This window comes from Myxocyprinus asiaticus, chromosome 44, assembly GCF_019703515.2.
Source record: "Myxocyprinus asiaticus isolate MX2 ecotype Aquarium Trade chromosome 44, UBuf_Myxa_2, whole genome shotgun sequence".
NCBI lineage: Eukaryota > Metazoa > Chordata > Actinopteri > Cypriniformes > Catostomidae > Myxocyprinus > Myxocyprinus asiaticus.
This window is the reverse complement of record NC_059387.1, coordinates 31,946,024-32,522,739: the sequence shown is the minus strand read 5'-3', so window position 1 is coordinate 32,522,739 and position 576,716 is coordinate 31,946,024. Positions and strand designations below refer to the sequence as shown.

General features: G+C 37.7%; 25 protein-coding genes, 1 long non-coding RNA gene and 2 pseudogenes across 60 annotated transcripts in view; 13 read left to right on the top strand and 15 right to left on the bottom strand.

Annotated features, from left to right (window-relative positions):
* LOC127434426 (potassium voltage-gated channel subfamily C member 1-like) overlaps positions 1-86,433 on the bottom strand; it is a 97,467-nt gene extending 11,034 nt beyond the window's left edge. Inside the window, exons 1-6 of one of the 5 annotated variants that reach the window (XM_051687169.1) lie at positions 86,122-86,433; positions 72,971-73,643; positions 33,257-34,238; positions 31,532-31,720; positions 23,180-23,200; positions 751-1,862 (exon numbers count right to left, since the gene is read on the bottom strand). In XM_051687169.1, the coding sequence (XP_051543129.1) occupies positions 1,705-1,862; positions 23,180-23,200; positions 31,532-31,720; positions 33,257-34,238; positions 72,971-73,591 (1,971 nt within the window). In that variant the 5' untranslated portion in view covers positions 73,592-73,643; positions 86,122-86,433 and the 3' untranslated portion in view covers positions 751-1,704. Of the gene's footprint in view, positions 1-750; positions 1,863-23,179; positions 23,201-31,531; positions 31,721-33,256; positions 34,239-72,970; positions 73,644-86,121 lie in introns of those variants that run through there. The other 4 variants (XM_051687172.1, XM_051687170.1, XM_051687171.1 and 1 more) reach the window with 4 other exon arrangements.
* A 9,480-nt stretch (positions 86,434-95,913) lies between these two features.
* On the bottom strand, positions 95,914-103,059 carry LOC127434436 (junctional adhesion molecule-like). 5 transcript variants are annotated; one of them, XM_051687192.1, is made up of 9 exons: positions 102,969-103,059; positions 101,410-101,496; positions 100,954-101,283; positions 100,355-100,690; positions 99,834-99,995; positions 99,584-99,637; positions 98,677-98,724; positions 98,037-98,090; positions 95,918-97,240 (listed from the first exon to the last, which is right to left on the bottom strand). In XM_051687192.1, the coding sequence occupies exons 2-9, from the start codon at positions 101,444-101,446 to the stop codon at positions 96,870-96,872; spliced, it is 1,392 nt and encodes a 463-aa protein (XP_051543152.1). In that variant the 5' UTR covers positions 101,447-101,496; positions 102,969-103,059; the 3' UTR covers positions 95,918-96,869. The 5 variants fall into 5 exon arrangements, with proteins under 5 accessions (XP_051543157.1, XP_051543152.1, XP_051543155.1 ...); XM_051687195.1 differs by having other exon boundaries at positions 101,410-101,489; positions 102,969-103,039; XM_051687193.1 differs by lacking the exon at positions 102,969-103,059 and adding an exon at positions 102,134-102,224.
* A 2,544-nt stretch (positions 103,060-105,603) lies between these two features.
* LOC127434446 (dynein axonemal assembly factor 3-like) lies at positions 105,604-108,468 on the top strand (annotated as a pseudogene).
* Positions 108,469-108,609: 141 nt separating this feature from the next.
* LOC127434422 (carnitine O-palmitoyltransferase 1, liver isoform) lies at positions 108,610-128,266 on the bottom strand. Of its 5 annotated transcripts, none has more exons than XM_051687159.1 (19): positions 128,019-128,266; positions 125,521-125,663; positions 124,887-125,026; positions 123,192-123,546; positions 122,940-123,077; positions 122,626-122,703; positions 122,437-122,544; positions 121,395-121,482; positions 119,815-120,010; positions 119,196-119,384; positions 117,741-117,846; positions 115,827-115,943; positions 115,538-115,702; positions 115,269-115,397; positions 114,840-114,995; positions 113,546-113,659; positions 113,322-113,414; positions 112,064-112,219; positions 108,610-111,964 (listed from the first exon to the last, which is right to left on the bottom strand). In XM_051687159.1, the coding sequence occupies exons 2-18, from the start codon at positions 125,659-125,661 to the stop codon at positions 112,085-112,087; spliced, it is 2,448 nt and encodes an 815-aa protein (XP_051543119.1). In that variant the 5' UTR covers positions 125,662-125,663; positions 128,019-128,266; the 3' UTR covers positions 108,610-111,964; positions 112,064-112,084. The 5 variants fall into 5 exon arrangements, with proteins under 5 accessions (XP_051543119.1, XP_051543120.1, XP_051543122.1 ...); XM_051687160.1 differs by having other exon boundaries at positions 108,610-112,219; positions 123,192-123,293; positions 123,375-123,546; XM_051687162.1 differs by lacking the exon at positions 128,019-128,266 and adding an exon at positions 125,271-125,361 and having other exon boundaries at positions 108,610-112,219; positions 123,192-123,293; positions 123,375-123,546; positions 125,521-125,660.
* Positions 128,267-130,724: 2,458 nt separating this feature from the next.
* Positions 130,725-143,486, top strand: LOC127434421 (protein FAM171A2-like). Its single transcript, XM_051687157.1, has 8 exons — positions 130,725-130,846; positions 133,291-133,518; positions 133,791-133,883; positions 134,234-134,386; positions 136,620-136,799; positions 137,195-137,308; positions 137,572-137,698; positions 139,402-143,486. The coding sequence occupies exons 1-8, from the start codon at positions 130,750-130,752 to the stop codon at positions 140,975-140,977; spliced, it is 2,568 nt and encodes an 855-aa protein (XP_051543117.1). The 5' UTR covers positions 130,725-130,749; the 3' UTR covers positions 140,978-143,486.
* A 1,806-nt stretch (positions 143,487-145,292) lies between these two features.
* dcakd (dephospho-CoA kinase domain containing) lies at positions 145,293-149,189 on the top strand. 2 transcript variants are annotated; one of them, XM_051687213.1, is made up of 5 exons: positions 145,293-145,544; positions 145,983-146,095; positions 147,775-147,978; positions 148,068-148,155; positions 148,591-149,189. In XM_051687213.1, the coding sequence occupies exons 2-5, from the start codon at positions 145,984-145,986 to the stop codon at positions 148,874-148,876; spliced, it is 690 nt and encodes a 229-aa protein (XP_051543173.1). In that variant the 5' UTR covers positions 145,293-145,544; position 145,983; the 3' UTR covers positions 148,877-149,189. The 2 variants fall into 2 exon arrangements, with proteins under 2 accessions (XP_051543173.1, XP_051543172.1); XM_051687212.1 differs by lacking the exon at positions 145,293-145,544 and having other exon boundaries at positions 145,555-146,095.
* A 19,090-nt stretch (positions 149,190-168,279) lies between these two features.
* LOC127434444 (C1q-related factor-like) lies at positions 168,280-175,144 on the bottom strand. The gene is made up of 2 exons (XM_051687211.1): positions 174,233-175,144; positions 168,280-170,771 (listed from the first exon to the last, which is right to left on the bottom strand). The coding sequence occupies exons 1-2, from the start codon at positions 174,881-174,883 to the stop codon at positions 170,592-170,594; spliced, it is 831 nt and encodes a 276-aa protein (XP_051543171.1). The 5' UTR covers positions 174,884-175,144; the 3' UTR covers positions 168,280-170,591.
* A 13,870-nt stretch (positions 175,145-189,014) lies between these two features.
* Positions 189,015-195,285, top strand: LOC127434431 (UDP-glucuronosyltransferase 2A2-like). The gene is made up of 2 exons (XM_051687187.1): positions 189,015-189,143; positions 190,898-195,285. The coding sequence occupies exon 2, from the start codon at positions 190,904-190,906 to the stop codon at positions 192,506-192,508; it is 1,605 nt and encodes a 534-aa protein (XP_051543147.1). The 5' UTR covers positions 189,015-189,143; positions 190,898-190,903; the 3' UTR covers positions 192,509-195,285.
* A 1,397-nt stretch (positions 195,286-196,682) lies between these two features.
* On the bottom strand, positions 196,683-222,254 carry LOC127434451 (uncharacterized). Of its 4 annotated transcripts, XR_007896047.1 has the most exons (7): positions 221,818-222,254; positions 210,179-210,285; positions 209,992-210,027; positions 209,139-209,311; positions 200,328-200,390; positions 200,212-200,249; positions 196,683-200,095 (listed from the first exon to the last, which is right to left on the bottom strand). It is a non-coding gene; the product is annotated as an uncharacterized LOC127434451 (long non-coding RNA). The 4 variants fall into 4 exon arrangements; XR_007896045.1 differs by lacking the exon at positions 209,139-209,311; XR_007896048.1 differs by lacking the exons at positions 209,139-209,311; positions 221,818-222,254 and adding an exon at positions 214,112-214,234.
* Positions 217,128-228,991, top strand: LOC127434439 (C-C chemokine receptor type 7-like). Of its 2 annotated transcripts, none has more exons than XM_051687200.1 (3): positions 217,128-217,260; positions 220,047-220,340; positions 226,309-228,991. In XM_051687200.1, the coding sequence occupies exon 3, from the start codon at positions 226,311-226,313 to the stop codon at positions 227,556-227,558; it is 1,248 nt and encodes a 415-aa protein (XP_051543160.1). In that variant the 5' UTR covers positions 217,128-217,260; positions 220,047-220,340; positions 226,309-226,310; the 3' UTR covers positions 227,559-228,991. The 2 variants fall into 2 exon arrangements, with proteins under 2 accessions (XP_051543160.1, XP_051543161.1); XM_051687201.1 differs by having other exon boundaries at positions 220,047-220,355.
* Positions 228,992-239,451: 10,460 nt separating this feature from the next.
* LOC127434438 (potassium voltage-gated channel subfamily C member 1) lies at positions 239,452-243,784 on the bottom strand. The gene is made up of 4 exons (XM_051687199.1): positions 243,652-243,784; positions 242,702-243,232; positions 240,329-241,171; positions 239,452-240,226 (listed from the first exon to the last, which is right to left on the bottom strand). Exons 2-3 carry the CDS (start codon positions 243,176-243,178, stop codon positions 240,350-240,352), a joined length of 1,299 nt encoding a protein of 432 aa, XP_051543159.1. The 5' UTR covers positions 243,179-243,232; positions 243,652-243,784; the 3' UTR covers positions 239,452-240,226; positions 240,329-240,349.
* A 10,891-nt stretch (positions 243,785-254,675) lies between these two features.
* LOC127434419 (SRC kinase signaling inhibitor 1-like) lies at positions 254,676-332,501 on the bottom strand. The gene is made up of 20 exons (XM_051687154.1): positions 332,329-332,501; positions 302,137-302,399; positions 296,236-296,259; positions 286,546-286,747; positions 285,615-285,940; positions 282,615-283,396; positions 281,700-281,783; positions 281,433-281,473; positions 279,397-279,420; positions 278,434-278,594; positions 277,171-277,346; positions 276,912-277,042; positions 275,152-275,299; positions 273,805-274,034; positions 273,221-273,453; positions 272,660-272,927; positions 272,324-272,466; positions 270,392-270,577; positions 265,982-266,125; positions 254,676-255,404 (listed from the first exon to the last, which is right to left on the bottom strand). Exons 2-20 carry the CDS (start codon positions 302,326-302,328, stop codon positions 255,381-255,383), a joined length of 3,519 nt encoding a protein of 1,172 aa, XP_051543114.1. The 5' UTR covers positions 302,329-302,399; positions 332,329-332,501; the 3' UTR covers positions 254,676-255,380.
* Positions 332,502-337,875: 5,374 nt separating this feature from the next.
* Positions 337,876-350,397, bottom strand: LOC127434430 (growth factor receptor-bound protein 7-like). Of its 6 annotated transcripts, XM_051687186.1 has the most exons (16): positions 350,263-350,287; positions 346,532-346,574; positions 345,432-345,594; positions 344,990-345,131; positions 344,452-344,608; positions 344,022-344,143; positions 343,471-343,545; positions 343,197-343,334; positions 342,996-343,106; positions 340,562-340,660; positions 340,359-340,439; positions 340,070-340,189; positions 339,462-339,519; positions 339,123-339,210; positions 338,945-339,038; positions 337,876-338,768 (listed from the first exon to the last, which is right to left on the bottom strand). In XM_051687186.1, the coding sequence occupies exons 3-16, from the start codon at positions 345,590-345,592 to the stop codon at positions 338,622-338,624; spliced, it is 1,593 nt and encodes a 530-aa protein (XP_051543146.1). In that variant the 5' UTR covers positions 345,593-345,594; positions 346,532-346,574; positions 350,263-350,287; the 3' UTR covers positions 337,876-338,621. The 6 variants fall into 6 exon arrangements, with proteins under 6 accessions (XP_051543146.1, XP_051543145.1, XP_051543144.1 ...); XM_051687185.1 differs by lacking the exon at positions 346,532-346,574 and having other exon boundaries at positions 345,432-345,597; positions 350,263-350,397; XM_051687184.1 differs by lacking the exon at positions 346,532-346,574 and having other exon boundaries at positions 350,263-350,397.
* A 2,994-nt stretch (positions 350,398-353,391) lies between these two features.
* On the bottom strand, positions 353,392-360,696 carry arf2b (ADP-ribosylation factor 2b). Its single transcript, XM_051687218.1, has 5 exons — positions 360,589-360,696; positions 359,500-359,655; positions 359,088-359,198; positions 357,352-357,476; positions 353,392-354,669 (listed from the first exon to the last, which is right to left on the bottom strand). Exons 2-5 carry the CDS (start codon positions 359,645-359,647, stop codon positions 354,508-354,510), a joined length of 546 nt encoding a protein of 181 aa, XP_051543178.1. The 5' UTR covers positions 359,648-359,655; positions 360,589-360,696; the 3' UTR covers positions 353,392-354,507.
* Positions 360,697-360,839: 143 nt separating this feature from the next.
* Positions 360,840-377,034, bottom strand: LOC127434543 (uncharacterized). Its single transcript, XM_051687360.1, has 15 exons — positions 376,656-377,034; positions 374,909-375,105; positions 374,336-374,405; positions 370,454-371,843; positions 367,913-368,047; positions 367,651-367,780; positions 367,131-367,259; positions 366,875-366,979; positions 366,625-366,788; positions 365,679-365,829; positions 364,781-365,587; positions 362,788-362,879; positions 362,577-362,691; positions 362,370-362,476; positions 360,840-362,201 (listed from the first exon to the last, which is right to left on the bottom strand). The coding sequence occupies exons 2-15, from the start codon at positions 375,087-375,089 to the stop codon at positions 361,989-361,991; spliced, it is 3,789 nt and encodes a 1,262-aa protein (XP_051543320.1). The 5' UTR covers positions 375,090-375,105; positions 376,656-377,034; the 3' UTR covers positions 360,840-361,988.
* Positions 377,035-377,189: 155 nt separating this feature from the next.
* Positions 377,190-392,813, bottom strand: LOC127434433 (progranulin-like). Its single transcript, XM_051687189.1, has 10 exons — positions 392,699-392,813; positions 391,640-391,722; positions 388,794-388,937; positions 387,770-387,892; positions 387,580-387,678; positions 384,578-384,814; positions 383,296-383,574; positions 380,821-381,069; positions 380,377-380,610; positions 377,190-378,533 (listed from the first exon to the last, which is right to left on the bottom strand). Exons 2-10 carry the CDS (start codon positions 391,640-391,642, stop codon positions 378,420-378,422), a joined length of 1,482 nt encoding a protein of 493 aa, XP_051543149.1. The 5' UTR covers positions 391,643-391,722; positions 392,699-392,813; the 3' UTR covers positions 377,190-378,419.
* A 3,679-nt stretch (positions 392,814-396,492) lies between these two features.
* Positions 396,493-410,984, bottom strand: LOC127434437 (tRNA pseudouridine(38/39) synthase-like). Its single transcript, XM_051687198.1, has 7 exons — positions 410,884-410,984; positions 410,129-410,567; positions 409,685-409,956; positions 406,727-406,910; positions 400,863-400,972; positions 400,491-400,669; positions 396,493-399,022 (listed from the first exon to the last, which is right to left on the bottom strand). Exons 2-7 carry the CDS (start codon positions 410,546-410,548, stop codon positions 398,802-398,804), a joined length of 1,386 nt encoding a protein of 461 aa, XP_051543158.1. The 5' UTR covers positions 410,549-410,567; positions 410,884-410,984; the 3' UTR covers positions 396,493-398,801.
* Positions 410,985-412,252: 1,268 nt separating this feature from the next.
* On the top strand, positions 412,253-426,832 carry LOC127434423 (alpha-N-acetylglucosaminidase-like). 2 transcript variants are annotated; one of them, XM_051687163.1, is made up of 7 exons: positions 412,253-412,929; positions 414,093-414,240; positions 415,392-415,538; positions 415,855-415,940; positions 416,146-416,402; positions 422,014-422,741; positions 423,873-426,832. In XM_051687163.1, the coding sequence occupies exons 1-7, from the start codon at positions 412,517-412,519 to the stop codon at positions 424,350-424,352; spliced, it is 2,259 nt and encodes a 752-aa protein (XP_051543123.1). In that variant the 5' UTR covers positions 412,253-412,516; the 3' UTR covers positions 424,353-426,832. The 2 variants fall into 2 exon arrangements, with proteins under 2 accessions (XP_051543123.1, XP_051543124.1); XM_051687164.1 differs by lacking the exon at positions 415,392-415,538 and having other exon boundaries at positions 412,255-412,929.
* Positions 426,833-431,363: 4,531 nt separating this feature from the next.
* LOC127434542 (bifunctional coenzyme A synthase-like) lies at positions 431,364-438,723 on the top strand. Its single transcript, XM_051687359.1, has 8 exons — positions 431,364-431,645; positions 432,620-432,751; positions 434,628-434,817; positions 436,177-436,241; positions 436,336-436,420; positions 436,530-436,627; positions 436,709-436,855; positions 438,649-438,723. Exons 1-8 carry the CDS (start codon positions 431,364-431,366, stop codon positions 438,721-438,723), a joined length of 1,074 nt encoding a protein of 357 aa, XP_051543319.1.
* A 1,894-nt stretch (positions 438,724-440,617) lies between these two features.
* LOC127434541 (myosin light chain kinase, smooth muscle-like) lies at positions 440,618-473,962 on the bottom strand (annotated as a pseudogene).
* Positions 444,700-462,344, top strand: si:ch211-40k21.5 (uncharacterized protein LOC100332117 homolog). Of its 7 annotated transcripts, none has more exons than XM_051687202.1 (6): positions 444,700-444,924; positions 446,935-447,099; positions 455,945-456,035; positions 456,266-456,454; positions 459,313-459,471; positions 459,955-462,344. In XM_051687202.1, exons 1-6 carry the CDS (start codon positions 444,722-444,724, stop codon positions 460,246-460,248), a joined length of 1,101 nt encoding a protein of 366 aa, XP_051543162.1. In that variant the 5' UTR covers positions 444,700-444,721; the 3' UTR covers positions 460,249-462,344. The 7 variants fall into 7 exon arrangements, with proteins under 7 accessions (XP_051543162.1, XP_051543164.1, XP_051543167.1 ...); XM_051687204.1 differs by having other exon boundaries at positions 444,701-444,924; positions 447,031-447,099; XM_051687203.1 differs by having other exon boundaries at positions 444,704-444,924; positions 446,904-447,099.
* Positions 473,963-481,354: 7,392 nt separating the features above from the next.
* Positions 481,355-492,016, bottom strand: LOC127434447 (uncharacterized). 3 transcript variants are annotated; one of them, XM_051687216.1, is made up of 7 exons: positions 491,850-492,016; positions 490,845-490,936; positions 485,022-485,080; positions 484,524-484,685; positions 483,383-483,469; positions 482,840-482,971; positions 481,355-481,722 (listed from the first exon to the last, which is right to left on the bottom strand). In XM_051687216.1, the coding sequence occupies exons 3-7, from the start codon at positions 485,060-485,062 to the stop codon at positions 481,482-481,484; spliced, it is 663 nt and encodes a 220-aa protein (XP_051543176.1). In that variant the 5' UTR covers positions 485,063-485,080; positions 490,845-490,936; positions 491,850-492,016; the 3' UTR covers positions 481,355-481,481. The 3 variants fall into 3 exon arrangements, with proteins under 3 accessions (XP_051543176.1, XP_051543175.1, XP_051543174.1); XM_051687215.1 differs by lacking the exon at positions 490,845-490,936 and having other exon boundaries at positions 485,022-485,079; positions 491,850-492,015; XM_051687214.1 differs by lacking the exons at positions 490,845-490,936; positions 491,850-492,016 and having other exon boundaries at positions 485,022-490,823.
* Positions 492,017-494,350: 2,334 nt separating this feature from the next.
* Positions 494,351-504,266, bottom strand: LOC127434432 (serine/threonine-protein kinase RIO3-like). The gene is made up of 13 exons (XM_051687188.1): positions 504,034-504,266; positions 502,788-502,900; positions 502,373-502,521; positions 502,145-502,252; positions 500,085-500,194; positions 499,826-499,969; positions 499,461-499,588; positions 499,180-499,362; positions 498,749-498,908; positions 495,820-495,900; positions 495,530-495,619; positions 495,292-495,399; positions 494,351-495,030 (listed from the first exon to the last, which is right to left on the bottom strand). Exons 1-13 carry the CDS (start codon positions 504,067-504,069, stop codon positions 494,914-494,916), a joined length of 1,527 nt encoding a protein of 508 aa, XP_051543148.1. The 5' UTR covers positions 504,070-504,266; the 3' UTR covers positions 494,351-494,913.
* Positions 504,267-505,113: 847 nt separating this feature from the next.
* Positions 505,114-508,852, top strand: LOC127434449 (transmembrane protein 241). Of its 2 annotated transcripts, XR_007896044.1 has the most exons (6): positions 505,114-505,264; positions 505,498-505,544; positions 505,655-505,725; positions 505,824-505,906; positions 507,302-507,367; positions 507,536-508,852. XR_007896044.1 is itself a non-coding variant. In XM_051687219.1 (5 exons), exons 1-5 carry the CDS (start codon positions 505,133-505,135, stop codon positions 507,320-507,322), a joined length of 354 nt encoding a protein of 117 aa, XP_051543179.1. In that variant the 5' UTR covers positions 505,114-505,132; the 3' UTR covers positions 507,323-507,365. The 2 variants fall into 2 exon arrangements, 1 of the variants encoding a protein (XP_051543179.1); XM_051687219.1 differs by lacking the exon at positions 507,536-508,852 and having other exon boundaries at positions 507,302-507,365.
* Positions 508,853-511,871: 3,019 nt separating this feature from the next.
* On the top strand, positions 511,872-523,033 carry LOC127434420 (N-acetyltransferase ESCO1-like). 2 transcript variants are annotated; one of them, XM_051687155.1, is made up of 10 exons: positions 511,872-511,985; positions 513,073-514,881; positions 515,278-515,362; positions 515,545-515,611; positions 516,931-517,021; positions 517,265-517,396; positions 520,837-520,926; positions 521,034-521,177; positions 521,584-521,768; positions 521,862-523,033. In XM_051687155.1, exons 2-10 carry the CDS (start codon positions 513,079-513,081, stop codon positions 522,007-522,009), a joined length of 2,745 nt encoding a protein of 914 aa, XP_051543115.1. In that variant the 5' UTR covers positions 511,872-511,985; positions 513,073-513,078; the 3' UTR covers positions 522,010-523,033. The 2 variants fall into 2 exon arrangements, with proteins under 2 accessions (XP_051543115.1, XP_051543116.1); XM_051687156.1 differs by lacking the exon at positions 521,862-523,033 and having other exon boundaries at positions 521,034-521,194; positions 521,584-521,731.
* Positions 523,034-524,167: 1,134 nt separating this feature from the next.
* On the top strand, positions 524,168-529,244 carry LOC127434442 (p21-activated protein kinase-interacting protein 1-like). Its single transcript, XM_051687210.1, has 10 exons — positions 524,168-524,436; positions 524,887-525,049; positions 525,155-525,275; positions 525,381-525,455; positions 525,742-525,794; positions 525,880-526,025; positions 526,197-526,294; positions 526,434-526,530; positions 528,516-528,645; positions 528,730-529,244. The coding sequence occupies exons 1-10, from the start codon at positions 524,359-524,361 to the stop codon at positions 528,855-528,857; spliced, it is 1,089 nt and encodes a 362-aa protein (XP_051543170.1). The 5' UTR covers positions 524,168-524,358; the 3' UTR covers positions 528,858-529,244.
* Positions 529,245-533,755: 4,511 nt separating this feature from the next.
* On the top strand, positions 533,756-535,064 carry tmem14cb (transmembrane protein 14Cb). Its single transcript, XM_051687220.1, has 4 exons — positions 533,756-533,924; positions 534,335-534,436; positions 534,560-534,647; positions 534,808-535,064. Exons 1-4 carry the CDS (start codon positions 533,849-533,851, stop codon positions 534,869-534,871), a joined length of 330 nt encoding a protein of 109 aa, XP_051543180.1. The 5' UTR covers positions 533,756-533,848; the 3' UTR covers positions 534,872-535,064.
* A 1,009-nt stretch (positions 535,065-536,073) lies between these two features.
* LOC127434434 (guanine nucleotide-binding protein G(olf) subunit alpha-like) lies at positions 536,074-573,346 on the top strand. 2 transcript variants are annotated; one of them, XM_051687190.1, is made up of 12 exons: positions 536,074-536,760; positions 543,825-543,897; positions 545,914-545,968; positions 546,066-546,185; positions 549,771-549,868; positions 563,593-563,647; positions 564,834-564,907; positions 565,118-565,176; positions 565,442-565,562; positions 565,769-565,899; positions 566,726-566,793; positions 571,177-573,346. In XM_051687190.1, exons 1-12 carry the CDS (start codon positions 536,283-536,285, stop codon positions 571,321-571,323), a joined length of 1,479 nt encoding a protein of 492 aa, XP_051543150.1. In that variant the 5' UTR covers positions 536,074-536,282; the 3' UTR covers positions 571,324-573,346. The 2 variants fall into 2 exon arrangements, with proteins under 2 accessions (XP_051543150.1, XP_051543151.1); XM_051687191.1 differs by lacking the exon at positions 536,074-536,760 and adding an exon at positions 543,157-543,639.
* The last annotated feature ends 3,370 nt before the right edge of the window (positions 573,347-576,716 follow it).

The following is a 576,716-nucleotide window of genomic DNA, read 5'->3' as shown; positions in this document are numbered from 1 at the left end:
GAATAAAACAAAAATGTTCATTTTACTCAAACACATACCTATAAATAGTCAATCCAGAGAAATGGATAATTTTGCAGTGGTCTCAATTTTTTCCAGAGCTACGTATATATATATATATATATATATATATATATATATATATATATATATATATATATGCTGTATATTTATGTAGATGGATGAGTTTTTAGGGTTTGCACAATCCTTTTTTAGCACTAAGGCAAAAAATGAAACATAATTCAATCACATTTTGCTTATTTAGCTTTTTTGTTTAGTGGTGGAATTAATTTGGCAACATGTTCATATTAGCAAAACACAATATGTAAGCATTAAGCAAACAACAAAAACAATCATTTTCAAAGTACCACGCACAAACGCACACTTAAATAGCAATGAATAACATTCAAATACGATTTTCTTTTTTTTTTTTTTAAATTTAGCTTTCGTTCAATTCAGATTTGATTTTAGAGTATACTACAGGCTAGTAATTAAACAAAAAATATTTGCCAGGCAATTACTGTGCAATGACAAAAAAATAAAAATAAATAAATAAATAAAAAAAAAAAAAAAAAGCAATAAAACATCTGGAAACACTATACAAAAAGGTTGTATTTGTTAACATAAATGCATAGGTATTATGAACTAACAATGAACAATATATTTTTACGACATTTATTAATTTTGGTTAATGTTCATTAATAAAAATAAAACAGTTGTTTGTTTGTTCATGTTAATTTATAATGCATTAATTAATGTTAATGTATACAACTTTTTAATTTAAAAAATATATTAGTATACAGTATGTTAAAATTAACATTAAACCAAGAATAATAAGTGTTGTAAAAGTATTGTTCATTGTTAACTAATGTGGTTAACTAATGTTAACAAATACAACCTTATTGTAAAATGTTATCAAACATAATAAACAAATAAATAAATAAATAGAATGCATATAGTGGGATACACTTATTTTGCCCCCTATGGTTCTATTTGCAGAGTATTGATTGCATATGTACAATATTCTTGCATAAAAAATTCTGGTGGGTATTCTATAGTCCAGAATTAAATATATTCACAGTAATATTCATCAGGGATAATTCAGTGTTTGAGGGAGTAGCACAAGATGAAAGGATTTTGAAAATACAATTAGAATAATGAGTGTATTGAAATGAAAATACATGAAAGTACATGAATCTACGGTCAGTCTATCTTGCTTTAGCATCAAAATCGCTCTACACTTCCTTGTAAAACGAATGTGGACATGATACTAACCCTTGTCCCAGCACAGCGAAAATAAAACATTTACTTCCATTCATAAACACATATTGCACCGAGCAATAACCTGGTAAACTTGCCAAGTCCGATTCTCATATGACCCACGATCAAGGCCGTAGATTTGGCTTGAACACTGGGGAGGTTACAGTCTGAAGACTTTACTTGTTTCCATTGACCATATTATAAATATTGGGGGGGTTGTACTTGCTTGTTTTGATTATTGGGGGGTTACCTCCCCCCATCCCCCCTGCCCATGATCATTCGCAAACATCGTTATTCAGTCTTCAACTGCACATCGTTTCTTGCTCATTAGTGAGGCATATTTACTGACGTAGTCTATGTTTTTTTGTTATTGCTATGAATGCAAGTGTGAGGCTGTTATTCCTTTCATCCTTTCCTGAGTCATTCTGTCACTTTCCACCTTTTCTGCTACAAAATGGAGGGAATGGGGGAGCGACAGCGACGGAGGGGTCCCGGGGCCTCGTAAGGGTCAAATGGCGTGCTGGTGATGGGGGTCAAACGCAGGGACGACCCCGCCATTCCTGATATGTTGTTCAGGCTGCGAGATTTCTCGTAGCCAGTGGCTGCTAGAAATTCATTGATTTATTTGGTTTATAGATTACATTTTTAGACCAGGTTGAAGTTTAAACGTTTTGATTCATGTCAGTGAGAGGTTTTTAGATTCAACACCATGGAAAATGGAGTGGACCGTTATTAAATGTTACATGAGGTTATGTTGCGGTTTGGTTAAAATAACGATTTGAGTGACAATGTAGCAGACAGAATGCGAATTATGGGTAAAGAAGCAAACGAAACATGATTGTACAGTTTGAGCGTAGATATAAAATGAAAGTGGGACGAATGTGAAATTAAAGGTGAAGAGACACATAAAAGACAAACGTACAGATACACAAGACAAGACAAAACAGGAAAATGAGAGTTATGAAATTCATCATATATTGGTTTCTAAAAATTCCACAAAATAAAAACACAGACTGTTTCGGACAATACACAAAGTCCACACTTTCCCACTGGTTGAAGAAAACACAGGGTGGATGTTTGCTAGATATTCAAAATTCAGAGTTTGGAAGTTGGAATAGAAAATGTCACGATTAAGTGTTTCGGTTAACCAGTGGTAGTTAAGCAGGGCAGATAGTTTTAGACAACAAATAAGACACAAGCTGAAATGCCTTCAGCAGACTGTAGGAGATTGCTAAGGAAATCACAGCGGCCATTGTGAGAATTTAGCAAAGCTTAAGCATGAATGTATAATAGAGTGTTGGTGGGTATTGAAATGACTTTTAAGTAATTACTGGCCACGTACACACTGGAACATTTTGGGAGTGACAACAGCATTTATTTATGTGTTAAAGTATGTGTATTCATGCACGGAATAAAGGAGTCGTTTCAACTACCTCGAACTTACGATGACTGACTTGTGAAAACCATGGAAATGTTTGCCGTCTTGTTGCTGTAAACAACAAACATGGATGATACAGTTTAACCTGTTTGGTGTTAAAATATTTCAAAGAGCTGTTTAGGTTGTAATCCAAAAACCCAGAAGAGAATTATCATTTTTGAGCCATGTCAAAGTTTCAAAACAGGTTGCTATCACAATGTTGATTAATGGGATAGTTCACCCAAATATGAAAATTCTCTCATTATTTACTCATCCTCATGTCATTCCAGATGTGTATGAATTTGTTTCTTCATCAGAACACATTTGAAGTAAAACAGAAAAATATCTTAGCTCAGTTGGTTGTTAAAATGCAAGTGAATGACGATCAAACTTTTGAAGCTCTAAAAAGAACAGACAGTCAGCATAAACGTCATCGATACGACTCCAGCGGTTAAATTAATGTCTTCTAAAGCGACACGATTGCTTTTGGTGTGAAAAAGATAAATATTTAAGTACTTTTTAAAACTTTAAATTATGCTTCTGTTCAGCAGCAGTATGTGCGTGTGATATAATCACATTGGCAGTTGAAACACGTGAGAACTGAGGCACGTGCATCACAGCCGGAAGAGCAGCGCTGTTTACAAGTGAGAAGGAGGAACGCTGTACAGTATCTTGGTTGGTTATGGTTTAGATCTGTATTTATCTGTTTCTTCACTCACAATGGTACGTTTGTGTGCTCATCCTGGATGTCTCAACCGAGTGGAGATCGTGAGATTACGTCCGTATCATGGCAACACGAATACGTCACACGAGAGACCGCGTGAACTCCACCCTCTCGTGAAGCTTACCCTCACGTTGGATTATAGTTAAAAAGTACTTAAATATTGATATTTTTTGCACCAAAAGTGATCGTATCGCTTTAGAAGACATTAATTTAACCGCTGGAGTCATGTGGATGACGTTTATGCTGACTGTCTGTGATTTTTGGAGCTTCTAAAGAGAAATCTCCATTCATTTGAAATTTAAGGACCTACTGAGCTGAGATATTTTTCTATTTTTCTTCAAATGTGTTCTGCTGAAGAAAGAAAGTCATACACACCTGGGATATTATAAGGGTGAGTAAATAATGAGAGAATTTTCATTTTTGGGTGAACTACCCCTTTAAGGACTGCAACTGCCATGAGCATGTGAGGTATGTGCTATATGAAATGGACGACTGTTTTACTCCTTATCTAGCAACGGGTTAGTAACATGATTTTTAAAAGACAAAACGGCTTCAAAGTCCACAACTGAGGTATGACTGTGTGCAATTTATGTTCTAGAAAAAGCATAATCAAACTGCCCTGTAGCTCAATTGAAAGGATGCAAAGGACCTGGGTACGTGTCCTGAAGTGCATGCGAGTTTATGAATCGAAAGTGTCATAGAAGCACCACAAAATAATGTGGTTGTGTTTTTCATCCCACATTTATTTTTCTGATACTATCAGTTAGGTTTAGGTTTCAGGTTTAGGGTAATGAGGTCAGTTTTGTTTTAAACTCGATAGAGCATTAACCTTAAAAACCTAATCTGTCTGGGAGAACATTTTACTCGTTTGTAGCACCACACAGTGCACATTTCACCTTGGAACTTCCACGATATGTGTAATGAACCATATAGCATCATGTTGCAAAAATGTCGCCACGGTCACATAATTTTCATGAGATCAGGCTGAAATTTCTCAGTAGTGAACTACTAGGTTCCCACCCAGTTTGACTAATGAATTTCCATGACTTTTCCATGATCTTTCAAGGCATTTTGGAATACTGGATACAAAAAAATTATTTTGATTCAGACTTATTTGTGAATGCATCCTTTAGACCGATTTGAGAACCGTTTTGACAAATTTAAGGAGAATTATAAATATAAGATATGCGTATATATATATATACTGTATTTATATATATAATATATATATATATATATATATATATATATATATATATATATATACAGTTGTGCTCAAAAGTTTGCATACCCTTGAAGAATTGGTAATTTATGTACCATTTTTAAAGGAAACATGAGTGAGCAGGCAAAACATATTTCTTGTATTTCTTATGGGATTCATATTCAACTGTAGCTTATAACAGAATGTCACAATCATAAAACAAAACATGGCAACAAAGAAAAAATGAAATGACCCCTGTTCAAAAGTCTGCATACCCTTAGTTCTTAATACTGTGTATTGCCCCCTTTAGCATCAATGACAGCGTGCAGTCTTTTGTAATAGTTGTCTACGAGGCCCCAAATTCTTGCAGGTGGTATAGCTGCCCATTCGTCTTGGCAAAATGCCTCCAGGTCATGCAAAGTCTTTGGTCGTCTTGCATGAACTGCACGTTTGAGATCTCCCCAGAGTGGTTCGATGATATTAAGGTCAGGAGACTATGATGGCCACCCCAGAACCTTCACCTTTTTCTGCTGTAACCACTGGAGGGTCAACTTGGCCTTGTGCTTAGGGTCATTGTCATGCTGGAAAGTCCAAGAGCATCCCATGCGCAGCTTTCGTGCAGAAGAATGCAAATTGTCTGCCAGTATTTTCTGACAACATGCTGCATTCATCTTGCCATCAATTTTCACAAGATTCCCCGTGCCTTAAGAGCTCACACACCCCCAAAACATCAGTGAGCCACCACCATGCTTCACAGTGGGGATGGTATTCTTTTCACTATAGGCCTTGTTGACCCCTCTCCAAATATAGCGCTTATGGTTGTGACCATAATGCTCTATTTTGGTCTCGTCACTCCAAATTACAGTGTGCCAGAAGCTGTGAGGCGTGTCAAGGTGTTTTTTGTGGCATTGGTGCAGTAACGGCTTCTTTCTGGCAACTTGACCATGCAGCTCATTTTTGTTCAAGTATCGTCGTATTGTGCTCCTTGAAACAACCACATCATCTTTTTCCAGAGCAGCCTGTATTTCTCCTGAGGTTACCTGTGGGTTTTTCTTTGTATCCTGAACAATTCTTCTAGCAGTTGTGGCTGAAATCTTTCTTGGTCTACCTGACCTTGGCTTGGAATCAAGAGATCCCTGAATTTTCCATTTCTTAATAAGTGATTGAATAGTACTGACTGGCATTTTCAAGGCTTTGGATATATTTTTATATCCTTTTCCATCTTTATAAAGTTCCATTACCTTGTTACGACAGGTCTTTTGACAGTTCTTTTCTGCTCCCCATGGCTCAGTATCTAGCCTGCTCAGTGCATCCATGTGAGAGCTAACAAACTCATTGACTATTTATACACAGACACTAATTGCAATTTAAAAAGCCACAGGTGTGGGAAATTAACCTTTAATTGCCATTTAAACCTGTGTGTGTCACCTTGTGTGTCTATAACAAGACCAAACATTCAAAAGTATGTAAACTTTTGATCAGGGCCATTTGGGTGATTTCTGTTATCATTATGATTTAAAAAGGTGCCAAACAACTATGTGATGATAAATGGCTGACAGTTTTTTTGCATGATCAGTAATATTTTCAAAATCAATGCCAACATTTAACAATTTCTGCCAGGGTATGCAAAATTTTGAGCACAACTGTATATATAATAAATGATCTATTAAATTATTTAAAATTACAACCGATATTTTCATAACCGTGGGAACCCTGAATCTATGTGTGTACAGAACAAAATTAAGCACTGACAGGAGTGGCAGCCTTATTTAGCTGTAGTGTACGTGGCCAATAAAAAGATGACGTCATTACTGTAATTCTCAACCGTTTCTGTTTTACTGTTAAACATCACTCTATGAAGCACTCCTCATTGTGTTAGAGTTGAGAGAGTGAACATGGTGCTCATGCTCATGTGGGCCGCTGGCTGGTTTACTTCACAACCTCTGCAACATCCTGTTCCACTTCACTTGACTCTGAGGTCATAAAGCCTAGCATAAGCTTTACCAAAAATGTTTGAAAACACTTTGAAACATGTAATTAGAGGTGACTTGGCATTGTATCTTGTCGGACAGTAAATACAAATTTCAATCAGACTCACATGAGTGTTACATAAAGATTTGGGAATTCGTTAACCAGGCTTTTGGGACCAACAAATCAAATGAAGTGTAGTGACTAGCAGTGATCTTCTACCCACATATCAGATCTGTATTTCTCTCTCTCCCTTTATCTCCCATTCTCCCTATACATGTGTTTATTTGGGAAAGAGAGACATAAATGTGGGAAAAGTTTGCCACACACTGACCACAGAAAAATTCTCTGGAAGGAAAACACACAAGAAAAAAAAGGAAATGTTTCCTCTGAAAGTAGGACAATGGCACACACACACACATACACACACACACACACACACACACACACAGACACACACACGCACACACACGCAAACACACAAACACACACACACACACACACACACACACACACACACACACACGCATGTTGGTGCAGCTATCATTATGAGGACTCTCCATAGACATAATGATTTTTATACTGTTCAAACTATAGATTCTATTCCCTAAACCTAACCCTACCCCTAAACCTAACCCTCACAAAAAATGTTCTGCATTTTTACATTTTCAATAAAACATCGTTTAGTATGTTTTGTAAGCGATTTGAATTATGGGGACACTAGAAATGTCCCCATAAACCACATTTATAGCATAATACCCTTGAATTACCAGTTTGTAACCTAAAGAAATTTCCTCGTAAACAACCCAAACCCTGATATAATATGCACACACACACACAAATACTCACACTTATGGTTCCTCTATTACTTTCCCACATAAATGTCCACTAATCCACAATCAAACACAACCACGCTCAAATACACACAATAACCAAACACAGAAAAACTCAACACTACACCACACACAATTTGTATGCTTGCTTTTCACATATACACAATCAACATTATGCTCTTTCTGCTGCGTTCCTTCACACACTTACACACTTTCAATACTTAAAGACCGTCAGTCCGTCCATTATCAGCACAGTCAGCGCAGACAGCCCAGTTTTTTTACACTGCAAAAAAGATCATTTTCTTATAAATATGTTTTCTTGCTTTCCAGTAACATATCTAAACATTCTTACGACAGGATACATTTACCTGAGAAGCAAAATTACATTCGATATTTTTACTTGTTTTCAGAGAAATATAATAACATTTAGTTAATGCTTATAACAAGAAAAAAACATTTTGCCATTGGGGTAAGCATAAACCTCAATAAATGTTGTCAGATTTCTCTGAAAGCAAAAAAGCGCTAATGGGCGGGGTCAAGTGCAATTTAGTTTTGAGGTTCTTCTCCGGTTATTGCAATGTCTGCATCCTATTATATAGTCCATCCTCAAGCACCAGCGATATAAACAAAGACAGCACATTCATAAGAAGTTGGCAATGTAAATGTACTGTATGCAATAAATTAGACAAAATAAAAATATGGATTTACATTTGTTTGTGCATTAACTGCACATTTCTATGACAGTGACATGCTCCTTTTATATGCATGGAAAATGTGGTGCTTGACAGGATTTGGATGTAGGCCGTTAAATTGTAGAGAATATTAGTGTTATAAGTATTATTGATCATATTGATCAAGTAACGCACAAATCATGGCAAGTGTTAACAGTGAGAGTATCACCCTTCCAGGACAGGCTGTGGATCTTTTCCTTTTTTCTTTTTTCTTTTTTTCTTTTTTTTTTTTGCATGCACCGGTCGATTTTTATTAAAATTCCACTATATTTTCAGAGTTTGGACATGAACTTTATTACCATCTGCTGGTGGATTCTCCAAACTGCAAATGCAAGAGTTTAGACTTTGTGCTGAACAAAGATGTGGTGCTGAAACATCTTAGCGCAATTACCTATTTCTCAGGAAAATAGTAAAGTGCACTTTGCGCCATGTCATTAACATACAATACACCCACAGTTTGCACGTATACACCCACAGATAGAGCAAACACTCCCGTCCACGCCCACTTGCGCTTTGCGCTGGATTGCACGGTTGTAGAGCTGTCACGAAAACAGAGGCCTAATATCTTGTCACTCTGCTTCTCGTGTCATTTTATTTTTTTAATGATGTTTAGAAATGTGTACCGGAAAATAAAACTAAAATACTAATACTAAATACTAAAGGTTTTTTTGTAGTTTAGACACGTGGGCAGTCTGAGTCTGTGCACGTCTTCTGCACATGGTGTTAAATACATTAATAGAGTATTACAAAGCAAAACAGTCATGATGCACATGAAGTGTACGTGTCCATACAGACTCGTGGTCAAAAGAGTATACTTTAAAAGTCCTAAGCGTTCAACAGTGCGTGAGATGTAATGGCACTAGGAAAAACTAATGATACCCTAGCCTTAAGACTGCAGCCTTCTAGCTACAAGAGTCCGCATTTACCTGCTTAAGCAGATTCTGTTTCGGCCTTTAATGACGACAGAAGTTTAATTTTTGTGTGAAATATCCCTTTAAGTATGTTCAGCAGGTATGGGTACTTGCGTAATATTTTTGCCCTGAAAGTGCCTGTTTTACAAGTTCATCTTGTCTTTGAAACCCAGCAGAGTAAATAACGATAACTTCATCCTCAAAATTCACTTTAACGTCCCCTCTGTTTCCTTTCCGAGTACACACTGTAACACTACACACTACAAGAGGCTTTAAACGAGCAGCTTCCCTATCCATTTGAAACCCAATGTACAGAACACCCTGTGTCCTCATTATAGTACAGCATGCTCAAAGTGTACTTCAGTATATTACAGACTGTACCATCATCCAATTTGGGCAGGTACAGTAAACACTCACTGGACAAAAACAACTAGTTGCGGATTCTTTTATCCATCTGCCTGGTCAACAACGCAGTTCAGACAGACACACCCCCTTTTTATTACGTTTGTCTAGTAAGAGCTTTTAAAACGATTCCTCGTGAGACAGAGCGCATTAGTGAGGGTGTATGAGACAGGAAGAGTGAATATATTTAATGGGATTGATGGATACTTGATGGGTTAATGCGGCTGATGACACTGAAGTGTAATAATGTAAAGTTTGTATGATAGCGCTGTGAAGAAATGAGCTAGGTAAATAAGTAACCAATCAAACAAACACATGCAAATATTAAAAATGTCAAAAAAGTGTTGAAAAGCTACTAGGATAGCAACCTCAACTAATTCCCTTTCTGATATTCAAAGACAAGATGAATTCAAAATTAAAACTATTTACTGCCTTGATAAAGCATCTGCTTTTATTGAGCATGCTTTATTAGTGCATGTTATTCTAAAGATAAAAGTTTGTTTTCATAGTTTATCAATATGTAATAACTTTATACCTTTAAAATTTTTATCTTCTCTGATGATGTAATCAAGGCCACAGGGGCGGAGACAAATAATTAATCATATCAGAGCGCAACATCTTGGTATAGAATGCTCATTTTTTTATCTAATCCACTTACGATGTGTAAAAAATCATGTCCCTACATTAGGCCTACTTTTTACACCCTACTACAGCGGAATATTCTGATATATGAAGTCAAATGTGTTGCAAATGCCATTTCATTAAGTATGATAATACACAAAATAAGCATGGTAATAGGGTGATTCTCATGAAACCGGTCAAGAAAATGTCCTGGTATTATTTTACACCAACATCAAAAGAAACAAATAAGAATTTACAGTATGCATATAGAAAATAATGTTTTAGGGCCAATAAGATTTTTTACATTATGAGATTATTTTCATTACAGTTATGCACATTTTACCACTCAATTCACATTATCACAACATGAAAAAAATGCTATATTATTTAAATGGTAAAGTATTTCTATATAATAATGCATACTCCCTTGGTACTGCCTTTTAGTGTAGTTGATTTTAATAAATAAAAAATAATAGTACAACACAGAATCTTTTAATGCAGTAATAGAAAATGACTGTTACGGTAATGAAAATGATCAATGAAAACAATGGGAACAGTAAAAGCAAAGGGGTAAAATGTCCTTAAGTGTTCTGAAAATAATGTCACAATGCAAAAAAACTTAACTGTCCTAAATGCAGGCTTTATTTTCTTTATGCAAAATATTATTTCATATGATTTATTTATTTAAAAAAAAAAAACTGTATTGATTTGGGTTTAAATATGACTAGGACATTTTCTTGACAGGTTTCGTGAGAATCACCCAAACATTACAATATTTTATGCGGGACCTTTTTACTATTTACTTACTATAGAGCATACTTACAATGCCTACATTACACTATAAGTGGGAATGTACAATACGTAATGCTGAGACAAGTTTTACCAAGTTAACCAGCTTTTATACCCCTGATGCAACTAAGTACACTGGCGGCAAAAAGTTTGGAATAATGTACAGATTTTGCTCTTATGGAAAGAAATTGGTACTTTTATTCACCAAAGTGGCATTCAACTGATCACAATGTATAGTCAGGACATTAATAATGTGAAAAATTACTATTACAATTTGAAAAAAATGTTCAGAACTTCTTAAACTACTTCAAAGAGTTCTCATCAAAAAATCCTCCACGTTCAGCAATGACAGCTTTGCAGATCCTTGTTATTCTAGCTGTCAGTTTGTCCAGATACTCAGGTGACATTTCACCCCACACTTCCTGTAGCACTTGCCATAGATGTGGCTGTCTTGTCGGGCACTTCTCAAACACCTTACAGTCTAGCTGATCCCACAAAAGCTCAATGGGGTCAAGATCCATAACACTCTTTTCCAATTATTTGTTGTCCAATGTCTGTGTTTCTTTGCCCAGTCTAACATTTTCTTTTTGTTCTTCTGTTTCAAAAGTGGCTTTTTCTTTGCAATTCTTCCCATAAGGCCTGCACCCCTGAGTCTTCTCTTTACTGTTGTACATGAAACTGGTGTTGAGCGGGTAGAATTCAATGAAGCTGTCAGCTGAGGACATGTGAGGCGTCTATTTCTCAAACTAGAGACTCTGATGTACTTATCCTCTTGTTTAGTTGTACATCTGGTCTTCCACATCTCTTTCTGTGCTTGTTAGAGCCAGTTGTTCTTTGTCTTTGAAGACTGTAGTGTAAACCTTTGTATGAAATCTTCTGCTTTTTGGCAATTTCAAGCATTATAGCCTTCATTCCTCAAAACAATGATTGACTGATGAGTTTCTAGAGAAAACTGTTTCTTTTTTGCCATTTTTGACCTAATATTGACCTTAAGACATGCCAGTCTATTGCATACTGTGGCAACTCAAAAACAAACACAAAGACAATGTTAAGCTCCATTTAACAAATCAAATAGCTTTCAGCTGTGTCTGATATAATGGCAAGTGATTTTCTAGTACCAAATTAGCAATTTAGCATGATTGCTCAAGGATAAGGTGCTGGAGTGATGGCTGCTGGAAATGGGGCCTGCCTAGATTAGATCAAAAATGACTTTTTTTTACATCAGTAATGTCCTAACTTTGCTTTGTGATCAGTTGAATGCCACTTTGGTGAATTAAAGTACCAATTTCCTTCCAAAACAGCTAAATCTGTACATTATTCCAAACTTTTGGCTGCCAGTGTATGATGACTAATTAGTTATATACTGTTTTTACATAGTAGAATTACATAATATTGAAGAACAAAGTATTATGAAGTATTACCATGCATACCTACAGTGTACCAGGAATATTTTATAAAGCAGTATTTCCTGTTTGAACATGTAAAGAAGGCTTTAAAACAGTGATGATACAGTATACAATACCTACCCAGAGTCATGAATTAGAAACACTGGCGCTGCACTGACGGCCTGGAGATGCATGAAGGATGAAATGAGTGTTAGTCACGTAGTGGAGAGAGTTAAAAACATAGTGAATGACATGAAAGGACAAAAAGGAGGTGTGCAAATATCAAAACCACATTTAGAATCTCTAACTCAGCGGCTAGTGCTATTTCATATACACTACAGTACAAGTGACCACCATAACATCAGTATCAGTCATTGGATGTCATAATGATGTCATATGACATCAGTCATAATGATGATGATGATTATGATAATAATGCATTCTCAAAAAATAAGAAATGACATCTTATGATAAGTTGACAGGCGATAATGAGCAGTGTGGGAAAGCTACTTTGAAACAACTAAAAATACAACTTGCTTATGGCTCCACTCTGTGGACATTTCACCCACAAACTCAACACTTCCAGCTTCAGCCACTAGGGGCAGTGATTCGAATTTCGGTAAGCACAGACCAATTTCTGCAGCAAAACTTTCAACCTACTGCAGCTGAAATCACAGTGTGATCACTCTGCATGCCTTCATGTGTCATATCCATGTCATATATGTTGCTATGAAGGTCACATGTACAGTACACAGCATCCAATATGATGCTATTTCAGCCCGGCCTGTGCCAGCAGTATGTCAGTGTATCGACCACTGGGCTGTTGGAGATAGAGAGAGCTCACATTGCCCACAATTAAGCTCTATCGATTGGCTTGTGACCAGAACTCAACCAAGGTGGGCTGCTGACCACACTGGAATGTTCAGTGTTGTAACAAGAGAGCCAATCTACTGCTCTGATACTGTTCTGTGTTTTCAAACTAGTCTTTAAACTTAAACAGTGCTTGTTATGTCACTTGTTGACCTCTAAAACAAGACGGCACTGCCCACAATGCACAGACGTTAAATATGTGGCCTTCAAATACTGATTTAACCACAATCCTTTGAAATCCATTCAAACATGATTAAAAGGGTTTCTAAATGATAAGTTGTGATATTTGCAAAGGGTGTGGACAGGAAATGCACAGTTGCTGTAGAAACACACACATGCAACATCAATAACATCACAAATAGACATGGAAGGAGTGTGTGTATTTGATATGAGATGAGTTTTGGAAAGTGACATCGTAACAATTGATCATAAAAATCTATTTGCAGTTGTAAAAATCCACCAAATCCAGATCCCCAGTGTACTTACGACATTGTCATATTCGATTGTCTCCCATTTTATTTTTGTCTTCAGCATATTTTGATTAATCGTACCAAAATTATCAAACTGAATCAAACCAAATCGTGGCTATATTCAGATTTAATGATGCATTGCATCATTTAGAAAGGATTGCAGTTGCAACTGAACTGAGCCATTAGGCCATACAGTATATTTATACCCCTGCAATACATAACTTCTTCACTGTATATAGATTAAATATAGACCTGATGGAGACCCTGTTTTAATATACTGTAATAAAAAAATAAATAAAAAAAACTGTGTTCATGCTGTTGCCTTGCACACCACATGACGGAACTAGAGCACACCTGTTTTGTTTTGAAAGATTTCTTTCTCAAGGCGATTCTCATAAAAGCTCTCGTTTTGACCTTGTTAAACGAATTTAGGCTACAATTATGTGTGCACGGAATGCAAATACCAATCAAATGAGAACCTGAGTGAATGACACCTGTGCTTTACATCTTCATAAAAACTGTTTTCATTAAATAATGCTAACATAAATAATTCAAAAGGGGTCATATGTAATTATTATTTTTTGTTTAATTGAGGTGCACCTACATTTTTAGTAAAGTAGTTTGGATTCCTCTTCAGTAGTTTTTAACAGCCCAATCCTTCAAATATAACCTCTTGCCAAAGCTGCATTACAGTGTGACAGATTTATAAAACAATCTGTGCTGAAATGCGCTGTCCAAACTGTTAAGGTCAGACTGCGATCAAACCAGTCTTTCCTTGTGTCAGAATGATCTGCAGAGCAGTAGGTGCTACACACAGCCAAATGTGTGAAACGTCCACCGAGCAACCGATAGTGTCATAGAAAGCAAATGTGACAAGAAAAACGCAATTGCTGAAGCAATAACTTCATTTTGTGGTGCTTCTAAGACACTTTCGGCTCATGTGTCGACTCGCATTCTCTTAAGGACTTGCATCACAGGTGCAATGCTCTATCAGTTGAACTACCGTGTAATTTGATCATGAATTTTGAGCAATGTAATGCAAACGTTAAAATGTAACATTAAATTTAAGCGCTACATGTTTTGTCATAAGATAGCATTGTGTGAGGAAGGCGAAAAACTAAGTGTTTATGAATTGATCATCTGCCGTTTTACTCGTGATTTGTGCAAAAGTGAATAGAAGTCATTATTGTTGTAGCGCCTCTAGTGTTCATTTCACCAGGAAACTGCCACGATACGTACAACGAGCCACGTAAAAATCCTTTTGCACAAATGTAGGTATAGTAATGTGATTCTACGAGACCATTCTGTGACTGGATGGGCCAAGTTTCTAAATACCAAACAGGTGTCGTTAACGTGTAAATGTAGGTATCATCTGTTGATATATTCATCTGACATCAGAAAAGTTGTGGAAGTTCAGAACAAGCCATTTTTGCTGCTTAGTTTTAACTGTCTTTTTGGACTGAGGAGGATTTTTATCTGGAGAGATCATGCAAAATTTGATTCCTCATGATATGCCCCCTTTATTATCAGAGAACTTCATAGATGTTTCATTTTTATTTATAATCAAAAAGTATTTATATAGACTTTTATAGACTATATATAGACTTGATATAGATATATACTGTATAGTAGATGATGGCCTGGAAATGAAAACTCTAGTCAGTTTGCACAGTTTAAAAAGAATAAACATTTAAGATGAAAAAGAAACCATGGAAGACAAAAGACTGATAGAAGAGAGAGAACAGAGAGAAGACAACTCACAGTGTTATATAGAGATCCTCAGACTTCCAGAAGTCTAATACTGACTTTGACTTTGACTGAATAGCCTCATGCAAACAGCATTAGAGCAGGGAGAGTCAGTGCACACACTCACACACATACACACACACGCACGCACGCACACTCTCCTCTAAGAACAGTGAATAGCATTTAGGGATTATATTGCACATGAAGAGATCACTGTAATGCTCAGAGTAATGTGTGTGTGTGTGTGTGTGTCTAGGTTTAGAGATGGCAAGTGAACAATCGAAGTATATTTAGATCTTAAATTGACTCCCATTGGCAAGTTGGACACACTAAGTATCTCACACACTGCCTGTATCATCCCAAATTAACAGAGTAAATTCTGTTTCAATGAGACATTGTGGCTCTGCTCCAAAATCTAGTGAGCTGCTTTGCTGTGTACACTTTACATAAGGAGCTAGCTTCTGAGGGAGCATGCTAACTGAATTGGGACCTTATAAGTGACTAATTTGACATGCACTAACTCTGTTAATGGTCACGTATGCACACTCCACAAACAAGTGCCCGGGAGAATCGAGTAACGCTAACAGTTAATTCTAGTAGAGCCTGATGTTAGCGTGTTGCTAAGCAAATATTGGGTGAAATAGGGCATTTTAAGTAAATGGATCTATTTTCTGTAGATTTTCTTAGCAACATTTCTACTATTTAGAACATTTTCACCTCAGTGCTGCCTTGTACTTTTGCCAAAACGAGGTATCTTATGAGGCAGCTTAATTAGTATGTGTTAAGACAAGCATATTAAGTTTACGACTTTATTGTGTAATCCTTGACAATAGAGCTGTGATTTTAGCCTTCATTGTCCAATAAACTGTAACTGAAATCACAATTACTATTGTTCATACTTAGCTTAGCATAGATAGCATACTTCGTTCAAACCCCTTATCGTAAACTTTGGTGCGTAACTAGTAACTGTTTGTGCTAAGGACATGAATGAAAATCTCAAATCGCGTGTCTTTCTGAGTGTGATATTACTTTTTTTAAATGACTGGACTTGCATTGAACGAGGGACTCACGTCATATCTAGAGAGCACAAGTTCAAGTTCAAGTGTTTTTTTTATTGTCGTTCAACCATATACAGTTAGTACAGTACACAGCGAAACGAGACAACGTTCCTCCAGGACAATGGTGCTACATAAAACAACATAGGACAAACACAGAACCACATGAGACTACACAGACTGAATAAAACCTACACATTCCTACATAAAGTGCACGTGCAAACGTGTGCAAAAAGTACAGGACAGTACAATAATTACTAAAAAGGAAACAGGACAACAGGCACAGTAAGAGACAGTGAGAGACAGTGCAGCACCGACCAGTACACATTTCTAATCTGAGTAGTGCAAAAGATGACACTTTCTAAAAATGCCAAATGTAAACATAACATACTATGAAATAGTGTTCTATGGACATAGCAGTTATTGAGGTAGCAGCCAGGTATAAAGTGACAATGAATTAAGTGCAACTCTGGACATGTGCAAAAGTTGGATGGTGTACAGGTGTGTGTGTGGGTGTCAGTCCAGTCTCTGAGTATTGAGGAGTCTGATGGCTTGGGGGAAGAAGCTGTTACACAGTCTGGCCGTGAGGGCCCGAATGCTTTGGTACCTCTTGCCAGATGGCAGGAGGGTGAAGAGTTTGTGTGAGGGGTGTGTGGGGTCATCTACAATGCTGGTTGCTTTGCGGATGCAGCGTGTGGTGTAAATGTCTTTGATGGAGGGAAGAGAGACCCCGATGATCTTCTCAGCTGTCCTCACTATACTCAGCAGGGCTTTGCCGTCCGCAAAGGTGCAAGTCCCAAACCAGGGAGTGATGCAGCTGCTCAGGATTCTCTCAATGGTCCCTCTATTGAACGTAGTGAGGATGGGGGGTGGGAGATGTGCTTTTCTCAGCCTTCAAAGAAAGTAGAGATGCTGCTGGGCTTTTTGGTAATGGAGCTGGTGTTGAAGGACCAGGTGAGGTTCTCCGCCAGGTGAACACCAAGGAATTTGGTGCTCTTGACGATCTCCACAGAGGAGCCGTCGATGTTCAGCGGAGAGTGGTCACTCTCTGTTCTCCTGAAGTCAACAACCATCTCTTTTGTTTTGTCCACATTCAGAGACAGGTAGTTGGCTCTGCACCAGTCCGTCAGCCACTGCACTTCCTCTCTGTATGCTGACTCATCGTTCTTGCTGATGAGTCCCACCACGGTCGTGTCATCGGCAAACTTGATGATGTGGTTCGAGCTGTGCATTGCTGCACAGTCGTGAGTCAGCAAAGTGAACAGCAGTGGACTGAGCACACAGCCGGGGGGGGCCCCAGTGCTCAGTGTGGTGGCAGTGGAGACGCTGTTCCCAATCCGGACTGACTGAGGTCTCCCAGTCAGGAAGTCCAGGATCCATTTGCAGAGGGAGGTGTCTAGGCTCAGCAGGTTCAGCTTTCCAGTCAGATGCTGAGGAATGATTGTGTTGAATGCTGAGCTGAAGTCTATGAACAGCATTCGAACGAATGAGTCCATTTTATCCAGGTGGGTGAGGGCCAGATGGAGGGTGGTGGTGATGGCGTCATCTGTTGAACAGTTGGGACGATACGCGAACTGCAGTGGGTCTAGTGAGTGGGGCAGCTGGGTCTTGATGTGCCTCATGATGAGCCTCTCGAAGCACTTCATGATGATGGGTGTGAGTGCGACGGGACGGTAGTCGTTGAGGCAGGACACTGAAGACTTCTTTGGCACGGGGACAATGGTGGTGGCCTTGAATGTTGGAACGACGGCGCTGCTCAGAGAGATGTTGAATTTGTTGGTAAGAACATCCGCCAGCTGGTCTGCACATCCTCTGAGCACTCTACTAGGAATGTTGTCTGGTCCAGCAGCCTTCCGTGGGTTGACTCTACGTAGAGTTTTCCTCACATCAGCTGTGGAAAGACATAGCACCTGGTCGTTGGGAGGAGGGGTGGTCTTCCTCGCCGCCACATCATTCTGCGCCTCAAACCGAGCGTTGAAGTCATTCAGCGCATCTGGAAGGGAGGCATCATTGTCACAGGCAACTGATGTTGTCCTGTAGTTGGTGATGGCCTGGATGCCCTGCCACATGCGCATATATCTACAATATATGGTAGAGACTTGGGATTGGGATCTTTTGGCTTGGGCTGGTAAGAAACCACTTAGCAACCACCCAGAACTCCCTAGAAACAGCACAGCAACACCATGGCAACCACCGACAATACCCCAGCATCATGGTGGTGAGTTTTGCATTGGGCAAGCATCATCTTTTCTTAAAGGGTGACATAAGGAATTCAATTTTCCTTGATCTTTTGACATATAAGAGGTCATTGTACTATAAAAACATAATGTAAGTTTCGGACCTCAAAATTTCCTCCTCACTGCAAAAAGATCATTTGTTGAAACCAAGCTGCTAAAATGACTTCCTCCAAATTATGATGTCACACCATGGTAGAAATTTGCATCTGACCGCCTCCAAAATAAAACATCAATGCATACTTTACCTTATCACTTCTGTAGCCCTGCCCAGTAATGGTGAGATGGCAAGTAGAGAGCAGGTCAGTCAAGAGCAGAGAGCCAATCATAACAGTGGGCGTTTACTGACAAGTCTTAAAGGAGAAGCAGCACCAAATCCGAGCGTTTCTGACAGAGGGTCAGAATTAGAGTGGAAAATGATCATGTTTTACTAATATATGACTGTTTTTTGTACAAAAAAACTTTACTAATGTTATAAGTGAACCTCAAGAAACATGAAAATAATCAAAAAAAAAGCATGTCATGACCCCTTTGGACATTGCGTCTATGATGCCAAAAATGATGTTGAATAGGCAGGAAGCTCACTAGGGTTTGGAACAGAGCCTGGAGCAGATTCTTATTCACATTGCTGATTTGGCTCGGAGTTATTGTACCCAAAACAACAGAACTCGGAAACGCATGCATGCACGCACACGCACACACACACACACACACACACACACACACACAGACACACACAGACATATCCTAAATATTGACACTGTATGGTCACCAAAAACGACTAGTTTAAAATGTCTATGCTGGACATTACAGTGATATAGAGACAGACGTCCCGGGAGACGATGCTAAGCTCAAGCCCAGGATAAGTGCCGGGGTGGATATGGGCTTGGGAGAGTTACCATGGTATTACGGTTCGTTCTTACCTTCTCTACGTCAGTCTGTCTGTGAGTCTGTCCAAATATCCCAGTGTCTGTCTGTCAACCAGTCAGTCAGACGTCAGTGTTACACAGCACACACACACACACACACACACACACACACACACACACACACACACACACACATACACACACACACACACACACACATACACACACACACACACACACACACACACACATACACACAAACATACACACACACACACTTTAAAACAAGATCTAACACACAAATAGAAGTTTCCGGGCTACGCTAGGAACAGAAGCACACTGAGGTCCTATGAGGAGATTCTTAGAACTGTGCCACACAAAAACACTCTTCCTTTGGCACTCTGTCCTGCACTGCAAAAAATCATTTCAACATCAGTATTTATGTCTTGAATTCCAGTAAAACTACTGTGTATATTATATAAAATTTAGTTAATAAATTTACATAATAAGACTATATAATATATGGGTATTTCTTCAGCATCTGGCACTTCCAGCAATAGCTTTCTAGAAAGTCTTGTTAAAAACATTGATCATATTCTCACTAAATTATTTAATTCTTTTAATAACAATATCCAACAGTTTATATACATGCATCACAGGAGATTTATGCCATTTTTTCTCAAATTCATGAAAACTTCCACCGCAGTGTCATTGCCAGCACATCTGAAATTCTGTATTGTGTTTAATAGAATTCTGTGGTTGAAATGATGCTGATGGCAATGGCATTTTTATTTGTATGTATTTATTTATTTATTTTTTAAATAAAAGATTCCTTTGTTTTGCTAAGGCTTATATTTAAGTCATAAATAAATGTATAATTATTTATGTATCCTAAATACACACTATTAAATCATATTTTCACACGTTTTGCATAATTTGGCAAAATTACTTTGCATAATTGGGTTTGACTGGAAATGATGCCCAATAAAAATATTTTGTTTAAAAGTGTTATTTACTTAGATTTTTCTGTGTTTTCTTCAAACGTCTCATGTTTCAACTGAAAAATACTATTCACTGACACTTTTTCAACTTTGTTAACAAGTACACTAACTTAAAAAAATAATAATAATTTTAGGAGCAAATAATTTTAGGGGGAAATTGTAATTTTTGATAAATGTATACAACCCCAAGAAAAAGTTGATGTTTTACCTTGTGAATTTCTTTGGGTTTTTTAATGTACAGGAATTTCAAATCAGATGATTGCAACACACTCCAAAAAAGTTGAGACAGGGGCAACTGAACAATTTGACAAGTTAAAATATCAAGGCGATGTGAAACAGGAGATGTTAAACAGGTGAGGCAATCATGTCATAGTATATAAAGAGACTCCAAAAACAGTATAGTCCTTCAAGAGCAAGGATCATTCATTGTCAATTTGCCAACAGATGCTTCAGCAAATAATCCAGCACTTTGAGGACAATGTTCCTCAAAGACAAATTGGAAGGATTTTGGGCATTTCACCCTCTACAGTGCACAATATAGTTAAAAGATTCAAGGAATATGGTCAAATCTCGGTGTGTAAAGGGAAGGATGAAAACCACTTCTGAATGCACGTGATCTCTGATCCCTCAGACATCAAGATCTTAAAAAACATAATTCATCTGTAATGGACATCATGAACATGGGCTTGGGATTACTTTAGTAAACCTTTGTTAGTCAACACCACTCGCTGCTGCATCCACAGATGCAAGTTAAGACTTTACTATGTAAAGGAGAAGCCATACATCAACACTGTTCAGAAGCGCTGTCAACTTCTCTGGGCTCGGTCTCATCTTAGATGGAAAGTAGAACTGTGGAACTGTGTTTTTTGGTCTGAAGAGTCCACATTTCAAATTGTTGTTGAAAAACAAAGCCGTCGTGTTCTCCGGTCCAAAGAGGAAAAGACCATTCAAGTTGTTATCAGTGTCAGGTCCAAAAGCCAGTGTCTGTATGGGCCAGGGGTGTCAGTGCCCATGGCATGGATAACTCGCACATCTGTGATGGCACCATTAATGCAGCAAGATATGTAAACATTTTGAGGCAGCATATACTGCCATCCAGCACCATCTTTTCCAGGGATGTCAATGCATTTTCCAGCAGGACAATTTCAAACCACATACTGCCTGGATTTCAAGTGCATGGCTGTGTTATCAGAGAGTGCGGGTGCTAGATTGGCCTGCATGCAGTCCTGACCATCTCCAATTGAGAATGTGTGGTGCATTACGAGCGCACAATACAGCAACGAAGACCCCGTGTGCAGCTGAAGACCTACATAATGGATAAATAGGGGAAAATTCCACTTTTTAAACTTAACAAACTTGTGTTTTCAGTGCCTAAATGCTTAATAAGTGTTATTAGAAGAAATGGTGATGTTTCACATGGTAAACATTCGAATGTCTCAACTTTTTTGGAGTGTGTTGCAATCTGATTTGAAATTACTGTACATAAAAAAAAAAAAAACAATGAAATTCACAAGATAAAACATCATAGAATGTGTAGTTGTAGTGCTTTCGATACAGCAAAGAGTGAATATAATTTACAAATCACTCCTTTTTGTTTTTATTAGCATTTTTCATACTGTCCCAACTTTTCGGAATTGGGGTTGTAGAATTCATTTTCACGCAATAAATATTGAAATTGTTTATGCTTATTTCACTCTTTGTTTAGATCATCATAGTTTTAAACATAATAATTTGTATTTCTATAATGGGTTTTCATAGTTTAATATTGAAAGTCTTGGTCTGGGATAAGGCTAAAACAAAAATATTTATACATTTTTATATGGTAAAAGGGCTGGTAAAAAGTTCCCACGTCAGTTTTATTGAGACATTCATACAACAAAAATAATTTTAATAATAATAAAAATAAAATAAAACCTGGGACATGGAAGTGCCCTTAGTCGAAGAAAACCCACATATACACTTATTTTTCCATAGCTTTTATAAAGTATAGCTTCAGAACACAAGGAGTCGTATGCACTTCTTTTGTGATTTTTTATGGTGCTTTTGCACCTGGAAGCCTCAATCCCTGTACATAACTTAATACAACATACAGTATGTTTGTTCTCAGAAAACAAGAGTTATGTCTATGCATCTAAGTAAATGCATATTGTTTTAAGGATGTCAGGTATTTCAAGTGGAAAACAAGACAAAAACACAGACTGAAAATATATATATATTTTTTTACAGTGTGTCTTTCTTTTTTCTCTGCACTCTTGTCTTTTTTTCTCCATGTTTCTTTCTGCAAGCTTTAAAGTGTTGTGAGCGTGACCAGCAGTAATGTATGCGGATTGGCGGGATCACAGTGTGCCTGCTGCATGGCGCAGAACTAAGAAATTCCACTCATTAGAATTCACCTAGACCTCTATCGACCCCTGACCTTTAACCCTGGGGCAGTTCGACACAGCACAGACACCTAAACAACAGCAACATGCAATACAGTTAGATTTTTTCATGAGTTTGTGTGTGTGTGTTGCCTCGGTGTGCGTGTGTGTGTCCTACATCATGCCAGGGTTAAAGGTCACCGGTAGAATGAGGAAAACACATTGAAAACACAATAAGCAACATCACGTCACAACAAACACAACACACACACAGCGAGTAGAGGGAGGGGGGTAGACAGTAAAACAGGGAGAGAATATATGAAGAAGCAACATACAAACGCGGGATATGACACAACCTGAAGGAAAAGACAATATAGAGCATGTGAGATCCCACTGAACACACACACACACCAACACACTCACTCAATCTGTAGCAGGTGCAGTTCATACAGTTTGTAATTGCAGTGGATCTCATGTGACATTGAAAACATTGAATTATATTTGTTTCACAACTCAGTGTCCAACTTTGTCCCATTTACAAGTCTTTCTCATTACAGAGTCTGAGGTTAGTGTAACAGACCTGAATACATCCGAGTTAAGATTGGGTTTCTGCCCTTTTCTGAGGTCTGCAACATTTGTCCATCATATCCTAATGAATGAGATGGTGTGTACAGTATATCCTGTTGCTTATTCACTTGCTTTAAAAGAATATTCCAGGTTATTTTCAATGTACCCCATCAGTGGCGTGCTTTTGATTTACCACAGAAAATAAACTCAACTATCGTCCCTCAGTGTGTATAAAGCATAGGCGTCATTTATGGTGGGGTCCACCATCACTTTTTTGCCTTGGCCATTTTTTGTCCCCACCACTTATGAACACTTTATTTTGAAAAGGGTAAAATAAATACTTGCAGCAGGGATGTGTGTCCAATACAGAGTAACTGTTGAGCAAATTGGGTGATTCTCATGAAATCGGTCAAAAAATGTCCTGGTTATATTTAAAGTGATACTGTAGAAAATAAATGAAGATTCTTCTGCAGAAAATAAATGAAGATTTTTAGAAGAATATCTCAGCTCTGTAGGTCCATACAATACAAGTGAATGGTGACCAGAAATTTGAAGCTCCAAAAATTACATAAAGGTGGCATAAAAGTAATCCATATGACTCCAGTGGTTTAATTCATGTGTTCATAAGTGATATAATAGGTGTGGGTGAAAAACAGCTCAAAATTTAAGTTTACTATAAATCTCCACCTTTGACCAGCCCCAACCAGAAGGTGGCTGAATGTGAAATGTAGATTTACAATAAAAAAGGACTTAAATATTTATCTGTTTCTCACCCACACCTATCATATAGCTTCAGAAGACATGGATTTAACCACCGGAGTCATATGGATTACTTTTATGCTGCCTTTATGTCCTTTTTGGACCTTCTGAGTTCTGGTCACCATTCACTTGCATTGTATGGACCTACAGAGCTGAAAAATTCTTCTAAAAATCTTCATTTGTGTTCTGCAGAAAAAAGAAAGTCATATACATCTGGGATGGCATGAGGGCGAGTAAATGATGAAAGAATTTTCATTTTTGGGTGAACTATATCTTTAACCCCAGAATCAATGCAAAAAATATATACCGTAATATTATTTTTGCATAAAGAAAATTAAGTTTTGTTTTGTCTTGTGCATTATTTTCATGACACTTTAGCACATTTTTCATTTTAATTCTTATTACTGCAACGCACACAGACGTTTTAATTTTGCTATTCGCACTGCATGCTTTCAATGATGAATATATATATATATATATATATATATATATATATATATATATATATATATTTATTTTTTTTACATTGTAGTAATGAGATTAATAATGAATTTGTTGAAGAAATGTGGGGTTAAATGTAAAAATCTTGATGGCCCCATAACAGGTTGCACTTTCTATATGTAAAATAATATTTCTTATTTGTTCATAAACAGGAAAACGAAATAAGGAACAGGACATTTTCTTGACAGGTTTCATGAGAATCACCCAATGATTTCACAAAAAACAACACAAACAAATGGATCCACGGTTCTGACATACATCGACTGACATACAGCTGAAATTGACATATAGAAAAATAGAAATTCAAATTGTTTAAAAACAAAATACAATAATTTCTCCCCTTTTTGGAATGCCCAATTTCCAATGCACTCTAAGTCCTCATGCTGGTGCAGTGACTTGCCTCAATGGTGGAGGAGGATGAATCTCAGTTGCCTCCTTGTCCGAGATCATCAATCTGCACATCTTATCACGTGGCTTGTTGAGCACTTTACTGCGGAGACTTCACGCTATTCTCCGCGGCATCCATGCACAACTCACCATGTGCCCCACCGAGAGTGAACCACATTATAGTGACCATGAGGAGGTTAACCCAACATGACTCTACCCTCCCTAGCAACCAGGCCAATTGGTTGCTTAGGAGACCTGGCTGGAGTCACTCAGCACACCCTGGATTTGAACTCGTGACTCCAGGGGTGGCAGTCAGCGTCTTTACTCGCTGAGCTACCCAGGCCCACAACATTTTTTTTTTTTAATCGTAGTGTCATTAATAAATAACTGACATTACAAATTTGCCTTTGGAATGAGAAAATGCACTACATAAACCCATTAAAACTGTTCTGGCGAAACTGTCTCTACTTTTTAAAACAAAGTTTTCTCCCTTGTATAAACAGAAGGGAAATGTGTTTACAGTAATATATTTACAATGTAAGCCTAGCAGGTAAATGATGACACAATTTTCCTTATTGGGTGAACTATCCCTCTGAAAATAAGCTGGAATATTCTTCTAATATGTGTTACGCATTTGACCCCTTGTCTACTGTCCCTTGCACCACATGGAGTCAGACAAATACACTTTTGGGGTTTTGGATGTTTTTGCTCTCTCAGTTTTGTTTTCGCTGAGTGCATGCTACATGTCTTGTTTAAAATAGGTGAAAACTTTTCCCCAATGGACTCATGATTTGAATGTCCAGAGTGGGACAGTCAGCAGTTTAGTTCATCGGTTTGAGAGATTTTGCAAAATTTGCAAAAACATACAATAGCAAATTTATCTGTCAGAGTGTTTGAAACCCAACCTTAAACTCATATTCAGTGGCATCATAAACATTAGATTCATTTTCCTTTAACAGATGAAACTAATGACAGTTTGTTAGATTTACAACACAACATGGACACAACAATTTACACTCAACAACAACACACCCATGCAAGTTTGATTTTTGTGTGTAAGTGTGAGTGTGTATTTGTGATATCTAACATAGCTTATTCAGTTTGTTTGTAATGAAGAATAAGAGTTTATGTACATGTTTTTGTATGTTTTATTGGTTTTGCATTAACTGATTTGGTCTTTACCTCTGACAGCTTTGGTTTGATCCACGAGGAGGCGGAGTTTGCATTAAATTCCTGTTGTAACATGGAGCCTTCCAGCTTATTCCATTCCTCTGAGAGGGGTGGATCGGCGCCTGCCACCAGGGCTCCTGATTCTAACGTGGCAAACGGTGGTGGGTTGCGGTGGGGGAAGGTGTAAGAGTTTTTGTGGGTGGCAATCAAGGACAAGTTGGGTTTGGGGAATTGGGTGTGGTGTGGAGAGGAAATTGGTGTAGTTGTTTGTGGAGCGTTGCATGAATAGAAAGTTTGTTGTGTTGAGATCAGTGAAATAACAAAGACAAATAGAAAATAGGATTGAGCAAAATGCAAAGAAGGAAAAATGAGAGCAAAAAAATAAAGAGGATTGTGCATGTGAAGACAAATAAGGAAATGCAAGATAAAAAAGATAGAGATAGCAAAGAGGCAGAGAAAATAATTCTTTTTTGAGTATTTTTAAGAAAAATTATATATATATATATATATATATATATATATATATATATATATATAAATATATAAAAGATAATATATATATATCCAAAACAAAAAAAAAAATCCAAAAACAAAAGTAGAGAAAGAAGGAAAAGAGGAGTCAGTGTTGTGTCAAAACAGATTGTCCATAGATTAGTGTGGTTTTAAGGGTGTTTTCACACTTGGGTCCTCTTAAAAAGAACCAAACAGACCCCTTTCAGGTAGTTTTCATACTGGGCACATTTGCTGCAGACGGTCCAGTGGCGTGAACAGACTTTTTTGACTGGGTGACTCATTCAAGGGTGGCATGAAGCATAACTTTACATCCCAAATAATATAATTATTATTATTTTTATAATACTAATAATAAGCTATGAAAAGTTTCAGGAATTTAACAGAAGAAAACAGAAGACTCAAAATAGCATGTATTTTTAAAATTTTGTATTTTTTTTTTTTTGTATAATTTTTATGTATGTAGTGTCTCTTAAAAGTGCATAAATGTTATAGACACTGCTAATATTGTTACTGTCTCTTTAAGACCAGCGTTTACGTAACACTGATCACACAGCAGTTCTGTGGTGATTTGGAGAGAAGTTACCGTGGTGTGACGTAATACTATCAAGTTGGCTACTGTTTTATTTTGAGACAATAAAGAAGATATTGATGTTATTTCTTTATATTATCATAGATCGTAAAAAGCAAGTACCTCCCAAACATTTTTTTAATCCAGGTGCAGGACCAAAAAATGTATCTATAAAAACATGATACAAAACAACATGCATGTTTTCATTAATCTTATGCAGGCCCGGATTTAGAAATGTAACATTAGGGAGGCAATGACACACCAGGGTGGGTGCGCAAGTGTTGTTTGTGGTGTTGTGCGAGTGTGTCTTCGATGGGGGGTTTGCGCGTATCCTTCATTACAGTGCATTTAGTTAGGGTTAGGGTTAGCGCCGTGACGATGCAATTCAATCCTTTGCTTTATCTGCACTTGGGGAAGCACAGGTTAGGATGACCAGATGTCCCCGTTTTCCAGGGACAGCCAAGTTTCTGGTGGCTTGTCCCCGACTGGAGCTGTGCCCGTAAATTTCCCCATTTTTCCTGAGCGTTCAAGACAGCATTCATAGTGAAATATTAATTGCATGAAAGCCCGAGCAGCAAAGCCTACTGTGTGCTGTTTATTTTGTCCAACAGAGGGGGCTGCTCGCTATAGCAGCTTCAAATCATTCATCTTCCTTTACTGATTACTTGGTCGGGCCAGTTTTGCCATTAAGAACTGAACCAGGCAATTGAAGAGAATTATCATCATTGTTATAAGCTTCAAAGTAAGGCACATACTAGCTGTTTATGTTGTAAAGTTATAGTGTTAAGTATTTTAAACAGGTTCTGAATTTGGCACGGGATTATATTGCACAGTGTAAAACGTTCCAGAAAATGTGGCCTTCATTACGCGGGAATTCTCGCACAAACTATAACACGCTGGTGAAAAGTAGTCAAATTAATCCCCGCAAATGAACAAATAAAATCAGTACTTTTATCTTTAATCAGTGTGTGTTGTGTATATCAGCGATATCGGCCCACCACTCGCACTAGTAATATTCACACACTGACTAAAGGAAGCGCCTTCTCACATATTTACTCATTTGTTGTATTAACATATATATATATATATATATATATATATATAAAATAAGAATATGACATTAATAACATCGAAAAATAAATAAAAATATATAATAAAATATCTGCAAAGAAATGTACAGTAAGTCAGTACATCACAGCATAGATTACATTGCGCCTTGCAGGGAAACAAGCGACTAAAAAGGAGCACCATAATACATAAGACTTGATCAAAATAAAAGGTGGTAATTAAGAAAAACAGGTCCATATGAGATGGACAATGGAGGTTCATATGATACCTAAGAACAGTTAGGTAAAATAGTATTATGATAATTATTATTATTATTATACAATATTGAATATCGTTGTGTCATATGATAAAATATGTTTTAGAGGCAAAATGTTTACATTCTTCACCGTATTCCATAAAATGATGAAGATGCTCAAAGGGCAGGACCCCTGTGCTGTGGAGTCAGCTGCAATAGTTCCTCATTGTTTATACATGTTTGTTTAGTTTACTTTTATGCCACAGTGTCATCTGTACAGCATAGAAAAGAATGAACTCGTTGAAGATGAAACAGAAGACCACTAAAAATGATCAACTTTACCTCAGTGTTTGAATTTCATTGAGACATAGGCTACAGTATTCAACAGAGCATGAAATACCACACTGAAATCACCATATTTCCATGATTTGTTAACTTTATATTTTTGCCAGAGAGACTAGATTTACTAATTTGTTCAGTTAACAAAACAATCTGTTTTTATTGAGTAAACTAATGGCACAATGGCTATGCACTGATATAATGTAAAAAACAAAAAAAGAAAAGAAAAAGAAGTAATTCCATTAATTGTTAGTTAACTAGACCTTTTTATTCAAATTATTATTTATTTATTTTATTATCAAATTTTATTTTAAATGAACTCAACATTTTAAGGCAACCAGTTTACTAACCTTTTTAAGTTTAACCAAAATAATTTCTTTTTTTCTTCTTCTTTTTTTCTCTCCAATTTTTCAGTTTTTTTGATCTCCAAAACAAATCTTCTTTTCTTAAGAGACATACTAGGCAAGATTAATTAAGACTGAATGCATTACATTATGAAGGGAATTAAATATAGGCTCTATGAAGATGCACATTTCTGCAAATTAAAAAATGGATAGGCCTATTAACATAGTTAACTCCAAAACATGAATATGATAAAGAACCTGCCAAAGTTTACAAAGTCAGTGGCATCGTATCTTTTAAAGATATTTAAAAACTTGTAAAGTCAACAAGATATACTCGCATATTTGACAAACTACAGTCCAAATTGAAGTGCGAGTGTTTCCTCATTTTGGTCCAGTTTTGTGTTGATCACGCCTCAGTTCACTATCACACTACTGTTTTTTCAGAACGTGGACCACTACAATATACTTTACTTACTTTTCTTACTTTACTTAATTCACTTTATTGACTATCTTGATTTATTTACTTTAGTTTACTTACCGTGGTCAATACAAGTTAAGCTCAATCGACAGCCTTTGTGGCATAATGTTGATTACCACAAAAATTCATTTAGACTCATTCCTCCTTTTCTTTTTTTCTTTTTCTTTTTTTCTTTTTATCCCCTTTTCTCCCCAGTTTTGGAATGCCCAATTCCCACTACTTAGTAGGTCCTCGTGGTGGCGCAGTTACTCACCTCAATCCGGGTGGCGGAGAACAAGTCTCAGTTGCCTCCGCTTCTGAGAGAGTCAATCCGTGCATCTTATCACGTGACTCATTGTGCATGACACCGCGGAGACTCACAGCATGTGGAGGCTCATGCTACTCTCCGTGATCCACACACAACTTACCACGCGCCCCATTGAGAGCGAGAACCACTAATCGTGACCACGAGGAGGTTACCCCATGTGACTCTACCCTCCCTAGCAACCAGGCCAATTTGGTTGCTTAGAAGACCTGGCTGGAGTCATTCAGCACACCCTGGATTCAAACTCATGACTCCAGGGGTGGTAGTCAGTGTCAATACTCGCTGAGCTACCCAGACCCCATGATCCTCTTTTTCTTAAAAAAAAAAAAAAGAAAAAAAAAAAAAAGCACAGTGACAATGGAAGTGAATGGGAACAATTTTTGGAGGGTTTAAACAGAAATGTGAAGCTTATAATTTTATAAAAGCACTTCTGTTAAAACTCATGTATTACTTGAGTTGTAAAGTTGTTTAAATCATCGTTTTTATAGTCGTTTCAGGGTTTCAAGGTTTGTTGACATTGTCATGGTAACGAAGTTGTAAAATTGGTTATAACTTTACACAGAGAAGGTTAGCAAGTGATTTTATTACACTAAAATCATGTTTACACACATATTGTTTATGTCTTGTGGCTATACTTTTGAAACAGTGAGTATTTTAATGTCCAAAAATGGGCCCCCATTGACTTCCATTATAAGTGCCTCACTGTACATGCTTTTTTTAAAGAAAAGGAGGAATGAGTTGAAATTAATTTTTTTGGTAATCAACATTATGCCACAAATGCTGTCGACTGAGCTTAACTTGTATTGAACCCGGAACATTTCTTTAACTTACTTTACTTAATCATTTTACAAATTTTACTTACTCTATTTTACTTTACCTACTCTTAACTTAATTAACTTACTTTATTTTACTTTCGTACTATTTATCAAAAAATATTATACAATAGTAGTATGTTTCTGTCGTAATTTCTTCACTTTGATGCACTGAAAGGCAGTCAGATAAAATGTGTAATTATGTGAATCTGAAGTATACCTAGTGCGCTTTGCGTTCAAAATGCACAATACAGTTTAAGCTGCCTGCACTATATCTTTAAAGTTGGTCTGAGATTGTTTGGAGCATTCACATATAGGCCAAAATTTCTGCAAACTACTCTCAGACCACAAACCAACCAAGTGTGAAAGAACCCTGAGAGCTTAAGTGGTTATGTAATTTGTATTTTTGCCAAGACGCCACAGTGGAATCAAACAAGCTTTCAGAGAGCTGGGTTTGAGACTGTGTTAAAGTGTGCAGTGTTTTTTGTTTTTGTTTTTTGGAGGTCACTGCGTGATGTTGATGTGTTCATATCAGCGATGTGGCGCTGATATGACTAGGCTAAGCTTGTGATGCCTTCAATACATGACTGTGTGAATGTGTGTCAGTGTGTATAAGCGGCATACAAAAGAGTGTATACGTACCTTTCCGCACATTTCCATCAGCGGGTCGGAACTCTCGTGTGTTGAGGAGGAAGCAGGCTCTGTCCTGCTGGTAGCGCTCTCGGGTTCGGCCCATTGGGCTTCGCTCGTCTGGACTGAGAACCTGATCAATTGTTGGACAGTCCTCGTTTGCTAGAGCAGCACTCGCTGCATCACCATTCTGCTTCGAGTCTGATGAGAGACATGAATGAAACAAAGAGAGAGGGAGAGAAATTAAGGGAGGTGGCAAAACACAAAACAAGGATCTATGAAAAGCATTTTTTTCATAATCAGTAAAAATATCTAAACATGCTGTACTTAAAACAAGAGAAGTGAAGTGAAAAGTGAAATTGCTTAAGATATAAAAACTTGTTTTTATAGAACATACTATATGTTTAAGATTTTAAAAAACAACAGTATAGCTACAACTTCCTAAAAGAAAAAACAACAACTATCAGGTCCTGAATACAGAAAGTAGGACATTATAATTTATCTGGAACAAATCCATTATAAATGTGATCGGGGAAAAATCTAGGTGAAATAAAGAAAATAACTTGTTTTTAAGGTGTGTATTGAGAAGCAGAATAATGTTATATTTGGTTTGTTGACATTAAGTTCCAAATAAAAGAAATTAAGCAAATAAGTTGACATTTTATTTGTAGATGATTTAATTCACTGTTATCAGTGACTACAAAAATAGGCATTGCAATATGATTTTTTAATATTTAAAAAATAAAATTATGTGTAATTCCCACACATACAACATGCCTTACCATGGTATAAAATTACTAGGGCTGTTGATTTAACGTGTTTATTTAGTGCGATTAAAAATATAAAAATTGAAAACAATTAATCATGTCCCCAGACCATTATAAGGACTATTCCTATCATATGTGTAATTCAAGCTTGAAGTACCATTAATTTTCAGCAGGGGGCAGTAAGCAAACTCCAGCTGTATAGGCAACACGCAGCTGTACAGACAACAAATCACAGCAGACAGCACAAGATGAGGATGCGTCAAAACACAGCTAGACGGAGTGCAATTCCAAATGCAGGGATCTCGAAACGTGTTTTTCTAAGTTTGAAACTACTTTTAACTTGACACAGCGACCTAACAAATTTGGTTTGCATGAGTATATTGATGTGTCCTTTGAAAATCCCTTATAATAAATCTATCTTGGAAAGATATTAAACTGTGAAATGGATTGCTGTGGACTGTAGGCCAATGACAGGCATATGCTCAATAATATGGAAATAAACAATACATTGCCTTCTAAAGCCACTTTTTGAATGATCTTATCAATAATTTACTCATCTGCCACAATAAAGTAATACATTTTAATTATCTCAGTTATTCTATTTATAATATATATATTCTATTTATATTTATTTAAATATAACTACAATTATTTATCATTATATTTTAAAGTATTGTGATCTGAGGGCCTCTCAGCAAACATTTATATACCGGTATGCGATTCATTCGATTAAAAATTGTTATCGCTTGACCATATTGTTGTTATAGCTACTTCTATATACTGCATCCTTCAAACACGTCATATCTTTACGCAATCCTTAGAAACAAGGTTAAAAACAGCCAGTCAGTTTTGGTAGTGCACTGGAAAATGTCACAAGAATGAAGTTTCCTTGTGAGGTTGTGTAGATCTTTGTGTTTTCTGTGTCTGTATACTGTATGTGCTGTACGGTATGAGTGCATGTTAATCTCACCTCTGTTAATTTCAATAATTTCCTCCTGAGCTAGTGGGCAGTCTCCCGTCAGGCCGCTAGATACCAGCACACCGCCCAGCACGTTACCCAGGATCCTCTGGGGCGAAGCCGTTGCCATGGCGAGTGCATCCGGCTTGCAGTAATTGGGCGACCCGGGTTGCGGTGCTCTTGGGATATGTTTATTTTTCTTTTTGGGCAGCTTCTGCTTGGCCATGGCAAGAGAGTAATACATGCCGAAGTTATTGACAATCACAGGCACTGGCATGGCAATAGTCAGTACGCCCGCCAGGGCACACAGCGCCCCCACCAGCATGCCCGACCAAGTCTCCGGGTACATATCTCCATAGCCCAGGGTAGTCATGGTAACCACAGCCCACCAGAAACCAATGGGGATGTTTTTGAAATTGGTGTGGTTGCTTGCCGTAGGGTCGTCTGGACTCGCTCCTATCCTCTCGGCATAGTAGATCATAGTGGCAAAGATGAGGACTCCAAGCGCAAGGAAGATGATGAGGAGGAGGAACTCGTTGGTGCTGGCGCGAAGCGTGTGTCCGAGAACGCGCAGGCCCACAAAGTGACGCGTCAGCTTGAAGATACGCAGAATCCGGACGAACCGCACCACGCGTAGGAATCCCAGGACGTCTTTCGCCGCTTTGGAGGAGAGCCCACTCAGACCAACCTCTAGGTAGAAGGGCAAGATGGCAACGAAATCGATGATGTTCAATGCGCTCTTGAAGAACTCAACTTTGTCGGGACAGAAGACGACACGTGTGAAAACCTCGATGGTAAACCAAATCACGCACATTCCCTCAACATACATCAACCAACTGTCCGTGACCACTTCGTATACGATCTCCTCCCTCGTAACGTTCCCCTCTGTAACATTCTCAGTTCTGTTGTAGATGGTGTTGAAAGCTTCATGTGTCTCCATGCAAAAAGTGGAAATGGAAATAAGGATGAACAGAAGGGATCCAAACGCCACATACTGAAGAGCGAGAAACAGAAAGAGAGAGTTAAGTAGAGGTGACAAACATCTATCATACCAGTAAGTAGTCATTTAGCAGACACATTTATCCAAAGCAACTTACAGTACACTTATTACTGGGACAATCCCACTTAGAGTATCGAGGTTACAGTAAGTGCCTTGCTCTTGGGCACAATGGTAAAAGCTCATGATTAACTTCTAACAGGGCTCGAACCAACAACCTTCTTGTTACAAGCCCTGCGTTTTAGCCACTATGTCAAACCATCCTCATACATTTTTGACTCTAGTGGGACATGAACCTCATTTTTTAAATCAGAACTTCAAAGTGCTATCCATTGCATCTGAACCCACATGGCACTTTTTAAATAACTATATAACAGAGACGAATCCAATAATGTAATATAGACAGTATTCGAGACATATAAATAAATTCATTCAATAAATTCAATGCAAAGAAATTCACTTGAAACGATTTTGAGACTTGACTTGGACTCCAAATTAGAACTCCAAATATATCCTCATTCTGATAAGTGGATACCTCCCACAACCTCATAGACCCTAAATAATGATATTATATTTATAAATCACCTTTGGAAAAGATGGAAGTATATATCGTCTATATTGGTTAATGCATAGTTTGTCATTTAGATATTTATTATGGTATCTCTCCAAGACATGATTTTATGTCCTCTAGAGCCTAGATGTGGCATATCTCTGCCTTACCTACAAAGGAGGAAGCGGGAGCCGGGTGAACAGTTCATGGAAGACTTTAATTACACACATTTTCACTTGGAAACAACATAAAACTGCTTTTCAGCACACACTCGCCATCACACACACACACACACAGCTCCGTGTGTCGCTCAAACTGTTGGTCTTCCCAGCCCAATGCAGAATGCGCACGTTCGTCGGCTACATGCATCACTCTCTCTTTCTCACTGGCATCTCCGGCTCCTCTTTATCCCTCTCTCGGCTGATTGGGGTAATTCAGTGCCAGGCGTGCATCCTTGCGGCCCAGCCACACCCTTCTCGTCCCATTCCCCCATCGCCGATTCAGGCTTACTCCCCCCTCCCCCTCTCATTTCTGGAGAGGAGATGTTGCCCTTCCGGCCGTGCCGCTGCCTGATGGTCTTCCCTGCCTCCTGGGAAAACGAGCAGGACAAGGGGAGGGAGAGGGGAGACAGAAAGAGAGAGCGGGAGAGACCAAGAGAGAGAGGGAGAGAGGAGAGAGAGAGAAAAGAAATAAAAGAGAAAAAAAACACGGCGGTCCCTGATCACGCCACCAGTCATTCCGCAGCCAGCTGCACAGCGGTCCTCAGTGATGCCGGGCGATGGCATTGGACCCCTCAGTCGTTCCTTTCGGCCACCGGTTGACGCACTGCACCACTTAATCGAGCACTCCCTTGGCATCGTGATCCTCTGTCAGCGGCGAGGGCTCTCTGATGGCGCATCTTCCTCCAACTCCCGGGTTTCGGCACCAGTGTGGCAGATCTCTGCCTTCTCTACAAAGGAGGGAGCAGGAGCCGGGTGAACAGTTCATGGAAGACATTAATTGGACACACTTTCGCTTGGACGCAGAACCAGAACGCACACGTTCAATGCAGAATGCACACGTTCGCCAACTGCATGCATCTCTCTCTCTTTCTCACAGTGGCGTCTCCAGCTACTCTTTATCCCTCTCCCAGTTGATTGGGGAAATTCAGCAGCAGGCATCCATCCTTACGGCCCGACCACGCCCTCCTTGTCAAACTAGACATTGATCGTTTGTGTATGCAAGATCAGTTGTCATAGCCATGATGACAATATATAGCTTAATTTATCTGTGACACCACATGAACCCCAATGACCCATTTGTCCAACCCTAAGCACTGGTAAAACAATACATTTCTATAAATTTAGACAGATCGTAGCTTTAAATTCAGAGCGTAGCGAAGGTATAGCTATTGTAAGGAACTGCAGTTTGTTTAAAAATTGGAGTCCAGAACAGAACCTCCAAGACCGAGACCAATCCCAGACCCTCTAAGACCTAGATCTGTTTCTGTAGTTCAAATGGTAGAGCATGGCGCTAGCAATGCAAAAGACATGGGTTCGAATTTCAAGGAAAACACACACTAATAAAATGTATGCCTTTGCTTTGAATAAAAGTGTCTGCCAAATGGATAAATGTAAATGTAGTCCCAGACAAAGACTAGACACTTCAAGGCCAAGACTAAGACTATACAGGTCCAGACTACACCTCTCCAGGCCCAGACCCCTCAAGACCCAGACAAAGACTAAACAGGTCCAGACTATAGCTATCCAGACCAAGGCCAGACATGTCACAACCCAGACTAAGACTAGACAAGTCCAGACTTGACTAAAATAGACCAGTATTTGGACCCAGACTAAGACTATTCAGGACCAGACTAGACCTCTCCAGGCCCAGACCTCGCAAGACCAAGACAAAGACTAAACATGTCCAGACTTCACTAGACTAGACCAGTGTTTGGACCCAGACTAAGTCTACACAGGACCAGACTAGACCTCTCAAGACCCAGTCTAATACTAGACAGGCCCAGATCCCTTAAGACCCAGACAAAGACTAACATGTCCAGACTTCACTAGACTAGACTAGAGTTTGACTAGACATGACACAGTCTGGAACTGAACCTGCATCTCCCATTTGCGCACCACAGTTTACATATCTGGGGCGTCTGCACTGAACGCTAGATCACAAATCTGTTAAAATTGTCATTTCTTAACATTTTACATTTTATATTGTATTCTATTTCCCAAAGAGTTTATTAATTATTATTTAATCGATATTTCACATTATGAATTTTTATCTATGTAAACTAAAGCCTTTAGAACTGCACTCTTAATAAACAATATGACAAATGAAATAAAAACGACAATTATCAAGACAATTATGATAACAAATTTGATAATTCTTATTATTATTATCACCTTTTTCATCATTTCAACACAAGACTCACTCCTCTGATCCCCTGATGCTCTCTTTCCTCTGTATTTTGTCTACTCATAAGTGTGCCAGAGGGGCCTGGGTAGCTCAGCGAGTATTGATGCTGACTACCACCCCTGGAGTCGCGAGTTTGAATCCAGGGTGTGCTGAGTGACTCCATCCAGGTCTCCTAAGCAACCAAATTGGCCCAGTTGCTAGGGAGGGTAGAGTCACATGGGGTAACCTCCTCGTGGTCACGATTAGTGGTTCTCGCTCTCAATGGGGTGTGTGGTAAGTTGTGCATGGATTGCGGAGAGTAGCATGATTCTCCACATGCTGTGAGTCTCCACGGTGTCATGCACAACGAGCCACGTGATAAGATGCCGTCTCAGAAGCAGAGGCAACTGAGACTTGTCCTCCGCCACCCGGATTGAGGGGCCGGGTTCACGAAAATTTCTTAAGAATAAAATTAAGAAAGTTCTTAGGATACATTATAAAAAGTTCGTAAGAATGTTCCTAAGTGCAATTCTTGAAAAATTCTTTAGAAGTTCTCAAATATTTTCTTAAGAACATCTTAATTTTTTCCTTAAGAATAAAAAGACAGGCTTTGACATTGTCTGATCGGTCTGCTAATGGAGTTGCCTTGTCTAATAGCCTACAACAAATTCAATACTTCAACACATGTAAATTGTAACAATAAATTTATCAATTAACCTTTTTTTTTTTTAAGTAGCAAGCACCTCAAGATAATTTTTTGAATGAAAAGTGTGTGAGATGTGTTAGTATAACGACATTAACTGTCATAGGAGAATTTACTTGCTGTTAACCATTTGATAACTTTTAATTTGACATGGAGGAAAAGAAACAAACTTCAGTAGACAAGTGCTGAGGAATTTACTGCAAGGAAAATGTTCTCCTTTGGAAGCTTGATAATAATATCACGTCGGAAAGTACGAGGCGGGTAAATGGGAAAGGGTGACGGAAGCTGTCTCTGCTGTGCCCAACTCCGATAGGGATGTGGATGAGGGGAGAAAAAGAAAGTCTCAGCTTTCTAATGTTATAATTATTATTGTTTCTATGAACTCTAAAGATCGCAGAGAGAGAGTGCTATATGTAGCATACGTTTGAATTAGCATGATTGGTCACATTAAGAAGCTTCAAAACAATATATATTGTTTGAATTTTGTGATAACATTAAATGGTTTACAAGCTGAAAATAAAAATATAATTAAACACTTCATTTCTACGTAAACAGCCTATTGCGACTTCAGACTCAACATGAAAACCCTAGTAAATTAATTAAACATCTTACCTTTTAGAATTTAAAACAACTGTGAGGTTATCCTAACTTTAAGATGTTATTTACGATGATATTTAAGATTTTGAATGCTTCTTAGATAAGAACTTTCTTAAGAAGTTTATTCAGGAATACAAAATATTCGTAACTTTTTTCTTAAGTTACAAATTAAGAAGAAAATGGTAGTTAAGAAGAAATTTCTTCTTAAAAAAGTTTCGTGAATCCGGCCCCTGTTGAGTAACCGCGCCACCACGAAGACCTACTAAGTAGCGGGAATTGGGCATTCCAAACTGGAAGAAAAGGGATAAAAAAAGTGTGCCAGAACCTCAGCTAGGTCCTCACATTCACATAGAGGAAGAATTTGATCATTTTATCAATTAATTGGTGCTGATAGTTGCTGATAGGTTTTTTATTCTTCTTTGTTCCTCTGTGGCTGGCACTGGAAGATTCTACAGTTAGAACGGTTTGGTTCTACTGTATAAAATGGCCATAAACAATATTCACAAGTCTCCATCATTTCAAAATAATATTCTGCAGTGTGTTTCAGACTTGTTTATAATTAAAATCCTGCATTTTGCACCAAATCTTATTTTTTTCCCCCTGGTTATTATTGGGATTTTGGTTGAACAATAAACTGCATATGGGATTTTATCCATTTTGGACTCATGTCTGTGATCATCATAGCATAGAAAGACAATGAAAATGTTTGAACATTCTATACATCGATTTGAAAAATTATGCTATAGGCCGATTAATCTGTTATCTGCCATTTACATCATCTTAGTTATTGCAAAATCCACTGTCGGTCGACCTCTAACTTAAGAGACAAAAGAAAGTAAGAAAGAAAGAAAGAACGGGAAAAAAGTAAATAGAAAGAAATAAAGAAAGAAAAAGAAAGAAACAAAGAACTGGAAAAAAGTAAATATACAACATCAAACATGTTCTGGATAATGCATTTATACAGAGATCACACACACACTCAGAGCCACTCATGTGCATAAGATGTTCCAGGCAGTGAGGACACACAGGGTTGAAAGCTTCTCCTTCACTCCACCCCTCTATCTGCTTGCTCCATTTATCCCTCCATCCAAGACTGCTTTGTTTCAGAGGCTGCTCAGGATTTGCTCTGAACACACACACACACACACACACACACACACACACACACACACACACACACACACACTTACATACAGTACATAGCAACATCTATCCCATCAAACTTTCACACCACATTTCTGTCTTTTTAGAATGTATTTATCTCTCTGCAATACACATAATCTTAAAAAGGGAAATATTTGGAATTATGCAATCAGAAATCAAGAAAACAAAGACAGTATAAAAATGGTACTGATGAAAAGGGATACAAATGTGAAGAGGACAGGTGTAGGTGAAACACTCTTTTTTATGTAAAATACCAGCCTAGTCCCATAACCCCCCCCCCCCCCCACTGCCCCTCCATTTATTTGTCTTCAGTCTCAACCTGACCTAGTTACAGACTATGGCAAGCCGTTTTAGCTTTTATTCATTCGCAGGATATGAATTGTTGATATCAACAATTCAATTTTCACTAGTTAAAATTCTAATTCTTGATACCAAAATGTAATTTTTACTAGTGGAAATGCCAATTGTTGATGTCAATAATTAAATTTCCACTAGTAAAAACGTGAATTCTTGATATAAAAAATGACGTCATCACTTGCAGAAATCACATTCTTTTTTTACTTCTTTTTTTATCCCCTTTTCTCTCAATTTGGAATGCCCAATTCCCACTACTTAGTAGGTCCTTGTGGTGGCGGAGGACAAGTCTCAGTTGCCTCCGCTTCTGAGACCGTCAATCCACGCATCTTATCACGTGGCTCATTGTGCATGACACCGCGGAGAGCATGTGGAGGCTCATGCTACTCTCCGCGATCCATGCACAACTTACCACGCACCCCACTGAGAGCGAGAACCACTAATTGCGACCACAAGGAGGTTACTCCATGTGACTCTAACCTCTCTAGCAACTGGGCCAATTTGGTTGCTTAGGAGACCTGGCTGGAACTTCAAACTCATGACTCCAGGGGTGGTAGTCAGTGTCAATACTTACTGAGCTACCCAGGTCCCCAAAAATCACATTCTTGATATCAAAAATGGAATTTCAACTAGTAAAAACCATAATTATTGATATCTGTAACTGAATTTTCACTAGTTGAATTTCACAATGATTTCTGATACTGTTGCAAGCCGAATTGACTTTTATTCATTCGCAGGATGTGAATTGTTGATATCAAGTAGTAAAAACCCTAATTTGTGATATCTCTAATTTTTTACTAGTAAAGTTTCACTAGTAATATGTCATTCTCTCCTATTCAAAACAGTTATTGATATCAAAAATTAGTTTCTCACTAGTTGAAATTCCAATTTCACCTTTCAATAATTATTTTCTTACTAGTAAAATAGAATTTTTGATATCAAGAATGTAATTTCTACAAGTGAATAGCAGTAATTCAGTTTTCACTAGTAACAAATTTAATTTCTGATATTTGTAATGTAATTGTTACTAATAAGAAAGTCTTTTTAGATATCAAAATTACATTCCAAATTATTGATATCTGAAATTCATTTCCAGATATCAGAAATAACAAATATAACATGTTTAAATTCATTTTCTGATATAAAGATTTTACATTTTCACTAGCTGTAATTTAATTGTTGATATCAAGAATTAACATTTTAGTAGTAACAGTGTAATTATTGATATCAGTAAAGGGAGCTCTACTAGTAACAATTATTGCCTTGATATCTAAAATAGCCTTTGCAACAAGTGAAAATATAAATACTGATATCTTAAATGTGATTTCAACTAGTAAAAATACTATTATCGATATCTAGAAATACAATTTTAATAGGTAAGAATAGCTATGGTAATAAGTTTATGAATATTAATGAGACTTGGTTTTCCCATTAATCCATTTTTGTAGCAGGTTAAAAAACTGGAGGGAGACATTCCATGTGGGTAAAAACAGCTCGTTTTAAAAAAAAAAAATTATTTTTATGCTTAAGAATCTGAAAATGAGAATTCATTTCAATTTTTCTTTTTTGTTCATTGTTCAAACAATATTAGATTTGCATATTTGGGCGGCACTGCATCGCCCCATTCATCTGATTGGCCAACCCACACTATCTTCTATACTGCCTTAATTTTGGTACCGCTGTGCATATTTGGCTACATTTTAATTAAATATTGTCCCGAACTACCACTCACAGTAAACTACACATGCCATACACAGAAAAATCTTGTTGCTGGGCACAAAACTGGTGCTCTTGTGAGGTGTTGTCTCTAATGGACGACGCATAATAGATCGCAATCCACACTGGGAGTTTAGTCTCATATACTGTATATTAGGGCTGCCCCCGACCAAAGATTTTCCTAGTCGACTAATGGCTTAAATTAACGCCTACTAGTTTACTAGTCGCACATTTACGATATTAATTTAATTAATTAAATATCTTTTTTAGGGGGGCATCAGAAAATGGTTTGAGTTCCAGGGCTGAGAAAGAATGTTATAAGTAACATTGCTAACACTGTTCTACATAACAGAGAAATACTAAACCATAATAATGAGCCTTTAAAATATAAATTTTACAAGCGCACGCATGAAGCGAGCCGCAGCGACACCGGCAAAAGGGGTAAATTTTGTTAATTTATAGAGAGAAATGCACATTAGGGTTGTGCCGACAGACGATGATCTTGGGGATTGACGATGGTCCGAGTGATCACCAATAGCTGATGCCTTTGACGATGTCAAGACGATTTTTGGCTCGTATTCCCATGTATTAAATTATTAGTATTATTATGATTATTAGGCTATTACTATTATCAAATTAATATTACATATAATTTGCCCGTAGACACACAGACACATGCTTGAAGAAACACTTTATTATATTATTAAGAACAGGTGACAGAAAAGCCATCTATGCGAATATATGACGTGCAGTCTCGTGGAACATGCGCATCTAAAAGGTTCTCACTCTTTCTTTGTTTCTGTCTTCTGAATTTTTTATTTTTTTTGCAAGAACAGTATCTTCTATGAGTGCCGCAAATGGCCTCAGACATCTCAGCTCAGGAGGTGCTTTGAATTCAGTTCACTTTATTTCAACAGAGCAGTTCATTGTAAACGCAACACTGCAGCCTATATTTCTGTGATTAAAACATAAAATAATACAAAAACACATTCACCTCGAACCATGATTTATATTTCAGTGATTATTATCATCATTATAATTATTATTTTTACATTTATAATTGTTTTTATGTCTTCATTTGTGTAAGTAATTTTCCGCCTGCATGTTTAGACAGATACTTGCCTGACGGTAAATGGAAAGGTGTGTGTGTGTATATATTTATTATTCTTTCATCACTTCATTATTTTATTTGCTTTTTCGTTCCGTTTGGAGTGCAGTTTGAATTTAGAAATGTATTTGATTTCTCGTTGAAGTTTTTCGTTTTTTAAATAAATTAATTTAATTTTCAAAGCAAAATCACTAAAGCAAGAATATTCACTGATCCGATGTAATTGGATATATATACACTACCGGTCAAAAGTTTTGAAACACTTACTCATTCTTTATTATAATTTTTTTTCACATTTAGAATAATAGTGAAGTCATCAAAACTATGGAATAACATATATGGAACTATGGGAATTATGTTGTGACTAAACATAATCCAAAATAAATCAAAACTGTGTTATATTTTAGCATCTTCAAAGTAGTCACCCTTTGCCTAGAATTTGCAGACATGTACTCTTGACATTTTCTTAACCAACTTCTTGAGGTATCACCCTGGGATGCTTTTTAAACAGTATTGAAGGAGTTCCCATCTATGTTGGGCTCTTATTAGCTGCTTTTCTTTATTATTTGGTCCAAGTCATCAATTTCAAAAACTTTTTTTTATTTTTTAATTACATTTTGGTATTATAATGAAATAAATTAATATTATTAGCATGGTGGCACAATTATATTTTTGTCTACAAAACTAATTCCAAACATTTAAGCATACGCCTTCAGATCAAAAGTTTTTTAAGATCATGAGAAACATTTTAGTCAAGTGTTTCAAAACTTTTGACCGGTAGTGTATATATATATATATTGTGAAGGAGGGAACAAAACAAATTTATTCACACACACAATGTATTTTCCTGGACAAAGAAATACCCGACCGGTAGAGAATGCACAGATGAAGTAAATTCTTTGCCAGAGAGGTGTTGACAACTGCTGTAAAGCCATCTTTCAAAAAGTTGAACAACACACATTTTAATTGTACTTATTTTGTTTTCCAGTTTCATTTGAAATTATTGTTAAAATAAATAAAAAATAAAGTTAAAAGTTTGAAATCAAGGTGTCTTGCTTTATTGTGTAGACTTAACCTTAACCCTGCTTAACGAAAATTACCCCATAGTACCACCTAGCGTCCAACCAGCAGTAATACGTCAGGTGTTCGTCAGTTTCCTGTGGAGTTTTTTCTGGGACCAACCAACCAATCAAAACTTGGTTGACCAAGACTCTTCTCATGGACTAACATTTGGTCGACTATCAGGGGGCAGCCCTACTGTATATAATATATTATTTTTATATTGAATAAATTGTATGATTTTGCAATACATTTGTTTTCATGACGTATTAATAAATGTAATGGCAAATGGGATTAAGGGAGTACAGAAGGAGCAGGTGTAAAAATGATTCATTCCAACTAACATTTTATAAACTAAAACCTTCACGAATGCTGCAATATACTGCTCATTATTCAAAAATAAGGGTCATTGTGCAGTCCACGTGGCGACAGAGTTACAGTCTGGATGCCTTTTGTCCGAATAATTAGTCTTAGCAATAGTTTGATTGTTTTAAATGAGCTTTTAAAATTGACATTACTCTTTCATGCTTTTTCTGACATGAAACCAATAACAAAAGAATTGCTCCCTGTGCTGAACACCTCCCATCTGCTGCTGTCTGCCCAAGGAAAAAGTCTTCTTACTTGCTAGAAGCCAAAATCGAGGAGGAATGGGTGTTACAATAGCACATAATAACATAAATGAATGTTCTAGAATGCTAATATTGTACGTCTGTGTGTTACTGTATGGTAATAAAGTGCAAGAAGACAGCGTGAAAAAAATTATAATAATGGGCGCACCCTTTCAACCAAAATTAGACATGCATTTAATCCAAGCACAAACATTATGGAAATTCTCAGTTATTTTTATGGGATGTATTAACTAAGCTTCAGATGGGGGTTCTTCTAATAGGCTAAATGTTGATATCAGGTACATTGAAAAAGTCATGTATGTATGCACTTCAAATTGTCTGTTTGCACAGTTATTTCCCTTCAAAGCTGTCTGACAAGTAGAACTTCCACTGTTTCACCCTACACTCAAAAAAATATTTTAGCATATATCCTATATATATATATATATATATATATATATATATATATATATATATATATATATATATATATATATGTATGTGTGTGTGTGTGTGTGTGTGTGTGTGTGTGTGTGTGTGTGCGTGAGGTCTATCATTTTTAGTTAGATAACCAAGTCAACAGGGCTAAGAGGCTAAATTCTAATTTTTACCTTAAATAATTTCAATATTCGAAATAAATTTAAATTTTCAAGTCACCAGATATTTAAATTGACGTTGTTTCCTAAGTCTACAAGATGGCGCAACTAGACAGATAAACCCGACAGCACCGTGCTATTATTGAAAAGAACATTCCTGGCCGTGAAATTAGTGCACTCCATTTTAAACTAAAGAGCATAAAATAATAATTGAAAACAAAAATCAAAAGATTTAGCCAATTTATTTTCTCAAATGTTAAGTAAAAAGTAAAACATGAAAACTATTATTTTCGTGGCTTCTTTACACACACAGGTGAGCTCAATCAAGTTCACATACATAGTAACATGTTTGTTAGATTTTTATATCTACTCTTCCTTGTTCCTAATACCCAAACATTAATTTAGCCTATGTTTTTATGCAAAGCAATGGAACACATTTTCATACATTTATCAACAGCACACAGATACGTTACACAAAATAGTTTCCATCTGCTGAGCCGCAGAGCCATAGGATTGACGCAGAAGTATAAATCAGCCTTAAGTCGCAGCAGTTTCAGGACCGCAACGCCAGGCCCGCAGTCTCCGGACCGATGTTACGGGTGGAGCTAATGACAGAACAATCATGTCGGAGAGCACGGTAATTTGTTGTCTGTGTAAAGTTTTATTAAATCTACATTTCTGGTAAACAATTACTTTATTAAGCTAAGTATTTTCTGCTAACTACTGGATCTGAATACATATATTTCTCGTTATTCTTACAGAAACTTAAATTGGTTGTCATAATGAATATTATTCTGGAAACAGTTTGATTAGCATTCAGGTTGTATTTTTTTTTAAATGCTTTTGTTTTGAGTCACTCAAGCTTTAGTTGTTTAAATAATTATTTTAGTTTAATTTATTATTATTCAATTATTTTTTTTTTTATCATTTTGTATGTAATGTGTTTTGTTAGGCCTTATAATTGAATGTTTCTTTTGAATTTGATATGATTAAATACATATGACATTAAATGCCCATTCTTTGTGTCTTTTTAAAGTACTCTTTGTGACTTTATGAACAGGAAGGAAATCAAATGATCACATATAATATAGTCAAATGGGTAACACCTTACAATAAAGTTTGATTTGTTAACAATAGTTAACTACATTTGTTAACTTGAAAAACAATGAGCAATACTTTTACAGAATTTGTTAATCTTGGTTAATGTTAATTTTAACATTTACTAATATATTTTTCAAATTAGAAGTTGTAAATGTTAACATTAGTTAAAAAAAACATAAACAGAGATTAATAAATGCTGTTAAAAACATGTTCTTTGTTAATTCATGAAACCTACTGCATTAACTAATGTTACACATGGAACCTTATTGAAAAGTGTTGAAAAGGCTACCATTAAATGTTTTAGATCAAAATCAATGTAAAAATAGCACATTTTAAATCTAAAAAAGCAAATAAATGTACGAAATTATGCTCCAAACGGTAGATGGCGCTCATCTACTAACACCGCATCAGTCCTGAGACTGCGGGCCTGAAACTGCTTTGGCTCTGGGGCTATACACATTACAAAATCATACAATGTTCTTAAATATAAAAATAATATACACCTTTTGGTGTTGATATGAAAAATAAGTGTGGTTTATAAACGACAGAGAAAACGGATCTTGGGTTTGAATTAGCAGTCTTCTTTCCCCCTTGCGTATCCCCCGTGAGGTTCCATAACTTTCTTTTTTGAATATTTTTGGCATTTCCACTATTAGAAATTACATTCTTGATATCAAAATGTATATTTTTTACTAGTAAGAAAAGAACTGTTTATATGTGAAATTGGACTTTCAACTAGTAAGAAACAAATTTTCGACATCAATAATTGCGTTTTGAATAGGAGTGAATGACATATTGGTGTAAAACGTTACTATTGAAAATTCAGTTATAGATATCAAAAATTAGGGGTTTTACTAGTTTAAATTCCATTTTTTATATCAAGAATGTGATTTCTGAGAGTGATGATGACATTTTTTATATCAAGAATTCACATTTTTACTAGTAGAAATGTAATTATTGATATCAACAGTTGGCATTTCCACTAGTGAAAATTACATTCTTGATATCAAGAATTAGAATTTTAACTTGTGAAAATGTAATTGTTGTTATCAACAATTCATATCCAGTGAATGAATAAAAGTCAATTCGGCTTGCCATATACAGACTGCTGCAGTAACCAGTTTCCTCAGCCCAGGTCCCCCTCTCCCCATGAATCTCTCTCTCTCTCATTCTCTCTCTCTCTCTCTCTCTCTCTCTCTCTCTCTCTCTCTCTCGATATCTCATAGCATTGCTGTTCAAGTCTCTGTATTAGCTTCTAAAACTAGGGGAGGCGGTCGATAAACCAGTTGCATGTTAGCATGTGTCAGTCATACACTACCTCTAGCAGATTACTGTAATTTCCTCTATACAGGAGCAACATTTGTTTTTCTACATTTTGAACACATGGTCTATGGGTGCGTTCATGCCATGTCGGAATTACCGTAATTACGAGATTCCGACTTGTAATGACTGTTCAAATCTTCAAAGAACTCTTAATTACAAGTTGTAAACTTGCAAGTCTGTGAAAGCTCCGACATGACCGTCGTGATGCCATGTAAAAAGACCTAAATGGAAGCAGCCTCCACAGTAAGCCAGTATAACCAGGAGCACTTTTTTGTTGCTAAACAGTTTGTGAGAAAATATAGAGGTGAATTCATAATTATTATACATCCATTTTGGCTTCATTACATTTACATTTACATTTATTCATTTGGCAGACGCTTTTATCCGAAGCGATTTACAAAAGAGGAATAATACATAAGCGATTCATCTTAAGGAGACAGTGGTACGAAAAGTGCTGCATTACAAAGTTTCACCAGCATCAGAATAGTAGTATCCAAGACAAATTAGAGTGCAACAAGAATATCAACAGTATATTTTTTTTATTTATTTTTTTATTATTAGTGAATGGTTAAGTGCTCATGGAATAGATGTGTTTTAAGCCTTTTTTGAAGACAGAGGGTGAGTCAGCTTCATGGATGGTGTTAGGAAGGTCATTCCACCAACGTGGTACAATGAAACCGAAAGTCCAGGAAAGTGTTTTGGTGCCTCTTTGTGTTGGTACAACAAGGCACCACTCGTTAGCCGACTGCAGGTTTCTGGTGGGAACGTAGCTCTGCAGAACTTATTTTAGGTATGCTGGAGCAGACCCAGTGACTGTTCTGTATGCCAGCATCAGAGTCTTGAATTTGATACGTGCATCATACGTGCATCATTTACCAATATAAATGTTCTAATGAATAAAACACACACATAAACACTTACTACGTTTAGGATTGTTAAGATTGTGTAAAAATGGTGTAACTTTTGCCAGTCTGACCAAACGATGAATTGAAAGAAGATTGTCACTTCTTACATGCCTGATAAAAAAAAAAATTTTTGATGGTTTCATATACATTTTCTAATAAATAAAACACCCTCACATAAACACTTATTTCTAACAAACACATTTTTTAATGTTAAAATGGCAAGTTATGACTGATTAAAGGGATAGTTCCCCCAAAAATTTAAATTCAGTCATCATTTACTCACTATAAAGGCGCCACATGTTAAGACAAAAGATGTTAGGCAGGATGTTAGTCTCAGTCACCATTCACATTCATTGTATCTTTTTTCCCGTACAATCAAAGTGAATGTTGACTGAGGCTGTCGTTCTGCCTAATATCTCCTTTTGTGTTCCACAGAAGAAAGAGTCATATGGGTTTGGGTGAGTAAATGATGACAGAAGTTTCATTTTTGGGTGAACTATCCCTTTAAGTGATCTGTTATGGATGAGTGTGTTAATTACTCTGATGTAGAGTGACAGTACCAGCTTATTACTGAATGATTACCATATTCATATACCAGGGTATTTACATGGTACTCCAACGTACTTTAGAGAATACCATGCTATTACCATCACAATACTGTCCAAATAATCATACTGATACTATTGTGTTAAGTGTGCTGCAGGGGTCTGCACTGAAGCACTATTGGGTATCACTCCGTCTTTGGTGCAGGACGGGAAAGCTAGCGCAGCGGTCGTCATGGAGACAGTGATGAAGCTGTGCTGCGGTAAACACAACGCCATTACAGTCACATTAACACTTGTGGGCACACATTCTCACACATCTACATACATAGCCGGAGAGGGAACACACACCTTATGCCAATAAATGAGCAATCGCTCGCAGCATGTGTGAAAGTCACCGTTCACTCAGAACACAGAGTCTCTGCGTGTCTCTGTTCCTTCCCGTTTCGTCTCTTTTGTATTTTCTAATCTTTCCTTCTTTATTTCTTTCTCTGCCCAGCTCCGTTACTCTCCTCCACTGTAAATAGGCAAATGGATGTTAAAGGGATAGTTCACTCTAATCACTTTTTTCCCACCGTGGAACACAAAATGAGATATTTAGCACAATTTTCAGGCTGCTCTTTTCCATAAAACAAAAGTGGATAGCGACTATGGCTGTCAAACTAGGCCTTAATGCAGCTTAAAAAGTAACATAAATGTAGTCCATTTGACTTGTGCACTGTATTCCAAGTCTCCTGAAGGCATATGATGGCTTTGTGTGAGGAAAAGACTGAAATTTAAAGGGATAGTTCACCCCAAAAATGAAAATTCTCTTATAATTTATTCACCCTCATGTCATCCCAGATTGGTATGACTTTCTTTCTTCTGCTAAACACAAACTAAGACTTTTAGAAAAATGTCTCAGCTCTGTTGGTCCATTCAATGCAAGTGAATTGTGACCAGAAATTTTGATGATCCAAAAAACAAATAAAGACAGCATAAAATTAATCCATACGAATCCAGTGGTTAAACCCATGTCTACAGGAGTGATGTGATAGGTATAATTAAGAAACAGATCAACATTTAAGTCCTGTTTTTTTTTTTTTTTACTATAAATCTACTTCTAACAAGCCCTCCTATTCGAGTTCATGAGAGTTCTTTTTGTTTCGTTTCTTGCTGATTTGCATTCTTCGTGCATATTGCAACCTACTGAGCTGTTGTGCAAATATGATTTATTTATTATTTTCCTTTGCTTTATCCCTCCCATTTTTTCTTTCTCCTCCCTGCCCAGTAGGTGGCGATATGCATGAAGAATACAACTCACCAAAAAATAAAAGAAGAAAAACTCTGCCCTCTTGTGAACACACATAGGAGGGCTGGTGAAAGTGTATATTTATAGTAAAAGTTGACTTAAATATTAATCCTTTTCTCACCAACACCTATCATATTGCTTCACAAGTCATTGATTTAACCACTGGAGTCGTATGGATTACTTTTATGCAGCCTTTATGTGATTTTTGGAGATTCAAAGTTCTGGTCACCATTCACTTACATTGTATGGACCTACAGAGCTGAGATATTCTTCTAAAAATCTTCATTTGTGTTCTGCAGAAGAAAGAAAGCCACACACATCAGGGATGGCAGTAAATTATAAGAGAATTTTTATTTTTGGGTGAACTACATTTTAAGTCACTGAAAATCTTGCCTTTCACTCTCAGCTCTCAAATCTTGTTTGCATTCAAACCTGCAACATTCATAATACACTACTTTTAATTAAATTTTTAGGTGAACTATATCCTCATAAGGGAACAACAAATCACAACCCTCAAAACATCTCATTCTTGACTTGAAGGAAAGTTTCCCCAAAAATGAAAATTCTGACAATTTATTCACCCTCATGTTGTTCCAAATCCGTTTTTCCCACCCAATTGGGCTATTTTGAAATTGTAGTCGCGGGTTCCAATGTTATAGTTGCGGCTTGCTTTTTATTTTATTTTTTACTCATTTTAAAATGGACCACAGTTGCCAAAAAGTTTGATGGTAAACATTAAAATTAGGACATTTAAAGTTTGACTTGGGGTTGGAAATTTTTGTTTGACCTGGCAACCATGTGTATGACTTTCTTTCTTTCGTGGGACACAAAAAGAGATGTTAGGCAGAATTTTAGGGACAGACAGATTATGGAAAAAAGGTGCGATGAATGGTGACTGAGGCTGACTGAGGACAACATTAGGGTGAGCAAATTATCTAATTTGAGTAAATTATAATTTTTTTTTTTTTTGGTGAATTATCCCTTTAAACATCTGTATCTCCTACTGAGTAGTGTGTTGAGCTTTATTTTTATACAAAATGTAAAAATTAAATGCATACAGGATTTGTATATTCCTATAGATGCGAACAGAAACAGACGCTTCAGAAGTACACACACACCTCTCTGACATACACACTCTTTGTCAGTTTCATGTATCAGCAATGGGGGAAATACATTATGCTGACTGTGACATGGGAACGACCCATAACATCAGGAAAGATACCTGGGAGAGAGAGAGAGAGAGACAGAGAGTGTGTGATTGGTCATTTAATGTAACACAGGCACTGCGGGATACTGAAGGTCATAGGGGGACAGTGTGAATGTGTGTGTGTGTTTGTGTTTGTGTGTGTTTTATATGCTGGAGAGATGCCTATAATGGCAGCCAGTGTTTTACAACACCACGCATGTCATAGGTACTGTACATTAGAAGGACATGAATGTTACTTTGTATTCATATGATTCATGTTACAGACGGTCATAATGAGCAACTAAAACAGACTAGTTTTAGTAGTGCGATCTGAGTGTATTACGATGCATTACTTTTTTAACGTTTCAATAACGTTTACTGTGCTGACACTTTCTGTACACAACAAATGAAAAAGTGTTGCATTTACTGTGCTAATACTTGAAAACATCTTGAAAAACTGTGCTTAATAATGTTCATGTACTGTTGCGTGTGTGTTCATAGGTGTTGCATGTAACATGTGGGATGGTGTGTGCTTGCACCATGGAGCGTTTAAGCATCTGGCCTCTTTGGTATTCTCTCTAGAACACTGCAGTAATGCCATGTACGTTTGTCCTTGCGACACACAGCCCACCTCTTTTTTCACTGCCTCCCTCTAACTCTCTCATCTCATTCACTTTCAGTCTCCCTCTCTCTCTCTCTCTCTCTTTCTCATCCCCCTCTATCTTTGTCCTTAATCTAACTGAGAGCTTTGTGACCAAAAAATTGCTTTGTAAGGAAATGGCAGTCACTTGCGCACACACGTGCAGAAAAATGCTAACAAGCATGATAGCACAGAACTTTTTTAAATCCGTAAGAAGATTATTTGAAAACAGCCTATATACACCTGTATGCACATATATGTGTTTGTGTGTGTGTGTGTGTGTGTGTGCACCGAGCAGAAAGTCAAAGTGATGAATTCAGCATTGGCTACCTTGGGTTCTATCGTATCTATCCTGAATGAGCAGATGGCTTCACACACACACACACAGACACACACAGACACACACACACACACACACACACACACACACACACACACACACACACACACACACACACGTTGGTGCAGCGATCATTATGAGGACTCTCCACAGACATAATGATTTTTATTCTGTATGAACTATAGATTCTAATCCCTAACCCTAACCCTACCCCTAAACCTAACCCTCACAAAACACTTTCTGCATTTTTACATTTTTAAAAAAAAACATTGTTTAGTATGTTTTTTAAGCAATTTGAATTATGGGGACACTAGAAATGTCCTCATAAACCACATTTATAGCATAATACCCTTGTAATTACTAAAATGTCCTCGTAAACCACCCAAACCCACCAACACACACACACACACACACACACACTGTCCTTTTCTAAAGAAAGTTGCTAGTGATCTGTAGTACCAATGGAAACATAAAAAGACACGTACACAGCCTAATATAACAGACACATTTGAATGTGTCAATGCATTTTGCTGAATATTTACTTAGCTATACTTTGGGAACACAATTGTCCACTAAAGTGAGCTAAATCTAACTAAACTTCCCTTTGGAGATGACCTTAAAAATACAAATTATTCAAACAAAGTAAATTGTTTTCTTTTAGGGTTAAGTCAAGTCAAGTCAAGTCAAGACAAATTTATTTGTATAGTCCTTTTCACTACAGGCATTGTTTCAAAGCAGCTGTACATGAAATTATGCTATAACAGAGAATGAATGAATATAATGCCAATATTAGTTATTTATGTTTAGAATTATTAGTGGTTAAAGTAAGTGTTGTGGGTCAATGGTTAAACAAAATGATTTTGTATGAACTATAAGTTTTAGTGTTAAAGTCCTTGAAGTCATCCCAAATGTATTTCCTGTTAAGTTTCATATTAATTTTAAAATTCTGTTAATTACTTACAAACCTTCTATCACGCTATAATCCATCACGCTCACTATGATCGTAAAACTCCGGCCTGTTAACAATACCGAGAATATCAAAATCCACAAAAGGAGGGAGATTATTTAATATTTGGCTACTAAACTATGGAATAGTCTTCCTAGCAGTGTTTGGAACTCAGACACACTCTCTCAGTTTAAATCTAGACTAAAGACTCATGTATTCAGCCATGTATACACCCATTTTAATCCTCATTTCATAGTTCAGCTGCTTTCGTTAGGTCTGTCTGAACTGAAAACACATGACGGATGAAACTCTTATTCTTTAACCCTGCTTTAAACCCTGCTTTAAAGTGAATGGCATCTGTGCTAATTTTATTCTATTTCTTTCCCTGAGTCTTTCCCTGAGTCTTTCGCAGAGTGATGATGACTAACTGCAGCATGTTCCAGCCAGACTTCACTTCAGTCTACTAAGACGGTCTTCACAGAGGATGAATTGTTGCAAACTCAGAGACATGGGATTCTTTATGAGCCACTGTCTGAAGCATGGGCTCAGGATGGAGTTCGCCCAAATTACCTGCCATAAGCTTCCAGCCAGCTTGTGATACTACTCACTGAATGATATCTATATCAACTTGGTCAAAGGAGGGACAACGTTCTCTTAAAAAAATGAACTACATAGAAAATGAATTAACCACAAACAAAAGCCTTCATAGGCTAAAAAGCAAAGGACAATGCATCTACGTGTTAATTTGGAAATTGTGAAATTTCGTCAGGTTTCGAAGAAATATAAAGTTCGGTATATGGGCATAACAGTGAAAACTAATTCCATGGTTCCTGATAATGCCTCCCAAGGGGAGCATATATAGGAAGAAAAGCAGAGGCCCTAAAACTGATCCCTGTGGCACTCCATACTTAACTTTAATTTGATCTGACAGTTCCTCATTTACACAGACAAAGTGGTAGCGGTCAGAGAGATAGGACCTAAAGCAAGCTAATGCCTGTCCACAAATGCCAACATAATTCTCAAGCCTATCCAAGAGAATGTCATGATCTATGGTGTCGAAGTCAGCACTAAGATCTAAGAGCACTCGAAGAGAAATGCAGCCACGATCAGATGATAAGAAAAAGTCATTTGTAACTCTGATAAGTGCAGTCTCGGTACTATGATGGGCCCTAAATTCTGAATGAAATTCTTCATATTTACAATTCCTCTGTAAAAATGAACACAGTTGGGAGGACACTACCTTTTCTAGTATTTTTGACATAAATGGGAGATTTGAAATCGGTCTATAATTAGCCAATTCTCTTGGACCAAGCTGTGGTTTCTTTATAAGTGGTTTGATAACTGCCAGTTTAAAGTGTCTTAGGACATGCCCTAAGGATAATGAGGAGTTTTCATGTACGTCTAACATACATGTTGTTGATTTTGATGTTTTGATAATTTTTTGTTAGCTCTTCCTGACCTACACCAGCTCGTAGGGAATAATTTTAGTCTTCTGGGGTGCTGTGGCAGATGGATGCATAATTCCAATTTTGTTTCTGATGATTTCTATTTGATCAGAAAGCAATTAATAAAGTTACTACTATGTTGTAATGGAATATCTGGTTCAGTCGAAGTTTTATTCCTTACATATTTAGCCACAGTACTGAATAAACACCTAGGATTGTTGTGGTTATTTTCTATGTGTTTACTCAAATATGCGGACCTGGCAGTTTTTAGAGCCTGTCTGTAGTTGGAGACACTATCCTTTCATGCACCGCAAAATACCTCTAATTTTGTATTCTTCCACTTATGCTCCATTTTCCGAGCTGCTCTCTTGAGAGCATGAGTGTGATCATTGTACCATGGTGTGGGATTCTTTAATGAAGGGGGGCAACACTATCTAGAGTGCTAGAGAAGACTGTCCATATTTTCTGTGACAACATCAAGTTCTTCTGAACATTTTGACGTACTGAGTTTTTGAGACAAATCTGGAAGATTTTTAGTGAAGCTATCTTTAGTAGTTGAAAGAATAGTTCTACCTGAATGATAACATTGCGTAGATTGAGTGACATTTGCTAAACGAAGCATAAAAGAGACGATGTAATGATCTGAGATATCCTCACTCTGCAGCAGAATTTCTATATTATCAACATCAACTCCATAAGACAAAATTAGATCTAGCGCAGTGGTTCCCAACCCTGTTCCTGGAGGCCCCCCAACACTACACATTTTGGATATCTCCCTAATCAAACACACCTGATTCAACTAATCAGCTCGTTAGTGGAGACTCCAAGACCTGAACTGGGTGTGTCAGAAAATGGAGATATACAAAACGTACAGTGTTGGGGGGGCCTCCAGGAACAGGGTTTAGGAACCACTGACCTAGCGTGTGATTTTGGCAATGGGTGGGACCTGTCACATTTTGTCTAACCCCAACAGAGTTGAGAATATCGATAAATGCTAATCCCAGTGTATCATTTTTGTTATCTATGTGGATGTTGGAGTCACCGACAATTAAAACTCTATCCACAGCAACCACTAGATCTGACAGAAAATCTGCAAATTATCTAGGGAATTCAGAAAATGGCCCTAGTGGTCTATATACTGTTGCAAGAACAAAAGATGACAAAGATTTTTTATTTATATCTGACGATATCACATTAAGCATGATCAGATAAAAAGAATTAAACTTATGTCCAGACTTTGAGTAACACTAAAAATATCACTGTAAGTTATAGCAACACCTCCTCCTTTCAGACGAGGCTCATGTTTATAACAATAACTTGAGAGAGTAGACTCATTTAAACTAACATATTAATCTGTTTTAATCCAGGTTTTAGTCAAACAGAGCGAATCCAAACTAAGATCTGTAATAATTTAATTTACAATCAGTGATTTGAATGAACACGATCCAATGTTTAGTAGCCCTACCTTTATATGTTTTTTTTTGTTTTTTTTTACATTAATCAGATTTTTTCATATGACTTAATGAGGGATTTGTGTTTGGATGTTCGGGGAACAGACACAGTCTCTATATGATATTTAGGTGATTCATTCTCTATGTGTTGTAGTTTATGTGACCTGTGTGATGTCTCAAGGCAGCTTGCAGATGGATGGTTAAGCCATACTGTCTACTTCCTGACCTGGGCCCTGGTTAGTCAAATACTATCACTATTAAGACTATGAGCCATATTACTAGAGAGGAGAGCGGCACCTTCTCTGGAGGGATGGAGTCCGTCTCTCTTTAGCAGGTCATGTCTTCCCCAAAAACTCTTCCAATTGTCTATGAATCCTATGCTATTCTCCAGACACCACTCAGATATCCAGCCATTCAGTGACACTAATCTACTACAAACCTCATCACCACGACAAGCAGGGAGAGGTCCAGAGCATATTACAGTGTCTGACATTGTTTTTGCAAGTTCACATACCTCTTTAAAATTATCTTTAGTGATCTCTGACTGGCGAAGCTGGACATCGTAATTGCCGACTGCCGACATGAATAACAATCTTAGAAAATCTACGTTTAGCATTAACCAGCACTTGTAAATTTGATCTGATGTCAGATACTCTGCACCCGAAATGCATTTTAACAATAGTGGCTGGAGTCTCTATTTCCACATTCCTTACAATAGTCACCAATAACAAGGGCGCTTTCAACATGATTCTCAGTGTGTGTATCACTGAGTGGGCAGAATCGATTGGAAATCCTAACAGGAACGGAAGAGTTGTGTTGCTTTGCCCTACGAGTATGCTGCCAAGATGTCACTAAAACGCCCTGCTGCGGGGGCTCTACAGCCGGAACCAAAGTGTGTGTTGCTCGCTGTACTACTCACATCCGAAAAAGTATCTACAAGCTTCTCTTTCTCACTGACCTCCACTAGCGTTCAGATGCACATAGTTGTATCATGTTAAAAAGTATAAAGCGGAAAAAACAATGTGTGCAAAAAAATGGGAGAGAGCAGGCTACAAACACGAGCACTTGCAGGAACAGGAAACAGTGTTAGTCTACTGATTATAATTGACTTTATGTTTACATGGTAAGTTTACACATACCTGGCAACATTGGACTGGGTATTGAGCATGGATAATACCAAGAAATTGACCATGTATTCAGATGGTCCCTTACCACGTCCTTCACAGTTTTAGGAATAAATGCTTTTTGAGTTATTAATAATAAAATGTGTATATCTTTTCTTATATGGTGAGAACTTTCCTGACCCATGGATTTATTTCTTCGATTATTTATCTACTATATCATATTTATGTATACGTCTGTGCTAATTTACATGTATTTTTAAGTTTTTTTATTATTTTAATTTACTTTATTTTAATTATTTTTCCCTTCACTTGTACCTGTCTTTATGACTCAGTGTGGTATTCATACATTGTTTGATCTGTGTAATTTTAACACATAACATCTTATTGAACATTTATATTGAACCTTCTGTTTTTCAATTAAAAAAATGCATAGTTTTAGCACTACGTGTGGACTTCTCAGATGGTCCCTTACCACACCCTCCACAGTATTAGCATGTTTCAGCTCCTATCTACTTAAATTCTTAGCAGATGCTTCCACAGAGTACTTTTTCGCTCTTATCTTGATAAATTGGCCGCAGACATAGCAAAATGTGTCTGCCGGATGCTTGCAGCCTCTTGATGCCATCTCATAAAAATGCAGATATGTATCCACTTAGGCAGCTGGAACTAAACTGAACTGGTGGGCTTAAGGCTTCTGTATTTATACTTCTATTTATATTACTGGAAAGTTCTAGAAAGTTCTAGAAGTTACTCCAAGTTTACTCAGCACTGAATCTATCTGGAATGTTCTGGAAAATAGGTACATTTCAAAATATCACTGTCCTGGTCACAAAAGCAAAGTTTGTGGGGAACAATATCCATTTTCTATACTTTTGAGGCATAAGCAATTAGGAAATAACACTTACTACCCAGGAATATAACATTTAAAAAAATCCAGAAAAACTGATAATTTTGCAGTGGTCTCTTAATTTTTTCCAGAGGTGTATATATATTTTTGAAAAACTATGATTTTTGACGTTCATTTCACAAAACAGTCATGCTGCAGTTAAAATTAGGCTTGCTTGAGCATTAAGTGTCATTTCAAGTTGGACGTGGACGTGTTTTTAAAATGTCAGTTGGTATTATTAGTTGACTGCCACGTACTGTATGACAGGCATAGCGTCTTATTCATTGTGAAACTGTGTTTTCTTAATGGCATGAATCACACTGAAGGCCTAGACTTAAAATGCACGGCTCGCGGCTGCTGATGGTTGATGTGAACATTAACTGAAGCTCCTGACATATATCTGCATGATTTTATACATTAAACTGCTCTAACAGTCACTGATTGGCTAACTGCCACATGATTGTCTGATTTGATAACTGCATGAATAAGTAGATGTACAGATGTACCTAATAAAGTGGCTGGTGAGTGTATATACTGTGTATACATACATATATCTATATCTATCTATCTATATCTCTATCTATATATATATATACACACACACACACACACACACATACATATACCTATATCTATATCTATCTATCTATCTATCTACACACACACACATACATACATACATGTATGTACAGTATCTATTTATAGAAACAGAGATGCCAAGGACAAAACTCCTGGCACGCCAATACAAAAGGGCCTCAACAGAAAAAAAGGGGAAAACTCTTCATAAGAACCCTATTAAAAATTCCCAATATTCCACATCTCATTACTGTTGGAACACTATGATCCCATATTATGAAGATTAGGCATCTTTATGTGCGTAGTGAGTCAGGCAACAGGGTGTATATTGCAGCTCTGATGCACCTCAGCAGGATATGATCTCATCGCCATAGGAAGTTCCAATTATCACTCAGATGAAATTGCCCAGCAGGCCAAAGCTTGGGTTCCTAGTGGAGCACACATGAAACAAAATGATTGACTCACTGTAACACACACACACCCACACACACTTACACACCTGTGTCAGGGAAAACTGAAACCCCTTGTGTCAGATCTTCCAAAGTCCTGGCGCCAATCACTCGCACTTCCAAGAGTGATAGTCTCGTGCATGTGAGTGGTTCTCCAATACATGTGATCGTTTGTAAGTTATACATGAACTAGATATTGTAGGTAAAGTTTGTCAAGCAAACTTTGATGTTGGCTTCACAAAACTAAGTCTGAAAGTTTAAAATAGCTTTAAAAGTTTAAGGTTTGATGGTTATACAGACATTGCAGTAAGACAAACAGCCAGCTAACTAGCTAGATACTGTAGATAGACAGACAGACAGACAGACAGACAGATAGATAGAGTCGGACTAATGGTCACATTAATTGTCAGATAAACCGTCAGAAAGAAAGAACAACTAAAAGCAGATTAAAGGTCTTTTGTGGGCTTGTTTACATTTGAATTTTTGATCGTTGGAGTTTAAAGTAACAAGCATTCCGTTGGCCTTTTTGAACATTCCGTCAATGTAAGCTTATGTGATTTTTCTGAAAACCGCAAATCCATTCATTTAGAAAAGGCATAGCACACTAACAGAACAGTCTGAAGGTCTGTACTTAGTTTGGTGGATATTGCTTAAAAGCTCTGGGAGGAGATAGCGTCAGAAATATTGGTCTCGGTTTAGTGATTTTGAAAAAAAAACTACGTTTGTTGAATAACAGTATGATGGCTTTGTCAAGCCCACATAATCAGAATGCAAACAGCTAAAGATCATCAAAAATGATTCATGATTCTTTTCATGGGACCTCCTTCAAAGCTGAGGTGAGGACCTCCACAACAGCTTCTCTGAAGGACCTCTGTGCCACTACCAATCATTAAGGTGCCCTTCGAGGACATCAGGATGAATGTGGTCGGACAGCTGTTTAAATTAGCCAAGGGACATGACAGTATACTTGTCTTTTTGAATTAAGCAAACAGGAGCCTGAAAGCCATGCCCCTGAGAAAAGCCAACTGCAAGGACGTCGCCGAAGAGCTGTTCAATCCGTTCATCCTCTCAAGCCGTGTCAAGTTCGCCAATGAAATATTCATGGGGAAGGGCGGCAGTGTCTCTGAGTTCATGGTGGACTTCTGGGAGTCACTAAGATAAGGCTCATCTAGATACCAGTTTACAACCTTGAGATGCAGAGAAATTCACAAGTCTCTGTGAATTTTAAGCTGCCTTTCACAAGTGCAGACATTTGCTTAAGACCGGTGCATTCTGCCCCCTAGTTGCAGTCATGATGAACTTTCGATTTGCACGTCATTTTTCATACTCGTTGAAAGGGAGAAGGCACTCGTGAATTGCGACATCAGAGCATGCATTACCTTGAGACATACAGAAAGATTAAAAATGTTAAATGAAACTTTGAAGAAAGTTAGTAGGGTTGTTGGTTTTATGAGTATGTTGCTACCAAACCTCAAAACTGTGTGTGATTTTGTGGAGCAGAAGAATGCAATTTCATTTATGATCAACATTAACTCAGTATTTTGTATTTTTATGTTGGCTTGACAAAGCTAACATACTATTATTCTACAAACTTGTCAGACCTTTAGACTGTTCTGACTTTGTGCTATGTCTTGTCTAACTGATCAGAGTGTCGGCCATCTTTGGAACGCTGCTGGGAGGCTATTTCCAATCATGCCAATGCAGCTCCTATCTACTTGAATGGGGGAACACCAAAATCTCAAAAACGGTTGGTCAAGGTTACGATCAAAGAGCATATTTTAAATCAGCAGAAAAATCTGACAAAACTGGTATCATATATTGTGCTTCTTTACCCCATATTATGCTAAAAAATGAAACTTTCCTGGCTTGTACAGCTAATGCGCATGCGTGTTCTCGAGTTGATTGACAGGCAATGTCTGTATCTAAAAGGTTATTGGCTCTTTTACCTGTAAGGGGGGTCTTCCTTTCTACTTCCGGTGACAGCTGGGTGCTAGAGCTTCTTGGTTGGGCGTTCCAATTTCTCTCATTCCTTTGAATAGAAGTGGCCCGTCTCTGCTAAATAGTCTCTGTTCAAACTCCAACGATCAAAGAATTTAAGTCTAAACAAACCCACAAAAGGTCTTTGATCTGCTTTAAGTTGCTCTCTCTTTGTCTTTCTATCTCTCTTTCTATTTATCTGAGGGTTTATCTGACTGTTTATGTGACAGTCTAGCTTACTTGCTAGCTAGCGAGCTGGCTGACTGTTCATCTTACTGTAATATCTGGATAACCATCAAACTTCAGACTTTTTTAAAAACTGTTGCAGGACAATTTATTTCATATATTTTTAAAATATATATTATTTATAGGGATTCTCCACAAAAAGTGAGCAAATTACAGCATATTTTCACAGATAAAATCAACAGAGAGTGCACGATAGGGTCCCTTGTATCTAAACGTTGTTGCAATACTCAGATAAAATGTTTCACCTCATTAGCATAAAGACTTGTTATGTCTCTAATTTGGAGTCCAAGTCAAGAATCAAGTCAATTGCCTATGAGTACAAATAAGGCTTTGAGTGTCCTTAAACAAGTATCTGTTGAAGAGTATGTCAAAGTATGTAAGCATGGAAAGAGACAATGTTTGTGCATTTATTTTAGTGTGTATTTGTGTTCAAAGTTGTGTGTGTGTGTGTGTGTGTGTGTGTGTGTGTGTGTGTGTGTGTGTGTGTGTGTGTGTGTGTGTGTGAGTCACAATCTCTTTCTGTTTAAGGAATATTCCGGGTTCAATACAAGTTAAGCTCAGTCGACAGCATTTGTGGCATAATTGATTACCATAAAAATAATTTAGACTCGTCCCTCCTTTACTTAAAAAAAAAAAAAAAAGAAAAAGCAAAAATGGAGGTTACAGTGAGGCACTTACAATGGAAGTGAATGGGGCCAAGTTTTTTGATGGTTTAAAGGCAGAAATCTGAAACTTATAATTTGATAAAAGCACTTCCATTCATTCTTCTGTTAAAACTCATGTATTATTTGAGCTGTAATGTTGTTTAAACCATAATTTTTACATCGTTTTGCAGTTTTCGGGTTTGTTGACATTATATCGCCATGGCAACTTTACACAGAAAAGGTTAGTAAGCAATTTTATCACACAAAAATCATGTAAACACGTTAACACCTCCATTGCAAGTGCCTCACTGGAACCCAGATTTTTGCCCTTTTTGTTTTTGTTTTTGTTTTAAGAAAAGGAGGGGCAAGTCAAAATTTATTTTTGTGGTAATCAAAAATAGGCCTATGCTACAAATGCTGTCGATTGAGCTTAACTTGTATTGAACCCAGAATATTCCTTTAAGGGCAGCAAAGCTCTAATGTCAGTGCATTCTCCAAGAAAAACACAGTGTCCCTGACAAACTTCCCAATGTAACAAAAAGCTGCCCAGAGCAGTTTATTTAATATGACTGCAGCTGTATGGGATTCAGACACCCTGCTGATATGATCAGGCCTGATGGGAGGAGGTGTTCCAGGACCTTAGGGGCCGGTGTGTACCAAAACTGTTGATGGAAGCAGACTCCATGCCAACACTACCCACCCATCAGCATTTATATATGAGACTGTGCTGTACACTGGGCTGCATAGATTACAAGATACTCATGCTTACACACCTCACTGTTACAGATGACCTTCAAAACAGGCTAAACATACACAATTACCAAACCTCCAACACAAACTAACTTTTCCAAGTATACAGCAATAGTCCCGAAGTCTGTTAGAATGCTGAATCAGAGAGCAAAGGGATCATTGACTGCCTCTGATGTCATAATTAGGAGAATCTCAAATCTTGACAGGAATGATCTCTGAGACAGTTATGTCATAATATTCCGTTGTAGAAGGAATTTTAACACTGTACTTTCCTTGACAGTGTCTTTAGTGAAAATATTGTCTTTTACCCTTGACTTTCCTTTACAAAAAATTATTGTTGCCTGTACCATGAAACAGCAATACCATGCTGCTTTGATAGTGTGTACCATGGTAATGAATAGGGATGGGAATCGTAAGTAATTTAACAATTCTGGTCACATTAAGGATTCTTTTAGTACTTTTGGGGGGGAAATATTTGGAAATAAGAAATGCAATTCTTTTTGGATTAACAGCCCTCAGCAGTCTGCTACCAAATGCAGCCTGATCTCATGAACGTTACATGACCATGGTAAAATATTTGCAAAAACAAAATTACGTGGTTCATTACACGTTTGTTTCGCTGCAGTTTCCCAGTGAAATGTCCAGCGGGGGCACCAAAAGCGAGTGAAATAGTACCGTAATCAGACAAGGTTTTTAAGGTGAATATTAGATGGAGGTTTTAATGAGTAAAACATACACTATATGGCCAAAAGTTTGTGGACACCCCCTTCTAATTAACGAATTTGGTTACTCCATTAAATCCAGTAAAGAAAAATCTTAATGTTTCTTTATGTAATGGCTTGGGCTTTGTGTGCTTCCAAATTTGTGGCAACTGTTTGGGGATAGCCCTCTTCTGTTCCAGCATGACAATGCCCCTGTGAACAAAGTGAGGTCCATAAAGAAATGGTTTACTGTGTCTGGTGTGGAAGAAATTGACTGGCCTGCACAAAGCCCAGACCTGAACCCCACTGATCACTTTTGGGGTGAACTGGAACTGTATGTCAGGCCCCATCGACCAACATCAGTTCCTGACCTCACTGATAGCCTTGTGTCTGAATGAGAGCAAATCCCTGCAGCCATGTTACTACATACAGTATAGTGGAAAGCCTTCCCAAAAGAGTGGAAGCTGTTATTACAGCAAAGGGGGAAATTGATGCCTAAGGTTTTGAAATCAAATGTTCATCAAGCACATATGTTGTCCACAAACTTTTGGCCATATAGTGTATCTCTTTCGTTAAAAACTTCAGCCTAAACCTAACCAATAGTGTTCTAAAATCAAATGAGAGGTGAACAAAATAGACATCCTTATCCTAAACCAACACCTAAACCTACACGATAGTTCTACATTTCTAAAATCAAATACGACATGAAAGGGCACAATCTCTGATGCAACCACATCATTTCGAATCGCTTTTATGACATTTTGGTCTCATGTGTAAGTTCATGGCGAATTTGCCGCAAACGTACCACTTATTTTGCAAACTTGCAACACAGTGTTAATTTGACCAGGAAACTACAATGAAATGTAGATTGCAGCACGTTAAAGTCAGTTTGCAAAAATGTTGTTATAGTAACGTTGATTCTATGAGACTAAGTTGACCAAATGATGAGATTATTTTATATCTGAACAGAACAGATTTTTCTAAGACTTTTTAAATAAGATATTAAATTGCTGTTGAAATTGTTTACGAAAAACATTTGAAGAAAACATTATATTTTTATGCTACTAATAAAAATATATTGAAGGCATAATACATACAGTATATAAAAACTGTAAGTCTTATGTTTTATATTTCTGCATCAAAGAATCTTTCAGGTTTCTTCCAAGATATAGAAATAATTGAGCATGGGGAAGTACACTTAGTATTAAACTTAGGGTAGTACACTTGACAAATTTCATGGTGGTTTTTTTAATATTACTGGACTTTCAATTACAGTGTCAAAAGGAGATGTTAGCTAGAATGACAGCCTCAGTCGCCATTCATTTTCATTACATGGAACTTTTGTGTTTGGAACAACATAAGGGTGAGTAAATGATGACAGATTTTTCAATTTTGGGGGAACTATTCCTTTAACCTTCAAATGTAAATGTTTATGAGAAATTTCTTGCTCTCCGTGTGACCATTTATTATGCGTGTATAGAGGATTCGTTCACAATAACCTTCAGGAGTGTCACGTACCACTGAACAGTATTACTTGCAGTAGAGTCAGCTGTCCTGTGCTTTGTGTGTGTGCACACTGATCAGATGCCTTCAGAGAGACAAAGACAGAGAAATCAATAGATGATCAATAAATAGTCAACAGAAAGAGGGAAAGATGGGCAGCCGGAGCCTTTAGTCAAATTGAAGATGTTAAAATAAGTCCATAAACCATTCCTGTACCCCCATCTCTTATGTCTAGCCACTCCCACTTAAAGGGATAGTTCACCCAAAAAAATAAATAAAAATCTGTCATTATTTACTAATTTAACTCATGAAGTTCCAAACCTATTTGACTTATTTTTTCTCATATGGAACACAAAAGGAGATATTTAGCAGCTTGGAAATTCTGAAAAATATTTTGTTTTAAGTTCCACACACCAAGTCATACGGGTTTAGAATGACATGTGGGTGAGTAAATGATGACAGAATTTTCATTTTTGGGTGAACTATCCCTTTAAATATCCACTCTCCTTCAATCTCTCTCAATTTTTTCCCCCATATTCCTTCTGATATTCTGCGTCTATCTTACCCTCTCTCGCTCATGTCTTGCTCTGCTGCATAGCTCTCATTGCATAGAGAATTGTATTGCGGCAATGTTGTGTTGGTGAGTTTGTGTGAAGCAGCCTCACGTGTTTTGGTCTGAGAGAGTATTAGTGTTGGTATGAGTAACATACAGATTATCGCTCGGCTCATAAATGTTTCACATTTGACTCATGCTGTGAATCTATAGCAACCAGCTTTAAATCACGCCAGTGATCACCTTCCTCTATTTGTCCTTTCACTATAACTCTTTTCTGCCAGCTTCTCTCTCTCTCTCTCTCTCTCTCTCTCTCTCATCCATGCTATAGGTCTATATGTTCTGTCGTAGAGAATTTGAGATTTCTGAAATGTCACTTAAAGGGATAGCTCACCCAGAAAATACATTTCTGTTATCATTTACTCACCCTCATGTCATTCCAAGCCTGTATGATTTCCCTTCTCAGGTGAAACACAACCGGTGACAGAATAGAAAAGAGATAGATAGGAGGCAGAATGTTGCAGCCTGATCTCATGAAAACTACGTGATTGTTGTAGCATTTTTGCAAAATGATATTACATGGTTCATTACAGGTATCACTGTAGTTCCGAGGTGAAATGTTCACTGTGTGGCGCTTAAACCTAAACCTAGCCGACAGTGTCAGAAAAAGCCAGTGTGAGATGAAAAACGCAATTGCTGAAGCAACCATGTCATTTTGTGGTGTTTTTTATGACACTTTCGGCTCATGTGTCAAGTCACGTGTTCTTCAGGACTCAGTCATTTACATCGCAAGTGCAACACTCCATTAGTTGAGCTACCACGCAATTTGATCGGGCGTTAACAAGCTTGTATATGTAGTTGGTTATGAAATGCAAAACGTTAAAATTTATCCCCTTACAAGTCATGCGCTATAATAAAAGTGTTTAGATGCCATAAGATAACATTGTGAAGGAACTGAGTGAAAAGGTAAATGTTTATAAACTGATAATCTGTCATTTTACTCGTGGTTTGTGTGAAAGTAGATAAAATACATTGTTATTGTAGCACCTCTAGTGTTCATTTCACCAGGAAACTGCCACAATAGATACAACGAGCCACGTAAAAATGTAAGTATAGTATGTGATTCTGTGAGACCAGGTTGGAATGTAAGCCTTAGTCACCATTCATTTTGAATATATGGGAAAAAAGAAGCAAATGAAAGTGAATGGTGACTGAGGCAAACATTCTGCATAATGTCTCCTTTTGTGTTCTACAGAAGAAAGTCATATGGTTTTGGACCAACATGAAATAATGACGGAAGTTTCATTTTTGAGGGACTAGTTCAAATAGTTAATTCAGAAATGTTGTGTACATTTTATTTGCTGTCATTAAATTGTACTACATTACATTACAGTGGGGCCCAGACTTCTGAAACCACACTGAAAATATGGGATTGTAACAGTTAAAGGATGGGCAAGGAGGAGGCGGGAACCGGCTGAACAGTCAATGTAAAGTTTAATATCAAACTCAACATAAAACAAACACACACACATGCAGCGCGACCGTGTGCGTCTCTCTCTCTCGAACTGGCGTCTCCGGCCCCCCTTTATATCCCTCTTCCGCTGATCATCTGATTCAGTGACGGCCGTGCACCCTCACGGCCCGGCCACGCCCTCGTCCTCGTCATACTCCTCCACTGCCCAATTCAGGCCGGGGCACCACCGGACTGACATACAACACCCCTCCCCCCCAATTTCTGGAGGGGAGACACTGCCCTTCCAGCCATTCTGTCAGCCGGTGGTCCACCCTGCCTCCTGAGAAGCTGAGGGAGAGACGAGGGGAGGCGTGGGGAGAGGGAAAGTGTGAGCGGGAGACACACACAGAGAGAGAAAGGAGAGAAAAACTTGCCTGCTGGTCCCCAGACATGCTGTCGCCCGGTCCTCAACTACTCCTCTGCCCTCTGGCGGACGACAGCTCGCTCCTCTCCCGGTGGACGGCAGCGAGCCCTCCAACCCCTGGTGGACGGAACCGCTCCTCCCCTTCTTGGCGGACGGCAGCGGTTCCTCCGGCTCTTGGCAGCCAGCAGCGACCCCTCTGTCCCCAGGCAGAAGGCCATCCTAGTGGATGACAGCTGCGAGGACCCCGCGACAGCGCATCCCTCCTCCATCCCAGGTTTCGGCACCAGTGTAACAGTTAAAAGATGGTCAAGGAAGAGGTGGGAACCAGCTGAAGAGTCAACGTAAAGTTTAATATCAAACTCAACATAAAACAAACATAATCAAACACACACACACATGCAGCACGGCCACGTGCGTCTCTCTTTCTCTCTCTCAAACTGGCGTCTCCGGCTCCCCTTTATCTCGCTCTCCTGCTGATCATCTGATTCCGTGCCGGCCGTGCACCATGGTGCACGGCCCGGCCACGCCCGCCTCCTCGTCACAGGGATTCAAAATATAATTTAAACTTGGAAATAAACAGATATTGTATTTTTAGGAATTTGCTAGATTTTAAACAAAGAAACAGCAAAATAATAAAATAAACAAGAAATATTTAAGATTCTACACTATTTAGGTCACTAATCAAATGCTAATTTTTGACATTGCCTATGTTAACTCCTTTGTACAAAAGGTCAGATTTCCTTGCTTCAATTAAAGCACACAAGATGTATTTTAGAACATTCTCAAATCATCCTGGATAACATGATCATCAGGTTTTGCACAAACTTTTCAAGTTCATGCCAGCTCGAGTCTATGCTGTCATTAAAGCAAAAGGGGGACATAACAAATACTAAGAAATGTATAAATTCATGTACATTTTTCAATTCAACTTTTCACTCAAATAGCTTTGCTGATAATATATAATGGAAAATTATTAAGTTAGAAAATGCAAACTAGACAATGGAAATAAAGAAGCATTTTACCTAGTGGTCTCAGACTTTTGGACCCTGCTCCCAAGATATCAGTCTCTGCATTGGCCATTTAAAACCCCATATTGGTTGACCACTAACTGGTTGTGTTTGTGTGTAGTGCATGCGATTATGCATGTTAATGCTTGCCTGTGCACACAGGAATTGCTATACAGTAAACCCTGGCTGACAAACAAGGTGAATGAACTGTGGCAAATATTGACCTGCAAGTGACATTTAGACAATTGAGATGCATTCCCCAACTCTAAACCCATTTGAAAATGCACAAACACACAGACAGTGACTGTGCACTTGTCCTGTCTATATACATCTGTGAAGACTGCATTAAATCTCTGATCTATCTATCTATCTATCTATCTATATATCTATCTAACAAAAGGATACTACAGCAAATAATAATCTCCATATATGCTGATGAATCTGGAAATATGCTGTCTGTGGCCTATAATTGGGTCAGTGTTGGCAAATGGACATAGATTTTCTATATGTACAAAGAAAATTTCCTGTAACAGATACTCAGGTCACTTACTCCGTCAACTGCTGAAACTGAAATATCCACACACACAAAAACACACTCTCTCTCCCAAACACACATATCTGAATGTGCCACCTGATGCAAAGTCACTAAAGAATTTGGTTTCAAACATTTTACCACATCTTTATGCTTATATATGAATTATGATCTGTTATAGTCTATTTCTTCATATCAATCAAATCCCATCAAATCTACCCTATATCTGCAGTAGCAATCTGTTTCCTCAGTAAAACACACTGCATCAGCAGTTTTAATCGCATCAGATGCAACATGAGCACATGTTATCAGCTCTTAAAACAAAAGCATGCATCCAAGTGAAAATTTCCAAGGACAGGATTAAGAAACCAGCATCTGAGTTTCCTGTATCGGCCATCGGAAGCATAAAAGATTCATAAGCGCAGCAGTTTATGGTCAATCAATGCAGTAACTGTTATGTGGCTGCTTCTGTAAGGTAAAACACTTTAAAACATCAGAAACAAAGACTGTGCATGATGGGGCCTAATCCAGTGCATAATGGCACACAATAACATATTATGTCTAGAAATATGATGGGTAAATTAGGCTGATAGTGGTACAATGTTTGATTCTGGAGATGTATGAATTGGCAATACCCTCAATAAGTCTGATTTTATTTTGACAGGCTGATACTGCACACTTTAAGGTTTGTTTGACCAACTACTGCAATAATGCAACTTTTTCCATTCACTAAAACATTCACGTGACAATGGTGGAACTACAAACACTTCATTTAGCTGAGGCTTTTATCTAAAATCACTTACAGTACACTTATGAGAAGTTCAGCCTCAATGGAAAACAACCCTGATTTAAAAGGAGTGGACCCCTCAAAAAAAGGAAATATTGTCATTATTTACTCACCATCGTGTCGTTCCAAACATGCATGTCTTCCGTGGAATACAAAAGGCAGAATATTAGCCTCAGTCACCATTCACTTTCATTGCATATTTTTCTTTCCATACAATGAAAGGGTATGGTGACTGAGAATAAAATTCTGCCTAACATCTCCTTTTGTATTCCACTGAAGAAAGAAAATCATATTTAATTCCTCAGAACCTCAGTGAAATACCTTCCTTCTCCTCCTTCAAAACGCATTTGAAAACATATCTCTTTTCCCTGTACTATCAGTCTTAGTCTGATCTATGAACTTCTGAGTCTGTATTTTCTGTTTTTGACTTTTGTGTTGCTTGTAATTTTGATATATATATTTTTTATATTTGTTGATTTTGGATTTGTGAAGCGACCTTGAGTTTAAGAAAGGTGCTGTATAAATAAAATGTATTATTATTATATGGGTTTGCTTTGGAACAACATGAGGGTGAGCGAATGATGACAGAATTTTCATTTCCGGGTGAATTATTCCTTTAAGTGTCTTACTTAAGGGCACAATGATGGATAAACCCACAAACCTTCAGTTACTAGTGCAGATCTTTAATCACAAGGCTACATCATCATAGGGATGAACTACAGTCACAAATTGCCTCTATCCAAAGTGACTTAAAGTACACTTATTACGTCCAGTATCTTGCTCTGGGGCACAACAGTGCATGAATCAACGCTGATGTGGTCTGAACCCACAACCTTTAAATTACCAGCCCCTAAATTCTACTAGAAAGCAAGTCGCTGAATACACACTTGTACATACTTGGTGGAATTGGGGTCTTTAAGGACTGCATAGACTTACTAATTAAGTAATTTAGCTTTCATCCAAAGTAACTCAGAGAACATTTAATACAGGTTCAGTCCCCATGGAGTAACCATCCTTTAAGTATCTTACTCAAGGAAACAATGATAGTTCATGGATCAAACTTCAGGGGATTGAACCTACAACCTTTCAATTACCAATCCAAATAGGCTTATTTAATCACAACATCACCTTAAGTTAAACTTAAATGGGTTAACAGAAGTACACGATGGAGCGGTCCATTAGTCAAGTCAAGGTGCTGAATACTCAGGCACAGAATTTTTCAAACCCTGAAGCCTACGGGCACAATCATGATAGTTTATGGATCATGATCTTCTGTGGTTCGAACCTACAACTTTTAAGGTTACCCCAATACACACCCGTATATATTTGAAGGAATTGCATCCTTCAAAGACTGCATAGACTTCATAATGAAGTCATTTAGCTTTTATCTAAACTGACTTATGGTACAACTTCAGGGGATCGAACCTACAACCTTTCAATTTGCAGCCCACTAGGCAACATCACCTTAAAGGGATAGTTCACCCAAAAATGAAGATTCTCTCATAATTTACTCACTCTCATGCCATCCCAGATGTGTTTGACTTTCTTTCATCTGCAGAATACAAAACATGATTTTTAGAAGAGTATTTCAGCTCTGTAGGTCCATACAATGCAAGTGAATGAGTGCCAAAAATGTGATGCTCCAAAAAGCACATAACGGCATCATAAAAGTAATCCATACGACTCCAGTGTTTTAATCCATATCTTCAGGAGTGATATGATAGGTGTGGGTGAGAAACAGATCAATATTTAAGTCCTTTTTTGCTAGAAATTCTTCTCCCTACCTAGTAGGGGGTGATATGCATGAAAAATGTGAATCACCAAAAACACAAGAAGAATGTGAAAGTGAAAGTTAAAGTGAAGACTGACTGAACAGGGAGGAGAACTTCTGATAAAAAAGGACTTAAATATTGATCTGTTTCTCACCCACACCTACAGTGCTGTGAAAAAGTATTTGCCCCCATCCTGATTTCTTCTATTTTTGTGTATTTTTCATACTAAATTGTTTTAGATCTTCAAATGAGATATAACATAAAGCAAAGGCAACCTGAGTAAAGACAAAATACAGTTTTCAAATATATATATATATATATATATATATATATATTATTGAAGCAAAAAAGTTATCCAACACCTATATCAACCATGTGAAAAACTGCCCCCTTAAACTTAATAGCTGGTTGTGCCAGCTTTAGCAGCAACAACTGCAATAAAAACACTTCCGATAACTGGAGATCAGTCTCTCACAACGCTGTGGTGGAATTTTGTTAATGGATCAAACCTTCAGGGGTTCGAACCTACAACCTTTCAGTTTATAGCCCAACACACACCTGTATACTGTATATTTGGAGGAATTGCATTCTTCAAAGACCACATAGACTTACTAATGAAATCATTTAGCTTTCATTCAAATTGACTCACAGAACATTTAATACTGGTTCAGTCCCCATGGAGTAACAATACTTAAAGTATCTAACTCAAAGAAACAATGATAGTTCATGGATCAATCCTTCAGGGAATTGAACCTACAACCTTTCGGTTACCAATCCAAATAGGCTTATTTAAACACAACATCACCTTAAGTTAAACTTAAATGGGTTAACAGAGGTACACAATGGAGCTGTCCATTAGTTAAGGTGCTGAATACTCAGGCTCAGTGTTTTTCAAAGCGTGCCCAGAAAAACCCTGAAGCCTACGGGCACAATCATGATAGTTTATGGATCAGCAACTTCTGTGGTTCGAACCTACAACCTTTAAGGTTAGCCCAATACACACCTGTACATATTTGGAGGAATTGCATCCTTCAAAAACCTTTTTACTTTGTAGCCCACTAAGCAACATCACCTTAAGTTATAGTCGAAATGCAAGTTGCTGATTATACACCCATTCATCTTTGGAAGAACTGAGGTCTTCAAAGACTGCATAGACTAACTAATTAAGTCATTATGTTTTTTCAAAAGTGACAGTACAATAATTAAAGGTTCAGTCCTCATGGGCACAACGATAGTTAACTGATCAAACCTTCAGGGGTTCGAACCTACAACCTATCAGAGGGTTAACAGAGCTGCTCATTCATTGGTAAAGAGAAGATGAATAGGGCGACTCACCCGTGCGTATTTGGAGGAATAAGGGTCTTCAAAGAGCGCCCAGATTCTGGGTCGCCAAACGCGCCACCAACCAACTTTCCTCCCGTCCTCCTGCAAGCAGAGCCGCTTCAAATCCCCGTCCCCAGCGAGCGCCGCTGGGTCATCCTCCGGAACCTCCGGCTCGGGCGTCTCGAAGCTGTCCAGCGCCTCCTCCGCGTCCCGGTGCTGTCGGTAGTTCATCCAGCAGCATGCCTCCACGTCCGTCTCATCGATGCCCCAGAAGGCAAGCTCCTCCTCGAACAGCGGCCCGCACACGTCGTTGGGACAGTGCAACTTGCCCGTGCGGTAGTAGTTGAGGATGAACGAGAAGACGGACGGGTGTCGGTCGAAGAAGAACTCGTCGGACTTCGGGTCGTAGTCGAAGTTGCTGAAGGCGTCGGGCTCAGTGAGCCACGACAGGCGCGTACCGGGCAGCGTCTTCAGGGTGCTCCGGTACGTCTCGTGCCGTACGCCGCCGCAGTTGATGACGATTTTCTCGCTTTCCGACGGGCAAGTCATGTCGGCGCTGTAACATGCTTTGTTGGACGTCTGGTTGCCACCCTTGCGCCCTTTGAATGAGGAGACACACACCGAACTGAGCATAGGGGAGGGAGAGGTGGAGAGAAAAACGGAGAGGGGAGGAGAGAGGAGCGGTCTGCGGGGGGGACACGAGGGAGGGGGGAGAAAAAGAGGGAAGGTGTTTAGTAAAAAGGTAAAGATGAAAAGTATCATTTAACAATTATAACTAAACAATATAGGGGTTACACTATGTGATATGACAAAAATGCTGCAGTGACATGAAGGATGCCACATTCCACAGAGTGACCTTGTGAGTTTTGACCAAAGTTGGTATTTATGCATGCATGTGCATCAATGTGCATTGCCAAACAATTATCTCCAAGCCACTGAAAAGCATTTGCATGGTTAAAATGCTCAATGCAATCAAGGGTTTTGATATGAGATGAAATGAGCACACGTTTACATTTTTACATTTAGCAGACACTTTTATCCAGGATCAGAAATGAAAGTGGGTTCAGGGCAAATATGCCACCAAAATTGCCTTCAAAAACAAAATGTGATGGCAAAAAATGCCCTCATAATGCATTCTTCTGTTTTTATTTGTAAAAACACTAATCTTAATATTCTATTATAGTCCTTGTTATACCTGGCATAAAATATGAATTAATGGATTTCATTCTTAGGGTTAGAGGTAATAATTATCAGAATTTGTATTAAAGAATCGGTTAAATTGAAGTATTTGACGTTAACGGATGAGACAATTTATGTTTTAAATGGTTAGAAAAAATATGCCCTCATAAAAGTTGGAAAATGCCCTAGAAAATCAAATCCAGGAGGGCAAATATTGCCCCTTTGATGTATAAGTACCTTTCTGACACTGCTTTGATCCAAAGTGACTAACAAATGAGAATACTACAAGCAGAAACAATTAATCTGAGGGAGAAAATGGTATAAGCAGTGTTACCACATTTCAACTGAGTGATAGAATAGAATAAAACAAAACAGAAAGCATCAAGTTTTGAGTATCAGATTATAACTGTCAATCAAACAGTTCTGCATTATTTTGCATCCCTCTCTCTCACTCTCGCATTTATAGAATATTAGCAGCAGAAAACGTCATTTTACCAGTCTAAAATTCATTGAGATGAATGTGAAAATGAGGATTATTTATTTTGGTGCATGTTACAGCATCGATTGCTCCCTTAGCAATCTATCCGTCTGATTTGTAAAGGACTGGCTTATTGCATTCAAATGTCCCTCGGCCCATAACTCACAAAGCAATGCCATTGTGTGCACTGGAGATGCAAAAGGATGAGAGACTCTTGCGATTGATTAAAATTCTATCTGTCTCTCTATCTCTTTAAATGAAGCAGCTAATAAGTCAAGAGCTTCACTGCAGCTTCATTGCATGGAGGAAAGAGAGAGCAAGAGAGAGAGAGAAAGGTACTCATTATACACACACAGCAGTAGAGCACTGTAGCCCAAGCATCACCAAGCAGGAGGGGGTTGGGAACAAGTGAGTGTGCGAGCCTCAGTTTTGCTGCAGTAAAACCCTACTTTCTGCATCCTACCCTGTTTTTTTTACCCTAATTTCTTACCCCTCTTCTTTCTACTAACGAATCCTTTTCTACTTTCGACTCCAGTTTGGCTTGCTTTTAGAGTAACAAGCCACTTCAATGCATTTTGCTCGCTGTCGTTTCCTATCCCGTCTCTGTTGCACCCCCACCCCCCCTCCCTCCCCTCCACCCTTTCTCCTCCTCTCCTCCAGCCCCCCCATCCCTCGCTCTACAATTCCGCATTAAGGAATCACAATTCACTGAGAACACACTGGACCCTAGCATCACTTTCTTTTCTCTTTTCTACTACATCCATCTCCTTTTTCTTTTCATTCTTACCTTTTCATTTCATTTCAAAAACACTTGGCTTTTCTTTACCCTCTCTTTCTGCCTGTTTTCGTCTTTCTTTCCTGTACTTTTAGGTCATTTTCATGTTTTAACACTTTCAGATTTGGTCTTCTGCTAGAAACTCATCCACTGAACTCTCTCTATTTCTCTTACATCTTCCATCACTTTCCTACCCCAATTCTTCTTTAGGTACTCTGGTGAAAGTTAGTAAACTTCGACAGAACTGCATTTAAACAACTGAAGTGAAAGGAAACTAAGAAAGACCTGAGACTATCCTAGGTAAGACTTTATTTACTAAATTTGAGAATGCACTTGCATTTGAGTATGAAAAGACACAGCAAACTAGTTTCAATCCAGTTGTGCATTTTACAGTAGTTTAACGTATAAATTAATTTATAAACTAAACTATTATGCTTCCTATAAGTATATCAGTAAGAATGCTATATAGTGCAGAGTAACTTATTTCAAACTTTGCTGTGTGCTTGTAACATAAAACAGACTTCAGTACGATACAGTATTCCTCTGACTGGTTTAAAAGTTATAAAGTTTCACAGTGATGTACTGATTAGAAAATTGATGCACTAATTTAAAACTATTTAAAAGGACAATTAGAAGATAAAATGTACATGATCTGACACATTAAAGTTGGCAAATGAAAACTGTGGCATGCTGCAGAGCTTTTAGAAAAATACATATAAAGCACTGTATAAATAAACAGCATTTCTGATAATATGTTTCTAGAATATTATAAGCACACTGTGAATTTAAGGCCATTCAGGTAAACAAATGTGACTCGGAGTGCACGTTAATAGACAAATGTGATACTTAACTGCACCCAGAGGAGAGATTATGGAAGAAAATAATTAAAAAAGTGAGCTAAGTAAAAGTACAGATGAAGAAAAAGTGAGAAAAGCTATAAAAAAATAATAAAAAAAAATTACAGGAAAGGAAAAGCTTGTGAATAAAGTAAAATAAAGGAAGATTCTAGGAAGTTTGATTTCAGCACCACGGACAGCGCTCACAGACTAAAGACTCAAGCACTGAAGACTTGCCAAACAAAAAGAAAAAAACATAGTTTGGATTGAGTTAAAGTTATAGACAAAACAAAATGTTTTGGAATGGTTAACTACAACTTACAAATAATACACATCTTTGTTTTATAATAATTAATGTGTAATGTATATAAAATTGACCACATTTATGGAAACAGTTATGGTTTGGTAGTCTTAGGGAATGTTATTAGGGAATAATTAGTTGAATAATTAGTGAATTCTGGTTAAATTGTGAAGGATATACAGAACTGTAGTAGAACTGTGAGTAAAAGTAGAAAAAAATCAAACAAAAAAGTGTGTTAGTTTAAAATAACAAAGGAATTGCTCTATAGAAGTGCTAAAACGTAGAACTGAAAGGGTTAATATTTTACTGCGTGTGAGTGTGTTTGTAAAGCAAGCAGCAGAACAGTGCTCAGTAGCAGTGGTGATGTTATATTTTATTTATTCATGGGGGTCTTGTTTAGTCTGGGGGTGTGTGTGTGGGGGGGGGGGGGGGCACGAAGAGAAAGTGAGCAAGGCAAACCGAAAAAGACAAAAGAAAAAGCAAAGGAGGAAACAAAACAGAGGCTTTCGAGATAATGTGACTGGCGTAAGGATCCCTGAATCCCAGGGATAGAGCGAAGACATATAATTAACCAGCACATTCAACCTCCACTGTCTCTGTGTATTGGAATGTATGTGTGTGAATGCCACACAACCTGTGCAAAATAAGACAACAGGCAGAGAGAAGAAAATGCTGCTAGCACCGAACAGGGAATGGAAGCTGATGGAGAGAGACAGGGTAAAAGAAGGGAGAGAGGAGAGAGGGGTAAGCCGCAGAGGACTGCAGTCCTGACGCTAATATACATTAGCAGTAACACTGCTGCAAGAGGGGGGAGGGAGAACAGAAGACGAGAGACCATCACCGGCTGAGGGGGAGAGAGAGGGGGGAGGGGAGAGAGAGAGAGAGAGAGAGAGAGAGAGAGAGAGAGAGAGAGGGAGGAATTTAAAAGACTGAAGTCAATGACTTACGTTTCTGTACTTGGCAAAAAAAAAAAAAAAATGGAAAGAGAGAGCAGGAGAGAAAGAAAGAGACTAGAAAAGAGAGATCAGAAGCAAACGAAAACTGACATAATGCATGGGGTGATGTAAAGATGACGTTTAAGGAAGGCTAAAGATGAAGACAGTGTGGGAAAAGAGTGAAATAAAGCAAGTCACTTGAGGCCATGCGTTACAGTGATTTTACCAAGGGTAAGGGGTGTGATAGCCTAAAATCTAAACTTTAAATAGACAAAATTCTGTCAATATTTACTCACCCTCATAATGTTTCAAACCCATATGACTTTCTTTCTTCCGTGAAACACAAAAGGAGATGTTAGGCAGCATGACACAATGCTTCAGTCACCATTCACTTTCATTTTATGGAAAAAAGATGCTATGACTGTGAATGGTGACTAGCATACTGCCTAATATGTCCTTTTGTGTTCCACAGGAGAAAGAAATTTAAAGGGGTCTGAAATGAAATGAGGATGAATAAATTATGACAGAATTTTCATTTTTAGGTGAACTGTGCCTTTGAGGTCAAGTGTGTGTTTTTGCATGTTAAATATTCTTCAGCTGATTTGCCGATCAAAACATTGTTCTGTTTGTTTGAGCGTCCAAACCAACTCGACACAGCAACATTTGCTCAACCAATGGTGTGAGTTTGGGTCGGGACTATCTGTTCAGGTGACCAATTGCAGACACAGGGGAGTGTTCAGGAAACCTGTTTGCAGATTCTGTTTGGTGAATGTAGTGGCACAGAAATTACACATTTCTCCTTTAAATGTATAATGAATAATAATAATCTAAATAATTCTTTGGCTAGAAGCTAAGTAATATAGGTCATTAGCCTAACTATATGATGTTTATGGTTGCCGTGCAATGCAGCAACTTGACGCATTAATACAGTATATTGCGTATATCTGCATTTCACAGTGGCTTTGAATGTGACTCATCCAATCCAGCTTGATCTCATGAAAATTATGCGACTGTGCCCGACATTTTTGCAAAATGTTGTTACTTGGTTCATTATGCACATCGCGGCACTTCTGAGGTGAAATGTCCACTGTGCGGCGCTAAAAGCGAGTTTTTAATTTTTTAAGTTTTTAAGTTTAATGCTCAATAAAGTTTTAAATCAACAAAACTGACCTCACTACCCTAAATTTTAAACTTAAGCCTAACCGATAGTTTCAGAAAAAGCAAACGTGAAATGTAAACCATAATTGCTGAAGCAACCACCTCATTTTGTTGCATGACTATAACACTTTCGGCTCTTGTGTCGACTTGTGTGCTCTTCAGGACTCACACCCCGGTCCTTGCAAGTGCATCAGTTGAGCTACTGCGCAATTTGATCACGCGCGAACAAGCTTGTAAATGTAATTGGTTATGTAATGCAAACCTTAAAGGTAAAGTGTGTAATTTCTGCACAACTAGTGGCACCAAATGGAATTACAAAAATAAAGTATGTGTTCAAACAACCTTTGGCAACACCTTTCAGACTCGTCATGCCCTTTCGCACTCTCTGATTCCCTATGAACAAATAAACAATACTAAATAAAAGATGATGCACGTTTAACGTCGTAATGGCCAAGACCACTATAATGAACACACTGTGCAGAAAGCGTGGCAGAGGAATCCAGTCGTCCGATAACATTGTCGGATTGAAAGACAGCTACAGTTGAAGTCAGAAGTTTACATACACCTTAGCCAAATACATTTAAACTCAGTTTTTCACAAGTCCTGACATTTAATCATAGAAAACATTGCCTGTCTTAGGTCAGTTAGGATCACTAATTTATTTTAAGAATGTGAAATGTCAGAATAATAGCAAAGAGAATGATTTATTTCAGCTTTTATTTTACATTGCCTTTAAATTATTTAACTTGGGTCAGATGTTTTGGGTAGCCTTCCACGAGCTTCTCACAATAAGTTGCTGGAATTTTGGCCCATTCCTCCAGACAGAGCTGGTGTAACTGAGTCAGGTTTGTAGGTCTCCTTGCCCTTACACACCTTTTCAGTTCTGCCCACAAATTTTGTATCGGATTGAGGTCAGGGCTTTGTGATGGCCACTCCAGTACCTTGACTTTGTTGTCCTTAAGCCATTTTGCCACAACTTTGGAGGTATGCTTGGGGTCATTGTCCATTTGGAAAACCCATTTGCGACCGAGCTTCATGGCTGATGTCATGAGATTTTGCTTCAATATATCCAAATACATTTCTTTCCTCATGATGCCATCTATTTTGTGAAGTGCACCAGTCCCTCCTGCAGCAAAGCACCCCCACAACATGATGCTGCCACCCCCATACTTCACAGTTGGGATGGTGTTCTTCATCTTGCAAGCCTCACCCTTTTTCCTCCAAACATAACGATTGAACAGTTCAATTTTTGTTTCATCAGACCAGAGGAAATTTCTCCAAAAAGTAAGATCTTTGTCCCCATGTGCACTTGCAAACTGTTGTCTGGTTTTTTATGGTGGTTCAGCCTTTTAGGTTATGTCTATATAGGACTTTTTTTACTGTGGATATAGATACTTGTCTACTTGTTTCCTCCAGCATCTTCACAAGGTCCTTTGCTGTTGTTCTGGGATTGATTTGAACTTTTCGCACCAAACTACACTCATCTCTAGGAGACAGAATGTGTCTCCTTCCTGAGCAGTATGATGGCTGTGTGGTCCGATGGTGTTTAAACTTGCGTGCTATTGTTTGTACAGATGAATGTGGTACCTTCAGGTGTTTGAAAACTGCTCCCAAGGATGAACCAGACTTGTGGAGGTCCACAAATGTTTTTCTGAGGACTTGGCTGATTTCTTTTGATTTTCCCATAATGTGCAAAGAGCAAAGAGGCACTGACTTTGAAGGTAGGCCTTAACATACATCCACAGGCACACCTCCAATTGACTCCACTTAGCCAATTAGCCTATCAGAAGCTAATTGGCTAATTGCCTAAAGGCTTGACATCAATTTCTGGAATTTTCCAAGCTGCTTGAAGGCACAGTTAACTTAGTGAATGTAAACTTTTGACCCAATGGAATTGTGATAGAGACAATTAAAAGTGAAACAATCTGTCTGTAAACAATTGTTGGAAAAATTACTCATGTCATGCACAAAGTAGATGTCCTAAACGACTTGCCAAAACTAAAGTTTGCTAATATGAAATCTGTGGAGTGGTTAAAAAATGAGTTTTAATGACTTCAACCTAAGTGTATGTAAACTTCTGACTTCAACTGTAGGTGTTCGGTGCGCGGGATCAAGAACATGAGGTAGGATGGTTCTGGTAACTAGTAAGTGTAACAACAGCGCCGTTTCTGACCATTTTGGATCGCTGCTGTTGACGGGGGGAGGCGGCGGTGTATTAGCAACTTGCGCGGGCGATCTCGTTATTGCCGCTCCCATTTGCCAGAGTGATTTCATCATTGGTTGTGTGTGTGTGTGTGTGTGTGTGTGTCCTCCACCTTGTAAATGCAATGCAAATGCAATGCCTATGTTCACTCTTATTTTACTACGTTTTCTGTCTCTGTCTCTGAGCAAGTCTTCAAATTTTGTCTTTAACATCTGTAGATGAAGCTAAATTTCTTTTCCTCTGTACAAGTCTGCAATGGTTGTTCATATCCTCCCAGCTGAACAGCTAGTTCAAGTAGCCACGCCCCAAACTCACAATATAGGTTGAGGTAAACGTACGAATGGCTTACTTATAGTTGTCAATGAACAATAAACTAGGAAAGTAGAACGTATTTTGGTATCAAAAAAGTTACACACTTCACCTTTAAAATGTATTGGCTTAAAAGACATGCGCTATAGTAAAAGTTTTTACTAAGAGTCATAAGATAGCATTGTGTGAGGAACCCGCCGTTTTACTCGTGATTGGTGTGAAAGTGAATAAAAGTCATTGTTGTAACGCCTCTAGTGTTCATTTTACCAGGAAACTGACGGGGTACATAGAACGAGCCACGTAAAAATCATTTATCAAAAATATAGGTATAGTAACGTTATTCTATAAGACCAGGTTGATCCAATCAGAATATGTTCGTTTATTAAAAGAGATTTTTTACGTAGTGTTTTGAGAGAGAGCAAGATTAAATCAAATGAACTAAAAAATAAAAAGCCCCTATTAGAGATCACAAAAAGGAGCAAAATTTCAGAATTAAAAGGGCTGAAAGTGCCCCTAACCCCTTTAAAACTAGCCAACAGACCGACTTGACCGGCAGGAGACTAGCAAACAAGCTTAAGCTGTTGTTCTCAACAGGGTCATGATAAAGAAAGAACATACAGCAAGTACACAAGAGAAATAAATAAAATAAAAAAATTAAGAGAAAATTAAGGTTGCAGCAGGTATTAAAGATGAAGCCTGCAGCAGTGTGTATGTAATCCACCGCTGCGGTTTAAGAAACCTCCTCAGGGTAGTAGAGCCCACTGTCTTTAAGGCCCTCATATCACTCTGTCTGGCACAGTGGAGCCCCCAACAGGCCCTGAAGGGAACTGCAGCAATGCAGAGTGCTGCAGTCACCTCCCCTTTGCAGTGACACCACACTCACTCACCTCTCTCATCTCCCCATGCAACACACAAAACATCGATTCTGTCTTGATTTTATCTTTGCACTAATAATTTCCAATTTTCAATTGAGACATTTATCAAAAACACACTCCGTCCCACATCTTCATACACACTTCTCTCCCTCCTTCAAAGGTCAAAACATCAGGTTCACTGATGCAGAAAGAAATATAGCATGACAGTTATCAGAGAAAGAGAGAGAGGGAAAGAGAGAGAGAGATATAAGGACAGTCTTTTCCAAACTAGCTAACAGTGTTATCTCATGCAAGCATGGAGTACTTATTGCTATAAAAAATACTTTAAATAAAAGCTAAATGAAACATATTCGTATTCGCATTCAAATCTTCCAAATCTCAACCTCTCGGATACTCAGATAAAAAAATGGTCACATGGTGCTCCTTCAAAGCATCAGTGGTGTGTTTCTGCAGTTATGAAGCGCATCTCTGTAGCAGATTGTGTGTTGTGTGTGTGTGTGTGTGTGTGTGTGTGCGCGCGCCTCTTTTTCACATTTTCATTCAGCAGCATGTTAGAGACTGCAGTGAAGAAGAGCAGACTCCATACTGTCCGCTTTAGCAGCTGTTTTGAGTAGCGTTTCCTTCCTTAAGGGCAAACTCTCATTTGGACAACCCAGCCTATTATGCTCCAAACAAAAGACTGAGCAACTGCACCATTGGCTACCGGCAGAAAACTCCTTCCTCTTTTTGTGGAAACATGTGCTGCACGCTTAACTGTTTCAACTGATGTTAGACAAATATTTTAGAGATACCTGACTACAGGCAACATTTTTTGAATGCATTGAGCAATACTGTCTTAAATATAATTAAAAAAATTATTGAATCACAAATGCACCACTTAATTGTCAAAAATAAAAGTGTAATAATGCAAAATCGGTGAAATCCAAGGCCTAGAATTAAGACCAGGTAGACATTTAACAACTAGGAATTGAAACCAACAAATTTCCATCCTGAAAAACAAGCATTAACAGTAAGATGTCAACTTAAAGGGATAGTTCACCCTAAAATGAAAGTTCTGTCATAATTTACTCACCCTTATGTTGCTCCAAACCCGTATGAATTTGTTAGGCAGAATGTTAGTGTCAGTCACCATTAACTTTAATTGCATCTTTTTCCACACTGTGAAAGTGAATGGTGACTGAGGCTGTCATTCTGCCTAACATCTCTTTTTGTGTTCCAAAGATGAAAGAAAGTCTTACGGGTTTGGAACAACATGAGGGTAAGTAAAGGACATTCATTTTTGTGTATCCCTTTAATTGTAGATTACACTTCTAATACGTGGGCTCTATATTATATTAGTGGCTATTCTATGAGTTGGGAACATTTAGTATTACAGCTTGTTTAAAAAGATTTCAATCAAATTATGGTCTGGTAATCATAGGAAATGAAAAATATCTCTTGTTTACAAAAAAGTATGTGCCGTTTAATGAGGAAAATAAGACTTTTTCAATTCAGATGTAGTGATCAACGTGGTATTACGCTCAGTATATAAATATTCCTGTTTAGAAGTAGCAAAGTTTGAGAGTTTTGTTAAATACAGTACAGTGGAAGTATTTCAAACCTTTGGAGAGTCAGTGAAAAACACACAGAACCTTGCATACGCAGAGACTGGGAAATGTGAGGGATTACAGGAAACATGAAATGAGTGAGAGGTCATAGTTGCTAAATGAGGAAAGTGTATCATCTTACAGCGAGTGTAACCCCTTAAACCTCTGCTTCTGAGAATCCGGCTCTTTCTCAAGTTTAACAGCAATTATAACAGCAAGAGAGAGAGAGAGTGTGTGTGTGAGAGAAAGAAACTATTATCTGTAATACCAGAGATGGGGCAAAGTGACATCATAATGTAACTGCCAACTATACCCATCAAAAAGAGATTCACTATGACACATGACTAATAATTATGTTATATAACAGTCTGTATCGTAGCGCACTATATTAATTAGCTTCCTTATTTATTGTAACTAAAGCAAGGAAACACAGCAGCATAACTGATTAAAATTCTGGGTTCAATACAAGTTAAGCTCAATCGACAGCATTTGTGGCATTATGTTGATTACCACAAAAATTTATTTCGAGTCATCCCTCCTTTTCTTTAAAAAAAGCACAAATCTGGGTTACAGTGAGGCACTTACAATGGAAGTGAATGGGGGACAATTTTTGGAGGGTTTAAAAGCAGAAATATGAAGCTTATAATTTTATAAAAGCATTTACATTCATTCTGTTAAAACTCATGTATTATTTGAGCTGTAAAGTTGTTTAAATTGTCATTTTAAGGTTTGTTGATGTTGTAAAATTGACTATACCTTGGCTATAACACAGATGCGGTTAGTAAGTGATTTTATCACACTACCATCACGTTAACATGCATATTGTTTATTTATTACAGCTATACTTTTGAAACAGTGAGTATTTAACGTTCAAAAATTGTCCCCCATTCACTTCCGTTGCAAGTGTCTCACTGTAATACAGATTTTTGCTTTTTTTAAAAGAAAAGGAGGGGAAAGTCAAAATTAATTTCTGTGGTAATCAATATTATGCCACGTATGCTGTCGATCGAGCTTAACTTGTATTGAACCCGGAATATTCCTTTAAACATGTAAAATGTTGCATGAAACAAAGAAAGTTAAGAACTAACTAATACATACAAACTAATATTGACATACTCATTGCACCTAAAAAAGTATCAATACCAAATAAACTTAATAAATAACAATAATATAGGCTCAAACTCACTGTAATCAAACTATACAAGATATAATGCCATCTATACTGTACATAAACTTAAACATCAATCAGAATTACAACACCACACAAAAATCATAATAAAAGAGTGTTTTACAGAGCAAAACTGATGAGCTAAAACAGTTCTGATGCACTGAAATAGTTCAGACAACATCATAGAGGAAAAAATAACTACAGAACAATTTGTTGACACAAAGGCAGACAGAGAAGGAAAAATTAATAAGACAAGACAGAGCTGTGAATATGAAATAGCACGTGAAAAGAGAACATGACCTGAACATGAAAGCCGCTACATTGTGTCCTTTTTTCGGTTTATTTACACAAGAATGGATAAAAATGGGACAAAAAAATTATTTATATACTTAAGAAATAAACTCATCATGGTCACATCTTGCCATGACTGACTTGATTTAAGTCAATCAAGTGTAATCTAACCACCTAAAACAACTAATCCTCCAAGCACAGCAGTCTTAGGGATTACTATATTAATATAAGAATCAGACGTTCAAAACAATTCTAATATCTGTTCTCTTTTGCTCAATGTGTGAAGGGTCATTTTATTAAATACACAGGCTGCTTATGTTTTTGAGGAATATGGATATATTTGGACAAGCATGAATTTGAAAGCAAGAAAGCAATCTGAGTTTGCCCACCATTCCTCGCTAAATTCAACATCCATGTACGGCTCTTAAATTATTTACTCAATTTAAAAATATAGCCCGACACCTCCCATTTCTGCCTTCTTCCATGCTTTTATTTCATGAGTTTCAGCCAAGCACCTTTCTGATGTCTGTAATGTAGTCTGCTACTCTCTCGCCCTCTCTCTCTCTCTCTCTGATTACTCATCCCTGCAGGAAAAAAGATGATCCTAGTTATCCATGGTGGCTGCTTCTCCTCCAGCCAATAGGTGAAAATTCTCCTGAACATACAGTGTAAATCTTATTAGATCTTGCATTGCAAAATAATTCTGGCGGTGTGCAAAGATGTATCCTCAAATAGACAACTCAAAATGCATGTGGACATGTACTGTGTTCTGTCTGTCATTTCAGACACAAAACAATACTTGTTGAATGTTGTGAAAGTAAGACTCAAAAGACAATGCTCACCTGAATATGCAGAACAAAACAGACTCTGAAAGCGTCCCAAATTAGACCATTAAACAGTGGAAACATGGAACAGATAGACAGATAAATGGACTGATACTTTATTTTAGCCCATGACTGAAAATTGCATGCAACATCAACCAGACACAATCAACACACAACACTGTATTCTGCCAAGAAGTGCACTATACATACACAATATACACAACTACACTGAGTATTATACTCACTTGGCTCCGGTTGAATTCAGATATGTTAATCCATAAGAATTAACCGATGATTTTCATTGACCACGACATGTATGATCCAGTTTCGCAAAGGGTTAATACATGATTCAGATCTTCGGAAATGAGACGGTATTAAATAAGACCATTAACACTAATAAAAAGAATGTGCATAATACGCCGTCCACGCCTTCAGAGGTAGCGCACCGATTTTCACCGCCCTGAATTCATCGCGTTCCTCCATGCGCGTGTGAACGGGATTTTTGCGGGGGAAAGAATAATGAGGATGAAGATGGTGGTGGTGGTGGTATTTCCCCAGTTTTGAATCAACGCAAGCATTTCACGTTCCAGACAGACGCAACACACACACTCACGCACGCACACACTCGCGGGTCCCTGGCGGAACTGCACCTTGCTCATTTATTTATTTATTTGTCAATTTTTTTTCTCTCTTTCAGATGTCACGCGTGGGCGGTGGGAGGACTCACGCGAGTTCGGTGGGTGATTGTGACGTGGGGCTGCGCGCGTGAACGGAACAGAGACGCGCTCAGGTGGCGCTTCATGCAAAGAGGTGTAAGACGCACAGCCTTTTAATGATATTACACAGACTCAGGAATAAGATAAATCAATAAAAAATATTGTTTTGTTTCGCTTTGTATCATGCGTCTTGCTTCTGTGGGTAGCATGCAAAAGAAAATTCCAGTTACTGGTGAATAATGCTAAAAGGCAGGGGCGTAGCCATGGGTGGACCGAGGTGGGCCTGGGCCCGTACCCTAATTCATAAAATCAAACAAACAGTAAAAAGATATGAGAATTAAAGAGAATAATAAAAAATGCATAACTGACGTTTACAAACACAGTCCTTTTTTGGATGTTATCTTTAAAATCCAAAAAATGTTATTAGGAGACATTTTGATCACTTTTTAGAACCAGAACTCTCGTTGGGACTTGAACACTTTTCTATAAAGAACAGAACAATTACTGTAGCTTAGGCCTAAATGTACTGTATAGTGAAGGCAGACTGGCTTGGAGAAATCTTTAATAACATTTACGTTTAATAACATTCACTAATTCAATCAAGAAATTAACAGTAAAGCAAATACGAACAGACTGGTGACAGGCGTAACAGACAGGTGTAACAAAATAATTGACCAACTCAAAAAAACAGGAAACAAATATCCAATACAGGAAAGTTACTCAAGGGTGCCATCTTGGTTAGTTGTCCTAAGCAATAAAGTCCCTTTTTACAAAATTAATATTAGACCACATCTTCCAAGACCCAGACCTTCTGGCCGTCCTTCTGCCGGCAGGTCTTTCCCACCTCTCTGGAGCCCTGGGAGAGATGAGTGGACGGATAGGGGAGAGGGAAAGAGCGAGGGGGAGAGACAGAAAGAGAGAGAGGAGAGAGAGAGAAAAACCTTGTTCGCCGGTCCCAGGACACTCCGTTGGCTGGTCCGCAGCCACTCCTTCGCCCCCTGGTGGACTACAGCTGCTCCTGGCTCCTCCCCTGGTGGACGGCAGCTAGTCCTCCGACCCCTGGTGGATGGTAACGGCTCCTCCGCTTCCTGGGGGACGACAGCAGTTCCTCTGGCTCCCAGCGGCTGGCAGCGACTACTCCATCCCCTGGCAGACGGCTGTGGCTCCTCTGCTTCCCGGTCGACGACAGCGGCGAGGACTCCATGACAGCGCATCCTTCCTCCTTCCCGGGTTTCGGCACCAATGTAATGGGTAACGTCTCTGCTTAAGGGAAAGGAGGAGCAGTCAACGTAAACTTTTAATGATACAAATAAACTTCAACATAACATAAAACACACAGACACGCACACACACACAGCGGTCATGTGTGTCTCTGTCTCTCTCTCGAACTGGCGCCTCCGGCTCATCTTTATCCCCCTCCCGGTTGATTAGGGCAATTCAGTGCCTGACGTGCGTCCTCACATCCCGGCCACGCCCTCCTCCTCGTCACACTCCTCCACCGCCCGATTCAGGCTGGTGAAACCTGTGACGTACTCCCCTCCCCTCCCTTCCTGGAGGGGAGGTGTTGCCCTTTTGGCCGTCCTCCTGCCAGCAGGTCTTCCCCGACTCTCTGGAGCCCTGGGAGAGTTGAAGGGAGGGAGAGGGGAGAGGGAAAGAGCGAGGGGAGAGGGAAAGAGCGAGGGGGAGAGATAGAGAGAGGAGAGAGAGAGAAAAACTTTGCCCGCCAGTCCCTGGACACGCCGTCGCCTGGTCCTCAGCCACTCCTCCACCCCCTGACATAGCTGCTCCTGGCTCCTCCCCTGACGGACGGCAGCGAGTCCTCCAACCCCTGATGTATGGTAATGGCTCCTCCGCTTCCTGGCGGATGGCAGTGGTTCCTCCGGCTCCCGGTAGTGACTCCTCCGTCCCCTGGCAGACGGCCATGGCTCCTCCGCTTCCCGGCGGACGGTAGTGGCGAGGACTCCATGACAGCGCACCTTCCTCCTTCCCGGTTTTCGGCACCAATGTAATGGGTAACGTCTCTGCTTAAGGGAAAGGAGGATGCGGGAGCCAGCTGAGCAGTCAATGTAAACTTTTAATGATACATATGAACTTCAACATAGCATAAAATACACAGACAGGCACACACAAAGTGGCCGTGTCTCTCTCTCTCTCTCTCTCTCTCAAACTGGCGCCTCCGGCTCATCTTTATCCCCCTCCCGGCTGATTAGGACAACTCCATGCCCTCCTCCTCGTCACAGTGTCTAATTAAATAATTGTGCACATTCTCTCTGTAACTTCTGGTCTCCTCTCTTCTTTTGCGTTGGTGCTTCTGGACCCTCTTGTGTTTCTCTATGAGCACCTGATGGCACGACTGATTTTGATGTGCCTTTCTGGACCATCTGTACTGATGGATATCTCAGCAGAATTTCAGACAGCACAGCTGGGGTTAATGTTGTGTGCTCTGTGGCCTGTTCGCTCTCTCCTTCCACTGTAACAATGACACAAAAGCAGAGAAAATTTACTTATAACAGCATGTATGTTTGGAGTAGTGTCATTCTTCTTGGTAACGAAAACAATATGAAACAATTTTGGTTATTTGAAACAGAAATAAAAGCTTGATATTAATTGGCAAAACAAAAATAAAAATAAACTGGAAACTAAAATCAAACAGTTAAGGAAAAAGAGGTTATTTTACAAGACGAGGTACATTATATGCTGGAAACATTGTGCCCTCATGACAATCTCATATACTGTACATTATAAGGTTAGAGTGTTTTCATAAACATCAGGATGGACCTCTGGTGGTGTGGAAGAGGAATTGCAGGTTCAGATTTAACAATTAACACTAGAGTAGCCTCCTCTCTCTCTCTCTTCACTCACTCACTCATTCGCTCACTCACTCACTAACTCACTCAGGTTTGTTTCACTATATAAGTGAGGACATCACTTAGACTTCCATTGATTTTATTGCAGGCTAATGATTTTCTATCCCCTAACTCTAACCCTAACCTTACCCCTAAACCTAACCCTCACAGAAACTGATGCACATCAGTAGATTTAAAGCTAAACATGATTTGGCTGATTTATGGGCCTTGCTTTTTTTTTTTTTTTTAACTAGTGGGTTTTCAACAAGTTTCAAAATGTTCAAAAATTTGGCACACAAATATAGTGAAACCTGTACACACACACACACACACACACACATGTTGGTGCAGCTATCATTATGAGGACTCTCCACAGACATAATAATTTTTATACTGTACGAACTATAGATTCTGTCCCCTAACCTTAACCCTAAACCTAACCCTCACAGAAAACGTTCTGCATTTTTACATTTTTAATAAAACATCGTTTAGTATGTTTTTTAAGTGATTTAAATTATGGGGACACTAGAAATATCCTCATAAACCACATTTATAGCATAATAATGTAATTACCAGTTTGTAACCTAAAAAAAAAGTCATCATGAACCATTTAAACCTGCTCCCACACACACACACACACACACACTTTGTCTTACTGAGTGGTGGAAATATGTCTGTACTTGCACATTTTCTAAATGCAGGATCTAAAACAGAAATCATGGAAGTGATTAAAGCAGAGTAATTCAAACTAAAGTAAAAAATGAAGTAAATTTAAGAAAATCCCTCTAAGAATTATAACAACAGCAACAACAATATGGCGATTCTGAAAGGCTCTAAAAATCAAGTACACCAGTGGATTATATAGGTTTCCTAAAGACTGTCATAAGACAAATGTAACTTATTTAAAATGAAATAATTTGTTATTCATTTAACAGTTAACAAAAAAAATTTGATTTTTACTCTACTTTACTTACACTATAAAATTGGCTGGGTTAAAAATGACCCATTTAGCAACCCAGTGCTGAGTAAATATTGGACAGAACACATGTTGGGTTAAAGTAACCCTAGCTGGGTTACCCATTTTAACCCAGAAGGCTGAATTGTACATTTAACCCAACATGCCAGCTCATATTGAGACTGGGCTAATCTTACATTTAGTCATTTAGCACACACTTTTATCCAAAGCTACATACAAATGAAGAACATAAGAAGTCATTATGCATACAAAAGTCAACAATATCTGCAGTATCACACTGCCAAGTCCTCAAAGTTCCTGGAGTATTATAGAAGCTAGCGCAGAAGAAAGAGACAGACAAGGACATTTTTTTAAATTGTTAAATAGTAATTTAGTGTGGATTAATTAAGTGCTTGTGGAACAGATGTGTTTTCAGCTGGTTCTTGAATGCTGAGAAAGTATCAGTAGATCGTGTGGAGGTTGGAAGCTCATTCCACAACAGAGGAACAGAGAAAGTAGATGATCGTGAAACAGACTTTGTGCCTCTTAGTGACGGGACCACCAGGCGGCGTTCGTTCACTGACCGCAGAGAGCGAGTTGGGACATAGACCTGGAGGAGTGATTTGAAGAGGGTGCTGTTCCATTGGCTGTCATGAAGGCCAGAGTAAAATCCTTGAATTTGATGCAGGCAGCCAGCTACTGGCAGCCAGTGGAGTGAAATCAAGAGTGGGGTGATGTGAGCCCTCTTTGGCTGATTGAAGACCAGATGCTCTGCTGCATTCTGGACCATCTGCAGTGGCTTATTCATGCTAGCTGGAAGGATGGCTAACAGGACATTACAGTAGTCCTGTCTTGAAATGACCAGAGCTTGGACCAGGAGCTGTGTAGCATATTCAGACAGGTAAGGTCTGATTTTTCTGATGCTGTAAAGTGTGAATCTGCAAGATCGGGCAGTTGATGAGATGTGGGCGGCGATGTTAAGCTGGTCATCGACCATCACTACCAGGTTCTGGGCTGTCCTGGATGGTGTTAGGGTAATTGAACCAAGATGAATAGTGAGGTTGTGGTCAACAGATGGGTCGGCTGGGATCACGAGGAGTTCTGTCTTGGCAAGGTTTAGCTGAAGGTGACATTCCTTCATCCAGGCTGAGATCTCTGAGAGGCAGGCAGAGATACGAGCTGAGACGGTGGGGTCGTCAAGCAGGAATGACATGTAGAGCTGCGTATAATCTGTGTAGCAGTAGTAGGAAAACCCATGCGCCTTAACCCTCCTATTGCGTTCAGAATCTGCATACACCTTTTGCATTTGTGGGTCAATTTTGACCCGGTGGAATAAAAGGAATAGTTCACCCAAAAATGAAAATTTTCTCATCATTTACTAACCCTTATGCCATCCCAGATGTGTGTGACTTTCTTTCTTCAGCAAAACACAAATTAAGATTTTTAGCAGAATTTCTCAGCTCTTTTGGTCCATACAATACAAGTGAATGGGTGCCAACATTTTTAAGCTCCAAAAATCAGCATAAAAGTAATTCGTATGACTCCAGTGGTTTAATCAATGTCTCCAGAAGCGATTTGATTGTTGTGGGTGAGAAACAGATCAATATTTATGTAATTTTTACTATAAATTCTAATCCCTGTTCAGTCAGCCTCCACTTTAACTTTCACATTCTTCTTGTGTTTTTGGCGATGCACATTCTTCATGCATATCGCCACCTACTGGGCAGGATGAATTTCTATTAAAAATTGACTTAAATATTGATCTGTTTCTCACCCACACCTTTCATATTGCTTCAGAAAATATGGATTTAACCACTGGAGTCATATGGATTACTTTTATTCTGCCTTTATGTGATTTTTGGAGCTTCAAAACTTTGGCATCCATTCACTTTCATTGTATGGACCTACAGAGCTGAAATATTCTTATAAAAGTCTGCAGAAGAAAGAAAGTCATGTACATATGGGATGGCATGAGGGTGAATAAATGATGAGAGAACTTTCATTTTTGGGTGAACTATTTCTTTAAAGCTTATAAATGATTCTTAAGCCGATGGTTTTAATCTAAAACTATATTGTAAGTCATTAATAACTTCTTAACTGTTCACACATGTAAAAAGATTGATATTTTTGGCAGGTTAACTGAAAGATCTAAAAGTGAATATTTAATATGCCATTTTTTTGTTTTTGTTTTTAGAAATAATAAAATGTAGAAATTCTTTGACATTTAAAATTATACATACTACATCAAAACCAGTGTGAAACATGTGAAGATATATTTTTAAACAACATTTCTGTGAAATTGTATTTAAATATAACATAATATAAAATGTATATTAACATATAATGTGAGAATTACTAGTAGTTTGAATTAATTTCCTGTTACTCATAACTGCTCAATACAACTTTTATGGAAAAAAAAAAACATTCTTTTTCAACTTAACATCATCAAAACAACTGTACAGCTCAAGATACAACATTCATACTTCTTTATTATGTTTTTAAGCAGAATCTATTCTATTTACTTGCATGAACTGCCAAATGTAGATGTGTGAGTTTGCTGTAAGCTGGTTCATCATCAGATGATTGCAGAATAAAATGTGGACAATCTCCTCTTTCAAGCCCTATTTAGACTAATGTGTAAATTAACTTTTGCTCTTGCCACACCCCCTTTAGTCATTAGTACCTTTGATTTAGTTTATTTGTTATGTTTGTTACATCTATCATGTCTGTTTTGTTCAGGAATGTGTGTGTGGGTGTCTGTGTGTGACTGTATGTGTATGTGTTTGTGCATGTTTGTAAACAAGATGCAGTCCCAATGGGAGACAAAAAAGTGTGTGAGAGAGTATAGGAAAGCTGCTAAATGTAGTGTAAATAAGAAAAAATCGAATTCATAGATGTACAAAAAAATCTACATAATACTATATGTAAATCCACAGTTGATGCCCAGGTCAAAATTGACCCGCAAAAACAAAATATGTAACAATTAAAAAAAAATGTTTATTAAAAAATCTGGAGAAAAAAAAATTATGTGTATTTCGATAGTCTTGACAAAGTCAAAAGATTGGTTTCTATACTAAAAACTATGGTATTTAAAAAATTATTTTCTACCTCTCCCGGGTCAAAAATGACCTGAACGCATGATCAATCCGAGTGATGTAGAGCAGACTGAGAAGAGTAGTGGTCCAAGCACTGATCCCTGATGAACACCAGTGGTCAGCTGGTGTGATTTTGACACCTCTCCTCTCCAGGTGACCTTGAAGGATCTGCCTGTGAGGTATGACTCAGACCATCCAAGCACAGTTCTTGTGATGCCCAGGTCAGAGAGAGTGGACAAGAGAATCTGGTGGTTCACTGTGTAACAGCAGACAAGTCAAGGAGGACAACAATATTAAAACAATAGCACCCCTCTCTGAAGTTCTCACTATTTGATTTTCAGAGACAATTTCTTTGTGTAGATCCACCACGAGGAGACTCACTCTACCCTCAAAGTCTTCCTGTCACCTGCCAATCCTTAAAATGATAGACCAGTTTAGTCCTGTACCACTACTCGAGCAGCACTGACAGCTGGCTCAAGATGACACGATAGAACAACATCATGAATGAGACATCTTCCAAAAAGTAACATTTGTTAAAAATCATATTATTAATTACTAATTCATAATAAGATTTTTAACAAATATCCCTTTTTTAATTATTAGTTAGTACTGACCTGTTTCATGTGACATCACTGTATAACAACCAAAACTCCATATACCTTCAGTGTGCTGCGCTGTGGGATGCAACAAATGTCAGCATCATTTTGGTTTCTATTTATAAATCTTGAAAAAGTGATACCGCTGTTTACTTACAAGAGCCAAAATTTTATTTTTCTTTAAAAAGTTATATCTTTCAAGTGCCACGACTTCATTTCGTCAAAGTCAAGCAGCGATGAAGGGGGAGAGCAGGGATAAAACACTTGTTGGTTTTCGCTATCTATTCAGACATGTACATGCCAGGTGTTAATTATATCTATAAAATAATTGAGTTGGATGCATTAAAAGAAATGCACACAGGACGATGTTAAGTTCATAACACCCACACTGTATAAAGGTATGTCATAACTGTAACATTAAAATAAAGTTAGTCATTTACATGTCGATTATGGATAAAACACATCTAAATAAGATGACTGAAATATAACTAATGAATGAAAGAGACCATTAACAACATAAAATAAGGAACAGAACAGTGCTTAAAGGGATAGTTCCCCCCAAAATGAAAATCCTGTCATTATTTACTCATCCTTGTGTTGTTCTACACCAGTATGACTTTCTTTTCTTTTTCGGTACACAAAGGGAGAAATTTTGAAAAAATGTTGTGCTCACTGATGTTATACAATGGCAGTACATAGGGTGCATAGTTTGAGCAAAACAAGATAGTATCATCTTTGTGAACAGTATGGCAACATACCTTAAGATCACAGACAACAAGAGTAAACAAATATCAAAATAACAAACTTTGTGTTGTGATTTGTGATAGGACTCAATATTGCATTAAATTAGAATAAGAACTGGATTCAGTACTCTAGCCTCATAACATAATATACATTTTATTTTGCATTCAGTGGTAACGTATACATTTAAAGGTCCTGTCAGTGATTATTTACAAAGCCCATGCATAAAATGTCCATATCACCAAAACAGCTTTCTTTCACATACTACTTTGCAAATGTAGTATCTCAGATGTGACATCAATGGCATAGCGTGGCATGAACATTTGCTGCTTGGTGCCGCTTATTTGGAATTCGGCACATTGGGTCTTAATATGGATGGCAAAACATTCTGCACTAATACGCTGATTTCCTGTGTGATCATGTTGAAATCACAATTATCTCTGTAAGCAGCAAAAAGAGTCAGGGGGCCAGTCTACACTTTTAAAGACTAAAAACTATCAGAAACTAAACACATTACAGCACCTTTAAAAGGAATAGTTTACCCAAGAATTATAATATTATCATCATTTACTCATCCTTATGTTGTCTCAGACTCATGTGACTTTCTTCTGCGGAACACAAGCAAAGATATTTTGAAGGATATGTCTGTTTCTACATACAATGTAAATGAATGGGGTCTAAAACTTTCAAGCTCTAAAAAGGACATAAAGGTAGCATAAAGGTGACTCCATGGTTTAATCCATGTCTTCTGAAGCAATATAATAAGTTTTGGGTGAGAACGGACTAAAATGTAACTCCTTTTTCACTATAAGTCTTGACATCTGCAGTCTCCTTGGCAATCAAGATTTGAAACTCGATTGCCTTTATGTCCTTTTGGAGCTTGAAAGTTTTGGACCCCATTGACTTGCATTATATTGATATAAACACATCATATCTCCTTCAAAATATCTTTGTGTTCCATAGAAGAAAGTCATAAGAGTTTGAGATGGCATACGGGTGAGTAAACGATGAGAGAATGTTCATTTTGGGGTGAACTATTCCTTTAATTATTTATTTTGGGATTTTACAAACATTGAGAATGATTACAGACTCCAACATAACACATTTAAAGCTGCTGTGTGTAATTTTCACCTATCTCAGCTTACTATGCAGAAACAACTAAAAGTAAACAATTTGTAGATTGATTTCCCCAAAATGTGTAACACTGGGTCTCTGGTGCTTTCAAACAGCAACACTGACTCAACCAGTGGCGTGTGTTTGGGAAGGGACTATCGTTTGTTCAACCAGTGTCAGAAGAGTGTTCGGTAAACTTGTCTGAAAACAATGTTAATTTTTGCAACTCAGTTTAGTGACCCTAATGGTACAAAAATTACACACTTCAGTTAAAGGTTTCAGGACAAACAGTGATCAAATCAAATCAAATTCCTTTATTATCAATCAACCATATACACAAGTGCAACAGTGGGTGAAAGTCTTGGGTGCGGTTCCAAGCAACATAGCAGTATGACAATTACAATAAACACCTGATTTACACATCTAACAGATATAACTGGAAACAAGGTAAAAACACATAAAATATTAAAATGAATATTTTGGGATATGAATTCTTAATATTAATTATGGGATATTAAAACCAGAGAAAACAGGTAAGTCTTTAGGACAGATTTGAATGCTCAGTTTGAAGGGGTTAGCCTGATGTGGAGAGGTTGACTTTTCCATAGTTTCGGACCGGCGACCCTAAATGCACAATCACCTCTTACAAGGCAATATTTGAAAAACCATAATAGGTGTTCTTTAAGTCTAGATCAGGGCAAAGAAAGTGTAGATAGTCAGTTGTCAGTGTGTTATTAAGAGAAGTATAAAATGTGAGTCCAGTCTGAGGCTGATATATGTATCATGAGAAGCTGCCATGAAGTCTGCTGGTGCGGGTCCTGATTCTAAAACCAATTCAAATATGGTCAGCTAACCAAATGTTTGCTCATAAGTTTATCATGCTAACCAAAGTAGACCAGTGGTAACTGTATGTCTCAGAGTACATGTTTAATTACAAAATTTGGCATTTGTTCTCTGTACTTTCATGTCTCCTTTGAGTCCTTTGTGTGCTGGATCCTGGCCTCTCTTGTGCTTGTGTCCTCCCTCCTGCTGGTGACATGGCTGATCCTGCTGTTCCTTCTCTTTGTGGATCCTGTGATGGCATAGCTGGAGTGGATGTTTCTTGTGCTGTAGCAATACTTCCTTGTCTTCTCTCTGGCAGAGTCCATTGCATTGTTGCTTCTGGCCTCTCTTGTGTTAGTGTGTTTTCTCTTGCTGATGTTCTTTGCACTGATGGCATAGCTGGGAAGGATCTTGCTTGCTCGGTGGCTATTCCCCTTTCTCTTGTTTGTCTTGTATTTTGATTTCCACTCTCTCTTTCCACTGCAATATTGAAACACAAGCAAAGAAACTGGATATGCAGAATATCTATGACTTTGAACTAACAAAATCATAAAAAACAATTGTAAGTTACCCCTTCACTCAAAATAAACATAAAAAAACAACATACATTGATAGGTAGTGAGCACTACTGGTACTTACATTTGCTGTGGGCAACATGAGATCATACAACAAATAAGATGCAAAGAGACAGCTTATCTTTTATGTGCATCAATTAATCTACACAAACGAAGATCTTTAGAAAAATATCTCAGCCCTGTAGGTCCATACAATGCAAGTAGATAGTGATCAGCACTTTAAAGCTCCAAAGAGCACATAAAGGCAGCATAAAAGTAATCCATTAGACACCATTGGTTAAATTAATGTCATGTTCACATGAGAACAAGCCAACGTGCTTACACCATGCAAGAGGGCCTCTCATGAACATGCATTGGAGAGTGACCGGAAGTGAACATTTATAGTAAAAAAGGACTTAAATATTTATTGGTTTCATATCGATCATATCGCTCTAGAAGACATTAATTAAACCACGGGAGTTGTATGAATTACTTTTATGCTGCCTTTATGTGCTTTTTGGAGCTTTAAAGAGCTGGCCATCTTTCACTTACATTGAATGGAACTAAAGAGCTGAAATAGATTGAGGGTGAGTAAATGATGAGAAAATTTTATTTTTTGGGTGAATTATCCCTTTAAGATTCAAGATTGTGCTCAAGTTCTAAGGTAAGATTTAAATACACAAACACTCATGCATCTATGATTATTTAAAGTGGGATCTTACTGAGTGGAGGAATTCCTTCCATACTATTTGTACGTCTAGATGTAGGACCTACAACTGAAATGAGGGAAACAAAATTATTTGGAAGAAGTGAAAAAAAAAATAAAAAATAAAAGTCCAGTTATGAAGTTGACTTTGTAGCTTATCATGTAGTTCATGCAAATTTACAAAACTCAAACAAATAAACCTCAGTTTCCAATTTACATTTTGATTTATATCCTGGAAATTTGTCATGTAGTAAACAGCCATTTATGTTATTTTGTTTAGAACTCCTTATGATGTATCCATCCTATCTATACAATAATGGCAATTCCTAGAACATATATATATATATATATATATATATATATATATATATATATATATATATATTAGCAGTGTGACAAGGAGGAGGGCGGGGCCGGGCCATGAGGACACACCACCGGCCCTGAGTCGGGCTAATCAGACAAGAGGGGGATAAAGATGAGCCGGAGGTACCAGTTCAAGAGAGACGCGAGCGGCCGCGCTGTGTGTACATCTTTATGCTTTATGTTGTTTTAAGATTATTTATATCAGTAAACTTTATGTTGACTGTTCAGCCGGTTATTGCCTCCTCCTTGCCCATCCCTTCACCTGTTACAATAGTATATAATATATAATGTACCGGAAGTGTCTTCTATTTCCAGGCTCTCCACTGAGCTGCCATCTCCCACTGCAGGCAATCACAAGATATTGAGAAAATCATGTCATTTAGCATGTCAAATCCTTGTAAATTTACATACTATATAACAAAACTCTATAACTCTAATAAAACCCAATCAAAAGGTACAATTACCCTTTCATAGCAGCAGGGGCGTAGGAACGATCTGAAAACTTGGGGGGGGGGGGGGGGGGATCACATTCTAACACCCTGCCTACAGTGGACGTGAGCGGCACGTTGCGTCAAAAGCAATAGACTCCATTATAATCAATGATGCTGTCTACGCTGGAAGTGTCCGTTGTGACACATCACGTCGACAGTAAACACATGTCCTGTTCCATTTTTGTGCTGCATGCGCTGGTGGTACTTCTACCAACAACACAAATAAACGGTTTAACGACCGTTAACTTACAACAGTCAAACATGACTTCTCAGTTTGCTCATGTCTTGTCTCAGGTTGATTGCCAGCAGGCTGTTGGGCTCATTAGCATTAATGTTGTCTGCGTTCACTCGAACTGATTTGCTGAATCAAAACGAGGACTGTGAGTGCTAGCCAATGGGAGTGCCGAGTTTGTTCTGCCCACTGCCGAAGCAACCAGCTGGCAGAGGCTTCTGCTGGGCCTTAAAGGCTTTGGTTTAGGCAGACAGCTGCGCTTTTTTCCTTCCACTACAATTAAGCAAATTAAATGTATTCAAATGTAATTAAATGTAATTATTTTTCCTCAAAAAGTGTTAAAAGTTCCTACGCCCCTGCACAGCAGTTACAGTAACGTGTAGAATTCTTTGATCTTTCTTACAACCATATTACAATTAAACACACCAGACTGAAATACACAAAAGCGTCTTTGATCAGTCAATAGTAGTATCTTACAGAATGGAGGAATTCTTTCCATACTATCTGTCCTTCTGGATGTAGGCTCTAAAACTGAAATGAGGTAGACAAAAAAACAAAAAGATGATATTATTATTATTATTAATTTATTTATTTATTTTTGGAGATGAGAACTTTGCCATGTAGTTTTAGAACTTCCCATTTGATATTTTTATCTATAGCTTAGTTTTAAATAATATGGAGGAAGCTTTGAAAGGAAATTTTGCTTCTCATTGTCCCTCAAACTTACCAACAAATGTGTTTTTCTTTTTATTTCTACCATGAAATAGTAGAGATAGTGCTTTTACAAGCTTTTTTATGTTTTCCTTAGTCAGTTTTTGTTGCACAGTATCATTATATACTTGTGTCAGGATATCCTGCAGGTGCCTTGTATAATCACTCTTGTCAATCTCTAAAATAAACCAAATATCACAAATGTGAACATATCATCTCTTCACCAGTCATATTTCAAAGACAATGAAAAAAAAGAGGCCTAATATAAAACTGGCAGACTACATCCAAAAAAAATTATATTTAAAAATGCTACACGCCTGTCTTATGATTACAACAAACTTAATAAACTATTCAGGTGGATAAAACAATGTAAACCTGCTTTTAATTAAGGTTTATTAATTAAGTCTGCATATTGCATCAAATAGACTACTAATATTTGGCAAAACTACTAAAGTGATTTTTCATGAATGAACTACAGGAACAAGCTAGAGAAGAAAAGTAGAATATAGCATAGATACAACTTTCATAATACCTTACCTCTCACTCGCAAGTGAACTAATCCTGTGAACAGATATCCATCTTGAAAAACTTTGCAAGTGTAGTTTCCTGAATCAGACTGTTGAACATTTCTCAAATTCAGAGAAAGATTTCCTCTCCCCAGCTCCTGGATGGGCAGACCCACTCGGTTCTCACAGCATCTGTTTGTTGTCCCCTGTCCATTGTTGTACTGATAAATGAGCTCTGTCCCTCTAAACCACATAACTGTCATGGAAACTGCACTTGTTTCAGGTGAGAGATGAACAGGCAAGGTGACATCTGCTCCAGCATCAGCAGATATGATGTCAGTAGGAACCACAAGTCTTACGTTTTCAGCTGGAGAGAGAAATCCATATATTGTCAAAAGCATACTGCAACTCTGCTAAAGGTCAAACAATGTTAAAAGTTGTTTTCAACCAAACTAATGGATGATACCAGTGAAAAACATAAACAGAAAATCAATCTGAACTCCTTGCAGTTCTGCTTAAGCCAAATAAAACAAGAAACTTTCTGAGCTGGACAAAATGTATAGCTATTTTTGGGGCTTATATGGATAATCTTTGAAACATATTTAGCTTTTGGTCATGCAGAATACTTACAGCTGATATAAAGAAAGACATATTCTCGTTTTGTTTGCCATTCATGGATGACCTCACAGATATAGAGGCCCCTCTGTAATCCTCTGATGTCTCTGAGTGTCAAAGACACATTTCCTCTTTGTAGATCTTGTAATGAGAGACTTACTCTCCCCTCATAGCCTCTACTCTCTGTCACCTGCCCATCCTTATAATGACAGACAAGATCTGCCTTATTCAACCACTTGATTTCCATTGCAGCAGCACTGATAGCTGGCTCAAGACGACAGGCCAGAACAACATCATCTCCAGGATCAGCAAATACAATGTCAGTCTGGCAAACAAGAGAGAACTCTGGGAAAGTGAAAAGAGAGAAACAACAGAATCATTTTCAATTTATGTCATTTTTGTAAGTGTTCAATGTATGGTACTTGTTACTCAGTCAAAGCATCAGAGTCACAGGTAACTTTTTCGACTTGCCTTGCCTCGTTTGTGATATTTCTTCAGCTTCATACATTTTTAATATGTCTGGATCTCTTGAGATGCAGATGAAAAATCCACTGTAAGCTTAGAAAATAAACATGTATATAAACATAATAAAACATGTTTCCATGAACATGGGAAGTCTTGGTGAGTCTGAGAAAGTCATAAGGTTGAGCTGAACGGTAAATTAATTCAATTTTCTTCTAAAAAAACACTGTTAAACTGTTCAGCATAGATACAACAGATCTATGCTAACTGTGATGCCATTATGTGAAGGTACGAGAGAAAGAAAATGTAAACAGATAAAACTGAGCTAAGCCAAAATTCTACAATATAAGTTTTAAAACTTCTAGTTACTTTGGTGAGGGGATTCAAGCTACTCCCAAAACATCAGCCACAGCATTTCTTCTGTTGGTAATGTTCTGTTATCAACATTTCTTCTTATTTATTCAATCCCAACAAGCAATTTTATTAGTGACTTCAAAACAATGTTTGTTTATTCACTTTTTACGCTTAAAGTGATAGTTCTTAAATAATCTCTGGCTACGTTTAGTTTTACTTTCTGTTTGTGCTCATAATGCAATGTATTGTATGTGTGGCCTTCAGCTCAGCAAACAGTTGATTAGAGGCAGATGTTAAGGTTATAAACCAGCTTGCATGTGAAAGTGAAAGTGGAGATTTATAGTAAAAAAAACAAAAAACAAAAACAAAAAAGACTTACATGTTGATTTGTTTCTCACTCACACCTACAATATCGCTTCTGAAGATATGGATTTAACCACTGGAGTCTTATGGATTACTTTTATGCTGCCTTTATGCACTAAAAATCTTAATTTGTGTTCTGCAGAAGAAAGAAAGTCATACACATCTGGTACGGCATAAGAGGCTGAGTAAATGATGAGAGAATTTTCATTTCTGGGTGAACTATCCCTTTAAGGATAAAGTAACTTATACTTCTCATAAACTCACATACTGTACATTTCAAGGACAAATCACTAGAATTAAATTAGACATCTTGCTGCCCTCTACTGGTACAAAAATGGCATGAGCAGAAAATTGGCCTACATTTGAATTTTAGCTGTGACATAAATGCGGACGAAGACAAATTTCTGTTGATTATTGTATAGGTCTCTGGTATGTTTCAACGAAACCAGTAAGATATACATCATTGGTAAAAATGTCATTTATAAGTGATGAAAATCTCAGCATTTGCAGTGGTGACGGTAGGGCCTGTACATTTATGTCCTGCGACTAGAAAGGAAAAAAGGAAACAAATAAGTATGGCAATCAGCCTATATTTTTAAACGAGGTCTAGTATATTGTATTGCTTATTATACATCAATTTAACAATAACCGAGCTAAGTTAAAGTAAAATAATCTTTGGCCACGTTTAGTTTTACTTTCTGTTTGTGCGCATAATGCTATGTATTGTATGTGTGGCCTTCAGCTCAGCAAACAGTTGATTAGAAGCAGATGTTAAGGTTATAAACCAGCTTGCATGTGTATATCTTAGTAACCACTTCTTTCTAAATATATATAGGCCAATATTCAGTTACCTCCAGTCGACACCAGCAATAGTTCTTTACAGTTTTGGAGCACTTCGTTGGTTGTGATCTGATCCGCAAATAGAAACTCGGTTGTTCTGAATCATCTAATTTCATTTTCACTTTTAGCAGATGGCGAATAAAAGTTACCCCAGCCGTCAAACCACAAGGAGAATTTGTTAATTTGTTAATGATTTTTAAATGGTGGTCGATGTGTTTAATAATTGTATATATATGCAAGTAAGGGATTTTTTTTACCCTCTGGTGACAGACAGATATTAGTATAAATTTTATTAGAATTATTTTGACTGTTTTTATTAATTTTATTGTATTTGTCTTTACTCTTTGTTGTAAATGTTGCAGGTGTGGTCAAAGAAAAAAATTCAACAATGACTGACAATAAATCTGTTGTATTGTATTGTCCTGCCACTAGACACCACAGAATGCAGGAGCATTTGATAGACTCTTGGGGAGGCTCTGAATAATAAATAACTAAATGGAGTTAATGTAAAATTATACATAATTTTAACAAGTATATTAAAATCCCCTTGACATTCAAGATGAAGCAGCAAAAGGAAAATCACATGAAACCCTGTAGGTTCCAGCAGAGGTGGGTTTACGATTTCTGAGGCCCCAAGCAACCGACCAAGCTGGGGCCCCATTTTGAACATTTTTGCTTAAATTACATACAATTTATTTTAAATCATAATTTTAAACTCATCCTATCAACCATTGTAGCCAAGTACTTTCAAAATGTTTAATGAAATAAAAATCTAGTTAAAGATAATTAATGCATGTTTTCCAGTTTTTCCACAGTACAGTAATAAAAAAAGCAATATTTACCTACATAAATGTATACAATTTTTTTTTTTTTACGAACAGGGTGTGTTAAACCTACTACCTAACCCAGTAACATTTTGGAATTCAGTTGTTATTTATTAATTTTATAACCCAAATGTATTTATTGTTGTCCAGTTTGCCATTATAATATAATACAGTATTTGTATTACTTTGAGGATATATTGTATACACAATAGTAATATATTCCTGTCTTATTTACTTAACTTACACCTGGAGCTTATATTCTGACGCTGAGGCTGTATTTTATGTAAGCATTGTAGGCAACATTCGTAACTGTATCAATAAACATACAAGGCACACGGCCCCTCAGCACACTAGAGCCGAAGGGAAAAACATTGCCATTTATCAAGCGCTGAAACTTTGCTTGTTGCAGAACAATCTGGAATAATGTTAAACATTGTAACAGTCCCCTCTTTGCAACCTGAACTTGTTCAGAACGTTACACATGCGCTAAAAACAATCTAGACAGTTCAATGACTGATACAGAACGCAGGTGTCTCGACGTGTGTTTTTGAAACCTGAAGCTCTTATTAAATCCTATCCTACAACCCAAACATTTTAAGGAACATTACATTGAATCCTTCTGAAACTTGTTGAGCAGGTTTGCATAAAACATCATTTGTGTAATATGGATTATTTGACCATAATTTTGATTAAACCTTATACAAATAATACTAAATCTACTGGCCGATCATCTAAACCAGTGGTTCTCAACCTTTTTGACTTCAAGTCCCTATTACCCAAGACAATATTCGGATACCAAGAAACTTGGAGTGTCAATAGAATAAAATGCTTATGAGGATCATATTGTATTTGTTAACATAAGCTAATGCACTATAAACTAACAATAAACCATTGTTTGTTCATGATACCTAATGCATTAACTAATGTTAACGAATGGAACCTTATTGTAAAGTGTTAATAACCAACCTATAACATTAGTTCATATGTTAATATTATTAATTTCAAGTACACTGCCTGGCCAAAATGTCGGAAGATGTATCCCGTGGTCGTGGAAAAGATGTTACTGTGTTTCAGAAGGGGTAAATTATTGGTCTGCATCAAGCAAAGAAAACAAATAAGGAGACTGCTGAAATCACTGGAATTGGGTTAAGAACTGTCCAATGCAGAGGCCTGGGTAGCTCAGCGAGTAAAGACGATGACTACCACCCCTGGAGTTCGCGAGTTTGAATCCAGGCCATGCTGAGTGATTCCAGCCAGGTCTCCTTGGCCCAGTTGCTAGGGAGGGTAGAGTCACATGGGGTAACATCCTCGTGGTCACTATAATGTGGTTCACTCTCGGTGGGGCGCTTGGTGAGCTGTGCGTGGATGCCGCGGAGAATAGCATGAAGCCTCCACACGCACTACGTCTCCGGTAACGCTCAACAAGCCACGTGATAAGATGCACGGGTTGACGGTCTCAGACGCGGAGGCAACTGAGATTCGTCCTCCGCCACCCGGATTGAGGTGAGTCACTACGCCACCACGAGTCATTGCTGTTAAACAATTTAAAGGCAATGTTACCAAATATTAACAAAGTGTAAACTTCTGACCCACTGGGAATGTGATGAAAGTAATAAAAGCTGAAATAAATCATTCTCTCTACTATTATTCAGACATTTCACATTCTTATAATAAATTAGTGATCCTAACTGACCTAAGACAGGGAAAGTTTTCTACGATTAAATGTCAGAAATTGTGAAAAACTGGGTTTAAATGTATTTGGCAAAGGTGTATGTAGACAGACAGACAGATGAAATAACATTATTTCCTTCACAATCCTGAGCTTTGTTTTTGTTTTTTGTGTGTGTGGCGTCATCAACAAACATCAGTATGTGAAATGGAGGGAAAGTGGTGTGGCATTTTGTAATGAGGGAGGGGATATACCAATCAGCCAATCAGAGTTTGCTTTCCACCCGAGTATTCAATCATGTGAGTAATTGCATCAAATTTGACCAAAACATCTCTGTAATACTTTAATATTGTTATGTAGGGTCTATGAGACACTGAGTGTTTTTGTATCAGAGAGGAGACAGGATTGCAGTTAGAGGATATTGGGGTGAGATTGTCTCCAGTCCATACCTGTCCTTCAGCGTAGAGACGGACAACAAAGAGCTGCTGAAGAAACAGTACAATCAACATTCAAAGGTAATAAAATTAAATACAATTAAATAAAAGTCACCAAAAAACAAACTCATGAAAGAATTTGAAGTGAACATTATTACATTAAAACAGGCACCTTACCTCTTAGAATTCTGTCCAAGAACATATTTATACCTTATGATTATAGCATATACTGTATTACACAGTATATTGCATTGTATGTTTATTGAAAAGATTACATTTATCAGGCATTACCTTTCTCTGTTCACCTCTCTCAGACAGCTCAGGATATTTCCGAAGTGAATGTCATGGCGTTGTTTGAAGGTCTTGCCACTGCACACAATGCACCCTCTCCACCCACAGACAGTCCCATAACAGCAGAGAGGACACAAACTATTCAACCTGCTTCTCAAATTCACACAGAACCAGAGCAACAGTACAACAGACAATCACATCCGCTTGGTAACATCAGATTATTTCAAACCACAGTTAATCTGCCTATAAATCACTGTGAAATGATGCAAGAAGGTCAAAGCCGCAAAATAGTCACAGTTCCTCTTTGCTTCTATTCTTGCGTGTTTTCACAGATTTGATTAAAGTGAACGGAGTGAAAGTGTTGTTTCTGTCTCCAGATTCTCTCTCAAAACTCCCTCTTAAAAGTAAATATAGGAACTTGTTTAACACAGTCTTCTGTTCAGCCAGGTAAAGTATCAAACAGGTTTGTCCATCAAATACTGTAGATATCATACAAAATCTGTGATATTGAATATAATATAAAAGTGAGCAGATGTCTCTGTACAGAACTGTGTAAGTAAAGGTGTGAATCTCACAAATCCTGCCCAGGTCACATTTCACCCCAAAACCAAACGCAAATAAAAAAGTTAAAAAAGAAATAAAAAAATGAAATCATATTTTGCATATAAAAATGCAGTGTTCTAGTAGAATCCTTTATGATATTTATATATTACGCATTGTGACATTAAGCACACTTTATCCCCCAATTGTCATGACTATAATATGAAATACAGAGTATCATTCTCTTAATGCTTATGCATCTGGTATTGTCTTTCTAATTATGTAATGCTTTTTCTCATTATTGTAAGTTTTTTTTTTTAGTTTTTTTTGTTTTTTGTTGCAATATTAAAAAAAAAATTGACAGCATTTGTGGCATACTGTTTATAACCACCCCCTTTTCTTAAAAATAAAATAAATAAAAAGGTGAAAGTGAGGCACTTACAATGGAAGTGAATGTGGCCAAATTTTAGAGGGTTTTAAAAGGCAGAAATATGAAACTTTACATTTTCTAAAAGCACTTACATTAATTCTTCCGTTAAAACTCGCTAATTTTTTGAGCTGTAACGTCATCATGGCAATGAAGTTGTATTATTGGACATAACTTTACACAGAAAAGGTTAGTAAGTGATTTTATCAAAAGTCATGTGGCTATACTTTAGAGATGGTGAGTATTTTAACGTTTACAATTTGACCCCATTGACTTCCATTGTAAGTCACTGTAACCCAGAATTTTTTTTTAAAGAAAAGGAGGGACGAGTCGAAATTTATTGTTGTGTTAATCAGTATTATGCCACAAATGCTGATGATTGAGCTTAACTTGTATTGAACCAGGAATAATAATTTAACAGGCAGTACAACAGCTGCATTTTTCATGTTACAGTAATGACAATATGGGGGTAAAATGAGCTTAATTGTCCTGAATTTAATGTCACATTTCAAAAACAAAATCTTAATAAACTTTATTTTTTTTATGCATTTTTTTTTAAAGTAAAATGTGACTTGGACACCTCATTGTGAAATTCACCAAATAATGCATCATGGCTAACTTTATAGTATCTTTTGGATAACTATAAGTATTGTTCTCTCTTTCAGTATGGCTCATCAGCTGGATTCTACTTTGTGAGAGATTGCAGCACCTGATGCTGCTCTTGTAATAGTGCTGGCAAAGTAAGTCTGTCGTCACACACAAATGTTTGTCCGCCAACTGTGCTCATCAGTTCTGAAGCATACTATAGTTTATGAACAGCATTCTGTCTTTTTCTAAATGCTTTACTCTTTGTCATTTTTAGTTACCTGTTGGACCTTTCCAAAGAGCAAGTGGCAGATTTCGCTGAGAGAGTGAAAGAGATCGCTGAAGAATCAGGATTCACACCAGCACAAAACCAGAGCAGTGATGTATATGCTGTATTCAGTCAAAAAGAACTGACCGTATAGAGTACACTCATATTTTCACATACACACTGCTGTTATTACAAATGTATTGTGAACTACCTTAGCTTTCTGCATTTTACAAAAAAATTTTTTTTTTTAAACAAATTTAGAAGGTTTGTGTTAATAGATTTATGCAGCAATTTATAATAAGGCTTCATAATTCTTTAATAAATGTTTATGGTCATGAATATACAGTGTATGAGTCAAAGTTAACTGATAACTATTTGAATGCACATTATATATGGAATCATGTTTTTTTAATTACTTATTAATGAAAGTTATAAGTCTCACTAACTTCCCGAAACTCAAAAAAAAAAAAAAGGGGAGAATGGAGCCAAATCAAATGATTAACAGTGCCCCCAAACTCATTAACAATGAATCACTGTTTGGTACTCACTTCAAGCAAACTAATACAATGCAGAAAGCAAACATCATGCCATTATAATAACACCACAAACACATGTGTGCTTGAACCATGTTTAATTAAAAAATTGACCTTTTGTCTTCCTTTTCTTTTACAAACAAATTGTAAAGGAAGGACGAATTGCCAAGTACAATCGAGTACAAGAGAAAGTGTAAAGCTCTGCAGTGCACAGTAATATATCTGAAACCAAATGTGAGAAAAGGCGAGCAGATACAGAATACAGTACTGGCCCAGGAGAATGAATAAACATTCATAAGACAGATGAGGTAAAACATTGTCTTTCCAGACTAATATCAGCACTACACAAACTCTTGCAATTGTTACTGTTTTCAGTTTCAAGTTAATTATTAGAAAACTGACAACAGTAGTAATAACAAAAATAATAAAAATCACAAGTGAGGTTTGAAAAGTCAGATATACAGTTTAAGGTGTATAAGCAGTGTTAGGCAGTACAGAAAAAGATAGCACATTGTTTTGAAGTATATATCAATATTTCCACATTGACCATATAAGATGTGGAACCAAGAAATCATGCACTTGAAAGGCAACTTTATATTGTAACAACAGCTGAATAATGAGGATGCAACCGAGACCACAGATAGAGTATCATACTGCCCACAGGTATAGCTGCCAAAGGACTGCAAAGTGGAAATCAAAATGGTAACCAAAGTCAAACAGCCCTTGCCTAAATGTTAACATTGCTCCTTCATTTCAAATACTATTTTGTTCTTCTTAAATTGTAATGGCAACACTTCAATGCTATTAGGCAGAGGTCGCAGAGGACTAACAGCAAGATCAGAAACATGAAATGCTTTTCGATGTAGATTGTAGATTGATTATAGTGAGTTTTCGATGTATGAAACAGGCTGTGATATTTTCCAAATAAAATCCCATTCCTTTACCTTGTGAAAACACATTAACTAACCACCTACATGTTGTTTCAACATGCAACAATTTGGTTCAAACATATAACTGTTAATAGTCATCATATGGTCCATATCACATGTCTAACTGTATTAATGGAGATCTTTATCAGATGAAATCAATTTCAAGTTTTTTTTTGTGTTTTTTTTTTTAATTTACTGTAAAGATGGCAAAATGCCCTGCCCTTTAGTTTTGATTTTTTTTTAAACTCCCCATTTACAATGGAATGTTTATTTTTTATTAATGCGTACCACTATTAAATGCATACTGTATTATTCAAGACAAAATTTATCTCCACGTCACCAATCAGAAAGGAAAATTTAAACTCTAGTAGCAGAATGGCAAAAATATTACCCAAAACTACTTATTTTGGGACCAAAATATCCATAGGAGGTATTCAGAAGTGTGTGCAACTACTTCGAAATGAATTTTCTGGGTTCAATACAAGTTAAGCTAATTGACAGAGTTGTGGCAAAGATGATTACCACAAAAAATTATTTTGACTCGTCCCTCCTTTTCTTTAAAAAGCACAAATCAAGGTTACATTATACACTTATAATGGAAGTGAATGGGGCCAATTTTTGGAGGGTTAAAAGGCCGAAATGTAAAGCTTATAATTTTATAAAAGCACTTACATTAATTCTTCTGTTAAAAATGGTGTATTATTTGAGCTGTAAAGTTTTCGGCGTTTTGGGATTATGGCGTTACATCGTCATGGCAACGAAGGTGTAACATTGTATGCTAATTTACATAGAAAAGGTTAGTAAGCGATTTTATCACACTAAAATTATGTTAACACTCATACTGTTTACGTCTTGTGGCTATAATTTTCAAAACAAGTGAGTATTTCAATGTTGACGGATTGGCCCCCATTCACTTCCATTGTAAGTTAAATGAAAGAAAATGAGGGACGAGCCTCAATTATTTTTTGTAGTAATCAATATTATGCCACAACTGTAGCCGATTGAGCTTAACTCGTTTCGAATCTGAAATATTTCCTTAATTCTCTTCCGTATTCTTTTTTTTTTCAACCAAAGTAAACAAAATTTGCAACTAACTGGCCTTCAACAACGGAGCTCAACTGCGTATCTAGAAAATACTAATAGAAACATGTTGTTGCGTATATGTTTTCTCCTCAGGCATCATTTTCTTTTGATACCATTAGACATTCTCACATTGGTAAATACAACCAACTCCAAGTTCCTAAATACATTGTAGGTACAAAGTTATGGTTTTAAATTGACATTTGAGTCAAAAACACTGTATTTTTAAATAATAAAACAAAATGTACACTTAAAATGAATATGACTAAGTGAGATCAACATGTCATCTTCAATTTATCAGGACAATCATTTTTAAAACTACAGTCAAGTGTAGTATTCCAAGTCATTAGTCACTGAAAACTGAAAAATATATGGTAGTTCTGCTCTGGAATTCAAGTAAAACTGCACTGGATTTTAGTCCTAGGTCAAGTTATTCAAAGTCTTACACCTTAAAGAGCACCTATTATGGTTTTTAAATGTGCCTAATTTTGTTTTAAAGGTCTCATACAATAGATTTACTTGCATCCAAGGTCAAAAAACACTTTAATTTGCTCATAATTTAAATTGCAGCATTACCTTTTTTCCCAGTGTCAAAAACGACTCGTTCAATGATCCGTTCAAGAGGATTCATTTAAAACTCCTCCTTTCAGAGAGCCTACTCTGCTCTGATTGGTCAGATGTCCCAGTCTCTTGTGATTGGTCTACCGCTAAGTGTAGTGTATGAGGGCGGGTCAAAGTTTTTTGTTACCAAATTAGGTAGGTTAGTACAGGAAGTAAGTCTGGAATTACTAACGACTCGTTTCAGGTGTTCAGAATCGGTTCTTTCTTTTGGGAGTCAATAACTCCATTTGTCCTGCACTTTGATTTTTGAAACTTTGCAGACTTTTTTACATTCACAAACAGCTATATAACGCACTACATGAAAGGTAATATTTGAAAAACCATAATAGGTGCTCTTTAACATAACCTGTTAAAATGGAGAATTTCCATTGGGATGCGATGTATAGTACTATAAGTGCAGAGAACACCACAACTTGCGATTAAGTGCCTTCCTCAGCAGGTAGAATAGCGATTCAACATGTGATCTGAACCTACGTCAGTCTTTTACACTATTAAGCTAACAGGTTTGATCATTAGACTCCCATCACCCTGGTGGTAATGTATGCTAACAATTTAGATTCTTCATAAACTCTAAAAATTAGGACCAAATTGATTCTATATCATCTAAGAAACTGGCCCTCACGGTAAACACAAAAGGTTTTGCGCTATCAAACTACCTCTGTATTTTAATCCTCTTTCATAGTTTTATTTTTAAACTCACGGTTTTCGACGAAGCAGCTTCCACCATTATTACATTACATTGTTCATGGCTTCATGGCATCGACACATTTTTACAACAAGCATGGAATGTATGAATGCATATTTGTACGGATGAACAAACATGCATTCAAACGAGCATGGACACACACACACACACACACACACACACACACACACACACACACACACACATGTTTTTTTCTTGTTGTGGTCTATCTGTTCTACCTCTACAGGTCTTTTTTGCTCTTGGGTTTCTGTGAGTGGTTCTGCTGAGGTTTGGATAGGTCTGTCTTGTCTGGTGACATCAACTGCAGGAGGTCCATCATGGCCTGCCTGATCTGAGCTCCAAACAAATGAGAGTCCTACAAAAGAGGGAGTGAGAAAGCAGAAAATTAGAGAAGAATTATCATTTTATGTGGTTTCAAACTAATCATGTTAGATCTCTTTATCGCACCACTTTTTAGTCCCAACAGACATTTTTGGTCAGTTCCAGAAGTAAAAATCACATTCACTTTCTCCATAACATTCATAAACCTGGGGGGTTTCAAATTTTTTTTTGCTATAAATCAAAGTTTGTAATATTGTGATTCACCTTGAAGTTGATTGGTTTGGTTCATGGCTCACAACTCTTTTATGTAGGATCAAATCCTTATGGAAGAAATAAATGGGAATATACTTCCAGAACCAAGCCAGCTGAAAAAGTGGTCATGTTCTCCTGGCTGGCCCCGCCCACAGTGAAATCTCACTGGTCCAAAATCTTACTTCACATACGGTAGCTGTATATAAACATCAAATATGTTCTTACTGGCTGTGATTTTGTCACTATGCACGTGACAAAATTATTTTCGTGTTGAACGAGTGCAAAGGAAATGTCTTGACGCTTGAGAACTGTGGTGTGGCACATCATTAGGACTAGGAACGAGTCAAGATGGTCGACTAGTCGTCCAACAACCAAATAGTTGATTAGTAAAGTGGATTAGCATTAAATTTTTTCTTATTAATTGTGACATTTTTAGTGGTGATATTTTAATTAGCGTGCTAACAGCATTCTGTGCTTTAGCTGTTAGATAGTTTGTATGATAAAGCACTCTAACAATAAGTGCCATCTTTAAATACACCCCCTTTAAAGCACTGCTGCTACAGGCGTCCTTTGTCCACTGCGTCGCGAATTGCACTGTTTTTTTGTGTCATGCGCCCTGAGCATTGCATTTTTTTAAGATGATGCGTTAAAAATACTGCCACTTGCCTTGCATTCAGTTCCAGCTGTAATTGAACTCAAGAACGTGCTTTGGGTAAAGGCCCCCGAACATATGATCAGGGTCAAATGAACGCGACAGCAGCCTAATTATACAAGGCTTCCTTAAGACCGATTAGTTGACCACAGAAAACTAGTTTGGATAGCCTACAGTGTAATTTCTTTACTTTCAAGAAACTGGTGTCAGAAGCACATATTAGTGTACTAACAGTCTGAGGGCAGGAGTATTTGCTGGAAATATGGAAGTTGATCATGTTTTCTCCAATGATGATGTAAGACACGCCATAACCGTCATCTGCAACCTGTTGAGAGCACACAAATTAAAATGTATAACAAAACACATATAATATATAACATACAGTACACAATAACATAACAAATGAAAGTGTTCTTTATGATGTTTAAGTTGTGTCTAAGCATGAATATTGCTCACCGGCCCAAATCCTCCACCACAGGTAGTATAGTCTGGGTGATTGACAAAATCGAACAGCTCCACCTGCTGGAGAGGAGTCTGACTGGTGGAGAGACGCCATGTTTCTGAAAGCACCTGATGAACACACACGAAAGTCACAAAGCAGCCTTAAAAAATTGAATATTACCTCTTAAAAATATTTTATAAATAGATAGCTAGATGGGTGAATCTCACAAAATAAATATTTTTTTTAAAACTATTTTAGGATAATTAAGATTAAAAACAAAATTTTTTGTATTTTTCATTATTCTCAATGGTGATTTTCATTAGAATCTCATTAATTGGGGGGGGGGGGGTAGGTACTGGGTAGCTCAGCGAGTATTGATGCCGACTACCACCCCTGGAATCATGAGTTCGAATCCAGGGCGTGCTGAGTGACTCCAGCCAGGTCTCCTAAGCAACCAAATTGGCCCGGTTGCTAGGAAGGGTAGAGTTGCATGGGGTAACCTCCTTGTGGTCGTGATTAGTGGTTCTCACTCTCAATGGGGCGCGTGGTAAGTTGTGCGTGGATCGTGGAGAGTAGCATGAGCCTCCACATGCTGGGAGTCTCCGCAGTGTCATGCACAACGAGCCACGTGATAAGAAGCGCGGATTGACTGTCTCAGAAGCGGAGGCAACTGAGACTTGTCCTCCACCACCCGGATTGAGGTGAGTAACCGCGCCACCACGAGGACCTACTAAGTAGTGGGAATTGGGCATTCCAAATTATGGAGAAAAGGGGATAAAATAAATAAATAAATAAATAAAAAGAATCTCATTAATGTAATACAATGCTTTTTTTTTTATGTAGATCTGCTTAAATGAAAGGCAGTACAACAAATAATACTGTGATCTATACTTGTAATGTAAAAGTATTTAATTAATTAGTTAAGTTGTTATTTCACGTTAACTATTGCATTAACTAATGTTACAACCTTAAAGTAAAGTGTCATAATTTTCTTTAAGCAAAAAATTATTTATTGTTTCTTTCTTTTTATTTTTTGGTGAAATAAGACCTGGACATTTTCTTTCTTTTTGAGATTGGTCACCTGCAACTGCAAATTTTTTTAACTTCTTTGTTTGGCAGATGTAAACTAATAGCAGGGACACTCCCACACACACTCCCACACACACTCCCACACACACTCCCACACACACACACACACACACACACACACACACACACATACATACACATACACATACACATACACATACACACACACATACACACACACATACATACACACACACATACACACACACATACACACACCTCTTTGAGGAAGGGTGACTCCTCTCCCAGGTATTTGGAGACAATGTAGAGGCAGAACAGGTGTCTGTCAATGCCTGCACCAGTCATGGCCAACCTGTAAAGCTGCTGGTGTCTCTCAGACGCTGAACGGAACAGACGCCGACACACCTCCTTACTCTGCAGGACAGAGAGAGAGAGAGGTTTCAGGGGTGTGTGATTTTGTGCTGTGATACAAAAAAAAGAGTGTTCAACAACAGTTTTTGTTGTAGTATTGAAATTGGTTTGAAGAATTGTAACATTTCACTGGCATTGGTATTGACTACTAAAATGTTGGCATTGTGCAAAACCTATTGCAGTGAATGATAACATAACTTGTAGGAGTAAAGTAAAATGTGCATGTGCGTACTGCAAGCGTCCTTTATAAATAAGTCATGCTCAAGTGTTTGTTACCTCTCCATCCTCCAGTGCTCTGACGAAGGCACAGCTCTCGCTGGTGCAGGAACGCACGGTTTCAGTCCGCCCCTCACGGAACAAACGAGTCATAGATGCTTCATACGTCAAAGAGAATGTGCCTCGGTTCTGTATTGGGGGAGGAACAAGAGGAAAGGATGGATCAATGTGGTCAGATTATGCTGTGTCATTGTTCTGACTCTAAATTCAGACTGGATAAACCACGGTCGAAGAAACAATACATATCTGCACATCAGGTCTAGTCTTACCCTATAATAAGCCAGCTGTAATGCAATTTGAATGAAGGCATCTGGACTGATTTTACACTTTTTGATAGCACCCTTGCCAAAGTCTTCTAAAGGGAACACGTGGAAGTCGATGTCGTCAGCTAGAGCCTGAGCCACAGCTAAAGACTGTTCCACACGCTCCTGACACTAAACACAAACACAAGAGAGATAGAGAGAGAGATCAATTATTTAGAGGCTTAATTAACTGTCACTATATACCATATACAGTATGTATGTTCACATGAGAAGGTGTGATCATGTGAGTTTGTACCTGTTCAGGTATGTCCCAGGTTAATCTCTGAGGTCGAGGCAAGGAAGAGTCAACCTCACCTTTACAATGGCCCTCTTCATTATAACCCAGCTGGAAACAATCTGTAGTCATCACGTACTGAGGGAGAGAGAAATAGAATAGGGAACAGAAATGGAAAAACACAAACATAATAACTAGATTTTTACATTTTCTGAAGAAAACGTGAGTGGTGGCCAAAGCATTGCCATACGGTTGTTCGAGAGTTGTGGGTGGTGCCAGGGTATTGCTAGGGTGTTCTGAGTATTTTAGTATGTTGTGATGCAGTCGCAAGTGTGTTCTGAGTGTTTTTAACAAGTTGCTGTGTGGTTGCTAGGGTGTTCTATGTATTTTTATTATATGCTGTGCAGTTGCTAGGGTATTCTTAGTGGTTGATAGGGCATTGTGAGTGTTTTAATCATGTTACTATGCAGTCAGTAGGGGTGTCCTGAGTGTTTTTATTGTTGCTGTGTAATTGCTAGTGTGTTTGGAGTGTTTTTGTCATGTTGCTGTGTGGTTTTTAGGGTGTTCTGAGTGTTTTTAGCATGTTGCTGTGCGGTTTTTAGTGTGTTCTGAGTGTTTTTAGCATGTTGCTGTGCGGGTTTTAGGGTGTTCTGAGTGTTTTTAGCATGTTGCTTTATGATAGCGAGGGTGTTCTCAATGCTTTAGCATGTTGTATGCTGTTGCTATGGTGTTCTGAGTGTTTTTATTATGTTGCTGTAAGGTTGCTGTGGTGTTCTAAATGTTTTTATTATGTTGCTGTGAGGTTGCTAGGGTGTTCTGAATGCTTTTAATATGTTGCTATGCGGTTGCCAGGGTGTTCTGAGTGTTTTTGTCATGTTGCTGTGCGGTTTCAACGGTGTTCAGAGTGTTTTTAACATGTTTATATGTGGTTGCTACGTTGTTCTGAGTGTTTTTATCATGTTGCTGTGAGGATGCTAGGGTGTTCTGAGTGTTTTTAGCATGTTGCTTTGCGGTTGCTAGGGTGTTCTGAGTGTTTTTAACATGTTGGTATGTGGTTACTTAGGTGTTGAGTGTTTTTAGCATGTTGCTTTGAGTGTTTTTATCATGTTGCTATGAGGATGCTAGGGTGTTCTGAGTGTTTTAGCATGTTGCTTTGTGGTTGCTATGGTGTTCTGAGTGTTTTTAACATGTTGGAATGTGGTTACTTTGGTGTTGAGTGTTTTTAGCATGTTGCTTTGCGGTTGCTATGTTGTTCTGAGTGTTTTTAATCATGTTGCTGTGCAGTTGCTAGGTTGTCCTGAGTGTTTTTAGCATGTTGCTTTGTGGTTGCTAGGGTGTTCTGAGTGTTCTTATGTTGCTCTGCGGTTGTTAGGGTGTTCTGAGTGTTTCTATCATGTTGCTATGTGGTTTCCAAGGTGTTCTGAATGTTATTAGCATGTTGCTATGCAGTTGCTAGTGTTTTTTGCATGTTGTTATGTGGTTACTTGGGTGTATTTTTTAATGTTTTTTTTAAATGTTGCTGTTTGGTTTCTAGGGGGTTCTGGGTAGTTGCTTACTGGTCAAAACAGCCCACACTTAGGTCTCTAAGATATTCTGGTCTGGCTTCTAGATATGACTTTAGTTTAAGTGATGCATGTCTGTATGGCAAAATAAGTCTATGGAACTGAAAACTTTAAGTCCACTCGCTTAGAAAATAGCAAACAAATCCACATGATTTAAGGTATTGTTTAAGTCTGTAACATAAAACAATGCAACGCCGGAGTTTGATACTTGGGGTCAGGGATTTGTTCAAGTCCCCAACCCTAATTATGAGCAATAGTAACAGTGATGCTTTTCCTTGGCAAACACCACTAATTAGCCTCTCTGACTTTGCCATGTTAATTTGTTCATTATGTTAACATTGTCTCTTTTTTATACATTCACTCTCTCTCTCACCTCCCACAGGTGAGCCATTATAGGTGCATCTGCCCAGGAGTGCTCAGCGTTGAGTCCATTCTTCCCATTTTTATACACCACCACAGTGAAGGACTTATCAAACCACCTTAGACACACAGTGAGCAAACACGCAGTTTCAAAACACTTTGAAAGAAAGCGACAAATAAATTAATAACACTTTACAATAAGGTTCCATTTGTTAAAATTAGTGAACTACATTAGTTAACATGAACTAACAATGAACAATACTTAAACAGCATTTATTAATCTTTGTTAATGTAAATTTCAACATAAACTAATGCATTGTTAAAGTCAAAAATTGTATATGTTAATATTAGTTTATGCACTATGAACTAACATGAATAAATAATGAACAGTTGTATTTTTATAAACTAAGACTAACAAAGATTTATAAATGCTGTGAAACATATATTGTTCATTGATAGTTCATGATACCTAATGCATTAACTAATGTTAACGAATGGAACCTTATTGTAAAGTGTTACAATTTTTTTTATAAAAATATGGATTCACAAATTATATTGTTAGCATAACAATGTGAGTGAAAAGTTGGATTGAAAATGTAAATGTCACATTTTATGATGTAATTTGATGTATATTTGTGACTAGTGAAATTTGTGATTTTATTAGTTGTTTGACTAGTCCACAATATATATATACACACACACACACAGTACTGTGCAAAAGTCTTAGGCACATAAGATGTTTCACAAAAGCATTTGTCTTAAGATGGTTATTTATATCTTCAGCTTTAGTCTGTCTATAGGAAATATAAATGTTAGACTCCCAAACATTACATTTGCATATAGAAAAGATTAGAATAGAAGAATAGGGAGCCCTGCAACAGATGTCATGGCCCCCACAAAGCCCCCCACTGAACATCATGTCAGTCTGAGATTACATAAAGAGACAGAAGCAATTGAGACAGACTAAATAGATGGAGAATTCACCACAGTTCTTCTAAGAAGCTTGAAACATCCTATCTGCCAACAACCAAGAAAAACTGTCCAGGTGTATCTAGGAGAATTGGGGCTGTTTTAAAGGCAAAGGTGGTCACATCAAATATTGATTTAGCTTTTTTTAAGTTTACTGGACTTTGTATGACATTAAGTGATAATTGAAAACTATTTATGTCATTATTTTTGAAGACATCCTCACTATGCAACATTTTTCACAAGTGCCTAAAACTTTTGCACAGTACTGTATATAAAATCTTATTTATTTTACATTTAAATATTTCATAGAAACAATGTTTTAAAACTTTGTTTATTTCCAGATAAACAATCTTTCAATGTGGACTTAAACCTCACTGCATGTTGAATATTTATGAGGAGATATTTGGTATTTCTGTAGACGAGTTGTCCTGAACATTAGATAATGCTGAGGTTAATGTTTTGCGAATTTGTTTTGGACAGAGTGACCGGGTCAACTCACCTGTCGTAGCACCTGCCGTGCAGCAGGGACTTAGCGTAGCGATCCAAATTGCCAGCTGGGTCATCTCCCATCATGCCTTGCTCATCGTCGTCCAGTGAAACAAAGAATGCTGCTTTCTCGATGCAGTCTAGAGATCTCTTATTCACCCCTGCCCCAAAGAATTCCTTCCTGGCCTGAGCCCAAGGGATTCTAGAAAAAACATCTCATCATAAACTTAAAAACTTGGCATTATGCTGGTTCTTCTGTGTTTTAGACATATTACTAATATTAATTAATATAATAGCTATTATATTAATGCGATAGCATTGTTTATGATTTAGCAATAATTAAAAAAAAGGCTAAATAAATAATCCCCTACCGATAAGCTGCAAGCTAGATGCTAGACTTACAGTCAAATTTACCATATTACAGTTTAGCATCAACTATCTAGAACTAAGTGTACATAAGTCATGAAAGACGTGCAGAAACTGGCCTTCTCACAGCTGCCCTGATTCTTAGTGTACAGTCACTGAACCTTTGGCCTTAAAAACAGCATGTGTATTTACGCAAACAGCTTTGAGTACGTGTGTTTGCTTTTCCGTGTCAAACAACCCTGTTGATGTATATCAGTAGACGCTACCTGTCCCCTGCAGTCAGAGCTGCTAGTTTGGCCTCTCCAGGCGCTGGGGGTGACATGTCGTCAAGGATACGCTGAATCTGGTGTTCGATCTCTCTGGGAGACAATATGCGGCCGGCGTGGTACAGCCACAGGCGGAAATATCGTCCTCTGTGGAACACGGCGACATACTCGCTGTCCTGCCAGTGGACCAGTGAATCTAAACAAACACACATGATACATGTTAAAATGATGTATACAAGTTCTGTTGTGTTCATGCTTTGTGCTTATATGTTTTCCTTTTGAACACCTCCAGGAACTCAACAGGTGTCAAATATTCAAATATTTATTAGTAGATTTTGAGGTGATTTGTTTAGTTATAGCATCCTGGGAGGTGATTTAAGAACAAAAAAAAAGCTAGGGTTAGATTTACCATTTTTTATGGTAAATACATAAACTTGTAACCAGCTTGTGGCACTTTAACCAAATTAACGGGAACACAATTGTCCACAGAAATGAGCTAAATCTGACTAGGTTGCATTCCATACCAAAGGACTCACAACCCTTCGAAAGGTTTACCCTCCAGTGTGAGAGCTTCGGAGGGTTGAAGGGTGTAGGGCTCACAAATATCAATTATTCGATACGTACTTACGTGAATATTCCGGGGTCAATACAAGTTAAGCTCAGTCAACATTATTGATCACTACAAAAATTTATTTTGACTCATCCCTCCTTTTCTTTAAAAAAAGCAAAAATCTGGGTTACAGTGAGGCACTTACAATGGAAGTCAATGGGAAAAATTTTTGAACGCTAAAATACTGTTTCAAAAGTATAGACACAAGACAAACGATGTAAACATAATTTTCATGTGATAAAATCACTTTATAACCTTTTCTGCGTCGAGTCATAGCCAATTTTACAACTTCGTTGCCATGACGATGTAACGTCAACCAACCCTAAAACGACTGTAAAAATGACAATTTAAACAACTTTACTGCTCAAATAATACATGAGTATTAACTGAAGAATTAATGTGTTAATTAAAGTATTAAAGTGCTTTTATAAAATTATAAGCTTCATATTTCTGCCTTTTAACCCTCAAAAATTGTCCCCATTCACTTCCATTGTAAATGCCTCACTGTAACCCGGTTCTGGTTCGTTTGGCAGCGAAGTGTCCATCATTTAAACCCTATGGAAACTTATGTTTCAAAGGGTCCTTTGAAGCAAGTAATTAATTATGAGCACTTCAGTTTGGAACGGCACTTCAACATGGCGGCCACAAGCGTTCCTCCTTTGAAGTGCCCTTCGGAGGCATATTTATCCCGTTCGGAACACAGGGAAAACCTCCCTTTGGGGGCATGCTCAAAGGCCAAATTGATTCAGGTAAATAATGATGTTTTTAAATATAGTAATAATAAAAAAAACCTGTTCTCTTCTAGGGCTAGGTTTGGTTCATGTTTATTCTAATTAACTTTATATAAAACATGCTCATTCCTCATTTAGATGGTTCAGTAAACATGTATAGAAGTGTGTGTTGCTTGGTCTCTTTCAGAATACTTGCAAGTTGTTGTAAGTATGTATGCATGTGCATGTTAGCGTGTTACCCGTCTCTTCTCCTGGAATGCGTGTGGTGTTGAAAATCCTCTCACACTGTGCTGCACACAGAGGAATATTTAAACCCGGAACACGACTCTGACAGACAAAGAGAGAGAGAATAATGAGTCTGGAGGAAATAGGTGTTATTTTACGACTTAGAAACAGTGAAGCAGCCAAACCTACAGGGATAATGGGAGGCTACAGTACAGCAGCTAGTTTGTGCTCCAACACACATTCATTCTCAATCACATGTTGCAAAGGCCATATTCTGAATCATTTTCCCCATAAGTTCACTTATGATGTTAATCAAGGTTTCATGCATCAAAAACTGCCGTGATCTGATATGATAGGCATTGGTGAGAAACAGATCAATATTTAAGTCTATAAATCTCCACTTTCAAGCAGCCCTTCTAAGTGCTCTTTTCACCTAAGTGTTCTTCTTTTGTTTTGGGCGATTTGCGTTCATTGTGCATTTCACCACATACTGGGCAGGAAGGAGAAAGGACTTAAATATTTATCTGTTTCTCACCCACACCTATCATATTGCTTCTGAGGACATGGATTAAACCACTGGAGCCATATAGGTTACTTTTATGCTGCCTTTATGTGCTTTTTGGACCTATAAAGTTTTGGTCACCATTCACTTGCATTGAATGGACCAACAGAGCTGAGATATTCTTCTAAAAATCTTTGTTTGTGTTTTGCAGAAGAAAGAAAGTCATACACATCTGGGATCGCATGAGGGTGAGTAAATGATGAGAGAATTTCCATTTTTGGGTGAACTTTTCTTTTAAAGCACTTACAATGGAAGTGAATGAGGCCAGTCCATAAACGTTAAAATTCACACTGTTTTAAAAGTATCGCCACAAGACATAAATATTATATGTCAACATAATTTTAGTGTGATAAAATCTCCACCCATAGCTTAAGAAAGCTCAGTGCACAGCTAAAAATAATTCTGCAATCAATCTCTGTCACTGCTTGGGGCGACAGGAGCAGGTTTTTACACCTCACCCAATACCATCTGTCAGGACTGCAATGTGAACTCACAGGTTTGATTTCCTCTCTGTTGAGTTTCCTGCGGTACAGGAGACAAGCATGCAGTGTGTTTCCAGCTCTTGCCGCTTGAATTGGTGTCGGTGTCACATACAGGAAGTCCTGAGAACAAGAAGAGGAGGGGTCAGAGGAGGCAGATATCAAGACAACTTACACACAAGAAGTTGTATCTGTGAGCTGTACCATTCCATAGTAGTTGCTATTAACCATAATTGGGCTACGCCCCCTCAGGTAGATATATTCCTCCCACCAATCACTGACCTTAAAGAGACAGAGACAAGAAAAAGGAGTTTTAAGCTTTAAAGTTAGTCACTGTCAACTGCTATTGTATGGAAATCAGCAGTCGTGACATTCTTTAAAATATCAACTTTTGTTTTTCCATAAAAGAAAGAAATGTCATATTTTTGGGTTTGGAACAACATGAGGGTGAATAAATGACAGAATTTTCATTTTTGGGCAAAGTCTATGTGGATTGTTTGTTTGCTGGTTGCACTCACATAGTTGGAGGCCCACATAGCTTTGAGTTTGAGGTACCACTGCAGACGATTCCCCAGACTGCTCTCAAAATCTTTGGCTAGAGTCACCATCCGCTCATATTCAGCATTGCTCATCAGTGGACGTGCAGATTCCAGGTACTAGAAAGAGACATCGTTTGGAATGTTGATAACTAATAATGATGTATTCAGTTGTTGCATTGAATGTTCACATTAAATATCTTGCAATAGTAATGAAAGACATGACATTCTCACCCTCTTGACTGTATCTTTGACCGCTGGAACGGGCAGGTTGGGCAGAGACCCTTGGTAGCTGTACAACAGAGGCTGCCTGCCAGAGAAGATCCGAACCATGGCCTGAAAACGAGTACATTTAATTATTATTACACTCTGGATGACTGTAGGTAAGGTGTGTTTGAGAGTATTGCTAGTACTAACCGCCCAGATTTTAGTGGTGTTGGACACTTTCCCGTGTTGTTCAAACATCCAGCCGTGGTAGGACAGTAACTGCTTCAGACAGAGTCTCATGGTGAAGATCAAAGACAACCAGAGGACAGTGCTGAATAACACTGCAGAAACCACCGTCCTACACTGCATGCTCAAAGAATCACTGCAGAGATAGGGGTTAATATTACAAGTTACAGAGTTATTATTATTTCTATTACCACAAAAAAATATAAAAATAAAAAATATGGTAAAAAATACAATAATTACATAAAATATCTATATTATTATTGTTATTAAAAATACCTTTAAATTTGTTATAAAATATGTTTAATATTATTTTTATTATGTTAAAACAATGCTCAAATGTAAATAAAAAACTTTTAAAATTAACATATAATATGTTTAGTACTTTATATTACCATAAATTAAAATAAAAACAATTGTAAAAAAATATATATCACAATATTACTTCTTTCCATAAAATTAAAATAAAACTAAATTTAAAATTAATATAAATTCAATATTATTTTTATTATCATAAAATAATATTAATATAAAAATTACTTTTAAATATAACATAAAATATGATTATTATTATTTTGTATTACCATATATTAAAATAACATTTACAAAAAAAAACCCCAAAGATTATAATATTATATTATTATTTATTTCCAGAACATAATATAATAAAAATACATTTAAAATATGTTTCGTATTATTTTTATTACCATAAAACAATAGTAAAATAAAATGTAATATGTAACTTTAATTTCTTTAATTTCCATAAAAATATTAAAATAAAATATATTTAAAAACAGAAAATACATACAAAAATATGTTTATTATTATTTAATTACCATAAAATATTAAATAAAATAATAAGTGTATTTATTTTTATAAACATAAAATTAATATTAAAATAAAAATAAAAAAATAATAATAATTTAAAACATACAAATTATACAAAACATTTATTTTATATTAACATTTTTCTGTATTGATCCTTTGGCCAAATAATATGTCATTTTGTATGTAATATGTAATATTGTATGTCAACAATCATGACAATAAAGTCCTTTTAAAATTGAAAAATTGAGAGAAAGAGAAAGAGAGAGAGTTACACAGCTGTCTTCAACTTCTAAAAATAAAATGATGAAATTACAAAACACAAAAACATGATTTTCATGTTTTGATTATGCTTTTGTCTGAATTAAGGCATATGATGGTACACACCTTTTTGGGCGTGTTCATGAGTTAATGCGTGTGTACCCCTATCTTTTGAAAAGCTTGTAAATTGAGTTACACAAGAGGATGACCAATCTTTCAGTATATCTTGAGAATATCTGAGTCTCTACAGCTTATCTCACACTGCAGACAATTCAGATTTGTTTAGCATATCCTATCTTTAGACTGAAAGTCTGCAATTATATTTGCAACGATTCAAATAGGATTTTTGTGAGGCAGCAATGTGATTAGAACTATGATCCATCACTCTTTTACCTGACCGGTAGGTGTTCCTGGATTTTAGCAATGAGGCCCATTGAAGGGTCCGAGCGGGTGTACATGGTGGCCAAAATGGCTACGACAACAAACAACCAGGAGGAGGGGCTAGCAGGATACACGCCAGTGATTACGTTGTTCTGTACGAGAGAAGGAATGTACGAACGCAAGAGAAAAATGAGGACAGACACCCAGAATAAACAAAAGAAAACTAATAACTTTCAAATCATGCTGGATAAAGAGTTAAGTTAGATTTTCAACTTAGGACAAGAAAAAAAACTACATACAATACAAAAATCACACAAACATGCACAAATATCCATAGAAAACTATGTTTACAGACAGATTTATTAATTACAACATGAAATGAAATGTACTATTTACATTTTTAATAAATGCTCTTATTGTGATCTAATTGTGTGTGTGTAGTCAAGTCCTATCCATCAGGAATTGATTGGATCATGCAAACTGGCATCTATATGACAGGAGAAAGTTACTACATTTCGATTAAATATTACTATAAAAATCTTTCTATGGACAGATAAATCATTCATAATTTGACCAGAAATGTGTATAAAGAAAGTATATTGACTTTAAAGCCTAGTATGTGTCATGTTTTTGTGATAGTCTTTACCTTCAGCCTTACGACACGTTTCTTCCAGGACCGCAGGCCTGACAGATAGACCTGTCTCAGGGCCTGATGAGAGAGCTGCAGGTCGATCCCATCTGGAGTGATAGTAAACTGAAACGCCACAGCCTGATGCGCTTCTGCCATTTCTAGAGAGAGAGAGAGAGCTTTTAAAACAACAGCATCAAATTTAATTTAAGCAAAGTGGCATTATGTGGACATATACACATCCAATTCCTATCTGTTCTATGTCCCATTTATGTGCATTCGCTAGTTGTTAGTACATCATCCATTATAAATCCACATTAACATTTTGTGATATTATGAAATGTGATATTAATGCAAAAGCATTGAATGCTGAATGCTGATACAGATGTATCAGCTTAGATGCATTTCATGCCTATAAAAATTGATCAACAAATATATCAGCGAGTTTCCAACCTCAAAGGGATAGTTCACCCAAAAATGAAATTTCTCTATCATTTACTCACCCTCATGCCATTCCAGATGTGTATGAATTTTTTTCTTCTGCAGAACACAAATGAAGATTTTTAGAAGAATATTTCAGCTCTGTAGTCCATACAGTAGAAGTGAATGGGTGCCAAATGGTTGACGATCCAAAAAGCACATAAAGTCAGCATAAAAGTAATCCATCTGACTCCAGTGTTTTATTCCATTTCTTCAGAAGTCATATGATAGGTGTGGGTGAGAAACAGATCAATATTTAAGTTGTTTTTTGGGGGGTTTTTGTGCTAGAAATTCTTCTCCCTGCCCAGTAGGGGGTGTTATGCATGAAGAATGTGAATCACTAAAAACACAAGAAGAAGAATGTGAAAGTGATCTGTTTCTCACCCACACCTATCATATCGCTTCTGAAGACATTGATTTAACCACTTCAGTCTTATGGAGTACTTTTATGCTGACTAATGTGATTTTTGGAGCTTCAAAATGTTGGCACCCATTGACTTGCATTGTATGGACCTACAGAGCTGAGATATTCTTCTAGAATTCTTCATTTGACTTCAGCAGATGAAAGAAAGTCAAACACATCTGGGATGGCATGAAGGTGAGTAAATAATGACAGAATTTTCATTTTGGGGTGAACTATTCCTTTAAGATGAGATTGGACTTTTCTCAACAATGTTTAGTGTGGACTTAAGGCCCTTCTTAGATAATTCTCATTCACTCTTCCCCTTTATTTAGCCTTGTCATGTTTTCAGTTCTCTTTTTGATAGACTAGATACTCAAAGGTTATGCACAGTAAATATAAATATATAAAATCACTCCCACATCTACATCCAGACAAGATGTATCTATGGCAACAGTGTTGTCATGGTAACTAAGTGCAAAAGGTTCCCTTATCTCTGCATGTCTGCTCAACCAAAACACAGTAAAAGTATTAAACCAGATACGCACTGTGTGCAATTACACTTTCATACATACTGTGACAATAATTATACATACAACACATACAGATTCAAGTGGCTTGATAGGCATGGTAACAAACAAACAAACAAAAAGCTTTACATTGCAAAAGCATAAGTTACATTATGTACATTACGACTATCTTCTATTTTGCATTTTTTATACCATTTTTTTTTACTGTCAGCATATCAAATAAATCATAAATCAGATTTTAAACCCCAGACTTTTAGTAAGGTGTCTCAGACTTTTGGACTCCTCTGTATACACTGTTAGACATACAGCACATATCCAGTATAATTACAGGCATAATAATATAAATTAACTATTAATCAAAATATTAGTTATCATGACCTAAATGTACCGAACTATGAGAGAACATGCAAATGAGGAACTGACTTTAAACTGCACTATCAAAAGTGTCCAGAAGAGGGCAAACCAAACGCATGAATTCTGCATGAACTTTAACCCAATTAAAAATAACACCCTTAAATAAATTCATATACGTTGTACTAACATACTTGAGTGTGATCAGTTGGAATAAAGCGTCCTAAAACATGTTTAAAAGATAAAAAATAAAATAAAAATAAAACTATAAGAAAGAGGTGTCTATGTTCATACATCAGCTTGCTCTTCTCCTTTACTAAGACAGTGCCTTTTAAATACGCAACCTTAAAATAGTAGCCAATCATAAAATAGTCATAGCAATCACAATAAATGTGGCGGTAAAACGCACCCGGTCCCAAAAACCAACATACTCAGCCATGAATTATTAATTTACCATAAACCTACAATCAGAGGCTTGATTTATAGACGCAATACAAGCAATTCGTAAAAAATGTCTAAGCTGAAATCCACTGGAAATGAGAGCAGATACTGCTTGAACTGTCAAATATCAGTATGACCAAGGCCAAAAACACCGCATGATGGTTAGCACACAAGCTAAAAATACAAAACTGCAATCAGTACAAAAAAAATAAACACATTTTCTATAATCCATCCAGCCCTCGTTTCTATATTACAATAGATCACCATGCATTACATCTGCATTACGGTGACAGGCAGAAAGCATCCTTCCTAACCTGCTGTTTACTGATGCACTGATGACGGGAACAAAGTGACGGTCACGTCTTCTTTTCCTCTCTTCTGCTTTTGAGGAACATATATATAAAATAAGAATAACAAATTAAAATCACGCGCGCGCACTATTCTCAATATACGATGCTGGTTGGGCGCTACAATGGAACAATACAATGGAACTCAACTGGGTACAAAGTATCTTTGATACAAAGTGCGAAAGAATGTAACAGATACAGCGAAGAGGGCGGGAAAGAGCGGCTCAGAAGTGAGCTGCGATTGGTCGGAAGGTGATGACGTTAACCCGTCCTGGTCAATGGTCGCTGCGTGCGGTAGAACTGTGGAACATCCTGACGTGCGAGTTGGCGAATAATAGGATAGAGTGAACTGTAAACCTGCTCTGATTGGGTGTCATCGCTGTCAATCAAAGATTATGGCCAGGCAGCAACGAAATGGCTTTTACTAGTTGAGCTCGGGTGTGGGGTGGAGGCAATGTAATAATTTTAAAAGAAACATTTCGAAGTTAAATAATGAAGTAGCGCTAAATAGTTTGTGTAAAACTATTTCCTCTGCTTGATAAATAGTGAATACTTTCACTGCGTGATCACTTTAGTTCATATAGACAACAGCTCTAGTGTTTTGCGTTTAATCTTGTTTAAGGATTCTTCAGGATTCGTTTTCTTCCATAGAAATGGGGAAAGACCACCCAGCCCCTGGCTTACATAAGATGATCATCTGACGTATTTTAGAGCAGGGCTTAACTGTGTGACACCGTGAAACATTTTTCGTAGAATACATCCCATTTTACAGTTACTGAAGTCTGGCTGCTCTAAGTAAGTAAGGCGGACTCTTATGTGAAACTAGACCCAGATTTAATTCTGTTTCATTGGCTCTTATTGATGAAATCAGATGTGATGAGAATCCATCATTGACATTTAATCTTGGGCGCCCTCTAGTGGTTTTGTGGCCAATAACAGCTGCATTGTTGTGCAGCCTTCCATGAAGAACTTTCAAGGTGTGAAGTATTCCCTGCAGGACAGTAAACATTCAAAACACACAGCTGTTATTCTACTAAAATTTTGGCCAGCTGAAAATCTTTGAACTCACTTTGAAATACCAGTGTATTTTACATTTGAAATATCAAAATGTAAATACAGAAGTGTGATTCAGAAGATGGATGGATGGTAATGAACAACATGTAACCTGGATTATGTAATCAGATAACACAAATAAAGTACTTTTAATTAGATGACATTTTTAAATGTGTGCAATCAGATTACAGTATTTTTATGGATTACATGATTACATATAGATTACATTTCCTATCAGTCTTGACTTTCAAAGAATCAAAACTTTCAAGAAGAGTCTAAAATTTCTTTAAGTAATCCAAAAGTAATCATATTACATTACCTTAAAAGTGTAATCTAAAATATTTAGTTACTGATTACAATTAATTGTGTAATTTTTCAATCAGCACCAAATTACATTTCAGAAGTAGGCCTAATCTACCTAACACATGTCTTACACAACACAGTTTTCATTTATTTTGGTTTACAGAAATGCTAATTAATTAATTAATTATGTTGTAATATTATTATTATTATTATTATTTTGGCAACATTTCACAATAAGTTTCCATTTGTTAGCATTAATTAACTACATTAGTTAACATGAACTAACAATAAACAATACTTTGACAGAATTTAATAAGCTTGGTTAATATTCATTTCAACATATACTAACACATTTTTAAAATCAAAAGTTATATGTTAAGATTATTTAACGCAATATGAACTAACAATAAACAATTGTATTTTTATAAACTAACATTAACTAAGATTATTTAATTCTGTAAAAGTATTGTTCATTGTTAATTTGTGTTAACTAATGTAGTTAATTAATGCTAACAAATGGAACTTTGTTGTAAAGTGTTGCCAAAAAAAATAAAAAATAAATAAATAAATACAAATTATATATATATATATATATATATATATATTATAACATAATTAATTAATATATTGTTAATTGTTAGTTCATCATACCTAATGCATTAACTAATGTAAACAAACCCTTATTGTAAACTGTTACCAGTTTTTTTCATTATCACATTTAAAAGCATGTGATAACTTACCTTACCTGATATTTATGAATGACACCCTTATTGCTGTGTTCACAAAGTTTTGTATTTTGAGTTAGAAAACAGTTAACTTCAAAATATAGTTGACCCTTGCCTTCGTGTATCACAGAGTGGTTTTATTGTGTTCACTGGTTTACCCAACAACTTTACAGCATGTACTAGAATTTTTCTTTGGAGGACAGAATTCACAAAAACAGCAACTAGGTTAACAGTAGGGTTTTTGAAAACCAACATACGCCTAGATAGCCACAGCTAGAGAAAACAAGTATTTGTGTAACTTGACTTTTGACTCAAAACCTTAGAATTATTATAATAGAGCCATTGTGACAACTTGCCCCGGTGATCAGCACAGCTGCAAAATCGGATTCACAAAACCAAACACACGCAATGCCGGATTTGACCACACGAGTCGCTGTTTTACGCCTTCCACTAGCAATGAGCCCGTGATGAGAGCCAGCAGGCAGCGCAGCATCCCGCATCACAAACAGAAGGATGCTGGCGACCATGTAAAACAAACAAACAAAAAAATAAAAAAATAAAAAACAGACACACATACACATGGCAGAGGAGGTGGAAACAGTGATGTAGCTTTGAAGATGCCATCCTTTATCGTCTATCGTTTTCTCTTCTTTGTCTTTTTGTCCAATATTAACGGGATAGCTAGTAAATCCATTCCTGAAAGCGCAGCACTGGGTAAGTAAAGAATAAAGGGCGCATAGCGGATGTACATGTGGGAGTGGTGAGCGGTTTTATTTCTAAAGCATCGAAAAAACGTGTCAGGTAATTGATGTAAACAAATGACTGAGAAATTTAAAATGTTTTATTTATATGCATCAGCCTACATGAAACATTATGGAATGTAGATTTTGATCGGCCACAATCATTATGTATTTCATGGCTTTATAGACTGGATTCAGTAGGTACATTTCCAAATGTAAAATTCATCCCCTTTTTGAAATTGTCAGCCTATTGCCTGCACGAAAAAGTAAATTCAACGCTGTGTTGACAGCACTTTGAATGCCTGTCCATTTGCAAATCTGCGATTTACCAAGGCCCACTAAAAAGCTCATAACAGGCGCCTTACGCGAAATAAGTGCGCTTGTTTATTACTTTGGCTGTCTTCATGATTGCATGATATTGTTCTAGGCTGAGCTGCCAAAAATGCCTCATACTGTAGGCTACAGGACCGTGCATGTTTCTAAGACGGTTTTATTGAATGCATAGCTTTCTTTGGTCTATCATGTGCTCAGTTAATGCAAAATGTCATTTATTATAAATCTTTTGTTCATTATTGTATTTAAAAAAAGCAAAGAGGCTTGGTTCTAACCCTAAAATGTACAGTGGCTCAATTTTGTGATAATGACTGGCTTGGCATATATCAAAGCACAATGGGATTATCATTTGACACCATCTCTATACACAGTGATGGAGAAAGTACTTTGAAACTGTAGCTTTCCAAGCTACTCTAGTTAAACTACAGTCAAGCTTCTTAAAAAAAAAGGTTGTTTGCTATAGCTACTAACAAAAGTAGCTACTGTATGTAGCTACACTGAAGTTATTTAAATATGTAAATAATTTTAGATATACAACAATCGCTTTATATTATTTAATCAGATCAGAAGCACAATTCAGTATCACCTAACAGTTATATATTTATTTAGGGTGACATGCCCTTACAAAAATGAACATTGTTTTGTACAGTAACCACCCAGATCGCACGCACATCTTTGAGATGTCTGTTTTAGATCTTTTCATCTGGAAAGCATCACATTTTAATTAACATCTGCTAAATATTGTGAAAAGATCAGATTTAGGCTATAAACATTCTAAATCATAAACGTCTCAAAGACATCTGATGATTGTCTTATTGACATCCAAGAGGAAACGTCTTATAGACATATTGCAGATGAGCAAACAACCTAAAAAAATATGTCTTCCAGATGTAAACGCACACATCAAATAGATGTCTGGGTGATGTACCTGTGCTATTAGGGCATAGTTTAACCACAGTATTTGTAGTAAAACCATAGTAACCACTTAATTAACTATGATTATTACAGTCATGGTTACTACAATATTACCATGGTAGAAAGTAACCATATGGATACTACAGTATTACTGTAGTAAAACTATTGTTTATTGTATTAATACAAATGTATGGCTTCCACAAAAAACAAAAAAACATGGTAACTACAAGAGTAAAACTGTGGTTAAATTTCTTAAGGGTTAAACAAATTGGATGACAACATTAAATCAAACATTCATTTATACTTAATAAACATTAATATACTAGAAAACACACAATTTTATATAACTGAATCAAAATATAGTGACAAACAGCAGAAATTTACTAAATACTAAATGCTAAAAAAATAAGGCAAAGTCTCTTTAAGGCTGCGCTGGGCTCAAGTGAATCAGTGAATCATTTATGTCCAATAGAACTGACTCACTAAAATGAATTGGATTTCCCAAAACTAAATATAAGGGAATCATTTATTTTAACCATTTAATTAACATGAAATGTCTGAAGGATCCGACTGACTTGATTTGATTTGTAGTCCCAACGCTACATGAGAGAGACAGAGGACAGTTTAGGTGAGGGTCGTGACTATTTTTGTGTGTCACATGGGGCGTTCACACATTATTTTTATCATTTTTAATTGGTGTCCTAAGGAAAGCCTACACCTACCCCTACCCCTTAACCTATCCTTAACCCTACCCCTAAATCTAACCCTAATCCTTACCGGCTTAGGTGAGCGCATTTGATTTCCCCTTTGGATCTATTGCTGCGTCAGCAATGCAGTGTGATAAATATAGTGTTTTGTGACACTATAGCGCTACTCTTTGGAAAATGTCGCTTGTTACTGGAAAAGCTACACTGTTGTGAAAATAGCTGAGCTACTGTCATGATACTGAAACATTTAGTTTTGTTAACTTCTCCCCATCACTCAGAGACAGTGGCAGACCATGGTTGCCAGGGTGGGCTGAGCTCATAATTGGGTAGGCTAGGCTTACCCTGATTCCCGTTGATCTGGGCCTGAAGGCATCGATGGTCAGGTGGCACTGGAACCCCTCTCTCTCTCTTTCTCTCGCTGTCTTTCTATCCGTTATTTAACTCTTTTCTTTCCTCTCTTTAGAGGTGCAGGTGAGGGTGCAGGTGTTTGATGGTGGAGATCTGTCACCCCTGCCGAATGCTGCCATCACTGTCTATGGTAACCAGAGTGTGCTGGCACAAAGTAAAGCAGGCAGTGATGGCGTGCAGGAGGTCAGCTTCCTGTACCGCACGGGAACATGGGTAATCATTACAGCATCTCAGAGAGATTACCTCACCAGCTCAGTGCCATGGCATGCCAGCCGTTTACCCTGTGAGTAAGCATTTATACAAACAGTATTTTGTACGTACACTATATGGCCAAAAGTATGTGTGGACACACCATTCTAACTAAGGGGTTTGGCTATTCCAAGTAATTAAATTCCCCAAATTGTTGCAACAGTTTTTGAGGAACAGTTTGTTCCAACAAATTTTCACAATGACAATACATTTTGACGTGATGCTTTTGAAGTGATATTATGTTGATATACTTTGATAATGCTGGTGACATCTTTCTCTCTCTCTCTCTCTCTCTCTCTCTGTCAGTGTATGCATCTGTCAGTCTTTACTTGATGGCACAGAAGCCTGGTACACTGATCCTGTACGATGATGTCATCCAGGTGTTTCATGGCTCTCCAAGTAAGTAATTAAGATGACATTGACCAATAGGGCACAATCTTTAAGAAATTGGGATAACTCTGTAGCCTATTAGGAAGACAGGTGAGTAAAATAGTTGTAAGTTGTAAAAAATGGCGTATGCATGTCATACAGTGGGAACAAATAGTTTGAGACCACGTTAAAAAATCTGGGCCCTGGAAATTCACAGAAAGTTTTAGAATTTTTTAATTTTTAAAACGAAGAAAAGGTATGATGTAAAACAAGTAAGAAATACTTAAGATTCTGCACCCCACTGTCATCTATTGTCAGTTACTGTTTATAATAAGCCTGCTGATGTTACTTGACACTCATTACTCTGTTTTTATGTTCAGGTGGGCGGAGTCAGCCATGGCTGCAAATTCCAAGGCGGAGCCTACAGTTTAACTCCTCTTACACAGAACTGACTGCAGTTTTAACAACAGCCAGAGAGCAAAATGAAATTAACTTGTTCCCTTACCCTCTCGCCCTGGAACCAAACAACACAGGTCAGGAAAAGATGAAGTGACATTGTATAAGCAGTTATTTACACTGCTCATGCTGAGGTATAATAAATGTGTCATGTTTCTTCAACTTAGGCCACTTTTATGTCCCAGGGCTTGATTTTGATCTATTTTTGCCCCTACTAAAGTTTTTCCAAAAGTTAGTGTACTTGTTAACCAAGTCGACAAAAGTGTCAGTGAAGAGCATGCTTGAGATTAAATATGAGACAAACATTTTGCCAAAATATGCCAAAATTGTGAAAATATTATAACTTGTTTTTTTAGAAAATTAGGATATATTTCCATTAGCATCATTTCCACCACAAAATTCTATTAAACACAATCAGGGGCGGATCTACCGGGGTGGCATGGGGTGGCAAATGCCATCCTAAGAAAAAGCATTGCCACCCCATCTGCTACCCCAGCATAAGTATCCAAATGTATTAAATATAAATGTAAGTATATTATCATTGATTTTGACATTGTGTAAGGGTTTATTCATGCCTAACTGCCTCAACTCTCACCGAACGCACAAATGACTACAGACCCATTGATTGATTACAGCAGCAACCAATCCCGTGATTGTTTACAGCAGCGGCCAATCACAGCATCGACCAATTGCCTACCTACTATTGCAGCGCGTGTACAGAGTTTGGGCTCTCGTGGGTTGATGAGCTTATTTCCTCAACAACAATGACCACATGGACAAATACGTGGAAAAAAGAGAGGTAAAAATGAGGTAAAAATGATTTTCTCCGTTGTTTCCAAGTATTCACTGAATGATTATTAGATACATCGCTCTCAGTTATGGGTTGAGACGGATGAGATGTGTCCTCTCCACTTTTTGAAATAGCTTTCATCTGGTATGTGTATAATCCCGTTGAAACATATCCAGTTCTTGAGTAGGAGTTTCTGTTTCATCTGTGTGTTTTGACTGGTGATCCGGCGCTGGAATGAGTTACTTTGAATGTTATAATAAGTGTTCGCTGCGGCTGTTATCAGTGTCGTTTAGTGTTAGCAGTTTTTCCGCCCCTCGCTCTCTTTTCCATGTCCCCCATTGTGATGATCTTCTCGGCCGTATTGTTAGTGTGTATGTAGTGTGTGTGTTTGTGTGTGTGTCATCTTTTTCTGTTTCTCTCCCTTTCTCTTAATCACTCTCAGGTGTGCGGTAACCAGGTGAGCTGATGGTTAATGGGGTGCACCGGTACACAGTGTGTTTCCTCCCTATATAAACTGAGTGTTTCATGGCTGGGTTGTGGGATGGGAGACTGTGTCATCTCGTTCAAGGGTGCTCAGGCGCATTTCGGGTTCCCGCTGCTGGAGCGGAGAGTTTGTGGTTGTTGCTGTCTGAATTTCGGAGTTCGCTGTTCTTTCATATACAGAACTGTAAATAAATGTGTCTGTGTTTCCGCTACTCTCGTCTCCCCTCTTGCATCTTTTACACTGCATTTTATTTTTAAAGTGCAACACCCATCCACTGACGTACAGATGAAATCTTGGTTTATTAAAATAAAAAGTTATATTTGGGCGATTTAGAATCCAAAACCTCTAGAAACTGAAGGCAAAACGTTACCACTAGATCAATCAGTCATGTTCTTAATCAAAGTGCTGATCTATGTATTCATCTACTGATTAACAAAAACCCAAGACTGATGGTGGCAGATCTAGAAATGAAATTAACATATTGTGTGAAATATTTATCTGGGTGCTTGAATCGGTCATTAAGTATGACTGTTGATCAAAATGGGTAATTTAAAAGAATCTTTTACTGTGCATTACATAATTAATATTCATGAGTTTCCACCCCTCATATTCTGCATGCCACCCCATAAACAATTTCTAGATCCGCCCCTGAACACAATACAGAATTTGAGATGTGCTAGAAATTACATTGTGGTGTGAATTTTTATGACTTTCAGATAAAAATGACAAAAAATGACATAAACCTCCTGTGTTGCATGTACAGTACATACACTGTTGGACATTGTTAGTAGACTTATTAAATAAATTACTGAGATTGTGAAAAATGTTTTAACAAGACTTTAATTTCTGCAAATCCACAGTGCTAAAAGTGCCCAAAGTTAAAGAAACACCCGAGGAAATTTAAATTTTAGACGCCACATTTCATAAACCTCCTAGTCTTTTCAACTAAACAAACATTCCAAAAGAATTAGATTGAAACAGATATGTATAAAAGAAAGTCTTAGAAATCTGTTTAAGATGTTATAACTGTGTTAAGGAGGAGAGACTGGATGGACGGACCTGACAGCAATAGCAGCGGTCAGCGCTCAGCTGTTTGATCATGAGGGTCGAGCGGTTGAAGTCATTGAGCCCGTTCATATCTCCGTGCCTCTGCCCTCTGATTCCCACATAAGATCTACCACCAGCATACCCGTGTGGGTGTATGACACTAAGACAGGTACAAACATTCATACCAGAGAAACTTTACAGACAAGATGTGCTTCTAATTTTCCATCAAGTGACATGTGCATAACTGTACAAACAAAGAAAAGAACCATATTCTTGTCAATGTAAAATGAAAGCTGATGTGTGTAATGTTTTCGATGTTAAAATTCTTCTCGTATCCCAGCTTGAAATGCAGTTGACTATAAGAAAGCCATTTGTAATCTGTTTGATAACTTTTTGCAATTTTGTTTGGTGGCAGTAGTGGTGCAGAAATTATATTGCCCAATCTGTGATTATGTAATTGCTAAGAAAGCTAAAGTCAAGTCACTGAGTGGGGGAAATCAGTAAGCAATTACATGTCAATACCAATGTGTGATTTTGAAAACGAGGCTCTGCCGTTTGCTCCAGGACTATGGGTACGAAATGGAACAGGATTTATCACCCGAGAGGGATCAAAGCTAATATGGGACTTCACTGCTTCACAGCTTGGCTACTGGATTGCAGCCTTCCGATCTTCAACAGGTAAATGTTAAACAGGTTACATCTTACAGTATTTACATTTATTCTTAAAGAGCAGACATTTTTATCAAGAGTAACTAACAAACACTAAACAAGAAATATTGCATACCAAAAGTCCCAGAGTAGTACAACGCCAGAGCTGAAGTGCATTTTTTCCCCCAATATACTCCAACGCAAATGCAACGCACATGCTAAAAACACTTATCCGTACCTTCACTCAAACACACGTACACAAATGTGGATCATGCTTTGTTTTTGAACACTAGGCTCAGGTTTATCTCATCCAGGCCTGCGGGACATCACAGCTTACCACACCTTCTTTCTGCTGTCCATACTGGGATCTCTCGCACTGCTCGTACTTGTCTTACTCTGTGTCCTTCTGTACTACTGCAGGTAAGTAGATGACATGAAATACTTGGGGGGGAGTTGACATGTCTTGCAGTGTGGCATGCTAACTCCTTCTAAAACTATTTAAAAACAGCATTTTGATCATTTTTTATAAATGTATTCATGCAGTTTTAATGACCTCATTAAAAGATAGTTCACCCCAAAATGAATATTCTCTCATCATTTACTCACCCTCATGCCATCCCAGATGTATATGACTTTCTTCAGCAGAACACAAACAAAGATTTTTAGAAGAATATGTCAGATCTGTAGGTCCATACAATGCAAGTACATGGTGATTAGACCTTTGTAGCTCCAAACATCACATAAAGGAAACATAGGAGTAGTCCAGTGCTTAAATCCATATCTTCAGAAGTGATATAATAGGTGTGGGTGAAAAACAGATCAAAATTTAAGTCCTTCTTTACTCTAAATCTCCACATTCACTTTTTCATCTGAAAGTCACATGTGGTGCCTGTTTAGTTTCACTTTCACATCTGAAAGTGAAAGTGGAGATTTAGAGTAAAAAAAGGACTTCAGTATTGTTCTGTTTCTCACCCACACCTATTGTAGCTACCTTGTAGCTATGAAGCTACAAAGGTCTGATGATCACCATTCACTTGCATTGTGAGGACCTACAGAGCTTAGATATTTTTCAAAAAATCTTTGTTTGTGTTCTGCTGAAGAAAGAAGGTTATACACATCTGTCTAGGATGCATGAGGGCGAGTAAATGATGAGAGAATTTTCATTTTTGGGTGAACTGTCTCTTTAATTGAATGTTCATCACACCACAAAACCATTTAAAATGAACTAGTGATGGCAAAAATGTGATAAAAAAAAAAAATTAACACTTAAAACATATGGTGACCAGTTACACCACCTACAACAATTTTCTTTTTTTAACTTGTTACTGCCAAGAGCCCTCAAATATCCCTCAGCTTTAAATAAGTCAGCAATAATGTACTTTCATATATAAAAGACCCATTTATACGGTGTGAGAAAACTGTAAGCATAATATTATAAAGACAACATGTTTTCACAAGTAAATAGTTGGCTTTTATTTGTCATTGTGCTAAAGCCATAACAAATTATTAAAATGTTATCTTTCATGTTGACAGCAGTTTTTGTTGTTGTTGATGTTGTTGTTGTTGCTGTTTTTTCAAAAAGATTTTTTCTAGCCTACATTAGAATATTAGAAAAATATTAGAGAGGTTTTTATTCTATTTATTAATTAAATTTGTTTATATACCCTGAAAGGAAGGAGAAATGAACACATAACTCTGATAAAAAAAAAAACAACTACAGTATATGCAAATATGGTATTTATTTGACAACTGTTAAAATACATTTTGCAAAATATTTTTGTATTTTCTCTGAAATTTTTCCTAGCACCTTCTCACAGACCCAAGCTTGAAAAGCCCTGCCTTAAAAAAAAAAAAAAAAAAAACACACGTTCCCTTATTTTACAATTTCCCTTTATATTCACATTTCTTATTGTGATATACATTTTAGTCTAAATCTTATGCTGATACTATGCGTCAACAACCCAGATATGCATGGTTAGAATCATGAGTAATTATAAAATAATATGTAGTGATACAGCACTAACTATGCACACAAGACTACATTAATGGACACCGTGTTGGGTGTTTCTTACATTGGACCATCTGCTGAGGGCATTTGTTGAATTAATATCTCTTTCTTTCAGGCGAAGGTGTCTGAAGCCCAGGCGTCAACAGAAACATGTCCAAGCTCCATCTGCTTTGAATGGATCAAAGCGGGACCAAGGCACCTCCACTTCCCACTTGAACCTCATCTGTGGTGGCCATGTTGAATCCGTTGCCACCAATGGCAACTTAGATGCCAACAAATCTGATGGCTCACCCTCCCATGCCTTCAAGAGTGCTTGGGATGAGCTTTCCAGGCACGTTCCTGCCCATAAACTCAAGCATTCTTCTAAGACCAAGCAGTCCAAAGGTGCCCAATCCAAGCAATCAAAAGGTGAAAGCTTCCCAATGAAGGTACATCGATCAACAGAAACAAGCAGTCTGGACAGCAATCTTCTACACGATGACTACGGACGCAACTATAGCCCTGATGACAAAGATCACGATTATCGCCGAAGGCACGTTGTCAATGACAATTGTGGCTACACGTCCGACCCGCCTTCACCACCAATTGCAGACAAGCCGCCGGAATATTCACAGGTTTTGCAGGGACCAGATCACCTTGCTCGTCCAACGTCGCTAAACACGCAACCAGGTCAGATTATATTCTGCAGTTCATTGGATCAGATGAAGGAGAACATGTACCGTTCTATGGTACCAACTCTTGTGATCCCAGCCCACTACATGAGGCTGTCGTCTGAGTTTGGTGCCACAGATCAAGGTAAGGATGGGCAGAGTCAGGCAGAAAAAGACAGAGATGGACAGAGTTCACACGTTACTAGCAGCGGGGTTCAGAACCAAAGCCACCAGGGTCAGACCCCAGGCCATAGTGAAGGCGAACAAGGGTCATCTCCAGCTGGCTCTGATGACAGCGTTTGGCCGCCTGGTGGTCCACCAGCACCGGTTCATATACCTGTTTTGTTTAATGACTCCACCATCTCACAGATGAACGGGGAGCTACAAGCACTCACAGAGAAGAAGCTTCTGGAGTTGGGGGTGAAGCAGCACCCTCGCGCCTGGTTCATATCTCTTGATGGCCATGCCAATGCTCATGTACGACACTCGTACATCGATGTAGGTGCTGAGCTCAGCCATAGTGGAACACACAGTGGAAATCACAGTGCCCAGAGCACGCTTAGCGCCCCTGCTGGCAGCAGTAAGGACCGTATCATAGATACTCCAAGTCTCCAAGGCACCCAACATGACCGCAAGTCATTATCCGGTCGCAAGAGCAAAGAGGAGCACCATGGAAGTGTGCGCAAGAGTCATGGAAGCACCTCCAGCAGTACCAGTGGTGGCAAACACTACATGAAACCCATGTATCATGACCCTCTTGATCTGAGTGGAGGTGTTAGCCGCATGGGTGCCAGTTTGCCACTGGAAAATGCTCTGACTCCTCTTTTGGATGATGGTCCCGAAGAGCCGAGGGGGTCTTCAATGCCACAAAGGGGTCGAAGCCACGGTAACAGCTCTCGTAGTAGCAACAGCGAAACGCAACGTGACTCAGTTACCAGCCCGGAGGATGACAATGAACTGGACGACAAAGACGAAAACAAGAAGAGTCCCTGGCAACGGATTGAAGAGCGCCCTCTAATGGTGTTTCACCCCAAGAAGTAGAACAGAAGAAAATGAACTCCATCAGCTGCCTTTACCAATCATAGGCGCACTAGAGATGCATTCAAATTGTTCAAATAATGATTATGAAAGTTTAACATATAGTTCAGGCTAATTTTCACAGACTGAATGGATGCATTTTTTATAATTTGATAAACGCCATGTCATTTGTAAAAAATATGTAGGTCACTAGGATGACAGATAATCAATTTGAATGCATCTCAGGGGTCAATGAAACTGAATTATGTGGCAACACGCCATCTTAGTATTTATTATACTAAGGAGGAGGATAAGGCCTACATTCAATACAAGACCAGCCATTGCAGAGTAAGGAAACCAAGAAAACCATACAAGGGGAGTTTTATAATAAGAACAACAGAGTAACACCAGTTTACAGTTAACAGTAATTTCCAAACTAGTCAAACTCTTACAAATGATTGCATCCAAAAACACCTGGATACCTTTTCACTCACAATGGCTTGGAATGGTTGGATTTCTCTAATGCTTCAGTAACATTTGATGTTTTTCAGAAATGTTGAACTTTTAGAGACCTGCTTCCTTATGTTCTTATGCAGTATCATCATTGGTATTCTCTCCTAATACTTTCTCTTTCTCACTTACCTTCAGTATTCATTATTTTGATATCAGTTCTTAATTCAATCTTTCGTACTAATTTTATATACATTTTGTGCATTGGTTATCTGAAATAGTTCTGATTCTTAACATTCTAAATGGTTTACATTTAGTCCTTCATTTCTTAGTGTAACTATGTGAAACATTTAATTAACAAGGCTTTGTGTTCACATTAGACAAATGTGTTTTTATGGCAATTTCTGCAAGTCATTACTCAATAATGCATTCTTGAATTCTTAATCATTTTCAATTTGCAACACATTGTCCACTGTACTGTAGTTTTCTTTGACTCTGTTCAAAGAGAAAGGCCTAAATTTAGCACTTGTTGTGCTGAAGTTTGGATTAGTTAAGGAAAAGCTGATTCCAAATTAAAATCCATGTGTTTCTTTTCTATGGGATTCTGTTAATGTTTGTAATGAAAAAGCACAAGAATGGACGTTTCTCACTGTTAGTTTTAATTCAGAATAATTCATTTGTATTGCTTCCAACATTTTTCATATTCAAATTGGTACAGAGTGCTTTTCATTTGTTTAGAAGAAAATTATTTTGTGTATATGTATGACAGCATTTATGTGCATGAGACAACTAGAATAGGGCAACAGAATTTTTTTTATGCATAAAATTGAAATAAACACAATTTAGCATGAAGGTGGACACTAGGCGGAGTGCATCTGATACTGATGCCAAACAGAGAGGAATTTGCCAAAATTTCAAATGCCATTTTGAAATGTAATTATATAGTTTACAGGCCAGTGTTTGGCCAACGTTTGCCCATCAAAATTCTTCCAGCATTGTTAGCTTTCACACTGTCGGTACTTTGCATTACCTGTGAAAAAAAGACTTGGATCATTTTAATAAGCCAATCATAAATTAAATGCTGATAAGTTATGACACTTCTTAACTGGTATTTGCCTATTTATTATTTTTTTAAACAATTGTTTGATCTGTTCCTTGTTTACCATTTTAAAACAAGCACAAGACATGTTGCACATTTAAAAGCACCATTTTGTAAAATTATTAAGACTGATTTACAAGGTACTCTATGCTGCATGAGGGCTGATCTCAAGAACTGTTTGATGACAATCAAACATGAGACAACTGAGACATTTACTAAAACAGTTCTGCTCATGCTGATCAGGTGCCAATCATACTGTATTGAAAGACCAGTGGTTAATGGTGACTTTTGCAATGCTTGTCAACTAACTGCAAATAGCAAAGCTGTTGCAACATGTCTTAAATCCATCACAAAGCCAGTGCATAAAGGGATAGTTGAGTTCACACAAAAATCTAATTTCTGTCATCATTCAATCGCCCTCATATTGTTTGAAAGGTGCTGAAAACCCTAAACCTCACTTCTCTGAAAACTGACCCATATTTTTTTTAACGTATTTATTTATTTTAGATTTGCACACATTTTTATTTTTTAAATTATTGATCTGGTAGCTCATTTCTCAGTTTTATTCATGGTCAAACTACTCATGAAATCAAAGCCATTCATTTTCGCTTTCATCTTCATATTTTGCTCACAACCTGTGGATAATTTACACAGGAAATATCTATATGCCTTTGTCAATGTATACGTTAATCACGTGATGTGGTGCTCTGAAAACACATTTCCCTCTGTCCTGTGTAAATATTTCTCTCTTTGGCTGAAAATGAATATGCCATTTATAATGTTATGAGTGTTGTTTTCATTGTGCACAACAACTTTGCAAAACTGTTCTAAAATCAATTTAGATGGAACTTTTGCAATTTTATAATTTGTTCATATTATGAATATGAAAAATCACATGTGAATGTGGAATTACAGCTGGAAATACATGGTTTCACTTCTGAGATGTCCAAAAGTCATGTGACATACAATAAAAAACTTGCAATTCTTGTGGGGTTTTTCTTTCATTTCTGTTTTCAAACACACAACTGAAATTAGAGGAATCATGCATTTTTTCACATGTGGAGTATCCAAAATTACATAAGTCTCCTGTAAACATGATTTTTTATTTTTTTTTAAAGCGTTAATATCATAAAACTGTCGACTTTACAGCGCAGTTATTCATGTCTCATGCCATGTACATTTGAGACTAGTGACAGACTGATACTGTATTTCGCCTTTATTAAATTTTTGGCATTGACTGATACAACTGTGCCATTACTTATCCATTTAACAGAAGAGGTACAGTAAATCCCCTTTGTGTTAGTTCTACACTCCAAAAAAATATTTTAGCCTAGTTTTAGGATTTATGCTTTTAAATTTGTATAACAAAATTCCATCAAATTGAACTGTTTAATTTTTTTTTTTACAAAAATTAAACTAAAACTTTATATATATATATATATATTGGCTGCCAGTGTATATACATATATACACTGGCGGCCAAAAGTTGCCTCTTTTTAGCTCTTATGGAAAGAAATTGTTACTTTTATTCACCAAAGTGGCATTCAACTGATCACAATGTATAGTCAGCACATTAATGTGAAAAATTACTATTGCAATTTGAAAAAAATTTCAGAACTTCTTAAACTACTTCAAAGAGTTCTCATCAAAAAATCTTCCATTTGCAACAATGACAGGTTTGCAGATTCTTGTTATTCTAGCTGTCAGATTGTCCAGATACTCAGGTGACATTTCACCCCACACTTCCTGTAGCACTTGCCATAGATGTGACTGTCTTGTCGGGCACTTCTCACGCACCTTACAGTCTAGCTGATCCCACAAAAGCTCAATGGGGTTAAGATCCATAACACTCTTTTCCAGTTATCTGTTGTCCAATGTCTGTGTTTCTTTGCCCACTCTAAACTTTTCTTTTTGATTTTCTGTTTCAAAAGTGGCTTTTTCTTTGCAATTCTTCCCATAAGGCCTGCACCCCTGAGTCTTCTCTTTACTGTTGTACATGAAACTGGTGTTGAGCGGGTAGAATTCAATGAAGCTGTCAGCTGAGGACATGTGAGGTGTCTATTTCTCAAACTAGAGACACTGATGTACTTATCCTCTTGTTTAGTTGTACATCTGGTCTTCCACATCTCTTTCTATCCTTGTTAGAGCCAGTTGTCCTTTGTCTTTCAAGACTGTAGTGTACACCTTTGTATGAAATCTTCAGTTTTTGGCAATTTCAAGCATTATAGCCTTCATTCCTCAAAACAATGACTGACTGACGAGTTTCTAGAGAAAGCTGTTTCTTTTTTGCCATTTTTGTCCTAATATTGACCTTAAGACATGCCAGTCTATTGCATACTGTGGCAACTCAAACACAAACACAATGTTAAGCTTCATTTAATGAACCAAATAGCTTTCAACTGTGTTTGATATAATGGCAAGTGAATTTCTAGTACCAAATTAGCAGTTTAGCATGATTGCTCAAGCATAAGGTGTTGGAGTGATGGCTGCTGTCTAGATTGATCAAAAATGACTTTTTTCAAATATTGATGGTGCTTTTTACATCAGTAATGTCCTGACTATACTTTGTGATCAGTTGAATGCCACTAATTTTAGTTTACCCCAACACAGTAGACACAGCTCCTGCTAGTACTGATTCATTAACTTCTACAACTTATCAATACACTTAACGTTGTGGTTACTCCATAGGGCATGTCCCTAGCAAACAAAACCATCAGCAAAAAGACAAAATAGTAACGCGCCCTTCTTCATGCGCTCCATTCCGCTTGGTGGCGCTGATGAGCTGTGCTGAATCCCTCTACTAAGCGAGGGAAGAAAAATATTACATAGAAGCACACAGGTCAATGTTATGTTAACAAACAGTGGATTTTTTATTTATCTAACCGTATGACAGAGCTGACAAACCCTTCAAATACTACTGTCTATTAAGGGCGGGATTTGTGACAAATTGTGAGGTCTCTCTTTGGTCATTATTTTCGTGCCTATGCAGTAAAGCTTTTATAATCACTGTTTACAGCACATGAAGTAGGTCATTGCTGTTGGGTAAGTGGCTTCTCTTGTATATTGAAAATCGTTTATATATTTAAGCAGCGTTTTAATGTCAGTAATAGTGTTAATAATGTGTAAGAAGAGATTGTACCCGAGAAGCTGATAAATCGCTCACAAATAAACTGGTCGAGTGTAAATCTAGATTTTACTCCTGCTTGTCTAGATTTAAACAAGACAACTGTCATAATATTCGTTATTATTTGCTTTTTAATTTATAATTACTGTTTAAAACTCAACAGTTGTGATTTTCTATAGTAGGATTTCATGTACTTGACAGCGAGTAGTAATTCTCACTGAAGTTCCGGTCTCGGCCGCTAGAGGTCGCAAATGATCAATATTCCACATTCTTAATAATTGCATAACACTGGACAGTTTAATGTTTAACATGTTTTTTTTGTTTGTTTGTTTATTTTTTGTTTTTTGCTGTTTCAGCATGTTCCTCGTAGGGTTAACGGGAGGTATCGCCTCGGGGAAGAGCACAGTGTCTTCTCAGCTAAAAGAACTGGGCTGTCCAGTTATTGATGCAGATGTGGTTGCCCGGAAAGGTTATACATTTATTTTAGTGCCGCATATTTGCCTGCATATTTGATATTAATGATAAGGGATTTTTTTCATAATGGGTTATTGTCTAGACAGGGTAACCAACATATGATTCTTTAACCCTTGTACATCAATTTAAAAAAGTTACTCAGAGGTCCTTAGGGGACAAAAATGTCTGTGTCAAAAAACTGCCATAAAAATATTATATATTAATATTATTTTCCACTTTCAGTTAGTTTTTTTTTTTTTTTAACCAACATCAGTCCTGATTATAACTACCAAATATTCATTAATTTTCAGGATTTTAACTCTTTAAATGCCATTTTGTTTATATAATGCCACTGCTGTTTTTTATGAAAAAAAATAAAAATAAAAATAAAAATATTTTCCATATACTAAATGCTAAGGGAAATTTTTATTTTTTTTATTTTTTTGGATTATCACAATCTGGGATATGTCAGTGATTAGCAACAACATTGATTTTAATGCGTTATAATTTTTTGTGCAGTGTCAGATTTAAAAAAAATAAAATAAAAAACAGTACCTTAGAGGACAAAAATGTCTGCATCAAAAAACTGCCATAAATATATTATATATTAATATTATTTTCCACTTTCACTGACTTCAATTTTTTAACCAGCATCAGTCCTGATCATAATTACCAAATATTCATTCGTTTTCAGGATTGTAACCCTTTAAATGCCAGTTTGTTTACATAATGCCACTGTTGTTTTTTACACACACACACACATTTCTCAATACACACATGCAAAATACACTCTGACATCCATACCAACACACCCACACAATTTTAGCTGCATCATTTATTCAATTATGGCCTGCAGTGCTCTATAATACAGCAAACAGAAAATAGGGGAAAAGCTTGTATTTGCTCCATAGGCTAACCATGAGAAAAATGGTGCCATCTGGTGGAAAATATTACAAATTTAAATTTTGAAGCCAGTGTTCCGGAATGAAAGCATAATATCATAGAATTCATGATTTTATGCTTTAATGGCACTGGGATCAAATATTGCAGTTTTAATGGGTTTCAATGGGGACATTTTTGTCCTGAAGGTCCTGAATGTAACTATTTTGTGTACACAGTGTGTTATAGATGTATTATAGGAACTGAGGTTAAAATATCAAAATTCCCCCAAAAATACACACCTTTGGCAAAATTTATGCGGTTGGCATTAACACAAGCCAAAATGATTGAAAAAACTAAAATGAAAAAGACAAAAATGTCCCGAAGATCGCACAAGGATTAAGTTCATCATTAGACGATCTCCAAATGTACTGTACAAATGACTATTCACAAACTTTAGACAACCAGAAACTGTAATATGCAAGTATTTTAACCTTAATCCAGAGATGTAAACTACTCACCTTTTGGCTAATGTCACCTTTTTAAAGCTAATTTGCCCAAATTGTTTGGCAACATTTTCTATATTTTACTTATTTAAATGACTTGAAATGGGTACTTTAAGTATAAAAACTTGATAAAAGCTTCAAATACAACAAACAAACAAATTAAATAAAAATATATACCTGGAAAACCTGCTAAAACTTTCTCACCTTTTTCACCTCTCATGAGTGTTACGTTTACAAGCTGTACTGTTGCATTATACAGTATATATGCTTTATTTCTGTCATGTTTTGTTTTTGGATCTTTGTCCATCAGTGGTGGAGCCCCAGAGCCCAGCATACAGGCTGATCGTGCAGCATTTTGGAAGGGACATTTTGTTAGACAATGGAGAAATTGACAGACAGAAACTGGGGCAGATGATCTTCTCCAACCCCGAGAAACGTAGACTTCTCAATTCCATAACGCATCCGGAAATACATAAAGAAATGTTCAGACAGATTCTGCTTTACTTCATTAAAGGTACACACACATAGCACAAATTGAAACATTTATGATAGAGCTGTACCAAATCATAAATAAATGGGATCTATTTTTTGTGTGGTTTTTAGGCTACAGATATGTGATTTTGGATGTGCCTCTGCTTTTCGAAACCCGTCGTCTCACTCGTTTCCTTACCCACACTGTTGTTGTATACTGGTAAGACATTAGGCAAATTTTCTCTTTAATTTTTCTATTTGCATGCATCTGTATACTGCCTGATAGGGCTGTACAATTGTGCCACAAATTATAATTGATGATTATAAATTATAATTGACGATTATAAAGTTTGATAAAGTGGATTGCTCCAGGCTCCAGCTCTAAAATTTGATTGGATGAACTATGTTCAAAGTTGTTGTAAAATAACTGATATGTGCACACCTACTGTATGACTGCACATCAGTCGAATTTTATATAAAGCCCTGAGTTGCTACATTGCTTGGCAACTATAAGGTCTATATTTAGGCTAAGGAATTATAGTACCTGGCATAAGAATTATTTATTGCGATCTAAATAATTGGAATGTATTATATTGCTATGTGCAAATGGCATTGATAAACTAGAGGTGGAACTCTGTGGTTTTTATATTCCCAGTGATCCGGCTACACAGCTGTCCCGTCTGATGCATAGAGATGATTTGAGTCAGGAAGAGGCCGAACAGAGAATCGCGGCTCAGATGCCTCTCAAAGAGAAGCGTGGACTAGCCAGCCATGTGATTGAGAACTCGGGCTCTCGCGAGGACACTCACAGACAGGTCCTTCGCCTGCACACCAAACTGGAGGACTCCATGGAGTTTTTGGTTGTTAGGGCCGTTGCCGTGGCGGCCGTGGCTGGGCTCGGCGGTCTGTTCCTATATACAGTCAGACTGCTCGTCTCTTAGAAAACATTCAGAACTGCATCTATAGTATAAAAACATTGAAGAATATGATTTTATATTTCAACATTTTAAGTTGTTGTTCAATGCTTAACTCATTTTTATTTGACTTTACTTGATAACTGTCTGCTAAAGAGAAAACACTTTCTTACCACCACCAACAGACAGTCCTTTTAACAATGCACTTGTTACTGTATAGCAGACACACAGCCTATGCAACTGTGATCAACACAATTATTGTGATATTAGACCTATGTAAAATATTGTATAAAATATGACTAACTGTCACTAACACTAGAATTAAACTGTTGCAATATGATTGTACCAAATCTGGATTCTTTGTTGCATTGAATGACTTATGCAGTGTCAGAGAGCCATAGGAAATGAGGTGAGGCTGATTGTATACAGACAATGGTGAAATATATGCTTTTAATGCATATATCGGAAGTCTCAAGTATGTAACATTCAAGCAGTGGCGACTGGAGCTTTTCGAAAGTGGATAAGCAGCACAGACTATTGTGTTTAGTCAAAGACTGTTTAGCCCAAGACGGACCACTTGTATTTAAATGAATGGGAGAAATTGTAATGCCCAATTGACCTGCGCAAAAGAAGCACAATACTATTGTTATTACTGTTGGAACCATTGTGACTCAGCGTGTTACGATAGTAAATCACAGTTTGCCGGTACCATACAAATGAATGGGAAGAGCAGTAAACCGACACCTACGTGTACCTGTTGCAAAATTGTCAGCGACTTTTCTAAAAAAAAAAAAAAAAAAAGATTTTTTTCTTATTAATCTCCACACTCAGTTCACTTCAAAAGGATTGTTTAGTGTAAAACATGTTGAAGATTAGCAGGCAGGTGGTGAATTCATTAAGTGAGAAGCTGTTTCCTCACAAAAGCAGTTTGTTCAGCGTACTCAAGCATCTCCTCCATTGACATCCATTTAAAATTAATGCCCTCTGATCTCCTCTCCAGTATACCGCCGCGTTACGTCATGTAACGTTTTTACGTCTTGCAGTCAGAAATTATTTGCAGAATTCAATTATCCCATTGTTATACTGTATAGGCCTATCTAAAAATATTTTCTTCTATAAATAGCTTCAATGTACAGTAATTGTACAGTACTTCAAATTACAGTACACAGCTACTTTTTGATAGTATTTAGTGTAGCTAACTACTTTTTTAAAGAGTGGCTTGACTTCACTACTTTAAGTTATTAATAGCTTGTAGCTTGATAAATGTACAGCTTCCCCTACACTTAAGGATCATTGGTTCATGGGGCTACATTTGTAAGAATGTATTTGGTTATATCACAGTGAGAGGGTGTGTATGTAAGCATTAATATTATATATAAAACAGTCTGACACAAAGACAGCTGACAGTGAGTTCTCTCTCTGTGTCTTCCTCACTCAGTCACTCTGCCTCCAGGGCTGGCCTATGGTGATGTTCTCTGTCTTTAATAAGCTGTTCTTATGCTAACACAGAGTGACGTGGGCCAGCGGCCCTGCAGAGTAAGACCTCTGTATGCGAGTGTGTGTGTGTGTGTGTGTGTGTGTGTGTGTGTGTGTGAGAGAGAGAGAGATGGTCAAGGTTTTAAGATTGTGCATCTGTCTTTAAGAGACTGATGAAGATGGTACTGAATGTCCTTTTTTAGAATACTGTCACTTTGAGAAATGTTGTGAGGGAACATTGCAAAAACATGGAGTCTTAAGAAATTATAAAAATTTAATTGCATTCTGACATTATTTTCATGAAAATAAATATGAAATATTTTTCATTTAAGCATGTTTACACCCAAATTCTCAATAAAGTAATGCACATTTTAGTTCTGTGTTTTTTGTTTTGTCCTCAGACGTGATTTTCATTAGATTCTCAGAACTGTAGCCTACATTTATTTTTATGTATTACAGTGAAAACAGTGGTAACATTTTACAATAAGGTTGTATTCGTTAATATTAGTGAATGCATAAGGTATCATGAACTAACAATAAATGATGTTGCAGCATTTATTAATCTTGGTTTATGTTAATTTAGAAATATACTGTTTATTTTTTGTTAATTTTAGTTCATAGTGCATTAACGAATTTTAACAGATACAAGTTTTAATGTAAAAAAGTATTAGTATATGTAGAAATTAAAATTTACCAAGAATAATGAATGCTGTAAAAGTATTGTTCACTGTTAGTTCAAGTTATGTAAAGTAAACTGTTAACTATTTTAAAATTGTAATACATTTTACAATAAGGCTACATTTGTTAACATTAGTTAATACATTAGGAATCATGAACTAACATTGTTTATAACAGCATTTATTAACCTTGGTTAATGTTAATTTAAGAAAATTCAATTGTTCATTAATTCATGTTGGTACATATTGCATTAACTGATGTAAATGGATGCAACTTTTAAGTTAATAAAAATAATGAAAATAAAATAAAATGGTATTTATAAATGTTGAAATAAGCAATAACCAAGATTAATAGAAGTATTGTTCATTGTTAGTTCATGTAAACAAATGTATGTAAAGTGTTTTTTTTTTTTTTTTTTACAGTTAAACCAGTATAAATTAAAGGCAGTAGAACAAAGAATACCATAATATATAAATACTTTGTCATTTAAATCCCTGGGGACAGGGATTCATTATGTCAATTAAAAAATGCAAAGGTCCTAAAATAAGCTTTTTCTTTATGAAAAACATAATTTTTCCATTAATTTATTTTCATTGATTATTGTGCTAAAAGGTTACCTGGGCATGTTCTTGACAAGTTTCATGAAATCTTAACACTGCTTGAAAATCTGTGTTATTATACAGCCTTTTGAGTGAATGATTTATGTGCAATTGATAACAGTAATGATGCAATTGAATCCATTTACTGGGAGCAATGATGTGTATGTCCTATAGATATTTCCCTAGAACTCTCTTTCTTTCTCCTGCAGGCAGCATCCACATCATAACACTGTGGCTGGTCTGCCCAGCCCTATCACACCAACTCAGCTGGAAAACACCCTCCAAATGAGAAGTGACAGCTGCTTTGTGCATGTTTATGTTTGTGTGTTTATGTGTGAGTTTTGATTTTGGGCTGTATGCGGGCACTTGATAGAGTGAATTTGACTTCTTCAAGGATAAGATGAAAATGCAATAAAAGTGCATAAAATTAGTGAATAAGTGTTACTGTATATATACTGTATTTAAACATTTTCAATTAAAAATGTAATTATATATTGCATAAAGAAATTGAAGCCTACATTTAGGACTATTAAGATTTTTGCTTTAATTGTGATCTTTGTTTTTAGGGCACTTAAAGGAATATTCTAGGTTCAATACAAGTTAAGCTCAATCGACAGCATTTGTGGCATAATATTGATTATCACAAAAATGAATTTTGTCTTTCCCCTCATTTTCTTTAAAAAAAAAAAAAAAGCAAAAATTGAGGTTCCAGTGAGGCACTCACAATGGAGGTCAATGGGGCCAATTTTTGGAGGGTTTCAAAGCAGAAATTTGAAGCTTATAAATTTATTTGCTTCTAATTCCGTGACATTCATTTGTTAGTGTGGCTTAAGTGTCCAGTTACTTTTTGGGGCCACTGTACAGTATATGAAAAAATCGCATGGATAAAAGTTTCATGACTTTTTAAAAATGTCTCCCTTTTTGGAATGCCTAATTCCCACTACTTTAGTAGGTCCTCGTGGTGGCGCGGTTACTCACCTCAGTCCGGGTGGTGGAGGACAAGTCTCAGTTGCCTCCGCTTCTGAGACAGTCAATCCGCGCATCTTGTCACGTGGCTCATTGTGCATGAAACCGTGGAGACTCACAGCATGTGGAGGCTCATGCTACTCTCTGCGATCCACGCACAACTTACCACGCGCCCCATTGAGAGCGAGAACCACTAATCGCGACCACGAGGAGGTTACCCCATGTGACTCTACCCTCCCTTGCAACCGGGCCAATTTGGCTGCTTTGGAGACCTGGCTGGAGTCACTCAGCACACCCTGGATTCGAACTCATGATTCCAGGGGTGGTAGTCAGCATCAGTACTCGCTGAGCTACCCAGGCCATGGGTAGTTTAAAGTTTCATTACTTTAAACTATTTGAATATTCATTAACTAAAATTAATTATTCTGCTTAGCATTATATAATGCCATTATGTCTGTTAATGTTATTAACTTTCAGATAATATGGTCATGTTCACAGTTATTTAAGAAAAGTGGACTCAGAATCAAACACAAGGACTGAAAACACATGATTTGGACTTGAGTCAGACTCGAGTCACAAAAATGACAAAAGCACTCATGCAAAATAGTGTATTTTAAACTCTGCTTTCTTCAACATGACTTGAACTTGAGCAGATAAGTTGAGTAATTTCTTAACGTTCTGATTCAATATGGTTTTCTTTCCAGGAGTGTCTATTTACACTAAGTGCAAACAGTTGTTGGCAGAGGCTGTTTAAACTAACTCCGCCCACCACTGCTCAGACCAAACTTAAAACAGCCACGAAAGATTTATTTGGGATCAACTGCTGATCAAATGAAGGCGGGCATGTTTGAATTTTTCATGATGGGGCAGAGACAATAAACTGGTTAACGGTTAGACATTTAGTGGATTAAGAGATTGGATAACTAAGTGACTATTTGTGCTCCAATAGTCTGGTGGAAACACAGGATTTTACAACAAACTGCATCCCCATGTGAAGCTGTAGTAGCTCTGGGTGTAATGATGGTATGTGTGTTGTCACGCTGGAGATCCTGGTTCGAATCCCACCCCATGACATACTTTTTCCCATGTCTCTGCTCTTAATATTTCCTATAATACTACTTATAGTAATAAATAAAAGAGATTCCTCGCAGTGATTTGGTCACAGTGGTAGGGGAGTTGAGAGAAGGATTTGATCCGGATAAAATTAACCATGGTTTTACTATAGTAATATTGTAGTAACCATGTGTTTTGGTGGAAACTATGTAGTTCTGATGTACTAACCATGGTGTTACTACAGTAACATGTTGTTAATAGTAGTTAATAGTAACCATGTTTAATTTTGTGGTTACTATGATTTTACTAGAAAAATACCATGGTGATAATATGGTTACTGTAGTAAAACCATGGTTATTTTTGTACGGTAGGGTTAGGGGTTGGTGTAGGGTGTATGTGGGACTCCAAATAAACACAATAAAAATGCTGCAGTGATGCCACTATACTGAATGTTAGTATTTAAACAGGGGTGTAATGTATCTAACACTATTTTTACACTTAGTGCAAATAGCCTCTGCCTTTCTTTCCTCTTGGCTCAGTGGTCAGAAGTTTGTTTGTGTTTGCGTCAAATACCATATTCAGGCGGGAAAAGATAAAACTGAAATAAATAAATAAACTCCCATATCAATGATAAATAGATTGCTTGCTTGCTCGTGCAAAACTCACTGTCATAATGCTAGGATGTTTTAGGTAGTTGCTTAAAACCTGTTTAACTTTCGTTCCTACAAGGAACACAAAAAGACATGTTAGGCAGCAGCATGTTTGTCTCAGTCACCATTCAGTTTCATTGCAGCTTTTTTGCTACAGTATGCAATGAAAGTGAATGATGAGTGAGGCTCCTTTTGTATTCCGTAGAAAAAAGGTCACACAGGTTTGGAATAACGTGAACACAAGTAACTGATGACAGCATTTTCATTTTGGGATCTTTTTTCCAGTTTGATGATAATAATATTAAAAACCTCAAATAAAATGTATTGCTGTGCTGCTTGAGAATATACTGAGTAAATCTAAATTACTGCCACAATTGACCTGAACTCGGATTGGTCAAAGCACTGTTGACGTTTTAGGATTTAGTGCAACAAAACTGGTTTGTCATTTACAGTTTGTACGCAGCCACAGCAGATAAACCATCAGCTGGCATCCTACACGACCCTCATGCCAGCCCACCTGCCATTCTGAGCACAGTGGACACGTATTTAGCTCAGAGCTAAAGGTAAGATCTGTTCTGTGTCTACTGTTACAGACCTACAATGAACTCATGTCAAACTGAGACAGCTGCTGGTGCTTCAGTTGGTGATGGGAAAATAGCCAAACAAATCTCTTTACCAGCTTTTTGCCATCCAACTTTAAACATTCATTGACACTGTAAACACAAATGTAAAAAGTTCCAGCAAATTTCTGGGAAGAGACTGTTAAGATAAATCCACCAACCACAGCAGCAAAGACACATAAACAGCTGCCAGGGTCCCACCTCTTCATAGTGGAGAGCAAACGACTCCCATTTTCCTTTTACATTTAGATAACCCCATTAAATATAATACCAGCATGTTAACTTGTGAATTCACAATTGGAACCGTAATTCAGATATTCCAAAACTTGAAATGTAAAGTGTTTTTAGGAAGCCACTGATTAGAAAAATATTTTATAAGATATATATTTTATATATATATGAGGCTGTTATTGAAGGATGGTGCAACGCAAACTATATTTGACCCAGTGGAAAATCTGCAGCCCGTGCAGCACAGCACTGATGCTCACTTCACAGGTGAAGATGGGGGTGTTTACATAGAAGTCTTAAAGGGATAGTTCACCAAAAAATTACAAATTCAGTCATGGTTTACTCACCCCTGTGTTGTTATAACCCCATATGACTTTGTTTCTTTTTCTGAACACGAAGGGAGAAATTGAGAAAAAATGTTGTGCTCAGTGATGTCATACAATGGCAGTTTATGGTGACTACCTTTTGAAGCTTCAAAAGGACACAAAAGTATAATTCAGAAGTCTAATAAATTATTCCATGAGAAACACACTGAACTCTAATGTATTATTTAGTGAAACTGTTGACTGACCATTGACCTCCTGTGCGCATTCAAAAGACTACACAAGACCAACAGTTCACACAGCCCCCTCACGACATGGGGCGTTCAAGTGAAAACTAGTTTTATCTAAAAACAGGTCCACCACTGTGATAGTAACAACAGAACACAATACAGCTGCACACAAACAAGAGAACCGAACTTATTAAACATGTCTGATGAGTTTGTAGTCTGAGAATTGATACATTTCTATGCCCAGTCTCATTTGTTTGAAGCAGAGTACTAAATCAGACAAAGAGATAGAGGAGGCGGGAATGTCTGTCACCTCTTCTCCATTCTGCACCAGTGTGTATTTGTGACAGACTTCCAACTGAAGAGAGTGAGACCTCAGTGAAAACATTCAGAGGTGTAACATTCTCGGCCAAAATCAAGTAGTTTTTAATTGGCTAGGGACAGCGTGTCATTTGCCATCAGGTTAGGACACGGTTTGACTGTGGCTGCTTTCTGAGGCTTCCTCCATCCCTCAGTTTGATAGAGGACTCCGTATCAAACAAATAAGGCTGGGCACAGAAATGCATCTCCTATTTGACTTCAAACTCATCAGACATGTTTAGTAAGTTTGGTTCTCTGGTTTGTGTGCAGCTGTGTTGTGTTATGTAGTTAGTATCGCTGTGGCGGACCTCTTTTTAGATAAACAAAATGAGTTTTCGCCCCATTTTTGCCCCAATGCCCCATTTCACAAGTGGGGGCTGTGCATTCTGCTGCTCTCGTGCAGTCTCATGAACACGTACAGGAGATCAACAGTTGGACAACAGTTTTACGAAATAATACATTAGATTTCGGTTTGTTTCTCACCAAACCTCATCGTATGCTTTCAGAACAATCATCATGAGACTCATGGAATAATTTATTAGACTGTCATTGTATGACATCACTGAGCACAAAATTTTCCCCTTTGTTTAAAAAGAAAGAAAGAAAGTCATATGGGGTTATAACAACACAGGGGTGAGTAAACAATGACTGAATTTAATTTTTTGGGTAAGCTTTCCCTTCAAAGGCACAGCTGCAAAAATCACCCAGTTAAATTCTAAGGGTAAGAGACAGGACAGAAAAGGATAATGAAAATAATGTTATTGCAATAAATAATGTTATTGAAGATCTTGCACACCCCTTGATGAGAGCATTGTAAGGTAAGAAGACATCCTGCTTTAGTTTAAAGTCTGTCTTGGTGAGATAAGAAATCTGGAATTATCAAAGTGGTCTGGAAATGCCATCACAATCTCATTATGCACAAAAATAACCTTAATCCAGGGGCATAGATTCCAGGGGGGATAGGGGGGAGTTAACCCCAAAACAAGCAAGTACAGCCCCCCCGATATTTATACAATGATCAATGGAAACATGAAAAATGTTTCAAGCTGCATCTCCCTCAATGTTCAAGCCAAATCTATGCATCTCTGTCTGTCTGAAAACAACACCACATTCTCTTGCTACAGTAATTTACAGCACTTATTACTAACTGGGGAGGCACCGATCTTAAATGGTTTAATCCATGAAAATAAAAGACTTTTCTGTTGTTAACAGACATTTGCCAGTTCTAAACACTTACAGTTGTAATTTTCTTGACTTCTGGTTTTTCTAAACCCCTAACTGTACGTATTTCAAGCTTGGAAATTTTGATTTGACAAACTTTGATTTGTTAAAATTGCAGAGGGACATAATGTTTCTGCCACAGGAAGCTTGTTATTGGCAAATCTCAGTCTAACAGTTTGTGTGCACATATCCTGAACTGTTTGTGTATGGATCACAGTTACCTTTTCTCACCTGTCAGTCATCAGCTGTTTGTTTTCGTTCCTCCGTCTCTTGACGTGTGGGACAGCGTGAGTCTTTGTGTCTGAGATGACATCTTGATTGCGATGACTCTAATTTGAGAATACACATAGACACCCCCCAGAGGAGACTAGCAGAGATTTAGGGGTAGACTGACCTCGTCTTCATGTTTGGTTATTGGTGATTTAGCAGATGCTTTTTATCCATTGCGACTTACTTAATGCACTAACTACAGGGGCAGTCCTGGGGTTAAAGGCCCTGCTCAAGGCCACAGTGGTCATCATGGGAGAACAGAGCATCTTTCCAGGTCATTGATTCCCCCTTCTGGGATTTGGTTTGGGAATACCCAGGGGAGCCCAATTAATGTTTAACTTCTTTTTACTTTTTTCTACTCCAAAAGGTAGCAGTATAATTCATATGACTGTAATACTGACAAGATCAGAATGTTTGCATCAATTCAGCCATTCAGCTGTTTAGATTAATAAAAAATTATAATTTAAAAATCACTTTTTCATTTATTAGCAAATAAACAATTATCGAGCTATATATAGAAAATCATCAACAGGCTGAAAAATATGAATGCACACCGGTCAGACGGTTGCTGGGGGCCTCGGAAATTGTTAGCCTGCTTCTGTAACTAGCAAGTAACAGTGCACCAAAGTCAATTTATTTGCACCTAAAAAAAATTACACTGATTCACCCCCCATATATATATACACAGTATATAGACAGTGAAATCACTTTATTTCAATTTTAATAAAAGAACATACAGGTGCATCTCAATAAATTAGAATGTCGTGGAAAAGTTCATTTATTTCAGTAATTCAACTCAAATTGTGAAACTCGTGTATTAAATAAATTCAATGCACACAGACTGAAGTAGTTTAAGTCTTTGGTTCTTTTAATTGTGATGATTTTGGCTCACATTTAACAAAAACCCACCAATTCACTATCTCAAAAAATTAGAATACATCATAAGACCAATAAAAAAAAAACGTTTTTAGTGAATTGTTGGCCTTCTGGAAAGTATGTTAATTTACTGTATATGTACTCAATACTTGGTAGGGGCTCCTTTTGCTTTAATTACTGCTTCAATTCAGCGTGGCATGGAGGTGATCAGTTTGTGGCACTGCCGAGGTGGTATGGAAGCCCAGGTTTCTTTGACAGTGGCCTTCAGCTCATCTGCATTTTTTGGTCTCTTGTTTCTCATTTTCCTTTTGACAATACCCCATAGATTCTCTATGGGGTTCAGGTCTGGTGAGTTTGCTGGCCAGTCAAGCACACCAACACCATGGTCATTTAACCAACTTTTGGTGCTTTTGGCAGTGTGGGCAGGTGCCAAATCTTGCTGGAAAATGAAATCAGCATCTTTAAAAAGCTGGTCAGCAGAAGGAAGCATGAAGTGCTCCAAAATTTCTTGGTAAACGGGTGCAGTGACTTTGGTTTTCAAAAAACACAATGGACCAACACCAGCAGATGACATTGCACCCCAAATCATCACAGACTGTGGAAACTTAACACTGGACTTCAAGCAACTTGGGCTATGAGCTTCTCCACCCTTCCTCCAGACTCTAGGACCTTGGTTTCCAAATGAAATACAAAACTTGCTCTCATCTGAAAAGAGGACTATGGACCACTGGGCAACAGTCCAGTTCTTCTTCTCCTTAGCCCAGGTAAGACACCTCTGACGTTGTCTGTGGTTCAGGAGTGGCTTAACAAGAGGAATACGACAACTGTAGCCAAATTCCTTGACATGTCTGTGTGTGGTGGCTCTTGATGCCTTGACCCCAGCCTCAGTCCATTCCTTGTGAAGTTCACCCAAATTCTTGAATCGATTTTGCTTGACAATCATAAGGCTGCGGTTCTCTCAGTTGGTTGTGCATCTTTTTCTTCCACAGTTTTTCCTTCCACTCAACTTTCTGTTAACATGCTTGGATACAGCACTCTGTGAACAGCCAGCTTCTTTGGCAATGAATGTTTGTGGCTTACCCTCCTTGTGAAGGGTGTCAATGATTGTCTTCTGGACAACTGTCAGATCAGCAGTCTTCCCCATGATTGTGTAGCCTAGTGAACCAAACTGAGAGACCATTTTGAAGGCTCAGGAAACCTTTGCAGGTGTTTTGAGTTGATTAGCTGATTGGCATGTCACCATATTCTAATTATTTGAGATAGTGAATTGGTGGGTTTTTGTTAAATGTGAGCCAAAATCATCACAATTAAAAGAACCAAAGACTTAAACTACTTCAGTCTGTGTGCATTGAATTTATTTAATACACGAGTTTCACAATTTGAGTTGAATTACTGAAATAAATGAACTTTTCCACGACATTCTAGTTTATTGAGATACACCTGTATGAGTAATACATCACACTTATTTAATTTGTTATACATATTCATTTTTATATTACCAATTAAAATGTAATGGTAATGAGTGGTGATATTTTCATGAAAAACAAACGTAATAAAAAATTGCTTAGTATTACACAATAATTCTATCAAATAATGTCACTAAATTCAGTATCTTACACTGAAAATTTTTAACCTAATAAATGTTATAAATTCTAAATTAGCTGGTTTGATTGAAGTCAAAAATATTTTATAAAATGTCTGAATCAACCTGAATAGGCCTACATTAGTTTACACCAACAAAAATAATTTTAAGTTTTAGATCAAGTAGAAAATTCTCTCATCATTTACCCTCATGATATCCCAGGTGTGTATGACTTTCTTTCTTCACCTGAACACATTTGAATAAAAAAATAATTATAAAATCTTAGCTCAGTAGGTCCTTAAAATGCAAGTGGTTGGTGATATGACTTTTGAAGCTCCAAAAATCACAGACAGTCACCATAAACGTCATCCATATGACTCCAGCGGTTAAATTAATGTATTCTAAAGCTACACACTCTCATGGCGAAATTGTAAGGATTCATACGACTTTTCAAAATTTGGCTAATTCGTATGATGTCATACGACTGCGCGAATGAATTCGTATGAATTCGTATAACTTTCACTACAGACAATGACGTCGCTGGACATCATTTTCATCTAATATGTGACCATTACTTGCTTCCGTCACACACAACAGCTTCCTGTCATGTTTACACACTCTGCTGATTGGTTAAGTTTAGATAAGGGGTTTGGGTAAGGGCATAATTTTAACAAGAATGTCCTTAACACCTCAAGCGCGAAACTCACGTTTACTTCCGCATTAGACATCCGGGCATTTGCACATTATAAAATTGTAAAAATATATATGAACGAACTCGTACGAAATCATATGATATAGCCAACTCGTAAAATATGTAAAAATTTTCAAATTGTACGTGTGATGTAATTGCATTGACATGTTCACACAAAAACTGATGCACATGCGACACACTAGGAAGAGCAGCGCTGTTTACAAGTGAGAAGGAGGAACGCTGTACAGCTTCATTGGTTTTGGTTTAGATCTGTATTTGCATCTGTTTGTTTACTCACAATAGTGCATTTGTGTGCTTATCCTGGATGTCTCAACTGAGAGAAAAACGTGAGATTATGTCCATAACATGCCGCGAATACGTCACACGAAAGACTGCGTGATCTCCACCCTCTCATGAAGCTTACCGGAAGCATTGTTTTATAGTAAAAAGTACTTAAATATTGATCTTTTTCACACCAAAAGCGATCGTATCACTTTAGAAGACATTAATGTAACCGCTGGAGTCGTATCGATGATGTTTATGCTGACTGTGAATTTTGGAGCTTCAAAAGTCAGATCACCATCCATTTGCATTTTAAGGACCTACTGTACTGAGATATTTTTCTATTTTTCTTCAAATATGTTCTGCTGAAGAAAGAAAGTCATACACACCTGGGATATCATGAGGGTGAGTACATGATTGATGAGAATTTGCACTTTTGGGTGAACTATTCCTTTAAAGGTAACACATGCAGGTTACCAATTTTTGGTGTGCTAAAGTAATATTCCAGGTTCAGTGCAAGTTAAGCCCAATCAACAGCATTTGTGGCATAATATTGATTACCACAAAAATGTAATTTCGATTTGTACCTCCTTTTCTGTAAATGAAAAAGAAGCAAAAATCAAGGTTACAATGAGGCATTTACAATGGAAGTGTAATGTTTAATGTGTGTGTTTATGTATTTCATGTCTTTTATTTTGAAATGTTTAGTTCCTGTTCCCTAGTCATGTGATGTCCTGTTTTTCCCTCCATGTTCATGTGTTTTGTTTTCATTGGTTCATTGTTTAATTATCTTGTTTAGAGTTCTGTTTGTTCACTGGTTTATGTTCTCACATGTCCATGTATTTAAACCCTCATGTTTTCCATTGTTGGTTGTCAAGTATTGAATGTGATTGTAGATGGTCAAGTCAAGTCAAGTCAAGTCAAGTCAAGTCAAGTCAAGTCAAGTCTTTCATGTTTCGTTTAGATCACGTGTAGTTAGGGTTTTGGATTTCACGTTTATTTAATAAATTGCACTTGGGTTCTCACTTCATCGTCATCTTCATTGCCTAAGCCAACTACAACGTTACAGAATACTTGACCGACTATGAACCCAGCAATCCAGCACCTCCGCCTACGTCAGGGGAATCGTCCCCTGGAGGACTATGTGGAGGACTTTTGTGCTCTGGCCTACCGGGTGGATTTTATTAAGGTGGCCCTCAAGGACTGTTTCCGATTTGGACTTTGAGCCCATCTCTTCTCTGATGCCAGGCGGTAAGAGTACCCTCACTCAGTATATCGACCTTGCCCTGCAGATCACTGGTTCTATATTCACTGTGGTGGAGGCGGATGCCGAGCCAGCGTTCCACGTCATGGCCGCCGAGCCAGCGTTCCACGTCATGGCCGCCGAGCCAGCGTTCCACGTCATGGCTGCTGAGCTAGCACCAACTTTTGCTCCATGCCATGTCACAGCAACACCTCCGCCTGCTCCATGCCATGTCACAGCAACGCCTCCGCCTGCTCCATGCCACGTCACAGCCATGCCTAAGTCTGCTCCACGCCTTGTCATAGCCAAATCTGAGCAGTTGGACCTGGAGATGGTTCCCACCCTTTTACCCTTTTTACCCTCCTTAGTTCTCCTGTGCAGGCAAGGGGAACTTTTAACCCTCCGACCCCTCCTGGACCCTCCGAGCCCTGGACTCCAGCTTGGCCTGTCAGTCCCTCGACATCGCCTCAGCTTTGCATTCCATCGGCTCCACTGTGGTCCTTCAGCCTGCCGGCTTTGCCAGGGTCCCTCGTCCCGGCTCCTCCTTGGTCTGTCGGTCACCTGGCTCCGCCTTGGCTCTCCAATACTCTGGCTGCGCCTCATCCCTCCGATCTGTCAGCTCCACCGGGGACCTCCTTCCCTACGGCTCCACCTTGGTCCTCAGTCCCACCGGCTCTGCCTCAGTCTTCCGATCCCCCAGCTCCGCCTTGCTCCTCCAAGCCTCCAGTGCTGCCTTGGTCCTCCCTGCCTCTGGCTCCACCCTGGCCCTTCGAGTCTTCGGCTACTCTACGGGTATCGAGTTCCATGGTGTCGTCCTTCAAGTCTCTCATGGCTCCGCTTTCCATGGCTCTGCCCCTCAAGTCTCTCACAACCCCACCTTACACAGCTCCACCCCTCGAGCCTCTCAGGGCCCCACCTTCCATTGACTCTGCCCTGGTCCCATGCCCCACGCCACGCCCCACGCCTCAAGACACCACCCCCCCCTCAGCTCCCTACAGAACTTTCAAACTATATCATGTTTATTGTGTGTTCATGTTTTGGGGCATCGGGTTCCGCCCCTAGTGGGGGGGATATGTAATGTTTAATGTGTGTTTTCATGTATTTCATGTCTTGCTTTGAAAAGTTTAGTTCCTGTTCCCTAGTCATGTGATGTCCTGTTTTTCCCTCCATGTTCATGTGTCTTGTTTCCATTGGTTCATTGTTTATCTTGTTTAGAGTTCTGTTTGTTCATTGGTTTATGTTCTCCCATGTCCATGTATTTAAACCCTCATGTTTTCCATTGTCGGTTGTCAAGTATTGAATGTGATTGTAGATGTTTATGTCAAGCCATGTTTAAGTCAAGTCATGTTTATGTTTAGTTCACGTGTAGTTAGGTTTTGGATTTCACATTTATTTAATAAATTGCACTTGGGTTCTCACTTCATCGTCATTGCCTATGCCAGCTACAATATTGGAAGTGAATGGGGTACATTTTTTTGGAGAGTTAAAAGGCAGAAATGTGAAGCTTATAATTTTATAAAAGCACTTTATTATGTTAAACGTGTTATTTAAGCTGTAAAATTGTTTAAATCATTGTTTACTGGGATTACTACAGGGTTTACATCATTAAGTCATCATGGCAATATAGTTGTAAAATTATAACTTTAAACAGCAAAGATTATTAAATGATTTCATTACACTAACATTAAAAATAAAATAATTAAAGAAAAGGAATGGACAAAATAAAATACATTTTTGTGGCAATCAACATTATGCCATAAATGCTGTTGATTGAGCTTAACTTGACTTGAATCTGGAATCTGCCTTTAATTATATCAGTAGCAAGTAACAAGGACACAAATGGCATCATTTCCTGAGAATGACCCTATTACTTTACAGGAAAGTGTACTCAGTCAGAAATTATGTTTAAATGGCACAATTAATGAACCTGAGACCTGCTGATAGCACTACAAAGACTTGAGCTACATCTGTTTGTTTCTCTATTGCTATCTCCGTTGAGCATCTTGAAAACCGCCAAAAGCTATTATACTTTGACATCAGGAGTTAACTGTATCATTTAACAGAGAGAGTTCGCCATTAATGAAAGGACAGATATGGTTGGCGAGTCTTAAAAATCTAATAAAAAACCCAAAGGGTGGTGATGAACCTCTTGATATCTTCTCAAATGTGTGAGATCCTTAATCTGTCCTCAGTTACTGAAAATGAACCGTAGCATGTCTCAGCAGTAGACCATGTCATTTAAACTTCACATCTAAGCATCTTGTTTACATAACTGCCCTCTCTTCATCTCTCCACTCTTGGCATTTATGGCAGTTTGGAGACTGAGGCATTCTCTCTCTCTCTTTTCTTTTTGTGTTGTTTTGAAACACTGATCATCTCTGATTTGGAGGAAGTGTCCCCCTCCAGACATGTGGCATTTTACACTCATTATACCTAGCTGTGATCTCAACTTCTTTTTCTTTATCGGTATAATCTGTTTTTTCCCTCTTCTCTGTGTCTTTTCTCTTTATAACAGATATAAACAATAATATAAGTTTGCATGTTTTTCTTTGTCAAGTGCACAATTAATATCTAGCAACTCCAAGCATCACTCAAAGGAAAGTAAAATCACAAATGAGATCTCTTTAATATCTCAGTTGTTTTTCTAAGACAACAATGAGATTGAGAGGAGACTTTTGCTGTTTTGAGAAGTTTCTACTGAGAAAAAGTCTATATTACTCTCATTCGTGTCTCCTCTAAAGTTTCAGAAGGTATCTCAACAATGTCTCAAATTGTGCTCAGATTTGCTAAAATACCAAAGTCTGCAATCAAGAAGTCAGAGATTGAAATATGAACTCAAGCGTTTCTCATAACGTTCTTGTGAGACCAAATTATCTCAGCTATGCTATCCAGTATCCACATACAGTAGCTCTATAATCTTCCTGTATGTCAACAATTGTCTCATTTATGTCTATTTTAAGGAATTACGGAGAAACATAAAAATGTTGACAATTTTTTAAATACTGGATAACTTGATACTTAAATGTAACTAAGTTGACTACCAGTCGGTCTCCTGATATAATAAAGATCAACCTTTGAGAAATGAAATCTTACATTTGGCCCTTTTCAATCAGTCGAGTGACCCAAAGTTTTACAAAAATCCCATTTATTAGCAAAAGCAAACATTTATGAGCCATTACATTGAGAACAGAAGATATTTAGATACATATTACAGGACATGATAATTGTCATATATACATAGTTTTAAATAGTTTATTATTCTTAACAAGATTGCACTGTTACAGTAACCATGGAGATTTCAGTCTATTCTTGTTAATCGGTAACTCTTACCTGAGCTACAATTTGTTTACTGTAAGATTATCTCAGAAATCCATTTGCTTCATAATTCATTCTTAATAACAACATTGAAAGATTTTAACTTCACCTTAAATTTACGTGAATGTTAATGAGATGGTTCACCCAAATATTAAAATTCTCTCATCATTTACTCACCCTTATGCCATCCTAGATGTGTAGGACATTCTTTTCTGCTGAACACAAACAAAGGTTTTTAGAAGAATATTTCAGCTCTGTAGGTTCATACAATGCAAGTGAATGGTGGCCAGATCCCTTATGGTCCAAATATCACATAAAGACAGCATTAAAGTAATCCACAAGACTCCAGTGGTTTAATCAAGCCTTCTGAAGTGATTTTGGGTGAGAATGGACAAAAAAAATAACTCTATATATCACTATAAATCCTGACAGCAGTCTCCTCGGCAATCATGATTTCAAGCTCGATTAAACTTCCTATAGCGGCATCTAGTGCACTGCGCATCTGTTAAGCACTAGGAAGTGCAATCGAGCTTGAAATCATGATCGTTCCTAGAGACTGCGATGGACAATAAAAAGGAGTTATATTTTGTTTTGTTCTCACCCAAAACTGATTGGACTCAAAAGCCACTATGGATAACTTTTATGATGCCTTTGTGATATTTGGACCTTAAGAGTTCTGGCCACCATTCACTTGCATTTTATGGACCTACAGACCTGAAATATTCTTCTTAAAATCTTCGCTTGTGTTCAGCTGAAGAAAGAAAGTCATACACATCTGGGATGTCATGAGGGTGAGTAAATGATGAGAGAATTTTCATTTTTGGGTGAACTATACCTTTAAGCTTTAGTTGTGCTAATATTTCCACATCCATACATCAGTCACAAACATATGTACAACTATGATTTACAATTTACTCAGATACAGGGTGAAATTTACAGCAGCCACAACCAGGTGCATACAGTCATCTTATAAAGTCTTTAGGTCAAACTTAAGGTAATTTACTTAACATTGCATCAAAGAAACATTGATGAACATGAATGTTGATTCACAGATTGACCATCAGGTACAAATACAATACCATAATGAAATAATTAACACTTACTCATTTGAGCTTTTATTCAATGATGACTTGGAATTCAGAAACCCTGGTTCCTTGGCAGGTACAGTGCATCCGGAAAGTATTCACAGCACTTCACTTTTTCCACATTTTGTTATGTTACAGCCTTATTCCAAAATGGATTAAATTCATTATTTTCCTCAAAATTCTACAAACAATACCCCATAATGACAATGTGAAAGATGTTTGTTTGAAATCTTTGCAAATTTATTAAAAATAATAAAAAAAATTAAAAAAATAAAATCACGTGTACATAAGTATTCACAGCCTTTGCTCAATACTTTGTTGAAGCACCTTTGGCACCAATAAGAGCCTCAAGTCTTTTTGAGTATGATGCTACAAGCATGGCACACCTATTTTTGGGCAGTTTCTCCCATTCTTCTTTGCAGGACCTCTCAAGCTCCATCAGGTTGGATGGGGAGCGTCAGTGCACAGCCATTTTCAGATCTCTCCAGAGATGTTCAATCGGGTTCAAGTCTGGGCTCCGGCTGAGCCACTCAAGGACATTCACAGAGTTGTCCCGGAGCCACTCCTTTGTTATCTTGGCTGTGTGCTTAGGGTCATTGTCCTGTTGGAAGATGAAGCTTCACCCCAGTCTGAGGTCCAGAGCGCTCTGGAGCAGGTTTTCATCAAGGATGTCTCTGTACATTGCTGCATTCATCTTTCCCTCGATCCTGACTAGTCTCCCAGTTCCTGCCGCTGAAAAGCATCCCCACAGCATGATGCTGCCACCACAATGCTTCACTGTAGGGATGGTATTGGCCAGGTGATGAGCGGTGCCTGGTTTCCTCCAGACATGACGCTGGCCATTCAGGCCAAAAAGTTCAATCTTTGTTTTTCATGGTCCGAGAGTCCTTCAGGTGCCTTTTGGCAAACTCCAGGCGGGCTGTCATGTGCCTTTTACTGAGGAGTGGCTTCCGTCTGGCCACTCTACCATGCAGGCCTGATTGGTGGAGTGCTGCAGAGATGGTTGTTCTTCTGGAAGGTTCTCCTCTCTCCACAGAGAAATGCTGGAGCTCTGTCAGAATGACCATCAGGTTCTTGGTCACCTCCCTGACTAAGGCCCTTCTCCCCTGATCGCTCAGTTTGGCCAGGCGGCCAGCTCTAGGAAGAGTCCTGGTGGTTCCAAACTTCTTCCATTTACTGATGATGGAGGCCACTGTGCTCACTGGGACCTTCAATGCTGCAGAAATTTTTCTGTACCCTTCCCCAGATCTGTGCCTCGATACAATCCTGTCTCAGAGGTCTACAGACAATTCCTTGGACTTCATGGCTTGGTTTGTGCTCTGACATGCACTGTTAACTGTGGGACCTTATATAGACAGGTGTGTGCCTTTCCAAATCATGTCCAATCAACTGAATTTACCACAGGTGGACTCCAATCAAGTTGTAGAAACATCTCAAGGATGATCAGTGGAAACAGGATGCACCTGAGCTCAATTTTGAGTGTCATGGCAAAGGCTGTGAATACTTATGTACATGTGATTTGTTTCTTTTTTCTTTTTAATATATTTGCAAAGATTTCAAACAAACTACTTTCACGTTGTCATTATGGTGTATTGTTTGTAGAATTTTGAGGAAAAGAATTAATTTAATCCATTTTGGAATAAGGCTGTAACATAACAAAATTTGGAAAAAGTGAAGTGCTGTGAATACTTTCCGGATGCACTGTATATGGTGTGCTTCAAAAACAACAATTTTCTCAATTGAAAAATGAACTATATTCTAAATCTAAATCCTGGTCTCTGGAGGTGAGTTGTACAGGCTATAAAACCACAATACTGTGATGGGCCAAAGGCATAAAGGTTATGCCTACTAAAAAACAAACTTGTCCGTTACAGTGCAAAATGAATCATTTAGCCCCTGAAACAAATAATCGCATGACTCATGTGTGTTTACATATGTAGAACTTAGTGTAGCTGTTGAATTTCATATGTGAAAGTGACCTGTAGTGCAAAGAGAACTATAGGAGTAAAATAGTGGTGAGAAAAAACTAAAGGATCTGTCACAATCTAAACATGTCAACCCTACTGTAAAATGCAACTTAAAATAGTAAATGTGTTTTGGAACATTGCAGCTGGTTTCGAGCTGGTGGACCATCTTGGACCAACCACAAAACTGTTACCAGCTGGTCATATCAGCTTAAAGCTGAAGTATGTAACTTTTTCTGTGTTAAAATACTTTCTCCTATCCCATTTTAATATACATTCATAGGTTTATTTTCTTGAAAACTGTAAGCACTATCTTTCTGTGGCACTTTGAAAATTGCTCTGTTTGTTTTGAGCGACCCACTTAGATCTGCCCCAACATCTTTAATCAACCAATGGTGTGAGTTGGGGGTGGGACTATCTCTTTGTTCGACCAGTGGCAGACGGGGGGCATATTCAGAAAGCTGTTTTGAAACAAAGTTTGTTTTTGCAATTCAGTTTGGTGGCGCTAGTGGTATAGAAATTTTATTCTTCAGCTTTAAGATGGCCAAGTGCATCTTTAGTACATAGTGACTGGGCGACCAGCTAATGACCAGCTTAGACCAGCTAATAACCAGAATAAACCATCTAAAAAACCAGCATGGACCATCTAATAACCAGTTTGGACTATTTAGTAACCAGCTTGGACCAGCAAATAACTAATAATCAGCTTTGCCTAGCAAATCTCCTGTATGGTCCAGCTAATAACCAGCTTGGACAAGCAAATAACAAGCTTAGATCAGCTAAAAACCAGCTTAGAACATCTTGGACCATTTAATGACCAGGGCTGCATTTCCCAAAAGCATCACAAGCTTAAGTTGATCGTAGAGACCATTGGTGCCAATGGCTTCAATGATCTACTTAGGCTTACAATGCTTTTGGGAAATGCAGCCCAGCTTGGATCAGCTAAAAACCAGCTTGGGACATCTTGGACCATCTAATGACCAGTTTGGATCAGCTAAAATCCAGCTTAGACCTTATAATAACCAGCTTAGACCATCTAATGACCAGCTTTGGCCATCTAAATCCCAGCTTGGACCAACTAAATACTAGCTTGGACCTGATAATAACTAATAACCAGCTTGGACCAGCAAATAACCTGCTTGGATCAGCTAAAAAACTAGCTTAGACTATCAAATAACCAGCTTGGACCATCTAATAACCAGCTTGGACCAGCTAAAGACCAGCTTGGACCAGCCAAAGACCAGCAAATACCCAGCTTGGATCAGTTAATAATAAATAACCACCTTGGATCAGCTAATAATTATTGACCAGGTTGGACCAGCAAATAACCAGCTTGAACCAGCTAAAAAACAGCTTGGATCAGCCAGTAACCAGCTTGGACCAGCACAGCAAATAAACAGCTTGGACCATCTAATGCTCAGCTTGGTCCAGCTAATAACCAGCTTGGACCAGCTAATAGCCAGCTTAGATCATTTAAAAACCAGACTGGAAAATCTTGGACCATCTAATGGCCAGCTTGGATCAGCTAAAATATAGCTTAGACTATCTAATTACCAGCTTGGACCATCTAGGCTAATGACCAGCTTGGACCAGCTTGGACCAGCTTAAAACCAACTTGTACCAGCTAAAAACCAGCTTGGATCATCAAATGACCAGCTTGGACCAACTAAAAACCAGCTTGGACAAGCAAATAACCAGCTTGGACCATCAAATGACCAGCTTGGACCAACTAAAAACCAGCTTGGACAAGCAAATAACCAGCTTGGACCATCAAATGACCAGCTTGGACCAACTAAAAACCAGCTTGGACAAGCAAATAACCAGCTTGAACCACGTAATAACCAGCTAGCATGTTTCAAAACACAGCTAACAGTTAAACTGAGTTTTACAGCTGGGAAGGGTTTACTAAATATGACTAAATATCAGAGATTTACAACGGTGCCTGACATTGTGAAATCAATGAAGACATGTTTGTCTCTCTTACCTATGAACAACCAGAGGCTGAACTCAAGGAAAAAATTTCCCTAGACTCTCTAGTCACTGTACAGAATGAAACCAGCGAAAGTGCTGTACTTGTTACTGTTTCCACCATGTGCTTTTCCACCATCCAGCTTGATGAAGATCTCATCTCCAGGGTCCAGGTGTAGGATGACTGTGTTGGAGGCGTAGTCATAACTCTGATCTTGATCCTGGGCGATAGCACTGGCTCTCACCTGAAGAGAGAAAGAGAGAGAGAGAGAGAGAGAGAGAGAGAGAAGAGAGAGAGAGATGGAGAATGGTGAGACAGTGGCTCAATCCGAAACCAAAGGCATTTGCCTCTCTGCCCAATTAGTCAATTAACATGTTGTTCCAAACCTGTGTGACTTTCTTTCTTCTGTGGAACAACAAAAAAAAAGATACTAGGCAGTATGTTAGCCTCAATTACCATTTACTTTCATTGCATCTTTTTCCATTCAACTAAAGTGAATGGTGACTAAGGGCATTTTCACACCTGGCTTTTTTGGAGCATTTGTTTTGGAACCTGGTACGTTTTCTTTCTTGGTTCAATTCATTCAGGTATATATGAACACGGCAATCGCACTCAGATCCACACCAAAACAATGGTCCAATTGCAAATGAACTGACCAAACATTCTGACCAATAAGGCGACAGTTTGCTCACATGTAACTTTTATGAACACGTTTTAAAAATGTTGCCTTTTGAAAGCGAACTGAACCATAAAGAAAATGCAACTTGATAACAATTTTAGCCCTTGTTTAGGAACAAATCAAGCAAGCTGTAGGTCTGAAAATGCCCCCAGTCCCCTGACTGTCCCCAATATTCTGCCTGACATCTCTTGAACCATAGAATAAAGAAATTAATACATGTTTGGAACATAAGTAAATGTGAGTAAATGATGACAGAATCTTAATTTTTTGGCAAACTACACCTTTAAGTGTTTAATTTGGCAGGCCAAGAGGACAGAAGATTTTGCCATTTACTTGTGTGATGGACAGGGACTGAAGTCACTCAAATATGAGGCATCAGTCTCAGACAGAGGAAGGCTGTCGCTATAGGCCATCACTCTCTGCGCTCATAGATGACTCAAGCACACACACACACACACACACACACACACACACACACACACACACACACACACACACACACACACACACACACACACACATGCTGTATGTGTTTATACATGTTTGAGAGTGTGTGTGTGTGTCTATGTGGATTTTTGATATCCGGCATGTGTGTTTCCATGTGTATGACTGACCAAGCATGTGTTACAGGAAAAAATAATTAGAGTCTGTAGTCTAGCTAAAGCTGAAGTGCTATATACGATATACATACTTTATACTCTATATGCATATGAATATATAAAGTATATTCACATAAGCCATGTGCACACAGTGTGAATTTTTTCATGTGTGTGTATGAGTGTGCTTTTGTGTGTGAGTCACCTATAGTTTCTGGAAATGTCCCTTTGTGTGGATTAACACCTAAAACAGGGAGACTCTAGTCAATGTCACACGTAGACCAAAATGTTTCGTGCTTTTGATGTCATATATGATTATTGTTAGTAGTTATAATAAAAGTAGCAGAAGTAATATGATAACTACGGTAGATTTTTACAGTTTCTGATAACTACAGTAGATTTTTAACATTTCTGTACACGTGTGGTGCATACCAATGCAAAACTAGAGTGTTGTGGGTGGTTGCCAGGGTGTTGCTGATAAGGTGTTCTGGTTGGCTTTGCCTGTTGCTAAGTTAGTATAGGAAAGGATTATTGCAGAATGCATGCTGACAGGGTAAAAGTCCTTACAGGAAACCACATGATTTCACATGCGAATCAATTGTGTTGTTTTAGAATATTTTACATTTCATGATATTTTCATGCAGTATGTGCACAGTTGCAAGCTCAAATTATTTTTTAATGAGATCATATGAGATTAAACAAACACATTAATTTAACATTCTACCACATGTGTAATCACCTTATGATCACATGTGAAATTCATGTGTTTTTTCCAGGGCCATAACCACCGTAGACAATGAGGGAGACACGTTTTCATCCATACAATGAAAGTAAATGGTGACTAAGACTGAACATAAGCTTTTAAATATCACTTAGAATTCACTATAATAACACAATACTATTGACTTTATTTAACAACATTAAAATATGAATTTGTCATTAGTCTGATATTTTTGAGCACTTTCCCAGAAACAAGAAGAAACCCATTCTGATGTGTGTAGTGTCTTATCTTTAATGTACTTGTTTATGCTTTATTTCCACCTCATCTTTCTTTGTGTGTTTGTGAAAGTTGCACTCTCTCACTGGAATTTTATGTGTCTTTTGAGTGGCTGTGGGTGTTTGAGAAGGGCCCTGATTCAGAATGACACACAGATGGAGTCCTTTTGACTAAAAAAAATCTTGGTTTACTGAAACCTTTCCTCGCTGTCTACATGGACCAAAGACATGACAGAAATTCTTTTCAAAAATTAAACTGACCTTGATGGAAAGGAACTTTAAATGCACTTTCTGTCACTGTGTACATACAGGATATCCTGACTTATGAATATTTAAAGTGAAATCCATTGGAGAGGATTATAAACAGTTCCAGGAATTTCCTGTTATGTAATTACATGCATAGGTTGCCAGATAAATATGCACTTTCTCTTTCTATCAAAACAGAGATTGACATTACTATGTTGTTAAACACACACCTTTTATTTCAATGTAATATTGCCTCTTCTAATTGCTTTCATCCTTTTAAATGTCCTTTATTTTATTTAAACCTTATTATTTAAAAAAATATTTTTTTCTTTACTTATGTACTGTTTCTAAATTGTACAGCACTTTGGTTCAACTGCTGTTGTATTTAAATGTGCTCTATAAATAAAGTTTGATTTGACTTGTGTGTGTGTATGTGTGTAGCTACACACTGATGACATCCACCTAAATTAGAAAACATATTAATTAAAACAAGTATTTTTTTTTATTCTAAAATGCTAGGATGTCTGTAGAAAGTATCCTAATTCAGACTTGTAAACGTGTGTGTTTGTGTGTGCGTCAGTCCTGTGTAATGAAACTGTTTGCAAGTTTGAACTGAAATTCGAAGGGAAAACATCACCAATCTGTCATCTTTCATTAACTGTTGCATTTGCAACTTTAAAAACTGTTAATCTCAACATCAGCCTGTTTTATTCAATGCACTACAATCCAGGAACCTTTCTCTATATACTGTAAACTGATCCACAAATTATAATTGCTTTGGCTTTATGGATACGGCAAACAAGTTACAGTATTCAAAGTACTGTTACAATGTAGTCAGATAATTCTGTTTAAAAATAATATATATATATATATATATTTTACAATAAATGACGAATAAGTTCTTATAGTCGTAATGTAGGTCCTGAGGGTTATACATATACTGTAAACAGTTAAAATTGTATCTGTTATATTAAAAAAAAAAAAAATTACAATTGTGCAGTTATTACCTTAAGGAGCAATTCATACCTGACTTGATCCTCAAAATGTTTACATATTGATTGTCATATTATGTAATAGTTTTTAATTAAAATTAGTTAATTTAGATGTTACCACATGATGTACATTTTTCAGATTACAAAACATGTTTTATAAACCACAGGACAGGTTTGTTTGCCTTAAAGTTGGTACCTGTCCATTTTTCAGTAGGTCCGCCCACATGCTGGTTCCATCCCCTCCCCTCATTAGGACGTTGTATGTGAAGAAGTATGTCCCGGGAACTTTGCACACAAATTTCCCAGTTGATCCATCGTAGTTATTCCCAATGTTCGTTACTACATCGTCAAACCTCAGAACCTCATACCCCTCCTGCGGGTTTCGCAGACCGGCGTAAAACGCTACTCGAGGACCCATTGCATAAACGGCAGTACTGATTCCGGTAGCCATTCTTCCACCTAAAGCAAAGAGCTCTGGTCGTTCCGTGTGATTTTTATTCCCTGGTGGCCCCATTGGTCCTGGGGGACCTGGCTCTCCGGGTGGTCCCGGGGGTCCAGGAGGTCCCGGTAGCCCTGGCTTCCCTTGCCGGCCGGGTTTGCCCTGTGGTCCTTGGGCATAGGTGGGCAATGGGGGTCCCATGCTGTGATCAGTTAGTGCCTCTGCCTCCAGCTGTGTATTAGTGATAGCTGTACCTGTACCAATACCTGCGGTAGTGCCAGTCTTTTCCAAGAATGGATCGCAGACCATCCGACAAGTGCCCAGCATCTCGTATTGACCTTCGTTTTCACTGCTTCCCGCCAAATGGACCAGAACGGGGATGAGGACCACCAGTACCAAGAGGAGCATGACGGCCACGGCAGCCCCCAGCAGGGTCTTCCGTCCCAGGCTGAAGCGTGAAAGGGGCTGGGCCGCCAGCACGGAGCTCTCGCCACACGCCGGAATATTGACCACTGGAAGTGAGAGGGATCTGACTCCCTCAACCTCAGGCAGTCTCAAAGGGAATGCCAAGGATCTCAAGTGAGTGTGTTTATGTCTTTCTTGCTTGAAAGAGAGAGTTTTGCATGCAGTGATTCTGCAGAGTGGAGAGAAATGTATAGGTGTTGAGGAAGTGGGTTTGAGAGAGTGAGAGAGGGAAGGGGAGAGAGAAAGAGAGAGAGAATGCCCTTCTATTCTGGTGCTTTATATGACTCAAAGAAGGATGAGTGGGAGGAGGCTTTCCGCAAATGAAGAAACAGTGAGAGAGAGAGAAGAGAGGGAGTCATGCATCTGTCACAGCCAAATTTATATTTGAACTGCACACTCTCAGAGACCAACAAACGCTTTGATTTCCATACTAATTCATGCATTGTCTGTACAACATAGTAGTCTTAATGTTTATCAAGATCTTGAATGTCTATTATATTCTGTTGTTTTTATCAACACAAATGGCTCCTTATTTTTTTAATTGTTTTCTGTCTTTTCTGTCACTATTTTTGTGGATTTATGCTTTGACAATACTTTATGCAACACAATAATGCCAATAAACTACTCTGAAAAAGAGAGAATGAAAGGAAGGAAGGAAGAGATGGAAGGGAAAAATAAAGAAAAAATGAAGAGAAAGAAATACAGACAGAAAGAAAGAAACACAGACAGACAGACAGACAGAGAAATAAAAGGGAGAAAGAAAAAAGGAAGTGAGGAAAGAAGAGAGAAAAAGAGAGAAATAAAAGAAAGGAAAGAAGGAAGAAAGGAAGGAAAAGGAAGGAAGAAAGTGAGAAAGTGAGAAAGAAAGAGAAAGAAAAAGAGGCATGGAATAAAGGTGTCATGGTTTTATGTGTTTTTGTTCCTGTTTTGTGTTAATGTCTTTTATTTTGTAAGTTTAGTTCCTGTTTTATAGTCACATGTTCCATGTCATGTTATTTCCTGTTTCCCTGCCACGCCTGTGTCTGCTTCATGCCATGTCACAGCCACGCCTGAGCCTGCTTCATGCCATGTCACAGCCACGCCTGAGTCTGCTCCATGCCATGTCACTGCCATGCCTGAGTCTGTTCCATGCCATGTCACAGCCACGCCTCAGCCTGCTCCATGCCATGTCACAGCCACGCATCAGCCTGCTCCATGCCATGTCACAGCCACACCTCATCTTGCTCAATGCCATGTCACAGCAACGCCCCAGCCTGCTCCATGCCATGTCACAGCAACGCCTCAGCCTGCCCCATGCCATGTCACAGCAACTCCTCAGCCTGCTCCATGCCATGTCACAGAAAAACCTGAGCCCATCACAATAATGCCTCAGTCTGCTTTACGCCATGTCACAGCCGAACCTCAGTCTGCTTCACGCCATATCACAGCTGAATCTCAGTCTGCTCCATGCCATGTCTCAGCCAAGCCCCAGACTGCTCCATGCCATGTCACAAGCAAGCCTTTTCTCCATGGTCCAGGCCTGCCTCTGCTCCACTGTCCTGGCCCGCCTCTGCTCCATGGTCCTGGCCTGCCTCTGCTCCAAAGTCTAGGCCCACCTCTGCTCCATGGTCCAGCGCTCATGCCTGCCACGGCCAAGGAGTCAGCATCCATGCCTACCACAGCCAATTCAGGATCCTGCCGTACCATGTTACCATGTCATGCCATGTAACCACGTGAAGTCGCCAAACTCCCTCTTGAACTCTGTGTTTTTGTTTTGGGGTGTCGGGAGCCGCCCCTACTGGGGGGGGGGGGATATGTCATGGTTTTATGTGTTTTTTTGTTCATGCTTTGTGTTAATGTCTTTTATTTTGGAAGTTTAGTTCCTGTTTTATAGTCATGTGTTCCATGTCATGTTATTTCCTGTTTCCCTGCCAGGTCATGTGATTCCCTGTTTCATGTCATGTGGTCCCCTGGTCATGTGATTTCATGTTTCCCTCCATGTTCATGTGTCTTGCTTTCATTGGTTTATTGTTTTGTTACCTTGTTATCAGTTCTGTCTTGTCAAATTTTTTATCATTGTCATGTTTCTCCCTTGTCCATGTATTTAAGCCTCATGTTTGTCATTGTCCATTGTCAGGCATTGTAAGTGTAACATTGTTGGATTGTTTAAGTCAGGTCAAGTCAAGTCAAGTCTAGTTTATGTTTATGTTTTGTTTCACGTTTGGAATTACGGTTGTTGGATTTCACTTATGTAAATAAACTGCACCTGGGTTCTAAATTCATCATTGTCTTTGCCAGCTACGTTACAAAAGGAAGGAAGAAAAAAGGAAGTGAGGAATGAAGAGAGAAAGAAAGAAAAGCATGGAAGAAAGGGAAGAGGTAAGGAATGAAGAAAGGTAGGAAAAGGAAGAAAGTGAGGAAGAAAAAAGGAAGTGAGGAATGAAGAAATAAAAAAGTTAGGAAGAAAGATTTAAAAAGAAACAGTGGAAGGGAAAAATAAAGGAAGAAAAAGAAAGAAAGGAAGGAAGGAATAAAAAAAAGAGTAGAATAAAAGGAAGGAAATGAGGAAGGAAGCAATGAAGGAAGTGAGGAAGGAAGGTAGAAATAAAAGAGAGGAAGAAAGAAAAAGAATGGAGGGAAGGAAGAAATAAAAAAGAGAAAGGAAAGAAGGAAGGAAGAAGGAAGAGCTCGAGTTTATGGGAAACCCATTGCCACAGAAGTCCTTTAAGTCTGCTTTATTGTGCAGTCTTTTGAAATATGATTTAATTTTACACTTGTTGAACTGAAAGACTTGATGGCAGGCTTTGGGGATGGTGGTTAGATTAACCATGAATGGAATGAGTGGAAACAAGAGAGATAGTCTTTTTCTCTGTGTCTGCATGATGGTCAATTAAATATGACAGGACGCATTCTAAGCTTCAGTTAATCGAGAGAGACACCTGCTGAGTGCAAGCAAAATAATTTTTCTGCTTCTCTCTTTCTCTGTCTCTCAAAGCCACCATCGACCCATCTTCTTGGCATTGTTATATAATTATGTCATTGTTTATTTATATGCAGTAAACACATAGTCATTCTTTTATAGCTTGCTTAGATTATGGGAACATGCTACGGGCATGCTCATAATTGTCTAATTTCATTAAATAAATGCTCAAACATGAGTCGATGATCCATTTGTTTTGATGATCCATTTGTTTGCTATATCATCCAAACGATTTCCAGGAATAGAATTGTACTTTAATAAACATGACTGTCTGAAAAATGTTTTCATCCAAAGCGCCTGCAACGGTTACAACATAGTACCATTAAGAAACATAATAGAACAATATTTTTATTTATTATGCAAGTTTGCTCTTTGTGTTGTTTTTTTTTTTTTTTTTTGTGTGTTTTTTTGGTATGCTTATTTTTTCCATGTGCCGTTCCATCTCATGCACGGTCAAGCCCGCAGCCTTTCAAATTATACTCTTTTGACGCGTTCAATGCATGAACACTACAACTGCTTTGTGATGTACTTTTAGCACAGTCAGCAGCAGGCACATGCGGTGACGATGACACACATATATGTGCACTGTCCGCGTGTCTAAAAAATAAATAAAAAATAGACTGCACGCGGAAAGTTCGCATTAACTGTGGTGATTAAATATGCATCACTCTCACTGTGCGGGAGAAGGACCAGCACGCTGAAAAATGCAATTATACATTTGCCTATAAATGCTGTTCTGTCTAATGCACTGTCCCACTTTCTAACCTGTTTAATATGCATTATGACTGCTTTGTGATTCTCTTTGGGACAGTTGTGACGATGTGAACTGGCGTGGACTGTCCATGCATCGAGAAATATTGGCCTGCATGCAGCCTATACACACGGACTGTGTGCATGACAAAATTTGCACAGCATGCAGTCGAAGTGCAAGTGTTAAACTTAGCACTGTTTCTGCTATGGCCATGAATGAGACCTCAGATCGTGCGACTTGTTGAGAAGAGGTATGCTATTACTTTTCCAAGAATTCAAACTTAAGATTTTCGCCTTGTGGATGATTAACGGGGCAAAAAATCCCATTGAAGTGGGAACCTGAGCTATATCTACGGACTACAATTTCCGTAATAAGAATACATCTGGACACTCCCCAGCCTAACAATGAGGTCACCTTTCATTTGTCCCACCCCCATACACAAAAGTCTAAAACCAAAAGGTGTTTTCACACAAACATTGTTTCGTTCTCTCATAGTTCTGTGATGCAGTTATGGGACATGATGAAGGCGTAAGGCGAGGGGAGGGCTTGCTGACTATCGCTGTGAGTCACTGAAACAGAGAGAATGTTGATCGGTAGCTACAGGGAACAAAGGCCGTGTAGAGCTCAGAGTACCATGACTCAAACCATGGCCGCAGTGTCCTTGACAGCGGCCGCAGTAATGCGACAATAAGAGAGACTTTTCTGGTCTGTCATTTACTTCCTCCAAAGCCTCTTCTCCCCGTGCCACTGCCAGCTGACAACAACAAGCCCACTGAGTCAGTAACATGCCCCCAGAGAGATGCACATGCCCTGCTCATCCTTGAGCGATGGGGAATCTCTGGCTCCTCGTTCGATTTTACATGAAAGTGAACATAATGTAGAGTTAAGACCCGAGGCTTGGCCAGGGAGAACTAGAGACCATAGTGTAAGTTAGAATGATCTTAAGAACTGTGTTTGCATGCATATGCTCCATGTCTTTTTTTCCTGGAGCAGTCGCTATGTCTGGAAGAACACAGAAGAAACAGAATAGCTGGTAACATTAAAAACATTGAAAAGCGTTTAAAAAAAGCTGTCCATTCATTTTAACATCACCTTTAAGCCACACAACACACTCACAGAACAAGAATTCAACAGTCTACTAAAAAACATAAACAGTATTTTATTCTACTAGTGATTTTGAGGAACACATACAGCAGAAGATGCAGACTTTATTGCTTGGAGCATTAAATGTGAAAATGAGCAATGTGCAACATGTTAAGTGCCTTTCTGAGTCTAGTTTCTAAATTTAATATCTGATGATGAGTGACAACAAAAATCTGTATAGCTTCTTAATTTCTCTGCATATTTATTCAATGTCACTCGGATTGTTTTTCGAAGAGTCCAGGTGCTTCGGGGCAATTTATGAAATTAATATATTTTTTTAGGATTTGGATAACAATTAGCATTTAGGGTAAACTTTCGTCACTAGGGGTACTTTTACAGTTTTAGCTTATGGTAGTCCTGAGTCCTAAGTAGTCCTGAAGGGTGGAGGCCAAAGTATACTTCAGTGTTCTGCATGCCAATAAGTCTCCCACATAGTGCGCATGTTGCAAATTTCGTCATCAGCTCAGTACGTACTGTCCGCGCTCAGCCCAGTTTTTGTAGCTTGCCACTGACTGTAATAAAGAGTATCACAAAGCAGTCGTCGTGCTCCTGTGTCGAATGGCAATGGGCTCGTGTTCAAGAGTATATTCTGAAAGGCTGAGTGAGCTCTTAGCTGTGCACAAGATGAAACGGCATGCGGAAAAATCTAAGGATTCCCAAAGTATACTTCGGTCAGACGCAAAAGCTAGGCATCTGCATACAGGACGCATGACGCAAATTTTGCCAACAGCAGAGTGCTCAAGCACTGAACGCATGCAGCCCAGTTTTTATAACCGTGCCTACTCTGAACGCACAGAATGTGCATGTGGTTGGAATTATTTGTACAAATTAGTGGGTCCACAAGGTGGCAACACTCACAGTTAAGTCTTTGCTTTCACAAAGAAGTGCTAAAAGATATAATCGCCGTTTAACAACAGGAGACTAAGGTAGAAAAAAACTGTGCTTGTGCACATCAAGAACGCGTGTGTGAGATCAAGTGATACCTGCATTTGTATAACTCGAGTCTGAAGGGCCATAACAACATCTTTATGGGTTTAAACCACTGATATAAACTCAGCAAAAAGAAGAAATGTCCTCTTAATTTCAGATTTATTTTCAGCAAACTTAACATGTGTAAATATTTGTATGAACATAAATGATTTAAGAACTAAGACATAAACTGAACAAGTTTCACAGACATGTGACTAACTGAAATTGAATAATGTGTCCCTGAACAAAGGGGGGTCAAAATCAAAAGTAACAGTCAGTATCTGGTGTGGCCACCAGCTGCATTAATTACTGCAGTGCATCTCCTCCTCATGGACTGCACCAGATTTGCCAGTTCTTGCTGTGAGATGTTACCCCACTCTTCCACCAAGGCACTTGCAAGTTCCCGGACATTTCTGGGGGGAATGGCCCTAGCCCTCACCCTCCGATCCAACAGGTCCCAGACGTGGTCAATGGGATTGAGATCCGGGCTCTTCGCTGGCCATGGCAGAACACTGACATTCCTGTCTTGCAGGAAATCATGTACAGGATGAGCAGTATGGCTGGTGGCATTGTCATGCTGGAGGGTCATGTCAGGATGTGCCTGCAGGAAAGGTACCACATGAGGGATGAGGATGTCTTCCCAGTAACGCACAGCATTGAGTTTGCCTGCAATGAGAACAAGCTCAGTCCCATGATGCTGTGACACACCGCCCCAGACCATGATGGAGCCTCCACCTCCAAATCGATCCCGCTCCAGAGTACAGACCTCGGTGTAAAGCTCATTCCTTAGACGATAATCGTGAGTCCGACCATCACCCCTGGTGAGACAAAACCGCGACTCGTCAGTGAAGAACACTTTTTGCCAGTCCTGTCTGGTCCAGCGAAGGTGGGTTTGTGCCCATAGGCGACGTTGTTGCTGGTGATGTCTGGTAAGGACCTGCCTTACAACAGGCCTACAAGCCCTCAGTCCAGCCTCTCTCAGCCTATTGCGGACAGTCTGAGCACTGATGGAGGGATTGTGGTTGCTGGTGTAACTCGGCAGTTGTTGTTGCCATCCTGTACCTGTCCCGCAGGTGTGATATTCGGATGTACCGATGCTGTGCAGGTGTTGTTACACATGGTCTGCCACTGCGAGTAAGATCAGCTGTCCTTCCTGTCTCCCTGTAGCACTGTCTTGGGCGTCTCACAGTATGGACATTGCAATTTATTGCCCTGGTCACATCTGCAGTCCTCATGCCTCCATGCAGCATGCCTAACGCACGTTCACGCAGATGAGCAGGGACCCTGGGCGTATCCTTTTGGTGTTTTTCAGAGTCAGTAGAAAGGTCTCTTTAGTGTCCTAAGTTTTTATAACTGTGACCTTAATTACCTACCGTCTGTAAGCTTTTAGTGTCTTAATGACCGTTCCACAGGTGCATGTTCATTAATTGTTTACGGTTCATTGAACAAGCATGGAAAACATTGTTTAAACCCTTTTACAATAAAGATCTGTAAACTTATTTGGATTTGTACAAAATTATCTTTAAAATACAGTGTCCTGAAAAAGGGACATTTCTTTTTTTGCTGAGTTTATATATATATATAACTGGATCGCTAATGCAATGGTAAACTGACAGCAGGAGTTGAAGCCACCGGAAGTGTTCGAACGACCATCTTAGTATGCCCAAATTCTCATAGAGCATCAATGACTGACTGGCGAAAACACCCCCGTTTTACCATCTCCGACCTGCGGATACGACAGTTGAATTTCACCTGCCCCGTGTTCAGTCTATCAGTGCAGCACAACAATAACCAAAGGAAGTGGGAAAATTGTCCACAAGTTGTAATGCAAGCAGGAAAAGCTGTAATATCTGCTTGTTTAGAGTGACAATACGTCCTTACCCCTGAATGAGACTTTAAAAAAGTCAAACCAGGATTTCTAAATCGCAATAAATGCCCGGGATTTGCCCGAGGCGCTGCACGAGTAAGAGAGAGCACGCACTCTTATTCAAGTGACCGCGAAACAAACACTTCGATGGTCACAATAAAAAAGTCTGTTTGTATCTTACCTCAGTTTCAGTGAACTTGTTTACATTCAGCTGATCTGTTCGCTGATGAAGTTTGTTAAAGGTGGATACTGTTTGATATACAGTAGATATACATAACTCACCAAACGCGTGTGTATGTGCGCACAGTCAAATGAAGTATATTTAAAACCAAAGTGTCCACAATATTCCTGAGTCCCATGACGCTTTGCAGGCGAAACTTCCGGTTAAGCGAAAACAATCGTTATGTTATATTCTAATGCAGCATTAAAAATGACAGAAACTTGAGAACAAATAATCATAGAATTATAGCGAGGCGATATTGTTCTTCCTCGCCTGTCTGTTAATGATTATAGGTTTCAGGTTGATGGCTAAATATCGCAAATAGAATCATTTGAGTTGTTTTGTTGAGTCTTTATCCATCGATGGAAGAACCTGAGCAGACTAACCTGAAAAGCTATGTAGCATATTAGCGCCTTAACAGCTGTGAAGCTGCACATGTTTTGAGAACTGTAGATAATTATGTTTATTTTAAGCATATACTGAGTCTAGTCAGAACCTGAAGAGTTTGTTGTACCGAGATTATGTACTTACTGCAGATACAGGAGAGGTCTAGACAGCAGGATTCTTGTGTATTACAGGACTCAGGCGATGATACTGTCATGCTGCCATTTTTCGGATAAAATACAATTATTTTGCAGGAGATGAGTGTGTAGTAACAAGCTCAATCTAGCTTTATAATTGTTAGTTTACATACATAATCTCGGTATCTAAATGTTATAACCTACATGAAATGTTTTAGTGTTGACTGAACAACTGATCCTGTTGATAGATTTAATTTATTGTTCTTTTGTTGGAAATAAGGATGTCTTAGCAGCCACACAATAAAATGTACCGTACAAAAAGAACTACATGTAATACAAATAAGCAAATTTATTTGGACATACATTATAAACATTGTACACAAAAGTTCAATGTTCTCTGTAAAGCAAATATAAAACAGTATGTATTATTAAAAGCACTGTATAAATACATTCAATTGGTACTGAATTAATGTCCACACTGTTTTCCAAATCACCTTTTCCCCTTAAGGGAATGCATGCACATTCTACAAAGACACTCAAAAGAAAGTGAATTGCAGGCAGGAAAAATGCAGGAAAGAGGAAAATCATAATACAATTAATTTAAAACGTGATAAAACATCTCACTACTGTACATGTCTAATCTAATAATTATGGTCTTCCACTGTAGAATTATTCATTTAGCATCACAGTATGAAAACAGTTGAAAACATCATCTCTACTCACAGACAGTTCAGGTAAAACACTGTTCCTTTTTATACTCAGTAATAATGCCATTTCAAAACACATTGGCATTCACAAAGGCCAACGCTGAATAGAAATGGACAAACACTCAAAATGCCTAATGAACTTTCAGCATATGTATACACACCTTTAACACAATAATGCTATAGTTTAGGTGTAATTCATTGCGCTCTGTTTCTGGATGTCTATCGCATCCGGACCGTAACGGTGGATAATATAAGTAATCCCCGCTGTTGACTTCTTGCCAATAAAGTGAAAAGAGCACACAAACAAATGATTCCAAGCTTTTTCAAACAGATCAACTAAGATGAAACTAAGTCAATCCTTCTGTATGCAGCCAATGGAAGAAGCAGCATCTGGGACAGGATGCCAGTGGTTTCTGATCATAACATTGCTGTTTTATATGAAACTTCAGTTTTGCTTGATTATAACCATTTATTGCACACATTGTCTGGGAAATTTTAAAGACATCTTACAACAGCAAGAATCTAACCGCATTACACGCAAGCAAGCAGAGACCGCCTACACACAAAAGTCCAACCAATCGCACTTCCGCTATCCAACCGGAAATTCTACCCACCTTGCGAAATACAGTGGACTTGCTGAGAATATTGTGGATACTTTGGACTTAAAGGTTAAGGCGAGAGCTAAGTGGCTCACGCATGAAGACTCAATACTGTGAATCGGGAGTCATATCGGGAGTCACTGCACTGATACTGTGAACCACTGTGAGCGCTGTATATTTAATTGTGTTGCTTTTAGTTTGTTTTATGGCCTTATTCATTTAAATAAATATACATATGCCCCTAGTGAAAAAACAAGATTAATTGCCCTACAAGGGCACCTTGACTAAGCAAACAAAAATTCAGGGTGTTTCAGTGCTGTTACAGCATTAATAATAAATACATTAGGAAATAGAATATAAAAGATTCATTATAATGTTTGAGGATGCTATTATGCATCTATTCAGTCAAATAATAATGTGGTTGTCTTTGTCTAAGTAGGAGTGACAAACTTATCTGTGGAGGCTGTAAATCTTGTCAGAAGATGTGGGAAATCAAGATGGTTTAGATTTAGGTTATTGCATCCTACAGCATATAACACACACACACACACCGTACTTTTTTTTTTTATGGCAGAATGGTACCTGCCCACAGATCTGTGTGTTTCTGTCTCTATGCATGTGATTTGTGTTTTCCACCCACCATAGAGAAAGACATGTCAGTCTTAGTTTGTGTTGCGAGCTGTTTCTAGATGCACACACATTATTCACAATCAGTGCTAGAGATCTAAATGGCATGTTACTGTTTGAAATAAATCAGCTGACTCTCTCATGTCTCTTCTGCACACACACACACACACACACACATACACTTTATTTACATATATGACAGACAAACATTAGGAAGACATATATTGTGGTCCAATTTGTGCATTTGTTGTTTATGTAACTGAAACCAACCGTTGCATTATGTAGGCTACACCATAACATAGTCTTGGTCAGCTACAATTCATGGTCATTATGTTAAGAGAAATTAAATACTCATTAAATTTATATAGTAATGCCATAATAATAATAAATGTTTTTATTTCATTGAATTGATTTAGGGAAGATTTGGTTGGTTGGCACAATTTTTATTCTTTTTTAAATGTTTTTGATGGAATAAGCATTCAGATACAGTAACCCAACTAGACAAAAATAAAGTTCTTAAGCAAAAATAAAATAAATAGCATAAACAGAATAAAAAAATATATACATAACTCAGTAATCTATATATATATATATATATATATAAAACAAACACATCCAATGTCATATTTCCTAGATAGATTTGGTTAATTGGGGTTAGTTGGTACAGTGATAAAAAAAAAAAAAAAAAGATCTATAGTTTAAATAGGCTGTAAGCAACAAACAGAAACAGGTTTATTTTAAACCAAACAAACACCACTTAAAACATTTCTGATGTAATTTTTTTGTTTTTTTGTAAATATGATTGTGATAGCATCTACCTTTTCTGACTCAGAAATTAAGCCTGTACTAACCAACCCCATTCTCCCCGATGTTAATAAACATAAATAAATAAATAAATAACTTTAAACACTGATTTAAACATCAACATTGTTAATTTTTCTTCAAACTCAGGCACCACGTTTATGCATAAATGCTTCCACCTTGTGGATATGTTACTAGGCTTCAAAGCAGCTGCACGCTTCCTGTGCTCGAGCTGAATATGATACAATGTTGTTTTAAATAACATAAAACAAAATGTGTGATTTAAGACATCCCAAAAGCAACTGGTATCATACAGACATAGGAAAATGATATGGGAAGCATATACCATGGTCACACCTTAAATACAAGATGCGTCGGAAATGTATCAATTCACCAAAAGTTTAGGCCTACCTGGTTTTTCCACAGTTGCGCTCCATACATCTGCTCAGTGAATTTGGATTGCTCCTCATACTGCGCCGCAATTTCCATGTTTTATTTTAATCATGTTTCTCACTTCCTAAATGATGACCCCGAAAAGTTTACCTACCGCTTGATCTGTATGCCATGCCCAGTGCGTTTGCCGCATTGATAACGTCACATCTGATGGCCCGCGATGGGATACCAAGGGTGATTTATTTATTTTGTATTATTTTGTTTTTAAGAAGGAATACTCCTGTTTCAGTACAAGTTATGCTCATTCGACAGCATTTGTGGATTACCACAAACATGTATTTGCCTCTTCCCTCCTTTAGTTTAAAAAAAAGAACAAATATGGGTTACGGTATATTGAATGGGGCTAATCCGTAAACACTGAAATACTGTTTCAAAGTATTGCCACAAGACGTACAATATGCATGTTAACATGATATTAGTCTGATAAAGTAGCTTACTTACCTTTTCTGTGTAATATCCAATTTGACAACTTTGTTGCTATGAAAATGTAATGCTTTAAACCTTGTAATCCTGCAAAACAAATGACAGTTTAAACAAGTTTACTGCTTTAGTAATACACAAGTTTTAACTGAAGAATTAATGTAAGTGCTTTAATAAAATTATAAGCTTCACATTTCCGCCTTCAAACTCTCCAAAAATTGGCCCCATTCACTTCCATTGTAAGTGCGTCACTGTATCACAGTGTGGTTGCCAGAAATTTACTGTAAAAAATAAAATCACTATGACCATGTTTCAGGCTTTACAGGATGAACACCCCAATGCACATAACTGATATCAAAAGTAAGAAGAACATAACTATTCCCATAAAATATAATAACATATGACAGGTCACACAGGGACTTCTTATTTTTTATCATAAATTCAACTATAGTTTACCGTAAAAAGTATATGTATTCTGTATGTAAACATGATATTTTTACCATTAATTATATGGTGAAATCATACTTTTGACATTAAAAACATTCATTTTAACAATATTTTACCATAAAATTACATACTGTCTTGTTAAATAGCTATATTATCATTTTTAACCGTATATGTTACAGTAACTACCCGTTAACCAATTAATGTTTTGTTTTTTTATTGTATAATTTTTACATCTTTTAACCATTAAAAATACAGACATTTTTTTTTTTTTTTTTACAGTAGCTTAGGTTGGTTTTAGCTATTGTTTTTTGTTTTGTTTTTTTTTACAGCAGGGTTACCAACACTTGCTGCAGTATGCTCACCAGGTATATTCATGGGCTAAAGGCACACCTTAAGGAAAATTAGCTTTTTTTCTGGTCCCAAAGTGTATCAAGATTCAAGAAATGCATTTATTTATATTGAATATTGATGGAGCAACATGATTTGTGTGAAATGAAATAACAACAGAAGGTTGTTTTGAATAAAATTCATGAAAAAAAAAAAAAATATTTTTAAAAATTTTAAAAAAAGATCGGCTCACTTGGAATAAAAGGCCCCCTGGGGGGCTATATTGATATAGTGTAGGTACCAGGGCAATAGTTACTTATGCAAATACTTTTAAGACAGCAATATGCTTTTTTTTTTCTTTTTCTTTTTTAACAAAATAACCACTTCAGAAAAGGGTGCATAATTTCTTGTTAATTTCAGTCACATTTGACATTTCATTACATCTCAAGTATTCTATAAACAAATTAATCTTCATTGTGATTGGATCAGCCAATGTGAGCCCACTTTGAACATTTTTCATAACAAATCTATTCCCATCACTTAAGAAAAACCGTGGCCTATAATAGGGGCCTTTAGCCCCTGCAACAGGGGGGCTTTTTACCCCAAATACCACCCTTTCACTTATTGGACAGTTATCAGTTTTATATATATATATATATATATGCAAACAGGTGTTTAGGAAAGTGCTGTGGTTTTTGATGCTATTTAGTGTTTTGAGAGAAAATAAAATCAAAAGGAGTCTTTTACCCTGCAAAGCCTTTAGCCCCGTTGTACCCTATAACTAATTTCTTCTTATCTCTTCAGAGTTGAATAACATTTAAACTAGTTTTACTGGAGGTATTTGACACTGAACCTTGTTACCATCAGCCTTGAATTGCCAGAAAGGACAAAAAGAGAAAATGCAGTTTAGAGATTAATTAAAAATATGGAATAAAACAATTATGAAAAGAATGATTTAATTCGCTTTGATCTCTCTCTCACTCTCTCTTTATCTGTTTACTTATCTCTCCCTCTATCTCAAATACACATGCACATTTTTGTTGGTTTTGTTTAAAATGGCAGTAAAAAATTGTCAAAAAATGTGTGTTTGTCCTTGTTTTCAGAATTGGAAGAAGGAATGGGGGAGGGTTTTGTGAAAGAGGAGTAGCACAATCTTTCCATACATCTGTTACTGTTGAGTAAGAGAGGGGAGAGAGAGAGAGAGAGAGAGAGAGAGAGAGAGAGAGAGAGAGAGAGAGAGAGAGAGAGAGAGAGAGAGAGAGAGTATTTCTCTGGGATTATCTCATCTGAGTTATGTAATAGTTATGTGCGATCTGAACTACGAACTGTACTGAACAAACTCGGCTCTCAACAAAGAGAGGAACAAGGTAAAACAAGGTGCTACAGAACAAGGTAAAAAGGTTTTTCTTGTCAGATTACCACATCCTGTTTGTCTTCTCTGTTTCTTTTTCTATTTTTTTTCCTACTGTTTTCTTTTAACTGAAGAGGCATTGTTATGCCTTTCCCATTAGTAAAGTAATGTTTGCTTTCCTGTTTGATTCGACTGTTTCTGCAGTTTTATAAATGCCCAGACATAGTTTGAACATTTAGAATGACTAGTTTCACTCATTTCCCACTTAGAGTCTTGACTATTTGAGCAGGGTTTCTCCAACACTGGTTAGCAGGCCACATCTGAGTTAAATAACTTATATTTCCCATGCAGAGTTTCAGAAACACTGTTTGTCCATAATGCACTCGTTATGTAAATTGTTTTTCAGGCATTTAGAAGTTTTTGGATTGTGCAGGAACAAAATTAATCACACAGGTGGTTTTTATGTTTATTTTTTAAAGAGGGAAATAATATATATAATTCAATGAACAATGCAACATAGTCTCTTGAAAACTCAAGAGAAGATATCGTATGACTTGGCTCATACAAAAAGATTCAACTTATATTTCCATACAGACCAACCAATTAAACAGAATTTCAAATTGATCAAATACAGGCATGACATTTTAGAAAGCCTCCTATCCAACATTGTATTTTAAGAAAGGAAACGTCTGTGAACAAATCTGGTTACTCATTCTTATTTATTTATGCATTACAAATGACTGATGTATGGGTCATTGACAAATAAGGTTGTTTGAGGTGATTAAAAATAAGATATCTTTTAAAAAATCTAGTTTAAACAGTAAACACACTGGTCGAGCTTAGAAATATAATCTTTCTGTCCAATTTGGTTTCATGAAGTTTTGAAAAAAAAAAAAAAAAAAAAAAAAAAAAAATATATATATATATATATATATATATATATATATATATTTAGCATTTTCTACAAAAAATAAAAGATTTAATGACTTAAAAAATGTCTGGTGTAACCATCAAGTAAAAGGTGTTAAAGAATTTCCTTGCATCTTGAATACACGAGAGTGTACACAACTTCATCATTAATTTCCTAAATGTTTTCAAACACATTTGACAAAGTAAAAAATATATTTTTTACAAGTATCATACATTTTTGTGTCAAGAATATCAAGAAGGTTTCTAAGGGTTACCCCAAATGATGAAAATGTGTCTTTTCATAAAAAATGTAAAAATATCTGATTTATATTTATATTGTTGTTCCAAACCTGTTTTACTCTCTTTCGATCGTGTAATCGTTTGAAAACTCAGTTTTCAGTTTCATAACGTCATTTTCCAAAGTATGTGTTTATGGAGAGTGTTTTTGAAACGCAGTTCCAGTGTTGAAAAGAGCCATAAACAAAGCAAAATAAATGCATTTTCAGATGGCATAATGTTGATTACCATTGATTACCAATTGACCCCATTCACTTCCATTTTAATTGCCTCACTGTAACCTCGATTTTTGCTTCTTTTTTTTTTTTAAGAAAAGGAGGGGCAAGTCAAAATATATTTTTGTGGTAATCAATGTTATGCCACAAATGCTGTCGATTGAGCTTAACTTGTCATGAACCCGGAATATTCTTTTAAGTCTCAGTCACCATTCACTTTAATTTAATCTTTTTTCCATTCTGCCTGACATATTTTGTTTTCCACAGAATAAAAAATGTCATACAGGTTTGTAACAACACAAGGGCGAGTAAACTTTGACCCAAGTGGGTGAATTATCCATTAACTTGGCTTTATATGTGTTTCTGTGCACTAGGAAACAATGGATGTTCTAAGTGGTTTGTGTTGCCTTCTTGTGCTCTCCATCTTCCTTACAACTGACACTTCCTTTGCTCTGGCCGGCAAAGTCCTCGTCTTTCCAGTGGACGGCAGCCATTGGGTTAACATGAAACTGCTGATCGAGGATCTGCATTCTGCAGGTCATGAGGTCACTGTGGTGCGGACCGCCAGCAGTTGGTACATCAAGGAGGATTCACCATACTACAAGGCCATCACGGTCCCCCTACCAGAGCCCATTAACATTGAGGACCAAGATTTCATGGTCACATTCCTGAGTAAAATGCTTGAGATACAGAGACAGGGAGGTTCCCTGCTTGCAACCATGCAGTTTTATTGGCAGATGCTGACGATGCTCTCCAAAATACATCACCAGGCAAGTCAGTTAGTGGTGGAGATTTTCGAAAACCCGGTACAAATGAAACAGCTCTATGATGCACATTACGACGTGGCCCTTATTGATCCGGGTCTACCTGTGGGTGTTCTAGTGGCCCATAAACTTGGTTTACCCACAGTGTTCAATGTGAGATGGATCATGAGTGGAGAAGGACATTTTGTTGTTGCACCCTCTCCAGTTTCCTACGTCCCTGCACCGGGAAGCACTTTGCCGAACCACATGTCATTTGCTGACAGGGTCAAGAACATATTCCATTATGTGTTGAACATGTGCATAGACCAATTAATCGTAACCCCAGTTTATGACAGATTAGTAGCACGTTACTTTGGACCTGAAACTAATTTCTACAACTTGCTACAGGGTACAGATATCTGGCTCATGAGATCGGACTTCATCTTTGAGTTCCCACGTCCGACCATGCCCAATGTCGTCTACATCGGAGGCTTCCAGTGCAAACCATCCAAACCTTTACCACCAGAGCTGGAGAAGTTTGTGGAAGGGTCGGGAAAACATGGGGTAATTGTGATGTCACTAGGTACACTTGTGAAAGGTCTACCCAATGAGATCACATCTGAGATCGCTGCTGGTTTTGCTCAGCTCCCCCAAAGAGTGATCTGGAGGCACCTGGGTGAGCGACCTCATAATCTTGGTAACAATACACTTCTGGTCGACTGGTTGCCTCAGAATGACCTGCTAGGTCATCCTAAAACACGGGCATTTGTAGCTCACGGTGGGACCAATGGAGTTTATGAATCTATATATCATGGCGTTCCAGTTGTTGGGCTTCCGCTACTATTTGACCAGTCCGAGAATTTATTACGTCTCGAGGTACGGGGAGCAGCTAAAGTTCTTGATGCTACTAGACTGGACAGCCAGAGCTTTTTGACGGCAATGCAGGAAGTCTTAGATAAGCCATCGCACAAAGAGAACATGCAGCGGCTATCTAGGCTACACCGCGACAAGCCTACACATCCTAGAGACAGCGCCCTCTATTGGATAGAGTTTGTAATGCGGCACAAAGGTGCAGCACATTTACGTACAGAGTCTTATAGGATGCCGTGGTACTCATACCACTCTGTTGATGTAGTGGCATTTTTGTTGGCTGTCGTACTGACAGTAGGGGGAACAGTGATTCTCATAATACGCTTTTTGTGTCTCAGATTGTGCCGGAGACAGAAATCAAAACTTGAATGATGCATGACTGAGCAATAAACTAAACACTCAGTGTGGGACCTGGCAATTATTTAGTCATTATTAATAAATAAATAAAATAAATAATTAATTGTTGAACAAATTTTGGAGAAGAATGCATTGGTTTTACCTCACCTAATTCCACATAACTCGCATCTGGGCGTCAACACACCACTCAACGCCAGTGTCGGGCGTAAAGTCATAAATTAAAGGTGACAAAATGCCCCCGACATTCCTCTATTGAGGCATACTTATTGATGTTATAAGTTGATGTTGACTGAATTCATGTTTTTATGGTTTGTTTGTTAGTGATTTAACATCCTGCCAACTTCCATGGCTATTTTAATGGTGAAAAACTAAAATATAATAAAAGTTATAGCAATTAAAACCCTATATAAGGGTTTTCAAATATATTTTTTTAATTAAAGCTCTTAATGAATTAATTGGTAAGAGATAATAAATTCTCAATCCTGTTATTCAAATTGAGAATTTCTGTTAATTGATTAATTAAATTTAAGTTATTGACATGAACAGATGGCATCATATTTTTTTTTAATTGGTTAAAAAAAAAATTGCCTGTTAAAGGTATAAAATGCCCCTGAAAATCTAAACCCGGGGGCAAATATTGCCTCTTAATGGAAAAGTACAATGTATGGACCAAAAGAGCTGAGAAATTCTTCAAACATTTTTTGAGTTCAGTAGATGAAAGAAAGTCACACACATCTGGGATGGCATAAGGGTGAGTAAATGATGAGAGAATTTTCATTTTGGGGTGAACTATTCCTTTAAATTAGTTAAAGAACTGAGGTCTATACAATGCTGGGAAACAATAAGATAAGTATTTATGAAGTAAAAGAAGTTATGAAACATTCAATATCTACTCATAAAGTTTAAAAAGACATAATTAATGAAGTAAAAATGTGTGTGAAAATCACGGTGTTAAATTGTACCTGTCATTGCAAAGATTGATTTAGCAAATTACCCGGTAATCATTGGCTGCCACTTCTAAAGGTCAGCGGCAACGGGATCAAAGTTAAATTGTTTGAACTTTGGGTGCCGTGTAACGTATGGCGGAAAAGCTAAAGCTAAAGCTGAAGTTTCACTCCATCGAGTTCAATGTGTCTGCGAATTCTGACACGAGTCATGTCGAAGCCCCTTTGGCCTTGTGTTGGTGTCTGTGATTGGTAGATTTTCTGTACAGTAATGATAACAGTAATAGGATTGTTATTTAGCTAAATGAAAAACTCTGTGAAGGTATTTACAGTTGAAGGGCTATGGCCAAACTGATGTGTATGTCCAAAGCTCAGCCAGGTGTCAATAGTGTGTTTTACTCTGTTTGTAACAAAAAGTCTCTCCCCAAATTCCCAAACTCACGCTATTGGTTGAGCCAATGTTGCTCTGTCTGGTCAGAAAGCAATTTTTTGCAAGCTGCACAAAGTCACAATTTACACTTTTCAGAGAAATCAGCTTTTCATTAAAAGATCTTCAAAGTTCTCAGGTATTCTGCCACTTTGTATTCTCTGTTTAATGATGGGTAGCATTTTGGCCTGGTTTGTAATGTCAGTCCAATGTCTTAGAGTTTTTTTTAATTTTGTAATGATTTTAATTTGATTTCATTCATGTCAAAGTGTGTTTATGAATTTGGGGCCTAAAAAGTGTTAACAAATCTCAAAGAAAAACTATCAAACAGAATATTTATTTTCATTCAGAACACACTGGCATGAAATAAACTAAATTATATAAAAATAACATATCACACTTCATAAATAAAAAATAAAAAAAGTTGTATTTCAGATTTATTAGGGGTTCCGAGTCACAATTGAGTGGTTGGTATAACCAAAGTCTTATATTATGATATGAGCAGGGTTGGGAGGGTTACTTTTGAAATGTATTCCACTACAGATTACAGAATACATGCAATACAATGTCATTTGTAATCCGTTAGATTACTCAAGGTCAGTAATGTAATCGAAATACTTTGGATTACTTCTTCAGCACTGGTAGATTTTTTCACTTGTTTTGACTATAAAAACTCTGCCAGTACAGTAAGACAAAATACACATGTTAAAAATATATTCTCTGAAAAACCTAAATATCTTATGTAGTGTTGTTTCTAAAACAAGATAAATCAATTTGATCTTGTTTAAGGATTTTTAGATATTTTTACAGGAAAACAATACAAAAATTATTATCAAGAATATGCTTTTTGCCCTAATAACAAAGATCTTACTAGAAATAAGAAATTATGATCCAACGTGAATTTTCTTGATAAAAAAATATGATCGTGCCTGGTAACATTTGCATGTTAAAATGGCTAGAAATAGCACTTTAGCTTAGTGTAAAGCTGACAATTTACACAAGATTTATTTCTATTTCTTCTGCTCCAAACTTACTCCTCTGTCTGCTCGTATGAATGTAACACATCATAAGAAAGTGTTTCACCGCTGTTTAAATGCACATTGGATCGCATCATTTATATGTATAAATGTTTTCCATCTGAAAGGACTAAATATTAAATGAAACAAATGACAATAAAATGGAAAGTAATCTCTTCAGTAATCAAAATACTTTTTGAATGTAACTGTATTCTAATTACCAATTATTTAAATTGTAACTGTATTGGACTGGAATACAGTTACTTATATTTTGTATTTTAAATACGTAATCCTGTTACATGTATTCTGTTACTCCCCAAGATGGATATGAGTAATATTATATTGTGGTAATGATATAACCTATATTATGATTATTTTTGCTGGTATATATATTGAAAAAAGTTTTACATTAAAAATGGTTTATATATTAAATAACCATGTGATAATGCCTATTTGTGTCTATAATTTACAAATGAAAGTACATAATTTCACATGATTAATTTATCTTTTTATTTGGACCATGATGGACGCAAATATAAGAAGGAATATTCATAACAAATAAATGATAAATCTGGCATCTATAAAATAAAAGCTTCACATACGGTAACTCTTGAAGACTCAAAACTGTAAAACTAATCTTATAAATCAGATAATTCTGGCTCTAAATTCTGATTGGCTGGGCCACATTTAAAACAGATCAACCGCTGTTCAAACAGTACAGCAAATTTCTACCATCGCACAGTATGTATCCTCAGAGGATATCCTCAGATCCTTATGACCATAAATCATACCTGTTCTATGATTTTGTAAAAAATGTCTTTCTTTTACTCTCTCTAAGTCATTAGTGTGTGTGCATATAATACAATACTTACATAATTGTGAAGCAACTGAATTGTATACTCTCAGAGCTGGCCTTATTTAAGCTGCACACACAGCCAGGAGATGTTGGAGGTTAATGTAAAAGTGGTCAGTCCCTTAAACTATTCTTCCACACCACAATATTCACTATGAAGGGTATGAGGAGGATAGACAGTGGAGTGGCTGCGAGCACGACTCCTGCCGGGGCGTCGGGTAAATCCTCCTCATCCTTACCAAAGCGGAAGTACTGCTGGTGAATTCTCACGAATAACTGCTCCACTACAGCATTTCTTAGATGCAAACTCCAGACACTCAGTTAACTTGTGATAACTTCTGGAATGAGACACAAAGGGGTAAATAAAAAATTAATCGTGCCTGTTGATAACTTGGTAACCGACAACCGGTTCTCATTCAGAACCGGTCCCATTTTCAAAATAATTTTCAAAAAGTACTGCAACCAAGTGATTTTCATGACTTTTGGTTCGGTTAATGTTCTCAATCAAGCATTTTTTGCCTATGCGGACGGAACGCTGTAATTAAATGTTTTGCTGTACGCAAAACATACAGCGCAACCAGTGTAGCCAGATTCCCGAACAACTGACTCATATGAGCCCATTTTTAAAAATATACAGAATGAAATATACAACTCTGCCTCCTGAACGAATTACATGTCAATAATTTTACCTTGTCCAACTGGTGAGAATTAAATCACAGCAATAGAGCTATTCAGTTTGTAGTCTAAAAACCCAGAAGACAATCAGCATTTTCGATTATCAATCAGTCAATCAATTTATTTATAGAGCAAATAAAAACAACAGTAGTTGACCACTGTGCTGTACAACTATAATAAAAGAAATATCACAAAAATACATCACCAAAATACATCAATACAAATATGTTGTACAAACCGCAATGCAAGATAAAGAGGTACATCACAGCACATATATAAGTTTACACCTTTGGACTCTAAGGACAATCGTAAGCCTGTGCAAAAAGAAACGTTTTTAACTTTGATTTAAATTCTGATTTTGTCTAAATTTCTCTAATGGATATTGGTAAACTATTCCACAGTTTAGGGCCGGAAATGGCAAAAGCACGGTCACCCTTCGACTTCAGTCTAGACTTATGAGCCATCAATAATATCTGATCAGATGACCTTAGACGTCTAACAGATGTATTTGCAACATGTTTTAGAACATAAATTACACACAGTCATATCTCAAACGTTAACTTTGAAGCTACTGTGTTTTTTGATAAGGCATATTGCTATCACAATGCAAATTCTGAAACTACAACTACCATGAACATTTTAGCTATGTGCTTTATGAAAGGTACGTCTGTTGTAGTCCCTTTTTAGCGACGGGTTAGCAACATACATTTTTAAAAGACACAACGACTTCAAAATCCACAGTTGAGGTATGCCTGTGCGTAATTTACATTCTAGAACAAAACATGAAAGTCTCTTCAAGTAATTTTCACCACAGATCTAATTTTACACATAATTTAAAAATCCCTATCCTAAAACCCAAAGGAAAATCCAGATGGAATCCAAGACAAATTAGCCCTCTAGCTTTGCCTACAAATTGATGTCACGGCTGAACAGCTCAATTACTCTAATAACAATGCATAGTTAATTACACATAATGTGTTTTCTTGTAATTATTGATATTATGTAAAAAAAAAATAAATAAATTAAAAAAAAATGGATGAATGAAATATCTTAATTTAAAAGTCTGTGTAAACACACCTTCTGCAAGATTCTGTTATATTAAAATATGAAATGATCATCATTTGGTAACAGACTGCTGAGGGCTGTAGGCCCAAAATACAATGATTACAAATATTTCTTCCTAATAATACCAAAAGAATGGCGAATGGAACCGTTAAGGAACCGGATTCGTTAAGGGGAATCAGAATTGGAACCAGAATGATTAAATTCCTTACAGTTCCTATCCTTCATTGCAAATACTAACAGCTAAATCAAATTAAACTAATCTGTTGACTTCAGATTTGTTTTTGTTTTTTTTGTTTGTCTTATTATGTCTTAATAGTTTTTTGACTATATTACCATTACATCAACATGCAACTCTCAATGCACTTTACTTGAGGCAAATTAGTAAAAACAATTTAAGGCAGTAACTCACTGTCAGCTAATTAGATTTTACAGTGATTTATTTAATATGTGATATACTGTGTATTCATTTTTTATTTTAGTTTAGGAAACCTGCAAACCTTTAAATACATTTGAAATTACCTCCTGCTTTCCATAGATGGCAATAGTGCTTACTTTTGTGAATCTCCCACATTCTGTAATGAGCCTTTACATAAAACAGAGGTGTGTTGGCACTGGAATAAATGACAATTACTTTAAATGCAGACTGATGCAGGACTGTATCTGCAAACATAGTGCAGGTTTTAAGTTTGTAAATTGGATGTGTTTTATGCTTAAATAATGCACGCTAAAATGTTGGAACTTTTTTTTTTTTTTTTGTGTATTCACCCCAAAGCGAGTTGTGTGACAGAAACAAACACATTGGATTATAATATCACACACACTAAAAGTTTCTTATCAACATTATTTCTTAATGCAGAAAAGAGAAATGGCCCTCATTTTTGAATGGACCAGTAGACCTCTCTTGGCTCTTTCCCAAACATCCTTCCATTGTTTCTTCAAACATTTCCTTTGTGTGTGCAACGGGGTTCAGGAAAGGAGGAGGCGGGAATCGGATCAACACTCAACAAGACTTTAATTATAACATCAAAATGAACTGGAACATAATAACAGATGTTGACGACACAAATACACAGCTCTGTGTGTCTCTATCTCTCTCGCTCTCTCTCTCTCTCTCTCTCTCTCTCTGGCATCCCCGGCTCCTCCTCTTATCTCTCTCCCACTGATTGGGCTAATCAACACCAGGCGTGCACCCTCATGGCCCGGCCATGCCCTCCTCCTCGTCACATACCCCCAACGCCCGATTCAGGCCAGGTAAAGCTCCGGACCGACTTACTCCCCCCCCACCGGAGGGGAGGAGTTGCCCCTTTGGCCATGTCCTTGCCGGCTGGTTTTCCCCGCTTCCTGGTACCTGGGTAGGACGAAGGGAGGGGAGAGGAAAAGAGGGCGGGAGAGACAGAGAGAGAGAGAGAGAGAGAGAGAGAGAGAGAAAAGATAAAAAATTCTAGTTCCCAACCACTCTGCCATTCGGTCCTCGGCCAGCTGGGAAGCAGTCGCCGGGCGATGGCACTGGATCTCGCCTCCTGGCAGACGGCAGTGAGCTCCCCCACCTCCCGGCAGATGCCAGCGGCTGCTCTACCTCCCGGCGGATGGCGGCGAGCTCCCCTGTCCCCTGGTGGACGGCAGCGGCTCCTTCATCTCCTGGCGGATGGCAGTGGGCTCCTCCGCCTTCGGGCGAACCGCTCCAGTATCATACCTCCTCAGCGTCACGATCCTCCATCAGCAGCGAGGGCTCTCTGATGGTGCGTCTTCCTCCATTCCCGGGATTCGGCACCAGTGTAACGGGGTTCGGGAAAGGAGGAGGCGGGAACCGGATCAACCCTCAACAAGACTTTAATTATAACATAACATCAAACTGAACTGGAACATAATAACAGACGCCAACGACACACACAGTTCTGTGTGTCTCTCTCGCTCTCTCTCTCTGGCATCCCCGGCTCCTCCTCTCATCTCTCTCCTGCTGATTGGGCTACTCAGCGCCAGGCAGGCCCCCTCACGCCCGGCCATGCCCTCCTCCTCGTCACAGTGTGTTTACCATGTATCTAAACAGCCTTATCTCATTTCTCAAAAGCACTTAGGTACAAATATTAATGCACAGAAATTCATGAGTATAGATAATAAATGTTACTTTTGTAGTTATGCATTCATGCAAACAAAAGTAATGCACCAAACCCAAACTCCAATTCTAAAATCAGCCCTTTTTTTTAAAAAAAAAAAGCAACATCAAAATGCACATAAAAATGTGACAATATTTTTTGAAAATAGCTAGCTCTCTTAGCTGGATAATCTGATTGCAAGAAAGAATGAAGAAATCAATGTTCATGTTTGATTCATGTTCATATTAATTTTGATTGTAATTTTGTTGACTTAATACTAGAGGGTTTACAATGCAAATTTGCTCCTGCAAAATGGCCCAACAGCTGTTAGTAGAGGTTCATTTTAAGTAAAGCATTATGTTAAGTTCTTGCTTACCTTACCACCATCTCCATATTACATCAGTTCTCCTCTCCAAGTATACTCATACTCTCATTGAAGTAAGCCCAGCAGTATTTTCACCTAAATACTTCAACACCATCTCATGACAGTCACTGAAGCGGTAGAACAATTCTTGATCCTGAAAATCCTCTGAGAGAGCCACAGTCAATTCATTCATTTCATTATGAAGACATAAACAAGTGATCTAGAGAAGTCTAGTAGCTTACACACTCCGTAAAGTGACACAAGTGACCTTTCTCTCTCACCTTGGTCCTCAAATGTGCCGTTGCTCCTCTCTGAAAGACTGAAAAGTGTGGTTATGATTGTGAAAGCTGTCTATGAGATCAGATGAGAGCGCAGGTGTAAATAATGCATACATTACCTGTATCAAAAGACTCGTTCAGGGCTTGCTTTGCATTCTCGATTTTGACTCTTAGACTCTCATCTAGAGTAAACGAAGAGGACATTGAGAAAAAAGTAGAAGATTGGCATTTTATCTTTGATTTTTTCATTGATGTCCATCTTAGAGGAGTACCTCTGAAAAGAGGAATTGAACTTCAGTTCAATCTGTTATTATTATTGGAGAATTTAAAATACTTTGAGATGTTTTTTAGTGTGATTAAAAAAGTCGCATTGTTAAGTTTGAACACTGAAGCAGAGATGTGCATCTTATTGACTGTCAATATTATTGATGTCCTATAAATCAAATTCTTCCTACACTGAGAAAAATGTTAACCTAAAAAATATGTGAAAACATCTAAATTAACTGGTTTGATTCAAGTATTAACTTGTATGAATAAACCTGAAAACATTAGGTTACACCAACAAAACTAATTTTTAAGGGTTAGATCAGGTAGAAATAGCTCCTTAGTAGAGGTAGACCGATAAATTGGTTTTACCGATTCATCTGTGCCGATAGTTGTTTTATTATGGGGTTAGAATTGTTTATAATTAACATACAAATGGAAAGAGATTCACAAATAAAAAAATGGCTCACAAATAATGATATCCACAATAAATGTAAGGAGTTTTGCAAAAACGAAATTAATTCACAAATAATATATATATATTTTAGAAGTTTAAAAAAATAAAGTGATTTCACAAATAAATAAAATTAGATTTGCAAATAAAAAAATTATTTACAAATATATATTTTAACTCACAAACACAACTCTGTCCAGCATTCATTTGTGGATCGCTTGCTGTGCATTTGTGACTTCTAAAACATTTCTTGCACAAGAGCTGCAGGCAATCCACAAATAGGTGGACTCCACCCATCATCTACTCAAGCCAATCAGATAATGGCCACATTACTCTGACCAATCGTAGCACGTTCTATCTTCAACCAATCACGCTTTGTTTTACTATCAGGGCGGAACCAGAGTCACAGTGCTCTCATGAGCATGGAATCAAGCACATACAGATAAGCTCCAAGGCTGCACACTCCAACTCCTCCATCAGAGGAATACTGTGATTTAAGGTTCGTATAATTTTCTCTCAGTTATAAATGTGTTATGTCTTGTTAAATGTTGACAGTTGAAAATTGTCCATTTGTAGTGTATGCTGATCATAAGCTTTATAGCTAAACTGGCTAATTGTATGAGTCTGCTATTTTAATTCTAACCAAGTTTCTTGACTGAAACTCCTAGCTACATAATGGAAATACATTTATAAGTATGTGTCATCAAAACCTTTACTCATAATGTTACATGGCAGATCCAAACAGACACACTACTAGACACTACAAAAGATCAGTAGTACAGATAGTGCCTTTATAAAACATGAATCATAGATGATCTTAGGAGCACAAACATCCCAGTTACTTTCGTAACCTCCGTTCCCTGATGGAGGGAATGAGATGTTGTGGCGATATAGTGACACTAAGGGTCACTCTTGGGAGCCCCAAACACCTCTGCTTTTTTGGAAAAAAGGCCAATGAGAATTGGCGAGTGGAATTTGCATGCCACTCCCCCGGACATACAGGTATAAAAGGAGCTGGTATGCAACTACTAATTTAGGTTTTGTGCTGAGGAGCCGAGACCAGGTCCTGGCCATTTCAGCGGGTAGTTCAGCGTTGTGGCAAGAGGGACACAACGTCTCGTTCCTTCCATCAGGGAACGGAGGTTACAAAAGTAATCAGGACATTCCCTATCTGTCACTCACTTGATGTTGTGTTGATGTAGTGACACTAGGGGTCCCTATACAAAATGCTACAACTAGCTGAACTGTGTTGCATGAACTGGCGGTGTGTGACGGGCAGACTGCTGTGTTCCTCATAGCCAGCGCACCAGGCTGTCACGTAACCTCCCCCAACACTCTTATAAGCGTCGAACGGTCCATCAGGAACAAGTCGACTGCCCAGCTATAGGGACAGGCTAGCCCAGCCGAGGCCTCTTTTCCCTCTCTTTTCTCCCCAAAAAGAGTGGAATTTGTTAACTGACTGGGAACCATAAGTGTCTGCATCGGGGGGTGTCCCTCCCAAGGGGAAGACACCGCGGAGACCACACCCCACCCAAAGGAGGGGGGGGTATTTTGAGTGGAATACGTCACATGGTCGTACCGAGTCTTGTCAGAAGTATGTCATGTGGAGTGGTCCCATGGTAGGTCCTACCCGCGGGGGAGGAGTTTCTACAGAGCATGGCGACCGAGGGCAGAGGGGCCTCTGCCCAAGGAAGACGCAGTTTGATGACAGGGAAACGATTTTGCGGAAGATATCACATGGGGTCGCCTTTGGGGAACCAGCACATGTGGAGCACCTACCTCAGTACAGGGGCTCATTAGCGCACGTTTCTCCGCAAAATCTACTGCCAGAGGGCTAAGGAGGAAAGTCATCCAGACTGTGAACACGACTGGGAGTCAAGAGCGCACGTCTTCACCTCAAGGGATGGGAAAGGCGCTATGCGCAAGTGGTACACCCGGCCAGCTTTCCCGGAACTTACCTGCTCATGCCTGCCAATACACGGGACGAGACCGGCTCAACCCGGAGATTGTAGAACCTCGCAAAGGTGTTGGGTGTTGCCCAGCCCACTACTCTGCAGATGTCTGCCAAAGAGGTGCCACTGGCCAGGGCCAAGGAGGCCGCCACACTCCTGGTGGAGTGAGCTCCTGAGCCTGATATGCCATCATGATGGCGTCAATGACCCAGTGGGTGGTCCTCTATTTGGAGACAGCACTTCCTTTCCGCTGTCCACCAAATAAAACAAAGAGCTGCTCGGAGCTTCTAAGGCTCTGCGTGCGATCCAAATACATGCATAAAGCTCGAACCGGACACAGCAACGTCAAGGCTGGGTCTGCATTCTCCTGGGGCAGGGCTTGCAGGTTCACCACTTGATCCCTAAAAGGAGTCGTGGGAACCTTGGGCACATAGCCCGGTCAGGGTCTCTGGATCACGTGAGAGTAGCCCGGACCGAACTCCAGGCACGATTCGCTGACAGAGAACGCCTGCAGGTCCCCTACCCTTTTGATGGAAGTGAGCGCAGTCAGGAGGGCAGTCTTCAAAGAGAGTGCCTTAAGCTCAGCTAACTCCAAGGGCTCAAAGAGAGCTTCCTATTGACCCCGAAGGACTACAGAGAGGTCCCATGAGGGGATGAGGCACAGCCTGGAGGGATTCAACCTCCTAGCGCCTCTCAGGAACCTGATGATCAAGTCGTGCTTCCCCAAATACTTACTATCTACTGCATCGTGATGAGCCGAAATAGTGGCTACATACACCTTCAGGGTGGAGGGGGACAGCTGCCCCTCCAGCCTCTCCTGCAGGAAGGAAAGCACTGATCCGACTGCGCATCTCTTGGGGTCTTCGCATCGGGAAGGACACCACTTAGCGAACAGATGCCACTTCAAGGCATACAGGCACCTCGTAGAGGGAGCCCTAACCTGAGTGATCGTGTCTACCATCGCGGGTGGTAGGCCACTTAGGTCTTCCATGTCCCATCCAAGGGCCAGACGTGGAGATTCCAGAGGTCTGGTCGCGAGTGCCAGATGGTGCCCCGTCCCTGAGAAAGAAGGTCCTTCCTCAGGGGAATACGCCGGGGGGGTGGGGGGGTGTGGCTGTCGCAAGGAGCGTGAGATCCGAGAACCACATCTGGGTGGGCCAGTAGGGTGCTACTAGGATGATCTGGTCCTCGTACTCCCTGACCTTGCACAGGGTCTGTGCAAGTAGGCTCACTGGGGGAAACACGTATTTGCGTAGTCCAGGGGGCCAGCTGTGTGCCAGCACATCTATACCAAGGGGTGCCTCAGTCAGGGCGTACCAAAGCAGGCAGTGGGAGGATTCCCGGGAAGCAAACAGGTCTACCTGTGCTCGACTGAATCGACTCCAAATCAGCTGGACCACCTGAGGGTGGAGTCTCCACACTCCCCTGAGGGTAACCTGATGTGACAGTGCGTCCGCTGCGGTGTTGAGGTCGCCCGGGATGTGAGTGGCTTGTAGCAACTTGAGGTGCTGCTGACTCCAGAGGAGGAGACGGCAGGTGAGTTGTGACATGCAATGGGAGCATAGACCACCTTGAGGGTTAATGTACGCTACCATCACTGTGTTGTCCGTCCGGACCAACACATGCTTGCCCTGGATCCACAGCTGAAACTTCCGCAGGGTGAGCAGTACTACCAACAACTCTAGGCAGTTGATGTGCCAACGCAGCCACGGGCCAGTCCAGGAGCCGGCGGCTGTTTGCCCATTGCATACAGCGCCCCAGCCCGTCTTGGAGGTGTCTGTTATAACCATGACATGCCTGGAAACCTGCTCTAGGGGAACCCCTGCCCATAGAAATGCAAGGTCGGTCCAAGGGCTGAAGAGGTGGTGACAGATCGGCATGATGGTCATGTGAAGTGTCCCGTGGCACCATGCCCATCTCAGGACTCGAGTCTGAAGCCAGTGCTGAAGCGGTCTCATATGCCGCCGCTGCTGAGGATGCCATATGCCCCAGGAGCCTCTGAAAAAGTTTCAGTGGAACCACTGTTCTCCATCTGAATGCCTTCAGACAGTTCAGCACTGACTGTGCACACTCGTTCGTGAGGCAGGCTGTCATCGAGACAGTCCAACTCCAAACCGAGAAAAGAGATGCTCTGAACCAGGGAGAGCTTGCTCTTTACCCAGTTGACCCAAAGCCCCAGTCGGCCGAGGTGCCGGAGCACAAGGTCCCTGTGTGCGCACAGCAACTCTCGAGAGTGAGCTAGGATTAGCCAGTCGTCGAGATTGTTGAGGATGCGGATGCCCACTTCCCTCGGCGGGGCAAGGGCTGCCTCTGTGAACTTCGTGAAGACGCAAGGGGACAAGGACAGGCCGAAGGGGAGGACCTTGTACTGTTACGCCTGGCCTTCAAAGGCAAACCGCAGGAAGGGTCTGTGCCGAGGTAAGACCAAGACATGGAAGTACGCGTCCTTCAGGTTTACCGGCACGAACTAATCTTGATGCCGGATGCTCGCTAGAATGCGTTTTTGCATCAGCATCTTGAACGGGAGTCTGTGCAAAGCCCAGTTCAGCACTCGCAGGTCCAGGATTGGTCCCAACCCACCGCCTTTCTTCGGTACGATGAAGTAAGGGCTGTAGAACCCTTTCTTTATCTCGGCTGGAGGGACAGGCTCTATCGCGCCCTTGCGCATAAGGATAGTGATCTCCGTATGCAAGGTAGCAGTGTTATCGCCCTTCACCGAGGTGAAGCGGATGCCGCTGAACCTGGGCGGGCGCCTGGCGAACTGAATCGCGTAGCCGAGTCGGACGGTCCAGGTCAGCCATCGCGACGGGTTGGAAAGCGCGAGCCACACACCCAGACTCCGGGCGTGGGGGACCAAGGGAATGATCATGTCGGACGTACCGGCGGGTGGGGCCTCGCGGCGGGGCGGAGCTCGAGGTGCCACATCGAGGGGATTCGAGCCCCGTGGCCGTGCTGAGTCCAGGGACATTGAAGACATACCTAGCTCCTGCCGCCCACCATAAGATTGGCCGAGGAGGGGGGAGGAGGAGTCTCGTCCCCGTAGTCCACCGGACCCAATTCCATGTGGGCGTGTTTGTGCCACAGCTGGGCACACAGGGACGGGGGGACCGCCGCTGGAGCGCCACACCTGCAAAGATGGGACGGTGGACGGTGGTCGTGATGACGGTCGTGCGCACGGGACATGTGACCCAGGGAACAAGAAAACCGCTCTTTTGTTGAATTTTTGGGTACCGCAGCCTCTTGGACATGCGGCGAAATTAAATGAAAATGAAAGTTTCTCCTCCCAGCCCTCCACCGGGGGATGGAGTGGTCTGCTCACCAGCTCCAGAGAAGTGGGTCTCCTTGCCCCTGGGTCAAAGCTTCAAAGTCTTCCTCGAGTTCTTGGCGGCCGGCCGTGAGACAGGTGGCTTCTGCTTCCTGCACTGGGCTCCACACCGGGGCCAGGCCATGGGGGCGGGCTGCGGCAGAGCCGGTGTTGTAGTTGCAGGAGGACGCCCTTGGCGATGAGCAGACGGGGTGCAGGATCTTGAGCCGCACCGGGGCAGGATGTGCTGTATGACCTCTGTCTGCTGCTTCACCACCGAGAACTGCTGGGCAAAGTCCTCGACAGTGTCGCTGAATAGGCCAACCTGGGAGATGGGGGCGTCAAGGAGCCGTGCCTTGTCAGCCTCTCGCATCTCAACCAATTTGAGCCAAAGGTGGCGCTCCTGGACCACCAGGGTGGACATCGCCTGCCTGAGAGACTGCGCCGTGACCTTTGTCGCCCGGAGAGCGAGGTCGGTCACCGAGTGCAGTTCCTGCATCAATCCCGGGTCAGAACTACCCTCATGCAGTTCTTTTAGTGCCTTGGCTTGGTGTACTTGCAGGAGAGCCATGGCATACAGAGCAGAGGCGGCTTGTCCAGCGGCACCGTAGGCCTTAGCCTTCAGGGACGACGTAAACCTACAGGCCCTGGACGGGAGGTTCGGGTGCCCGCGCATGGTGGCGGCGCACTTTGGAGACAAGTGCACCACGAGCGCCTTATCCACCTGGGGGATCACCGAATACCCCTGGCCGCTCCACCATCGAGGGTAGCGAAAGCGGGGGAGCTGAAAGACCGGGACTGGGCAGTAAATGGTACCTCCCACAATCTTGTCAGCTCCTCATGCACTTCCGGGAAGAAAGGAACGGGGGTGGGGCATGGCCGTGGGCGGTGCCCTGAGCCCAGGAACCAATCGTCGAGCCGCGAGGGTTCAAGGGAGAGCGGAGGGTTCCCTCTAGCCCGACGCTCGCGGCCGCCCGGGAAAGCATGTCCATCATTTCCGCGTCGGCCTGGGACTGGGTGACCATTCCCGAAGGAGGAAGCCTAGTTGAAGCCTCTGCGTCTGACTGGACAAGACCATTCTCCGATGCTGCGCTCGATAACTCTTCTTCCTGGGCTCTGAACGAGAGGTCGAACTCGCCCTGAGACGAGCCGGCGACCTCGTCCAAGCACCCGACCGGGGCAAGCGAGCGTGCTGGGGAATGGGAGGTCTGTGGGGGGATACCCGATGGAGGTAGTCCCATTGAGGTCCACAAATCGCCCCCAGTGCTAACCAGCATGGCCTCATACCCGTAGGTAGAAGGACCAAAGCAGGGAGCCGTTAGGGTGGCTTGCTTTCTTACGGATGCAAGCCGCGACCACAATGTTGCCATGGTCATGTTCTCGCAATGAGGACAAGACCCATCCACGAACGATGTCTCCGCGTGAGCAGCGCCCAGACACGTAAGACAGCGATCGTGGCCATCAGAAGTGGAGAGATAATGACCGTAACCAGGAATAACACACAAGCGGAAAGGCATCTTTAAAAAGACGTTCCGTGTGTGCCGCTCTTTTAGAAAGGAAATATAGTCTTTTTTGAAATATACTCTTTTAGTTGTTCCTGCCGAAGCGCCCAGGGGCATTCTCTGCACTCCACGAGTGCAGAGGGGGAGAAGCAGCTGAAATGCACCGTAGAATCCAGCAGATGAGGTGAATAAACTTCGCAGATGAATTCAGCTTCAATGAATAGAACCACTCGGCTCCGAAGAGAAAATCTGAATGAGTGGTTGCATACCAGCTCCTTTTATACCCGTATATCCGGGGGAGTGGCATGCAAATTCCACTCACCAATTCTCATTTGCCTTTTTAAAAAAACAGAGGTGTTTGGGGCTCCCAAGAGTCACCCCTAGGAGCTTATCTGTATGTGCTTGATTCCATGCTCATGAGAGCAGTGTGACTCTGGTCCCACCCTGATAGTAAAACAAAGTGTGATTGGTTGAAGATAGAACCTGCTACGATTGGTCAGAGAAATGTGGTCATTATCTGATTTGCTTGAGTAGATGATGGGTGGAGTCCACCTATCTGTGAATTGTCTGCAGTGCAAAAAATATTTTAGAAGTCACAAATCCACAGCAAGCGATCCACAAATGAATGCTGGACAGAGTTGTGTTTGTGAGTTCAACACCACATTTTGAGGGTTCAATGGGGTACAACACCAAATATTTCTGTGAAAATATTAGTTAAAATGTGAATTAATAACTTTTTAACATGCTGGGAAAAATCACTATATGCATATTTAAGCAGCCTCTGAACTTTGATCTTTAACATTATTTTCCACAACTTTTTGTATTTAAAAAAATTTTCAAACATAAAAAAAAGGTTTTAACATTGATAACACCAATGTCATGAAATCAAGGGACAATTCTTTTTTTTTTAATTATTTAAATTATTAATAATAATTTTGTTTTGCTTTTTTGTACACTTGTTCAGCCTTGCACTAATGCTTGTATTAAAAATAAGTACCAAATAAATAAATAAATAAATAAATAACGTCATAGAAGTGGTGTACTAGGTGAAGGGGACAAGGATTTTTTTCAGGCAACTAACAATTTCAAATATATTTTCTAAAGAATTTGCAAAACAGTGTCAAGCCATTTCATATCATTAAAGGTTAGGTTATAGATACCTTTTAATTTATTTATTTTTTCGCTATCTATAAGCTATTTCAGGACTAAAAAAGGGACATGTTTGTCAACATATTTTGATATTGACACAAATGTTGACAGAAATAACCTATTTTGTGAGACACAAAGCTGTCTTTACACAAGGGGGTGCTAGATGGCTCACAAATCTGAATCCTCCATTGATCAGTATTCAAATCTAATGTTTCGAAGGCGCTAGAACGTTTTACATCTCATTTAAATTTTTTCACTCTGGAGAGTAATTTTTAAGTAAAACTGATAGTTGCAAGGATTCATACTTGTTAAATCCACCACAGCAGTATCTATAAAATACATTTTTTATCCTCAAGTAACACTTGATTGTGATTGGTCCATTCTGAACAGCGCTGCCAAAAGTAACAGGTGCCATGTGACAGCGACATCTATGCGCTGCCTGCTTCCGCAATGGTCTAGTGGTCTGTCGTCGTGTTTTCTGAAAATAAATAAATTTCATTTATTAAATTATTTAAGCAACCTATTTTACGATTTTCTATCATTCAAGAACTTTTTAAGCACCTCTTGGTAAAAATGGCAATTTTCAAGGGTTTTTCTAGGACTTAAATTTCAAGCATCTTGTACTCCTTACATTTGTGGATCTCATTCAATTTATTTGTGAACCATTTTTTTTATTTATTTGTGAATCTCTTTCCATTTGTATGCTAATTAGAAACAATTCTATCCCCATACTTTTTGGAACCATCATTTTTATAATTTTGTCGTTTCAAAATAAGAGTCCCCGTGTATTTCGGGCTTGTTTATACTAAAAAGTCCCATGTTATTAACCAAATCTTCATTTTCTTGTTATAACTGGGATTTTGGTTGAACAATAAACTGCATCTGGGATTTTATTCAGGAAAGAATAAGAATGTTTTTTTGACATTCTATAAATCATTTTTTTAAAAACTAATCCGTCGATTAATCAGTTATCGGCCTTTCCCATCACCTTAGTTATTGGTATCAGCAAAATCCACTATCGGTCGACCTCTACTCTTTAGTATATTGAAATAGAATAATCAAAATGGTTATTCAAAAATTTAACTGGGCATTCACCAGCCATGGTGACAGGTGGGCAAAAAATTATAATTTCCTACTACGAACTTGTTTGTCCCCTACCTTGAAATGCTGCTCCGTTATCTTGTGCCATTTGATCTAAGAACAGAGGGTAAACCCTTTAATAATCATGCAAGTTATGTTCATATATTCAAAAAATACTGGCCCCAAATAGGTAATAATGGTAAAATTCTGTATGATTAAAAGGATAGTTCACCCTCAAATTAAAATTCTGTCATAATTTACTCACCATCATGTTGTTCCAAACCTGTATGACTTTCCTTCTTCTGTAGAACAGCAAAGGAGATGTTAGGCAGAATCTTAGGGACTGACAGCCTCAGTCACCATTCACTGTCTCTGTATGGTCAAGAACAGCACCATCAGCATCTACAAAAATTCTCCTCTCATGTTCCGTGGAAGAAAATCGGACAGGTTTGGAACAACATGAGGGTGAGCAAATTATGTCATAATTTACATTTTTGGATGAACACAATTAAAGCAAGTTGAGTTAGAGGCTCCTAAATAATATTACAATATTATAACTTTTACCCAAATCTTCAAACTCCATAAACATAGGTGGCAACATCACGGTCAAATGTGCATGCAACAAAATTAATAATTTATTAATCTTATTTCTTAAAAGATGATCTCCTAACACAGATCATAGAAGGATCCAGCAAAAGCAAAAGTAGTCCAGAAAGATAACAATACATTATTCAAGACAGATCAAGAAAGACAAAGAGAGAAATAGACAAGAAACTGAATGTCTGAGGGAGCTTTTAAGTGAATAAATGGAAGCGAGTTAGCTTTGACTTGAGCATTCAAAGGGAGGGGAGGGACATGAGGAGAGGTGGTGGGACATTTTCTGAGAGTTAACAGATAGTTTGGAATGAGACATTTGGTTGGAGCTCCAGTTAGTGTGGTCTGTGTGCATACTGGGACCAAAAGTACAGACTTCCTGTCCAGAAAAGTCCCCAGAAAGTGAGTTTTCTCTGTGGACAGAGAATGGATTCCATTTAATGGAATTACACAATTTAATGTTACATGATTCATACAGCTGAATCCAGGGAGGACTTTCAAATGGCTTATCAACATAACTTTCACAATGTAAGTATATTTTAAATGTAGCCTATAAGTGTTAGTAATGTTGCAAGTAAGTGCATGTTTTCATTATTATCTCATATGGAATTTTACTTAATTTGGGATGTACTTGGATTCACTTAAAGTCTAACGGTAATGCATCTTGCTTAGTGTTTGCAAAATTTGACAAAGTAGGTTATACTTCTGTTGATTTTAATTGAAACTAACACATTTCAACTTTTTTCTTATTGTTATATGAGTCTCATTAAAACTGACTTGGATACTTTTTACCAGGCCTTCATAATCTATTTTCCATACTTTCAAATGACATTTATGTATACATTTTATTGTTTTAGCCTTTTTACAGACCCAGACTTTCAATATTAAAATATAGCTGCAAGCAGCAATGACAAGCCCAAGCACCATGGGTCCATCTCCACCCAGTGGCTTTCGGAAAACAATGCAAGGTGGACAAATGCATTAAGAATTTGACATTATCTAAACAATTTTGAAGCAATTTGGATAAATATAAAAAGAATATTTTACAGTCTGTTGTAAGAGCCACACTTCCTGCTTCCAGGTGGTGGCGCTATAACCGTGACCCAAAATAGTCACATCCATGTGATTAGCCCCCTAGACTAAACATACATCTCAGTTTTGATCTAAATCACACATTGTACACAGAAATTATGAGACACTTCCTGTTTCCCATTTTTCGCCATTAATTTAATGCCTCACCATGGCAAAACCATTCAATATATCAAAAATGTGTTCACAATTTAGCATCTTCAATGTCTTGGCATAATGTTGTCTAAATGTGGTGACAGTCTCATGAATCCCCAAGGAGGAGTATTTAAAAGTTCAGAGACTGCAATACTCAAAAAATCCAAAATGGCCAACTTCCTGTTGGGTGGAGCTAATAACTATATTTGTGAAAGTTGTCCAGCTTGATAAGAACTATATATGTACCAATTTTGGTGACTGTAGGTGAAAATGGGGGCGCTACAGGGCCCCCCTTATACACCCATGCATGAACTTTTGCCCAGACCTAATGGCCAACGACTCATGAAATTAAGCATGCCAAGTGCCTAAAAAACACCCAAATATAGGAAGAAATTAAAAATAACAATTGATGTGTTGCCATGGCAACAGTATTTAAGAAATTAAATATCCCTTTACAAATTTACATAAGCCGTGTCTTGACATTATTCTAAAGAATTTTGAAGCAATTCATGTAAACATCAGAGGGCTATTTCAAAGTCTGTTAAAAGTGCCATACTTCACGCTGCCAGTTGGTGGCACTATGACCATGACCCATAATAGCCGCATAAATGTGATCAGTCCCCATTACAAAACATACAGCTGAATTTTCATAAACATCATAGAATGCACACAGAAGACATAAGGAACTTCCTGTTTCACATTTTTAGCCATAAATTTATTGGTTCACAATTTAGCATCTTCAATGTCTTGGCATTGTTAACCATTACAAATAAATAAATAAATAATTAAATAAACAAACCAATTCAATATTTATTGTGTGAAAATGATTTCCAAAACCATTTAAGAATGTTTTTTTATTTTTTTTATTTTTTTTAAGTTAGTGCACTTGTTAACCAAGTCAACAAAAGTGTCAGTGAAGCGCATGCTTGAGATGAAATATGACAAGTGATCTGTGAAGAAAATAGAAAATTAAATAGAAAAAGTAAATATCACTTGTGAGTAGAATATTTTTATTGGCCATCATTTCCAATCAACCTGTAATTTTGCTGAATTATGCAAAATGTGTAAAAATGTTATTTAATTGTGTGTATTTAGGATATATAAAGTGTTCAAAAAAGTAGTGTAAAAAAAGTCTTAAAGAGACTATAGAAATGCACAGTGCTAAAAGTGCCTGAAATTGAAGAAACACCCAGATATTCTGTTAGTTTGTTGAGTATCAAACCTGTAAGTGTACAGTGGTTTTCCAATCTAGAATTTTCCACACTGGTAAAAGTACTGTGGTTCATCACATAGGCATTTTTGTACCGAGACATTAATAAATCAACTTTGTCTATTAGTAAATCGCATTTAATGAATTTAATTCTATTTGTAGCACTTTTATCTGTGAAAGACTTCCTAAATGGTACTGAAAGATAAATAAATACGTCTTTGAGACCACCTTTATTTTGTAGCCTCTTTGTGTCATATGTTTTGTCATTGATTTCAATAGAATTTTGTTTACCACAATCTCAGGGAAAGCTGCCACTTAACTTGTGGTTTAGAGGTGTCACTCGCACTGTAGAGTTTTGCTATTTTAGGTAACACTGACACATTTCGGTTCAATCTCAAGCTGTGCTGTACACTACGTATGCCACTAAATTAAATTCTATTCTCACACAGTACATATAAAGTAAGTTATGGGTAACACTTTACAATAAGTTTTCATTTGTTAACATTAGTTAACAACACTAGTTAACATGAAATAACAATGAACAATTGTATTTTTATTAACTAACATTAACAAAGATTAAGAAATGCTGTAAAAATATCTATTGTTCATTGTTTGTTCATGATACCGAATGCTTTAAGTAATGTTAACAAATGGACACTTATTGGAAAGTGCAATCAAGTTATGTTATGTACTGTAATTTGTTGTTTACAGTCGCTCTCTTATGTTTAACCCTTTTCTACTTGGTAGAAAAATTACAGCTGAATTATCTGGTGCATACTTTATCAGAACTGCATATGGCACCAGTATTCAGACAAATGCATTTTCATATCTATCCTTTGGGATGGAAATTTCAATGAAATTATCACTGACGTCTTTACACAGTGTTAACATCATTATCATGACAAACAAATAACCAAATTTTCCATCAACTGCTGTTTGTCCTGGCTTATACTAGAGTTATAAATATTACATACTGTCTCTGTCTCAAATGTGACTGTACACAAAAACTAATGTAGTGTACTGTAAAATATTTTCAAACAGTCGAACAACTGAAAGATGTGTAGCTCTCACTGAAACATGTGAAACTGAAAACAAAAAAGAAAAAAAAAGAAAAAAAAGAAAAGAGTGTATTTATGGGAAAATATATTTAAAATTGTTTACTTGTAATACCTGAGTCAGGGTTGTCCACAGATGTATGCAGTCTATAATCAAGTATGCAAGACTACTATTTTCTCAATATAAGAAAGTCATTTCTAGATCATGTTCATTCATTTAGTTCTAAGTAGCCCCAGGTTTGCCACTGAGGAAATGCAAAATGTTGCAAAACTTCTGTAAAAACTTTTTGAAATGTAGATATTATCAGAAAATAACCACACACAAAAAAAGCTGAAACTCCATTTTGTCACCACCATAAACAGAATAAGCTTTATTGCCAGTACAATTTTAAGAAAGTTCTGAAGAGTTGTTGCTGATTATTTGTAGCTATTTCAGCTTTTGTACTTGTTAAACAAAAACCAGCTCATGTCATGCCTGATTTAATGCCAGAAACTATAAATTCAAAAGACGTATGCATATTCAGTTTAATTAGATAGTCTGCTTACATACGTACCACAAGGGGATCTCTAGACCCATAAAAATACAACATGAGGCTGATTTGCGTGAAGTTACAGGCTGTTTGCGGATAATCATTACTGTGAACACACGAGAGCTAAACATGCAAACACACAGCTTGACACAGTGTGAAATGTCTTACACTGGCAATCAACAGAAGAAACAATTGTCTTTTAATATACATTATATAAACATTCTTACATAAAAATAAAATAAAATAAAATAATAAACTACTCTTGTGAGGATAGCAAAAGACTATTTAAGGTAATTAAGGCTTGACTGCTGACTTTGTAGTTTTAAAAATCTAAATAGACTACATCAAAGCAAGTATACATTGCAAATGTGGGATTTCTTTATTTTTACAATGAAATCTTGAAATAATTGGAAAGCTTTAGGTTTTTAAGAAAGGTTGTGATGCAAAATGAAGAAGAAATATTTAAAATTCTGCATTTTCTATATCACTAATCAAATAAGCAAAGCTTTGACTATGTTAACTCTTGTACAAAAGGTCAGAGTTCTTTACTTCCATTGAATCAGTCTAGATGCTCATTAGAACATTCTCGGATCATGCTGGATAACATGATCGTTAGGTTTTTCAAACTTGTGGTGTGCAGGCTGTTATTAAAACAAAAGGGGACATTAGGAATACTAATAAATTCTAATATTCAGTTCAACTCTTCACAAGTTGTTATTTAAAAATATCATTTGTGATGATTTTTATTATTATTATTATTATTATTATTAAATTACAAAAATAAAAAGTACCAGAAGATGCATTTTCACAAGTGTTTTCAGACTGTTGCCCCCACTGTATATCCAAGTATATATCAGTTTCCTTATGAGTGTGTGTTGCTACCATACATTATATTTATAGCAACTCCTCTGAAATGTTCAAACATCAAACAGGAAAAACTAATTTACATTTATAAATAATTTAAAATAAAAATAATATTTTAATGCACATCATCAAAAAATAATAAATCAAAACCTTGACTATAAAGCACTTAAAACTGAGAATCAGCATTAAGCAACAAGTTTAAAGCCTTTTAAAATGGCTCAGATAGACCACTGGGTATCCTTCTGCTGTAAGCTGTAATTCTTGACATGGAGCAAATAACACTCTATAGTTTGGCCAAACTGAACAGGATCTTTTGCTGCAAATAACAGGAAATAGTTTGGTAGATCCAAGTCTGTTGCTGCTACCAGCAATGCATGTCACATCCTGTCACCCATATTATGCAAAACACTGCCCTAATGATCAATATCTTCAATAGATCTGGGGAAAATTCAGAAGTATGCCCAGAACTCTGCACTCACATTATAAGATTATCTAACTGTCTCTGTTACAAAGTGTGCAAGCACGTGCACGTGCACATGTGTATGTGCGAATTCAGCAATCCGTATCTGTGAGAAAAAGTCTTGGTTACTGTTGTAACCTCCATTCCCTGATGGAGGGAATGTGATGTTGTGTCGATGTAGTGACACTAGGGGTTGCTCTTGGGAGACCCAAACTCCTCTGATCTTTGAGGAAAGGCCAATGGGAATTGGCGAGTGGAATTTGCATGCCACTCCCCCGGACATACGGGTATAAAAGGAACTGGCTTGCAACCACTCATTCAGGTTTTGTGCTGAGGAGCCGAGACAGGGTCCCGGCCATTTCAGCGGGTAGTACAGCGTTGTGACAAGAGGGAACTCTACAGCACAGTGACCGGTGGCGGGGGGGCCCTGCCGGAGGAAGACATGGATTTGCCCTCAGGGAAACTGCACCATGGAAAATACGTCACAAGGGGTTACCACAGGTAACCAGGACATGTGGAGCACCTACCCCAGTACAGGGCATACTAGCACATTCCTCCACCAAATTCGCATGCTACAGGGCTAAGGAGGAAGGACATCCAGGGTTCACCCATCTTGGGAACTTGAACGGGGGAAAAAAAGAGCACGTCTTCCCTTCAGGGAGAGGAAAGGCACTGTGCGCAAGCGGTACACCAGGCCAGCTGCCCGCATACTTACCTGTTCATACCTGTCAACACACGGGACGAAACTGGCTCAACCCGGAGATTATAAAATCTTGCAAGGTATTGGGTGTTGCCCAGCCCGCTGCTCTACAGATGTCTGCTAGAGAGGAGCTGTTGGCTAGTGCCCAGGAGGATGCCACACTCCTAGTGGAGTGTGCTCGTAGTCCCAAAGGGGACGGCATGCCCTGGGCCTGGTATGATCCAGTGGGCAATCCTCTGTTTGGAGACAGCGTTCCCTTTCCACTGTCCCCCAAAACAGACAAAGAGCTGCTCAGAGCATCTAAAGCTCTCCATGCTGTCCAAGTAGAAACGCAAAGCGCACACTGGACACAGCAACGACAAGGCTGGGTCTGCAAGCCAGCTCCTTTTATACCCATGTCTTGGGGAGTGGCATGCAAATTCCACTCGCCAATTCCCATTGGCCTTTTCTCAAAGATCAGAGGTGTTTGGGGCTCCCAAGAGCAACCCCAAGTGTCACTACATCAACACAACGTTGAGTGAGTGACAGATAGGGAAACACTGTTTCCAACCAAATACAAAATGTAAAATGTACAAACAAACGAGCAAAACACATCATGTGAAATTGCTGATCTGGAAGTCTTATAATGGTATCAGCTGTCAGCACGCTGCTACAGCCGGGTGAGAATTAACACCCACTACCAGCCAAAAGCTGCCACTTTCTGCACAGTGGTGAGTAATTTTGCTGATTTTGCTTATCTGCTTTTTTCGCTTATCTGTGGTGACCTGCAAGATGCCTTTTGATTGAGGTTTGACAAGAAACATAAAAATGGCTGGCAACAAATCTAAAAGCCACTGTGGCTGTAAATTTCCCACTCTTGAGCTACGGTCTACAGTACCTACAACAACACCAACTTTGGTGCAACTGGTGCAAATTGACCAATTGCACAAAATGAGCACGCTTCCTGTGATACTGCATAACCCATCTCATACAGTATCAGACATTGAAGTGGTAGCACAAAATATCTACCAGCTCATGAGTCCAGGATTTTAAATCTCTTTCATCTGTGCCAATTCAATTCTCGTAATAACTTGAATTGACAACTTCCATTAAATCACATTAATGAATAACTTGGTGCGTAAGAAAGCCAATATAAACATGCATTTATTGCACATATTTGTCTTACACTGATTATACAATTAAGCATTCATGAAGGCCTTCATTTACAGTACATAGTTTTCAGGTGTCATAACCTTTCACCTGCCATTGTCTTGTGTGCATTCAATTTAATAATGCAACAATGTTTGCACTTTGCTCTCTCAATAAACCTAATACATTGCCCGCAGAAATCCCTTGGCCAATTATTGCATTACAGAAGCAAAATAAAAAAACTTTAAGGTGACTCAGGTCAAATGTGGTATGTGTGTGTGTTCAGATGAAATGTGCACGGCATGATTCAGTAAACATTGTACCCATCAACATCCTGCCAACCACAAACTACAGAAAAACAAAACAGAGAAATGTGTGGGAAAGAGAGAGCTAGAGAAAGGGTGAAGGGCACTGTATGAGAAAAAGAGAAAAGATGTGCCCTCTGAATCATTTAAATGTCATTCTTCTCTACCTCAATATCATTATATTTTCAAACACAACCAAACACACAAACACACATCTGAGAGAGAGATTTGAAAAATGGCAAAAAAGCAGTAAAGGGAAGAATGGGCAAAAGAATTAAAGACTGGATTGTAAACACTTTGAAAAAAAAAAAAGTCTCATGGATAGATTAAGATATAGATAAGTTTGAATCTAAGTCACACCTATGGGAAGTGCTACAGAACACATGAAATTGCAGCTGAAATCTTAATAGAAGGTCTGCTAAGCTGTTATTGCTGCAAGTGGGACTAATACAGTATTCATTTATTTTATTTTTTTAATAGAAATACTCATTAAAAATGTCTTTACATACAGTATATAGGGGAGACTGGGGCACACCTTTTTCTCCAGTGAATTTTTCTCAGGGTAGGTTTATTTTTGAAAGTCAAAAATGAAAAATGACTTCCTGAATAGGTTGCAAAACAAACTATTGCACATTTCTTCCCCTATTGCCCATGAAGAAATATGTATATTTCATTGAGCACACGCTGAACTTTTCACAACATGCCCAGATAGCAGGGTAATTTGTCACAATGGAACCTGCCATTAAACCAGTGCTGTAAGTGTAATGTGAAAATTTGGGGGACATATAACAACTTGCCCAGACCAGACATTTAGGAAAAATACCCTTGTCCTGAGAACATCAACCCTTCAGTTAAAATCTGCCTTTATTAAAGATGAACCTTGCCCAAATGTATGTCATGCTGGTTTTATTGTGTTCACTCTTTTACCCAAGAGCTATAGCAAAAATGTGATAATATTGAAGTTTTAGTTGAAGAGAGAATTCACAAAAATTATTCTAATTTAAAAGTAATATTCCGGGTTCAGTACAAATTAAGCTCAATTGACAACATTTGTGGCATAATACTGATTACCACAAAAAAATTTTTTTTATTTTTTTATTTTTTTAAAGCAGAAATCTAGGTTACAGTGAGGCACTTACAATGAAAGTGAATGGGGCCAATTTGTAAACATTAAAATAACCACTGCTTCAAAAGTATAGCCACAATACGTAAACAATATCTGTTAATAAGATTTTAGTGTGAACAAAAAATGCTTTTATTAAACTTTTCTGCATTGTTACATCCAAGTTAACAACTCTGTTGCCATGATAACGTAATGCTGTAAACCCTATAATACCGCAAAAATGAAGATTTAAACAACTTTACAGCTCAAACAATACACATCATTTAACAGAAGTATTACCAGGAAATGTAAGTGTTTTTATAAAATTATAAGCTTCGCATTTTTTTATTTCTTCCTTAAAACTTATTGAGCTTATCTTGTATTGAACCCGGAATATTCCTTTAAGAGGTTACTGAACTAGGTGTTTGAAAACTATGTACAAAACATCTGTTAAAGAAAACACACATTTGTGTAACTGGACTTTTGACTCAAAAGCATATATAGTAGTTAGTGAGATATAGCCCTTGTTACAGCTTCCATGTGTGACAACTAGCCCCGGTCTCCCTACTACTGTAAGTACAGAGTATATATAAAAGACAGAAAATGTCTATACTATGATGCACACTAGAGACCAAAGACACAGATATAGAATGAACATTTTTAAATAATTTTAAACTGGAGAATGGGATATGACACTTTTGCTCTACATTACAATGTTCTGCAACAAATAATATTTCTCAAGTACACCCTTTAAAACGTAGGGGTGTTTGTGTGCCACCCCAGTAGACTCACCCTCAGAATCCACTGACTACATTTAAACCACATTAACCTACACTCAAAAGGATTCTTGCAGGTTGTTCACTTAGCTTAATTAAAATTAACTAAAGCAACACAAACATGCAAGATATGCATTAATGAATGTTTGGAATACAATTGTTCACGTGCTTTAAATGTCTCACAGGTTTTTTGCTTTTTGATGCGACACCCCAAGATGGTGTGGAGACAACAGCACTTAAAAACACGCCTCCTTCTGAACTGGTTGCTGTGCTCTGGATGTTTTGGTGTTAAATATGGGTAATGCAAAGTCAGCCAAACAAAGAAGTGAAAACACAAATAGGGTGACAGGCATAGCATCCTTGTTTCAGAAAGACTCTGGTCCCCAAAGAGCAGAACTTCAGACGCAAACCACTGAGGTCTGAATTACAGAGAAGTCTCAGAGCAGCTTATACTGTATTTTCTGGACTTGCACCTGGAGGTGAGTCAAAGCCAGGTTTGTGCTGCACACATATTATTCAAATTTACATTTCTCAGATTTAAAGATGCAAGCATATGCTACATGCACAAAATAGATAGATGGGTTCTTATTGTCATTACAACTGTACAGTTATATGGTAGTAAAAATAGTAGGTTACTAGTTGTATTTTTGTATTATTTAGGCCTATAAAAAGCAAATTATCATAAATGGTTATGCCAATAAATAAAACAGCATTATTTCAACAGAACGGTGCATTAATTATGAATCACAAATCATGGCTAAAACTTAGACTGTACATTAATTAACTAGGAAGATAAAAGGAAGACTTTTAAACAAGTATAGTGATTTGAGTCAATACTCCAATTATACAAATGTGTTTTTTTTCTTGCAGCAGTTTTGTATGTTGGTTTCAGACTCTTAAATCAGAATATATATATATATTTTAAATTCTATCCTCCATACTTAAATTCCATTATCATCATATTTTGGCTATAGCTCATTGGTAAACACAATAAAACTTCATTGGCATTCATTCATGTCAGGGTGAACTATTTAATAAAGGTACTGCAGATTTGAAAAGAAACTGTGTTTTCAGGACAAATATGAGTTTTTTAAATGTGAGATCAGAGCAAGTTGTCACATGTGTTTTAAATGTTATAACAATTTTTAATGGCAATATTTGGGGGCCAAAACAATGGTCAATATTTTTATCCTTTTTTCTTTTTCACGAATCATTCTGGATTTTAGAATTGTTTAACTGTTATTTTGTTGTACTATAATTGTTTCCATTTTTCTGAAAGACTATAACAGCCTGTTTAATTTTCACTGTGTGTGTGTGTGATTCTACTGTTTCATTGTGACAGCTTACCCCGCAGTGTGACAACATGCCCCGCTATTATAATCCGCTGTCTGCTGACTAGTTTCAAATAGCCTCTCACTGCTTAATACTGAATGATGTATTACAGAGCAAGCAATTCTGAAACGAGAAAGATAGCTTAAGACAAATAAAAAATTAAAAAAATTCATAATTAATAACCGGATAAATTCTGCCAAGTGAACAGGCAAAAAAAAAGGAAAAAAGAAAAATATTAATAATAATAATTATATATATATATATATATATATATATATATATATATATATATATATATATATATATGTACTAGAAAAATGATGCTGTATCACAAATGCAAAACTTCTAATGTATTAAACAGCCTAATTGTTGTGTCTCATTCTTTATGTATTGTTGCAACTAATAAAATTTAATTTAGTTACATTTTAAATCTGTTTTAGCATGCATGTATATTCACGAGGCAAAAACCTCAGATCTTTGCCACCACTTATCAATACACCTCTTTAAAAGGTAAACTCATCACTAAGGGTAAAACAAATATCTTTCATATCATGAAAATAACACTTTAAACCACTGTTTACTAAATACAAATTTTAATAATTGTATAAATAAATGTTAGCTTACGGTTTGTTTGTTTTTTTCTGAAGCTGTCACTGCATTGCCTTAAATATGAGATGCGTTGCGTATAATTTCTCACAGGTCCAGAGCATCACCATCACCCCTCTCTTCCCAAACACAGAGTCTCATACAAGTCTGTTTCTCCACAGGTGCATAACAAACAGCTATCTCTACTCAGTCTGCTCTTCTCACCCATTCCTGCCGAATTAAAGGTATCCGCTCCGCACGAAAGAGTTTTTAAAGCGCGTTGGCACGCAATAGTGACTGATAGCACTAGCGCGATGTCAGACTCACACCAACGACAGACAGACTGTGGCACGCGATGAGTCGCGGAATGAGTACAATTTCATCCGAAAACGTTATTTAAAGAGTTCTTTTAGAGATCTATCGTGCCCTTATTCACCGCAAAACACCCGAAACTAAAGGTGACATTTTATCAGTGACGACATTTGTTACTAGTGTGGCGTTTGTTACCGAATGTTATAGTGACTTTTCGACCTTTTTTCTTTACCGTTAGCAGGGCTGTTGTCAAGGAAAACGTTTTACCATGAAACGGTCTAACAGCCTATTCTGAAGGCAACTCTTGCAGCAGCATTGTTTCAATTAAATATATATATATATATATATATTATTTGCTTGCATGACTTGTATGCAACAGGTGTATTTATTACAGAACGAATATTTTATATAGCGCCTTGACAACACTCACCACAACATTTGATACGATTTTTAAAAAAACTGCACGTGCTTGAATTTATGATGGTCAGATTTTGCTTATGTCAAAACAATTCATTAAGGTATTAAGGCGATACCTGTGGAATAATATGATGTAAATTTAGGATATATTTTATTTTTTATTTTTTCCTCCTTGACCATGGGTGTTTTGAGGAATCTACTGATTATAAAAATCTTCATTTTTAAGCCCATTTTGCTTTGAGGTGACTTTTGTGTGACTTCACCTAGCTGTGACATTTATAATGCATTTTCCCCCCCACCAAACTGTTTTGTGTATTTTTTTTTATAAATGAAAAATAGGCATTGTTTAATTGCTGTAAACAAACATTGCAATTCTGATATGCTGGGTCTGAGGGTTAAGATATTTGAATATATTTAGAGTTCATAATGTTTTACATTTATTTTAATAAAAAACATTTTAATTTATTTTATTTTATATATATATATATATATATATATATATATATATATATATATATATATATATATATATATATATATATATATATTTTTTTTTTTTTTTTTTTTTTTTTTTTTTTTTTTGCAAGGTAGCTGATTTTGAGGAACTTTAACTAGTGCTGGATGTGCTGTGTGAATAAGTCTTTTATCAATACTTTGTAGCCCATAGTTACATTAATTGCTACACAAGATATATACTTGTGAAAAGGTAAAAATGCTGCTCCTAAAGTCACCAGAATGAAATGCTTTAGTGCCGTTTTTGTAAAAAATTTCTCACGGGGAGCATGTCCCCAATAAGGGTATCAAACTGATATTAATAAAATCGCTTGGCCATGCCGGGTTTTGCACATATTTAGTGTTGGGCCTCATGTATTCAGATAGAAGACAAAGGCAGGCCTAACACAAGTCGTAAAACCTAACTCAGCCCCCACACATTCCATGTCGTAAATTTTACTGATAAAAATCGCGCCAAAATCAAACAAAGGGAGTCCAAAACAGACTACAAATCCATGAAGCCTTGCTCACTAAAGGATCGAATTCTCAACTCCTATTGGATGAGGCACACAACAGAACGTCCCTCAAACATGACATCATCAGGAGTTGAAATACCTCTGAAATGTTTCGTGAGTTGCTTCCAGCAACTTTGTTCACCGAATATAGACGTAGTTGTTTTTGCTGCTCTCCGGTGCAACTTCGAGGCACAAGGAAGTAATGTCCGACTTGAAACTGTAGCCATACAATCTCCATCTCGCTGGACAAGTTGAGATTACTCTGTGTTCAACCAAACACTCTAACGGATCCGAAGGAGACCACCGAGCAATTCGCATCTTCATCCGTTTGCCTACAGAAGTGAAGAGATTAAAGATTTCTCTTCCATCTTCAATCAAGTCGACATTTCTGAGTTCTCTGCCCGCCCGCCGACAGAGTGAGGAAACGGCCTCCTGTCATCACCTGAGCCTCAAGGAACCGGGTCAGAGTTAAAGGACGGAGGAAAACACATTCTACCTGTGTCCTCATGCGATTCAAGTAAGAGGTTACGTCTGGGCAGAGATAGAATATTATAGTGTGTTATTCTTGTGTTTCAAGGTTTTTGCTTGTACAGTTTACGGACCGCCATGTCCGCTCATTATTAATACTCAGGGTATTAATTATCACAAATATGTTTTGCTGTATTGTGGTCCAACCAAATTGGATTGTGCAATTTCGCCATCGCGGGTGAGACAGCAACTGAGTTCATCCATTAAAGAGTCAAATAACGCAGGACTTTTACGAGCCCTGCTCGTAAAACCGCGTCTCTGAGTGATGAACACGGCTGCTTTCTCTCCCGCTATCGCGAAATCAGCTTTAGGGCTGTCACTTAATCATCTCTCTCTCTCTCTCTCTCTCTCTCTCTCTCTCTCTCTCTCTCTCTCTCTCTCTCTCTCTCGCTCTCTCTCTCTTACTAATCACACACACACACACACACACTGTCACACACACACACCTTATGTGTTATCGGATTATTTTGATTTCCATATCTAATCATATGTTTAGTTTGTAGTTGTAAGTCGGAAGTTTATTGACTGCATTGTATTAATTATTAATTGATATTACTGCATAAATAAACTTTGTTTATATTACAAAGAGAAGTGTTTTGGTTTGTTTTGCATACACCTGTGTCATGCTGACGGGATGTCAGTGTTCGGATTCAAACCTTCATTCATTGTTTTCTTTCCCGAAAATCGATATTCTTCGGATTTCGATTTTCCTAAGAAAACAATCTAATATAGAGACTGTTATACTATCTGGTTATTAGTCCCTGATTTCAGGGTGGTGCCCCGTCAATGTTAATCCTTATTAATATTCTATTGATTTTTGATCATTTATAATTATCTTTGATGATTGAATTTGAATGATCAATAAGCTAGTATTAATTTTAATTAATGTTTCATCGATGTTAACAATTAACGATTATCTTTGATAACTGTTGATTTAAAGGATTTAAAAAGCTAACATTGATTCTCATCAATGTTCTATTGATTTTAATAATTAATAACTATCTTTGATAATTATTAATTATTGCTAATAACCAAACTTGCTCCTAAACGTAGCGCAGTGCATTTACTGGAGCCCCATATGAGGTTTTAATAAGTTAGATTCAATTGATTAATTTAAATATTAATAACTATAGAAATAATTATTAATTATTTCTGATAGTAACACTGATCTAAACAACCAGTAAAGCCCTACATTAGTGACCAAAGCTAAGCTCCCCCATCAATGATTTAGCACCTCTTCAGCACCAGCAATCAAAATTCGCTGGCGCCACCCCTGATGTCTTAAAACAGTTGTAGGCTACACTTTAAGATTCAACCCTAAGGAACAGATTAATAAAATGGAGTTAATTAACAGAGGTTCGGGAGGAGCATGTTCATTTTTAATCTGACAAATCACAGCCCACGAGCAGGAGTATATAAGCCGCTGCTTACTTGCTTCCTGTGACAACTCTCCTGACATCCCACCTCCACCCCATCTTCACCTATTCTCTAGATTCATTATCTAAATAAGTAAAGTCCGGGGAGGACTTGAGTCAAGTCTCGAGCTCTGAGCCCTCCAGTATACGGACAGCAAGCCAAATACATTTACTGCTTCAACACAAGATTACATTAACATACGAACTGCTGAAATAAACATACAGGTACCAAAATCAGCAGCATAAATTGTTGTCCATTAGTAATAGCATATAGGTTTAATTTAAAAGTTATCACCACTGTTTTTAAGAGATAATTCTAAGTTAAATCAGTTAACACATACACACACACACACAAAACAGTCAGATTCCTGCCTTTTGTTAATCCCACGCATGTGAGGATTTCAAAAACTGTTGTGTGACATGATTCATTTTGTGCACTGAAGTCACTGCAAGCCAAACCAAGATACCCTGACTTATTTAATAGGCTATTTTAAGAGTAAACAAATGTAATTTCATAAAAATAAAAATACAAACTGAGCTGAAACTATTACTTGTACTTTTTTGTACTTTTACTGTCACTTACCAAATATTCTACATCAGTTTCCATGTCCTGGTTTGACAGTTCTCAAGAGTGCCCCTAGCGGTGGAAGCCTGCAACAACCGTTGTGATCCCCATTAAATCAGCAACACAGTCTATGTCAATTAATGATCCCACAGAAAATAATTGTATCTCCTTGTTTGAATAACACTTCTGTAAGGGGATATCTTAACCTACCCAAAGAGTATCATATTAGTGTGTCTATTCTTGGAACTGATAAGCCCTTTGTCTGTTTCTCTGTCATCTTCCACAGGTATGGAAAGCTATCCAACAACAAAAGATTCTGTAACCATATATCCAAATTACGATGATGATTATGCCAACTCCACCACAGAGGGAAACTTCAGTGGTGATCTTGTAGAGCTATGCGAAGCCAGCAGAGGACAGCAGCTCACCATCACAGTCATCCAGACGACAGTCTTCCTCATTGTCTTCATTTTAGGCATAGTTGGGAACGGGCTGGTCATTGCCACCTTTGCGCTGTACCGCCGCCTTCGTCTGCGATGCATGACCGATGTCTTCCTTTTCTTCCTGGCTCTGTCTGATATGCTGCTTCTGCTGACATTGCCTTTACAGACGGGCGAGACGCTGGTTGGCAGCTGGGTGTTTGGTGAGGCACTGTGCAAGATGAATCGTGGCATGTATGCCATCAACACCTACAGTGGTCTGCTGTTGTTGGCGTGCATTAGTGTTGATCGCTATTTGGTGGTGGTTCGCACCAAGGCCGTGCGGAGGCTGAATTCTGGCACGCTATGCTACGGCACACTGTCTGCTGTCGCTGTCGCAGTGACTTCTGTCATCCTAAGCCTGCCAGACCTGCGCTTCTCCTCTGTAAATGAAGACATGGGTTCAACAGACCTCTTGTGCAACATGAACGTGTGGGCCGATGAAGGTAGTAAATGGAAGCTGTGGGCCCAGGTGTCAAAGATCGCAGGGTTCTGTATTCCTTGCGTGGCGATGGTGGTTTGTTATGGCGCAATAGGCCGCGTGCTGGTCCGTGCTGGTGGGAATTACTGGCGTAGACAGAGGACTCTGCGTCTGATGGCACTGCTGGTGGTTCTTTTCCTGCTGTTCCAGCTACCCTACACAGTGGTACTGTTGCTCAGAATATTCACACCGATACCAGGATCCTGTGACAAATGGACCAGGGTCCATTTTGAGGAAAACTTGACACGCAACCTGGCGTATGTGCGATGCTGCCTTAACCCTTTGCTCTACGCACTGGTTGGCGTAAGATTCAGAAATGACATCATAAGGTTGTTGATGGATGCCAGGTGTGCGTGCTCGTGTATATCGCACCTGACGCGACACTATGACAATGGAAGCTCCGTTACACCCTCCTCCTATGCTCCAAACATGCTTTCACACCAGTCCTCGGCTTACCTGCCTGCAAAGAACACACCTGCTTCGGCAAAACTCACTGCAGCAGCAGACACATCTCAGACCTTAATTTATCCTGTATCTGCGAAAAGGACTTCTGTTATTGGCTGGTGTCATCAGTGATTGCTGAACATCAGATGGCTCTGAAATAAATCCCTTCTAAGTTTAAAAGCAACAAGAGACACAAGTTTTATATATTGGAGACAACTCAAGTTTTATATACAATCTGCACCATGACAAGATAGATGTAGATGTATTATATTGCACTCAACTTATAAACTATGCTTTTTTGGAAAAGTATTTTTTCACCCATTTTTGTTCTGTTTAAATGTGTTGTAAATGATTCCAGTCCACCAGTTTGCTAACTTCAATGATATGCACTCTCTAAAAATACACACCCTATGAAGACATGTAAGCCAGCCTGATGTCATCAAACATGAAATTTAAAAATTATTCACAGGCAGAGAGCATTTCTGATTGGCTACAAAATTGTGGGCTTGTTTACTGTTCAGACCCTAGAGCTGTGAAAGACAGGTGTGATTTCTTTAGACACCTACTTCAATTAAATCTGTCATATAGTAGGGACATTTAATGCACAGTGATAAATGAATAGTTCACTCAAAAATGAAAATTCTCTCACCATTTACTCACCCTCATGCCATCCCAGATGTGTATAACTTTATTTCTTCTGCTGATCACAAATTAAGAATTTTAGAAGAATATTTCAGCTCTGTAGGTCCACACAATACAAGTGAATGGTGACCAAAACAAAGGCAGCATAAAAGTAATCCATGTGACTCCAGTGGTTAAATCCATGTCTTCTGTTTAGAATTGAATGGACCTACGGAGCTGAAATATTCTTCTAAAAATCTTCATTTGTGTTCTGCAGGAGAAAGTCAGTCATACACATCTGGGATGGCATTAGTGTAAATTAGAATAAATGATAAGAGGATTTTAGTTTTGGGGTGAACTATTCCTTTAAAAAAAATCACTTGCCTTTAAATAAAGGCAGCAAATATCATTTGTTGTAAATACATTTTGCATAAATAATTACCATAAAAAAAAAACACAGTTTTTGTGTATGTTATTGCATGCTTTTCCTTTCCTGCAATTATCACGCTACTGGCAAAACTGCAAAAGAAACAATATTTTATTATTATTATTATTTTTATTTTTTTATCTTGTTTACAAAATTACCAGTTTTAATACTTTCATAATGTTGAGTATGAATGTAAATAAATTCTGTGCTTAATTCTTAATTCTTGTGTTTTGTAGCAAAGGAAGCCCTTATGCAAATCCACAACAGTGATTTAAATGCAGTGCTTGAAGTGGAAGGAAAAAGTGCTATTACTCCCTTTTTTAATATTAAACTCGATATTTTTGTAAATCCTCTGAGACTTTGCTTTTGTTCAAGGTATATGTTTATTTAAAATAAATACATTTGAAAGTTTGTACTAATTTCTTAAAGGGATGCCAGATTATCTTAGGTTATTGTTTATGAAAACTAAGTTAAAACAATTTGATCAGTAAAAGTTTATATCTTTGACCATTTCAACTCACATAGGACAATTGCAATAGAACTGTCTTTTTACATAAAACTCAAAAATGTAAAACTGAAAAGAGAGCAAGGTCTGTTCTTCCTTTTTCTCTAGTATCCTCACATTCAATAAAGGGGAAAATTGGCCTTTCATTGTGTAACACATACTATAATGTCAATTTGTGCAAGAGCCTGATACTTGTGCAAATCATTATTAGTAAACGGAAAACAAACTGATTTGATGATGTTTGGGATTGAGGTCACTGTCACACACCTGTAGAACCAAACACAATCAGGATATATGCATGCATGCATGCATGCAAGTTCATTGAAACTTCACGTTTTAACAAGCACTATGACCATGAATGAATTAGGCACGTGCGTTTAACACTTGAAGAATGGAGAATAAAATCACACTTTTCTGTGTATTTCCTCTGAAGGCTTGGTTTTCATCATTGATTTTTCTTTTTGCTGAAAAGGGCTGTGCATAAGAGCTGACATCACTTCTGTATTAGTGACGTATTATTTTTTAAGTCTGTATGACTGCACCTGTTAGGTAAGCAATATGCATAAATACATTTGATTGAATAGTACACGATAAAATGTGCTCCCCTAAAGGTTGCTGGTTCATGTTTTGGAGAGCAGTCAGTGTAAATGAACTATCCCCAGACATTGCATTAAATAAAGGAATTACAGCATGCCGTGAGACTCTTAGGGGTGGTGGTACTCATGAAAAAATGCCGGTACTCTGTAGAGAAAATTATAGAAGTGCAGGTACTGATGAGTCCCCGCCCACTTCAAGCACTATTTAAATGTTCTTCTTTTTCAGCTTGTTCGCGCCACCTTGTGGTCGAATCTGGATTAGGAAGTGGAAAGACCAAGTAGTACTGTAGCGCGATGACGTAGTGGTTCTAATCCATGCGTGTTGGATTTTAGCGATGAGGTGGATGTTTTAATGCGCATGCGTATTCACATTTTAATGTTTTGTTTTATTACTGTAGCGTACTTAACGGTCGTTAATACAGTATATATTCATAACACACACACACACACACACATACACACACACACACTCTTATATATTAGGGCTGGACAATTAATTAAAATAAAATCGCGGTATGACATTGTGCGATTATTTAATCATTTGTAAAACAAATGTCTCAGTGTAATACTTTAATACTAAGTAATAATGTAGCCTACTCAGTGTTACACATAAAACCAGTTACACATTTTTTTTTTTTTTTTAATGTTGTAAATTTATGTAGCTAATGAAAATCCCTGAAATTAACAAATTTCAGGGATTTTACCTTTTTTTAATTAATTTATTTATTTATTTATTTTAGACAAAATACTTCAGTTTTGTTTAAGGTCATTAAATCAAACATTTTTCAATAAATTTCCAATAAGTCAAAGGATAGTATTTGGGGTAAAAAGCACCCCTGTTGCAGGGGTTAAAGGACCCTTTTAACACTGTTTTTCTTAAGTGGGGGGAATAGATTTGTTATGAAAAATGTTCAAAGTGGGCTCACACCAATATATTAAATAGAGTTTATTTATAGAATACTTGAGATGTAATAAAATGTGTTTGAAATGAACAGGAAATGGTTTACTTTTTTCTGAAGTAGTTTTTTTAATTTGTTTATTTTTTATTTTTTTGAGTAAGCATCATCTTAATTTGTCACTCAAAAAAGCGTCTTACTGTCTCAAAATGATTTGCATTAGTTGACAAAATGTGCCCTTTAACTATTGCCGCGATATCTACACGATATCATTATAAACCCCCTAGGGGCCTTTTACTCCAAGTGAGGGAGCCTTGCAGGTGTGGGGAAAAAGGCTCCCTCACCAACTTTTTTTTATTTATTTTTTTTTACTGAATTTTAATCGAAACAACCTTCCGTTATTATTTCTATTCACACAAATCATGTTGCTCTATCGATATTCAATAAAAAAATATCTATCGATCTATCTATCTATCTATCTATCTATCTATCTATATATATATATATATATATATATATATATATATATATATATATATATATATATATAGTTTTTTTTTTTTTTTTTTTTTTTTAAACCTTGATACATTTTGTAACCAGAAAAATTTCCTTAAGGGGTGCCTTTAGCCCCGTTGTACCCTACGTACCAGCACTGAGATGTGAGTTGAACGGGTGATCTGGCATAACTTTAAATGCCCCGTTTTAAAATGCGATAAATGCAAAACAATACTCATATTTATTTAAAAAAAAAAAAAAAGAAAGAAAGAAAGAAAGAAAAGAAAAGAATAAGCTCATTCTTAAAAACCACGCCGAGGTTTGCCTTTTTTTTTTTTTTTTTTTTTTTTTGCGTTTTAAGGTCAAATGGTAAACGGACATGCGCAGAAGTAATGCAGGTAAAGGTTTTACAAAAATGTACGTGTGCCGATTGAGTTTGTTTAATTTAATTTATTTGCTGTAACAGATGTTGATTACCTTTATTTTATTTTCATTTATTTCCAACTCCTACATCTTTTTTGATAACATTTGTTCTTTTATTTTTATTTTTTACTAATGGTCTTCTTATGACCCTAACATGACTGATGCAATGCCCGCAAGCTCATTATATCACATGAAAAGAGTCAATAAATGTATCCGACCATGTTAGAAGATTGGTGTTATTGTCGAGTTGTCGACTCAGCCTTGAAATTTGATAAACAGTCAAAGATAGCTTCTTTCAACTGAGAGCTATCTATAACTAAAATCTCACTCTTTCTGTCAAAGACCTGCAAACCGTGATACATGCTTTTATATCCTCTCTCATCAACTACTGTTATTCCCTATGGGAATCTCTCAGTACTGACCCACCTACAACTCAGAATGGAGCTTTAGTCTCCTGACAGGCACCAGGTGCAACAATATAATACCAGCCTTGGTGACTCTTCACTGAATTCCAGTTCAGAACAGGATTTAGTTAAAGGTGCTATTGTTTGTTTTCATGGCTTTTCACATTGTGAATCATTTCCCCATCAAACCTCTGGACTTCTGAGATTTTCAAATCAAATGCTTCCTTGTGTCTGTCCCACGACAAAGTAAAAATCGAAGGGTGACTGTGCTTTCTCTGCTGTTGCACCTAAACTTTGGAACAATCTCCCTCTAAATATCAGATTCTTTTAAGTCTCGTCTGAAGACGTATTTTTTTATTTGGTTTTCAAGGTAGAGCAACATTAATGGCCTTTCAAAGTCTTATTTGAATGTGACGTGTATTGATTTGTTTGTTTGTTTGTTTGTTTGTTTGTTTATTCTTATTTTACCTCGAAACTGGCGGAGCTATATGTAGAAATAAAACACATTAGGATAGGGTAGGGTTACCAAATTCAGGGAGTATTATAACTTGCCTTAACTTGATCATATCTTTATATCTAAAGAACATTTTAAAAGCCTCTTATCACTTGCAAAAATATAGATATTGTGTTAGAAGTTTCATTGGTTTGTATAAAGATTAAAGTGACCACTATTACTGTAAGGCGTGATCAGGACAAAAAGAAAGGCGAGAAATTGAGAAGAAATTGAGAGGCTTCTAGCACATTCCAGAAAAAGGTTTTTTCCAGTTCAATGGAGTTCAAATAAACTTTACTTTAAAACTGATATTGCAGAAAATGATAAATGGCAAACTTCAATATTGTTTGCCATAAATAATTTTCCCGTCAGTTAGGTTACAGTGTAAACATACAGTTTAACTTCAATTTTGGTATCGCTGCGGTTTTAATAATAAAAATATAATTTTAATCATTTGCTCTAGCATTGAACATCCACAGCTGTTTCACAATATGGTAAATTTTTGAAGCTACTTTTATGACTTTACAAAGTTAACTATATTTAAAAATCACAGATTAATGATTTTTTGGAAAAACTAAGGGGGGAAAAAAGCCTTTAAACCTATAAAGAATATCTGACACTTTTGTGTATAGATTTAGGTGAAAATATACACTTCCGCATAAGAAATAAAGCAATCACCAATGGTTACTGAACACTTTATTTTGTATCTCATCAGAGCTAAACAAATATCACATAATAGTTATTATTTAATAGAGTCAAATTTAAACATCAATTTCTGTATACACAAAACTGCCAAATTAAACATAGAGTCAGCATTTGCTCATTTTTTTACTTAAAACCTCACTTTGACTTTAATTTATAAAATAAACAGCCACTCAACATAAAACGTTTTTGCTGTAATTATAATCTTTTAAATTCATATACACACACTCAAATTATTTCAGATAAAACAACTCATAGTTCACTTACTGTACGACAAAGAGAAACAAGGATAATTGTGAGTCCATCAAACAGCTGAAGTTTTTCAGCTTACCCAAAATGTCTTTGTTAAACACAAATTTATGGTGAATTCTTGGTGTTCAGAAGCTTTAATGTTGTCCTCCTTCATTAAAATCTAGCCTTGATAAAGCTACTATAGAGTCCAGATTTTACTGCGCAAGTTGAGACCAGTTTAAGTACTGTACAGCAAGTCACACCCTGTAATGTCTTTGTTTGGCAGCCTTGTTTATCAAATCAAATCAAAATCAAATCCCTTTATTGTCACTCAACCATATACACAAGTGCAACAGTGGGTGAAAGTCTTGGGTGCGGTTCCAAGTAACATAGCAGTATGACAATTACAATAAACATCTGATTTACACATAACACAGTTTACACATCTTGTCACACAACACATTATACAATATACACCTAATAATATACAATATAGTATTACACAAAATAAGAAGACTGTATACAATAAAAATAATATACAATATACAGTGTACACAAAATAAGAAGACACCCCCCCCCCCCCCCACCCCACTCCCATGCAATCAGTGGAAATAAATATGAAGTGTTGAAGTTTCTGAAGTTTATCCACTTCAGAGATGTATGGTGACAGTAGTGCTTTTTGAAACAGTCCTCAAGTTACTGCACAGTCTAAATTTCTCTAGCTCTAGACGAAGAATCTCTTACTGTCACAGCTCCTTCCAATTTCTCTCTAACACAAGACTGTGACTTGACAAGTGTTGTCATTGAGGTAGGAAAGGTGAGGCAGCTATGCTCCAGCTAGTGTTTGAGGGGAAATATAAAATGTGTTTGGTGAAGGAAGACAATATTAGGGACTTAATATCCAAAATCCCAACCCTGGCTATGTCCCTAACAGAGACTAAAAATGAAATGTTTTTCATTTCGTTCTGAGCAAAAACTGTATTTTTTCATTCCGGTCCAGAAGTTCTGCAGCCTCCTTTCCAAAAAAGGTTACTGGTTAGAGCAAAATAAAAGAATGGTTAATTATAGGGTAGCTCAGTGGTAAAGATGCTGGTTACCACCCCTGGAGTTCGCTAGGTCGAATCCCAGGGTGTGCTGAGTGACTCCAGCCAGGTCTCCTAAGTAACCAAATTGGCCTGGTTTTTAGGGAGGGTAGAGTTACATGGGGTAACCTCCTTGTGATCGCTATAATGTGGTTCGTTCTCAGTGGGGCGAGTGGTGAGTTGAGCGTGGTTGCCGCGGTGGATGGCGTGAAGCCTCCACACACGCTATGTCTTCGTGGCAATGCGCTCAACAAGCCACGTGATAAGATGCACGAGTTGACGATCTCAGACGCGGAGGCAACTGGGATTCATCCTCCACCACCCGGACTGATCACTACGTGGACTTAAAGCACATTGGGAATTGGGCATTCCAAACTGGGAGAAAAAAAAAAGAATGGTTAATTATGTTATTTAAAAAGAAAATGTATCCCCTTTTCTCCCAATTTGGAATGCCCAATTCCCACTATTTCGTAAGTCCTCGTGGTGGCGCAGTTACTCAATCCGGGTGGTGGAGGACAAGTCTCAGTTTCCTCTGCTTCTGTCAATCCACGCATCTTATCACGTGGCTCACTGTGCATGACACTGCGGAGACTCACAGCATGTGGAGGCTCATGCTACTTTCCGCGATCCACGCACAACTTACCACGCGCCCCATTGAAAGCAAGAACCGCTAATCGCGATCATGAGAAGGTTACCCCACGTGACTCTACCTTCCCTAGCAACCTAAGCAAATTTGGTTGCTTAGGAGACCTGGCTGGAGTCACTTAGCACACCCTGGATTTGAACTTGTGACTCCAGGTATGGTAGTCAGCGTCAATACTCGCTGAGCTACCCAGGCCCCCAATTATGTTCTTTTTAAAATGACAGTACTCTGCGCTAATGGGTGGGTGAAATACTAATTGCAGTTTTGCCAGATCTCGCAAAAGAAACAATCAAAATGGTCGGGAAAAACAAGCCCAAAATAAGCCACTTGCCTCACCAAAATAAGTGAAAATAAGCTATTAGTTTTTCCTGTGTGGTGGATTTATCAGCATAGAAATCATAACAAGCAGTTAATTAACAGTTAAGTAGTATAAAATCTGTATTAATACATCATATCCCTCACCTCCACAATGTTCTAGCAAAAGTCATTTGGTAACCTCTAGAGGATAAGGAAAAAAACTATACAGTCAAAAGTGCTAATTCCGAATTACCCGCAATATGTCCTTTTAAAACATGGTGAGTGATGGTTGTACGAATTTCATGTAGAGCAATTCGTTGGCAACTGGGCTATATTTCTCATTACTGGAAGCGGTTTCGCCACTCATCCTGTCTCAAAATCTCATAGGGGAGAGCAGGGCACAAACTAACGCGGGGCTAGTTGTAACAAACATGGTTTAAACGTTTCCACACACACTGGTAAGACCAGTGCTTGTAGTGTGCAGCGATACACAGTACCTGCACTTCTATCATTTACTCTACTGAGTACCAGCAGTTATTCTTGCATACCACCACTTCTCAGTGTCTCCCGGTACAATGTAATGTCTTTATTTAATGTAAGTCAGTGATTCAATGAGGCCAGCCAATCACTTTTATCTGACCTTCCAAATTATTATAAAATCACGGCGGTAAACATCCGAGCCCTCTCTGCGCAAAACTAAGTGGTGAGTTTAACAACACTCAACACGTGCAACAACAGCATCGGAAGTCGTCAAGCGATCCATGGTCCAGTTCCGGAGGAGCGCGCAAGTTTAAGCTTCCCTGGGCATAGTTCAGTTACACTCTTTTGCAAAACATGAACCAGCAACTTTTAGGTGAAAACATGTTATCACGTCTTATTCAAGCTAAGTGCTAATACATGCTAGCTGTACTAGCTTGTTGTCCACAAACCTTTCAGTCTAGAAGATTGCTTTGGTATCTGGTTCAAAAGAAGCGCAAACCCCGTAGAAGTTTGAATCCAATTCAGTCACATAACATAAGCACATTTCACTCCCATTTTGATTAAATGTTACAGCCCAGACCATAAGCATATTTATTTTCCAACCAACACTTACTCTCAGACATTGTTTTTATTTTTTTATAAAACACACGACTTCTTAACTCATATGAAGCTTTTAAGCCTTCACTTGGTTATTACTTATTTATTTGTAAACACTTACTTTAGTTAAAAGACGAAAACAACATAATATCGTTGATAATTAATTATATTGCTTCAAAACGTTGTCAGCTACAGTGGCTTAATAGTTGCACTTCATTTTTTGACCACCAGGCGGCAGTAAATTGAACAGCATGCAGAAGCTTTGAGTAACGAACCCAATTGACCTTTCGCTAAGCTCCGCCCACTTGGTAACAAGCTCTGTCTGCAGATTTATTCAAGTTCTATCATAAAAAATGCTGATGTTTCTTAAAGGTTCAGCTGATATAAAAATTATTTAAAACTGTTGTATTGTGAAGAGTGGCTGATGAGAACACCCTGCCTAAAGGCTTGAGGCTGTCTACAATGGACTACTGATATATAATATAGAATATGCAATTGTCTTTAATGCTATTCAATCTAGACTCCTTCAGTTGTTGCGTTTTGCTGAAGTTGTAGATTTGCAGAATCCTACTGTTGATTTTAATTTAAAATTAAACGGTTTGAGTATTATTGATAATAAATGCAACAATAGTTTTCTTAGATTTGCCAGCCAGTTAAGATACCCCCAGCCAGGGCCGTTTCTAGGCATAGGCGAACTAGGTAGTCGCCTAGGGCGCCACCTGCTGGGAGGGCGCCAAAGAGGAGGCCTCTGCCATGCCATATGGCGCCAATAGCAATCTCGCCCAGGGCGCCAGAACGGTCTGAAATGGCCCTGCCCCCAGCAAAAAGCTTTTGGAATTCAAGTTTTCAAGATATTAAGTGGGAGGACATTTTCATGGTCTTTAGGAGATATTGTGTCACCAATAAAATAAGGGATGTTTTGTTTAAATTATTCATTGCATTTAACCTGTAAATCAGGTCATAAGGAGATTTAAAAAAAGAAATTGGTTTGAAGTGTGTTTTGCAACTCCAGCATTGAGCATATTGTGCATCTTTTCTTTGATTAAACATTATATCCATAAAAGTAGATGATCAAAGAACATCCCACATTTTGGGTGTAAGGAACACCAAGGCAACAAAGACTCTGGACTGTTGTAGAGCCTTGAACTTTTAGCCATATTAGACACCCCTGCATCTATGGCTTTTGAATGTTCTAATACCCCTTTGTATATAGTTATTTATGTTTTTCTGTTTCTTTGCTTGTTTATCTTTTTTTCCCTTTTAATTCTTCTGTTATGTGAACTGTTACAATAAAGGAAATCATCTAATTTCAGTGAGTAAATATTAGTCATTCAGTCACCAATTTTATATCTGAAATCTGCATGTACATCCCTACACAATTAATTATTTATTTATTTAAAGTCGGGAATTTTTTTCCTGTTTCTTGAATGTCTGAACGAGTTATATACTGTATATCTATATGAAACAGTATCCACCTCTAACAAACTTCATCAGCGAACAGATCAGTTGAATGTAGCAAGTTCACTGAAACTGAGGTAAGATACAAACTGACATCTTCAGACTTATTTATTGTGATCATCAAAGTGTTTGTTCAGAGTTACTTTTTTATGTTTTCATCAAAAAGTGCCTTGTTCTCGCGGTCACTTGAATAAGTGCGCTCTCTCTCTCCCGCTATCATACATGCTGTGGGCACACAGAGAGTGAGGGAGACACGTAAAACAAAGGTGGTTAAAATTAAACTGATACGCTAGGTTTAAATGGCAAACGAATGCGTATATGACATGTATCCATGTATGACTACAGAGAGCACTTCAATATGAAAATAAGCAAATCCCGGGCATTTAAGGCAATTTAGAAATCCCAGTCTCACCTTTTTTAAAGTCCTGTTCGGGGGTAAGGACGTATTTTCACCATAAACAAGCAGATATTACAGCTTTTCCTACCTTTGGTGACTGTTGTGCTGCATTGATAGGCTGAACACCAGGGCAGGTGAATGCTCTGACATCGCGATCCGCGTACATCTTCTCCCTTGTAACGAATATTATCCAGAACGAGCAAATTAAACATTAAACATGATTGTCACTAGAGGCCGAAATGCAACTGTTGTATCTGGAGATAAGAGACTGTGAAACAGGGGCTTTTTCACTTGTCAGTCATAGATGCTCAATGAGAGCTTTGGCATACCAAGATGGCCGCCTGAACACTTCCGGTGGCTTCACCTCCTGCTGGCAGTTTACCGTTGCGTCGGCGATCCAGTTCTATCTATATATCAGTGTACTAGACGAGTGGACACAAACATTCTAAACCATTTATCTTAGTTGTTGGCAGGACTAGCGCCAGCACGTGCAGCACACAAATGGAACGGGACACCCGTTTACTGTCGGTGCGACATGACGTGCCACAACGGACACTTCCAGAGTAGACAGCATCATTGATTATAATGGATTTTATTGCTTTTGATGCAATGCACCACTTGCGTCTGGTGTAGACAGGGTGTTAGAATGTGTCCCCCTCAATTTTCAGATTGTTTCTACGCCCCTGACAATCACCAATCCTCCCTGGACCCATAAGGTCATAAGGCCTTTACTGGAATGCAGGGCCTCTCCATCTGCACACACTTAGGAGAACAGTCCATAGAGGAACATTACCACAAAACTCTTCAGATAACTAAATTACTACACATTATTCCTCTGTAACATATAATGTAAATCAAGAGTTCCCAAACTTTTTGACAGCCAAACCTTACTGCCTGAATGAATTTCTTGACGTACCGCCTGAAATGCTAACCTTTCAGAAAATATGACTAAATATGCAACACTTTCACATGTTGCTATTTTGAAAATAATTAAAACAATGTATTGAATCAAGTGTCCATAGTGACTATGTTTGCTTGGATTTTTGGCTTTTCCAGTAAACTACAGTTGACTACAAGACATTTGTAGTGAAATAATTTTTTGGGGTGACCTCAATGAGAATTTCAACAAAGTATAACTTTACAAATACAACTTTAATGCAGACACAAACATGCATAATAACAAACATACACATAACATCTACATGTACAAAAAGATTAAGTGTACATATAAGTGTACAGAAAAGTATACAGAGTCTTAAATAAAAATGCAACGGGGCAAAACTGCTTCAAATTCTCAAAAAAAAAAAAAAAAGATTAAGGGAATGCTTTCATTGGACCAACTACAAAATATTGCATCTGGAAAAATCCTTTGCAAATTTTTGTTAACAGCCAGTTTACAACAGATTTCTGGCTATGTTGTTTAATTGCTGTAAAATTGTTGTTTATGACAGATAAAATCTTGTGCATGTATACCTCTTAATGCATGTACAGTGTTATTGATATACAAATTAACTTGCACTGTAATGCAGTGAATGTGATGACTATATGTACAGATTAAATATTGGATACATATACTTATAGAGGCACAATAAAATTATTTGGACACTTAAGCCACACATAAAATGTTTAAATATCTTTGCATTAGATAGCACAAAATGAAACCAAGTTGCATTTGCAAACAAATGATACTAAAGCTTTTTACAGAATAAACTTTTTTGAGCCATTTTGGCAATGACTTACAACCAGCTGGTATCGCAGTGATTTTTACTGGTTATATGTATTGTCAGTTCCCCTCAAGTTCACACAAGTGTCCAATTATGGAGGATCAAAGTACTCAAAATGATATAATTAAATCAATAAATGTGTGGCTGAAGTGTCTAAATACTTTTTTATTTCATTTTAATGCTTTACTGTCACATTGATAATGAGCTTCCCAAAATGTTTTAACAGAGAAAATTGTCTAAAGTTAGTCTTAATCTGTAAATTAATAATGTGTAACACTGATGTTTTCCCTGCAGTTTTAGACTCCACGTTGTGCCCTTATCCAGTCATTCTGCAAAACACAGAGGGCACATGAGATACACGCAACATGCAAACTAACTTATACTGGACAACATATTGTATAACTCAAAATAATTACAAAATATGTGAATACCTGCATTTCTATTCAGCAGTTCTATGCGGAAGCCTTGAAAGTCGATGGGACTGTATCAACATTACAATTTTCCCTCTTCCTGGGCATCGAACACTTTGCCTTGGCCAGGGAGTAGAACATGATGAAGTTGTTGACAATTATGGGCACAGGCAGGACAATGAGCATAAACCCAACCACTGCACACAGAATCCCTACACACTTTCCTTGAACTGTAAGGGGATATATGTCTCCATAACCTACTGTGGTAAGTGTCACCAGTGCCCACCAGAAACTGGATGAGATGTCTACAAACTGCGTGTAAGGATTGCTTTCAGTGGGAAGTAGTTCTGCATAATATAACATTGTACCAAAGATGAGTGTGAAGCTGAAGAGTATCAGAGGAACTGTGCAGAGGGCAGGTGCGCTGGCGCGGAGCGTGTAGTTGAGTACTCTCACACCCAACACGTGTCTCATCAGCTTGAATACACGAAGGACACGAATGCAACGCATTACACGCAGAAAGCCCAATGCCCCTACACAGTGGTTCCCTGAACACCACCGGAAAAACCATGGGAACAAGGCCAGGAGATCAACAATGTTCAGAACATTTATGAAGAAGCGCCATTTGCTCGGGCAACTGACTGCACGTAACAGGAACTCAATGATGAACCATACCAAACACACTAACTCCACTTTGTCCAGAACTCCACCTGGTGCAGAAAAAACCTCCCTTGCGCTTGTGTTGGCTAGTGACCCATCTTCGACGTATGTTTGGTGCACAGGAGGATTAAAATAGTTGTTTGTTTCCAGAGCGAATGCAGTAATAGAGAGCAGGATGAAAAGCAGAGATATAACCGCAATGACCTGGCAGAAACAGAAACATGAATAAATTTGCAAAGCAAAATATAATGGACCGACTATAACCTGTTGAATAATAAAGATTTTTTTTTTTTTTTTTTTTTTGTTAAGAATATTTTGGAACTGAACTTTGGAAGGTTAATATTTATTATTGAATTTTTAATGATGAATTTTGTGTGAAATGTTTTCAAATTAAATATTTAAAGCTTAAATATACAACCACATGAAATTGTATCCCCATAAAATGCAAGCACTGTTAAAGGGATAGTTCACCCCAAAATGAAAATGGTCTCATTTCCTCACCCTCATGCCATCCCAGATCTACATGACTTTCTTTCTTCTGCAGAACACAAATTAAGATTTTTAGAAGATTTGTTTATGCTCCAATAAGCACATAAAGGCATCATAAAAGTAATCCAAAGTAAATGTTTTAATCCATATTTTCATGTGTGAGAATCAGATCAATATGTAAGTCCTGTTTTGCTAGAAATTATTCTCCATGACAGTAGGTGGCGATATGCATGAAGAATATGTATCACCAAAAACACAAGAATGTGAAAGTTAAAGTGGAGACTGACTGAAAAGGGATGAGAATTTATAGTAAAAAAAAAAAAAAAAGACTTAAATATTGATCTGTTTCTCACCCACACCTATCATATAGCTTCTGAAGACACTGATTTAACCACTTATGGAGTCTTATGGATTACTTTTAATAGGGTGGCAGATGCCACAACTGGGCCTCCCCTGGAAGTTCGGGGCACCCTTGCAGCCACTTTAATGTGGCCCTGACAATGTGCTAATTCTTCAATTAGTGCAATTCAGTGTGCTTTTTATCTCAAAGACATTTGTCATTCAAATACTTCCATACCACTCCAAAGTCTTTTGCTGTGTCCAAATTTGCATACTGTCAGAGTATGTACAGTATTTGATAAAGAACGAAATTTTAGGCTGTTAAAAAAATATTTTCTTTAGGTATGTAGGTGAGTAGCATTCATACATTCATCATGTCCTTCAGATGAGATGTTAAACCGAGGTCCTGACTCTCTGTGGTCATTAAAATTCCCAGGGCACTTCTTATAAAGAGTAGGGGTGTAACCCTGGTATCCTGGCCAAATTCCCCCCATTGGCGCTTCTCAATCATGGTCTCCTAATAATCCCCATCCATTAATTGGCTCAATACCTCTACTCTCTCCTCTCAACCAATAGCTGGTGTGTGGTGAGCGTACTGGCGCACTATGGCTGCCGTTGCATCATCCAGGTGGATGCTGCACACTGGTGGTGATTGAGGAGAGTCCCCTGTTCACTGTGTAAAGCGCTTTGAGTGTAGTGTCAGAAAATGTAACTTTCATTAATTCATTCATACATTCATCATACACCATACATTCCGGAACACACTTCATAAGGGATCGTGGGCATTGTCACGTGACCAGAATATATGTAGCGTATGTGTACTATTAAGTATGTAGTAATATAAGTAGTATCAACAACTGCAAATCCCTAACCTTAGCAAGCAACTACTAAACACATGTACAATACCTTAGCAGCAATGGATGAATATGGGTCATCAAATAAAGCCCATGTCTTTGAGATGCTGGATTGGTCTCTCTTGCCTGGATCCACCTCTTTCATAGTCACTGAAGGGTCAAACTTAGCCAAAGCCTCCACGACATCGCTGTGCTGTCGAAATGCAGCCCAACAGCAGGGCTCCACATCTGCGCCACTAATACCCCAGAAAGCAAACTCCTCTTCCAACAATACCCCACACAAGTTGGTCGGGCAGTGCAACTTTCCACTCCTGTAGTACTGGAGCACATGGGTGAATACTTCAGGCTGGCGATCAAAAAATAGCTCTTTTGAAGGAGACTCAGTGTCCACCAGCTTGGCAAGATGTGACCCTGGAATGGTCATCAGGGTGCTCTTGTACGTCTCATGTTTCACCCCACCGACATTTATAACAATTTTATCAGTACTTCCCTCAGATGTTTCCAGTGAAAAAACACCCTCAGAACTCATAGTAGCAAAGTTTTGTTGTTGGTGTTCTGCAGATGACTGGTAAGTGATTTGTTTCTACAGTCAAATAAAATAATGATCATTCAGGCATTATCAATGATAAAAAGACATTGTGTAAGTACACTAAGAGAAAATATTCACATATGAACATACTTCTAAAAACTACTTTTATGTCCTTTATGTTTGCAATTGAACAAGGATGTAACTAAAGTTCAAGATTGCAGGGATAATATACTGTATAATAGTTTAAAAATCTGTCATTGAAAACCCATAATGATCAACCACTAATCTGAAGGGGGGGATTATGTGACGATAATTAGATGATGGTGGGTGCATTTGAATATCAGCGCTTTACATTAGAAAACAAAATCAGCTTTTTATGCAGCTTTATGCATTAGAGAGCAAAAAATAAATAAATTACAATGCAAATAACTATCAAAAGAGTCAGGCTAGTATGAAGGATAAACTGAACTTACCTTTTCCTTGGACTCAGTTTGATTTCTAGATATTTGGCTTTAGTCAGCTTGTATCTTGGTTTTGTGAAATGTGACAAAATCTTTGAAATTTTATACAGCTTTGCAGTCCAGCCTCCAGTACACCCAATGATAGAGAAGAAGAGATGCCCTCCCCCAGCCAGAAAATAACTAAATCCAGCTGTCCTGGAACACTTTCCATGGTCAATTCCCATCAGCCCCACTACTCAACATTTGTACCTTTGTTTGGATCAACACTTTTAGACATGCACTCCATGAACTGATGTGCAAAGAAGTCAGAACTTTATCAATAGAGGATTTATTTGATGGTCTTTTTGTAAAAAAAAAAAAAAAGAGAGAGAGAGAGAGAGAGAGAGAGAGAGAGAGAGAGAGAGAGAGAAAGCAAAAAACAGAAGAAGCCATTGATTGAGCCATTGTGGCTATGTCAGGCTGGAAGGGATGCTCAGACAAACAGAGCAATCCTTTCAGAGTGCCACAGAGCCACAGCGTTTACAGTTCTTGGGAGAATTACTCATTATTAAGCTGGGATAGAAGAAGGTATTTTAGCACAGTGTTGCCAGATACATGTTTTCAGGCTCTGTCTAACGTTCTCACTATACCCAAATAAACCTCACGCCAAGTAATAAGACAATATTATGCAATGCTTAATAAATAAAACATAGTAACAATTCTTTCATTTGGATTTTTCCATCAGCGCAAGACTTGAATTTTCAGGCCGCCGAATCAAATTTACTACTGCAATGCACATCAGCGTACTCAAGAAATCGGATCGGAAATCCAGAGCACTGGAATAGCACAGAGCAGAATGGTCTCGGAGGAGGGAGGAGATCACAGAACTTATGCACCCCTTTTGAATTCAACAAAGACTCATCTACTTTAAATCGCTGTGGAAGAAGTCGGACCTCTCAAACTGCTAGACAACCCTGACTTATAAACAGCACAGGGTCCGGTTGCATAAACATAGCCATTAACTTAAGACTGCGTCTAACAATTAGTCTGACTAACTAAAGATGCCAAAGAAAGCCTGTTGCATAAAACAAGCTCACAGCTGTCTTTAGGAAGACAGTCTAATTCGCAGTGTATTGTGAGAAAAGACACTGAACAACTTAAAAAAAAAAACAGCTGACAATGGGCGCTCAACACAGTTTTCCTTTGCTGAAAATATTTGCTTATTAGAATACAAAGCTTCAAAATCGATTCTAATTAACATATTTAGTGATTTTAACCCAAAAAATTAAAAACACAAGGAATTTTGTTACCATCGTAGAAGTCAGTCTTCTACAAAGTCTCAAGTGAAGCCCCTTTCAGCCCTTAACTTCAACTGAAGCCCCCATTAGCTCAGCTAACAATTATTTTCCATGGCAACATAGAATGCAAACAAAAGTTAGCCTAGGGGTCTGCAGTTTTACATGTTGGTCTTAAAGGAACAGGCACACCCACCTCATGAGAGGCTGCAGCATACTGCTCTCATGCAAGGAGCTCTAAAGGCCCAAAAATACTTCACACAAGTACGCAAACGCAGATGCATCTTGCTAAGCAAGCTCGACTTCATGTCGTTTTCGCATTTTGAAATGTGTCAGAGCGCAATTCATAACCTAACGCAAGTGCGCGCTGTATTCTCAGCATTGCCGCAAGGGGCGCTAAAGCGGATTTTCTTTTTTCAATCAACAACTGTCACGCCAGAGCAGCAATTTGAGGAGAGTCTTGCCGAACAAGTTAGATTTTACAAACATATTTTTCTGTTGTCTTTTCAGCAAATACAAAATCACACACTCCTCAACTGCTGACATGGTTGGCTGACTTGGCTGTGTCTCGTTTGGAAGGCTGCGTCCTCCGGAGGTCACATTTGTCGGCCGCATACGTCATCGAGGCTGTCTCGTTTCATAAAAGCGAGTAGGATACTTCGAATGCAGCCTTCGAATGTGACCTTCTTTCACGGGAATTCGGAGGATGCATGAGGTGTATCCTTCGTGGGCACTCACAACCCACAATTCTTTGCTTCAACGGAAATGTCTATAAAAATTACTCTGATTTGCCCGTAAATATTATGTTCAAATGCAAGGAATGTTAATTCCCAAGTTGAAGTACCTCAATAGATGGGTGCAGAGTATATAATATATATAATTATATTAATATATAATTAAAATAAAGTATTAGACTTAAAGTACACCCGTAAAATCAATTTTCTTTTCTCTCTACATCATTATAACTCTCCTAAAATGTACCTCATACATTCCCTTCCAGAGGGACTTTGTTCCCTTCTCACTCAAAGCGCTCGCGCTTGTTAAAGAGTGGCGTGCTGTCATAGCAACCATGATACGTTCCATTTGTCCTACGAAGGCCGTCTTGTATAAACGAGGCTTGTTTAAAGGAGGACACTTGGTATACTGCAGCCTTCAAAGGACGCGTCCTACCTAGCATGCAGCCTTTGAAACAAGACACAGCCGTTGACTCCACCGCATCTGGTTTTGTGGCACCTAAAAACTCTTTCGCCCTCTTGTGGTCCGAGGTTTGCAACCACCAGAGCAATGTAAGAGCACACGTAATGTATGTATAATGGGACCACGCGTTGGCGAAGCACTCACGTCTGTTTGCGTACTTGCATTAAGTATGTTTGGGTCCTAAAGCTCATGTGTAGTCTGTCTCATGAACGCGCACAGGAGATCAACGGTCGGTCAACAGTTTCACTGAATAATACATTAGATTTCGGTTTGTTTCTCACCAAACCTCATCTTATGCTTTCATAACAATCATGAGTCTCATGGAATAATTTATTAGACTTCTAAATGATACTTTTGTGTACTTTTGAAGCTTGAAGATGTAGACACCATAAACTGACATTGTATGACATCACTGAGCACAATATTTTTTCACAATTTCTCCCTTTGTGTTAAGAAAAAGAAAGAATGTCATATGGGGTTATAACAACATAGAGGTGAGTAAATAATGACTGATTTTCATTTTTGGGTGAACTAATCCTTTAATTTAGGCCGATCTATGTTTTTATGCAACTGAAGGAAAAAGTTAACTAACTTGTAACATCAATTACAAGGCTTTTAAAAATACATATAATCAACCTTACCCAAAATGTATTGTGTTTTTTTCTGTAGTTACACCATGACAGGAAAGTTAGTTTCATTTTAAATCTATCAGAGGGAATCTATTAGACTTTTAGACATTGTACATGTTTTTAGGCTATTAGTTTTCCATGACAAAAAAGAAAGACTAGCTCCATTGACCTAACTAACGTGGAACCATCCATTGTTGTTATGGCCCTATTATTACAAATGCCAGTTAAACAGTGGAAGAACTATGGCAGGCTAAACATTCATAAGGTTAAGTACAATGTAGAAAGAAGGAGTTTGAAGTCTGAAACTCCATGAATTTTGGACAAAATATGGACACATTTTCCTGTTCTAACAAACTAGCCATGTTTGACTTCAGATATTTCAAGATATGACTTACTATAAATTATTAAGAGCATGATGAAAGGAAAGCAATATTTCAAAAGGAAACTATTTATAGGTACAGTCAGAAAATTATAACTAGCACTATAAAAATAAGGTTTTATTTAAAGTTAGTTCAGTTTGATTTCCCATAGATTTTGAAGTAAAAAAAATAAATAAAAAATAAAGTATAATTCAAAAGGTTCCAGATATCCAATGGAAACATTAAATGCACTTTAGTAATTATGTTATTTAGTAATTCATTGTAATTATGTAACCAACCAACTTTGAGCTTGTACCTCTACCATTTTTGGACCTCGTTTTAAAAAAAAAAAAAAAAAAAAATTTAAGTTGTGCAATAGTGTATGGGTGTTTTGAAATTGTAAATGGCAGGCTAATTGGCGTAAGTGAGCACAATAAAAATAAAAAAAGAAGCAGAAAAAAACAGATCATTATTTGCCATGTAGGGTTTGATTAGGTCTTGTTGTGGTGTTAGAAATTAAAGATAGTAGGTCTGCTTGATTCAGATACACAAATTATATGTCCAGGGTCACATACCACGGAGCCCAGGAGCTTGAACATTTATCCCGTGTATTAATGCGGCCCTGGCCATGACATCAAAATCTCACTCCAATCAGGTATCCATAGTTGGCAACCCTTTTTTAACATTAAAATAAAATACTCACATGAGTCCAATACACAAACATAAAAATACAAATCTAAATATAGAGAAAGCCATAGAAGAGAGTAATAGTTTCATTACAAACCTTCACTACAAACTTCACAACGTCACTGTTCACCATTGTTCCTCAGATTTGCAATATGCTACTGATACCATGATCTGACAAATGACTGCAAAATGCAAAATGTATGGTAAGAAATGCAAGCAAACAACAAATCCATAAATCCACACTGCAGTGATGACAGTGGTGTCAAAGATGGTATGCTTGAGAATCAGTAGGTGGCACAATTGCTTACTTCTGTTTTTATGTTCTCAATGACTACTACACAGGACAGGTTATTTTTTCCCCTGTCGTAAAATATATAAATAAAATAAATCAATAAATAAACAACACACTTAGTATGGTAGGATCACGCTTGAAAAACTTTTTATTAAATTTTTTTATGAAGGAATAAGGGTTTTAATAAGGAAATAACTACTGCTATGTGCATTTTCTAGTTCATAACGTACTTGCTTTTTCCAAACTAGAAGGTTGAAAATGAAAAATATATATGTAAATAGTAACTTAGCAAATGCTTTTATCCAAAGATACATACAGCATGTTTGGATCAGCATTATATTAGATGCCCTGCCAAGATTAACAATGTTGACAGCCAATGGATAACTTCTGTAGGTTCAAATCTTGCAGTGGGCTAAGTTACCAACCCTACTCTTTAACCACTAGGCCACACCTCCAAAAATATATTTAAATCAGCATATCTACTGATAAATCTCAGCTACAGTCTAAAGGATCATTTGTGCTATTGTGCTGTTTTGTCTGTTGAAGCAATTACATTTACTATGGTCACTATGGGATAATAATTTGCATTGCATATGAACACTGGAGTAGCACTTAGAAAAAATGGGTTCTCTAGTAAGTCTGTTAGAGACACCTGGCAATTCCTGACAACCCATCTGACTTTCCAAACTGAAGGAACTCAGTATCATTGTCAATGGTTAGATGCAAGGCTGTTTTTGACCATTTTGGCACCCTAGGCGCTCCCCCTTAATTGGTGCTTCCCCCTGCAGTTTATTTGATGTGCATCAATCATCTTCCTCACTTTTCTGTCCTCTTCCTCTCATCCTCTCTCTGAAGGAGTTGAACATGGACATCTTTGAGAAGTTGCTTAAAACTAAATCTCAGGCTGCTGCTGTTGATGTTTCACTCTGTTAGCTTAAGTTTTTCACTGTTTCACAGTTTGTTTAGCTTTAGTTGTTAACAAAACGAATTATCAAAAAAGAAGCCATTTTTAGTTTTTTGCCTATTTCTTTTTAAATGAAAAACCAAACTTCAAAACATAATTGATTTTTTGGGTGAGTACTCACACACAAATTCATTAATGGATCTACATGCAGTCTGCCAAGTAAAGAATAATGCACAAACATGTACAATGACCAGAGTCTTTCTCTCAGTGTCTCTGGACAGCATCCTCGCAGCTGTCCGCTCTCTTGAGAAGGGAATGGATGTCGTCCGTAAGGAGTTCCATCAACAGAAAGACAGGTCTGCCCTCACAAGCTTTCTGTCCAATAATGGCAGTCTGCTGGACTCTGTGGTTAAGGATAGCAAAACTGCACAGGTGGGGATGAATTCTGAACATATTGCATTTGAAATAAGAAGTCTTAGCCATAAAGAACTGCTCAAATAAACCTTATAAAGCAAGCAAAGTTGCATCGACATTACGAAATTCTCTCTGTCTGTATCTCTGTATAGGAAGTGTATCACTCAGTGGTGGAATATTTTGGAGAAAATCGTAAATCCACACCTCCCTCTGCATTCTTCCCTGTTCTCATCAGGTTCATCAAAGCTTATAAGGTGGCAACATTATTACCTTGTACTAATATCATATTAGATTGTAACAAGTTGGTTATGAGAACATTTTAGTCAAAATTAACTATACTAAAGCTTGAACATAATGTTAAATTATTTGTATGTTTCAAAAGCTTCATATTAGAGGTTTTGCTGATACCTAAGGTGGTGGAGAAGCCTGAAAACCGATTATTCGGCCGATATGTTTTAAAATCGAGAGGCTACAAAATTCCAAAATGAATTAAATCCCAGATTAAGTTTATTGTGCAACCAAAATCTCAATAATAACTAGAAGATAATGAAGATGTGGTGCATAACGCTGGACTTTATCTATAAGCAAGCCCAAAACACACGTACTTATTTCTGGATTCATATTTTGAAATCATGGAGACTTGGCTCCGTTATCTTGCTCTATATTTAAGTATTTACCAAATTAAGATTTTTATAGCCTATGTATTCACCAGATTAAGGATTTTGTATATTTATATATGGGTTTTTTATTATTATTTACAAGGTATTAAGTTGGAGACACGATGTATATGCTGACAGGGCACATTTCCATATAGTCACATTTTTCTTTGCATTCTGCATAATGTTGCTTTTTGCTGATAACCGATAGTTCTAAAAAGCAATTATCGGCACCGATTAATTTCATATCATCCTTATGAACTTGGTTTAACCACCCTGGATTTATTTTGCAGCACCAGTTCCAGACTTGGGAACCCACACCAACGATGACACAACGATGATGTTTTATGACTGAACTATATTAAAATTATGAATCTGACATCTACAAGCATGCCCTTATAGCCTAAATTATCTTTGTAAAAATCATTCTTATCTGACAGTCATTGGTGCATAAATAAAAGATGCAATATTTAGTTTTCATTCATCTTTGCAATAACTTAAATCTATTTGGAATAACTTAACTAATTAAATTAAAATCGTTAAAGGCTTTATGTGGCATAATGTTGATTTTATAGAAAAATAATTTTTCTTTAAAAAAAAGCAAAAATCAGTGTTACAGTGAAGCATTTACAATGGAAGTGAATGGGGGCCAATTTTTGGAAGGTTTAAAGCCAGTAATGTGAAGCTTATAATTTTATAAAAGCACTTACATTAATTCTTCTGTCAAACATCATGTATTATTTGAGCTGTGAAGTTGTTTAAATTGTCATTTTTGCAGTTATTGTAGGGTTTTAGGGTTTGTTGACATTACATCATCATGGCAACAAAGGTGTAAATTTGTTATAACTTTACACAGAAAAGGTTAGTAAACAATTTTACCACACTAAAATCATGTTAACATTCATTTTGTTTATGCCTTGTGGGTATACTTTTGAAAAAGTGAGTATTTTAATGTAATAAAATTGGCCCCCATTCACTTCCACTGTGCCTCACTGTAACCTCCATTTTTGCTTTTTTTATTTATTTTATTTTTTTTTAAGAAAAGGAGGGGCAAAACAAATCTTTGTGGTAACCAATATAATGCCACAAATGCAGTCGATTGAGCTTAACTTGTATTGAACCCGGAATATTCCTTTAATTAATTTAATCAATAGCCTGCAATAGCACTAATGACATGAAGAAAATGTCTAACGATAACGTATATAGTTTGACTTGGGGACATCTGACTAACACAGTATGGCAGGGTCTGTCAAAATAAATTTTTTCAATCCACCTGCAAAACATCGTATTTAGTTTTGAGTATCATTCTTGTTTCTTTCTCCTTTTGTAGCTGAACTGGAAAATGAACAGAGGAAGTAGAATGTAGCCTATGTGCGGCCTATTCTGTGAAGCGTTCTTCTCGTCTGCTTTGTGATTCTGGTTTCTGCGACGGGACGTATTTATAACTGTCCCTTTATCTGCTCTGTCTCTGAAGGTATCACTCTTTCGTCTCCATTTCTCTAGACGCCACTATTCATGCATTTGCTACACTCTTTATTTTTATGTTGAACTTCCTGCAAATACGTTTCTCCATGTAACTCTGATGTTTCATGTTCTTTCAAGATTTTTCTTTGTTCATCTCTACTTGTAAATGATGCAGGGAATTTGTACAATAGAAAAGCAGTGTAACAGTTCAGGTAGCCTATTGCGTTTTCTCACTTGTGTGTCTGTGTGTGTGTGTGTGTGTGGATTTGAGGAACCAGCCATGTATCAGAGCTGATGGAGGAAGACGAAGCGCTAAATGGAAAACAGCTCAACAGCTTCCTGTGTCCTCCGATATCTCCCTGTAATGCACATACACACAACTTAAAGCATGATGAAACCACTGAAAAATTAAGCCAAAAAAACACAAATAATTCACAATAATATTTAAGCTTCAAAATTAAGATATTTAAAACTCTAATTAAAGCTCTATATCAAAGATCAACTATTTATGTTAAATTCAGTTTGCACACTGAATCTCATGAAACCTGTCAACAAAATGTCCAGGTCATATTTCACCCCAAACCATTAGAAGAAATAAGAAATTATATTTTGCATTAAAACAAAATTGTCAAGCGACAAAATTAAGCAAATATTCCCCCAACTTCATAACTGTAATGTAGCTTTTTTCTGTATAACATAAAAAAATCAATATAAATGAATAACAGTGCAACAAATACTACCATGATATATAAAAATACTTTACAATTATGTATTACAAGTATTGGAAAAGTGTCAAAGTGGCCCAAAAAATAGGCTTCCTTTTCTTTTTTAATTTCTTTTATTTTTTATATTTTGGGTTGAAATATGACCAGAACAGGGTTAGTAAAATTAACTGTTTAACATTAAACTACTGGATTTTTAATTACATATAAGTGACACTTTACATGGCTCTTTACATGATGTATTCTTAAAATAATTACTGTAAATCTACAGCAACTACTGAAGAAAACTAGCTTTGTCTAGTATGTGTATATTTTATTTTTTCATATAATTCCTTAAGTATGTTTCTTTCTAATTATGACAAAGCTTTTATACAGGATGACTGGAAAATTGGCAGTTTACAAATAAAAAAGTACAAATTACAGTATGGACAACAACTTGGTGACATAACTGGATGACAATTAGGGTGTAAGATTTTAGTAGAAGATATCCACTTTAATAGGCACACAAACACCACAAGAACATTCAAAACCAACAGTCTCTTGTACATACTGAATCAGACAAGGTTTTTTTTTTTTTTTTTCAACAATAAAACAACTTTTGCATTATAACATTTCAATATAGATATATTTCTACTGGTCAACATTGCATTCACACTTTTATTGTTAGCATTTAATCACAACAAGTCATCAATACATTTATATACATTCTATGAGTTGCATCAATGAAAAAATGTTTCCTGGACATTTTAAATCCATTGGCCACCACCTAAGATGCTTGGAATGGTTGAATGGTTTGTTACAGATCAGAGACATTGAAAAGGATACGATTTGACCCGTCTACTCACACAGAACTACATTTTATTATATAAAAAAAATCTCATTAAAATTCACCTATCTTACACATGTAAACAGAACGTACAGAGAGACGATTCTGCATGCAGACTTTAGGAATATCTCTACATGCAGTTCAGAACTCTCGTAACTCTTTAATTAATGTTTTGTTTTTGTTTTGTTTTTTTACCAAAAATACCTTAAATTAACATATCCATGATAATACATTTATATACAGGTGCACAGTTACACTGTTTTGTTTTGTACGTATATTTTGAACATTTATCAGTACATTAACACAGCATATGCTGCTCAGATTCATCTCCGATCAGAGTGAGGGTTTATTCTATTGTAATGAAGTCATTTAAGACATTTAACATTAAAAATGAGGTATCAGGCAACTACTGAATGACAACCAAACCAAACTATAGCCTAAGCCTGTATATTTTCCTCATCTGAAGGCTGAATGTAAATGGCAGCAGGGCATTTGTATATATAAACCCTTGGCATTCAGCAAATGAATGAAATATTAATGTTCTCAACAATCTGTAGCAGTGTTTTTCACTGTCAACTGGTCATTTGGTGTACAAAAACATTGCTAATATGTCCGGCCCAGTGACGCAAAGTGCTTAACAAGTATGGTGAAATATGCTGTGAAATAACTGAGAAAATGTGTCCTTTGAAAAATACATGCTTTAAAAATGTTACTTTGCTCTCACTTCAAATTCCACAGGGGGATACACATAAAAATGTATTTGATTCATATAGAATTAGATTGCAGGTTTCATTCTCATACACTTGGAAGAACTCACACAGTATGAATTTTGATAAGGCATGTACCCCACGTTATCAATTATTTTAACACATTTTCCTTTTTTGAGTATAAAAATACAAAAGCTAATAATATATAAAATATCTAGCCTATACTTAATAATAATAAATATGTACCAATTTTTCGTCAATATCTTCAAGATTTTTACTATTTAACTATGAAGTCATTTTGTTTTTAGTTGTGCTACAGATCTTTTACAGTTGGATAGAGAGCTTTATTTACAGGAAAGTAAAGTCTTTTACACAATTTACGATTTGCATTTAACGTCGCTTCTGTCAAAAAATCAACCAGTCAAAGGGTGAATCTCATGAACACTGAATCTCGTATTTCAGCCCAAAATTTATTTATTTTTTAAAAAATAAGCTAGAATGTCAAGGATCTGCAAAGCTGTCATTGCTGCACGTGGAGGATTTTTTGATGAGAACTCTTTGAAGTAGTTTAAGAAGTTCTGAATTTTTTTTTTTTCAAATTGTAATAGTACATTTTCACGTTATTAATGTCCTGACTATACATTGTGATCAGCTGAATGTCACTTTGGTGAATAAAAGTACCAATTTATTTCCATAAGAGCAAAATCTGTACATTATTCCAAACTTTTGGCCGTCAGTGTATGTATGTGTATATGTATAATATATATATATATATATATATATATATATATATATATATATATATATATATATATATATATTAATTTAATATATATTTAATTATTTTTATATTGTTTAATTATATTTTATATTCATTTTAAATTATAATTATATATTAGCTTATTTTTAGGAACACTGGTATTCTTTGCATCGTGACATTATTTTCATGGCAATTAAGCACATTTTCCTTTATCTTTATTGTAATGCAAAAATAATCATATATTATTTAACTTGCAATGTGTTTATACATCATGATAGTATTTTTACTGCTTTTAATGTAGGCTGATTTACATTTAAAATTATTGTATTACAGTATTCGGATCACTTTTAAGAATAATGGGAATTACAAAACTCTAAAGCGGCCAGATGTATTACGGTAATGAGAATTTGTGGGTGAAATGTGTCTAAATTGTCATGAAAATTTTGTCACAATGCCCCAAATTTTAATTGGCCTCTAAATAGGCTTCATTGTCTTTGAAGTAAAATATTGTTTCTCGTTTTTCTATTTTTGATTTTGGGGTGAAATGGGGAGATTCACCCTAAAATATTTTACATTACTATAGGTGGGTTTAAGTTTGTACCTACACACTAGTTGCTTATAACTACTTAGTATTTAATGTACTATATACTGTATATAGTTTTCAATGTTTATTCAGTGCACCAACTGTCCGACTAACGTTATTTATGACACTTTACTATAAAATTTGAGTCTGACAATTCATACCTTTATCAAAGTTCTGAGATGTGTTGTGCTTTAGATGTGTAGATGCTTTATTCCATGTATGATTTAGGCTCGGGGGGTCACCTGTGCTTCTCCTGGATTTATAAGGTCATCGTCTCCACGAAGTATTCACCTTGGATAGGATCAGATCTCAGGGTAAAGGGGGGCATAAAGGAGCACTCAGGGCAGTATCTGGAGACTGATAGTCAACATGCCGGTACAAAAAAGACTGGCAATGCAAGGACAGTTTGAGGCAAAAAAAAAAGAAACTAAACCAAATATTAAAAAGATTTCGTTAAAATAAAATAAGGTTAGGTTTTCTCACAGATGACATACCGAAGTCAGTCAAGTTCTTATTCATAGTTCTAAACAGAATTTAATTCCTATTTCTCATTCCAACAGTTCCAATAAATCTCAACTTAGAATGAATGTTATGTCCCTCTTTCTGAAGGGGTATACAGGGGGAAACTTTTGCCTATTATGAGCTCAGTATAACAACAAGAGGTCAGGAAAGGATTGACTGAGGATGAAATACAAGCAAGTTAGAACAGGTAAGAGGATAAAAACAGAGAAAAAGAAAGAAATAATCAATATATTGCAATTTCAGTGCAATCTGTCTGATGTGTTGAACTAAATCTTTCCAACGGCACAATACATTTAGCAAAAACATCCCTCTTTTTCATACCTATAATGGTCACAGGGAGGCAGTCTTTTCTTATAGTTATACTGATGTCATAGTTGAGACAATAGTACAGTGAGGGACTTTATTTTCGGAAATAGTTTGAGTTCCCTCGCAATTATTGTGGGTTCTCTCACAATAAATTAACAATGGTTTTACTACAGTAACCATATTTCATTTAACATTCATAGTAAAACCATAGTAATACAATAAAAAGAAGAAGAAAAGAAAACTATGGTAAAAAAAAAAAAAATACAATCATAATTTTGTGATTTTACTACTAATTGAATAGTTCAACTACGGTTACTGTAGTGTAAAAATGGTTGTGAAATTAACCATGGTTTTACTACAGTAACCAAAGTTTAACCATGGTATTTGTAGTTAAACCATAGTAACCACAAGATACCATGGTTACTACAATACTACTGGAGTAAAACCATGTTGATATTACAGTATTACTGTAGCAAAACCATGGTTAATTGTATCTAAACCATGGTGTCCACCAAAAAAATATGGTTACTACAGTCATGGTTACTACAATTTTACTATAGTAAAACCATGGTTTCTGCCAAAAAAAAAAGAAAAAAAAAAAGCGGTTACAATAATCATGGACAATAAGCCTATTACTAAAACCATAGTTAATTTCTTGAGATTTCTGACAAGTGCGTATGGCACGACCGGAAGCGTGTTGCATGAGCAACACGGGAGACCTGGGTTCGCATTCCACCTTGAAACAGGAAGTAATCACGTACACATAATCAGTGACAATTAGCTCCGGAGGTTGCATTTTTCCCTCTAATATGACATTTTTACTCGTTAGGTTTAGTTTTGGGGTTTGGGTTGGGGGGTACATTTTACAAAACATGCATTCCTCTTCATTGAATTACTGCCTGTACCGCTGAAAACTACTCGCTTTACAACTTGTTTTACCTCCATGGACGTAACATGCGTTCATACGCCCAACAACATTTACTGCTTTGGCCACTGGGGGCAGTGTTTTTAATTTCAGTAAGCACAGACCAATTTTAGCTAAAGAAAAGTCCACCTACTGTTTCCAATTTCACTTTGAGATCAGTCTGTATCATTTTGCTGCTTCAATACGCATCACAAGGACTTCATTACGGAACATGGGGTGGCAAGAATTACCACTCAAGCGTTTTGGTGCTTAAATACTAAACATTATAATTTCAATCATCATTCCAGTAAAAACATACAGGGTGTCTCGGCTAAAACACAACAGTTGGCAACTGTCTTTCAAATATAGCTGCTGAAGTATATTGTGTGTAATTTCTACGCCACTAGCATAAAAAAAAAAAAAAATGTTTTTGCCTGAGTAGCTTTTCACCTCTTTTCATAACATTCTGTTTGTAGAAAGCATTTGCTCTCAGATCAGCAAACCTCAGAAGTCAAAAAAACGTGGCAACTCTGTTTAGAAAACCAGGCAGAATAATTTTTCCACACCACTGCTCCCTACAGTGTGGTTTGTTTAAGGGCACTCGAAAAGCGTGTCTGTACATGCAAGTAACCGAGATTTGTTCAGCTTATTAAGCTTATCAGAAACTTCTAAAGTAAAGTTCTTCAAAACCCAACGAGATACAAACAAATCACCAGAAAATTACACTCCACTCACTTATCAAACCTTCCTAGGCACTCTGGGCTAACAAACAATTTGACCTTTCAATAATAACTAACACTTCAAACAGAATCTCCACAGCCTTTGGTGTTTGCTGAAAATGAGCTAAAATGTCAGACTGCGAGTCAAGACAGTCTGTTGTCAGTTTCATGGCACAGACCATGAAACAGCCAATAGATTTTAAGCCTGAGAAAAGACTCTTTTCCAGGACAGAGCAGAATGCCGGACTGTGTGGCATGCCAAATTAGCCAGATCTTTGCCAGGGAACAAAGCCGGACTTGTTCAGTATTGACTGATGACTTGGAAACCGTGTCCTGTTGTGGTTCAGACCGCAGTGCTGACTGCACTCAATGCACTAAGATGAGACTGATCTGCTGTCTGATCTGCTGCTGGGTGTAGACTGTCAAGGGAAGATTAGGGGAAAATCCAGAAGGGTATTAGAATAAAACTAATGCATACCGTGCGTTAGAACAACCACAGTCTTGTACAGTACATTTTAAAAACTCTATAAAATGCCTCAACAAGCACTGTTTCATTCCTGTTTTGATGTATTTCCTATTGAAACAGGAAGTTGGGATGGGGCATTTCTAAGGGCTTGTGCGCTTATTTTTAAAATAGCCAATAGATTTTAATTTACATTTATTTACATATGAACCACGATTTGCTACTTGCTATTACTAGTTGGTTGCAGGTAGTAGCCTATTAGGGGGAGGGACTTTCTCATTCTTGAGGCAATTTCATTGGACAAACATGTGGACACTTCTGTGAGTGCAAGATGAGTCATTAATATTTTTGGGCCATTTTTATGGAAGAGAAAAACTGTACATTTTAAATGCTTACAGCAGCTTAAAGTTTCGCCGTAACCTCCGTTCTCTTTCACCCTCACGCCTTTCCACTGCTGTCTCTACCTCTCTTCCCACACTAAATGTGTTTTCCATGCTTGATGTAAAAACTGCCACAGACACATTAAGCTCTACTTTAACAACCTGTCTAGACAACATCTGTCCTATCTCCTCGAGGCCAGCATGTACTACACCACCCAGCCCCTGGCTGTCTGATGTCCTTCGTGAACATCGGACTGACCTCAGGGCAGCTGAGAGGAGATGGCGGAAATCTAAAGATCCAGCAGATCTAGGTAAATATCAGTCTCTGCTTGCAACTTTTTCAGATAACGTTAAATCTGCAAAAACCTCCTATTACCAGAACAAGTTCAACAGCACCACAGACACTCGCAGCTTGTTTAGAACATTCAACACACTTCTCTGCCCTCCCCCTCCACCACCTGACACATCACTGACAGCAGATGTCTTTGCCACATTTTTTACTAATAAGGTTACAACCATCAGCAATACATTCTCAGCACCACTCCCTGTCAAACACCTGTCTCCTGTATGCAACTCTTCTTTCTCTATGTTCTCTCCTCTGACTGACACTGAGGTCTCTAAACTCCTCTCCAACCATCCCACCACCTGTTCCCTTGACCCCATTCCTTCTCACCTTCTCCAGGCCATCCCTCTGTCCATCCTACCTGCACTCACACACATAATTAACACATCTCTACTTACAGGCACTTTTCCCACTGCATTTAAGCAGACTCGAGTAACCCCACTGCTGAAGAAACCCGCACTTAACCCCACACAAATAGAACACTAAAGACCAGTCTCTCTCATCCCATTCATGGCAAAAACACTTGAAAGGGCAGTTTTCAATCAAATCAATATCTCTCACAGAACAAGCTGCTGGATGACAATCAATCAGGCTTCAAAAGTGGACACTCCACCGAGACTGCCCTGCTGTCTGTCACTGAGTCGCTGAGACAGGGGAAAGCTAAATCCAGATCATCCATCCTGATTCTGCTGGACCTTTCTGCAGCCTTTGACACAGTCAACCATCAGATCTTACTCTCTACCCTCTCCTCACTGGGCATCACAGGAACTGTGCTTGACTGGTTTAATTCATATCTCTCAGGTAGGTCCTTCAAGGTAGCCTGGAGAGGTGAGGTATCCAAGCCACACCAGCTGCTTACTGGGGTACCTCAGGGATCATTGCTTGGGCCACTTCTCTTTTCTATATACACAACATCACTGGGACCCATCATTCAGGCACATGGTTTATCTTACCACTGCTACGCTGATGACATGCAACTCTGCTTGTCTTTCCAACCCAATGACACCACAGTGACTGCTCGAATTTCTGCCTGCCTGGCAGACATCTCGGCCTGGATGAAGGAGCACCACCTGCAACTCAACCCAGCCAAGACTGAACTCCTTGTCTTTCTAGCCAACCCTGCTGTTGAACACAACATCACTATGCAGCTGGGTGCAATTACAGTTACGCCTTCCAAAACGGTCAGAAATCTAGGGGTAACCATCGAAAACAAACTAAATTTCGCAGACCACATCTCAAAGACCGCAAGATCATGTAGATTTACACTCTACAACATCAGGAAGATAAGACCCTTCCTCTCTGAACATGCCACACAACTGTTTGTTCAGTCACTTGTCATAACTAGACTGGACTACTGTAACGCTCTCATTGCAGGCCTCCCTGCATGTGCAATTAGACCCCTGCAAATGATCCAGAATGCAGCAGCACTTCTGGTCTTTAATGAACCAAAGAGAGCGCATGTTACACCACTCCTCATCTCTCTCCACTGGCTGCCGGTTCATGCACGTATCAAATTCAAGGCTCTGATGCTGGCATACAGAACAGTCACTGGGTCTGCTCCAGCATACCTAAAATCATTTATGCAGAGCTACGCGCCCACTAGAAGCCTGCGGTCGGCTATGGAACGTCTCCTTGTTGAACCAACAAAAAGAGGCACCGAAACACTTTCCCGGACTTTCAGCTTCATCGTACCACGTTGGTGAAATGACCTTCCCAACTCCATCCGTGAAGCTGACTCACTCTCTGTCTTCAAAAACGACTAAAAACACATCTTTTCCATGAGCACTTAACCAGTCATAAAAATTTTTTTTTTTTAAATTCCTGTTACACATCAATCTGTTTTGAATACTATTCTGATGGTAGTGAAACTTTGTAATATGGCACTTTTCATACCACTGTCTCCTTAAGATGATTCGCTTATGTCTTCCTCTTTTGTAAGTCGCTTTGGATAAAAGCGTCTGCCAAATGAATAAATGTAAATGTAAATTGAGTTTATATCAACTTTTTATGTTGGTTTTCCAAACTCCTTAAACCAAGACCAAAATTTCCAATTGTCCTAGAGTTTTTGAACTACATCCACCGCACTTTGCACAGATCTTCAGACTGTTTTGATTCGGGTTGCTTTGTCTTTTCTAATTGATCTGACTTGTGGTTTTCCCATAACAGACAACTGAATATCACAAAAATCCCATAGACTTCCATTGATAGAATGTTCAAACCTATCTAGCAACATTCTATATAGTTAAAACACCTTAGCAATGCCTAGCAAACAGCTAGAACAACTTAGAAATGCATAGCATCCAACCAAAATACCCCAGCAACCACTTAGTTCTTCACTGTCTGTCTATGTCTGTACAATATAACCTTTAAACCTCACACTTTTAAAGCTATTTTAAACCAACATCAAAGTTTGTCTTGACAAACTTTATCTAATTTTTAAATGAACTAAATCTAACTGAGCGAAACTATCCAATCAGAGTTTATTAATGTGGGAAAATGCAGGTATCACAGGCTCTGGTCGTTACTATAGAGGGACTGCTTGCCTTGCTCTCACGGTTGCCGCGGTGACTGTCTGTTTAATCCTTCCAGTCCATGCAGTGAAACACTTCTTAGTGATGGGTATCCCCGACAACAAAGAACAGAGAATTGATCGACAGAAAAGAATCCTACCAAAATCGCTGTTCTGAGCAGTTCCTCCTACATTAACATGCTTGTCTGTAAAATATCTCATCTTGTCCTCTTGTCAGAGTTAATTAAATGTTTCAACACTTTACATTTTGGAGACAGTAATTTGTCCTTGGAGTGAAATGATGGGAAAATAAGACGGACTGCAGTGGGATAGTTAACTCTCCAACTAACGGTTACTGTAGCTCACAGCCTGCAGATTAACCCAGCAGGAGAGAGAGAGACAGCAGAAGAGAGGAGAGAGAGAGAATTATCAGCCTCATATCAACTTGAAGAGGAATCAAACCTTGCTGTCTTATCTCTTCCTTCTCTCTCTCTCTCTCTCTCTCTCTCTCACCCAATTTTTCACTTTCTTTCTTCCCCTTATGGTTTGCAGCATACTCTCTTTCTCTCTCCACTCGTTCTTTCAGGATGGACTGAAGGGGAATGCTGACTTTGATAGCTGCCTTGATAGATAAGACCGTACAACACACAGGAAGACTGCAGCTTTATTATTTCCTTTTCCTGTTCACTTGCACATGTATTTTACAATCACAAATTCCTCTTTAAATGTCTAACTTATGTGCCACTAGCATCACCAAAAAGAATTGCAAAAATAATGAATGTTTAGAAGAAGTTTCAAAGACTCCCCCCGTCTGCGATTGGTCAGGCAAAGAGATAGCCCCACCCCAAACTCACGCCATTGGTTGAGCCAATGTTATGTTTATGTTCAAACAAACATGTTGCAATTCTGTTTGGTGCCACTAACATTTATGCATTATGCATTTCTTCTTTGACTGAATGTTTTAAAAGGGTTCTTCAAATCAGAAGCTGTTTTGTTTTAGGCTTACTTAACATATTTTATGATATTGCTGCCCTTCTTTCTCAGTTTAGAAGCTAAAGTCTGTCCCCAGGGCAGGCACAATTGCACATGATCAAAGCTCAAATAAAATTTCCAATTATTTTTATTTTCTTACCAGACTTTCAAAAGTAAAAAAAAAAAAGTTTTAACACTTTAAAAGCATCACATTGATAATGTCAGAGAGTATCTGGGTCACATGTGTCATATCACCTTGACCTGTACTATCTTACTTTTTTTTTTTTTTCTCTTTCAAGAACAGGGACCTAACAGCTCATGAAAACGTAGTACTTCGGACCAAGGTTATTATAGTTATGGATTTTTAATTTAGTTTTTATTTCTATTTTATATTCAATTTGTCATTACAAATGAGTTTTTACAGTTTGTCTGTTAGTTTTAGTTTAGTTTTAGTTTTCTCTGTTTCAGTTTTGTTAGTTTTTATTTTAGTTTTACTTTTAGTATTTTTTATGGCTGTCAAAGCTGAGCTTTCACTGGTGTAATTGAACAAGTCTAACATCATTACATTTCTCATGGCATTCTTGTGTTACCGCTATCTAGTGGTTTGTTCATGTTTAATATGGATTGTAAATGTTGCAAATTTTATAATATAGGGTGAATATGGGTAAAGTGACATAGGACATTTAAGCTTGATCCACATTGGATCCATATGCATTTCATTAAATGATTATAAATCATTACTAAACAAATCTTTTGGGAGTAAACAATTAAAAGTATAGTTCACCCAAAAATGAAAATTCTCTCATCATTTATTCACTCTCATGCCAACCCACATGTGTATGACTTTTTTTCTTCTGCTGAACACAAAACAAAGATTTTAAGAAGAATATCTCAGCTCTGTAGGTTCACACAGTGCAAGTCAACAGAGGCCAGAACTCTGAAGCTCAGAAAAGCACATAAAGGCAGCATAAAAGCATGCATATGACTCCAGTGGTTTAATCAATGTCTTTAGAAGCGATATGATAGGTGTGGGTGAGAAACAGATCAATATTTAAGTCATTTTTTTTTTTTTTGCAGTAAATCTCAACATCAGCAGTCTCCTTGGCAATCATGATTTCAAGCTTGATTATATTTCCCAGTGCCATCTAGTGCTCTGTAAACTCTACTAGTAAGTGTAATCGAGCTTGAAATCATGATCTTTCCTGTAGACTGCAAATTGCAAGATGTACAGTGAAAAATGAGTTACAGTTTGGTCTGTTCTCACCCAAAACAGATTAGATCACTTCAGAAGACATGGATTAAACCACTTATGGATTACTTTTATGCTGCCTTTATGTGTTTTTTGGATCTTCAAAGTTTTGGACCCCATTCACTTGCATTGTACGGACCTACAGAGCTGAAATATTCTTCTAAAAATCTTCGTTTGTGTTCAGCAGAAGAAAGTAAGTCATACACATCTGGGATGGCATGAGAGTGAATAAGATAGGGTCAACTATCCCTTTATCTTTTTGAGATTTTAAATTGATGATTTTACTTTAGGATGTGTGGCAGAGCTCATTTCATGACCACTGGTGGGAAAAGCAATAATCTTGTTAAGGTTATAAAAAAGTAAAAGTTAACTTAATGTTATGATGTGAAAGTATACTGTAGTATAAAAGTATAAAAATTAATTCTAAATACTTTGTAGATATTTTTTAGAGAATAATTTTTCCTCTGTCCCACTTTACCAGTACTGCTTAAAAAAAAAGAGGGTCTTCAAAGGTTCTACTTCTCAGTATTGAATATTTCTTCATTTTTGCTTTTGACTAAGGTGGAAGACATCCTAAACTTTCTTCAAAGGTGTAATGTTAGGTAATGTGGCATTTGGATTATATTTCAAAGTGTCAAGAAAAGAAACATTTCAAAAAGTGTCCCACTTAGCCCATATTCACCATATTATGTCATATAATGAATTTGAGATCATTTTTATTTTATTTTATTTAGCTTTTGTTTTCGTTAACTATAATAACACTACCAGTATAGCTCCTTAAACAGCAGTAAGATCATTGTGCTCTAAAAGTCAAACTGGGAGGTACCACAAAGGCAGCAACTTTAATAGGCAATCCCTATTTACTTACTTAATTCATTCCAGGTCTTTTGTGCACAATTCACCAGTACGTTATTCAAAAGAGAAAAAAATGTTTGTCTTCATAATCTTTCATTAAAATGTAATAAGTTGCTCCGCCTATGAAATTACTTTCCTTTTCTGCAGACACACCATGCCTGAAAAGGCTACTGGATAATTTTAACCACTAACCAAATTTCTCATTGAACATGTTGTTTAACTTGGAAATATGTCACATAACAGAAGTAAAATAGGCTGCTTCATTCCTCTGGGACTAGGGACATGTCACGTACCAAACAACTGAGAAATTTTAGAGACTTTGTCCATTGGCAGTTTACGTTCCCTGGCGCTGAGATATACTATACTGCCCTCCAAAGGCATAAATGCAACTAAATGTAACTACATATTTTTTTTGCAATTGAATTATGTTCAGACTGGGTCTCTTAGACTTTGATCTGTCCTGTGACAGACAGGTTTGGCTCAACTATGCTCTAATTTAGAGAATGTGTGTGTGAAAATGAATAATCCACATTTGCCTGGAAAATCAAAAAACTTGGAAGACAAATTAAGTGACTGTTGTATCAGTTTGCAAAACTATATTACGTGGTTCATTACACATGTCACGGCAGTTCCATAGTGAAATGTCAACTGAATGGCACTAAAAGGGTGTTGTTCTCCCAAACAGATTAGGTTTTTAAGTTTAATGCTCTAATGAGATTTAAATCAACAAAAATGACCTCCCAACCCTAAACCTGAAACCTAAACCTAACCGACAGTGGCATAAAACGCAAATTCCTGAAGCAACTATGTCATTTTATAGCGCTTCTATGACACTTTCGGCCAATGTGTGGACTTGCGTGCTCTTCAGGACTCGTACCCCAGTCCTTTGCATCACAAGTATAATGCTCTATCAGTTGAGTTACAATGCAATTTGATCATAAGGTAGCACTGTGTGAGGAACAGGGCAAAAAGTCAGTGTTTATGAATGGATAATCTGCCGTTCTACTCATGATTTGTGTGATAAGGAATAAAAGTCATTGTTGTTGTACTGCCTTAGTGTTCATTTCACCAGGAAAGTGCAGCGATATGTACAACGAGCAACGTAAAAATCCTTTTCCTATATTCAGCTCTATTAGACCTGGTTCCATTTTTCTCGGTTTCAGTGTTGGCGCAGTTACTGTGTTTTGGCTTTGTATGGCAGTATTTTGTGCTATTCTGTCCTGAAAGCAGTGTTTGAATTGAGGGGGGGGGCTGGATGATTGGGAGCCCCAAGAGCCTTGATGCAATTCAAACTCTGCATGGAAGAATAGTTCATGTAGAGTGGAAGAGAAAAGAACTAAATCTGTGAGTAGAAGTGAAATCAGTGAATGCAAAAGAGGTCAGACAAATGAGACTGGAAAACTGTTACATCTGTGCAGCAAATGGGACAGCAAAACTCCAAAACACATAACTGCTTGAATAGCAGCCAAAAGCTAATGCTTAGCTGCTACTGTTACAGTCATTAGAGACAGCTTAGAATTGACGATTTTGCACATAACGGCAAGTGTAACATTTCCGAAGCATTCTTTTAGCGTTGATCAGAGTTAAAGTCAGTGAGGCAGGTAACGGCACACTAGCAGGGTCAGTTATTGTTAGAAGTGGAATACCTGCTGCTGACCCTGCTGTAGTTTAGGGAATTCCTCCTGTTGTTTCATGTTTCGACACTCCAGGCTGCTCTGTTGCAGGTGTCGAAGGCGAGACGCGGCAGATGGCTGCACCAGCTTAGCGGAGCCCGGAGGAGTGCCAACAGGCTAAGAATCAGAGGACAAACATGAATAAACAACAGCGAGTTAAGAGTTGTGTTGTAAAGTGTCTGTGCTGAATTTAGTCATGGGACTGAATCGTAATTATTCAGCATTGTTTTGGAGAGAAGTATCATGACTATAGCTCTGTTCCAAAAACTAATGAGCTGCTTGCAGAGACAACATTTTTAGGCATTTTCCTAAAGTGCAGTAGGCAGCAAAATTATTTAGCTTTATTAGATAGATACTTCATTTTGGCCAATCTAAGGCATCATCGCATGTATCCTTGTAGCCTAAATCCCACAATGTATTACAATGAATTCAACGAAAATTTTCGGGAAAAAAAAATGTCTGATGTAAACATGAGTGTATTTTATTGTGTAAAGATAAGTACAGAAAATAGTTCCATTCAACATATGTGTGTGCTATTTATTTTTGTGTTTAGTAGCATACTGCCTCATTAGCTTAGCATCATGCTAAAATCAGACTCAGAATTGGAATCAACTGTGAACATTAAGGCCAACACATACTCAATGCAACTATGTGAATGCAGACACTTCTAGCAATGCAAGCTAAATTTTGTGTGTAGCTGCATTTGAAAATGTGTCAGACTGCAGCTCACAACACAACACAAGTATGCATTGCATTATCAACATTGCCACAAGGGGCGCTAAAGCTGACTGTGGCATGGGGGGCGTGGTCATGTGTCGGTCTGCGGGAGAACGGTAAGGCTCGTCACCTGGCTCATAATTATTTCTAACACCTGTCTCTCATTATAATGATAGCGGAGGAAGGCTTAAAAGGCACGCCGAAGCATCAGAGGGGGTATTCACCAAGCACGACAACCTGTACTCGGAGAAAGAGAGAGAGAAATAACTATGAGCCAGGTGACGAGCCTTACCGCTCTCCCTCTCCCGCAGACCGACACATGACCACGCCCCCCATGCCACACTGACATTATTGTGAACTGTATGATTCTACAGTGAGATTTCTCTTTCAAGTCAACTAATGTGATGGAGGAGCAACAGTTTGAAGAGAATATTGTTGTGCTAGTAAGTTATAGTCAACATATTTACTTTATACCAACTTACCTGAAAATAACACATCCAGTTTAATGGCAGAGACTGCTGTAGGTAACTCTATTGCCCCCGTGAGTACTGAGGTTTGTTACAGCAACAATAATACAAGAACTATATGCACGTTGGCAATGCGTTTGTAACCGGTCCTGCTCGACCCGCTCCAAGCAGGATTCGAACCGGCATCTGCCGGCATGGGAGGCGCCACGCTAACAAGGAGGCTAAAGGCTAAAGCCTCTAGAGTCAGTCGCAAGTGCACCTCTTGAGGCCAGGGGAGTGAGATTTACATATACCGCACAGCTATCACGTACCAGCTGCCTCCCGTTACATGATGACCAAGCTCAGGCATCTGTGTACCCGTACTTGCAAAAAATATTTTTTTGGTCTTCTGGTCTGAGTAACTCAAACTTCACGTGATGAGCACTATACGTGTAGCATGCAAAAGTAACGTTAACAGAACTGTTTTCTATAGGTAGTGCGTTGCTGCCTTAGAAAGTAACACCGATGTTGACAGTAAACAGCAAGTTAGCTCACTTGCAACAGAGCCTATATGAGCAACTGAAATACTTTTATGAAAGACAGAGAATAAGAAATAGAGAATATATTTAGATTAACACACAGATGTAATGTTGAATGACACCCTGCATGTGTGCAATAAAGCTGATATTAGCACTGTTTCACACATTTACACTCTTTTGTCATGAGATACACTAGGGGTAGACTATACTACACACAAATATTTATACAGATGCAAGTTCTTTTAACAGTTTTTTTTTTTTTTTTTTTTTTTTGTTTTTTTGCTTTTTGGCAAAACAATATTACATGGTCAGACAAATATCGCAGCAATTCCGAGGTGAAATGTTCACTGTGTGGTAATAAAAAAAAATTATACTGTCTTCCAAACAGATGAGGATTTCAAGGTTACTGCTATCGAGTTTTAAATCAACAAAACCTACATCCTAGGTCATAAAACCTACATCATAACCTAAACCTAATCGATAATATCAGAAAAAGCAAATGTGAGATGAAAAGTGTAATTGCTGAAGCATTCATATAATTTTGTGGTGTTTCAATGACAATTTCGGCTCACGTGTCAAAATGTGTGCCCTTCAGAACTCATACCCTGATGCTAATCCAATCGCAAGTCTAATGCTCTGGCAGTTGTGATACCGCTCAATTTGATCATGCTCGAACAAGCTTGTAAATGAAGTTGATTATGTACAGTAATGCAAACATTAAAATATATCGCCTTACAAGTCATGCGCTATAGTAAAAGTGTTTAGATGTCATAAGATAGCATCATGTGAGGAACAGGCCGAAAAGTATGTGTTTAGAAAAGTAATCTGTCATTTTACTTGAGATTTGAGTGAAAGTGAATAAAAGTCATGAAAGTTGTGGTAGCGTCTCTAGTGTTCATTTCACCGGAAACTGCCGCAACACGAGCGTATACATTTTTGTTTTGCAGAAATGTAGGCATAGTAACGTGATTCTACGAGACCAGGTTTGAAATGCCGAAGTTGGATTAATAAGATTAAACTAAAAAAATCAAAATAGAGCACTTACATAATCTTATAAAATTAAATCATTTTTTTGTTTTAATTTTAAGTTTGAATTGTTGTGAATTTCATTTAATTTATTGACAATTAAAACACTGTAATAATAATTTATTACAAATAATCAATAATTTAGGTCACATGGGTTTGGCAAATAAAAATATATAAATAAAAGGTTCGGAATCCCTGATTTAGACAGAGATTCTAACACTTGCTAAATTACCAGCATAAAGTGTTCTGTGGATTGGAAAAGTGTCATATGTTTAGAATACACTGGTCATTATCCCTCCAGTTACTGTAAAGAATGATTTGTCAATACAGTTACTTTACAAAAGGAAATGAGTTACATTGAGTCAACTCCAGAGTTTAGAGAGACATAGAAAAGCTGTTGAGACAAAACAATGATTTATGATATTAAATGAAGGTACAGTTAGGAGTAAATTTAGACCACAGTAGCTGACATTTATTTTGTGTTTTCTAATTGCTTCTGACTCTCAAATTGTCTTGCTTAAAAAACTTTAAGCTTGTTAAAATTGATTCTCTACTACAGTGTCACAGCGTTACTGTCACTGTGCAGAGATATAGCCACAGTTTGACATAGCAACAAGGAGAGGGCGAGAGATATAGTAACAGAGACTGCGTGAGAGAGATGCCCTTGACTGATAGCATGCAGTTCATTCAAATAGCTTAGAAGAAATCACTGTCTGTTATATCAGAATGTTTTTTCTCTAATACTCAATGAAAAGGAAATTAGTAAGTGATAGTGTAGCTACAGTCATTCGTGAATAACTGCAAAACAAACCCTAACAGGGTGACAAGGTCTTGTGAGTGGTTGACTGTGTTGGAAATATAGTAAATAAGGTATAATTTACAGTAGCTTCATGCTATCCATTGTTTCGATTCAAAATGTTGATTGCGGCGAAAATTCGCCTTTGGTGTGCAAAAGCCTGAACACAGCTACTTACCAAACAGATAAATAAATGAAAGGGAAACTTGAGTTAAAATTTGAATGTGAGAAAAAAATGACTATGGATTGATATGGTTAAACATGAATACTGAGCCACATTTAAGCTGTGTAGTTGCATGCTGCAGCACAGTTGCTTTAAAGACTTGAAATGGCGACAGATTAATTGGTTTTGTGTCAGAGTGCATTAGAAGGTTTCAGGAACATACTCAATGCCAGACATTACAGAAAGGATTGAGAGGGGAAACGGCAGAAGATTGGAAGTTCACACATTACCTCTCTCCAAAGAGAGTTGTTGATCCACTCGCCTGCCCTGTCAACACTGACCTCGGCAGGGTTTTGGGCCAGAGCAGTGACCCTCTCTCTCACTGGAGCTCTCTGAAACGCCTGTTGCACAAGTGTGTGTTGGTGCATGTGGATTAGTGCATTGAGATGTGTTTGTGTGTTTGGAGGAGAATGGAATAAAAAAAAACATTACTCTGGAATACCATTAAACAAAACAATGCAAATAATAACTTGTGCATATATTAAAATTGAGACCAAACAGAGGTGGGTTTCTGTTCCTCAGTGTCATTATTTAGCATCTGTATCTCTCTCATACTGCAGCTCTTATGTGTGGATATAATGACCTACATGGTGAAAAGACCCCTGTACTTTGTCAAGCCCACTTTTGTGTATTTACCTCCAGTTCAGCCATTATCTTCTCATCCTCATCTTCATCCTCCTTCATCCCAGAAGCGGCGATGACGGGTGGTGTGGATGAGGGCCGCAGCCCATCAGAGGTCGAGGGCCGTCTGAGTTTGATGGGTGGCGTCTGAGATTGAGTCGGTACATGAGCATCCTCTCTGTTCTCAGTCTTCTCCAACTTCTATAGAAACAAGACACAAAATGTGTCAAATTTGTCTTTTATTAAAGGGATAGTTCACCAAAATATGGAAATTCTGTCATGAGTTCAAACACATTTCCAAGGTAAAAAGATATATCCACTGTTTGAGTTAAGGGAGCCCCCCCATAAGGCCACAAAAATTTAACCGTGGTCCCCTGGTGTTTTTCCATCAGAACTAGACTACTAGAATCATAAAAGATTTTTTTTTTTTATTTTTTTTTTTTTTATGTTTGCAGTGACATTATGCAACATTGTCCTTTATCTGTCCGAGTTTTCATAAATATTCCAAACCCAACTTTTTTTGTTGTTTTTACGTCTGAAAATTCTAAACGCCCGAGTGCACCACGTGTTGCACAGTTAAAGGAACTTACAGATGGTGACTGAGTGATACTGACAGAATAAATCCTCATTTTCACCTCTCAGTAATGGTAAGAAATAATTCTTCTTTGTCATATTATTGTAGGCCTACATATTATTATAGTACACATAAATTACTAAAATTAATCCATCTTTTATTTTAGAACTAATCCACCGCTAGAGGATAATTAGAATGCATGCAGTTAATATGCACTTAGTTTTGTCGGTATTTATCTAACACTACATGATCGCTCACAATCAAACAGTTATAAAGTTATTACATGGATGCTATGTGGAGAAATATGATATCTTTGTCTTTTTATTATGTTGTGCCCGTAATAAGCGTGCCCGTCAAAATCTGAAAATACGCAAGCCTGCTGATAAATGAAAGAGACAACAGAGAAAACAATTTTTTTTTAAATGCTCCCAAAATGAGCTACTTCTTATTTATAACTCTACTTTACATTCTGCATCTCAGCCACGGTGACTAATTCAAATTCTAAAAATTAAAGTATATTATTGAACCTTACATCTTACTCTTGTCTTAAAACTCATGAAAATATAAAAGTGACAAAGTTTTATAAAATATATTGAATTATTTTGTGATTACTTTGTGATTTTTGGTAGGGATTCACACACCTGACTTTGATTCGATGGACAAAAGTTTTTCAAATATGAATAATTTTTTTTTACGAAATAATAAAAAAGATTATACCAATCTACTTATGCCATCATTATTTTTATTTTTTTCAAGAATTTTAGCTTTTAATGAGACTTTTTTTTTATTGTCTCTGGATGGTTATGCTAGATATTTTTTACTTTAAGCCCCAGAAAAAGATATATAAATGACTTTAAACACTGCAAACATTTCCTTAATTAGTATTTTTGTCTTGTTTCCTGTAAAAATATCTAAAAATTCTTAAAATTTAGTAAACTTTAGGCTTAAAAAAATATCTGTCAATGGGGTAAGAAAAACAAAATTCCCTTTGAATCAAGTTATGCAAATGTTTTTCTTGTTTTAAGCATAAAACTCAATAAATTCAGTTAGATTTCTCTCAAAACAAGACTTAAAATCTTATGCTATTTTGGAAAACAAATACTAAATACCAGTTATGAAAATGATTTTTTTGCAGTGAACTCAGAAACTGAAAACATGTTCACCATAGTAGAGGTGTATTAAAGTTATTGGTTTGTGTGAATTGCATTTTCAATGTATTTTTGAACAACTAAATAGATCTCAACAAAACAATGAGTGTCACGTCACTGACCCAAACAACAAGAGGTAATAAAGAAGATCTTATTGATAAAGAACAAAGCCAAATTGTATTATTTTCTTTTTCTCACAAATGCATATGAATTTGAATTATTCACCTTCATGCTCTTGTTTATGGTGATAACTTCTCCGCTGCTATTGGTCGTGAGTCTGATGGCTGATGGGAAACTTCGGCGGGGTGGAGGCGGCGGCGGAGACTTGGACGGCTTCTCTGTTCGATACCGTGGCACAGTCAACTCTCCTATTCAATCAATCAGTCAGTTATTAAACCTATTCAAACCTATCCATCAGTCAAACCATCAGAAAAAATAATTATCTACAATAGCTTTATGTCCAAGTATACACATTAGTATATATCAAGACAGGTATGATTTAACTTAGATTAAAGTAATGTGTTTTCAGTGTAATCTCAGCCGATCCCCTGCATTGAATACCGTCTTTGCTGGGTGGTTTGGGTGGTGTTTTGCTGGGGTAATGTTCAGGTGTTAAGCTCGGGGTGGAGGAATTAGATCCAGGGGTTGAGAGAGAGGAGAGTTGGGGTTTTGGAGGTACTGCTGGTTTGGTGATCTGCTTGGCAGCAAAATCCAGATCAGGAATGGCCTTCATGAGCTCAGCTTGAGTTTCCTCCAGCAGACGGTTGATGTCCTGAGCGCTGAACTGAGTTAAACTGGCTCTCTTCTCCTCCCAGTCTCGTTCGGCGGCCTCAACAGACAAACACGTATTATAAAGCCTCATTTAGCAGAACAATATTGTACAATAATACTCTTAATATTGCATATTCAATAGGTTACATCCACACTGCTCTCAGCCTCAGATGGCACGCCTACAGAACACCCACGAAATGTTCACAGACAGTCTGATGCATATTTATATAAAGGGTTTTGCTTTATTTTTGGGCACTTTCAACACTGTGGACTTCTAGAATGTAAAGTCTCATTAAAGCATTCTTAGAGTACATTTACACAACTAGAAAATCTTAAAATTGTGTTTATTACCAGTCGGACCTCCACAGACACTCCTTTGTCAGATTCTCTACGTATGGGCACGTCTTCAAGGCCAGTGGTCTTTATTGCCCCTGCGGAGGTGCTGTCCAGCTCAGGCATGATGGGGTCTGTTGCCCTGGCTCCTGCCAACCAGTTACCCAGTGTGGTGCTGCCCGAAATGCAACTGCTGCTCAGAGTGCCACCAACACTGGAGCCGAGCACATCTGAAAGACTTGTGGTCCCTCCTGAAATCAGTCAAAATGAATCAATCAATCAACAAATCAATTAATCACTAAAGCAACTAACACATTATCAACACGGATCAATCTGTCCATTCATCTTGACAATCAACCAATAAATAAATATTGTTTCAATTCTAATGATCTCTGACTAAATTAAATGAATCAATACTGTATGGCTAAAAGAAATTAGTCAATATTAAACAGAATTCACAACTCATTTCACTTCCATAATGTGACAGATTAAGTAAAATAGGCGTTCACTAGTGAATCGTGTCCAATAAGACCAGGAATGTGTATTAAGAAAGAAAATTGGGTCCATTTTGACTTAACATGGACTATAAAGCTGGCTTTTACCTATACTGGAAGCACTAGTCAGATTGGGGTGTGTCCCCAAGGTAGTATTAGTACCCAGGGAGGCAGAGAGAGTGGCAGTGCCCAATAAGGTGCTCCCTAGGTCAGGTAGATTTAGAGACGGACTGGTAAGAATATCCAGATCAGAGCTTCTGCTGAAGTCAACATCACTGGAGCTGGAAACAGAACTACTGAAGTCATCAGGAGTTCTCCATACGCCTTCTGATACCTGCCTGTACAAACACACATACTGATCTGCAATGGGGTTTTAAGGGATCCACAGAAAAATTCAGTGATAAAATGTATTTTATTTTAAAAGTTATAATTTATTATTATCTCATTGTGCTTTCTAAAGACTTTTAGGTTTATACATATAACATTACTTCAATAGAGGGTAGAAAAGATGTGCTGATTTTCCAGATAATATTTTAATGATTTATTGTAAGTACAATGACAATCTGTGACATTTCTAAAATGACAATTATATATGTCTTTATAAGATAACGCTTCATTTTTTTCTCGCATATTATTTGTACATGAAAATATTCAGCTGTCTTTATATTTTAGGAGGGGGGTCCTCGCAAGGGGATCATATTTGGTGGTCCTGGGCAGAAATTTGTCAATTTGTCAATTTTAAAAGGATAGTAAAACAAAAAAATTAATTTCTGTCATCATTTCTTCACCCTAATGTTGCTACAAACCCGTATGATTTTCTTTCTTCCGTAGAACACAAAAAGTGAAATCTGAAGAATCTTCACATGGCTTTTTTTCATATAATGAAAGTGAATGGTGACTCTGGGCTGTCAAGCTCCAAAAAGGATAAAAAAAAAAAACACCATAAAAACAAAAAAGTAGTCAACATGATTCATACAATCAGTTTGAGTGATAAACAGATCAGAATTTAGTTGTTTTTCATTATCAAATAATTGATCAATTGCTGTTTGCAGCATCTAAATGAAATATGGCGACTATGACGCAGGTTTGATGCCATGGCATTTAGTCATGAGACGCACAAGGACCAATGAGGTTTGAGGTTATTTTTTTCCAACCTGTGCCATAGTCACCATCTTTAGTTGACTACTTTCACTGTGGTTTGATGATGTATCCTTTTTGGAGCTTGACAGCCCAGAGTCACCATTCACTTTCATTATAAGCCAAAAATCTGTGTGAAAATTCTTCAAAGTTCTCCTTTTGTGTTGCATGAAGGAAAAAAAAGTTATACTGGGTTTGGAACAACATGCGGGTGAGTAAATAAAGACAGAATTTTCATTTTTGGTCAAACTATCCCTAAGGTGTGATACTTGAAAATGTGTCTGAGTGACAGAGTGAATGAGTGTGTGTTTGTGTTACCTTCGCAGTAGAGTGAGTGTATTAGTAATGTTTCTGCAACGTTTCAGAAGTGCTTCCAATCTGAGCGGCTCTTCTTTCAGAAACTTGACAGCTTCAACTTCAACCCTCAACACCACACGCATCTTACTTTGTAAAGTAGGGAACTGATCTATAGACACACACACACAGAATGTAAAATAGAGTGCAAAATATGAGTCATATGCAGTGTTTAATTTATTTAAAGTATTTATTAATTTATTACATTAATGGAATACTTAATGTGACATTCTGTGGTCAAATATTTTTGTAAAAGGTATTTATTTATTTATTTGATACTAAAGGTAGCCATGTAATAAGCGGGATAATATACAGTCATTTATAGAGTGCAACAGTGCCTGTCCAATTTTCCAGCCAGTTAATAAAATCCTTAAAAAAAAAAAAAAGAGTTGTAAGCCATGAACCAAACCAACCAGCTCAGAGGTGAATCAGAACATTACTAACTAAAGGAATAGTGCACTCAAAAAAGAAAATTCTCATCATTCACTCACCCCTATGCCATCCCAGATGTGTATGACTTTCTTTCTCCTGCTGAACACAAATGAAGATTTTTAGAAGAATCTTTCAGCTCTGATGGTCCATTTAGTGCAAGTGAATGGTGGCCAGAACTTTGAATCTCCAAAAAGCACATAAAGGCAGCAAAAAAGTAATTCATATGATTCTGGTAGTCTTCTGAAGTGATATGATAGATGTGGGTGAGAAACAGATCAATATTTAAGTCCTTTTTTACTATAAATATCCAGTTTCACCAGCCCTCCTAAACTCTTCTCTCCTAAAAGTTCTTCTTCTTTTGTTTTTGTTGATTCACATTATTGGTGCATAAATTCTTTATATAGTAAAAATATGACTTAAAAATTAATCTGTTTCTCAACCACACCAATCATATCGCTTCTGAAGACATGGATTAAACAACTGGAGTCATATGGATTGATTTTAAGCTGCCTTTATGTTCTTTTTGGAGCTACAAAGTTCTGGTCACCATTCACTTGCATTGTTTGGACCAACAGAGCTGAGATATTCTTCTAAAAATCTTGATTTGTGTTCTGCAGAAGAAAGAAAATCATACACATCTTGCATGAGGGTGAGTAAATAATGAGAGAATTTTCATTTTTTGGGTGAACTATCCCTTTAACGTTTTGCATGAAGGAATGAACTATAATCCCATGAAGCATTGTGAATGACATAATCAAATTACAAATGATGGAAAAATATAAAACTATTGATTTAAAGTTGTTAATATTAATATACTTATATAATTATATAAATATATATATAGTCTGAGAGTTTAGAGAGACACACAGTTCTGATTGGTGGATTTTCTCCCTCTGCATCATGGCTAGTGTAGTTCTTCCCCAGTAATTCCATTATTAAACATTATTTTATTTTATTTTATTAGGTTGTAATAGCATGGACTGATAGCTTTAGCAGATCCCATTGATTAACAACCTTGGAGTTCATGGTATGTCTGTCTTTAAAACCCCTATGGAAAAAAGAATGGGATTTTTAATTTCCAGAACCAGACAGGGTGATCAGGATCTTAATACATATCCATATTCATTTAAAAACAATGACTTGACAAAATTAATAAAAGGCTGCAGCTCATGTGTGACTTGAAATGGCTTAGTATATACTTTCTGTTGGCTCTGGACTGTTTTGAGCCAATTCTACCAGTTGAATATGTTATGCTCCTCTTTTTTGAATTCCTATTTTCATTCTTCACTCACTCTTGAGGTCAGTGACGTTCTCTCCGAGTCTCCTTAGTTCCAAACTCTTCTGTTCTATTTCCTGTTCTGTTACCAGGTGGTGGTTAAGCCCCGCCCCCAACCTCATCTCCTCCACAGAGCGCTCTAGATCACTGTAACCAGAGCGAAAAAACATCAACTTCAAGCTGTATGACACATCACATCAGTGGGGAAAAATGAGTGAATGCAGGAAGATTTTTCAGTGACTGTGATAAATGTGTTTATTCTAGGTTTGGCTCACTGTAGTTGTTGTATAATGAGTTCTTCTTCATTAAGATAGCGTAGTCGCTCCTCTTCCACCAGAAGACGCTGACGTTGTAGCGGATCTTCTTGCGTCCGAGATGCCTCAATCAGACACATTCCCAAATCAGACTCTGTCTGTCTGAGTAATGCCTGCACAGAATCCTGATTCTGCAACTGTAACAAACACAAGCTTTCATATATATGTGTAATATATACAGTATATATATATATATATATATATATACACACACACAATATATATACTGTATACACTGATCAGCTACAACATTAAAACCACCTGCCTAATATTGTGTAGGTCCCCCTCGTTATCTGAGTTACCGTATACTTTGTCAATTCGAACCAATCTGATCATTCTCTGTTGACCTCTCTCATCAACAAGGCGTTTTCGTCCACAGAACTGCCGCTCACTGGATGTTTTTTGTTTTTGGCACCATTCGGAGTAAATTCTAGAGACTGTTGTGTGTGAAAATCCCAGGAGATCAGCAGATACAGAAATACTCAAACCAGCCCATCTGGCACCAACAATCATCCATGTGATTATCTAATCAGCCAATCGTGTGGATGCAGTGCAGTGCATAAATTCATGCAGATATGGGTCAGGACTTCAGTTTATGTTCACATCAACCATCAGAATGGGAAAAAAATGTGATCTCAGTGATTTGGACCGTGGCATTGTTGTTGGTGCCAGATGGGCTGGTTTGAGTATTTCTGTAACTGCTGATCTCCTGGGATTTTCACACACAACAGTCTCTAGAATTTACTCCGAATGGTGCCAAAAACAAAAAACATCCAGTATGGGGCAGTTCTGTGGATGGAAATGCCTTGTTGATGAGAGAGGACAACAGAGAATGGCCAGACTGGTTCAAATTGACAAAGTCTACGGTAACTCAGATAACCGCTCTGTACAATTGTGGTGAGAAGAATATCATCTCAGAATGGTATTCTGAGACGTGGGTTGGTGCTGTTTTAGTGGCATGAGGTGGACCTACACAATATTAAGCAGGTGGTTTTAATGTTGTGGCTGATCGGTATGTATACATATATACATATATATATTAGTATGTGGGCATGTATGTTTATATATCATATGCATACACACACTGAGTATGTTCATAGTGTGCATGTTTTGTCAAGCTTTGCTATTCTTCAGGGGACAATTTCAGATATTTCATCCCAACAACATGTATATTAAAACACACACAGAAAAGCCATTTACAGACTTCTGTAAATAAACTCATACCTGTAGTTGGCGTAGTTCAGTCAACTGTTTGCGTAGTTCAACTGTGTGCTGTTGCAGGTCGGTAAGGTGCAGCTGCATTTGTGAACGGGACATCGCTATTGGCTGAGAGACTCCAGTGGGCGGGGGTGGCATTAGAGCCAGGGGCGCAGACGGTGACGAGACTGTCAATCCGAGACAGGAGTGAAAGTCATATACCAAAGTTAAACATAGATGAACTTACACACGTGCAATTTAATTCCAAGGATAATACCTAACTTTGACAACATGTAAAGGTAAAATTAGGCTTTTCTGACAACATATCTAATTTACAACATACCCATTACAGAACAACTGAAAAAAATCTCTGACTCTTTGACTTGATCCTACAGTAGTAGTCACATCAAAAAACAAGCCCAACACAATTCAGTACACACTCCAACTGTTAACATTGTATATTCATGCAACATACAATTAAATTCAGATCCATTTGTATGCATATACATTAAAACTATTATCTGAGAAACACAACGTCTTTTGCCCCTATTTGATCCTTTAAAAACTGGAAAAGGGAATTTTCCATGAATACAACACATACATTCCAGGATATTCCATTGGACAGACATGCAGTCTATACAGTGTCTATAAAAGTATACACTTTCTCACCCACTTGGACTTTTTTCACATTCTGTGCTACATGAATTATTGTCTAGTTAACTGAGGATTACTGAAACTTGTCGACAAAAAACGACTGTATGATTTTAAAGTTAAAAAAAAAATGTATGAAATGAATAGAACATTACAGTCTAAGGGGGTGAATACATTTATAGACACTGTATATACATACAGAGAGGGTTTCCAATCTCCAGGATCTGTGGATCCCTTAATACTAGCATGAAAAACTTCTATGCACACTCCTGACGCAAGATTGTAATGCACGACTCGCAATGCAACACGTGACAGACAATCAAACATACAGTAATATACCTTTTTTCTTTCTAAACCTGCCAGCTGAAATATAAAATGTCACCAGTTAACTGTCCTCAAAATAATATTCACTCTCGTGTACATACACATATAGAAGAAATGCATAAACAAAAATCCTTATAACAACAGGGTCTAAAATTGTTTCATATTTATGGTTAGAGGTTTGTTGAATTCCCCAACCCAAAGTATAAGCAATAATAATAGCTCTGGCACCACTAATTATACAACAGATCTACGTACTTACATTACTAATGGCACTCAAATCATGAACAATATTGTGGGCTATTGCCACAAAACACAAATAAACATTAGCTAATGTAAAACAATTAATATGCACATCATTTTAAGACTGATCATATTGTGTTCCTTGTGGACTTGTACTGCTTCCTACTATCGTTTAGATAAATATCCTTTTCGGCAAAGCGCAATGGCTTCTTATTACCACCATGCATGATGTACTCTGTTAATGACCTATTAATTAATACGCCTATGCTCCATCATTTAATTGTTCTTGTGAACATAATTAGTGTAGGAACAGCTATTTTGAAGCACAATCAGTTAATGGTTTGCTGAGATGTCGCTCTTATCTCTTAGTGCTCACTTGATGACAATAAGATTGTTTACTTAACATTTGTGATGCGTGTTAAACGTTTAAGCGTTAATATGCTCAGGTAATAACATATCTTTTGTTTGTTTGTTTGTTTGTTCGTTCGTTCTTTCCTTCTTTGGTTCTTTCTGTCTTTCATTTGTTCTATCATTTTCTTTCTTTTGTTCACTCTTGTTTGTTCTTTCGTTTATTCTTTCTGTCGTATGTTTTTTTTTCATTCTTTGGTTCGTCTGTTCTTTTTCTTTCTTTTGTTTGTTCTTTCTTTCTTTCATTCTTTTCTTTGGTTCTTTCATTTGCTCTTTCGCTCTCTCATTGTTTTATTTGTCTGTTCTTTCTTTTGTTCATTCTTCTCTTTCATTCTTTGGTTCTTTCGTTCACTTTTTCTTTCATTCGTTTGTTCGAACTTTTGTGCTTTCGTTCTTTCTCTTTCATTCTTTCATTCGTTTGCTCTTTGTTTCATTTGTTCTTTCTTTCATCCATCCATTCTTTCTTTTTTTGTTTTGTCTTTTATTTTTTCTTTGGTTCCTTCGTTCGCTCTCATTCTTTCTTTTTTGTTTGCTCCTTTGTTTGTTCATTTGTTCATACTTTTGTGAGTATGTTCTTTCTTTCTCTTTCATTCTTTCATTTGCTCTTTTGTTCTTTCTTTCGTTCGCTCTTTCATTCTTCATTTCTTTCTCATTCTTTCATTCGCTCTTGATTTATTCTTTCGTTCGTTTGCTCTTTGTTTCGTTAGTTCTTTCTACCATCATCCATTCTTTCTTTTCTTTTTTGTTTTGTCTTTTATTTTTTATTTTGTTCTTTCATTCACTCTCTTTCATTCTTTCTTTGTTCTTTCTTTTTTGTTTGCTCCTTTTTTCATTCATTTGTTCATACTTTTGTATGTTCTTTCTTTCTCTTTCATTTGCTCTTTTGTTCTTTCTTTCGTTCGCTCTTTCATTCTTCATTTCTTTCTCATTCTTTCTGTCTTTTGTTTGGTCTTTAGTTCATTCGTTCATTTGATCGTTCTTTTTTATTTCTGACTTTCGTTTGTTCTTTCTTTTGTTAATTTGTTCTTTTTTTCTTCATTCCTTTTGTTTTCCATTTGTTAGTTTATACATTCTTTCACTCTCTTTCGTTCGCTCTTTATTTTATTCGTTCTCTTTTGTTCTTTGTCTATCATTCTTTCATTTGTTTTTCTCTTTCGTTAGTTTGTCTGTTCTTTCTTTAGTTATTTCATTCTTTCTTTTCATTCTTTCATTTCACTCTTTCGTTCATTCTTTCTATAGATCTTTATTTAGTTCTTTCTTTAGTTCTTTCTTTCATTTATATTGTTTCACGTGATCTTACATGAACTAAGGCTTTAGATAATGACATTTTATATTTTTACATTTAGGTGAAAATGTGTTGAGTTTACAATAAACGTGTCTTTAACACACAGCATGGTACTCACTCTCTGGTGCTGAGCAGTCGCTTGCTGTTTCTGTCTTCTCACTGCAAGAAAAACACTTTTTAATGGAGGACACACCATATATTCACTAACACAAATTGACAGTGATTGCACTTGCACTTACGTATAATTTTAATATAAGTGTTGGAAGCTTGTGAAAAACTTTTATAAACTAATATAATATATACCTAAATTATCTTGGGTAATTGAAAAGTTTCAGATGTGCTAATGATATTTTAACTGTATTGAAATGAACATCAGATTTCTTACGGGCTGTCCGGTCCACGGGTCAAGACACTTTGAACCAGACCAGTCAGACTGGCTATCTGTTTCTCCATTGCCTCCATACGCTCTCTAAAACATGAAATACCATTATACACAAATAACATTACATTAGTATTGAAGTTATTTAAAAATAAAATTCCTTAAAAGACCACCTTGGAATAGAATGAATTTCCATGCTGGTCTAGGCTCATTTATTCTGGCTAGTTTTGGTTTATGCTTGTTAAAGTTGGTTACCACTGGTTTGGTTGTAGTCTAACTGATAGACCAGTATGACCAGCATGGTCTTTCTGGTGATACTGACCAAAGTGGTCTTGCTAGTCAAGCTAGTGAAGTTGTGTTAAGCTAGTTAAAGAAATAGTTCACCCACAAAATTACATTCTGGCATAATTCCGTCAAAATGTATCTGCATATACTTTATAGAAGCTTTAGGATGTATTAGTCACTTGTATGTTTTTAGGATTTTACTATTTTATTATTTTGTATTATTTTGTATGTACTCACTCTCATGTCGCTCCAAACCCATATGACTTTCTTTCTTATGCACTATGAGAGAAGCTCTTTCACACTGGCTTTACATTGTTTATCACAAAAAAACAATACAAGAAAAACACCTTACAGTCATTTCGGGTCATTTCTCATTGTTATTGTACGCCTTCAGAAGACTAGGAATTTGACGCAGGTGTCGCATGGACTACATTTATGATACTTTTTTTTTGCTCTTAAATTAGTCACCATTGTATTGAGGACTGTGACATTCAATAAAACATCTTCTTTTGTGTTGCGAATGTCATATGGGTTTGGAACGAATTGAGGGTGAGTAAATTATGACAGAATTTTCGTTTTTGTGTGAACAATTTCTTGCTGGTTGAGAAGTCTGAGTTGTGAAGAATTGACTCTCACCTGGTCTCTTCGTTACCAGGTAATGTTGAGCCATAAACTGGTAAGGGCCCTCCGTCTCCTCCAGGGCCCCCCAACATACATATCTGCTCCAGCGGCGGCCCCCCAGGACGATTTTTGGTGCTCTCTATGAACACAGTGCCATCTTTACGGAACCCGTGTCTCCTTGGGGACCCACGGCCTGAGTGGCTCCCATATGGGTCCCTGCCGTCAGACAGTTTTTGTGGTGAGGCTGGAGGTAGGGTGCGGAAACCCATAGTAGCATATGGATCCGCATATATGGGTCCTCCGTGCCTGTAGAGGGCGCCCTCGAGCTCACACTGTAATGCGGCAGCAGGGAAGCCACCAAGAGAGCGTACAGAGCCGCGGCGGTATGCCAGAGCTTGCGGTGATGCCACGCTGAGCCGAGGATCTTGTACGAGTGTGTACGGGTCTGCATATATTGCTTCGTTTTTAAGCAACACCATGCTTTTTGACGATGACGTAATTTCTTCATCCGGTTTCACATCACGTCGTTCCAGAATGGCACTGGGGGAGGGGCAAAATGCAGGGTGGGGGTGGCCTTGCTGCTGAGGGGCGTGGCTTACGGAGTGGGCGTGGTGCTGGTACTGATAGGGGTGGAGCTGAGGCGACGGATGCGGGCCCGCGTAAGAGGATGGACGGCCACCCGTGTAGGAAAGGCGAGCTTGCGAGCGCGACGGTGAACCAGATGGAGGCATGGAAGACGGGAGAGTGTTCAAACGCCGTGTAGGAGATGATTCCCTCGAGGTGTACACCAGCTCTCTCTGGAGGAATTATAAAGAGAGAGAGAGAGACAGAATAAGAGGAAGGAAGATGGGAACACTTCAAGTGCAAATGACATGTGACAATAAATTCACCGCATCAGCACATCATGTTTTTGCTGTCATTCACACGCACACATAGGAATGAGGAAAAAATGAGGATATAAAGGAGAAAGGGGAGGAAGTGTCCTTTGTCATCTTCATCATCATCATGGCTTGGATTGAGTGTTAAAGAGGTCTTGACATGAGGAATCACATTTTCCTTGATCATTTGGCATCTAAGAGGTCAATGTACTATAAAAACATACACAAAACTTCCTCCTCACTGCAAAAAGATGATTTATTGAAACCAAGCTGTCAAAACGACTCGTTCTCTGCTTCCTCCACGTTGTGATGTCACATGTGTGGTAGAAATTTGCATCGGACCACCTCCACAACAACACATCAATGCCTACTTTACCTTATTACTTCCGTAGCCCCACCCAGTTGTGGTAAGCAGAGAGAGAGCAGGTCAATCAAGAGCAGAGAGCCAATCATAACAGTGGGCGTTTACTGTCAAGTCTTAAAGAAGAAGCAGCACCATAACCGAGCGCTTCTGACAGAGGGTTAGAATGAGGGTGGAAAATAATCATGTTTTACAAATATATGACTGTTTTTGAGCAAAAACTTTACTAATATTTAACATGTCATGACCCCTTTAAATGAAATTCCATCATCATTTACTCACCTTCACGTGAGATCCACACCTGTATGTCTTTCTTTTATCCTCATCCTCTGATTAGACCAGAAGCCCAACCTAATTGTCATTGCAAAGCTGAGATCCTCAGCTTTGTGATGATATATACATTTCATCATCAACAGCTGAAACATAATTTGTTTCTCATGATTTTTCTGCTGGACTGCAAATTTAGTTCTGGATATCTGAGGTATGACAATGGATTATGTAACCTAGCAAGCTCACAGGCAAGTAAAAAATGGCTAATTTTAAAGAAAACAACCTAAGGTGAGAGCTGATATAGAGTTTGTGGCTACATGTGACTTACAGAAGCAGTGATCTGAGCAGATATGAGGTGTTTGTCTTTGTCAACTCACAGAGATCCTGTATATCATATTTTACCTCATGACTCGTGCAGAGCTTTTCAGTCTTTATTTTGTTATTTTACAGTATGTAACATAAATGCAAAAGTGATGGTATTATATGAAAAGTTCAGATATATATTTATTAATTCAAACATGTACCAAACATATAAAAGATACAACAAAATACAGTTGTTCTTGTGAAAATCTGAGCTACTGAATAGCAAAAAATTAATATACTGAAGTATTAACTACTTTTCAAATAACTGTTTTCTGAATTCATCATGTTTTAAAGGCGGTTATTAATTTTCTGTGTTTTAGCCACTTTAGGATATTGCACAGCATGATTTTATGGAAACGGGGTATTCAAAACGCAAGTTATGAATACTGAATAGCATGTAACTTTGTTCGAGTTCACCTGTTCATTTGCTTTATTGTCCGGGCAGATGTACTGTAAGTTGTAATGTTACATATATACAGTATGTTGTGGATATAGTGATTAAACTCAAGTATAAATAGGATGCGTTTGATTGAGGTAATTAACCGGTTTGTAAAGCGGTTCATTTTGCCATTTTGCAGCTCAAGCGAGGAAATCAACTATATACCTTATTTATGAATAAATTCTTTCTAGATGCTTCTTCTAAAAACAGATGTCTCGTCATATTTTCTTCAACAGTATGTTGTAATTAAATTGTTTTAACTATCATCATGATGCATCTGTTTTGTCTTGTCTTCGTTATTGTTGACGGAAACAAAAAGCCCTTCTTCAACAAACAATTTTGTCAGTAATTTTGTGGACGAGATTAACTGCCTCCACCATGGCTCTAAAATCTCATCAGTCAATATTTAAATATGCTGCATTTTGATCTGTTCCTCTCCCAAAGCCATTGTATTTCTTCCAAAGACTTGGAATATATCAAATGAGTCATATTAACCACTTTATGGTGTTTTTTGTCAGCCCAGCCCTGATCACAGTATGCTTTCATTGTATGGAAAAGAATAGCGTGAACATTCTTCCTAACACCTCCTTCTATGTTCTACAGAAGCAAGCAAGTCATACAAGTTTGGAACAACATGAATGTGTTTAAATGATGGCAGAATTTTACTTTTGGTTGAACTATCCCTTTACAGTACATACACTCACCCGCAGGTCTCCATTGGTAATGTGTCCATGGTGTACGGGGTGGGGTGCGTGTTGTGTGTTATAGTGTGGGTCTCGTATTGGGGCATCTCTGCAGTAAATTTTAATGAGACATCGGTCGTGGATGTCACGAGGGTCCTCCAGCTCATAAAAGATGTTGCGTGCCTCGTCTTTGATGAGAAAAGCCGTGCTGGGTGAACGCAGCACGCCCATCGTCAGTTTCTGAGGGAACATGTGTACGATGAGCGCGTGAAGCGTCTCCATGCTGGTCAGCTCATGAGTGATGTGCACCCGACGCGTCTCGTCACCAAACTGCAAAAATAACACAGCTAGAGAGAGACAGAAAAATGTATTTAGTTGAAATCTCTGCAACTAATTTGGCTTAAATTGAAATATATTATTTGCCACATATTGACTAAGAAATGCCTATATAAAAAGATTAAGCATTTGTTGCTGAAATTTTTTTTTCTTAATTGTTCTTAATTGTCATGAAAATAATGTCACAATGCAAAAAAACTTAAAGGTACTAAAACAGGCTTCACTGTCTTTATGCAAAAAATTATATATATATATATATATATATATATATATATATATATATATATATATATATATATACATTTTATTTTATTTTTAATGACTTTTTTAGAATGAAATTGACCTGGAGATGTTTTCTTGAGATTCACCCAACTGCCAATTAAATAGTGTTTAGGTGTCCCTTGAATGTGTGCGTCAAGGGGACATTAAAATTGGGTCTTTCAGAAATCTTATGACATCACAACCATGAGCTCACTATCAGCCCATTTAATTCCAAGGGTCGGAGATGGGGTGTAAAATGGTCGTGTGAAACTAAATTACAGCTTTTGCATGCTAAATTACATGCTATAAAATGTAGAATGCAACCCCTTTAAAAGTGCAACTGGATGTGTCGTACCTGGTGCTTTCAGTTTAGCTTGGCTGGGTGATCGAGCGAGTGGAAGACTCTGTCTGAGTATGCTGGAGCGACTGAAGCCCAGCGGGAGCTCAGCGTCGGCCATGCTCTCCAAACTCTCTGCAGACGCATAACACAGTCGCCCACCCGCCTGCTCGCCCAGCGTGTGCTGCTGTACACCCGCAGCGCCGCGAGGAGTCCTCGCCTGGAGAGGGAGACAGACGGAGAGAGAGAGAGAGAGACAGACAGATTATCAGTGTGGGTTGGCAGGGAGGGAATAGTCTCTAATTGCCCGTGTTGCAGAATTAGCACTTTTGCAAGGGTAATGAAACCTCTGTGATGGAAGGCAAAAGACCGTGGAGGGAAAATTACGGTGTGTGTTTTTCAGAATTTGTGTTGCTCTAAATTAGTGAAAGAAAACGGTGGGGTTCAAAAGTCTGTGACCAAATATATATATATATATATATATATATATATTATTATTATTATTATTATTATTATTATTATTATTCTTTTTTAAACTGGGATATATTTAGGATTGGGATTAGAAAAAAAAAAAAAGAGGGATACAAATAAAAATTATGACAGAAAGTGAAGGTCACTATTACAAAAGATTAGGCTACAGAAGGGGAGGAGGGGTATCCGGAGTATGGACTGTGACCATAATCAAATCTAGATCTAGTTAGAGATAAAAAAAAAAAAAAAAAAAGTTAATAACCCAGTCCTTTATATATATATATATATATATATATATATTTTAAAAAATGGATTTAGATTGTATCATGTTCCACAGGTTTCCTGAATTTAAAACCAAACCAGTTCAAAAATCAGCTTATTAAAAAAAAACAAAAACAAAAAAAACGTAAGAATCCCACATTTACATGACACATGAACTCATCGAATGTCTCTGCTTTTCACGACAAAACATAAACACACTGTAAGAAATAAAATTGCCTTTTATCCATTTTTTTTTTTTTTTTGAGTAACAGATTCTACAAAATTTTAATTACTTTGCATCTACATGAAAACACATATTAAACCAACAAAGTTCTTCCAAATGTTGCCCCAACTGCCTATAAAGTTGTCTGAATTAACAATCTCATATTGAACAATGTTGCTGATTTGCGAGTTCCCAGCATGCATTGCAATATGAATAAATTATGCAGTAAGTGCTTTAGACTTATTTTTGCTATTTGCTGTTATTGTTGTTTTTTGTTGCCACTGTTAGTTAATTGTTGTGTGATGATATAAAGAGATAATCTTTTAACTTAATTAGGTTTGTTGATTGTCACCATTATTGAGGTTTGTGTGTTAAGGGTTGAGGTCTATTGTGTCAATGTCAAAAAGTTTTGTAGTTGGCTAAACATAAAATTAGTGGTTCTGTCAACAATAACTTTTGCAACTAAAAGCAATGATACTGAGGACAATTATCAAGACAGTGGTTGAGAAAACTAAAAAATCTTACTGCATGGGGGCCTGGGTAGCTCAGCGAGTATTGATGCTGACTACCACCCTTGGAGTTGTGAGTTCAAATCCAGGACGTGCTGAGTGACTCCAGCCAGGTCTCCTAAGCAACCGAATTGGCCCGGTTGCTAGGGAGGGGAGAGTCACAGGGGGTAACCTCCTCGTGGTCACGTGTAGTGGTTCTCGCTCTCAATGGGGCGCGTGGTAAATTGTGCGTGGATCGCGAAGAGTAGCATGAGTCTCCAAATGCTGTGAGTCTCCGTGGTGTCGTGCACAACAAGCCACGTGATAAGATACACGGATTGACTGTCTCAGAAGTGGAGGCAACTGAGACTTGTCCTCTGCCACCAGGATTGAGGTGAGTAACTGCGCCACCACGAGGACCTACTAAGTATTGGGAATTGGACATTCCAAATTGGGGAGAAAAGGGGATAAAAAATAAAAAAATCTTACTTTTCTCTTATTCGAACTGCTGATGACACGCAACTCTACTTGTCTTTCTAGCCCAATGACAACACAGTGACTGCTCGAATTTCTGCCTGCCTGGCGGACATCTCGGCCTGGATGAAAAAGCACCACCTGCAGCTCAACCCAGCCAAGACTGAACTCCTTGTCTTTCCAGCCAACCCTGCTGTTGAACACAACATCACCATGCAGCTGGGTGCAACTACAGTAACGCCTTCCAAAACGGTCAGAAATCTAGGGGTAACCATCGACAACAGACTAAATTTCACAGACCACATCCCAAAGATCGGAAGATCATGTAGATTTACACTCTACAATATCAGGAAGATAAGACCCTTCCTCTCTGAACATGCCACACAACTGCTTGTCCAGTCACTTGTCATAACTAGACTGGACTACTGTAACGCTCTCATTACAGGCCTCCCTGCATGTGCAATTAGACCCCTGCAAATGATCCAGAATGCAGCAGCACGTCTGGTCTTAAATGAACCAAAGAGAGCACATGTTACACCACTCCTCATCTCTCTCCACTGGCTGCCGGTTCATGCACGTATCAAATTCAAGGCTCTGATGCTGGCATACAGAACAGTCACTGGGTCTGCTCCAGCATACCTAAAATCATTTATGTAGAGCTACGCGCCCACTAGAAGCCTGCAGTCGGCTAAGGAACGTCGCTTTGTTGTACCAACACAAAGAGGCACCAAAACACTTTCTCTGACTTTCAGCTTCATCGTACCACGTTGGTGGAACGACCTTCCCAACTCCATCCGTGAAGCTGACTCACTCTCTGTCTTCAAAAAACGACTAAAAACACATCTTTTCCATGAGCACTTAACCAGTCATTAAAAAAAAATAATAATAATTCTTGTTGCACATTAATCTGTTTTGAATACTATTCTGATGGTAGTGAAACTTTGTAATACAGCACTTTTCATACCACTGTCTCCTTAAGATGATTCGCTTATGTTTTCCTCTTTTGTAAGTCGCTTTGGATAAAAGCGTCTGCCAAATGAATAAATGTAAATGTAAATGTAACTGTATTTTGAACAGAAAGACAAAAATTCTATTGTGAAATTGTACAATTTACAACCTCCCCCAATTAAAGAACACTGTTTAAGGTGTTTACATGACTTAACACAATGTCAAACAGATTGATAATTGACAGATAAAAAACATTAGTGGAACTACATGCTTCGAACTGCATGCAAATGTCACAAACGTTTAATCACACACTCCATTTCAAAAAGGAAAATATTTCTACTCACACTAATATCTGTTTCCTTTAAATCTCAGTAAAGTGCATGTGGATGTCTGATTTGTGCAAGTGCATAACAGAGAAACGATACAGTCATAAGAAACTTTCTCAGCATTTATGATTGGCTAAGAAGGTTTGACTGATTTGTATTCTAGCCAGTCAGACTGTGTTAAGAGATGACTGACGGGACAGATGTTGGCAGCTGTGCCCCTGTGTGCCAGATTTCATGGTTGTTAACAGTGCGGAAATACCATTCCAGTGAGAAATGTAATCAGGGGAATTTACCCCAAACACACACACACACACACGCATTTCCACTGTTTCAAACATACACATTACTCACAGACCAAATAAACTTAACAGTTTAGTAATACAATATACTCTATACACATAAATCTAAATACAAACACCACATGAAATTCTCTGCATCATTTACTCCCTCAAATTGCACTCTCTTTTTCTGTCTTTGCGGGTTACATGTTAATCGTTTCACAGTGAGTGAATTAACCTCAATTTCCTATAATAAATTAATTAATTACCATGACAGCATCATGTTCCTGCATGTTTATTGATTGGGAAATGTGTGTGTTTATGCAGACAGACTGGAAGGTTTGCTTTATTGACAGCAAGGGAGTGCATTTCACAACAGTCAAATTATATATTGAATATGTTATACCAATGAGAGTATTATATGACAATAATAATTTTTTGGAATAGGTTGATGATATACATGTATTTCTCAAAACATCAGACACAATAGTGAGCTAGTTTTATATACAAAACCTGAATTATTTGCAAACATATTACTCAACCACATCTTTATATGCATTTAAATAAACATACTGTAGGCCTATAATAAAATAGTCTTGTCCCTGGTTGCTGATTGGTCAGTACAGTTCCAGCCATGATAAAATCCACAATATAGTAACAGCTATGAAACATCGGTTCACCATTTCACTTCACAGCATCCACAACAGGTTTTTTATTTTTATTTTTTTGCTAAGCAACTTTCTGTTACGTCAGGGACTATAGCAGAAGGATTGCATTTATTGAATTTGCTTAAAGAAATATTCTGGTTTCAATACAAGTTAAGCTCTGTCGACAGCATTTGTGGCATAATGTTGATTACAACCCAAATACATTTTGACTCGCACTTAAAAATGGAAGTAAATTGGGCTAATCCGTAAACGTCAATATATTCACTAATTTAAAAGTATAGCCACAAGATCTGAACAACATGCATGTGAACATGATAACCTTTTCTGTGTAAAGTTTTAGCCAATTTTACAACTTCACTGCCATTAAAATGTAATCCCATAAACCCTGCAATCCCACCAAAACAATTATTTAAACAACTTTACAGCTCAAATAATACACAAGTTTAACAGAGCAATTAATGTTAGTGCTATTTAAAAATGATAAGCTTCACATTTCTGCCTTTAAACCCTCCAAAAATTGGCCCCATTGACTTCCATTATACTGTAACCTCAATCTTTCCTTTTTTTAAAGAAAATTATATTTTGTGGTAATCAATATTATGCCACAAATGCTGATAAAAATTGAGCTTAACTTGTATTAAACCCAAAATAAATCTAAATAATTTTTTTTTTATTTATGCTGTTGATTGAGCTTCACTTGTGTTGCACACACAACACTCCTTTAATTTCAATTTATCCAACACACATCCAATGACTAACATGAAACTCTTAAACAACTCTTGCACCAAATCTAGGGGCAAAGCATATACAGATTAAACACAAATAAAACAACATATGACACTTAGGGTGCTTTAGTAAAAAAAAAAAAAAAAAAAAAAAAATTGTGTTGTATGTACAATTCCTCACAATTTTCTAACCCTCAGATAAGCATTTACATATGAATGTGTCCTAAAATCAAGGTATTATTGGATAATATTCCAGGTACATAGTTATCTAGTAGGAGTCCCTTAACCTGAGCAGACAGTCAGCATCTTCTGTAAGCTGTTCCTGGAGTCTCAGTTACTTTAGTGGTTTGTTGTCAGTGACAGGGTCTGCATATGTTTCTGAAGTGACAGCTCCGTGCAATGTCACTCCTGTGGGTTCTCTCTATGGTTGAGCGAGTCACACTGCAGAGCTGAGAGACTCACACATCTGAGCTTGACAACTTCAGTATTTCACAGTAGAGTTTATCATTGAGGTCCATGTCTTGACTGCTTCCAGGAATATATAGTCACACATAGCACCAAGGAGGAAACCGAGGAAATCAGCTCATAATATTGATCCACCTGTCATACAGATGCTAAACGGTTCACCTCGTTCAAAGTCTTTTGATCGATTAATTAGGGAAGAAAAACTTTAATCTAGGACGTTAAGTTAGGCAGTGATACACAGTGATGTGGCTGTAGAGTGCATTGTAAAGAACACTGGGGTGGTACATTATGAGCAAATCAAAGAGACATTATAAGAGGAATTAAAAGGTTGGGTACTACGGGGCTAAAGGCTCCATTGATTTTATTTTCTCCCAAAACACTAAATAGCAAGATAAGACTTTCCTAAACACCTGTTTGTCACTATGAACTGGAAAAATGTCCTGTTCCATGAGATCTTTGCATGTGGTGTCTATTGGTTGATTTTGAGGCAATTTGATCTCATTTTTATAATTTTTTAAAAATGTTACTAATTTATTTACCTAATGAAAATCCCTGAAATTAACACATTTCAAAAATACTTATTTATCATTTTCAGTTTTGTTTAAGGTCAATAAATCAAACATTTTTCAATAACTGTCCAATAAGTCAAAGGATAGCATTTGGGGTAAAAAGCACCCCTGTTGCAGGGGTTAAAGTCCCTTATATTGTGTTTTTAAAGTGGGATGAATAGATTTGATCTGAAAAATGTTCAAAGTGGGCTCACATCGACTCATCCAATCATAATAGAGATTATTTTGTTTACAGAATCCTTGAGATGTAATAAAATGTCAAATGTGTTTGAAATTAACAGGTAATGGTTAATTTTGTTCTGAAGTAGTAATTTTGAGTAAGGATCATCTTAATTTGTCAATTTTGTAAATGTCTTTAAAAAAAAATAAACCTCTAGGTTACAGTGAGGCACTTACAATAGAAGTGAATGGGGCCAATCTTTAAACGTAAAAAGACTTTTTTAAAAGTATAGCCGCAAGACAAACAATATGCATGATAACATGATTTTAATTAACCTATGCTAATTAACCTTTTCTGTGCAAAGTTATAGCAAATTTTACAACTTCTTCGCATCATGACATAACACCATAAACCCTAATACGACCCAAACAATGATGATATAAACAACTTTACATCTCAAATAATACACAAGTTTAAACAAGAATTAATGGAAGTGAATTTATCAAATTAAAAGTTTCACATTTCTGCCTTTAAGGTCTCCAAACTTTGTCCCCATTCACTTCCATTGTAAGTGCCTCACTGGATTTTTTTTTTTTTTTTTGGAGAAAAGGAGGGGTGAGTCAAAATAATTGTTTTGTGGTAATCAACATTATGCCACATATGCTGTAGATTGAGTTGTGGATCCTGTAAGTAAAAGCATATGCACAAAACAAGTTACACTAAAATTAAACAATAACATTATATTTTAAATGGTAACGCTTTACAGTTGCTAATTTCCATTTGTTAATATTTGCTAACTATTAGTTCATTTAAATTAACAATGAACAGTACTTTTACAGCATTTATTAATCTTAGTTCATGTTAATTTCAACATATATTACAACCCCAATTCCGAAAAAGTTGGGACAGTATGAAAAATTCAAATAAAAACAAAAAGGAGTGATTTGTAAATTATATTCACCCTTTGCTATATTGTATGATGTTTTACCTTGTGAATTTCATTGTTTGTTTTTTTTTGTTTTTTTTATGTACAGTAATTTCAAATCAGATGATTGCAACACGCTCCAAAAAAGTTGGGACAGTCGAGTGTTTACCATGTGAAACATCACCATTTCTTCTAATAACACTTATTAAGCATTTGGGCACTGAAGACAAAAGTTTGTTAAGTTTAAAAAGTGGAATTTCCCCCATTCATCCATTATGTAGGTCTTTAGCTGCACAATTGTATGGGGTCTTCGTTTCCATATGGTGTGCTTCATAATGTGCCACACATTCTCAATTGGAGATGGTCAGGACTGCAGGTAGGCCAATCTAGCACCCACACTCTCTGATAACACAGCCATGCACTTGAAATCCGGGCAGTATGTGGTTTGAAGTTGTTCTGCTGGAAAATGCCAGGATGTCCCTGGAAAAGACGGTGCTGGATGGCAGTACATGCTGCTCCAAAATTTGTACATATCTGTCTGCATTCATGGTGTTCTCACAGATGTGCGACGGCTTTGTTTTTCCAAAACTTTTTGAAATGTGGACTTCAGACCAAAAAACACAGTTCCACGGTTCTACTTTCCATCAAGATGAGACCGAGCCCAGAGAATTTGACAGCGCTTCTGAACAGTGTTGATGTATGGCTTCTCCTTTACATAGTAAAGTCTTAACTTGCATCTGTGGATGCAACGGCGAGTGGTGTTGACTAACAAAGGTTTACTAAAGTAATCCCAAGCCCATGTTCATGATATCCATTACAGATGAATGATGTTTTTTAAGACAGTGATGTCTGAGGGATCAGAGAACACGTGCATTCAGAAGTGGTTTTCGTCTTGCCCTTTACGCACCGAGATTTGACCATATTCCTTGAATCTTTTAACTATATTGTGCACTGTAGTGGGTGAAATGCTGAAAATCCTTCCAATTTGTCTTTGGGGAACATTGTTCTCAAAGTGCTGGATTATTTGCTGAAGCATCTGTTGGCAAATTGACAAGTCTCGAATGATTCTTGCTCTTGAAGGACTAGGCTGTTTTTGGAGGCTCCTTATATACTATGACACGAATGCCTCACCTGTTTAACATCTCCTGTTTCACATCGCCTTGTTATTTCAACTTGTCAAATTGTTATTAGTCTTAAATTGCCCCGTCTCAACTTTTTTGGAGCGTGTTACAATCATCTGATTTGAAATTACTATACATTTTCAAAAAAACAATGACATTCACGAGGTAAAACATCATATAATGTTTAGTTGTAGTGTTTTCAATAGAGCAAAGAGTGAATATAATTTACAAATCACTCCTATTTGTTTTTATTAGCTTTTTTCATACTATCCCAACTCTTTTTGAGTTGGGGTTGTAATATTTTTTATTTTTTTTTTTACATTAAAAGTTGTATACATTAACATTGCTTAATGCATTCTGAACTAACATGAACTAATAACGAACAGTTGTATTTTTATAAACTAACATCAACAAAGAATTATAAATGCAGTAAAAAAAACAAAAAAAAAACTTATTGTTCATTGTTAACAAGTGGAACATTATTTTAAAGTGGTCCCTATTAAGTAATAATATATAAAGAAATAATATAATTTAACATAAATGTGTGTATATAATCAAAATATTTATAATAATAATAAAAAATAATAAAAATAATAAATAATGCATTTAATTTATTAATTAATTACAAGCCCTATCCGGAAGTGCATACTTGAAACATTGACCTGAACTACTCTGGTTGTCTGACAAATGAATATTTGAACTATTAAGCCCTGTGTATATGTTACAGGTTAAATGAATAAGGGAGAACCCAGAGACTGGAGAAATACTGAGATGAAACCTGCTATATCCACACTGGGTTCTTGAGCAAACCACTCCAGGGCAAAACTGTCCAAGCAATAAATGTATTTTTAATCACTTAGTATGAAAAGTATCTGCTGAATCAAATAATCTATTCATTATTGGTATTCATTATTAATGTTCATATTAATAATGTTGAAACTTAATTTATATATGTATAAAAAAATTCAGCAGGCATGAAGGCACCTAATTCAGCACAACGGACAGTTCTCGTTGTATTCCAGCATGTTGTAGGCTTATCAGTACACCTGGGGCCAATCCAACCAGAGCAAGCCATGCGTTTCCAGATGCCTGAAGCTGTCAAAGAACTTCCAGGTTGTTTTTAGCACATGCTTTTCATTCAAAACGATGTACAGCACATTATTTGTGTCTGACTCAAAGGCACAATTGATCTGAGTATATTTCGTTGACCAAATTAGGGGAAAGAGTTTTGAATCATCCATTAACGTCCTTAACCATTCATAAAATGACAACAAAAAGAAAAGTACATTTAGTACATTTTAAATTAGGTAAATCTAGGGATCCTTAGGTGGTCTAATGCCTCTTTTTTTGTTGCACAATATCTTTTACAACCATTCATGCATCTGATTCCATTTGCAGCCAACTCATTATAACTTTTCATTTATTTTATGCTGTTTTGTTTTTTTAGTCATCGTGATGTAAATTATTTTTGATGTTGCTTCTGTTTTGTACCTGAATTTCCCCATGAAGGTAATTAAAGTTAATGTGTTTGGACACGCACAAACATGCAGAAACACAGATAAACATGCACACACACACATCCAAAAAGACCTCATCTCATATTCACCTTAAAACTCCAATAATGTGGTTGCTAAGAGAGAAAGAGGGTGAGCAGGAAAATGAGAAGTGGAGAGGGGTTGGCACAGAGGGGTGAAAGAGGGAGAGAGAGAGAGAGAGAGAGAGAAAACAGTAATAAGTTACACCTTTAACCTTATAAGGCACCATAATGTCATGTTTCGTGATCTGGCACAAATTCAAGCAAGTTGTAGACACAGTGCTTTGAAAAACTTTGCCGCATTTTTGTTATAGCTGTTGGATTAAACAGTGAACATTATCGATCCAGACTGGCAGGCATTAAGGCATGGGTCAACTTTGTTATGAAAGGCAGATTTTTATTGACTGTTTCCTTAAGACAAAGATATTTTTCATGAAAGTCAGGTTGGGGCATGCTGCCAAATTTTTATCGGGGCAGGTTGTCACATGTGTTTTAAATGTCATAAATTCATACAATTTATCAATTACATTATTTGATGGTCGACACAATGTTTTGATATTTTTGTATGTTACCTTTACCATTTTTGGTGTTGGTGGATGTGATAGGGAGTGAGTGATGTGAAGTCACTTGTTTAATTGCAGGCAACATGCCTCACTATTGGGGCAGGTTGTCACAAATGGACAACTTATCTTTTATTCTAAGCAATAACGGTGAAAATAACTTTGTTTAGTAGCCAGGACTTTAAATGGATAATTCACCCAAAATGAAAATTCTCTCATTTACTCACCCTCCTGCTGTCCCAGAGTTTTTCTTGCAGAACTCAAACAAAGATTTTTAGAAGAATATCTCAGCTCTGTATGTCCATTCAATGCAAGTGAATGGTGGCCAAAATTTTAAAGCTCAAAAAGCACATAAAGGCAGCATAAAAGTAAGCCATATGTCTCCAGTGGTTAAATCTGTGTCTTCAGAAGTGATATGATACTGTAGGTGTGGGTGAGAAACAGAACAATATTTAAGTCCTTTTTACTATAAATCTCCACTTTCACTTTCACTTCCAGATTCTTCTTCTTTTGTTTTTTGGCGATTAACATTCTTCGTGCATATCACCTCCTACTGTGCAGGGAGGAGAATTAATAGTCAAAAAGGGACTTTAATATTGATATCTTTCTCACCTACACCTATCATATATCTTCAGAAGACATGGATTAAACCACTGGAGTTCTTCTGGTATAGATTACTTTTATGCTGCCTTTATGTGCTTCTGGAGCTTTAAAGTTCTGGCCACCATCCACTTGCATTGAATGGACCTACAGAGCTGAGATATTCTTCTAAAAACCTTTGTTTGTGTTCAGGAGAAGAAAGAAAGTCATACACATCTGGGATGGCATGAGGGTGAGTAAATGATGAGATAACTATCCCTTTAAGGTATGTCTATACAGAAATATACTTTCAAAAGTAAACCAACACTTAGAAATATTAATTTGAGTAAAAAGTGATTTCAGAAAGAGTGAATGTAAAATTTAGGATGTGCTTCTTTAACATCTCATTTTGGTTGCATCTCATAATGTAGAAGGCAGCCTACCTAGACAGCACTTTTTGGGTACATTCAAACAGAACATCCCAATGTGCCTATACTGCCTAAAAAAATGCTGTCTAGGTAGGAAGTAAGTACAGTATGCTTAGAGACAGCAATTATTTAGCTAATCGCTCAGACCAGCAAAAATGCGAGCAGCAATGCCCTATTCCACATCACATGTACTGTAAATAGACACACAAATACATAGTAAAACACACAGAAACATACTCTCAACCACAGAAGAAGGGTTTTAGTTACAGCAACTGTAGATTAGTATGTGAGCTATTGAGGAAGAAGAGAAAAGAGATGAAAAACACACCTTCCACTCTTCCTATTTCTCTCCCTCTCTTTTTCTCAACCCCTCTGTCTCTCTCCCATTATTTAAGTGTCTCTCTTGGGCTTGCAAACATACTCTCACAGACAAACTATCTCTCCCTTGATACATCTCTCTCTCTCTCTCTTTCTCTCTCTCTGAGACACTGCGGCAGACCACACCTGCTTCCACACTGGCATGCCATAAAAAACACCTACACCTTTGCTACGATGACATAGGTTTCCACAACAATAATCTCACGGCAAACATGAAAAGTCTACATGAAATTAAAATTGCTGAAATGACTTTCCTTTTCGGTTTACGTCATCAAGGCTGCCAGGCATTGATTAATGTTAACCAATATGCATTTAGCTATTTAAACATTGTGTTAAGCTACTTTTGTGGGTAATGCAGCCTTTTTAAAATCTTGGGAATACTTAACACAGTAGACTAGTTTACTGCCATTTAATTGTAATGTAATAAAGGTTATGGCAATAGAGAGCAACAGTGCCCTCTCACTTTTTCAGCTGTCATAGTTCCAGAAGAGTTTTTCCTATTTATTTCTTCCATAGGGATTTCATCAAAGCCTTCATAAAAGAGTTGTAAGCCGTGAACCAAACCAACCAGCTCCAAGGTGAATCGCAACACAACAAAGTTGTGCAAAGCAAAAAAAAAAAAAAAAACGTTTTTTAAAATACTTTAACATACAAGACTTACCATCTTTAATGAGAGAATGAACAACATTCGCCATTGCAAATGACGTAATCGATTTAAAAACAGTGGAAAAATGTAAAAATATTGATTTAAAGTTGTTCATTTAAAGTATAGAAACAAAATATTTGAAGTTTATTGCAAAGTATGCAGATACAAGTAGTTCAAGAGTGTATAGGAGACTAACTTGACTGATTTATTAACAGTGTGTAATGGGAGTAGACGGTCGCTGCAAAGCTCTTTTGCCGCACTTTGTTGCCCACAGTTCTCTGATTCTCTGCAAATCAACAGTAATTTGGCTATTAATTATTTTTTTTAAATGTAGTTGAAATAATGCGTACTGAGGGCTTGAAAAGAAGCATATACCATCGATTAACAACCTTGAACCTCGAGGTAGTGAAAAATCAGTTCACCTATGGAGAGAATGAATGTGATTTTTACTTTCAGAACCAAACTGTTGCACTCTATAGTAGCAAATAACAATAGATTTGAAAATGAAGCATTACCATAGGAATACATCAAGATGCTCTGGAGAGTGAACTTGACTTTCAGTCGCCACGTCCCATTCAAAAAGCTTCCTCAAAATTGTGTGTTGGCACTGTTTCAGGAGGGGGGCAGCCCTCCACAATCCACTGCAAACTCAAAATCAGCTTTAACTCAATTCTGAGCCAAACCCACTTTTTAAGATCCAATTAGTTCCGATCGACAGAATAAAATCCAACCGTACAACTCGATTTTTCTTCATCGAATATCCTGTTTCACTGAAATATGTCATAATCTGGAAGTAAAATAGTTTGCGAATGCCATTTCATGACTTGAACATCACCCTGCCCAGTCCTTCAATGAATTCCTCTGTCTCTCTTGCCTTATGCCAGCTAGCTATGTGATATCTTTGATTTCCCTATATGGGCTAGTTACCATGGTAACGGCAGACTCCTCTTTCTCTACCTCTCTTTCTCATTCCAGTGGTGCTTTGAGATGGCGAAAGCAGTCAGCTGGGTAAATTTACTGCGCAAATAGAGGAAAGGATGGACCGATTCCAAGGAGGAGAGGAAACTGATCATGAAAGAAAGAGAGAGTAAAGGCTGAAAAGAAAGAGAGAGTTGTGGAAAAACAGTCTCATTTATTAATAAATGAGTACAAGTTGCGTACTTACATGCACAACAAAAGTTTGCATGTGCACATCCTCGAGTAAGCCAGGTGTGCCATTCTTAAAACCAGTTGAAACACAATATACACTGTTCATATAAGCATAAACTACATGTGATTCACAGAAGTTTTATTTAGAACCAATATCAAATCGAATTACAAAACACATCATTTTTGTTCATTATAAATAAGACTTGTACAGTCACATAGTTATTCCATTTCTAATAATAAAATAAACAGTATAAAAAAAACAGTTCAGCTTAACATATTCCATGCTTTTAGAGCTAAAAGGAACATTACAAGTTCGATACAAGTAAAGCTCTGTCAACAGCATTTGTGGCATAATGTTGATTACCTAATGTTGAAGAAAAACAATTGTGGTTACAGTGAGGCACTTACAATGGAAGTGAATGGGGCCAATTTTTGGAAGGTTTAAAGGTAAAAATGTGAAGCTTATAATTTTATTAAAGGACTTGCATGAATTCTTTTGTTAAAACTCATGTATTATTTGAGCTCTGAAGTTGTTTAAATCATCGTTTTTATGGTCACCATGGCAACAAGGTTGTAAAGTTGGATATAACTATACATAGATTAGGTTAGTAAGCGATTTTATCACACAAAAATCACATTAACACGCATACTGTTGATGTCTTATGGCTATCCTTTTGAAACAGTGAGTATTTTAACGTTTACGGATTGGCCCCATTCACTTCCATTGCAAGTGCCTCTCTGTTACAGAATTTCTTTTTATAAGCAAAGAAGGGACAATATTATGCCACAAATGCTGTCTATTAATCATAACTTGCATTGAAACCAGAATATTCCTTTAAAAAGTCTGTGATTTTTTTTTTGCATAAATGTGGTTTCAGTTGGCTCTCTTTTATTCTTAATTTAGAACACATTTAAGTGCAAACATATTGATGAATCATGATTTCTGCATCAAAACGTTTGCACAGGTTTTTTAGGAAAAAAACATACATATGCAGGGCTAGTGAATGAGACTCGATGAGGAGGAAAAGAATATGTGAACATGTGGAAGAAAATAGCAACAAATATAAATGCTAATAAAAATAATTAAATAAAGATTGACTGCAAAGAGAAGGAGGGTGAAGGGAAGGGAAGAGATAATTAGAGGTGTGAGGAAGAAAGACAGATGGGAAAGGTGAGAGGGAAAAACAACTGAAAAATATTACATGACATGCAGAAAACTCTAATCAAAGGCCTTGTCAATATTTTGACATCACAATATTACTATCTGCAATTTCTATAGACAAACAGAAAAGAAAACTCACATAATGCAAATGCTGTATAAATGTTAGGAACAATCTTAAAATAATGTTGTCAACATAGTCAAAATTGAACATATTTATACTTTCTCACAACACCTTGCTGCTCAGCGCACATTTTTGCAAACATCTCTTTGTCTTTGCTCCATCTCTAAAACTACTTTTCTTTTCATCTGACATCACCAATCCCTCCTATTTTTCAACCCCTCACCTCCAATCACCCATCACTTTTCACAATCCATTCCATTCCTGATGACTAAAATCTACATGTTTTTCATGTTGAATATTCTGTTTCATTCCAAGTGTCAAGTTACAAAATAAAAATGGGTTGTGTACACTATTTCTTGTTTACTTAAATGCAACGTCCATTAGATGTATGTAGTATTTAATTGTAACATTGTTTAAATGTTCCATAAGCAACAGATTTTTAAGCTGATAGCGAAGTTCTCACATTGTTCTGAGCGCTATATTAAAGAAAGACTTTTTTTTTTATAGTTCCCACTTTTTCTATAGTTCTCATTTTCAATAACGTGGACAGTAAAGCCTCACTATTGGAATGATAAGTTGTTAATACACATTAAGCTGATTTGAGGAATATATATATGTTATGCTAACCTTTAAATAACATTCTACTCACATTAAGAAAACAGGACATATGTAGCATTCCTGCAACCAAAATGGATGGAAAACATTTTTAAAAATTCTATCCTAGCTGGGGGGGATTGGGATACAAAACAGGCTGGATTCAAACCTGCATCTCCCATATGAGTGTCAAGGCTCGACATTTTCAAAGCACATGTGCTAGCCACTACAGGCCACCATTTTGACAATTTCTTTAAGAAATCCACAAGCACACACACTAAAACACAATGCATAGCACTCTTTCCCCCTCTGCTTAACATTTTCCATGCATTTACATACATACAAACAACAGCTACCTGCTGTCGTGCGCAGTTAGTGTTGACCAGTGTGGCAGCGTGCTGTGGAGGGTATTTGTTCCGCTGGTGCTCCACGTCGCCGCCCTTGTGGAGCTTAGCGAAGGCCTCCATGTCAGGGTTTGAAAGGCGGCGGGTGGAGCTGCCCAGAGTGTGATACCGGCGCTGATATTCTGCATCATCCCCACGCAACATCACAAGCACTTTATCTCTCTCGTTTATCTTCTATCTCTCCTCTATTTCTCTCTCACTTCTCTGACACAAACCTGTAGGGTGCAAGAACAGAGATTTGGTTACATTGGATAGAGACTATTGGGCTGAGTTCCATTATCTTGCATACTGTCTGTACTAGGGTTCCCTCACTTTTTGATCAATGCATTTCCATGACCATTCCATGATTTTCCAATTGTTCATGAGAATTGTTTGCAATTGCAAAATGAACATAACTGGAAAAGTTCTACTTACGATAGAAATGTCCATGACCTTTTATGATGTTATTTCCATGATTTTCCAGGCCTGGAAATTAAAATTATAAAATTCCCAGATATTTCTAGGTTTTCCCTTTCAAAGGCAAGATTAGAATTAGTGTGTTCCAATAATATTTCCATTACATATTTTTTGGGCTAATATTGCACACAAATCCATGTGCTAAGATGGCTGGTTTGCAATACTTCTGTGATGTGGTATAAAAATAAAATTTTGTGTCGCCGCTCAATACTCGAGTTCTGCCCTTCTTCATACTTAAAAGTATGCCCATGTGCTTTACCAAAAGTTTCATAGTTTTTGTTCAAGTTAAGCTCAATCGACAGCATTTGTGGCATAATGTTGATTACCATGAAAATAAATGGCTCCTCCTTTTCTTAAAAAAAAGCAAAATCTGGGTTACAGAGAGGCACTAAAATGGAAGTGAATGGGACAATCTTTAAACATTAAAATACTAACTGTTTCAAAAGTATAGCCAAAAGACGTAAACAATATGTGTGTTAACATGAGTTTAGTGTAATAAAATCGCTATACTTTTGCATTTTAACGTTTAAAGATTGGCCCCATTCACTTCCATTTTTAAGTGCCTCGCTGTAAACTGGATTTTTGCTTTTTTAAAGAAAGGGAGGGAAGAGTTTAAATAATTTTTTGTGGTAATCAACATCATGCCACAAATGCTGTCGATTGAGCTTAACTTGTATTGAACCCGGAATATTCCTTTAATAGATGTATGTGAATTGGGACACATGAGCTTAAAGGTGACGTGTCAAAATACATTATACTTTCCCAGTTTACTGTTTTTTAAAAACTATAAGTAAGCCAATTCATGGGTTTACCTCACCCAAAAGTATAAACACTGAGTTTCCCAGGCACTATCAATACATTGATGTTTATATTTTGAGCGGCTCACTCAGCTCCACCCATCTAGTTCTAGCTCAACCTATAGTGTGAGTTTGGGGCGTGGCTACTTGGATCAGTCGGGGGAATATGAACAACCATGGCAGATGTGTACAGAGCAGTGTTAGTATAGATAATGAAAATGAAAATAAAAACTCATATCATTTTCGTTAACTAAAATAAAAACTGAAATTATTGGAAAAAACTGAAACTAAACTAAAATACTTTTTTTTACTCCAAAACGAACTAAAATAAAATAAAAATGATTTTCTTTTCTTGACACTTTGAATTATGATCCAAACGCTACATAACCTAACATTACATCTTTGAAGAAAGCTTAGGATGTCTTTAGTCAAAAGCAAAAATGAAGAAATATTCAATACTGGGAAGCAGAACCTTTGAAGATCCTCTTTTGACCAAATCCCAGATGTGTTTAAGCAGCAGGGCTTACTGGTAAATTGGGACAGAGGAAAAATTATTCTCAAGGAAATATATTTGAAATTAATTTTTTTATTTTCTTCTACATTTTCACAACATAACATTAAGTTAACTTTTACTTGCTTATAAGCTTAACTAGATTTACCTCAAATTTCTGTCATTTTCTTTACCATTGCTTTTCCCACCAGTGGTCATGAAATGAGTTCTGCCACACAACCCAAAGTAAAATCATCAATTTTATACCTCAAAAAGATAAAGGGATAGATGACCCGAAAATTAACTCGCTCTTATGCCATCTCAGATGTGTATGACTTTCTTTCTTCTGCTGAACATAAACAAAGATTTTTAGAAGAATATTTCAGCTCTGTATGTCCTCACAATGCAAGTCAATAGGGGCCAAAACTTAAAAACTTAAACTCCAAAAAGCACATAAAGGCAGCATAAAAGTCATCCATAAGACTCCAGTGGTTTAATCCATGTCTTCTGAAGTGATCTAATCTGTTTTGGGTGAGAACAGGCCAAAATGGATATCCTTTTTCACTGTACATCTTGCAATTGCAGTCTACAGGAACGATCATGATTTCAAGCTTGATTACACTTACTAGTAGAGTTTACAGAGCACTAGATGGCGCTGGGAAATATAATCAAGCTTGAAATCATGATTGCCAAGGAGACTGCTGATATCAAGGTTTACAGTAAAAAAGGAACTTAAATATTGATCTGTTTCTCACCCACACCTATCATATCGCTTCTAAAGACATGGATTTAACCACTGGAGTCTTACGCATAACTTTTATGCTGCCTTTATGTGCTTTTTGGAGTTTTTTAAGTTTTTAAGTTTTGGCCCCTATTGACTTGCATTGTGAGGACATACAGAGCTGAAATATTCTTCTAAAAATCTTAATTTGTGTTCAGCAGAAGAAAGAAAGTCATACACATCTGGAATGGCATGAGGTTGAGTAAATGATTAGAGAACTTTAATTTTTTACCTTTAATTGTATACTGCCCAAAGATTAGTTTAGTAATGATTTATAATCATTTAATGAAATGCATATGGATCCAGTGTGGATCAAGCTTAAATGTCTTTTGTCACTTTGCCCATATTCACCCTATATTATAAAATTTGCAACATTTATAATCCACATTAAACATGAAAATACCACTAGATAGACGTAACACAGGACTGCCCAGAGAAACGTAATGATGTTAGACTCTTTAAATGACACCAGTAAATGCTCAGCTTTGGCCATAAAACTACTAAAACTAAAATAAATACTAACTAAACTGAAACTAAAAAGCACTGAGAAAACTAAATCTAAACTAAATTATAATGACAAATTGAATATAAAATAGAAATAAAAACTAAATTAAAAATCAGAAACTATAATAACACTGGTACAGAGGAAAATAAATTGAGCTTCGCCAAAATTTGAAGACTTGCTAAAAGACACAGAGAATAGAGTAAAACCAGAGTGAACATTGGCATCCCATTTACAAGGTGGGCACACACACCACAAATTATGCAAGTTGCTAATACACCACCGCCTCCACACGTCAACAACAACGATCTCACCTAGGGCGCCAGAATGGTCAAAAACGTCTCCGGTTACTCACGTAACCTCGGTTCCCTGAGATGAAGGGAACGAGACATTGCATTTGAACGCTATGGAGAAAATCCCTTTTCCATGACCTAGATGAAGCCCTTGTATCATAACGCCAATCTTGTGATTGGCAATGATGTTTGAGCTCCGCCCCTTTAGGCACGCATTTGCTCTATATAATTTCTGACTGAGGGACAAGAACGCATCGCTCGTTCCTCGAAACTCTGATGTAGTAGTGCGGCCAAGTTTTGCAATGTCTCATTCCCTTCATCTCAGGGAACCCAGGTTACATGAGTAACCGGAAACATTCCCTATCGATTCTGTTCACTCGACATTGCATTTGAATGCTATCACGCCGCACTATGTAGCATCATACCCTAGATGTACCAGGGTACAACAGCTTAGAAGAATGTTTATATGAGGTCACGGCCCTTCGGGCGATGACTTATATGTCTTCAAGTGTGTATGAAAATGAATAACCCTACATGGTGAAAACCAGATGGAAAATTAATCTTAATCTGAGGATCTAGATGAGTCATATAGTGCACATGAATAATTAACCCCTTCATAACCAGAGGTAGGGAGGGAGGTTTTATTCTATTGGAAGTGCTTGTGACTTCTAGTGGGCGTAAATTGGATAGCGGCCTACCGAGGCAGCTGTATTAAAATTATAACAGGTAGCCCGCACGAATAAGGAGCTCGGGTTCACATGCTGGGTGAAGGAATAGTAGCTCTCTAGACAGAGAGGACTCACGAAGTGATGGACGCCACGTCTAGGTTATAAAACCTTGCGAACGTGTTCTGCGAAGACCATCCTGCTGCAAAACAAACATCCTGTAGGGATATACCGTTTGTCCATGCCCTTGAGTAAGCCATGCCTCTAGTTGAATGCGCCTTTATGCCAGTAGGGCATCTAATGCCCTGTGACTCATAAGCGAGGGCAATGCATCAATGACCCAGAGAGAAAGCCTTTGTTTGGAGATGGACATGACTTTTGTGCATCCTCCATAACAAACAAAGAGCTGATCTGACAGTCTAAACTGGCGAGTGCGCTCCATATACAGTTGAAGTCAGAAGTTTACATACACCTTAGCCAAATACATTTAAACTCAGATTTTCACAATTCCTGACATTTAATCATAGAAAACATTCCCTGTCTTGTAAGATCACTACTTTATTTTAAGAATAATAATAGTAGAGAGAATGATTTATTCCAGCTTTTATTACTTTCATCACATTCCCAGTGGGTCAGAAGTTTACATACACTTTGTTAGTATTTGGTAGCATTGCCTTCAAATTGTTTAACTTGGGTCAAACATTTTGGGCAGCCTTCCACAAGCTTTTCACAATAAATGAGAATGGGAATTTTGTCCCATTCCTCCAGACAGAACTGGTGTAACTGAGTCAAATTTGTAGGCCTTCTTGCTCACACACGCTTTTTCAGTTCTGCCCACAAATTTCCTATCAAACTGAGGTCAGGGTTTTGTGATGGCAACTCCAATACCTTGACTTTGTTGTCCTTAAGCCATTTTGACACAACTTTGGAGGTATGTTTGGGGTCATTGTCCATTTGGAAAACCCATTTGCGACCGAGCTTTAACTTCCTGGCTGATGTCTTGAGATGTTGCTTCAATATATCCACATCGTTTTCCTTTCTCATGATGCCATCTATTTTGTGAAGTGCACCAGTCCCTCTTGCAGCAAAATACCCCCATGCTTCATGGTTGGGATGGTGATCTTTGGCTTGCAAGCCTCACCCTTTTTCCTCCAAACATAACGATGGTCATTATGGCCAGACAGTTCGATTTTTGTTTCATCAGACCAGAGGACATTTCTCCAAAAAGTAAGATCTTTGTCCCCATGTGCACTTTCAAACTGTAGTCTGGCTTTTTTATACCGGTTTTGGAGCAGTGGCTTCTTCCTTGCTGAGCAGCCTTTCAGGTTATATCGATATAGGACTCGGTTTACTGTGGATATAGATACTTGTCTACCTGTTTCCTCCAGCATTTTCACAAGGTCCTTTGCTGTTGTTCTGGGATTGATTTGCACTTTTCGCACCAAACTACGTTCATCTCTAGGAGACAGAATGCATCTCCTTCCTGAGCAGTATGATGGCTATTTGGTCCCATGGTGTTTATACTTGCATACTATTGTTTGTACAGATGAAAAAGGTACCTTCAGGCATTTAGAAATTGCTCCCAAGGATGAACCAGACTTGTGGAGGTCCACAATATTTTTTTATGAGGTCTTGGCTGATTTCTTTTGATTTTCCATGATGTCAAGCAAAGAGGCACTGAGTTTGAAGGCAGAACTTAAAATACATCCACAGGTTCACCTCCAATCGACTCCAATTAGCCTATCAGAAGCTAATTGGCTAATTACCTAAAGACTTGACATCATTTTCAGGAGTTATAAGAAGTTGCTTAAAGGCACAGTTAACTTGGTGTATGTAAACTTCTGACCTACTGGAATTGTGATATAGTCAATTAAAAGTGAAACAATCTGTCTGTAAACAATTGTTGGAAAAATGACTTGTGTCATGTACAAAGTAGATGTCCTAAATAACTTGCCAAACTATAGTTTGCTAATATGAAATCTGTGGAGTGGTTAAAAAAATTAGTTTTAATGATTCAGCCTAAGTTTATAAAAACTTCTGACTTCAACTGTACATGTGCAATGCCGCAAGGGGCATAATAAATGCACTAACTGCTCCTCATCCGAATTAGACGGTGGAGAAGAGAAAGCTTGTAGGTTCACTATCTGAGCCCAGAAGGGTGTGGAAAGCACCTTAGGCACATAGCCTTTTTTGGGTTTGATGGTGGCTTTTGAAAGCCCCAGACCGAATTCCAGACATGAACTGTCAACCGACAGCGCCTGTATATCACCAACCCGTTTTACTGAGGCCAGATCCAACAGCAGTGCAGTCTTTAAAGAGAGCACACGCAACTCAATGGATTCCAATGGTTCGAACGGGAGGCTTGTGAGCGCCCTCAACACCCGATTTAAGTCCCATGTTGGAACCGTAGCAGGGCGAGAGCGGTTCAAGCACCTCGCTCCTATAAGGAACTTTATGATCAGATCATGTCTGCCTATAGAGGAACCAGCCTCTGGGGTGTGAAATGCCAATATGGTCACTACATAGACCTTAAGCGCTGACGGAGTAAGACCTATGTAAAACCGCTCTTGAAGGATCTCCGTTATGGAGCAATTCACTGGGTCTTTGTTGCGTGAAGAGCACCAATCCGCAACCGCACGCCATTTTAGTGCAAAGAGGCGTCTCGTAGATAATGCTTTAGTCTGCAAAATGGTGTTCCTTATAGACTGAGCCAGTTCTGGCTCATACGCTGTGCTCCGTTCAGGGGCCATACATGCCAAATCATGCCCTGCACTTGAGAAAGAAGATCCCTCCTCAGCAGTATTTCCAATGGAGGGCCGCCTAATATCTCCATCATTCTGGAAACCATGGCTGGTTGGGCCATTTTGGCACAAACAGAACCTTTCCTTGTCCTCTCTGACTTTTCTGATGACAGAGTGGAGGAGACGTACCGGGGGAAATGCATATTTGTGTTTCGTCAGCCACTTGTTGGCCAAGGCATCCACTCCCAGCGGGGTTTGGGACATGGAGTACCAAAGAGGGCAGTTGGCTTTCTTGCATAGGCAAATAGGTTGACTTCTGTTTAGCCAAACATTTCCCAAATCCTCAGAACCATATGAGGATGAAGTCTCCATTCCCCCGCCATCGGTCCCTGGCATGACAGCGTGTTTGCTCCACAGTTCAGACGGCCCGGAACATATGTCGACCACTTAATGCACAGGTGGGAGTAGAGTTTCACGCGTGTGTTGAGGGGAGCTGCCATTTATAAGACGGGACCATTTTGTGTGGAGTGTGGTTTGATTTTTCTCTGAGATGCCCGGAAGCGCGCTACGCGATCACGAAATGCATGAGTGGGTGCGGATAATGGGCACAGATAGCTGCCACTTATCAGACGGCAGTTTCTCACTCAGAGCGTCACACATACATGCACAGCGCTAATAGTGTAAAGGCTCGAGCGAGCTAACAATAGACACCAATCACCCACGGTTATCACGCGAGTGAGTTTGGCTGGAGAGGAAAAAAGAGCTTTTTCAGCCTTCAGCGCATGTCAAGCAGCCGCTACGAGGTACGCATGCTATTCAAGCAATACAAGGAAGTATTGCAATAAAAACTGACTAGTTCCTGGTGAAAATAGTGGGGAAGGGTGATTCGAAACATAATAGAAAAAGCCAGGAGCTCTAGATACCTATAAACGCTATACTTCCATGGGGATTCTTCCCACTGGGGACTGACAGCGCTATTTGCGTCACAGTACAAAAACACTAAAATGTGCCTGAGGACGGCAACCTCTCCGATCTGGGCATGCACAGAGTAATGTGCTCTCCAGGTCTGTGTGAACCTTCCAAGAAGAACGACACTGCTTTCCGAACCACGGTCTTTTGATGGCGGACGGTGTGCAGGAATAATTCATTCAGAAGAGAATTTTCTGGCTTGACAGGAGGCGACCACTCAAGGCCAAGCTCCTCGACCCCCCGTGCAATGACGCGGAGTAACTCGTATCAATGGCCAGCGCCCTCCTCACCCTCGCTGAGGGTAGGGCTGCAACATCCTCCATGGACCATTCTCCGATGCTGCGAGGGACACGGTGTCATTATCATCATCAGACCCGCTGAATATGATAAAACCATGCTCATTTATATAGGGCCGGAGGTCGTCACGTGCATACTGCACTGGCGAAGACACTGCATGGGAAGATCAAGGGTCTCGTGGTGCTTGCGCCGGCATGAGATCCTCCTCGGGTTCTTCCATCTCTACCTCACAGCCCTGCCATGCTTCCTCATGTGGTCCCTCGAGACTTAACACAGAAGAAGTGGTCGGGAGGGTGCGGGAGGCGGAATCGTGCCTCAGAACGAGGGTGACCCTAGAGCGGAGCGTCTTTAGAATGTCCTCACAGTGAGGGCAGTCTGTTCCCATGAGAGCTGCTTTGGCATGGGTGCGGCCCAGGCAGCGAACGCAGCTCACATGTTAGTCTGATGGAGCGATGTGTCGCTCACAGGAACACTTGTGATACGACATTTTTAAAAAGACGCGTACACACTATTATGTGTGTTTTACATCATTTGGATGGAATTATATTATATATATTGAAAGGATACAACTCTGGATGCTGCGGGAAGCAGGTAGATGTCTCACTGAGCGAAGAACGCGATCCGGCGACGAGGCGGAGAGATTTCTTCGTTGGAACACTAGAGGAGGCGGGTGAATCTTCGCTACAGGTGCTGGACTCAGATGAGGAATGTCCTGATGCATCTGCAGGGAATCCCGTCCACTGAAGGGTGACAGCAAAGAGCGGGCTGATCAAGATGAGATGATCCTTCATAGTCAAGATGAGATGATGTCAGTCTTGAAGGAAGAAATTCTGAAGAAATGATGTTTGAGTGCTTATATAGGGCAAATGCGCACCACCGTATGTGGAGTACCTACCTCAGTACAGGGCCTAATTAGCACATGTACTGATCCAGCAATGAGTTTCTCTGCAAACTCGTCTGCCACAGGGCTAAGGAGGAAAGTCATCCAGGGATCACAACTTGTGAACACGACTGGGAGTCAAAAGCACACATCTTCACCTCATGGGAAGGGAAAGGCACTATGTGCAAGTGGTACACCCAGCCAGCTGTCCTGGAACTTACCTGTTCAGACCTGATAACACACGGGACGAAACCGGCTCAACCCGGAGATTATAGAATCTCGCAGTAGAGTGGGCTCGTAGCCCCACGGGGGGCGGCCCGTCCTGGGCATGATATGCCATCACGATGGTGTCAACGACCCAGTGGGCGATCCTCTGTTTGGAGACAGCTCCTCTGTTTGGAAAGTGCTGCTCGGAGCTTCTAAAGCTCTACGTGCGATCCAAATAGATGCGTAAAGCACGCACCGGACACAGCAACGCCAAGGTTGGGTCTGCTCCTCCTGGGGCAGTACTCGCAGGTCCAAGATTGGCCACAACCCACCGCCTTTCTTCGGTACGATGAAGTAGGGGCTGTAAAACTCCTTCTTCATCTCGGCTGGAGGGACAGGCCCTATCACACCCTTCCGTAGAAGGGTAGCGATCTTCGCACGCAAGATAGTGGTGTTCTCGCCCTTCACTGAGATGAAGCGGATGCCACTGAACCTGGGCGGGCACCTGGCAAACTGAATCGCGTAGCCGAGTCGGACAGTCCGGGTCAGCCATCGTGATGGGTTGGAATGTGCGAGCCACGCTACGGGCAAGGGGGACCAAGGGGATAATCACATTGGACATACCGGTGGGTGGGGCCTTGCGGCGGGGTGGAGACTGAGGCGCCACGTCAAGGGGGCTCGAACCCCGTGGCCGTGCTGAGTCCAGAGACATCGAAGCACTTACCTGGCTCCTGACGGCCACCATAAGATTGGTCGAGGAGTGGGGAGGAGGAACATCGTCCCCGCAGTCCATCGGAACCAACCCGGCGTGGGCATGTTTGTGCCACAGCTGGGCACGCAGGGGTGGGGGGTCTGCCGCTGGAGCGCCAAACCTGCCAAAATGGGACGGTGGATGGTGGTCGTGACAACGGCCGTCCGCACCATTCTTGGTGGCCGGCTGTGAGACGGGTGCCATCTGCTTCCTGCGGTGGGCTCCACGCCGGGGCCGGGCCGTGGGGGTGGGCTGCGGCGGAGCCGGTGCTGTTGCTGAAGGAGGATGCCCTTGGCGATGAGCAGACGGGGTGCGGGGTCTTGAGCCATGCCGGGGCAGGATGTGTTGAATGGCCTCCATCTGCTGCTTCACCACCGAGAACTGCTGGGCAAAGTCTTCGCCGAACGGGCCAACCTGGGAGATGGGGGCGTCAAGGAACCATGCCTTGTCAGCCTCTCTCATGTCGACAAAGGTGGCGTTCCTGGACCACCAGGGTGGACATTGCCTACCCGAGAGAACGCGCCATGACCTTTCGTCGCCCGGAGAGTGAGGTCGGTCGCCGAGTGCAGTTCCTGCATCAATCCCGGGTCAGAACTACCCTCATGCAGCTCTTTTAGCACCTTGGCTTGGTGTACCTGCAGGAGAGCCATGGCGTGCGAGGCAGAGGCAGCTTATCCAGCGGCACCATAGGCCTTAGCCGTCAGAGATGATGTAAACCTACAGGCCCTGGACAGGAGCTTCGGGTGCCTGCACCAGGGTGTGGCGCTCTGCAGGCACAAGTGCACCACGAGCACCTTATCCACCTGGGGTTCACCGAATACCCCTTGGCCGCCCAACCATCGAGGGTAGTGAGAGCAGGGGAGCTGAAAGATCGGGACCGGGTAGTAAAAGTTGCCCCCATGATCTTGTCAGCTCCTCATGCACTTCCAGGAAGAAAGGAACTGGGTCAGAGCACGGCCGTGAGCGGCGCTCTGGGCCCAGGAACCAATCATCGAGCCACAAGGGTTCAGGGGAGAGTGGAGAGTTCCACTTTAGCCCGATGCTCGCGGCTGCCTGGGAAGCATGTCCATCATCTCCGCATCGGCCTGAGACTGGGCGACCACACCCGAAGGGGGAAGCCCAGCCGAAGCCTCCACATCACAGTGGACGAGCCCGGTCTCCGATGCTGCCCTCGATAGTTCATCGTCTTCCCGGGCCCCGAATAAGAGGTCAAACTCACCCTGAGACGAGCCGGCGGTCTCATCCGAGAGCCCGACCGGGGCAAGCGAGCGTGCTGAGGAATGGGAGGTCCATGGGGGGTTACCCGGCGGAGGTGGTCCCATTGGAGTCCCCAAATCGCCCCCAGTTCTAACCGACGTGGCCTCATACCCGTAGGTAGAAGGACCGAGGCGGGGAGCCACTGGGGTGGCTTGCTTTCTTACGAAGGCAAGCCGCGACCACAACGTTTCCATGGTCATGTTCTCGCAATGAGGACAAGACCCATCCAAGAACGAAGTCTCCAGACATGTAAGACAGCGATCGTGGCCGTCAGAAGCGGAGAGATAATGACCGCAACCAGGAATAACACACAAGCGGAAAGACATCTTTAAAAAGTTCCGTGTGTGTCGCTCTTTTAGAAGTGAAAATATACTCTTTTTTAGAATATACTCTTTTTTTTTTTTCTGCCGAAGCACCCAGGGACGTTCTCTGCACTTCACGGGTGCAGAGGGGGAGTAGCCGCTGAAATGCACCGTAAATCCAGCAGATGAGGTGAATGAACTGAGCGGATGAATTCAGCTCACTGAATAGAACCGATCGGCTCCGAAGAGAAAATCTGAATGAGTGGTTGCATACCAGCTCCTTTTATACCCATATGTCCGGGGGAGTGGCATGCAAATTCCACTCGCCAATTCCCACTGGCCTTTTTTCAAAAAGCAGAGGTGTTTGGGGCTCCCAAGAGTGACCCCTAGTGTCACTAGCGAGTGACAGATAGGGAACAGTGTTACATCCACACACATTTAAACCCTCAGGTCTTCTTACACAATGTACGATACTGTCACACTGTCAAGCCCACAAGGAAGGGATAATAGCATGTTAAAGGAAGAGAGGGGAAGTCAGGGATAAATATAAGATGGAGAAATGTAGAGATGGAAATTGTATGATGATGTGATAAAGGCTGAACATGAGGAAACTGTCAGATTGACAGATTGTCATACCTACGCCAGGCAACCCGTTGCTGGTCAAAGAATTATAAGCTACAATAAGAGCTCTCAAATCCAAACACACTTTTGCACATTTGCACATTTAAAAAAAAAAAAAAAAGCATATTTTGCATGCTTAAATATCTGCTCTGATGTATCTAGAGGTATAATTCTGAGTATTGAATCCTAGAGACTTCACTGCACTGTGATTGACCTTTCAAGGGACTGAAGTTGTGTCTGTGTGTAAACACATCCCCCCCCCCCCCCCACCAAGCTGAGCTAACAGACATTTTCCCACCAGAAGGAGAGAAGGTCACAGACCAGCAGACTGAAGCAAGCACAGACAACTCTATTTCACATTTAATGCTAATTACAAATAATTTATTCATGACACTACTTGGAAAGAAACAAACAACTTGGAAGGAGTTGTGTAAACAATAAACATGTTATTGTCCATGGAGAAGTTCTTATCTATAGTGCCATAGCAGTCACTTTAGCCCAATGACAGATAAGCAGAAACACCTCTAACGCATAAGTACAAGCGATAACGATAACTTATAAATCTTTAAAGACAGACCATCTGTATAAGGTTTTCACTGGTCTATGCTACTGTTGAAGCCATCAGTTCATGTTATTTTAACTTCATTTTTTGAAAAACCATGTTTAATTGTGGGATTACTGGTGAAGAACTACACTACCCTTGAATCTTGAAGAGAAAGATCACCAATCAGAGAGTCAAAATAAACAAACCATCGCTCTCCTTGCATTCTCAGACTACCTATACATTTTAATGTATAGGTATACATTAATGTATACATGTTAATATTTTGCAAAATACTTTAATGTATTGATCCTTTACTTACAGTTAACTTAAAATCAATAGTTTTATATATTTCCATCGTTTTTAATTCGACTATGTCATTCGCAATGCTTCATGGGATTGTAGTTCATTCCCTCATTAAAGACGTTAAGTATACGGTCTTGTACCATTTGGCTTTAAACCAAATCTTGCAATGTTGTGATTCACCTTGGATCTGGCTGGTTTTGATCATGGCTTAGAATGCTTTTATGAAGAATTTTATGAAAACTCTATGGAAAAAAATTAATGGGAAAAACACTTCCGGAACAATGTCGGCTGAAAAAGTGGGCGGGCACTGTTGCGTACTATTGCAAAAAAATGAAGCAGTCTGCCATTGCTTGCTAAATTCCCAATTCAAACACAGTGACCTTTGAGTTATAGGGAAATGCTTGTAAAATCCACACTTTGGGGTACATTTGGGTTTTAGAAGAAGTGTAAATTTTTGGTCTGAAAATCAAAGACCCAACAAAGAGATTGAAAAGTGTATTGGTCAATCATGCTATAAAGAAGCGACCAGGGCAGATAGGGAAACAAATCCTGAAATTATATCTAGATGGCCAATCAGTAACATCCCTTCAGCCCAATTTGATAGCAGAGTAAACAAGATTATTGCAATAACAATCAGCAACTAGCAGGGCTTTTAAATGATCAATCAGCAGCGATCACGGCTCTTTAGCTCTTGGTTAATCAGTTCCTTAAATAGAGTGATCCCTTTGCAGACATCTTGTAATCATCTGACCCTTGTTTATTTATTTTTGGATTTTCTCCCCAATTTGACATCCCCAATTCCCAATGCACTCTAAGTCCTCGTGGTGGTGTAGTGACTCGCCTCAATCTGGGTGGCGGAGGAGGAATCTCAGTTGTCTCCGCATCTGAGATCATCAATCCACGCATCTTATCACGTGGCTTGTTGAGTGCGTTACCGCGGAGACATAGCGCGTGTGGAGGCTTCATGCTATTCTCTGCGGCATCCACGCACAACTCACCACGTGCCCCACCAGGAGCGAGAACCACATTATAGTGACCACGAGGAGGTTACCCCATGTGACTCTACCCTCCCTAGCAGCCGGGCAAATTTGTTTGCTTAGGAGACCTGGCTGGAGTCACTCAGCACGCCCTGGATTTGAACTCGCGACTCCAGGGGTGGTAGTCAGCGTTTTTACTCACTGAGCTACCCAGGCCCCCTTCATCTGACCCTTATTAAACATGACAAATACTTTTCAGCTAAAGTGAGCACATATCTAATGTCCAAATATGAGTGTTTGTATGTGAGAGACCAAAGATTGATGTATATCCCAATTTTAACACTCCACAGACAGACACGTAAAGCCAGTCTGCCATGACAGGTGTCTCGACCTCAGCGCCTCTGAGCAAGTATGAACGACCAGCCTTAAGTCTTGGGGGATTCTGGGAATTCTAGCCCGAGGGGAGTCAGTAAAGTGGCCGTGAGATTAATGACTGCGTTTAGTGTCAGGATCAGAGATTATGATGGCTGCTTGAACATGAGTTCTGAACGGGTGAAAGAAAGGAGAAGAGAGGATGCATCGCATAAACATTCAGAATGATCTGCTAAATGGCTTGAAACTAGGGCTGGGTATAATATAACTATAATAAAAATTATTACAACGCCACACATAAATAAAAAACATTGACAACTAACTCGCTTTACAATTAACATTGCGATACATATGGCACAATTTAAATCACAATTCGATCATGGTTAAAAGTTTAATTAAAGCTCAAAACACATGAAAATCATTGATTTTTATATGGTTTATTACTTGAACAGTTGGAAATTATTAAAATGCACACATAAATCAAAACCCACTGATATCTAAATTATCGATGCAATACTGTGAGAAACAAATTGCTATATATTGATATGGTATGTGGTTACTAAGGTGTTCTTGATGGTTGCTGGAGCATGCTATGCAGTTGTCAAGGTGGTTTGCTGTGTGTTTTAGCACATTGCTACAGTATGTGCTGCCAGGTTTTTACTATGCTATTGCTAATTTTTTTCTGTGTTTGCACATTGCTTTTGCAGTTGCTAGGGTGTCTAGGTGGTTGTCAGGTTGTTGCTTATTGGCCCAAATGAAAAGAGCCCAGACTCTATTCTGGTCACTAAATATGACTAGGATTCCTCCTTCAATGTAATAATTTGTTATGGACTGTTTTATTGTTTTTGATTTTTTTTTCCCCAATCAGATGTTTAATCCACATATGTTTAACATATAGCCGATATAAACACTATTTCAGTTATGTTGTGGTTTAAACTGCATTCAAGTCCTCCTGGGAGGTTCAGAAGTTGTATTTTCGATGTAATGAGCAATCAAGTGATTTTAGTTGGACAGAATTAGATATTGTTTAGATATTTTTCATCTTTCTCAGCACCATTGCAACAACATGTACATGTGCTTGTATATATCCACATATACTGGAAATGTTATTCTGTAAACCTGTCACCTAATATAAACTAGCTAAATGAGTCTTATTTTCTGGCAAGCTTTATTCTTCATCAACAGGACAAAAATACATTAAATCTAAACTGTACAGTCACCAGTTTGCTTGATTCTTGCCAAGCTTCTTTAATTGACATGCCCCCATCTCAGAAAATCAGCACTCCATGACAATCTCACTGTATTTCAGACTTTGTGTTGGTGTTCATGTAATCTCATAAATATGATCATTCTGACTTGTCTTGAACGCTTCATTAAAGGGATAGTTCACCAAAAATGAAAATTCTCTCATAATTTTCTCACCCTCATCCCATCTCAGATATGTATGACTTTCTTTGTTCTGTGGAACTCACATACAGTACCAAAAAAAAAAAAAATGTAATCATGCTTGAAATCATGATTGTGCCTGAAGACTGCAATGGCAACATGTACAGAGAAAAATTAGTTATATTTTGGTCTGTTCTCACCCTAAACCAAATTGATCTCTTCAGAAGACATTGATTAAACCACTGGAGTCATATTGTATGGATTACTTTAATGTTGCCTTTATATCCTTTTTGGAGCTTCAAAGTTCTGGTCACCATTCACTTGCATTGTATGGACCTACAGAGCTGAAATATTCTTCTAAAAATCTTCATATGTGTTCAGCAGATGAAAGAAAGTCATACACATTTGAGATGGTATGAGGGTGAGTAAATGATGAGCACCACCAATCAAATAATTTGCCATGGGTTTAATTAGCTATTCCGTAATTTATGCAATTTACTTGTACTTTTGATACTTAAGTAAATTTAAAATCAGTTACTTTAATTCTTTTACTAAACTATTTTTCTCATGAGCTACTTTAACTTAACTTTAACATCAATTTTATAGGAAGGTATCTTTAATTTTACTTACTGTTAGTATGACGAATAAATACTATACAACACTGCCCATCTCTTCTATCATTTCTTCTATCATTTCCTGTCTCCTCTCTTACTATCCCAGTAGAAAGAAAGAACACAAAAAAGAAAGAACACAAAGTAAGGAAGAAATGAAGGAACGAAGGAACTGTTACATCCTGTATTATCTTGTGCATTTTTGCTGTTTTGCTCTGCTCTTTCTTTCTGTGTGTGTGTGTGTGTGTGTGTGTGTGTGTGTGTGTGTTTGTGTTTAGTTTGTGCTTGGTGTGTCTTTTCCAGGTGCAGATGATTTGCCAGTCATTTGCTCCACCTGTATGATGGTGATTGGCTGTTCCTGAGTGTGCGCCTTATAAATTCTCTGTGCTGTTGTTCAGATATGAGTTGTTGTGACTTCGGGCCGGTTGGGCTTCTCCATGCTCCCCACCAACGCAAGTTTGTTTGCATTGAAGTTTGTGGATGTGTGCACGCCGTGGCCACGCAATGGGCAAATCCATGAATAGTGTGTTTGTAGGCGAGTGTGTGCATTGTGGAAGTCAGGAGCAGATTTGTAGGGATCCTCCGTAGAAGCGTTGTGAGGTGCAGAGAAAAGCACCCAGCAGACTGGAAGGTAATCACACTCCTGACATGCAGGCAGAGACGGGCAACCAAACAGACACACGAGCAAGACCAACTAGGCAGAGAGAGTGAGCTAAGTACATCACTTCAAACAACAATCTAGCAAAGACACTGAGAACACGAAGGGCTTAAGTAGGGAGAGAATCAGTGGAGAACCAGGTGCTGCTAGCATGCCAATTAGTGGCATGATCAGCGTTCCACTGGGAACAATCAATGTTCCCATGGAAACAATGATCATACATGACGGCAGCGCCTGCGAGACATGAGGGAGAGAAAATAACAAAACACACAGAGCAAACCGACAAACTCACCGGAGCCGTGACAAGAACAAAGAACGAAGAAAAGATGGAAAGCAAAGAATGAAGGAAGCGAAGGAAGGAAAGAAAAAAGAAAGAGGATTAAGATGAACAATGGTGAAGGAAGGAATGAATGAACGATGCAAAAAGAGAGAGAAATGAAGATCACCAGTGATATAACTGAACACAGTAATAAAAAAATTTAAAAAAAAATTTGGAAACCTTCTAAAACTAGATAATGAACCTGACAGTGATTTGGGGAAAACGTGAGAAATCCAACAATGTTTGACAGCTACTCACAATGCTGTTACAACATCTGCACCCCAGTGTCTTCACACCCTCAAAAACACCTTTGCTTGTGAATGGCATGACTTTGCAATGTGTTATCAATCTTGACAACTTTGGATTTCCCACAATCACATAAGAAACAATGAGCTAATGAGGTCTCTTGAATGAATGGGGAAACATCTTGAACAAATGGAAAACAGGCAAATTGCAATTTTAAAAAAACTGTATCGACCATTCTACAATGACCTGTGTTAGTGGTATTGCCTATTTGTCCACTAGATCGTCCCAAAGTTTAATACTAATCTAAGGGTTTGTTCAAATCCCTAACCATAAGTATGATCAGCAATTTTAACAGTGATGCTTATCTTAGCAAAAACCAGTAATAAAAGATATTATGATACTGAAGTGATCATGTCATACAGGAAACAAGCCGTCATAACTTGGGGCTGATATCTACAAGCATATGAATCATCTCTTGGAAGATGAAAGTATGATTAGATCCTTATCAGCATTAGCAGAGAAAATGGCAGGACACCAACTTACATAAACACAAATTCGATAAGTAGGGTGGAGTAAAACTAATTCTGCTTGTTATCTAGCACACAACTTATTACACACACTAAATGACTAAACAGGCATGTTACTTCGGGAAAATAATGAGGAAACTATCTAATTATTAGCAGGAGCTTTAAATCATGGCTCAACATAAATTAATTTTGCCACAAGGAAAACCCATATCACATAAATCGGACTGAGTGGACTGAGAATTCACACTAGTAGATTTAAATGAAACACAAAATCGGACCCCACACCACTACATTTTAATTAACATCACTCTCTCGGTCTCTCTATCTCTGTTTTGGTGTCTCAGCGGAGGCAAGATGCTGTTTAACCTAGACTGCCCACTGGAGGCTTTCAACGATCAAAGATTGAGGTTTGTGACTATTATAGCCGTTTCCAGGGTCAGTCCCCTACTGAGGCATACTGCATACGGTCAGAGGGGGGTGTTTCAAATATATAACCATACTGTTTTGCATGCAATCTCAGCAGTAAAATGTGCTATACTGACCCCAGGTCGTCAAGCAACAGTGGAAGCCCAGATCTGAATGGCTAGCTGTGGCATCTATGTCTCTTTCATCTGTAAGCATGTATGTTAAATTATGAGCATGCAAATGCACTCTTCTAGACCAACACATGGAGGCACAAATGTTGTGTGAAAGCCTCTGCGACGCATCCAGAAGACCAAACCTTGCTAAAAGTGACATTTACAGTGTACACTGTCATCATTTTATACAGTTTCAGGTGAACAAGAACAGTATGGAGACCCCCAGTCATGCCATATTAACTCAAAATGGAAAGAAAAATAGCTCCATAAACAAATGCCTCGTGTTACCTCATGTAGCCAGACCTTTGACAATTGGCATTCTGGCCACTTAGACAGGAAAAGGCCATCGAAACCAAAATGTAAAGCAACCAATCACAGTTTTTGTTTTTATGTGCCATTTAGGGGAATGTAAACGTGAAATAGATGATACCACAATAATAAACCAGGGTCCTGAAAATTTCCAAAACATGGAAATGGGTGTAGACTAAGTATTCAAAATTTCTGTTCATAAGTATTCAAATAATAAGCCATGCTGGGTAGATTAATTCTGAATTGCAATCCGATACTGATTACAAATTACATAATCAATATTGTAATTAGTAATGTAATGTCTTGGATTATATTTTTCAGGTAATCTAATCTGATTACTTTTTTATCACCTGTGACCTAAAGCTGTTTTGTTTGATTTCACATGCATTTGAGTACGATCTTGTACCATTTTGATATAATGTTGCTTAAATACATTTTAGAAAACTTGATGAATCAAAATATGAGAACTGCTATGATTTTTTTTTTTTTTTTTTTACTTGCTTTTTGTCTGTTACTGAGTTAAATACAAAAGCAATTAAAGGGTAATCAAACAAACGCAAAATAATAATAATAACAATTTTAACTGAAATGTATGTTTTATCCAAGATGACAAATACAATTATTTTTATTTAGAAGAGGAATTTTCTTCAGAATCAGAAGAACAGAAGCAATTGGTGAAACTAAAACTAACCTTACTAATGCATTCAGTTCTGCATTTATGTGTGGATTACATAATGAATAAGAAATTATGCGTTTTTGTGTATTTGAGCATTTTGATGCATTTGACAAAATCCTTCCAAAGACAAAGTGACACAAAGTTATATGACACACCACAGAGTGGAATCGTTTTTCAGTGAACATTATATTAAATTTGAGTAAAACAGCCACCTTTAATTTGACTCCTATCCATCTTCAGTACCTAATCAGAGTGATGAATGATCGAAATTCACATGATTTGTGTCGGGGCATCAATGCACTGTTCAAGTTTACCAGGCATGTGTGCGGTTCGCACAGTAAACATTAAAAATATGTATTTGGAGAACAGAAAAAAAGTCCTGGCAATTGCTTTAAAGCTATAGTTCACCCAAAAAGGAAATTCTCTCATCATTCTCAAAAAGTCCTTTTTTACTATAAATCTACACTTTCACTTCCACATTCTGTGTGGAAGTGACTTTCACGTTCACATTCTGCCACCTACTGGTTGGGGTTGGTCAAAGGTGGAGATTGGAGAGAGAGAGAAAAAAATTCTAGGTTATAGTGTGGCATTTACAACGGAAGTAAATGGGGCCAATCCGTAAACCTTAAATACTCACTATTTCAAAAGTAAAGCCACAAGACATAAACAATATGTGAAATATAAGAATACAATCGCTAATTAACCTTTTCTGTGTAAAGTTATAGCCTATCCAATTTTACAACTTCGTTGCCATGACGACACAACACTGTAAACCCTAAAACGACCGTGAAAACGGCAATTTAAACAAATGTATAGCTCAAATAATACACACGTTTTAACAAAAGAATTAATGTAAGTGCTTTTATAAAATTCTAAGCTTCATATTTCTGCATTAAAAACCCTCCAAAAATTGCCCCCATTCACTTCCATTGTAATTGCCTCACTGTAACCCAGAATTTTGCAGGGGTTTTTAAGAAGAGGAGGGATGAGTCTAAATTGTTTTTTGTGGTAAACAATATTATACCACAAATGCTGTCTATTGAGCTTATCTAAACTCAGAATATTTCTTTTAACACTTAATGCCATTTCAATTCATCTAATTCATCTAAACTCAATCACTCAAAAATACCCATATACTTCGCTAATTTTCTGATGATACTTGCAGTTATACTTCAGATAGAGAAAGAGGACAACTGCCCAACATCATGACAAGTCTGAATAGAAAGATTTGAGTGGCCACTTTATGACATCAGAGCATGAAGAGATGTGGAGGATTTACACATGAATGCGTGTTTTGAGGTATTATGCATGAGCGTTCACAGTGATGAACATAGTATTTAGAAAAACGTGTACAGCTCTAGAGCTGTTAAACAGCCAGAGACTTAAAAAAATATCCGAAGTATGAACAAAGAATGAAAGAGAGAGAGAAAGGCACACAGACCATTTACTGTACAGCACCACGGCTGCAGACGCCTTCAAAGGAAACTCTGCCCTGATATGAAAATCCATAATCCAAACAGTAATGAGAGAGAGACAGAGTCACTGTGCTGTCTTTACTGACAAGAATGCAAAGCCTTGTGGGAGGAGAAGCTATCATGTCAGATAATTGTCAGAACAAAACAAAAATATTCAGAAAGAACACAGTACAACGCTTGATAATATAAATAGCTGAGCGTCCTCTTCCACACTTATACAAGAATATTTCATCAAGAATATTTAGTGGTGTTTGCAAAGGCAAGCATCCATTACTATTGGTCTTGTTTAGATTTAGGGATTTGAACAAACTGAAGGCTAACCCTAACCCTAAACCAAATTATTAAACGTCGATGCATCCCCTCTTCCTCACGTTTGTGCTCGGACGTGATAACTCGCATCAAATCAAATGGCCTATTTAGGAGAGGTAAGCTACTACTTTTCTGAACGATCTTACGATTTTTGCCAAGCAGACAATAAAACGAAAAACTTCCAACCTCTAGGTGGCGTGATTCTGATTCTGATTGCTGCTGGACTGTTGTCTGGTTCTGGTCTACTGGATAAAAAGCAATTCAGATGAAGAACAACAGCCATTTTAAGTGTTAGTTGGAGTAAAAATTAGTTCAGACTTAACTCCAAGTAGTTATTGATATCAACGTAACTAACCTCGGACCATCGCTTCGTGTCATCTACACACCCGGGTGAGGCACTGCACAACTCTGTAAAGGATCAGCACAATGAAGCCATGTGTTTTTTTTATTTGACCATTTATACAAATTTAATACAATAAACATCACATTATCAGCTCTAAAACATACACTAGTGCAAGTGAAAACACTGGAGACCGGAAAATGAAGACATGCTTCTGTTATGAATTGTGTAAAACTTTCAGGAAAAAAAGTGGATGGACCAGAATGTCACAGAGAAATGGGGGACTTTTGACTTGGGACAGTAAGCAACCACCCAGCAACCTAACAACCGCATAGAAGCTTGCCAATAACCACTCAGAACACCTTAACAACCACAACGGCATGTGCAAAAAAAAACACTCAGAACACTTTAGCAGTCTTATACTGTAGCAACACGTTAACAACCTTTCAGAACACCTTAGCAACAACTCCGAATACCTTAGCAACTACAAAGCAATGTAATGCCAACCATCCACAATTACCTGGCATTGTGATTACACATTTACTTCAAAAAATATATAAAAATATAGTTTACAAATTACACTTTGTAGAGGTTGGGGGAGTAATAAAGATGGATAGATACACAACAGAACCTTCCTCCTCCTTGACATCTCATCATTTCATATTACTGCTATTCAAACAGCATGAGATTTTATCTTTTGAAACATTCAGCAATCTCTGGGGACACAGGTATAAAGATGATTGGGAAGAATTTGTTTTATACCGAAAGCTGCTCTGAGATTTGTTAGCATGGTTAAGGGAGATGCAGTTACATGAGTGTCAAGACATCCCTGTTGGAGGTAGGAGGTTAATCATAGCTGGCAGAGGTAAAATCTACATTCTCCCAATAATGCATTTCACAGAGCCATGACTAACAGATAGATGGATTTTAACATACAGTAGATGGATGGATGGATGGACAGACATAAAAATCAAAATAAATCTCCTCCACGTGTAATGAGAGATAGCTGGTACGTGATATCTGTGCGGCATGTGTAAACCTCACTCCCCTGGCCTCAAGAGGTGCACTAGCGATTGACATTAGGGGCTATATCTTTAGCCTCCTTGTTAGTGCGCCCACCTCCCATGCCAGAGATCCCTGGTTCAAATCCCACTCGGAGCTCCTCAAGCAGGACCAGTGACACATGCACATCATTGGCAACATTTCTGGTCCAAATTTATAAGGAATCTAAGGAGCTTGTCATAATTTAGCATCATGAGGAATGACAGACTGATATATCGGCCAGGCCAATAGTGCCAAATATCTTCTGATATTTTGATATTTTAAGATTATCAACACTTGCTGATCAATAGAATTACTTGTTCTTGCTTGAACCTGATTTATACAATGGAAAAACCATTTTTCTTCGGAATGAACTAAAGCACACTAGATGAACAAAATCATTTTAAAATTAGTTTAACCATGAAAATAAGTAAAGAACATCATGTCCAAACCACACTCACGATTAGTTTTAACCAATCATCAATGCCCTTCATCAAGCCGTGTTCTCCTAGGTCACAATTTCAGGGATGTGCACAAACAGGAGAAATATCACAGAATGAACACCTTAGCAAAAACATTGAGCCTGATTTCATAAAAAAATTTGATTGTGGCGACATTCTTACAAAATTGTATTATGTGGCTCTTTACACGTATCACGGCAATTCCATGGTGAAATGTCCAATGAGTAGTGCTAAAAGCGAGTTAAATATACTCCCAAACAGATGAGGTTTTTAAGCTTAATTCTCTATCGAGTTTTAAATCAACAAATTCATAAACCTTAAAACTAACCGATTATTGGGGGACCTGGGTAGCTCAGTGGTAAAGACGCTGGCTACCACCCCTGGAGTTCGCTAGTTCGAATCCCAGGGTGTGCTGAGTGACTCCAGCCGGGTCTCCTAAGCAACCAAATTGGCCCGGTTGCTAGGGAGGGTAGAGTTCATGCCATCCACACGGGGTACAACCCTGCATCTGGCCATTCATGTGGATGTTAATTTGGCACGTGCCACCTACCTAAACATTGTTGCAGACCAGGTACACCCCTTCATGGAAATGGTATTCCCTGATGGCAATGGCCTCTTTCAGCAGGATAATGCGGCATACCACACTGCACATATTGTTCAGAAATGGTTTGAGGAACATGATGAAGAGTTTAAGGTGTTGCCCTGGCCTCCAAATTCACCAGATCTCAATCCGATTGAGCATCTGTGGGATGTGCTGGACAAACAAGTCCGATCCATGGCGGCTCCACCTCGCAACTTTCAGGACTTGAAGGATCTGCTGCTAATGTCTTTGTGCCAGATACCACAGGACATCTTCAGGAGTCTTGTAGAGTCCAAGCCTCGTCGGGGTGGCACTGTTTTGGCAACATGTGGAGGACCAACAGCATATTATACAGGTGGTCATAATGTTTTGATTCATTAGTGTAAACACTGTTTGTGAATTTTGAGTAAATATTGTGTAAAAGAAGGGTTCATTACTCGTTAGCCAGATTTTCACTAAGTGAACATTAATAATCCCTTCAAACTTCCTTGCTCCAATATTGTATACAGTATACTGTATATTGGATTTTGGAATAGTCGAGTTGCAGTGTGTTGCACATGTGTAGTACTGTGTATGCTGCATATTGTGTTCTCAATGTTATAGCATCAATTATCGAATTGTCTATATTGCAGCTAATGCATTGCTGTAATCCATCTAACCACAGGCTGCATCTGCACCTGTCTTCATAATCCATGCAGTCTAGGGACGTGCAGTTACTGAGCCTGTCTCTCTTCTCCTATCAGCCTCTTCCACCCTGTCTCTCCTGGCATTCATTTACTCCTTAGCCGACTCCCTCCTCTTCCTCCCTCAGTAGTGAGCAGCTCTCTAATTCCCATTTCTTCAGCAGGACGTACACTGTCACCTCAACACAGAAATTACACTGCAGAGCTCATTCTATAATGTATAGATGATCACGAGTTTGTGATCTGTGTTTCTGGTCTGTTTTTTATGTGTGATTTTTTTGTTATAGATGAATCAAGCATGAAATCATGCATGAAGCTGTACAATAAGTACTGTATATATGCATCTATTGAAGTGTGTGTTAAAGAGAGAGAAAGAGGGAAAGAGAGAGAAAGGCTTCAGTCAGCAATGGCAAAATTTGAGTATGTCAACCTAATAAAATCACTATGCAGGGACATTTTTTACACGTTAATGTGTGTGTGTGTGTTTTAAATACAAGGCTAAGTGATCTAATCAGAAAGCACAGTTCCTTTATCTCAGGTCTAATACACATTCTGCTTACATGCCAGTCATTCCCTTTCTTTTTTTTTACTTTTTTTTTTCTTCATTTGTCAAACATGAAGACCAGAGATAAGAGACAGCAAATGTGATTTTTAAATACAAAATTATATATATATATATATATATATATATATATATATATATATATATATATATATATATATATATAAAATTTTATTTTTTATTTATTTTTTTATTTTTTTGAATAAAACAAATACACAAAAATATATTTATATTAATTTGAGATGGATGGATGGTTGGATGGATGATGGATGGATGAATTTAATTCAAGATATCTTCTATGAAAGTCTCATAATCATTTGCAAATATTAAAATTTTTCAATCAATCTTTTTGAATGATCTTTTTTTGTTTGTTTTTTTAAGTAAATTTATGTGTTTAGCTATTTTTACTGGAAAACAAGGTTGTCAGTTGATTAAAATTTCTAATAAAATGAAATACATAATATGGCAATTAATAATCAAATTTGTCGCAATTAATCAGATATTAACACTTGCCGAAATAGGTCCTGAAAAAAGATACATTAATATATAATAATAATACAAAATACAAATTTAATAAATATAATAAAAGAAGATAATTCAAAGACATTACATTATTATGTTAGATGAGTAAAGCATTGTTTAGACAACACAAAAAGTGGCTTTAGCAGTCAAAATGTTGTTTGGTTTATTCTGTATACTGAACATAAGTCTATTGAATGTTATATTTATATAGGGCTTTTCTGACACTACATTCAAAGCGCTTTACACAGTGAACAGGGGACTCTCCTCAACCACCACCAGTGTGCAGCATCCACCTTGAATTTGGCCAGGACACCGGGGTTACACCCCTACTCTTTACGAGAAGTGGCTTGGGATTTTTAATGACCACAGAGAGTCAGGACCTCAGTTTAACATCTCAGCCGAAGAACGGATTGATTGCCCTATTACTGGCCTTCAGTACACTGCAATCCTTCCTAGACTTGGGCTGTTCTCATTGGATGCGTTCTTGCACTACATGTGTCAGACGGATGCTTTTCGAACACCTGTGGTTGCATCTCTTTTCACTGGTTTTCAGCTTCTGTACCCATAAATGACTGTCTAAAGTCAAATGTTGTTTGAAATAAAATTAAAAAAACACATCTCTTGACCCTTGTATAGCGGTCTTTGATCAGCTGTCCATTTGTTGCCTGTACAACTGCCCATTGCTAAATCTACAGCCTTTAAAATACTGAGTAAAAAGATGATTATTTTTTTTGTAGTGTGTCCACTTTTATGTTTTTCACACACACAAATATACACACACCTTTCTCCTCAGGGTATCTAAATCTTCATTCAACAGCAGCTTTTAAAGCTTCATTGACAGAGAGACAGATGCTCATGACATTTCAACAGTTACAGTAGCACAAAAGATAAATACACCACAAACTCCTTTTGTGTGTGTGTGTGTGTGTGTGTGTGTGTGTGTGTGTGTGTGTGTGTGTGTGTGTGTGTGTGTGTGTGTGTGTTTTCTTCTTCTATTTTTCATCATGCAGACAGAACTTTCTTTATCTCAAACAGCAAGCACAGACTATCCCATCGAGATACAAACACTGTTGCGATGACTGAAGCATTACCATCAGACGGTGTGCAATTCTCAGTGAAATGAGATGTACAACCAACAAAACTGCACAAATTAAACAAGAAAACACTTTGTGCCTCATGGAGCAGAGCGAGACTTACAAATGTAGTCATGTTTTTTTTTTTCACAGGTCTTGTGTTACGATAGGCTTCCCTGTGAAAGTAATGGTTAACACGGATCAAGCTACAAAGGGATAGGTTTGGATCTTTTGTGGATCTTAAGATGTTTAAGATTATAATATAACACTTACACTTAGTAATTGCATTTGATCAAGGCTTCCATCAACTTCCTCTTCCACACTGGCATGTTTATGGTATATATCGGAATATCTTAAAGAGCCCATATTATGCTCATTTACAAGTTCATAATTTTATTTTGGGGGTCTACTAGAGTAGGTTTACATGCTTTAATGTTCAAAAAACACATTATTTTTCTCATACTGTACATTGCTGCAGTACCTCTTTTCACCCTCTGTTTGAAACGCTCTGTTTTAGTTCATGTCTCTTTAAAGCCCCGCTTTTCGTAAAGCCCAGTCTGCTCTGATTGGTCAGCTGGCCCAGTCTGTTGTGATTGGTCAACCGCTTAGAGCATGTGTCGGAAATGTAACGCCCCTTCCCATAACCGATGTAGCCCTTAGGCGGGCATTATGCAAATGTTTTACATAGTAACATAACTAAGTCAAGGAAGTAAGGACTTTACTGCAAACCAGGCATTTCAGGCAGTTTAGGAGCAGTGTTTTCTGTTGGAGAGAGTAACTCCCTTTGGTGTAGACTTAGTGCTTTGTAGCTTTGCAGACCTTTTACATGCACAAACATCTATATTACACACTAAAGGAAAGGTAAAATCCCAAAAAGCATAATAGAGCCTATTTAAAGATGATATATTGTAATTTTGTCTTGGGATGTACCAAAACCACTTTTTCTCTCCCAATACCAGTGTTCTCTTTGCAACCTAGTCTCATAGAATAACATTACTAAACCTATATAGTTGCAAACTCAGTGAATGTATCTTGGCAATTTCCTGGAGAAATGAACACTAGAGGCACTACAGCAACAATGTCATTTATTCCGATTCACACAAATGACAGGCAGATTATCAGTTCATAAACACTAATGTTCTGCCCTGTTCCTCACACAATACTATCTTATGACATCATAGTTCATGACTTGTAAGGTGATACATTTTAAAGTTTGCATTTCATAACCTACTACATTTACAAGCTTGTTCGATTGTGATCAAATTGCGCTGTAGCTTAACTGATAATGTGTTATACTTGTGATGTAAAGGACCGGGTACGAGTCCTGAAGAGCATGTGAGTTGACACGTGAGCTGAAAGCATCATAGAAGCACCACAAAATGACGTGGTCGCTTTAGCAATACCGTTTTTCATCTCACACTTGCTTTTTATGACACTATCAGTTAGGTTTAGGTTTAAGGTTTAGGGTAGGGAGGTAGGTTATGTTGATTTAAAACTTGATAGAGCATTAAACCTTAAAAGATATTCTGTTTGGGAGTACACTTAACTCACTTTTAGCGCCACACAGTGGACATTTCACCTTGGAACTGCTGTGACACATGTAATGAACCAAGCAATTTAATTTTGCAAAAATGTGGCCACAGTTGCGTAGTTTATCTATACCTTATTATGTGAAACTGATTGGGAGTAACCTTTCATATGTAAAAAAGCACAGAGCAATAATTCTGCATTGGTTACAGAAGAGAGCAGATAGAAATAATGTGATTTCCTAAAACACATTGCATATTTCAGAAATATGTTTTATAAAAAAAAGAATTCTACATTTATGCCTCTCATCCACACTAGAATGGCGTGTTCATCCACCGAGAACAGAGACTTTCATAACCGCATACAGAAAACTGAAAACGTGGCCTTATTTACTTCAAAATTCTCTTCACACAGAAACATCATGTAAATTAAAAAAGAAAGCGATATACAGCCACGGCAGAACTGAAATCATTCCGTCCTCACTTCTCATCCATAACCAGCAAACTGTCATGCCACAAGACAAATGCCATCAGTCACTGCTCTGTCTTTCAGTCTAATGTGTCAAATATTTATGAGAAATTTTAAATCTTTTGAAATCTCATTTTGGAATATCAATGATGGCATAGTTGGCAACCCTATTGAAACATGCTTACGTATGATTCCTTCATTATTGTGGGATTAAAGGGACAGTTGACCCTCAAAATGGGTTATATGGGTTTGGAACAACATGAGGATGAGTAAATAATGACAGAATTTAAATTTTCATTCAGTCAGTTACATGTATTTATATAGCACATTTAAAAACAACAACTGTTGACCAAAGTGCTGTACAATTAAACCAGTTAAAAAAGAAATAGAGCATTATAAGATTTCCTAAAGTAAAGCATACACATACACATTTTCAGCTGAACAATCCCTTTAACTGTAATGAAGCGTTGAAATGATCAATTGTGATCTGTTAGGCACTGCATGGAGCATGAAGGGCAATATACTGTATGATCATTTGGCCGCTTATGCAACTTGACATTATTATTTGATTATTTGCCAATCTAGTGGTCAGGTGTTATGGCTGCAAGGGTTTCTCTGTCGTTTCCTTTCATCTGTTCATCCTTTTCTCCATGGCTCAATTCTTGTTACAATCCACCTCCGCTCATTTCATCATGTTGGCATGTAATTTTATTTCCTCAATATCACTTTCCCTTTCTCTCCTGTCATATCATGTGGATATCATAACCAGTATGATCATCAGTTCCCATGATGATCTCTCCCCACCACATCTGGATGGGTTATTTTGTCCATTTTGCCCTTGTTTCATTCTAAATTTCCTAGAAATCTACTTGTGCCGTCAAAGGCGACTCTCTTATTTACCTGTACAGCTTACTTATCCTCTTTCGGTCCTGTTGTCTTTTTAAACACATCTCATTTTGTGTATTCCCAGAACTCTAAATCTCGCTCCAAAACCTCTACAATGTTTGTATGCAGAGGAAACACTTTTGCCTTTCTGATCACTTGTCTGTCTCTCTCTCACACACACATGACCAAGCAGTCTCACTCTCTCTGCAGTCCATAAAATGATGGAGAGACAGTCGCCACATCCCATCAGTCCACTATGCACACACTTATAGCAGTTCAGAGCACATCATCTCTTCATATAGCTCACACGCATCAAGGATGCATCAAGAGTCCATTACGGTGCATTAATATCCACAGCAGCCATGCATCAAGACACACTGTACCCACCAAACAGTCGATGCATCTGTCTCCCTCTCTTTGCCTGTCTGTCTCTCTCTCTGTGAATATTAGAACATAAAAAGTGCCTTGTAAATATTGATCGTTTAAACACTGGAGCTTCAGTGTTAGGGGGAAGAAAATGTAGCAGCCCTTTACTTAAGCATCCCCTTAAGCAAACCTCACAGTGTCAATACAAGTCAGCTTTTCACAGTGAAACGAGAGCAGATTTGTGACTCCTCTCATCATGTATCAGGCGTTCAATTATGTAGACAAATAAAGGACAGTCTCAAACCACACAGGATAATGTTAGTGCAATGCCACATACCTGCCAAGGCTGGTGCCGTCTGTTCTCCCACCCTCTTTTAATCTTCTCAGCTGTCTTATGCAGCCTCTTCTTCCATCTTCTCTTCTGTAATATCCATTTTTATCTCTCTCTTCCACTGTCTTCCTATCAGATGCTTGTCTAAAGATGGAATAGTCTGCACCAGCCTATGGCTGGCCAGCATGGTGTATGTGAATGCCTGTGTATGTGTGTGCAAGTGTGTGTGAGTGTACAGGTCCGCATGGCACAAACCAAGCTCATCTGATATTCATGTAAACCCCCACACCACCATCAGCCTCCCCTCTCCTCTTAAAGGTACAGTGAATCAATACACCACACATGGGCTGAAGAAGCAGCTTCATGGATTGAACCATAGTGAGAAACAGAGGGGAGATTGGAAGGGTGGAGGAGGGTGACAACGAGAGAGATAATTACAGAATAGCTACACTCATGCATATATGATCTATAGGAGAGGATTTGCATGTACAGCTGCAGTAAAATTAAGCCACGAGAGGAAATATTGTAAATACTATATTGTATTTAATATAGAAAGTAAATAAATATAATTTAAAATGACAATATCTTAATAAATTATATTTACAATACTATTTTTATTATAATATTAATATAAACATTAATAAAATAGTTTAATTTATTAATATAAATATAAACTATTTTTAAATGTTATTTTTATATAATTATAAATCCATTTTATAAAATACCTTTTATAAAATGATCAATATAAATAGAACATTTTACATTATTTATAAAATATTTGAATAATACAGTTTAAAACAGTTTTTTAAATAAACAAAAAGATACATAAATATTACATTTGTAGTTATATAACAATAATATTTTTAAATAAATATTAATTACAATATCATTATTATAATACAATTATGATTATTATAATCATTCCAAATAACTGCTTTAAAATAAATAAATAATTAAGATATTTTGACAAAGAATTAAACTACACTGATCTTCTAAATAGCAATCACATTGTAATGCAGTATATTCGTACTAAATTTGATTTGCTGAATTTAATGAAGTGAGCAGGTAAACACGGGTCACTTTGGACAGACGTACCGCAACTACCTGAAATTCGATCCACTTTCTGTCACACTAAACTCACAGAGTCATATGTCATTTGAGCTTCAGAAGAGAGACAAATTATTCTATATACCACAGAGGCATATATTATATCAATCTAATATCCTGGATAAGTGCAGGAGGTGAAATAGTCTTCATTTCATATATATTACTTTAATGCAACAGAACTCAAAGCATTGCCCAGTCTGTCGCTATAGATCATAGTTGGGGCCAATTCCATTACAGTAATGTGTAAAGCTTATTTTAATTGGGAAGGTGTGGACAATTAATTAAGAGCAATTACTCTGAAATTTGTGAGTTAATTGGAACAGATAATCTAACCCTAACCCTGATCTGTCTGAAGTAAAATGTATTTGAATGGATTTTGCACACCCAGCATCAATGTATTTTTCTCTGCCTCTCTGCCCCAGTTTCAGGAGTAAACACCACAGACAGTAGATTCTGCAGTATGTGTACTGGAAAGGTATTTTCAAGGGAGATTAAGTTTTTATGTAAGACTGGGGACACTGTACCGTCTTAAATAAATCATACTTCATAAATAACTAAGAAGGGTGACTGATCGGTTGAGTGTGGTAGGGTGGAACAATGGCAAGCCGATTGGTACATAAAGTAAAAAGGACACAAAAGGCCAGGAGTCAGTGACCCCAAGATGCTAAACTACACAATTAAATAGAATATAAACATCCGTATAGACTACTTCAGTGTGAAAAATTAGTATGACCATTAAAGGAATGTTTCAGATTCAATACAAGTTAAGCTGTATCGACAGGAAATCATTTTGAGTTGTCCCTCATTTGTAAAAATAAAAAAATACACACACACACATTTACAGTAATGCACTTACTATTAAAGTCTATGGGGCAAGATATTCCAGAGGGTTAAAAAGCTAAATGTGCAGGGGCCTGTGTAGCTCAGTGAGTAAAGACGCTGACTACCACACCTGGAGTCGCGAGTTCGAATCCAGGGAGTGCTGAGTGACTCCAGCCAGGTCTCCTAAGCAACCAAATTGGCCCGGTTGCTAGGGAGGGTTGAGTCACATTGGGTAACCTCCTCGTGGTCGCTATAATGTGGTTCTCGCTCTTGGTGGGGTGCATGGTGAGTTGTGTGTGGAAGCCGTGGAGAATAGCGTGAAGCCTCCACACGCGCTATGTCTCCATGGTAACGTGCTCAACAAGCCACGTGATAAGAGGCGCGGACTGACAGTCTCAGATGTGGAGGCAACTGAGATTCGTCCTCCACCACCCGGATTGAGGTGAGTCACTATGCCACCATGAGGACTTAGAGTGCATTGGGAATTGGGCATTCCATATTGGGGAGAAAAGGGGAGAAAAAAAAAAAAAGCAGAAATGTGCAGCTTGTATTTTTTGGTTCAAGCTCTTTTATTAATTCTTCCATAAAAATGGGTTAATGTGATCCATTTAATACCTAAATCATCTTTTTAGCGATGGATCTTTTCTAGGCGGATGAACTTCTGTATGTGGAGTTTTCTCAATGTAAATATTCCTTCTCTGGGATACTCATGCGTATCATGCGAGTTAAAACAAATTATGTAAGCTCGGACAAAGTTAGTAAGCGTTTTTATCACATTGATCTCATAGTTAACACATAAGTTTAATTTTTGTGGCCTTGATGACTTTCCCCATAGGCTTCTATTGTAAGTGTACAAACTGAGGGACTAGTTGAAATTATTTTCTGTGACAATGGCAGCATGTCACGGATGCTGTCGATAGAGCATAACTTGTATTGAACCTGGAACGTTCTTTTAACAGCTGGTCTGACAACCATGTTAAAAGGTTTATTTCACATCAGAATTGTTTGAAAAGGTAAACCTGTTTTTGAAAACTTGAAAATACAAATGAAATTAAATGATGTTAATGGATTTCTTCTGATTTTGAGTTAATTGCACATTACATGGTGCATATTATAGTAAATGCATTGATATTGTATTGTAAGCATGCATGATCCACCCTTCATTGACTCACTAATCACCGTATTTACCCTTATAATATCGGCATAATGTATTATTTATCAACAGTTACTGTGAGGTGATCACGCCACTTACATTTGAATACATTACCATCTCATTGAATAATCTGATTCCAAATCACTCAAAGCATATACAAATATTTTTTGGCCTGGACTGCTGACCTCCCTTGAATATTAAAGGAATAATCTCCATGGTAACAACACAGAGGAGACCTGGCAACTGATGTGTTTGTGATGTCAAGTTAACTGAGACATACAGAAAAACATACACACATGTTAGTTATTCCTATTGTGAACGAGACTTCCCATTGACTTCTATTGTTTTAACCCTATCCTTTAATCAAACCCTCACACAAATCTTTTTGTATTTTTAGATTTTCATCCATACATTTTTTAGCATGCTTATTAAGCTTTTTTCTTGTGGGGACTGTTGGCTGGTCCAGATAAAAGCTGTCTAAATTATAACATGCAGTACACAGCATAAATGAGTACACCCCCTCTGAAAGCTAACAAATTCAGCTATTTCTCTTCACAAATAAGGCATATTTGGTGTTTGTGTATAATGTAATGTTTAAGCAACTCATTTAATCAGATACTAATGAAACATGTCAAAACTACACAAGAAAAAAATGACTTATCAAAATGATAAAAGGCCATGTTGCAAAAATGAGTACACCCTCCTGAAAGTTATAATATAAAACTTAATCAGATGTTTTCTGGTGCTAGTTGAGGACACTGATCAGTTGGTTAAAGTCTAAAAGTTTCATTTATCCCACTGAATCACTCTCAGACTCAATGCTAATGACAAATGGACCACATGGGAGAGAACATGGTCAAGTAAATGAAGAAAGAAAATGATTTAATTGCACAAAAGTGGACAATGGTACAAGAGTATTAGCAAATCACTGTACAGTAGCAAAAGTGATACAGAAATTCAAAAAGGATGGACTTGTGAAAAGATTCCTGAAATGTTAAGACCATCACTGTAAGCTTTCACCTCATGATGAGTGGTTTTTGCTAAGAATCGCCAAGCACGTGCCTCAGAGTAGCCAAAAGCTGTGAGAAGCCAAACTGGAGTGACCGTTTCAACTCACACAGTAAGACACACTCTGCAAAGAAGTGGAATGCATAGTGTCATCCACGCAGGAAGGCAATGCTGAAGCCAAAGCATTAAAAAAAGCTTGTTTATCTCTTGCCAAGGCCCGTACTGATAAAGGTGCAGACCTTGCTTGTCTCATGAGCCCAAAGTCTTTTTTGGGGGTTTTTTTTTGGATTGGATGGAATCCAAAATGCATGGTGTCACATGGGAGTACAGTGGGAAGTCCATGGTACCCACAGTGATGTACAGTAGTGGTAAAAGTTCTTATATGGGGACTTACGAGTGCTGAAGGTGTGGGGGAATTGTACTTCATCAATGGCAGCATGAATTCACAGATGTTCAGCAAAATCTTAAGAGAAGATGCAACCCTCTCTCTCCACCCTGGGCTGTCAGGCACTTTTTTACCATGACAATGACCCTAAACATTATTCCAAAGCAACTGCTGCATTCCTATGGATAAACAAGATAGTACATCACCCAACCTGAACCCTATTTGAGCACCTGTGGGGTCGAGCATCACTCCCGATTTAACATCGGAGTGCTGAAGGAGGTCATCTTCCAGGAGTGGATAGATGTGACAGTATGTCATGAACTTGTACACTTGATGTCAAGAAAGGTCAGAACAGTATTTAAAAGTTATGGAGGACTTTCTAAGTACTAAAACATTGCACATTCGTTTTTGCAACCCTTTACTTAAGCAAAGCTGCCTAATTTAATTATTTTACAGATATTGATAACATATCTTTCTATTTTGTTATGAAGCATATGTTTAATACATCTAAATTATGTCATATTCACATGAATTGTAATAGCAATCATTTAGAAATAGAAATATATCTTTATGTTCAGAGGGGGTGTACTCATTTATGCTGTGCACTGCAACAGAGTTATAATGCTTTTAAACTGTTTCTTATAAAGTTATTTATAAATACTATGGACTAACCCTAACCCTAAATGAAAACTTGGTAACAATTTACTATGAGGTTGTATTTGTTAACATTAGTTACCTACATTAGAACTAACAATAAACAATACTTTTACAGCACTTACTGATCTTGGTTAATGTTATTTCCAAATATAATAATACATTTACATTCAAAGTTGCATATGTTAACTACTTAATGCATTATAAACCAATATGAACAACAGTATTTTTATATATAAAATTAACATTAAACAAAATTAATAAATGCTGATAAAAAAAAAAATATTGTTCATTGTTAGTTTATAATACAAATAGAACCTTATTGTAAAGAGTAACCAAAATCTTTTGCATTTTGAGAATTTAATAAAACATTTCATTTATTTCTGAACCGCTTTTCCAAATGAGGATATCCCAAAGGGAGGTTTCATCATATTTATTTAACTTCTAGTAAACACCCGTTAAGACACAATTAAACCTACTGAAATACATGTATTCACCATTTACTCGCAGCAATAAACAATATATAGAAGTTTCTATTACACTCAAACTAAACGTAAACACAGTTGATAAATATTGGAAGGCGTAAGAAACACTTACAAAATGTAATAAACTTAATGGAAAAACAGTACCAAACAAATGTAAACTGGATTATGTTAAACATCTGTAATATTAAATAAGCTGCCATAAATCAATACGTTTTATAATATTTGTTCTACATTTTCTATAACTTCTTAGGCCAGTTAATTTATCTCTCTATGGCATAAATCATTTATTGACCTAGAGGAATTCTAGGAAAACAGACCTGATAATATTTAGCTATTCAAAGCATTAGTGTGCCACCTAGTGGTTGAGAAAGTAATGGTAGAACATTTCTGTACACCTGTGCAAAAACAATATAGTTATCTGGATAGAAGGATGACTAATACAAACAGTTTGTGTATTTTTAGTGGAATTATTAAACACCTATACAACCTTTAAAGTTTGATACAAGTGAAACCTATGTATTGATATATAATTTGGATGCACTGAAATATAAGGCCTGCTTATTTGCAATTCCGGGTTGTGGAAAACTGTGGGATGTCCTGACATCCACTAAACTGAGAACTTTGAAGGTCCAGAGACTGGTACTGGGTCACTTAGAGGACAACGTTCAAGGACAAAGTTCAAGATTTAGAGTACAATGCAAGTGCAAGGGTGTTTGAGACAAACGGGTAAGATACCGCGGTTGATCTGATGAAACTCCACCAACTGAAGAAGATCTGTGAACAGCGTTACACCATCGTCCATAGTGTAGTACTGCCTTCCCGTCTGCTCTAACTGCAATAAGAAAGAAAGAGTAAGATTTTTCTCATATTTTTTGTAAGCACCTACAGCCGTTGAATAGTTTCAACCACTGGTAGTGACAAACAGGGATCTGTATACACATCTGATAGAAAACACAACACACATGCACTAATACATGCATATGTGCACAAGGAGAAACAAACACTTACAGGAATAATGAGGTAGTGTTTCGTCTTCAGCTTATAACACATAGACAACACAAAGCACTGTGCATGCAGCTGACTGTCACGAATCAAAAACATCCTGGAGAGAACGTTTATAAAAAATATAAATACTATGCAATGCAAACGTATAAGAATCCCAAGAAAAATTTATCATCATTCTTACCCGTCCACCTGACCCTGCTCCTCCAATAGCTTTTGAGCTTCAGTGCGAGACACGCCCCCATGGAACCACGGCTGAATCCGATGAACAGCTGTGAATATACATTTACATAAATGTACAGTTAAAAAATACACCGAAAAAAGGACTCGAGTTTGTTACAACCATAATGTTGCTTATTAAAATTGAAGTTTAAATTATTAATTTAATTTAAATAAATAAAATTACTTAAAAAAATTGTAATAACATAATGAATAAATGATAATTCCATACATTTATTATTTGATTATTTCAGTAATTATTTATTATTTAAATCATGGATGAGGAGAGCTGTAATCTACTCACAGGACAGTTGTAATCCATGATTGTTGTTGGGTAAACTGTAGCGTAGCGCCTCTTTTTTCTGAAATAAAACAATTGAACATTCATTGTATTAACAGTCGAGTAAACAATTTTGAATTTTTCAAATGGGGGGAAAAATAAGTATGAAAATGAAAATTCACAATAATGATAAGACAAAAAATAAATCCAATTAAAAATTATTTGTATTCATTTGTATCATTTAGATCATCAGAAATTATATTTCCCTTTGTGGAAAAAAAATATTTGTTATGTTAACCTTGATCCTGAAGCTCTGAAGTGCGTATAAAAAAACAAATTCTACTTTACACTGTATTCAAATTAGATTTTTTTTAATGAATAACTGCAAATATTTGTCATTGCTTTTCATTACATATTGCTCAAATGACATCATCCTGATCTATCGACATTGTTGGAATGAAGATCAAATATTTGCACATCATCATCAACATCTTGAAAAGCCTCTCTTCATCGCTTTATTACAGCAGGTATTCACAGCTTACTTCACAATGCTGTGCACCATGTACTCCATTTTAAAGTTCATTTTATATTTTCTCTCGTATACACACACACACACACACACACACACACACCCTCCAGTAGTGTCCCTCCTCCTGCTCGGCATTCTGCGCCTCATGTGGGTTCTGAATCACTCGCCCACCGCTCTTCCCCGAAAAATCCATGGCAACCATCGACTCCTCCCGGTCTGTAAACTGAGGATGACACAGCAGAAAACAACACGTGTGATGAAGAAACTAGAACATGTATGAAGATTAAGAGTAAAATAAAGACAAACTGAGAGCACAGGTCTATAAACTCCATGATAAAGATGCATGTCTGTGTGTGATCACACATGTGTCGGTTTCCGCATATATACAGTACCTTGGATTCCTGTCGTGAACGTTTTGGAAGTCTGGAACTGGTCTGGGCGAGCTGGTAATTACACTGGAGTTGTTTCCCATGCTAAAAATATACACATACACAAATACGCACATGGATTTTTTTTATTTATTGCATGTTTCAGATGGGACTATTTCAGAATGCAAACCAGTATGTGCTGAGTGAGTTTGAGCATGTTTGTATACCTTAAACAGTCTAAAGGCCGTGATCCAACATGTTCGACTCTGTTCGGTGTCAGCGCACATCAGCTTCAAATCCTGAGAGCGAAACCTGTCTTTTGAGGCCTAACAACACAAACACAAACTCATACTCTTCATTTATGTAGTACAAGTAAATAATATAGAAAGCAATATATATATAGAAATACATGGATCAATACCATGACCCTCTTTTTTTTTTTTACATATACAAATCAAAATGCAATTCACATAAAACAATTACTTGAATACACTTCTAATTTGATGAACATGCTTTCAAAAGTTGAAAGTTGGGTTGGGGGGAATATGCTTATCGTTTTGCGGCCCTCTTAAGCCAGTCGCGGCACGTTCGGCATAATGCATCGGCCCGTTTCAGCTTTTCACCGCCCGTTCGGCCACGTTTCGCGGCCGGCCCACCGGGAAAAGTCACGGTTCTCCCTATGGCCAGTCCGCCCCTGCCCACATCTGATTTAATTTGATTATGCAGCAGAGCTTATTGGTGTATAGTGTTTGGAGAAGTGTCAGCTGTGAAGCTTTAAGCCAAGCATACACAAGGGGAGACAAGTCTGGTTTTATGAGGACATACATAAATCATTACGTCTATGTATTACTGAATGATAATAAAGCTCAAAAAGTAAACAAAGTGAAAGAAAGCGCTAAAAACCAGCATACAGTTTCTCTTCATTAGAAGCAAACGTGACGTTCAGAGCAGAATTTTGAGGTTTTTTTAGTGCAGTAGCCTAGGGCGTAGATTTGACTTGAATACTGGGGGGGTTGCAGCGTGAAGCATCTACATGTTTCCATTGATCATGATATAAATATTGGGGGGGGAGGGGGGGTTTGTACTTGCTTGTTTTGATTATTGGGGAGGGGTTACCCCCCCCCCCATCCCCCCTGGAAACTACTCCCCTAGCAGCAGCCTACCAGTAAGATCTCATGTGCATGCATTTCTCTAATATCTGTCCCTCGTGTCGATATCAGACATACTGAATATTTTCGTGAAGTTCTTGTGCATGTTCATGCATTCGTTTTTTTTTTTTTTTTTCGATCATGTGGTTATTTCCCTTTTAAATCCTCATGTAACCGGCAAATTGTCCGAATATGTTTGGTGGACAAATTTCAAAACAGTTTGGACCCCGTTACAGCCATCTTTAGTGTCGTCCCGTTTTAAAAGGACCTTAAAATTACTATAATGAAATTAATTCACAAACTGTCAACAAACATGAAAAGGCTCGCGCTTGTTTTTGCGCTTATCTGCATCGCTGTAAAAAAAAGAAAAAGAAAAAAGAAAAGAAAAACAGCTGAAAATAAAAAAGCGGGTAGGGAGATGTGGGCAGTGTTTTATTTTATTATTATTTTTGTCTCCTGCTTCCCAAGACATTGCTCTCCCCTTTTTTGCATGGAACTCACTCAAAAATTGGTTTGGTTAAGCATGGAAAGGTTGTTGAAATGGATACTGAACTATTTCCACTTTTAGAAATACTGCACAGAATTGTCACAGCTCCAGCTGACTATTATTATGCAGCTAAAATACTTTAACTAATTGGATTTGTAATGCCTAAAGCCATAGATATGCATAGTGTCATAAGGTTATTTAACATCAAAAGCTTAAGAATGAAATTTCAGCTTAAATTTAACATACTGGCCCATATACTTATTTTATTAAAAGGTAATGGAAGGACACTTTTTATTTGCACTTATTCTGCAATGCAAGAGAACTTCATCATTATATTTGGTTTGCAATGTAGTGGACATCTTCTAATATGCCTCTAGCTGCTGCTGGAGAACGAAAAAAAAACAAAAACATATCGGTCTCTCTGCCCATGTGAGTGAGTTTTATCAATTTAATATTGCTGCCAATGTACTGAAAACCATCTTACAATATGCCTCCTGCAGCTTACGTTCGGTCTCTGAAAAGACAGTATGGTGCTTCATATTTGCTGTGAATGACACTGAGCTATTAAGCCGCATTCAGTTCCAGGGGTGTAGATTCTGGGGGGGGGGGGGATGGGGAGAGATAAACCCCAATAATCAAAACAAGCAAGTACACCCCCCATTATTTCAACCATGATCAAATGGAAACATGCAAATGCTGCAACCCCCCAACGTTCAAGCCAAATCTACACCCTTGTTCGATTCTCAAACATTGCGTTAATTTTTTACAAATATATTAACTAACTTTACACCAACCAGTATCTCTCACCTCGCACAATGACAATGTCCTCATGTTCCCGCTCCTCCTATCTTTCCACTGTTTTAAGTTTGAACTGCCCCTTGTGTCGGGGCAGTTCTTGACACATTTCTCATTTCATCACCTTGGATAACCTCATTTGTCAATGACCCATAAATACATTCTGTACACATTGTAGCGCAGAGTAAGTACAAATTATGGTGTCACTAATTCTCTGTTCCTATTGGTTACCTTAACACAGAAGACATGCTCGCCTGGTGCTCCATAAAGTTTACGCCCATTGAACACTGTAAACACATTCAAATCCTCCAGATCTGCAATGAACTGAAGGTGCCGAGGCTCCTACAAACATGCAAACACACACCCAAATGTTATATAATCTTTTAAAAAGAGCCTTTTTTTTTAACTAAATGGGTGTGTTTGTGGTGCCACCTTTGATTGTCCTTTGGTGGAGCAGTAAAGTCCAGATCGTCGTAAGTAGTAGTAAAGTTTCTTCCAGGATTTCTTTCCACCCTCTCTTACATGGAGATAGCCTTGGATCTCTGGACATGAACCACTCTTTACCATGTTCTTAAATAAAAATTTAAAAAGACAGAGGCAGTCAGACATTTACTGTTTTATTCGAGGGAACAGAGAATAATAATAATAATAACAATAATAATAATAATAAAAGCTGTTAGCTCTGCATGCTAAATCATTATCATACCTGCACCAGTTCTGATGACGTCATTCCTTTAGTGACATCAGCACTATCAGAGATCATGTGCTCTGGGAAAAATAGCTGCATCACAGGCACACAAGTATTAAATAGAAAATCCAATTAAAAACTGTAAACATCCCTTAAATAAATAATGGCTAATCTAGTGTAGCCAGACTTTTGGCATAACAATGGCATGACAATTGGCATAAGTCTGGTTGACTTTGCAGCTTTTTCTGGCCAAGAACTTCCTACTTAGATAAGAAGAGACCATCTGACCGATATGAAAAGCGCAAAATAACAGGGTGGATTTGCCTAAAATAGTTGATCACACAATAATAGACTGGCGCTGAAACACTGCTTTAAATTACTGCACAGTAATATCGGTCAGTGTCTGGCTGTACATAAAACACTGAAATTTGAACACCAAAATATCACAAATGTGTATAGATTTTTTAATCCAACTCTGCATAAACAAATACTGCTAAAATATGACATAAAACTAAAAATACTATTTTTTTTTTTAAATAAAGTGTCGTGATAACGGAGAAGCTTCGTACCACGGGTTTTTTGAAAAATTCGTACTTGGCGTAGGTTTTGCGGAACATCAGCTTTGTGTCGCCCTCTACTGGCCAGGATGACTGCACCTGCACCACAAGCTCATGATCTTCCAAACAGCGCTCTAGAAAACACATAAACACACAAATGCAAGTTAGAATGCAAATGTCACTCACACAAACACACATACAGCACTTACCTATGACAGTCTATTACCTTCAAAGCAGTCAATAAATCTTTTGATGTGATCAAACAATTGGCTAGTTTTGAATTTCTTTTTTTCCTTTCCAAATTTTAAATATGACGGTAATACAATTGAATGAATTATTTTACACTAAAATTGCTTAATTTACTGTTTTGTATTGAAAACTGAACTGACAGGAAAGCAGAAGCAGTATATTTGAGCTAAAGAACACCATCATGAAATCTTACCCAGACCCAGAGCAGAATGATGCTCTATGAGAGCCCAGTTCTCCTCATCTGTACAGTGGGCGGCCTGTGCCAGCATATGACACACATCATGTGCTGTCGTCCCCAATGACACCAAGACTGAACGACTGTGCGTACTGTCTCCAAACACTCGAACCACCTACAAACACACATTTATAGACTGTAATATTAGTTACAATTAAAAAATAAAATGCACAAAGCATGCAGGCACTCACAAACTAAGATGCACAAAAGCATCTTATTTGTCTAAGGTCATGAACTCTGTGTCTAGCATAGTCTGACATTTTGTTTGCCAAAAAATTATTTTGTGATTGTTATTGACAAGACTATGACCTTAACGCCCTGTGATGTGTTTGTGTACGCGTGTGTACAAATGTCAGCTTGTTTTCTCCAGAGGCTGGCATGTCACATGCTTGTCACCTATTGTAACTACTTAAGAGTTGATACCGCCACAGGCAACTACCTGTCGTTTTTGTCACATTAATTACTTGCACACATTAAACCAACCATCCATGCTTACATGTGTGCTGCTGTCAGTGGGCGGATCACTCCCGCTGAGAGACCTGGTTAGCACCGGAGACTGTGTTGGACTGCAGAGCTCTGGGAACGGATTGGGAATCAAAGGTGCAGAAAATGCTCGAAAATCCCCCTTAGGTCGGAAACTAAAATGCAAATGACCAGAAAGTACAACAATTAAAAAACATGTTTATCAACAACATGTTTAAAAAACCAAAACTAAAGACAACTAGAAATTAAAAAAAAAAAAAAAACTGCATTTGAAGCTGTAAACTACTGAAAATGTCAATAAAATGAACCAAAAAATTAAATAGTTAAAACAGTATAAAACACTAAACTGAGTAACAATTTTAAAAAAATTGTGTGTTTATATTTTAGGCCAGTTTGTATTTTAAGCACATTTTCTAATTTCAAATGATACAATAGGCTCAAGTGTCTCAAGTTACCTGTGTGCATTTCTGATGGTCAGAGGGAGAGATCGAGGTGTTAACATCTGAAGATTCTGGGACGGAGAACGTCCGACTGATACAGAGTCTCTCCTGGAGATCGGCTCAGGCAATGACCTCCTAAACACTTCCATCTCTGTCCTAAAACCGGTCACCTCCATTCCTGCTGAGAGAGAAAGAAACATTGCTTTTGAAAAAGTCAGCACTGAAAAATGATTTGGCCACCTCTGCATATCCTGAAATATTTTCTACTTTGAAAGCAAAACCACTCTTGTCATTCCCAGCACGTCAAAACAATATTCAAAATTGGTTTCCCTTCCCAAAATAGATCTCTACTCAAGAAACAATCAACAAGCGTAGAACCTGATTTTCAGCCATGAATACAGTGCATCCGGAAAGTATTCACAGTGCTTCACTTTTTCCACATTTTGTAATGTTACAGCCTTATTCCAAAATGGATTCAATTCATTATTTTCCTCAATTCTACAAACAATACCCCATAATGACAATGTGAAAGAAGTTTGTTTGAAATCATTGCATTTGGAAAAAGTGAAAAAGTGAAGCGCTGCAAATACTTTCCGGATGCACTGTAATAAGGATAACTTTTGTTATGAATCTTTTTTATTCGCCACTGCCAAAGGAAACAAAACTGTTGACTAGACGCTATTGACGACTGTCAGATCACAAAAGGGGAGAACTTGTGAACCAGGAAGTTGGCACTGAAACTCAACCGTTCACATCTTAAACACAGCAAACACACAAACATGCAGAGAGTAGCATACAAACACACTACCTGGTACTTGTTGACACATCTCAGCAGGTGTTATTCAAATAGTCCAATGGAGCGAGCAACCATGACACTTAGTTTATGAATGTAGACAAATAAATAACACCATTCTTTTCTTTTCTGTAACCCCTTATGTAATTAACTAAGAATCCATCAAATACTTAACATAGTTACAGATCTTGTTGTGCACTAGGTGTAAGTCACCATTCACCCGCACAAACACTATTTTGCACCTGTCAAATTAAAAGGATGACGTCAGTCTCAGGCAAATAAAACTCCATTGTTCCTGAACAAGGCTAAAGGCTCTACTTACATCAAATAACAAAGAAGGCAACCACACAGACCACATTTTCATGCTGAAAGAGAAAAAAGCATTTGAGGATTTCTCTGTAATGTGCCTCAGAAGGCAGTGCACTACCTGTCTAGTGATAAGGATGCTGGTGGGATGAACTGAACATAACAATAACTCCAAACCATATGTAGTGACAGTCAAACATTTCAGCCTTTAAAGTGGCACGCAAACAGGTTGGAGAAATGACAGCAGGTGAAAGAAGTTGTGCACCTGTTGATCTATGATATGTGCTATCGAACGAAGCTCTTGTTATGTTTGCTTTGAGCAGTTGCTTAATAATCTATACCTATTTTTAAAAACAGTATAGTATAGTATAGTATAGTACAGTATAGTATAGTATAATATAGTATAGCAGAGTAGAGTAGAGAGGAGTATAGTATAGTATAGTATAGTATAGTATAGTATAGTATAGTAAATTTAGGTATAGTAATAAGTTTTAGAAAGAGGCCCCTGAATTCACTATAGTATAGTATAGTACAATATAACAGAGTAGATTAGAGTAGAGAGGAGTATAGTATAATAAATTTAGGTATAGTAATAAGTTTTAGAAAGAGGCCCCTCAATTCACTATAGTATAGTATAGTATAGTATAACAGAGTAGATTAGAGAGGAGTATAGTATAATAAATGTAGGTAAAGTAATACTTTTTAGAAAGAGGTCCCTGAATTCACTATAGTATAGTATAGTATAGTATAGTATAGTATAGTATAGCAGAGTAGAGCCTAGCAGAGTAGAGTAGAGAGGAGTATAGTATAATAAATTTAGGTAAAGTAATAATTGTTAGAAAGAGGCCCCTGAATTCACTATAGTATAGTATAGTATAGTATGTTATAGCAGAGTATATTAGAGTAGAGAGGAGTATAGTATAATAAATTTAGGTAAAGTAATACTTTTTAGAAAGAGGCCCCTGAATTCACTATAGTATAGTATAGTATAGTATAGTATAGTATAGTAGAGTATAGTAGAGTATAGCAGAGTATACCAGAGTAGAATAGAGAGGAGTATAGTATAATACATTTAGGTAAAGTAATAATTTTTAGAAAGAGGGCCCTGAATTCACTATAGTATAGCAGAGTATAGCAGAGTAGAGTAGAGACGAGTATAGTATAATAAATTTAGGTAAAGTAATAATTGTTAGAAAGAGGCCCCTAAATTCACTATAGTATAGTATAGTATAGTATAGTATAGTATAGTATAGCCTTGTATTGTTGCACATAAGTGTAGCAGATTATAGCGTAATACATTTTTTGTTTAGTGAAGCTGTAGGGTGAATTCAGGTAAATTAGGCTAATTTTTTAATTCACCCTATAATATAGTATAGTATAGTATAGTATAGTATAGTATAGAATAGTATAGCCTTGTATTGTTGCTACTTAGTGTAGCAGATTATAGCATAATACGTTTTTAGTTTAGTGAAGCTGTAGGGTGAATTCTGGTAAATTGGTTCAATTTTTTAATTCACCCTGTTGTATAGTATAGTATAGTATAGCCTAGTATTGTTGCTACTTAGTGTAGCAGATTATAGCATAATACATTTTTAATTTAGTGAAGCTGTAGGGTGAATTCAGGTAAATAAGGCTATTTTTTAATTCACCCTATAGTATAGTATAGTATAGTATAGCCTAGTATTGTTTATAGCATACAAAAAGATTAAAGCATAATACATTTTTAGTTTAGTGAATCTGTAAGGTGAATTCAGGTAAATGAGGCAATTTTTTTAATTCACCCTATAATATAGTATAGTATAGTATAGTACAGTATAGCATAGCATAGCATAGTATAGTATAATATATTTAATTCAGGTAAAGTGATAAATGTCAAAAAGTGTATAGTATATTATAGTATAGTATAGTATATTTAATTCAGATAAAGTGATAATTGTCAAAAAGTGTACAGTATAGTATAGTATAGTCTTGTTACTACTTAGTGTAGCAGATTATGGCATAATTAGTTTAGTGAAGCAGTAGGGTGAATTCCGATAAACTGATTCAATTTTTTAATTCACCCTGCTCTATAGATAGTATAGTATAGTATAGTATGGCATAGTTGAGACCAAGTTTGGAATAGCATACAAGCATACTACTCTTACTATTTCTGTCATATCTTTATACTGCAGATGTAGCCTAGTACGAGTATTATGGTAGTGTGCTATTCCGAACATAGCATCAGAGTACTGTAGCAAATCATGTCATATTAAGTTTATAGTGTAGCATAGTATAATGCAGTATAGTAAAGTGTAGTATAGGATAGCTCAGTGTAGCAGAGCATATTAAAGTTTTAGTATAGTACACTAGTATGGTATAGTAAAGTGAATTCATGTAAATTGGGCCAATTTTTTATTCACTCTATAGTACAGTACAGTACAGTCCAGTATAGTAAAGTTGAAGCTACTTTCAGAATAGCATACAACTATAATATATTTCTGGCATATTTGTACACTGCAGAAGTAAAAGTAGTATGGTAGCATGCAATTCCAAACATATAATCAGTGTCGTGTAGCTGATCATGGCATATAACATTTATAGTATAGTATAACTCAGTGTATCAGATTAAAGCATATTAAGTTTGTAGTATAGTGTAGTATAGGGTGAATTTAGGTAAATTGGGCCAATTTTATTATTTATCCTATAGTATAATAAAGTATAGTCAGTGTAGCAAATCATGGCATAAAAGTTAATAGAATATTATAGTACACTATACACTATAAAATCCTGTTGTTTTTACAAAAAGAAAACCAAACAAAAGACGTGGCAGCTGTGGTTGCCAGAATATTATGTAAAAAATACAGTAAAAATGTAAACAACTTTACAGAACAACCTGTAAATTTCACAGTTTAAAACTGTTGTAATTTATATGACCACGATTGCACTGCAAAAAAAAAAAAAAAAAAAGTCTGTTAAATTTACAGTAAGAAAAACTCATACATTTGATCTGCTTTTTACTTTATAAGGTATTGTTAATCACTGTAAAAATTACAGAAGAGCACATGATGACATGAAGTTCACCAATAGTGGCCCTTCCAGGAGCAATGACCAATAAACATGTAGAGACAGTGCTCAGTGTCACTCACACAAACACAAACACCATCAGGGTAACACATGTGGAATTAAAATAATGCAGTAAACATTAACTAAACTACATTAAATATAAAACAGAACAGCCCAATGTATTTAACTGATATTAAAAATAAGAAGAAACATAACTATTCCCATAAAATATAATGAAATATGATGGGTCATGCAGGGAATTGTGGGAACGCCCAATTATTGTTTTTTTACTGTAATTTTAACAATAATTTACTGTAAAAAGCACATGTACTCTCTTGTTAAACATAATGTAAATTTTTACCATTAATAATTTATTGTCTTTTAAAATATATTAAATTGTTTTACTGTATAAGTTATAGTTAATATTCATTAGTCAATTAACGTTTTATTTCTGTAGCATTTTTACAGTCTTTTACTGTTAAAATTACTGAAATTTTTTACAGTGTAGAGAACCGACTAAAAAATGATGGGCTGTTGCATATAAATAACTTTAATAAATGAACTAACAGAAAGTATTACTGAATTACCAGAGTTGTTGGACATCATGGAGCATGAATATGGTAGTCATTCAGAACCATATTATCTTCTTGCGTTCTTGTTTTCTGGCAGTGAAAACCATATGAGTACAAGTTGTAAAAGACTCACCGACATGTAGGCTACCAGTCCAGTCTGGTTGTTATTGCTCTTGGGTATCGGTAGGCTATATTGTAACATAAGCAAAAATAACTGACTAATTGTTAAGTGTATCCTTAAGCCCAGTCGGCATGAGTAACATCCTCCTCACAAATGACAAACTTCCAGTTGAGTTTCGTTTGACAACACCTCAGCATCGGGCGGAGCTAATGCACGCACAGGTGTATGTAGGACGGGTAAATTCACTTTAACAAACAGGTAGATGACGAGTTCATTCTAATCTCTGTTCAACAAAAGCCCGTGCTTTTTATTTGTATATTATCATGTAGGCTAGCCTACTTCCGTGAAAACCTCTTGTCATATTTTCACATTATGATATATTGACTCGACTTATCTGTTTGTCAATCTATCAAATTTATGGTTGGTGACAATGTACTTTTTACAGTGCACTGTAGCCTATACTGTAATATTATGTCATATTTAATACTCACGGTGTTTAACCCTGTAAAGCCTGAAATATGAAAGAATTGTCAGAAAATTCTTATTTATTTATTACATTAAACTGTTTTTAGTACCATTAGACAAAACATAAAATACATCTTTTATTATTATTATTATTATTATTATTATGTATCATATTTTATACATTTGGCTTTAAAGGTCTTATCCTCCTGAAGCCCATAAATTCATTTTTTTTTTTTTTTTTTTTTTTTGTAGGACATTTGTTATTTCATTTATTTTATTTATTTTTTTGCCCATAAATGCTACAGTGGTAAATCTTGGGGTATTATCTGGTCTGGGAATTGCCACAGACCTCCCGATTGGATATTACAACGATATTTCCTAGCCGATTCGATATTGCGATATTGCGATTCTGTAAGTATTGTGATTTGATGTTTTGATATAAAAACTTCATTAAAAAAAATCGAACTCATTTTTCTCATAAAGAAATGTCTATTGAAGAACAGTTACCTGTCTGTAATGACAAATGTTTCACTCTGTATTACATAATTTATAGGTAAAAGGAAGGAATGTGCAAAACTTCCGATTTAAAACTTTGACCAGTCAGTGCAAAGGAACCCATGTATAAAGCTGCATTATGTCCATTTGTATTCAACAAATAAACATATACAATATATCATTTTAACTATTTTTATTTTTATTTTTGAATAAACCGCAAAATATAACATATATTACCATAGGCTATGACTATTATCATAATGATAATTTTGCAACATACAAATGGAGGCTAAAGAAACTTGATCAAGAATCATTTCTGGGGCTGTACTGAATTATGACACACATGACAATTCACCTGTAGTCCCAATGTCGTTGCATATTTGCTTATGCATCCTGAGATAGTCTGAGAGCCTATGCAGCGTTCTCATAGACAACTCTATTGTTACAAACTGCTCACAAATGAGTGACAGAGAAAAAAAAAAAAAGTGAGAACTGACCATTTACACGTGTTCCGCGAGACACGCGCTGGGCGTGCGGGCGCCAAAGCGCAAATGAACTTCTGAAAAAAAAAAAAAACAAAAACAAAAAAAAAAATCAGACACGCTCATCACCGGCATTTCTTTCACCTTTTCTTTCAGATATAATCAGTTGTGTTTCCTCAAGCACGCGTCTTTGTGTCTAGTGGCATTTCTTGTCGACAGTGGCGGGTAATTGTGCATAATTACTTACCACTGCGCATGAATGGCTGTTAGATTAGAAATATTTAGGGAGAGCGAAATGTATTTTACGGAATCCAACAGTTTGATAAGCCTTTTTACAGCTAAACTATTTATTAAAGCAGAGTCAGACAGAATCTGACAAATACTCTCCAGAACACCTCTCAAATAAACTTTTGGATTATGCATAATAACAGGAACATTGATCACAGCAGATTTTGACGTCCGACAGTGAACAAACGGCGCTGTGATGGCTGTTGCATCGGTGCATTAAAGGCCTAAACATAAAGAATTAAAAAGACAAAACTTCTCAGACAGAAAACATGTTGGTGTGGAACTTAACACAATTACAGATTCCCATATGTATCTATTGTTAAGCATTGTAGCATTATTTAAATCGTTTGGCACAAGAACCACGATTTGTAACAGAATCGATCTTTTTCCCAACCCTAGTATTATCAGAGGACTCCCTGGGTTTTCAGAGATATCAAATGTTTGAGTTTGGCTATGACAACTTCTCCTTGGTCTATAAATATGGATTGAAATGTAACACAGTTCAATTCAGTACATCAAATACAATATGAATAAAAACATTCCATAAACAGTTTGCATCATTTGTATTTTATGCACCAAACACAATATTGACATTTAAAAAAGGGAAATTGTAAAACGTTTTTCGCTGGGTCTCAGGAACATCATCATAGATATAGTAATGTAAAATAATGAGATCTTTATAATGGCAGAGCATGCTGCATATATGAAAATACAAAGAAATATAAGTTCACACTTTAAATATACCTTGTAAAAAGAATATGTCAGAATTTTCAAGCTCTGTGATTTTTGATTTTTTTTAGTGGGCATATATTCGATGCATGTAATTTCAACATGCTTTTCCAATAAAATAATATACAAAATTTTAACCAAGCATAAGTTGCTTATATTCAGCAAATGCTGATTTTAAAATATCAGTAATAATATAATCATTACCTGTCACTTTATTAAAGATATAATTTATCCCAACATAAGAGTAATTTTTAATAGATCGATATAAACATTGAAACCACTTTTTGTCCCCCCACAAATAACCACTAGATGGTGCCATAAACATGTGAAACTGACATTCCATAAGATTTTTTTCCTTTTCAACTTAAACAGAGTGAGACAGGACCCGTTGTGTATCATATTTAAAGACAACATCCATCAGTCTGGTCAGGATGTTACTTATATGATTATTAATGACTAATTTATTTATTTGCTTCTGTATATAATAAAGCAAAGCTTACACCAAGTTCTGTTTAAGGCCATTGTATTTTTGGACTTTAGCCATAAAGTATAGCCTCAAGTAAAAAACTAAACAAAAAGTGTCATTTCAATGCAAGTTCAATTTATAAATAAAATAAAATTTGGGAACATGCTACTGCATACATTTCTCCAGTATGCAAGAAATAAACAAGAGAGAAACACATAATATTTGACGTTTTTAATTCAAATCATATCCAACAGTTTGGTGGGGGGAATGTTCAGCAGTCGGTGATTGTGCTTGGGGTCTGTGTGGCGGCTAGAAACAGGTAGTGTACAACAGGAAACCAAAGATCTGCCCATAACTCCACTACAAACATTCGGACACATTCACAAATTCAAACACAGATCTGAGAAGCCAAAAATAAAACAGCACAATTTCCAAATGACTCAAAAGGTGGTGGTTGGGGGAATCTAAACAAATTGATCCTGACCTGATACAGGTTACAATGCTTTTTTTTTTCTCTTAAAGACACAGGGCAGGTTATGTCAATTTAAAAAGGATAGTTCACCCAAATATGAAAAATTTGTCATAATTTCTCACCCTTATGTTGTTCCAAACCAATACAACTTCCTACCTGGAAGACAAATCGAGGAATTAAGCTGAATGACAGCCTCAGTCACCATTCACTTTCATTGTATGGAAAAAAGATGCAAAGTGAAAGGGGACCGAGATGTCTCCCTTTCATGCACCACGGAAGTCATACCAGTTTGAAATGATATGATGGTGAGTAAAGAATGAAATCATTTTCATTTTTTGGGTGAACTATCCCTTTAAAACATTGTGAAAGTGTATGGGTCATGTATTCAGCATGCCCGAAACACTGGTGTAGGAGAAGTTTGGGTTATTGCAGAGAACAGTTCAAAGTTGAGAATGTGGTTCTATCTTTGCCAAGTAAAAACCACGGTGCAGTATGGACCTAGTCATAAAACAGTTTGTGCGGTGGAACGAGAAGAGATGTGTGTATAAAAGGCACGCCAGGGTCATTCCCATACCAAGCAAACACACAGAGAAGCCTTCATGCACACATGAATACAATACATTCTTGCTAACGTGCATACTAAAGATAAACGCTTTACTATGCACTTGTATGACGCACACAAACACAGTCTGAGTCAGCAATGCCCAAACCTAAAAGAAAGGGGGGCGACAGAGGAGTACTGAGTTAAGTCATAGTCTGGGTCAGTACTGTAGCTGTGTGTGCCTCACTCGCTCAAACACACACATCAATCCATTCATACAACAAACATACACACATAAATTTGGAGACTGTAGACTAGCTCATTTCTGATTTTTCAACTGATTGGAGAGCCAGTCCAGCCCCTCGTAGAGTCCGTCTCCACTGGTAGCACAGGTGGCCTGGATGTACCAGTTACGATGACGGAGGGCGTGGAGGCCCAGTTTGTCTGTAATCTCAGCTGCATTCATGGCATTGGGCAGGTCCTGTGATGGACAGGAAACAAAACCAGATAAAAGTACAATATCTGATTTGTTTATAACTAATGTAGCAGAGCCAGTGTTCATTTTACAAATTTTTTTTAAGTCATGGTTTTACACCCTGTCAATTGACTCGGTGCAACACAACGGCTTGAGGCCGCATCAACATGGACGTTCTAAACCGTTTAATTTGTGTAGTAGCGCCAGCGTGTGCAGCGCAAAAAGGAACGGACAGCATCGTTGATAATAATGGGTTCTATGGCCTTTGACGCGACGTGCCACTCACATCCGATGTAGACAGGGTGTAAGTCTTTTGACGTCATACAATGAAGTGATGATCTGCACTCAGATAATAAACTTCTCTTATTTTTTTTTACATAAATTTAGGAGAATAGACACAGATGTTTTAGCGCACAGGCCTTCCTAAATGTGCATCTCGAATGACAAATGGATCAACGCACCCAAAAAATATAAAAGCAGTAAAAGACGATAGTGCGTGGTGTAAAAATAACTTTTGTTTTGTGCATTTTCCTCAGAGATTTCGTTGACAAGATTTACACTGATCAGAGCCTGCCTAACAACATATACATTCATAATTTAAAGTCAACCTGAAATGGCATTCACAGCCCATTTTACTTCTATAAAGTGATGTATTTCAGAGTAAAATTGGATATTGAATGAGAAAAACATGTAGGATGCGACTTGATTTTATCCACTGTGAATTGATTCGATTGAGAAAATTGGCGATTCATACAAGAAAACACTTTTTTTCCTGTGGAATAACGTGAACTGATAATTTGTCCACAACAAGACCAAGAACGTGAATTAAAAAGTAAATATGGTCAATTATAATTTCGTGTTGACTAAGGAAAATCAGCAGATGAGACTCCAGTCTATTAAGAAAGGAAGTCATTGAAAACCTGTTTAGACCTCATCATTACTCCATTTTTTCAAACAGTGCTGGAGAGATTGGCAATAGTTTAAATAAGTCTGCTCTTGGATTTGGAGTGGGTATGTGAGTAAGTTTTAATTACCACCAGTAATGATTGCTTTAAAGTTATGTTGAAGTATTAGGGTTGGGAACCGAGAAGCAGTTCTTATTCAGAATCATAAAAAAATACTACTACTACTACTACTAATAATAATAATACGGGAATGGAATGATTTTCATGATGTTCGGTTCCTTTAACGGTTCTCCAACGTGCATTATTCCGGTGATGCGGACGGATAACCTTACTAAAATGGTTTTCCTGCACTATTATTCAGTGTTGCAACACTGCTACTGAATTTACAGCATGAAACAAAATGTGAGAGTATAGTCTGATTTCCAGTCAAAAGACTTTTTTAGAGAGTTCATTTTAGTGAATCAAAAAACATACAGCACAACGAGTGTTGTCTGATCCCCGAAGGAATGACCCTTACGAGCCAGCTTTTTTTAGTGATTTAAATAAGACTTATGAATCAGTCCACAACAGATGACTGTAATAATCAGACTGAATTAATTCATTCTAGAGCTGTCAACCAATTCAAATTTTTTACTGAATTAATTACATGGTATGCAGATTAATTAATCCAATTAAATGCAATAATTCACATACATAAATATTTGCTGAAAAAGCTCCTAAAATAACAATATTAAATAATCATAAATAGTTATATTTAAATTATTATAAATAATATATATAATATTATAAAAAAATAATAATTCAGATAATTAAAATGCATTACTTTATTGTGGCAGACAAGTAAAACATTGATGAGACAGTACAAAAATTGGCTTTGGAATCCAATATATTGTTTATTTCCATATTACTGAACACAGTTCACAGCAATCCATTTTGCAAATTTGTCAATCAGTTCAAGATTTATTATAAGGGCTTGCCAGACAGACGCTTTTGGTGCGTCTCAATTTAGTTGCGTCGCGTCATAAACATACCGTTTTTAGCTCGCTGTGTCAGGTTAATAGAAAAATACATTTTAAGATCCCTGCGTTCAGATTTGCACTCCATCAAGCTGTGTTTGAACACAAGAAGGTGTTCTCATCTTGAGCTGTCTGCTGATGTTGATAATAGAGATGTTATCTCTATAAGCTGTGCATTGTCTATACAGCTTAAGTTTCACTTACTGCCCCCTGGAGAAAATAAGTAGTCCTTCAAGCTTGAATTGCCCTGATGGTAGGAATATGCCTTAATACGGTCTGGGCAGGGACATGATTAACTGGGTAATTGTTTTTAACGTGTTATTTTTTAAATATATATATATATATATATATATATATATATATATAAAATCACAGTGAATTAATGTGTTAAATCGACAGCCCTATTTAATTCACTCAAAATAAAAAATAACTGTTACTGTGTTATGTGTACTTCAAGCTCGTAAATGATTTCATATGAAAACATGTAGTTTAAGATTCACTTTATGAGCTCTACTGCATGAGAACTTTAAAAACTTTCATGTAATTAAATATTTAATAAATATATAAACAAATCTTAAAAAGATCAGTTCACTTTTAAAGTTACAGTATGTGAGCTTTCAGTTTTGTTTATTTGTCCCTGTCTATCAAATCCACTTTAAAAAATGGCTGGTAAGAAATCCGACTGGCTGGTAAAAAACAATTTAATCTATCAGCCACCTGGCTGGTAGGCTGAAATGTTCATTTCGGACCCTGTAAGTGATGCTCACCTGTTTGTTTGCAAAAACGAGAAGGACAGCGTCACGCAACTCGTCTTCTGCTAACATTCTTGTCAACTCCTCCCTGGCTTCGTTAACTCGTTCCCTGTCGTTACTATCAACTACAAAGATCAGGCCTGCCACAGGGGGGAAAAAAATAAAAAATTCGTATCAGGAAAATCTTTGTCATCACACCATAAAGTCATATCATACATCTCAATGTAATTCTCAAGCTAAACCATGATTTCAGAATAATATCCATGTAAAACTTACAAAAACTACTTTTTCCAGTCATTTTACACTACTCATAGGTTTTATTCTGAATATTTGAGCTAAAATATGATTTGCAGCAGAAACTGCACATTGCTTTTTGTTATGGGTAAGCAGTTGCTTCAAGCTAGCAAAGTTTCATGTCTGCTTAATCCAGCTTCGTGATTATGGAGGACCAAGTCTGCCGCTATTAAAAATAAATAAATTTGTAAATAAATGTAAAAAAAAAAAAAAAGTGTACATTGAAATAAATAAATATAATTTTTCATGTGACATGAATATTAAGACTTATTTCCTTTGTATTTAAAAACTTATTACCACATGTATTTATTTTCTCATATATTCATGCATTTATTGACTTCCAAATGTATTTATGCATGTATACATTTTTTTTGTTTTTTGTTTTTTTGAGGATTTCCCCTTTTTCACCCAATTTTTGGAAAGCCCAATTCCCAGTGCGCTTTTAAGTCCTCGTGGTCGCGTAGTGATTCGCCTCAGTCCGGTGGCGGAGGACGAATCCCAGTTGCCTCCGCGTCTGAGACAGTCAACCCATGCATCTTATCATGTGGCTTGTTGAGCGTGTTGCCACTGAGACATAGCGCGTGTGGAGGCTTCACACCATCCACCGCGGCATCCGCACTCAACTCACCACGCGCCCCACCGAGAACGAACCACATTATAGCGACCACGAGGTGGTTACCCCATGTGACTCTACCCTCCCTAGCAACCGGGCCAATTTGGTTGCTAAGGAGACCTGGCTGGAGTCACTCAGCACACCCTGGGATTCGAACTAGCGAACTCTAGGGGTGGTAGCTAGTGTATTTTACCACTGAGCTACCCAGGCCCCCAACGCATGTATACATTTCAATATTTCTACATTTATTTGTCCATATGGTAATGAGGGGGCATGTTTTCTACTTCATTGGCGTAGCAATCAATCTCAAATTCACCAAAGTGAAGTTTGGAGGCCACAGTGACAACTTGTGGTTGAAAAAATTTAATGAGAGTCTTTTTGATCTTCCACAGGTATATTTTACCATTTCTGAATGTATGTCCACACCCATCTGTTGCCATATTTCAAGTCAGAAGACTCGCATTCAATTATGTCAACCACAGCTGTCACTGTGCCCTCCAACCTTCACTTTGGAACACTCCAATCTCAATTGCTATGCCTGAAGTAGAAAACATGTCCTCTCAGAAATGAATAAACAAATTAATGTGGAAATATATAAATGTGGAAATAAATCCATGTAGTAATTAATAAATGTGGAAATAAATAAATGTGGAAAATAAATAAATTCACAAATAAATAAATGTGGAAATACATAAAGTAAAAGTATACTAATATCACATTTGAAAATGTATTTATTTCGATGCACACTTCTTTTTTACAATCGTATGCAAACATTTTAATTATTTATTTTTAATATTGGCAGACTTGGTCCTCCATATGTGATTGTTGCCATGGCTTCTCATACCTTGAGTGTTCTGGAAGTAGTGTCTCCAAAGCGGTCTGATTTTGTCTTGGCCACCAACATCCCAAACCGTGAAACTGATATTCTTATATTCTACCGTCTCTACGTTAAAACCTGTAACATGAAATAATGATTTTACTGGAAAGCCAGCACATTACAAACACAAATTAAACACAAAAAATACACCAATTAACTTAATACTAACATGAGAAGGAATGCAGAGATAAGAACAAAGGATTTTTGTGCTCTGTGCAACACAAGTCAAGGACAAACTGATAGATACAGTCAGACTGACTGAGAGCATTTGAATGTGTATTCAGGGTGTGTGTTTAAAGATATCGCACAACCAAAACACTGTGAAAGATAAAAAAGGTTAAAAAACAAGCAAAAAAACAGATGGCGTCCTCAGGCGTACCGATAGTAGGAATAGTGGTAACTATTTCTCCCAGTTTGAGTTTGTACAGAATGGTGGTTTTACCGGCGGCATCAAGACCAACCATGAGAATTCTCATCTCCTTCTTCCCAAACAAACCTTTGAACAGGTTAGCAAAGACATTCCCCATGCTTTTAACTGCAAAGATGAGAGATAAAGAGCTTTTTAACAATTTGAAGAGACAATCATACAACATATAAATGACAATGGGGCATCAATTTCACGGCTTCCAATGTTTCTAGATTATGCTGGGTAGCAAAACAAGATCTTCACACATATATGTTTGTGTGATCTATAGAGCTTAACATCTTATTAATGTCAAAATACAAACTATCATAATTCTGATAACCTAAAAGGAAGAAAATGGGTTTTAAACTGTGACATCAGGCATTTTTTTATTTTTTTATTTTGTGAATCAAACTCCACAAGGATAAACAAGCACAACATCTGTCTTGGACATTGGGGTGGACACAAGGATCTATAGACAGACTGATTAAGACATCAAAGCAAAGTCATTTATTTACAAAAACACTAGAAGAAAATGACAAAAAATGTGTGTAACACATTAGGCGACTTCAGTGTTTTCGTGAAGAAATGGCTAGTAAAATGAACAAACAATATCAGAAAACATTGGCATGTTTAAACAGAAAGGGCATCCAACTTCTATCTATCTATCTATTATAAGTCTAATGAACTTGCAATAACACTTAATTTAAAATCTAAAGAATAACTACAATAAAACGCATTTTGTCGTTATTCAAAACATTAGCTTTGTCTACTATTAACCAGGAAAAATACTTGAAAAAATGTCTAGAGAAGATTTAAAGTAAAAAACAAAAAAAGAACAAAAAACAATACTTATTAAACGAAGTTTAAGGCTGATCTTCCTCCAATAAACTGATTTATTGACCCAACCATCTTTAGCAGATTAGCCGGCTAGCTACACACAAAATAAAAGCAGCCAGCTGGCCCTTTAAATGACGAATTCGGTCACTTATTCAATGACTAATGGTCTTGAAATAACTGTCATTAAGTGAGCATGTTCATCACAAAGAAGTAAAATAAAATCACCTCTAAACCGGACTTCTCGAGCTTTCTGAGTCCACTGCTTCAGCGCACCGCTGTCACTGCAAAATGGCGTATGTCGCAACTCAACACACCGGCTTGACAGGCTCCGCCCATTACAAGCAATAGTCCAATCAGAAAAAAAGAACAACACATAATCCCGCCTCCTGCAAGTGAAGTCCAATCAGAATGCACGACAGCTCCGGTAGGATTTGGGAAATGAGGAAGCTCTCACTTGCAATGTGTTGACAAACCTTAGTTTACAGACTTAGGATACATTTATATATTTTAAAATAAAATATTTTTTTAAATAATAAAATCTATAATAAATTTTTTATGTATTATATCTCAGTCTGGTCTTTCACATACCCTGTTATTTTCAGTGAAGTTAAAACGCTTGACTTCGAGACAAAACTATAACACTTTATAAACAACAATTTTATGTAAACCAGTACATTTGCAGCAAAATAATTCTCTCATATAAATTTCTGATACATAATGGTTACGCTTAGTAGTTTGAGACTTTTAAATATCTTTATTTAAAAATCTCAAAAACACAAATAGTGAATGATCTCTTCAATAAAACTCAGTTATTACAGGTTAGTTCACATTGCATGAAGCTGCAACTGAACTGAATTTGTTAAAGGGATAGTTCACCCAAAAATGAAAATGTCATCATTTACTCAGCCTCTTGCCATCCCAGATGTGTATGACTTTCTTTCTTCTACTGAACACAAATTAAGATTTTTATAAGAATATCTCAGCTCTGTTGGTCCATTCAATGTGAGTGACCAGAACTTTGAAGCTCCCCAAAGCAAATAAAGACAGCATTAAAGTAATCCATACGACTCCAGTGGTTAAATCCATGTCTTCAGAAGCGATATGATATGTATGGGTGAGAAGCAGAATAATATTTCAGTCAATAAATCTCCAGTTAAGCCCTCCCAAGCGCTCTTTTCTCCTAAGAAGAGTTCTTCTTTTGTTTTTGGCGATGTGCATTCTTTGTGCATATCGCCACCTACTGGGCAGGAAGGATAAATTATAGGAAAAAAGGGTTTAAATATTGATCTGTTTCTCACTCAAACTTATCATAACGTCTCTGAAGACATGGATTTAATCACTGGAGTTATATTACATTTATGCTGCCTTTATGTGCTTTTTGGCCTTCAAAGTCACTTGCATTGAATGGACCTACAGAGCAGAGATATTCTTTTAAATATATTTGTTGGTGTTCAGCAGAAGAAAGAAAGTAATACACATCTGGAATAGCATGAGGGTGAATAAAAGATGAGAGAATTTTCACTTTTGGGTGGAGTATCCCTTTAACTGAACCCAAAACAAATTAAGTGAGCAAGGCTCAAATAGAATGGAATGGGACATCTAAAACTCTAGTTTGTTTGTGGAGGTCACTCTTGATAGAGTGGCAGTGTAGAACAGGTATCCAAATGTTCATCATAGTCTTGCAGCTCTAGTTTTCCATCTCTGACCCTCCAGTCCCAACTGGGGTTTCCGTCAGGAGCGGGGACACACTGCAACCACATGCCTGACTCACACACCTCTGTGTCTGGAGAAACGAGTCGCCCATCCAGAGTGGCCAAACTAAAGGCTCTCATAGATATCTACATACAATACACAAAAAAACAACTAGAGATTAATAGAGATATGGAGTTAAAGAGTGGTGGCTGGCATTACAGCCATCTTATCACATTGAGTTCATGTAGCCTTGATTAAATGCATAAATGTCTGGATTTATATTAATAAGATTTTTTTCTCATCAGAATCATCACCTGTTCACTGATCCCCACGGCAACATGTCCGATTTTCACTTGCGGCCTCTCTCTGATCTTTAAACTCTCGCCGCTTACATCTTCCACCCATATATCAACCCCAAGTCCTGCATGCGTCCAGACGGGCAAATAAAAATACACACAAACTTATGATTTTACAAGTACTTATGCATTTACAACTGCACTCACAGGACTGGTGAAACCTACCCTCAAAGTAGCAAGATGATGTCTGAGCCGTTGACACTGACCAATCAACATTGAAACTCTGGCTGTCTGTAGTGCTACAGGAGGAGAAAACCCCTGAGCTCAGATCATCAGAATCCTTTAAGGAAGGAACCTAGGGTTAAGCTGCTTGCTCTGGAACAATAAAAAGGTTATAAAACACTGTTGTTTTCATACAGTAGGCCTATGTGTTTACCTCATCAGCAAGGTCTTGCTCAAAGTCACGGTGGTGGGAACAGGTTAAAGGTTGGGGTCTGCGTGAATCAGGTAAATTTGTCTCATGTTGCCCTGTGGAAGCAGATAGTCATTCCACACATTAAAAGAGATCACAGATATCAACATGGCTGTTGCTTAAGTTTTTGAGGTTCACAGAGCTCTGTTTCAACAAATGCACATACTACATTTGCCTGCTTGATGCACTTCCTTATCTGTGTTCAAGACAGATGCTTCAAAGATGTATGTAAATCACAGGCAAATTTGATGTAAAGACATTCTGTTTCCTGCTTGTGAAAACGTTTCAGGATCCTGGACCAACATGACTTACTCACTAATCATGATTTTAAAGGCATGGTCCTGGGTCAACATCTATTGTTGGTCTTTAGCAAATAAAAATCTGGATACATTATTTGGGAAAAAATGCGGTGAAGTTGCTCAACTGAATTAAGGGTAGTGTTATTCAGCTGGCTGATGCTAGCTTGGTATTTTTAAATGTGAACTTGATATCACAACTCTTGAGGCCCGAAATGCACTGTATCATGGATTGTTGGCTTCACGGAAGGACACATAAAATGAACATCTCCCTTGCAACCTCTCTGCGCCCCCTAGTGTAAGAAGCACTGTATTAAAGTAGTCTCTCTTGAGCACCACCCACACATTAACACAGAATTTACATGTTGAGAATGAAAAGGAAAATGAACATTTAAATAAAAAAAGATCAAATTAAAAATAAAATTAATACTGAACTTTGTGTGACACTCCTGTTCTACCCGCTCCGTACAGGACTCAAACCGGCGTCTCCGGCATGGGAGGCGGGTGCGCTAACAAGGAGACTAAAGGCTACAACCCCTAGCGTCGGTCGCTAGTGCAGGAGAGTGAGGTTTATACACATTGCACAGCTATCTATCAGCTGGCCACCGTTACATTTGCATTTGAATTTAAATTATTTCACTATTATTGCATGAATATTAAAAAAAAGCTTTGTAAATAAATGTATTTGCAATTTCTTATTTACATTTGCCTTTTCATTTTAAAATAGGCAGAATTGCCTTGAGATTGTAGTGAAAACGAAATGTCAAATCATCAATTTTATTTTATTTTTTAATTTGACAGGGATGATGCATTGTTATAGTGAAAATTAAAATGAAAATAAAATCATTTAAATGTATTTTTCATTTTGGCATATATGTTGCGGACACTTTTTTTGGGGGGGGGGGGGGCAATTTGGAATGCCCAACTCCCAATGTGCTCTAAGTCCTCGTGGTGGCATAGTGACTTGCCTCAATCCGGGTGGCAGAAGACGAATCTCATTTGCCTCCGCGTCTGAGACCATCGATCCGCGCATCTTATCACGTGGCTTGTTGAGCGCATTATCGCGGAGACCTAGCGTGTGTGGAGGCTCACGCTATTTTCCGCGGCATCCATGCACAACTCACGACACGCCCCACCGAGAGCGAGAATCACACATTATAGCGACCACAATGAGGTTAACCCAACGTGACTCTACCCACCCTAGCAACCGGGCCAATTGGTTGCTTAGGAAGCCTGACTGGAGTCACTCAGCAGGCCCTGGATTCCAGCTTGCGACTTCAGGGGTGGTAGTCAGCGTCTTTACTTGCTGAACTACCCTGGCCCTGCGGACACTTTTTAATAATGAAATGGTTAATCGAGGTTTCATTTTCATTTTTATCCTTTTATGGATTTATTTAAAATCTGCAGAATCTGACTCCCATACAAAACCTGTTCTAGTTACTAGAAATCAAGTTATCACTAAGTTAATATTTAGTGATATTATATGGATTGTGTGAGATTCATAATCCACTTAAATGGGTCGGTAATGTTGACCTGTGAACACAAGGAGTGGTAGCCAATGAGGAACACAGCACAAGGGTTAAACTGTACTTTGTCTCTGGTATACAAATTTAAAACACCTAATCAAGCTCTCTCAAATAAAACAAATAACACATTCTCACCGTTCTTCTTCAGTGTGACCGACTCTTCGTCAGAATCAGAGTAGCTGTCTTCTTGACTTTGCAGGTGAGCTTCTTTTGGGAGATAAAGTGTCTGTAACTGTAGGAACGGTTCCCATTCCTCCTGCGCCCAGTCGCTGCCCAGCTCTCGAAGACTCTCCAAATCACTCTCCACTTCATCATAACTCTCTCCATCACTCACAAAGCTTCTGATCTCTCCATCACAGCTCTCTGCTTCCTCTAAAACACCTCTTCTGTTCTTTTCATCACACTCTCCAAACACCACTCTTTTTTCTGGGAGATGATCAAGCACACCATTGCTCTTGTTTTTATCAGCACCTGTTTCATCTGTCCATTCTTTTGTTTCCTCAAAGTTCTCTTTGACTTTTGAAATGTATTTATCACAAATGTCTGTCTCTTCATCTGATTCAAGCTTGCTGGTTTCTCTCTCATCTTCTACGTAGTTTTGTTCAACATTTCCCTCATTATTTTCCTCCACCACCCAGTATCTCTCCATCCAGCTGCTCGTCTTGTCCTTTTTCCACATGTTTATCTTTCCATCCTCATCCCATTCACCCTCCTCTGCCGAATCTCTTGCCATATAGTCTGACTCATCTTCATTCACTGCTCGCTCTCTCCATGTGCTCACCCAGTGGACTGAAGGTGCTGAGAGGTCATTTGGGAAGGTATGATCTATTGTTCTGTCCGTGAAGTCTGGGGTCTTCTGAGTTGACATGACATTTGGCCAGTCCTCATTGACAGGAGCTAAATGTTGCCTGGTTGATTCTTCAGGACTAGAGACCTTACGCACTAAAGATGCATAAAATATGCCAATGTACATTAGTACTTCAAGAGCATGCACATTTCATTGCAATCATAAGTACTTTATAACAGTCGTCACCTGTTTTGAGTGCTTTATAAGTCTTCTGCAGCAGTTCGGATGCTGAGTCTCTCTCTGTTGGCTCCTTTACCAGCCCCCCTTTGATGACATCACAGGTCAAGGGGTCACAGTCAGAAGGAATCTCCCACAAAGGTGGGGGCTCACTGACAATCTGACAATCATAACATATTTAAACATAGTTTGTTATGGGATCACAAATGTCTATATGTTCTGTATATATACTGTACATACATAAATACCTAATTATCGGGGGAGGGGGGTTTATTAGTATATAAATTCTGAATATATAATTGTAAATCTGAAAATATAGTTAAAAATCTGAATATATAGTTGTAAATCTCAATATAGTTATTAATCCTGAATATAATGTTTAAGTTTTAATATATACAGTAGTTGTAAATCCAAATATATAGCTGAAAATCTCAAAATATAGTTATAAATCTGAATATATAGTTATAAATCCTGAATATGTTTGTATTAGTTTAATATGTAGTTATAAATCCTAAATATAAATCTGAATATATACACTACTTGTAAATTTGAATATATAGTTATAAATCCTGAATATATAAATGTAAATCCTGAATATATAAATGTAGATGTAGTTTTATTAATAAGCCAAGATGTTGAAATACTAACATCTAAAATGGAAAATATATGCATTCACACTCACAAACTTATACTGTACACACATACATATACTTCCCAATGACTTATTTTGTTTTTGAATTAAGCTAATTATAATATCTACAGCTACTAACTGTAACCATTCAGACACTTATTGGCATTTTAAGATTTTAATTAGACATTTTTGACCCATTTATGAACTTTCCGACAAGGGAGGGCCATCTATATTTGTAAGGGCATCTTCAGAAATTTGTAATTTCAAAATAAATACAAACTCACTCTCTCTCTCTCTCTCTCTCTCTCTCTCTCTCTCTCTCACCTTTAGATAGAGAGGATGAGTGTAGTATTGTGTCCAGGGCTGGTGTCCATTGAGCAAGTGCAGTAACATACAGCAGCTGCTCCAGACGTCAGCTTTAGCTGAACGAAGGTCTCCTCTTGCAACCTCTGGGGGCATATGAGACTCTGTGCCACGCAGAATGTTTCCTACGCAAACAATATTATGCTTTACAGTTAGGAAGGCAGGATTGATGTAATAAAGGATAGAGTGTATATACAGTATGTGTAGTCACCTCTGAAGGTTTTGGTGCTGTATCCTACCAGGTTTAGTGTCTCAGAGAGTCCAAAATCACACAGGAAACACTGTCTGCCATCCTCAGACAGCAACACGTTATCAACTAAATACACACGTATACACACAATGAAAATGCAGAAAATGAATGCGTGGTATGGCTGCTCTTCTCATAAATTTTGGAATAATAATCAGCTTTCTTTTCCATATCAATTAAGTTAAAGATTACAAAGGAATGACATGACAATGCTACTCACCTTTCACATCCAGGTGTACGACACGTCTGCTGTGCAGATGCTCAAGGGCCTGAAGCACCTGAGAATGATAGTACAGGGCCAGTTCTTCAGAGAGAGGACCACTCACTCTCAACAACTGAGCTAAAGAACCTTGAGAGAGAGAGACACAGACAGACAGACAGAGAGAGAGAGAGAGACCATTAACACAAACCTAACTCTACTTGGTTTCTAATAGCATTCTTAAAGTACACCGTAAAAATGAAAAGATACTCAAAGCAGCATTTGGGGTTCCTCACATGGCACACCGGCGGAACCCTCTGGAGATTCTCCAAGCACCCTTAAAGGAGTGTCTAATATTCTATTTATGTACTTCAAGATATATTTATAATGGGATTACTTATGGAACTTAAGGAACCATTCACAGTAGTCATTCATAGTTCTTGTAGGAAGCTCTTGTATGTTTCTCATAGAATTGAACCAACATTCTTCTAATTGTTCTGTTAAGGTATTTATTTATTTTGACCATGGTCAGAATAATCACCTCTTTTTAGATCCATGAAGAGAATCACATTGGGTCCTTCTCTCACGGCTCCATACAGCTGGAGAACATGAGGAGAGTCCAGTCGGCTCCATGTTTCCACTTCCTCCCACCTAAAACTACAAAGGGGAATCTTCACAAGAGAGTAACGCATGCAATCAGTCAGAAAATAAGGTCAGAAATTCTAATTATTGGAAAAGAAAATAGCTATTCCAATTTATTTTGACAAGTATTTTTAATAAATGAGCAGAAAATGGATATTCACCCTCTTGGCGGCACATGTAAATCCTGTTTGTTTGTCTCGGATGCTGAAGACATCTCCATACGAACCGTTCTGGATGTGGCGGAGAAATGAGTATTCACGACCCTCACGATATTCTGAATACTTAACCTGGAGAAACTAAGAAACGACAAAGCCTGAAAAGCATGACCTGACAAATCAATGAAACCTATTAAGAATGAGAATCAAGGACACATACTGAATATACATGTACACACATTGAACACCAATGAAAATTGTATCTGCTTGAAAGAAGGTTTGGAAAAAGTACCAAAGTCCAAATTTGTTCTCTTGAACTAATAAAAAAAATAAATGTATACTGATAATTGGCAATCAACACAACGTGACATGAAGCAGCATTGGGAAAGCTACTTTAAAACTGTAGCTTCCCAAGCTACGAGCTTGGCTACTCATAACTTTAAGTAATTTAACTACTTGCAAGCTACTTTTTAAAAAAGTTGCCATCTATGTGTACACTACAAGCTACTAACAAAAAGTAGCTAACTACAATGAAGCTACTTTAAGAGGACAATATTTTTAGATATATAACAATCAGATGATATTATTTAAAGGTGCTATATGTAAGATTGACAACAAGCATTTGAAATGGGTACTGCAGTCCAAATTCAGAATACTGGAGAGTTGTTTGCCCCGCCCCAGACTCAAAGCTCATGTAGGTTGCCAAAATGTTGACATGCAAATGAGCCAACTCAGCATCCGTTTTAAAGGATTTCTGGGCTTTAAGCTCTTTCCATCTTCAAAAGGCATCTCCAATATTTATCCTTGTTTTACTACGCCTCTGGTCATGGTGGATTTTAGACGGATGGCGAGGCTTTTTAGGTCGGGTGGAATCTGTTATCTCTGATCCAGCTCGTTTGCTGGCTTCCATGATGCAGCACGCAGTGTTGCTTGCCCGCAAACTTGTTCAAATCTGGCAACCCGGCGGTGTCGAAATACTATTGGTTGGTGAGTGGGCAGTGGGCGGGATCACACAGGACAAAACATAAACAGAAATTCCGTCCCGGAATGGAAACTTCAAAGTAGAATATACTTGCTGTAACATTGTTATCGGAGAAGCCAGTGTTTCAACTTAGCGTGTTTCCTAATTCTCTAATGACATATGGCCATTTTATGATTTAGTACAGTAAAAATATTACATATAGCACCTTTAAGTCTGCAGTCAATTCTGCCACAATCATTGTTACTACAGTCATGGTTTATGGATGGCCACATGATCTTTTAAAGTTCTCAGCATTACTCGTCATAGTTGTATTTGTACAAGTAAGAATTTCAATTACAGAGCTCTCTAACTGAATTTTTACTAGTAAAAAATCACATTAAAGATATGTTTAATTGCAGGGCTCTGCAATTGCAATTCTTACTAGTAAAAATCAATTGTAGAGATCTCTAATTCAATTAGAGAGCTCTGCAATTGCATTCTTACTAGTATAAACGTAATTTTAGAGCTCTACAATAGTGATTCTTACTAGGAATAATTGCATTGTAGAGCTCTCTATTCAATGCCATCTCATAATGGTAATGGCGCCTCATGCATTTTCATATTCATCTGGCTTGTATAAATTGGCAGGTGGGAAGATTTATATAAATATGTATGGGGTGGGGGAGGGGCACAAAATGTATTATGAATATATAGTATATGATTATATATGATATTATATAGTATATTATTATACATTTATTAAAAAGATTACAATCATTACAAATTCTGTTATAAAAAATATTTTCGTCTGATATTTCATACATTGTGCACAACTTGTGAATGTAGGACAAAGTGTAGTTACAAAAAAATTCAGTGTAAATGAAAAAAATAATAGGCAGAAAAACATTTTATTCAATTAAAAAAAAAAAAAAAACATGAAAAAATTTGCCATCCTCCTTTATGATTAAAGTTTTTTTTTAACTATTTGTCTTTCTACTGTTTTGCACGTACACCTCTGTACTCTTTGCAAACTTTCTCACAATCTACACATTTATATTCAAAACATTGTGATAATTTTTATTTTTTTTTATTTTTTTTTATCATTTTCACAAGTGTGGACCATATGAGAGTCTGATATGTGCAAAACGTCTTTGAACTTTTTTTAAGAGCATATAGAGGTGAATTAGTATAGTGATTAAATATTATCCTTCAATAACAAAGCATATTTGTGTTTTCATCTCAATATTCTCAATAATTCTGACACTATGTGAATTCAATCAATATGTTTGCTAAATAAGCTTGTAAAAATATTTCATGCTAATATCCTACCATGTCACACATGGTACAGTGTATTTTTATTGTATACAGTCTTCTTATTTTGTGTATACTGTATATTGTATATTATTAGGTGTATATTGTATATTGTGTTGTGTAACAAGATGTGTAAACTGTGTTATGTGTAAATCAGATGTTTATTGTAATTGTCATACTGCTATGCTGCTTGGAACCGCACCTAAGACTTTCACCCACTGTTGCACTTGTGTATATGGTTGAGTGACAATGAAGGGATCCCTTTAATCACATACCTGTTTGGGGTGGAATAGAAATCCCTCATTTACATTATTTTTCTCCTTGTCTTTCTCCTGTGTTGCTTCCTTAATCATCTCACGAAAAAACCCTAAGAAGTGGCAGCGATCCGTTTGAGTCACAAATCCCCACAGTTCACTTGTATCCAGTTCAGGACAATCCACCGACTCTGAATCTGAACTTGTCTCTTCATCTGTGTCTCTGTGGATATCTTGTTTATCATATGAGTCGAAGAAACCCTCAAATTCTGGCACAAACACATCACAGGATCCATTTTTGGAATGTTTGTTGAGCGAGTCAAAGTAAATCTTTTCAAAACCTTTAACAGATGACTCACCAAGAAGACCCTCTAAGACACAGCTGTCCGAATCAGAGCTGTAGGTTCGTCTGTCCATGGAACAGTATGAAGACTCAGAGTCGCGGTCAGCGGTGTAGCATGAACTCTCAGAACTGTTGCTGAATACAGAGGACGCTGAACCCCATTCTGCCCCGGCGAGACTGTAATGGCAATCCGTTGCCATTCTGTCGCGTCTCCGATCCTCGTCTGTGTAAATACAAGTAGAGTCAAAATCGTCATCAACTGAGAATGACTCAAAGCAGTTAGCATTGAACCTGGCACCGTAACGAGAAGATTCGGAGCCTGCTGTAGCTTCCATACTGTAACCAGACGTGTTGCTGCTTGATTTATAGTCATTCGAGACGTTCAGATTATCTGAGTCTTTACAATCTGAGTCTCGACTGAGTCTTTCTGCTTCATCAAAGCTGTTCCAGACAGATAAAGGGTCTCGCCTGCTGCCTATGTGATCTTTGGAACAGAGATTGTGGGCATCACAGTCTGCTAGAAAGGTACAGCAAGAGGAATCACAGCATTTGATGCTTTCAGCATAAATATATGCTGACTCAGAGTCAGATTTTGGTTCCAAATGGTTGGATATTGTGCTTTGAGACTCAAAGGTAGAGGGTAAGTCAACCTCCAACCCGTGAAGGAATAAACGGGAAATGCTGGCGTTGATTTCCTGAGGACAATCCCAGAGATGGACACTAGTATTTTGGAAGTCAGGAGTTTGAGTGACCTGTTGAGGCCAAGATAAGCACCCTGGTGTAGAGCAGAACTTGACGACACCGTGGATCCTGTGTTTGGAGCATCTTGAGGAGCGGCCGTTCTTCTGTTTAGATAATACAGAAGGATTGTTTCTTTGTCTAACATTTGCTTCAGATCTTGATCTTCTCTTTCTCGCTCTGTCTTTCCGGCTCTTTTGTCCACTGTCTTTGTCTCTACTTGTGTCCCATGTTGTCCTTGTGTCTTCAGTCTCGGTTCTGTGTTTCTTGTGACATTTTCTGAGGGAACTAAGAGAAGCTTTCATCTCTCTTTTTGTCTCTGACAGGAACCTAAGAGTTACCAAGATAAATACAGCAGTTACTTGAAAAACTGATGCATATTCATGTTATTTAATTGGATGTAAATGGGTCAATGATGTGACATGTTTTGTCCTGATCTATTAAGGTTGTCAAATACAGGTGCATCTCAATAAATTAGAATGTCGTGGAAAAGTTCATTTATGTCAGTAATTCAACTCAAATTGTGAAACTCGTGTATTAAATAAATTCAATGCACACAGACTGAAGTAGTTTAAGTCTTTGATTCTTTTAATTGTGATGATTTTGGCTCACATTTAACAAAAACCCACCAATTCACTATCTCAAAAAATTAGAATATGGTGACATGCCAATCAGCTAATCAACTCAAAACACCTGCAAAGGTTTCCTGAGCCTTCAAAATGGTCTCTCAGTTTGGTTCACTAGGCTACACAATCATGGGAAAGACTGCTGATCTGACAGATCAATAATTGACACCCTTCACAAGGAGGGTAAACCACAAACATTCATTGCCAAAGAAGCTGGCTGTTCACAGAGTGCTGTATCCAAGCATGTTAACAGAAAGTTGAGTGGAAGGAAAAAGTGTGGAAGAAAAAGATGCACAACCAACCAAGAGAACCGCAGCCTTATGATTGTCAAGCAAAATCGATTTGGGTGAACTTCACAAGGAATGGACTGAGGCTGGGGTCAAGGCATCAAGAGCCACCACACACAGACATGTCAAGGAATTTGGCTACAGTTGTCGTATTCCTCTTGTTAAGCCACTCCTGAACCACAGACAACGTCAGAGGCGTCTTACCTGGGCTAAGGAGAAGAAGAACTGGACTGTTGCCCAGTGGTCCAAAGTCTTCTTTTCAGATGAGAGCAAGTTTTGTATTTCATTTGGAAACCAAGGTCCTAGAGTCTGGAGGAAGGGTGGAGAAGCTCATAGCCCAAGTTGCTTGAAGTCCAGTGTTAAGTTTCCACAGTCTGTGATGATTTGAGGTGCAATGTCATCTGCTGGTGTTGGTCCATTGTGTTTTTTGAAAACCAAAGTCACTGCACCCGTTTACCAAGAAATTTTGGAGCACTTCATGCTTCCTTCTGCTGACCAGCTTTTTAAAGATGCTGATTTCATTTTCCAGCAGGATTTGGCACCTGCCCACACTGCCAAAAGCACCAAAAGTTGGTTAAATGACCATGGTGTTGGTGTGCTTGACTGGCCAGCAAACTCACCAGACCTGAACCCCATAGAGAATCTATGGGGTATTGTCAAGAGGAAAATGAGAAACAAGAGACCAAAAAATGCAGATGAGCTGAAGGCCACTGTCAAAGAAACCTGGGCTTCCATACCACCTCAGCAGTGCCACAAACTGATCACCTCCGTGCCACGCCGAACTGAGGCAGTAATTAAAGCAAAAGGAGCCCCTACCAAGTATTGAGTACATATACAGTAAATGAACATACTTTCCAGAAGGCCAACAATTCACTAAAAATGTTTTTTTTTTTATTGGTCTTATGATGTATTCTAATTTTTTGAGATAGTGAATTGGTGGGTTTTTGTTAAATGTGAGCCAAAATCATCACAATTAAAAGAACCAAAGACTTAAACTACTTCAGTCTGTGTGCATTGAATTTATTTAATACACGAGTTTCACAATTTGAGTTGAATTACTGAAATAAATGAACTTTTCCACGACATTCTAATTTATTGAGATGCACCTGTATACTTTAAAAATGCAATTCACATAGTTATTATATAGTATTATAGTATATTATAGTCTGAGATATTTTTTTCTGGGTCTTAAAGTAAAAAATGTCTAAATGGTGTAACCGTCCGTAGACAATAAAAATTAAAAAAGTTTAAATAAAAGCTGAAATTCTTGAAAAAGGTTGGTATAAGTAGTTTGGAATAATATTTTATTATTATTTCTTTAAGAAATAAGAACCAAAACAATTTTGTTTTAAAATATTCATATTTGATAAATGTTTTTCCACCAAAAAAAAGAAGTCAAACAGTGTAGCCAACGAGCAGGTTGTCATTTTGTTGTTGTGTGACAAAAAAATGGAAAAAATAATAATAATTTTAAAAAAATATATTTTGACATTTTTATGAAAAGGCACATTTTTTCAGATCAAATGGAGTAACCCTAAGAAAAGCTTTTCATATTCATGAAAAAAAAAAAAAAAAAACATTTATATGTTTGAAATGTGCTTAAGATATTTTTTAAATGAATTATTAAGTTGTGTACACAAATGTTTTCAAGGTGCAAGTTTTTTTTACACCACTTGACATTTTGAAGTTAAATATTATTTATTTATTGCAGCAAATTCTTTTTCTATTTTTAATTGCATTTTTTTTTTAAATGTATGAAACCAACATGGGCACATATATTACATTTATACAAATTTATACGTGTGTTTTAAACTAGACTTTTAAAAGATTTATCATCTAAAAAAACAGCTACTTTATTTGTCAACGACCCAAATAAGAAAAAAAGTCAATCATATTTTGCAACATTTACCTGTTGCTGGCGCAAGACTGGATGATGCTGTTTTCTATACATGTAAAGCCAAAGGTTTGACGTTCCTCACCTAAAAAAATATTTAGAAAACCTCACATAAAACATAAAAAAACATTAGCACATAAAAACCTCACCATCTATACCTCCAACATCTCCCTATCCATATAGTCCTCTTAATGTGATAGTGTATATGGCACACATTCTTACAAATTAAGAGAATAATCTATTCATTTACAAGTGTGCAAACAAATATGCTCTTAAAAATATAGGTTTCAATTAGCACCACAAATGGTTCTACAGCCTGATGCCAAGAGAGAACCATTTTTTCTTCTTGACGATAGCTAGAACAACCAATAATGTAACAAATAATTTAACATTAAGATATTTTTAATCTCCATAGAACCATGTATATAACTTAAGAACCTGATACAGCAACAAATGGTTCTTGATAAGATGAACTTCAAGGCACTGAAGAATGTTTATAAATGGACATCACTTTTATCCACTACTGTCTAAAATGTTGTTGGCAATATCTCCTGAACCAAATATCCATTTAAACTTGTCTTCTCTCACCTCTTGGCTGTGCCATGATGTATGATATTCCAACTTCTTCCGTGGCCACTTGCCCTGGTTCTTCAAAAGCTCTTGCCTCGTCTCTACACTCTGTGCCCGATGCTGAAGCACCCTCGTCCAGATATACCAGTGTAGAGACCTCCTGAAGCCTGCTAGAGTGAGACATGGTTGGAATGGCCATTCCTCTGTCCTCCCGGCTGATAAAATCAAACAAGGCCAATTGAGGACAGTGAGATAACTGGGCAAATACCAAGAGTTTTAAGTGTTTAGACAGATTATCTATTTTTTGGAGGGACTCTTTCCAAGAAAAGCATTGAGGATGATCACTTTTATTACTTTTACTTTCTAACAAACACACTCACAGATACTGTGTTCACTTTGTAGTGCGGTCACTGGAGAGCAGTTGCTTATGTATATTAATAGCATAGTGACATTTGGCACGTTTGGAGCTGCCTAGTCCCTCTCCTGTCAGCTGTCTCAGTCTCTCTTTCACACCAGATCATTTATCAGTACAACATTCCTCTAATTTTTTTTCTCTCTCTTTATGTTTCTCACCTTGAACTTAGATTTCCAATTGGTGTTTGGTGTAGTCAAACTTTCAGACAATGATTTTGCTCCTCCTTTGTGTCAGTTTCTCCTGGTTTCCAATTTCAACATAACCGCACATGCTCAGAGTGCCTTCATTATCAACAACATTCACACCTTTCTGGTCTAGAAACAACAGACACATTTCGTTGGCTCTGTACAGGGGGACATACCCCATAATATTATACATAATTAGAGGTCGAAGCTTCTTCTCTAAAAGTGTGTGGGCAGCAAAAACCTTAAGTCCTAGAGACACCACATCTGGCACATACACAACCCCATCTGATCCTATGTGGCACTATAATAAGCACTTTACATTTTCTACATCTTTGCAAGCCTGCTTTGATTCCTCGAGTCAAGCGAAACAACCCATATATCCATTTCATTTACGATTTCATTTGAAAGCAATGTTTAAATTTCACAAAATTTGGTAGACATGGACAACAGGATACTCTGAGAACACATGCCAAATTTCAGCAGTTTCCATTAACAGCGAATCAAAATAATCAGCAAGTTAACTGAACGGTGAATGAAAGATGTACTACCAATTTGATCCACTAGGGAAGCCAAGACAAGATAAGAAATCCTTGTAAATCTGCAAACACCATACCTACAAAGTAACTAGAGTACTTAGTAATGAAATTACTTTGCCCCCGACATATCCGTTCTTTCAAATTTGACAATTTTGGTCATTTTCTCCACTTTTCCAAACTGCTTGGACCTTGATAATAGCTGCTTATATGAGACTATATGTATGCATAATAATCATACATAGTATTGTGTTTTGACTTGTGTTTCTATAAAATCAAATTATAGTCACAAACCCATATTTTTAAATATATATTTTTTTATTAAATAAAAATAGTTATAAATTCTATCTCCAAAGTTAGAAAGTCCTAAAATGTACACAAATGGAGTTTGTCATATCTAGCAAATTTGTCCCTAATACATAGCCAAGTAAACACACAGACAAAATTTCACAATGGATTTCAAGACACTTATGAAACCAAGTTGTATTGACATGCTTAAATTGTCCTAAATAATGCATTTACATTTGTTGTTTTCTATTTTTAAAAAGCCACTAGCTTCTAGCAATTCAACATGCACCTATATCAATTATATACCAGTCATGAGTTATGCAATTTCTCACATTATCACATACCTGAAAATGCCAGGAAAGAGTTCTGTAAATCTGGAAGCTTTCTCTAAAATTATGTTGTTTTCTTCTTCGAGTCAAACACACTTGGTTGAAGATATTTTAAGCTCTATGGGTTCACAGTTAACAGTGTTTTAGCCAGTATAAGCGAGACCTCAAACATACGCACATGTCAAACTGTGAAACTTGACTCCATCAGCCAACAGCCATCTGGAATATATGTGTCAGCCTCTCTGATTGGTTAAATTAAAGTCAAACACTTTAAGGCAAAGTCAAAAGGCAAACACTGAAGGAACCTTTCCATCTTAAAGACTTTTTCTTATTTTTATTCTATCTTGTGTGTTTTTAGATAAACTGGCGAGATATCCTCTCACAATCCTTGTAAAAACACTTCCTAGATATTCCATTCATCTTTGCAATTTTGGATCATGAACCTTGGCAACACCTCAGCAATAAGTGGCCAATCAAATGTGCAATGGCAACCAGAGTTGATCAAAACAGTCATACTGGAAATGAATGAGTCAGTGTGATTTTTTTATTTTAAAGTATTTAATTTCAATGTTTTGCTGGTATAATTATCAATATGACATCATTGTACCACAAGTCAACATTTAGATTTACTTGATCCTTCGGTAAATTAAAAAATAGATACAAATCAGACAAAAAAATAAATGAGAAAAAAAAAAAAAACACAAAGTAAGCAGTTGTAGTACATATTGAGAATGACACTTGCAATTCCCCTTAAACACTTTTTCAGATATTGATAAATCTTTCAAAACACATTTGAGTGCTTCTGACTTCACTAATTGCAAATTGAAAAGCAGGTAATTTTACTTAATTAAAACGTTAAATACAACAAGAGGCTTTAACCAAGAATGACAGAACTGAAATGGTTAAATCACTTCCAATTTTGTAACGGCTCAAATGCGGTAGCTGTTATTTTTAAACTAAATCTTTTCGCAATCAGACTTTAAAACCACCAAGGTTCTGACCTTGGTTTCTGACATTTCCGATTAGCTTAAAAAAAATGCTTACAGCATTAGGTTCAATTCACTGGTTATACATTCAGTTTTGAATTACAGTCGCTTTTCTCACTTATTGCGATATTTGGTTTTAAAATCTTGGCAGAATTTAGTAATGGCATGGTAATTTAAAAGGCATTCAGCAATATGTTCTAATACATTAAATCAACATCCTACTAAAACATCATGATTAAATTCAAATACCAATTACCCAAATTACATTTCATTCTAATGAGCTACTTTGAACAACAATCAGACCAACCTTTCTTGGGGATTTTTGAGAATGTCAGCCTCAAATAATCAATTCTTGTTCTGGTTCTGCTTTTAATGATTCTGTAGTCAGTACTCTGGATTTCTCACGCAAAGTTTAGGAAACTTGCAGAACTAAAAGTGGGCTGAGTCTTTATAGTGAATTGTAAACATTAAAAATGTGCTGTAGTTTTGTTGTCAGTTTCATTACAACAGAATTGATTTCAATCAGAGTCTAAAAAACAAAACTGTTTTTTTCCAGTGTATTATGCTTTAAAATAAGTTTCTATACATTTATATTTCAGTAAAAACTAAATATTTAAAAAGAAACTAGATCCTTAGTCCCTTATCCCAAAGCGGGCATCTTAAAAGACAATGTTGCATGAAACATGTTTGGGTTTGTGTGTGCACGTACGCAACTTGTATGTATATGTGGTTCAGTGTCAGTCAATGGTGGGTGGACATGACTGTTTTTGTGTTTTCAGCTTGAATTTTTCACTTAAAGAGAATTCTCCCACCAAGTAAGTGAGGATTCTTTAGTGCAACCTTTCACTTTTGGGTCACATTTGTATCCCATAGGGCAACAGTGCTTCATATCGTTGCAGCATACTGCCTACAAAAAAAAAAAAAAAAAAAAAAAAAAAAAAGATTTTTAATGTTTGCATATTTTAGTATAAATGTATTTTATTAAAAGGGAATGTTCCAGGCTCAATACAAGTTAAGCTCAACAGCATCGCTGGGCATGCTGTCATTTACTTAAAAAAATAAATGGACCATTTTCAGACTAATGATACAGTAATTTTCATGTTTATTTAGCAACGTAAATCTAGCGAACTTTTATTTATTTATTTATTTTTATTATATTTACTACATTATTCTTTGTAATATTACCCTGGCATAACTTATCATCATCATCATCATCAAACTAGTCACCAACACCTGTGATGGGATTTCAAATGCATCTGCTGAGTGAGTGTCAATACATTTTCTTTTGTACATTTTTTCCTTTTTTGGAAAGTCGTAGAAATGTAATAATGGATTTTTTTCTTTAGTTGATGGAGCAAATGAGAATGCAAAAATAATATTTGCTGTGATCTCCCATTCACCACTATAGCAGTTTTCCACACTGTAGTTTACTTTCATGTTCCAAACCCAGAGAACATAAAAAAGGGTCCATTTTAAAACTAAGCTTTTAAATACTCCTCCTAGGCTCCTTGAGCTGTATGTTTGGTCTTGGGGGCTGATAACATGGATGTGGCTTTTGTGGGTCATGGTTATAGCACCATCACCTGGCAGCAGGAAGTGTGGCACCTACAACAGACTTTAAAATAGTCCTTTTACATTTACCCAAATCGCTTTAAAATTGTTAACAATAATGTCAAGACTCAGCTGATGTAAAACTGTGAAGGGATTATTGATATCTTGAAGTGTTGTCATGGCAACAGATCAAATTACATGATGTTGTTGTGTATTCGACAAACTCAGCCATATGATTAATAACGATTAAGACATGAAGGTAGGCTATAATAATACTTCCTTACATTTATATAGTGCTTTTCTAGGCACTCAATGCGCTTTACATAGTATAGGAGGAGTCTCCTCAACCACCACCAGTGTGCAGCATCCACCTGGATGATGCGACGGCAGCCATAGTGTGCCAGTACGCTCACCACACACCAGCTATGGTGGAGAGGAGAGAGTAGAGTTATAGAGCCAATTCATGGATGGGGATTATTAGGAGGCCATGACAGACAAGGGCCAATGGGGGAAATTGGCCAGGACACCAGGGTTACACCCCTACTCTTTATGAGGAGTGTCCTGGGATTTTTAATGACCACAGAGTTGGTCATTAACATCTCATCCGAAAGACATGCCTTTTTACGGTATAGTGTCCCTGTCACTATACTGGGGCATTAGAACTTACACATACCACAGGGTGAGCACCCCCTGCTGGCCTCCCTAATACCTCTTCCAGCAGCAACCATAGTTTTCCCCAGGATGGCTCCCATCCTGGCCAGGCTCAACCCAGCTTAACTATAGTGGGCAACCAGGCAAGAGTTGCAGGTTGATATGGCTGCTATGGTGGGTCATGGTCATAGGGCCTCCAGCTGGCAACAATAGATGTTCAAGGGTATTCCAAAACTTGCTATAATTACACATACATTTCATTTGCCACACACAAAGTTGTTAACCATTATTTCTGAGCAGAAGGTAAGACATGGTGTCTTTCTTGTTTATTCAACCAAATGCATGCATCCATCATGCATTGTTTTCCGAAAGCCACCGGGTGGAAATGGACCCATGGTGCTTGGGCCAGTCATTGCTGCTTGCAGCTATATTTACTGTCTTGGACTTGTACTGAACCAGGAAAATTCCTTTGAACTTGAGCAATACCACTACAGATTTAGAGAAATTCAGAAGTTCATGGCATTGTTGATTTATGTCAGGTGTGATACCTCTTTATATGGACAGCAGGCCCATGTGGAGTCTGATATTCTACAGCAGGTCTGTGCGATAGAGCAGCGTGTTGTTGCGTCACACACCACCTCTTCTGACTGCATTTTGAATTGTCTATGTATTTGTATCAGAGGGATAGTGTGCACATCTGAGGGTTTAATGCAGGTTCCAAACTCAAGGTTGCAGGTGTAGCCCTGCGGACAGCAGTGCTCATGATCGTTACAACACACAGCCTGCAGAGAGAATTTCAACCAATCAGTGAAGAGTACACACTTGCTCATTCTGAGGCTGCAAACAAATACAAAACACAAATACAGAGGCCCTTACAGTACTCAAAACAAACAAAATTCCAAGTCAGAGAGGAACAAAACACACACATGCCGACAATTTTACAGGTTTTGTGTGTGTAAAAGTAGCTATAGAATCAAGGAAATCACAGGAACCTCAACAAGAGGGCAGCATCCCCACTCCCCTGTGGGTAATTTACAGCAGGTAGATCCAGACGCACAACTTGTTGTAGAATCACACTTCACATCTTTGACACCAGATGACACCCCTGACCTCTCAGTGATCCTTGCTTCCTGTTTCCTGTACCAGGGGATCTCATGGTAGGCTTTAGTGCATGATGTTTTCTTCTCATTACACTTGTAACCACTCGGACAACAGTGACCACTGTCCTCACAGCACACCGCCTTTAAAGAAAAGACACTAATTCTTATTTAATTCTAGAAGTGAATTCTATGGCTCTGCTCCAAACTCTAGTGAGTGTTCTATCTAGCCAACATTTTTAGGCATCATAGATATGCTCCCAATGTAAAGAGTTGGCAGCAAAATTATGCAGCTTTTTTTTTTTCACCCAATTTGGAATGCCCAATTCCCAGTGCGCTTTTAAGTCCTTGTGGTTGTGTAGAGATTCGCCTCAATCCGGGTGGCGGAGGATGAATCCCAGTTGCCTCAACGTCTGAGACCATCTACCCACGCATCTTATCACGTGGCTTGCTGAGCGCATTGCCACGGAGAAATAGCGTGTTTGGAGGCTTCACGCCATCCACCACGGCATCCGCGCTCAACTCACCACGCGCCCCACCGAGAACGAACCACATTATAGCGACCACGAGGAGGTTACCCCATGTGACTCTACCCTCCCTAGCAACCGGGCCAATTTGGTTGCTTAGGAGACCTGGCTGGAATCACTCAGCATGCCCTGGGATTCGAACTAGCGAACTCCAGGGGTGGTAGCCAGCGTCTTTTACCACTGAGCTACCCAGGCCCCAATTATGCTGCTTTTAAAGATACTTTGTTTTGGACAAAATCTAAGGCAGCATCGCATGTATCCTTCACAGACAAGGAAATTGCAGAATACACTATGACAAGCACAGTGATAATTTTCATCCAAGATGCAGATGGAATCAAGGAAAATAACAATAATAAAGAATTTTATTTAATTCAGTACCAACAGTTATTGATAGAAAACTCTAACTGAAAATTCAGTTTCAATGAATATGTGTTTAGCTGTGGATGTCTTGCACTTATTAGCGTATCGAGTCATTAGCTGCATGAGTAACATGCTAGCATCACATTCATATTGAGTTATTACTGTAACTTAGTAACATGCTAACATCAAACTCTACTGGAATAATACTATATTGAAACAAAAAGTGGCAAACTTTTTTTGAATTAACTGATATTAACGGAGTCATCAGCTTAACATAGCGTCAAAGTCATTTTGAACCAACTATTGAGCTTGGTAACATTAACATCAAACTCTATTGAAAGAAAACTGCATTGAGTCATTAGCTTAGTAACATGTTAGCAACAAACTCTTGGAATTAAATGTATTGGGCAATTAGCTTAGTAACATGCTAGCATCAACTCTATTGGAATCAATTGTACAGATAGCTTAGCTTAGAAACATGCTAGCATCAAATTCTATTGGAATCAATCATATTGAGTCATTCACTTAATAGCATGTTAGTGTCAAACTTTTTTGTAATGAAATGTATTAAATCTTTAGCTTAGCAACATGCTAGCGTCAAACTCTATAAGAATGAAATGTATTGAGTCATTAGCCTACTAAAGTCCTATTTGGATGGGATTAGTGTCCTGGACATTTGTCAGTAATGTAATTATTAATGGATTACTGGGGACGTCTAATGTTTACCGTCGTTTTGCACGGGATAAGCGATGTCTTCATAAATCGCAGAGAGTGTGTCTAATGCATTTACACACTGCTGTCACACACAACTGACCCATCAGAAAATGTATTTAGCTGTGCTGATTAATTATGCAGGGAATAATAAACATGATTATATACTGTATCTGGGATTATTAGAAGAAATTGATTGGAATATCTGGCAAAATACAACAGAACTGGTGACATTAGCGAGTCTGTAATCCTAAATTACACTCTTGAATTAAAAATATGGACAATCCGTTTACATTATGTAATTTTATGTGTCCCTCCAGAAAAAACTTTCTGAAGCGTGGGGCTCAATACAATCCCCCCCCCCATTCACAAAATTATGTGCTTGTGTAACTTTTAAATTTACATGGGTAATTAATTACTCGACAGCATAACATGCTTGACATGCATCAGTCCAAACACGACAGCCAGCATTATCTGAAGTTGTAAAGCACGTCTTACATTTTCTGCCGTTTCTCATTGACCAACATCCACTTTAACTATCGCTGTTTCTCAAGTTCTTCAACTGTGTAAAGAGCTCACAGGCTGGACAGTGCAGATTCATTGGCCTTTAACCAGCATGTCAATATGCATGGGATAAGAATAACCAGGAGTTGATGGTAAACAGCAAGGCAGCTCACTAGGGTTTGGATACATGTAGATGATTTGCAGATGAAAAGTTTAGTCTGTATTTCTCCGTTCTGTGCGTCTATGAATTAATCATTTTATGTCTAACCTTTGGCAGGGGACAGCAGCCCCACTTGCTGAGTTTGTTCATATAGCAGCAGGTATCGTCTCCGGGACAGCTAGTGTGATCGTCACACATGTGCCTATGTACTGGACCAGCCAGCGCTGGAGATACAGCATTTAGTTCAGACTGTTGTGTCACGCTCAGCACAGGCTGCTTCTTCAACCAGGGCATGCTGGGAAAGCCAGGACGAACACAGGTTTTGTGAGTCAAGTCACACTTGTAGTTCTGTGGACAGCAGTGCTCCTGATCATCACAGCACACAGCCTGAAGGTAGAGAATACATACATGTATAACATGAATCAGCAGTACATGTGTAGTCTCAAGTCTCATTCGTATAATGGAAGAAGCCTAACTTATTTCTCATGAACAAACTAAAGCACCCTAGGCAAACGAAGCCTTCTTTTACACTATATGCAGCGTCATTTAAAAAAAAAAAAAATTGTTGAGGAGGACATCATGGAAGGTTGTCAACTCTCAGGCGGATGACAAACCAGTAGGTAAGCTGTCTTTTTTGTAACAATATCTTTATGAAGTTTGTGTTGAGCATCACTATAAAAAAAAAAAAAGTGTACTTCTGAACAACTCGTCAAGACAGGATTTGAAGTTATCAGTTTTTAATTTTAAGATGGTAATCCAAATACCATTCATGAATAATCCAATGCATAATGAATTAAAAAAAGGAAAAGTCTGCTCAAAATAGCAATCTCTAATCTGATTGGCTGGCTTTAATCAATTTCCAGGAGTCTGGGTGCAAAGATTTTTAGCAGTCCGCTTGGAAACAAAGTAATTTTTGCAAATTTCGAGGCTGCTATTATGATTGCCAAATTTTTAGTGGTTCATGGCATAGAATCTTTAAAAGGTATTCAGAATTTAGTTCTAGGTGGTTAATAGTAAGTAAACTAGGTATCCTCGAGCACAACTTTCAACATGTTTTCAGATTTACGCCCGAGAAATAATCGATACTCATTACTTAATGACGGACAGAAATTCTCCAGTCCAACAAGTTGCAACTTCATTACTCTGTCTACTATTGTGGTATCCTCGATTACATGAAATAAACTGTAGTTGGACATTTTACATGTCATTCATAAGGCTTCTTCCTATCCAAGTGGGTGGTTCTTGGACAAAATAAGCTGTAAAGCGGACCAGTCTTTATGCTGATAGTCAAAAGTCATCTCTGTGAGACGAGTACAAGTGCAATCCTGTGTGCGCATTTGTATTCCTAGGATAAAGAGGAAAAAGTTGGCAAATGTACACCAGTATGTACCTGTGGCAGAGGGCAGCATGCTCCTGTGTTTTGTTTGCAACAGGTTGCCCCGGTTGGGCAGAGTGATGTGTCATCGCAGTTTTGATTCTGTGATGGCAGGGTCACTGCAGTGATCTTCCGCAACAAAGGCACAGAAAAACGGGGACCATGATAGCTGGCCCTGTCGCAAGTACTGGCAGCCAGATTACACACAGTATCATGGGGGCAGCAGTGGAGATGGTCTTCACAACAAACTGCCTAGAAATAGAATATAACAATTAACAATATCCCAAAACAACTCATTGATCCTGACCAAAACTGACTTCATTCATTTCATGAGGGGGGTTAGGGTACAATAAGTAAAGTTTAAGGGGCTGTTTATACCAAATGTATTTTTGCATCTGTCTGTGCTGTTAGACATAGACGTGGATGGACGTCTTCAACCATCAGTCCACACTGTATGTTCAAAGTTTGGTGGAAGCTTTTATTTTGGAGTGAAGCCCTTTCCATTTCTGTGTTTTTGACGGTAGCTTCTCACTCCTGGAAAAGGTCGCTACATGTGACCCAATGTGATTATTAAACCGCAAAAGGCTGCTATTCAATTACATAAATGTAGTCTGTATGTGCCTCGCGCTTCAAAGCGAATTAGCGCTCTGCTCGCTGTCATTTGCTACAAACAGAGAGCGAAATGCTTATGTTGGTGTATTAAGGAGCTCTAAAAGTTATGAGCACCCGCTGTCTGCTCCACACTTTCACAAGCACTCACATTTGAAATGAGCAGCACTTGCAAACTTAACATTTATCTCATTAAATCGCAGCCATTGCAGTTAATAATAACATGATTTAAATTTGAGTGCTGAATGTTTAGGAAACATTCGTATGTCAGATGGTGTTGGTTTTTGGTATCGGACCGTTTTTACTAGCACGATTACAAGCACAAGCGTGGTATCGGACCCGATTCCGATACCAGAATCCGTATCTGGACATCCCTTAAAATTAAAAAAAAAAAACAAAAAAAAAACACTTGGAAACAATAGGTGGGGGTGGGGGTGGTTCTACTTTTTAGCTTTTAGCTTTTTTAGTGCAAGAACATGTTTGGTCTGAACGTCCCCTAAATATCTGCCTTTCAAAAACTCATACTGATCCAACTACTAATTTGTATTGTATTTCCATCTAAGTTGCGAATTTAATTTATGTGAAAATTTGTGAATAAAGCAGTTTTTTCATTCCATGTGTTAAAAATAAAAATGATAATAATCATCACATCCATGATGAAAACAGAAATGAAAAAGGAAGTTGTAGCCACTAGGGAAGCCACTTTAAAAAACAATTTTTTTAATTATTATTAAATTGTTTCCATCATATTTTATGCACATGTCTTTTTAAGGAATAAAAAAAAAAAAAAATAAATAAAAAATATTTACCATTTACAGTGCAGTCTCAGACAACACACTCATGGACTGTTTGTTTGATGTGTATAGCACACAAAACTGGAAAGCACTTTCTTAATCTGGCAAACTCTAATCTGATTGGCTGACTTCATGCAATTTCCGGGAGTACGCCTTGAAAACAAATGTGTTTACATGGTACAGGGTTGACACAACGAGCGCTTTTGAGAAAGAACCAATCACTGGATTTTGCCAGTAGTTTGCCAGGTCAGTAGCATCAAATCTTTATTGAAAAATGAAAGATTTGAAGGAAATATTTTTGTTTTAAGTTGCTAGTAAGTGCCTAAAGTAATATTCCTAGTTCAATACAAGTTAAGCTCAATCGACAGCATTTGTGGCATAATGTTGATTACCACAAAAAATTATTTCGACTCGTCCCTCCTTTTCTAAAAAATAAATAAATAAAAGGTTACAGTGGCACTTAAAACAGAAGTAAATGGGGTCAATTTTCTAAGGCAGAAATGTGACGCTTATAATTTTATAAAAGCGCTTACATTAATTCTTCTGATAAAACTTGTGTATTATTTGAGCTGTAACATTTTTTTAAATTGTCGTTATAAGGTTTAAGGTTTACCATGTTACCTCGACATGGCAACAAAGTTGTAAAACTGCATATAACTTTACACAGAAATGGTTAGTAAGTGAATTTATTGCACTAAAATCATGTTAACATGCATATTGTTTACGTCTTGTGGCTATAATTTTGAAACAGTGGGCATTTTAATGTTTACAGCTTAGCTCCATGCACTTCCATTGTAAAATGTTTGCTTTCTTTTTTTAAGAAAACGAGGGACAAATAATTTGAAATACATTTTTGTTTTAATCAACATTATTCCACAATTGCTTTCGATTGAGCTTAACTTGTATTAAACACAGAATATTCCTTTACCCAGAACCACACCCAGAACTGTATTTTCAGTTTTGTTTTCTGTTGATATATTTCTATAAAAATTATTTGTACTTACTACTAAAAATTCTGACAACAAGTCTATACACATTTTCCACATTTTATTTTTCTAATGCCATAAAAAAAAATAAATAAATAAATAAAAAAAAAAGCTAATGCCATTTTTATTACTAGATTCTGCCCGTGTTTTCCGCATACTACAAATGGAGACCGCTGCCTAAGCTGACTACGATTGCTGAATTATTGAATATTAATTCACATCGAGGTATTATAGCCGAATCACCACACTACCAACCCAGGGCGTGAATGAGTTTTCAAAAAAAAAAAAAAAAAAAAAATTCAGTCGTTTTTAATGACTTTTCCATGACTAGAGAACTGAATTTAAAAATTCCATGTTTTCCAGGACAAGTGGGAACCCTGAATAAATGTTTTCCTCAGCATTCTATTATCATGGTCTACTATGTATCTCAGATAAACCCGCCTCTAAACAGTACATAAAACAAAACAAACTGTAGTTAGACATGTTACACAGTCTCTTATTGTCTAATTGGGTGGTTCTTGACCAGAAAAAGCTGCAATGAGGACCAAACTTCACGCCATTAGTTTAGCCAAACATACATAGTGTAACAGCATTCCAACACAAAAATATGAATGAACAAGTGCTTTACATTTTTCATAGGACAGCAGCCCCAGCTCCCATCAGGCATCTGACAGCAGGTGGTGTCGTTGCGACACTCAGACACTTGATCCGGACAAACCACAGCTTGCTGGAAACAAAAGGAGAAAAATAACTATTTCAACACAGATTATTTGAGAATGGCTTATCCTGATTTGCTGGTGTTTGGGTGTGCATGTTACCTGCGTTATGGCGACTCTTTCCACCCAGTCTAATACATGTGTTTTGTTCACACACTTAGAATGTTCCAAGTCACACAGAGTGCCTTCAAAACAGCAATGCAAGTGATCTGAACAGCATTCTGCCTGCAAATGTGCACACAAACAAAGAGCCAATACATTTAATGTGCACATATTGTTTATTGGTCTACAACAATTTTAATTTCTATTATTTTTACTCACCCTCATGTTGTTAAAAACCTGTATTACTTTCTTTTGTAAAACACACAAAAAAAAGATGTCTGGCAGAATGTTAGCCTCGGACACCGTTGACTTTCATTTTATGGAAAAAAGACCCAATAAAACTGAATGGTGACTGAGACTGTAAGCACTCCTTTTGTGTTCCATTAGGTTGGGTAAATGACATTTTTCATTTTTGGGTGAACTATCCTTTTAAAGGAGCACATTACAGATAAAGTACTGGGCTGGTCATTTGATTTCAACATGTCGGAACATCCCATGAAGAGACCAACTCACTGTATAAATATAAGCTTTTATTAGGTTACTGATATGACTGGAGTCTTTATCTCGAGTGATTGTTTGCCATTTTAAACATATTTGTCAAAAGTAATATTTATTCAGGTGTAAAATGAGGGGGAAAAAATACTGAAAGCACTTTTAAATCAGCCAATAAAAATGTAAAGTTTACATTTACAGTAGTTCACCCAAAAATTCTAGGCCCCCCACATTATATATGTATAAAATAAAACCTTGCTTTGCAAGGACCCTTGGTCACTCGTGGGCCCCAAGCGCCTGCTTATACCACTTATGGCTAAAAAAATGGCCCTTGGCTTTGGTAGCAACATGATGGTTGTTAACAGAATTTGAATTTTTTGGTGAACTATTCTGTTTAATAGAATAGCATTAATAGAAATTTACCTTTTGCTCACTGACACAAATGTTGCAACTTGCCACTTGCAAAAAAACAAAAGACAAAAGGACAAGCATGGAACTCCATTATACACACATATCTTAAACACAATCTTACGTTTGGAAGTGGGCAGCAGCCGTACCCTCCTGATGGCATTTGGCAACAGGTGTTTCCATCTTCACACATTCCCCCATCAGGACATATCAAAGCACTGCATTCGTTCAGAAACACACACAGTAATGCTACGACAACCGTACGCAACTGACAAGACAGGAAGAGAGAGAGAAAATGGGTGAAAACTGACCATTATTGCTTGTCTTTAAAATGTTTTATTGCTTTAAAACCATTTAAAAGACAAAAGCCTCTAATTTAAAGCAGTTAAAATGCAAAAGCAACAGCAACATGAACCACAGATCGCTTGTCACAAAAGCAAACAAACTTTCAAGATCAATTTGTAACATTTGTAATCTAGGCCACATATAATTGAAAGTGATGTATTTTTTTCAGGTTGTTTTCAAAAAAACATTTTTCTGTTAAAATACTTTCTTATCTAGAATTGGTTGACTTTAACACCCCTTGTTGCATTATATGACAATCTGAGTCATATGGGGGCGGGGTCTTTTTTAAGTTGTTTTTCTAAATTTAGAGTGCCTTTAACTCCAGAAGTATTCAGAATATCTTAATATTCTTTTAGATTCTGGTTCAGGAAAGACTCTCCTTTTTGCATCTTAATTTTTTAAGGCCCTATATAGTTAAATCTCAAAGATATGGGGCTCTCAATATGGCTCAATCCATAAATTATTAAATTTTGCCCATTTTCAATGGACAAAAACTATATGTCGGTCACATGTATGAAGCAATTTTTTCTTGTCCAACAAAACAAAGCTCTGAAGTACAAATAATTCTGAAACTAGTAAATATGCCTTTATTTTTTTACATAAAACAATGTCAAAATCTACATTTTTGTATTTATGTTCATGATTATCTTTCACCAGTAAAATAAAAAAAAAAAACTACCAAAAACAAAATTAAGACCTCTGGTTGACTCGGCACCCTATAATAAATTTCACAGAAATGAATTTTGATATATGCAGGTTATTAACCCTTGTGTGTCAATGAAAAGTAAAAAAGTTACTCAGAGGTCCTTAGGGGACGAAAATGTCAGTGTCAAAACACTGCCATAATAATATTATATATTAATATTATTTTCCACTTTCAATGAGTTAATTTTTTTTAACCAACATCAGTCCTGATCATAACTACCAAATATTCATTTTCATGATTTTAACCCTATAAATGGGATTTTTTTTTTTTTTAATAGAATTCCAGTTGTTTTTTTATAAAAAAAATTAAAAAATAATTATTTTCCATATACTAAATGCTAAGGGGAATTTTTTTTTGGGGGGGGGGGGGGGGATTATCACAGTCTGGGATACGTCAATGATTAGCAACAACATTGATTTTGATGCATTATTATTTTTTGTGCTGTGTCAGATAAAAAAATAAAAACCCTCACACTCAGGGCCTTAGAGGACAAAAATGTCTGCGTCATAAAACTGCCATAAAAATATTATATATTAACATTATTTTCCTCTTTCACTGCCTTAGATTTTTTTAACCAACATCAGTCCTGATCATAACTACCAAATATTCATTCAATTTCATTTGTTTACATAATACCACTGTTATTTTTTCAAACACACACACACATTTCTCAATACACACATACAAAACACACTCTGACATCCATACCAACACATCCACACAATTTTAGCTGCATCATTTATACAATTGGCCTGCAGTGCTCTATAATACAGCAAACATAAAATAGGAAAAGCATGTATTTGCTCCATAGGCTAAACATGAGAAAAATGGCGCCATCTGGTGGAAAATATTACAAATGTAAATACTGAAGCCAGTGTTCCGGAATGAAGAATAATATCATAGAATTCAAGATTATATGCTTTAATGGCACTGTGATCAAATACTGCAGTTTTAATGGGGACATTTTTGTACTGAAGGTCCTGAGTGTAACTATTTTGTTTACACAGTGTATTATAGATGTAATAAATGTATGCCGTTGGCATTAACACAGCCGAAATGACTGAAAAAACAAAAATGAAAAAGACAAAAATGTCCCTAAGGTCACACAAGGGTTAATAAATGTCTGCTAGAATTCACTGGAAAGAAAACTGGATTTTGTTTTCCATTCATTGAAAACATTCCACATTTCAAAGTGTCTTAGTCAGTTGTCTGAGAGATAAAAATTGACCGCAACATTCGAACAACAGTTCCATATAGACACACATTGTCCACTGTGTCTTAAGGAAGCATGACTAATAGAGAGCTCTTCAACAATTATAAACACAATGCTGGAGTCTTATGACATTTTCATGTCAATACAGCTTTATACAATAATTACTTTACTGCTTGTAAGTAACCGGTGTATTGCAGAAGCAGACTTTAGACTCATTAAAAATAGTGACAAGAAGACTGCTGGATTACATCTTTTGTTTGCAGCAGCATTTGTACCATAGTGTTAGAAAGACTGTGACAACTATAAATCACCATTCAAAATACTCAACCTTGTACTTTGGTGATTTGTCTTTTGGTCTATTTTGGGTCTTTCCACAGTAACATAACATTTAAATTACTTATTTAAAATAAATGATGTATATTGTAAGCCTTGTTGTGCCTTTACTCTAAAGCTTAAGTGTGTGTGTGTGTGTGTGTGTGTGTGTGTGTGTGTGTGTGTGTAGTGTGTGTTTTAATTTAATTATTTTTTTATTTTTTGGGTTGAAAGAAAACTTGTATGGTTAGTGGTCTAAGAATCATATATATTTTGTAATCTGATGTTGTTTATTTGTATGTATGTTATCGGAGTTAAGTCTTATTGGAATTTTTGGTGATATTGTTTATGATATGTTTCTTCTTCTGACCTAATAAAGAAATAAAATACTCACCATTGTGTGTATAATTGCAGTTCCACAAAACTAATGCGCTTTACAATGTCAGATGTTCACCAATGAACGCCTCCTTTCTTGCCCTAAAACAAAAACACAAAAAATAAGTAGCTAAACCCCATACGTTTATACTGGGTTTGACACAACTTTGTTTTAATTGACTTGTTGTGTGGTTATAATCACTGTGGTGTTGAATGACCCATATCTGAAGCTTCAGTTCCCACTCTGAATGTAACACACAACATCAAACTATCACAGATTCACAATCTGTTTTCATCTGCAAGAAAATGTAAGGAAATCCACTTTATATTGAAAATGGGATCAATGCATTTAATAAGGACTATTGTTTAGACATTTACTACTATGACACCACAATCAAAAAACAGGCATGTTTTTGACACGTACCATTGTATTCATTGAAGTACAGTGTAAATACCATGGTACATGTACAGTATACGGTTATCATTCAGCACCATGGTAGGCTATGTCATCTGATATCCTCAGGGTATTTTGTAAGGGACAAATTTCAACTCGCACTTTGGGGTCAAATTAATGCAGGACTACTTTTTTTCTCTCGAATTATGCTTATCAGACACTAATCTCATCTCAGACCATTGATAACAATAAATTATCAATGACCTAGGTAACCAGCATAACGTGATTTTTTGGAGCCTTTGTTTATTAAAAATAAATAAATAAATAAATAATATCATTGTTTGGGTATTTAAGTTTTAAATCGACGAAAATACCTAAATGTACTTCATTATATTATTAACAATGTCTTCCTTACATCTACAGCTTTCATTCGTTTTGGTAGAACCAGTATATGTTGGAAGTTACAGTAAGGAAGGCGTTAGTTTGTTCCAATTTTATTAGTAATTGAAACAAATGTATCATTCTCCGTTACACTGTCACAAGAACTGCTGATACACTGAATCAGTTTTTTCTTGTTTCCATCGGAAGAGCGTGGGCTCAGCCGCAATAAACCTCAAACAAAAACTTACTTCACTATAAAACATCACGACATCAACACAAAGAGAAAGCTTTTAGTAACCTTACCGTATTTTACAAGCCAGGTGAAAAGTCGTTTTAAAACTAGGTGATAACTGTGCTTCGGTTTCAGTGAGAATCTCTGCTGAGTTTGAGTAGATTTATGTCAAGTTATCACGTGATTGCAGCGTTGTCATATGACACTCAGAGGGGTCAGGGGTTGTTGTTGTTGTTGTTGTTGTTGTTTCTTATTATATTAACATGAACTACAGCAAATAAAAACAACAGACTTTACATTGTTTGTATAATGAAAAACAACAACAAAAGAAAATAGGAAGTACAATAAATAAAAAGGTACCAGATAATAAAAACTGAATAATAATATTATGAATATATGAATATATAAGTTCGTTCAGTTTTTATTATTATTTTATTATTTAGTATTGGAGTTCGGATGTTATAGTTCAACCCAAAAATGTAAAAAATATAGTTAGATATCTATAGATAGACAGACAAACAGACAGACAGACAGACAGACAGACAGATAGATAGATAGATAGACAGACAAACAGACAGACAGATAGACAGACAGACAGATAGATAGATAGATAGATAGATAGATAGATAGATAGACAGACAGACAGATTATAGACAGACAGACAGATATATTATAGATAGACAGACAGGCAGATAGATAGATTATAGATAGACAGACAGACAGATAGATAGATAGATAGATAGATAGATAGATAGATAGATAGATAGATAGATAGACAGACAGACAGATTATAGACAGACAGACAGATATATTATAGATAGACAGACAGGCAGATAGATAGATTATAGATAGACAGACAGACAGATGATAGATAGATAGATAGATAGATAGATAGATTACAGACAGACAGACAGATTATAGATAGACAGACAGACAGACAGATAGATTATAGATAGACAGACAGACAGATAGATAGATTATAGATAGACAGACAGACAGATTATAGATAGACAGATAGATAGATAAATAGATAGATAGATAGATAGACAGACAGGCAGATAGATAGATTATAGATAGACAGACAGACAGATAGATTATAGATAGACAGACAGATAGATAGATTATAGATAGACAGACAGGCAGATAGATAGATTATAGATAGACAGACAGACAGATTATAGATAGACAGATAGATAGATTATAGACAGACAGACAGGCAGATAGATATATTATAGATAGACAGACAGGCAGATAGATAGATTATAGATAGACAGACAGACAGATGATAGATAGATAGACAGACAGACAGATGATAGATAGATAGATAGATAGATTACAGACAGACAGACAGATAGATTATAGATAGATAGACAGACAGACAGATGATAGATAGATAGATAGATAGATAGATAGATAGATTACAGACAGACAGACAGATTATAGATAGACAGACAGACAGATAGATTATAGATAGACAGACAGACAGACAGACAGACAGATTATAGATAGATAAATGGATAGATAGATAGATTACAGACATATAGATTACAGACAGACAGACAGATTATAGATAGATAGACAGACAGACAGATTATAGATAGATAAATAGATAGACAGATAGATAGATAGATAGATAGATAGATAGATAGATAGATAGATAGATTACAGACAAACAGACATATAGATTATAGACAGACAGGCAGATAGATAGATTATAGATAGACAGACAGACAGATTATAGACAGACAGACAGATAGATTATAGACAGGCAGATAGATATATTATAGATAGACAGACAGGCAGATAGATAGATTATAGATAGACAGACAGGCAGATAGATAGATTATAGATAGACAGACAGACAGATTATAGATAGACAGATAGATAGATTATAGACAGACAGACAGGCAGATAGATATATTATAGATAGACAGACAGGCAGATAGATAGATTATAGATAGACAGACAGACAGATGATAGATAGATAGACAGACAGACAGATGATAGATAGATAGATAGATAGATAGATTACAGACAGACAGACAGATGATAGATAGATAGACAGACAGACAGATGATAGATAGATAGATAGATAGATAGATTACAGACAGACAGACAGATTATAGCTAGACAGACAGACAGACAGATAGATTATAGATAGACAGACAGACAGACAGATTATAGATAGATAAATGGATAGATAGATAGATTACAGACAGACAAACAGACATATAGATTACAGACAGACAGACAGATTATAGATAGATAGACAGACAGACAGATTATAGATAGATAAATAGATAGACAAATAGATAGATAGATAGATAGATAGATAGATAGATAGATAGATAGATTACAGACAAACAGACATATAGATTATAGACAGACAGGCAGATAGATAGATTATAGATAGACAGACAGACAGATTATAGACAGACAGACAGATAGATTATAGACAGGCAGATAGATATATTATAGATAGACAGACAGGCAGATAGATAGATTATAGACAGACAGACAGACAGATTATAGATAGATAGACAGACAGACAGATGATAGATAGATAGATAGACAGACAGACAGACAGACAGACAGACAGACAGACAGATAGATTATAGATAGACAGACAGATAGATAGATTATAGATAGACAGACAGACAGATTATAGATAGATAGATAGACAGACAGACAGACAGATTATAGATAGATAGACAGACAGACAGACAGATTATAGATAGATAGATAGTTAGATAGATAGATTACAGACAGACAAACAGACATATAGATTATAGACAGACAGACAAATTATAGATAGACAGACAGACAGATTATAGACAGACAGGCAGACAGATAGATTATAGATAGACAGACAGACAGATAGATTATAGATAGATAGACAGACAGATTATAGACAGACAGGCAGACAGATAGATTATAGATAGACAGACAGATAGATAGATAGATTATAGATAGACAGACAGACAGACAGATTATAGATAGATAGACAGACAGATTATAGATAAGATTTTTTTTTTTTTTTTACAAAACTAACAGTAGAGGACGGTAATGCACTATTTACGTTTGCAAACCGCTGTTTAACGAAAGTGTGAAAGTAGTAGTTAGTTGCTGTCAGTCAGGAGGATTTGTTTGTGCTTGGAAACATGTTGTATGCAGCTTTTAATTGTTCGAATCGCTCCTCACTAGGGTCTAGCATAAGGTTTTATCGGTGTTTAGGTTGTTGTTTAATTTAGTTTTATCACCCAGGCCACATTCTCAAAATTATGTATTGCTCCTGCCCCCAGTTATTATGAGTAAATGTTTTATTCTTAGTGATTCATGATGTGCTTTGTTTAATTAGCACTTAAACATCTTTCAAATACAGTGCTAGTATTGGAGTTTGGATGTTATAGTTCACTTTTTTAATTGAAAGTGAATGGGGACTGGTGCTGTCAAGCCCCAAAATGACAAGCTAGGCACCTTAAAGGCATCATGAATGTAGTCCATAAGACTCATGTGTTCTATTTAAAGTCCTATGAAGCCATATGATAGCTTTTGACAAAAATTAAGTTGGTATTCATTGAAAATCTTGAAAGGATGTCCAATTTTTTTTATTCCTCCATTTACCTCTATGAACAAAACCCCTCACCTGATACATATATAATCTATGAAAAAAAAAGCTTAATTTGGTGAATATTTACATATTGACGATTGAAACGGATACAAGTGTCACCAGCACTGTTTATGGACTAAATCATGATTATTAATAGGAAATGTAATAAAAAAGACATTATTTAACATATATATATATATATATATATATATATATATATATATATATATATATATATACATATATATATCCTTTATTGATGGTTGAGTTCATGTTGACTGACAGAGTCGCTAGAGAAAGGCAAAAATCTTTTATAATGCCAAAATACCGAACAATTTACAATTGTTGATCTACTTTTGATGAATAATGATCTACTGTTAATGAATTACTGCTTATTCTGTATTTATTAGCCCATATGACAATGTTTACTTCATAGTATTTCTGTTGTAATACATTGTTGATCATAAGAGTGCATAATTTGTTTGGAAGCACAGACATTTCAAAATAAAAGGTCCTTTTGTCGTTTGGGCTGGCTTGTTCATAGTCAAAAGTCCTGCGTTATGCACTGAATCTTCAGTTTTTTCTGGTTATTATTGGGATTTTGGTTTCACCAAGGGCGTAGATTCCAGGATCTTTTTGGAGAAATGTCCTCTTGTCTAATGAAACAAAAATGTAACCGTTTGGCCATAACGACCATCGTTATGTTTGGTGGAAAAAGGGTGAGTCTTGCAAGCCAAAGAACACCATCCCAAACGTGAAGCATGGGGGTGGCAGCATCATGTTGTGGGGGTGCTTTGCAGCAGGAGGGACTGGTGCACTTCACAAAATAGATGGCATCATGAGGAATGAAATTTATGTGGATATATTGAAGCAACATCTCAAGACATCAGGTAGGAAGTTAAAGCTCGGTCGCAAATGGGTTTTCCAAATGGACAATGACCACAAGCATACCTCCAAAGTTGTGGCAAAATGGCTTAAGGACAACAAAGTCAAGGTATTGGAGTGGCCATCACAAAACCCTGACCTCAATCCAATAGAAAATTTGTGGGCAGAACTGAAAAAGCATGTGCGAGCAAGGAGGCCTACAATCCTGACTCAGTTACACCAGTTCTGTCTGGAGGAATGGGCCAAAATTCCAGCAACTTATTGTGAGAAGCTTGTGGAAGGCTACCCAAAACAAGTGACCCAAGTTAAACAATTTAAAGGCAATACTACCAAATACTAACAAAATGTATGTGAACTTCTGACCCACTGGGAATGTGATGAAAGTAATAAAAGCTGAAATAAATCATTCTCTCCACTATTATCCTGACATTTCACATTCTTAAAATAGTGATCAGATGAAACAGATGAAAAGCACGAACATCTGGAGCTCAGTTTAAAACAGGAAATCCTCCTAAATAATGGATAATTCTGCTTAAAATGTTGTGTTTGTGCTTATTTTAAATTTAAGCTGTATCTGGGAGAAACATCGTGCCATTTTTTTTTTGCTCTTCATTTGTCTTTTCAGACTTTGTGCTTTAATATCAAGCGGTAACAATGACAAAGTGATTGATGTATTTAGTCATAAAATCAGAGACTCTCCCCTTGAAATCCGAATGCAAGTGGTCACAGGAGACGCATTTAAGAGACCATGTGTAAACAGCGATGCATCTTGTCTGACCACATCTGATCGGATCACCCGAGACACATCTTAATATCAGGTGTAAACAGGGTCATTGGTTTTGAACAACATGCGGGTAAGTTAATGATGGCAGAAATTTCAACAGGTCTTGTTTCAGTCTTGAAACAGTAATAAATCCTTGTGACTGTTTTAATAAAGTCAGGAAATTAAGTCAACATTAATTAAATGTTGTATAAATGGTCATCAGCAAACTTTTAGAATACATCAGCACACTAGAGCCGAGTCTGAACACATATTCTTTGCATACGCATAACTATGCCAAAAAAACAACATGCCAATGGATTGTGGTTTACGAGTCCTCAGTATTCATAATACAGTAAGCGAGAAATACCTGTTTGACCTATTTGCAGAGAGATTCTAAAGTGCGCATCAACTGGACACTTTACTTTACATAATGCCTCGGGAACTGATTATTTTCATGGTAGTTGTTACTACGTCATATAATCAGGTCATGAGACAATGTCTATATTCCTGGATGAAACAGGTCCAGAATGGATTCATACTACTCACCTGCATACCTATTAAACACACTTTCTTCGGCAAAGAAGTGTGTTCTTCATCAAATGCAGTACATACTCTAAAATTACTCAGTTTCGGACACAACTAATGTTTCTCTGCTCTAATTTAGTTTGTGTATAGTAGAGGAACATTGTCTTCCAAAATTCCAAACTTCACACATGAATGGAACGGAATCTTTTAATAAAATATTTCTTCAGCAGCTAAGAAAATTAAGTAAATGTGGTGCTGAGGAACAAGTAAACAAAGAAGTTTTTTGTTGATACTTTCTAATTATTTAAGGTAAAATCTGAAGAAACTCAAGTTCATAACTGTAATTTTGCATGTTTTGTAAGGGGCAATCCTCAGTTTTTGCTACTTGGAGTTAGTTTGTTGTTGTCGGGTGGGAAAGTTTTGATCGTTTCCCCCTTAACACGGTGGTCTCCTCCCCATTCTCTCCTTCCTCTTGTTCCAGTCTTCCTCTCTTCACAAAGTGCTGGATCCTGGACTCCAAACTCTCACAGCGCGGCCGCTCCAGAAGTGGCTGGTACTTTTTCTGTCTGGAACCTTCCATTAGCCAACATTGCAGAGAGGACGATGTCTCACCTGGAAAAAATAAAAAATAAACACTAAGAGTATCAATCAAATTCAAAAGTAGCTGTTTGAAAAAATATCTCCGTTTGTAAAACGGGTTTAATGTAAAAAAAAAAATGTAAAAACAACATGTAACATTGGCTATGTTCAGAACAGCATACTACTTTTGCATACTACTTTTGCACACTGTGCACTTTTTATGTATGCAGTGAAATACTGGAATTATCTACTACATGCCAAAATGGGCACCATAAAAGGGGTTTTCAAACTTTTGATGCCAAGGACCCCAAATATGCCAACCACTTTGCGACGGACCCACTCCTAAAATATATAAAGGTCGCTGTATATTTCTGTGTATAAAGACCAGAGAAAGAAATTTAAGTGTGATATTATATAAAGACAGGTAAAATAATGAGCTTTTATACTGTTATTGTACTAAATCCAAAAGAAATAATTAAAATATTATCTGTAGGGATGTACCGATGTTTCGGCCAATTATTGATCAAATTAAAGCCATTGGCTAGAACTATCGATATAAACCACCAATATCAACCACCGGTTTTTCATATCAGTGTTTTCATGCTTATGATCGCCAATATGAAAAACTGATGGTTCATTTATGATTAAGATACATTTATTTCATTGCATTAAATTTATAATAATGTTCAATGGAAATTATATATTGTAAGAACAATAAAATGGCTTTTTTTTTTTTTTACTTTTTTACATTTTTAATGCATAATAAAGATCGTTTCGTTCTATAGTTTTTTGTTAAATTGGTATTGTAATGTCAAAAATGTTAATTTCGGTGCGTCCCTATTATCTGGAAAATATTTAGCCAACTTTATAGTACATTGACAACATATCTTTTTTTCTACTCAATAATTGAGACATTACATGTAAAACCTGAAGAGAAACATCTGAATTAAACTAAATTGGCAATAATGTCAAATTCGGTAAACATTGTTTTTAACTTTTTGACATTTAAGAACACATTTCTTTCTCTGAAATTTTCCACAGACACCCTAGCACCCCCTTGCAGCCCCCTGGGGGTCCCCAGAGCCCAATTTGAAAACCCTTGCACTATACAACAGAGCACACTGCACTGAGTACTGCACTCCCAGTGCGACAAATGAATCTGAAACAATAACATTGAGACTTTTAACATGAATTCATTATATGTCTGCATTGCCAAAAGTTAAGATATTATAACACAAAATGTATAAAAAAAAAAAGAAATATAACCATATCTGAGATGGTATCTGGATGCTATTGCCTGAATTAAACGTGCAAAGTAATGAGGTCATGTGACAATGTAGAACACTGACGTTTGCATATTGCCTCCTGTTTCATACAGCATACTACGTTTTTAATAAAGGCAGTACGCAGTATGCTAGTATTCCATTCCAAACATAGCCATTGTGTCTCAGGAATGTTCCGTTTTGTGCTTTGGTTTCTGTATAATGCTGCACAAACACACCTGTGGCTGTGTTCTGAAGGCCTTGAATCATGCCGAGCAGAACTTGGGTCTTGACTGAGGTCTGAACCCAGTGTTGGTGCAGAGAGTTCAGAACGTGGCTCTCCTCCTCAGGTTCAGTCCTCCAGTTCACACCCTCGAAATGACAGTCATATAGCACCAGAGGGTAATCCACCGCCATACTAAAGATACAACAACACACTGATCTACTGTATAATCAACAATCACTAATACAGACATGAAGACTGTATAATCATAGGTCTGATATTTAGGCCTTCTGGCTCATGCTGGTCTAAGCCCTGAAATGACAGTGGAAAAGCAACAAGTGCAAACACACTCCGAGTCTAGCTATGGAAATATTAAAATGTCGCCCACCTATATTGAGGTTTCCTTGGGTTTTTCTCCACATCAAGCAGTTGATCAATGATTTCTGGAGCTTCAAGCTTCTGTCCAATAAGAAGCAGCAAAGCCATCATGCAGCGAACCTGTGGCCGAGCAGAAAAACATAAAGAAACCAAAGTTTAGATCCAGAGACTTCACTTTAATACACTGCTAAAGTATTTGGACCTATGTTCCATTCAATTAAATGAATAGTTCACCCAAATATGAAAATTCTGTCATCATTTACTCAACCTCATGTTGTTTCAAACCCCTAGGACTTATGCAGAAAACAAAAGGAGATGTAAATGAATATTTCCATCCGTTTTTTCAAAGGTAGTTCAAAGCGACTCACTTTAAAGCTGAAGTGTGTAACTTTGTGTTTTTATATTTTTGTTGTGTTTTTACTCTTATTCCAGCTTAATATGCAGAGACAACTGCAAGTAAGCAATTTGTAGATTGATTTCCTCAGACAATATCACCACTGTGTCGTTATAAAAAGTCCTCTGTTTGTTTTGAGCGACCCGTTCATATGACTCAACAACATTGACTCGACCAATGGTGTGAGTTGGGGGCGGGACTATTTTTTGTTCGATCAACAGCAGACAGGAGGCATATTCAGAAAGCTTTTTTTTTTTTTTACAATTACTTTCAGTGGTGCTAGTGGCGCAAAAATTACACACTTCAGAATTAAAATGTAACAAATTATCATTAAAAAAAATAATATGAGTATTCCATGTTACTTGTTTGTCAAATTCCAAGTCTTCTGAAGGCATATGAGAATCTTGACATCTGTTGTGTGCTCATGAGCACCATGTGAGAAGCTCATTCACAGTGGCTCGTGTTGTCACCCGAAAAACCCGCATGAACATAAGCATGCCACTGTAAACGAGCTTCACTGAAAAATTACTTACATTTCAGGTTGTTTTTATTAGGGATGCAAACTCAGGAGAGGTGAAAAAGGTGAGACAGTCATAGCAGGTGTTCCAGATGTACATTTTCAGTTGATTTGTGTGTTAAATTTAAAGCTTTATTTTTTATTTACTTTTACGTTTAAAGTAACACTTTCAAGTGATTTTAATAAGAAAAATGTAGAAAATTTTACCAAATAATTTGGCAAACAAGAAACAAAATCCCGCACACTGCTGTTGCTTGCGATTAAACAATTTAATTAATAAATACAACATTTCAGTCATGCGACCTTCACCAGGTATTTGAAAAAAGTGTGTATCACATATGTATTGAGTAGCCAATCAAGATCAATTATAAAACCGTCATAGCCAATGACATTCAGTAAAAGAGTGACAACCTATCCCTTTATTTCAATTAGAAAGACAAAAGAGAGGAATACACCTCCTAGTGGACATTCCACACAGATATAACCTCTGAAGATACCACATCAAATAGACATCAGGAAACAACAAATTAATGAAAAAAATAACTAACCAAAGTTAGAAATAATAAAGAAGTCTATACAGTATAATCCCCTTAATCCAATAATTCATCATCAAGATTGCACATAAAACACAATTCAAAATACATTTGTTTACAAAATATATCAAAATTACATTTCCACTGCATAGTATAAACTTGCAAATCATGTTGTGTACAAAATACATCTCAATTTCATCATCACAGCATAACATTAAATGGAAGCTCATCATTAAGACCCATTGGAGCTAACGTTTGGAGAGAGTAAAGACCTCACGTCTCTGTTGTACACAGTCTATATCTTTACCTTTAGGTGGCACCTTTACCTTTTCAATCCCAATGAATCGTAATGTTGAAACATCATGATTATAATTAATTAAATGAACCGCAACTTGATAATTCATATCCTTTCGTCTAATGGAACTTTTATGTTCATGTTCGTATTAATTTTAAAATTCTGTTAACTATGTACAAAGCTTGGAATGGTCTAGCACCGCAGTACTTAAGTGACCTTCTACCACGCTATATTCTATCACATTCATTACGATCGCAAAATTCTGGCCTGTTAATAGTTCCTAGAATATCAAAATCCACAAAAGGAGGTAGATCCTTTTCATATTTGGCTCCTAAACTATGGAATAGTCTCCCTAACACTGTTCAGGACACAGACACACTCTCTCAGTTTAAGTCTAGACTAAAGACTCATCCATTTAGCCAGGCATACTGCTAATTTATCCATCAACTCACAATTACGCTGCTTTAGTTAGGTCTGCCAGAACCAGAAATCAGAAACACTGATCGTGATCTATAACTCTGCAATAAATTGAATGGCATCTATGCTAATAATTGGTAATTGGTATGCTAATATTCGTTTCCCTGTCTCAACCAGGGGACTCCTATCCTGTGGTCACCAGAACCGGCTGGATCCAGCTCCATTCCTGCTTCGTGTTGGACTCCACTGCTACGTGTCGCTGAGTGATGATGACTAATAGCAGCTGGTGCCAGCCAAACATCACTTCAGTCTATTAAGATGGACTTCAGAGGATGAACTGATGCCAACTCCAACCATAAGACATGGGACACAACATAAAGTGCAACCGGAAAGTATTCACAGCGCTTCACTTTTTCCACATTTTGTTATGTTACAGCCTTATTCCAAAATGGATTAAATTCATTATTTTCCTCAAAATTCTACAAACAATACCACATAATGACAACATGAAAGAAGTTTGTTTGAAATCTTTGCAAATTTATTAAAAATAAACACGAAAATAAACATGAAAATCACATGTACATAAGTATTCACAGCCTTTGCTCAATACTTTGTTGAAGCACCTCTGACACCAATTACAGCCTGAAGTCTTTTTGAGTACGATGCTACATGCTTGGCACACCTATTTTTGGGCAGTTTCTCCCATTCTTCTTTGCAGGACCTCTCAAGCTCCATCAGATTGGATGGGGAGCGTCAGTGCACAGCCATTTTCAGATCTCTCCAGAGATGTTCAATCGGGTTCAAGTCTGGGCTCTGGCTGGGCCACTCAAGGACATTCACAGAGTTGTCCCGGAGCCACTCCTTCGTTATCTTGGCTGTGTGCTTAGGGTCGTTGTCCTGTTGGAAGATAAACCTTCACCCAGTCTGACGTCCAGAGCGCTCTGGAGCAGGTTTTCATCAAGGATGTCTCTGTACATTGCTGCATTCATCTTTCCCTCGATCCTGACTAGTCTCCCAGTTCCTGCCGCTGAAAAACATCCCCACAGCATGATGCTGCCACCACCATGCTTTACTGTAGGGATGGTATTGGCCAGGTGATGAGTGGTGACTGGTTTCCTCCAGACATGACGCTTGCCATTCAGGCCAAAGAGTTCAATCTTTGTTTCTCATGGTCTGAGAGTCCTTCAGGTGCCTTTTGGCAAACTCCAGGCGGGCTGTCATGTGCCTTTTACTGAGGAGTGGCTTCCGTCTGGCCACTCTACCATACAGGCCTGATTGGTGGAGTACTGCAGAGATGGTTGTTCTTCTGGAAGGTTCTCCTCTCTCCACAGAGAAACGCTGGAGCTCTGTCAGAATGACCATCAGGTTCTTGGTCACCTCCCTGACTAAGGCCCTTCTCCCCCGATCGTTCAGTTTAGCCGGGCAGCCAGCTCTAGGAAGAGTCCTGGTGGTTCCAAATTTCTTCCATTAACGGATGATGGAGGCCACTGTGCTCATTGGGACCTTCAATGCTGCAGAAATTTTTCTGTACCCTTCCCCAGATCTGTGCCCCGATACAATCCTGTCTCAGAGGTCTACAGACAATTCCTTGGACTTCATGGCTTGGTTTGTGCTCTGACATGCACTGTTAACTGTGGGACCTAATATAGACAGGTGTGTGCCTTTCCAAATCATGTCCAATCAACTGAATTTACCACAGGTGGACTCCAATCAAGTTGTAGAAACATCTCAAGGATGATCAGTGGAAACAGGATGCACCTGAGCTCAATTTTGAGTGTCACGGCAAAGGCTGTGAATACTTATGTACATGTGATTTTTTTTTTCGTTTTTTATTTTTAATAAATTTGCAAAGATTTCAAACAAACTTCTTTCACGTTGTCAATATGGGGTATTGTTTGTAGAATTTTGAGGAAAATAATGAATTTAATCCATTTTGGAATAAGGCTGTAACATAACAAAATGTGGAAAAAGTGAAGCGCTGTGAATGCTTTCCGGATGCACTGTATGCCATTGCCTGAAACACGGATTTAGGATAGACCTCACCGAAATTACCGGCCAGGTTGAACTGTGATGTACCTAACTGATCTCTGCCTACATCACCTCGGTCTAATGATGGAGTACACTCTTGAAATAGAATACATAGACTATCAATTAATTGCCAACAAAAGCCTTCATCAGCCAACTAACAAGGACAACTGCATCTATGTGAACTTCTGCAGTTAATCCAGGATGGACTTCAAAGACATTAGCCATTAATCTTACAGTTCATACAAAATCTGTGTTTCAAACACTGACCCTTAACACTTACTTAGTTTAATAATTTTAAACCATGACTTCCACTATACACAAGTAATATTGTCATTATATCCATGATGGTAGCCAGAGGGGAAATGGCCCCCACAGTGAACCACAGTGAAGGTTATTTTTCTCCATTAACCAACATCTTATGGAGCCTTCGGCTTGCTCACTGGGGTTATAAATAAAATTATTATTTAATTACTTATTTTTAAACACAATTCACAATCATATTTTATCAAACTACACAATTATGACTCTAAGACATTACAGATATTACAGTTTCATTTTCTGTTAATGCATGATTTTCTGTAAAGCTGCTTTGAAACGATGTGTGTTGTGAAAGGTGCTTTTTGACTTCACTGATGCGTTAAGTTGTCTAGTCATTTTTCCCTCATACCCCAACCCGCAAGGCCAAAGAATTAAATAAACCACATGTGTCGAGGTACATGTAATGACATCAGAGATAGAGAACCGTTTCCCTGTGCGGGGATGGCATGTTTTGTAGGTATTATTACATTGGGCACAACTGCCTCATCTATAAATGCCATTCGGAATAGGGCTTAACACAGTCTGGTTAGATGTGGGCTTGTTTTTCTTAAAAAGGGCATGAACAAAAAGATCTTTTAATTATTTTTTTCCTTTTAAAAACAATTATAGGGGGTTGTTGATACGTGTCTGCCAAGTCAGGATCCGATGACAACAGATGCCAGTGTTTTTTTTTTATACAATTTGAAGCAGGGGAATGAGTTGTAGTAAACGTAAAAGAAAACCTTTTCTCTTTTTTCTTACTAGTTTGCAATGATTCAGTGATTGTTTTTTGAAAAGCTGCCAAAAGTTTATATGCGTCATCAATCCACTTCTGTGGGTAACCGCGCTGGGTAAATTTCTGTCACGTTACCTCTTTTTCCATATAATCATTATCTGAATGACACAAACATCTTATTCTAAAAAACTGGCTTTATGGGAGACCCCTCTTTAAAGAAATAAGGTAATTTTTCTTATTTTTTGTACCAAACAATTTGGCCAAATTAGCATCAGAAAACATGCCTTTAGCTGAAAGGTGAGTTTGCATCCCTGTAAGCTTTAAAGTAAGTCACTATCGATTGCCACTGACCAAGATATTTATTAAAGCCTCTTCTCTTGTGTTCTGCATAAGATAGAAAGACATACAGGTTTGGAATAACATCAGGGTGAGTAAATTGAGACAAAATTTTCATTTTTGGGTGAACTGTTCCTCTAAAAGTATTTCTAATATCAAATCTCATGGAATGTGGCTTTGTCATGGAGCACGACAAGATGTGGAGCTAAAAGTGGAACCTTCTGAATTGGTCAAAATCAGATTCTCTATGCTAAAAAACACAAACAGATCAACAGTTTTTATCATCAAGTTGCAGTTTTAAGCATTTGGTGGAATCCTGACCTGGTGATATAGGAAAGCAAGACCCTTGACCTGGAACACAAAGAGCTGGTGAGGGTCATTAGGGCAGATGGGGTTGAGTTGGGCTGGCTGAACGGTGGCAGACAGGATGGTTCTTTGAAACTGTAAGACTCCATTGCCCACGTCCATCATACACAAGTTTCTGAAGTCATGTGTGCCCTCATACCTGCATGACCAGGGAAACATTACTATCCACTTCGGAAAACATTGATGTACCCGAACTCATCAATACAACCTAAATAAATTGATGTATTTTTCAATGATCTGTCCATTTATACGGTGCCCCCACAACTTCACTTTTTGAGCCAAGATTGCAATTGTATTTGAAAAACTGATGTCCATGTCAAATTCACACAGGTGTCCTACAGAGTTAGTTCACAGTTACAGTAGTTAGTAGCACAGGTGTAGTTCATTACAGTAACTCTGAACATGTTTTACGCATATTAGACGACCAGAAAGCTTCTGAATACTTTGTCGTCTACAATTTGGACAGTATTTCTATTGTCCACTTCAAACCTGAAAAGTTTATTTTTTGTTATCTTATGTATTTATATGGTGCATTTACCACAGTACAAAGTATTTTTTTAACCCTCCTATTGTCTTAAAGGGTTAGTTCACCCAAATATGAAAATTCTCTCATCATTTACTCACCCTCATTATATCCCAGATGTGTATGACTTTCTTCACCAGAACACATTTGAAGAAAAACAGAAAAATATCTCAGCTCAGTAGGTCCTTAAAATGCAAGTGGATGGTGATCAGACTTTTGAAGCTCCAAAAATCACAGACAGTCAGCATAAACATCATCCATACGAATCCAGTGATTAAATTAATGTTTTCTAAAGCAAAAATGATCGCTTTTGGTGCGACAAAGATCAATATTTAAGCACTTTTTAACTATAAATCATCGCTTCCAGTTAGCAGCGGTATGCACATGATGTAATCGCGTTGGCATTTGAGATACGTAGGGAACTGAGGCACGTGCATCACACCCCGAAGAGCAGCAGCAACGGAGTAGGAGGAATGCTGTACAGAAGCTTTGTTTGTTTTGGTTCAGATATGTATTTGTATCTGTTTGTTTACACACAACTTATGCTGGAATTTTGAACTGAGAGAAGAGCGTGAGATTACGTCCGTAACATGCCAATGCAAATTCGTAACACGAGAGACCACATGAACTCGGCGCTCTCGTGAATGCGCATACTGCTGCTGAACGGAAGCAATGATTTATAGTTAAGAAGTTCTTAAATATTGATCTTTTTCTCACCAAAAGTGATCGTGTTGCTTTAGAAGTCATTAATTTAACAGCTGGAGTCGTATCGATGACGTACATGCTGACTGTCTGTGATTTTTGGAGCTTCAAAAGTCTGATCACCATCCACTTGCATTTTAAGGACCTACTGAGCTGAGATATTTTTCTGTTTTTCTTCAAATGTGTTCTGCAGAAGAAAGAAAGTCATACACATCTGGGATGGCATAAGGGTGAGTACATGATAAGAGAATTTTCATTTTTGGGTGAACTATCCCTTTAAGAAACTGCACATTCCTTTTTTCCTTCGGGTCATTTTTGAAAACTATTTAAAAATGCACAAATTCTTAATTAGTGTAAAACGGCACTAAAGACCCCCCTTACAAAAATCTATTTTATTGTTGTCCCAAAGTGTATTATGATGGGGGGGGGGGGGGGGTGAATTATATACATATACTGAATATTAATGGAGTCATTTAAATAAATTTTCTTATTAAATCTGCACTACATAACTTTGTGCTCTCTAGTGACATCTGTGGTTGATACTCACACAATAACACTGTAAACTAAAAATATAAAATGAGAATTCAATAAAGATGGGGTTAAACCGGACAACGTGATCAGTTAACACGCAAGTAATGTTCGATTCATAAAAGCATGCAAACAATATAAACTAATGTCAAACAATTTGTTGCAGTGTTACAAGGGTTTAGGAAGGTGCCATAATAGATATTTCTGCCGTCGTATGTTTTAGGAGAAAATTATATGCAATTGGTATTTTACCACAGGGGGGGCCTTTAGCCCCGTTGTACCCTATCATAAAAAGTAATGTTGGTACACTTATTTACTAACATATTACCCCTTTAAAACTGTAAAAAAAAAAAATACTATGTTTGTGTGTGTAGACATGTGCATGTGTGTACAAACCCTGTTTGAGAGGAAAGTATGGAATTAGTGGGTAAGAAGCAGTACACATTGGAGCAGGTGGGGAAGCTAGAGAATGGGGCTAAGAGCTAAATTTGAGAATAGTTTGAATAGTTTTAGGTCAAATTTTATTTGTAAATGTACAAAAAACTATTTAAAGCTTTATAACATCCAGAAAGTCCGAAGGTTAAAGGTTTAAACTGGTTCTTCGCATATGGAACAAAATTAACCCGTTCAGACAATGAAAGGAACAATTTGCTTTAAATTGTTATTTCTCTTAAACAATTATATACAAAAATAAATGTTCCTTTTTATTTTGTTTGTTTTGATGGTCTTGACAACGTCACAACGTTTGGTTCCAGTACCAAAAACTATGCGGTTCTTATAACATATTTTTTAACTGTCCCAGGTCAAAAATGACCCTAAGACAAAAGTAGGGTTTTAACGTAAGACTACGTTTTCTCAATTAACAGCATTTTTTAGATAATGTTTATTGCCACAAAACATAATTTAGACTTTCCTTCCTTTATTTATAAAAAAAAGCATAAATATGTAAGGCACTTACAATGGAAGTGAATGGGGCCAGTCCATATAGCCAATTCTGGCTGGCCCCATTCACTTCCACTGTAAGTGCCTCACGATAACCACTTTTGTTGTTGTTGTTGTTGCTGTAAACTATAATAATTTTTACTGGTACTCAACATTATGCCTCAAATGCTGTTGATTGAGTTGCTGTTGATGACTGAATGCTGTTTTCATCCACTTACTGTTTGGCGGCCTCAGCCATGACTTCCACATTCAGGTCTCCACAAGGAAAGTAGTATCTGTAGGTTCTGGACTGACAGTCAAAGCGCGCACTGAAGCCAGTCTCTACAGGAGCCCATTGCAGTATCCTAATGTCCTGAGGCAGGACCCTGTTTAGCATCTTCACATAGGGTAATTCTTCAGAGACACCTTTGCCTTTGGCCTCCACGCCAGGAGGCACAGTCACACCTAAACCCCCTCCAAACTGTGAGGAACGCAGGTCAATGGATATAACCTGGAGAAGAGACAGAATATCACTGACTATTCCTTTTGATTGGGTTAACTTTTTTATTTACCATAATCCATCAGGGTGTTATAATTATGACTTTTTTTGTCATTCTGATTATATTTGATTATTCATGTTTTAATAATGGCACTGACAGTTCCAATTAAACAAAATCATATACCTGAGAGAAAGCACTGACACCTTTATCCGTTCGGCCACAGCGGTGATAGTTGGAAGTCTGTCTGTCTTGTATCAGTTTAGTTTTTAGCAGTGCCTCAAACAGTCGGGCTTCCACAGTGTTGTCTGTGTTTTCCTGGACAGCAAAGCCCTGATACTGCCAGCCGAGATATGCCAGCCGCAGGGCCACATGCCGGCGAGGGTGGGCAAAGAAATCAAAGGCCCTGTTTGCCCCTCGTTTCTTTCCTTTGCTTCTACTTTCTTCACCTTGCTGACTTTCTATGGGCTCTGAATGGAGATTGAGTGATGTTTTGGCCCCCTCTCCAACCCCAGCTCCATATTTCTCTGGTTTCAGTTGCTCTTTCAATCTCTCCACCTCTTCTCCCAAAGCCTTGACACGAGCTAGTATGGCTTCCTCTGCCATATCTTCACTAAACACAGATCTGTGAAACAATTAACAGGGTGGTTCAGACAACAGTTTTGCATGATCACTGCAGTTAATGTTGTATATGCATGCAGTTTTTGCAATGCATACAGTAAACAGAGATTTATGCAATAAATCAGTGAGGTTCACATATCAGCTCTGCATTGTAATTGTTTTGTTGCATTGCCAAAACAGCTACTCCAATAGACTCTATAGAGATCTGAAGGTATTTGAAGTGCAAATGTCCACGTGTTTGGCCACTATCGAGTCTTTGGGCGCCTCGACTTCTTAATAATCCCATACAATATATTATGTTAAACGGCAAAGAATATTACCTTTAATTATATCAACATCCTTTGTGATTTTTCATGAAAACGGCGAAACGACAAATAACTGTATTGGGACTTTTAAACACCGCACGGTAGCAGTGGCTTCCGTGAAATTACCGGTCACAATAAAAGTCCTAGACGCATTGAAAAATTAACTGTAGTGTCTCCCTTAAAGAAAATAATGTATCATTCTTTCCACCACCTTAACAAAGATGTCAACCTTTATTTTGTAATAAATTTCTCAATTATTTATGGAAGATTATTTATCCATATTAAGATTAAATGCTTGGAAAACAAACCTAAACCTTTAATTTATTTCTCGCAATTAAAATTAGGTTTGTTTTGTACGGTGGCTCTGAACCGCACAAAACAAGAGAGAAAAAAAATTTTTTTTTGAAGAGAGAAAAAAAAAATTTTTTTGAAGAGAGAAAAAAAAAAAAATTTTGAAGAGAGAAAAAAAATTTAAGACTTAGGCTCAGGAAAGAACTGAGACACTATTTTCTTTTTTTTTTATTATTATTATTTTATTTTATTTTTTCACTCTTATTTTTTTTTTTTCCACCGTGCGGTTCAGAGCCACCGTAGTTTTGTGTAAAGTTGTGTAAAAAAAAAAAAAAAAAAAAAAAAAAAAAGCACTAAAAAATTGTACGATTTTTTTTATTTGCATAACTTGACAGATGCAAATGGTTTTCTAGCCATATTTTTTTGTTTTATTTTTCTTTTCTTTATATGCTTAATAACATATTTAACATGCTTGTTGTCTGAATAAAAAAATATTTTCATAATTATAAGTAGGCCTAAATAAATAAACATTCAATCAGTATAATACTTGCTTTTTGTCTTGTTTATATTCAGCAGTACAGATAATATTTTTTTAAATAAATTTTACAATAAATAACACAGCATTCTAAGACGGTTACATACAAAACACCATCTTATAGGATAGACAGCACACCATAAGATAGAATGAGTTTTTTAGAGTATTTAAATATGACTAATTTTCCATAATTTTTTTTTTTTTTTTTAAATACATAAATAACAAAAAAACTCGCTAGGAAAAGTAAATGTAAAATGAACAAAAAATGGCCTTCCTTCAAAGATTCTCCGAAACTTGCTATCAGACACAACAGCATATATGTTCAGATTTATTGACTGAGTCTGATTTATCAGACTGATTTATTGTAGTACATCAAAATTATCATAATAATATGATTTCAAAGGGGAAAAAACACCCTCATATTTCAGAACCTTCTTGTACTGCAACTTTTTATAAAACTGGTTTCCCTTCTTTGATGACAGTTTTCTTCTATCACAATATATCCTTGTTAGTAAATGTAATTTTTTATGACAAAAAGCCTGATAGAAACTGAAGATAGCAGTTGTTTTTGCCTATTGTATTACAGGGATTATACAAAGAAAAGAACGGATCATGTGATGAATACAACACTGTATCCCCTTCACTTTAAATCTGACATTCTTATTGGTTAAAGCTCTTCAGAGAGTTCTTGTGATTGGTCGTCTGCTTCTTCATTGACAAACATTACTTCCTGCCCACGCGAAGACGATCAACAGTAGAAAAGTTTAGCGTTTTTAACCCTACATCTGTAGCACCCATGCTGCTGACGTCACAGGACTCAAAATGATACTTTGTATCCGCAGCGCGTTCCTCGCTCTTTTATTTGTTACAATGTTGCAGTCTGTCTGCAGTGACTTTCACACTCTGGCGCATCTGAGAGCGAAAGTTAGCGATAAAACTCAGTCCAGAACTGTGGTGGACCTACTCAAACGACTGCTGGGAAACAGATCTCGGGATTTTATCGTGTCAGTCAACAGGACTTTGTCCAACGACAGTTTAGACGTGTGCGAGCTGCGATCCGCGAAAAACAATAAGATCTTGGCAGTGGGCAGCACGGGGGTGGCAGTGGCCACCGGTATATACAACTATCTGAAATACTTTTGCAACTGTCACGTGTCCTGGTCCGGAGATCAGTTAAATATCCCCCGACCTCTGCCCCCTTTCACCGGCGTCCTGCGAATCAACACACCGCACAGGTAAGTGACGTCACGATCACATCATATTTTAAAGAGGCAGAACAGGTAAATGACAGGTGCATAGAAATAATTTTCACACATCGCACCGTTTCCTGAATGAAGATGCTTGAATCTTGCATGCAAACAGCATATGAATTAAATATGTAATATACAGTATGGCGTAAAATAAGAATCCAATTACTCAGCAGATATACACTAGAATAAATCATTTATCCATTTAGAGTGCAAACTATTTTGTTGGGACTGATAAAAGTTGGCTATATGGCATTTATGTATATTATATGATGATATGGCAGAGTTCATAGTCACAAAGACTGGCACATATTTTCAGGTTTGTAGCATTTGTAGCACAGATTTCAAATGATAATGGTATCAACATAGTCTTCTCTCGGTGTAAAATGGACTTTAATCCATTTAATCCATATTTTAGAAATGATAACTATAATCATCATTTAAAGCAAGAAAGACTTGCATTTTTTTATGTTTAATGAATAGCCTATATGCTACTCTGTATTGACTAGCTCAGTGGTTCCCAATCCTGTTCCTGGGGGGCCCCCAACACTGCACATTATATCTCCCTTATATGAGACACCCAATTCAGGTCTTGGAGTCTCCACTAACGAGCTGATGAGTTGAATCAGGTGTGTTTGATTAGGGAGATATCCAAAATGTGTAGTGCTGGGGGGCCTCCAGGAACAGGGTTGGGAATCACTGCTATACAAGAGTGTGTTTTTCCCTCCAGGTTTATGCAACTCAGCATTCTCTAATCTGTTGTGTTTGTTTGTGGTACATGTTCTCACACAGGTCCAATCAGGGCATCCCCCACTGTGTTGTGTGTCATTGTCAGACACATGAAAAAATGCCGCTTTGTTGATACTTCTTTCCGCCATTGTTCAGTCAGAGAGCGGCGGACACTTGTAGTAGCCAGACCTTTTTTGTTGTTGTCTTGTTGTGTGTCTTGTTAGCTCTGCATGAGCAGGCCTGTGCTATGCCACTCTCATAAACTGTGCCAGCCTGTGAATTCCACACACAATATTGTGGGTGTGATGCTACGAATGAGATCATGTTCTATATTGCTGAAAATCAGAATTTTATTGATTGCAAAATATGCAAAATACTGGTTAACAATTTACAAGTAACCCTAACACTATGTGTGATCCAAGGTTCAGGTACTATCAGAATGTGTGCACTCAGAGTTACTCCACTGTATGGTGGGACTGGCAGAGATGGCAAAGAGAGATCGATTGGATGGCGCTGAATGGCATAAACCTGCCTCTGGCTTTCACTGGGCAGGAGGCGCTATGGCAAGAGGTGAGAATTTTGGGGATTTAATTTAAGAAGAGGCAGCAGTGTTATAAATATTGTGTGTTATAATAGGGGTGTTGTCATTTATGTATAATGTCAAGATTTTAGGTTGAAGCTGAAGTGTGTAATTTTGCACCTCTAGCACTACCGAACAGAATTGCAAAAAGCATTGTCTCAGACAGCTTTCTGAATACACCCCCCATCTGCTGTTGATCGAACAAACAGAAAGTTCCCACCCCCAACTCATTCCATTGGTTGAGTCAATGTTGTCAGGCTGGACTGGTCCCTCAAAACAAACAGAGGAAGTTTTATAGTGCCACAGAGATACAGTGTTTAAAGTTTTTGAGAAAATTAACCTATGAGTGGTTTTACCTGATTTCACCTTTTTACTTTTTGTTATATTAAGGTCACATTAAAACTGACTTGGACATTTTTTACAAGGCCTTCATCATTTGTTTTTTTTATTGATTTTATTGTTTTGCCTTGTCCCAGACCCAGAATTTAAAATTAGTGAAATAAACCAAAAACACTTAAATATTTATTGCAGGATTATTATTATTATTATTATTATTATTTACAACTGCCCCACCTGAGTCATTTTCACCACATTCTTACAATTTTGCCCTTAATAAAGTTTTTTTCAAAAGTTAGTGTACTTGTTAACCAAGTCGACAAAAGTGTCAGTGAAGACTGAAGAGCTTGCTTGAGATGAAGTATGAGACAAATTATGTTCAAATAAAACAAAGAATTGTTGTAATTTTGTACAAAAAATACAAATAAAAATTGGAAACATAATGAATAAAAAACATTATATATAAAATGTAATATAATTACATATTAATAATTATACTTTTTGTCTTCACTAGTTAAATAGCCTTGCAGTGTGGCAAACTATTTTTTTAAAATATAAATATTTCATGTAGTCACTCTTAATTAATATGAGGTCATTAAACAGCATGCACAATAATGATCTAAATTAAATGGAGTGTTGCATGTCACACAGTAATATCTCAACTTTCCAAAATTATTTAATGTCAATACCCACTAGTGAAATGTATTACTTTTTATTAATATTTTTCCAGTAGACTATATCTTGTGTTCTATATTTTACATGCTCTTTTTCTTTCTTTTTTTTTTTTTTTTTTTTTTTGATGCAGGTGTATCTGTCTCTTGGTTTTAACCAGACTGAGATCGATCGCTTCTTCACAGGTCCAGCTTTTCTAGCATGGAACCGTATGGGAAACCTCTTTCAGTGGGGTGGACCACTTCCCCAGTCTTGGCATGTTAAACAGCTCTATCTGCAGGTGCTGAGGTTTAAGGGGGTCTTTTTTAAAAAGATAAAATCAATAAAAATATGAACTTCCCAAGCCTTTTTTTTATGTTAAGTAGTGTTTTTCTTTTCATTTTTTTTTTTAAATCTTACAAAAATAAGGCTTGATTAAGATTAAGTCCATGTAAAGAAATCCATGTCTTCCTTTATAGGCCTAAGATGGAGACAAGGTTGTGGAGCAATATTGCTCTGGATGATTAGGATGAATACACTTGTTCTTTCCTTTGATCTCTTTGCATTTGAATCCTATGCTTTTGTCACTTTCATGAATTGTACCTTCATTCCTCCAGTTTAAAATCTTGGACAGGATGAGAGCTTTTGGAATGTTACCTGTATTGCCCGCTTTTTCAGGAATTGTTCCTGAAGGTATTACCAGGTACTTTGCCTTTTCTCCATTTCTCACGAATGAACTTTTTAATTAGATTGATAAGCACATGTAAATGTAAATGAAATCTTTTGAAAATGTGATTGATTTTAATTTTTGTCCATGTATTTTGCTGGTTGTTTGATCATAGTAATCTTTATTTGTAAATGGCCACTGTGATAAAAGAAGACAGTGGTAATTTAGCAATGTCGTTTAGGTTGTTTCCCAAAGCAAATGTGACCAAGCTAAGCCCCTGGAGCCATTTTAACTGCACCTACTCCTGCGCTTATGTGCTGGACCCACGAGACCCGCTCTTCCAGCGAATCGGAGCACTCTTCCTGTCCCAGGTCATTAAGGAGTTTGGAACAGACCACATTTACAACACAGACACCTTCAATGAGATGAGCCCTGCCTCCTCTGACCCCACTTACTTGGCATCTATTAGTCGTGCGGTTTTCAGTACTATGACTTCAGGTAACTATGTGATTGATACCATTTTTCGACAGATATGATGCTGGTGCCCAATCTGCAACCATTCCGTAAGAAGGATCTACCACGTTTTTCCAACCAGCCCCTTAAACTTGCTGGTCTTGAACCAAAACAACAGCTCCTTGAAACACATAACTAAACTAGATGGAATAAATGTTGATCATGCAAATCTGTTTATACCTTTGCCTGGATCCAATGGAACTCGGCTCGCATTCAGTTATCTGACGCTCCATTCCTATTTTTATTACTCCAGGCACTTTATCATTCTCTTCTGTCTAAAAATGCTTTTACTTGCAAATCATATCTGGGAATTGAGTAGTTTGAATTTTACGCTTTATATATTTAAATAACTTCTGATTAGTTACAGTATATCAATATATCGGTTGTACCGATTAACCGGTGATGTTAGTTGCTTTTTGGAACTAAAAATCTATGCCAAGTTGTCGCTAGATTTTTTTTTTTAAATTCTCTAAACTCTTCATCTGGTGAATATATATAGGTTGATAAAAACATAATTTGGTAAATACTTAAATATAGTGCATTGTAATGGAGCCATATCTCTGTAATTTAAAAATTAGAGTCCCCGTATATTTCAGGCTTGTTTATGGTTTAAAGTCCCACATTATGTACCAAGTCTTATTTTTTCTGGTTATTATTGGGATTTTGGTTGCACAATAAACTGCTTTTGGGATTTTATTCATTTTGGACTCATTTAGCTTCAATGTTTGTGCCCTTCAAGGTAAGTATAGACTAATAATTTATATTATTCTTTAAATTGATTTTAAAAACTATCAGCCAATGAATCAGTTATCAGCATTTTCCAACACCTTAGTTATCAGTATCGGCAAAATCTAATATCAGTCGACCTCTGCTTCTGATCGTTACATCAAAGCCAGCTCACTTGCATAAAGATGTCTCGGTTACGTACGTAACCACGGTTCCCTGAGACAAAGGGAATGAGACATTGCATCTTGCTGACGCATATGGGGAGTGTCCTTCTAAACGACCTAGTTGAAACCCTTCTACAATAATGCCAATTCTAATATGGTGTTTGAGCCCCACCATTTTAGGTGCGAAGCGGGCGCGTAAACACCATTCCTCAGAATTTTCTGACTGAGGGACAAAGAGCGCAATGCTCGCACCTCAATGAACTCTGAGTCTTGTAGTACGGCCAGCTTACGCAATGTCTCGTTCCCTTCGTCTCAGGGAACCGAGGATATGTACGTAACCGAGACGTTCCCTTACGACTCTGTACATTTGACATTGTGTCCTGCTGACGCATATGGGGAACAGACTCCCTTCATGCCACACTACACGACATAATCATCCAGAGAGGAAACATGACGCTGCGGTCCCACGGGACGGCGACCGATATGAGTATGCCGCATGTGAGTGACCCTCATGTTGGGCCAGGAAGGGAACACTCAGAATGGATATATGAACTATAGTCATATAGTATGAATTAACCCCTCCACGAACCTAGTCAGGAAGAAAGTTTTATTTATATTGAAAGTGCTTGTGACTTTATGGGAAATTACAAAGGCCTGAATGCTGGCAGTTGTGTAAAATGATGGGGAGCCCATACTTAAAAGGAGGGGCATAAGTATATGTTTGGCCAACGAAATAGCAAGCGTTCTAAACAGAGAGGATGAGTGAGACGTTACACCTAGGTTGTAAAACCTTGCGAATGTGTTTTGAGAAGGCCATACTGCTGTAAAACCTATGTCTTGTAAGGCCACACCGTTCGTCCATGCCTCTAGTTGAGTGTGCTTTAACACCAACTGGGCAAAACTTACCCTGCGACTCGCAAGCCAGAGCACTCGCATCAACGATCCAGTGAGAAAGTCTTTGCTTGGAGATGGACATTCCTTTTGTACGTCCTCCATAGCACACAAAGCTGATCAGTCTGAATTGGCGGGTGCGCTCAATGCATGTGTGTAGCGCCCGCACAGGGCATAACAAATGCAAGGATTGTTCCTCATCCAGTTTAAATGGAGGAGGGAAGGACCTTGGGCACATAGCCTTTTCTGGGTTTGACAGTGGCTTTTGAAAGACCCAGACCAAACTCCAGACATGAATTGTTGATTGTTAGTGCATGTAAATCACTGACCCGTTTTACTGAGGCCAGAGCCAGCAGTAATGCGGTCTTAATAGAGAGCATGCGCAAATCAAGGGGGGCCCTTTGAGCACTTTTTGGACCAAAGTTAGGTCCCAAGTCGGGACTGTAGCCGGCCGAGTGGGATTTAACCGTCTTGCTCCTCTAAGGATCTTTATGATTAAATCATGTTTGCCTATACTGGTGCCAGCTTCAGGTGCGTGATACGCAGATATAGTCGCCACATAAACGTTGACGGAGTGAGTCCTGCGCCTAATTGCTCTTGAAGAAATATGAGAATTTCAAGTATGGGGCAGTTCACTGGGTCTTTGCCATATGAAAGACACCAATCAGTGAACACATTGTATTTTAGCACATAGAGGTGTCACGTGGACGGCACTCTGGCCTGTAAAATGTTGTTCATAACTGAATGCGTCAGTTCTGGCGCATTTAGCGCGCTCCGTTCAGGGGCCACACATACAGGTTCCACAGGAATACCGCCACTATAAATCCCAATGCTTTTTGAAATGGCCTCAGTGGAAGTGTTCTTCCCAGTTTGAACTGAAACAGACACTGTAGAATGGCCTGAACACGCTTGTTCATGAGGTGTGTGCGCCCGCCCACGGAGTGGAGGTGGACTCCCAAAAAGGAGATTTGTTGGCTGGGGGAGAGCATGCTCTTCGCCCAGTTGACATTGAGGCACAAGCTGTTTAGATGTTGAAGCAGTAAGTCTCTGTGCTGGCATAACAGGGCCTCTGATTGGGCCAGTAACAGCCAATCGTCGAGGTAGTTCAAAATGTGCATGCCACTCAGTTTCAGAGGGGCAAGAGCCACATCGATGCAATTTGTGCGAGGAGCCAGAGACAATCCAAAGGGCAGGACTCTGAACTGATACGCTGTTCCCTCAAACACGAATCTCAAAAATATCCTATGATGTTGTACAATTTAGACATGACAGTACGCATCTTTCAGATCTATCGATGTAAACTAATCGTGTAGGCAGACGTGCAATAAGATCCTTTTCTAAGTAATCATTTTGAACGGGCGCTTTGCGAGTGCACGATTCAAATGTCTCAGATCTAGGATTGGCCGAAGCCTGCCGTCTTTCTATGGAACAAGAAAATAACCCTTTTTGGGTTTGACAATTTGGAACATCCTCTATCGCGCTTTTCACAAGGAGATTGTATTTTTGGCTTGTAGCACTGGCACGTCTTTGGACGAAACCGTGGAAGACAGAACGCCGTTGAAATGGGGTGGCCGGCATTTTTAGCCAGGCGCTGGGCTGACACAGAGCGGGAGCGAACCAGTTGATGGTATTACTCCGTTTCGGCATAAAGTGTCTCATAGCCTGTGAGTTTTGAGTCACGACGTAACGCTTGGCAAATTTATCCACAGTGCTGCCGAAGAGGCCGACTGGAGACACTAGAGCATCCAACAGAGCAGGTTTTTTCTTGTCACGCATTTCCATGAGGGTCAGCCAGATGTGTCGATCAAGAACCACCAGGTTGCTCATTAACTTGCCAATGGCCTGTGCAGTGACTTTTGTGGCACGCAGCGCTAAGTCCATAGTGGTGTGGAGCTCTTTGAATGTCTCTGGATCATAGCCTTGCTCATCCATTTGCTTGAGGAGCTTGGCTTGAAAGACCTGGAGCACCGCCATCGCGTGGCGTGCTAAACCACCTTGGCCCACCGCTGAGTATGCTCTTGCAGCCAGTGCGGACGTAAGTCGGCATGGCTTGGAAGGATGAACAGGGTGTGATTTCCATGCCCTGCTACTCGAGGTGTGCCACTACTGCCTCCTCCACAGGGGGTAGATGGGCATAACCTTTTTCTTCCCAATGATCCAAATTAGAGAGGATGGAATCGCTGTGCGGGTGAGCTGAATTGGGCGTGCGCCAGGATTTTGACAGTTTGTTATGAACTCCCGTGAAGAACAAGATCTGCGGAACTCGGTCGCTTGATGGCGTCCGGACTGCAGGAACCATTTATCAAGGCGAGATTGTACAGGTTCCTCTGGAGGAGACCACGCGAGATCGAACTCTTCGACCACCCTTGAAATCTCCTTGTCAGTGGCACGTGCACGCTCCTCGCCCTCACTGGGGGAAAGGGCGGCGGCATCATCCACTGACCACTCGGCAGATGCAGTAAGAGACATGACATCGTCATCATCCCCAGCGTCAGAATTGAGATGAGACTGTGCGTTCCTGCAGAGGACCGGAGCTCATCACGCACATAATGTATTGCCATAGACACATTACATGGAGATTGAGAGGCTCGTGGGGCATGTGCCGGCACGAGGTCCACCTCAAATTCATCCTGCTCGACCTCGCGGCCTCGCTGTGCCTCCTCGTGTGATACCTCGGGTGTCACAGAAGTTGTGGGTGGGAGGGCGCGGGAGGCTGAATCGCCCCTCAGAACGAGGGTGATATGCAGCATGTTTATTTGTGCAGTTTATGTAGTAACATGGTCAGTGAATGTGTTTACATGCATACCAATATTGTGATAACAAAAATCAGCTTATTCAAAAAATCCAACTGTAACAAATCCCTTAGCTCCTAGGGAATGAGGAAGTGGGAGATGGCGATTCCAACACAGGAAAAACACTATATTTTTAACAAAATATATAGCTTAGCAGCGATAACGAAAATAGATGGAATAGTGTCAGCTTTCTAACAAATCAAAGGGGCCAACCAAACGCAGCTTTTCAGCACACCGCAACTGGCCAACACACAAACAGATTGTCAGCTGGGCTCTCGCTCCCTGTCTGCTGCTGTCCCCTCTTCTTAAATGCCACTGTCACTCCTCACTGAAACACAAGACAGGTGTTAAGCACTGGTGGAAATCATTCACCACGCATCTCCCCTGGCCTCACTCTCCACAGACGTCGCTCGGCCATGGCCACATCACCACACAACAACTTAAGAAAACTGCGTTTTCATGAGATTTGAAATTATTGGTTATTCTCAGCTTTTGACGTATAAAACATAAACGATCATGCTCGCTACACTTGCCCACATTGGATAAGCTGATAAGAACAGCACTTAAGGTGTTTATATGCAACACTAAATGGAGGTAATGGGGAAAAGATGTTTTCTGCTTAAATTGTTCATGACTTTGGGCGTTCTCTGCCTATTATTATAATCTGTGTAAGGTTGTGCATGTAGAAATGCCCAGTTATGTAATTGTTTGTCTCTAATGTCAGAGAGATTCACAGATCCTCTGCCCAAGCACAAGCACCATTTTGGTGGAAAGGATGTATGAGTGTCTCCAGTTGCTTTTGTGATATCCTAGAGTTTGGCACATCTGACTGCAATTACTCTAATTTGGAAACCCACAGATGACCCACTTATTTTCTAGGGCACAGTTGGGGTGCTTAACCATAGATTGTGATTTTGCATGTCTATAAAGCGTACTGTCCTCCCTACTGCTGACACAAATGGTTTTTCTTTTGATTCACTCTTAATCTGTCTGTCTGTCTCTCTCTCTCTCTCTCTCTGGCAGTGGATCCTCAAGCAATTTGGCTGATGCAGGGTTGGCTCTTTATCAGTAACCCTTTATTCTGGAGACCTGTCCAGGTCAAGGCCTTGTTACACGGTGTCCCCCTGGGGCGAATGATTGTCCTGGATCTCTTCGCTGAATCCATGCCTGCTTACTCTTCAACTAACTCCTTCTACGGCCAGCCTTTTATCTGGTGCATGCTGCACAATTTTGGGGGGAATAGTGGCCTGTTTGGAATGGTGGATCGTATTAACTCTGGCCCTTTTGACGCCCTCCGATTCCCAAATTCCACACTGGTCGGGTTGGGTTTAACTCCCGAGGGCATCGAACAAAACCCGGTAGTTTATGAACTCATGAGTGAGCTGGCCTGGCGCAAAGAACCCGTCAACCTTTCCAAGTGGGTGTCGCTTTACGCCTTGCGTCGCTATGGTAGCCTGGACGAGAACCTGGTGTTGGCGTGGCGACTTTTGTTTCATAGCGTGTACAACTGCACTTTTCCGCAATACAAGAACCACAACCGGAGTCCTCTGGTACATCGGCCATCGCTGCACATGCAAACGGACATTTGGTATGAACCTGCTGACTTCTACAAGGCATGGGAACTGCTGTTTGAGGCCGCGCCAGGGCTAGTCTCTTTGAAAACCTTCCAATATGATCTTGTTGATGTGACACGACAAGCGCTTCAGCTTCTCACAACAGAATTCTACAAGGAAATACGAGATGCGTTCCAGGTAAACTCAAAGATAAGATTATATTTAGTGTAGAGGAACAAGCAAACCATTTCTGATAGATTACGAGATTACTAAGGCAAGCATCACTAGTAATATTGCTCATAAGTAGAGTTAGTGATTTGAACAAATCACTAACCATACTGTAAGTGTTACATTTCAGTGTTTAACTCATCCAATTCTATATGTGCTATGGACAATGATTATACCTCAAATCGTGTGGCTTGTGGCATGCTTCATTAAAGAGTTCAATGCAGAAAACCAAACCAAACAGCTCCAAGGTGAATCACAACATTACAAACTTTGATTTGAAAAAAGTATTTGAAAATCAGACAAAAAGACAAAGTTACTAGACTGTGTACTTAGCATCTTTTATGAGGGAATGAACTACAATCCCATGAAGAATTGTGAATGGAATAATTGGATTAAAAACAATGGAAAAAATATAAGACCAATGTTGATTATAAGTATAGAATCAATGTTTTTAAAGTATATTGCAAAAAAAAAAAAAGGAGACCTACTCGACTGCATCATTCGTAGTGCGTCATGGAAGTGGGCGGTCACTGCAGAGCTCTTTTGATGCACTTTATTTACCCCGATTGATGGATCTTTACTGGATCATGGGTAATATAGTTCTTCAGCAGGAATTCTACATGTTTAACTTGATTTTTTTTTTTTTTTTTTTATAAAGTTAAAATAATGTGGACTGATGGCTTTAACAGAAGCATACCATTGATTAACAACCTCGGAGCTCACATTATATCTGTTTTAAAGGTTTATAAGTTAATACGTTTATAAATTAATCAATAATAATCAATTCCCCAATGGAAAATTAATGGGATTACTTCCTTAACCAGACTGTTGTGCTCTGTAAGCAACTGCATAACACTAAAACCTACTCAGAACACATTTCCTACCACATAGGAACGCCTGTTCAACCACTCGCAATGACCAAGCATTGAAGCAACGAGTTTTGCTTGGCCAAGCACCACATTTTCAGAAAATGTTTGAAAATTGTAGATATTTAAAAACAATTCACACAATTCAACTTTTGAATTGACTTTTTAACTGGAAACACAACATCATCATCATTAGCAACAATCCATTCTTATAATTCTCATATCCATTTAACAGGCCCAAAAGCTTCCTGATCTCCTGACTGCCGGTGGCGTTCTTGTCTACGATCTCTTACCTGAATTGGACCGCCTCCTTTCCAGCAATGACCACTTCCTTTTGGGGGCGTGGCTTGAGCAGGCACAATCTCAGGCTATGGATGAACATGAGGCGCAACTGTATGATATGAACGCTCGAAATCAGATCACACTTTGGGGACCCGACGGCAACATCCTGGACTACGCCAGCAAAGAGTGGGGCGGTCTAGTGGAAGACTATTATTTACAGCGTTGGGGTTTGTTTGTTAATACGCTAGTGGAATGTCTGGACAGAGGAAGACCATTCAAACAGGACGTCTTCAACCAAGCTGTGTTTCAAGTCGAGAAAGGGTTTGTGTACAACCAGAGAAAATATCCAATCAAGCCACTAGGGGACACGTATGACATTGTACGACGGATCTTTCTCAAGTACTACCCATACGCCATGAAAAGGTTAAAGTGAAGTGACCACTATGCATTTGATGCTCAGAAATTATTCACAAAGCATACAGGAATCAAAGTGATACATACATATGATGGGAAACAGTCAAAACACCAGCTTCCAATGTTTTCTTTATAAAGATGAGTGGCTATTCATGCTGTTTAAATGATTAGGACAAGAAAATGAAGGCCTGTCCAGGAAATGGAGGAGGATGCAATTTTTTCTTTCATGTCAACTACTTTGAAAGACTTTTTATGACCTTCTGAGAAGTATTCAGTGTCTCCTAGACCTGATAAGACATTTCTGAATGCATTATGTATCAGTATTTCACATTATTCATCCATATCGCCACCTGTTGTGCAGGGAGGAGAATTATAGTAAAAAAGTACTTAAATATTGATCCGTTTCTCACCCACTCCTATCATATCGCATCTGAAGACATGGATTAAACCACTGGAGTCTTATGGATTACTTTTATGCTGACTTTATATGCTTTTGGTGCTTCAAAATTCTTATCACCATTCACTTGCATTGTATGGACTTACAGAGCTGAAATATTCTTCTAAAAAAAATTTGTATTCAACAGAAGAAAGTAAGTCATACACATCTGGGATGGCATGAGGGTGAGTAAATGATGAGAGAATTTTCATTTTTGGGTGAACAAACCCTTTAAGTGTTTACAATGGGACAGCACACTTGCAACATATTGGCCAAGCATTTGCGTTTGTGTTTGCTTACTTGTGTAAAGTATGTTTTTGGCTAAAGCTTTACCAATGTGCAGTACAGGAAATTTTACTGCCAGAGTTTCTACTGTCATTTCAGGTTTTTTGTACTGTATGTACTGATTTTATTGTGCCACCCCTAACAGTGTCCTGTAGACGCTACATGAAGGCATTGTTATGATTTTGTTATTTTGTTATATTAAAAGACACTGGGCCATTCCCCCTGCCTTGGCCTGCCAGACAAAACACTGCAACATATATATATAAAAAAAAATTTTTTTTTGGTTTGTGTGGAAAAAGTAGTTTGGATTTTAGGAAGCAAAATACATTAAAGATTAAAGGAATTAAACCAGTAACTTCACAATCATACCAAAAAGTTCCGTATATCAATTAATCCATATAAATTATACACCTGGATTTTCTTGTAGATTTATCCTAATGCTGTTTTTTTTTTTACTTGTTTTTTTAATTTTTTTATTGACAACCTAAATAAAGTGCAGGTTGACCTACCTCTGAATTCAATTAAATATATTTTAAGTGTACAATATTTTGACACAATAATTGATTAGTCTACCCCAGGTAAATAATTTCCTTTCTTTTTTTTTTTTCTTTTTTTCTTTCTTTTTTTGTACAGCAGAAAATGGTACAACTAACCATATTATAGCATCAGAATAGACGTAGTTGAACATTCCGAATACTATTTATTTTTAGGTTAGTTTCAGAATATGGATCTTATTTAGACAGAAAATCTGTATTCAACAGCCTGTAATTTTTGTGTTGATTCTTATTAAGTTCTTTGTTAACCAACATAAACAAAATCATATTAGACACTTTATATATTAGAAATTGTTGAAAGTGAAAAGCTATTTTTGTATTTTGTCAAATAAAAGCCATACTTTTCATAATATTTTTGCTAGTCTTTTACATTTATACACTTAAACAGCCTTCATTTTATCAGGGTTCAGAATAAAGTATGAATGTTTTGAGTATGATTGTCTTTGTGATACTGTGAAGGACCTTGTTGGAGAACGATCTCTGTCATTGGCTTTACATGGGGAGCATGAATGGTGTGTATTTATATAAACTAGATGAGCACACACATTATTCTCTGCTTTGTTAGTGCTGTTTGACGGACAGCACAAGACATTGTGTGTTCCTAACTAGCTGAATAGGTGAATAGGCTCTTTAGAGCCGTGATGGTCTCTCATTTATACAGGAGGACACAGAAGTGTTCAAAGTTTTGCTGACAAGGTTGTCCTTACAGTGAGTACTTATTGAAAATGACTCTTTTTTCAAAGTAAAAAGACTCTTAAGGTGAAGTTGGGATTTGTGTGAACTATTGTGAAAGTGTACAAAAGATTTCTGTGAAAGAATATGATCCCAAGGAGAACTTGAGCTGAAAAGCGTTTAAAATCATTTTATACAATACACTGCAGATGTTACAGACAAATTTCCGATACATACCTATTTTAGATTTTACCATGTACACAAGATATAAGAATATCAACATTGTGGAGAATTTCAGTAGATTATACATGACCAATATAAATGTATTTTCTGAAATTTGAAACACATATCAGCAACATTAACACATTTCATCACTTTTGTTGGATATACAGTGGGATGCGGTCGAAAAGTATGAGCCCACTAGTGGAAAATGCTTCTATTTTGCATCTTTGTAATTTAATAAAAAAACATTTTCATTAAACATTTAAAAGTGGAATAGAAAAATTTACATGAGAATTTCTTAGTATTTGTATTGCCCACATTTTGCTTTAATAAAAGCATCTAAGACTTTTATTGTGGTCTCAAATTTTTGGAGCCCAATGTACATACTTTAAAAGAGAATAAAGATGTTAAAGTGCTTATTTTTTAATTAGTTACTCAGGATAAACTGGCACACAGAAACAAAGCCAAAGAACATTCAGTGAAAAAAAGTAAGAGCAGCATTTTCTGATCAAGCTCTGGTTGATCTGAGTGTCTTAATTTTTCCTGAGCTTCTCTTCTCTCACTAGTCTGCATAGTCTTCAGTGGATAGAAATGGGAACTCTGGCACCCTACGATCAATATACATTCCTCTCTCACTGAAGTATATCTGTAGTGCAGTAAGAAACTGAATATAATAGAGAAAAAAAGAACAGAAGAATCAAATGGCTTGGGAAATAACCTTACAATAAATCAACAGTATTCATCATGGGCTGTTTTGTCATGTACTGTATATATGTTTTGCACTGTAATATAATATTTGTGTATTTTGTTAAGTACCTGTTATATAACATCTATTTAAATATAAGCCGGACAAACCGAAAAAACAAATTGCCAGCTCACCAGCTCTCGATTCTGTGCATATTCCAAAGGAGACAGTTTGTGATTTTGAAGAGATGTGCTTTGGACCCCTATCAGATATAAGGTCACCCACATGATAAACACAGCATGCATGGTCTGCTTCATCCTGGCAATCTGTCCAACAAAACTGTAACAAAACAACCAGTTTATCTTCCATATCAATATCTGGGAAATAAATGAAAAGTATGCAAATGATTATTCAAGAGGTATCATTTTAATTCATCATGACTTTGTTTAGTAAGTAATAGCAGATTTAATTCAGATACTACCATACCTTGTTTGTTCAGTCTTGTTCTCCTTAAGAAATCCAGGAGGAACTGAACAGTCCTTTTGTAGCTCAAGGTGATGTGTAGTGATGATGCTCACATCGTGATAAGCGGTTAAAAAGTAAAGCTTTAGAAAGTACTTGTAAATGTATAATAGTATAAGAAATCTAAAGTAAAAAGCCTTCTTCCAAAACACATTTGTATTTGAAATGTAGCAATGGCTTTTGAGCTATATTTAATGAAGAAAATTTTAAATTAAAAGGTAACAAGTAAATAGAACTGTTCAAACCCTTGTTGTGGTCAGGGTTGGGAGGGTTACTTTTGAAATGTATTCCACTACAGATTACAGAATACATGCTATAAAATGTCATTTGTAATCCGTTAGATTACTCAAGGTCAGTAATGTATTCTAAATACTTTGGATTACTTCTTCAGCACTGGTAGATTTGTTTCACTTGTTTTGACTATAAAAAACTCTGCCAGTACAGTAAGACAAAATACACATGTTAAAAATACATTCTCTGAAAAACCTAAATATCTTATGCAGTGTCGTTTCTAAAACAAGATCAATCAAATTGATCTTGTTTTAAGGATTTTTAGATATTTTTACAGGAAAACAATACAAAAATTATTATCAAGAATATGATTTTTGCCCTAATAACAAAGATCTTACTAGAAAAAAAGAAATTATGATCCAACGTGAAAATATGATCCTGCTGAAAAATAGCATTTTAGCTTAGCGTAAAGCTAACAATATACACAAAGTTTATTTCTATTTCTTCTGCTCCAAACTTACTTCAAACTTACTTCTCTGTCTGCTCGTATGAATGTAACACATCATAAGAAAGTGTTTCACCACTGTTTAAATGCACTTTGGGTCGCATCATTTATATGTATAAATGTTTTCCATCTGAAAGGACTAAATATTAAATGAAACAAATGACAATAAAATGCAAAGTAATCTCTTCAGTAATCAAAATACTTTTGGAATGTAACTGTATTCTGATTACCAATTATTTAAATTGTAACTGTATTGGACTGGAATACAGTTACTTATATTTTGTATTTTAAATACGTAATCCCGTTACATGTATTCTGTTACTCCCCAGCAATATACATTTTCAACATCTAGTTTCCACTGCATGTAGTTACTGACAGCTAAACTGCCTCTGATATAGCCTAGCTCTTGTGATAACTAGCTTTGGTCTCTTATAATACTGTGACTGTTGCTTACATTTAAAAACTATTTCCTATAAAAAGTACCTTTCAAATAAAATGTAATATTAAATGTAAAGACTGGAGAAATATTACTATTTGTAGAAAAATAAAGAGTTTCTAAAAGGACAATTTCATTGTAAACTTCATTTCCCATAATTCACTGGATCAGGAGGTCGCGCCACCAGCCAATCAGCAGTCAGGATTCCAGCACATGGCAGTTTAGGTCAACTGAACATGAGTGGGCTCTTGTGAGAAAAATAATTGAAAAAAGTCATTATGAGGAAGTCTGAACTTATACACTTGCCATCTGAGATATTATTCTACATTTTGCGATTCTAAACAACCTTAATGGCAGCAGGATTTTATTATGGCTGTTTTTCCGGATAAACTGAATGTGTGTGTTGTTATCAGTTGTAAAATCTTCATCTGTATGTGCTTGTGTTTCATGCTGTTCAGTGAATTAAAGCATTGAAGCAATAATAATCAAGTAATTCTCAGAAGGCTTTGTATACACCTGGATGTTTATCGAACTAAAACTGCCTTTAATCTATTCTCTTCTCTTAAATTCTATTTTCTTATATGCTATTCTATTCTGTTCTAATTATTATTATTATTTGTCAGTTTTATTTAAACTTTTATAAAAGTGTCATGATTAAGAGCGACCATTCCATTATATTTTAGTCTGTTATGCTGTTATTTTTTAAAATCAAACTTTATTCAAAGTGCTAGGATTAAGAGTGATTTTTCTATTGATTCTATTCCATATGTTAGAGTATTTTTGTCATATTTTATTCTTCAATAAAAGTGATTATTCTATGTACCAGGATTAGGATTGATTATTCTATTCTATCCTATTCTATTCTGTTTCGTTCTGTTCTGCTCCTTTTTTTTTTTTTTGCATAGACTTTAATAAAAGTGCCAAAATTAAAGAGATAGTTCACCCAAAAATTACAATTCTTACATCATTTACGCAGCCTAATAAACGAAAAGTTTTAGAAGAGTAGCTCAGCTCTGTTGGCCCTTACAATGCAAGTGAATGGTGACCAGAACTTTGAAGGTCCAAATATCACATAAAGGCAGCATAAAAGTAATCCATACAACTCCAGTAGTTTAATCCATGTCTTCTGAAGCGATCCAATCGGTTTTGGGTGAGAACAGACCAAAATTGCCATTGCATTCTTTAGGAACGATCATGATTTCAAGCTCGATTACACTTCCTAGTGTTTTACCCATGTGCAGAGCATTAGATGGCGCTATAGGAAGTGTAATCGAGCTTGAAATCACTATCACCAATGAGACTGCTCTCAAGATTTACAGTGAAAAAGGAATTACATTTTGGTCTGTTTTCACCCAAAACTGATTGGATCGCTTTAGAAGACATTGATTAAACCACTGGAGTCTGATGGATTACTTTTATGATGCCTTTATTTGATATTTGGACCTTCAGGTTTCTGGCCACCATTCATTTCCATTGTGAGGACCAACAGAGCTGAGATACTCTTCTAAAACTCTTTATTTGTGTTCTGCAGAAGAAAGAAAGTCATACGCATCTGGGATGGCATGAGGGTGAGTAAAGGATGAGAGAATTTTCATTTTTGGGTGAACTATCCCTTCAAGAGTGATTATTATATTCCAAATAAGAGAGTATTTTTGTCATATTTTATTTACTGGTAAACATTTATAAAAGTGCCAGAATTACAAGTGATTATGTACCAGAATTAAGAATAATTATTCTATTCTGTTCTATTCTATTCTATTCTATTCTATTTATTCTTTAGAATATAATTTATTAAAAGGGCCAGGATTAAGAGTGGTTATTCTATTCCACATATTATTGTCATATTTTATTTCCGTTTTAATAAAGTGCCTGAATGAAAAAGTATTGTTCTATGTTCCAGAAATAAGAGTGATTTTACTGAATTGTATTGTATTCTGTTCTATCCTATTCTTTAGAATAGACTTTATTAAAAGTGGCAGGAATGATTATTCTATTCTTTTCTATTCAAAATATCCAAGTAATTTTTGTCATGTTTTGTTTAAAATTTAATGTGCTTGGATTAAACATGATAGAGTAGAATAGAAAATATGATATGGATGCATATGAAATTACTTTTGGCTTATCGTGATGTAACATAGTACAAAATAATGTGAACACAGCAAAGTAACAATATGTGAGTGTAGCTCATAAACCAGCTTTGCATCACATTAGACTGTATGCATACAACCAACAGTGCAAAATACATCATAGCACAAACATTTATTTGCATTTACATTCATTCATTTGGCAAATGCTTTTAAGCAACCTACACTGCATTCAATGTAAAATCAAAAAAATATCAGTATGTATGTGTAAAATACTCTTTAAAGAATCAAGCACTTGTCCATACTAGCTATGTAAAATGTGTCATTTTTAATCAGATCTGTCATTAAATCTTTCAGCTTCCCAAAGGTGATCAGGAAGTGGTCATCAACTGTCTGTCATGTCCATGTTCAGCACTGGTATCCTGGTCCTTACATCTCCCTTACAGGTCCTTCCTCTCCGCATTGCGCCTGTCCTCACCTCTGCTGCACAGGTGGTGGAGCGCACACTTTACATCCATCTCCACCCCGGTCTCAACCTGGGCACAGGTGGGCCGACTCTGCCCATCTACATCCCACACATGGTGGATCTGAGCAGCCTCATCTCCCGCCTTTATAGCAACGCAGCCAAAATTTGTGGGCACCTTGACGTCAGGGTGATGCTTACTAACATCCGTGCCCAAACACACATAGAAACAAAACACACATAGAAACAAAACAGCGCCAACCCGCATCTCAGAATAGCATTGACCTCTCTCATAGGGGCAGTGGTGGCTTGGCGGTTAAGGCTCTGGGTTAATGACTAGATGGTCAGGGGTTCAAGCCCCAACACCGCCACGATGCCACCATTGGGCCCTTGAGCAAGGCCCTTGACCCCATCTGCTCCAGGCTGTATCATGGCTGACCCTGCACTCTGACTTTCACATTTTTTCTGATGTGAAAAAAAAGAATTTCACTGTATATGTGCAAACGTATAATGTGTGATAAATAAATATAATAATAATAAATAATCAACAAGGCGTTTTCGTCTGCAGAACTGCCACTCACTTTATGTTTTTGGCACCATTCGGAGTAAATTCTAGAGAAGGTTGTGCATGAAAATCCCAGGAGATCAGCAGTTACAGAAATACTCAACCAACAATCATGCCACGGTCCAAATCACTGAGATCACATTTTTTACCCATTCTGATGGTTGATGTGAACATTAACTGAAGCTCCTGACCCGTATATGCATGATTTTATGCACTGCACTGCTGCCACATGATTGGCTGATTAGATAATCACATGGATGATTGTTGGTGCCAGATGGGCTGGTTTGAGTATTTCTGTAACTGCTGATGTCCTGGGATTTTCACACACAACAGTCTCTAGAATTTACTCAGCATGGTACAAAAAACATCCAGTGAGCGGCAGTTCTGTGGACAGAAATGCCTTGTGGATGAGAGAGGTCAACAGAGAATGGCCAGACTGGTTAGAACTGACAAAGTCTACAGTAACTCAGATAACTGCTCTGTACAATTGTGGTGAGAAGAATATAATCTCAGAATGGTATTCTGAGATGCGGGTTGGCGCTGTTTTGGTGGTACGAGGTGGACCTACACAATATTAGGCAGGTGGTTTTAATGTTGTGGCTGATCGGTGTATGTGTACTGCGCAGGGACTGGTAGAGTTGGTTTTGTTCGAGATCCAGCTGTTGAAAGACGCCCATCACGCTGACATCGAGGAAGAGAAGATCAGTTCTTCTAGCCTAAGAACAAGATTACTGGGCACACTTCTCAAACCTCTTGCTGTAAGGAGACCCTGTTTACTCGTTTATATTGTACATCATTCATTCATATTCATCAGTATCCACATCTCTTTATCACACCTTGTCCTTGCTGGTCTAGATGGTAAATCAGCTGGAAAATCAGCTGGTGGGACTGAGGTCAACCTTGAACATTTTGGTTGTTTTGAACTTGGACCAGATACAAACCAGCTACCATGTTCCAAAAACTAGCTTGCCTACCATAAAGAAATATTCCGGGTTCAATACAAGGCACTTACGATGGAAGTAAATGGGTCAATCTGTAAACGTTACTCAATGTTTCAAAAGTATAGCCACAGGACGTGAACAATATCTGACTTTACATGAGTTAGATATTGTAAAGTTATATACAATTTTACCTTTTCTATGTAAAGTTATATACAATTTTACAACTTCATTGCCATGACGACGTAACATTGTAAACCCTAAAACAACTGTAAAAATGCCAATTAAAAACTTTACAGCTTAATTAATACACAAGTTTTAGAAGAATTAATGTAAGTGCTTTTATAAAATGATACGCTTCACATTTCTGACTTAAAACCTGATTTATGACCTCCTGCTGACAGATGCGAATGCGTGCTTCCTTTCCCTCTGCTTGGTTGGCGATTATGTTAAGGAAGCTCACACCTGAAAATCACTGGAAAAACAAGCTAGTGTGGCACCGGCTTTGCATGTTACGCTGGAGTTTCCCATTGAAATGTCCAGCAGGGGGCGCCAAAAGCGAGTGAAAGGGTGTCGCAGTCAGACAAGGTTTTTAAAGGTGCACCAAGCAAGATTTTAGCTGGCTCCTACTTATCCCATCGGTCCCAGTAGTACTTGTGGTTTTGGACTCTGTACTGTCGCTTCACACTGAATATGTTTGTTTATCTTCTGTTTTGTTACTTTTAGTCTGTTTTTTTATCCATCTGATAATACACACATCCCTAAAATGGACATTTTTGTATCCAATCCAAACTAATTTTCACACGTTATTGCGTGCTGGACTGTGACTGGACAGCTGCGAGTCGCAAGTTCTCGACCAGCTGAACACCGCCTTTTGCTTGGGCTTGGCATTTAATGATGCGTCGTTTATCTGTGAGAGCTGCAGGTCATAGCGGTTTGTTTTATCACTGCAGCAGGTACCTCTTGTTTGGACACTTTATCTTTCCACTTGCACTCATTTTGTTCAGACTGTCTGGTGGATCACACTCGTTTATCAATATTGGACTATACTTTTGACTTGGGCTCTGTTGTTGTTAGTATGTACATTGTGCTTGTTATTTTATTGTTTGGCTTGCTCGTTTTATTTACATGTACTTCTGTGTTTGAGCATTGGCTGAAAGTGCTATATAAAGTAAACATATTATTATCCTTGTCATTATTAGTGGTTGTACACAGTGAGATGTGTTGTCAACATGGCAGTGCCCATGAGGGGGCGACCCGCTCTATGTAAAATTAAACAGCTTTTATTACGTTTCTGATATGACTGGAACCGCATACTTCCTATTTCAAAGTCTAACACTTTATCAGGTGAGCTACCACACAAGCTGATCACATTGGAATAAGTGTGTAAATTTAGGCGAGTCTGTAATACAAGCATTAAAATTTATCAAATTTCAAATGAATCGTTAGAGTAAAAGTGTTTCGATGTCATGACAACGGTGAAACCTAGCACGTGGCACGTAAAACTCAGTTTGCGAAAATGTAGTTAAAGTAATGTTCATTCTGTGAGACTAGGTTGAAAGAAATTCGTATGGGTTTGGAACAACATGAGAGTAAATGATGACAGAATTTTGGGTGTACTATGCCTTTAAGTTTCCCTTCTCCATAAATGTAAAGTTCTTTGTATTGATTTCATTTTATGTTCCTCTGGTACCAGCCTCGGCCTGATCTCTCTCTGGATTCATATGTGATCGGTCTGACGGGTGGCAGTGGATCAGGGAAGAGCTCTATAGCACGCAGACTGGAGGGGCTTGGTGCTGTAAAGATCGACTGCGATCAGCTGGGTCATGAGGCTTACCTGCCGGGCACATCTGCATACCACAAAGTCCTGCAGGAGTTTGGCCCGGGTATGGAGAGATAAAAATTTAATCTCTTGAATATAATGTGTTGAATATAGTGTGTGCAATATGACTTAATGAATCTGATTAAAGGAATGTTGGGGGTTCAGGACAAGTTAAGCTCAAACGACAGCATTTGCGGCATAATGGTGATTACCAAAAAAATATAATTTTGAATTTGTCCCTCATTTATTTAAAAAAACAAAAAACAAAAATGGTGGTAAAATTGGGGCCTGGGTAGCTCAGCGAGTACCACCCCTGGAGTCATGAGTTTGAATCCAGGGCATGCTGAGTGACTCCAGCCAGGTCTCCTAAGCAACCAAATTGGCCCAGTTGCTAGGGAGGGTAGAGTCACATGGGGTAACCTCCTTGTGGTCGCGATTAGTGGTTCTCGCTCTCAATGTGGCGCGTGGTAAGTTGTGTGTGGATCACGGAGAGTAGCATGAGCCTCCACATGCTGTGAGTCTCCGCGGTGTCATGCACAACGAGTCACGTGATGAGATGCGTGGATTGACTGTCTCAGAAGAGGAGGTAACTGAGACTTGTCCTCCGCCACCCGGACTGAGGTGAGTAACCATGCCACCACGAGGACCTACTAAGTAGTGGGAATTGGGCATTCCAAATTGGGAGAAAAGGGATAAAAATATATTTGCTTACAGGGATTACTGTTGTTGCGTCATCATGACAACAAAGTTATATATTTACAGTATTATATAGTTAATAGTTATATACAGTGGTATAGCCAAGGGTGGGCCGGGGTGGGTCTGGAATATTACAGATTATTCTTTGACTTCAAATATATATATTTTTTAAAAGTTTATAATTGCATAAATAAATGCGCCAGCTTTCTGTTGTTAAGGAAAATTTGGTAAAAAAATAATAAAAATTGGGCCAGAAATTTGACCCATCCATTTTTATTGAGGCCCACCCAAAAGTAATTTCCTGGCTACGCCTTTGGTTATATAGTTAATATTTGATATAACTTTACATAGAAAAAGTTAGTAAGCAATTTTATCGTACTGAAATCATGTGAACATGTATAAAGTTCATGTCTTGTACCTATACTTTTGAAACCGTGTGTATTTTGGCATTTATAGACTGGCCCCCATTCACTTCCATCGTATGTGCCTTACTGTAGCTGCCATTTTTGCTTTTTTTTTCATTATGCCACAAATGCTGTTGATTTGAGCTGAACACATTTTACCTTGTTTAAGTCATTTTGCACAATTCTACAGATTTTTACCTTAAAATCAGTGACAAAATCAAAATTGCAAATAATGTCTGCAAATTCCATTTGGGCCAAGGCATAACTTGATTATTCAATTTAGAGTTAAATCAGTATTTTTGTTTCTTTCTCTTTGTTTTCAGATATCCTTAACGAGGATAAAACCATTAACAGACGTGTACTGGGTGGGAAGGTATTTGGGAACCAGGTAATTTGAAACTGCAGAGAAACATTATATTAGAAAACACATTTTCCATCAGGCTCATGTTGTGTTTGTGTGCATGTTCCTGTGTGTTTTTCAGGAACGTTTGAAAGCTCTGACAGATATAGTGTGGCCTGAGATCGCCCTTCTGGTGAAAAATAGAATAGAGCAAGCAATAGAACAGGGTGAGCTGTTTTTTGTGAGCCTCCTTTCTTCTCACTGTAGCAAAGCTATTTCTGGGTTTTGAACAGTACACCCTCTCCTGTTTGTGTAATTCCCATTTGCTGTTTTCAGGTAAAAATATTTGTGTTGTGGACGCGGCCATGTTGCTGGAGGCTGGATGGACACATTTGGTGCATGAGGTTTGGGTGGCCACCATCCCAGAGGAAGAGGTACTAAAGCTTTACAGAGGTTTTTTAAGTTGTATTTAGAGTATTGGGATATATAGATGCAGTCAGCCTCTCGTATCTCAGGCAGTGAAGCGTATAGCCCAGCGTGATGGTGTAAAGGAGGAGGATGCCATGAGGAGACTGAAGAGCCAGTGGCCCAATGCAAAGCTGATAGAACATGCCAATGTCATGCTGTGCACACTGTGGGAGCCTGATGTCACTCAGAGACAAGTACGCACACTTAAAATAAATGTTAACCTTCTTTCTTGTGTTCCACACCAGGAAAGACGAATAGACTGAGATAGAAGTTTACTTAAAGGTGCACTCAGTGATTTTGCTAAATGTTTAAAATAGTATTTTTGAAAAACTGATTAAAATGATATTATAATGACACCTTATCGCAGCTGTGGTAACAGCTTTTTTAACTGATACCAGGGTTATATAATACAAAGTATAATGTTATAAATTTACACTATATAATTTAAAACAAATTAGAAGCTAGATTGACACTGCTAAATAAGGTGGAAATGCCGCTAGCTAAGTGTGTCAGAGTGCACATTTTCCCTTTTATTCTTTCTTTCTTTTTTTTTTACAAATAAAGCTATACACATGTTAAAATGAATCATACTTTTGTCAAATATATTTAAAATGATGAACACTCATATGAGATGACGAGCAGGTCGCTTCCATTGAGCTGAATACTACTTTTACATACTTTTATTATGAAATATCATTTCACTCTAATGGTTAAAGGAATAGTTCACCCAAAAATGAAAATTGTTTCATCATTTATTCATCTTCATGCCATCTCAGATGTGTATGACTTTTTCTGCTGAACACAAATGAAGATTTTTAGAAGAATATCTCCGCTCTGTAGGTCCATACAGTGCAATTCATGTGTTCAGAAGTGATATACAGTAATAGGTGTGGGTGAGAAACATTTAAGTCCTTTTTTACCATAAATATCCACTTTCACCAGCCCTTCTATGTGCGTTCTTCTTTCTTCTGTTTTTGGCGATTCACATTCTTCATGCATATCGCCACCTACTGGGCAGGGAGAATAAAGAAAAAAGGTAGGTTAGGAAAGGAAAATAATAGAAAAGTAGGTGGTGATATGCACAAAGAATGCGAATCACCAGAAAGCAAAAGAAGCAAAAGAAGACCTCTTGTGAGCTCGCACAGGAGGGCTGATGAAAGTGAAGGAAATTTATAGTAAAAAAGGACTTAAATATTAATCAGTTTCTCACCCATACCTATCATATCGCTTCTGCAGATATGGATTAAACCACTGGAGTCGTATGGATGACTTTTTTGACCTTTTTGAAGTTCTGGCTACCATTCACTTGCATTGTATGGACCCACAGAGCTGAACTATTCTTCTTTTTTGGGATTTTTTCCCTTTTTCTCCCCAATTTGGAATGCCCAATTCCCAATGCGCTCTAAGTCCTCGTGGTCGCGTAGTGATTTGCCTCAATCTGGGTGGCGGAGGACGAATCCCTGTTGCCTGCGCATCTGAGACCGTCAACCCGTGCATCTTATCACGTGGCTTGTTGAGCGCGTTACCACGGAGACATAGCGTGTGTGGAGGCTTCACACCATCCACCACGGCATCCACGCTCAACTCACCACGCGCCCCACCGAGAACGAACCACATTATAGCGACCACGAGGAGGTTACCCCATGTGACTCTACCCTCCCTAGCAACTGGGCCAATTGGTTGCTTAGGAGACCTGGCTGGAGTCACTCAGCACGCCCTGGGATTAGAATTAGCGTACTAGAAATCTCCAGGGGTGGTACCAAGCGTCTTTTACCACTGAGCTACCCAGGCTAACTATTCTTCTAAAAATCTTCGTTTGTGTTCTGCAGAAGAAAGTAAGTCATACACATCTGGGATGGCATGAGGGTGAGTAAATGATGAGAGAATTTTCATTTTTGGGTGAACTATTCCTTTCATGCACGGTATGAGATAGCACTTCTTGCATGTGTATGCATTTGTTTGCATATGTGTATGTTTACTTCCACAGGTATTGAAAGCCTGGAATCTTTTACAACAGCGGATTCAGCAGAGAAGTCGAGAGGAATCCAGTTCTTTATCCTGATCAAACATATCCACACACAACGGACGGCTTGACCAAGTCAGCTTCTACGTCATAAGAACATGACTAGATTTCATTTTTCAAAATTTAGCAAAATATTTAAACACTTGACTGTTTTCCTTAGTTGATCATTTGATAAGTATCATCAAGTGGTCACTTTTAAAATTATTAATAAATTGTTATATTGAACAGCACAAGAGAACGAGCCAAACCATATCGGTTTATATACAATTGTGCTGCTCTTATAGTGCTGTGAAATGTTTTTTGCACCTTTTAGGAGATCTGCAATATATTTTTTACTTTTGTGCCTATGGCCAGATATCATCAGTCTTTATTTGGTTGTCACCATGTCCATTTATTCACCAATTCTCGTTCACATGAGTGTAAGAAAGTAATTTTGGTAAAACTTTCTATGAAACCCATATTTATAATGCATTGTAATGTCTCAGAGTACACATACTTTTGTAACTTCTCATTAATTTTTGTAACCACTACTTACATATTGATTATTATACCTGAAAGTAGAATGCATTATAACAATCAACATCCAATTTTATCTGCAGATGTATATACCATGTGTGTGTGTGTGTGTGTGTGTGTGTGTGTGTGTGTGTGTGTGTGTGTGTGTATATATATATATATATATATATATATATATTAGTGCTGTGAAAAAGTATTTGCCTGATTTCTTCTGTTTTTGTGTATATTTATACTAAATTGTTTCAAAAATTCAAACAAAATCTAACATAAAACAAGGGCAATCCGAGTAAACACAAAATACAGTTTTTAAATGATGATATTTACTGAAGCAAAAAAGTTATCCAATACCAACAGGACCTGTGTGAAAAAGTATTTGCCCCTTTAGTTACAAAATCCCCAAATCTATGAAACTGCATTCATAATGGGGTTCAGCTGGACTAGACACACCCAGGCCTGACTGGGTATAAAAATATATATATTTGAAAACTGTATTTTGCCTTTACTCAGGTTGCCTTTGTTTTATGTTATAACTCGTTTGAAGATCTAAAACAATTTAATATAAAAATACACAAAAATAGAAGAAATCAGGAAGGGAGCAAATACTTTTTCACAGCACCACGCACACGCTTTAAGTGACAAAAGCAATGTCTTTTTTTTACGAACATAAGATATTTTAAGTGGTTGTGGTTGAATGTGGAAAACAAATTTGAGACATTAAGAAAATCACTTGTAAAAGCTACAAGGTTAAAACATATCAGCAGCAGCTTATTTTGGTCAGACTTTCATTATATACGTAAGCTTGACAAGTTTATTACTGTTTATAAGAACAAATTATTTTTGTAAATCAAAGCTTGCAAAGTCCACTTTTAATGGTATATGATCACATCATGAAGCCTTATGGCAGATTATACATTGCTGGTTTTATATGACAGCACTTACGTTTAACTTCTGTGAATAAAAGTGGATGTTAAATTGAGTTATAATGCATTATTCTCTTTACTGTGTAACTATGAATGGGTTGAGTGTTTTAATTGTATTGTAACTGCTGCTACAATAATTTATGAGAAGTTGTAACATATAAGGTGTATTTTGAGACTTTATGTAGTACAATGCATTATAGATATGGGCTTCATAGAAAGTGTTACCATTATTTTCTGTGGTGAAGACTTTGACCATGAATGTTTTGTAGACTGGCTAAATTTGCGTTAAATCCTAGAACTTTTATAAAGTGGGAATTTAATCTGTACCGTGCCTCTTGAAGTCCAAATTTAACGTATGTTTGACTGTCAAATTAAGCAAGTGACCAACTGGTCAGAAGTTATTTTAGGGACACTTAAGACATGATTTTGGATGTAACAATAGAAAGTGAACAAATCTTGACATTGTTTTAATGACTCACTCAAATATTAACCTTGTTTAAATGCTTTAGCTTTATTTCATAAAATTTTACATTGCCATGTATACAAAATGTCATTATACTTGCATGTACAACAAATTTGTGACTTTTTAAAAATCCTCAATGTGTAGACCATGAAAACTTTAAGTAAAATCATATATCAACATTTCCCATGTGCCATAAACACCATGAGTGCTCAAACAGCTTAACCAGTAGATGACACATTTTTCACACCAGTGTCACATTATAGAAACTGAACTTGCTCAGGGCAATGCAAGGTTATGGGGTAAACTGTGAATTTAAAAACAACAAATAGATCACATCACAGCAAATTTGGAATTAGAACGGCTTCTCATGACAAATGCGGACAAACAAACAAACAAATAAAAGCTTTGAAAGAGCATTTTCTTTTCATCATGATCTGCATTAGCTCAAGGTTCCTGTCCCAGAAGTCAAAATTTCAGTTGTGTCCCACTTCAAAAATCCACAAGATTTAATATTTCTAACTCTAGAGTTCCACAGCAAGTCTGGCAGAACACAGCGCCTGTCCCAGGCTGTTGGAGGCACAGCATTTGTAAATCCCAGAATCCTCTGGTTGTACACAAGCAAGGGTGAGAGTGCAGATTCCGTCTTTGTCATAATTCATCTGAACTCGCTCAGTCGTTTCCAACGGCTCCTCATCAAATAACCAAACCACCTCGGGATCAGGATATCCTGTAATCAGAATATATATATATATATTTTTTAAATCAACATTAAAACCTTACTGCACTTTTACACTATAGGAAGTCCTTAAAGGCATAGCTCACCCAAAAATGTAAATAGTCATTTACTCACCCTCATGTCATTCCAAACCTGTATGACTGTCTTCCATGGAACACAATAGATGTTAGGAAGAATGTTAGGAACTGCCAGCCTCAGACACCATTCACTTTCATTGGCTCTTTTTTCCATAAAATTAAATTGTTTATAAAGGAATGTTCCGGGTTCAGTTTTCCAAGTTAAGCTTATATTATGTGCCATGATGTTAATTAACGCATGTATGACTTCTTTCAAAAAAATCAGTTACAGCAAGGCATTTACAATGGAAGTGAATGGGGCCAGTCCATCATCGCCAAAATACACACCATTTCAAAGTGTGGCCACATGGCCTAAACAATATGCGTTAACATGATTGTAGTGTGATAAAATCACTTACTAACCATACTGGTGTAAAGTTACCTCCAATATTACAACTTTGTTGCCATGACGACAATGCCGGTAAACCTTGCAAGCGATTTTATAACACTAAAAGCATGTCAACACGTGTAATATTTATGCCATGTGGCTATACTTTTGAAACAGTGTGCATTTTAACGTTTATGGACTGGCCCCATTCACTTCCATTGTAAGTGCCTTACTGCAACTACGATTTTTGCCTTTTTTTAAATAAACATTGTGCCAAAAATGCTGCCAATTGTTCTTTTAATATCTTTTGTGCTCCAAAGAAGAAAGTTCTACAGCTTTGGAACAACATGAGAGTTAGTAAAATGATAGAATTTTCTAGCCTTTTCCCCCTATTTTCAATTAGGGAAAATTTTCCTCTGTCAAACATGCACATTATGAGTGCGTGTTGACAGTACCATGTATTGTACAGGCCAAATGCACAGTGGCTCCACAGGTCTCGGTGAGGTCACGTAGGACTTGATGGAAGCGTGGTTCACTCCTCAAGTGCTTTTCTACAGATTCTACCACTTGTTCTGCCTCCTTCCCCAGACCAGGATCTGAAATGTAATAGCAGAGGCAGAGAGAGAGAAGAAAAGGTTTGATGACAGGAGATACAAGATGGCTCTTTACTAAGTGGCCATGTGTATATTTTACAATCTACAGAACTGCAGGGAGAATGTAGTCCATCAGATTTGCTGGACTGCGCCATCCTCTTCAGCGCGAGCAGGGCTTTACCAGTTTTCTGCAACACAGAACCACTATGTAGAGACTTTGCATTTGGCAACAAGAATAGCTTATACATTTTCATACCGTCCATTTCTGCCTGGCAAGGAACTTCCTCCTCTTGTCTTTGTTGAGGGATTTGGTTGTTCTACAGTTCGAGTCATCAAACGAAGCTATCCAGGGATGAGCTAAAGCTTTCTCACAGGATAGTCTTGATCTTTAAATAAATTTAAAAAAATCAAAGAATGATTAAAAAGCACAAAACAGTAGTATGTGTGGGTGTGGTTTGTATAACATAGTTCAGTGATTCTAAACTGGTTTGCTTCAGGACCCAGATTTTATATTGGACATCAAGTGGCGACTCAGAGTACCAAACCTGTACTCGTTTTTAAAAGTAGTCTGGTTTTAATTGTTTCTTTAACATTGCATAGATTTGGTCATGGTTTGAGGATAAGGGCTTTTCATGCAAGCCGTTCATGTTGGCATTCTCCTAACAGGGATAGTTCACCCAAAAATTTTAATTCCCATAATTTACTCGCCCTCATGCCATTCCAGATGTGTATGACTTTCTTCTGCAGAACACAAACTAAGATTTTTAGAAAAATATCTCAGCTCTGTAGGTCCTCACAATGCAAGTGAATGGTGATCAGACCTTTGAAGATTCAAAAATCACAAAGGAAACAAAAGTAATCCATATCTTCAGAAGCAATATAATAGGTGTGGGTGAGAAACTACTCTAAATCTCCACTTTAACTTTCACTTGTGAAAGTTAAACTAAACAGACATCACATGTGACTTGCATATGTAAAATTGAAAGTGGAGATTTAGTTTAAAAAAGACTTAAATTTTGATCTGTTTCTCACCCACACTTATAATCTCTTCTGAAGATATGGATTTAACCACTGGAGTCATACGGATAACTTCTGTTTCCTTTGTGATTTTTGGAGCTACAAAAGGTCTGATTACCATTCACTTGCATTGTATGGACCTACAGAGCTGAGATCGTCTTATAAAAATCTTTGTGATCTGCTGAAGAAAGAAAGTCATACACATCTGGGACGGCATGAGGGTGGAGTAAATAATGAGAATATTTTCAGTTTTAGTTGAGCTATCCCTTTAATTGTCTTGCATCAAGATAAATGTGCACCAAAATGCCATAGAGTTTGATTGGACATACAGCCTTTGACATCTGCAACAAAAGATGCAGGAATGGTTTTCTCCTCCCTTTTAGAAGTTGATAAGCCTATTTCACTTCTCTAAAACCCAACAAAAACATGCAGGAAGTGACCATGTTTATTTCTTGTGGATAATATTTCCTCAAGTTCACCTCTTGTCCTTCAACAAGCCACTGATGAAATCTTTAGCCTCATCTGTGATGCCATAAAAACTCTCCGGGTCAAATTCCCACTGAGCTGCAGTTACCAGAGCAAGAGTTTCTGTATTGCTGCTGCCCTGAAACAGAGACTCACCACTCTATCTGAGAAAGTGTGTGTGTGTGGGGGGGGTTCAAAATTACTACATGAAACAAAATACTTGAATACATTTAATTATAATCGATTAATTGAAGAAGTAGGTGGCAGCTAGAGTTGCCATAATTCATCAAATTTCATTTAATTCCTTACAGGATGTAGCATATGACACCAATGCTCCACATGTCAGTGGCCAGATCCACAGGCTCATAATTGATGACTTCTGGGGCCACAAACTCTGGAGTCCCATGCAACACCATCAGAGGTTTCCCAGGCTCTGCATGGGTCAGAAACAAATGTAATAATCAGAAGGAATTCTCAAAGATTAACCATATACATTACATTAACACACACCTACTGTATCTCTTATTACTGGTTACATTTGACTTGTTATCTGCTAAATAAAGCTTTCAAATGTTGGCTATAGGAAAACCCAAGTACTGTGTTGCACGTTAGACAAATTAAAGGTGCTGTATGTAATATTTTTACTCTACTAAAATCATAAAATGACCATATGTCATTAGAGAATTAGGAAACATGCTAAGCTGGAATACTGGCTTCTCCGATAACAATGCGCACAGCAAGTATATTCTACTTTGAAGTTTCCATTCCAGGCTTGGCCTGTGTGATCCCGCCCACTGCCCACTCACCAACCAATAGTATTTCGACACCGCCGGGTTGCCAGATTTGAACAAGTTTGCGGGCAAACAACACTGCGTGCTGCATCATGGAAGCCAGCAAACGAGCTGGATCAGAGATAACAGATTCCACCCGACCTAAAAAGCCTCGCCATCCGTCTAAAATCCACCATGACCAGAGGCGTAGTAAAACAAGGATAAATATTGGAGATGCCTTTGGAAGATGGAGAGAGCTTAAAGCCCAGAAATCCTTTAAAACTGATGCTGAGTTGGCTCATTTTCTCCTTAACTGGTAAGCATTGAGCTTCACCTAAAATTAGCTATCTAATTTATCTCGGCTACTAGTAGGGATGGACATTGAGTAAACATTTGAGTACTCGCATTCATACTGTATTTCATGTGCAGCCTGGTTTCAAGGCAGAAAGACACAGCCGGTGAAATGTTCCCGACTAATGAGGCGGAGCGGACGGGCCACGGCTGTTTACAACCTTGGCAACAACAAGCGTGACAGAAAAATACGACAGAAACCACAAGCTTGACTCAGTTTACGAATGCGATTACTCTTTACGTTTAATGAATACTGACGTCTCTTCGAGTAACGTTACTCATGGCCATCCCTAACTACTTGCTACAGTTTTTATCCATCTAATGTAAACCTTACATCCGTTTTAGACGTTTTTATTGCATTTTGTGACTGAATTAACGAATGTGGTGAAATGTCGCAAGGGTTAGATTGCTAGGTAGATATTTTAGTTCAACGATGTACAATTTTCTGTGGACATAGGTTGATTATGGTATATTTTTTTAGCTACGAGTGTCCAAAGCAAGCAAGCAAGAGTTGTCCTCTTTCTGGCAACCCGCATGAGCTTCGAGTCTGGGGCGGGGCAGACAACTCTCCAATATTTGGACTGCAGTACCCATTTCAAACGCTTGTTGTCAATCTTACTTATAGCACCTTTAACAATTGATTTGATAGTAGGTATGAATAATTCTTCTAAATCACTGCAGTTCAAGCTTATAACCAAAAGATGCTCAGAGTATTTTCCCTCACTTTATGTTCAACAACTTTTTTTTTTTTTTTTTTTTTTTTTTTGACAAATAGGTGTTAAATTATGTATACTGGTATGTTGTATACCAGCAATTTATTCTACAGTACATTAGGGTGGTCCAACCTCAAGGTAGACGCCATGTTGTTTCGATCACATGACCAGTCATGTCCCTCCCATTGGCTTGGTGCAATATTTACACAGGGTTGGGAGGGTTACTTTTGAAATGTATTCCACTACAGATCACATGCTGCAAAATGTCATTTGTAATGTATTCTAAATACTTTGGATTACTTCTTCAGCACTGGTACATTTTTTCACTTGTTTTGACTATAAAAATTCTGTCAGTACAGTAAGACAATATACACATGTTAAAAATACATTCTCTGAAAAACCTAAATATCTTATGCAGTGTTGTTTCTAAAGATCTAATTCTTGATCTTGTTTTAAGGATTTTTAGATATTTTTACAGGAAAATACCAAAATTATCATCAAGAATACGATTTTTGTGCATGTATAATGGCTAGAAACTACATTTTAGCTTAGCGTAAAGCTGACAATTTACACAAGATTTATTTCTATTTCTTCTGCTCCAAACTTCAAACATTTTCTTTTTCTGCTCGTATGAATGAAACACATCGTAAGAAAGTGTTTCACCGCTGTTGGATCGCATCATTTCCCAAGAATTTCACACACCATTGCACTTGTGTATATGGCTGTGTGACAATAAAGTGATTTGATTTGATGATTTATATGTATAAATGTTTTCCATCTGAAAGGACTAAATATTAAATGAAACAAATGACAATAAAATGCAAAGTAATCTCTTCAGTAATCAAAATACTTTTTGAATGTAACTATATTCTAAATACCAATGATTTAAAATGTAACTGTAGTGGAATACAGTTACTTATATTTTATATTTTAAATACGTTATTCCATTACTCCCCAACTCTGCAGTTACATCACGCACTGTCAGAGACAGAGACCCTCCGATAGCCATGGGAAAATACAAACTCGGCCCAAAAACTCTTAACGCCCGCACCTGTTTCTGCGGTAACGCCACTGGATCCCAACAGGGAGACGTTTCTATGACATCACCATTTTGATGTGTGTGATCCAAGTTTATTTATTTTTTGTTTTTTCACCTTGACGCTACAAACGCAGAGTTTGTGATCTCTATTATTCGTAGGGCATTGTTGTCAGCATTAAATGCTCTTTTCAGGAGGAAACTATGGACCATGTTTATGCATTAGCTGCGGAGACACCACCAAAATGTGCGGACAGAAGAAAAGCGAAAGAGACCAACTGAGGCAGAAATTTAGAGTAAACATCGGCAAAACCTATTTCAGGTGGAAAGCGCTAATGGCAGCGAAAGGCATGAAGAATGATGCAGAGGTTGCACGTTATTTGCTGGACAGGTAAGGAACTCAATTTCAAATACGCGTTATGCAAGGGGTGTACTATACAAGTTGGAGTACCTATAGCAGATGCAAGTCAGCTGGTGTTTACAAATGCAGAATAGTGCTTTAATGGTGGAGTAAGTCATTTTAATCCAACACAGTGTCAAATTCCACAAATATCTCTTCACGGTCCGCTAGCTGTCCGTCCGGTGTTTGTAGACAGCCCTGGCTCTGTAAATGGGAATATAAACAAAGTGGATCTAACCGATCCACACAACTCTATTCCAGCCAACCAGCAACAGGGGCAGGTGTTGTGCCAAAATCTGTGACTAGAGGCCGCTGTTCAGTTTGTGTGAGAACGTGTCCGGTGCTCGTGCTCAGTGAGCGTCACCACGCACTGAAAAGTGACGTGAGAAACACGTGCGTCGAGGTGGTGGGGCTGTTTAATGCGACAGATTTCTTAAAGGTGCAGTCTGTAATTCTAATCGAAGACACTGTCAAATTCTGGAAAAAATCTAGTATTTGTATACAGCCCTGGCTCTGTAAATGGGACAAAAACAAAGTGGAATAGACCGAACAACACAACACTACTCCAGCCAATCAGCAACAAGGGGTGGTTCTTGCACGTGCACAGGATGGGGGGTTGGGGGTTAGAGCGAGAGGGAAATTCATTGGAAGAGCGACGGCAAATCTGGCTAATGCGAACTTTCTAAACTCCAATGAGGACAAATGGCTGAGAAAAAGACCAAAAGAATAAAGTAAGATGAATAGAAACTAAAGGAGGATTATGATAAGTCGAGGGCTAGGAGTCACGTCAACATCGGCGAGGCTTTTCAGCGGTGGAGAGGTAAAAGGCTTTAAGACGGATGCAGAAGTTGCTCTTCTCGATAGGTGGGTAACATCAATTTTGATATGTTTCACAGAACTCATATATGCTGTTCTTGTGATGTTAGATTTAGTAGCAGGAGAGATGCGATTGTCTGGAGCTGGTGTGCGTAAAACCGTCTCGCATGCATGAATTTGGGGGGGCGGGTCTTCCAAAGGAGCACTGAAGGGAGGGGTGTGTTTGTTTTGGCAGTTGAGTTCCAATATCAACAGTGTTTCTCAGGAATCGCTGAGTGCACCTTTAAAGATGCATTTACTTTTAATATTGGTGTTCTTAAATTCCGTTTTTTTATTGTTTATTTGTGCACGAAATACATTTATTTGTAATAGTTGTGTTATTGTCTTTGTTCTTCATCTTACATCTGTTCACCACACTTTGGTGATATATCCACATTGGTCTATGAAAAGCAGGTACACCAATACTTACAGTGGAATATTTTTCTTCTGCCCAATTCCCAATGCGTTTTAGGTCCTGGTGGTGGCGTAGTGACTCCCCTCAGTCCGGGTGGTGGAGGACTAATCTCAGTTGCCTCCGCATCTGAGACGGTCAATCCGCGCATTTTATCACGTGGCTTATTGCGCATGTTACCGCGGAGACATAGCACGTGTGGAGGCTTCACACTATTCTCTGCGGCATCCACACACAACTCACCAAGCGAACCACATTATAGCGACCACGAGGAGGTTACCCCATGTGACTCTACCCTCCCTAGCAACCATGCTAATTTGGTTGCTTAGGAGACCTGGCTGGAGTCACTCAGCACGCCCTGGATTTGAACTCATGACTCCAGGGTTGGTAGTCAGTTTCTTTACTCTCTGAGCTACCCAGGCCCCGCTGACAGCGGAATATTAAATTATATTTATATTAGAGGTTACCGAAATCTGTTACCCCTCTTTAAATTTCAGCTGTGTCTAATGATTACCAAACTCATTCAAGGAATGTCTAACAAATATACAGGTGCATCTCAATAAATTAGAATGTCGTGGAAAAGTTCATTTATTTCAGTAATTCAACTCAAATTGTGAAACTCGTGTATTAAATAAATTCAGTGCACACAGACTGAAGTAGTTTAAGTCTTTGGTTCTTTTAATTGTGATGATTTTGGCTCACATTTAACAAAAACCCACCAATTCACTATCTCAAAAAATTAGAATATGGTGACATGCCAATCAGCTAATCAACTCAAAACACCTGCAAAGGTTTCCTGAGCCTTCAAAATGGTCTCTCAGTTTGGTTCACTAGGCTACACAATCATGGGAAAGACTGCTGATCTGACAGATCAATAATTGACACCCTTCACAAGGAGGGTAAACCACAAACATTCATTGCCAAAGAAGCTGGCTGTTCACAGAGTGCTGTATCCAAGCATGTTAACAGAAAGTTGAGTGGAAGGAAAAAGTGTGGAAGAAAAAGATGCACAACCAACCGAGAGAACCGCAGCCTTATGATTGTCAAGCAAAATCGATTCAAAAATTTGGGTGAACTTCACAAGGAATGGACTGAGGCTGGGGTCAAGGCATCAAGAGCCACCACACACAGACGTGTCAAGGAATTTGGCTACAGTTGTCGTATTCCTCTTGTTAAGCCACTCCTGAACCACAGACAACATCAGAGGCGTCTTACCTGGGCTGAGAAGAAGAAGAACTGGACTGCTGCCCAGTGGTCCAAAGTCCTCTTTCAGATGAGAGCAAGTTTTGTATTTCATTTGGAAACCAAGGTCCTAGAGTCTGGAGGAAGGGTGGAGAAGCTCATAGCCCAAGTTGCTTGAAGTCCAGTGTTAAGTTTCCACAGTCTGTGATGATTTGGGGTGCAATGTCATCTGCTGGTGTTGGTCCATTGTGTTTTTTGAAAACCAAAGTCACTGCACCCGTTTACCAAGAAATTTTGGAGCACTTCATGCTTCCTTCTGCTGACCAGCTTTTTAAAGATGCTGATTTCATTTTCCAGCAGGATTTGGCACCTGCCCACACTGCCAAAAGCACCAAAAGTTGGTTAAATGACCATGGTGTTGGTGTGCTTGACTGGCCAGCAAACTCACCAGACCTGAACCCCATAGAGAATCTATGGGGTATTGTCAAGAGGAAAATGAGAAACAAGAGACCAAAAAATGCAGATGAGCTGAAGGCCACTGTCAAAGAAACCTGGGCTTCCATACCACCTCAGCAGTGCCACAAAATGATCACCTCCATGCCACGCCGAATTGAGGCAGTAATTAAAGCAAAAGGAGCCCCTACCAAGTATTGAGTACATATACAGTAAATGAACATACTTTCCAGAAGGCCAACAATTCACTAAAAATGTTTTTTTTATTGGTCTTATGATGTATTCTAATTTTTTGAGATGGTGAATTGGTGGGTTTTTGTTAAATGTGAGCCAAAATCATCACAATTAAAAGAACCAAAGACTTAAACTACTTCAGTCTGTGTGCATTGAATTTATTTAATACACGAGTTTCACAATTTGAGTTGAATTACTGAAATAAATGAACTTTTCCACGACATTCTAATTTATTGAGATGCACCTGTACTGGAAGTACCTTTGGATAAAAGTTTCTGCTAAATAACTCCTTACTAATGAACATTGTGAAAATTCTAGGGTGAAGAGTATATGGAATTATTTTTCCCATACACGTGTTAGATTTTTCAAAGAGGTCTGGCATGTATACTTAACATTAATTGGTTCAGTCATTACCAAAAAAATAAAAATAAAAAATCATAACTATACATTGTGCTTGTTTTCAGTGGTTATTTTTCTTGCAAAACAGTAATAGTTAAGACTTTACTGAACTCAAAAGTTAAACACACACTTTATTGTACAAAATTCGAAAACATTGAGCATATTGGATGTTTATTAGGTGGACTATTTACCAAAGCATTTTGATAGAATTGTTTTGCACCTTTCATTTAGCCTTTTATTTTTTTGTACAGATGTTACAACTGCAGCAGATGGTTGACAACAATTTCCTTTGCCCAGCATGCATTTCACATATGTACAATACTGTATATAGACTTCTGTTTGTATTTTTGTTCTATAAAAGATTGAGCAGGGCTGACAACAATTTGATGGTGAATTATTGTTAGAGTGGCATTAAAGTCTTTTGTTTTGTATTGCAGTGTGTACATTTATCATACACCTTTTACCCTATTCTTTTTTCAGGTGATGTAAAGATAGTTGAATCTAACCTAAATTATAAGCAACTCAACTTTACTTATGAAATGAAACTGAAGACTCCTCTGTTCTTGCACAACATACTCAAAGTCAGCAAACGAAGCCTCCCGAGGGAATCTCAACAATAAAAGCTTTTTATTGGTTACAAATTCTTAGCAGGAATAAGCAAAGGTACAATATAAATGTAAAATAAAAATCAGCTGAGAAATTTCAGCAGTATTGTAGATGCCGTAAACGGTAACCTCTAATGTGCTGTCGGATTTGGTGACCCTGCTGTTTCTCTATGCTTTGTCATATACCATAAGAATAAAATCTATTGGAGGATAACACAGAAGAGATAGACATCGCCTGAATGAGTTTGGTGATCATTAGATGCACTTAGTTGAGAATAAAGAGGGGTAACAGATTTCAGTAACCTCTAATATCAATATAATTTAATATTCCACTGCCAGCATTCGCATATATCACCAGAGTGTGATGAATAGATGTAAGATGAAGAACAAAAGACAATAGCACAACTATTACAAATAAATAAATATTGTTTATTTCATGCACATCACCTCGGTCTAATGATGGACTACACTCTTGAAAATGGAATACATAGACTATCAATTAACTGCTAACAAAACCCTTCATCAGCCAACTAACAAGGACAACTGCATCTATGTGAACTTCTGCAGTTAATCCAGGATGAACTTCAAAGACATTAGTCATTAATCTTACAGTTCATACAAAATCTTTGTTTCAAACACTGACCCTTAACACTTACTTAGTTTAATAATTTTAAACCATGACTTGCACTATACACCAGTAATATTGTCATTATATTCATGATGGTAGCCAGAGGGGAACTGGCCCCCACAGTGAACCTGGTTTCTCCCAAGGTTATTTTTCTCCATTAACCAACATCTTATGGAGCCTTCGGCTTGCTCACTGGGGTTATAAATACAATTATTAATTACATATTTTTAAACAATTCACAATCATTTAATCAAACTACACAATGATGACTTTAGGACATTATAGATATTACGGTTTTATCTTCTGTTAATGCCTGATCTTTTCTCCAAAGCTGATTTAAAACTGTGTGTTGTGAAAGGCGCTATACAAATAAAAATGACTTGATGAAAAACGGAATGCTACAAGAAACAATTTTCATGTAATATTCGCCTTTTTTTTTTTTTTGCCAATGTATAAACGGCTTGTTACTTAAAAAATGAGCCCTTCCCAGACACTATCTAGGTTGCCTGTTAAAGCCTGTAGACTGATTTGCATACGAAGGGAAGGGGGTCGGTTTTGCCGGGAAAATCAAAAGGATGTGACGTTTATGCGCGCTCCCGAAAGCCGTGCCTCAGTGCTTCTCTTCCGCTATTCAACAGCAACAAACTGCAACACTAGGTAACGTTATCTTAGAAATGGAATCCAGCAAACGTCCGGCTTCCAGCACAACACCGACTACTACACAAACTCAGAGTAAGACAAAAAAACATTTATCTACTGAATCCCGTATGGCTAAGCGGGAACGGGATCGTGATCGAGCGAAAACTAGAGTGAACATCGGCAGGGCATTTGATTCCTGGCGGGACCTTCGTTCGGTTTTGGGGATCAAAACCGACCCTGAATTGGCGTTCTTCTTATTGGACCGGTAAGCTTCCATAACTGCAAAGCATGTGAAATATAGTGCCATAAGGATTGATTGTGTAATTTTAGCTAACTTGATCTTGCCTGGTAATGCTGACGAATTGCAAGCTACCTTGCCTCGTAAATTTCAAATAATTTCAACAATCTTCTCTTTATACTAAAAGTCAGGTATGCTGATTCACAGTAACTGACAAACGCTGTTAATCTGTAATTATTCAGCAAGGTAAACTAAACACATTAAATGAATGCTAGACAGTGCTCAAGAATGCAAAAAGCTCAATTCTTTAGTGTAACAACTTGGTTATACAGAAAATATATACATTCTATTATAAAACAATAGCACATTGATATATCACATCAATACTCAATTGTCTCAACATATGTGTAATGTACAGTCTTTTATAAACAGCTACAGTCATCATCCACCAAATTTAGATAAAGCTGGCTAGCTGGCTAACGCCGACATAGGCTATCGTATAAATGCGGTCAATGTATCATGCAAAGAAAAGTGATTACTTCAAACTACAGTCTCACATAGTCAGGCCTATATCCACACTTTTAGCCCTGTTTCAGCACTGGAGAGTCAAATATAATATACAGTCTCAAAGTTTATAGTAAAACATTCATAACTGTAATTTTAATTATGCTACCTCAACTTTCAGCATGATGCCGGTGAATCACGTTCAGTCTCTTTGTACGTTACGTAATCTGTTCGCATTAAACAGCCCCGCCCCCTCGACGCGCGTTTCTCGCGTCGCTCAACTGCGCACGAGCACCCGGACGCGTTCTCACACGAAAACCTGCTGAACAGCGGCCTCTAGTCGACCCGCTCGTGCTCGTGCACAGGAGAGGGGGGAAAGGGAGCGACATGGCGCAGTGAGCGAGAGGGAAATTTATTAGAAGAGGGAAGGCAAATCTCGCTAATGCTAACTTGCTGAACTCCAAGCACGAGAGATGGCCGAGAAAAAGCCCAAGAGAAAAAGGTCAGACGAATATAAAATGAAAAAGAAGGTGTATGATCAGGCAAGGGCTAGGAGCCGCGTCAACATCGGAGAGGCTTTCCAACGGTGGACAGACCTGCGGAAGCGGAAAGGCCTGAAGACGGATGCGGAGGTTGCTCTGTTTCTGCTTGATAGGTGGTTGACATTAGTTTTGCTATGTTTCACAGAACCAAGACATGCTGTTGTTGTGATGCTAGCTATAGTAGCAGGAGAGTTGTCTGGAGCTGGTGTGCTGACTCTGGGAAACAGTCTCGTCCTCTCTGCATGTTGTTGCAACAATTTGCTAACCAACTACCTAGCTAACGTTATTTACATTACTTGCTATGTTGTTGTTGTGTTGTATATCATGGTATTTGTCCGTACAACGTTTGCTAAGGTTAGCCACGACGGCCTCGCACAGTGGGATTATTTGGGGGACGGGGCTTCTGAAGGAGCACTGAGGGAGGAGTGTGTTTGTTTGGGTGTTGAGTGCAAACATCAACACACTTTCTCGGGAATCGCTGAATGCAGCTTTAAATGGATAGTTCTGTCATTTACTCACCCTCATGTCAAGACCAGTGTGACGTTCTTTCCTCCGTGGAAATACAAAAGTAGATGTTAATCTCATTTACCATACAATAACTTTGCAAAGAAAAGGACAGCTTGTTCGTTAGAAATGATGAATTTAATTAACGAGTGAGTACACCCCACTTAACCCGTCTTCCAAACCGTATTTCTGCCTTAGCCTGTTAGACTAAGGTAAGCCTTAATGATTTATATTTTAGAACGGTCGGGACGGACTTCCTGGGAAATTGCATACTTCCGTCGTGCGTCCGTGCGCGTTGACGTCATGTCCGTCAAGCTAAAAGCGTGTAGCCACAACAAATGAGCAACACTGACGATGGATCGCTCAAAAAATCACCCCTCTGGGGAATCACCCGTTGAAAAAACTAAGAAACCACGAACCGAGCAGAGTCGGCAAGCAAAAAGGGAAAACGACAGAGCTCGTAATAAAACACGAATCAACATCGGCTTGGCTTTTCAGAGGTGGCGACAACTCCGAGATCTGAAAGGATTTAAAACGGACCCAGAGTTGGCTTTTTTCTTGCTCGACAAGTAAGATATTTTATTGGACCCATAGACTGGGTATCTCTCTAACAGTAGCGCGGTAGTTCGTTAGATACCGTTAGCCACTCTAATGGGGCATTTTATTATGGGTTGTGGTACTGCAGTGCTCGGATTTCATTTTTGAGGAAGGACAGTTGAAAATTTCATTTTTATGGGTTCTTGCTACGTCTTCTAATTAGCCAACATATGACCATTTCCCTAAACAGGACAGGGGCGTATCTTCCTAGGGGGTGGTGGTAACCTCCCATTATTTAAACCATGATCAGTGGAAACATACAAATGCTTCACGCTTTGGATAAAAAGATCAGACAAAAATTGTAATTGTTTTTTTTTCACGCATAGTTATATTCGTATTACAACTTCCACAAATTGCAATAATAACAACCTGATAGATACCACTATCTATAAAGTCAATAAATTAGAAGGAATATTCCAGTTTCATTACAAGTTAAGCTCAATGGACAGCATTTGTGGCATGATGAAGATTACTACAAAAAATAATTGACTCATTCCTCTTTTTATTATAAAAAGCAAAAATCAATGTTGCAGTGTGGCACAAAGGGTTTTTAAAAGCAGAAATGTGACGCTTATTTAATAAATAGCACTTACATTAATTCTGTTAAAATTGTGCATTTAGCTGTAAAGTTATAAAAATAAAACGTTTTTGCAGGATTACAGGGTTTATGCATTACATCATCATGGCAACAATGTTTTAAGTGGATATAACTTTACACAAAAGGTTAGCAAGCGATTTTATTATGTATATTGTTTACATCTTGAAGCTATACTTTTGAATGCCCAATGAGGGAGTATTTTAAAGTTTACGGATTGGCCCCATCCACTTCCATTGCAAGTACCTCACTGCAACTCAGATTTTTATATATATATTAGATAGATGGATAGGAGATAAGTCTAAATTATTGTGTGGTAATCAACATGCCACAAATGCTGTCAATTGAGCTTAACTTGTATTGAACCTGGAATATTCCTTTTAATATATAGTTGTATAGCATCCAAATTTTGCTACTAGCTTACCTATTGGCTCTCATTTTTCTTTAAGTGTATGCGGTAAAGAGCTTTCGGGAATCAATTTCAGGAAACCTCGCAGAAAAAGAGGAAGACCACCGAAAATACATGTGCCACAAATCGAGGTATGTGAGCAAAGGAAAACATTAATCGTATAATATTGCACGAACTCTGGCTGTTTGCAGGGGAAGAGGGTCAGTTTTCAGCTTTTAAACTGTTTTTTTTACTATAAAGAACCGTCATTGTGATAAAACTGTTAGCTGTACAAAGCATTGTTTACACTGCATCTGATACAACATACTCATTGTATCCTCATCTAAAGATGGATTTTTTTTTATTTTTTTTTTTTTTTTAGGAGACCCTGATTGATTCTTCCCAGCAGAGTCAAGATCCAAAATCACCAAACCCATGTCAGCCCATCCAGGATGCAAAGTTAAAAGATCTCTCTCAGGCCAGTTCGGAGACCCAGTCTCCTTATGAAAGTGGCAATGTAGAGGTCTTTGGGATCTCCTATGACCTCCCTCATACATTGCAGAATCAGTTAGTAAGTCATCTTATACATATTGGCCATTTACAACTGATATTAAAGGGATATTCACCCAAAAATGAAAATTCTCTTCGACTCCCCTCATGCCGTCCCAGATGTGTATGACTTTCTTCTGCAGAACTCACAATTTTTGAAGAATCTTTCAGCTCCGTTGGTGTATACAATGCAAGTGAATGGTGGCTAGAACTTTGAATCTCCAAAAATCTATAAGTTAGCATAAAAGTAATTCATATGGCTCCAGTGGTTAAATCAATGTCTTCAGAAGTGATATGATCAGAGTAGGTGAGAAACAGATCAATAAGTCCTTTTCTATACATTTTCACTTTTACTTTTTGGCGATTCACATTCTTCTTGCATATCGCCACCTACTGGATGGGGCTGGTCAAAGGTGGAGATTTATAGTAAAAACGGACTTGAGCATTGTTTCTCACCCACACCAATATCAATTCAGAGGATATGGATTTAACCACTAGAGTCTTATGAATTACTTTTATGCTGACTTTGTGATTTTTGAAGATTCAAAGTTTAGGCCACCATTCACTTGCATTGTATGGACCTACAGATCTGAAATATTCTCCTTAAAATCTGTGTTAAGCAGAAGGAAAAAATTTTTTGGAGTAAAGGTGAGTAAATGAGAATTATAATTTTAGGATGAACTATCCCTTTAAGATCCATCTCGGGTGATCTGATCACGTTTCATCGTTACTCTGATCTGTAAATAATATGAAGCAGTCCTGCCCGCTAATAGGCACACAGATACAGTGCATTCAAAGTTTTTTTTCACATACTGGTATGTTGCAGCCTTATGCTAAAATGCTTTATTTTTTCAGATCAATATACACTCCATACCCTATAATGACAAAGCAAAACCCAGATTTTTGATAACTGCAAATGTATTAAAGAAAAAACTAAAATATCACATTGACATAAGTATTCAGAGCCTTTACTAAGTACTTAGTGGAAGCACCTTTGGCAGCGATTGGGGCTGTAAGTCTTTTTGGGTGTGATGTGACAAGCTTTGCAAACCTGGATTTGGAGATTTTCTGCCATTCTTCTCTGCAGATCCTCTCAAGTTGTCAGGTTGGATGGGGACTGTTGGTGGACAGCCATTTTCAGGTCTCTCCAGAGATGTTCGATTGGGTTCAAGTCCGGGCTCTAGCTGGGCCACTCAAGGACGTTCACAGAGATGTCCCTAACCCACATTTGTGTTGTCTTGGTTGTGTCCTGTTGGAAGGTGAACCTTTGGCCCAGTCCGAGGTCCTGTGTGCTCTGGACCAGGTTTTCATTAAGGATATCTCTGTATTTTGCTGCGTTCAGATTTCCTTCAACCCTGACCAGTCCATGCTGCTGAAAAACACCACCACAGCATGATGTTCCCACCACCATGCTTCACCGTTGGGATGATATGGCGCAGGTGATGAGCGGTGCCTGGTTTCCTACAGAAATGACACTTGGAATTGAGGCCAAACAGTTCAATCTACATTTAATCAGACCAGAGAATCTTGTTTCTCAGTCTGAGTCTCCTTTACGTGCTTTTTTTGCTAATTCTAAGCGGGCTTTCATGTGTCTTGCACATGAAGTGCCACTTTGCCTTAAAGCCCAGATCGGTGGAGTGTTGCAGTGGTAGTTGTCCATATGGAAGTTTCTCCCATCTCCACACATGATCTCTGGAGCTCAACCAGAGTAACCATCGGGTTCTTGGTCCGCTCTCTTACCAAGGCCCTTCTCCCTCGATTGCTCAGTTTGGCTGGGCAGCCAGCTCAAGGAAAAATCCTGGTTGTTCCAAACTTCCATTTAAGAATTATGGAGGCCAGGGGCCTGGGTAGCTCAGTGGCAAAAGATGCTAGCTACCATCCCTGGAGTTTGCTAGTTCGAATCCCAGGGCGTGCTGAGTGACTCCAGCCAGGGAGGGAAGATTCACATGGGGTAACCTCCTCATGGTCGCTATAATGTGGTTCGTTCTCGGTGGGGCGTGTGGTGAGTTGAGCGTGGATGGCTTGAAGTCTCCACACGCGCTATGTCTCCATGGCAACGCACTCAAGCCATGTGATCAGATGCACAGGTTTACGGTCTCAAACGTGGAAGCAACTGAGATTCGTCCTCCGCCACCCCAGATTGAGGCGAGTCACTACGCCACCACGAGGACTTAAAAGCGCATTGGGAATTGGGCATTCCAAATTGGGTGAAATTTTTTTTTAAGCCTTCCCCAGATCTGTGCCTCTACACAATCTTGTCTCTTGAGTTCTGCAGGCTGTTCCTTTGACCTCATGGCTTGGTTTCTGCTCTGATTTGGATTTTCAGCTGTGAGACCTTATATAGACAAGTGTGTGCCTTTCCAAATCATATCCAATCAATTGAATTTGCCACAGGTGGACTCTAATCAAAGTGTAGAAACATCTCAAAGATGATAGAGAAACGGGATGCACCTGAGCTAAATTTCAAGTGTCAGTGAAGGGTCTGAATACTTATGTCAGTGTGACATTTCAGTTTTTTCTTTTTAATAAATTTGCAAAGTTATGATAAATGTTTTTTGCTTTGTCATTATGGGGTGTGGAGTGTAGATTGATGTGAATTTTTTTTTTTTAAGCATTTTAGCATAAGGCTGCAACAACAAAATGTGAAAAAAAAATAAAAATGAAGAGGTCTGAATACTTTATGAATGCACTGTATATATATTATGGTATTAATTTAATTTTTACCATTCCATGGAATATACGGTCATACTGCCCAGCCCTTCTGCCAACGATAATGTCAGTAGCTTCACCTGCTTTGTGAACTTTGATTGACGTAGAAGTCAAAATGTACTGTTACATTCTATATCTTGCTAACATGGGTCACTATTTTCTGCCCTTTAGAATGAACCAGCAGAGTGTGAAATAAAAATGGAAGATGAATTTGATGATGTCAGCACAAGAACGGTTTCTCCATCAGACAATCTCAATTTTGCACTAAAGAGTTCAACATCAAGCACAATTACAGCGGAAGAAAACGAAGAACTCTGGAAAGATATAAAAGTGGGTGAAAAATATAGTTTCATGTCTATGTCATTAACGAGCAGTTAAAAGTTTGGACACACCTACTCATTCTACGTTTATTTATTTTTTTAAATAATAAGTGAAAGTATGGGAAATATGTTATGACCAAAAAAGTTAAAGCAAAACTGTTTTAGCTTCATGTCACTTCAAACCCATATGACTTTCTTCCGTGGAAATACAAAAGCAGATGTTAGGCACAATGTTAGCCTCGGTCACGATTCATTTTCAATTAAGGGTAAAAAAGATGCAGAGGAAGGGAGTGGTGGCTGAGGCTAACATTCTGCCCAACATCTCTTTTTGGGTTGCATCAAACAAAGAAATTCATACAGGTTTGGAACAGCATGAGGGGAGTGGAAATAAGAGAATTTTTAATTTTCAGGTTAACTATCCCTTTATAACATCAATCTTGCTTCCTATCTTGCTCATGTTACAGTACTTCACTAATTATATTCTCCCATTTAGGAAGAACAAGAACAAATTGATCTTCAACCAGAAGATTGTTTACATGTCTGCGTGAGTTCCATTGCTCCATCAGATAATGAGGATCTCAGTTCAACTACACAAGGAATAGTACAGAAGGAACAAAAATGGGGGGTCAACAATACCAGTTTGAAAGGACTCTTCAGGACCTGCCATCAATGTGGAGACCCAGTTCTTGAATTTAAAACGCTAACATCAGGGAACTTCGTCCATGTTCAGTGGGAATGTTCAAAGGGACATCTCATGTGGCTCTACCATAACAACAACCCAACGTAGTACAAATGCCAAAACCAGTTGAGGAAGAAAGGACTTCAAAGTGTGTCTTGGTTGAATAAAACTAAGTGAATAAAAAAGGTTGTTTGACATAACAGGTTTTTGCTTTTCGTTGGTATTACGGAGGATGTTGTGCAAGACTTCATCAGTGAATGCAAATATATACCATGTAAATATGGAACCAAGGAGGAAAGAAGACCTCATGCTTTTAGAAAGGACGTTCTTTACAGAATAACTATAATACTTGTGCAGTAGCAGCCAAGGAAGTACAACAACAGAATGTGCCGGCTCTAATGGAATTTAATTTGGAAAAACCAGTATTTCTTTGCAAAAATAAGCAGGGTTCCCATGGTCATAGAAAACCTGGAAATAAGCACATTTTAAATGTGTTTTCTAGGCCTGGAAAAGGCATTGAAATTGATAGTAAATGGAATGTTTTAAAATATTTCATACTAAAAAATAAATACATTTAAAATGTCATCGGCTAAAAGTGCAATATCTATAAAATTATTTTTAGAAAGTGAAAGCGATAAATTAATTGGTCAAAAGGTAGGAACCCTCGTCAATATGCAGCAGTAGGGCCTTAGTAAATGGGGGGAATTGTACAATGTCTGGTTAGACTCGAATGCATAAAATTAAAGTTGCTTTATCTTTTTGAATTGAGTTGAACTTTTTGAATTGGTCATGTTTTTTTTTTTTTTCCCTTAGGTTTTTGAAACCAAAATAACTCAACTGGAAGGTAAACTCAATTTTCAACTAGCTCTGGCCCAGATTAAAAATGAATTAAACTGCTGTAAACACGGTTACAATTTCATAATTCCATTGAAAAGCTCTATCCTGGAGATAGACCAATATATCGATGCCAACAGTTTATTTTTGGAACCATTGGTTATCAAAAATCTATGCCAAAAATAGGGCTAAACCTTAAGCCTTTATTTTGACACTGAAGGAAGACATTTCTGTTTGTAGTAGAGTGGACAGTGGCCTTTTAATGCATAGAAATGTTCTCATCCACTCCAGTCCACAAAAACGTACATTTGGATAGTAACATTTAGCGGCCAAGCATATTTGGAACTAAGAAAATGTGCAATTAGTGAATCTAGAGCGCTGTAAATATAACATGCTAAGCTTTACGTGTGCTTGAAGTGTAATACAGTACGGAGAACAGCGCTGCGCACGTACGGTAAGCGCAGTAAGCGTGCATAATATTTATTTAAAATCGCAGCCCTTGCGGTTTGATAAATCGCACTACGTCATGTCGGGATTTGGATTTCATTTAGTTTAATCGTTCAGCCCTAAATGATTCCTCCATGCTAAAGGATTCTACAGTTAGAACAGTGGCCTCTAGAGGTGAAAAACCATCACTGACACCTCGTAGGGATTTCCTGTCCCTAAACGGGTCATTATGGGCCGTAGTCATCCATATTTTTATCCTCGCGTCAACGTAGATTGTTATTTGAATTAGATAATCAAGTGTTCTAAATTGAAGTGAAGGCTTTTTCTTAGATCCACTGAAATGTAGTAACGATTTTGCTTAGTTAAAAAGCTATATACACGAAGGGGTTTGAATCAACATACAGATTGAAAGACTGCTCCAACACACTGTAAAATGTTTTACTGTTATTTGTATTGTATATGTATTTTTTTTATTATTATTTTGGTTTTTACTTCTTTTGGAGAAATAATATTTTCTAGCAAATATACAGTGGGATTCACTACTGATAATGCTTCATGCCACTCTTTTATAATTTAATGCAAATGTTTATTACAAATTATATTATCAGAACAACAATTTGGGTTATATGTAGTTGTGTAGAAGGTGCTTGTTTTCCACATTAAGAACAATGTGCATTTACTTTTAAATGGTAACATAATTAGATTTATGTTTAGCATGTTCTATAAGATGACCTCCAACTTAGGGCCAAGAAGGTAAACTTGTCCCAGCAGTCATCTGATTTTTATAAAATGAATAAAAACACTTGATAAAGGTTTTTTTTTTTTTTTTTTTTACATCTAAAATGTCAAACTAAACCAAATATTCCATGTAATTATGTATTTTAACAGTTAAGTTGAATAATGGCATGCAGTGCTTTGAAAAAGTATTTGCCCCATCCTGATTTCTTCTGTTTTTAAAACAAGGGTAATCAGAGTAAACACAAAATACAGTTTTTAAATGATAATGTTATTTATTGAAGCAAAAAATTTTTTTTATCCAATACCAACTGGGCCTGTGTGAAAGTGTTTGCCCCTTACTTGCTAAATCCCAAAATCTATGAAACTGCATTCACAGTGGGACTAGACTGGACTAGACACCCAGGCCTGATTACTGCCAGCCATTTAATCAAATCAACACCTAAATAAAACATTTTCAGCAGAATGAAGTTGGCTAAAAGTTCTCACCCAGTAGCACACTATGCCAAGTTGAAAGAAATTTCAGAAATGAGGAAAAAGGTGATTGAAATACATCAGTCTGAGAAGGGTTACAAAGCTATTTCAAAGGCTCTGAGACTCCAAAGAACCACAATGAGAGCCATTATCTCCAAATGGAGAAAACTTGGCACAGTAGTGAACCTTCCCAGAAGTGGCCAACCTTCCAAAATTCCTCCAAGAGCACAGCGATGAATCATCCAGGATGTCACAAAAAGAAGCCAAGGACAACATCTAAGGAACTGCAGACCTCTCTCGTGTTAATAAAGATCACGGTGACTCCACTATCAGATATTCCATGGAAGAGTGGTGAGGCAAAAACCCAGAACATTAAGGCTCATCTGAATTTTGCCAAAACACACCTTGATGATCCTCAAAGATTTTGGGAGAATGTTCTGTGGACGGATGAGTCGAAAGTGGAACTGTTTGGAAGACGGGTCCCGTTACATCTGGCGTAAATCAAACACAGAATTCCACAAAAAGAACATCATACCTACGGCCAAGCATGATGGTGGTAGTGTGATGGTGTGGGGATGCTTTGCTGCTTCTGGGCCAGGGCGACTTGCAATAATTGAGGGAAACATTAATTTTGCTCTCTACTAGAAAATCCTAAAGGAGAAGGACCGGTCATCAGTCCGTGAGTTGAAGCTCAAGCGCAACTGTATTATGCAGCAAGACAATGATCCAAAGTATAGAAGTCCATCTCTGAATGTCTCAAAAGAAGCAAAATTAAAGTTCTAGAGTGGCCTAGACAAAGTCCTGACTTGAACCAGATTGAGATGCTGTGGCAGGACCTTAAATGGGCAGTTTATGCTCGAAAACCCTCCAGTGTGGCTGAACTAAAGCAGTTCAGCAACGAAGAGTGGGCCAGATTTCCACCACAGTGTTGTGAAAGACTGATCTCCAGTTATCAGAAGCATTTGGTTGCAGTTGTTGTTGCTAAAGGTGGCACAACCAGCTATTAAGTTTAAGGGGCAGTTAGTTTTTCACATGGGTGATATGAGTTGGATAACTTAAAAAAAAAAAATATATATATATATATATATATATATATATATATATATATATATATATATATATACACACTATATTGCCAAAAGTATTCGCTCATCTGCCTTTAGACGCATATGAACTTAAGTGACATCCCATTCTTAATCCATAGGATTTAATATGACGTCGGCCCACCCTTTGCAGCTATAACAGCTTCAACTCTTCTGGGAAGGCTTTCCACAAGGTTTAAGAGTGTGTTTATGGGAATTTTTGACCATTCTTCCAGAAGCGCATTTGTGAGGTCAGACACTGATGTTGGACGAGAAGGCCTGGCTCGCAGTCTTCGCTCTAATTCGTCCCAAAGGTGCTCTATCAGGTTGAGGTCAGGACTCTATGCAGGCCAGTCAAGTTCTTCCACACCAAGCTCACTCATCCATGTCTTTATGGACCTTGCTTTGTGCACTGGTGCGCAGTCATGTTGGAACAGGAAGGGGCCATCCCCAAACTGTTCCCACAAAGTTGGGAGCATGGAATTGTCCAAAATCTCTTGGTATGCTGAAGCATTCAGAGTTCCTTTCACTGGAACCAAGCCCAGCTCCTGAAAAACAACCCCACACCATAATCCCCCCTTCACCAAACTTCACAGTTGGCACAATGCAGTCAGATAAGTACTGTTCTCCTGGCAACCGCCAAACCCAGACTCGTCCATCAGATAGCCAGATGGAGAAGCGTGATTCGTCACTCCAGAGAACGCGTCTCCACTGCTCTAGAGTCCAGTGGCGGCGTGCTTTACACCACTGCATCCAACGCTTTGCATTGCACTTGGTGATGTATGGCTTGGATGCAGCTGCTCGGCCATGGAAACCCATTCCATGAAGCTCTCTACGCACTGTTCTTGAGCTAATCTGAAGGCTACATGAACTTTGGAGGTCTGTAGCGATTGACTCTGCAGAAAGTTGGCGACCTCTGCGCACTATGTGCCTCAGCATCCGCTGACCCTGCTCTGTCATTTTACGTGGCCTACCACTTCGTGGCTGAGTTGCTGTCATTCCCAATCGCTTCCACTTTGTTATAATACCACTGACAGTTGACTGTGGAATATTTAGTAGCGAGGAAATTTCACGACTGGACTTGTTGCACAAGTGGCATGCTATCACAGTACCACGCTGGAATTCACTGAGCTCCTGAGAGCAGCCCATTCTTTCACAAATGTTTGTAGAAGCAGTCTGCATGCCTAGGTGCTTCATTTTATACACCTGTGGCCATGGAAGTGATTGGAACACCTGAATTCAATTATTTGGATGGGTGAGCGAATACTTTTGGCAATATAGTGTATATACAGGTGCATCTCAATAAATTGGAATGTCGTGGAAAAGTTCATTTATTTCAGTAATTCAACTCAAACTGTGAAACTCGTGTATTAAATAAATTCAATGCACACAGATTGAAGTAGTTTTAGTCTTTTTAATTGTGATGATTTTGGCTCACATTTAACAAAAACCCACCAATTCACTATCTGAGATGCACCTGTGTGCGTGTGTGTGTGTATATATATATATATATATATATATATATATATATATATATATATATATATATATATTAAATCTGTATTTTGAGTTTACTCAGGTTGCCTTTGTTTTGTTATATATCGTTTAAATATCTAAAACAATTTAGTATGAAAAATAGAAGAAATCAGGAAGGGGGCAAATACTTTTTCACAGCACTGTGCATAACAGAAAAATCATCCCAGGAAAATGTCTGAAAGAAAAAACTGACTGACATACCATATAGGCCTATTAATAAATCCATATTTAGACAACCATGAAAACCCCCCAGTTGTCTGCCATTTCCACGAACTTTGTTATCTGTATCGGTAAAATCCACAATCAGTCAACCTCAACTCCATAGTGTTTTAGAAATTAAAAACTCACCTAGTTTGCAGGCCAATTGAAGGTCAATCATCTTGATGAGGGTTCCAGTGCTGTTGACACAGACAATGTTCTCTGGCTTCAGCATTTACACCAATTTTTTAATACGTTTTTTAAAACGTTTACTTGCTGCATGCATTTTTATAAAAGCTGCATGCATTATTAGAATTAGAAAGTGTTTAAAATAGTTTTATTATTATTATACTGGGCAGTACCCATGTTCCATAGCTCAGGTCTAATTTACTGTACAATTTAAGACAGTTTATGGATAGCTTTGAGTAAACTCAATACTCGAGAATCATTACAATCTCTGAAGGGGTGTCATAGGCTGCGAGACATTGGACCAGCTTTGGGTGATGCACTTCGTTCATCAGCTTTAATTCTTTACGAGCTGCTGCTTTCTCTCTGAAGCTGCGGGCTCGGTAGATTTACCAGCACACACCCTACCTGTCTGCTTATGGGTCATCCTGAACACCTCCCCAAACGTCCCCCTGTGAAAGAATAAGATAATTATATATATTTAAATGTATTTACTCAAGAAGATTATCTTTGAGATGACCCACTTACAGAATTTAGACTTTGTTTATTTGAAGACATGGATACTCACACTCCTAGTTTTTCATGGATGTGGTAATGATCCCTCACTTTGTGCGTGGTGTCAATCACAACATCCACGTATGAGGTCACTTCCTGTTGTTGTTCACCTAGAACACAATCATGCGTCAGTCTCTTGCTTGATCGTCACTGACTTGGGCTGTGTTCTCAATGGAAAGCTAGCATACTGCATAATGTCCAGAACACACTAAATGTTGCCAACTATTTTCTTTAAATAGTATGTGAAAGAGCATGCTATATTTGTCAGACCTCACTGTATTTTGCTTGTTTTAAAGAAAAGGAGGGAACAAGTCTAAATTATTTTTGTGGTAAATCAACATTATTCCACAAATGCAGTCATTTGAGCTTAACTTGTATTGAACACTGAATACTCCTTTAAAAATACAACATAAACATATTGATTGATTCCCAAGATAACTAAACACCACTTGCATGACCATTAAGTTGTGTGACAACTGTTGGAAATAGATACATGGTGCCTACATTTTAAACAATTTAAAAATGCTAGTATACAATGTATACTGTGCAGTGTTCACTTAGTAGTAAGCTAACATTCCATTCCCAACATAGTAAGGTCAAGTGAAGCACGTAAGTGCAGGTTGTTCCATTGTTTACTTGTCATTGACCTAATATGCACAGTATGCATTCCATATACTAGAAAAAGTAGTATGCTATTCTAAAATAGCCACACTAACGGAGTTCTATGGGGTCCAACTGTGTTTGTACAGAATAAACAATGAATGTGGAGTAGTTTGTCCAAGGAAAAGTTCTACCTGCAGTATCCATCTTAATGCAGTCCGATTCCTCACTCGGCTCGCTGACTCCCACTGCGTTGCAGGCACGGACTCTAAAGAGATACTCCCCTTGCGGGTCGAGACCAGAACAAACGTGATAGGTGTTCCAACACCGGTTAGCGAGTTCAACCCAGTCCTCTAGTTCTGTTTGGCCTAGTCTTGAAGCTCAACCATATAGCCGGTTATGGCAGAACTTCCGTCGTAGCATGGCCTAGACCAATACAGGACCAGAGACGTGTGTGTCAGCTGCGACACAAACGGACACGAGGCTGGAGGGTCTGGGTGATCTGGAAGACAGTGTGATGCCATGCCACCTTCTATGGCTATTTTTATGGTGAAACCCAGGTTAAAAAACTCAGCAAAAAAAGAAACATCCCTTTTTCAGGACACTGTATTTAAAGATAACTTTGTAAAAATCCAAATAACTTTACAGATCTTTATTGTAAAGGGTTTAAACAATGTTTTCATGCTTGTTCAATGAACCATAAACAATTAATGAACATGCACCTGTGGAACGGTCATTAAAACACTAACAGCTTACAGATGGTAGGCAAATAAAGGTCACAGTTATAAAAACTTAGGACACTAAAGAGACCTTTCTACTGACTCTGAAAAACACCAAAAGGATATGCCCAGGGTCCCTGCTCATCTGCGTGAACGTGCCTTAGGCATGCTGCATGGAGGCATGAGGACTGCAGATGTGGCCAGGGCAATAAATTGCAATATCCGTACCGTGAGATGCCTAAGACAGCACTACAGGGAGACAGGAAGGACAGCTGATCATCCTCACAGTGGCAGACCACGTGTAACAACACCTGCACAGGAACGGTACATCCGAATATCACACCTGCGGGACAGGTACAGGATGGCAACAATAACTGCCTGAGTTACACCAGGAATGCACAATCCCTCAATCAGTGCTCAGACTGTCCACAATAGGCTGAGAGAGGCAGGACTGAGGGCTTGTAGGCCTGTTGTAAGGCAGGTCCTTACCAGACATCACCGGCAACAACGTCGCCTATGGGCACAAACCCACCTTCACTGGACCAGACAGGACTGACAAAAAGTGCTCTTCACTGACGAGTCGCGGTTTTGTCTCACCAGGGGTGATGGTTGGACTCGCGTTTATCGTCGAAGGAATGAGCGTTACACCGAGGCCTGTACTCTGGAGCGGGATCGATTTGGAGGTGGAGGGTCCGTCATGGTCTGGGGCGGTGTGTCACAGCATCATCGGACTGAGCTTATTGTCATTGCAGGCAATCTCAATGCTGTGCGTTACAGGGAAGACATCCTCCTCCCTCATGTGGTACCCCTCCTGCAGACTCATCCTGACATGACCCTCCAGCATGACAATGCCACCAGACATACGCTCGTTCTGTACGTGATTTCCTGCAAGACAGGAATGTCTGTGTTCTGCCATGGCCAGCAAAGAGCCTGGATCTCAATCCCATTGAGCATGTCTGGGACCTGTTGGATCAAAGGGTGAGGGCTAGGGCCAAAAAAAAAAAAAAAAAACTAAGATGTTTAAGATCCATTTTTAAGAGTGAATAAGACAAATGGGCGAGACTGGTTACTGGTAATACATACAGTGAGGAGATAATGAATGGTCTCATTGCAAGGATCAACCACTTGGCCAGCATCTGAAACCACTGTAAAGAAGCCATTAAATACTCATGTTGTTTGAAACCTTTATGACTTTCATCTGTGGGATACAAAAGATGTTCGACAGAATGTTAGCCCAAATCACCATTCACTGTTGCATCTTTTGTTCGCATTATAGTGAATGGTGACTGAGACTTACATGAGGGAGTAGAAAATGACAACAATTTAAAATTTTGGGTAAAATATCCTTCTAAAAATGACCGTTCCCTAATAGTCAATTTTAAAGCTATCTACATTTGGTTTTCAATTAGCTATTTTTGTCTTACCAATCACAGTATGTGTTATTGTCCAGTGAGCTGTACCTCCCCAGTTACGAACAAAAAGGGAATAAGTTCCTGCATCTACAGGCAGAACCTTGGAGAGAACCAGAGTGCTGCTACTGTTGGTGCTCTTCACAGATGTTTGGGGTCCCTCCAACACAACCTAATGAGACCGCAACAGAGAGCACAATTAAACTGACAGTCTATTTGGACACTTCTTTTGCATAAGATTAAAATGTAATGAAACCAAACAAAGTGGCATCTGAGCTTTTCTCAGAGCTAACTTCACTTTCATGAGCATTTTTGCAATTACTTTTCACCGACTGTTGCAAGTCAATTGACACAATTGCACTTTTAGAAGACATTCAGGAATTATCCAAGCAAGTATTTGACCTGTAATATTTTTTTCTTTAATCTCCAACATGTTTACTGATGTTTAATTTCCCCAAAATATGAACTTCCATGAATTTGAGATTTATTTATTTTTTACAAGGTGCACTCAGTAAGTTTTCTTCATGTTGTCTTGGACTTACACTGACACCTAGTGGCCTGGATGCAGCATCATTCAAACAACAGTTTTTAGTTACCGATCCCATTGTAAAAATTCACAGTCAGCCATGATTAATTAAATGCAAGAGTAAAAGTGTCCAATTACAGGGTGGTTACTGAGATTTAGAGAGTTTTATATGGCTGGTCATGTGACCCCAACATGGCCGCCCCCATGAGGGGACTCACTCCATTAAGAATAAAACCGATTCGATAAGGTTACTGATATGACTGGAGTTGTAAATACAGATGCTTCTGCATAAATTAGAATTATGTACCTGATTTCAAGCATTTTTCCTCTCTGTTCCTTAGTTTGGTTCCATTTTCTATTCTCCTTGGCATGTCCATTGGAGTCTTCAAAGGTGTTGAAGCTTTCAGGTCTAGTCTGAATGTAGAAATGTAGTTCTTCCTTTGACCATTTTTTATAGAGGCCATTATTACATTGTGCTAAGTTCAAAACTGGCAGTTATATCAGAGTTTTCCAAACCCCTTCTTCTTCATCTTCTTCTTCTTCTTCTTCTTCTTCTTCTTCTTTATCTCTCTTCCTCTTCAGAATTCAACCCCACACAACTTGTTTTTTATGTGCATGTGTTCCCATGTCTCTTGGTCTGTGCTTAATTTCTGACAGCATTCTTACTATGTCAGGTCGCAGGAAATAGCAGGCAGTATCAGTTAAATCTGATAAATAGTGAGGGAGAGGGAGGGAGAGGGGCCAGCTAAACAAAACAAGTGACACAGAGGTATTACCCAAGTAGGTGGGGCGTCCACCTGAGATGTGACCGAAAACTACTTAATCACTGTCAAAATCCAAAACAACAAAGAAATGACAGAACATTGTTTCTAGAATATTCACAAATTTATTCATCTCATAGATGGAGAGAAAACTTTGTGTGCATTAAAACTTAATGCTTAACTCATCCACTTGACAAAACATTGAAATACACCTCCCAGTACTGTTTCCTCATTGTGGGCGTGTATGACATTATGACATTCGTTCAAAATGTGGGTGAGCCTATCGGGTTGCTCTGATTTCTTCAGTTGGTGTTAACCTATTTTTACGAATATATATTTAGATATTATCTATATGTTTATATAGGGAAAATTCAGGTAAATTGGGAATAAACATTCTAAATATTGTCTTAATGAAAACTTAAAAATGCAGAAAGGTTTCTGTAAGGGTTAGGTTTAGGTAGGGTATTGAAAATATTATTTAGCATAAAACAACAGAGTGTGTAAACCAGTTTTGTTTGGCAAATGCAATGTCTTATTATTATTATATGATTCTATATAATGATATATATATATATGATTCTATTGGAAGTTTGATTCATGTTATGAGTAATGCTCCTTTATATGAATTGTCCACTGTATGTGGGTTTTTGTCACAGTGTGAATATAGTGCCTATAGCTACTTTGAACTTATTCATTTGTTTTCATATATCCGGAAAATTCAACAGAGGAACATTTTATTGCTCAGATGTTACGCTTTTATGGCTCAGTCTTAATTTTATTGAGAATGTGCACATAGCTGGACTTGGATGTGTCTGATGAGAACATTTGAGCTCACATTGAAATCTCCAACATTTGATGTCAGACTTTGGTATCGCTGATCTCTTCTGAAACTCTAGAAAAGGCATGCCTGAGAACACTTATTTTTCTCAGGGAAAAAATCTTTGAAGCAGGAGATTTAAGCGAAAGTCTCCATTTGTGCTCCATTTAATCTCATTGTTATCTACAGTAGGAGAAACTACTGAGATGTTCCTATGGGCAGAAGCATTTTAAAGTCACAGGATTTCAAGGAAACGGTCCAGCAGGAGTAATTAAAGTAGATAATTACTGGAATATGCAGTTTTTGAGGATGAAGATGATGCAAGCAGTAATCTGATTATACACACACCGTGATCTTTAAGGAAAAACAAATACACCCTAATACCCGGAATGTTTTTCATGGAAAAATAACACATACAGAAGCATACATGCTTTTGGGCACACAAGCATTTCTGAGGAACGGGGAAGAGAAAATATCATTAGAAATTGCTCAATCCAGGAAAGAGGCTTCGGTTGTGCTGCTTTGGAAATATGGGACGTTAATTCAGCAACATCTGGTCCCCACAACCTCTTAAGCAAGAAGTTTTAAAAGGGATTTCAAAATAGATAAAAATAAATTAATGTTATATTTTTTTTTTTACCTACAAACAATGATCCAGTGACTAATCACTTAAAAAAAAAATTTTTTTTAATGAAAATATAAAGTATAAAACGCATGTGCCATGTTGGTTTCATATGATTTTGAAAAAAAAAAACTTGTATATAATTTTATATACTAGATATTTTAATAAATGACTATGTCAAACTACTTTTAAGAAGCCTTTTGAAATTAGATGGAAATGAGTAAAGATTTCAGGATCAGGCAGCATCACCTTGACATGTTTTTCATGCCCCACAAAAACATCCAATTTATTTTTAATTCAGATATAGAACATGTTCTGTTCATCATATAAGATAAGTCATTGTTTGTATGACATGCATTCTTAATGTATTTACTGAATAAATTAATTAGCATCCAGAAAATTAGTATCATTTACAAAGAAATCATAAAAACATTAGAGAAAATAATTTTAGGGTTTCCTCTCTCCTCTCCAGTTCTTCAGTCTGTATTAAGTTCCTACCGGCACTCCAGCTCCAGCTGTAAGTGGAGAAGGTCTCCTGAAATTGTTTGTTGTCTTGCAAACCAAAGGAGTTCTCCAGAGATCTCCATAAGACCCACATGTCACACTGCTTGGGCTCTGTCAGACTGGACAGGTACGAATCAGCACCTTCCCTAACCTGAAAGTATATATGCACATGAAAATTCCAACTAATATTGGAATTTGGTCATATTCCAGTTATGATATATATATGTATCATGTAATCATGTACCCAACCCAATAGACAAAACCCGATTTAGACAATATTCCTATTTCTAAAAATCTGAATAAGGCAGCTGGCAAATATCTTTATTAATCTGAATAATTTTTCATGTAAACACCTTATTCTGAATATTTACTGTTCATTTATTTCTGCACTGTCTAAATGAAAGTTATAATGAGTGCTACGAGGAAGACATATATAGGACTAGTGCACCTTGCTGCGAATGTGTCCGATGTCGTCATATGTGAGTTTCGCCACGTCTTTTACATTCAGATCAACACTGATCTGCACAGGTGTGATCGGTGCTTTGGTCTCAGCTCCCCAGTGACTCCATAAGAGCTTCTATGAAGAAACAAAGACAGAGAATTTAATTTCATATACAAGTATCTACAATTTTATGTTATTTTAAGTTCATGGATACAACAAATCTTTAGTTCTCTATATAGTTCTTTCTGTGCACACATTTTTGTGTAATGCATTTGTTCCCATTGCTAATGATGAAATAAATGCATGTCATGTCAATAAAGTTCAATTCATGCAATAATTAATAGTAGTAACCTCACCTCTTGTGTTTTTCCTTTCAGAGTAAGCAGTCTGCTACTACCCTCAATAGAAACAGTGTTCCTGGTCTTTACAGACTATGTAGAGGAAAAGGCTTTGCAGAGCTTCTCTTTTCTCTAACAGTCAAACTAGGCATTATAGAGTATGGGCTCATTCTCTGGACTAAAGGGAATTATATATCATTTATGCCTAAATAAATAGCACTCTTCCAAAATATATTTCAATTAGTATTAGTATTGGTATTGTAGTATAATATAACTCAGTGATCATAGTGTAGTATATGACTATACATACAGTATGTAATGTAGTGATGTGACATGTTTGTAGTGTAGTACAGTATGGTGTGGTGCAGTATATGGTATAGTATAACACAGCAGGGTATTGCATAACTCAGGGTAACAGATAGTCGTATAGCATATTAAGAGTGTAGTGTAGTATAGTACAGTATGGTACAGTGTTGTACTAAGATACAGTATGTAGTATAGAAAAGTATAGTGCAGTGTAATATGGAATAGTATAGTATGGAATGGTGTTGTATAGTCATCGGTGGTCACTCGAGGCGAGTATGACAGTCCTCTCCATTGGGTCGTATACTTGTGGGCCTTCAGATGGCTGTAGAGGCCGATCCACGATCCACATACTTTGGTGCAGTGTGGGCAGGGGAGAGTAGTGGTGGTTGGTGGTGGTTGAGCCTTTTTTCTTTCTCCTTGCAAAGTTGTCACTTTGTCTCTGCGGCACGGCGGAGTTCTATTTCATGACGTACAGCTCCTTCCTGCTCGGATTTCTTCCAGGAGCACCTGCCCAGTGCAATGTGTTCCCAGTTGCTCGATGTGATGTGGAATTTCTTCAGAATGGTCTTGATATTATCCTTGTAACGTTTCTTTTGCCCGCCGGTGGCTCGCTGACCTTCCTTCAGCTGGGAGTACGGGATCTGTTTGGGGAGACGTGTGTTGGACATGCAGATGACATGGCCTGACAATCGGAGTTGGTACTGCATTATTGTGGTGGTGATGCTAGTCATGTTGGCTTCCTCCAAGACGCTGATGTTGGTGCATCTGTCCTCCCAGCTGATCCTCAGAATCTTTCATAAGGATCTTTGGTGGTGTTGTTCCAGGGCTTTCAGGTGCCTGCTGTAGGTGGTCCATGACTCGGCTCCATACAGCAGGGTGGGGAGGACAATGGCTCTGTAGACCAGGAGTTTTGTTTGGGCTGTTAGGTCTCTGCCTTTGAAGACTCTTTTCCTGAGTCTGGCATAGGCTCCACTGGCACAACTCAGGCAATGGTTGACCTCAGAGTTGATGTCAGCTTTTGAGGAAAGAAGGCTGCCGAGGTAGGGGAAGTGGTCCACGTTTTCATGAGTGGTATTGTCCATTTTTATGGTGGGCTGGGTAGATGACTGGTTGGGTGAAGGTTGATGTAGACTTCTTGATGTTTAAGGCTAGGCCCAGGGCTCTGTATGCCTTGGCAAAGGAATTCAGGATGCCCTGGAGGTCTTCTGCAGAGTGTGCTGCAATGACATTGTCGTCCGTGTACTGAAGCTCCGTGATGGTGGTGTTGCTGACTTTGCTCTTGGCTTTGAACCTGTTAAGGTTGAAGAGTCTGCCGTCAGTTCTGTACAGGATTGGAATCCCCTGTGGTAGCTCTTCTCCAATAAGGTGGAGTATGGCAGCAATGAAGATGGCAAACAGGGTGGGTGTGATGATGCATCCCTGTTTGACCTCTGTTTCCACAGTGAAAGGCTCAGACTCAGATCTGCTGTTGCTGAGCACTGTGACTGACATGCCAGCATGTAGAAGTCTCAGTATTCTGATGTACTTGTCATGACAGCCTTACCTTGATAGTATGCTCCACAGAGCATGGCGGTCTACCATGTCAAAAGCCTTTGTCAGGTTTATGAAGGCCACGTACAAAGGCTGCCTTTGTTCACGGCATTTTTCCTGTAGTTGGTGTGCTGTGAGTATCATGTCTGCTGTACCTCTAGATGGGCGGAAGCCACACTGTGATTCTGGAAGTACTTCCTCAGACAGTGGTAGCAGTCTGTTTGCAAGGACATGAGCATGGACTTTGCCTGTTGTTGACAGGAGTCCCCCTTCTTGAATATGGTCACTATTAGAGCATCCCTGAGCTCTGAGGGAAGTTCTCCTTTTTTCCAGACCTTGAGGAGTAGGGCATGGATGTGGTACAGGAGCTCTGATCCACCTTCCTTTAAGATCTCAGCTGGGATCCCATCTGGACCGGCGGCCTTGTTGTTCTTAAGGCTCCTGATGGCATCTTGAACCTCTATTAAAGTTGGAGGTTCCCCCATGTCTTCTCTGATGGGACTCTGGGGGATGTGGCTAGTATTGTCTGTTTCAGTTGTGCTGTCACAGTTGAGGAGTTCTTGGAAGTGCTCCTTCCATCGGGCGTTAATGGACTCGTTGTCCTTCAGCAGCTCCAACCCGTCTTTTGAGCACAGGGGGTTTAGGCCACGGTAGCTTGGACCATAGACGGCCTTGGTAGCACTGAAAAAGCCTCTGGTTTCACCCGAGTGTGCCAGTCTCTGGATTTCCAGAGCTTTTTCTGTCCACCAAGAGTTCTTTAGCTCCCTCACCTGTCTCTGGACATCTGCCTTGGCTTCCTTTTCTTGGAGATGAGTTGTTCTATCTCTGTGTCGTTCTCATCAAACCAGTCCTGGTGTTTTCTGGACTTGTACACAAGAATGGTTTTGCAGGTAGCGAGGATGGTTGATCTTGGCTCCAGTGCTCTTCGATATCATCAGGGTATTCCTGTTGGAGGCTTTCCACAAGAGAGGCCTGAAGTCGCTGTTGGATGGCAGTTTCATCCAGGCTTTCAAGTTTCAGTCTTGGTTGGATCTGCTTCTTTTGAACTCTCCTCTTCCTCTTGAGTTTGATTGACATGTGGAGAGGATGAGGCGATGATCTGTCCAGCAGTCATCTGCATCAATCATGGCCCTTGTGATGTTCACGTCATGGCAGTCCCTGGCTCGTATAATGACATGGAGTGCTCAGGGGGGCAGTGGTGGCTCAGCAGTTAAGGTTCTGGGTTACTTATCAGAAGGTTGGGGGTTCCAGCCCCAGGACCACCAAGATGCCACTGTTGGGCCCTTGAGCAAGGCCCTTCACCCATCTGCACCAGGGGTGCCATATCATGGCTGACCCTGCACTCTGACCCCAGCTTAGCTGGGATATGTGAAAAAAAAAGAATTTCACTGTATATGTGCAAATGTGTGATAAATAATTATAATTATAAATTATGCTGAGAAGCGTAACTCCATTGGAGTTGATGTTCTCGATGCCTTCCTTTCCTATAGTGCCCTTACAGAGATGTTGGTCCCGGGCCAACCCTGGCATTGAAGTCTCCTAGGAGAATAATCTTATCCTCCCTGGGGATTCTTGACAGTGTCTCGTCTAAGCAGGCGTAGAAGGTCTCTTTTACTTCCTCTTCAGAGGCTAAAGTAGTGGCATAGGCACTCACAGCTGTTGCTATCTGGTTGTTGGCAAGCACCAGATGGATGGTCATGAGACACTCACTGATCTCCACAGGAAGTTCAAAGAGGTGGCTGATGAGCTGGTTCCTAATGGCAAATCCAACACCATGGATCCTGGGCTCATCAGCAGCTTTTCCTTTCCAGAAGAAAGTGTAGCCACACTTCTCCTCCTTCAGTTGTCCTTCGTCTGCCAGTCAGGTTTCAGAAAGTTCAGCTAGGTCAATCTGGTATCTCTCAGTTCTCTAGCGATGATCGCGGTTCTCCTCTCTGGTCTGTCACTGTTTGCACTATCCATCAGTGTGCGCACATTCCAGGCTCCAAAGTTCATAGTTCTGTGTTTCTGACCGTGAATGGTGATCCCCCTGGATGCGGTAATCCAGTCGGGAGGTTTGAGGCAGGCTATTTTTAGGGCACCTTTTCTAGCCCCTTCCCCAGGTGGGGTGAGCAGAGTGGATCCTAAAGAGAGCTGCTCAGTCGTGGGTGCAGCTGCCAAAGGGCTCTTTCTACCTCGTTCCAAGAGCCCAGCGACTGAGTCTAGCACCCACCGCCTAATGTGCCGGTTCATGACTAGGGGCTTCCGGATCTCACAATCCTGCCCCCGTCGCCACTTGCTGGTCGCCATAGGACTTAAACCGGGATGTTAGGGTGGATTCCCTTTAAAGAGGATGCCTGTGCGTGATTTTGTTTAACGTGGGGAGACTGGTACACGGACAGCCACCACACGGTCCTTGACAGATCTGGGTCAGGATCCAGTGGCATGGAGTCCAAGACGACTGGGGGCCCTTTTCTGCTGCAGCCTTCATCCGCCTTCCCAGCTGTTGTGATGCTCCCCTAAAGCAAGCCATCATCCTCTGCCTGTTCCACCGTTGAAGTCTTGGTTGGATTGCTCTTTGTCAGGGACCTCCCCCTCAACCTTACCGCCATGGGTGGCCCTACCAGGAGCATAGCTCCAGGCAGTATTGCTCTTGGGATCTCAGGACCACACAATCCTCTCCACCACGACAAGGTGACAATCCCCGGTATGGTGTAGTATATTATGGCATGGTACGGTATAGTATGGAATAGTAAAATATGGTATAGTATAGAATGGGGTGGTATAGTATTGCTTAGCATGGTATAGCATGTTATGGTATATTTTGACATAAAGTATGGTATAGTATGTCACGGTATAGTAAAGTATGGTATATCATGGTATGGTATAGTATGGCATGGTACAGTAGGGTATAGTATGGTAAAGTATGGTTTGGTATAGCATAGTATAGTATGGTAAAGTACGGTATAGTATAGTATGGTATAGCATGGTAAAGTATGGTATAGTATAGTATGGTATAGCATGGTATGATATAGTGTAGTATGGCATTTTATGGCATGGTACGGTGTAGTATAGTATGGTATGATATAGCATAATATATTATTTTACAGTATAGTATGGTATATGATGGTATAGCATGGTAGGGTATATTATAGTATAGTATGGCATGGTACGGTGTAGTATAGTATGGTTTGGTATAGTATGGTATAGCATGGTATAGTATAGTATGGTAAAGCATGGTTTGGTATAGTGTAGTATAGTATGGTATAGCATGGTATGATATAGTGTAGTATGGCATTTTATGGCATGGTACGGTGTTGTATAGTATGGTATGATATAGCATAGTATATTATTTTACAGTATAGCATATTGCAGCATGGTATATTATGGTATAGTATAGTATGGCATGGTACAGTGTAGTATGGTATGGTATTGCATGGTATTGTATAGCTTGGTAAAGTACGGTATAGTATAGTATGGTACACTATAGTATGTTATGGTATAATGTAGTATACTGTAGCATGGAATAGAATGGCATAGTATAGCATGGTTTATTATTGTATAGTATAGTAGTACTGTACAGTGAGGTTTTCTGTATTCACCCTGTGGCTGGATGTATTTCATCAGTTGTTTGGGCTTCAGGCTCACCAGATGAGCTGGTTTATCATTAGGTAGGTTATCAGATGATTCTGATGGTGCTCTGCTGGAGCAGATCTCCAAACAGCATGTGGAGGCTCATGCTACTCTCTGCAATCCATGCACAATTTACCATGCACCCCATTGAGAGCGAGAACCACTAATCGCGACCACGAGGAGGTTACTCCATGTGACTCTAACCTCCCCAGCAACCGGGCCAATTTGGTTGCTTAGGAGACCTGGCTGGAATCACTCATCACCCTGGATTCAAACTGGCGACTCCAGGGATGGTAGTCAGTGTCAATACTCGCTGAACTACCTAGGCCCCCGATCATTTGATTGTATTAATTAATGATTTAAGAGCAGTCAGACATTTTAAGGGTTAAATACAGAGGCATCTGCAAGACCTACTTTTATATGTATTTTTAAAACCTCTGTTGTAAAGAATGTTACATTCACTGTTGATTGAGAGAACAGTAATAGATGAATCAGCAAAACCCTTGGTCATTTTGATGCTCTAGTATGTTTTTGATTACCTGACAATTTCTCCAGTTGCAGCGCTGAGAATGAGTGCTGCCTCTATGACTTTATTCAGGAAATCATAGAACAGAGTACCTGATACCTTCATCAAGTGATCTGGTTTATGTTCTACACTAATAGAGAGAGATGAAGAAAGGCTCTGATGATGTGGTAAAAGTGTGGTGTCAAATTATGAGTTGGAAACGATGGTCAGATATTGTACATGACTGCATACTAGTCAACAACTCAGCATAGAATATATAGTAGAATCTAAACTAAACAAAACATGGAGTATTAAACATTAACACTTCCACATTTTCCATTGTTGAATATTATATATGAGGTGTGAAATATAAGATGAGCTGTTAGGGGCTTTAGTCTCATAAAAGTGGGAACATTCAAGTTAACCTTTCAGACACCTGGAGAACATCTGACAATCTGTCATCACAGAAGGGAAATCCTTCTGAAGGCAAAAAATATATATATTTAAATATATTTAATATATTTCTATTTGCATTGTAAGTTGTCATTTTGTTTTCTTCATGCATATTTATGCACCCATAAATAGGACATTATAGAAGACTAAAAAGAAAATGTCCATTACCATAAAAAAGGTAACTGGAAAGTTGAGCGAAATAATTAGTCATTGTGCACGTAAACTTGAAAATGTAATGCATGTAAAAAATTAACAAATAAATGGCATACTGTACATATTTACATTAAATACCAAATACCAATGCACTTGTTTACAGTATCTTAAGCCATGTTTGTTACTTATGTAATAAATCACATGCAATTTGTACTCTATAAAGCTTTTAATGCAGAAAACAATTCTAGTGTCATTCATACTTGATAAATTTGAGATCAGTACATTTGTGGTTTCAAGGGATTTAACAGAACATCACAAACTTAAAAATAAAGATTAGAGATGGTTAGATCTGAACTTATCAATGAGCAGCATTCAACTGTTCATCTTCTCAAGGAACAGGCAAGTTCACCGAAAAAAATAAAAAAAAAATAAAAAAAAGGATCATCGTGATTTATTCACGCTCATGCCATCTCAGATGTGCTTGACTTTCTTTCTTCTGCAGAACAAGAACGAATATTTTTATAAGAATATCTCAGCTTTGTAGGTCCATACAATGCAAGTGAATGGTGGCCAGAACTTTAAAGCTCCAAAAAGTACATAAAGGCAGCATGAAAATAATCCATATGACTCCAGTGGTTTAATCCATGTCTTCAGAAATGATCTAATCGATTTTGGGTGAGAACAAACTAAAGTATAACTCCTTTTTTCACTGTATATTTTGCCATTGCAGTCTCTAGGCACCATCATGATTTCAAGCTCAATTACTCTTCCATGTGCTTGACGCATTCGCAGAGCGCTAGATGGCACTAGGAAGTGTATTCAAGCCTGAAATCATGATCTCTATGGAGAATGATGTCAAGATTTATAATGAAAAGGAGTTACAATCTGTTCTGTATCTATCTGTTCTCACCCAAAACCCACTGGATCGCTTCAGCAGATGCGGATTAAACCTCTGGAGACATATGGATTGCTTTTATTCTGCCTTTATATGCTTTTTAGAGCTTCAAAGTTCCTTCCACCATTCACTTGCATTGCATGGACCTACAGAGCTGAGGTATTCTTCTAAAAAAATCTTCATTTGTGTTCATCAGAATTGAAGTCATACACATCTGGGATGGCATGAGGGTTAGTAAATGAGAGAATTGTCAATTTCAGGTGAACTTTTCCTTTAAAGCTGTACTCTACAACTTACAGCGAATCCATAACTCGCTTCAGGTGATCCTTGCTTCTCTATTTTTTATCCTGACGTGTATATTTGTCCTCGTTTCCTCCCGGAGTTGATGCTATCTCATCAACATGCCTACCAGCAGGATTGGTGTCCATCACAGCTGGTTCCCTATTACTCTTTCATTCATTCATTTTTTATAATGACTCAGGATGGCCATACCAATGGACTCACCAAGGGAGAGTTATATTCTAATCTAGATATATTATATTTCTATTTATTTATTTGCAAACCACCATCGAGTAATTTTAAATTGTGAACTTCCATTTAAAATACAGACACTTTATATCAGTCCTTGTGGAAGGTAAATAAATACATTTAGTCATTAAAGGCAAACCTTGTCCTGTGGAGTACCAGACAAGAGGATGTTACACAATATATAGTAGGACTATACTCAATTTGTATAAACAATTTCTTAGCAAATGTAATAAACCTAAACTGTTAAAGACATTATACAACAACTTGCGTTATATTCAAAATCAAGCCTCTGGATTTGTGCTGTGCTGTCTCCACCTAAAGGAGAATGATGGATTTGACAATAATTGTAGAATACAAAAATAAATACATATAAAATAATCATATATTTAAAATACAAATATAATACAAAATAAAAACACAATAAAAGAAAGAAAAAGGGATCAGAGGTATCATTATAAAGATTGATTTATTTGAAATGAATGACAGTTGGATATGAAAGTCTTCAAACACTGGTGCAAACGATCAACAAAATGATCTGTTGTTTGTCACTTTACACAACTGGTTAGAACAAACCTTAGGTTTTCAAGGCATTGATTGCTTTCATCACTTCTTCCTTTAACCCCTCATGCTTGTTTATGATGCCATATACCAGAATGAGCACTGAAGCAATGCCGAGAATACCAACAACAACACTAAAAAGAAACAGTACAATACTGTAAAGCAGCAAAACTATGCCGTAAATCAACAGTACTATGCCAATGACACCGGAAATACACAGGAGAATATCAGATGGCAGGAAAGCACTCTCCTTTGCACTGTAGGAAAATAATGAAAGGAAAATAAAATTGTTAATATTATTGATTCTTTATGATTCTAGAGCACATAGTGTACAAATGTGTACACACATGTGTAAAGTCGACTTGCACTATACTTAAGTAATACTGGCATTATATTCATGTTGTTTAGCCAGAGTGAGTCTGGTTTCTCCCAAGGTTATTTTTCTCCATTAACCAACATCTTATGGAGTTTTGTGTTCCTTGCAACAGTCGCCTTCGGCTTACTCACTGGGGTTATAAATACAATTATTATTTAATTACTTATTTTTAAACACAATTCCCAAACACATTGATGACTCTAAGACTTTATAGATATTACAGTCTAATTTTCTGTTAATGCCTGATCTTCTGTGAAGCTGCTTTGAAACGACGTGTGTTGTGAAAAGCGCTATACAAATAAAAATGACTTGACTTGACATAGAGCAATGTAGGTTTACAAATTTTCAGTCAATAGTGGAAGCAGTGTCCAAAATTAACACTAGTGCCGGTGCAAGCAAAAATTGGCTTTGGCGAGTGAGGACATCTAAGGTTTCTCGCCAGAACGAACGGCACGGTCCAAGCTGAATTGTTCGAACGATGATCTGACCCTCTATGACTTAAATCCCAAATGCATTTCAAATATGTACTTCATTTATATTAATGCAACCAAAATATCAAGCCACAAAACAACAACATTAGGAACAAAATTACGATGGTTCTCTTACGCGCATTTTGAGATCGTTGCAGTTGCATGGTGGCAGGGGCGGTTCTAGAGGACCCCTCCCCGCCCCCCATTTTTATGCTTATTTGTATTACTTATTTGTAATCCTTCTGACTTCTAATGTTATATAAAGATAAAGCAAACAAAGACAATGCCCAAAAGGCTTTAACAAGATAATTATACAAAACATGCACATGTGGTATAACAGTTTTGAAACAGTATTATTTGAATAGAAAAAGTAACAGATGGTGTGAATGCAGCATGCAAATAAAGATCTTTACACCATTAACTATGAATTTCTAAAAGCAACAGTGCTACAGCAGAACATCTCTTGCATAAACTGATGTATGAAAAACAAAAATAATTTTTACACAAGTAAACAAACTTTTGACTGACCTTTGACCCTTCCCCTGAAGCTCTTGCTGGGTGTTTATGGGACGAGACCTTGAATTGTCTCTCTCTTCAGAGTAATCTGATCCGCGGCATCTCAAGGGTGCTATTTTGGCGGTTAATAATGGTCGGTTGTTCCTTTCAAAACATATAAAGGTTTTTTGTCTTTTATGAAAAAAATCTGTAAAACAACTATGACATTCTAGCAAGCTCTACAATTAAAGCAAAATAAACACTTAAATTTCACCACATATTATTTCTTCTGATGTTACAGTGGACTCAAAGTTGGAAACTTTAAAATCTGGGATTTAAAATCTTACTTAAAAAAATCTAAGATGAAAAACATCATCTGGTGAGTGAATCATGCAAAATCTACAGTATGACAGCGCGGCAGGAATCAATATTAAATGGTATTTCAATTAGAAAGTAACAAAGATGTGAATGAAGAAATGTACAACATTATTAGGAATTTCTAAAAGCAACAATGCTTCTGCAGAACACATCTTACATATATTAATGATGTATAAAAACAGTGAATGAACTGCTGACCTGAAGTATATGGGACGAGACATTGAATCATCACTCTTATCAGACAGCACTGATTGTGTCGGGGATGGTGACTTTAGCCGATCATTCCTGTCAGAATTAATTAGGGGTTTAGTTTCATTTACATATTTGGATGTCTGAGCTTTTTTCCATCTCTGAATTTTACATAAAAAGTATGTCAAACAAATATGACACTCTAGAAAGATCTACAACTACAGCAAAATAAACACTTACATTTCACTAAATACTATTACTTCTGATGTTATATATAGTGGACTCAAAGTTGGAAACTTGGAATAAAAATCTTAATTAAAATTCTAGATAAAAAATAAAAAAAATCAAAGATGAAAAACGGCTTTCTTGCTCATGTGATATTGCTTATTTATGCAAAATGTACAGTATGACAGCCCGGCAGGAATCAATATTAGTGCTGCCAGTCAATTCAAATTTTTAATCATGATTAATCACACAATTTTTTACAGTTAATTGTGAAAGTGCTGAAATTTTACTCTACATGCACTACTTTCCGTGTTGAAATGCACAAAACAAAACAATATGTAACAATAATGCATTAAAACATATATTAACATTTTCCAAACAAAGCCTTCCACGGTGTAAAGACAGAAATGCCCTAAAATAGCACCAATTCAAGTAACATTACTAACTTGGAGATTGACTAATTAAAAAAACTATGCAACCTTAGGTTGCATATTCATTGCAATATGCATTAAATCTTGAAAACTCTCATCCTCCATAGAATGTGGCTATCTGCTTTGCTATAGCAATCCAGCAGCCGCATTCATGATTCGCATCAGGGCGTCAATGCCAGCATCAAGCACCGCTTTAAACTCCACATGAAAAGCACTTGCATTGTATTAATAGTTAAGACTTAACGTGCTTCTGTGGTAATGAAATTGAGCCTTACACAGGCTGTAAAATACAGAAGCGCTGTTGTGTGTGTGTTTGTGGTGTTAAATGGCATTTCAATTACAAAGTAATAAATAGTGTCAATGAAGAAATTTGCAACATTATTAAGAATTTCTAAATGCAACAATGCGACTGTAGAAGTTAGAACACAGCTTACATATACTAATGATTAATTAAAAAACAGTTATTATTTTAGACAAGATAATAAACCTCGGACCTGAAGTTTATGGGACGAAACATTGAATCATCACTCTTAAAAGACAGATGTGATGTTGTCGGGGAATAAACTTCAGACCTCATGTTGTCATATTCTGGTTTGTAACAACTTATCACATCGTCATATGGTGGGATATGACACGAATATCTCGGTGGATCTGGACTGTTTAGAAAGAAAGAACAATGGTTTAAAATGGGTAAGCACAATGATGACCCATTACAGAACAGTGACATAGTAAATACTTTTCCTACTGAATTTTGAGGGTAAAATATGAGAAACTAAGGCAATTTCCCACTCCACAAACTCAGTAAAATGAACCTGCCTTTTTGCCATTTTACAACTTTGAGACACTGTTTCAAACATTTTAATTTAAACATTTATTTATTTCCCTAAATGAACACATCACAAAGTCTGCAAAACTCTCAAGTAATGGACCTTAAGCCTAAAAGACACAGATTCATATTTTTGTCATAACATATCAATAGAATCATTTCTCACCATTCACCAAGAAACCTGGGTCTCGATGAAAGCAAGTCCATGTTGATTGAATCCGGGTCTTGAAAATGGAACATTGAGTCATTAATATGGTTAAAATATGGTTACTGTAGAAACAACCATGGTAAATTTTTCTTTGGTTGAGGTTTTTCAACATATAATAGTTGAACTAGTTACTGAAGTAACACCATGGTAAATTCTGTGGTAAGTATGGTTTACTACATGGTTTCTGTAGTATAATTTTGGAGTGTTTAAAAGGCAGAAATGTGAAGCTTATAATTTTATAAAAACACTTTAATCTTAACACATTATTTGAACTGTAAAGTTGTTTAAATCATCGCTTTTGCAGGATTATCTATAGTCAGGACATTAATAACGTGAAATATTACTATTAAAAATGATCAGAACTTCTTAAACTACTGCAAAGAATTCTCATCAAAAAATCCTCCACGTGCAGCAATGACAGCTTTGCAGATCCTTGGCGTTCTAGCTGTCATTTTGTCCAGATACTCAGGTGGCATTTCACCCCACACTTCCTGTAGCACTTGCCATAGATGTGGCTGTCTTGTCGGGCACTTCTCACGCACCTTACAGTCTAGCTGATCCCACAAAAGGTCAATGGGATTAAGATCCATAACACTCTTTTCCAATTATCTGTTGTCCAATGTCTGTGTTTCTTTGCCCACTCTAACATTTCCTTTTTGTTTTTCTGTTTCAAAAGTGGCTTTTTCTCTGCAATTCTTCCCATAAGGCCTGCACCCCTGAGTCTTCTCTTTACTGTTGTACATGAAACTGGTGTTGAGCAGGTAGAATTCAATGAAGCTGTCAGCTGAAGATGTGTGAGGCGTCCATTTCTCAAACTAGAGACTCTGGGAGGTCACGTGATGCCATGCAAGAAGCAGACATGTGAACGACGAGCTCTGTGCACTTTGCAAAATTTTTTATTATTGTCACTATAATCTGGTGAAATTCGATACACCCAGTTACACATTTGCTCTTTGAGGTAAAACATGGCAAAGAAGTCAAAATCATCAGGCTCTGGAGACATTAAAAGACACTTACATGTTCAGGATGAAAGCCCGACAGGCCTACAGACCGAAGACTCGATTTGGATGGCGCGGGTGGAGAAGAGATCCAGCGTCAGTTGTCCAACATATCGGCGATGACAACGAAGGTTCTTGCTGACTTGGAGGATCTCGCTGTAATACGTCGATCAAGTTAGTTACAAGAGTGTCAGATGCTGAGAAACAAATCGATTATTTTGAGTCTTCGGAGAGGGAATTAACCGCTAATCTGCCCGCGACCAAAGTTGATCTGGAACGTATTCTTGAAAAGCTTGAAGATCTTGAGAATAGAAGCCGCAGGAATAATGTCAGAATTGTTGGAATTCCTGAGCATGAGGAGGGCAGAGATATGATGAAATTCCTAGATGAGCTCTTGCCGAGTCTGCTCGACATAACAGGCCACAAGCTGGAAATCGAGCGAGCTCACAGAGTCCCTGCTCAGAGATCTGCTGAGGGAGACAGGCCCCGATCAATCCTGGCCAAATTTCTGAGGTCATCCGATAAAGATCTCATGTTGCGCCAGGCGAGGAGCAAAGGAAAATTTTCTTGGAGGAATCATAATATTTTCTTGTTCCCGAACTTTGCAAGTTCGACAAGAGAGAAACGTGATTGGTTCATGGAATGCAAGAAACTCTTGCATCAGCGTAAGATCACTTTTGCATTGATGTTCCCGGCCAAACTGAGAATAGAAACGAAGGACGGTCACAAAGTATTTACATGTCCCAAACAGGCAATGTCTTTTATAGAATCAATGGGTGAGTAAACCATTGGATATTTCTCATGTGAGTGGGTCAACTCGCTGTACTTATTCTGGCTTTTGAGGAAGTTCCGCCTAGTGGCTGGAGTTTGTTTTGTGTATAACACTTTCCTTAAAGAAGTTTTTGCATTGACGAAAGATTACATTTGCATGGAAGTTCCCGGCCAGTTTGAGAGTGGACACTACGGATGACCGCAAAATATCTACATGCTCACACAAAGGATGTCTTTTATAAAGTTGACGGATTGAGTAAGTCATGCTATATACTTTTATGCGGCCTCCGCGTGAATTGACTTGACCATCCGGGGAACCGGGATGTCGGTTTTGTTTCTTTTTGTGTTGGCTCTGCCTAGCGGCTGGAGCTTGTTCCGTTTACGGGACACTGGAATGATTACGTCAAAACAGGAGACTTTAATCTTTTGATGGATTCAGTCCTTGATCATAGTGAAGCAAAAGTGTGAAAGCCCCCTAGAGCAACATTGATGCTTCACAGGATGTGTAAAAATCTTGGTCTTACAGATATTTGGAGACTTTTAAACCCATCTGGTAGGGATTATACATTTTTTTCATCAGTCCATAAGATTTATTCCAGAATAGATTTTTTTTTTTTTTTTTTTTGATATCCAAGTCCCTCATTTCATCTGTTGTTGATTGCTCAATTGGAAATATCTTAGTCTCAGATCATGCCCTGGTGAGTTTAGAATTGGTGCCACATACGGAGAAAAAGAAATCATGTAGTTGGCGCCTTAATGTGTCCCTTTTGCAAAATCCTGAATTCCAACAAATGTTAAAGACTGAAATCAGTGTTTATATGGAGACCAACTGGTCCACAGTATCCACTGTGGGCGTGGCTTGGGAGGCACTTAAGGCAGTTCTTAGGGGCTGGATCATACAGTATGCCTCATTCACCAAAAAATCCAAAGCATGAGAACTTGTGGAGTTGGAAGGAAATATTAAAAATGCAGAAGCAGAGCTGAAGTGCCGTTTGTCATCTGATGGCCTCAGAGAATTGACTCGATTGAAATACATATATAATACTATTTTGTCGCTGAAAGTGGAGTTTTGGCTATTCAGGGCAAGACAGTCATACTTTGAGTCGGGGGACAAAGCAGGAAAACTTTTGGCTAGATATATAAACCAGAGAGAGTCTTTATCTACCATTCCCTCAGTGAAATCTGCTGGTGGTGAATATTTACCTCAGCCATTGATATTAATAATGCTTTTAAAGAATTCTACTTTGATCTCTATAGTTCCACGTCTATAGTTCTTGAACTTTGTGAAACCATTAGAACTCCCTAAACTGACGAATGAGAAATGATCTTGATTCTGAGATAACCTTGGAGGAGCTTGGCGAGGTTATTAAGGCCTTACCTACAGGCAAGACTCCGGGGCCTGACGGCTTTGCCGCTGAGTTTTTCAAATCTTATGCTACAGAACTGGCTCCACTTCTGCTAGAAGTTTATACTGAATCATTAAAGAATGGAAAGCTTCCTCCAACCATGACACAAGCCCGGATCAGTCTGATTCTTAAAAAGGACAAAGATCCAAGCGAGTGTAAAAGTTACCGTCCAATTTCCCTGATCTAGTTAGATGTAAAAATGTTGTCAATAATTCTGGCTAATCGATTAAGTAAAGTTATGACATCTCTTATACATATAGATCAGGTGGGGTTTATTCGAGGCCGTAGCTCTTCTGATAACATTAGGCATCTCATCAATATCATGTGGTCAGTAGCGAATGAACAGTCTCCGGTGACTGCCATCTCACTTGATGCCGAAAAGGCATTTGATATGATAGAATGGGATTATCTTTTTAAGGTTTTGGAAATATACGGGTTCGGGAGTACATTTATTGGATGGATTAAGTTACTTTATAGACACCCTGTAGCGGCGGTACAAACAATTGGATTAATTTCAGATTATTTTACTCTGGATAGGGGCACCCGGCAGGGTTGCCCTCTTTCCCCATTATTGTTCTGTCTTGTCCTGGAACCATTAGCAACCACGATAAGAAAGGAGGATGATTTTCCAAGGGTGGTGGCGGTAGGTATGGCGCATAAACTCTTGCTTTACGCACATGATATTTTATTATTTGTCTCTGACCCCAGTAGATCTTTGCCTTGTCTCCACAGAATTATTAATTCCTTTTCTAAGTTTTCAGGATATTGAGTCAACTGGTCTAAATCCGAAGCTTTGGCTCTGACAGCACACTGCCCAGAAACGGCTTTCCAGCCGGGTGCTTTCCAGTGGCCCAAACAGGGCATTAAGTATTTGGGTATTTTATTTCCAGCAAATTTGTGTGATTTAGTTAGAGTTAATTTTGACCCCTTAATAAAACGGTTTTCGAGCGATGTGGGCAGGTGGGCTTCATTACATTTATCTATGATTGGGAAGGTGAGTTGTATTCCAAAATTAAATTACTTACTGCAGTCTCTCCCTGTGGATGTCCCCCTCTCTTATTTCAAGCAATTTGATAGCATAGCAAAGTCTTTCATTTGGAATGGTAAGCGTCCCAAATTACATTTCAATAAGTTACATAGGCCGATTGACAAAGGTGGGCTAGGCCTACCCAAGATTTTATTTTATTATTATGCATTTCGGTCTCAGACATCTGGCTCATTGGTCGCTTCCACCTGAGAGAGCCCCTCTCAAGTTCTGTATAGAACAGGAAGTTCTTGCCCCTATTTCACTACTTCAGAGCCTTTCTATCAAATTAATCGGAGAAGCTAAGTTACATCCCGTTATCTCGCACTTGAACCCGGTATGCACAAAAGTGTCCAGACTGTTTAATTCTTAAATTTTGTTTAAATGTTGCCTCGAGCATTTGGCTGAACCCCAAATTATGCATCAACAAGTCCCCTTTTTGCTGGTCAGAGTGGATTGGGAGGGGGGTTACTACACTCCTGTATGAGAAAGGATCTCAACACTCCATTCAAAATTTGGTTAAACTTTTTGGGATTCCTAGATCTCAATTCTATAAGTATTTACAGCTGCGCCACCTGCTCTGTACTGTTTTTGGGAGTGGTGATTTTGACTCTGGGAGTGGTGATTACTGCTTTTGGAAAAGGTCATGAGGCATCGGTGTATTACTCCCTGCTAATTCAGAGTCTGGGGGATGGAACTTCGACTTCTCTTAAGAGATTATGGGAGAAAGATCTAAATTTGGTATTGGAGGAGGGAGAGTGGGCTAGGATTCTAAAAAACGTCAAATCTCCATCTAGAGACGCAAGGGTTTGCCTCATGCAATTTAAGATTTTACATAGAGTCTATTGGACCCCCTCTAGATTGTATAGGCTTGGTCTTAAAGACACACCCACCTGCTGGCGATGTCAATCGGAAGATGGAGACACAACCCATGTCTTTTGGGGATGTGTTAAAATGCAAGAATTTTGGATGAGGATTCAGAGTTTTATGTGCGAGGTTTTGGCCTCTCAAATTTTATTTTGCCCCAGACTCTGTATCTTGGGAGATGGGGCAGTCATTAATTTGGAGAATAAGCACATGAAAAACTGGGTCCTAACTAGTGTTATGATCGCCAGACAGATCACTTTGAGGAGTAGGAAGTCGGCTGGAGCGCCCCCGTTTCAGGAGTGGTGTTCAGAGATGGCCAGAGTGGCAGCTCTTGAGGAGGGGGTATCCAGAAGACTGGGGAGTCTGGACATGTTTGTAAAGAAGTGGGGCAGATATCTGTCTTTTTTGGAAGGCTCTCGGGGAGGGACAGTGGAGAGAGAGGTGTAGGGATTTTATGTGTGTGATTGTTTATTTATTTTATTTTTTTAATTAATTAATTTATTTATTTATTTTTGTTGTGTGTCTATGGTTGTGTGACCACTGGGGTGTTGTTGGGGGTCTTGGGTGGGGGGGTGTTGTAGTGGGGGTTGGATATTGATTCTGTATATGTGTGTTCTGCTATTTATATATAATGGTTGAATCAATAAAAAATATTAATTGCAATAAAAAATAAATAAATAAATAAATAAATAACTAGAGACTCTGATGTACTTATCCTCTTGTTTAGTTGTACATCTGGCCTTCCACATCTCTTTCTGTCCTTGTTAGAGCCAGTTGTCCTTTGTCTTTGAAGACTGTAGTGTACACCTTTGTATGAAATATTCAGTTTTTTGGCAATTTCAAGCATTATATAGACTTCATTCCTCAAAACAATGATTGACTGAAGAGTTTCTAGAGAAAACTGTTTCTTTTTTGCCATTTTTGACCTAATATTGACCTTAAGACATGCCAGTCTATTGCATAGTGTGGCAACTCAAACACAAAGACAATGTTAAGCTTCATTTAACGAACCAAATAGCTTTCAACTGTGTTTGATATAATGGCAAGTGATTTTCTAGTACCAAATTAGCAATTTAGCATGATTACTCAAGGATAAGGTGCTGGAGTGATGGCTGCTGGAAATGGGGCCTGTCGAGATTTGATCAAAAATGACTTTTTTTTTTTTTTTTTTTTTCAAATAGTGATTGTGTTTTTTACATCAGTAATGTCCTGACTATACTGTGGGGAATTAAAAGTAACAATTTCCTTCCGAAACAGCTAAATCTGTACATTATTCCAAACTTTTGGCCGCCTACTCATGCTATTATAAACAATGCAAAGAAGACCGCTTAGTAGTGAGTTTTTATTATGGGATTTAACTTTTTCTTTTTTTTTTTTTTTTTATCGAAAAAGAATCGAAAAACATTAGTCTGGAATCGACCAAAACCAGGAAACGGAGTCGATTCCTAAATTTCTGGAATCGAACAGCCCTCATTTTTGACATGACCAAGTTTAGCAATTACTCGCTTGTGTGCAGAAAAGTGAAAAACAGATTACATTATAACCCTATTTGTTAATAGTCCTACAATTACCTTCTAAAATATATTAAACATCTGGACATTTCTGGTTAACATAATACGCCCAATATCGTAGCAAAAGTGTTGACATGTGACCGTATTTCCTAAATCCAAAACAAACGCAACTTATTTTCATACATCATTACTCAGATTGATCTACTTACAGATCTGCCTGCGGGGTGTCTCTTCTGTCTATTTTGAAGTGTTATTCAGGACAAATCCTGCTGTACACTTCACAGACTGCTTTCAGTTTATTCGCCGTGTTTTTACATACACGTACTGTACAAGAGATAATTTAGTAGAGACGGGCCACTTCTATCCAAATGAATGGGAGGAATTGGAACGCTCAACCAAGAAGCTTTAGCGACCAACTATCACCGGATATAGAAAGGAAGTCCCGCCTTCCAGGTAAAACAACCAATCACCTTTTAGATACAGACATCGCCTGTCAATCAACTCTCTAACGCGCATGCACATTAGTTATACAAGCCGGGAAAATTGCGTGTTTTAGCGTAGGATGATGTAAAGATGCACAATTTATGATTCCAATATTATAAAATTTTATTGCTGGATTTAAATGCGTTATTTGATCGTAATATTGACCAATCGTTTTTTATATTTCGGTCTTGCCCCATTCAAGTACATGAGAGCTGAACTGGTATGACTGGGAATATCCTTCCGAGATCGTTTAAAAAACGGCCGACAGTGGACTGACTTGCTATAAAAACTTTAACAGCCCAACAACACCGTTAGAGGTCTTGGTCGTTTCAACATTTTGTAAAGTTCTATAAACTTTCAGCCTTCCACGCCAACAAATGTCCAACTTTCTAGTATCCCAACACTAATTAGCATTTTACATTTTGTGTAAGATTTATGTAGTATGAAGGAAACCACACGTTTATGTCAAATGTGTTGTCTTATTTGTGACAACATATTTACAGTTGAAGTCAGAAGTTTACATACACCTTAGCCAAATACATTTAAACTCAGTTTTTCACAATTCCTGACATTTAATCATAGAAAACATTCCCTGTCTTAGGTCAGTTAGGATCACTACTTTATTATAAGAATGTGAAATGTCTGAATAATAGTAGAGAGAATGATTTATTTCAGCTTTTATTTCTTTCATCACATTCCCAGTGGGTCAGAAGTTCACATACACTTTGTTAGTATTTGGTAGCATTGCCTTTAAATTGTTTAACTTGGGTCAAACATTTTGGGCAGCCTTCCACAAGCTTCTCACAATAAGTTTCTGGAATTTTGGCCCATTCCTCCAGACAGAACTGGTGTAACTGTGTCAGGTTTGAAGGCCTCCTTGCTCGCACATGCTTTTTCAGTTCTGCCCACAAATTTTCTATCGGACTGAGGTCAGGGCTTTGTGATGGCCACTTCAATACCTTGCCTTTGTTGTCCTTAAGCCATTTTGCCACAATTTTGGAGGTATGCTTGAGGTCATTGACCCATTTGCGACAAGCTTTAACTTCCTGCCTGATGTCTTGAGATGTTGCTTCAATATATCCACATCATTTTCCTTCCTCATGATGCCATCTGTTTTGTGATGGGCACCAGTCCCTCCTGCAGCAAAGCATTCCCACAACATGATGCTGCCACCCCCATGCTTCACGGTTGGGATGGTGTTCTTCAGATTGCAAGCCTCACCCTTTTTCCTCCAAACATAACGATGGTCATTATGGCCAAACAGTTCATTTATTGTTTCATCAGACCAGAGGACATTTCTCCAAAAAGTAAGATCTTTGTCCCCATGTGCACTTACAAACTGTAGTCTGGCTTTTTTATGGTGGTTTTGGAGCAGTGACTTCTTCCTTGCTGAGCAGCTTTTCAGGTTATGTCGATATAGGACTCGTTTTACTGTGGATATAGATACTTGTCTACATGTTTCCTCCAGCATCTTCACAAGGTCCTTTGCTGTTGTTCTGGGATTGATTTGCACTTTTCGCACCAAACTACGTTCATCTCTAGGAGACAGAATGTGTTTCTTTCCTGAGCGGTATGATAGCTGTGTGGTCCCATGGTGTTTATACTTGCGTACTATTGTTTGTACAGATGAACGTGGTAACTTCAGGCATTTGAAAATTGCTCCAAAGGATGAACCAGACTTGTGGAGGTCCACAATTTGTTTCCTGAGGTCTTGGCTGATTTCTTTTGATTTCCCCATGATGTCAAGCAAGGAGGCACCGAGTTTGAAGGTTGGCCTTAAAATACATCCACAGGTACACCTCTAATTCAGTACACCTCCTATCAGAAGCTAGTTGGCTAATTGTCTAAAGGCTTGACATCATTTTCTGGAATTTTCCAAGATGCTTAAAGGCACAGTTAACTTAGTTTATGTAAACTTCTGACCCACTGGAATTGTGATATAGTCAAATAAAAGTGAAACAATCTGTCTGTAAATAACTGTTGGACAAATTACTCATGTCATGCACAAAGTAGATGTCCTAAAGACTTGCCAAAACTATAGTTTGATAATATTAAATCTGTGGAGTAGTTTTGATGACTTCAACCTAAGCGTATGTAAACTTCTGGCTTCAGCTGTAAATGCAATACAAGTAAACACATCATTTCATGTTAAATTATATTATCTAAAAACATTGAAATCATCTAAAAACATAAAAAAAAGGTCCTAAATAAATGAAGAGCACAAAAATATAATTTAAGAGTTTATTATTTTTTTTATTTTAACCTGATTTTACAAAAGACACCACAAATCTACAACAATTGTAATCTTATCAGTAAATTATTCAACAAAAAACCCATTTGAATAATGGCTTGAGTTCTGCTCATTACTAAAACTCAAATCAACACACCAACACCACTAACACCTGGCATTCTGAGATTTTGGACAGAGCTTGCCTTTTTTGTGGAAGGAGACAATTACTGTACCACACAATTTTATAAGATTACATGCGTCTCCATAGTTATTTTGTTTTTTAATCCTGTTTTTCTTTTTTTATAACCATCATCCAAAACTGTCTGTTAAAAACATGACAAGTTATCAATGTCTAAAATGATCGATATGTATCACTTTCAACATTGAGCAAATGGGTTAACAGCAGTAAAGGGATGGCGTGAGCATTTCAGAAGGCAGAACGCGCAGAATGACGCGTGACACATTCGGAGGCCCGCGATCTGACCGTTCAACACCTCGTTGTGACTGGAGACCAAAGGGATGTTCTCTCCCTTCTATTTCAGATTATTATTTTGCGTGTGTTAATCATCATCATCATCAGTGTTTAATTGGGGTGGGCTGCCATCACTAGTGGCAGTGAAGATTTTCTTGCTGGATTTTTGCACATGGTCTTCGTTTCTTTTCTCCAGGGCTTCAATCTGTAGAAAGACAATTCGAAAAGGCTTAATGTGCACTGCATGTCCATAAACAAACAAAAGCACACATATTTAAATTAGAGATATTTTAATTTGCCCAAATACCACCACCAATAAAAAAAAAAGTTTGTACGTTGGGTCTTTTCCAATTGAAAAAAAAAAAAAAAAAAACCTTGTCATGAGCCTATTTATGCTATTGTGTGTCACTTTTCTGACATCATATGTCTTTAGAAATAACAGGTAACAGACATTTGAAGGCCTTACCTGGGCTAAGAAATCAGCCTCATTATCACTGTTGATCTGCAGTCCAGACACAGTGTTGAACAGCTCGAATACATTCAGAGCTTCCGCCACACCAGCTTTCTGGAAAAACTAGATAGCAGAGCATTCAATAATTACCACATACCTGCTTTTGGGATATCAGCATCTCTCCATAAGGCATATGTCAACAAATGTTTCTTTTGATTCCTCTAATGAACCACAAGTTGGTTTGTATACTTACTGTGGCCACGTTCCGACAGTCCCGGAAGAGGAACTCCAGACCGTGAGGGTGAGTGGGCTCTATGGACTGGCTCACATCAATGAACCAAACCTTCAGGATGAAAACAAGAATATAACTTATGGTTTCTTGAGCGATTTAAAAGCTCCAAAAAAACATTATGGTTGAAAGTGATGGCAAAGGAATGTACAGTTTAATTAAAGAACAAACGAAAAGCCTCGTTTCTTCGTGCAGAATATAAAATGGTTCATTATAAAGACCAAAATATGTCCGAAATTGGCTGTCATACAAACCTGTCCATCATGCCAAAGCATGTTGTATTCACTTAAATCAGCGTGAACCAGTTTACAGTCTTGATAGAGTCGCTGCATCATCTGTAGTGTAAAAAATTCGATAACATGAGTAAGGCATTTCTACCTAAAATTCACATAGCTAATTACACAAATTTAAGCTTAGCTTACAGGTATGAATCCCATCCTGCTTCTGGAAGTATTTTTCACATTCATTTTTTCCATTGGGATTTCATTAAGTACTTCATAATAGTGCTGGGCGATGTAGCTACAAAAATGATATCTCTACATTTTTCAGCCCGTTGACGATTTTCAATATATCTCTTGAAAATTATGTATTAGCTCTGAAACGGCTCAAAAGTGGGTTTAAATAAGAGGAACCATCATTTCATCCAAACGATGCCATTGTAGTTTCAGTTTTCACTAAATAAACACAAAGGAGCATGAGATTTAACCATTTTCATTTATATGAACTTTTATATTTATATTTGACATACAATAATACATTGTAGCTTAATAACAAGCTATATTTACTTTCATTTATTTTTACTAAAGCAAATGTTTTGTGTGATTGAACAAAGTGTGCAAAAACTACTCCACTTATTTTTTGAAACCCAGTTGAATATTGCATACTACTAAATTATTACTGTGGGACCTAGTCAAGTTTATTATTATAACTGTTACGAGACCCTGCTCTTTAGCTTCTGTTGATTCCTGTGTGAGGCTGCCAATCAGATGTGGGCAGAGACTCTAACCAGCAACACCTGAAGTCCTGCTTATTTAAGAGGTGCTGGCTGCACTTCACGGCAGCTGCTGCCCCAGGAAACCTGCTCCAGTGTTTAATGTTTGTTTGCTGTTGTTTTGATTTATTTTCTTTACTTTAAAAGTATGGTGAGTTTCTAGCTTCTGTTTAGTTAATATAGACTACAGTAGTAAGAGTGGATAAGAAAGCTGACCTGGAAGATTATTTTTCTGTGTTTGTTTTTTTTTTTTTCAACGGGAGGTAGTAAGATTTCTTAACTCTCAGTTATTTTACAGTTTAATTTAGTCAGCTCACCTGTCCTTGTTTGGTTAGTCATGGTTTTATTTATTGTTTTTTTTTTTTTAACCATGACCATTGCGACCTTTTTGTTTTTAACTTTTGCCGACTTCTTATGTTGGTCCCAAACTTGTCGTAACATAATATGATACTTATTAATTATTATTATTTTGTGGATTTGATTTGTTATATATATATATAAAAGTAATATATTTCTGTCCTATTTACTTCACCTTCATCTGGAGCTTTTATTTTGACACTGAAAGTACAGTGTGTAGTTTACAATGTTCCACATCTGGTGAAATGTTGTCAAATCGTTTTGTGTTATACTGTGCCACGTTTGTAGATTTGTATAATAATTTTTAGCGGTTACTAATGTTTGGAATTGCGTGAGTGCTTTAACATACAGTACTTCCCTTTCACAATACATGTCAACTGCTCTAAAAACACGAGCCCCATGAGTGCACAGAACAGTACATCACCCACACACAGACCATGTTTATCGGTCTTTAATCGCTGACTTTTGCAGTATTACACCGATCAGCCACAACCTTAAAACCACCTGCCTAATATTGTATATCGTTTCCATCCACAGAACTGCCGCTCACTGGTTGTTTTTTGTTTATGGCACCATTCTGAGTAAATTCTAGAGACTGTTGTGCATTAAAGTCCCAGGAGATCAGCAGTTACAGAACTACTCAAATCAGCCCGTCTGGCCCCAACAGTGCATATAAAATCATGCAGATACGGGTCAGGAGCTTCAGTTAATGTTCACATCAACCACCAGAATGGGTAAAAAATTTGATCTCAGTGATTTGGAGCATGGCATGATTGTTGGTGCCAGACGGGCTGGTTTGATTACTTCTGTAACTGCTGATCTCCTGGGATTTTCATGCTCAACCTTCTCTAGAATTTACTCAGAATGGTGCCAAAAACAAAAAAACATCCAGTGAGCGGCAGTTCTGCAGATGGAAATGCCTTGTTGATGAGAGAGGTCAACAGAGAATGGCCAGATTGGTTCGAACTGACAAAGTCTACGGTAACTCAGATAACCGCTCTGTACAATTGTGGTAAGAAGAATATAATCTCAGAATGCTATTCTGAGATGCGGGTTGTTGTTGTATTGGCAGCATGAGGTGGACCTACACAATTTTAGGCAGGTGTTTTTAATGTTGTGGATAATCCCATCTGATCATATTGCTATTTTGGTGTTATTTGAATTAATTGTGCAGCCCTGAAGGATCGTGAAATTATCTACTGATACACTCTTGATAAAACTTAATGGCCAAACAGAAAGCACATTAAATCTCGCCCAGCCCTACTTCATAAAGGACTTTTAAGCCATGAACCAAACAAACCAACCGAGGTGAACCACAACATTACAAACTTTGATTTAAAGCGTAAAAGTATTTGGAAATCGGACAAAAAAAAACAAGTCTATAATACCATGAAGCACTGCAAATGACAATCAAATTAAAAACAAAAGAAGAATAGAAGAAAAATATACAAGATGTTTGAGAGTGTAGGGAGACTCTCCCCACAGTGTCATTCACAGTGCATCATGGGAGTGGTCGGTAGCTGCAGAGCTCTCGTCGTGGTTTGTTTGCTGCAATTCTGTGACTGTTTTTTCCCACTCAGGATCATGGGTAGTGTAGTTCTTCACCAGGAATTTCACTATTAAATATGATTGTTAAAAAATGAGGTTGAAATAACGTGGACTGATGGCTTCAGCAGGAGCATATACAATCGATTAACCATCAGAGATTGCGGTAAGTCTGTCTATAAAGATGTACGTTATCGTTAAAAATAAATTCCCCTATGGAAAGTAATTATGGAATTTGTACTTCCAGAACCAGACTGTTGCGCTCCGTTGTGTAATTTTAACAAACTCACGTTTAGAACTTGATAATATGCTTTTTTCATATCTTCAGAGTTCAGTATGACATCCTTCAATTTAGGTGCAGGCACGTGGTCGTGGCCAATGAATGACATCACAAGGATGTGCTTCTTCAGTATCACCACCTCTGGGCACGGGATCCCTGCTTTCTTCATCCTACATGTACAAATACAAATATGTGTAAAGAAAAAAAAATTACATAAAGAGAATGAAAACAAAGAGATTAAACAATATTCTGTTCCAGTGTAATCTTAATTAATCTGAAGCATTTAACTACAGCAGAAAATCTACTCAGTCAACATTCACTTTCATTGCATGGAAAAAGATGACTAACATCTTCTTTACTGAATGATGACAGAATGTTCATTTTAGGGGGAACTATCCCTTTAAATATATCAAGTGTCTACACTTCAAATCTGTGTGTCACCTGGTGAGATTGTGCATCTCCTTCTCTGCCCACAGGTGGATAATTTTGCGAGGATTCAGCTTGCTGAAGCGGTCTTTGAAGCGGTAGTCATCCTTGATGTATTTGTCCCTGTTCTTAAACTCATTCAGGGTGGTCTTGAAAACTTTGAGCACACACTTCTCTGGAACGATCTTCTCTTCAAAGCTACAGCAGATGAGCAAAAGTTATGAGAGTTGTGTAGCTTAATGCGCTTGTGTTGACTAAGACTTTTCTGGTAACTCAAAGTCTTCCACTGAGCTCACCTTCCTCCATCAGCATGGAACACCACCGACTCTTTTCCTGTGCTGATACAGCCATTAATGTTCTCCAGTATCCCAGCATTCACCATTTTGTACATCAGCAGTCTGGTTCTGGGGTCAACAGCTTGTTCCTAAGCAAATAAAGTACACTGATTAGTCCTTAAATATATAGACACACAGCATACAAGTTGACAGTTTAAAAGAACACATTACATTAATCTAAAGTAGGTAAGTATTTACTCTGCCACTTATATATTCAAAGAGTTTGAAAACCAAACCAAACCAATGAGAAAAAAAAACATCTTTAGATTTAAAATTTCTTAAATCTTCAGATTCTTAAAGTATGGTTCAAGAGTCAAATTTCTCACAGCAGTCGAGTGCTCCTTCTTCTCATGCAGTCGAGCGCTGCGGCGCTGTTCTGTGTCACAGTGGCGTTTCAGAGCGTTGTACACCTTGTTGGAGAGCTTCAGGTCCATGCCGATCCCATCACCCACCTGCACTTCTGGAGCAAACTGAGGAAAATGGATTGAAAGATGGAGAAGGGAAATTTAAATTCTTCTTGTTCAAAAACTTAACATAATCACATTTTATGGATGTTCTTTTGGGCTGAGTGTTGACTAGTCTTACATTGTCCATGCGTGCTGTGTTCTTCCGTCCACAGACCTCCTCATCGTGTTTGGTGGTGATGTTCTTGCCTTTCCCAACAAAGCCTTTTTTGGGGGTGGTTGTTGGCTTATCTGAGTAAATCAAATATGGTCCGGTCAAAAACTACTAACTGCTAAGTAGTGTTGAGAACCGGTTCCATTTCAATCAAATGACTTCAATGCTTTCAGCTCTGTTAAAGGTTTTCGAATGTGCATTCTTCAGCCAAGACCAGAAGAGTCTGATTCCTGTATGAATGACTCTTGAGACTGTTCTTTTGAATCTACAGGACAAAACATAAAGCACGACCAGTGTAGTCTGATTCCTGAACGAATGACTCTTTTGAGCCTGTTCTTTTTAATGAATCAAAAACATACAGCATGACCGGTGAAGCTTAATTTCTGAACGCATGACTCTTTTGAGACCGTTCTTTAGAATCTACAGGGCGAAACATCCAGCGTGACCAGTGAAGTCTGATTCCTGAATGAATGACTCTTTTGAGCCGGTTCTTTTTAATGAATCAAAAACATACAGCATGACCGGTGTAGCCTGATTCCAGAAAGAATGACTCTTTTGAGCCGGTTCTTTTTACTGAATCAAAAAGGTACAATGCGAAACATACAGTGTGACCAGTGTAGTCCGATACCTGAACAAATGACTCTTATGAGTCGGTTCTTTTGATCCTGCACCACAAAACATACAAACGTGTACCGATACCGAACAAATGACTCATCAGCCCGTTCCTTTAAGAGAATCAAAAACCTACTGATCCACAAGTAATTAATTTTGTCTTGTCTGACATGAAATGAACTAGAGTTAGTTTTAGCGATTAATCGGTGCCGATATTTGCTTTCTGGAAATATTGTTATCGGCAAAAATCTATTGTGATAGTTAGATCAAATAAGAGTCCCCTATGTATTTCAGGCTTGTATATACTTAAAAGTTCCACATTATGCACAAAATCTTAATTTTTCTGGTTATTTTGGTACTTTTGGTTGAACAATAAACTGCATCTGGGGTTTTATTAATTTAGGACTCTTTGTCTGTTTCTGTCAAAGTAAGGAATGACTATGATTTTTTTTTGACATTCTGTAAATCTATCAGAATCAGACAATTAATCGGTTATCGGCCTTTTCCACCACCTTAGTTATCAGTATATGCTAAATCCACTATCGGCTGAACACTAAAATTAACCAAGAATTCTGAATAATTACTGGATGGTTATTGATATGACAATGTGTAGTTAAAGATTGACATTATGAGTTTTGTTGTATTTAGTGGTATTTTATAAAAATGAATGAATGAATAAAATATCTTAATCAAAAAGTAAGAACCTGTTCTGGTAAAATATAGTAGACTGCTGAGGGCAGTAAATCCAACAAGACTTGCTTTTCTTATTTTCAAATATTTCTTCCTCAAAAGTACACAAAGAATTGTTAATGGAACCAGAACTGTTTTTTGGGGGGGATTTTTTCCCCTTTTTCTCCCAATTTGGAATGCCCAATTACCAACGTGCTTTTAAGTCCTTGTGGTCGCGTAGTGATTCGCCTCAGTCCGGGTGGTGGAGGACGAATCCCAGTTGCCTCTGCATCTGAGATCGTCAACCCGCGCATCTTATCATGTGGCTTGTTGAGTGCGTTGCCACGGAGACATAGCACGTGTGGAGGCTTCACACCATCCACCGCGGCAACCACGCTCAACTCACCACGCACCCCACCGAGAACGAACCACATTATAGCGATCACGAGGAGGTTACCCCATGTGATTCTACCCTCCCTAGCAACCGGGCCAATTTGGTTGGTTAAGAGACCTGGCTGGAGTCACTTAGCACGCCCTGGGATTCGAACTAGTGAACTCCAGGGGTGGTAGCCTGCATCTTTACCACTGAGCTACCCAGGCCCCCTGTGGAACCAGAATTGTTAAGAGGAATCGGAACTGGAATTGTTAAATTCCATACGATTCCCATCCCTACTGCTAAGTAATGAAAACACACAAACAATAAGACAGGGTAATTGATTTTAAGTGTTGCACAAATGAGCTCTCACCAGCTCTGTACGGGTCATGGCGAGTGTCTTGCCAGTCAACCTCATCCTCAGTGCTGTCACTGTCCTCATATGGATGAACCATGCGGTAGTTCTCAAAGGATATGGAGACTGTAGATATGAACATGTTGAGTTAACATGAAAAAAAAAAAAAAAGTCAAAGAGATGGTTAATTCAGTACAAAGCATTTACTTTTAATTTCTGCCTAGAAACACACAAGCTGGTTTTTACCTTTGCTGTCTCCATTGAACTTCTTTTCCTCTCTGCGCAGCTGCGTATCAAACTCACGATCAAACTGCATCTGCAGCATCTGGGCCAGAATCAGATCGCTGGACGTGTCTGTTTCAGGAGTGCAGGTGAGGTCCAGATCAGTACTGAAACTAATATGAAGGATACATGCGAATTGTGTTTTAGTAACCAGATATTATTTTCAACAAATAGACTCCTGGACTAAAATAACTTTTAAATTGAATACAAGTACTAAAAGAGACTAGGCTTAGTATAGTTGACCATCTTATGGTTTGTGCAATTGATATCACTGCCAAGAGGCATTATACCACTATTGACTACATTTAAATCCAAGAAGCTGGGGTGTTTGAACCATTTTCCATGGTTATAATACATTTAGTAGATTTGTGAGACTCACTCTGGGTCTGGGAAAGAGTTGCCCTCCTCATGCAGCTGTCTGGCCAGCTGCTCACTCATAACATCAGCCAGAGAGCAGGGCAACGGTGCCAGGGTGGGAGCGCCCCAAGGGCTCTGGAAGAAGATTTTTTTAAATGAATCTCTTTAAAATACTGTTAGAGAACCCAATAAAATCATACCTTCATCTTTAGTCTGGAAAATCTGTCAAATCACATGTCTGACCATTTTAAGAGTTGCCTAATTTGAAATTTGGGAGCTGACATTTACAGATCATCCAATGTGGCAGGACAATTGCTGTCTTTATTCCTAAAATAAGTCTCAGGCATTCTAATATTTGTCTGACCAAGTCATTAAGCGTACAAATGATGACTCAAGAGTTTCAAGTCCACATACTAAACATTTTCTTACAGAAGTGCAACACACACCTTTCTACAGCTTGCTTCACCTATAAACATTCCTAGTACATTTTACTACCTTACTATTTCCATTTTGTTCTATTCAAATCCATTCAAACCAGTGTTGGGTAAGTTACTCTAAAAAAAAATAAAGTAATGAATTACTAACTACTAATAAACATCTTCTACAGTGTAATTAGATTACTATACTAATTACTCTGTCTGAAAAGTAATTGCATTACTTGTTACTTTCTTAAACCCTTATCAACATCAACCAGATGAAAAATACAAGGATAGAGATGAAACTGTTCTTTTAATTGTTTCAAATCAATCATATAAAATTAAATAAATTATTCATGAACTGACCAAAGAATTGAAAGGGGCAGCGTTAAATTAGAAAACATAAATTTTAACATTAGACATTACATTTCCATTTTAAATTCACTATTGTTTTATATAGAACTGTTCTATAGTCTGTACAGTATTTAATGCAATTACATCAGAAGTAACTGTAATTAAATTACTGAAAAATTACGAGTAATCCCTTACTTTTCAATGAAAAAATAATTTAACTACAGTAATTAATTACTTAGTAATGCATTATACCCAACACTGATTCAAACACAAAACCTAGCAACTGGGTAAAGTTCATTACCATGTTAACATGTCTGTCTGACTTGTGGACATGTCAGACAGATTTACAGTCATTACTCACCCTCTTTTATAATGGCTGAAAGGCCCTGTACTAAACCAAGTCATATTCTACATCTGGTTGGACTTTTACCCACATAATTTGATTGTCAGATGACATGGCATCGCTTTAAAACTTTTAAAAGTGTAAAGAAATCTCACCTTTGTCTCTTTTGTAGATACTTCAAGTTGATCCATGTTTGCTGTTGTTGACAGAATGTTTAGATTCAAACAGAAAAAGCGGGTTTAGCTGCGTTTCGGGGAGATAATTTCAATAAAGGTTCGTTAATATCGACTTTAATCTTTAATGTAATACTAAGTATGACTATCTTTGACCAAGATGGCTAAAAAAGTGACGACTGTAAGTCAGCTAAAAATAAGTGCGAGAGACAACCTACAATGACGTCATACGTTCTGTTTTTCAAAATACAGGTAAACAAATAGAAAAAGAAAATAAAACATTTCACAAGGATGAATACATTTTTAATAATCTACAGAGACGTGCTTTTCTTTTTATGCAATATATAGTATTGTATTTAATAATACAATTTACATTTGAATTTGTGAAATAACAATGCCTTACATTACACCAGAAAACAGATTTTCTTCTTTATGATATAAAAAGGTGTAGAAGTAATTTTTAAAATAATAATTGTAATAATAATAATAATAATTATAATTATTATTATTTATTAGTAGTACTAGTATTGTTAGTATAACATCTGTTTTCTCATGTAATTTTTTAGTCTTCACTCAAATATAAGCGATAATATTATTATGAAAACATTAGCCTGTATGTTATCATAAAAACAAAAATATAAGACTATGTATGTTACTAAAAATTTCTTTGTTTTTGCAGTGAAACGTTGCATTCATAAACAGAAATGTCTTAAAAAATTTTGTTTTGATGATTACTTGTCAGAAATGAAGAACATCATTTAAATCAGATAGATTAATTTAATCAATCATAATTTAATCAATAAAATCTGATTAAATAAAAAAAATGTATGTAAAATTTTAATGAAAACGTAAACATTCTTCTGCTCATTTTGTTGTTAAAAATATTTTTAAAATGTTTTGTGTTACTAATAAGAATAAAAAAATAATGATGTTTATGTTTAAGATTTAGGAAGTTAATCTTTTTTGGTTCATTTTAATCTTTTGTTGCTCAATAGGTTGTAGACTCAATAGACTTTTATTGGTTAAAAATGTCCCACGTGACACAATGGGTGCGTGGTCAGCAGAACAATGTACAGATGAGATGACAGCACACTCAAGGAAAGTTTTTAAGAGCTGGAAAGTTATTGATGCATCCAAACCAGTGAATGTTGCTGGAGTGTTCCTTGCTCTAATATTCTGCACATTTTTCGCAGTATCATATTTCACAAATAAGGTGAATTAACTTTATTCCTTTTTGAACTGCTAAGCAGCATTGTATCTTGTTGTGTTTATTTGTTTTGTTGTTAAAAATGGTTTTGCATGTGTTACATCTGTGATGTGTAGTATCTACTTTTGCCTAAAACTGCCATTTCTGTTAGGCCAATCAAAATAAATATTGTGTTTTAGGTGTGTGGTCTTTATTTGCTCATTTATTGTAAATGTTGAGGATTGTCTTTTACTTTTCAGTATGTTCTGTCTATCTTAAAGTTTACATTTCCAACCATTTTTCAGGGGTAAGTATACAGGACATTTTTTGAATTCCCCATCTAGGTTTAAAATTCCATTTTTCATTTACATAATAGTGCTAAATTTATCTTTATCATTACTTGTCTACTGGTGGCAGACCTCCACTGGGGCTCTATTGCTGCTGGTTACTTGGAAACTGGGTTGGGTTGAAATCAATGTGCTGTCCAGGTAAATACAATAGGCACATATACTGTAAAATGTTAATGCATTATTATGATCTGTTTATTATTTGTATGTTTATACAGATTTTTGTATTTGTTCCCTAGATCTGCAGCATTTTCCCAGCTCCTTGGGTCTTTTTTTATTTATCAGAAACATTTATGCTGGGTCCAAAGCACTTTCACTTTTGGTGAGAGCAAAATCTTCATAAACGACTTAGTAATTAGGGAATGCTTTTTTATTTCCTAAGTGACTTAAAGTACATAATATAATATCTAATCACAGTTCTCTTTGCTTTGTTTGAGCCTATTCCTTTCTTCTTCGTGTTGCAAAATGTTTCAGAGGTTTTTACCTTTCTCATTATAATGGTTACTCAAAGACAGGTGAGTACGAATACTGCTTGATTAGCTGTGGATGGGTGGAATTGGTATTTTGTAGGAATAGTTTAAAAATGTAATTTTAAAAGGATATTTAATGGTTTTAGAACTCAGTTTTCCTTTTTTTATAGTATCCTAGTTTTTATAATATTCTTATACCAGCATATCCATATGTTTGTGCCATTTATATTCAGAAACCATCATGGATGAAATTATTAAGGTAGGTTTCTTTCAACTATGCAGTCGGGTAAATGGCTGTAAATTACATACTTTTAAATTGGTTGTACCAAAATTAAAATTAAAATGATTATGTTCTAATACTGTACTGAAAATAAAATAATGCTGGTCCCAGTGACTATAGGTGGGCGTCCATCTATCTGTTCTATGTTGGTGAGTGTGTATTTATTTGTTGTCGGAGGCAGAAACATAAGGTCATCATAGTGTATCTATGATGATACATATTATGAAATTGTGTAGTCTTTGTTTGATGATCTAGTCTCTTTTCTAAATTAAGATCATATAAATTATTACAGAAGTATTCCAAAGCGAGCCATCTGAGGTAGTTAATATACACCGATCAGCCACAACATTAAAACCACCTGCCTAATATTGTGTAGTTCCCCCTCGTGCTGCCAAAACAGCGCCAACCCGCATCTCAGAATACCATTCTGAGATTATATTCTTCTCACCACAATTGTAGTGAGTTACAGAAGTTACAGAAATACTCAAACCAGCCCATCTGGCACCAACAATCATCCATGCAATTATCTAATCAGTCAATCGTGTGGCAGCAGTGCATAAACTAATTCAGACATGGGTCAGGAGCTTCACTTAATGTTCACATCAACCATCAGAATGGGGAAAATGTGATCTCAGTGATTTGGACCGTGGCATGATTGTTGGTGCCAGATGGGCTGGTTTGAGTATTTCTGTAACTGCTGATCTCCTGGGAACATACTCAGCAGGCAATAAAATACATTTAAAGGAATGTTATGGGTCTAATACAAGTTAAGCTCAATCGGTAGGATTTGTGGCATAATGTTGATTACCACAAAAAATATTTTATTAATTATTAATTAATTAATTATTTTATTAATTTCGACTCGTCCCTCCTTTTCTTTAAAAAAAGCTGTTAGTTGGTTTTTTTTGTTTTTTTTCTACAATACAAATGTCTTTTTTATCAAGATCCATGTGTACCTGTTTTTCAGGTGACCTGTCCAGTGCCTTAGATTTCCCTCTCCTGACCTCATCTAGGTTCCATACTGGCTGTTTGGGTAGGTGAGGAACACATTCATATATTCAGTGAGAATATTCATTGCAAATGAAGATTCAGACTGTAAAAAGTGTCTTTTTGAAAAGAAGCTTTTTTGAAAAGAAATTTTATCATAAGAAAGTGACTTTCCAAATATATGATCGCAAATCCCATTTCTTTGTTGTTAAAGTGCCATTTTCAGGTTTTTCTGATGCTTGCAACCATAAAGTTGAAGAGCAGTCTGTCTCAGGAACACTGTGGGGACTGGTTCTTCCTGGCCAAAGTGAAACACACCCCTAAAAATATACTTAAAAATGGTTATCAATAATATTAAGTTAGAGACATGAAATTTCGTCCATGCTTTGAATGTTTCCCTGTGTAATTTACACTCCAAAATGATCTAAAAATTGAAGTTGGCCAGCTTATTTGTTTTTCCACTGTTTTATTATTTTTTTCATTGCATGTAGGTACTGGCATCAGGTCTTTTATTTCTCCTTTCCACATTCAACACTGTGATCAGCCCTGTGACACTGTGCTGTTGAGTTCATAAGTTTCTTCTAGGCAAATGTCATAGAGTGCATCACAACACAAAAAATGTTATTTACATTTTCGTCTCAAAGACTTTGCAGTGGTGTTGACATGTAGCATGAAGTAAAATGATGAAAAAAATGTTTTTGTTTCTTTCCTTAGTGTTATCCTGAATCACACCGGAGAGGCCTTTTTTATGTTTTCCGACGGATTTGAATAAGATTCATATTGTATGCTTAGTGCCTTTGAAGATTCACCAACCCCGTCAGTCACTCCACCTTAAACTCTTTATAGAGTCTTTATTAAATACTCTTGATTATGTAAAGTTACTCTTATACTTAAATAGCTGCCCAGAAAATTAGGGACCCCAGCAATTGCCTCAATGAGATTCTTTGTACACCCTGAAAAAACATCACAACACTGAAAATCTAAAACATTTTAAAGGGACATACACATCATGGTTTTTCTGTAATAAACTTGCAAATATTCAACTTTTATGTTCAGTCTGGGTTTAGAAAGTAAAAATAGTTAACTATATTTTGCTCTTATCTGTTTACTCTCCCATATAAATATGGCCAGAAAATTATAAACATTTGTTTAAGGTTTTCTATTTCAGCAGTATGCTATTGATAGGTAGTCAATTGGTCTTCACTTTGAGATCTTTTTTTTTTCTTTTCTTTTTCACCCAATTTGGAATGCCCAATTCCCAATGTGCTTTTAAGTCCTTGTGGTTGCTGAGGGTCAGTTGAACATGGGGGAACTTTTCGCTGAAAGTTTCATTCATGTCTTTCTTCAGGTCAGACGGCTTCACATATTCAATGACTGTTGTCTGATCTTGTAAAAGGAACGCTGCAGAGTTTAAAGAAGTTTAGCATGGTTATGATTTTCTGTGTTTCAAGAGTTTTACACAAAGAAAGTCTAAGCTGTCATTGCAATTACAATTGAATAAATATAGCAAATAAATATATATAAAGAGAAAAAATACAGTACATTATAATCAAGAGCATACTGTAAACAATAGTGGTTACATATGTAAATTGGCAATATTGTAACAAATTAAATTCGTTTGGTTATACTGTTTCAAACATGTAATTTTACAAACAAATAAAATAATCAAACCAGTATATCTATAGATATACCAAATGATTAATTGATTAACCATTTCGATTACATTTACAAAAATGTAAATGAACAAAGAAAAAAAGAAAGAAAAGTAAACAGGTTTAATTGTAAGCTAAATTTAGCCTCCTTGTTAGCGCACCCGCCTCCCACAATGGAGACACCGGTTCGAGTCCCGTACGGAGTGGGTAGAACAGGAATGTCACATATATATATATATAGAGAGAGAGAGAGAGAGAGAGAGAAGAGAGAGATTGATATTCTGTATATATAGATACATATATAGATATATGTGTGTACAAATACAAATCTGATATATACAGATAGTGCAAGGGAATGTAATGGCAGAAGAGGTAGGATATGCTGGATAAATATAAATAGACTAAGCTGCGTATTGCACATAATTATTGCTCAATGGTGCAGTTTTAACTGTTCATGAGATGGATAGCCTGAGGGAAAATACAGTTTTTGTGCCTGACGGTTCTGGTGCTCAGTGCTCTGTAGCACCAGCCAGAAGGCAACAGTTCAAAAAGGTATTGGGCTGGGTGAGTGGGGTCCAGAGTGATTTTTCCAGCCCTTTTACTCACTCTGGAAATGTACAGTTCTTGAAGGGAGGGCAGGGGGCACCCAATAATTCGCACAGCAGTCCAAACTGTCTTTTGTAGTGTTCTGATGTCCGATTTCATAGACAGTTATTGAAGTACAGAGGACAGACTCAATGACTGCTGAGTAAAACTGTATCAGCAGTGCCTGTAGCATGTTGAACTTCCTCAACTGGCAAAGGAAGTACAACCTCTGCTGGGCCTTTTTCACAATGGAGTCAATGTGGGTCTCCCACTTCATATCTTGTGAGATGGTAGAGCCCAGGAACCTGAATGACTCAACTGCTGCCACAGTACTTTTCAGAATGGTGAGTGGGGTCAATGTTGGTGTGTTCCTCCTAAAGTCCACTGTCATTATCTGTTTTGAACGTGTTCAGCTTCAGGTTGTTTTGATTGCACCAGACAGCCAGCTGTTCAACCTCCCTTCTGCAAGCAGACTCATCATCATCCTGGATGAGGCAGATAACAGTAGTGTCGTCTGAAAACTTCAGAAGCTTGACAGAGGGGTGCTTGGCGGTGCAATCATTTGTGTATGGGGACAAGAGTAGAGGGGAGAGCCCACATCCCTGGGGGACACCAGTGCTGATCGTACAGGTGATGGAAGTGAATTTCCCCGGTCTCACTAGCTGCTGCCTATCTGTCAGAAAGCTGGTGATCCACTGACAGATAGAGGTGGGAACAGAGAGTTGGTTTAATTTAATCCGGAGAATAGCTGGGATGATGGTGTTCAAGCCGAACTTGAAGTCCACAAAAAAGATCCTTGCATATGTCCCTGGTCTGTCAAGATGTTGCAGGATATGATGCAATCCCATGTTGACTGCATCATCCACAGACCTGTTTGCTCGATAAGCAAATTGAAGGGGATCCAGAAAGGGTCCAGTGATGTCCTTCAGGTGGGCCAACACCAGTCTCTCAAATGACTTCATGACCACAGACATGAGAGCAACGGGTCTGTAGTCATTAAGTCCTGTGGTTTTGGGTGTCTTTGGGACAGGGATGATGGTGGAGCGTTTGAAGCAGTAGGGAACTGCACACTGCTCCAGTGATCTGTTGAATATCTGTGTGAAGATGGGGGCCAGCTGGTCAGCACAGGATTTTAGACAAGTGGGTGAAACACCATCTGGACCCTGTGCATTCCTTGTCTTTTGTTTCCGGAATACCCGGCACACACCCTGTTCACAGATCTTAAGTGCAGGTTGAGTAGCAGGAAGGGGGAGGAGGGTGGTTGCAGGAGGTGTTGATGTTTGTGTAAAATGAAGGTCAAAGCGGGTGTGGGGTGTGAGACTGGGCTTTACAAATCTATAGTAAAACACATTCAGGTTGTCAGCCAGTTGTTGATTCCCTACAGTGTTAGGGGATGGTGTCTTATAGTTAATAATGTCTTTCAGGCCTCTCCACACTGATGCAGGTTCGTTAGCTGAAAACTTGTTTTCCAGCTCTACAGAGTAGCTTCTTTGAGCCACTCTAATCTCCTTTGTCAGTGTGTTTCTGGATTCATTGTACAAGATTTTATCCCCACTTCTGTAAACATCCTCTTTGGCCTGACGAAGCTGCCTGAGTTTTGCTGTAAACCATGGTTTGTCATTGTTGAACGTTAAATAAGTCCTAGTAGGAATGCACATATCCTCACAAAAACTGATATATGATGTCACAGTATCTGTGAGCTCATCCAGATTGGTGTCTGCAGCTTCAAAAATACTCCAATCAGTGCAGTTAAAGCAGGCTTGTCATTTCAAGAGATTTCACGCATGTTAAGTACCCCAAAAGTACAGAAAACCTTGAAAAGAATAATAATAATAATAATAATAATAATAATAATCCTTAGAAGAACAATAGAGCCTCTGCACTTTCAGTGCTTGGGCCGTAATTAACAAAAAACAGTGCACTCAAGTCCTTTTAAAAGAGTAAAACAAAGTATGTACTGTATGTTATGCAGTAGCGGATTTAGGCATGGGCGACATGTGCAGTTACCCAGGGTGGCATCTTGCAGGGGGGCGGCACGAGGCACCCACACAGACCCCACACTTTGGGGGCGTGTTGAAGCGAGTTTCGCACAGGGCGCCATACAAGATAGAAACGCCACTGAAGTTAAGCTCAACAGTGCCAAAGCATCAATACAAATGAAATAAAAATAGTGACATAATTTTTTTTTATAGAGTAATAAAATAACAATAATAATATATTTAAATAATACAATATATAATAAATAAATAAAGAACATTTAAATAAAATAGGATAGAATAATATAAACATTCTCTGCACTCCCTCTTTAGTCCAGCAGATGTCGATCATTCGGTCACAAACGCAGCAGATCAGCTGAAGAAGTCGCAGCCCGGAAGTGAGGTTAAACTTTGCTGCACACAGCGGAAAACAGCTGTTGTTTAGAAACAGGTAAGTAAGTTCACCGCTGTGCTTTATTACTTCTGTTTCATTTTCGACTCGTACAAATGTTCATATTTAAGTCATATGTACTTGTTTCATATTTGTAATCACCGACACTGAATGTCGGAGGCTTTTCAAAGAGGCAGCTAACAGTGCTAGCCAGCTTTGCTAACTTTCTACTTGACGTCAGACTGAGTAAACACTGAAATTTAATTCCTAAAGAAAATACAGTTTTATTTTTATTTTGGCTTAAAGGAGTGTTCATTGGTCACCCTGTCATGTAATTTACGCGCGGGGAATGCGAATAAATGGCCAAGTCCTCTACATAGTTGACATCCCTGGGAACACAGAGACTCTGAGCTGTTGACATGTTGATTAGTGTTTTAAACTTGAGATCTGGTGGATGTTAAGCGTTATTTATGGAATAAGTAAAAACAAAGGGGATAGAGGGCATTCAGGTCTTTTGTAATACAGTCTTTAGGAACGTTTATTGTAAGTTTGATGTCAATTAATTGACACAAAACCCTGACAGCCCTTGTCTAAGTTGTCACTTATGCAGTTCATTCTGTTTAATGACAGCTGTAATCAGTATTATGTCAATTTCAATTATATTAATTCATGCAAACATTTAATAGTGTTTAAAATGGACAGTACACTTCAAAATGCTAATTCTTGTCATCAGTTGATCACCCTCATGTTGTTCCAAACCTTTACCACTTTCTGTCTTCCGTGAAACACAAAAACAGAAATAAGGCAGATTGTTACTGTAAGGACTGAAAGCCTCAGTTACCATTGGGACAGGTTTGGAACAACATGAGGTTGAGTAAATGATGATATAATAGTCTTTTTGAGTGAACTATTCCTTTACCTTTAATTCCTGTAGCCTAATTGTTTGATGCTTGATTGTTTTGGGTTTTTGTCTTCCTTTGACTGAATTTTGTGGGCAGAAAATAAAAGTGTTATTATTGACATCGATCCAATACACGTTCCATTTGTTTCAAAGCAAAGAACTCTTTACATACTGTGCTTCATTGTGTATTGCTTTAACAGGGCTTGTTCATTTTGGACTTGCATATAACTTGCTTTGTCTTTTCAGTTCAGGATGCCAGGTCAGAAAAGAAGGATGTCATCTCCTGAACCTGAAATTAAGAAGACAAGGATGGATGAAAACATTGTGGCATCAGATAAACCTGGTCAGATACCTCAGAAGCCTAAGAGGGGAAGACCTCCTAAGAGCAAAGGTTTGGAAACGTCGCAATCGAGAGAAGAGAACGGAAAGTGTGTTCGCCGGTCCTCTCGACTGAAAATGACACAAAAGAAAGGTGCCAGAGGAAGACGGAGGAAAGCATCGGGCGCATCAGATGCGGTACAACCAAATGATCAATGTTCCAAAGTCTTTAAGAAACCTGGAGATAAACCATGTCAGAATTTGGCTGTCTTGAAAAAAGGAACCAAGAAATATGCCCCGAGAGTGAAGAAAGACAAGCCTTCTGTCGCCGAAACGATCAAAACTGTGACAGCAGCCTTGTTTCCTGTGCAAATCGAGCACAACTATGGGCGTTTTCTTGACTCGCAAAGTAAGGAGATCACGTTACCCCAACCTGAGAAAACCCATGTGGCCAACATAGTTGATTTGCAATCAGAACTTCCTAACAGTTGCCCACGAGCGAGCAAAGGATCAGTTGAAGAGCACAAGGAGCTGTCAACAGACCCTATTGAGAAAATTACTGTGAGTTTGGATGCAAAAGTAGATGTGATGGCAAAGTCGCCTCCACCTCTAGAAGCACTTTTCAAAGTCATCCAAGAGACCAGCATTACGAAGCACACGTTCACTAGAGACATCTCCGATTTGGATGAGCTAGAGGTGGTAAATACATGTTCCCTTCAGGAAAATGTACAAAGCACTGAAATATCAGATGTGGCGAAAGTGTTTCTCCAAGACTCTGAAGCATTTCTTGATGATGATATTGAGATTGAACATTGTGTCGTTGAGATTGAAACCTATGAGGATTTGGAAAGTGACTCCATCAGGGACCAGCAATCTGCTACAAACGTTGAGGATGAAACGCCAAATAAAGAAACAACCGATACTGTGATAGGTAAGGAGATTACCTCTTCGTCCCAGAAAAATGCGACCGACGACTCAGAAGAGCCTCCGAAAAAGCAAGCGATGAACCCGCAGGCTCGGACGAAGGCGCGTATTGCCGCCCTGGCTGAGGAGAGGGCGGCTGCTGCCAAGAGACCCCCACCGCGACAGCTCAACCTCTTAGCGCTCTGCGAAGAAATTGCTGATGATATCGCCTCTGATGCCCCAGCGGGTTCAGATGAGAAAGAAGGTGAGCAAGAAAAGGAGGTCAGTGAGCCTATGGAGGGAAGTGAAACCGAAAGCGAAACAAAAGAAGTGATGTCGCCAACTGTCTCCGACAAAACTGAGACCCCTGAGCCCCAACCCCATGATGGCACGCCCAAAAAGCGCTTTTTCCTCAGTCAAGTGTCACTGCCTATCAAGTCCCAGGAGAAGAAATTGACCCGGTATCAGAGGCTGAGGCAGGTGGAAATTCAGAGAGATAAACTAACCTGGACCCGTGTTAAGAAGCTAAAGTCCGATCAGGTGAGCCAGGCTGCCTCCCCCAAGGAGACTGAAACTGTCTCGCATTCACCGAGCCAGGCCGCCACCCCTGTTCAGCCTCCTGTCCCAGAGAGCGTGCCCAAAGTGGGTTCAAACGAACCCAGGCGTGCACTGCCTGCACAGGCACCCCCCATGCCTAATGGAATCACCAGCCCAAAACCCAGACCTGTGGTGGAGTATAAACCCTACACGCCCAGACGCAAGTATTCACCAGACGATTTTGAGCTAGATGGTCTTGAGGAAGAGACGACCAAACCAGCAGCACCCAAAAATGAGGTGAAACATGCAGGCACATGCTCCAAATTGTATTGTTAACTTTATTGAACTTAAAGGGATAATTCACCCAAAAATGAAAATTCTGTCATCATTTACTCATTTACCTTACATGGAACACAAAATATTTTAGACTGAGATTTTAGGCCTCAGGCATCATTCACTTTCATTGCATCTTTTTTCCATACGATTCAAGTGAATGGCGACTGATATTTAATCTTGTTTTGTGTGTCCATGGAAGAAAGAAATTCATACTGATTTTGAACAACTTGAATGTGAGTAAATGATGACAATTGTTTTTATTTTTGGGTTATTTTTTAACTGTCCTATTAGTGGTGTAGATTGGCAATTTTTATTGTCTGTTTATTAGTGGTGCTGAAATGTGTCATTCTCTCACAGGTCAAACCAGGACAGTCCTCTTCATCAGCTAAATTGCAGCTTAAACCATCAGTGCAGAAGAAGCCATGTGGTCCCTCCACTGCAGGTTAGGTTGTTCACATGTCTGTTTCCCAGTAAAAAATAAAGTGTCTGATATCTGTCCCTTTTTACAAATGTAATGCTTCATTTTCAGTGTTTGTAAGCAAGATCAATCACCTGCTCTTTTAGACATATCATTCAGTGTGTGATGATGCTAAAAGCAATCTATAATAAGACATGTATCCACAGATACTAAACCGAAACCCTCTCCCCAACAAGAACTTGCCCAGAAGACACAAACAGAAAACAGCAACAGGTAATGTGCAGGGGTGAAAAGTAAAATGTGTTTACACTTTGTGTTTTTGTGTCAGGGTCAGAAATTAAGATGGAAAAATGCTGCTGAAAAATAAAATGTGGGGGCAAAAACTGCCCCAGTTTCTGTTTTTTTTATTTTAATTTTATTTTTTTTTACAAAAAACTAAACATTTATAACATCTGATAATGTTCTTTTGTATTCTATTATATGCCTAGTTATAAACATACTCACATAAAATATGATTTAATGTTTATTTAATTTTACTGGTACAAGGAAATATATTCTCAGTCTATTGAGATTGAGAACTTGTGTTAATGAATTGATTAAACCGAAGTATTTGAATCAAGGAATATATGTTTTGAAAATGCCCTCATAAAAAAAAAAAATGCCCCTGAAAATCAAATCCAGGAGGAAATTATTGCCCCATTACCAAAAAGTTAATTTTTCCCCCCAGAAATGAAAATTCTCTCATCATTTATTCATCCTCATGCCATCTCAGGTGTGTATAACTTTGTCTTCTGCAGAACACAAACAAAAAGTTTTCAGAAGAATACCTCAGCTCTGTAGGTCCATAAATCCAAGTGAATGGTGACCAGATCTTTGAAGCTCAAAAAGGCAGAACAAAAGCTGCATAAAAGTAATCCATACAACTCCAGTGGGTTTATCAATGTCATCTGAAGTGATCAAATCCGGTTTGGGTGAGAACGGACCAAAATGTAATTCCTTTTTCACCATAAACATTGACATCAACAGTCTTCTTGCGATCATGATTTCAAGCTCGATTACACTAGTGCCATCTAGTGCTCTGCACGTGTCATACACTAGGTAATAGAAGTGTAATAGAGCTTGAAATCATGATCGTGCCTGTAGACTGCAATGGCAAGATGTACAGTGAAAAAGGAATAATATTTTGGTCTATTCTCACCCAAAACCAACTGGATCACTTCAGAAAACATGGATTAAACCACTGGAGTCGAATGGATTACTTAAAAGTTGCCTTTATGTGCCATTTGGAGCTTCAAAGGTCTGGCCACCATTCACTTGCATTAAAATGACCTACAGAGTTGAGATATTCTTCTAAAAATCTTGATTTGTGTTCTGCAGAATAAAGAAAGTCATACACATCTGGGACTGCATGAGAGTGAGTAAATAAGAGAATTTTCTGTCCCTTTAAATGTTATTGAAATTACATCCACATAAGAACATGGAGTAGAGTCTATAATGTTATAGTTGGAAACTGTGGACAATAAAGGAAAAAAGGTGCAAATATAGAAACTATTATTCTTAGATGTGCTGAAGACTTTTTATTCTGATTTTAGTGAAAATTCTGGTGTTGAATATGCAGCAGAACAACAGAAAGAGGTCAAAAATGGTTCAAAACCTGAAATTGCAGCAGCACAAACCGGCAATGTAAGTACATTTTAAACCAACTAATTTATTAAAGTATTAATTCCATATTTTCAACTTGTCTCTTTTTCTCTTGTCTTTCATTTACAGATTGCAGGTGTAGCATTACTAAACCACATACACAACATTTTGAAATGAACCAGTAAACTTTGAGAACTAAAAGAGTTCGGAAAATAAACCCCAACATGATAGATATCTTCTGGCTCTTCTTAAGCGTTTTGTGACGGGTGTTGTTGTGGTTTACAGGATGCCGGTCAGAAGGCGTTTGGTGCGGTGACGTGTAACGTGTGTGGGATGCTGTACTCTCCTACCAGCCCAGAGGACGAATCTCAACACCTCCTCTTCCACAATCAGTTCATCAGTGCTGTCAAATACGTGGTGAGTCATTAGCTGTTGATGTCTGCTGCTCAGATATCTCATCTAGACACTTCTTGGCATACCATTCATAGTTATTTAGGCTGTGTGTTACAGTGATTTTGCCCTGATTAAGGGGTGTTTTAAAGAGATGTTACCTAACCCCTCCCCCCACCACGTGGGGACCCAGGGTAGAATTGGTCCCCAGCACCCCCTTGCTGATCGTAAGAGGCGACAAATGGGGCGACATCTTTGCCGTAAGTTGCAACCCATGTGGAGAAAGAGGTCCTGGCACTTGAGGCATGTGGGTTGCTGTGGCTCCTTCAGGTCCAACACAGTGCTTTGGCTCTGACTTCACATAGACGGGAGGTTGGAAGGGCCCGGTCCAATCAAGCGGTTAGTCAAGACTTGCCCTAAAGGGCGTTGGCTGAGGGTCAGTCGAGGAATATGAACTTTGTTCCTTTTGCTCGAGTGTATTACCCCGTATCCTTGGTGCATATCTGGAGGATACCCGTGGCTCTGTGCATCCTCTTCTTGGACTCCGAGGTGGGTGGGGAGTGGGAGTAATGAAACAAAATAACACAAACATGGCTAACCAAAAAACCCCTAAAAGACTAAAGTTGGAACAGAACGTGGATGATGACTGATATATGTTGCATGTTCTCCCAAATAAGTAAAAATAGGCAGAGATTCATTCTTTTAGAATCTGTACTACCTGACATGCCTCTGACTAATCTGTCCCCTTTTGCAATACAAAAAGGTATCTCGGGTATAGCATGGACAGTTAAAGATGTGAAAAAACTACGGTCTGGACAAATACTGGTGGAATGTTCCAAAAAAAATTCACACAGATAATCTAATGCATGCTAATACGCTGGCCAGTGTTCCTATAAAAGCCTTGTATCATCCATCTCTAAACAGCAGTAAAGGAATTATCCGTACCAGAGAGCTACAAGATATGCATGAGGCTGACATAAGCATCAGAATTGACTCAACAAGGTGTAACAAATGTTAAAAGAATTACGATCAAAAAAGAAGACCAGATGATTAAACAGGAACTTACATAATGACATTCAACAAACCACAACCACCAGAAAGGATCCAGTTAGGATATCTGAGTGTACCTGTCAACATCTTCATTCCAAACCCCCTAAGATGTTTTAATTGTCAAACATTTGGCCACAGCTCTGCAGGATGTAAAAACAAGTTAGTATGCTGTAATTGTGGAGAGGAAGGACATGAATCAGGCTGTACAAGACCGGCAGAAACTGCGCAGCTGATCACTCAGCCTCATCAAAAGTCTGTCCAGTTTGGATCAAAGAGAATGAAATCCAGAGAGTAAAATGTATGGAGAGAGTGAGCTACACTGAAACACGCAGAGTGATTGAGGAGTATCCTGCCTTTAATATATGGAAATCTTATGCCTCTGTGGTGAAACCAATCATGAGCACTGCTGAATCCCAGACAGACTTGACCTGGGTAAATAATGACAAACCACAATACATAAAGATTCTGTCTCAGCTAAAAAGAAGACTCAAAGCACCCAGAGCCGAATTACATAAAGTCAGACCCAAGTCACTGAAGAACAAAGTCTGTCAGCTGAACACAACCAATCTTCAAGAGGGAAAAAAACACAGTAGTATAAGAACATAATTCCCAAAAGTTAATCAAGGAAAAAGATGTCAAAAGTCTGAAATTTCAAAGGATATGGAAATGAAAGAGAACATAACTTCTCGTAGCCGTAGCTTATCTCCTAAACGCAGAAGGGCATGTGAGGGTTTGGTTTACGAGAGGGTGAATAATCGCATTATTCAGTGGAACTGCTGAGGGATTAAAGTAAACTTTGCTGAACTGCAGCGTTTATCTGCTGTTGTTTATCCCATTGCCTCTTGTCTTCAAGAGACTCACTTGGTACCAAGCAGCCCATTGACCAATGAAAGATCTTTCACAAGTTTTCCTTTTGAGTGTAGACATGACCAGACTGTTTACACAAGATGCCGTATTGGTCATTCCAGACTTACTCGTATGCCACCAACATGTGATATTTGTCAGACACCACTGTCTGGAATGTTATACTTTTAATGCCACTAGGCAACATTTTTACTCAAAGTTTTTTAGTGGATGTTTTAAAAAATGTATCACTAGGGAAAATGTACATTTTAATTTTTGGTAATGGTAAAATCACTGCTGTGCACCGCCTCAAGTGGCTAATTGCTATTTTAAAACGATGACAACAACAATGTTAAAAGACTCCAGTGTTTAATAGATAATGACATTTATTATTAAGAGTAATGTTAATATAAATAATATAACTAATTAGTCTAACTGTAGGTTTCTTACAGTTGCCAAGCAACAAAACAATTCCAGATCATTAATGAGTGATTGAAGCACTAAAGAAATATTCCAGGTTCAACACAATTTAAAGGGATAGTTCACCCAAAAAGGAAAATTCTCTCATCATTCTCATCTCACCCTCATAATATCCCAGATGTGTATGACTAACTGTCTTTCCCAGAACACATTTGAAGAAAGTTTAGCTCACTAGGTCATTCAAATGCAAGTGGATGGCGATACGACTTTTGAAGCTCTAAAAAGAACAGATAGTCAGCATAAACTTCATCGATATGACTCCAGCTGTTAATGTCTTCTAAAATGACACGATCACTTTTGGTGCGAAAAGATAAATATTTAAGTATTATTTAAACCCTAAATTATCGCTTCCGGTCAGCAGCGGCATGTGCGTGTGATGTAATCATGTTGACATGTTCACGTGAGAACTAATACATGTGCATCACAGCCAGAAGAGCAGAGCTGTTTACAGCTGAGTAGGAGGATCGTGTACAGTAGCATTGTTGGTTTTGGTGTAGATCTGTATTTGTATCTGTTTGTTTACTCACAATGGTGCGTTTGTGTGCTGCTCATCCTGGATGTCTCTACCGAGTGGAGAATGTGAGATTACCTCTGTATCATAGCAACGCGAATACGTCACATGAGAGACCGCGTGATCTCTACCCTCTCGTGAACCAAACCCTCACGTTGGATTATAGTCAAAAAGTACATAAATATTGATATTTTTAGCACCAACAGCAATCGTGTCGCTTTAGAAGACATTCATTTAACAGCTGAAGTTTATCTTTTTTTTTTTTTTTTTTGGCTTCAAAAGTTGGATCACCAACCACTTATATTTTAAGGACCTACTGAGCTAAGATATTTTCTTCAAATGTGTTCTGGTGAAAAAAGAAAGGCATACACACCTGGGATATCATGAGGGTGAGTAAATAATGAGAGAATTTTTCATATGCAGTCCCAGGTACAGTATGTGTATATTGGCTGTTTGAAAACGGCTTCAAATGTGGCCGAAACTATGCATTGCATACTTCAGATTTTAGAATGATAAGTATTATGATCTCTCAAAATAACCACATGCCTTTGTCTCAAAATCACTCTGGTAATATCTGTCCCAGGGCTGGAAGAAAGAGAGAATTCTAGGAGAGTATCCAGATGGCAAGATCATTCTTGTACTCCCTGACGACCCAAAGTATGCACTAAAAAAGGTATGCTGTGTTTCCTATTATATTTTCTTTCACTGCCCCTTAAACCACCTGTTGCAGCCGATCACCACAATTAAAACACTTCTAATAGCTTTTTGTCTGTCTTTCAGGTTGAGGAGATCAGGGAAATGGTGGACAATGACTTGGGCTTCCAACAAGTGGAGACCAAGGTCCCTTCACAGACCAAAACCTTCCTTTTCATTTCAAACGATAAGAAAGTAGCAGGCTGCCTTATCGCCGAGCACATCCAAGAGGTCAGCTGAATAGACAGGTGTTTAATAATATGTTTATTGGCATATATCTCTATTCATGTTTTACAGCCCTCTTTTTTGAATGTTTTCAATATTGGAACAAATGATACAAAATCCAGTTGAAATCTTTGTTGCTTACAAGTTATGAAACTTTAGACTGCATACTGTAAGTTCTACACATCTCCTACCAATGTTGCTACTTCACCTAACACATTTTATCATTTAAATCCATTTACCAGAATTCTGCCATTTCCGCCACCAAAATTAGCACATGAAATGTGACCGAAAAAGCATGCAGATTTCATGCAGGCCTATTAATGACTGATTAAAGATATTATATAGTGTTACCTCTTGGTGTTATGTTCACCGTAGTCTTTTCTGATTGGTTGTTTTTGATTGATGTGTGCAGGGCTACAGGGTTATAGAGGAGTCTGTGTCAGAGGGATCGGAAGGAGAGAAGGTGATGTTTGAGCGTCAGAGGGCCTGGTGCTGCTCTACGGTTCCTGAGCCGGCGCTCTGCGGCATCAGCCGCATCTGGGTGTTCAGTATGATGAGACGGAGAGGCATCGCGTCACGCATGATTGAGTGCCTCAGGTAAAGAAAGGAGGGATTTGACAACAATAAAAACAGTCCTATGAGAAACATGTCTTTAAACATAAATTCTTTCTTTTTCCTTTCCTTCTCCAGGAATAATTTTATCTATGGGTCTCATCTAAGTAAAGATGAAATCGCTTTCTCAGATCCCACGCCTGACGGCAAACTTTTCGCCACACATTACTGTGGAACCTCTAAGTTTCTGGTCTACAACTTTGTCAGTGGCAATCGCTCAACCTGACATGACATGACAACACTGTTTAGTTTGCAAATATTTTCTTTTGAGAAGAGGACTGGACTAAGAAGTGAGAGAACACAAGAAAGAAACAGAAACATCATAGGATGTTTTTAAAGGCTCTTTCTGCTAAGAGTGGCGATCCTCACCAGAGATATAGAATGCAACGTTAGACTTTAAAATCTAACCCCTCACGTTGGCCAGTTGACATATTTTAAATAAGACTACACAGTAGCTTACACCCGTTGCATTGTCCGGTGAAAGACATCTGAAATGTTCTCTCAGGTTTAGGTTGCAGCCTGTCTTAGGACTCTCCATTTAGTGGAAGCCATGTTGTCCAGTGCACAAATGCAAATTCAGTGTGCTTCTTCCTAAAACATACCGGAAGATGTGTGAACTTTACTACTGTAAGCAATGCCTCGGTCAGGAGGCAACTTCTTTTGAATCTCAGGTTGAAAATCATGAATTTGTCATCAGAAATGCCCTTTAACCCCTACATAATGTCAACTATTTTAAAAAAGAGTGTATTTTCATGATACATTGTGTTCCATGTGCATTTTAAAGAGGTTTACATGCATGGCATTGACAGATGATTTCGTCGCTGGGATTGCACAGCACTGTGAAGAATGAATTTGATTAATTTGTTTCTAAAACATTAGTTTAATAATCCAGTGTTTGCCAAGTCATAGTATTCCATCTCATTTTAATATTTTAGAAGGATTTTATGTATGTATATGTATTTTGATTGAATTATATTAATTTACCCCTGGAAATGACTACAGATTTTTTTTTTTATCTGTACATCACTTTGTGAACACTGACACAAAGACTTAAAATCACTTTAAAGAACGCTTTGTTTGGTTTATAAAAAATATAAAGATTAATACAGTTTTTCTCCCTGCAATAATACATTTTATAAGCCTCATTAATCCATCAGAACAACTGGGTTAATATTATTAGCTTTTATATATATAACTTTTAGGTTTTTACATTATTGGTCATACAATATAGTCTTAAAGGGATAGTTCACCCAAAAATTAAAATTCTCTCACCATTCACTCACCCTCATGCCATCCCAGATGTGTATGACTTTCTTATGCAGAATGCAAGTTAGGATTTTTAAGAAGAATATTTCAGCTCTGTAGGTCCATACAATGCATGTGAATGGTGACCAGAACTTTGAAGCTCCAAAAGGTGCATAAAGGCAGCATAAAAGTAATCCATAAGACTCCCGTGGTTAAATCCATGCCTGTAGAAGCGATATGATAGGTGTGGGTGAGAAACAGATCAATATTTAAGTCCTATTTTTACTATAAATCTCCACTTTCACTTTCACATTCCTCCTGTGTATTCGCATCAAAAATGACTTAAATATTGACCCATTTCTCACCCACATCTATCATATGGTTTCAGAAGATATGGATTTTACCACTGGAGTCTTATGGATTACTATTATGCTACCTTCATATGCTTTTTGAAGCTTCAAAGTTGTGGACCATGTTGACTTGTTTTGTGTGGACCTACGGAGCTCAGATATTCTTCTAAAAATCTTCATATGTGTTCTGAAGAAGAAAGAAAGTCATACACATCTGGGATGGCATGAGGGTGAGTAAATGATGAGAAAATTTTCATTTTGGTGTGAACTATCCCTTTAAGCATATAGTAAATTGGAGAGAATTACCCAGCATTCAGCAGCCACCTTCAGTGTTTAGGCAAATCTATTGTCAGCCCTCTGTTTTATTCTAAAATAACTAAATGTCCTTTAGGCACATATGACAACTGAACTGAAATTACTGAAATTTGGTAAGAAACAAAAGAACAAGTCAAATAATAAACTCCAGAGTATATTATACATGGTAAATAGTCATGATACTGAATCTCATGGCAACGCCAGGGCTGTTAAAAAAAACCATTTTAAATATTATCGGTAAATAACAAAGTTGTATAAATTTGCATTAAACATATTATTCCAAAAAATGCATGGAAAATCAAATGACAAACAGGATTTGTGTTTTATTCAATGACTTGGCGAGGCCAAGCTCTTATTTCTGATAATTGTCTTATCTGTTTCACTATTTTTTTGTAATAAAAATCTTAACCAGCAATGGACGACGTACGAAAGGACTTTTATTATGACAGGAACTTTTATTATGAAATGTATCTTTCCGGTGGGCATCTTATTAAAAATCACACGTGTGCCCACACGTTGCTGTTGGCATGAGAAACAGCATTGAGATACTTTAAACTTTTATCTGATTATAACATCTGCGTATAACGTGTTTAATTATCCTGTTATAAATTAATCAGAGTCTCTCGCTATGTTTGTAACCGTGTGAACTCGTGTTTTTAGTCATCATGGGGGATCATGTTGAGTTGGTCGCTGGCTGTTATGAGCAGATAGTTTTTGGTTATCATGTATGCGAAGGTGAAGAGGTAATTATTTTTGAAATGACTTATTTTTGTTATTTCATATAGTCCTGATGGACAATGACAGTGAGTAGTAAAGGCAGATAAATCTATTTGTTTCAGTTAATTTGCATTATCTTGAGGTCAAGATTAAATTATATTTTGGTTTTGGTCTCGTTTTAAACTGTCAAAATAGATTTACTGATGTAAGGTATTTTTTTTTACCCATATGTTAATATGTAACAGTTCCATTACAGTTATAAATACTCATTACAGTGGGGGATAGATCACCTAAAAATAAAAATTCTGTCATTATTTGCTCAGCCTCATATTGTTCCAAAACAACAACAGAGCGAGTAAATAAAGTAATTGGGGTTTTGAACAGTATAAGGTTGACTGAATTTACTTTTTTTGAGTTAACTATCCCTATAATTCAGGCTGTATTTCAGATATGATCTAATTTATCCTCTATTTTAGGAGTGGACACTTGAGCCCAAATTTACACACCATGCACACACAGCATCACTGACTGCGGTTGCATCCAATAATCAATTCATCGCCACTGGAAGCAAAGATGAAACCATTCAGTTATATGACATGAGCAAGAAAACTGAGCATGGAGCCTTGTTGCACCATAATGGTGAGGTTAATTATAATCCTACATATTATGATAATTCTGCATGTTATATTTAAATAAAGCACCAGCCTTGGAGTTGCACTTATTAAAACACCACATTCTGGGCAGGTACCATCTCGTGTCTGGAGTTCTATAGCTCGTCACATTTACTCAGCGGAGGAGAAGATGGTCTTATCTGTGTGTGGAACACCAAAAAATGGGAATGTCTAAAATCCATCAAAGCTCATAAGTAAGGGCTCTGCAGTATGCTCAACACATATAAAGTATATAAATTTATTGTGTAGTGAAAACATTCAACGACTGAAATGATTGTATTCTGGGTATCTTTTCTTAGGGGTCATGTTACATCACTGTCCATACACCCGTCTGGGAAACTGGCACTCTCTGTCGGAACAGACAAGACTCTACGGCATGTAACCAAGTTGAATTTAGAATTTGGGTTGGATTTTATGTTATAAGCATATATATATATATATGTGTGTGTGTGTGTGTATATACTGTATATATGTGTATGTAAATATATACAGTATATATCTAAGTATATAGAAGTAAAAAAATGCATATGCATTGGTCAGATTGTTAGACTGTAAATCTGTATTATTTTTTCATTCATAACGGACGCCATTGGGCTTGGCTTTGTTTATGTGGGTCAGTGAAAAACAGTGATTTATTTGAATTATTTGATCATATTACAGAACGTGGAATCTAATTGAAGGGCGGTCAGCCTTCATCAAAAATATAAAACAAAGTAAGTGAGAGTGCATGTTTTCCATTCTTTATTTTCCGCACCTTTTCTGGATGTAAGATAACTGGTGTGTAATAATGTTTCTTAGATGCAGAAATAGTGTTGTGGTCACCCGATGGAGAGAAATACGCAGTAGTTCTGAAAGACAGAGTGGACATATACAACCTGGAGTCTGCCACAGTCATGGGAACCATAGCATTCCAAAAAAGGATTTCATGTCTCAAGTTTCTCAAGGTAAAACCACTTACTCGTGCTGCACGGGTTCAAATAATATGTTAATTGCTAACTTCGATTTTTCTACAATTTTGCCGCCCTTGTTTGTCAGATGTAGCCTGATCAAATTGTTAAAGTGTAAATAAGTTCTAACAACATTTATAGAAGTTTCTGTTGTATATTTCTCTTAAGAATACACTCTTGGCTGTGGCGGGGGATGACGAAAGTGTGCGTGTATATGACGTTACCTCACAGAAGTGTGTTTGTGCATTCAAAGCACACGAGAACAGGTGATTTAAATGTCAACGTACCACCTTAAAGCAGTGGGACCTTCATCAAGTGATGCTTTTCTTCATAACGCATTAGATGTTACAGCTTCATTAGTGTACAATTGTATTTGTTTTCTAATGTTAATGTTTTTCATTCCAGAGTAAAAGCCATTCAGAGCTTCATGAAGGATGATTTCTGTGTCCTTGTTACAGCTTCAAATGATGGATTCATTAAGATGTGGAAGCTTAATCTTGAGGTATTGTGTTATCCTCTCTAGACATACAGTGCATCCGGAAATTATTCACAGTGCTTCACTTTTTCCTCATTTTGTTGTGTTACAGCCTTATTCCAAAATGGATCAAATTCATTATTTTCCTCAAAATTCTACAAACAATACCCCATAATGACAACATGAAAGAAGTGTTTGAAATCTTTGCAAATGTATTAAAAAAAAAACGGAAAAAAAAAATAAAAATCACATGTACATAAGTATTCACAGCCTTTGCTCAATACTTTGTTGAAGCACCTTTGGCACCAATTACAGCCTCAAGTCTTTTTGAGTATGATGCTACAAGCTTGGCACACCTATTTTGGGGCAGTTTCTCCCATTCTTCTTTGCAGGACCTCTCAAGCTCCATCAGGTTGGATGGGGAGTGTCGGTGCACAGCCATTTTCAGATCTCTCCAGAGATGTTCAATCGGGTTCAAGTCTGGGCTCTGGCTGGGCCACTCAAGGACATTCACAGAGTTGTCCCGGAGCCACTCTTTTGTAATCTTGGCTGTGTGCTTAGGGTCGTTGTCCTGCTGGAAGATGAACCTTCGCCCAGTCTGACGTCCAGAGCGCTCTGGAGCAGGTTTTCATCAAGGATGTCTCTGTACATTGCTGCATTCATCTTTCCCTCGATCCTGACTAGTCTCCCAGTTCCTGCCGCTGAAAAACATCCCCACAGCATGATGCTGCCACCACCATGCTTCAATGTAGGGATGGTATTGGTGATGAGCGGTGCCTGGTTTCCTCCAGACATGACACTTGCCATTCAGGCCAACGAGTTCAATCTTTGTTTCTCATGGTCTGAGAGTCCTTCAGGTGCCTTTTGGCAAACTCCAGGCGGGCTGTCATGTGCCTTTTACTGAGGAGTGGCTTCCGTCTGGCCACTCTACCATACAGGCCTGACTGGTGGAGTGCTGCATAGATGGTTGTTCTTCTGGAAGGTTCTCCTCTCTCCACAGAGAAATGCTGGAGCTCTGTCAGAGTGACCATCGGGTTCTTGGTCACCTCCCTGACTAAGGCCCTTCTCCCCCAATCGCTCAGTTTGGCCGGGCGGCCAGCTCTAGGAAGAGTCCTGGTGGTTCCAAACTTCTTCCATTTATGGATGTTGGAGGCCACTGTGCTCATTGGGACCTTCGATGCTGCAGAAATTTTTCTGTACCCTTCTCCAGATCTGTGCCTCGATACAATCCTGTCTCGGAGGTCTACAGACAATTCCTTGGACTTCATGGCTTGGTTTGTGCTCTGACATGCACTGTTAACTGTGGGACCTTATATAGACAGGTGTGTGCCTTTCCAAATCATGTCCAATTAACTGAATTTACCACAGGTGGACACCAATCAAGTTGTAGAAACATCTCAAGGATGATCAGTGGAAACAGGATGCACCTGAGCTCAATTTTGAGTGTCATGGCAAAGGCTGTGAATACTTATGTACATGTGATTTTTTTTTTTTCCATTGTTTATTTTTAATAAATTTGCAAAGATTTCAAACAAACTTCTTTCACGTTGTCATTATGGGGTATTGTTTGTAGAATTTTTAGGAAAATAATGAATTTAATCCATTTTGTTGTTTATATTGACCATAAAACAGAGCGGACACCTTTAGACTCTCAAGACTGAGCGTGAAATTTTTAAAATCTTCTAATAATTATTTTGACATTTTTATGAAAAGGCACATTTTGTTCAAGTCATGTGGTGTAACCCTGAGAAAACTTCTTGATATTTTTGACTCTTATAAAAAAAAAAAAAAAATTCTTGAAAAATGTGTTTAAAAACTTTTTGGAAATTAATGATTAAGTTGTTTATAATCTCATGAATTCAAGGTGCAAAGAAAGTATTATAAGATTTTTTTATTTGATGTTTACACCACAGGACAATTATAAAGTTTGAATTTTGTAGAAAATGCTATAAAGTTTTTTCAAAAATGAATGAAAACAAATTGGACACAAAGATTCCCATATCTCCCCATAGAATCTGGCCACCCCTTCCATGCTTGGACAGGTGAACACCACTGCCAGACTCTCCTGTCTATCTGTCTGGATACCTGGAGAAGAGAAAGAGACCCCCGCCAAACTATCTGCCCAGCCTGCAACCTCTAAGAGTACGTCTTACAAATCCTGTAACGCTTAATAAAGAACCTCATATTGAAAATGTATTAATACGGATGTCTCCTTTCACAAAACAGCTGTTGCGGAGTCCCCTATGCCAGCCAAAGGTAAAAGGGTGAGGATCACAGGTGAGGAGGTGATTGTAGTGGAGGAAAGCAACACCATGAAAAAAGGAAAAAAGACAAAAAGACAAAAAGTGCAATAAACTTTTTTTTGGTGTTATCTCGTCATTTACTCTGCCTTTCATGTCTGTAGTTACTTGCTGTATAGTAAAGCGGCATGTTAGAAGTGGCATAGTCAAGGGTGGGCCTGGGCCACCCAAAGAAGACCAAGACCCACACAGAACATTAAAGATTATTCTTTGACTTAAAATACATATTGTTGAAATAGTTTAAAAATGCATAAATTCTGATTTCTGAAAGTGTGAAAGAACTGTTTGGATGCTGAGCTTTTCTGTTATTAAAGAAAATTTGTATGAATTTTTTTTTTTTTTAAATGTTTATTGATTTTTGTAAAGGTAATACAAAAATACAGAGAAAAAATGCCAAATGTCTGTCATACCATATTACAATAAAAAATACATATATATATATATATCTCCACACACACTGGCAGCCAAAAGTTTGGAATAATGTACAGATTTTGCTGTTTCGGAAGGAAATTGGTACTTTAATTCACCAAAGTGGCATTCAGCTGATCATAAAGTATAGTCAGGACATTACTGATGTAAAAAACACCATCACTATTTGAAAAAAGTAATTTTTGATCAAATCTAGACAGCAGTCATCACTCCAACACCTTATCCGTGAGAAATCATGCTAAATTGCTAATTTGGTACTAGAAAATCACTTGCCATTATATCAAACACAGCTGAAAGCTATTTGGTTCATTAAATGAAGCTTAACATTGTCTTTGTTTGTTTTTGATTTGCCACAGTATGCAATAGACTGGCATTAGGTCAAAAATGGCAAAAACAACAACAACAAAAAAAAACAGTTTTCTCTAGAAACTCGTCAGTCAATCATTGTTTTGAGGAATGAAGGCTATACAATGCTTGAAATTGACAAAAAAAAGATTTCATACAAAGGTGTGCACTACAGTCTTCAAAGACAAAGGACAACTGGCTCTAACAAGGACAGAAAGAGATGTGGAAGGCCAGATGTACAACTAAACAAGAGGATAAGTACATCAGAGTCTCTAGTTTGAGAAATAGACGCCTCATATGTCCTCAGCTGACAGCTTCATTGAATTCTACCCGCTCAACACCAGTTTCATGTACAACAGTAAAGAGAAGACGGGTGCAGACCTTATGGGAAGAATCGCAAAGAAAAAGCCACTTTTGAAACAGAAAATCAAAAAGAAAAGGTTAGAGTGGACAAAGAAACACAGACATTGGACAACAGATAATTGGAAAAGAGTGTTATGGATCTTAACCCCATTGAGCTTTTGTGGGATCAGCTAGACTGTAAGGTGCGTGAGAAGTGCCTGACAAGACCGACAACATCTATGACAAGTGCTACAGGAAGTGTGGGTGAAATGTCACCTGACAGCTAGAATGCCAAGGATCTGCAAAGCTGTCATTGCTGCACGTGGAGGATTTTTTGATGAGAACTCTTTGAAGTAGTTTTTTCAAATTGTAATTGTAATTTTTCACATTAATGTCCTGACTATACATTTTGATCTGTTGAATGCCACTTTGGTGAATAAAAGTACCAATTTCTTTCCATAAGAGCAAAATCTGTACATTACTCCAAACTTTTTGCCACCAGTGTGTATGTGTGTGTGTGTGTGTGTGTGTGTTTGTGTGTGTATATATATATATTATACACACACACACATAAAAAATTTATACACTTGTACATATTGTTTTATACATATGGTAACGGAAATACAAAATACCAATTTTGAGTGGTTGTCCTGCTAAAAAATTATACAGTGTTATGCACCATCCATATGGCCAGAAAGAGCTAACATGAGTTTGAAAGTCAACTTGAACCTATAGTCAAGGGCTGGGTAACTGCATGTGATCCCTCACGTAGTCCAAAAAGGACCCCATGCAGTAATGTATTTCTTAGAGGAGCCTCTTGAAGACTATCTGATTTTTTCTAATTTAAGAAAATAAAGCATATCCTGAACCCAATGTCTGAATGTAGGTGGTCTGGGGTCCTTCCAATTAAGCAGAATTAAACGTCTTGCTATAAAAGTAAAAAAGGTGACACAATCAGCTTGAACGTGAATTAAAGAGTAGGAGTCAGAGTAACTCCCTAAATGGCCACTACAGGACTCGGGGTGATTGATTGGCTGAGAAAACCAGAAATTGTGTAAAATATGGAAGACCAATATCGGCTTAGCTTACTACAGGACCAAAACATATGTGCATGGGTTGCTGGGGTACATTTACATTGGTCACAGGCATTATCTATGTTGGAGAAATATTTAGACAGTTTTTGTTTAGTCCAATGTACATGGTGCACTACTTTACATTGTAACCAACCATGCCTTGCACATAGAGATGATCCATGCACCCTATATAATATATCTTCCCAGCGCTCTTCATTAATGTCATACCCCAGGTCCTCCTCCACCCTAGTGGTGTGACGCAAAAGGCATTGGAGAGAAATGAGTTTACTATAAATACCAGATATTGCTCCTTTTATGGTTTGGGAGCAATCAAAAATGTGATCGTAAGGAGTCTGTGGGGGTTGAGATGGGAAATGAGGAGAGTTTTTACGGATAAAGTCACAAACTTGTAAATAACAAAATTAATGATTTTTCGGCAAATTAAACTTCTCGCAGAGTCACTGAAAAGAGGAAAAAAGTCCCTCATCATATAGATCATTAAAATCTTTGACACCAAAGTTTTGCCAAACCAGAAAGGCTTTGTCTGTTGTGGATGGTTTAAACAAATGAGTAGGGTAGATAGGGGACAGGAATAAAAAAGATTGCCACCCAAAATGTTTCCTCATTTGAGTGCAAATCTTTAAAGTGGACCTTACATCAAAATTAGTAGTATTTACAACATATGAGGAGGGAAGAGGGGCAAACACAAGGGCAGCCAATGAAGATGGTTTACAAGAGGCAGACTCAATAAAAAGCAATGAGGGAGCGTCTGCCCCCGGGTCTTCAAATAGCCAGTGTAATATCGGACATATATTTGAGGCCCAGTAGTAACACTAGAAGTTGGCAGGGCCATACCACTCCTTTGAAGCCGGGCAGGCTTATCACCCCATATGAAAGAATTAAGGATACCATCCAGCCTATGGAAATAAGACTTGGGGATAAATGATGGAATGCATTGGAACAGGTATGAGATAAAAGAAGCAAGAACCAGCGCTTTAAAATTAGCTGAAGTCTCATTAATAGTGGAAGGAAGTTTTCTGTAAACATCTTTGGAAATGTGTCTGTAATGCAAACACAGAGATATTTAAATTTATTTAATTTGAAGTATATATAATTTTAAGGATCACCTTAAAAGGAAATGAACTAAAAGACTACTTATGTGATGCGGCGTTGATAGGAAATAGTTCACTTCGAAGGGCGTTGGGTAGAGAAGTAGAAGGACTAGACAGATATAAGAGAAGATCGTCTACATATAAGGAAACTCTGTGTTCTTGTTCTCCCCTAAGAATGCCACTTAGTTGAATGCATTGGCGCAGTGCGAGTGCCAAGGGTTCAATTGCGACAGCGAACAGTGAGGTGAAAGGGGGCAACTCTGTCTGGTTCCACTACATATTGGGGAATAATTAGAAGATATGTTGTTTGTACGAACCGATACAGCTGGGGCACTGTATAATAATTTAATCCAAGAGATGAAAACTTCGCCAAAACCAAAACATTTAAGGGCATAGAACAGATAATCCCACTCTACCCTGTCAAAAGCTTTTTCCGCATCTAAAGAAACAACAATTTCAAGCGATGTTGATTGCGAAGGTGATAGAGTATGTTAAAGAGATGCCGGACATTGCAAAAAGAGAACCTGTTTTTAACAAACCCTGTCTGACCAAATAAAATAATACATAATATAATAATAGTACAGTTTCCAAATGCATGGCCAGTACTTTCGCTGGAATCTTAACATCCAAGTTTAAAAGTGAAATTGGACGATATGAGCTACAGCAATGGGGGTCCTTATCCTTATTAAAAATTAAAGACATAGAAGCTCTCTGAGTGTCTGAGGAAGAAGGCCAGTATCGAAGGACTCGTTATACATGTTCAGCAAGATAGGTATTAGTTTTCCTGAACATTTCTTATAAAATTTGGCCACAAAGCCATCAGGGCCAGGGATCTTCCTATTTTTGCATGGTAGAAATAGCCTGAGCCACCTCTTCAGGTGATTTCGGACTTTCTAGGTGTCGCACTAGATCTCGGCTAACTTGAGGTGTGCTAAAACTCAAAAAGAAACGATCGAAGGCCATACAATCGGATCTTTGTTCAGAAGAGTAGAGGTGATATCGGACTGTCTAGGTGTCACACTAGATCTGGACTAACTTGAGGTGTGCTAAAACTCAAAAAGAAACGATCGAAGGCCATACAATCGGATCTTTGTTCAGAAGAGTAGGAGTCTTTGGTAAAAATCCCTAATGCAGAATCAATCTCACTGTGGTCACGGGTGAGACCGAAGACTGTCCGAATTTCCGGAATAATATGAGACGCAGCAGATTGCCTAAACTGGTGGGCGAGATGCCTACTTGCCTTTTCACCAAACTCTTATAAAGTGGGTCTAGATTCAACCATTTTTATTGAGGCCCACCCAAAAGTAATTTCTTGGCTATGCCCTTGCATGTTAGTACACTTAAGTACACTTATTACAGCAAAGAAACACAACAGAGACACTCCACTAAAACCTTAATTTTTGTTTAAAATGAGCATCTTGCCAAATAAGAACGGAACAAACATTTTCAATCAGAGCAGACTCCAAACGCATGGCCTAATGCTGTGAAAACACTATAAACCTAGTATTAAAGATCATATATATTTTCCACATTGATTTTGTATTTATATTTGATTGGGTTGTTCACAGATGAGATTGTGAAAAAAAATTTGGGGGCAAAAAATTCTCACCTGCACTGACAAGACTTTTATTTTGAAAATAGCAAACAATATTTCAGGAAGTTATTAGGATGATTTAGCTTAGGCTTAGCTTTTTGCAGCACTCAAGACATCTTTCTGTTTTATTTGAGAGTTAAACATCCAAACATGTCTGTGGATTGGTTAGGTTATGGTTATGCAGCTCTTATAACAATAGGAGGGATTATTGGTTATGCTAAAGCAGGTAAAGATCTCACGGATGTGCCTAACGACTTCAAAGTTTTGTACAGAAAAAAGTCATGATTTTTTTATTAAGTTTTATATGTATAAAAAACTATTTTTATGTGGATTCAAACGAATTAATGTTTAGCGGTGTAGATGTACCCGAATTTACTACTAAATGTTTTTTCCAACGACATGGAAAACTCACCTTGAAATCTTAATGTATTTAAATGGTAAATCTTACTCTTATATGTGAGAAAGAAAAATTATTTAGGATTGTTATACAATAATGTATTGTACATGTCTGTAAATCAAACAGATAGCATATGTATGCGTGGTATTCTTATGACATTGCGACTAGAGCGCCTTACCTGAAGTGTCTTTGAACGGAACTTCCTAATATGGTCAGACATGCTCGTCTTCCTGCTGCAGGTAGTTTAATGTCTTTGGTCGCTGGGCTGCTGTTCGGCATTGCAGCATTTGTTGGAGCTTCTCAGATGTCAAAGAATGACAGAAATATCTGGGTTTCACTGGGTAAGTCTCTGTATATCTCTTGCTTTTATCTTAAATAAATAAATAAAAATTCTAGATAATTTATGGGAGATAAGGACCATATGAACAGTTTTATGTATATATATAAGTTTTATTAATTTGAAGGCACCTCTGGATCTCTGACATCTGTAATGGGAGTGAGATTTCTGAGTTCATGGAAGATAATGCCAGCTGGACTCATGGCAGGAGCAAGGCAGGAATATTTATTTTATTGAATCCAAGCTTTTTATTCTAAAAGACTCCGATATCTATGATATTTTCATAGAGAAAAAAATAAAATAAAACATTTTATCATCTATGTTTATCTTGGTTGTCAAATTGTTTTATTCTTTTCCTCTTTTTTTTCTTTGCAGTTTGTTAATGTTCCTCAGGATAGGTATGAAAGTGTTACAGACTTCACAAAAGAAGAAAAGATGAACCAAAACTGAACACACAACCTGTGGGCACAGTTATGCTGAAATAGTTTAATCAGACATTTTCAAGATATGAGACCAAAAAAGAAAATACAAGTATATTTTGAAATAAAATAATACATTTTGTTCATATTAAATGTCTTGAAAATTAAATTTCCATTTGCATTTTTTTTTAATAAACTTCTCTACAGACTGTGTAGATTGTTGCATTGTGTATTTGATACAACTATTCCTGTAATTTCTGTGCATTTACTCATCACAGATGACTTTAACATTCTTCTGTTCAAGATGTCTGGGACAGCCAGCAAAAAATATTTTCAAACTACTTGATAATCTTCTTCTTCTTATGTCTTCTAAGTCTGTTATGTCATCTAAAAGTTGTAAATATTCCAACCAGAAGCACATTATTCAAATAGTTAGTCACAGATTCATGTATTTACTTTGACCTATAGAGGACGCTAAAACATTTTATTCCCAATAAAACTAGAATTTAGGCTGGATTTTTTTAGACCACAAAAAGGGCATATAAATATTAATCACACTTTGCCACTTTAAAATCCTGTTCTTCACAAGTAACAAGTTTGTGGGGGGAAAAATGGGCTTAGTTAATTTTTATTATTAATCAATATGAGTAAATCTTCATGTAAAAAAAAAAAAGAGAAAAAAAAAAGCCATAATAGAATAAATACACTATTCATTATGCAAAGACTCTTTCATCTTTATTTTAAAAAACTGACCAAAAATAAATAAATAAATTCTGTTTTTATCTCCAACATATCTACTGCTGCCATTAATTTATATGAAGATTTCTGATGCATTTGTGTGCATAATCTTTTCTGGGACAACTAAATGACTTGCCTCAATCAAACATAGTACAATCACATTATCAGTTACTCAGTATTGTTGCTTTAATATTCTATTCTCAGAATACTACAGACAGAGCTTCAGGTGTCCTCATTAAGTCTCATTAGTGAGTCTACATGGTCTCATGGGTATAAGGCAACCTCGGGACTCAAATAGACTATTATCCACCCAGAGCCCTCAACAGGTTTTTCAATTACAGATTACTATATGCATATGAATGTGCATGCAAAATGCACCTTGATGTGTCCATCCCTGGTCCAACCTGGATTTTCAGTGGTTGGGCTTTTGGTTTCTTTACGGTAAGGTGGACATGCAGTGTCAGCACAGGCAGATGTCAGGTGATCCACCGACTACTGCGCGTAGGTTGGACTGTAAGAAGAATGCAAAATGACATTTTGTAAATACAGGAGCATCGTTCTTGAATTACGCATGGATGGAAAATGCATCGTGTACTATCAACTCGCGTGGTGACGCGCTGAATCTCTGGGGGAATAGAGGGTTTATTGTATATTTATGATCAAATATCAACAGTGAGCGCGCTTGGCCACATCATGGGGCTGTGCTACAGTCTGCGTCCCCGTTTGTTTGGGGACCTCAGTGGATCTATTTCCAACGCCAACTCGGAGTCGGACCACCAGCCTCCGGATGCAGGGATGATGATGATGCCGTCTTGCGTCCGGGGATCGAGGCAGCACGAGGAGGAATCCGGGGGGAACAACGGCAAGACATCATCCACCTCGCCTTTACGAACCGGAGACGCCGGTAAAATCCCGGCCGGGGAGCTCCGCCGTGGAGACGCGGACAGAGCGCTTGTCCAGAACGGAGGTGGAGGTGGAGGTGGAGGCGGAAAGAGGAGGCTACAGGTGCTCCAGACGCCCAGCAGCGCCCAAAAGCAGAAGAACTGGGATAAACTGGTGGTGGAGGAGAAGGAGGCCGAGAAGGAGGCCAAGAAAGTCAGTAAGAACATTGACAGGGCCTTGAAGGAACTCAAGCGGGAATATAAACAGACTCATCGTCTGCTGCTCTTAGGTGGGTGATGCTGAAGTACATCTGCATGTTGGGTTGCTTTATAACGGTCCCCGTTAATATTATTGTGGTATTGACATGTGTAAGCATGGGTGACATTGACGTCATAATGCCTTGCTAAAATCCGTGTTAGCACATTATAAATATATTCTCAATGCATTATAATGCTTTGTAATGCTTTAGAATTTTAATCTTATAACGTCTTAATAATAATAATAATACATTTATAATATAATAAATTCTAATGCTTTTAAATATTGATTAGAGATCAACCAGTATTTTTTTTAATACTTTTTTAAAATTACGATTATTTTAATTTGTAAGTGTCTGATAACCGATATACTGAACCGATTTTTACTAACGAATCATTAGATTACAACAAAACAACAAAAAACATAATAAATATTTGGATTATTTAATAATATTATTATATTGTATTATATTAATATATTAATGACCAATACAGATTATTTTAATGTATAAAATAATTAACCAATATTTTGTAGTTTTAAATGACAGACACTGATTGTTTTAATTTGTAGGTGTCTTTTTTTTTTTAATGACCGACACAGATTATTTTAATGTTTAAATGTCTGATAACAGATATGGAGAATTGTTTTTTCTACTAATTAAATAATCATTAGATCACAACAATAAAGTTCAAAATATAAAAAATAACAATTATAAAATAACAATTAAAAGAATAACAATACTATTGTTGACAAATGAAGTCAATTCTGACAAAGTGGAAGTTAATTTGGAGTTAGATTTTAAACATTTGGATTTGTCATTTATTGGTAAATCGGAAGCAACTGATAACCAATTAAGTAAAAAAGTGTGAATATCAGTAAAAAAATATAATGTAATGTTTATTATAAAGGGATTATGAATACCTTTTGATATGCATTTCAATGTCTCTAATGCATTATACACAGTCTAAACTGGCTTTAAGTTAAGTGATTTTTTTAAATGTTATTTTTTTATCAATTTGATCTACCTATTTAGGTGATTTTAATTGTTAACTGTAAATTTTGATATTTTTTTATTTATAAAGTTTTCTCACCAGGAAGTCTATTTAATGATTTTTGCCATTAAAGAGGAAACTACTATCCCCCCATTCAATGGTGCATATTTAATAGAGGCAGGAAAAGGTTTTTTTTTAATAATATGCAATTAAGGATGATATCAGATATTAAAACTGACCTCATGTAGTTTGTCAGCACGGATATGATAATGCTTTGATAAGATACCAGTATTAGTCATAGTAAAAAGTATGTAATCTTAGACCTTTGGGACACTGGCAATTCCAACATGATCACACGTATCCTGATTTTCAGTTTAATTCTAGAAACCCTAAACAACCTGCAAAACTGAAGATGTCTAAAAGATATCTAATTTTGACTTAGTTTGAAGAACAGTGGAAACAGCTTCTAATTCCAGATAGTTCTTAAGTGCTGGCACATGGAGTGTAGTATGTTGCTAAGTTATGTCTGTGGTGGCTGTGCACTGAATCAGTTTGTGTGGTTACCTGTTTCCATTGGCATTAGTCGTTAAGATTAAAGATTAGACTTTGCGGCAATTTCAAATTGATTCATTCATTTATTCATTGTCCTTTCCTGCTGGTAACATGGAAGACTTGTTAAATCCACTGGATAACTTGGTAGCCCACACTGGGAGACTGAATTATTACACATTACCAATATTTGCTAGCAGTTTTGAGATGTTATGTCAGGTGGCACCTAACATAAAGATGGACAGAGGTAATCTGGTCCACCAAACTCAAAGTCGAGTAGACATTTGGTAGCTATTTATATGTAGAGAAATCTGCATGTTTTACTGACACATGGTTCATTTGATCTCTGATTTAGTGGACCAGATATGGAGATCGAAGTGGCACCTCAAACACTCAAAAAAAATGTCTTTCTAGAAAGAAGTCAAGTTTCACAATTTAGCACTATTGCATATGAAAGTCTGATTTTAGACCATTAAACAACTGTGACTGGAGAGATACAGGTGCTGTCAGTTTTCAGAAATTGATCATAAAATTTAAAAATAGAAAAAAGATAAAGAAGTCATCCAAGACGTGGATTAGAAATTAACTTTAACGGAGGATCTGGGTGAGTTATCTTTAAGCTTTATGGTGCAGTTGTTTTTTAGTTCCTATGAATGACACATCCTTGGAAATATCTTTGTACAAGTTTCTCTGTAACTATTTCAGTATCTAGTATATCAAGTAGTAGATAACACCGCCATAAAGCTAACATCATCACCTTTTAACAGCGGCCGGGAACAGGTATTTTTGGCCTAAGCTATTTTGGGCATTTATTAATATAACATGACCAGTTGCTTAAAACACAAAAACAGCATACAGTAATTCAAGTGTCTCATAGACAAATAGCACATTTATATCTTTTATAATGAATGCCTTGTCCATAAATAGCCAGAAGGTGTGGGGGTGGGGGGTGTTCTTTTGAATAGTTTGATTATGGCGGTAACAAACCATGCAGGGAATCCTTTAGGCAAAAAAACCCATCATGCTTCTACATAAGCTTTTATTGTTCCTTAATGTATGCGTTGCAATGTTAAGTGTATGTGGTCTGTAAACTGAACTTTGTCACCCTGTAAAAAGGTTTTATCATTTACTGAAGGTGTACTTTGGCTCTAGTTTGGCCCTTGCAGCATATGGATAGCTAATTGTAATGAAAGTATTATGCAATATTCTCTGCCGTTGAAAGATTTGAGCTGTAAGTCAGAAACATGCAGCTTTTGTCCTGTAAACATGGTGAGATCACAAAGCATCAACCATTCAGCCAAAATGGTCTTCCATGTAAGTTAGGTCTATAAACATTGATTAATTGCAGTAATTGCACTAATTTACCAAGGTTTTGAGTCGCCATAGGCAGTGTTAGAAATTAAGCAAATTTTGCCCCATGGATTTGATTTTCAGGGGATTTATTTGACCTTTTTATGAGGGCAATTTTTCCTAATTACTGTATGTAAAATATAGTAAATAAAACTTTACCAATTTACCAATTTAAATGTATTAATAAAAATTATTTCAAGACTGAATTAATTATGTCTTACGCTTAAAATTAAATCAATATATTTATGCAATATGCATAACTAGACTATTATAGTATATTAAGAAATACAGAAAAGCAGAAGAATTCAGTACAGCTGCATTTTTGTCAATATCTGTGGCATTTTTGCCCTGGGCCTCCCTTAATTTCTGACCCTGGCCATAGTGCCCTTCCACTAGTTAAAAAAATGAATTTCAGTAAGCGTTTAAGATTTGTTGAAAAATGTGAATTGAATTCATTTATTTGAATTGCGTTCAATTTCAGCCCTTTCTTAGTTGTAAGTAAAGGTAGGGTTACATAAACTAATAATGTAATTTGATGTTTATAGTTTTGTTTTATGACAGTAATTTTTACACTTAAAGTCCAAATATGATAAAGGGGATCATAAAGTTTCTTTAAAGTTGAGCAGTAAACCAATATTGAAACCAATATGGCGTGTTTATTCTAAAAGCTGTATTTATGGATGACCAATACTTTGCTTTGCTGCAGTGTTGGAAAGTTGTTGTTTTCTTCCTCTGTTTTCTCTCCCAAATGACCTTTTCTTTTCTGCTAGCTTAAAGTAGTTGGATCCTATATTTTATTATGATCAAATGTGATGCTAATGTTTACTAAGCGGAAATTAGGCCTAATAGTTTACTTCTATTATGTCTGGTTATGCTGTAAATGCTCAGTAATTGTATCTGACAGCATGAAAATATCGTTGACTTAGTTGGATAAAAATATATAGAAATTAAGATACAAATAGCTCTTCCAGAAAAATGTTAATTCTATTTTTATAATCTGAAAGTCATTCAAAAGTCATTCCAGAACCATCATTTGTACAATGTAAAAGTTTTCTGTACTGTTATACCCATTTGAGCCACTACTTGGTCATTTGCTTATATATTTTGACCTTGTAAATCACAGTGCCTAAAAGATGACGAGCTAGAGTCACATTTAATTGGTTCTTCCTTTTGTTTCAAACATAGCCCATTGTATTTAAGGATAATGCTTGTGATCATTTTTCCACAATTGCTTAATGTTAAAGAGACACAGAATTGTGGAGTTTATTATTATTTAACTGAACATACTCTATCAGTTCACAGGAATCTTAAAAGCTTTTTATAGTGATTTTATGAGAAGTGAAATTTATATCAGTCCTTAAGTAGAAAATAGAACTACAATTTAAATGCTATTCAATGAGTCACAAACTCATTTTGTAATATTATGCCTTATAAAATTATGTAACAATTTTGACATTAAATTAAATACATAAAAATAAATACAAATAAAATAAAAAGCGAAATGTGGAAATATGCATAAACATTTTACGTACAAATTATTCTTTGTCACAGAAGTTGCATGATACTATGTATCTCTTTTCCGTTTTGTATGAGTATTTAAAAAGATTTTCAAAAGTTTTACAAATGTACACATTTTTATGAATGCTCAAAAATGGAAATTACACATGAGGTGCACATTTTCACAGAATTTGCATCACAACAGAAGTTAAACTTCTAGACAGTTGGCATACAGCATGTAGCCTCTTACGTGCACATAGTCATATGCACTGTTATTTCTTTGGCATTGTTAATAGTTTAATGATCATAACATGACCTGGAAACTGTAGCAATAACCACATTTAAAGTAATAAGGACATTCCTACTTCAGGACACAGTCTATGTTCATTAAATATATATATAAAGTGGAATACAAAAGTCTGAGAACAAATTGAAAATCTGGCATTGCTTTCGTTTAAACCCAGAAATAAACAGTAAGTTGTAAGATTTGTATTATTTGAAAACAAAGGAAAGTTATAGCGTAAAATGAAGATTAAATATTTTATATTCTGCACTGTTTACTATTAAATGTAAGAAAATTTAGACTAACTCAAAAGGGCAGATTTTCTTGCTTCCATTGGTTTGCTGGTCTTAGCTGGTCTTTCAGTCTGATCAGACTGGTCTGTTGGCTGGTTTTAGAGGGGTTTTGGTCACTTATGAGCTGCTCAGGCTGGGAGACCAGCTTGCTGAAGTCCAGCTTGACTACGCTGGGAGGTATGTTTAAACCAGTTAACCCTAGTTAAATCAGTTAAGACCAGCTAACCAGCTTTATTCACCAGGTTTATTCACTATTAATCAGACTGAGTAGAATCATTAAATCTGAATTCATACTCTGTTGCTATGACATTTCAATTAAAAATATAGACATACAGTATAAATGTGGCAGTGGCGTAGCCAAGGGTGGGCCGGGGTGGGCATGGGCCCACCCAAATTAGACCCAGGCCCACCCAGAATATTAGAGATTATTTTTTGACTTCAAATATATATTTATAAAATAGTTAACAAATGCATAATTTCTGCTTTCTAAAAGTGTGAAAGAACTGTTTGAATGCACCGCCTTTCAACGTATCTGGAAAAGTTTGCCCCATCCATTTTTGAGGCCCACCCAAAAGTAATTTCCGGGCTACACCCTTGATATGTATTCATGGGCCTATATAGAATTCATAAGTTTACCTTTCTGATGTAACTCTTTGAATGGGATTCTGTCATTTGATTTGTCTAACTAACAAACTAAATAATATAATATGATTTAGAATTTTACATGAAAGGCATATTTTGAAAATAAATTATTAAAAATGATAGCACATGTATTTTATCCATTCTGTAAAAAAATCATGATGTTATTATTATTTTAATTTATTACCAAATGTTTCCATATATTTCCCCTAATAATATTTTTTAAGCTTTTATTTTGAATTTAGAAACTGTACAGGGAATATACAGTACAGCAAACAACATAAAATGAATAAAAATAAAGCACATAACCATAAATAAAGTTACTAACATAAAAATAAATTAATAAAAAAATAAATTACAAACAATATAATAAATAAATACAAATGCCTCCAAATAATACACTTAAACATTTTCTTTCCAATGAAGTTATAATTATTTTCAAATAAAAGATATTTTGATTGCTTGCTTTCTTGTTTGATGTGTAACATAGTCATAAAATAACTTTCAAATTGAGTTTTGAAGCAGTAACCTTGCATTTGTGTCCTCTAATAATATATTGGATGACACATCATCATTTTAAACATGTTGTACTTAAATCTAAATATGTTACAATTTAAGTAAATGCACATTGTTCTTAGAATATCTTCCCCTATTTTCCTCTACACTGGCACATTCTTTTACTCGCACTGTAACATCCGTTTCTTGTTACAATGTTTCAATGTTCGAGCGCTACTTTGTAACGGGTTTCCTGGGTTCTCAGCGGTCATTACCAGCGGTCACCGATAGAGGCAGTGCTGAGCCACAGACTACAGCAGATGCACAGGCAGAGAATATCACACAGCAAAAATACAGAGAGAGGGCGAGTGAAGGGAAGAGCGCCTGGCAAGGGGCTCAAAAGAGACCCCCAAATCCAGATGTCAAGTTCGTATCTCACCCTACAGATCGATATGTGATCAATTCGTCGCCCGGATGATACCTGTCAGGCTACCCGGTTCTGGTTGATACATTGTAACAGAGAGAAGAATAAAAAAAAAAACCTTCCCGTGGACCTTTCTCCCTTTTTAATTTTTTTTTTAACGCACCATTCTGGATTTACTTCAACCTTTGGAATTGGAATTGGATATATCATTCGTGAGGACAGCACACAGATCGGGTTCGAGGGAGTAAGATGGGGTGTTTGGGCAGCGGTAAAACCGAAGACCAGCGCATCGACGAGAAAGCACAGCGCGAGGCCAACAAGAAAATAGAGACACAGATACAAAAGGAGAGACAGGCTTATAAAGCCACGCACCGACTGTTGTTATTGGGTAAGACGAGACATGAGGCGTTTTATTTGACATGTAAGAACCATACGAGTGTTTTCAAATGCACCTTGTTTGACAGCTCTACACGGCTACGTATCAAGATCAACCCGCTATATCGAAAGTATCTGCCTGGCCCTTGTGCATATGCATCTTTGCATGTATTTAAAAGGCTGTATTTGTTTTCATAGGGGCTGGTGAGTCGGGAAAGAGCACTATCGTTAAGCAGATGAGAATACTTCATGTCAACGGGTTTAATGCAGAGTGAGTAGACATTTACTAATGACATACGCACCAAATGCACATGTGTATATGGCGTTACATGAAGGCAAAGTCTTCTTTTGTATACATTCTCTATAGGCAGTGAGTGTTGGGCCTTGTAAGCCACAGCATGGCGAATGAAATCCTTATACATGCTTAACTTGTGACTGATGTAGCACAACATGCTATGAGCTACTGTATTAAAGCAATATCATCCCTGTTATAACGATGTACGTATAAATGGAAGGATTTATGGAAATGCATGTATGAAAGTCATTAGACCTTATCTAAATTAAAGGATCTTAAACTAAATGGTAATGATCTGCTCATAATCAATAGCATACTATAGGCTAGTGCCCATGATGCTATAGGATTGTAAATAGGCCTCTGTGTGTTAAAGTTTCATGCCTGCTTCTTTAAAAACAAATCTGGCAATGTAAAAAGTCTTCCTGTTTTTATGAATATGTGCTTTATGTTGAAAATAATACTGCAGTTGTCAATTTAAAGGAATAGTGCACCAAAAATGAAAATTTGGTCATGATTTATTCACCCTTGTGTTGTGGGACACTAAAGGAGAAATCTTCAGCTCTTTTCTAAACTACAACGGTTTATATTACGCAACCATATCTTTCAAGCTCCAAAAAGTACAGCCCCCCCAATAAATGAGTCCACATGACTCATATGCCATATTCTAAGTCTTCTGAAGTCTTACGATAGCTTTGTGTGAGGAACTGAAATTTAAGTTGTTATGCACTGATAACATATGCCATTGTGGAAATTCACTATTCACAGTCAGCCATGACTGATTTAATCAGTGTAAGTGTCCAATAACAGGGCGGTTATAGAGATTAAGCAAGTAGTATTCAACTGGTCGTCGTTGAATACCAAAGATTCTTCAACTTGTCTTTTTTTGTGTTCCATGAAAAAAGACCGCAAATAGGTTTGGAACGGCATGAAGGCGAGTAAAAAATTTGATTTTTGTTTTTCTAGAGCTATCAAAATTAAAGCATTAATTTAATTATGTTTAACACTTTGATTTTTCTTTAAAGCGGTTAACAGATTTATCAATATGACATTCAGCTTTGTGCGAGTTCTGAAGACTGGTTGGAATAGGGCAGAACCTTTGCATTGTGTCCGGGCACATAACAAGTGATGGAGAAAGGACCTCTTAATTGTATTTTTTTTTTTTGTTGGTACAAAACAAACCCAGATGGGACTTGTGATAAGTCGCATTCACGACTCGCTTAAGTGAAGCCTCAGCATTTTCCCAGCATCGCGTTCCAGACAATTGGATGAAGTGTCATTATGTGGACAGTGCCAGCGCTAATTGGAAAACAAGATGTTCTCTGCAAGCGCTTTTCATGTGGAGTTCAAAGCGTGAATCGCTTTGGAAAAAAAAAGAAAAACAAAAGCATGTGAATCATATAACTGCGGCTTCACGATTGTTGAAGCAAAATGGATAGCCACAATTAATATTGTGAAGGATGAGGGTTTAAAACTTTTAATGCCCATTGCAAAGAAAGCTCAACCTATGGGAGGACTAGTTCTTTCAAATAGTCAACCTCCCACTTACACTTTGGTGAATGTTTAATCGCACTTGAATTGGAGCAAGTTTTGTGCATTTCTCTCTTTATTCTGTGGAATGATTTGTTTGGAAAATGTTAATAATACATTTATTATTACATATTGTTTTCTAAGTAGGAACTAAATGCATTTTGACAGGAAAAGAGAGACATAGAGTCAAATTTCAGCACTTTCAAAACCTTTGATTAATCATGATCAACTGTAAAAAAAAAAAAAAAAAAAAAAAAATGCGATTTAAATATTTTAATCGACTGACTGCACTTGTTTTTTCATTTTTGGGTGAACTATTCCTTTAAGAAATCTGTTTCCCAAAGAGTAGAACCAGTAGGTGGAGATGTGCAATTCAGTCATACTACTGAAGGCTTTATTTTTGTGCATTTTTTAAAATGTATTTATTTTTTACCAAATTGAAATGTTTCATGCTTTCTCACGCAGAGAGAAAAAACAGAAAATTCAAGACATTCGTAAAAATGTGAAAGACGCCATTGTGGTAAGTGAACTTGTATTCAGTCCTGATTTTGTTTCTAGAATTAGTTTTGGTTAGATACTCTGTCTCAACGCTCATAATACTTTATTTTCTTTTCCAGACCATAGTGTCGGCCATGAGCACTTTAATACCACCTGTCCCACTCGCTAATCCAAAAGACCAGTTTAGGATCGACTACATCAAAAGCATAGCTCCACTCTCTGACTTTGATTACACACAGGTAAGGAACCTCATTTGTGTAATTTACCCAAGATGCTTTGAATGGAATTTGAATATTTAAAAATGTGTTCAGGTTACTGAACACAAAGACTACTTTGATTGTTATGTGGTTTTTAAACCGTTCGCTGAGGTATTTTGTTTCATGGTTCCCGTGGTCATAGACAACCTGATGGAAATATGGAAATTTGGTTTCTATAGTGAATATACATTATCTTTATTTTATCAGCTAGCTAGTTATTCCTCATATGTAGAGTACAATTTGTTCAGGCCCACATAATGACGTTAGTGAATGAATTTTTCTTTCGAGTCGGTTCTTGTTGATCAATTAGTCGAACTGTTCGCAGATTGGTTTGAATGATTCATAAAAATATTACCATTTTCAGGGTTCCCAGAGTCATGGAAAACCTGAAATATCAGAGTTTTTAAATCGTGTTTTCCAGGCCTGGAAAGGTCATTGAAATTAATCAAATCTCAAAACGTGTGGACATTTCTTTTGAATATATTCAAAAGAAACCTTTGTATTTGAAAAGATTTTCACTGTTCAAAACATTCCATGAGCTAAATATTGCTCTTGTGTAGAGTGCAACTTGCTTGCAAGCCAAAGTGATGTGCGATTGGTCAGTGAATCATTGTTTTGAATCAGTTCTTTTCAGCAAATTAGTTAAAATGTTTAACAAATTGGTCTAAATGATTGAGTAGCAAATCAGCCTGTATCAAAGAGGAAACTTATTTTGGGAGAATACAGATGCTGACTGCCATATTGTTGTTTATGTGTGTTATTTAAAGGGGTAGTAACTTTTAACTTAACGGTAATTTTATTTTTACATTGCGATTCCAACATGCAAAAACTGCTGTTGTGTTTTGGTTGAAGAATTGGGACACCAAGGAATAAAAATGGCTCCATAAATTTTTCAGAAGTGTGGAAAAAAAGAATATCTGGCAAAACTTTTAAAGCTAATTAATGTTTTAAAAGATGTGGCTGTCCCTTTAAAATGAATTAACAGATAACATCATTAGAAAAGTTCTAAAATAATACAGAACTATTTTTTTTCTTCAGATGAGTGACAGATATCAGTCTATAGTTGTGTTGTTCAGGATTTTGTGATGTTGTACTTGATAAAAGTAATGAAAGTGGAATAGCCCTTTAATTTAGCGATGCACTGATGTATCAGCCGCCGATATGTATTGACCAGTTATTGACCAAATTAAAACATCAGCATATCACTTATATGCATGAATATGGGGATATGAAAAAAACGATGGTTTATTTATAATTCATTATCAACACAATTTATAAACTCAGTGAATTCAAATGCACCATCCAGAAATAATTATAGCCAAAAAATGTAGAAGGGCTGGCACTCCTAACAACATGTAATATTTAATTTTTATTCGTTCTCATTCCCACATTAATGAGGACAAACCAGCGTTACAGACAACGTGACAGTTGCAAAAGTGTCACTTACCTATGCATGATGAGGGAAACCATTCAAAACGCTTTGACTCAATTATAATTCTGAGACATTGGTATGATCTCCATTAAGCCTGCAACATTGATTGAGTTAAGATTAAATTTGCAATATGGTCTTGCAATATAAACTCAGTGCTTCAGCCAGCACTATGTGAGCAAGCGGCGCCCTCTACCGGTATGGATGGCAGTATCCATTAATGATTACACCACAATAGAATTTAAAAAGGCATTTTGTTCCTTTTGGATATAACTTCTTAATTTTTTTCATTATGTGGTTGACATTTCCGTAGAATTGCCCAACATATAAATAATATGAATGTGTAATGTTCTGTCATATACAGTACATATATGTAAAATGTGAGTTCTGTTGTTTTGAACCATAGAAACAAAAGTGCAAAAATGTTTTAGAAGTTCAAAATAACAATTTTTCACATCAATCATCATGCTATGATATTTATTTATTTATTTTGTATTTTTAATCTTTTTATTTTCTATTTATTTTTCATTGTGGCTGGCTCTCTTTTTTCTCTTTTGGCCTGTCATTTTTTCAACTGATCCAATCCATGTTTGTTGGGAATTAATTATTGTTAGAACAATAAAAAAGCTTTCATACTTTGTAAATTTTTAAAGCATAATTCCTGAGCAAAACAGTGATCTGATGACAAAATTAGGTAAGTGGTAAAATATTGGTATCTGTATCGGCATATAGTTTTTTGTTAAAATCAGTATCGGCCAAATACAGTAATTTCATATTGGTGCATCCCTACTTCAATTACACACATTTTTTGGCCTAATTAGTCAAAACATTGTATTTCTGTCTGGTATGGTGCATATTGTGTCAAGGTTAGTCTGTTTGCTATGATATGATTCAGTTAATGCCATGCATTTTTGTGCTAGCATGCCTCTATACAACATCAAGTAAATGTCTTGCATCAGAAGCTTTTTACGTTAAATAAATTAAAGGATTGTGATGGTTATATTGAGTTCACATGTAGGATTTAATTTAGATATTGACTAATCCAGGAGACCCTGACTAATCCACAGGACACAGAATGTTGATTTTCACGTGAAAATGATGCATTGCACTTTTGTCAGTAGGCTGAGTGTAACTCAGGACAAATAATCACTAAACTTTTATTGATATTCTTTTTGCTTAGTGAATGAGTTTTAATGTATCTGTTTGTAAATAGAATGTCAATATAGTACAAATTCAAACAGTGCGAAAGTGAATAGTTTTGTTGTTTTTATTAAATCTGTATGAACTTATTGATTTTATATTAACAAGCTGAAGTTGATTGTCATTTTCGCTTTTAATTTCATGTATATTTGTTTTATTTTTATGAAAATGTTATTGAATTCCTACATATTCCTGATTATTGCTGATTGACATTTGTAGGCTTAGATTTACTGCTACTGACCTTTTCTGTTCATTTTTAGAGAACGCCAAAGTCCAAATGCTGTAATAATTTACCGTTTTAAATGGTTTTTGAAAACTTTTGTAAACTCAAAAACTGGAGTCTGTTTTTTTGGCATTTTATTGCATTCTGTTGTTTGGTCTATTGTTATTATTATTATTATTATTATTATTATTATATTCTAGCACATGTAATAACTTTGCCATTATAATTGCCATTTTTGGTAAACTTAAAATGGTTCTGAGATGTACAGAAATTTGAAAAGTAATTTCAATTGCTAATTTATTAAAGCAAAATTACAATTAATGTTTTAGAGCATTGTGTAAAATCGTTAGCCATCTATGAAAAGAAACAGCTGTTTGAATGCTTATAAGATCAGATGTGCTTAGAGCAGCAATGAATACATAGTGACTGGCCAGTGTGATCATTTGGCTTATTTTCAGAACAGCCAAAGGCTTAACGGAAATACATTTTATGAATGTAGCTGTGAGTTTTGTAAGTTATCTGTTCAAGTACTGTTTTGGAAAATATACTTAAATGAAGTACTAACCATAAGGAAGATCATTCCAAAAAATGTTGATTGCTAATGCTATTGTAATCTAACATGAGAATATGATTTTTGTTTTTGGTATGCAAAAACTCTTCAGTAAGAAATGCAAGTGGTGTGTTTTTGTAAATATTTCTATAATTTCCTCTGCAGGAGTTTTTCGACCACGCGAAGAAGCTTTGGGACGATGAAGGGGTTAAGGCGTGTTATGAGCGGTCCAACGAGTATCAACTAATCGACTGTGCGCATTAGTGAGTACCACCTGGAATCTGCATTTGGTAGATGCTTTAACCAAAGTGACTTATAGTGCATTCCATCTGAACATTTTATTGGTATGTGAGTTGTCTGGGAATTGAACTCATGACCTTGGCATTGTTGGTGTCATGCTCTACCAGTTAAAGTACAGGAACATGAGTTACAGGTGTCTTTTTTTATTTTTTTATACTAGGGCTAGACAAAAGCTCGCTGTCATTCTCTATTAATATCTATATTAGCTGTAATATTTGTTTGAAATACGGCCTGCTATTGTGTGTTAATAGGAATCTGAAGGGAACAAATTCAGTAAACATAGCTGTATGCACATGGACCTTTACATTTGCACAGGGGTGAATTTATTTACCGTAAGTGTAAATTTAGTGGGAAACTTTTGTGTTTGTTGTTTGAGTCACGATGGTCAACTAGTCGTCCAACAACCGACTAATCGATTAGTGAGGCTGACTAGTTTATTTATATTATTTTATTATTTATTATGTATATTTTAGTGACAGTGACAGTTTGTATGGTAAAACACTGTGGGGAAAAGTTGTGAAATTAAGTTCATCCCTTTGAAATAACCACTACATATCCGTTGCACTCCATTCAGCTGTTTTTGAACGCAAGAATGTGTCTTATATAAATGCCCATTAAGAAACACTTTTGATCAGGGTCAGGTGAACCCAAAACCAGCCTAATTATACAAAGCTTCCTTAAATTTAGGGCTAGGTATCGCTAGACTTGATTTGATTCCAATTTACAAGCTTTCGATTCAGATTTTGATACGATTTGATTATAACTTAAATATACCCAAATGAATCAGAATTTGTCCATTTTGCTTACATCTATATATATTATCTATATTTTTACCCAGTCCTAGTTAAAACCGATTAGTCATCTTGTTGGTATTGCAACTCACCAACTTGTTGATTTAGAAAATATGTAGTTTTGCATATACCTATTTTGTAACAGGTGCACAAAATTGTGTATAGGAATGCACCGATCCGGTACCTGGATCGGTATCGTCTCCGATACTGACGTTTTAAACCAGATATGGTATTGGTCAGATGAGCCCGATCCAAATCCGATACTGTGTGTTAGTCATGGTCGTTACTGTCAAGCTCCAAAAATAACATAAAAGCACCATTAAAGTAGCCCATATGACTCGTGCATTTTATTCAGTCTTTTGAAGACAAACGACAGATGTGTGAATCGCAAAAGGCTATGTTTAATTAGTAAATATATAATCTGCATGTGCAGCGTGTTTCAGTGAATGCATGGCGCTTTTTTGACACGCACACATAGCATGTGCTGGGCACGTGATGCGCTGCTGTTTTCAGCTCTCAGAGTGGGGCGCAATATGTGAGCGCTACACATGAACTAGGACTGCACAGTTAATCTGAAAAAATAATCGAGATTACAGTTACAGCTTTCGCAATTATATAAACGTGAAATATGTCAATTACAGCATACATTTAGGTGAACTCCCATTGCACCAACATTTTTTTATTTACAAATATATTTTTGGGCCATTGTGTGCATGAATGCAAAGGCAAATCAGTTGTGTTTAAATTAGTCTAAAGGCATATCAGTAATGCTCACTATCTAAATTTATTCAAAAAGTGAATAACAATATGTTTTTCATGCAATTTAAAATAATAATGCAATTCAGGAACACAGTTCTCAAATTGTTTGATGCATAGCCCACATAAAGAATATGGCATGCAGCTGTCCCAAACAATTTAAGTATTTTAATGTAAATTAAATGAATCTAAATTAATAATCGCAATTACAACATCAAAGTAAATAATCTGCAATTATGATTTTTGTCATAATTGTGCAGCCCTAACACGAACAACATCTTAGATGTAGATGCTCAATTGTTCATGTATCGGAACTGGATCAGGAGATAAAAAGTGGTATCAGTGCATCCCAAATTGTGAATCAGTTTGTGCTAACTAATACTCTCATACATACAGATTTATAATCTAAATGCATATATTATAAAGGTTGTCAGTTTTATTAGCTATGGAGATTGAGACGTTCTACACGGATGTTTGTACGTCATCTACTGTTGACTATATGTTAGAGCAGTACAACCGTTTATCCTGAAGAACAGTGTCTGTGTGTCAGGTATGCAAAGCTGAAGAGAGTGGGCAGGTCATGGGAGTTGGTCAGCAGTTTGTAGGGCACAGATAGCGTCACTAGCTAGTGCAGTGCCTGACACATAATGGCGACTGTTGTGTTTCCATCAGAAAAGGCCTGGAGAATCTCAGACAAACTGCTCTCAGTACAGGCTTGTTCTTCATGGAATACTTTTACAATACTGAGAATTCCTCTGTTATACAACTTCAAATAAGTGTCTGCTCAAATATGTTTTGCAATTATCCAGGTTCATCCATGAGTGTATAATATTTGTGTTTATTTTAGAAAGCTTTCAGGTAAAAATAATTGCAACCACTTTGAAATGTTTCGAGTAATGTTTGTACGTTCGTGATTAACTTTGAACATTTAGTATCACTTTACTTGGAGATCAGGTTGTTTTAGTAAACTGTCTTAACTCCTGCGGCGAACTGTTAGGCCAGAAACGTACTTCACACAAGTACGCTTACGCAGGTGCGAGCACTTGGCCAACACATTGCCAATGTGCGGTCTGGTTGAACTTGCTTAACGTACGTTTTTGCTTAACTCTGTAACAAACCTCAGTACTCAAGGTGGTGATAGAGGTACCTTCAAAAGTCTGTGCCATTACACTGGATGTGCGTTTATTCAGGTAAGCTGCTATAACTCCCTATAAACTGTTGCTCCGCCATGACAGTCGTTGACTTGACTTGAGAACTCCTCACAGAATTGGACAGTTCACACTAATGTCCGCTAAAGCGCCCCATGTGGCAACGTTGAGAATGCAACGCATACTTGCGTTGTCATGAAATTATAGTCTGAAACATTTTGGAACACAACAGCGCACATAATCAAGCTTGTTCTATTTTATAACATTAGTAAATGCATTATTAGTCATGAACAACGAACAATATAGCCAATATTTTTAGTGCATTTATTAATCTTGGTTAATTTCTCTCTCTTTTTTTTTTTCATGTTAGTTGGTAATGCATTGTTAACATATACAACATTTAGTTTAAAATACATTTGTATATGTTGAAAGTAACATTTCAACATATACATTTTTTTTTTTTTTTTTAAATACTAACAGTATAACATAGGAAAATAACAACATGACAGGCTGAATATAATTAATTGACAATAACAATTGTAAATGCATAAACAACAACACCAGCCTAATGCCAAGTGAATTTGTGCCAACATATTGACGTGTTTGATCGGACAAGTGTTTCCTCATCCCTTTTTAAAGTTGATAAGCCTATTTATTTTGCTATCCTGTCTGTGAAAGATGGTTAGTTGCATTACATTACTTGCTTTTCCCTGCTGTCCACGACCCAATCTGAACAGACTTGCGACCCATTTTTGGGTTGCGACTCACCAGTTGACCAATGGTCAATTATGTCTATTTTGAGGTTAAAAATAGAAAAATAGCTTCCAATGTCACACAAACACACATCCCTATGGAATAGTGTTGGTGAGACCAAGATCAAACTGTTGTGATAAAGGACAATTATAAAGCAATAGTGAAAGCACCAGTCTGACCACGAGAGATCCCAGTTGTGTGTGCAGCTCTGCAGGCCTGGCTGGATGGAGATTGTGGTTGGGCTGTCTGTACCCCCCCGCCCTCCTCCTTCCCTCTCTGCCAGAGCTTATGTAAAGGAACAGAGCGGCCGGGGCAAGCTGAGCTATTTATAGCACAGCACTGCAGAGCACTTACTGGCGGAGGGCGTCACGTGTGTGTGCGCGCCGCCGAATCAAAGGGAGTATCCCGGCAATGCGCGTAAACAAAGGAAGGTCAGAGAGAGAAGGTGAGAAGCAGAAAAGGCCTGTGTGTGTGTGTGTGTGTGGTTCATAACAGACCCTCATGAGTGCTTAAAGGGGATAAACATTCACTAATATACTGCGGCTCATGCTCTCTCTCCCTTTTTTCTCACATAGATGCACAAACACGCACATGTGCAGTTGATAAAAATAGCAACAGATTAGGAATTCCTTTTTTTAGCTTTTGGGATTCTATTTAGAATAAATTTGCCAGCATGTAGCAAAAAATAGAATGGGCGCAGCACAAATGCTCAAAACCGCCGAAACCGATTTTCAAATCGCAATGCCATTATATTAAATACAGGTTTGTGACTATGATTTTCATTGGACAAACTGTGCCAAATAGGTCTTTTTAACAAATATAGGTTACTTTAAGCTTCAAGTCTTAAAGATTTTTACTTGCCTTGCCAATGTAACTTTAACATAACTTTAATGGGATACTATATTTCACCCAAAAATTACAATTCTTTAATTTACTCACACTCTTGTTGTTCCAAACCTATATGACTTTCTTTTTTGTGGTAAAAGTAATATAGCATTGGGAGGCGAGGATTGTAATTTTTTAAATCTTGTGTGATGGGAGAGGTTTTGTATATTACACAGGAAATATTACAGTAGGTCCAAAAAGCTTCCTCTACCATGAAGCGATAGTTCCTCCAAATATGAAAATTCTGTCGCACAACACAACCCAACCCAACATAAAAAGGAACACACAAATATAAATGTTGACAGAATTGTAATATTTGGGTGAACTATCCTTTTAATGTTTGATACACCCAGAAAGCCTTCATACCCGCAGCTCTTGGGCTTTTGAACTCACCAGCACATGTCAAACATTCTCATATTGTTCAGTGTGAACTGGATTAACTGGTTTTAGAATGGCTTAAGGTACAATTTTCCTGTGTTTTGTGCTCTTGAATCAACCTCCTGTTCCTAAACAATGTACACAGTGGTCGTTTAGTACAATTTGGGCTTGATTATCTTATCTTTTGTGCAGAACATTCCCAAGAAGGTACTCAGAAAGAACAAAACGATGAATCGGATTAACAGCGTGAAGGATGTTATTGCAGAATAAGGGCAACCGAGGAAGATTAAATGAAAAATGGAAATAAACAGACTAGTTTAAAATAGTCATAAAAATAGCTAATATTTTGTTCCATGTTAGTGGCTGACCAATATACACTATATATTGTATTATTAAATGAGATTTTATATATATATATATTTTAATTTGGCAATTATTAGATATGAGGATCTGTGATATATTCAAGACACTGTTGTGCGTGAAAATCCCAGGAGATCAGCAGTTACACAAATCCTCAAACCAGCCCATCTGGCACCAACAATCATGCCACGGTCCAAATCATTGAGCACATTTTTTCCCCATTCTGATGGTTGATGTGAACATTAATTGAAGCTCCTGACCTGTATCTGCATGGTTTTATGCACTGCATGGTTGCCACACGATTGGCTGATTAGATAATCGCATGGATGATTGTTGGTGTCAGACGGGCTGGTTTGAGTATTTCTGTATCTGCTGATCTCCTGGAATTTTCATGCACAACAGTGTCTAGAATTTACTCCGAATGGTGCCAAAAACAAAAAACATCCAGTGATGGATGGAAATGCCTTGTTGATGAGAGATGTCAACAGAGAATGACCAAACTTGTTTGAACTGACAAAGTCTACGGTAACTCAGCTCTAATAATCATATATATATTATTATACACACATAAACATTGTCAGTATTTTTGTGATTTTTCTGTTATTCACCCCTGTTAATTGGCTAGACATGGTACATCTCAAAATTGATCATCTCAAAATGGTGAATAAAATTGGCCTTGCCAAAATTGGTCTATCTGTATTTTATATAATTTTATATAATTGTGCTACATTTCAAATCCATTCATGGTTTCACCACAATGAAGTTTAAATGTTCTGAGTTCAAAACAAGTTAAGCTCAACAACAACATTCTCTCTCTTTCCTTGTGTTTATCCCGTGGTGTCACAGGGTCCACTGTTCTAATATGTCTTCTCCATTTTACCTGATCCTTTGTGTCTTCTGGAGCGAGGTCCATGGCCCGCATATCATCTTTAACGCTGTCCAGCCACCGCTTCTTTGATCTTCCATGTGGTTGGCAGCCTCCTGGGTCAAAACGGGCCATTCTTGCCACAGAGTTCTCATCGCAGCGCATAACATGACCGTACCATCGGAGGCATGCTTCCCTCCTTCTAGATCCAGATCTTCCAGATCTTCTCCGCAATCGGGGCGACTCCAAGTCTTCATCAGACGTCCTCGTTCTTTACATGGTCAAGTGGGGTCAAACCGAATGTCCACCGGAGCATCTCCATCTCCATGGCGTGGATGACTTGCTCATGCTTCTTTGTCGTGGGCCAGCACTCTGCCACGTAGAGGGCTACTGGACACACTTCGGTCTTATAAATTTTCACCTTGAGGTATTCGGGCATCTTCTCATCACAGAGGACCCCGGTGACCTGTCTCCACTTGAACCATGCTGTGTTGATTCTTGCCCGGGCGTCAAGAATGGTGGCATCAAGAATGGTGTCGCCATCTGATGCGACCAGGGACCCGAGGTATTTGAACTGGGTGGTCTTCTTCAAATCCTGTCCGTCGATGCTGACAGTGGCATTGGTTTGAGGGCCGCACACCAAATACTCAGTCTTTTGGACGTTGAGCCGCATTCCGTTCTCACTAAGCCGATCTTTCCAATTCTGCGCATGGTGTTGAAGCGCAGAGAGGGTCTCTTGTGAAAGCACCACGTCGTCTGCATACAGGAGTGTCCAGGAGAGCGGTAATTTCAGGTCAGCCGTCGCCGTATCCATGCAGAGGATAAACAGTAGGGGCGAGAGGACTGATCCTTGGTGGACACTGACAGTGATTTCAAAAGGTGGTGAAATCCTGGCTGGACATCGAACGCTTATGACGTTACGGTAAAGAAGTTGGGACCAACTCACATACACTTCTGGGACACCATGGGATCGCAGCGCTTGCCAGATGAGGTTGTGTGGGACCCGATCAAAAGCTTTTTCTAGATCTAGAAACGCCATGTGCACTGTCTTGTTCTTCTCCCGGTGCTTCTCCATCAGAAACCGGGTGGCATGGATGGCATCCGTGGTGCCGCATTCTTTGACAAAACTGCACTGATTAGGCGTGATGGCAACAATGTTTCGGAGGCGTTGGTCCAGCACTCACTCAAATATCTTAATCGTGTGGCATAACACCCGAATTAGGCGGTAGTTGATACACTCGCTGACATCCGCCTTTCCTTTTCAAATCGGTGCAGTCGTGCTGGTCATCCAGGCACGGGGAGGCTTATTCATGGCTGTGACTTGGTTGAAGAGTGCGGCGAGAAATTCTGCTCCACGCTCTCCAAGCATCTTCCAGATCTTGGCCGGTAAATCATCAGGGCCAGCCGCCTTTCCATTCTGCATCTTCTTAATTGCCTTCTTCACTTCCTTGATTGTAATCAGCAGAGTGAGTCCAAAGGTATGCTAAGGGCTTGTTATTGACTGGTGTGGCAATTCTTCATTGCATATGCTGGCAAAGTAGTCAGACCATTGATGCAAGATAGCTGGTGGGTCTCCCAAGATCTGATTATCAGCCCCCCTGACTTGCATGACGTGGCCGATGTCTTGAGTCAAACGGTGATATATTGTTTGCCCCTTCTGGCATGTCCAGCTGGGCATACAGGTCCTGGTAGTGGCGGCTCTTTGTGGCGGCCACTGCCCATTTTGCTGCCAATTTCAGCAATCGTATCGGTCCAGGTCGACACTGAGCCATGTACTCCACCAGGTCTTGAATGCCTGCTTCTTTTCCTTAATTGCCTGTTGCACTTCTTTCCACCACCACGTTTGCTTGTCAATTAATTTTTGGCCTGGCTTTGTCCTTCCCATAGTTTCCACTGCCACCCGATGTATTGTCTCCACAGCTTCGTTCCACATAGCCTCCACCATTTGATCAGAATTCACTGCGAAGCTGGCCGATGTGGCTGTCAGTTCATTCTTGTGTATGTTAATTTTCCACCACTTAATCCATTTGGGGCCAGTTGTTGGTGTTTTCGCCCACTGCAGCTGATCCATTTGAATGCCCAGCACAAGGAGTCGGTGCTGGGGGGGCGACGCTGTCTTACGAGATCACTTTGGTGTTAGTCACCCACTTCAGGTCTTGCCACCGGCAATCCAGTAGTCGATCTGAGTCGCGTGGCCACTGCTGGTGTAGGTGGCCAGGTGCGTTGGTCTTTTCTTGAAATATGTGTTAGTCATGGCTAGGTTGGGGCTTCGGCGCAGTCCGGTATGCAGCACCCATCGGCATTTCGCATGCCGAGTCCTTGCCCTCCGTGGCACTGCGCGTATCCCTGCCCCTTCGATCCGACATGACCATTCAGATCACCTCCCAGGATGATGGACTCAATCGTCCGTAGGTGCACATCGAGGCTCTCCCAGAAATCTTCCTTCTCGTTGTCTGTACATCCAGTCTGCGGCGTATAGCATGAGATGACTTGGGCAGTTGTTAATTTCGATTTGATCTTGATGGAAATAAGCCGGTCAGACACTCTGCTGATGTTAATGATCTTGTCAAGGAAGCGTTGACTGACCATGACTGCCACACCATTTCTTGTTGAGCTGATGCTGTTGTAGATTTATACCCTTCACCAATCTCCTTCACCTTCGATCCTGTCCACTTCGTCTCTTGGACGCATGCAATGTGAACCTGCCTGTTCTTCAGTGCATTGGCTAACTCATGATGGCGGCCTGTGAGTGTTCCGATGTTTATCGTGGCGAGTCGTCGTAGTAGTTGTTGTAGTCTTTGTTGTCCTTGTTGTTGGACTAGCTTCTTTGGCCTGCTCCATCCTTAAGCAGGTAGCCCTAGAAGATTTCTTACGTTGTTCGGGCGGGGGCGGCACGTGTCGCTTTTTCGGGGGACGCCCTAGTACGGTGATCCAATTTTCGGTAAGACATTTTCCATAGATGCGACTAGAAAGATGCCTCAACCAACATGTCGCTCTGCCTGCCATCGAGGACGTCCACCGTTTCTCAAGGGTCTTTAAGATCCTTGCTATCAGCCGGCACCGCGAGGAGGTGGTGGTAGGATTTTGCCAGCCCTCAACAACAACATTCATATTGCATAATGTTGATTACCACAAAAAAATTTGTTCAATTCATCCCTCCTTCATTAAAAAAAGTTACTTACAATGGAATTGAATGGGGCTAGTCCATAAACATTACAATACACACTGTTTCAAAAGTACAGCAACAAGACGTTTACATAACATGATTTTAGTTGGATAAAATCACTTATTAACCTTATGTCTTTTAAGTTATAGCCTAAAGCTATCCAATATTACAACTTCTTTGTCATGATGACAAAACACTAATAAATTCTGTAATCCGGGTAATCTATTTATCACACTAAAATCATGTTAACGTGTCATGTTTACATCTTGTGGCAGTGGCTATACTTTTGAAACGGCATGTATTTTTACATTTACAGACTGGCCCCATTTACTTCCGTTGTACGTGCCTTATTGTTAGCATGAATTTTGCATTTATTTTTAAGTAACTGTAAATTAAGTCATTTTAAGTAATTGCACTCAAGTTCTTTGGTACATCATGACCTTCGTGTTAACATTGATCCTACGTTAAAACATTTTGTATGTACAGAACGGCACAACATTGAGGTTGGGATTTGGCATGTACATCTTGTCATTACACATACTGTGCATGTTGTTGTTGGCTGAAAGACATCCTGTTCCTTGTGCATTTTATTCACATGCTCTGTTCTTCTCCTACACATGAACACACGTCTCACAACTGTCCAATGCTGATAAAGACTCCGTCTTATAGTCATTAAGATGTATGGGTGCTGTTGTTTTAGAGCAAGAGTTTAAAGAGATCTCACAATAGGAAAAAGATACTGAGAGAGATGAGCGGTGTTAACAGTGTTGTAGATAGAGCTGTGGTTACTTTGTGAGTACAGATCACAGGGAGAAAATCTTCACAACTCAAGGTGGTTTACAATAGCTGAGCAGACAATGCGCTCTCTGGAGGTCATCAGTGGAAATGCAAGTGCGTGTTTGTTTTTGATTACAGGTTAGAGACGTTTATACAGTGAATCGAACAACAAGGGTACATACAGTGGGGTCCAAAAGTCTGAGACCACACTGAAATCTGGAATTCGAAATTTAATTCAAACCTGGAAATAACCACATTTTAGGATTTACCTGAAATTCGGGACTAAGAATGTAAAATAAGGAAGAAATGTTTTAGATTCTGCACTTTTTAGGTCACTGATCAAATGTAAGCAAATCTGCGACACTGAATTGACTATTTACTCCTGTGTACAGAAGGTCTGATTTCCTTGCTTCCACTGAAACACAAGAGGACATACCAGATAATAAGAAATTCTTATATTCATGTGCATTTTTCTTTTTAGATTTTCATTCAAACTGTTGGCTGATAATATCATTTGTAATGAGAGAAAAAAATATTGTATTGGAAAAATGCAGAATAGAAGCGTTTTCACAAGTGATTTCAGACTTTTGGACCCCCTCTGTACATTTGGTGGCAAATATCTGGATAATCGGTTTGGATCTTTTCATTTTACCACCATGCCCACATATAATCAAGCCAACTATCAGAAGAGCACATGAGGTGACATCACTACCTCTGAAAACTTTTATACTCTGGAACAACCACATAGCCAGAAGTTTGTGAGGAGTATTTTCAGAATGCAAATTTTACATGTTTTGCTTATTAAATGCAAAGTCTGTTGATGTAAGTTCTGAAATACTATGAAGAGAGAAGAAAAAATTGGAAGGAAAAAGCAGTAACACTACAAGACATCAGTTTACATAAACTAACAAGGAACAATACTTTTGCTGCACTTATTAATCTCGTTTAAAGTCAATTACAACATATACAACATATAATCTAAAAAAGTATTAGCATATGTTTAGTTAACACATCATGAACTAACATGATCTAACAATGAACAATTTTATTTTCATATGTTAACATTAAAATTAATAAATGCTGTAAAATTATTTGTAATTGTTAGTTCATGATACACTGAACAAATGAGATTTACCTAAGATTGGGGGTGGGCGATATGACCAAAATATTATATCATGATATGAGTAATTTTATATCAAGAAAATGATGTAGTTAAATTTGTCTAAAAAAAAAAAAATTCAATAAAAATGGGCTTATATATTAAATAAACATATTGTAATGTCTGTTTTTAAAAATAATCCTGTCAATGAATAAAATACTTAATAAATGTAATCTGCCTTCTCTTATATAATTTTCTATTTTATTTGGAACTTGACAAACATAGTCAAATAAAAAATAAAAAAAAAGAATAATAATAAACTCGATTTGTTTTTAAATAAACCTTATCATAATGCTAAATTTCACATTATGCCACATTTCAGTCTGATGTTGTTGACTAGTATTATTTTTTATTTATTTTATTTATTTTCCCTTTTTTCTCCCAATTTGGAATGCCCAATTCCCAATGTGCTTTTAAGTCCTCGTGGTCGTGTAGTGATTTGCCTCAATCCGGGTGGCGGAGGACGAATCCCAGTTGCCTCCGCGTCTGAGACTGTCAACCCGCGCATCGTATCACGTGGCTTGTTGAGTGCATTGCCACAGAGACATAGCACGTGTGGAGGATTCACGCCATCCACCGCGGCAACCACGCTCAACTCACCACGCGTCCCACCGAGAACGAACCACATTATAGCGATCACGAGGAGTTTACCCCATGTGATTCTACCCTCCCTAGCAACCGGGCCAATTTGGTTGCTTAGGAGACCTGGCTGGAGTCACTCAGCATGCCCTGGGATTCAAACTAGCGAGCTAGCGAACTCCAGGGGTGGTAGCCAGCGTATTTTACCACTGAGCTACCCAGGCCCCCGTTGTTGACTAGTATTATTATTATAAACTTTCCTCAAGAAACTCAACATCTTCTCAAAGCAGTGCAACAAAGGAAATAATACACAAGTAAAATATGTATAAACTGTGTTTTTATATATATATATATATATATATATATATTTTGCTTAACCGCGATCGAGACAATAATCCAAAATGTCTACCGGTATATCGCCCACACCTACTTAAAGCGTGATGCAAAAATGCTACATATGTATTTGAAGTAAATTCAATTTATGTGGTCATTTTATGTCAGCACAACTTTTTTCAAGAAAACCTTTGTTAAATATACACACATGTATCAGTTAATTTAACTTTATTTCCTTAATGTATGTCACTGGAATAAGATTTAGCAACTAATAGCAAGTTGTTACAAATTAACACTTGCATCATTGTTCTACTTAATTTACTTTGCTCTAAATAAAATAATAACTGAGGTCAGTCATTAAACTTGATTCCACAAATAATTGCAGATAAAGCTGCACTTCAGCTACGCACCTTCACATGCGCAAGAATAAATTACACAGCTTGAACAGGATCCAAGTTGACCACTTATGGAACACTAATCACCATAATGGTACAACTAATTACAGTAAAACAACATTAATAATACTAAAAATAGCTAAAATATCTATGAATGCTTAATAACAAATAATTAAATGCTCACATAAGTTCCTTTTGGACAAACAAACATGCTTAAATTATTGAAGCACAAGGGCTGATGGGTATTCCCCACAACCTCAGTTCTGTACTTGATTGTTTGAGTTAGTAGTACTTAAAATCTTAATTTTATGGATTTCTAAGATAAAGTTCAAGGAACTCATGAATATCCATTAACTTTATGTAACTCGCCTTAATTCGTTAATGAAAATTAAGTTAAGCTAAATTTTTTAATGTGTAAAATATGTACATTTCTGAGTAGAAGCTATTTATTTTTATACGTTATGGTTGTTGAGCAAATAGTTTTTTTTCAGTGTACCTAATGCATTAGAACTTTATTGTAAAGCATTGCCGAAAAAGCTTGCAAGAAGTCCAGTATTTATTGAAATGCAACATTTTGGTCATGTGACCTTCATTAATCATTATTTATTGTTCTGTAATATTATTTATTATAAATACTGAAATACTGAAATGTGACTATGATTATATTAACTGCAAAATGAGTAAAGTTATCAAAACAAATGTTTATCAAGTCTTTTATACATAGTGTACATCTGAACACAAATTCATTTTCCTCTATCTCTTTATCTTTTTTTCTTTCTTTTTTTTTCATGCCAGTGCCGATATAGATTGTCTTGTCACAAGTTTCTGGGATACGTCTATATTTGTTTCTGTGAGTGCTGATAGCACTAAAATCACATGATGGTCACAGAGTCTTGGAGTAATTCTGCCTTTCTACAGGAAAGTGAGGAGAAAGAGATGGGCTTGTTATCTAGCATACTTAAGCAGCATACTTGCTGTAGGGATGTTTTCAGGGGTTCAGTTCCCATTCATTTCCATTGAGAGTATATATAAGTATAAATTGTGTCAAGACATTTTTAAAATACAAGTGGATTTTCTTAATACATTTTACCACTTTTATTTTGACTGAGATGATGAAAGTACTTCTGTAAATCAGCCAACTGGACAAAGTACTATTGGCCAGTTATTATTTGATAGTGTTACTAATACCAAATGTAATAATATATACAAATAAAACCAAATCGGTATTGATATTACGTAGTGAAAAATATATTGTAAATGCATTAGCTTTGTCAAAAAAATTTATAATAATTTTTATGAAAAACTTACAATTTACATATTTTCTTTGTATTTGTCTTTACAGTTTTCTTGACCGTATCGACGCAGTAAGACAAAGTGACTATACTCCAACAGATCAGGTAACACAACCAAAGTTTGAGCATTTTCAAGATTTTCCAGTACAAAATGTTAATTTCTAGATAGGACACTAGATGGAGCACTAAAAAAAGTCTTTATTTTACCTCATGTTTACTTAAAGGGATAGTTCCCCCAAAAATGAAAATGCTCTCATCATTTACTCAGCCTCATGTCATCCCAGTTGTGCATGATTTTTTCTTCTGCAGAACACAAATAAAGCTTTTAGAAGTATTTCTCAGCTCTGTAGGTCCATACAATGCAAGTGAATGGTGGCCAGAACTTTTTTTGGCCCAAAGCGCATATAAATGCAGCATAAAATATTCCAGTGGTTAAATCCATGTCTTTAGAAGCAATATGGTAGGTGTGGAAGAGAAACAGATCAATATTTAAGTCAATTTTTATTTTACTATAAAGGCCCAGGTATACTTTGTTTTTGCGCATTCCGGATCGGCTCGCGCCTGGTCAACAGCGTTGCCTTTGAGTATACTCTTCTGACCGCGAGCGAATACAAACACATTCGACGCATGCTCACTTCAACTTCTTTGTGATACTCTTTTAGTACAGTCAATAACAGGTGCATGCGTCAGCTACGCACACTGCCGAGGACGCGTGCGCGGGTCAAGAAAATCTAGGCTGTGCTGATGATGCAATTTGCGTCACACATACTATGTGCGAAGCAATCCGCAACGTGGACTCCCGAAGTATACTTTGGCCTTAAATCTCCACTTTCACATTCTTTTATTTTTGCCAGTTCTAATTCTTTGTGCATATCGCCACATACTGGGCAGGGAGGAGAATTTATTGTTAAAAAGGATTTAAATATTGATCTTGTCCACACCTATCATATCTCTTCAGAAGACATGGATTAAACCACTAGTCGCATGGATTGCTTTTATGTCCTTTATGGAGCTTCAAAGTTCTGGGCACCATTCACTTGCATTGTATGGACCTACAGAGCTGAGATATTCTTATGAAAATCTTTGTGTTCAGCAGAAGAAAAAGTCAAACATCTGGGATGGCATGAGGTTGAGTGAATAATGAGAAGTTTCATGTTTGGGTGAACTATTCCTTTCATTTACCTTCATTGTAACTCTTTTTATGAGAGAAACTTAACATTTAGCCAATTTGCTCCAAAAACCAAACAGCTTGTTTTTTTCCCCCTTACACACATCTGTTTTTTTCTTTCAGGATTTGCTTCGCTGCAGAGTGTTAACATCAGGGATTTTTGAAACACGATTTCAAGTAGACAAAGTCAACTTTCAGTGAGCCCATTTACTTTTTAGTAGCTATTTAGTAAAATTTTATTTTTTGATTGTACTTTGGATCTCTTTAAAAATGGAAATAACCACAATAACCACAACTTGCCATTATTTTAAAACTTGAGTGCTGTGTTTAGCAGCGTCATGTCTCCATATATCCACTAGAGGGAGACATCCTACAACCTCATTTTATGTCTCTCTTTTTTTTTCCAGTATGTTTGATGTGGGAGGTCAGAGAGATGAAAGGAGAAAATGGATTCAGTGTTTTAATGGTATATTCAGTGTGTTTGTGTGTCTTATAGGAATTTGCATTGAAGTGTGGATGTTTATGCTTGTGAGTGGACATGAACACATATGTTAAACATTCATATTTAACAATTTCACCTTAAGTACCTGGATTAATTGATATGTGTATATATTGTCTTGCGGTGTTTAAATACTTTTAGATGTATTAGTTTATATAAAATGTAAAGGTTTTAAAAAATGTTTTTTTGAAATAGACGTGCTTGGTGCTGATTTGCTGTTTTTTTTCCACAGACGTCACAGCGATCATCTTTGTAGTAGCGAGCAGCAGCTATAACATGGTCATAAGGGAAGACAACAACACAAACAGGCTACGGGAAGCACTTGATCTTTTTCGCAGTATCTGGAACAACAGGTGATGCGTTCTCTTAACTCATTCTCTTCATCATATTAGACATACACACTCTAATTCATGGCAGATGTTTCTTGGAAACTGTCCATATCTATCCATGTTATTCAACACCAGTATTTACAAATGTGCTTCTAGTATATGCAACATGCTTTTAGTGAAAGCGTTATTGACCCTGATTTCTGTCTATATTGTTCTCTGTTTGTCTACAGATGGTTAAGGACGATTTCTGTCATATTGTTCCTCAACAAACAGGACATGCTGGCAGAGAAAGTATTAGCTGGAAAATCCAAAATCGAAGATTATTTCCCTGAATATGCTCGTTACACCTTACCAGACAAAGGTAGAGAGTTCTCACTATGCTGACATCTTTAAAAGAATAGTTCACCCAAAAAATTACAATTCTTTAGAGCCTGAAATTTAAGTATTTTGTGTGTGTGTGTGAAAATCTTAACTGGCTATTGCGCATTCACAAGCGTTGTGAGAGAAACTTGTTCACAGTGGCTTGTGTGTTCATGAAAGAACTTGTGTTGTTTAGCACTAACATATCTCAAGTTCTTGCGTGAACATGCATGCCACTGTGAATGAGTTCCTCTCATGCACTTGTGCAACAGACATTAAGGTTTTCACAGAAAAATGACTAAAATTTCAGGCTGTTTCTCACCAAAATCTATTGCATGCCTTCAGAAGACTTGGAATATGATACACAAGCCACATGGATTACTTTTATGACACTTTTGGGTCTTTTTTTTTAAGCTTTAAAGTGAGTCTCTATCAAATGCCATTGTATTGAATAGACGGACTGGGATATTCATGAAAAATTATTCTTTTTGTGTTCTGCATAAGAAAGAAAGTCATATGGGTTTGGAGCGAAATGATGGTAAATAATGATGGAATTGTCATTTTTGGGTGAACTATTGCTTTAAGATTGCAGACTGCTAAAGATTATTTGTTAAGTGTTACATTTTTGTAAAGGTGACCGTGTCAATCTTGTGATTGCAACGGGACACCCGTTCCTCTAATTTTTAAACACTAAAATGCTAAAGCTTTAGATTATGGCAGATAATGCTTGCATTAATTTAGTAAGTAACACATTTGATGGAACACTAGAACTGATCAGATGGATCAACACTGTTTGTATTTATCAGTATTTATATTTTCTATTTCAGTAACTCCAGAACCTGGAGAAGACCTCAGAGTGACAAGAGCCAAGTTTTTCATTCGCGACGAGTTTCTGGTTAGTTTTTTTTTTTTTTTTTTTGGTCATTTTGTACTATCAGCGTTCCCACAGTAATGGAAAAAAACAGGGAATTTTAACATTGCAGTTTTCAGGCCTGGAAAAATCATGGAGATTAATAAAATATTCAAATTCATACAGAAGTTATGCAAATGTCTATAGTAAATAGACATTAAGTTTTCTATTTATGCCCAGCTAGAAATAAATAAATAAATAAATAAATATAAATATATATATATATATATATATATATGTATGTACAGGTGCATCTCAATAAATTAGAATGTCATGGAAAAGTTTATTTCAGTAATTCAACTCAAATTGTGAAACTCGTGTATTAAATAAATTCAATGCACACAGACTGAAGTAGTTTAAGTCTTTGGTTCTTTTAATTGTGATGATTTTGGCTCACATTTAACAAAAACCCACCAATTCACTATCTCAAAAAATTAGAATATGGTGACATGCCAATCAGCTAATCAACTCAAAACACCTGCAAAGGTTTCCTGAGCCTTCAAAATGGTCTCTCAGTTTGGTTCACTAGGTTACACAATCATGGGGAAGACTGCTGATCTGACAGTTGTCCAGAAGACAATCATTGACACCCTTCACAAGGAGGGTAAGCCACAAACATTCATTGCCAAAGAAGCTGGCTGTTCACAGAGTGCTGTATCCAAGCATGTTAACAGAAAGTTGAGTGGAAGGAAAAAGTGTGGAAGAAAAAGATGCACAACCAACCGAGAGAACCGCAGCCTTATGATTGTCAAGCAAAATCGATTCAAGAATTTGGGTGAACTTCACAAGGAATGGACTGAGGCTGCGGTCAAGGCATCAAGAGCCACCACACACAGATGTGTCAAGGAATTTGGCTACAGTTGTCGTATTCCTCTTGTTAAGCCACTCCTGAACCACAGACAACGTCAGAGGCGTCTTACCTGGGCTAAGGAGAAGAAGAACTGGACTGTTGCCCAGTGGTCCAAAGTCCTCTTTTCAGATGAGAGCAAGTTTTGTATTTCATTTGGAAACCAAGGTCCTAGAGTCTGGAGGAAGGGTGGAGAAGCTCATAGCCCAAGTTGCTTGAAGTCCAGTGTTAAGTTTCCACAGTCTGTGATGATTTGGGGTGCAATGTCATCTGCTGGTGTTGGTCCATTGTGTTTTTTGAAAACCAAAGTCACTGCACCCGTTTACCAAGAAATTTTGGAGCACTTCAGGCTTCCTTCTGCTGACCAGCTTTTTAAAGATGCTGATTTCATTTTCCAGCAGGATTTGGCACCTGCCCACACTGCCAAAAGCACCAAAAGTTGGTTAAATGACCATGGTGTTGGTGTGCTTGACTGGCCAGCAAACTCACCAGACCTGAACCCCATAGAGAATCTATGGGGTATTGTCAAGAGGAAAATGAGAAACAAGAGACCAAAAAATGCAGATGAGCTGAAGGCCACTGTCAAAGAAACCTGGGCTTCCATACCACCTCAGCAGTGCCACAAACTGATCACCTCCATGCCACGCCGAATTGAGGCAGTAATTAAAGCAAAAGTTGCCCCTACCAAGTATTGAGTACATATACAGTAAATGAACATACTTTCCAGAAGGCCAACAATTCACTAAAAATGTTTTTTTTATTGGTCTTATGATGTATTCTAATTTTTTGAGATAGTGAATTGGTGGGTTTTTGTTAAATGTGAGCCAAAATCATCACAATTAAAAGAACCAAAGACTTAAACTACTTCAGTCTGTGTGCATTGAATTTATTTAATACACGAGTTTCACAATTTGAGTTGAATTACTGAAATAAATGAACTTTTCCACGACATTCTAATTTATTGAGATGCACCTGTATATGTGTGTGTGTGTGTCTATGTATGTATATATATGTATGTATATGTGTGTGTGTGTCTATATGTATATATAAATATCGTAACCTAGAAATTGCTTTATGTGAGTACAATCTCCTTTAAATGAAGACAAACCATTAAAATGTTAAGTAAATTAATTTATAGAGAATAATATACAGAATAAATGTACATATTATTTATGAATACTATGCAGAATAAAAATGTATACATAACAGCTATTACAGACTGCAAAAGAGTTGTTATTGAATATTGTGAAGTGCTAATAAAATATTTGTTTATATCTTAAATGGGTAAAATTATTAGGTAACTTAACATAGAAAAACACGCAAGGCACTCTGTTTGTCTAATTGTAAAAAGCCTGTATTTTAATGGAGCAAACGCATTAAAAGCCAAAGTTTATTGGCCTTCATTGGGGTATACAGGAACAAACACCAGTGCCGCAATTTTCCCCAGCATAGCAAGAATCCAATAAGCTTCAATTATTCAATCAGTCAATCAGTATGAACATGTGGACGCCCACTAAACTAAATTCCACCCAACTCAACCAGACAGATAAAAACATATGTCAAGTACAAAAACATGATCAAATAGAATACACAATACATAGACAAAACAGCTGAAAATAATGAACAAATTAAACCACCGAAATAAATGACAATAAACCATGAAAGCAATCAGAATATACTGCACAAATCAACAATAAATATGACATGCTGAAAAACAAGGCTATCATAAGCAGCATATCTCATGTACTGTAGTTAGTATAAAAAAACGGTGTTAAATCCAGTTTGCCGTTTAATCCCGGCCAGATAAATCCAAAACAATTCTATTTGTAGCAAATGTTTTAATCTGTCTCCACCCCCATTTATTTTCTTTCACTATTTTGATTACGATTGATTTAAGCGATTTGGCTCCACCATGTCCCGTCTCTTAATAATGTACCACCATTGGATACATTTCATTTGCCAATCTGATTGCGTTTCCTGAGAAACACTGTTGATATTCGAACTTCCAAAACAAACACACCCCTACATTCAGCGCTCCTTTGGAAGCTCTGCCCTCAATTTATCATAATCCTTCTTTTTTAGTTTATATTCATCTGACTTTTTTCTCTAGTCTGTTTCTCAGCCTTTGTCCTCCTTAGAGTTTAGAAAGTTTGCATTAGCCAGATTTGACGTCGCTCTTATAATGAATTTCCCTCTTGCTCTAACCCCCAACTCCCCCCATCCTGTGCACGTGCAAGAACCACCCCCTGTTGCTGATTGGCTGGAGTAGTGTTGTGTTGATCAGTCCGTTCCACTTTGTTTTTGTCCCATTTTCAGAGCCAGGGCTGTGTACAAATACTAGATTTTTTTCAGCCCACCCACAGAATGGACAGCTAGCAGACTGTGAGGAGATATTTGCAGAATTTGACAAAACGTGTGTTGGATTAGAATTACTGAGTGCACCTTTAATCGATCTTTAAAATGTCACTTTGTGTATTCAATATAAAAAGCTTCACATTTTCCACATTGTAATCTTCATATTAGACAAGCAGCACTGCAACTGACAAAGTGTCTCATTTTATAAGTAACTTGTTTGTGCACATCGAGGAAACTTTTTTGTTTTCAAAACATAAGGGCAGTGATTGAAGTGTCCACATGGATACATACCGATCAGCTGCCTGAGCCAAATCATTGAAAAGTGGGTGCACGTCTAAAACTAAAAAACTTTGCTTAAAGGGATAGTTCACCCAAAAATGAAAATTCTCTCATCATTTACTCACCCTCATGCCATCCCAGATGTTTATGACTTTCTTCTTCTGCTGAACACAAACGAAGATTTTTAGAAGAATATCTCAGCTCTGTAGGTTCATACAATGCAAGTGAATGGTGACCAGAACTTTGAAGCTCCAAAAAGGAAATCCATATGACTCCAGTGATTTAATCCATGTCTTCTGAAGCGATATGATAGGTGTGGGTGAGAAACAGATCAAAGTTTGTCATTTTTTACAATAAATTCTCCTACCTGCCCAGTAGGTGATGATATGCACAAAGAATTTGAACCGCCAAAAATAAAAGTAGAAGAAAGTGAAAGTGGAGATTTATAGTAAAAACCTATTATGAATTACTTTTATACAGACTTTATTTGATTTTTGGAGCTTCAGAGATCTGGCCACCATTCACTTGCATTGTGAGAACCTACAGGGCTGAGATATTCTTCTAAAAATCTTCATTTGTGTTCTGCTGAAGAAAGAAAGCCTTACACATCTGGGATGGCATGAGGGACAGTAAATGATGAGAGAATTTTCATTTTTGGATGAACTATCCCTTTAACATAGGATTCCTCTGTATATTGTCCCAATTTTGTTTTATGATGTTTTCGATTTTGTATCCTTCCACATTATATTGAGCAACAAAATAAACTTGATTCTAATGGGGGGTCTGTTGTTGTTGTTGTTGTTGTTGTTGTTTTATAACAGCTTTTTTCTCTCTGAACATATCTTAAATTAATATTTGGTTTTCACTTTTTGCCTCTCTTTTTACAGAGGATCAGTACAGAAAGCGGAGATGGCCGTCACTACTGTTACCCCCATTTTACATGTGCAGTGGACACAGAAAACATCCGGCGGGTCTTCAACGACTGTCGAGACATCATCCAGAGAATGCACCTGCGGCAGTACGAACTCTTGTGATCTCACCTCGAATAGCCGGTGACCATGTGCTCCCTTTTTATAAACCTGTCTCCAAACTCCCCCTGCCCTGTCCACACCCCGAAACGAGGCCAAAAACGCAGACGAAAGATACTACTGACGTTTGGAAGACCACCCTTCTGTCTTTGTTCATTTTTTTGTTATGTCATTATTTGGGGCAGTTGGGTGGATGACTAGGAGTGTCACTGGGTTTTTCCCCCCATGTTTTTATTTCATGAATTGGTTTTTGATTGCCTTTTAATTTTTGCCATTCAATGAAGCCTCTGGCTACCTCCTTATGTTTTATTAAAATTAAAATGATCTGGTTGTGCATATATGTGCTGGCATCTGCCAGTTTATGAAGATTGCATCACCTTGTGACCTCCAGGAGCCCTAGTCTCGCACCCGAACCTTGACCTTCTGACCTCTAGGGCTCTCTGCTGCTTTCTGTCTGAACACTGAAGAGCGCCCATGGTGGGTTGGTGGGGAGGGGGGGTCTTGTCGTACACTGGGAAAAGGAGAACAAGACAACGGCGTGAAGTAATGCACTTTTTCATCAGGTTTTGATTGACTTTTTTTGCTTTCTGAAGATGGATACACAATGTAGCATCACATGAATTTATCTCCCAATTAAGGATGCGGGCGGGATGAGAGGAGGAGGGTGGCTCCTCTTTAATACATAAGGGGGCGGAGCCTTCATAATGAGGAGGTGGGGCTCTTGGAACATTATTAGAGCCGCAGTCTGGCCACTTAAAGACAAAAGTCCTTCTCAACTGTCCACACACTTGTCTATCGAGACCCCATTTCTTATTTTAGTTTCTTAACTTGTACAGACTGTGCAAGGGTTGTTTTGCTTTTCTGTACAGACTATAAAATGTTATATTATTTTGTACAACTTTATCGAAAGAGAGTAAAAAATCTACTTGTAGATCTTTGTGCCTTGATTATGGCTGTACCTGTAAATGAAGCTGAGACATATGTTTTTGACTGCGCTGTACAGCTTGATGTCACCCCTGTTGGCAGAATGGACTGTGGATGGGGACTTACTCTGTAGAGTTCCGTTTCTTTTCCGTTCGGTTATTTGTTTGTTTATCTGCTTTATTAATATAAAAAGAAAAAAGTTCTTTGTTAAAAAAAAAATATATATATATATATATATATATATATATATATATATATATATATATATATAGCAACGAAAAATCCTAAAGACCTGTATACATTATGCAAATTGACCCCTTACCTGAGGTTATGATGAGACAAAACGGCACCATGCCTTTCTTCTTGTTTTCTGTTTAATTTGAATTCTCAGCTTTAAAAAACGAAAATCAAAAAAAAGTTGAAGTGTCCAAAATCACAACCTGGAGTTGTTTTCAAAGGAACCTTTTTGGATATGAAGTATGGCTGCGATTATATATTCACGTTTGTGTCTGTGAGTGCGTGCGTGTACACGTACAGATTACAAACAACATTGAGCCACAGACGCATGACATTTGTATGTGTTGTGTGTGTGAGTGCGTGTGTGCAGGAGTGCATTGTGTGCACTCTTTTATAAATGTGCGTACATGTAAATTTATAGGTCTATATAAATATATATGTACAATTCTACATGTTTAATTATGTGTGTGTGTGTGTTGGTGTATACATACCTTTGTATGTATACAGTGAAGATGTGTACTTACACACGTAGGCAAGCATGTCTGGAGTGAAATGAATAAATGAGAGTGCAATATTGAAAGCAACTGTGTGTGTCCCACAATTTTCACCTTACACAAAAAGCAGATCTCTTCTAATAATCATTAGAAAATTGCTAGTAAATTGAGAGATTATTAATTGCTTCAAAATCAGTATTCTCAGTGATATCAGTTTATATTTGAACAATTAAAAAATGTAAACTGATTTATAGTACACATGTTTCAAATATACTGTTTCATATATCAACAACATCAGGACTTCAAGTGCTGATCTTTACCAAGACATTCATTTTATTTATATTAAATAAAGTTGTTTTTCCTATTCATCTGAACACCCTTGGCAGTCCTAATTTATTTTGCTTTTACCAAAACTTTTCAGTCGAGTTCAGTCAAATTATGTTACACACTTACATTTTGGTTGACACAAAATGTGTATTTTTAAGTTCAAACACAATTACAATATATGAGTTATTACTCCAGTAAACTACATCTCCAAAACCTTTATACACTTGTAAATGCTATGTGCTTAAAGTCATGTTGCACAAGAAATACTTTTTTAAATAAATCTTCTAAAGTCATAAAACAGATTTTGTGTTACATGGTTCTCAAGTTAATCTCCTGCAAATATTCTTTGTCAGACTACAAAACCCCATACATTCACATTAAAACACGTGCTTAGATTAAAACTAAAATGCTGAATACATGTTGAACCATGTCTTCAGTGCAAGATGACATGTCCAAGCTCCTAGAGTTTGGCACATTGTCCACAATAGCATTAGATTAAACAATCCACAGTGTATTACACCAAACAACAGCTCACAGCAATCAGCTTCTTGGTTTATGTGTATTAAACACAACAGAGAAAGTTGAGTTCATATATAGTTGAAAAAATACTCTCATATTGTACTGTATATACACGGATATTGTTGAGGTATGCTAATTCTATACAGTACATTTAAAACATTCAGATATACCACAGTCTATTGCTAGAATGCAAAATAGTTACACTGACTGTGGCAGTTCTTTAGAACTTCAAAGATACCCCTGTATTTCGTAGAGTATTTCTTAAGCCTGGTTCACGCAGAACGATTTTAGGTAAAATTTTTGGGGATCGTAAAAGAAGTCTCATAAGGCAAAATCGGCAGTCTTTGATCGCCCAGTGTGACATATTTACTGGCGGCAAATGCAATAAATCTTAGCCTCTCACAAAATTCTTGCAGTGTTAGAAATTTTGCGTAGCAGTTGGTAAGATGACGTATAACACCCAGTCAGTGCTGTCAGTTGGGACGATTGGGACCAAAGTCTTAGCTGTGATGTGTATCACACAGTTTGCCATGGCTTTTACCCAAAATATTGAGACTTTATTGTACAGTGTGTATCGGCTTTAGGAGTTTATACAGTATGTCCTTAACACAAAAAGACAGCTGTTCTGTCCATATTCACACATTCAGATGGTATGTCTGATTCATTCATTCAATATGGCAATTGAATCTTTTGAAAAAGAGTTGCCCCAACATGGAATGACCTGCTGGTAGCAGAAGCCTTGCTATTGAAGTATCCTGCCAGACAAGATTTTACAGAGGTTTTCCCATTTAAGACTAGGGCAAATGTATGTCCAGAGTTTGCAAACTATAGAGAAGAATCCCTCCTGAGTGGTTTTCATTGAATTCCTCCCCGGTTAATGCTTTTCAAATAGGTTCCTCTTTGGGATCTGAAGAGTGACTTGTCCGGTTGCCGTGTAGCTGCGAGTTTGTGCAGAAACCTGCGTTTTGAAGCTCTGCAGACCTCCCTCTTTTCCTCTCTGGACCTCGGAACAATACGTTGGTTGTACCTCAAGCCTGGCAAAGCTGTTGAGCCCTTCGGCTCTGGCATGGTGTGAATAGTTGGATGCAGGTTCGCTTGTCACATGAATGGGTGTGGCCTTCTCTTGACTTGACCGAGAGCTGGTGTTTGCCGAGGTTCCTGCCGCAAACATGTTGAAAACATGCTCCTTGAAGGAGCTGAAGAAGCCCATGCGTGGTTTTGCGGGTGCCACAGGACGCCCGACGTTCAACAAGATGGGTTTGCCAATGACAGATTCATTAATTTCTCTCTGCAAGACGGAAATCTCGCAAGGTGTTTCAACAGTGGCGTGCTGGACTTTGCTGCTGGCAAAAGTTTCACCTTCCTGGGGGACATAATCCTCAAGGTCTTCAAGAGTGAGAATTGGATTTCCACAAGTTATTTTTTTGCAGTCTCGAGCACCAAGTTCAGCATCGTCATCTTCTGGTTCCAAGACAATGGTTCCTTCATCGTCACCATCCAGATCCGAATCAACCGAGACACATGGGTCACTAATTTCTCCAGTTGTCAGCATATTGTCGACCCCTGATGTTCCTTCAGACACATTCTGTGCATTATCCTCTTCATCTGTACCAGCAGAAGCTTCTAAAGTCACAGCACCCATTGGTGGTGTCTCCACTAACTTATTGTTGGAGTTATTGGTGTTTGGGTTGCCAGGTGGTGCCAATTTGCATGGGGAAATGCCTCTTCTCCTTGGTAACTTGGGTGATTTGTTCACTTTATACTCGATTGTCTCCTCGACTTCAACCCATCTAGGGTTCCTAGCTGTGGCACCTTCGGGCTCTGGAATGTACAGTGTTGGTACAGTCTTCCTGGACAGTGTTCGTCTCTGTCTGGGTGGTTCAGGTGTTGATGTCTCGGAGCGGAAAGCTCCCATGGGGGATGCTCGTGGGGATGCATGCCGTTTCATACGAGTGTTTTTCACCACAGTAGTAATGGTCTCCTCGCTTACAGTAAGAAAAAGCACATAGGTTTTTCAGTATAGTTTATTACAAAGTACAGTTCTGTCCTCCAACATAAGGTAGCAATAATAAAAATGTTCAATCCGTACCACTAAATGGCTTACAACTTACAAACACACCCCAGTTTAGGCAAAGGTTATCATTACTATGGACTGACACTCAAATGGAGTTTCAATATATTAAGAACAGAATTATGAAGTATCAGAAATAACAGTATAAACTAGTTAAGTAGCCAGTTTAAATTTACACTGCAAGTATATTTCCAGGGTTGTATGTGAAAGGAATGTTCCAGGTTTAATACATGTTAAGCTCAATCAATGGCATTTGTGGCATAATGTTGATTACTAAAAGAAAATTCTTTTGACTCATCCCTCATTTCTTAAAAAAAGAATCATGGAAAATAATGGAAGTGAATGGGGCAGGTCGATAAAAATGTAAATACACACGGTTTTATAATATATCCACAAGACGTAAACATTACACGTGCTAACGTTTTTTGTTTGACAAAATCACTTTCTAAACTTTTATTTGTAAGTTTTATCTTACAGGTTTTTTTAAGTTGTAATATTGGATATATTGGATATACTGTTACTTTACACAGATATATTAAATTAAGTTAACACATAAAATATTTACAACTTGTGGCTATACTTTTAAAAGAGTGTATTTTAGCGTTTATGGCCTCGCTCCATTCACATCTATTGTACTGTAAATGCCTTACTGTAACTGTACTGTAAGCACTTTTTTTTTTTTTTTAATAAACGAGGGATGAGTCAAAATTAGTTTTGGTAATCAAAAAGTATGTATAAAAAAAGATTTAGGTGCATGCTAAAATTCAATGGGTCAAACATAAGACTTACATAATTATGGTTTTCTTTGGTGCTTTCGTCTCTTGTTC

Coding starts and splice junctions, on each gene's coding strand:
- LOC127434436 (XM_051687192.1), bottom strand. CDS start 101,446: ATGTATGAAGCTGAAGAAATATCACAAACGAGGCAAG. Junction 99,996..100,354: donor AGTTCACTTGCGAGTGAGAG/GTAAGGTATTAT, acceptor GGTTTATTTTAG/AGATTGACAAGAGTGATTAT. Junction 98,725..99,583: donor GGAAAGAATTCCTCCATTCT/GTAAGATACTAC, acceptor GATTGCCTGCAG/TGGGAGATGGCAGCTCAGTG.
- LOC127434422 (XM_051687158.1), bottom strand. CDS start 125,661: ATGGCAGAAGCGCATCAGGCTGTGGCGTTTCAGTTTACTATCACTCCA. Junction 113,415..113,545: donor GTGGTGGAGGATTTGGGCCG/GTGAGCAATATT, acceptor TGCTCTCAACAG/GTTGCAGATGACGGTTATGG. Junction 112,220..113,321: donor AATACTCCTGCCCTCAGACT/GTTAGTACACTA, acceptor CCTCTTTTGTAG/GACTCTCATTTGTTTGGAGC.
- LOC127434421 (XM_051687157.1), top strand. CDS start 130,750: ATGCCATCCTTTATCGTCTATCGTTTTCTCTTCTTTGTCTTTTTGTCC. Junction 133,884..134,233: donor GGTGTTTCATGGCTCTCCAA/GTAAGTAATTAA, acceptor TTTTATGTTCAG/GTGGGCGGAGTCAGCCATGG. Junction 137,309..137,571: donor AGCCTTCCGATCTTCAACAG/GTAAATGTTAAA, acceptor TTTGAACACTAG/GCTCAGGTTTATCTCATCCA.
- dcakd (XM_051687212.1), top strand. CDS start 145,927: ATGTTTAACATGTTTTTTTTGTTTGTTTGTTTATTTTTTGTTTTTTGC. Junction 147,979..148,067: donor TCTGCTTTACTTCATTAAAG/GTACACACACAT, acceptor TGTGGTTTTTAG/GCTACAGATATGTGATTTTG. Junction 148,156..148,590: donor CACACTGTTGTTGTATACTG/GTAAGACATTAG, acceptor TTATATTCCCAG/TGATCCGGCTACACAGCTGT.
- LOC127434444 (XM_051687211.1), bottom strand. CDS start 174,883: ATGCTCCTCTTGGTACTGGTGGTCCTCATCCCCGTTCTGGTCCATTTG. Junction 170,772..174,232: donor ACCTACTGAAAAATGGACAG/GTACCAACTTTA, acceptor TTCTCTCTTCAG/GTGAGAGCCAGTGCTATCGC.
- LOC127434431 (XM_051687187.1), top strand. CDS start 190,904: ATGGATGTTCTAAGTGGTTTGTGTTGCCTTCTTGTGCTCTCCATCTTC.
- LOC127434439 (XM_051687200.1), top strand. CDS start 226,311: ATGGAAAGCTATCCAACAACAAAAGATTCTGTAACCATATATCCAAAT.
- LOC127434438 (XM_051687199.1), bottom strand. CDS start 243,178: ATGAGTTCTGAGGGTGTTTTTTCACTGGAAACATCTGAGGGAAGTACT. Junction 241,172..242,701: donor ATTCATCCATTGCTGCTAAG/GTATTGTACATG, acceptor TGTTTCTGCCAG/GTCATTGCGGTTATATCTCT.
- LOC127434419 (XM_051687154.1), bottom strand. CDS start 302,328: ATGTTGCGTGGGGATGATGCAGAATATCAGCGCCGGTATCACACTCTG. Junction 285,941..286,545: donor AGCTAAACTGAAAGCACCAG/GTACGACACATC, acceptor GTCTCTCTCTAG/CTGTGTTATTTTTGCAGTTT. Junction 277,043..277,170: donor CTCATTATACAACAACTACA/GTGAGCCAAACC, acceptor CTCTGGTTACAG/TGATCTAGAGCGCTCTGTGG.
- LOC127434430 (XM_051687180.1), bottom strand. CDS start 345,664: ATGCAGAGGTGGCCAAATCATTTTTCAGTGCTGACTTTTTCAAAAGCA. Junction 344,609..344,989: donor CCACTGACAGCAGCACACAT/GTAAGCATGGAT, acceptor GTGTGTTTGTAG/GTGGTTCGAGTGTTTGGAGA. Junction 339,039..339,122: donor GAGCAGGGTCAGGTGGACGG/GTAAGAATGATG, acceptor CGTTCTCTCCAG/GATGTTTTTGATTCGTGACA.
- arf2b (XM_051687218.1), bottom strand. CDS start 359,647: ATGGGGAATGTCTTTGCTAACCTGTTCAAAGGTTTGTTTGGGAAGAAG. Junction 357,477..359,087: donor CTACTTCCAGAACACTCAAG/GTATGAGAAGCC, acceptor CCCCTGTGGCAG/GCCTGATCTTTGTAGTTGAT. Junction 354,670..357,351: donor TCGTTTTTGCAAACAAACAG/GTGAGCATCACT, acceptor TGTCCATCACAG/GACCTGCCCAATGCCATGAA.
- LOC127434543 (XM_051687360.1), bottom strand. CDS start 375,089: ATGGCCATTCCAACCATGTCTCACTCTAGCAGGCTTCAGGAGGTCTCT. Junction 366,789..366,874: donor CAGCACCAAAACCTTCAGAG/GTGACTACACAT, acceptor TTGTTTGCGTAG/GAAACATTCTGCGTGGCACA. Junction 362,692..362,787: donor AGCAAGACCTTGCTGATGAG/GTAAACACATAG, acceptor CCTTCCTTAAAG/GATTCTGATGATCTGAGCTC.
- LOC127434433 (XM_051687189.1), bottom strand. Junction 381,070..383,295: donor GCTGCTGTCCCCTGCCAAAG/GTTAGACATAAA, acceptor TTTTCTTTAAAG/GCGGTGTGCTGTGAGGACAG. Junction 380,611..380,820: donor GATGCTGCCCTCTTGTTGAG/GTTCCTGTGATT, acceptor TTCTCTCTGCAG/GCTGTGTGTTGTAACGATCA.
- LOC127434437 (XM_051687198.1), bottom strand. CDS start 410,548: ATGGCAGAGGAAGCCATACTAGCTCGTGTCAAGGCTTTGGGAGAAGAG. Junction 406,911..409,684: donor ATGGCTGAGGCCGCCAAACA/GTAAGTGGATGA, acceptor CTGGTCATGCAG/GTATGAGGGCACACATGACT. Junction 399,023..400,490: donor CCTTCAGAACACAGCCACAG/GTGTGTTTGTGC, acceptor TATTTTTTCCAG/GTGAGACATCGTCCTCTCTG.
- LOC127434423 (XM_051687163.1), top strand. CDS start 412,517: ATGATACTTTGTATCCGCAGCGCGTTCCTCGCTCTTTTATTTGTTACA. Junction 415,539..415,854: donor TTAAACAGCTCTATCTGCAG/GTGCTGAGGTTT, acceptor TCATTCCTCCAG/TTTAAAATCTTGGACAGGAT. Junction 415,941..416,145: donor GTTCCTGAAGGTATTACCAG/GTACTTTGCCTT, acceptor AATGTCGTTTAG/GTTGTTTCCCAAAGCAAATG.
- LOC127434542 (XM_051687359.1), top strand. CDS start 431,364: ATGTCCATGTTCAGCACTGGTATCCTGGTCCTTACATCTCCCTTACAG. Junction 431,646..432,619: donor TTACTAACATCCGTGCCCAA/ACACACATAGAA, acceptor TGTACTGCGCAG/GGACTGGTAGAGTTGGTTTT. Junction 432,752..434,627: donor CACTTCTCAAACCTCTTGCT/GTAAGGAGACCC, acceptor CTCTGGTACCAG/CCTCGGCCTGATCTCTCTCT.
- si:ch211-40k21.5 (XM_051687202.1), top strand. CDS start 444,722: ATGGAAGCCAGCAAACGAGCTGGATCAGAGATAACAGATTCCACCCGA. Junction 447,100..455,944: donor GCACGTTATTTGCTGGACAG/GTAAGGAACTCA, acceptor TTTTTCTTTAAG/TGTATGCGGTAAAGAGCTTT. Junction 456,036..456,265: donor TACATGTGCCACAAATCGAG/GTATGTGAGCAA, acceptor TTTTTTTTTTAG/GAGACCCTGATTGATTCTTC.
- LOC127434447 (XM_051687214.1), bottom strand. CDS start 485,095: ATGTTCCATTTTCAAGACCCGGATTCAATCAACATGGACTTGCTTTCA. Junction 484,686..485,021: donor CCCAGGTTTCTTGGTGAATG/GTGAGAAATGAT, acceptor CTTTCTAAACAG/TCCAGATCCACCGAGATATT. Junction 483,470..484,523: donor TTTCGTCCCATAAACTTCAG/GTCCGAGGTTTA, acceptor TAATTCTGACAG/GAATGATCGGCTAAAGTCAC.
- LOC127434432 (XM_051687188.1), bottom strand. CDS start 504,069: ATGGATCAACTTGAAGTATCTACAAAAGAGACAAAG. Junction 495,620..495,819: donor TGCTTTGGCATGATGGACAG/GTTTGTATGACA, acceptor TTCATCCTGAAG/GTTTGGTTCATTGATGTGAG. Junction 495,400..495,529: donor ACTGTCGGAACGTGGCCACA/GTAAGTATACAA, acceptor TCTGCTATCTAG/TTTTTCCAGAAAGCTGGTGT.
- LOC127434449 (XM_051687219.1), top strand. CDS start 505,133: ATGACAGCACACTCAAGGAAAGTTTTTAAGAGCTGGAAAGTTATTGAT. Junction 505,545..505,654: donor TTTCCAACCATTTTTCAGGG/GTAAGTATACAG, acceptor TACTGGTGGCAG/ACCTCCACTGGGGCTCTATT. Junction 505,907..507,301: donor CCAAAGCACTTTCACTTTTG/GTGAGAGCAAAA, acceptor CCTGTTTTTCAG/GTGACCTGTCCAGTGCCTTA.
- LOC127434420 (XM_051687155.1), top strand. CDS start 513,079: ATGCCAGGTCAGAAAAGAAGGATGTCATCTCCTGAACCTGAAATTAAG. Junction 521,178..521,583: donor TCGCCGAGCACATCCAAGAG/GTCAGCTGAATA, acceptor TGATGTGTGCAG/GGCTACAGGGTTATAGAGGA. Junction 521,769..521,861: donor CGCATGATTGAGTGCCTCAG/GTAAAGAAAGGA, acceptor TTCCTTCTCCAG/GAATAATTTTATCTATGGGT.
- LOC127434442 (XM_051687210.1), top strand. CDS start 524,359: ATGGGGGATCATGTTGAGTTGGTCGCTGGCTGTTATGAGCAGATAGTT. Junction 525,050..525,154: donor AGCCTTGTTGCACCATAATG/GTGAGGTTAATT, acceptor CATTCTGGGCAG/GTACCATCTCGTGTCTGGAG. Junction 525,276..525,380: donor AAATCCATCAAAGCTCATAA/GTAAGGGCTCTG, acceptor ATCTTTTCTTAG/GGGTCATGTTACATCACTGT.
- tmem14cb (XM_051687220.1), top strand. CDS start 533,849: ATGTCTGTGGATTGGTTAGGTTATGGTTATGCAGCTCTTATAACAATA. Junction 534,437..534,559: donor AAATATCTGGGTTTCACTGG/GTAAGTCTCTGT, acceptor ATTAATTTGAAG/GCACCTCTGGATCTCTGACA. Junction 534,648..534,807: donor GGACTCATGGCAGGAGCAAG/GCAGGAATATTT, acceptor TTTTCTTTGCAG/TTTGTTAATGTTCCTCAGGA.
- LOC127434434 (XM_051687190.1), top strand. CDS start 536,283: ATGGGGCTGTGCTACAGTCTGCGTCCCCGTTTGTTTGGGGACCTCAGT. Junction 536,761..543,824: donor TCATCGTCTGCTGCTCTTAG/GTGGGTGATGCT, acceptor TTGTTTTCATAG/GGGCTGGTGAGTCGGGAAAG. Junction 565,563..565,768: donor CGCAGTATCTGGAACAACAG/GTGATGCGTTCT, acceptor GTTTGTCTACAG/ATGGTTAAGGACGATTTCTG.